A 461,274-nucleotide genomic window follows, 5' to 3' on the forward strand; every position below is an offset into this window, starting at 1 on the left:
TAGTTTCCTTTTTGTCCTGCAACTGCTCCTTCCACCTTCTTCTTAACTCGATTATATTTCTTGATCCCTCTCTTTCCTTCTTCCTTTTTCTCCATTCTATTCTTTTTGGATTTAATTCAAAGATTCTTCTTCTTGAAACAATGTGCTGTCCCTCTTTTTTCTTCCTTAAAATTCTGAGATCTAACAATAAATGCTGCTTTTTCTTTCTCATTACAAAAATCCCCAATTCTTTAGTTTCATCTGACATTTGATCCATTCTTTTTCCCATTCCCTCCATACTTTTGTTTGTTTGTCTGTCTGTCTGTTTGTCAGGGAGTTTATTTGCTTCATTTGTTCAGATAATTTTCCGACTTCTTCTTTCATTTCGTTTTTGAAATCCCTCAACATATCCATTAATGAGGTCTGGCTTTCGCTAACATCCTTTGAATTTTTTAATGTCATTCTTATCAATATCAAATCAATCCAATATACCTCTGGCTATAAAAAACAAAAATAAAATGGTCCAACAATTAAAGAATCAACCAAGTCTCATTATCTTGCTTCACCTTCTTGTAAGGCTAATTCCCAAATTTTATATCCAAAAGGAGTAAGTCAATAATCCACTTCAAGTCAATACCAATGTTAAATCATTCCAACAATTAAAGAGTCATCCAAGTCTTATTATCTTGCATCCCTTCTTGTCAAGGGTAATCCTTAAGTTTTAATATCCAAAAGGGTGGGTCAGTTATCCAATTCAAGACAATAACCACTGTCAAATTAAGTTAGTGTATCTTTAATTGCTCAGGCCTGAGTCAAGCCTTTTGCGGCAAAAATGAAAGCAAAAGTTATTCCAGCCTTTAAAGGTTAGTTGTTTATTTCTTTTCCATGCATATCATTACAGCAGGGTGATGCTTTATCTTCCCTTATTTATCTTGTCTTGTTTCTCACCTTGTCTTCCAGTCACCCTTATTTAAAAAAAACACAAAAAACTAGCCCAGTAGGGGCTTCTTTAAATCCAGGTTCGTTCTTTTCCCCTCTTGGTGGCTATGAGCCAACCTAAATAATCTTAAAGTTATCTTTCCAACCTCTTGATTGCAGTTCTTTTTATAGCCTTTTAATGAACTGATTATTCACAGTTAAAGGCTTTGTTCACTTTTGGCTAAGTCAGGGGTCTCTAAACTTTTAAGCCAGAGGGCCATATTAAATACCTGGCATTGTGTTGAGGGCTGGAAAAAATAAATTTTAAATTTAAATAAATACATTAGAAAGCCTCAGAAAGCCTAAGACCTTCAGATAGCCCAAAAACATCACTTTTGGTTTTTCAGGAAAACCAGGAAGTGAGGTTTTAAGGCCTTTAAAAGGCATTCTGAGGGGAGGCACATGACTTTCCTGGCCCTCAGAACACCCTCCAGACACAACTGGAGCACAGCTCTGGTCACGTTCGATTGAGTGGACCAGAGGCTTGCAGGGGACCAGAGGTTTGCCATGGGCCAGATAGAGGTTTTGGATGGAGAGCGACTTGTGGGCTGCATATGACCCCCAGGCTAGGGTTTGGAAACCCCTAGTCTAAGTTAAAAGTTAATTGGAATGAAGAGTGAATGTGTAGAGTAGTTGCATGCAGAAAATGAAGCCAATTGTGGCTCAAAATTGCAGGCGAGCTTATGATCAGACAAATAAACAGGCAGAAGAAATTTGATAACATATTTACCTTCTCAGCCTTGTCTTGTCCCAGCTGAACATGCCCAGTTCTCTCAACTTTTCCTTGTGGGGCTTGTCCTCCAGCCCCCTGATCATCCTTGTCGCTCTCCTCTGAACCTGTTCCAGTTTGGCTGCATCTTTCTTAAAGTGGGGTGCCCAGAATTGAACACAGTACTCCAGGTGAGGTCTGAGTAATGCAGAGTAAAGTGGAACCACAACTTCTTGTGACTTGGAAGCTGTGGTTCAGTTAATGCAGGCTAAAATTGAATTTACCTTCTTTGCAGCTGCATCACACTGTTGACTCATGTTCATCTTGTGATCCACCGCAACTCCAAGATCCCGCTCACATGCAGTACTGCCAAGTCATGTATCTTCCATTTTATATCTGCATCTTTGGTTGTTTTAGACTAAATGCAAATCTTTGCATTTATCCTTGTTGAACGTCATCTTATTCATTTCAGCCCATTTTTCCATTTTCTGGATCTTCCTGAGGGTTTCTACTGTCTTCTATTGTGTTTGCTTCTCCTCCCAGTTTGGAGTCATCCACAAATTTGATGAGGCTCCCTTGTATCCTCTCATTCAAGTCATTGATAAAGATATTAAAGGGAACCAAGACAGAGTCCTGGGGTACTCCACTTGAAACCACCCTCTAGGTTGATGTGGAGCCATTGATAAACACCCTCTGTGTGCGGCCATCCAACCAGTTATGAATCAGCAAGCAATGAACAATTGTATCATAGAACCCATATTTTACCAACTTGCTGATTAGGATGTCATGTGGGACCTTGTCAAATGCTTTACTGAAGTCAAGATATATTACATCTACTGCATTTCCACAGTCCAGTAAGCTAATAACACGATCATAAAAGGAGATGAGATTTGTCTGGCAAGATTTATATTTCACAAATCCATGTTGGGTTTTATTGATCACTGAGTTGGTATCTAGATGTGTGCAAACTGTGTGTTTTATGATTTGTTCTAATATTTTCCCTGGTATTGAAATCACTGACAGGTCTGTAATTTCCTGGGTCTTCTTTCTTCCCCTTTTTAAAGATTGGGACCACATTAGCCCACTACTGAATTAGTCTCCCAACATATGTCTGGATAATGATGTCCCCATTACAACTACCTCATGTTTCCTTGCAATGTCTGCCAGTTGTTTCAAGAAAATATTGTCCACTTCCTCCCTTTGGTCTGGTGGTCTATAATAGACACCCACCACAATGTTGTGCTTGCTGCTTTCCCCCCTAACATTTACCCAGATGCTCTCCACAGGGCTACCTGGACCATTTTGTTGGACTTCTGAGCAGGTGTATACATTTTTGACATACAATGTCACTCCACCTCCCCTTTTACCACATCAGTTCTTCTTGAACAACTGATAGCCTTCCATTTGTGCATTCCAGTCATGGGAATCATCTCACCAGGTTTCAGCTATTCCTATCAAGTCAAATTTCCCTTCACTTGCTAGAAGTTCAAGCTCATCTTGTTTATTTCCCTTACTCCAAGCAATTGTATATATGCAGTGTAAAGCTTGCAGGTTGAGACTCAATTTCCCTTCCTCTTCTTTAGTAAGGCTGGGCCTCTCCAAATATTCCCTAGTTACAGAGGTGTACTGAGGGTTCCGATCTGGAGCACTTAATTTTGTAGTAAGCTTCTGGTTGACGTCTTCAACCCCCTCTTCATTCAGTTTAAAGCTCTCCTGATCAGGTTCTCCATGCTTCCACTGAAAACATTCTTCCCCTTCTTCGTGAGATGCAGTCCGTCTCAAGCCAGTAGCCCCTCATCCAGGAAGCTCAGCCCATGGTCCCAGAAGCCAAATCCGTCCCGACAACACCATCGACGTAGCCAGTCGTTCACTTGAAGTATTCTTCTCTCCCTCTGAAGTCCTCAGCCTGTGACTGGGAGAACAGATGAGAATACCACTTGGACCCCCAGGTCTTCCTCCCTCCTGCCCAGAGCCTCGTAGTCTGAAATGGTCTGTTCATAGCTGTGCCAAGCAGTATCATTCGTACCTACCTGGATTAGCCAAAAGGGATAGTGATCTGTGGGTTTGATCAGACTTGGCAAATTCTCTGTCACATCCCAGATCCTGGCACCAGGGAGACAGCACACCTCACAAACTTATGGGTCAGGTCAGCACACAGCAGCTTCGACACCCCTTAGCAGGGAATCCCCAACAACAACCACCTTCCTTCTCCTCCTCTCAGGTCAAATTCCACCATCCTTTCTGGTTCTGCAAGCTGTTGGTGTATGCAGTGGGGGTCTTCCAAAGTGCAAGCATCTGAAAGACACTGGAATCTATTGTGGAGGTCCAGTGGTTCAGAATGCCTTCTGACTCTCCTTCTCCTGACAACCACTCATTTCCATGCAGAATCCTTCCCAGTGGAGGTCTCGTTATTCTCTACGTTACTCGTGGTATCTGCTGGTTCCTGCCTTTGGAATTGTTCTGTGGGGGTTGTGTCCAGGACCACCTCAGATGTCTGGATTTGGCAAAAGTAGATACTTCTTCCTCCAGCCCTCTCACCTTTTCTTCCAGCAGTGCAACAAGTTACTCCTCAGGGTCCTTAGGCAAGAAGACAAACATCGTACATGTGCTGCTGAAATCGCACCTTCCATTTTCTGAAGGGTTGTAGGATTGTTTTCTGCCAGGGTGAGTACCTGGTTGTGGTGAGTACCTCTCTCTGTCGTTTGCTTTTGCAAAGCTTGCTAGGAGAAATATACAGATGGTCTGCTCTGCCTCTAGCTGTTTGGCCATGGCATTCACAGGCTCTGATCCACAGGCGCCCTTGGTCTCTTGCCCTTCGGCATGTGCCTCTGTCAGCTCTCTGTAGGGATAATCCTCTGAGCAATCAGGTGGAGAAGGGAGAGAAATCTATCTCCCAGGCAACAGGCTCCTCCCTCAGCAGCTTGCTTGCTCTCCTGCATGTGGTCTGCTATGGAGTCTCTTCTTCCCTCTCGCTGCAGCTGGTCTGCAAATGAAGTCACTTCCTTCTTCTCCCAGCCTCTGTCAGCAATCTGTAGGGATAATCCCCTGAGCGATCAGGTGGAGAAGAGTAAATTCCATTGAGTTGAATGAGGCAATTTATCTCAAGTCAAGTGTATGGAGTTGCCACTTATCTGACTTTCATTTACAATTCTTATAGATAGGAGAGGGAAAATGTAAGCACAACTTTTAGAACTATCTTCCAAAGTACGTAACTTATCAATTACCATTGATGTCAATGAAACCTTGAAACAAAAGAGATCACACAATAACTGAAACAAAAATGTCAGAACAAAGGCTGATTGATTTCTCTCCAGTGATGGAGTCAATTTACAGAGCAGTGATTTTTTTCTGATATTTTCTATTCCAAGATGGGGAATTTCTATTCTATTTTCTTTTCTGTTTCTATTCTAAATGATGGGGATCTTTTGTTCTTGGGGGAAGAAGTGTGTGTATACCTCTAGCATAACGAATGGAACTCTAAGACTTTAGACCAGTGGTTCTCAAACTTTTAGCACCAGGATAATGAAAGATGGTAAGGCCAAACCTGGAGTATTGTATCCAGTTCTGGTCGCTGCATCTCAAAAAAGACATAGTGGAAATGGAAAAGGTGCAAAAGAGAGCGACTAAGATGATTACGGGGCTGGGGCACCTTCCTTATGAGGAAAGGCTACGGCGTTTGACCTCTTCAGCCTAGAAAAGAGACACCTGAGGGGGGACATGATTGAGACATACAAAATTATGCAGGGGATGGACAGAGTGGATAGGGAGATGCTCTTTACACTCTCAGAACCAGGGGACATCCACTAAAATTGAGTGTTGGGAGAATTAGAACAGACAAGAGAAAATATTTCTTTACTCAGCATGTGGTTGGTCTGTGGAACTCCTTGCCGCAGGATGTGGTGATGGCATCTGGCCTGGACGCCTTTAAAAGGGGATTGGACAAGTTTCTGGAGGAAAAAGCCATTACGGGGTACAAGCCATGATATGTATGTGCAACCTCCTGATTTTAGAAATGGGCTATGTCAGATGCAAGGAAGGGTACCAGGATGCAGGTCTCTTGCTGTCTTGTGTGCTCCCTGGGGCATTTGGTGGGCCGCTGTGAGATACAGGAAGCTGGACTAGATGGGCCTATGGCCTGATCCAGTGGGGCTGTTCTTATGTTCTTATGTTAAAGATGAAAGATGCCTTGTACTTTGTTTCTTTGTTGGAATACAAGAGATCCAAAAACTAAGGAAATTTAACAAGACTTAGGAAGCACAATCTTTCAGGGAAATTGCTAGCAACAGAAGGAAAAAAATTAATCCAAATAAACCCAAGAACTCTAAAAGTGACTTGGGGGTTTGATTCTTACTTAAAGCAATTGTTGTTTCTCAGTTATGTTTCTGGCCCTACAGAAAAATGCATAGATGGAAGGAGCCATTAGTGACTTTGTTCTATTCTATGTACTCTTGTACAATACTAGCCAGAAAGTTTCTTGCAGTGTAGTGCCACAAGGTATCAGTGTAGCATTACTGTATGTGAATAAAATTTTTTTAACAATCCTAGGCTGCAATCCTACCCACAAGTAAGTCCCATTTAATATCATTGTTAAAACAATGATACTAGTTTGTTAAAACTACAAGTGTATAATATTTTCCCAAATGCAGTCACATACCATGGTAGCATTAAATCTATTAAAAATAAAATATTGAAATGAATGGGTACCCACCTGAAATTGGCTCGCAACCCACCTAGTGGGTCCTGACCTGTAGTTTGAGAAACACTGGTTTAGAGGGTTATAGGAGAGACATAGAAGTTGGTAATGTAATGTTGACAATGTAATAGGGATAAGTACTGTAATATGGATAAGCAGGGTCAGGCCTGGGTAGTACTTGGATGGGAGACCGCCTGGGAATACTGGGTGCTGTAAGCTTATACCAGTCTTTCGAGACTGAAGGTTGCCAACCATGGATACTAATGTATAAGAAGCATGATGTAAAAGGATGTTGAATGCCTTTAATGTACATAGCTATGCTGAATGCTGGTTTGTTAGAAGTTTTCTTTCCTGGTTTGTTAGAAGTTTTCTTTCCTAACAGGAAAGAAAGTAGGAAGTTACCTCTGAAGTGGAGTTTGAGAAAAACTTGAGAAGAGCAAATGGCTTTGGGAACAAGGTAGATAGGAGAAGCACCAGGAGATAATACACAGGTGTGAAAAGATGGGATCATGCCAATATGAGGGGTACATGCAGGGTTTCTGCTTGGTCAAGAATATGAGCCAACCAGGCATGACTCAGCATAATTGAGGAAATAAGATTGGCATGAGATGGGGTAAGAGTGGAATTTTCAATAAAAACAAGCCTAGCCTTTGAGCAATGTCCTCTTGTGGGTTGGCATTGGCCATTGAACACTTTGTCACTCAGAACACTGAGATAGCACCATCTTAGAATGTAGGTATTCCTTATGTGTAGACTTAGCTAGTTTTCTTGTTTTCTGTATAGCTTGTTGTGTACAGGCTTTTCTTCAAGTTGCCCTTGAGAAGCCCACGATGTTGTGGGTGTCAGCTTCTTATGTAAACCTCAGTTTATTAATTAAGACTTTTTAGTATGATTTGGGAGTTGTTGTTTGTGCTCAGAGTGGGGTGGAAAGGCTCACTAGAACCTAATGCACTTGTGGCAGCAAGTGGGCATGGAAGGGAAAACAAGGTGATGGATCAAGAGTTGGTAAGTCAGCCTCATCTAGCACTCCAGGCAGGGGCAGATTCAAGGGAGGGGTCATGGGTGTGTAGCCCCCCCAAAGCTGTCATACCAATGGGGTAGGGCAGTGGTGGAAGCATTGGGTTGCCCTCCCACTGATCTCCTGCTCTGCTGCTCTGTCCTGGCTGATTGCTCCTCCTTTGCAAACCCATAGGTAATCAGGCAGCCTATTGAAGAGTGTGTGTGTGTGTGTGTGTGTGTGTGTGTGGTGCCAAAACAGGATCTCCTTTTGAGTGCTGTCGTCTGCTAGGTCTACTTCTTCAATGTAAGTAAGTTCCATTGTGTTCAATGGGCCTCACTCTGAGGTAAGTATGTACAGGAGTGCAGCCTAAAAGGCAACTCCCTCCACTACCTGGCACTGTCCTCCCTCACACAGACTGCAAACGAGTGGTGCATCCCTCATTTCTGTTCTGAGCAGCTCAGGAGCATAAGCTGGCTGCAAAAGATCCAGCCCTAGGCAAAGCCTAGGCAAGGAGGGAGGGTTGTCTGGGCAGCTTTGGGGAGAGAGAGAGAGAGAGAGAGAGAGAGAGAGAGAGAGGTCCCTGGCATAGTGGAAATGGACAGTCGTAAGCCCCATTGACTATAATGGGACTTACTTCTGAGTGGACATGCATTGGGTTGGGTTCTCAGGTTACAATCCTAACCACACTTTCCTGGGAGTAAGCCCCATTGACTGTAATGGGACTTTCTTTAGTAGACATGCATAAGATTGGACTCTCAGACAGCTGTCTGTTCCCCCTCCCCCCCCAATTAGCAAGAACTGCAATTAGTCAGCTGGAATTTTAGGGGACACACATGCACCCATTTAAACATATTAGAACCAACTAAAAACTCAAAGCATGAGCAAACATTCCTTTTCAGTTCACTGTCATGTTGTATGTTAAGCATCCCCAAATAAGGGGGGTAGTGGACAAAAAATATAAGTGGGGGGGGGGGAGAAAGAAGGGCAGCATTTGAAGTTCTCTGTTTCTTTTTATATGATGAGAGAATCCCAATTTTTCCTACCTTGAACTGAATCTTATCCAATTTTCCAGTGCTGATGCAGTTGTACCAATGGGGCGTGCGCTGCATCCTGCGGTGGAGGGGCAGTCATTGAGTGCATGTGGTCTTTTACCTTGGGGCTACATTGCGGCTGCACTGGTGCTGGAAAGTTGGATAGGATTGGGCCCTTTTGTTACCAAAAGGACTGTTTTGTTTAGGGGAATTATTACACTGCCCTTATTGGAACATTAGGATCGTAGGCTGGATAACAAGATGGTGTAATGCAGAGAAATTCCCTTTTGCTTAAAGAGGAGACTGAAAGATAACTTTCAATAAAATATTATGGTTTATTACAAAAGACAAAGGTAAATATAATGCACATGGAGAAATGATATTTTTTTAGTCCTAATGTTTGAATCCAGTGTACCTAGCTTTCATGGTGGTTGTGAGTGAAGAGTATTTGGTGCATGAGAGGAAAACAGAAAAAGGAAGGGGGTTGAAGGGAAGGCTTTAGGGGTCCCTGCTCTGCCAGTCCCAGCTGCTAACTAAAGATGGGGATAGAAGGGGAGGAAAGGGGGGGGAGAAGGGAAAGAGTTCCAGGTGCAAGATAGTTACTTGTCCTGTAGAGCAGTTGGAGGGGGGGAGAGTCCTGTGGAGAGGACCTTCTGACACAACACAATGTGTTGGGCCTTGGAGAGAGAGAGAGAGAGTGAGAGGAAGCCCTCTCTTATAAGGGGTTGGGAGACAGTGCCTACATGCTGAGCTTATCAGCAAAATTCAATCAGGGGGTCAATGGCTGGCTTAACAAAGACTGTATGGAAAAAAATACAGGATGTAGGTACAATGCAATGAATCAGAAATAGAATTTCAACACAAAATCCTTGAAGGCAGTTCAAGTTTGCATACAGTAATGTAGGAGATGCTTAAACAGTGATTGGATTAAAACACAAGATTTCCTCCCATAATGTGTGACTATGGGGTGGTGGTGGTGGTGTAACGATGAGCTTGTGGCTTGACCAAAGTCCTGGAAATGTGGCCTGTATGCTGGGAGAACAGTTTAGCTTGCATGATATTATAGTTCATAAAAGCATAACCAGATATATATAGAGAAAACACAATTAAAAGGCAATAGGGGATTTTCAAGTAATAATAATAAAATAATAATAATACAGGTATTTATATACCACCTTTCATGGTAGTCAGATTTCTCCTCAGACTTTATTTCAAGGCAGTTTACATAGGCAGGCTGTTCAAAATCCCCGTAGCGATTTTTACAATTGAAGAAAGGTTCTATCTTTCAAGAACTACAACATTTCAGATGGATCCTTTTATGATCTGGTATCACATTCTGGCCTCCAGTTTCCTCCCACGCAAGCTGACAATCCTTCATATCTCACTTGAAGGGCGGCCAAAGAGCAGATGGAAAAACTCAGCTTGGCTTGTCAGCTGCTTCAAGGTCTCACCGTTCACAGTGCCGGTGGCCTTGAACTGGTGACCTTCAGCTGTTATCTTCAGGCAAACGGAGGCTCTACCCTCTCGACCAGACCTCCTGCCCTAAAGGACATAACACTTTAGCTGGTCCTTGGTGCAAAAAGGACAACTGCTGAATTCTTGTCTGTCATAGAATGTCCCTGTAAAATGCATAGGAGACCTTTCCACATTAAGTGTAGTGCATGTTGAAGAAGTAGAAATCTGGCTAAATGATCCTGTTTGGAAGTGTTTGTAACTGATTAGCTGCACCTTTATTTTGAGTCTGATTTAAATATGATATGCAGGGTCATTTTCTGGGCATATTCACATAGGAGAGATCTGTGTTGACATCAAATGCAAAACTAGAATTATAGGGACCTGAACCCCAGAAAAGAAAGTGGTGTTTTTTGACTAGCTTGCAGGATTGGATACAGTGATTATAGTCCCTGGAAAAAATCCTATGCTAATATGCAATTCTTAGTATTACATATTTCGTATTGTAATGATGATACATGCATGTATGGACCCAAATATCTTTAACTTGTAAGTAATTTTAAGGGCACCCACTGGATTGGGGAGCAAAGTCAGGAGAAATGGGAGCACTGATGGAGCACAGACTGGGAGTCCAGGTCTACCCGCCCAGCAAATCTCGGCCATGGGGGCTACAAGTTCAGCTGGGAGCCCTGGTCTACGCAGCAGGTAGATAAGGGCTCCAAGTCCAGACAGGAACCCAAGTCTGGTTGACCTGGGCTCTGGAGTTAAGCTGGTGCTCATGGCTTCCCCAAACACAGACACTGGTTCTTCCCCTGACTCCAGACTTATAGAGGCAAAACACTGAGGCACCAAAGTGAAAACAAGAAGGATAAGTCAGTTAAAGACCTTGTATTAGATTTGGAGATTGAAGGTGATGAAACAGTGGAAGGGGCAATCTCTGCCTTTAAAGAGCTCTCCTGGGAAGAATGTATGAGGATTATCTCCAGTCTAGTCAAAGTCAGGACTGAATTGATAAGGTCTCGATGCCTCAAGAGTAAGAACTATTAATAGATTATCCCCGCCAACTTTTTATCAACAGCCCATCTGAGGTCAGTTCTTCCCTGACTTGCCTGCTTTCTCCTACAGCTAACCCTAAGCTGATTGCAACACAAGTAATCATACACCATCAGCCTGCTGATAACAGTGATATACAGACTCAGCCAGCAAGACTAATTTGAGGGTTTCAAACTCAAGTGTGACCCTATCTAGTCATCGAGATTGAGTCAACTCAGGCCAGTATTGCTTGTAACGTTCTACCTAGTGTGCATTATAAACAGCAAAGTGGTTTCCCCTTTTAACAGAAGCAACTGGCATAACAGAAGCAACTGGTGCCCAGAGATGAAATAGAACTGGGGCCATGATCGACCAATCAGGTCTTATCCCTAAAAGTTGAACCCAGGCGATTGTTGTGCCAATATACAAAAGGGGAGAACATAGGACTGGAAACTTACAGTCTATAAACCTTTTGTTTGTGATAGGGAAACTGTATGCAAAATATCTATTAACTAAATTTAACCAGTGTAAAGCATATACTAGGAGCAGAACAAATAAGTTTCTGAGCAGGTATAATAACTTTTGACCACTATCTGATTTTGTCTCATCTAATCCATGAGGCACAGAGGCGAAGTGGTTAAGGATGGTGGACTGTCAGCAGGAGTTTGAGACCCTGATGCTGCTGAACAGGATGAGCTCCTGTACCTGCCTCAGCTCCTGTCAACCTAGCAGTTTGAAAGCATGTAAATGCAATTAGATAAATAGGTACCTCTTCAGTGGGAAGGTAACAGTGTTTCATGCACATGCATTTAGTCATGCTGACCACATGATCACAGAAGATGTCTTTGGACAATGCTGCCTCCCTTGGCTTAGAAATGTAGATGAGCACCACCCCCTAGAGTCGTGCATGGCTGTGCAGAGGAAACCTATGCAGGGGAAACCTTTAACTTTTCTTTTAATCCATAAGTTTGTAGACGACACCAAACTTTTCTGAGTGGTGAAGACCAGAAGTGATTGTGAGGAGCTCCAGAAGGATCTCTCCAAACTGGCAGAATGGGCAGCAAAATGGAAGATGCATTTCAGTGTAAGTAAGTGTAAAGTCATGCACACTGGGGCAAAAAATCAAAACTTCACATATAGGCTGATGGATTCTGAGCTGTCTGTGACAGGAGAGGGATCTTACGGTGCTTGTGGACAGCTCGATGAAAGTTTTGACCAATGTGCAGTGGCAGTAAAGAAGGCCAATTCTATGCTTGGGATCATTAGAAATGGTATTCAGAATAAAACAGCTAATATAATGATGCTGTTGTGTGGGTTACTTAACAAGTAATAAACTTCATCTAAATTATGAAAAATCCAAAATTTTGATATTTGCAAATGCTTGGAATTTATTCATTTGGAAGTTCAATGGCCATACTATTGAATAAGTTAAACATTTAAATACCTGGGTATATATTTTTCATGCAATAACTCTTGGGACCCTCATTGAAACATGATTCTAAGTGCTGCAAAAATAACACTACAGGCCACTTACTGCTTTTTTATGGCAAAGGCAATGCTTACATAATTGCAGCACTCCAAGTGTTCAAGGCCAAAACTATCTCACAAATTTGATCTCATATGGATAAGTGCCTGGGATTACTATGTTGAACAGCTTCAAGTGATATTCCTGAGGAAAATTCTAGGCCTCCTGAGGTGTGTACCATATGCTGCCTCCTGTCCTGAGACAGGTCAGCTCCAGATTGAGACCTTGGCATGGCTGAGAACCTTTAAGTTCTGGTTTAGAGGCTACTGTAATGGGGACTAGAACAGTTTGCTTAACTGTTTCTTGGAAGACAGGCCTCCCCTAGTGGGCTTTTCTAATTTTGGAGAAAAAAAAATCAGAATGATGGGTATTGAAATTGATTCACTATTATTTGTATTTTTTTAAAATTATAGCTTTATTTTAAAAGATCAAAGATTGAAACATATAAACTCAATGTTAGAAATAAAAATTAGAAATAGATGAAAATAAAAATTAAAAAAGAGAAAACAGATATTAAAAGTTGTTTGGCAGGTGCAAAGTTCTCAATCTACATTTATATGCTCTTCTACAAAATCATACAACATATTGGCTATCACCTGCTATAAAACATTATGATAATTATTCTAAAGTGCATTTTATATAACAAAAAAAGGAGAAAAATGTAATGTATTCATGGACTACTCATTGAATTCATAGTTCATTTGACCCCTTTTCCCCTACATGTGCAGAAAGTCCATGAATGTATTATCTTGTCTCTAAGAAGTATTGTATTGAGGAAGAATTGTCTCTAAGAAGAATTGTCCACTTCTGCAAGGTCCAATATTTTTAACCACAAATCTTCCACTGAAAGTATCTCTTGAACGTTCCTGTGATGAGCATATAATATTATTGTGGTAGTTGTATATAAAAACATAGTTTCACAGTCTTTCTGAATCAAGTCATCAAATATTCCCAACAAAAAAGCTTCTGGTTTCATTTGTAAGTTTATCTTTAGTATCAATTGCATTTGCTGGTATATCAAAGCCCAATACTTTTTCACTTTGGTACAAGTCCACCATATATGACAAAATGTTCCTTCCTGTCTTTTACACTTCCAACATCTATTCCAGTGGTTCCCAACATTTAGGAACTCAGGGAACATGAAGGTAAAATTTGGAGACAGCGAGGACCACATGCAATCCCTCCACTCCTGTATATAAATAATACAACTAAATTCATAATACAAAACATAATAAAGAAGAGATGTGTGAAGGAAGCACCAACTCAGAGAGACATCTCAGAATGGCTGCAGCATGTAGTCCCTGGAAGAAAAGCCCTTTTGGTTTGCACTGTGAGGTCTTTAGAGGGGAAAAAACCTTGCTTCACTTCCTGTTCCAATTGCTGTCATGTTCTAGCTGCAAACTACTTTGGTTTGGACTAGGAGAGCTGCAGGCACAAAACAACTGTCCACTCTCCCATCTGCCATTAGTCTGTGGAACTCCTTGCCTCAGGATGTGGTGATGTTTTCTGAACTAGATGACTGTAAAAGGGAATTGAAAAATTTCTGGAGGAAAAGTCCATCACAGCCACAGTGTGATTCACAGCCCAGTCCTAGGCATGTCTACTCAGAAGTAAGGCCCATTATAGTCAATGGGGCTTACTCCAAGGTAAGAGTGCATAGGCTTGCAATCTGAGGAGATGGGGAACTGGGGTGAGGGAGAGCTCTCCTGTGGACATAGCTGCTGCTCTCGTGAGAAGGAAGAGACAGGAGTCTGGGATCGCTTCTCCCCAGGTGGGTAGCTTGCAGCAAGCCAGCAGAGGCATTGCCTGTTCCTCTCTCCATAAGAGGCACAAAAACTTGGTTCTCTTGATCCCTTGCTTTACTCCTGGGAGTTAGAAGAGCACATCCAGGAGGCCTAATCAGAGCATAGCATTTCTCCCCTCTCCTGCCTGCCTCCAACCCCTCCCTGTGTGTGAGTACCCAGACAAGCAAAAAAGTGAAGTGCAGGTGCCTTGTAAGGTGCGTGCGTTTGTGCCTCATGACTCAGGCACAAGTTTGTGCCTTTGAGTCTCATGACTCAGCTGCATCCAAAGGAGAGGTGTCCTGCTGCCCTTCGCCTCCACTCCTCCTGGAACCTGAGCCTTCAGGAGAGGGGAGAAATGCTATGCTCTGATTGGCTCTGATCTGCCCTGATTGGCTGCTGGCGCTGCAGAGGTTTTTGTTTTTTGTTTTCTCCTGGAAGGCATGAAGTGTGTTTTTTTTAATTATTTCTTTTCATCAGAGACCTTGGGGACCACCTGGAAGGCTCCTGTGGTCCATCTGTAGCCCGCGGACCATAGGTTGGGAAACCATGATCTATTTGGTAGGTGTATTTTTGTTAATTTAACTTGTGTCAAATACCATCTATACATCATTTTGTAAAAGTTCTCTTTAAGATTTACATTTAATGTAAATTTTAGTATTTTGGATCACAAGCTCTCCCATTGTTCCTTTGATATCTCATGGCCAACATTTCTCATCCATTGTATCATAAACTCCTTAACCTGTTCCTCTTCTGTTTCATTTTTTAACAATAACTTATACGTTTTGGTAATGGCTTGTTTTTCTTCTAGACATAATTGACTCTCCAATAGAGACATGCAAACTTCAAAACCATACATTTTCTTATTCATTTCGAATCTTTCCAAAAGTTGTATATATTGAAACCATTGTTAACTAAAACCTTCCTCTAAAAGTTCCTCTCTTAATTTCATCCCATATTCTGTTTGTGTAAAAATTATTAAATTTCTATATAATAACCGAGTTACTGTAGAACCTGTATAACGACCAAAAAAAGTTTCTTGTGGAGAGACTCATAATGGTATTTTTGTATAAAACCTATTTTTATATTGGCTCCATAGTCTCAACAAAGATGTTGAACATAATGATTTTTAAATTCTAAATTTGCTTTTAATTTATTATATCATAAAAATCCATGCCGTCCAAACCTTATATCTGAACCTTTTAGATCCAACAGTCTTCTTATTTCATAACAGCCATTCTTTTAACCAAATAAAGCCACCGCTGCATAGTATAACTTCAGATCTGGTACACTTAATCCTCCTCTCTCCTTCACATTCTGCAGAATCTTAAATTTAACTTTGGTTTTTTTTCCCTTGCCAAATAGATTTTGAAATATTTTTCTGCCATTACTTAAACAGAGCATCAGATAACATAACCTGTATTGTCTAAAATAAAATAAAATTTTTTTCAGGACATTCATCTTAATTACATAAATTCTTCTCCTCAAGGACAACTTCAATCTTTCCGATCTTATAAAATCCTTTTTGATTTCATGCCATATCTTAACATAACTATTTTGAAATAACATACAATGATTACTTGTCAAATTAATACCTTAGAACTTAATCTTGTTTTTGACCTTGAAGTCTGTTTTATTTATCAATTCTAGCTGATCTTGCATACTCGTATTTTTTACTAAAATTTTTGTTTTCAGTTTATTAATTTTAAAACCTGCTAAAGCTCCAAACTCTTTCAACTTAATCATCAATAGTTCAATATCTCTCAGGGGGTTTTCTAATGAAATTACCATATCATCCATGAAGGATCTCAATTTGAAGGCTTAATTTTTTAACTTCATCCCCTGTATCATCTTGTCTGATATCTCTGTTTAAGAGACTTCCAAAACCAATATAAATAAAAGAGTTGATAGTGGACATTTTTGTCTTGTTCCTTTCTGTATCCCAAAAGTCTTAGTTAACTCTCCATTTACCACCATATGCACCAATTGTAAAGTATAAGTTGATTTCAACCATTGCAGAAAGGTACCCTCAAAGTTTGTATTGCCAAAATTTCAAATAAAAAATTCCAGCTCAGATTATCAAAAGCCTTTTGTGCAGACAAAAAGATCAATGCCAATTGTCTATCTGTAAATTTATCAAAATGTTCTATCAGATCTATTACAAGTCTGACATTTTCTTTCATATATCTTTCAAGTAAAAAATCAGCTTGATCTTTTTGAATCAAGTTCTGTAAAATCATCTTCATTCTCTCTGCTAGAATTGTTGTAAAAGTCTTATAGTCATTTTTCAGAAACTAAATAGGTCTGTAATTTTTATGTCATCCTACTGTTGTCCTTTTTCAGTATCAACATAATGTTCACCTCTCTCCAAGAGTTTGGCATCTTTCCCTTTGTAAAATATCATTCATAGTAATGTAATGCTATGCTCAGTTCATGCATAAAACATTTGTATATAATTCCTGGTATGCCATCTGTCCATTATTTTTTTTTTTTATGGCATCAGACATTTCCTTCACTGTTTCACCAAGTGAATGTTCTTTGTAGCCTTCCTCCAATAACAACCCCGCCCCCCCCCCAAAAATATGAGTGAGTTTTCAGTGCTCCCCAGTGCCCAGTTCAGTGTAAATTCTAATATTTGAAGCATATCACTATCAGAATCCACCTGGCTTTGCAAGTCTAAAAACAAATAAAAATTGACCTTACCAGCTGAAGCTACCTCTGGGGCGGGGGGGGGGGTGCTGCCTTCTGGAGTATTTGTTGAGCTCCACTTTCATCAGATTGGGACCATGTGGCCAGCCTTGCATTCCACTTTGCCTGACTTGACCAGGAGCCAAGGCACGTTTACTTACTTGCGAATAAATGCAATCATGTGGCTTAGTTTTGCTTTCCATAGGGCTCAATACAGTCATTTGCTTTAAGGGAGGGACCTCCTCCTTGGGTGTGTTTTTTTGGGGCTGCTTTCATTGGATAGGAACCATTCTGGTGTCTGGATTCCTCTCAGCCTGCTCCTTCTGATGGACTAAGGCAAGTTCACCTACTCATGAGTAAATATGCGATATGGCTTGGTTTTACTTTCCACAGGACTTCATGCAGGACTTCCAGTTTTTTGGCTATACCTTTTGATGGAAAGGAGGTATTTTGCTCTGGTTTTTTTTATTGCATTCTTCTGGAAATTCTGCATCCAACTGTATATAGCATGATGGGGTTAACCTTAATCTCCATGATGTTAGCGATGTTGGGTCATTTGTGGTGTCACCATCCCACAAGGCTGGTACCTGGGGTGAACCATCCTCCCCCTGCTGCTTGTTAGCTATGCCACTGACTTGCACCACTATTCACCTACTTTTCTCATCTGTGAAAATTAATTCAGGTTTCAAATGGGCCTTAATTTACAGCCCTATACCATTTTTTCTTCCTCTCATTTGCTGAAAAAAATTCTTCTTCCAAAACTTTATGGATTAAATATCTTGTGTCCACTCTTCTGGTTTCTTGAAGACAGATATATCCTGTTTTAATTTTTTCAAATGTGAATTTTTTTTTTTTGAGCATTTGCTTCATTAACATTCCATGATAAAAATTTGTAATCCATCCTATTGATCATGGGATATAGCCACAATGTTTATCCAGATCTCTTCCTACTGAGAACATTGGGTCTGTTATTTTTCTTCTAGTTTTTCTTCTCGTTCTTCAGAATCTTCCCATTCTTCTTTAAATTTCTGCATAAAATCTATTGCCTTTTGAACTATATGCAGCCTCTAGGTTCTTTGTTGATATCTGAAAATAACACCCTCCAACTTTCCCATATGAACATAAGATTTCTCTCTTTCAACTCTTCTACCAGAAATGCATAATCCTTTCTTTCCTGTAAGATTCTGAGAGGAATCTCCTTTAAGATTATAATGCATGTTCCTTCCATCTGCAGACTTGTTTTTGCATTTTGCTGTAGCACCATATCTCTTAGTTTCTTCCTGGTAAAATGAATCAGAATATCTATAGAGACCTCATGTAGCATAGCAAATCATGTATTAACTCTATTATATTGGTCTACTTCCAAGGACAGTTTGTTCATCTATTCCAAGATAATGAGCTAGAGCCTGTACCATTCACTGTCTCAAATCTTCTCCATCTTCTCTGGAATTCTCTGGTACAGTTCTAAATCTTTTTTTATTTATTTGATTGTTTTATCAGAGACATCATATCCAATGTTTTCTCTTGCTCTGAACTCAGAACTTCATTCTGCATCTCATATGTCTATTATTTGATATAATTGACAGATTTTTCCACCTCAGCCAGTTCTTGTCTCAGTTTCAGCTTCAGGTTTTTAAGCTCTTGTTGAACAGGCTTGAATGGGTTATTAGCCATGATTTGCATGTGCCATCTCCTGATTTTAGAAGTGGGTTACCTCAGAATGCCAGATGCAAGGGAGGCACCAGGATGCAGGTCTGTTGTCTTGTGTGCTCCCTGAGGCATTTGGTGGGCCACTGTGAGATGCAGGAAGCTGGACTAGATGGGCCTGTGGCCTGATCCAGCGGGGCTCTTCTTCTTATGAGTCTATTTTTGATTCTATTTTATCCTAAAATTTCTGAAACAAGTCCAACATTAATTCCACACTAAGTTCTTTCGTTGGGGTCCATGTCGGTGATCTTGGTGGTTTCAGTTGTTTGTTTGCTTGCTTCATAGTATAGGCTCTTCTCCACATTGTCATATTGGTATTCTTCCAATGAGCTTAAAACATCAGTAACATTCTCTATAGAGAATGTTACTTAAGAACTATTCTCTTAAGAAGAGAAAAAAGAATTCAAATGTAGTTCCACTTTACACCTGCAGATGTCACTGTGTTTAGATTTACCGCAGACACTTGTCTATAAGTCGATCTCACAGATAAGACGAGGGCAGGTTTTGAGCCCAAAATCATGGAATTTGCTATGAGCCTCGGATAAGATGGGGGTTTAACTTAGGGAGGTGTCTGACTATAATTTTGTCTGATTTTACCAGAGGCCAGATCCTGAAAAATAACCTCCAAGTAATTGTTACCTAAGAACTGTACAGTCACTAATTTATTAAAAACACAGTGTATATACATAGTATGTATAGTATGTATGTATGTATACATACTATGTATACTATAGAAGAGCCTATACATACATACATACATACATAGTACACATAGTATATAGTACATAGTACATAGTATAGCACATAGTACATAGTACATAGTTTAGCACATAGTACATAGTACATAGTATAATACATAGTACATAGTATAGTACTATACACTTCCTCTTTGCTGACGATGCAGCTGTCACTACCCACTCTGCCAAAGATCTCCAGCAGCTCATGGATCGTTTTAGCAAGGCCTGCCAAGATTTTGGACTGACAATCAGCCTGAAGAAAACACAGGTCATGGTTCAGGATGTGGACTCACCTCCCTGCATTACAATCTCTGCGCATGAACTGGAGGTTGTCCATGACTTTGTGTACCTTGGCTGAATGATCTCCGACACTCTTTCTCTCGATTCCGAGCTAAACAAGCGCATCGGTAAAGCAGCTACCACGTTTTCCAGACTCACAAAGAGAGTCTGGTCCAACAAGAAGTTGACGGAACATTCCAAGATCCAGGTCTACAGAGTTTGCGTCCTGAGTACACTTCTGTACTGCAGCGAGTCATGGACTCTTCGCTCACAACAGGAGAGGAAACTGAGCGCTTTCCACATGCGCTGCCTCCGACGCATCCTCGGCATCACCTGGCAGGACAAAGTTCCAAACAACACAGTCCTGGAACGTGCTGGAATCCCTAGCATGTATTCACTGCTGAAACAGAGATGCCTGCGTTGGCTCGCTCATGTCGTGAGAATGGATGATGGCCGGATCCCAAAGGATCTCCTCTATGGAGAACTCGTCCAAGGAAAGCGCCCTACAGGTAGCCCACAGCTGCGATACGAGGACATCTGCAAGAGGGATCTGAAGGCCTTAGGGATGGACCTCAACAAGTGGGAAACCCTGGCCTCTGAGTGGCCCGCTTGGAGGCAGGCTGTGCAGCATGGTCTTTCCCAGTTTGAAGAGACACTTTGCCAACAGTCTGAGGCTAAGAGGCAAAGAAGCAAGGCCCATAGCCAGGGAGACAGACCAGGGACAGACTGCACTTGCTCCCGGTGTGGAAGGGATTGTCACTCCTGGATTGGCCTTTTCAGCCACACTAGACGCTGTGCCAGAACCACCTTTCAGAGCGTGATACCATAGTCTTTCGAGACTGAAGGTTGCCAATACAATACATAGTATAGTACATAGTACATAGTATAGCAAAAACGGTATTAAAATAGTCTATAATTTATTAAAAACTATGATCTATCTCATATCTATCTATGTATTCATAGTATAGCAAAAACGGTATTAAAATAGTCTCTAATTTATTAAAAACTATTATCTTTCTCATAGAACATAAGATACATTTTTATTCACTAATTTTTTTAATTGTTCTCTCAACAACCATTTGTAAACACTATCAGAGTAAGGCCATAATCCCATCCACACTTTCCTGGGAGTAAGCCTTATTGACTTTAATGGAATTTACTTCTGAGTAGACAAGCCTAGGATTGGGCTCTAAGTACACTTAGAGGATTGGGCTCTAAGTACACAGCATACCAGTAGAACCATTAATGAAATCCTCCTTTAAAGTGCCTGGTGCCTTAAGCCAAGGGCTCTACGTAGAACACACAACTGGGAGTGTGCAATTCAGTTCACAGTAGAGAGACAAGCAACAAGGAGTGACTGAGCAAGTGCAGCTGCACATAGTTGCACCTGATTTACTTGGAAGTAGACCCTCTGTGGAGAAAGGGCAGCAGCGCCTCTGGGCCTCCTGTGGAGGTCCTGGCAAGGGGATACTGCAGAAGCAAGCATGCTCTCCTACATAAGCAGCTGTTGCAAGTGCTTCCTAGCTCCTGCCAGCATGCAGCTAAGATCTCTGGCTAAAATACCTGTTGCTGCAGAATAATTCGACTTTAAATTCTACTCTCTGCTTTTCCTGTGTTTTGCATCTTTGCAAGGTCTCCAGGACTCTTCCAGTGAAAAGGACACACACACAGGGAGATTGCTTCTGTCTCTCTCACACAGATGCTCCCCCCCCCCCCACATACTCAAATGCAGGGACTTTTCCCCTCCAGTTCAACTTCATTGGTGAGGATAGGGGGAAATGCAAGGAGGTTTGCAAAAAGTTTTGCAAAGGAGAGACTTAAGTGTGACTGTATACAGTAAGGGGAGAGGTGGAGAGGAAACCAAGAGGAGAGAATAGACTGGGAGCCCAATCCTAGGCATGCCTACTCACAAGCAAGTCCCTTAATAGTCAGTGGGGCTTACTCCCATGAAAGTGAGGCTAGGATTGTAGCCTTAACTGTTTTAAGTGCTCTCTCTCACACACACACTCACACACACAAACTTTTCCTTTTATAAAAGTTAACTCTTCCTCTCCCCCCAGTACAACTTCATCAGTTGTGAATGATTATGGGGAGAGGGGCTAGCAAGCCTCAGCTTCGAAACAGAGTTTAAAGTTTGGATTCAATGAGGGGGAGGGGCAAAAACAAGAAGGAAAGAGGAGATGGACTTAACCCTTTCAATGGCTTGAGAAACAAAGGTACAGCCTTCTGCAGGCTGCCTCTCTCTCTCTCTCTCTCTCTCTCTCTCTCTCAAAAGATCACTCGCCCCCCTTCCCTACCCTGTCCATCTGTGGGGAGATGGGAAGAGGGTTAGCAAGTTGGACTTTCCAATGGAGTGCTTGAAGTTTAAATACAGTAGGAAGGGGGGAAGGGGGAACAAGAAGGAAAGAGGAGATGGACTCAGTTGTTTCAAATGACTGCTTCTCCCTCGCTCAGACGCCCCCTCCCACACACAGCTCATTGTCTCCTGCTCTGTCTTGGGTGCCGCTCCAGAGATGCCTCCGTGGGCGCTGGTGCTGAGCGAGGGGAGCTGCTGATGGCTGCGGTGGCAATTGCCCTGCCCTGCGCTTGAGCTTCTGCAGCTGGGCAACAGCCTGAAGGAGCATATGGAGCACACCCACACCACACCCCACCCCACCTGCAGGCAGCTGCGAATGCTCAGCAGCAACCCCAGCCTGCACAGCCTCCTCTCAGCAGAAGATCACTTGCTCCCTTGCTCCCTCCCTCCCAGTTCTGGTCCAGTTCTGGTCTAGTTCTGGTCACCGCATCTCAAAAAAGACATAGTGGAAATGGAAAAGGTACAAAAGAGAGCAACTAAGATGATTCCTGGGCTGGGGCACCTTCCTTATGAGGAAAAGCTACGGCATTTGGGCCTCTTCCACCTAGAAAAGAGATGCCTGTGGGGGGACATGATTGAGACATACAAAATTATGCAGGAACTCCTTGCCATAGGATGTGGTGATGGCGTCTGGCCTGGACGCCTTTAAAAGGGGGCTGGACAAGTTTCTGGAGGAAAAATCCATTATGGGGTACAAGCCATGATGTGTATGCGCAACCTCCTGATTTTAGGAATGGGTTATGTCAGAATGCCAGATGCAAGGGAGGGCACCAGGATGAGGTCTCTTGTTATCTGGTGTGCTCCCTGGGGCATTTGGTGGGCCGCTGTGAGATACAGGAAGCTGGACTAGATGGGCCTATGGCCTGATCCAGTGGGGCTGTTCTTATGTTCTTAACTACAATTCCCAGAATGCCTTGCAGGTCTCTTGTTATCTGGTGTGCTCCCTGGGGCATTTGGTGGGCCGCTGTGAGATACAGGAAGCTGGACTAGATGGGCCTATGGCCTGATCCAGTGGGGCTGTTCTTATGTTCTTAAACTACAATTCCCAGAATGCCTTGCAGGTCTCTTGTTATCTGGTGTGCTCCCTGGGGCATTTGGTGGGCCGCTGTGAGATACAGGAAGCTGGACTAGATGGGCCTATGGCCTGATCCAGTGGGGCTGTTCTTATGTTCTTAAACTACAATTCCCAGGAAGCCTTGCAGGTCTCTTGTTATCTGGTGTGCTCCCTGGGGCATTTGGTGGGGTGCTGTGAGATACAGGAAGCTGGACTAGATGGGCCTGTGGCCTGATCCAGTGGGGCTGTTCTTATGTTCCCACAATAGTGATTGGCTGGCTCATTCGCCTCCCCCCACCCACCCAATGGAAACCTACTCTTGGTCCTTTGGGGGGGGGAAGGCAATTTAACAGGTTAAAGAATTCAAGTATCTGGGAATTTTGTTCCATTATAGCAGGAATCCCTAAACTTTTTGGCCCAAGGTCTGCATCAAATATCCAGTATAGTGTCAAGGGCTGGGGAAAAAATTAAATAATAAAATTTAAATAAACAAGAGATGGAACTTAGATGAATGAATAAATGAATGGACTCAAATGCCCAGGATTTCTCCAAGAACGAACACAGCCCTAAAAATGGATAATAAGCACACACTGAAATGGACCCCCATTCCTCCACCCCACAAGCACAACTCCAGTTTTGTTTGGTGAACTGGGCCAGATGCTCTCAGGGGATCAGAGGCTGGCCGCAGGCCAGATAGAGGCTGGCTATGGGCTGCATCTGGCCCCCAGGCTGGGGTTTGGAGACCCATGCATTATAGGCATACTTGGTCATCTCACCATCAGATTGCTAATTATTCAAGCAATCTATTAGTTCAAGCTACCCTGCAGTTTTTTTTTTACACATGAGCAACTCTTATATTCCAGCAGTGGTGCAGATCTTTAAGTTCAAGATTCTGGCACGATTGCAGTTTGGTATCCCTAGCTGGATATCACCTGTTTCCATTTTAGTAAAATATGTTCAATCCAGATTTCTTTACAAGATCTTTGCAGTAGTTCACTGCATTCCTTATGCAGCATTGTGCCTTGAAGCTGGCCTGCATAAGATTGAAACCCTGGTCTGGCTAAGATTCCTGAGATTTTGGCAAAAGATTGACTTTGAGGCAAATCAGAACATCATGCTTAGTAATATCCTTGCTGATTTTACTCTTTCCCCAGGTCTAACTTTATTTTATAAAAGATTGTTCACCATATGTTTGCCTCAGATCCAGAGAGTCTTTACATTGGCCAGGTTTATTATCATGCCTACAAATGCCCTGAGAGCAAAATTTAATAGGTCGTTTGTAAGTTCCCAGTCATGTTCTTGTGATCTAACCTCAGTTGAGTCTTTGACCCATGTGCTATTTTATTGCCCCCATTATACTATGTCATCAATACATACTCCTTTTTCTAGAAAACTTAAAAGGCTTGGATAACGACACTGTTCAGTATCTGTTGAATGGAAGAAATGGTTATTGCTTGTTATATGTTGCAAGATATTTGTTGTCAGTGTTGTCAAGACATATATTTTTATGCATTTCTGCTGCCTTGCATAGTGGAGTGGTTTCTAGCTTGGCTGTTTTATTCCTCTGTTTATTATAAGCTTTTATGTTGATATTGCTGTCATTTATTGGAAATTGTTTATGCCAATAAAGGTTAAATGAAATGAAATGAGTGAAACTTTCATCTAATTCTCATTAAGATTCTTTCAAGCTCCTTTAATTATAACTCTTATCTTGAATGTCCAAACAACTTCTATAAAACTTACAGTGCTTCTCTGCAGTTTACTAAAAGAAAAAGTGATAAATATAAAGGGGAGGGTCAGGCTTTCTCTCACTACTGGAGATCTGAGCTGGATGTCACCTTCTGCTCTGACTAAGGTGAAATTTCCCAGCCTTCGCCAGAAATAATTCATGAAAGGAGCAAACATCTGAAGAGTTATAGGTAATCTCCTGTCTTCCATTTCATTCAGGGATGGTCCCTGGATGCAAAGCTGGCATCAGCAACCAGGTTAAGGTCCCAAACAGGGAAGTTCAGCCTGCCATGTTTACGCATTCACATGATCCCCTGTATTTGTATTTGAAGCTGCATTGTTGTTTTATATACGCCAATAAAGATTTTGACTATGAATTGGGACAGGAAGATTTATATGGAGAGCTCAATCCCAATCCTCTTCCCTCCACCCCTCTGCAGTCTTTTAGCAATCAAGACAGTCTAAGCCATTGTTGTCATCACTGTTGTCATCAGTGTCATCATTGTTGTCATCATCAGATTACTGGCGCATGGGGGCATATATACCCCCATGCGCCAGTAATCATTTGCATGTGAAGCCATGGAACAATTTTGCAGCCTTTACAACTGAGGCCAAGGGTTGAGTGCACTCTGCTGAATTGTTAATATCTGAGGATTTAAATTCCAGGGTTGGGTGTGATTAATGGGTATGCCATAGGCAATGTTCTCCAAATCCTGGCCCAGGAGCCAGATGCAGATGCAGGGAGCCTTTGTTCAGCCCACAGCCAGCCTTTGGTGCCTTGAGAGCATCTAGCCCACTTGCTGGAAAAACAACTGTCAATAAGTCACCGGGCCCTGATGGCATCCACCCAAGAGTTATTAAGGAATTGATGAATGAAGTTGCAGATCTCTTGACTAAGGTATGCAACTTGTCCCTCAAAACGGCCACGGTGCCAGAAGATTGGAGGATAGCAAATGTCACGCCTATCTTTAAAAAGGGAAAGAGGGGGGACCCGGGAAACTATAGGCCGGTCAGCCTAACATCCATACCGGGTAAGATGGTGGAATGCCTCATCAAAGATAGGATCTCAAAACACACAGATGAACAGGCCTTGCTGAGGGAGAGTCAGCATGGCTTCTGTAAGGGTCGGTCTTGCTTCACGAACCTTTTAGAATTCTTTGGAAAGGTCAACAGGCATGTGGATGGGGGAGAACCCGTGGACATTATATATCTGGACTTTGAGAAGGTGTTCGACATGGTCCCTCACCAAAGGCTACTGAAAAAACTCCACAGGGAATAAGATGGCAGGTCCTCTCCTGGATTAGGAAGTAGAGAGTGGGTGTCAATGGGCAATTTTCACAATGGAGAGAAGTGAAAAGCGGTGTGCCCCAAGGATCTGTCCTGGGACCGGTGCTCTTCAACCTCTTCATAAATGACCTGGAGACAGGGTTAAGCAGTGCAGTGGTTAAGTTTGCAGACGACACCAAACTTTTCCGAGTGGTGAAGACCAGAAGTGATTGTGAGGAGCTCCAGAAGGATCTCTCCAAACTGGCAGAATGGGCAGCAAAATGGCTGATGTGTTTCAAGGTAAGTAAGTGTAAAGTCATGCACATTGGGGCAAAAAATCAAAACTTCACATATAGTCTAATGGGTTCTGAGCTGTCTGTGACAGATCAGGGGAGAGATCTTGGGGTGGTGGTGGACAGGTCGATGAAAGTGTCGACCCAATGTGCGGCGGCAGTGAAGAAGGCCAATTCTATGCTTGGGATCATTAGGAAAGGTATTGAGAACAAAACGGCTAATATTATAATGCTGTTGTACAAATCTATGGTAAGGCCACACCTGAGTTTTGCATCCAGTTCTGGTCACCACATATCAAAAAGGACATAGTGGAAATGGAAAAGGTGCAAAAGAGAGCGACTAAGATGATTACGGGGCTGGGGCACCTTCCTTTTGAGGAAAGGCTACGGCGTTTGGGCCTCTTCAGCCTAGAAAAGAGATGCCTGAGGGGGGGACATGATTGAGACATACAAAATTATGCAGGGGATGGACAGAGTGGATAGGGAGATGCTCTTTACACTCTCACATAACACCAGAACCAGGGGACATCCACTAAAATTGAGTGTTGGGAGGGTTAGGACAGACAAAAGAAAATATTTCTTTAGTCAGTGTGTGGTCAGTCTGTGGAACTCCTTGCCGCAGGATGTGGTGATGGCATCTGGCCTGGATGTCTTTAAAAGAGGATTGGACAAGTTTCTGGAGGAAAAATCCATTATGGGTTACAAGCCATGATGCGTATGTGCAACTTGCTGTTTATAGAAATGGGCTTTGACATAATGCCAGTGCAAGGGAGGGCACCAGGATGCCAGTCTCTTGCTATCTGGTGTGCTCCTTTGGGCATTTGGTGGGCCACTGTGAGATACAGGAAGCTGGACTAGATGAGCCTATGGCCTGATCCAGTGGGGTTGTTCTTAAGTTCGTATGTTCATAATCTATTCAAGCAGTATAGGAAATTGCATGCTCCTGAAATCCTTGCCAGCTACTTTTGGATTAAGGATCAGTGCAGGACTTTAAGAACATTTTGCAGGACTGAGCATTTTGTTAAGGTGCAATTTCAACAATTAACACAACATATAGAACTATAGACCTATTTCACATGCTAGCAAGATTATGCTGAAAATCCTACAAGCCAGGCTTCAGCAGCATGTGAATCAATAATTACTAGAAATACAAACTGGTTTTCAAACAGGCAGAGGAACTAGAGAGCAAATTGCCAAGATTCCCTGATTATGGAGAAAGCAAGGGAGTTCCAGAAAACATCTACTTCTGCTTCATCGACTATGCTAAAGCCTTTGCCAGTGTGAATCACAACAAATTGTGGCAAGTTCTTAAAGAGATGGGAGTACCAAACCACCTTCTCTGTCTCTTGAGAAATCTGTATGCATGTCAAGACGCAACAGTTAGAACTGGATATGGAACAACTGGTTTAAATTGGTTTATATGCAGAGTACATCATGCGAAAGGCTGGGCTGGATGAATCACAAGCTGGAGTTAAGATCGACTGAACCAATATCAACTTCAGATACGCAGATGATACCACTCTAAGGCAGAAAATGAGGAGGATCTAGAGAATTTCTTGATGAGGGTGAAGGAGGAAAGTGCGAAATGTGGCTTGAAACTTAATATTAAAAAAAGTTTAAAAAATGACAGGTATCCCCAGACCTGTCACCTCATGGTAAATAGAAGAGGAAGAAATGGAAGCCATGAGAGAATTTATGTTTTTGGGTTTCAAAATCACTACAGATGGAGATTGTAACCATGGAATTAAAAGATCCCTCTTGGCAGGAAAGCTATGATAAGCCTAGACAACTTAATTAAAATATGAGCCATTACCTTGTCGACATAAGTTTGTATAGTCAAAGCTATGGTTTTCCCAGTAGTAATGTATGACTGTGAGAGCTGGACCATAAGGAGGGCTGAGTGCTGAAGAATAGATGCTTTCAAATTATGGTGTTGGAAAAGACTTTTGAAAGTTCCCTGGACTGCAAGGAGATCAAATCAGTCAAGAAATCAATCCTGACCGTTCATTGGAAGGACAGATACTGAAGCTGAAGCTTAAATACTTTGGACATCTCATGAGAAGGGAGGACTCCTTAGAAAAGACCTTATTGCTGGGAAAAACTGAAGGCAAAAGGGGAAGGAGAAGGCAGAGGATGAGATGGTTAGATAGTGTCATCGAAAATGAATTTGGACAAACTCTGGAAGTTAGTAGTAAATATGCTACACCCAGAGGACATGACTCATCAGCTGTCCCTTTACATCACTGAGAGTAATGCTACTTTGCCCCAGCACATCACCCCCCCATGCAGTGGGCGGGGCAACACTCCAGGTGGTGGGCATGGTGATATACCATCACTCCACCCCCACTGGTTTTTTGGCTGTACCTTTTGATAGAACAAAGATAGAACACATTCTGCATGAAATTACATATTGATTGATATATAACATGATGGTATTATTCTTCCAAACTGTGATTTTAGTGATTTTGGTCACTAGTGGTGTCATCCCCCCCCCCGGGTGTCAACTTACTAACACCTTATTGCAGCAGTTCTCAAACTTTTAGCACTGGGACCCACTTTTTAGAATGGCAATCTGTTCAAGACGCACCAGAAGTGATGTCTTGGTGGAAGTGACATCATCAGGCAAATTAAAATAAATAAGTATAAATAATTAAAGTTAAACAAATAATTAAATAAGCAGAAGCCAGCCCTGTTCCACCAAGTGCATTTCCTCTGTAGCCTTGCCTGCAATAACACGCCCCCTCCAAAATCAGTAAGGTTTTTAGCCCTACCCAGTGCCCAGTTCTTTTAAGAACTTCTGTTCAAACTAGATGACTGTCAGGATCCACCTGGCTTTGCAAGTCTTTAAAAAAAAATTGAACATTTTTGTTCACCTTATCAGCTGAAGCCTCCTTTTTAGGGGGGGGGGGTAGGCTGCCTTCTGGAGCATTTGTTGAGCTCCAGTTCCATCAGATCAGGATGATTGTGGTGGCTTCACACTCTGGCCTGACCACCAGCCAAGGCACGTTTGGTGACTCGCGAGTGAATGCGACAGTGAGGCTTGGTTTCATTTTCCATAGCACTCAATACATTTGTCTACTTGGAGGGACAAACAGGTCCTTCCTTCTGAGGTGTTTTCGGTGGCTGCATACATTGTACCAGGACCATTCTAGTGTCGTTGGATTCCTCTCATCCTGCCCTTTCTAATGGACTAAGGCAAGGCCACCTACTCATGAGTAAATGTGAAATACAGCTCAGTTTCACTTTCCATAGGGCTCCATGCATATTTTGTTCTCCAGTTTGTTGACTATAACTTTTGATAGAAAGGAAATATTTAACTCTGGCATTTTGCATTGCATTCAGCTGGAAATTGCACATCCAACAGTATATAACATGACAGTATTACTCGTAACCACCACGATTTTAGTGCATCACCCTCCCCAGTGCATGTCACCCCCCTGTGTGTGTCACCTGGTGTAGTACGCACCACCCACACACCCCTAGCAATGCCACTGCTCTGCAGGAGTCAGAAGCCTTAAAATCAATTAATGACTCTCCAGAGTGGCCTCAGAATTGAACCAAGGAAATAAGAGAATTAACTGCTGGCCTTAAGTCTAAGAAAGCTCCTCGCCCTTGTGCCATCCCTGCTAATCTAATTAAATCCAATCCTGACTGGTGGGCACCGGTTCTGGCATCTCTTTTTACTATGATTTTTCAATCCATAATTTTGCCAAATAGCTGGACCTAGGTAATCAGTTCCCATCTATAAGGAAGATATCCAGAGAGTTACAGGTTCATCAGTTTACTATCAGTCCCAGGTAAACTTTATGTGAAACTCAATAAACTTACCCATTGCAGTGGAAGTCAGATGATTCTTGAGACCAAACAAATTGGTTTTAGATCTGGTAATACAACTTTAGATCATTGCCTAGTACTCTATCATCTTGCTCATAAATACGTTAAGGTGGTGAAACCTAAATTATATTTAGCTTTCCTGGACCTTAAAGGTGCATTCGATTCAGTGGACAGACCAACACTTTGGGCTAAATTAGTTAACCTGGCCTTAAATAGACATCTTCTTGCCCTTATAATTAACCTCTATTTGAATACTACCTGTTGGATTAGGTTCTCTCCTAAAGGGGGTATCTCTTCAGAGATCCCAATCAACAGGGGGCTTAAACAAAGGTGTGTGTTGGAACCCACTCTTTTTACCTTTTCCTAAATGTCCTGAACTCTTGATTGGGTGAGGTTGAGGAACATCCACTGTAGTTGGGAGAGCACCAGGTCCCTTTATTATTATTTGCTGAAGGTGTGACATTGTCATCCCAATCACATTTAGGTTTGAAGTGTTTGATTGCCAAATGTGTAGAATATCTCTCTTCAACAAACTGTCATTCAATTTCAATAAATCCAGAATTATGATCTTCAGAAACCAAGGAGTTCTAAGTTAGAAACTAAGTTCTAAGTTAGAATCTAAGTTAGAACATAACCTAAACAGTTCAGTAAATTGGGACACAGGACACAGGATCTAGAGAGCAATAAATAATTAAACAAACCCAAATAAAAACTACCGTATTTTTCGCTCTATAAGACGCACTTTCCCCCCCCCCCAAAAAAAAAAGTGGGGGGAAAAGTGTGTGCGTCTTATGGAGCGAATACTGCAAAAAAAAAAAAAAACCCTCCGCCCCTGGCCCCGCCCCCTGCCCGCTCTGCTCCGCTTCCCAGGAAAGCGTGGGTGGGGTGGCAGTCTTGCTGAGCAAGCCTCAGAAGTAAGTCTCAGAGTCACTGGGGCTCACTCCCAGGAAAGCGGGAGTGGGTGGGTGGGATGACAGGCTCGCTGCAAAAGCCCATGTGTCTACTCAGAAGTAAGTCTCAGAGTCACTGGGGCTCACTCCCAGGAAAGCAGGGGTGGGGTGGCAGGCTCGCTTGGCAAGCCCAGGTGTCTACTCAGAAGTAAGTCTCAGAGTCACTGGGGTTCACTCCCAGGAAAGGGGGGGGATGGCAGGCTCACTGAGAAAGCCCCTAGAGCAGGGGTGCTCATTATGTCGATCCTCGAGCTACCAGTCCATCTCCAGGCGAAATGAGTCAATCGCGGGCTTCTCTCCTGTCCACGCATCCCTAGGAGTGAGCCCCTGGCAGGCTTGTGAGCCCAGGGAGCGAGCCTAGGGAGTGAGTCCAGGGAGCCCAGGGACTGAGACGGGCTCCTCCCTGGGAGAGGAGGTGCTGGCAGGCTTTTCTCCCGTCCACTCATCCCTGGGAGTGAGCCCCATTGGCTCTACTGGGGCTGACTTACCTTTCCCCTGCTTTTGCACTGCTATGTATGGAGATCTGCTGGCCCCCCTCCACTTCCATCTGTTGGTTCTGTGTGCAAGAGGTTTTGCAATGGTCTTGCTGTGATGCCTATACAGAGATCTTACCTGCCCCACACTTTTCCCCTGCTTTTGCACTGCTATGTATGGAGATCTGCACCCCCCCACTTCCATCTGTTGGTTCTGTGTGCAAGGGGTTTTGCAATGGTCTTGCTGTGATGCCTATACAGAGATCTTACCTGCCCCACACTTTTCCCCTGCTTTTGCACCGGTATGTATGGAGATCTGCGCCCCCCCCCCACTTCCATCTGTTGGTTCTGTGTGCAAGGGGTTTTGCAATGGTCTTGCTGTGATGCCTATACAGAGATCTTACCTGCCCCACACTTTTCCCCTGTTTTTGCACTGGTCTGTATAGAGATCTGCTCCCCCCCCCCCTTGTATTGGAATCCAGGAAGATCTGGTGAGGAGGTAGATGTGGTGTCAGCAGTGGCCCCTTTAAGGGTAAGGCCTGGGCATCCTGGGCACAGCTGCAGCCACTGGAAGGCAATAGGGCCCTCAGGGATATAATGAGTACCAGAGGCAGAAAGGGTTTGTGGGTTTTGAAGGAGTGCAGGTTGGAGGTAGGAGAGGAGACTGACTGGGTTTATTGAATTTGGAATCTGACTGTGGATTGTGACTGGACTTGGATACCCTGATGGATTTAACTGACCTACCTGGAACCTGACCTTGGACTGTAATTTGGCTTATTGGCTCTGGACTCTGATTTGGTAACTCTGAATGATGGGACTGATTTACTTGGCATCTGTGGACTGGAACTGGACTCATTTTTGCTTGCTGCACTGGTGAGTTGCACAAGGGGGACTGGTCAGCCTTAAGTGGGCATGAGGCCCAGTGGATTGGGATTTGGCAGAACATCATTGTAGCAGAAAGATAATGTGATCCCCTATTTGTGTGCACCTGCTTTTGTGAGCTTCATAAATTCTGACTCTAGCGATGATGAGTTCTTGTGGTTTCCAGAAAACTAGAGTACTCAAACCTTTAAGTCTCTCCATTTGTTAATGACAGTGATAATGGTTCTTAATGCCACTGTTGACTGCTGTTCACTTTACATGGTACAAATGTTATTCTGTTCATTAAATATTTTATTACACTATTTGGTTCAGAATATTTTTTTCCTTGTTTTTCTCCTTTAAAAACTAGGTGCGTCTTATGATCAGGTGCGTCTTATAGAGCAAAAAATACGGTAGCTTGAGGTTACAAAAACAGTCCAGCCTAAGAGAACAGAACTAGGAGGGAAAGAACCTAGGAAGGGCCAATTCCCAACCCATTAAGAGCCCCATTAGGCTAATCCAAGCAGTCCATTCAGGATCCTGCAGAGTAGGTCACGCCCATCAGCAGCCGTTTGCCTTCCTGAGCTTTTGTAAACTCACCTGGGAAGGCCAGCCCCCTTTCAATCAGGAAGGGAGGAGGAGCCAGCCAGGAGTATAAAGCTAGGCCGGCCATTGCGTGAGGCTCTCTGCAGACGCGTGTGGCCTCTGGGAACCAAGTGCCTCGGGAACTAAGTGCCAGGTAAGGCACAAGAGTTTAGCATCTGGGCGAGTTCAGCAGCAGGGCGAGGAGGCCAGGGCCCCATACACTGCCCTTCCTCTTCCCTTGAGAAGAGGGCTGCTAACCAGTGTAGGGTTTTTAAAAGTACCCCTAAATAAAACAACAACAAAAAAGCTATGCAGTCAGACAGCCAGCAGCAGGGTGGGGGCTATCCAGTGTTCTGCATTGAGTGCCACATGTATGATTATATGCCTCTGGGGCATAAGTCATGGGTGTGTTCTCGGTGCAAGGAGCTCCAGGGTCTCAGGGAACGCATCCGCTCCCTTGAAGCCTTGGTGGGCGACCTGGAGAAGCGCAGGCAGGCAGAGGAGGACCGTGGGGAGACTTCTGGGGATGATCAGGCTTCGTCCCAACCTCAGGCGTGCAGCTCCTCGGCTGCCCGGGTGGGAAGTCTCGGGACTGGAGGACGTCATCCTGGAGAGGAGGGAAACAATCCCCTAGGGGGGACCCCTTCTCCAGGGGATGGGCCCGTATCCGAACACACTCGGGATACTCCTCGGCGGGAGGGGGGTCGGGGGCTTCTTGTAGCGGGGGATTCAATTATTAGAAATATTGAGAGGGGGGTTTGCGATGGATGTGAGGACCGCATGGTGACTTGCCTGCCTGGTGCGAAGGTTGCGGACATCACTTCTTCTCTAGACAGGCTGGTAGACAGTGCTGGGGGAGAGGTAGCGGTTGTGGTGCATGTCAGCACCAAAGAAGTGGGCAAGTGTAGCTGGGAGGTCCTGGAGGACAAATTTAGGCTTTTAGGCAGGAAGCTGAAAGCCAGGACCTCAAAGGTAGCGTTCTCTGAAGTGCTACCTGTTCCACGCGCAGGGCCAGCTAGGCAGGCGGAGATCAGGGGTCTCAATGCGTGGATGAGAAGGTGGTGTAGGGAGTAGGGGTTTAGATTCGTTAGGCACTGGGGAACTTTTTGGAACAAGCAGGGCCTGTACAAGAGGGACGGGCTCCACTTGAACCGAAATGGAACCAGACTGCTGGCGCATAACATTAAAAAGGTGGCAGAGCAGCTTTTAAACTGATCCCTGGGGGAAGGCCGACAGGAGCCGAGGGGCATCCGGTTCGGGACTCCTCCAGAATTTGTGTTCTGGTCACGATAAGGAAAATGGATTTCTTGACGTGCTAAATGACTGTGGCTTAGATCAGCTAGTCACGGAGCCCACCAGAGGACAGGTGACTCTGGATTTAATATTGTGCAGTACGCAGGACCTGGTTAGAGATGTAAACATTACTGAGCCATTGGGGAACAGTGATCATGCTGCGATCTGTTTTGACGTGCACCTTGGGAGAAGAATACCAGGCAAATCTCTAACAAAAACCCTTGAATTCCGATGGGCGGACTTCCCTCAAATGAGGAGGGTGGTTAGAAGGAGGTTGAAAGGGAGGGTAAAAAGAGTCCAATCTCTCCAGAGTACATGAAGGCTGCTTAAAACAACAGTAATAGAGGCCCAGCAGAGGTGTATACCGCAAAGAAAGAAGGGTTCCACTAAATCCAGGAGGGTGCCTGCACGGCTAACCAGCCAAGTTAGAGAGGCTGTGAAGGGCAAGGAAGCTTCCTTCCGTAAATGGAAGTCTTGCCCTAATGAGGAGAATAAAAAGGAACATAAACTGTGGCAAAAGAAATGTAAGAAGGTGATACTGGATGCCAAGCGAGACTATGAGGAACGCATGGCCAGCAACATTAAGGGGAATAATAAAAGCTTCTTCAAATTTGTTAGAAGCAGGAAACCCGCCAGAGAAACGGTTGGCCCTCTGGATGGTGAGGGAGGGAAAGGGGAGATAAAAGGAGACATAGAGATGGCAGAGAAATTAAATTAGTTATTTGCATCTGTCTTCATAGCAGAAGACCTCAGGCAGATACTGCTGCCCGAACGGCCCCTCCTGACCGAGTCAGATAGAGGTTAAAAGAGAAGATGTTTCAAACCTCATTGATAAATTAAAGATCAATAAGTCACCGGGCCCTGATGGCATACACCCAAGAGTTATTAAGGAATTGAAGAATGAAGTTGCAGACCTCTTGACTAAGGTATGCAACTTGTCACTCAAAACGGCCATGGTGCCAGAAGATTGGAGGATAGCAAATGTCATGCCTATTTTTAAAAAGGGAAAGAGGGGGGACCTGGGAAACTATAGGCCGATCAGCCTAACATCCATACAGGGTAAGATGGTGGAATGCCTCATCAAAGATCTGGTGTGCTCCCTGGGGCATTTGGTGGGCCGCTGTGAGATACAGGAAGCTGGACTAGATGGGCCTATGGCCTGATCCAGTGGGGCTGTTCTTATGTTCTTATGTTCTTATGTTAAAGATAGGATCTCAAAACACACAGACGAACAGGCCTTGCTGAGGAAGCAGAGTGCTGAGTGCTGAGTGGGTGTCAATGGGCAATTTTCACAATGGAGAGAGGTGAAAAGCGGTGTGCCCCAAGGATCTGTCCTGGGACCGGTGCTTTTCAACCTCTTCATAAATGACCTGGAGACAGGGTTGAGCAGTGAAGTGGCTAAGTTTGCAGACGACACCAAACTTTTCCGAGTGGTAAAGACCAGAAGTGATTGTGAGGAGCTCCAGAAGGATCACTCCAGACTGGCAGAATGGGCAGCAAAATGGCAGATGCGCTTCAATGTCAGTAAGTGTAAAGTCATGCACATTGGGGCAAAAAATCAAAACTTTAGATATAGGCTGATGGGTTCTGAGCTGTCTGTGACAGATCAGGAGAGAGACCTTGGGGTGGTGGTGGACAGGTCGATGAAAGTGTCGACCCAATGTGCGGTGGCAGTGAAGAAGGCCAATTCTATGCTTGGGATCATTAGGAAGGGTATTGAGAACAAAACGGTTAGTAATATAATGCCGTTGTACAAATCGATGGTAAGGCCACACCTGGAGTATTGTGTCCAGTTCTGGTCGCCGCATCTCAAAAAAGACATAGTGGAAATGGAAAAGGTGCAAAAGAGAGCGACTAAGATGATTACTGGGCTGGGGTACCTTCCTTATGAGGAAAGGCTATGGCATTTGGGCCTCTTCAGCCTAGAAAAGAGACGCCAGAGGGGGGACATGATTGAGACTTACAAAATTATGCAGGGGATGGACAGAGTGGATAGGGAGATGCTCTTTACACTCTCACATAATACCAGAACCAGGGGACATCCACTAAAATTGAGTGTTGGGCAGGTTAGGACAGACAAAAGAAAATATTTCTTTACTCAGCGTGTGGTTGGTCTGTGGAACTCCTTGCCACAGGATGTGGTGATGGCGTCTAGCCTAGACGCCTTTAAAAGGGGATTGGACAGCTTTCTGGAGGAAAAATCCATTATGGGGTACAAGCCATGATGTGTATGCGCAACCTCCTGATTTTAGAAATGGGTTATGTCAGAATGCCAGATGCAAGGAAGGGCACCAGGATGAGGTCTCTTGTTATCTGGTGTGCTTCCTGGGGCATTTGGTGGGCTGCTGTGAGATACAGGAAGCTGGACTAGATGGGCCTATGGCCTGATCCAGTGGGGCTGTTCTTATGTTCTTATGTTATGTTCTTAAGGAGGCAATATTCTGGTATCTTGCATATTGAGCATATGGAACATTGTAAGTATTTAGCCTTTTTTTCTTATATAACATTGCATGGACTAGACATTGTAAAATGACTGTGAATGACAGGAGTGATGTCACAGAATATCATATGTTTCCCTTTTTAACAGACAGGGTTTCAGCATCTTTGAAAATATTTAACGCCAAAGTTGTTCCTCAGATTTTGTTTGGCATTCCAATTTGCATCAATACAATGAATTGTCCTTTAGAATAAACTCAAGCTGCTTTTTTAAGGGAAATTTTCGGGCAGCCAAGATGAGTTATATATGCTTCCCTATGTTTAGAATCAGAGTAGCTATTAATTGAGACAAGGGCCTAGTTAAGAGCCTTTAAACTTTGATTCAGAGTTTATTATAATTTAAACCAGAACAGCCTTATATTCAGTCTTTTAGAAAATTCACTAGCCCCTTTGGGCTCTGCAGTAGCCTTTAACAAAATCAAATAATTGGTATTAATACGGAAATGTTGAGTTCCTTGCCCATTATGACAGCTTGAAGAGGCCATCCCTGCTGACAAGGTTAAAGGCCTTCGTGAGATCTATGAAGGCTATAAAGAGTGGCTGTCGCTGTTCCCTGCATTTCTCCTGCAGTTGTCTAAGGGAGAATACCATATCAGTGGTGGACCTGTTGGCTCAGAATCCGCACTGCGATTCTGGATAGATGCTTTCTGCAAGTACCTGGAGCCTCTTTAGTGCAACTTGGGCAAACAGCTTCCCTACATTGCTAAGGAGAGAGATGCCATGATAATTATTGCAATCACCCCTGTCACCTTTGTTCTTGTACAGCGTGATGATGTTTGCATCCCTCATGTCTTGAGGTACTCCACCTTCTCTCCAGCAGAGACAGAGGATTTTATGCAGCTCAGTGACAATGATCTCTTTGCAGCACTTTAGGACTTCAGGAGGAATGCTGTCTTTTCCAGGTGCCTTGCCAAAGGCAAGGGAGTCCAGGGCCACATGAAGTTCTTCTAGGGTTGGTTCACTGTCAAGCTCCTCCAGCACAGGCAGGCACTCAATGTTGTTCAGCGCTTCTTCGGTGACTACATTTTCTCTGGAATATAGCTCAGAGTAGTGCTGCACCCAGCATTCCATCTGCTGCGTCCGATCCTGGATGACCTCGCCTGTGGCAGACTTCAGAGGGGCAATTTTCTTCTGTGTTGGACCTAGGGCCTGCTTGATACTATCATACATCCCCTTGATGTTGCCATGTCAGCTGCTATCTGTATCTCGGAACAGAGCTGGAGCCAGTAGTCGTTAGCACATCTCCTGGCAGTTTGCTGGACTTTGTTGCGAGCAGCTCGGAGGACCTGCAGGTTGCGCTTACTAGGACAGGCCTTGTATGCTGCTTGAGCTCTCCCCTTTTCCTCAATGACTGGTGTCAGCCCTCAGAGTGGGCTTCAAACCAGTCTGCCATCTTGTTGGTCTTCTTGCCAAATATGGACAAGGCGTTGTTGTAAACGGCATTCTTGAAATGTTCCCATTTGTTGGATGTGTTTGCGACGACCGGGCCTGGAAGAGATTCCTCAAGTGCTCAGGCAAATTCCTCCACTTATCTCTGATCCCAGGTCTTGCTGGTATCAATGAGAGGTCTTCCTTCCTTTTTCGTGTGGTACAGTCGCTTTGTTTGCAGTTTCACTCTGCTGCACACCAGGGAATGGTCGGTGTCGCAAGCAGCACTTTGATAGCTGCGCATGATCTTGATGCTGGGAAGGCTGGAGCGTCTGGTGAGAATCAGGTCGAGCTGGTGCCAGTGCTTTGATCTTGGGTGTCACCAAGAGACTCTATGTTGGGGCTTTGTGTTGAAGAACGTGTTGCTGACACAGAGACCGTGAAGACAGCAAAACTCTAGCAGGTGTTGGCCATTTTCGTTCATTTTCCCAGTGCCGAACTGACCTAAGCAAGTGGGCCACGAACTGTTATCAGCACCAACTCTAGCATTGAAATCGCCAAGGATGAACAATAGCTCTTTTACAGGGATCTTCTTGATAGTGGTGGCCAGGTCGTCATAGAATTTGTCTTTGGCTTCTGCTGGAGACGACAGAGTCGGTGCATAAGCACTGATGAGAGTGACAGGTCCTGCTGATGACTGGAGCTGCAGGGACAAAATTCTTTCACTTCCCACAGTAGGTGGAATGATGGATTCCAGCAGGGTATTTCTGACCGCAAAGCCAACACCATGTTCCCTGGTTTCGTTTGGTGGTTTTCCCTGCCAGAAAAATGAGAAATTTCTCTCCTTGACAGATCCGGAATCTGGCAGCCTAGACTCTTGAAGGGCGACGATGTCCATCTGCAGTCTGCTCAGCTGCATGTCGATGACAGCTGTTTTGCGTGCGTCGCAGGAGTTTTCTGTTTTCTGTTGCATGGTGCAGAGTTGTCGATCCGCTTGTCGGTTTTCACCCTAAACCCCACGCACCCCGTGAGGTTAACAGACTGTGGCGAGGCAACATCTTACTGGCTGGGGACTGCCCAGCTTAAGGCGGGTGGTAGCTGCCCAATGAGATGCAATGATCTCTCCCACCGTCAGAAGCAGCCCCTGGTGTTACGCTCTACGCCAATCGAGCAAAGACTTATAACCGGTAAGTGCTGCTTCCCGTGTTGTGCCGACGCCGTATGGCGAAGTTGGAGTGTCCTCTCCAGTGCGCGAAGCCTGGGTAAAGAAGGTATGGAGGATAGGCTGTTACCCATGCAGCAAATCCCCCCTCTCCACGTCGCTGGAATGATCCCATGGAAAGGCAGAAGCCAATATGGTTGGTTCCAGCGGCGTTGCAGGAGTTGCCAGAGCGTGACTGTATACAGCCACAAACTGCCTCAGCGACTCCGGCTCCTGATTTTGCCTCGAGGTTGACTCCTGAAGCCTTTTCTCCCCAAGATTGGATTCATCCAATTCTCCCCAAGATTGGATGTCCACCCAGGCTCCTCAGCATCATCAGATCCTTCCACAAGAACATGAAGGGCACTGTTGTCTTCGATGGCTCCACATCAGACCCCTTTGACATCCTAAGCGGAGTGAAGCAGGGCTGCGTTCTTGCACCAACCTTGTTTGGGATTTTCTTCGCTGTCCTGCTGAAGCATGCCTTTGGAACCGCAACAGAAGGCATCTATCTCCGGACCAGATCAGTCGGAAAGCTCTTCAAACTCTCCAGACTGAGAGCGAAGTCCAAAGTCCAGCTGAAATGTCTGAGTGACTTCCTCTTTGCCGATGATGCAGCTATCACTACCCACTCTGCCAAAGATCTCCAGCAGCTCATGGATCATTTTAGCAAGGACTGCCAAGATTTTGGACTGACAATCAGCCTGAAGAAAACACAGGTCATGGTTCAGGATGTGGACTCACCTCCCTGCATTACAATCTCTGCACATGAACTGGAGGTTGTCCATGACTTTGTGTACCTTGGCTCAACGATCTCTGACACTCTTTCTCTCGATACCGAACTAAACAAACGCATCGGTAAAGCAGCTACCACGTTTTCCAGACTCACAAAGAGAGTCTGGTCCAACAAGAAGCTGATGGAACATACCAAGACCCAGGTCTACAGAGCTTGTGTCTTGAGCACACTTCTGTACTGCAGCGAGTCATGGACTCTTCGCTCACAACAGGAGAGGAAACTGAACGCTTTCCACATGCGCTGCCTCCGGCGCATTCTCAGCATCACCTGGCATGACAAAGTTCCTAACAACACAGTCCTGGAACGTGCTGGAATCCCTAGCATGTATGTACTGCTGAAACAGAGACGCCTGCGTTGGCTCGCTCATGTTGTGAGAATGGATGATGGCCGGATCCCAAAGGATCTCCTCTATGGAGAACTCGTGTAAGGAAAGCGCCCTACAGGTAGACCACAGCTGCGATACAAGGACATCTGCAAGAGGGATCTGAAGGCCTTAGGAGTGGACCTCAACAGGTGGGAAACCCTGGCCTCTGAGCGGCCCGCGTGGAGGCAGGCTGTGCAGCATGGCCTTTTCCAGTTTGAAGAGACACTTGGCCAACAGTCTGAGACTAAGAGGCAAAGAAGGAAGGCCCATAGCCAGGGAGACAGACCAGGGACAGACTGCACTTGCTCCCATTGTGGAAGGGATTGTCACTCCCAAATTGGCCTTTTCAGCCACACTAGACGATGTTCCAGAACCACCTTTCAGAGCGTGATACCATAGTCTCTCGAGACTGAAGGTTGCCAACAACATGACAGCATACCAACTAATCCAAAAGAGATTCTTGGGCATTCAAACACAGAATTCACATAGTGCTGTGAATTTTGCTCCCTGTTGAGCCTTCAGATCCCTACTAGAGTTGTTTATTTGTCGTACCTCACTCTGTTAAAATGCCCTTATGAATGTAAAGCCTTCACTTTGGCCAAGTTTACTGTATTCCCCTGAGCCGTGTTGTATGGAAGATTCAGTAAGACTCCATACAGTGAAATATGTTGTGAGATATGTATGGTTGAATCTCTTTCATAGAAGATTTTGCATTGCACACTATCTAATTGCCCACTAGAAATACTTAGTCCTCTATTTGAGCAAGTTGGTAGATTGTTCAGATGACATCCAATTGAAGAATATGTTGTAATTGGAGGATCCACCTTTAATTGAGACTATGGGGGTTTTCTTAAAATATTTTGAAACCACAGCTATGCTAACAGAACTAGAGAAATGGGTTGTACTAATACTCTGGAAGTTCATTTATTTTACATAGATCTGTGATTTGTTTTTCAGTGTATGTGTGTTATATGCCAATAAAAGTTCTGACTATCTGACTTGCTTTTCTTCCAAGAAATTTAGAACTGTGAGTATGGGATTTTCCTCCATTCTGTGAAGAAGGTTAAAATGTCAGATGGAACAAAGGTCACACAGATCTTGAACAAAAAACCTGAGCTGCACTTGGAGTTTATGTTTGTTTCTTAAGAAGTCAATTGCATCCCTCTTAAGAGATTTGCAGAGATAGCATTTCGGTCAGCCCAAAAGGGGGCAAGCAGTGACAAGTTCTCAGTCACTTTTATCAGTGTGCAAGTTGTATATGTATATGTCCTCATACAATGAAATAATGTATTTGCACCTTATTTTTATTTTATAGGGATACCATCAGTAAATGGGTGACATTCATCATTCATGCAATTTTATGTATTTGTTTTTCAATTCAGTGCATATTTTTAAGTGTTTTACTATGGTGGAGAACAGGACAGGAGAAGCAGAGGTGTAGTTAGGTCATTTAACACCCAGGGCCCATACATTTTTGTCACCCCAAGCGACATAATTAATTAATTATTATTATTAATTATTAATTTATTAATTAACATTTTAATACCACACTTCCTCTAAACAGCTCAGGGTGATGTGCATATTTCCTCCCCTTATTTTGTCCTCACAAAAGCCCTGTGAGGTAGGTGAGACAGAGAAATAGTAATAGTTATGACATGGTATTGGCAACATTCAGTCTAGAGAGACTCTGGTATTGCGCTCTGAAAGGTGGTTCTGGCACAGCGTCTAGTGTGGCTGAAAAGGCCAATCCGGAGCCTCTTTAGTGCAACTCGGGCAAACAACTTTCCTACTACGCTATGGAGAGAGATGCCGCGGTAGTTGTTGCAGTCACCCCTGTCGCCTTTGTTCTTGTACAGCGTGATGATGTTTGCATCCCTCATATCTTGAGGTACTCCACCTTCTCTCCAGCAAAGACAGAGGATTTTATGCAGCTCAGTGACAATGATCTCTTTGCCGCACTTTAGGACTTCAGCAGGGATGCTGTCTTTTCCAGGTGCCTTGCCAAAGGCAAGGGAGTCCAGGGCCACGTGAAGTTCTTCTAGGGTTGGTTCACTGTCAAGCTCCTCCAACATAGGCAGGCACTCAATGTTGTTCAGTGCTTCTTCGGTGACTACATTTTCTCTGGAATATAGCTCAGAGTAGTGCTGCACCCAGCGTTCCATCGGCTGCGCCCGATCCTGGATGACCTAGCCTGTGGCACTAGTTATGACATGAAATGAATGATAATGGCCAGAAAATAAATGCAGTGAATATTTCCCCACAAGCAATGGATGAAATTCTGCGTCAAATGGTACATAACATGATAGTATTATTCCTAAAAGCTACGATTTCCAGAATTTTCATCACACACCCCCCCCCCCAGGATGTCTCATTGGCCTGTTTTGAGTTAAGGCAGTGGTTCTCAAACTTTTAATGCTAGGACCCACTTTTTAGGATGACGATCTGTCCAGAACCCACTGGAAGTGATGTCATAGCTGGAAGTGACATCATCAAGCAAAATAAAATAATTATAAATAAAGAAAAATAGATAATTAAAAAGGGGAAGCCAGCACTGTTTCACCAAGTGAATTTTCACTGTAGCCTGCCTGCAATAACACCCCACCCCACAAAAAATCAGTGAGATTTTCAACGCTCCCCAGTGCCCACCTTACCGGTTTTTATTCTTGGTGGGAGGCGGTGGGGGGTTGCTGCCTTCTGGAGCAGTTGTTGAGCTCCACTTTCATCAGATTGGGACCATGCAGCCAGCCTTGCATTCCGCTTTGCCTGACTTGACCAGGAGCCAATACACATTTGCTTACTCACAAGTAAACGCAACCATGTGGTTTACTTTCGCTTTCCATAGGGCTCAAAACATTCCTCTGCTTGGAGGGTGGGATTTCCTTCTTGGGTGTTTTTTGGGGGGCTGCTTTCATTGAATAGGAACTATTCTGATGTCATTGGATTTCTCTCAGTCTGTCCTTTCTGATGGACAGGCATGTTCACCTACTCACAAGTAAATGCGCTATATGGCTCGGTTTCACTTTCCATAGGGCTCCATGCATTTTTTTTGTTTCCGGTTTTAGGCCATAACTTTTGGTGGAAAGGAGATATTTTATTGTGGTTTTTTGCATTGCATTCTGCTGGAAATTCTGCATCCAGTGGTATATAGCATGATGGGGTCTGTAACCTATGACCCGTAACCTCCGTGATGTTAGCTATGTTGGATTTTTTCTGGTGTAACCGCCCCAAGGATGGTACCTGGGGCAGACTGCCCCCTGCCTCTTGCTAGCTATGACACCGAGGAGAAACATAGTGGTTAGAATCTTTAGATCTCAAACAGGTAGGCCTAGATTAAAATTCCCTCCCTCCAGCTACAAATTTACAAATACAGTAATCCGGGACCAGTCAATCCCAGTGAACCTACCTCCCAGGGCAGTTGTGTGAAGAGTAGGGAAAAAGGTATATGCTTTCCTAAACTCTTTGATGGAAGGGTGGAATAAAATAATGGCACATTGTATCACTGCAGTTATTTTGCATCATGGATGCAGTTTACAGCCCACTCCTAGCTGGACCTTGAGTTAACAGAACTCATATTCTGTCAGTGGAAGACCTGGACAGATTACATTTATTCTGAACACAGATCTTATGCTTCTGTGGCATCATATCTGACCCCCCATCTCCTTTTCCAGCCCAGAATATTTTTAGTGCTTCTAGGCAGTTAACAAAAGCATTTGTTAAAGTGGCACAACTTTAATAAACTTTGAAGAGGTTATCAATGCCATTAACAATCTGTTTTTAAAAAACTATTTTACCAAATATGTAGCACTATAGTAAGTTGTTTTGGCACACTCTACAATAAACCAGTTTGATTTCCTGCAATAGCTGTGAGTGGGTTCAAAGTGTTGGTACTTCATTTTGAAGCAGTTAGTGTTTGCTGTTGAAAGTATTTGTTGACAGAGCTGAAAGTTAACAAACGTGCTGCTTATACATTTCTCAAAGCTAACTTAATTCAGTATATAAATGCTGGCTTCAACTGGTTTACTTTACTGAGCTTAATAAAGGACAAAGTTGTTGTACACACACACACACACACACACACACACACACACACACACACAGAGGTTTCCAATGCCTTCTGTGTAAATCATACTACAAGCAACACTCAACATGATATGAAGGAACATTAAAGGATGTCACAAGGAAAGCCATAGAAATCAGAGTTGGGACTTTCAAGATCAATTCTCTGTGTCACTCTCTGCTAAAGCCTTGAAAATTAGAGTTCTCCATTCTAGCAGCTCTCAGTCCATTTCATTATTTTTCTACCAACAGTACAACCCTGAATACCTATCACCATTCCTATTTCTTCCCTATTTCCCTTCCCAATAAAACATAAATCAAAACATCACAAATAATCCCCAGTTTTGCTATTGGTGGATCCTGTGAAATATGTAATTGTGCAATTCTTTCAAATGATATACACCCCCTTTTTCCTGTAGAAGTAGAATAAACACACATTTCCATGACCTCTTCTCGGCCCCCCATAGAAGAAACATCATGCACAGTCATTTCCATATACATCCAACCCAAATAAGGAAACATTGCATGCAATCAATTATAACAGGCAGGCAGCAGCTACAGTAGCTCTCTGGCTTCCCATGCATGCACCAGGCTGACTCATGTGAGTCATGTCAGGTGGCCATAAAAAGAAAGACTAAAGGATGCTTTAATTGTGCAAGTGCACAACAGCTCTAGGAACCTCTAGCCCTTTGTTTGGAAGAGCAGGCTTCTCTGAACTTGGGCTGGAGGTTTGCATGCATAAAAACTTCCTCTCTTCATGCAAATGTATGGCACTTCTGGAAATCTCTGGCCCAAGTTTAGAGGAAATTGTAGTGGTGGTGGGTGGTGTGCTATCCCCTCCTGGTGTGCCATCTGGTGCAGGCCACATACACACACCCCACACCTCCCTAGCAATGTCACTGCTGCTGGGCAGGTTGATGATAATCTGTATGTGGAGATCAAGCCACCTTGGGTTGCTTTGGGGAGAAAGGTGGGCTAAAAATACTGTAAATAAATAATCAAGATCACCCTTTTGTCATGAACAATCACTTCCTGGTGGGATTTTGGTTTACCATGGCCCTTCACCTTGCAGCAGTGGGGGACAGCATTGTATGGTGGATGATAAATCCAGATGGAATTCCAGAAGGCTCTAGAAGACTATTCTGTGCCCGCGATTAGACAGATTGAGGATGGACAGATTTCTGGAGGAAAAGTCCATCACAGGTTATAAACCATGATAAGTACATGCAAGCTCCTGGTTTTAGAGGAAGGCTACTTCAGAAGACCAGATGGAAACAAATGGTAACAGTATGCAGGTCTCCTGTAGTTTTGTGTGCTCCCTGAGGTAAGTGCAGTGGTGTAGCTAATAATCGTGTAGCCCAGTGCCAAGTTCAAAATATTGCCCCAGAAGAGATGTCACAACTGGAAGTGACATCATGCTCAGGTTTTTTAAAAAGTGAAAATTGGGAGGAACCCACTTCCTCCCCCAGCAGCTCACTACCACTTGCTCTGCTGCCTCTCCCCAGTCAGTGGCATAGCTAAGGCATATATATGCTACCTGAGGTCAAAGAAGATTTTGTAGCCCCCCTGCATGATGAAACCAAATTTAATTAATTAAATAAAAAGTTATTGGTCAGCTTAGAGTTAAACAAATCCACTTTTTGTTCCACAAGGCAGTTGTGTTTTCATTTTCTTGTTAATTGGCCATACCTTTTGATAGAATACAAATATTCCAGTGCAGTTTACTGCACTGAATTCAGCATTAAATTACCTTTCCAATGATATATAACAAGATAGTATTATTCATACATACAAAAATTTTCACAATTTTGGTCACTAGTATCAAGCTCAGCTTGTTGCCCCCCTAAACCATGATGCCTGGTGCAACTGCTACCCCCTGCACCACCTAAGCTACGCCACTGGGTATCTGATGAACCACTGTGATACAGAAAGCTGAGCTAGGTGGGCCTTTGGCCTGATCCAGTGGGGCTCTTCTTAAGCTCTTATCCTTTTGTTTTGTTTTTATATTCAGAGTCATTAAGAGGGCTGCCAAAGTGATTACTGGGCTGGGGCACCTTCCTTATGAAGAAAGACCACAGTATTTGGGGTTCCTCAATCTAGGAAAAAGGTGGCTGAGGGGGGACATGATTTAGACATACAAAATTATGCATGGGGATGGAGAGAATGGTCAGAGGCCTTAGGGCCAATGGTCAGAATGCTCTATCCGGCCTTAGGGCAATTTGACCGATTTGGCTAAATTGGGCCCTGCACCCAGAGGGGCTCTTCATGGAGGCAATGAGTGGTGCTCCTGCATCTGTAGTTGGCACCTCACTCTCTAGCTGACATTCTGACATGGAACCTTCCATAGTGAAGCTTCACAAGGAAAGCTCAGCAAGTGGAGCATTACAGCTCTCCCCTCCACTCCTATATCCGATTGCCTTGAAATTGCCCCCCACCCAAAAGCAGTTGATACTGACACTGTGGTTGAGTATCTTGCCACTGCTACTTATCTTGGTGAGTAGGGAAGCCCTGTAAAAATGTTTTGCATTGGGTCCTGCAGCACCTAAGGTCAGTCCTAGACAAAGGGTTGTTCTTTTCCTTCAAACAATAACAGGTCAGCATCTACTAAAATTGAGTCGTGATAATTCAAACAGACAAAAGGAAATATTTCTTTACCCAATGTTTAAATAGTCTGCGGAACTCTTTGCCACAGGATGTGGTGATGGCATCTGGCGTAGGTGCCTTTCAAAGCAGATTGAACAGATTAATGGAGAAAAAGTCCATCACAGGATATGATGGGTATATGCGGTCTCCTCATTTCAGAAGTGGGTTACCCCAGAAAACCAGATGTAAGGGAGTGGCAACAGGATACAGGGATCTTGAGGCATCTGATGGGTCACTATGAGAAGCAGGAAGCTGTACAAAATGGTTCTTTGGCCTGATTCAATGGGGTACGTCTTACATTTTTCTTTTCATCTTATGTTCTTTGCTTCTTATGGTCTTATTGCAGTACTGTCCTGTTAATGTTGTTTCTGTGCTTCTCAGGTATTCAATTACCTCCTGCTGCTGCTTCTGTGAAAAGCATACCTGTTCCATCTACTACCCCAGTTTCACTCTTCTGGTCAGTACTCAGTATAGGTTGGCTAGACCATTTTCTTCTCTTTTCTGCCTTTTTCCTGTCTTTGTATCTTTTTGTATCTTTTTCTTTGTGCAGTTGTGCTAACTGCAAGTTTCAGGTCTAGTGTACACCTTGAAAACCAATCTCAGCTCCATAGCCTTGCTTCCCTTTCTGAAACTAGTTAAGATGTTACCTAGGCCTTCTAAGTTTGCCTGTCAAACTCATTTCTGCTGCTTTCTCTACCTTTGAACAGGAGATTGTTGTGCCTTTGCTAACCAACTGCACAATCCTCTCAGCAATGCAAAATTCTCCACAGTAAATATGATTAAATAACCTTGGCCTTTGGCACCTCTGATCACTAGCATCTCCACTATCTTCTGTATCCCATGTGCCATCAAACTGATAATACCACAGGAACTTTTATCTCTTCCTTCTTTATTCAGTGTGAGTGTTGTAAATATTTTGGAATCTAGTGCTCCTTCATCCATCTTTTACCATTTTAAGGAAGAGGCTTAGAAATTAGATCTAGGCTTACAATGGATGATTGTTCATAACTGGTACAGATTGTCTAGTTTTGTTCAGTACAAATAAAGATGTTCCCCATGTCTTGATACCAAAAGCTACTGAGGGCAAAGACCTAAGCTATGGTATTACAGGGATCTTTAAGGCTTACCTGCTTTCTCCTCCCTCTTTCCACCTTTCTCCCCTCTCCTGCACTACTGAAAAATAATTGGTTCTTCAGTCTCTGTTCCCTCAGGATAATCTAATTTTCCTAAGATGCTAATATCTTTCTTCCCCATCTCTCTTCCTCTCCATTTTATGTTAATATACTTTTTCTTGTACGGATTTCTTTATTCTTGTTTCATCTATCTAGAAATTGCTGATACATAGGACCCAGTTGTGTGAGTGTGTGTAATTACTGTATTACATAATCTTTTTTTGTATTGGTTATTGTATTTTTATTCCAAAAATACATATTATATATTGTTGTACCCACATCTTTGCCTTCCTCATAGTTTCATGCCATGAATTGGGCCAACTGAGTTGTGCCATGAACTACTACACATGTAAATAACTTTCACCATGTGCATACTATACATGTCTAAAAGCATTCCTACTAACAAACCAGTATCCAAAAACTTTATTCAAACACAGTAGGAACTTACACTTGCCCCCGTTATAAAGAGAATGCTAACACTCCCTTCAAAAGGGAGCTAGAGACCCAATTCCAGCAGAACTCTGATAGTCTCCAAGCTTTAGATAAAGATGTTACTAGGACATGTAATTAAATTTTTTTAAAATGTGTTTTATTTATTTGTCCTTTCTTTTGATGGCTACAATATCAGATGGAATAGCAAATCTCTCTTATTAATCTCCTCAGGTCCGTTGATGCTTCCTGCAGATAAATATATATAATATATACCCTCTGTCCTTGTTTGTGTGTGTGTGTATATATATATTGGACAAGGGCAGAGTTTCTATTTCTCTTACCCTCTCTGGGGGAAGAGAATATTGCTCCCCCTCTCCTAACCATTCAAAGTCCCTGCCCTCCATGTCAGATGCCAACTTTAAGCAAATCTTTCCTTTTGGACTCAGGGACATGAGACAGAGCTCTAGAAATCAGGAAGGTGGGTTTGAAAAAACTGGATGTGCTCCTGAACATTTCCTTCTTCCACCTAAGGACAGAATATTGTTTTTTAATCCCTGTGGATCCTTAAGTAATTATTTTATGCTCATTTCATAGAATGTATTTTTTAGTTTTATATTTCTTTTTCTTACGCTGCCATGTAAATCAGATTATTTTTTTCTTTTTGACAAACAAATTTGTTAACTAGTTGTCTTTTCTATGTGTGTGTGTGTATGTGTGTGTGTGTGTTTTAAAGGAAGTCCACCTGGAAGCAGCTTCCCCCAATACTACAATACTGCAGCATATTTGCAACCAGGGATAGTCATAGATAAGGTTTTCCCTTCACATTTTTTGCTTTATTTTTATGTCTGTCAGTATCTCTCTCTCTCTCACACAAGCAGGAATTTCAATGACTTGTTCTTATGGCAAAGAGACTCTTCTGGATTGGTGGGACACACCAGAGCAAGTCAGAGTTCAGAGATGCAATGAAGTTTGCTCTTGCAGGACATCATTTTCATTGTATTCTATTTCCTCTTCTGAACATAAGACATTCCTTAAATAAAAAATAACAAACAAATAAACAAATAAATGGATAATAAACATTTGTAATTTATTGCCATGGGATATACTCACAAACAATTACTTATTTCAGTGCTTCCCAAACTTTTGAGCAAGGGAACCCACTTTTAAAAATGACATACTCTAATGTGACCCGCCAAAAAAATAAAAATAAAAATGAGATCTAGAAATTATTTTGTGTATGTGTACGTATGTATTATTCTAGACTTGGCATTAATTACTTACTAGTCGGGCCCCACCCAGGGGTCTAGGATGTCATAATGTATTTATGAATAATGTGTGCAAGCAGGGTGGCTTTTTGCATTTGACTCATAGTAACTTTGTCAGAAGTTTTAAATGCAGTTCAAGCATTTTTGGAAATGCACTCAAATACAACGGGGATAATCACTGCTGGTTTGTGCCATTACCTTACGATTTCAATTTTTAAATCCCAAAATTTAAATTTTAAGCAATTAGTTATTTGATTTTTCTCTATAAATCACTTTATGAACTTTTGTTGAAAAGCAGTATATAAATATTGTTAATAATAATAATAATAATAAAATCTGATGTTTACTAATTTTTTATGCTCTTATTTATCAATTCTACTATCGCCAGGTATTGCTATGTTGAAAATGGCAGCTTAATTTTTTCTATTACTGTAATATATGGTGTTTTATGCACCAAAACTTTGTATTCTAAAATCCCACAATATAATTTTCATTTTTTGTCATTTGTCACTTTTTTGGTTTATGCTCCATCCAATTATTAACTTTTTCGTTGTAATTTCTACATAAATTCCACTTGATCAACTGAGCCATTGCATTATGTTTAGATTTATAATCGGTTTGTGTAGTCTTCTTGCAGGAACTAAGTATGTGATCAGTTGTTTCTTCAGCTTCTTTGCATAATCTGCATTTTGCATAGTTTGATGATTTCTCAATTCTGGCCTTTATTGCATTTGTTCAAATAGTCTGTTTCTGGGCTGCTAATATTAATGATTCTGTTTCTTTCTTTAAGGTTCTAGATGTTAACCATAGCCAGGTTTTCGCAATATCTGATCTTTTCCACATATTGTCCAGGCAGTGCTTTACTGTGCCAGTTTTCAGTTCTTATTTTCATAGCATTTTTCCTATGCTCCAGTTTGCTTAATTTTTAATAAATTCCTGATCAACCAGTGCTTGCTCCTGACTCTCTTTTTCATAATCAACCAATGCAGGTTTGTCTTCCCTCACTGTTTGTCTGTCTGTATCACTATATGAATGTAAAAGCATAGTGTATTGTCATAAATTTCTGGTTTTTCCAATTCAAAGTATCCAAATCAGCTTGAGTCCAATTAATTATTCAAGCAGTATATATTATGACTGGTATGGCCCAGCTGGTATGGCCCAGCTGTTGATGAACTGTGTTCCCACCATTTAGTTTGGATTTCAAAATTTTTATGACTTTCTGATATATTGCTTTCTGATAATGGTCTTCACTTCTTTAGGCTTCATGTTATCCAATTGTAAAATTCCAAGGTATTTATAGGCTTCTTTTTGGTTTGATTATATCATTTGGCTGTTTGGCAATTCAGTGCCATTACTTCTGTGTTTTTACCTTTCTTCATAGCTAGTGTAGCACATTTTTCCATTGAAATATCTGTGCTAAATATTCAAACAGTTGTTAATGACTGAATCTCTGTTTCTGACTTTCCAGAGAGATCTAAATTAGGGGTGTCAAACATAAGGCTTGGGGGCCTGATGCGGCCCACAGAAGTTTTTTATCCGGCCCTCATACTCTCAGCTGCTGAGCAAAGCTGAGGAGTTACTGCTGAAAGGACAGCCCTCTTGAAAATTGGGATCTCTTATATCTTGAAATATGATCAAGATTTGTGTATTTTCTCTTCTGTCATTTGCAGCTAATGAGTTCCTAAATGAGAAAAAAATGCTTATTTTTGGTTATGAACTGTTTAATATTTAATGACATCACTTCCCACCTAATGACATCACTTCTGACCCTCAGCAGGTATAATGAATGCTGTTCAGCCCTCAGTATGAAATGAGTTTGACACCCCTGATCTAAATCATCCATGTAGAGCAAGGTTAATTTTTTGTTAATTTTTGGCCATTTGTTATCCCAGCTTTGTTTTCTGTAATATAATGGAATCATGGCAATGACAATTAAAGTCATTGCCATGAAAAAAAATGACATTGATAAATTAAAGATCAATAAGTCACTGGGCCCTGTTGGCATCCACCCAAGAGTTATTAAGGAATTGAAGAATGAAGTTGCAGATCTCTTGACTAAGGTTTTGTCCCTCAAAACAGCCACGGTGCCAGAAGATTGGAGGATAGCAAATGTCACGCCTATCTTTAAAAAGGGAAAGAGGAGGGACCCGGGAAACTATAGGCCGGTCAGCCTAACATCTATACCTGGTAAGATGGGGGAATTCCTCATCAAAGATAGGATCTTAAAACACATAGACGAACAGGCCTTGCTGAGGGAGAGTCAGTATGGCTTCTGTAAGGGTAAGTCTTGCCTCACGAACCTTATAGAATTCTTTGAAAAGGTCAACGGGCATGTGGATGCGGGAGAACCCATGGACATTATATATCTGGACTTTCAGAAGGCGTTCGACACGGTCCCTCACCAAAGGCTACTGAAAAAACTCCACAGTCAGGGAATTAGAGGACAGGTCCTCTCATGGATTGAGAACTGGTTGAAGGCCAGGAAACAGAGTGGGTGTCAATGGGCAATTTTCACAATGGAGAGAGATGAAAAGCGGTGTACCCCAAGGATCTGTCCTGGGACCGGTGCTTTCCAACCTCTTCATAAATGACCTGGAGACAGGGTTGAGCAGTGAGGTTGCAAAGTTTGCGGACGACACAAAACTTTTCTGAGTGGTAAAGACCAGAAGTGATTGTGAGGAGCTCCAGAAGGATCTCTCCAGACTGGCAGAATGGGCAGCAAAATGGCAGATGCGCTTCAATGTGAGTAAGTGTAAAGTCATGCACACTGGGGCAAAAAATCAAAACTTTAGATATAGGCTGATGGGTTCTGAGCTGTCTGTGACAGATCAGGAGAGAGATCTTGTGGTGGTGGTGGACAGGTCGATGAAAGTGTCGACCCAATGTGCGGCGGCAGTGAAGAAGGCCAATTCTATGCTTGGGATCATTAGGAAGGGTGTTGAGAACAAAACAGCTAATATTATAATGCCGTTGTAGAAATCAATGGTAAGGCCACACCTGGAGTAATGTGTCCAGTTCTGGTCGCCGCATCTCAAAAAAGACATAGTGGAAATGGAAAAGGTGCAAAAGAGAGCGACTAAGATGATTACGGGGCTGGGGCACCTTCCTTATGAGGAAAGGCTATGGCGTTTGGGCCTCTTCAGTCTAGAAAAGAGACGCCTGAGGGGGGACATGATTGAGACATACAAAATTATGCAGGGGATGGACAGAGTGGATAGGGAGATGCTCTTTACACTCTCACATAACACCAGAACCAGGGGACATCCACTAAAATTGAGTGTTGGGAGAGTTAGAACAGACAAAAGAAAATATTTCTTTACTCAGCGTGTGGTTGATCTGTGGAACTCCTTGCCACAGGATGTGGTGATGGCATCTGGCCTGGACGCCTTTAAAAGGGGATTGGACCAGTTTCTGGAGGAAAAATCCATTACGGGGTACAAGCCATGATATGTATGCGCAACCTCCTGATTTTAGAAATGGGCTAAGTCAGAATGCCAGATATAGGGGAGGGCACCAGGATGCATGTCTCTTGTTATCTGGTGTGATCCTTGGGGCATTTAGTGGGCCGCTGTGAGATACAGGAGGCTGAACTAGATGGGCCTATGGCCTGATCCAGTGGGGCTGTTCTTATGTTCTAATAATGGTGACAGTGAATCATCCTGGAAAATACCTGTTCTTGTTCTTCTTCTTATTACAATAATAATAAATAACAATCAGAATCAGGTGCTCCTAGGGCTGCTAGATACTTACATATATAAATGCAAACATTTGCTCTTCCCTCTCTAGAAATAGAGTTCAATTTGTTCCCCAAACAATTCTAGAGTACCTAGAAAGCTGAACTGGATAGCATGATGTGCAGTTAGGGCCCTCCATACCAGAGATTTCTAAAAAGGTGAAACTGTTTTCACATGTGATCTGTGGTAAGTTGAAAAACTTGAGAAAATCTGAAAATGTGACATTTTAGTTAGGGTTAATAAAATTACCTCATAGCAGAGGTCAGCAGTTCAGGGAATGATTTTTGTCAGAAAACTGGGCAAAGTTAAAAAAAATTTCAAAAACCTTTCTTGGTTCACCAAAAATCGGCTCATGACTCACTGGTAGGTCCGACCCATAGTTTGGGAAACACTGCATTTAGACAACCTTAAAGTCATAAAAAACAAAATCCTAGCAGCAGTTAGAAAGGGCAAAATTTGTAAAATCTTAAAACAGCATGGGAATAAACACCCAGTAAAAACAATGAACTCAGAAGGATAATCTAAGGAGGAGTCTCTAAGGAGGAAGCAGTTTGTAGATCCAGAGGAAGGGAGTTCTATAAAGTAAGTGCTACTACTGAGAAAGCCATTTTTTGCTGCCACCCCTTCCACCTCCATAGGTGATGGTACCTATAAAAGGGCTTTACCTGATAATTGGTTTGTTCTGAAGTTGGCTGTTTCTCAGATACCATTGCCCCAAGCCTTATAGCATTTTAAAGGTTAAAACCAGCACCTTCAGTTGGGCCTGGAAATGAATTTGCGGCCAGTCAGTCACCAGAATAGTGGCTCAAAATAGTTGAACCGCCTACCTCCAGCAATCACACGAGCTGCAACATTCTGTCCCAATTGCAATTTCTGAAACATTCACAAGGGCAGCTCAACATAGAGTGTGGTTAAAACTGTGATTTTAAAGAGATACATTTTCCCCCTTCTCTAGGGATCAGAACATCCCTTCTCATTCGCAGTGGCTATTCGTGTTGTGTCAAATTTGTGTATAAAAAATCTGTATATAACAAGGTTGGGACTGTAGTGGCCCAATTACTGATGCATACGAGTACTTAAGAGAATGTGACCCCCTCAACTGAGTCATTTGCACGAGTTATTCAGCATGAATCTGAGTACGCATCAAGTGTTGTTTTGGACCTCTTATGAGCTTTGGCATAGGATATTTAAGATAAAAGTTTTTACTAAGTCCTAGAACTACATTTAGGGAATTGGGGGTGGAGCCTGTTGAAGGTCTTTAGTAATGAATTCTGTAGAAGCAAATTTCCAAGGCCAGGAAATCTGATAAAAAAGAGTTTCAACTCACCTGGGAGACAGGTAGAATGAAGGAGATGCAAGCTACCGGAACAACCTGGTGAAGTCCCTCAGAGCCCAGCAAACTTGTTTACACTCTTCAGCACTATAGTGCAGGGGGAGATGAAGAGATAACACAATTCTCAGTATTTTAAAAGACATATGGAACGGATGTTACATGCAGCCAGAAACTGTAGAGATAACAGAGCCAGACACATAAACCACTCAGTATATTCTGCTGTTCTTACCTATAGGAATTCTAGTTTAGGAGAATTCTCCCATGTGTTTTCAACTGAAAACTTGGACAGTTTTGGACAGTTATCAAAAGTAGATGAAAGGAATATTTCTTTCAGTGAATTGCTGTTTTCAGTGCCTTACAGAGAGCACTTGATAACCTTTGCATAGGACCTTCTTCCTGTGTCTATAGGCAAGGCTCTTTACTGACAAGTTTCAGGATGTGGGGCTATCCTCTCCTCCAGATGGTCCTGGAAGAGCAGCTATAGCCGACTACATCTTCTACTACTTTGTCACAGAGTCACGTTGATGGAGGCTCAGTGTTCATTCTGGATCTACCTAGGACAAAAATCCTAAAGGAGTCCCTACCTATCTACCACATGTGTAGCAAAGACAGAATCCTGTGGATTTTTGAACCACAGGAGGCAAAAGTGGTGAGCAGAGTGCTCTCAAGGAGATATAGATAATAGGAATTCATGGAAAGAAATTTTTCCTCTCTCCTTTGACTTCCAGAAGGCACTCCAGTACCATCAGGATGTTTCAGAACAATGCCTTTCTTGAGTGGGGTTTACAAGAGGCTAACAATCCGTTATGAAATTACCTTCTGTAGAACTCTATGGCCAAAAGCTGTATTGGCTGACGGAAACTTATCCACCTTGTAGTGACAAGTGAATGTGTGAAAGGATGTTCATATGGCTGCTAGAGAAATTTTCACAGAAGAACTCTGGGCCACAGCTTTGTACCCATCCCTTTGTAACTATCCCTTTACAACCATCCCAAAATAACCATTCATTGGGGAACAGTGACCATGCTGCAATTAGTTTCACCATGCATGTCGGGGGAAGAGTGTCAAACAAATCCAACACAAAACCCTTGACTTCTGAAGGGCGAACTTCCCTCAAATGAGGAGGCTAGTTAGGAAGAAGTTGAAAGGTAAGGTAAAGAGGATCCAATCTCTCAAGAGTGCATGGAAGATGTTTAAAACAACAGTTATAGAAACTCAGCAGAAGTGTATACCGCAAAGTATACTGCAAAGGACTACATCTAGGAGGGTGCCTGCATGGCTAAGAAGTCAAGTTAGAGAGGCCGTAAAGGGCAAGGAAGCTTCCTTCCATAAATGGAAGTCTTGCCCTAATGAGGAGAATGAAAAGGAACATAAACTGTGGTAAAAGAAATGTAAGAAGGTGATACGGGAGGCCAAGAGAGACTATGAGGAACACATGGCCAGCAACATTAAGGGGAATAATAAAAGCTTCTTCAAATATGTTAGAAGCAGGAAACCCGCCAGAGAAGCGGTTGGCCCCGTGGATGGTGAGGGAGGGAAAGGGGAGATAAAAGGAGACTTAGGGATGGTAGAGAAATTAAATGACTTCTTTGCATCTGCCTTCACAGCAGAAGACCTTGGGCAGATACCGCTGCCTGAACAACCCACCCCCCTGACCAAAGATAGAGGTTGAGAGAGAAGATGTTTCAGACCTAATTGACAAATTAAAGATAAATAAGTCACCAGGCCCTGATGGCATCCACCCAAGACAGCTAATATTATAATGCCATTGTACAAATCTATGGTAAGGCCACACCTGAAGTATTGTGTCTAGTTCTGGTCGCCACATCTCAAAAAGGACATAGTGGAAATGGAAAAGGTGCAAAAGAGAGCGACTAAGATGATTACTGGGCCGGGACACCTTCCTTATGAGGAAAGGCTACAGCGTTTGGGCCTCCTGAGTCTAGAAAAAAGACACCTGAGGGGGGACATGATTGAGACATACAAAATGCAGGGGATGGACAGAGTGAGTGGATAGAGAGAGGCTCTTTTCCCTCTCACATAACACCAGAACCAGGGGACATCCACTAAAATTGAGTGTTGGGAGAGTTAGGACAGACAGAAGAAAATATTTCTTTACCCAACGTGTAATTAGTTTGTGGAACTCATTGCCACAGGATGTAGAGATGGCATCTTGCCTGGATGCCTTTAAGAACAGATTGAACAAATTTCTGGAGGAAAAGTTCATTACGGGTTACAAGTCATAGTAGGTAAGTGCAAGCTCTTGGTTTTAGAGGCAGGTTGCCTCTAATTGCCGGATGCAGGGGAGGGCACCAGGATGCAGGTTGTGCCTGTTGTCTTGTGTGCTCCCTGGGACATTTGGTGGGCCTCTGTGAGATACAGGAAGCTGGACTAGATGGGCCTTTGGCCTGATCCAGTAGGGCTCTTCTTATGTTCTTATCCATTTGATGACTTGCACAGAAATGCTCTTGAGCAGGTATTTTCCTATACACTGTTACCCTTTTTCCTATTCCCATTAACCTACATTCCCATCTAACTAGGGTGGAAGGGCTCAATGCTCTGGTCTAAATCAATGTTTCTCAAGGTTTGTCCTCTGCTGTACCACTCAACTTGGTCCACTGTTTCAAAGTACCACTGAAAGTAACTGGTGATGATGCCATCACCAGTTATTTCTGGGCTGATCGGCCAGATAAAATACAAAAAAACCAGTAAGAGGCTCAGAGTGGACAGGAGGGTGTTTATGTGTGGAAAAGCATGCTTTGGAGCTCTGCCTCCTACTGCTGTTTGTTGTGTCACATTCTTGAACTTGCTGTTGAGTGGTAGATGTCCAGGAGTCCTCAAAGTACCACCAGACACCACCTAAAGTTCCACTGGTGGTGCCCATACCACTGGTTGAGAAACACTAGTATAAATAATAATATACCAGGAAACTAAATAAACCCTAAATATGAGCTTTCTCTACCTCATAGCTTAAGACTCAACAAACTGAACACTAGAAGAATTGAAAACTAAAATCATATTCAAAGCTAAAAACTAAGGATTAAAACTGTAAACTCAAGTAAAAATTAAAAACTTAAACTAAAAAACTAAAAGTAAAAACTAAGAAGTAAAACAAACACTGAAATGCTATGTTTCACCCATTAGTCATGCACTGCTTAAAGATAGGGATAGAGACCACGATCCCTGTTGTCAAGTAGTGCTTCCCGCAACGTGAACCCTCTGCAGGAAAGGGGATGCTCTGCTCCACTGCTCTGTAGGGTTGTCTGAGCCTCCCAGAGGCAGTGCATATCTGTGCGCTGCCTCCGCAAGGCTCAGACTGAGGGAAATTGCATCTCTCGCGTGATTTCCAATTTCACAGAGGAACTCAGAAATTACGATTTCCCTCAGTCTCAGCCTTGCAGGGGCAGCGCATGGATGTGTGCTGCCTCTAGGAGGCTCAGACAACCCTCCAGAGGTGAGGGAAGCAGAATTCTCCTTGCATTCGGAAGGTGGAAAGGGGTGTCCCTGATGATCACATGAATACACTGGTTGTTGGATATGCGATCCTGGCATTAGCCAGAACGTCGCTAACGGGTGCACATCTGTATTTTGGTGGGCTTCTTCAGAGGCTGCAATCCTTCTAGTGTTTTTCTCAGTACTCACCTGTTCTTATATGAGTTGCAAGCAATCATTCACAGTATTAAGAACACAGCTATCTGCTGTCAACTCTGATTCCTTACACTCTATGTAATAATATTCTTCAGGGCTCATAACCCTGAAGTTAATCTTACTCTCATGGTCTATTCTTTCTTATTACTCTCTTGTCTCTTCTTTCTTTTTTTGCTGTTTGTATATTTCTATTGTATCTCTATACACACATGCATGGTAATGAACCATATTAGACAACACTTCAGTTTGTTCAAAATCTACACTATGCTCTCTAATAACTGAGTGTTCTGCAACTGCTGATCTCTCAATCTGTTCCAGGAAACAATGTCTTTCATTTTCCTTCGTGTGAGTACGTACAGGGGGGCACCTGTGTCTGCAGATTCTGTTTCCGCGGATTCAATTATCTGTGGATTGGGTCCCCATAAGTGCCCCTCTGGAGTCAATCTCTTCTCTCCTTGTCTCCAGAAGGTCCTTAAGCCCAGCAGAGGCCATGCACAACCACACATGGCATCTGCTGAGCTCAGACTGAGCCTTAGAATGAAAAAAGTCACTTCCAGTTTGTTTGTTTTTTGTAAAACCAGAAGTGATGTTTTAATTCCTTAAGGTATTAGGAGGCCTGGAGAAAAATCTGTGGATAAAACAATGTTTTTCAAAGTTGACATTGATTTTTGAATGTTGACACAAGTGTTAGGCATCGCTTCTGGATTGTTTCAAGGTACTGTGGGAGACTGTACTTTAAGATTGCTCAGAAACATCAGTGGATTTAAAAAATGTAGAAAAATTGATTGTTTTGACTTTGACTTTTTTTTAATTCTAAGGCTTAGACTGAGCCTGGCAGAGGCTGCAGGCAGATGTGTGTGGCTCAGAGGACTCTGCAGAGGTGAGCGAGCTCTGCTCCCCTCACGTCCATTGGGTGGGGGGTATTCCCTGGTATCTGTGATTTCAGTTAACTGTGGAGGGTTCTGGAATAGAACCCCAAGAGATACCATTCCTTTTTTGCAGTACCAACATAAACCTTTCCCTCAGAAGCATGGAATCCAATATATCCCTACCTATAAACAGGGGTCTCTCTCATCCGTAAATGGAAGTCTTGCCCTAATGAAGAGAATAAAAAGGAACATAAACTGTGTCAAAAGAAATGTAAGAAGGTGATAGGGGAGGCCAAGCGAGACTATGAGGAACTCATGGCCAGCAACATTAAGGGGAATAATAAAAGCTTCTTCAAATATGTTAGAAGCAGGAAACCCGCCAGAGAAGCGGTTGGCCCTCTGGATGGTGAGGGAGGGAAAGGGGAGATAAAAGGAGACTTAGAGATGGCAGAGAAATTAAATGAGTTCTTTGCATCTGTCTTCACGGCAGAAGACCTCGGGCAGATACCGCTGCCCGAACGGCCCCTCCTAACCGAGGAGTTAAGTCAGATAGAGGTTAAAAGAGAAGATGTTTCAGACCTCATTGATAAATTAAAGATCAATAAGTCACCGGGCCCTGATAGCATACACCCAAGGGTTATTAAGGAATTGAAGAATGAAGTTGCAGATCTCTTGACTAAGGTATGCAACTTGTCCCTCAAAACGGCCACAGTGCCAGAAGATTGGAGGATAGCAAATGTCACACCTATTTTTAAAAAGGGAAAGAGGGGGGACCCGGGAAACTATAGGCCGGTCAGCCTAACATCCATACAGGGTCAGATGGTGGAATGCCTCATCAAAGATAGGATCTCAAAACACATAGACGAACAGGCCTTGCTGAGGGAGAGTCAGCATGGCTTCTGTAAGGGTAAGTCTTGCCTCACGAACCTTATAGAATTCTTTGAAAAGGTCAACAGGCATGTGGATGCGGGAGAACCCGTGGACATTATATATCTGGACTTTCAGAAGGCGTTTGACACGGTCCCTCACCAAAGGCTACTGAAAAAACTCCACAGTCAGGGAATTAGAGGACAGGTCCTCTCATGGATTGAGAACTGGTTGGAGGCCAGGAAGCAGAGAGTGGGTGTCAATGGGCAATTTTCACAATGGAGAGAGGTGAAAAGCGGTGTGCCCCAAGGATCTGTCCTGGGACCGGTGCTTTTCAACCTCTTCATAAATGACCTGGAGACAGGGTTGAGCAGTGAAGTGGCTAAGTTTGCAGACGACACCAAACTTTTCCGAGTGGTAAAGACCAGAAGTGATTGTGAGGAGCTCCAGAAGGATCACTCCAGACTGGCAGAATGGGCAGCAAAATGGCAGATGCGCTTCAATGTCAGTAAGTGTAAAGTCATGCACATTGGGGCAAAAAATCAAAACTTTAGATATAGGCTGATGGGTTCTGAGCTGTCTGTGACAGATCAGGAGAGAGACCTTGGGGTGGTGGTGGACAGGTCGATGAAAGTGTCGACCCAATGTGCGGTGGCAGTGAAGAAGGCCAATTCTATGCTTGGGATCATTAGGAAGGGTATTGAGAACAAAACGGTTAGTAATATAATGCCGTTGTACAAATCGATGGTAAGGCCACACCTGGAGTATTGTGTCCAGTTCTGGTCGCCGCATCTCAAAAAAGACATAGTGGAAATGGAAAAGGTGCAAAAGAGAGCGACTAAGATGATTACGGGGCTGGGGCACCTTCCTTATGAGGAAAGGCTACGGCGTTTGGGCCTCTTCAGCCTAGAAAAGAGACGCTTGAGGGGGGACATGATTGAGACATACAAAATTATGCAGGGGATGGACAGAGTGGATAGGGAGATGCTCTTTACACTCTCACATAATACCAGAACCAGGGGACATCCACTAAAATTGAGTGTTGGGCGGGTTAGGACAGACAAAAGAAAATATTTCTTTACTCAGCGCGTGGTCGGTCTGTGGAACTCCTTGCCACAGGATGTGGTGCTGGCATCTAGCCTAGACGCCTTTAAAAGGGGATTGGACGAGTTTCTGGAGGAAAAATCCATTATGGGGTACAAGCCATGATGTGTATGCGCAATCTCCTGATTTTAGGAATGGGTTAAGTCAGAATGCCAGATGTAGGGGAGAGCACCAGGATGAGGTCTCTTGTTATCTGGTGTGCTCCCTGGGGCATTTGGTGGGCCGCTGTGAGATACAGGAAACTGGACTAGATGGGCCTATGGCCTGATCCAGTGGGGCTGTTCTTATGTTCTTATGTTCATCTTTTGGTGGTCAAAGGATCTACTGCAGTTTTGTTGCTGGTCTGTAGAACTTCTTAATATTTACTTTCTGTTGTACTTTCCCAATGTGATCCTGTTACATGTTTCATATAGGGCAAGAGTTTCCAAACCCCGGCCCAGCAGCCAGATGCGGCCTGTGACCAGCCTCTATCTGACCTGTGGCCTGTCTCTGATCCTCTGAGAGACTCTGTCCCAGCTGACCATACACAATAGGAGTTGTGCTTGTGGGGTGGGGGAATTTAAGTGTGTGCTTTATTTCTTAGGCTGTGTTGGTGCTTGGAGAAATCCTGGGCATTTGAACCCATTCATTTAAGTTCCATCTCTAATGCATTTACTTGAATTTTATTATTTTTTTCTGGCCCTTGACACTGTACCACATATTTGATGCAGCCCTTTGACCGAAAAGTTTAGAGACCCCTGATATAGGGGATAAAAGTCCTAACTTTTGGTAATAATGGTTCCCATCTTTCTGAGGTTTATTTATTTGTCTCTATCAGGAGGTTCTTTTTATCTCTTGTTTTGAATAACCATTAGCTTGTAAAGTTCATTTCAAATGAAACATGTCATCTGCCAGATACCTGGGGTTTTCATTACACACTTCATCTGTCCTGGAAGGTGACTGGATACTTTATTTAAATATCTATTTGTATGTGTAGGTCTGCAATCCTCCATTAGCCTCATCCCTGCTCTGCCTCTGCAATCCCCCATTACCCACAACTCCCTTCTTCCTCCCTCCCCCTCTGCAATCCTCCATTACCCTCATCCTCTCTCTCCCTCTACAATCACCCATTACCCACAACTCCCCTCTCTGTCCTCCCCTCTGCAATCCTCCATTACCCACAACCCTCCTCTCTCGCCTTGCAATCCTCCATCCCCCACAATCTCTCTTTCTGCCCCTCCACTCCTGCATCATCCCCCAGGGGCTGGGGATAAGAACAGTTTGGCTATACTTGTTGTAAGAGGCGAACAAACAGCCACTGGGTAGATGGGACGTGTCAGCCTGGGAAGGCGCTTCATCTAAGAGAAGGAAACTCTGACCTCCACTGCGTTGTGGCTATATCCAGTTGTGGAAAAGGCTTCAGGAGTCAACCTTGGGGCAAAATCCGGAGCTGCAGTAACTGAGGCAGTTCATGGCTGAACAGTCACGCTCTGGCAACTTCTGTGATGCCACTGGAACGAACCGTATTGGCTTCTGCCTTTCCATTGGACCATTCCAGCAACTTGGAGAGGGGGAATTTGCTGCATGGGTAACAGCGTATCCTCCATACCTTCTTTACCCAGGCTTCGCGCACTGGAGAGGAAACTCCAACTTCGCTATACGGCGTTGGCACAACACGGGAAGCAGCAGTTTACCGCTTATAAGTCTTCGCTCAATTGGCGTAGAGCGTGACGCCAGGGGCTGCTTCCGACGGTGGGAGAGATCATTGCATCTCATTGGGCAGCTACCGCCCGCCTTAAGCTGGGCAGTCCCCAGGCAGTAAGGTGTTGCCTCACCATGGTCTGTTAACCTCACGGGGTGCGTGGGGTTTAGGGTGAAAACCGACAAGCGGATCGACAACTCTGCACCATGCAACAGAAAACGGAAAACTCCTGCCCTAAAGCTGGGCACCTGAAAGGACAATGACACCTGGCTTCTCTGATGACCTGCAAGAAATAGACGACGCACGCAAAACAGCTGTCATCGACATGGAGCTGAATAGACTGCAGATAGACATCGTCGCCATTCAAGAGACGAGGCTGCCAGATTCCGGGTCTGTCAAGGAGAGAAATTTCTCATTTTTCTGGCTGGGAAAACCACCAAATGAAACCAGGGAACATGGCGTTGGCTTTGCGGTCAGAAATACCCTGCTGGAATCCATCATTCCACCTACTGTGGGAAGTGAAAGAATTTTGTCCCGGCAGCTCCAGTCATCAGCAGGACCTGTCACTCTCATCAGTGCTTATGCACCGACTCTGTTGTCTCCAGCAGAAGCCAAAGACAAATTCTACAATGACCTGGCCACCACTATCAAGAAGATCCCCGTAAAAGAGCCATTGTTCATCCTCGGCAATTTCAATGCTAGAGTTGGTGCTGATAACAGTTCGTGGCCCACTTGCTTAGGTCAGTTCGGCACTGGGAAGATGAACGAAAATGGCCAACGCCTGTTAGAGTTTTACTGTAATCACGGTCTCTGTGTCAGCAACATGTTCTTCAACACGAAGCCCCAACATAGAGTCTCTTGGAGACACCCAAGATCAAAGCACTGGCACCAGCTCGACCTGATTCTCACCAGATGCTCCAGCCTTCCCAGCATCAAGATCACACGCAGCTATCAGGGTGCTGCCTGCAACACTGACCACTCCCTGGTGTGCAGCAGAGTGAAACTGCAAACAAAGCTACTGTATCACACGAAAAAGGAAGGAAGACCTCGCATTGATACCAGCAAGACCCGGGATCAGAGAAAAGTGGAGGAATTTGCATGAGCGCTTGAGGAATCTCTTCCAGGCCCGGTCGATGCAAACGCATCCAACAGATGGGAACATTTCAAGAATGCCGTTTACAACACCGCCTTGTCCATATTTGGCAAGAAGACCAACAAGACAGCAGACTGGTTTGAAGCCCACTCTGAGGAGTTGACACCAGTCATTGAGGAAAAGAGGAGAGCTCAAACAGCATACAAGGCCTCGCAGCAAAGTCCAGCAGACTGCCAGGAGATGTGCTAATGACTACTGGCTACAACTCTGTTCCCAGATACAGATAGCAGCTGACACGGGCAACATCAAGGGCATGTATGATGGCAACAAGCAGGCCCTAGGTCCAACACAGAAGAAAATTGTCTCTCTGAAGTCTGCCGCAGGCGAGGTTATCCAGGATCGGACGCAGCAGATGGAACGCTGGGTGCAGCACTACTCTGAGCTATATTCCAGAGAAAATGTAGCCACCAAAGAAGCGCTGAACAACATTGAGTGTCTGCCTGTATTGGAGGAGCTTGATAGTGAACCAACCCTAGAAAAACTTCAAATGGCCCTGGACTCCCTTGCCTTTGGCAAGGCACCAGGAAAAGACAGCATCCCTGCTGAAGTCCTAAAGTGCTGCAATTAGATCATCGTCACTGAGCTGCATGAAATCCTCTGTCTTTGCTGGAGAGAAGGTGGAGTACCTGAAGACATGAGGAATGCAAACATCATCACGCTGTACAAGAACAAAGGCGACAGGGGTGACTGCAACAACTACCGCGGCATCTCTCTCCTTAGCACTGTAGGAAAGCTGTCTGCCCGAGTTGCACAAAAGAGGCTCCAGGTACTTTCAGAGAGCATCTATCCAGAATTGCAGTGCGGATTCCGAGCCAACAGGTCCACCACTGATATGGTATTCTCCCTTAGACAGCTGCAGGAGAAATGCAGGGAACAACGACAGCCACTTTTTATAGCCTTCATAGATCTCATGAAGGCTTTTGACCAGGTGAACAGGGACGGCCTCTTCAAGATTCTCCCCAAGATCGGATGTCTACCCAGGCTCCTCAGCATCATCAGATCTTTCCACAAGAACATGAAGGGCACTGTTGTCTTTGATGGCTCCACATCAGACCCCTTTGACATCCGAAGCAGAGTGAAGCAGGGCTGTGTTATTGCGCTGACCTTGTTTGGGATTTTGTCCTGCTTGTCCTGCTGAAGCATGCCTTTGGAACAGCAACAGAAGGCATCTATGTCCGGACCAGATCAGACAGAAAGCTCTTCAACCTCTCCAGACTGAGAGCAGCTGTCACTACCCACTCTGCCACAGAACTCCAGCAGCTCACAGATCATTTTAGCAAGGTCTGCCAAGATTTTGGACTGACGATCAGCCTGAAGAAAACACAGGTCATGGTTCAGGATGTGGACTCACCTCCCTGCATTACAATCTCTGCACATGAACTGGAGGTTGTCCATGACTTTGTGTACCTTGGCTCAATGATCTCCGACACTCTTTCTCTCAATACCAAACTAAACAAACGCATCGGTAAAGCAGCTACCACGTTTTCCAGACTCACAAAGAGAGTCTGGTCCAACAAGAAGCTGACGGAACATACCAAGATCCAGGTCTACAGAGCTTGTGTCTTGAGCACACTTCTGTACTGCAGTGAGTCATGGACTCTTCGCTCACAACAGGAAAGGAAACTGAACGCTTTCCACATGCACTGCCTCCGATGCATCCTCGGCATCATCTGGCAGGACAAAGTTCCAAACAACACAGTCCTGGAATGTGCTGGAATTCCTAGCATGTATGTACTGCTGAAACAGAGACGCCTGCATTGGCTCGCTCATGTTGTGAGAATGGATGATGGCCGGATCCCAAAGGATCTCCTCTATGGAGAACTCGTGCAGGGAAAGCGCCCTACAGGTAGACCACAGCTGCAAGGTAGACAAGGACATCTGCAAGAAGGATCTGAAGGCCTTAGGAGTGGACCTCAACAGGTGGGAAACCCTGGCCTCTCAGCGGCTCGCTTGGAGGCAAGCTTTGCAGCATGGCCTTTCCCAGTTTGAAGAGACACTTGGCTAACAGACTGAGGCAAAGAGGCAAAGGCCCATAGACAGGGAGACAGACCAGGGACAGACTGCACTTGCTCCCGTTGTGGAAGGGATTGTCACTCCTGAATTGGCATTTTCAACCACACTAGACGCTGTTCCAGAACCACCACTCAGAGCGCGATACCATAGTCTTTCGAGACTGAAGGTTGCCAACATGTGTAGGTTTTCTATATAGAGGTTGAGTCTCATTATTTGTGAGGGTTCCATTCTCAGAACTCAAGTGGATAGCAAAAATTGCAGTATACAAATCTATTTAAAAATAATATCCCTTTGCGGGGCAATTAAAAACAGCCTTGGTGACCTCTGTGACATAAGACAGAGTCAATAGGCAGACAAACCATCAATCATACTCTCCAGGCACTTAGAAAATCTTCACTCTGAGCCAACGACCCTTCTCATCACCCAGAATGCAGCGCTGGGAAAGAATGCAAGGTGATTATTTTTCTTTCACTTGCACAGGGGGAATGCTTGCCTTGTAGTGAAGCTGTTCTAAGTGCCTGGAGAGAGAATGATTGATGGATTGTCAACTGGCTGCCCTCTCTCACATTAACAAGGCTATCATTAAATAACTTTTTCCTCTGATTTTATGGGCCCTTCTCATCATGTTGAGATAAAATCTCGGGTGAAAAAACCATAGATAATTAGATTGTACTTGATTGCCCAGTATTCCACCCTCCTTTCTTACGCTATTAAGAGAGTACCTTGTACTCTCAAGGTACTCACACCAAGGCTCTTATTCAGGCCATCTTGTAAAAATTCAAGGATATTGCTGAGCTTACTAACATTTACCAGATGTCAGATTGAGACCCCATACCATGAATGCTCTTCAAGAGATGCCATACCTCTTTGTAGTTTAGGCTTCCCTTGTAGGTAACAGCATATGCACAACTCTGTTTATGCCCATGTATCTTAGGCAGCCATGTTCAACTGCCACACTGACAAGTAATACATCTCTGGACACCAGTGATGAATCAGGTTTCATGATAATACACCCAGTGTCAGTGGAAGTCTCCATTTTTTCCTGCATCAACAGATTTATCTTGTTTAGAAACCAGTCTCCTTGGCCAATGGGGTGCACCAGGCAACTGTTCCCAGAAGTAGATTCTGCATTTCTGGATTCTGAGGATTAATTGACGTAGAAGAGGCAAAGATAGGAAAGCATATAACAAACTGGTTGGCTGGAGGGCTAGTAGGGAAACTCTGTGGCCAAAAGCTGCATTGGCTGATGATGCAGCCAATGACTGCAAGGGTACCTCGACATGAATACCACTATATTCCCACGGGAGGTGAGCAGAACTGTTACTAAAGCAGCAAACCAAAGTTAAAATCCCGTGGAACACCTCCAATGTCATCCTCCACTCAGATTCATCTAGTGAGCACCTGCTGAGACAATCAGCCACTAGTTTGGTTCTCTCAGACATGTGCTCAACCTAAATCAACAGAGGTGACTGCCCAGTGAAATGAAATGCTGATACAGCATTGCCCCATTTTGTACTGCCAGTACAATGGCTCCCAATGTTTCCCATCCTGATGCCATCCCTGCTGATTTAATTAAATCCAATTCTGACTGGTTGGCACCAATCTTGGCATCACTTTTCACTTTGATCGATAGACCTGGTATTCCAAACACCTGAACTAAGGCTTATAGTTCCAATCTATAAGAAAGAATTTCAGGTCCATCAGTTTACTTTCTGTCCCAGATAAACTTACGAAAAGCACCTGCTTGAGGAGGTCTTCCCACCCACCGACCCCCGAACATCTTCCAGGTGTTCCTCTGATGTGCTGGGGTGGGGGAATGGGTGTTCATTTGTGTATGTGCTTAATTTCTGTGGTATGTGTTGATGTTTGGAGAAAACCTGGAAATTCATTCACTCATTCATTTGTTTATTCTTTCATCTAAGTTTCATCTCTAATGTATTTATTTAAATTTTATATTTAAAATTTATTTATTTTTCCAGCCTTTGACACTGTGTCAGATATTTGATGTGGCCCTCTGGCCAAAAAGTCTGGAGACCCCTACCCTTGGAGACTCCTTGTGGGAATGAAAGGGCTGCTGACATTTAGCCTTTTCCATTTAAACTATTTATTTGAGAAATTTATATCCTGCCATTTCAATGCCAAAGCAAATGCCCAAGGCAGCTTACAATGGTCCATAATAAAAGTACAAAGTATCACAACTAATATTCAAACAAAACATTAAAAACATTAATTTTAAAATTAGAAGTGAAACATAAAACAAAACAAAGCAAAACATAACATAACACAAATCATTGATCCACTGGGGAACAAAATTAAACCAGGAAAGCAGTCAAGCCACAGCAATATTTCAGAGGGTAAGTATCCTTCTGGCAGCCAAATGCCAGATAGAACAGGTATGTTTTAAGCCCTCGCTGAAAAGCCATGAGTGAGGGAGTATTTCTCAGCTCCCTGGAAGGGAATTCCATAGTTGTGGCACCACTACAGAGGAGGCTTGTCTCCATGCTCCCACCCCTCTCATTTGGAACAGATGCAGCACTTGTAGGAGGGCCCATCAGATGACCTAAGAGAGTGGTCTGGAATGTATGGGAAGGAGGCAGTCTTTCAGATAGCCTGGACCCAGATCATGGAGGGCATTAAAGGTTAAAACTAGCACCTTGAATTGGAACTGGAAGAGGATGGGGAGCCAATGTAGCTGCTGAAGCAATGGTCCAGTCATATTGTCCAAATTGTCAATGGTCCAAATCATATTCTCTAGCCCCTGTAACCACTTGAGTAATCACATTCTGCACTAATTGCAGTTTCTGAACTGTCTTAGAGGGTAACCCCACATCGAGCATGTTATAGTAGTCCAGTTTTGGTTACTAAAGCATAGATTGCCATGTCTAAATGGCTCAAGTATGGTGTCAGTTGGTGCACCACCTCAGTTGGTGCTGGGTGAACGTACTTGTAGCTACTGTTGCTACTTGTTTTTTCCAGAGAGGTGAGAGTCCAGGAAAATTCCCAAGCACACGTTAGGGAAGCAGAACTCCATTCAAAGTAGGTAGATGATTTACTACCTGCATTGAGAATTTCCTGACCAGGAGGACCTCTGTCTTTTCAGGATTCAATTTCAACCTATTGGCTTTCATTAAGTCCCCAGCTGCATCCAGTCAATGCCCCAGGACTTCCACAGCTTCCTTAAAGTAGGATGGCAAGGAAAGATAGAAGTGGGTATCATTTGCATACGGTGACACCCCACTCTTAACCCCAGGATGATCTTCCAGTGGTTTCATGTAGATACCAAAAAGCATATCAGACAAGAAGAAGTGGAAGCATTGTAAGCAATGCACCTGAACCCCATTTTGGCCAGCCGATCCAGGAGAATACCGTAGTTGATGGTGTTAAAAGTTAATGAAAGATCCAGAAGCAGGGATGCACTTCCCCTTATCTACTCCTTGGCAAAGGTCATATATCAGAGCAACCTTGGCAGTCTGTCCCAAAATCTGTCCTGAAGCCAGACTGGAAGGGGTCCAGATAATCCTTTTCATCTAGGAACCAAAGGAGTTGAGACACCACCACTCTCTCAATCACCTTTCCCAAGAAAGGAAGATTGGAAACTGATCAATAATTGTTTAAATTGTGAATTCCAGAGATGGGTTTTTTAAGGTGAACGTGCACAATTGTTGGGTATCACTTCCTTCCACAGAGGTGAATTTACAATGGGTTCCATCAAATTGGCCAGCCCAGCCCGTGCATTTGTATTAGACAAGTTGGGTAAGGGTCAAGTCGGCATGAAAATGGGCTCAAGGCTCCTATTCACATCTTCAGACTGTATAAGTTGAAATAAGTCCCTGATGGTGGGGTTGGCATATGTTGTAGAGACAGCTACCAGAATAATTAAGTTGGAGTCCTATTCATGACAAATATGGTTTTCTCTGCAATGTCCCTTGCAAACTCATAAGAATATAAGAACAGCCCCACTGGATCAGGCCATAGGCCCAACTCATTGCAGTATTTGACTGGGCACCTCATTTGCTGGTGGAGCAGAGTGGAGCAGATAGTAACAACTCAAAAAGCTCCGCTGGGCAGCTTTTTGCAGACATAATGATGGTTGAGAATGTTGCCTTCTTTGCAACATTTACTACAAGTTGCATTTGCTGAAGTAGGCACTAGCTCGACTTTGGTCAGTCTTCTTGTGTTTTCTTCTATTGTTGCTCCAGGTGTTGGCCAAGTTTTCTTCTCTTTTTTTAATTTCCTGTAGCTCCTTGGTAAACGAAAGTAAACTAAGGAGCTGTCCTGGCTGAACAGCAATGCTGCATCCGTTCAGGATTAATCTGATCCAAGGCTCTAGCTATCTCTCCATATCAAAGGGTGGCTAGAGCATCAAATGAGTCAAGAGCATAAAATGAGTCAACAGCCTGGGAAACAGGAAAATTTCCCATAGGAAACCATTCAGATCCATGAGTCTTTGGTGGCAGATCATACTATTTGGGCCCCTGTTTTGTTGGAGCAAATAACAGTTACCAATCTAAAGATCACTAGATAGTGATCTGTCCATGTTAAAGGAAAGATCTTAATCTCCTCTACAATCAGATCACTATGTCCACCTGGGAACAGTTCTAGTGTGGGTCCTGCAATATGTGTAGGGTTCATGATTCACTGCAACAGGCCCATGATTGTCATGTTGGCCATCAAACCTTGAGCCACAGACGACTCAGGAGCCTCAGCATGAAAATTAAAGTCCCCCAGGACTAGCAAGCTTGGGGAATCAAATGCCACTTCAGAGATCACCTTGGTCCACTCAGTTAGGGAGAATGATGGGCCACCAGGTAAGCAGTATACCAGCAGGAACCCCAACCAGTTAATTCCTGTAGCATGAAGTATTGTATTGGCAACCTTCAGCCTCGAAAGACTATGGTATCGCGCTCTGAAAGGTGGTTCTGGAACAGTGTCTAGTGTGGCTGAAAAGGCCAATCCGGGAGTGACAATCCCTTCCACACCGGGAGCAAGTGCAGTCTGTCCCTGGTCTGTCTCCCTGGCTATGGGCCTTCCTTCTTTGCCTCTCTGCCTCAGACTGCTGGCAAAGTGTCTCTTCAAACTGGGAAAGGCCATGCCTGCAAAGCCTGCCTCCAAGCGGACCGCTCAGAGGCCAGGGTTTCCCACTTGTTGAGGTCCATCCCTAAGGCCTTCAGATCCCTCTTGCAGATGTCCTTGTATCGCAGCTGTGGTCTACCTGTAGGGCGCTTTCCTTGCACGAGTTCTCCATAGAGGAGATCCTTTGGGATCCGGCCATCATCCATTCTCACGACATGACCGAGCCAACGCAGGCGTCTCTGTTTCAGCAATGCATACATGCTAGGGATTCCAGCACGTTCCAGGACTGTGTTGTTAGGAACTTTGTCTTGCCAGGTGATGCTGAGAATGCGCCGGAGGCAGCGCATGTGGAAAGCGTTCAGTTTCCTCTCCTGTTGTGAGTGAAGAGTCCATGACCCGCTGCAGTACAGAAGTGTACTCAGGACGCAAGCTCTGTAGACCTGGATCTTGGTATGTTCTGTCAGCTTCTTGTTGGACCAGACTCTCTTTGTGAGTCTGGAAAACATGGTAGCTGCTTTACCGATGCGTTTGTTTAGTTTGGTATCGAGAGAAAGAGTGTCGGAGATTGTTGAGCCAAGGTACACAAAGTCATGGACAACCTCCAGTTCATGCACAAAGATTGTAATGCAGGGAGGTGAGTTCAAATCCTGAACCATGACCTGTGTTTTCTTCAGGCTGATCGTCAGTCCAAAATCTTGGCAGGCCTTGCTAAAACGACCCATGAGCTGCTGGAGATCTTTGGCAGAGTGGGTAGTGACAGCTGCATCGTCGGCAAAGAAGAAGTCACGAAGACATTTCAGCTGGACTTTGGACTTTGCTCTCAGTCTGGAGAGGTTGAAGAGCTTTCCATCTGATCTGGTCTGGAGATAGATGCCTTCTGTTGCAGTTCCAAAGGCCTGCTTCAGCAGGTCTTGTTGGCATCCTTCAGTCTCGGAAGACTATGGTATCGCACTCTGAATAGTGTTCTGGAACAGAATGTCCTCTCCAGTGCGCGAAGCCTAGGCAAAGTAGATATGGAGGATAGACTGTTACCCATGCAGCAAATCCCCCCTCTCCACGTCGCTGAAATGGTCCAATGGAAAGGCAAAAGCCAATACGTTTGGTTCCAGCAACGTCGCAGGAGTTGCCAGAACATGACTGTGTTCAGCCATGAACTGCCTCAGGGACTCCTGCTCCAGATTTTGCCTTGAGGTTGACTCCTGAAGCCTTTTCCATAACTGGATGTAGCCACAAGGCAGTGGAGGTTTGGGATCAGAGTTTTCCTTCTCTCAGATGAGCTGCCTTCCCAGGCTAAAGAGTCCCATCTACCCGGTGGCTGTTCAGTCGCCTCTTACAACAAGTACAGCCAAACTGAGGGCCTATTCTTATCCCCAGTGAAGAAAATCCCAAACAAGGTTGGTGCAAGAACACAGCCCTGCTTCACGCCGCTTCGGATGTCAAAGGGGTCTGATGTGGAGCCATCAAAGACAACAGTGCCCTTCATGTCCTTGTGGAAGGATCTGATGATGCTGAGGAGCCTGGGTGGACATCCGATCTTGGGGAGAATCTTGAAGAGGCCATCCCTGCTGACCAGGTCTAGAATGAAGTGCAGGCATTCAAACTCAGTACATTGTGGGATGATGTGTCCAAAGAGGGAGAAGTAGTCCCAAAATATCAAAGCAGCACCACTACCCTATTGTCAGCAGTTTTTCATATCCCTGGTCTTAATGAGGTTAGAATTCACTGACTCTGCAAACTACTGTGATCCAGAAAACTGTGAGTGTACTAGTCTAACCTGTGAGCCAGGATACATGGCCCTCATACTGACCCATAAATTCTTTCTGGCTAACGCATTTGATGCCACAGCTCTACATTATATGTGCACTGCACTGGAGGTTGCATCTGCCATAAATACTGTCGATAGGGCTATTTTCTTCAACCCAAACTTGACTGGCCTAGTGATCTCTCAACTCTTCTTCCCAAATATACGCAGCCCTGGCAAACAGTGAATTGGTAACTGAGGTGTGCGGGACAACTGCTTACAGGTAGAGCCTCCTTATTCATGAGGGTTCCTGGAACCCATGTGAATACCAAATTTTGCGTGGAACCAAGTCACATGAAATTTGGGTTCCACCAAGCTCCGAACACAACTGGGAGCCTTCCTTTGGTCATGTCCAGAGCTGTTCAGAGGCCTGTGGAGGCTGTGCCAGCCTCCAGGGGCCTCAGAAAGGCCTTGGAAAGACTCAGAGGGCAGTTTTCCGGAGTGTAGCACCTCTGGAGGCTCTTCTGAGACCCATGGAGCCCAAGCACAGGACCTCCGTAGGCCTTTCTGATGCCTGTGGAGGCCATGCACCGCCTGTGGAGGCCATGTGCCACTTCCACGGGCTACAGAACGGCCCCTGAAAGCCTTGGAGGCCACTTCTCCATAGGCAACAGGGCTCTGCTCCAGTCACCTCCAGAGGCTCTTCTGAGGCCTGTGGAGACGGCGTGCAGCCTCCGCAGGCATCAGTATGGCCTCTGGATGTCCTAGAGAGGCACTTCTGGTTTTTTGCCTGAAAACCAGAAGTGCATCTCTCGGACCTCCGGAGACCATTGTGAGGCTCGTGGAAGCTGCACACAGCTTCCATGGGTCTCAGAAGAGCCTCCGGAGGTGACTGGAGCATAGCTCTATTGGCCAAGTTTGACTCCATGCAGGTCCTGGGTACCCATGTTGAGTCAGATTCACGAATAAAAATTTTGCTAATAGAGGCTCCACCTGTACTCTGCAATCTTACTAATTTCCATTATGCAGCCTGAGATTTTGGGATGCAAGGACTGGAGCCCTGCCCTGTCCAGTGCCAAGCAAAACCTTTGAAAATATTTGCTTGAGAAATAGAGCAGGTAGTACAAGATGGGAGTGGCTGTTGCTGAAGCCACCAGCTGTGAGCAGGCAGGAAGGGGGGGTGAGAGAATTGAGAAGGTACTGAAGTTGCATGCAGGCTGTTTTTTTACCAAAGTATCCTTGTCTTGCTCGCACTGTGTGCACACATGTACAAACCTATCCTTTTTCCTGGTTGCTGCTGCAACTTCTCCTGGGGCGTGAGCCATTTTTCACTCTAGCAGTTTCAGCCTTGCTCCCCCATCTGTTTGTCTGTCTGTTTGCTCACACTAACATCAGCCCCTCCCTTCCTGCCCAGCAATGCCCATGAGAGGGGAATACAGGGGGTAAATTGTACCTGGGCCTGGAATCGAAAAAGGGGTATGGGAGCCAAAGAATGGCTGCGCACAGCCTCCATAGGCCTCAGAACAGTTCCAGACGCAATTTGAGCAGAGCTCCAGTGACGTCCAGAGGGCTAAAGTGGGGCCAATTCTGGCTCCACACAGGTCCTGGTGACCCATGTTAGTGAATAAAAGTTATGTGAATAAAGAGGCTCCACCTGCATATCGCAAACCATAAAAGGCTGCTTCAGCTCATTTATCACAGGGAAGCTCTCTTCATTAGGGATTACTGTAGTAGAGGACAATGCAGCTGCAGGTTCATCTACTGCTGGCATCTTAAGCAGTTGCAGGATGTTCTTGGGTACTAAAATAGAACTGATTAGCCTTGTGGGTAGCTGATTTCCCTTTGGCCAGTTTAGTCTACTTTTACTCCATACTGTGTCAAAAAACAAGAACAAAAACAACAACCCCCTTCAAGAAACAGAAGAAAACTGATTTTGGTGTTTTCAGGATTAAAGCGGCTGGGTCTGCTTTTACAGCTGTGAACCCATTAAGAGAATTTGCAACATTTCAGTTGAAAGAAGCAATTCATGGTCAGTGGACAGTACTTCCAAATCCTCCTCTGACAGCACTCCTTCTTCCCTATCCAATTTGGCCCCCACACTTGCTGCAACCCACCCCACCAAGGAAAAAGGCTTTCTTTAAAATTAAAATTATTTGGGTTTTGATACCATGGTCCGTTAAAATCTTGCCTATGTGACGTTTCACCCATACCTGTGGTGATGATGAGAGAACAAAGACTCTCCAACTGTCCTAAAGCTGTTCATAGAAAGCAGAACATTTACAGATTGAAACAAGCTTAAATTGCTCGCTTGTAATCTCCTAGTAAAACAGATTACTTTCTCATGACTTCAATTAGCCCTTTTCACATCATTCATCACGCACTTTTCACATCACATAAAATGGAATAAATGGAATTCCGTACCTGGAAATGTCGTGTTCTTGGAAGAGGAAAGGGAGACATTCTTAATAGAGTGGGTATGCCCCTCCCACTGCAAAAGGCAGGGCCTGGCTTGCTTGGTGTCTTCAACTCTGGTGTGGGGGCATCCCAGCTCAGGCCGGAACTGAAGAGATGGGGCTATTCATAACCTCCGCGATGTTAGCGATGTTGGATCATTTGTGGTGTCACCCCCCCCTCAAGGCTGGTACCTGGGGTGGACTGCCCCCTGCCCCTTGCTAGCTACACCACAGTGTTGTAGTGTCCTTGCTCTCAGCCTTGCCCATGGTAAGAGGTCCTGGCAGGTAAGAGGTCCTGGCAGGTAAGAGGTCCTGTGTAAGCATCCCAAGGAATTGGGTGAATGAATGCATCTCACTGAGAGGTAGCTAATCAGAGTCAGCAGTGCTTAGCAAATGCTTGTAACTAAGAAGCCTGTCTGCACAGCTCATTGCTCCTGATCATCAGGGTTGCTGTGGTGAGCTTCTTGTTCAAAGTGAGGAGCACATCAGTGAAGAGATGTGGCTTGGAAGGCGTGTGCAACAAGGCCACACCAAAACTAGTTTAAATTACAAGTTCTTAAAAAATTCCTCAGACTGTCTAAAGGACCCTGTTATGTGATGACAAGGCAAGGTCAATCTGGAGATCCTGGGAAGTCTCTTCCCTTAGGAAAACTCAAATAATCTGATCCTGTCTGCTCGGAGAGAGGAGTTTTCTAGATGCAAGGACTCAGGTACCCTAGAACCACTGAGAAGGTAGAATACATAAGAAGAGCCCTGCTGGATCAGACCAAAGGCCCATATAGTCCAACTTCCTTTATATCACACTGGTCCATTAGATGCCTCAGAGATCATACAAGACCACAAGAGACCCACATCCTGTTGCCATTCCCTTGCATCTGAATCTTGCATTTATATTAAGCAGAATATAAATGACTTAATGAAAAAAATAGAGAGGAAGAGTTCTGTTGAAGTAGGTCAAAGCTCCATCTAGTGCAGCATTCCAATTTCAGTGGTGGCCAGCTGTGCTTCTAAGAATCCCACAAACAGGGCATGAAGGCAAGACTCTCCCTAGCAAAAGCAGTATTCAAAAGCCACTAAGGGATTCTCAAGAATCTGCTTATTGTGACAGGTAGCCACTAGATATGCAATGGCCTTGCAAAATATAACACATGCAGTATATTCAAGTCAGTCCCATTTGGCAATAATCTTCCAGGCTTTTCCAAGGTCAGGATTCTCTAAGAGTAGCTTGACATGACATTGTATTTTCTTTTATATACAAACATGCTGCAGGGAGGCATAGTTTATTTAGAGTTCCCCTGTAGCAAGAGCCCCCATTTAAAACAAGGAATTATGTTATAAAATTTGTGAATCTCTTAGTGCGATAGCTAGAAGACTAAGTATTAGTATAGTAGCCAAGAGAATGAGTTGCAAATCAGAACTTCTCCAGTTCAGGTCTTGTCTCTGTCATGAAATCAATCAAAGACCAAAGTGTTCTTGGTCAGATGTCCTTGACTCCAGATGTCCTTGAATCCTCCATCCTTACTGGAGGCCCAAAAGTCACCATCTGAGGCAGCTATTTTCACTACATGAATAGGCAGTCTCCAGAAGACTAAATTACAACCTTTAAAGCAATCCAAAGCTTTTTGCTTTTTGTGCACCTGCTCTTCACCACTATGAGCAGGTGCACAATCTTGAAGAGCATATGTCCAGATTATACTTTGCTAAAGTGTCAGTTTGATTTTTTCAAAAACCACAACCTTGCTCACTCTTCAAGTTTGGTGCAATGGCCAGGTGAAGTGGCTGGGCAGATGATTGACTGGGGGAAGAGGCAGGTAGTGCAAGGTACCCTCTGACAGTTTGCTAACTCTACTATTCCACTGCTTGAAGCAGATGCCTCTTCCAAGCTCATGTATGGGCCACCCTTGGCTATCACATGCACCTCAACCCTCCTCCTGTGGGAGTCTGTATATAGTGCTGTAGACATTTTTTTCTGTGGTTTAGAAAATGTATGAGACTCCCCACTTTTCAGTTGGAGCCACACAGCCACATACAATGCTATAAGGTTGAATTATAACTTCTCTTTCTCTAAGTACATAGACAGAAAGGCTTAATGCTCAATAGGCAGGGATACAAGATACAAGAGTAGGATTAAGAGCACCTGCTTGAAGAGATTGTCACCAATTTCACATACAACATTAGAACTCATCCTACTGAAGCCTCCTCTTTCCTTCTCCCAAGTGCTGCCACGGGAGCCTCACTGACCTTGTGACCTGCTTGTGGAAATCAGTCAGCTGCTTGTGTGTCACCTGCATGGCTCCCCCTGTCGTTTCCTTTGGTAAGCCCTTCAAGGAATTCTCCAGCCAGCAGCAGAAGGTCTGAGGAGTGGGTTAGGAAGAAAAAAACCACAAAGCTTTTCAATAAGATAGCAGTGATTCTAAAGACAAGGACTTTCAAGTTACATGAGCTTCTCCAAATAAAAAAAAGCTACAGTTCTGAATTCTTTAATTGAATATGTATGCCTGATGCACTTACACTAGATGCATTAAAAATAAAGAAGGATACCACCTTCTAGGCTATTCCACCACTAGGCTATTCCACTATAACTCTGCAGATTCTGATACGTTAACACTTGGTCTCTCTCTGCAAGACCAACTCCCATAAAGTTAATCTAAGTGATAATCAGAGAGATGGGGACAATAGCTCAGTGGTAGAGCACATGCTTTGGATGCAGAAAATCTTGGGTCCAGTTCCCAGCATTCCAGTTTAAATGATGTGACACAGCAGGGCTTCTTAGCTAATTAAATTCTGCTCGGTAAAAGGACAGCTTAGATGAGTCAGAGCCTACTTCTAGAAGTGGGAAGACTGAATTGAAAACCAGTCCTAATAGGTGGAAACTACTTACCAATCCCTAGGATGGCTAAGCAATCACTAAAGAGAAACTGTAAAAAACCCAAGAACCATGATACCAAGGTGGTACAGACCACAACTTCTAAATGGGGAAAAAATTAAGAGTTCAATTAATAAGAGAGTACAAGGTGAATTGATCCTGTAGAAAGACAGAATAAAAACTAGAAGTGGAAAAATGTCCTCCTATCTATACCATGAAGAACCCCCGTTAAAAACCTGACCTTCTTCTCTAATAGATAAGAGAATATTCCTAGATGGAGGGTAAAAAATTATAGTGGTTTTCAAACTCAGGAAGTGCAGAATGTGTTTGGGGGTGCTTTCGCTCTGGTTTGCACTTTTTAAAAACTTTCCATCTCGTAATATTCTCTTACCAATCAAGTTCTTAAATGGGATTAACTTTCTTCCTCCTCCTCCTCCTTCAGCGTTTGTCTGGTGTGGTGGCAGGGTCCACTATTTTGGATCGGAATCGGAGAAATTAATTTTATACTATCTATTAAAGAAACAAATTGAGGCTCTGATGACAGCCTTATGAATTTTCTCATGGGAAGCTCTATGATACAAACTGAAAAAAGTGCCCTCCACATGAGTGGGACAAAATATCAATTGACACAGGTCCATAATGGCCAAGAATTCCTCAGCTGCTTCAAATGTGGGGGCTTCAGCATGAATGAAGAAATCTTCCCAGGCAGTAAGTCTGGATGAAGCCAACATCGCCTTTAATAACGCCTCCAACAGTTGGAGGGAATATTGGGCAGCAGTGTGGGAAATACACCAACAGAATTTTCATTGTATCTTGGTCATTCATCACCAGACATACAAATTCAAGATCTGAAGGCTGACAGACCAGGTATCTCAATAGGGGAATACATTAAATGTTGGCAGCTGTGATTAGGCACTTTGCTTATAGGTGGTAGATGTGAGAGTGAGAAATACTGCTGTGCTTCATTTGTTGGGGAGCTGATCTACAAAGTCAGTTATAAATCAGATTCACAACAAATGAAGTAGAGCAGTGGTTCTCACATTTTTACTACTAGGACCCACTTTTTAGAATCAGAATTTGTCAAAACCCACTGGAAATGATGTAATGACTGTAAGTGACATTATCAAGCAAGAAGAGTTTTAACAATCCTAGATTGCAATCCTACCCATTCATATCAGGAGTAAGTCCTATTTACTATCATTGTTAAAAGCATATACAGGTAGAGACTCATTATTCAGGAGGATTCTATTCCAAGAACTCACTGTGGATGGCAAAAAATGCACTATAGCAAATCAATTTAAAGAACAAAAATTTAAAAACCGCCTTGCTGACGTTTTGAAATGCACAAAGAGGCCATCTGTCTCTCTCCAGACACTTAGGCTTTACTAGGAGGCAGTAACCCCTCCCTTCACCAGGAGCCCCAGCAAGGGGGAAAGAATGCAGAAGGTGTTAATTACTGCATTCTATTACTGGATTCTTGCATTCTAGTCCCTGTTTGTGACTTCTGCAAAACACCACCATATTTGTGGGAGCTTTGGGGAACAACTGTTTTTGCTACATGACCAATTCTTATTATCCCTTGGAACAGCATTTTTCAAACTATGGGTCAGGACCCCACTATGTGAGTTACAAGCCAATTTTAGGTGGGTCATTGAAAATAAAGAGCTGAAAATACTGGGTACAGAGCTGCTGGGCAGGGCAGGCTGCTGGTGGGAGACAGCCATGGTGCTTTACCTTGAATAAGTGGAAAAGGGGCAGAGCTCTGTGATTGGAGAAGGATCCAAGTCTGCTTTGACTTCGAGATGACATGTTTGCATTCTGAGTTATGCAAAATAACAGTCTGAGCATGCTGTGTAATGGGACCTTTGTGTAATCGTGGCTTAGGTTTGAAACCTAAATTGATGATGCCACTATAATGACTGACAACCATTGCTTTAGGAGACAAATAGGGAAAATTGACTGAATAGGAGCATTCTGCAAGATCTACCTGAAAGTTATTGAAGCTGAAGGAAGGAAAAGTTAGATCCCATTTCCTATGAAATAACATAAGAACAGCCCCACTGGATCAGGCCATAGGCCCATCTAGTCCAGCTTCCTGTATCTCACAGCGGCCCACCAAATGCCCAGGAAGCACACAAGACAACAAGAGACCTGCAAGGCTTCCTGCGAATTGTAGTTAAGAACATAAGAACAGCCCCACTGGATCAGGCCACAGGCCCATCTAGTCCAGCTTCCTGGATCTCACAGTGGCCCACCAAATGCCCCAGGGAGCACACCAGATAACAAGAAGACCTGCAAGGCTTCCTGGGAATTGTAGTTAAGAAAATAAGAACAGCCCCACTGGATAAGGCCACAGGCCCATCTAGTCCAGCTTCCTGTATCTCACAGCGGCCCACCAAATGCCCCAGGGAGCACACCAGATAACAAGACCTGCAAGGCCTCCTGGGAATTGTAGTTTAAGAACATAAGAACAGCCCCACTGGATCAGGCCATAGGCCCATCTAGTCCAGCTTCCTGTATCTCACAGCGGCCCACCAAATGCCCCAGGGAGCACACCAGATAACAAGAAGACCTGCAAGGCTTCCTGGGAATTGTAGTTAAGAACATAGGAACAGCCCCACTGGATCAGGCCAGAGGCCCATCTAGTCCAGCTTCCTGTATCTCACAGCGGCCCACCAAATGCCCCAGGGAGCGCACTAGACAACAAGAGACCTGCAAGGCTTTCTGGGAATTGTAGTTAAGAACATAAGAACAGCCCCACTGGATAAGGCCACAGGCCCATCTAGTCCAGCTTCCTGTATCTCACAGCACCCCACCAAATGCCCCAGGGAGCACACCAGATAACAAGAGACCTGCAAGGCTTCCTGGGAATTGTAGTTTAAGAACATAAGAACAGCCCCACTGGATCAGGCCATAGGCCCATCTAGTCCAGCTTCCTGTATCTCACAGCACCCCACCAAATGCCCCAGGGAGCACACCAGATAACAAGAGACCTGCAAGGCTTCCTGGGAATTGTAGTTAAGAACATAAGAACAGCCCCACTGGATCAGGCCATAGGCCCATCTAGTCCAGCTTCCTGTATCTCACAGCAGCCCACCAAATGCCCCAAGGAGCACACCAGATAACAAGAGACCTGCAAGGCATCCTGGGAATTGTAGTTAATAACAGCCCCACAGGTCCAGGCCATAGGCCCATCTAGTCCAGCTTCCTGTATCTCACAGCGGCCCACCAAATGCCCCAGGGAGCGCACTAGACAACAAGAGACCTGCAAGGCTTTCTGGGAATTGTAGTTAAGAACATAAGAACAGCCCCACTGGATAAGGCCACAGGCCCATCTAGTCCAGCTTCCTGTATCTCACAGCGGCCCACCAAATGCCCCAGGGAGCACACCAGATAACGAGACCTCATCCTGGTGCCCTCCCTTGCATCTGGCATTCTGACATAGCCCATTTCTAAAATCAGGAGGTTGCACAAGTTGACCTTAGAGATATTTGAGGGCACTCCTTAGTTCAGTGTTATTCAAACTATGCGGTGCGGCTCTTTAGGGAGGCGCCAGGAACTCAAAGGGGAGGCATGGGATGTCTTCTTGCAGCAATACAGTCACACCCCTGGGCAGAATATGAGCCCATCTTCTGCCCGTAGTCTGCACTTTTTTTAAAAGCAGAAGAAATGGGAGTTGCGCAGCTCCGCCCTCTTCTCCCTCCACTCCGAGGCTGTTGCTTTCTGTGTTTGCTGCATGTTGTTTCCAAAGCTCTTCAACCCCCATCTGGAAAGTACCAAGCATGCTCAGCTTGCAGTCCTTAACCCTTGCTGATCCTTGTCTGGTTGGTTCCTAGTTCCCAGCCTGGGATCGCTTCTCAGCAAAGTGAAATCTCTCTTTTCAACCCCCTCCCTCTTCCACTCACCCCTTTCAATCTCCAAACCTTCCCGCTTTCCTCCCCCTCCCCAAATAAAACACTTCCTATTTTACCAGTCATCAGGACGCTTAAAGTTGCTTCCATGCAGTTGGCAAAGGGGGAGGGGAGGGACAAGCACACACTTTACTTGGCCAGGAGCAGAAAAAGGGGTGAAAACAGAAAAGCTGTTTTTAAAGTGATTTATTAATCTTGTTGTTTACTGAAGAGGAAAGTCTGTATTTTTAAAGTGATGAATCTTGCTATTTGAAGGGAATAGTTATCAGCCATTGATGAAGTGATTTACAGCCCAATCCTATCCACGCTTTCCTGGGAGTAAGCCCCATTGACTCTAATGGGACTTACTTCTGAGTAGACATGCATAAGCTTGAGCTGTGCATCTCCTAGTATAGGAGACAAATCAGCTTTCTAACCAAATTCTTATCAGCTCTGATATATTTTCATGGTCTATTTTTGTTTTCCCCACCAGCTGCTGGAAAAATTTAATTTCATTAAATTAATAAAGGGTTCAATCCTATCCAAGGAGAATAAGAGAAATGACTAGTTGGATTGAGGTCCACAGGGGTGTGTGTGTGTAATGCGGGTCAGACTGGTTGTTCACAAAGTTCATTTGATAAAACAATTCTATTGATATGCTTACAAAGTTAAAAAAATCGATGGTAAGGCCACACCTGGAGTATTGTGTCCAGTTCTGGTCGCCGCATCTCAAAAAAGACATAGTGGAAATGGAAAAGGTGCAAAAGAGAGCGACTAAGATGATTACGGGGCTGGGGCACCTTCCTTATGAGGAAAGGCTACGGCGTTTGGGCCTCTTCAGCCTAGAAAAGAGACGCTTGAGGGGGGACATGATTGAGACATACAAAATTATGCAGGGGATGGACAGAGTGGATAGGGAGATGCTCTTTACACTCTCACATAATACCAGAACCAGGGGACATCCACTAAAATTGAGTGTTGGGCGGGTTAGGACAGACAAAAGAAAATATTTCTTTACTCAGCGCGTGGTCAGTCTGTGGAACTCCTTGCCACAGGATGTGGTGCTGGCGTCTAGCCTAGACGCCTTTAAAAGGGGATTGGACGAGTTTCTGGAGGAAAAATCCATTATGGGGTACAAGCCATGATGTGTATGCGCAACCTCCTGATTTTAGGAATGGGTTAAGTCAGAATGCCAGATGTAGGGGAGAGCACCAGGACGAGGTCTCTTGTTATCTGGTGTGCTCCCTGGGGCATTTGGTGGGCCGCTGTGAGATACAGGAAGCTGGACTAGATGGGCCTATGGCCTGATCCAGTGGGGCTGTTCTTATGTTCTTATGTTCTTATGAGTCCTCCTGGACCAGACAAAATCTACCTACTCCAGCATCCTGTCTCCAACAGTGATCATTTATAAAGCATGTATATTGCTGTGTATTAATAATATATTTTTAAGATCTGCATTTAATTAATGATATGATTAATATAATTAATATTAATATAGTTAATATATATATTTAATATTTAATATTATATTATAATAAATATAATATTATATTTAATATAGTTAATATTTCTGGCCACTTCCAGTCTGGCTGGAGTGAGCATTTGCAGAATGGTGGAGAGGGAATGAAGGAAGGAAAAGAAAGATAAAGGGAGAACAGGATTGAGAGTATTTTCCACTTGGTGGCCCATTTTGCAAACAAACAATCTTCCCAGTGTGCATTTTGTTTTCCTTTCCAATGGAGCAAAGAAATACCAACTAAAAAGCTTGGAGGGCAAGCCAGACATGGAAACAGCGTAGTGGAGGTGGCCGATACTCTCCACAGTGGTGTTGGACAAGGAGGAGGATAGGTGGCTAGGGAGCTTCCAGGTTTGCCCAAGGGAAAAGTTTCCCCTTTCTCCTCCCTACCTCCTCGCACTCTCACAGGGTATGGGTATGAGATCATGGCTTCCCAGGTGCCCCCTCCACCTTCTTGTCATGAAAAATGATCTGCAAGACTAGGAAAGGGCCACACTATGGATGGGCCAAAATCCTGGCTCATGTCAGGCAACTCTCATCCAAGCCTAAAATCAAGAGGAGTATCTCTGGGTTTAACAGTGGAATCCTATGAATGCCTACTCATAAGTAAGCTCCATGGATTTCAGTGGCACTTACTCCCATGTAAATGCTTAGGGTTGCAGCCTCATCCTCTTGCTTGAAGTCCCTCCCCTTAGAGATGTTCATCACCTTTATTCCTTTTTGAGGGGAGGGGGCCTATGGGAATTCTCACCCCTAGCGCTGATGCAGGCACCAGGAGAGCCTGATTCACACACGGGCATTCATTCATCCATTTATTCGCTTGTTCATTCATTCATTCATTTATACCTCACCTTTCCACCCCACTTAAGGGCCCTCATAGTGGCTTAGCCATTTAGCAGTGTGTACATTGACATTCCACAAGCATCCTACTGCTGCAGGCACTAGGAGAGCATGATTCACACCCTCAGCATTTGAGTATTTCCTTCTCCATAATTTGCTGCTATTTAATTCCTAGTGAGAACTAAGTACATATTTCTCCAGGAGCTTCCCTGGGTCTTAGAATACCTAATAATGCCTCTCCTTGCCCACAAAAAAGTTACTTCCAGTTTCCTGAGGAAACCAGAAGTTGTGATTTTTCGGCCATTCTGAGCCTAACAGAAGCAGTGTGTGCGTCTGTGGGGCTCAGAAAAGCCTCCGGAGGCAAGGGGAGTACCGCTCCCCTTAGCTTCAGAGGTTTAGAACAGGCTTAGAACAGATCGATTAATGTTGGCAACAACGCATTAAATGCTGCACACCTAAATTCCTAAAAACCACGATTTCCACAATTTTGGTCACTAGTGGTATCACCCCCTCTCCCAAGAGTGTTACCTTACTAATACCTTATTGGTTCCATGCTGTGTCATAATAATATCTCACTGGCTCTTTGAACGATCAGCCTCATTGGTCCTTTTTGAATTAAGAAAATATACTTTTTATGATATACTTTTTATGATATAGACAGTTGCATTTTTGTTTTCTGGTTTTTGGCCATAACTTTTGAATGGAATTGAGATATTTCACTTCAGTTTGTTTCACTGCTTTATGCTGTAAATTACACATTGAATGGTATATCACATGATGGTATTATTCCTAACAACCATGATTTTAGCAATTTTGATCAGATCAGATCAGAAATCTTTATTGGCATCACAGACAACAAATAAAAGCAAGCAGAAGAGAAACAGCCAATAAAATAACCTAAAAAAATCACATATCTTCCAATAGATATGTGGAAAAAGAGCTGAACTATAGACACACACAGTTCCCCCTACACAGCTTCTCAATTATCATAGCTCATATATAGATCATGGAGATGTTTGCGCCTATTAAAAATCAGACAAAGACACGGCACTCATACAAATGGATTCTTGATCTCTTCCTGCTAACAAGAAACGCACCATGTCCTGCCCCTCCCCCCGGGGGGGTAACTATCTGATCTAAGTATTGTAGTCACAGATCATTATATAAGCAGCAAGTAAACATCATATGCGCTAGAGTCTCAACAGTACATTTATCACAAGGACATGATCTTCTGCTTATCTCCATCACCCAAAAATCTATCCCTTAGGAGATTAGATGGAAATATATTGAACCTAGCTATGGTGAAGGCTCGGCATTCCTGGGGATTGGTCAAACAGTATAAATAATTGCAGCTTGATTCTTGCACCCAGGAGAAATGAAAAAAGGGGTTAGCAAGTTTTTCTAGCTGCCGCTGTTAGTTCTTGTTTTTCTATATCTCACAATCTAATCCTTACCATATATGCTAGATACTGGAAAGATATTAAAATTCCAATGAAAAATGAATTAATAGAGAAAATAATGAATGTGGCGGAAATGGATAGGCTTACAGAGATTTTGGATCAACAGCGTAAACCGACACAGACAGAGCAATGGAGACCATTTTATGCTTGGTTGAAAATGAAGTTGTAGATGTATAAGATAGGACATTTAGATGAATATATTGTATACATGACATATTATACAGGATATGATATGATAGATAAATGATATTAAGAGGTTAAAGTAGAACAGGAACAAGATTAGAAGATATGTATTGTTTGTTCAGATATATTGATATATGATTGCCTGCACCCTCCAACAGTGTGTTTTTGTGTTTTTTTTTGTGTTGTGTATTGAGTTTGTGTTTGTTATGTGTTTGTTTATATTTGTTGTTTGTTTTTATTTTGGAAAATAATTTTTAAAAAATTAAATTATTATTAATTGAAAATTAATAAAAAAAATTAAAGGCTGCAACTGGTTCATCATGTTTGAGTACTTTTAGACATTTGCTGGCAGAAAATAACATTTTTGATCAAAAAAGATCAAGCAAAGATAATTTGCATGAGGACTTGACCTATCTCTTTTCAAAAGCAACTCAAAGTACATTGGAGACATCCCAAAGGCCCAGAGGAGGAAAGGGTAAAGTCTGCCAATATGCTCCATTAGCTTGTAGGGGTTCTGAAGCTACAAAAATTTCTTTCTTTCCTCAGGTCTACAATCTAACTATAAGCTATCTGGCGAGTATATGTTGCAGTGCTCAGAGATACACTTGACCAGTATTGTGGACAGGTGTCAGACAGTTGCTTGACAGCATTAGTGGCACTGCTGAGAGGCAGCCCTCAGGTCTTTCAGAAATGACAGGCTGACCTGTAGTATGGACTGGAGATGTCATAGGTTACCATTTGACAGCATCTTTTGTGGAGCTGCTGAGAGAAGCAACAGGCTGACCTGTAGTTAGGTGCAATGAATGTGGTGCCACACTGCACAGCATTTCATTGGGGTTGGCTGCCTCCCAGGGAAGTGTAGAGGAGGGTATGGGGACGAGGGGCCAGGGAGGTCACCCATTCTTCCACCAGAAGTGACCAGGGGAAGGGTGATGGCAGAGGCAGGAACAACAAAGTGCTCAGATGGCCTAGTGGTCTGAGGCACTGGCAGTGGTAGTAGGGTCCCATGTACAGGCAGCCTGTCTTTTGTTGAAGACAGGAGGGGTGTGCTCCGATATGATATAAAGGAGCATATGGGGAGATGATGAGGAGGACTCAAGTCAGTGGCCCTCTGACATCAGAGAGTAGTCAGAGGATGGCACAATATAGACCATAAGAGATTGCCAACTGCACATGCCCTAAAGTTGTGTGTGAGAGAGGCAGCTTGTTGTTTTCTGAAGACAAGAGGGGTGCTCTGATATGATGTTAAGGAGCATGTGGGGAGATGATGAGGAGGAGAACCCAAAGCCAGTGGCCCTGTGATACCACAGCCCAGAGCAGTCTGAGGGTAGCATGATGTGGAGCACTAGGGATTGTCAAGCGCACGTGCCTGAAACTGTACATGAAAGAGGTACTAGCAGTGGCAATTCCTCACACCACCAGCCTCTGCCACCAGCACAAGTGTCATGCTGTTTCCACTATGGCATGGCTGTGTGACACTTATGGTGAATAGGATGTTCCCTGGTTTCTGAGGCTCTGACAGCAGTGATTCCCAGCAGGGTCACAAATCCAGAAATGACAGGGGTGTGAAATGACAGTTTTGGAGGATGTTCTGTCATGTACTCTGTCCCTTTCCCAGAGGGCAGCAGTGCCCACAGGTAGGCGTCTTTGCTAGGGTTTGGCTAGGGCCCCAACTACAACTACACACTTGGATTATGCAGACCTGGGCAAGGTGAACCAGGCCCAAGAGGTGACAGCCAGGTTAAGTGTGCACCATGCAGGGCTGCCACCCTGGAAGAGACTTTTGAAAAAAACTTCAGTGACTGCAGCAGGCCAGTTAGGGAAGGAGGCAGGCAGACAGGGAATACACTGCAACCAGCATGGCCACCACAGAACAGCCCAATAGAGCAGTGGGACAGAGACTTGGGATGCTCTCCCTACCCACAAATCACCCACTACCACACTGCAAGGAAGCAGACATGGGTGAAACTACTGCAAGAACATTTATTGAAGAACACAACCATTGACTCGCTGTCTGGCAAACTTATCATCTGTGTTGCACTTAAGAAAAATAATCTTCTCTAGGAGACTGGACCCCAGTTTGCTGTGGTGAGGCCACATCACTAGGCCACCTTCGCTGAACACCCACTCAGCAGGAACCAGGAACAGGTTCAGAGCAGCAGTGTGAACAGGCAAGCTCCTTGCAATGACTTTTCCAGAACTCTTGGATGGGATGGTACTTGGCACTCTGCTTGGGCAAGACAATGTAGAGCTGTATCTTGCACTTCAAACTGATTGTGCACGAGGGGGTGGTGGCATTCTCAGCATTGTCAACCTCTGGGTAGTCACGTAGAGAGGAGGTACAAGTTCTCTTTCAAGGAGCTTGAACCTCAGTGGGGGTCATGAACTGCGGAGACCTCTTCAGAGTATTTGGAATAACAAGGTTTTAGAACTGCCAGAGTTCAGAAACCACCTTCTCCCTCACCAGGAGGGAGTCTTCCTCTCAGTCACTAATCTTGCACAGCCACCGAAAATGGAAGCTGGGGTCCAACACTACAGTCTGTACTCAATGAACTTGAGTGGTTTATTCTCTGGGCCCTATGGTATGGGCATCAAACTGGCAATCACCAGCATTCCTCAATTCACCAAAAAGGGTTGCAGAGCTATGCTCAGTTCTTTCAGCTGTGAGTACTGAGGAAAGATTTCAAATTCAACAAACTCGCTTCATCCAGCACTGTCCTCAGCCACTCTTCTTCCAGAGCCAGAAACCAATTGATTGGTACAGGGTGCTGTTCTGGACTTGAGGAATGTGCAAGTTGGCTCCAAAGCTCCTCTCAAACATGTTTTTGAAGACAGTGCTGGTGGGAAGCAGACCACACACCTTTGATACCTCGGCAAGGGTGGTTTGGATCTTGTCTCCTTTAATCCATCACTGACACAGAGCTGGAAGCTGTGCTCAAAGCACAAGAGCCTCTTCAAAGAATTGCTTGGGTCTGCTGATTCTACTGCACAAAGGAAGAAATCATGTCTTCCACATTGTGCCGGAGGTCCGTGTTCTCCAAGCTGGCGCTCTCAGGGAGGCAGGCCTCATCCTCTTCATCCTCAATGTTGTCCCAGTTCTCCTGGGAATGGAAGTCTGCTGTGAATGCATTCACCATGTTTCCCCTGTTGTCTGTCACCACATACTGCACCTTTCTTTGATTTGGAAAGAGGTGCACACCCCTTCAGAGACCTCTTAGATGTTCATGCCTGTATGCCTCATCAGAAATCATTGGCAAACAATTGGCAAACAATGGTCTGGTCTTCAACTGAAAGTCTACGATCACATGTGCCGTTACTTCAAGGAAGCCGTGCATTTTCCAGTCTGACCAGATGTCAAGGATCAGAGCCACATTACCTGCCTGGTAATGCCAGAAAACTGCAGACTTCACCTTTAGCCGTGGAGTACTATTTCAATTAAAATCAGCATTTAACTCTTAAAAATGATGGTTGAGCTCCTCACAGAAACATTGAAATTCCGACCTGTCCACCAACAACAAAGGGAGGGAACACCCAAAGATTAATTCACGGACAACAGGCCACAGAATTCTCTTCTGCCTTGAGTTGACAGCTGCGTAAGCATTGCAGCACTTCTGTACTGCAGCGAGTCATGGACTCTTCACTCACAACAGGAGAGGAAACTGAATGCTTTCCACATGCGCTGCCTCCGACGTATTCTCGGCATCACCTGGCAAGACAAAGTTCCAAACAACACAGTCCTGGAACGTGCTGGAGTCCCTAGCATGTATGCACTACTGAAACAGAGATGCCTGCGTTGGCTCGGTCATGTTGTGAGAATGGATGATGGCCGGATCCCAAAGGATCTCCTCTATGGAGAACTCGTGCAAGGAAAGCACCCTACAGGTAGACCACAGCTGTGATACAAGGACATCTGCAAGAGGGATCTGAAGGCCTTAGGAGTGGACCTCAACAAGTGGGAAACCCTGGCCTCTGAGCGGCCCGCTTGGAGGCAGGCTGTGCAACATGGCCTTTCCCAGTTTGAAGAGACACCTGGCCAACAGACTGAGGCAAAGAGGCAAAGAAGGAAGGCCCATAGCCAGGGAGACAGGCCAGGGACAGACTGCACTTGCTCCCAGTGTGGAAGGGATTGTCACTCCCGAATCGGCCTTTTCAGCCACATTAGATGCTGTTCCAGAACCACCTTTCAGAGCGCGATACCATAGTCTTTTGAGACTGAAGGTTGCCAACTACTAAGCATTGATTTGGCCCTGATCCGCACTCTTTCTAGGAGAGGATACGATATCAGACAGTGTGGTCTGGATGGAGGAGGGCATGGTGGTGGCAGCACGGCTAGAACACTCTGTGCGTACAGAACATTCAAACTCTTCCACCTTCATCGATGACAGCCTTGAGATGCCTGAGGGATTTGGAGGTGGTGGATAATTTGTTGCTGATAGTGGTCTGGCAGAAAACTCACTGAGCAGAGCTATGGTTGTTGGCCAGTTTCTGCAAGTTGGTGAACTCAAAAGATATTGGTTTCCTGCATCAGTTTGCAACAACTCATTGCAAACAAATAGTGGTAGTATGCAGCAGTCTAATCTGTCTGAGGGTTAAAAGCAGGGAATTTGTGAGTTGGGATGCAGCCAAAGATAGGCTCTGCTCACCCAGGTAGGACAGCAGGTGAGAAAAACAGGTCTGGAAAGGTGGTTGAATGGCTGGACTTAATTGGTAGCCTCCTGCTGCTCCTAGGAAAAGTCAGGCACCACTGCTCAGATGCAAACACTGACTACTATTATTATGTATCTCAACAAAGTTAGGCAGGAAAGGAAAAAATACACTGTTTCTCTGGAAGACTTTCTAATTTATTGCCAGAATAGCCTGCCTGAGGCCTACCTGTGTGTGTCGGGCAGAACAAGTGTAACAGACAGACCAAAATATATTAGATTCTTGGGAGGAAGGTCAGCTGAAGCTGTCTCCCAAACAGAAAAAGAACAGAAACACTGCCTTTCTGTGCTGGAGAAAAATCTTACTAGACAACTGCCTGCTGGAAATTAAACACTTCTCTTAATCTCTTGTGAGTATAATGCTTTCTTTTTCTTCTTCTGAACTTAAGCTGCCTCTGCAGACCCCAAACTGAATGCTGGCCTTAGCTAGCTGCTGGCTACTAGCTGAGCTCCCGTCCCAAATAGAAAAAGAAAGAACATAAACCCTGCCTTTCTTTGCTGGAGAAAAACACACTGCAATTGAAAATGCTGCCTTCTCCTAATGTCTTGTCTTCTTGTACCTGAACTTTGGCTGCCTATTGCAATCTCTAAAAGAAAAAACGGAGAAGAAAAGAACAGATGCAAGGAAACCATAAGCTGCAATGCTGGCTGGTTGTGGCTGCTAAGGAAAACATTTTTTGGAAACGCTGTGCAGTGTGCACAGTTATGCATCTGATTAAAGCAACCTGCTCCTGAGTAGAATAAAGACCCCCTAAAAAAAGAAAGTACCGCAGATTGGCTTCATTTTCTGCAGAAGTATCCCAAAGCTCCTGCCTGTCTAGCCAGAAAACTAAGGAACACTGCCTGGGTTTTGTGCTGGGAATGCATGAGAAAAAGCGCATGCACGTTGCTGCGGTGCTGTATGGCAGCAAGCAAGCGAGCAATCGATTGATGAATGAGCACATATGGCTTGGGTGCCTCCTTTTATTGCTCCAGGAATTAATTTCCTGCCTCCTCCTGCCCCTCCCCCACCTGCAAAACCCAAGCCAAATACCTATGGTCAAAAACAGTTCCTTGCTCCTTCTATCCTCCTCCCCCTGCCTCTGATGCAAAATCAGAAGAAGCACTTCCGGATGGGTGCATGAAATCTTTTGGGCAACACAGTGGTACAACAGCATCAGAGGTGCTGTGAGCACCTTAAGCTGTTTCTGGATGACTTGAATGACCCAGCAACTCCCAAAGCAACCCCAGACTCAAATACTTTCCCAAGTCATCCACGTGCATGACTTCGCACAAGTCAGCAAGAACTGCACATCTTTGTGATGAACTTGAGTCATCTGACTCGAATTCTCATCCCTGGTTTCTTCTAACAATAATTCTTTAAAGAATAATTACCCTTAGCCCCCAAATTCTAAAAAAATCACATCAGAATGTGAAGGGAAATGAGAATGTCTTACTATAAATTTACGCTCTGAGAAGAAAGAGAAGGGCATTCCTAATTTTTCAGAACTGTTTCTCCCATGACACTGGAGTCAGAGCCAGCAAGCTGAATTGCATTCTTCTCCTATGTGGAGGGGTTCCCACCTTTTCATATCCTTGACATAAGTGAAACTTTAGTGATTAGGACCTCTGCAATATTCAAAAGACTGTCTCAAATGAGAGAAACACATCAGTTTTGTAGTGCTTACTAATTGTATGTAGTGATTACCAAGTTGCTGCCTTAAAAAATTCTCCCAAGTATGCCCCAAAAGCTATGGAAACCACTGTCCCCCTGCACTGAGGTCCCTGCTAGTAGCCCTTGCCCTAACAACAGGTGTGCCAACTCAGTGCCAGTGGGTCAGAGTGGTGGTAGATACTGTTTGCCCCAGACTTGCATCTTGGAAGGAATTAAAAAGTCTTCTGACTCTTGGACCCAATCATTTTTCCCAAGAAAAAATGCAGAATCCATTTATATCAAATTTCCTTTCTGTGGATGCACTGAGTTGGGATAAAAGGATAGAAGAAAAAAAATTCCAAGACCTGGGGAACACTTTAGCAGGAACACCAAGTTTGATCAGATAACCACTTTATTATTATAGAAAATAACAGAACTTTGGCTGGAAAGAGATTTTTCAGGAAGAGAGTTTTCAGTATTAGTTTCTTAGGGGTGGGGAACACAGCCATTATCCATGACCAAAAAGAGCAGTCCCATTAATGCTCTGAGTACCCAATTCAGACTCCAGCAGGGACATTGGTGGGATGTATGAAGATTCAAGATCATCTCTTGGCTTGATGGTGGATGAACCAATAAAGACCTATCCTTTTTGCAACCAATTAATCTGTTAATGAATACCACTTCTCACTAGAGTGCTTATGTCCAGAACCATGGTCAGCTCATCTTGCAGGAATTGCAATATATGCTGAACATCTGGAAATTACTGGCACTTCCTTCTTATTGCATTGTTTCAGGAAAGCCATTCATGTGGAACCATAACCTTTTTAACAGAGGGACATCTAGCTGCTAGAACAGCAAACAGGACTTTGTCCAAGTACTCAAACTCCAACCAACTTCATTCAATCTTAATTTTGTTAGCTTAAAAAGATGAAGTTGATGATGAAAGACTGAATCCTAGAGTAGGAGATCCTCCTGAACCAGCAGGAAGGCTGCTTGCCCTTATTCAGTGCCCAAAAAGCTACCTCACTCGGTGCCATGAATCTGCTCACTACTCAATTCGGTGCTGTAGTAAAGTGGTCTATCCTTGGAAACTCTGATTCACCATCTGTAACAGTAGATGAAGCTTCCAGGACTCATATTCCATATTCAGGTCTGTTTTAGGAACTTTACGGTATTTTAAGGTTAAAAAAGTGACCAAAATCATAAAAACTATGGAATCAAGAAAAATGCCACTCAAAAGAATGCTGCTTTTTTTTTTAAATATAAAAAAAACATACCACTAAACCAGTTAAGGTCAAATTTAAAAAAAAACACCTTTAAAAACTCTTTTCAGTGCATATCAAATTTTCCAAGCACAAATTTTAGCTTGCCTTTTAACTCAAACTCAAGTCCATTAATTATTAAAGCCACATTTAAGGGAGAGAGTGATGCCAATGATATTATAGTGGGCAGTGATTCACTCCATCCAAAAAAAGCCCTTTCTGGATCCCACTGTATTAGACAATTATCAGCCAGTCTCGAACCCCGCATTTCTGGGCAAAGTTGTTGAGCGGATGGTGGTATCTCAGCTCTACAGAGTTCTGGAGGAGATTATCTGGATCCAGAATTATCTGAATTCAGAAGAGAGACAGTCTTGTTCATTTTGGTCCTTTTGGACCTTTTAGCTGCTTCAACACTATTGATTATAGTGTTCTTCTGGGAGAGTTGTATGAGTTGGGGATTGGAAGCACCATTTTATGGTCATTCCATCCTTCTTGGCTGACAGAGCCAGATGGAAGTACTGGGGAGACTCCTGTTTGCCTTGAGGGGCAGGTGCCACAGTGTTCTCTACTATTCCCCATGTTACTTCATATCTATATGAAACCACTGGGAGAGGTCATCTGGGGATTTGGCGTTGGGTGGCTGGTATGAAAAAAGTCAAAGAAGTAAAAAGTCAAAACCATTGTGTCTGGAAAATACCTCCAGGAGAAATGCAACATCAGGGCTGAATTGCTAAATTTATACTTAAAATCATAAAAATTTATATAAAATTATTCAGAAGAAATTTAATATATACAGTTTTAGGAACTTTAGGATTAAAAAATAATTTTAGGGACTTTATTTCAGTTTAGGAACTTTTAGGACCAAGTATGAACCATAGTCTGTCTTCTGCATTTTCCTTCAGCTCCACCAGTTACATACATGAGAGAGAGAGAGAGAGAGAGAGAGAGAGAGAGAGAGAGAGAGAGAGAGTCTTCCTGAGCTTTTGTAAACTCACCTGGGAAGACCAGCCCCCCTTTTCAATCAGGAAGGAAGGAGGGAGGAGGAGCCAGCCAGGAGGATAAAGCTAGGCCTGCCATTGTGTGAGGCTCTCTGCAGACGCGTGGGGCCTCTGGGAACCCTAAGTGCCAGGTAAACTGAGAGTTTAGCATCTGAGCGAGGAGAAGGCAAGTAGACCTCTGAGTTTTGCAGAAGGAGAGGAGGAAGATGACGAGAGGGTAAGTGTACTCCTTCTAACTCTTTGTCTTTCTAACTCCCTGTCTTCTAACCTTAACTTTAACTTTAAATCAACCTTAAATCAAAGTTGAAAGTTAGCACCTAAGGGAGGTAAATAGGTCTACTCTGAGCAGGAGCAGAGTCCTAATCGTGAGTAAGAGCCCAAGGGTCAGGCACTTAAATCAAAGTTGAAAGTTAGCTGCACCAAACTCACCTAAGTTAGCACCTAATCGAAGGAAGGGAGGAGGATAAAGTGGAAAGCAGGTTTTTCTACTTTGTTTTAAATTAAACCTATACGTAACCCAAGTTAAACTTAATCTAAGTTAGAACATAACCTAAACAGTTCAGTAAATTGGGACACAGGACACAGGATCTAGAGAGCAATAAATAATTAAACAAACTCAAAAAATAGCTTAACATAAGAACATAAGAACAGCCCCACTGGATCAGGCCATAGGCCCATCTAGTCCAGCTTCCTGTATCTCACAGCGGCCCACCAAATGCCCCAGGGAGCACACCAGATAACAAGAGACCTCATCCTGGTGCCCTCCCCTACATCTGGCATTCTGACTTAACTCATTTCTAAAATCAGGAGGTTGCGCATACACATCATGGCTTGTACCCCATAATGGATATTTCCTCCAGAAACTCGTCCAATCCTCTTTTAAAGGCGTCTAGGCTAGATGCCAGCACCACATCCTGTGGCAAGGAGTTCCACAGACCGACCACGCGCTGAGTAAAGAAATATTTTCTTTTGTCTGTCCTAACTCTCCCAACACTCAATTTTAGTGGATGTCCCCTGGTTCTGGTATTATGTGAGAGTGTAAAGAGCATCTCCCTATCCACTCTGTCCATCCCCTGCATAATTTTGTATGTCTCAATCATGTCCCCCCTCAAGCGTCTCTTTTCTAGGCTGAAGAGGCCCAAACGCCGTAGCCTTTCCTCATAAGGAAGGTGCCCCAGCCCCGTAATCATCTTAGTCGCTCTCTTTTGCACCTTTTCCATTTCCACTATGTCTTTTTTGAGATGCGGCGACCAGAACTGGACACAATACTCCAGGTGTGGCCTTACCATCGATTTGTACAACGGCATTATAATACTAGCCGTTTTGTTCTCAATACCCTTCCTAATTATCCCAAGCATAGAATTGGCCTTCTTCACTGCCGCCGCACATTGGGTCGACACTTTCATCGACCTGTCCACCACCACCCCAAGATCTCTCTCCTGATCTGTCACAGACAGCTCAGAACCCATCAGCCTATATCTAAAGTTTTGATTTTTTGCCCCAATGTGCATGACTTTACACTTACTGACATTGAAGCGCATCTGCCATTTTGCTGCCCATTCTGCCAGTCTGGAGAGATCCTTCTGGAGCTCCTCACAATCACTTCTGGTCTTTACCACTCGGAAAAGTTTGGTGTCGTCTGCAAACTTAGCCACTTCACTGCTCAACCCTGTCTCCAGGTCATTTATGAAGAGGTTGAAAAGCACCGGTCCCAGGACAGATCCTTGGGGCACACCGCTTTTCACCTCTCTCCATTGTGAAAATTGCCCATTGACACCCACTCTCTGCTTCCTGGCCTCCAACCAGTTCTCAATCCACGAGAGGACCTGTCCTCTAATTCCTTGACTGTGGAGTTTTTTCAGTAGCCTTTGGTGAGGTGTAACCAGTCCAGTCCAGTCTAAGAGAACAGAACTAGGAGGGAAAGAACCTAGTAAGGGCCAATTCCCAACCACCCAGGCAGAGTCCATTTTAGAATTTCAGCATCACCACCTTTAGTAGGTGATAAGAGCCCCATTAGGCTAATCCAAGCACTCTATTCAGGAGCCTGCAGAGTAGGTTACGCCCATCAGCAGCCTTTTGTCTTCCTGAGCTTCTGTAAACTCACCTGGGAAGACCAGCCCCCCTTTTCAATCAGGAAGGAAGGAGGGAGGAGGAGCCAGCCAGGAGTATAAAGCTAGGCCTGCCATTGTGTGAGGCTCTCTGCAGACGCGTGGGGCCTCTGGGAACCCTAAGTGCCTCTGGGAACTAAGTGCCAGGTAAACTGAGAGTTTAGCATCGGGGTGAGTTCAGCAGCAGGGCAAGGAGGCCAGGGCCCCATACACTGCCCTTCCTCTTCCCTTGAGAAGAGGGCTGCTAACCAGTGTAGGGTTTTTAAAAGTACCCCTAAATAAAACAACAACAACAACAACAAAAAAGCTATGCAGTCAGACAGCCAGGAGCAGGGTGGGGGCTATCCAGTGTTCTGCATCGAGTGCCACATGTATGATTATATGCCTCTGGGGCATAAGTCATGGGTGTGTCCTCGGTGCAAGGAGCTCCAGGGTCTCAGGGAACGCGTCCGCTCCCTTGAAGCCTTGGTGGGCGACCTGGAGAAGCGCAGGCAGGCAGAGGAGGACCGTGGGGAGACTTCTGGGGACGATCAGGCTTCGTCCCAACCTCAGGCGTGCAGCTCCTCGGCTGCCCGGGTGGGAAGTCTCGGGACTGGAGGACATCATCCTGGAGAGGAGGGAAACAATCCCCTAGGGGGGACCCCTTCTCCAGGGGATGGGCCCATATCCGAACGCACTCGGGATACTCCTCGGCGGGAGGGGGGTCGGGGGCTTCTTGTAGTGGGGGATTCGATTATTAGAAACATAGAGAGGGGGGTTTGCGACGGATGTGAGGACCGCATAGTGACTTGCCTGCTTGGTGCGAAGGTTGCGGACATCACTTCTCATCTAGACAGGCTAGTAGACAGTGCTGGGGGAGAGGTAGCGGCTGTGGTGCATGTCGGCACCAACGACGTGGGCAAGTGTAGCTGGGAGGTCCTGGAGGCCAAATTTAGGCTTTTAGGCAGGAAGCTGAAAGCCAGGACCTCAAAGGTAGCGTTCTCTGAAGTGCTACCTGTTCCACACGCAGGGCCAGCTAGGCAGGCGGAGATCAGGGGTCTCAATGCGTGGATGAGACGGTGGTGTAGGGAGGAGGGGTTTAGATTCGTTAGGCACTGGGGAACGTTTTGGGACAAGCGGGGCCTGTACAAGAGGGATGGGCTCTTGAACCAGAATGGAACCAGACTGCTGGCGTTTAACATTAAAAAGGTGGCAGAGCAGCTTTTAAACTGATCCCTGGGGGAAGGCCAACAGGAGCCGAGGGGCATCCGGTTTGGGACTCCTCATCCCTATGGGATGAGGATGGGGAGGTTAGAGAACAACAAGACAAAGGCAGAGTAGGAGAAGAAATTGGGAAAGGTAGCATGATGGGATGTGATAGACGGTTTGGCACAATGAGAGGATGCAGGGACAAAGGAGCGAATAAGCAGTGCATCCTGGGGCATTCCGTGTACAAATGCTTTTATGCGAATGCCCGAAGTCTACGAGCAAAGGTGGGAGAACTGGAATGTCTGGTGAATAGGGAAAACATTGACATAGTGGGCATAACGGAAACCTGGTGGAATGTGGAAAATCAGTGGGATACCGCAATCCCGGGCTATAAACTCTACAGGAGGGACAGGCAGGGGCGTGTTGGAGGTGGGGTGGCCCTTTATGTTAAGGAAGGGATAGAATCCAGCAAAGTAGAGATTGAAGGTGGGTCCGACTCCACCGTAGAATCTCTGTGGGTTAAATTACCAGGCTTGTGCAGCAATGTAATACTGGGGGCATGCTATCGTCCTCCAGACCAGAAATCGGATGGGGACCTTGAAATGAGGAAACAGATCAGGGAGGTGACAAGGAGGGACAGGGTTGTAATCATGGGGGACTTCAATTATCCTCATATTAACTGGGTCAATTTGTGTTCTGGTCACGATAAGGAGACCGGATTTCTTGACGTGCTAAATGACTGTGGCTTAGAGCAGCTAGTCACGGAGCCCACCAGAGGGCAGGTGACTCTGGATTTAATATTGTGCAGTACGCAGGACCGGGTTAGAGATGTAAATGTTACTGAGCCATTGGGGAACAGTGATCATGCTGCGATCCGTTTTGACATGCACGTTGGGGGAAGAATACCAGGCAAATCTCTAACAAAAACCCTTGACTTCCGACGGGCTGACTTCCCTCAAATGAGGAGGCTGGTTAGAAGGAGGTTGAAAGGGAGGGTAAAAAGAGTCCAATCTCTCCAGAGTGCATGGAGGCTGCTTAAAACAACAGTAATAGAGGCCCAGCAGAGGTGTATACCGCAAAGAAAGAAGGGTTCCACTAAATCCAGGAGGGTGCCCGCATGGCTAACCAGCCAAGTTAGAGAGGCTGTGAAGGGCAAGGAAGCTTCCTTCCATAAATGGAAGTCTTGCCCTAATGAGGAGAATAAAAAGGAACATAAACTTTGGCAAAAGAAATGTAAGAAGGTGATACGGGAGGCCAAGCGAGACTATGAGGAACGCATGGCCAGCAACATTAAGGGGAATAATAAAAGCTTCTTCAAATATGTTAGAAGCAGGAAACCCGCCAGAGAAGCGGTTGGCCCTCTGGATGGTGAGGGAAGGAAAGGGGAGATAAAAGGAGACTTAGAGATGGCAGAGAAATTAAATGAGTTCTTTGCATCTGTCTTCACGGCAGAAGACCTCAGGCAGATACCGCTGCCGGAACGGCCCCTCCTGACCGAGCAGTTAAGTCAGATAGAGGTTAAAAGAGAAGATGTTTCAGACCTCATTGATAAATTAAAGATCAATAAGTCACCGGGCCCTGATGACATCCACCCAAGATTTATTAAGGAATTGAAGAATGAAGTTGCAGATCTCTTGACTAAGGTATGCAACTTGTCCCCCAAAACGGCCACGGTGCCAGAAGATTGGAGGATAGCAAATGTCACGCCTATCTTTAAAAAGGGAAAGAGGGGGGACCCGGGAAATTATAGGCCGGTCAGCCTAAAATCCATACCGGGTAAGATGGTGGAATGCCTAATCAAAGATAGAATCTCAAAACACATAGACGAACAGGCCTTGTTGAGGGAGAGTCAGCATGGCTTCTGTAAGGGTAAGTCTTGCCTCACGAACCTTATAGAATTCTTTGAAAAGGTCAACAGGCATGTGGATGCGGGAGAACCCATAGACATTATCTATCTGGACTTTCAGAAGGCGTTCGACACGGTCCCTCACCAAAGGCTATTGAAAAAACTCCACAGTCAGGGAATTAGAGGACAGGTCCTCTCATGGATTGAGAACTGGTTGGAGGCCAGGAAGCAGAGAGTGGGTGTCAATGGGCAATTTTCACAATGGAGAGAGGTGAAAAGCAGTGTGCCCCAAGGATCTGTCCTGGGACCGGTGCTTTTCAACCTCTTCATAAATGACCTGGAGACAGGGTTGAGCAGTGAGGTGGCTAAGTTTGCAGATGACACCAAACTTTTCCGAGTGGTGAAGACTAGAAGTGATTGTTTGGAGCTCCAGAAAGATCACTCCAGACTGGCAGAATGGGCAGCAAAATGGCAGATGCGCTTCAATGTCAGTAAGTGTAAAGTCATGCACATTGGGGCAAAAAATCAAAACTTTAGATATAGGCTGATGGGTTCTGAGCTGACTGTGACAGATCAGGAGAGAGATCTTGGGGTGGTGGTGGGCAGGTCGATGAAAGTGTCGACCCAATGTGCGGCGGCAGTGAAGAAGGCCAATTCTATGCTTGGGATCATTAGGAAGGGTGTTGAGAACAAAACAGCTAATATTATAATGCCGTTGTACAAATCTATGGTAAGGCCACACCTGGAGTATTGTGTCCAGTTCTGGTCGCCACATCTCAAAAAAGACATAGTGGAAATGGAAAAGGTGCAAAAGAGAGCGACTAAGTTATTTTCCTATTTACTTTCACTTCTCATAGCTAGGGTCTGCCTCACTCACACTTTATGCTGTTGGAAATAGTTTCAAATACATTGCTCCAAATGAAAGTAAACGGAACTGAGCCAAGCTGAGCTCAGGGCACCATTACCCTTGAAGGAAGGTCTTGTGAAGGAAGCAGGGAATGACAGAGACTGAGGGGGGAGTTGAAAGGGGGGGGAAGAACTGGAGGGCATGTTGAAGGAACTCTTAAAGGAGGAAAAAGCAGGAGGTTCAGAGGGAAGAAGGAGTGTGGGGGAGGGAAGGGTCGGAAATGGGGGCAAGACAGCAGGGTTGTGGAAAAGCTAGAGAAAGGAGGAATACATAAGAAGTTGAAGAGGAAGGAAAGATGGAGAGTATGAAGTGTGAAAACGGAGAGCCAGAGCACTAGTGGCCTGGTCAGCTGCACGCTCTTTCCAGGGATGGCTGGAGGGGTAGTGGGGGGAAGGCAGTCATTTCAGCCACCAAATAGACTGGCTGGGGGAGGGGGTTCAAAAAGAAGAGGAGGTGCTGCAGGGGTTGAAAGAGGAGGGGTAGCGCTGGGATGGTGAGCATAACAGAGAGGGAATTGGGCACCAGAATAATTCCTTAGATGGTTAATGTGGTGGTGGTGGGGGGGTGGTGAGGCACAAAGGTGGGAGAATTAAGAGGGAACTTGATTGTGAGGTGCAAATACAGGGATGGGATATGGGGGGGGGGAAGAAGAGATGGAAATGCTGAGAGGAGGTGGATGGTATAAAAATCCCACTCAGCCCACCAAATCCACTCACCAGGCGCTGAACTACACAGATGGAAAGGGAGAAGCAAGTACACTTTCCTCCCAAGTACAGCCTGTCAATCCTTTTAGCCAAGTCAGCCAATCATCTACAGAGGAGGTGGAAGAAGGAACAAAGGGGATGCCATGAGAGGCTGGCTGCCAGAGGATAAGTTTCCCCCCCATAGGCTGATAGCTTCCCTTGTTACTGGTAGTTTCAGCCAGTGGTCAGGAAACAATGGGGGTAGGTAAACTGACAGGCCCTTAGACCCTGCAGGCCTGTATGCTTGTCTAGTCAGCCAAATTGATAATACAGTCCTGCTCGCAAGTAAGCAAACATGCCTTAGCGACTGTTGAAGGTCAGGCAAAGGGGAATGCATGGCTACCAGATTGCTTGATCTGATGAAAGTGGAGCTTAGCAAATGCTCCAGAAGGCAGACCCGCTCACTAAAAGAATAAAAACAGAGGATTCAGTAGGTAAGGTGATTTTTTTCTTTTTTTTAGACTTTTAAAGTCAGGTGATTCCTGATAGTCCTCTCCACCCTTTCCTACCCAGTGAAGCCTAATTTCATCTTCTCATCACTCTGTGGTTTAACGCTGTTTAGAGGGAAGTTTTGAATATCAATCCAGCCCAAACAAAAAATATGCTGGATTTATCCCAAATCACACTGAACTGAGTAGGATCAAAAATCTTACTGATTTTTTTTTTTAGGGGGAGGAGGGGATGTTTGAAGTTATTGCAGGCAGGCTAAGGAAATAATTCAGTTGGTGGAACAGGGTTGGCTATCCCCATCTCATCTTCCTTTATTTAATCTGTTTTACTTTAATTTACTTTTTTAATTTTAATTTGCTTGATGATGTCACTTCTGGCCATGACAACACTTCCGGTATGTCCCAAACAGACGGTCATTCTAAGAAATGGGTCCCTTGTTAAAAAGTTTGAGAACCACTGGTTCAGAAACATTTTCAGTCCAATGATTTCCATTACATTGTATGACTTCTGCTCTTTTATGATGGGAGCCTCCCTCTCAGAAGCATTTCTTCATGCAGAAACCACCCAGCTTTCATACCAGTGCATACCTGCACTAATGGGGGAAAAAACTCTCTACATCTCTTTCTGCCCTAAATGATATTTTATGCACACCTGACAATGAAGACACTGCATATGGACAAGAACATCTCCAATTCCTTCCCAGAGACAGCCATATTCTAGCACAGTCCAAAAGGATTTTCTCCTGAATGAAGGCCTGAAGACTAGTGGGACGGATTCTCTCAGTGCTGCTTAGCTTGCTCCCTCCCCACAAGGACCTTTTGCCTGACAGGACATTGTTGTGGGGAATGAGAAAGTAAATAAAATAGATCAGAGATACAATTTAAACAAAAAATTGAATAAGAAATACATTATCAAAAAAAGTTCAATTGGTGAACTCTCTACAGCTCACTCCAGCACATGCTTCCAGACTATGAGGTAAAAGCAATCTGGGAAAGTTGCAGCCTTTCTATAGAGGAAGACGCAATTCAGTTAGTTAACCTTGTTTTTCTAAAGCAGCAGGAGCAATCTGAAGTCTCAAGTATGTCCTCTGTCTCTAACAGGAAACCTGCTTGAAGCCTCACTGATTGTCTACTCACCAGTCCATCAACCTGCATGATCTCCCACAGCACCTCAGCCACATCTGGTAGGGTGTAAGGTGGCAGGCAGAAGCAGCTGCTGTGCAAAAGTTGGTTCACCAGCTGCTGGCCCAACTGCATCATCACTTGTCCTATGAGCTCTTTCCGTCCTTTGAAGTCCTCCTCGTGCTACAAGAAAAACAGTAATATGAAAGGATTGTGATATTGAAAGGAGCCATAGCAGAGATGAACTTTCTGACTTCTCCATCACAAATACACCCGGACAATATCTATGACTACTCTGTGTTTTCAGGAAGTTTTCACTGCAGTGTTTGCAGCACATTTAAATATCTACTGTAACTTTCTATTTAATTTTGTTTCAGCTCTGTTGTAGTCTTCATTTTCAAAGATCTCCTGGAACTCAGATTTCTTCCATCTAATATGGAAAATAAACTCATTGGGGAAGAACTCCAAAATTCCTGGGCTCAAAACTCCTTAACAATATGCACATTGCTAATATTATGTTGCTTTTCCTGAACCCAGATCTAGTATCTTAGTTCAAGGATGGGGGCCTTCTTGGATTACATTAATGCTTCTGAGCACAGGGAGGACATGCCTATGGGTAACATGGCGGATCACTAGGTTATTCTGAGAGCTCCTTGGAGCAGCCCACGCCGAAGAGAATTTATGCTCCTTGGAATTAAAAGGAAACACGGCAGCACTCTGGAACAGTTCTTAATAAAATCTGAGGAGAGATTTGATTTGAAAGACAGGTGGAAGCAAAAATTGAATGATTGCTCTAAAAGTTTTGAATTAACACTGTGAAGTTGGAAGAAGATCTGGAAGAGCAGGAGAAGGAAATCTATGAAACCGAGGAACTACATGGAATAGAAAATGGTGGCCAGCAGTGGGATGTTGTAAGAAAATTGAGAAGGAAAATCAAGTTGTACTTGGCCTGCAGGTAAAGGACAAGAAGAAAACATACAGAACTATAGCAATGAGGTAAAGCTTACTGGAAGGCAGAAGAATTCAAAGATCAGAGAGACTAATAGTGTATGTGCAGGTTGCTTAGGGAGAATGAGAAGTGGGTAAGAACAGGAGATACACAGATACAATAAAAAGGGGGGCAAGCTTGTAAGAGAGATACAGTTGGATTTTGGATGTAAAGGTGTTGGGTAAAGCAGGGGATAGATGAAATATTTGGAATGGGAAATAAACAAGGGAATATGAAGAAACTATTGGATAAAGGGTAGAATTAATAATCAAATGTATTTTTTAAAGACAAATGTTTTTCTTTAAGTGACTGGATTTTAAATAATTGTATTTTTAAATCATTAGAGAAATGTAAAGAAAAGAATGAGAAAAGGAAAATAATTTTTTCTTTTCTCTTTCCTTTTCTCTTTTCAAGGTAAATTTTGAAATATAAAAGTATATATTTTTACTTGAAGTTTGAGATGAAGAATAAGTGAAAGAATATTATGTATGCTAGATATATTTGGAATTATATAAAATGTAATTAGATATGAAGATAGATGTATTTGTTTAGTTTTAGAGAGTTTATGACTTTAAGAACTTTTTGTATATGCTATTTCAACTTTTTCAGACTTTTTTCATCTCACAACACACTGAGAAGAAGAGAGAAATTAGTAGAGCATCTACAGGGTAAATGGGAAGGGATTGGTTAAAATACATGATTTTAATTAATTAAAGGTTTAATTAGTACATGTATATTATGAATGTTGTTTTCTTTTATTTACTAAAAAAAGCTGTGGTAAGAGAATCCATATTAGAATAATTTTTTAAAGAATTTTTTCTTATATATTTTTATAAATGGGGGAATTATAGAAAATTAATTGAAAAGTGTTTGTTAACCTGTTGTTTGAGATGAGAAGGGGAAGTAATCAAAATAAGGTAAGGGATAGATATATTTTGTATAGATTGTAACACAGATGAGGAAGATAATGTTAATGGAATTGGCTATCAGAGAATTACTGGAAATATAATAAGAAATAAGTAATAGTAATTTGGGACTTCACTATTGCTGTTACTTAAGAAGATGTTTTTATATCTTTGTTTTTGTTTTGTTTTAAATAAATAAAAAATAATTATAAAAAAATGCTTCTGAGCACAGGCATAGGACACTTCCCTTAGTTTTAAGAAATCATAGTTGTGTATAGAAACCCTATGCAATGTGGGTTGACGAGTAAGATGTATCAGATGGGGTCTCTTCCCAAGCAGGCTCAAGGCACAGTAGCTAGATGGTGCTTCCTGGAAGCCAGTCTTGTGAAGATCTCTCTAAGATCTTGAACTAAAGAAGGAAGAAGTGCTTGCAACTTGGATATTTATTTGTACAGGTATTTATATACCGCCTTTCTTTGGTCGTCAGATTTCTCCTCAGACTTTAATCCAAGGCGGTTTACGTAGGCAGGCTGTTCTAAGGATCTTTACAATTGACTAGTTCTAGTCTTTGATAGAACTCCTCGTTCCAGCTGGATTCCTTCCTGGTCTGGCCTCTCTCTGGCCCTTCGCCTCCCACGCTCCACTTGACGGCAACTCCTCTCTGCCACCGAGGGTCAGCTCATCAGTATATCAGCATGTCTTCAGTTCTCGGGTACTTCCGGTTGTTTCGAACTGGCAGCCTCAGATCTTCAGGCATACAAGGTGGCAGCTCTACCAACTAAGCCAGACCTCCTGCCTCCAGGATATGGCCTGCGCAAACCTGAGAATTTGATAGGATCTACAAGACATATTTCATCCCTAAAACCATATAACGGCAGATGGGAAATTTATTCAAATCCTATATGCAATCCCTTCCAGTCACTTACATTGTTGGCAACACCTGTGTGGAGAAGGTCACGCAAGAACTTCATGACACTACAATTAGCATCACGGTGGTCCAGAGTGGTGGCAGCAATGGCCCACTGCAAGATGGGAAGAATCACCTGGCTCCGGAGCAATGTAATTGGGCTGCGCTGGATAAACCTGGGCAGAGAGGGCAACATTTTCCCATTAGACCATACTTTTCAGTCTGTCTCATTGCAAAGGGAGCAGGAATGCAAGATGGCAAACATAGTCAACTGTATTGGTTTCATGTTACTTTCTGAACTAACTTCAAATGGCAGTGTTGGTCTATATACCACTCCTCATGACCTAGGCCTTTTATATCTTAGAGAAGGACTTTCCCACAAAGGAATTTCCACCTGTTACCATCTTACTGATAAAACCCAGAAAGCACCCCACTAAAGGAAGTAAAGGCAGGACATCCCAAAAATGAAGGAGGGCCTTTGCAGAGCCATAACACTCTGGGATGTGCTTCATTTCTTCTTTTGACCGTCAGAACATTGTAAAACATTTGTGCTCCACTAGGCCTGAAGTTCTCTGTTAACAGTATTACTTTGGGGCATGCAGCAGTATAAGCTGTTGGATACAATTTGATTTTATTTGGATAGGATTGCCATGTCTTGATATAGATTCGTTGAAAGAGAGACAAAGGCTGGCACAGGACTCAAATACCTGGTTGCCAGTCTGAAGAGGTCATCCACAGTGTCTGGGTGGTTTCGGAGGCCGTTGGGTTGCTCAATGAGTCTGAAAGTGGGGAGGCACAGAGCCTAGGGCAAGGGTTACATGAAGTATTAGCAGGTTGGTAAAAAATTGAACACATACTTTGTTTGCTACACTTTCGTTCTCACACATCTTGTTACAATTTCCAAATCCAGTATAACATCTTCAAAAATACTTTCTTCAAAAACCAATCTTTTTCATGATGCTTATGGAGAAACATCCTAGAAGCATATCCTACTATACCTATAACAAAGTACATGTAATAGACATTAATGCATTATTTAATTAATGCACATTAATAGACATTATTTGTGTCTACTTTATTCTTCATTTCCCTCTCCTTCTTATGCTGTCTTTTTCAGGATTTAAATTATAGACTGACCCTCAGGGCAGGGACCTATCCCCACAATATTTAAACCATAAATAATAAACAATAAAAAATAGTAAGCAACACGATTGAATGCATCAAAGGAAAGGACAAATAACAAATGTTATTAAGGAACTGAAGAATGAAGTGACTCTTCATTCTGGACTAAAATATGCAACTCTTCCCTTAAAATGGTGACAGTGCCAGAGGATTGAATGATAGCAAATGTCACACCGATCTTTAAAAAGGGAAGGAGGGGGGACCCAGGAAACTATAGGCTGGTCAGCCTAACATCTATGCCAGGTAAGAGGGTGGAATGCCTCATCAAAGATAGAATCTCAAAACACACAGACGAACAGGCCTTGCTGAGGGAGAATCAGCATGGCTTCTGCCTCATGATCCTTATAGAATTTTTTGAAAATGTCAACAGGCATGTGGATGCGGGAGAACCCGTGGACATCATATATTTGGACTTTCAGAAGGCGTTCAACACGATCCCTCACCAAAGGCTACTGAAAAAACTCCACAGTCAGGGAATTAGAGGGCAGGTCCTCTCCTGGATTGAGACCTGGTTGAAGACCAGGAAGCAGAGAGTGGGTGTCAATGGGCAATTTTCACAATGGAGAGAGGTGAAAAGCAATGTGCCCCAAGGATCTGTCCTGGGACCGGTGCTTTTCAACCTCTTCATAAATGACCTGGAGACAGGCTTGAGCAGCGAGGTGGCTAAGTTTGCAAATGACACCAAATTTTTCCAGGTGGTGAAGACCAGAAGGGATTTCTGTGACAGATCAGGAGAGTGATCTGGGGGTGGTGGTGGACAGCTCAATGAAAATGTCGACCCAATGTGCAGCGGCAGTGAAGAAGGCCAATTCTATGCTTGGGATCATTAACAAAGGTATTGAGAACAAAACAGCTAATATTATAATGCTACTGTATAAATCAATGATAAGGCCACACATGGAGTATTGTGTCCAGTTCTGGTCACCACATCTCAAAAAGGACATAGTGGAAATGGAAAAGGTGATTACAGGGCTGGGGCACCTTCCTTATGAGGAAAGGTTATGGTGTTTGGGCCTCTTCAGCCTAGAAAAGAGGTGCCTGAGGGACATTATTGAGACATACAAAATCATGCAGGGGATGGACAGAGTGGATAGGGAGATGCTCTTTACACTCTCACATAACACCAGAACCAGGGGACATCCACTCAAATTGAGTGTTGGGAGAGTTAGAACAGACAAAATAAAATATTTCTTTACTCAGCATGTAGTTGGTCCGTGGAACTCCTTGCCTCAAGATGTGTTGATGGCATCTGGCCTAGATGCCTTTAAATGGAGTTTGGACCAATTTCTGGAGGAAAAATCCATTATGGGTTACAAGCCATGATGTGTATGTGCAACCACCTGATTTTAGAAATGGGCTATGTCAGATGCAAGGGAGGGCACCAGGATGCAGGTCTCTTGTTATCTCGTGTGCTCCCTGGGGCATTTGGTGGGCCGCTGTGAGATACAGGAAGCTGGACTAAATGGGCCTATGTCTGATCCAGCAGGGTTATTCCTATGTTCTTAAATCACAATGGAAAATAACTTCCTAAGTCATCCTAAGGAAAAACTTTTACAAACAATTCCAATTTGTTTTGTTTCTCAATTTCAATGGTCTTCACTAACCCATGATTGCACTCAAGCCACTAGACTTCCAAATCAATTGGGTGGAAAAAGCAGAACCTAGCAGGGTTCCTCAACTAGCAATGGTGGACCAAATTGCTCTATCCCACCAAGAATCCTATAGAATTCTATGGAAAATTTATAAAAACCATAGGGTTCAGAACCTTGTGTTTATTTTTCTGGGTTATTATTTCTCTTTGGTTGTTTTTCATTCTCCCTTCACTCCTTACAATTTGATTTGCATTTAGGCTGTGGAGCATTAACTACTAGTGATTGTCCTCCTGAAGGATTGACAATTTAACTTTCCAGCAAGTCAAATCCTTCAGATATTTGGGAATTATTTTTCATTATAGACATTCTTTGTTATACCACCGTAGATCCGCCATCTCCTCAGCCCTGTTATCTCAGAATGCGATTGCTCGGTTCCATTTTCATAAAGGTAATATTCCTGCTGCCATTCATGCTCTCCAAACACAAGTTTATCCTAAATTATTATATGGAGTAGCTGTCTGGATTGAAGCAGCTAATCAGGAGATAGATAAGGCAGCAGCTAAATTTCTGCGAAGAATTCTTGGAGTTCCAAACTTAATTAGGTTGTCCACTATGATTTTGGAACTGGGTATTCAACTCCCCACTACTGTAGCTTGGACCTCCACTTTTAAGTTTTGGCTCAGACTCCATCTTAATATTCACCCGAATTCTATTCTCTTAGATTTATTAAAAGACCCTTTTTCATCTAATTGGTCTAAACTTAACTATGCCAAATTATCTTCCTTAGATCTTTCTCCTGAACTTTTAGCTGATAAGGACCTTCAAAAAGTGCATCATCTCATTAAACTCAAACTCTGGGAGCAAGAATACGTAACATTATTGTCTAATTTAAATCCGACCTGTTCACCCCTTTTCTTCAGATTGTCCCCCTCCCTTGGCTGCCCTGTGAATTATTTTGTCCAATTTATTAATCCGACCAAAAGAAGGGCTTTAATGTTAGCAAGATTGAACATATTTCCATCTGCAATACACCAAGGGAGATTTTCTAAAATCCCTCGTTCAAATAGATCACGTCTGTTTTGTTCAGCTGAACCAGATAATTTGGATCATATCCTTCTTCAGTGTACTGCCCATCATAATCTCAGGTCCCACCTACTTGGCCCTTTTCTCTCTTCTCTTCCCGTTTCCCTTGTTGATCCTCTCCCAGTCCTTCTCAGTTATTCTCCTTTCATCACCGTTTTGGTGGCATAATTTTTGGCGGCAGTTTCTATGGCAAAGGCCAGAAGTTAATAACTGATATTTGTATCTCTTTGCCTTGTTATATTTATTGTTATCGATGGACTTTCTATATGCCAATAAAGGTTTACCAAAGTAAGTAAGTAACTACTAGTGCTATATTAATTCACCCTCACGCCAGCTGTCATTCAAGCATCACCTTGCCAGCCAGCAGCCAGGATTGATAACGTCTTACATATCCTTTCCCTTCTGGTTCTTCTCCTTCTCCTCCCTTAATGCAACTAAAGCTTTTGAGTCAGAGGTGTAAAAGTGCCCTCCCCTCTTTGAAAACGCTGCTTGGCTCTTCAAGGCAACTGCCTTCTTGCATCTTAGGGCTTGTTTCAAGAGCCAACCAATGAGGTCAACTAAAGCAGTTGCCTCAGGTAGCAGATTAGTGGAGGGCACTTATCTCTTTTCTCCTTCTTGCCTCCACTGCTCCTCCTTCTCCTCCCTTGCTAGGAAAAGAAAGTGGAGGACAGAGAGGAAGAAGATATGTGGAAGGAGAGTGCTGAGTTAGAACATGGGAGAGTGAGAGAAGCTGAGGATGGACATCATCAGGTAAGGGCAAGCTGCATTTGGCATGCAGCCTTAGGCATCAGGAGGTATTGGGCTTGTCCTAATTTCTACATAGACCTTTTTCTGTCTGAGATATCTCTTTCCCCAGTGATATTTCCTTAGTCAGCACCCTTGCTGTTGCAGCCCCTTTGGTTCAATCCTCTCCAGTCTCAAAAGACAGGTGAACTTGGTAATTAGTACAGCCTCACCAATGATCCACAAAATTTTACTGTCTTTCCCTGTTCTTGTCTCATGCACATTGATTATCACACGGTATTTGTTATTTTGTGGTGTGTAAGGAATGGTCTGTTTTTCACTATTTTTGTGGAAATCCGAAATCACCCTCAGATTTATGTGCCAAATGAGGCCTTTAACCAATCCACCAAGAGCTTCAAAGAATGAGAATTTCCCTTGCTCATTATCTCTGGGGAAGAAGTCTCTACCTTCAGAGACTTGGACTATTAGTTATCAATATCTGTTCAGTGGGAGGGGTGGTCCCTCAAGGCACATGAGTGAAATGCTTTCACACCTTACCGAGAGGCTCACCGCATGCCATTAGCCCTGGGTTCAGCATACAGAGAGCTGCTTTGCAGCTACAGTTGTTCATTGCTGAATGTTCACCTGAACATTAAGATCCTTTCTTCCTTCTCTTTCTCGAATGTCCTAATTAATGTCCTCATTATCTTCTTTTTTTCCTCCCTCCCTATATCCAAAACCACCACTTCTTCCTTCTGGGCTCCTCTAGGAAGCCTATCTAATTTCGTACATCCCTTCTTCACACATCTTCCTCTTTCTAGCTCTAACTTTTTCTTCTAAAGAGTTTTTCTCCCCTCTCCTCATGCTTCTTCCTTTTAACCACTTCCCCTAGCACTCCAATGTGAGAGCATGTTAGTCATAGAATTTGCCTATCTAGATCAAAATGTGAGTGCGCAAGTTCAGTTAAGCCCGAGGTTTGAACTTTTGGTTTGGAGCTAAAATGAATCCTTTTTTTTTTGCTTGCTTCTTTCATCTTCACATCCATTTGCTTCCCCCTCTTAATTATCTATACCGGGGAGCCCAAACCCCGGCCCTGGGGCCACTTGCGGCCCTCGAGGTCTCTCAATACGGCCCTCAGGGAGCTCCCAGTCTTCAATGAGCCTCTGGCCCTCCAGAGATTTGTTGGAGCCCACACTGGCCCGACGCAACTGCTCTCAGTGTGAGGGAGACTGTTTGACTTCTCGCATGAGCTGTGGGATAAGGGCTCCCTCCACTGCTTGTTGTTTCACATCTGTGATGCAGTAGCGGCAGCAAAGGAAAGGCCAGCCTTGCTTTGTGCAAGGCATTTTATAGGCCTTGAGCTATTGCAAGACCTTCATTCATTCATATAAGTTCATCTTTAATATATTCATTTATGTAAACTTATGTAAATTTATTCAAATTTTAAATGTAAATTAATTATTTTCTTCTCCGGCCCCCGACACAGTGTCAGAAAGACAATGTGGCCCTCCTGCCAAAAACTTTGGACACCCCTGATCTATACAATTGGCATTGACATGTAAGAGAGCAGCAATCTACTACAAGTGCTAAATAAATCAATCTTATGTCAGATGATAACACAAATGAGTCATGTAACATCTTACTTAAATTTAATTGCAAGATAGAACACAAAAAAGAAAAAAAGCAGATCTGCTTCTCTGTAGATTCAATGCATGACAATGCTAGACATGAGAGTAGTACAGGTGTCCCCACTTTTTCACAGTCCACTTGCTCTTTCAACTTCAATTATCACCAGAATCCATACATTGGACACATGATCCTCTCTTTCAACATATTTTGTCTTGTTTCCACAACCTTCCATACACTTCTGTGACCATGTGCTGCATTTTACTGTGTTTTTGCATGCATTCACAAATTATATATAGTGTGTTATTTATTTTTTGTGTGGCCAAAACGTACTTGCAAGCTAAAAAAGGCTGGGTTCTGCATTTTGATGATTTCCAGTTTTTTAGTTGAATACATGGAGGTGCCTATACAGTGATATGTCAGGATTCAGTCAATAATATGCACCAAAGTGAATAGTTTCAGTGCAAGAGTACACTGGTACAATTATTATTATTATTATTATTATTATTATTATTATTATTATTATTATTTATTTATTTATTTATTTATTTATTTATTTATTTAAAGAATTTCTATCCTACCTTTGCTATCCCTGAACAAATGCTCGAGGCAGCTTACAATTCAAGAACTAAAAAGCATACACTATATTAAACAAAAAATAAAATCATAAGGACAAGAAAAAATTGGAGGAGAGCAATTATTTTTACCAAAGTACTTAGATGCACAACAACAAATCAGCAGTAGGCAAGATGGAACAAAAACATTTTGAGACTGAAAGGCCATGAGGGAGGAGGAAGTTATCAGTTAACACAGTAGGGAATTTCATATTTGTTTTGCCACTATAGAGAAACCTCACCCCAATTTTGGCAGGAGGGCCACATCATCTCTCCGACACTGTATCGGGGGCCGGGGAAAAAATGTATTAATTTACATTTAAAATTTGAATAAATTTACATAGATGAATATATTAGAGATGGAACTTATATGAATGAATGAAGGTCTTGCAGTAGCTCAAGGCCTCTAAAAGGCCTTGCACAAAGCAAGGCTGGCCTTTCCTTCGCTGCCATAAGAACATAAGAACATAAGAACAGCCCCACTGGATCAGGCCATAGGCCCATCTAGTCCAGCTTCCTGTATCTCACAGCGGCCCACCAAATGCCCCAGGGAGCACACCAGGTAACAAGAGACCTCATCCTGGTGCTCTCCCCTACATCTGGCATTCTGACTTAACCCATTCCTAAAATCAGGAGGTTGCGCATACACATCATGGCTTGTACCCCATAATGGATTTTTCCTCCAGAAACTCGTCCAATCCCCTTTTAAAGGCGTCTAGGCTAGACGCCAGCACCACATCCTGTGGCAAGGAGTTCCACAGACCGACCACGCGCTGAGTAAAGAAATATTTTCTTTTGTCTGTCCTAACCCGCCCAACACTCAATTTTAGTGGATGTCCCCTGGTTCTGGTATTATGTGAGAGTGTAAAGAGCATCTCCCTATCCACTCTGTCCATCCCCTGCATAATTTTGTATGTCTCAATCATGTCCCCCCTCAAGCGTCGCTTTTCTAGGCTGAAGAGGCCCAAACGCCGTAGCCTTTCCTCATAAGGAAGGTGCCCCAGCCCCGTAATCATCTTAGTCGCTCTCTTTTGCACCTTTTCCATTTCCACTATGTCTTTTTTGAGATGCGGCGACCAGAACTGGACACAATACTCCAGGTGTGGCCTTACCATAGATTTGTACAACGGCATTATAATACTAACCGTTTTGTTCTCAATACCCTTCCTAATGATCCCAAGCATAGAATTGGCCTTCTTCACTGCCGCCGCACATTGGGTCGACACTTTCATCGACCTGTCCACCACCACCCCAAGATCTCTCTCCTGATCTGTCACAGACAGCTCAGAACCCATCAGCCTATATCTAAAGTTTTGATTTTTTGCCCCAATGTGCATGACTTTACACTTACTGACATTGAAGCGCATCTGCCATTTTGCTGCCCATTCTGCCAGTCTGGAGAGATCCTTCTGGAGCTCCTCACAATCACTTCTGGTCTTTACCACTCGGAAAAGTTTGGTGTCGTCTGCAAACTTTGCCACTTCACTGCTCAACCCTGTCTCCAGGTCATTTATGAAGAGGTTGAAAAGCACCGGTCCCAGGACAGATCCTTGGGGCACACCGCTTTTCACCTCTCTCCATTGTGAAAATTGCCCATTGACACCCACTCTCTGCTTCCTGGCCTCCAACCAGTTCTCAATCCACGAGAGGACCTGTCCTCTAATTCCCTGACTGTGGAGTTTTTTCAGTAGCCTTTGGTGAGGGACCGTGTCAAACGCCTTCTGAAAGTCCAGATATATAATGTCCACGGGTTCTCCCGCATCCACATGCCTGTTGACCTTTTCAAAGAATTCTATAAGGTTTGTGAGGCAAGACTTACCCTTACAGAAGCCATGCTGACTCTCCCTCAGCAAGGCCTGTTCGTCTATGTGTTTTGAGATCCTATCTTTGATGAGGCATTCCACCATCTTACCCGGTATAGATGTTAGGCTGACCGGCCTATAGTTTCCCGGGTCCCCCCTCTTTCCCTTTTTAAAAATAGGCATGACATTTGCTATCCTCCAATCTTCTGGCACCGTGGCCGTTTTGAGGGACAAGTTGCATACCTTAGTCAAGAGATCTGCAACTTCATTCTTCAATTCCTTAATAACCCTTGGGTGTATGCCATCAGGGCCCGGTGACTTATTGATCTTTAATTTATCAATGAGGTCTGAAACATCTTCTCTTTTAACCTCTATCTGACTTAACTCCTCGGTTAGGAGGGGCCGTTCGGGCAGCGGTATCTGCCCGAGGTCTTCTGCCGTGAAGACAGATGCAAAGAACTCATTTAATTTCTCTGCCATCTCTAAGTCTCCTTTTATCTCCCCTTTCCCTCCCTCACCATCCAGAGGGCCAACCGCTTCTCTGGCGGGTTTCCTGCTTCTAACATATTTGAAGAAGCTTTTATTATTACCCTTAATGTTGCTGGCCATGCGTTCCTCATAGTCTCGCTTGGCCTCCCCTATCACCTTCTTACATTTCTTTTGCCACAGTTTATGTTCCTTTTTATTCTCTTCATTAGGGCAAGACTTCCATTTACGGAAGGAAGCTTCCTTGCCCTTCACAGCCTCTCTAACTTGGCTGGTTAGCCATGCGGGCACCCTCCTGGATTTAGTGGAACCCTTCTTTCTTTGCGGTATACACCTCTGCTGGGCCTCTATTACTGTTGTTTTAAGCAGCCTCCATGCACTCTGGAGAGACTGGACTCTTTTTACCCTCCCTTTCAACCTCCTTCTAACCAGCCTCCTCATTTGAGGGAAGTCCGCCCGTCGGAAGTCAAGGGTTTTTGTGAGAGATTTGCCTGGTATTCTTCCCCCAACGTGCACGTCAAAACGGATCGCAGCATGATCACTGTTCCCCAATGGCTCAGTAACGTTTACATCTCTAACCAGGTCCTGCGTACCGCACAAAATTAAATCCAGAGTCACCTGTCCTCTGGTGGGCTCCGTGACTAGCTGATCTAAGCCACAGTCATTTAGCACGTCAAGAAATCCGGTTTCCTTATCGTGACCAGAACACAAATTGACCCAGTCAATATGAGGATAATTGAAGTCCCCCATGATTACAACCCTGTCCTTCCTTGTCACCTCCCTGATCTGTTTCCTCATTTCAAGGTCCCCATCCGATTTCTGGTCTGGAGGACGATAGCACACCCCCAGTATTACATCGCTGCTCAAGCCTGGTAATTTAACCCACAGAGATTCTACGGTGGAGTCGGACCCACCTTCAATCTCTACTTTGCTGGATTCTATCCCTTCCTTAACATAAAGGGCCACCCCACCTCCAACACGCCCCTGCCTGTCCCTCCTGTAGAGTTTATAGCCCGGGATTGCGGTATCCCACTGATTCTCCGCATTCCACCAGGTTTCCGTTATGCCCACTATGTCAATATTTTCCCTTGTCACCAGACATTCCAGTTCTCCCACCTTTGCTCGTAGACTTCGGGCATTCGCATAAAAGCATTTATACAAGGAATGCCCCAGGACGGGCTGCTTATTCGCTCCTTTGTCCCTGCATCCTCTCATTGTGCCAAACTGTCTATCACATCCCATCTCCCTACCTTTCCCAATTTCTTCTCCTACCCTGCCTTTGTCTTGTTGTTCTCTAACCTCCCCATCCTCATCCCATAGGATGTGATGCCGATGCTGCATCACAGAGGTGAAGCAGCAAGTAGTGGCGGGAGCTCTCATCCCACAGCTCACACAAGAGGTTGAACAGTTGCCCTCAAGCTGAGAGCCATTGCGTCAGGCCAGCACGGGCTCCAGCAAATCTCCGGAGGGCCAGATGCTCATTGGAGACTGGGGGCTCCCTGAGGGCCAGATTGGAAGTCCTTGAGGGCCTCAAGTGGCCCCCGGGTCGAGGTTTGGGCATCCCTGTCATAAATGAACAATACAAAGAAGTTATTTATAAGTCAAATAAGGAATTTGTTTGATACTAAAAAGCACTGATTCTTAGTGGACCTAAATCCATTGAAGTACTAAGTCTTGTAAACAGCTGACTTCTACTCAACTCAGGTGACCTACCTGGAGCATATCAAGCAGCCCTTGCTGACAACCCTCCTCCATGCCATACTCATCTACAAGAATGCTGCCCAAGTACAGGAAGCAGGAGTGCTGATGCTCCTGGTACACGCTCACCATCTGCCGACAGAACCAAACAAGGATCAGTTGAAAAATAACTATCAGCAGCATTTTACAATTCAGAATTTAACAACCAAAATTACCACTTATTTATATAAATACTAAGATTTTCATGGTCCATATTTGTGACATTGAAATGAAAAATGTTCAAGCTGATAGGCTGTGGTCACATAAAACTGTTCTCACCTAACATTTCACCTATTATGAAATTAAAAACATAAATAAAGGAAAACTACTCAAAAGTTATATACCATGTTAGCACTTCATTTCCACATACTCTCCACCTGAACTGAGACAATTAGTGTATCCTGGGGTAAGCTTTTGACTCCTCCCTTCAAGAAAGGGAGCTCAGCCCAGGGCCTCTGAGAGGACATTAATCAGGGGATGCAAAGTTTCTTTTGAGCCCCTTTGCAAAGGGAGAGGGGTGAAACAGAGTGGGGGAGGGTGGTGATGGGAGAGCAGAATGTGGGCAAGGAGGGGCAAAACAAGGTGGGGAAGGGTGGAGACAGCTGGAAAAGTCTTTGGAGCCCATGTGGCATGCGCTTTGTGCAGAGTGCTTGCTTTTGCCTTGTTGGCAACCTTCAGTCTCAGAAGACTGCTATCGCACTCTGAATGGTGGTTCTGGAACAGAGTGTCCTCTCCAGTGCGCGAAGCCTGGGTAAAGTAGATATGGAGGATAGGCTGTTACCCATGCAGCAAATCCCCCCTCTCCACGTCGCTGAAATGGTCCAATGGAAAGGCAGAGGCCAATATGGTTGGTTCCAGCGACGTTGCAGGAGTTGCCAGAACGTGACTGTGACTGTGTTCAGCCATGAACTGCCTCGGGGACTCCGGCTCCGGATTTTGCCTTGAGGTTGACTCCTGAAGCCTCTTCCATAACTGGATCTTGCCACAAGGCAGTGGAGGTTTGGGATCAGAGTTTTCCTTCTCTCAGATGAGCTGCCTTCTCAGGCTGACGAGTCTCATCTACCCGGTGGCTGTTTAGTCACCTCTTACGACAAGTACAGCCAAACTGAGTGCCTATTCTTATCCCCCATCTCCCAGGGGTTAGAGTGCTTTTGACACCTAGACAAAATTCCTAGTACACCAACTTCTAAATGAACTGTTAAAAGCCAAAACCTGAGCTCTGTTTCATGCTCCACTGGATCGGATTGAAAGCTTCCAGGGGTAGTACAAGATCAAAACAAAGTATGGTTCCACACACTTAGAATTTTAAAAATACTTATTATATGTCAGGACTTCCATAGCCACAGGATCGGGCTGGCCCTGCCACAAGACATAAGCGTCAGACTTCGCCATACCTCTTTCTGTTCCCCAGTTTCAAAGAGGAACAGTGCAATGGAACAGGAACAATGCAGGAGAGGCAGGTAAAGGGCTAGAGTATCAAAGATGTTTTTCTTCCTAGATTGGAAAATGAGTGGCACTGGAGGGGAGCATACTTCATTTAACATTTAATTTATGGAAACATAAGGATGAAGGAATCAAAAGTATATTCTCCCACAGCCTAAATGCAACCCACTTTTCATATGGTCTCTGGTGACAAGAAGTAAAAGGATAAGGTTACCCTGTGTATCCAGTTCCTTTACAAGAACACCAAATGGTATCCAATGACCTTTCCCAGAGTTGGCCAGGTTATAACCTTTGAGCCTCATGAAAGTATGACTCAGTTAAATACTATACAAAATGCCTTTAGCAGAGCATGTAGTCTGAGTCACCAGCTCTGACACTCCTACACATGTTAGGTTGGCAGTTCTGGCACCTTCTGAAAGAGTGATGTTCAGGTTTCACGTTGCCTTCTGTTCCACCTGAAGCAAGTGATTTACAGTGAGCAAGTTCCCAGGTGCACAGGCATGTGCCCATGTGGTATAGGCAGCTAGATACAATAATATGGAAAACCAAACACACTCCTATGTTTCTAAAATCTTTTAAATGTAGAAAATCATGCAGATAATTAGCATCATTGTAATTAGGCTCACACTAGAATGGAAAGTGTCCTGTGTACACCAAAACCGACTTCTGCAGCAGCTGTAGTTCTGCATGCACTCCTTCATGGTAAGCAGTTCTACAAGCCAAAGAGCTACTGTAGCAGACCAGTTTCCTCCCAAGTGAAACTGTATTGAGGAGTGTTGTCTATGCATTCCTTGGCCTGATACATATGGCTTGTCTGTGGCTGCAGCCACATGCTCATGGTAGTGTCCCCAGTATCCCATGTGGACAACATGTCTGAGGAGATAGGAAAATGTAAGATCCCAGGAAATTTCTGGGCCCCTTCCTTTGGCTCCTGGGCCCCCTTTTTGACCCTGTAGTAAGTACAAATCTCACTGTTCTCTAGTGGGATCTCCATGTCTGGAGATCCCATCTCCAGTGGGATCAACATGTCTCCATGTTGGGAATTGCCTAAGCCATGCTCCTCAAGGGTTTGAACTGCCGGAAGCATGTGTGACCATGCTCTGGGAGATGTGCATGGCAAAGGTTGCATCCCCTGAGGCGAAGGTATTGATCTTGTAATGCCTGATAAACATATTGGGAGTACACCAGGTGGCTGCCCAGCACACAGTTTCCAGGGATGGATGAGCCCTGAATGCTGCGGAGATGGCGGCTCCTCATAAGGAGTGAACCATAATGCCCTTGGGGGCTCCATGCCAGTGGCCTTGGAGGCCTCAGTTATGGCCTCCCTCACTCACCTGGATACGGTAGAAGGTGACAACTTCCTGCCCTGGTCACTGGGCCTGTATGCTATGAACAGAGCCTCAATCTGTTGGAAGCTCAAGATTCTGGATAGGTAGAAGCTCACCACCCAACGTATGTTGAGGGTGTGCTAGTCCCTTTCCTTGGGGTAGGAGGGTTGGGGCAGAAGGTCAGAAGGATGACCTCCTGGGATGGTGGTTCACCTTGGGAAGAAAAGGAGGGTCAGTGCAAACTACTATCCTGTCCTCCATTGACAGGATATCAGGCAGAATCAATCATAGGTCTCTGGCAATGGAGAGTGCTGCTAGCTCTGAGACCCTCCTGGCGAAGGTTACCCCCACCAGGAAGGCTGTCTTCTGAGACAAAAGCTTAAGAGAGCAGGTAGCCATGGGTTCGAAGGGGGGGGGTCTCATAAGAGCCTGGAGAACCAGGGTTAGATTCCAGGTGGGAGCTCTGGGCAGGGGATGCGGGTTGACTAGGCTCACCCCCTTCTGGAATTTGTGTACATGTGGGTGAGAAGCCAGCGCCCTGCCCTTGGGAAACCCCAGGGTTGAGAATATGGCGGATACCTAGCATTGAGGGTGGCCATGCTAAGGTCCTTGTTGAGGCCAGCCTGTAGGAAATTCAGGAGGTCCCGGATTCTAAACTTCTCCAGGTCGATGTGCTGGGGAAGGCACCATTCAACCAGCACCTTCCAGTCCCACTATGGACCCTGTTAGTGGACCCCCTCCTGTTGAACAGAAGGGTGGAGAGAACGGAGGGGGAGTAACCTAACTTTGTAAGCTGCTCAACCTCTAGGCAGCAAGGTAGAGTGTTGCTGTCTGGGTTTGCAGTATCAGATCCTGAGATAGGAGGTCCAGCCAAAGTGGGAGGTGTCTGGGGTGGCTATAGTCAACTCATTCAGTTCTGCGTATGCCCACTGCGGCCAATCTGGAACTATGAGAAGGACCTTGCCCTGCTCTAACCTTACCTTGGCTAGGACCCTCTGCTTCATGGGAGGGAATGTGTACAATACCTCCCTGGGCTGCTGGCAGTGTAGGGCATCAATCCCCTTTGTGCTCAGGCAATGCTTGTGGGAGAAGAACCTTGGGAGCTGACGGTTGAGGTTGCTAGTGAACAAGTCCATGGTCAGAGGGCTGAACTTGTGGTTGATCAACACAAAGACTTGCTGGCACAGGTGACACTCTTGACTGGTCAAGCTCCTGCCTGCTCAGCCAGTCTGCTGCTGTGTTGTATAGCTATGTGTTCCATCCTGATGGCGCTGAGGTTCTTCTATGTCCATAGAAGAAATTTGTGCACCTCCCTCTACAGGGAGGAGCGGGTGCCCCCCTGGCAGCTGATGTATGCCCTGGCTGCTACGTTGTCTGTGTAGATCAGGATGTCCCTGTGCTGGGAGAACATCTGTGAGGCCACATCCACCAACGCTGGTCTGTGATAGTGGTGGGGTTCAACCTGACACACTTGCTCCTTTGTCTGAAGATAAAGTCCTGGAATGGGAGCAGCAGGCATTGCAGGGCCAGGACCCTGGTCTTAGCCCAGCAATGATGTCATGGCATGAGGTCAGCATGCCCAGGAGGAGAATGAGGATCAGCATGTCCAGTCTGGGTGACTTGAGGACCATGGAGAGTAGGGTAGCCATCTTGTCCCAACGCTCCTGGGACAGAAACACCTTGAACTGGGTGGAGTCAATGACTGCTCCCAGGTGCTCTATTGTCTGTGAGGGTGTGAAGTGGCTCTTTTCCAAGTTCAGGATGAACCCCTGACATTGCAGGCACTGGATGGTCTGGGACAGATGCAGCACCTCGAATTCTGGAGATGGTAATCTCAGGAAAATGTTGTTCAAGGACGAGAAGGTGGTCATGCCTCTTGTGCAGAGATGAGCAATCAGAACCACGAAGATCCTGGTAAATACCCTTGATGCCGAAGAGAGCCCGACTGGAAGGGCACAGTATTGGTAATGCTGGTTCTGGTAGCAGAATCTGAGGAAGTGCTGGTGGGCGGGGCAAATGGGCGCATGAAGGTACGTCTCCTGGATGTTCAGCAAGGTCATATAGTTGCGCCTCCGTATTGACATGAGGATGGAATGGAGTGTCTCCATTTAGAACTTCTGGTGGTGCATCCACTGATTAAGCCACTTGAGGTCCAGTATAGCTCAGGTGTCTCCAGTTCTTTTGGGCACCGTGAAGAGGTGGCACATGTGAACACTCTGGAACCTCGTTTGTCTTCCAGCACCAGCTCTATGGACCGAGCTTGGATGAGGTGCTGAATGGTCTCAAGAGTGTTGGTGTGTCTCAGTGGACACTTGGGTCTGAGCATTTGGAGGAACCGGTCTCAGGAAATGGTATGAAGCTCCAGGGAGTACCCTTGGCGCACTGTGTTGGCAAAGGCCATTTTTCTGATGGCCTTGGAGGGCAACGGGTAGCTCTCAGTGAATTGCTGGAGCCAAAGGACAAAGGCTCTTGCAAAGAGGGACAAGGCCACAAAGGCACGGAGGTCGCTCATGGAAGCCTCAAAGCCCCTTCTGACTGCAAGCTCCTTGGGGAGGTCCTTGGGGAGGCCATCACTATCTGTGGGCAGGACAGATGGAGCGCCCAGGGCTGTGACCAGAGAGACAACCAAGTCTCAAGAGGAGACTTAAGGCAGGCCATAACCTCTGGGGGTAGGTTGTAGAACCTGGTGGATGCCTTGCTGGATTCCCGGCCCTTGGCAGCATTGGTCCACACTTTGTTAATCAGTTGTTGGAAGACGGGGCATTGGGAACCACTGGGGGTCTCCAGCTAGTTGGGAAGACTGCTGGGGACACCCACTTTAGCTTGGCTCCTAAAGCCTCTGCTGAGACCTGGTTGACTTGCAGGTCGAACATCTGAATCATCCTGGAGATGAGCCTCTGGAACTGCTCTGTGAAGAGCTGTGACCCCTGAGGTTTCTGTTCATCACCCAATATCTTCCTCTATTGGAGGCGGCATAGGATCCCACTTCATCTGCGTCCTGTGGGCTGGGGTTCGCTCCAAGTCAGAGTTGTGAGCGGTGTGTCCCCTCTGCCTCCTGGGGGGGCAGAACTGGAGTGTCAGTTGGGAGATCCACGTGGGGGCTGACTGGAGGCATGGAGCCCGCCCTCTGGTTCTATGATAAGATTCCATGGCAGTAGATATGCTGGCTTGGACCATCTCCCTGATGGCACTTGAGAGTTGCCCCCCAGTCCAGGGCACTGAGGCCTGCACAGGGGGGTGGGCATCTTGGAGGGCTTGCTGGGGTTTGCCATGGGGGTGTCCAGCAGGGCTGGGGGTGACGGGTGACTCATCAAGGCTCTGACGTTGGCTGGGCCCGGCAGAAAGGCTGTGTCTGCCTGCACGGCCACATGTGCCTCCAAGATGGTGCCAGCCGGAGTGAGGACAGGGCTGCCAAGCAAAGCCAAGTGTCTTGATGCTCCTCCTGCCTCTCTCTGTTGGTGTACTCTCTGTTGGTAGGAAGGCCTAGAGTACCTAGAGGTCCTTGAACTAGTGACCTTCTGATGTTATCTTCAGGCTAGGCTCTACCCTCTAGGCCAGACCTCCTGCCCATGTAGCTCTGGAGGCCTGAGGCATCTGGGGTGCTTGTGGGCCCACCTGCAGCACCCCAGCCACGTGGAGAGGGGCAAGAGGCTCAATTGCACAAGACACAAGAAATTCAAAAAAGAGAGGCTGCCCTGCCTGTGCAATGGAATCAGAAATATAAAGAGGATTGAGAAAAGCCTTATTGAAAAACAGGGAAATCTGATTTTTGCCCAAGTACTTCCTGATGAACACGTGAGACATCATTGTAAGGGAGAAAGGGCCAGCCTATCTGAATACCTGTTTAGTGGACTGCTTTCTGTCTGAGATTCATCAACTCTACGTCAGAACATCCTAGCCCTGATAGGCTCTGTTGCTCAGCCTCTGGGCAGTCAGGTGTAGCATGTCTGGCTGGGGTTGCAGAGCAAAACGCTAGATGAGAATGTCCTTCTGTATTAGGTAGTGCAGTAACTGGAGTGACATATCTAGGAAGTTGGAAACCGTAGGAGACACTAGGACAACTTCTGATTCTTCCTACCAGTTTTTCCAAATGCACTTTGAGAAGGGTAGGAAGGCCTAGAGTACCTTTCTGGGCAATGGGTGATTTAAGGCATCAATCCTGTGGTGGCTCCCTTGGAGAAGAAATTTCCTACTTGCTGGCTGTCTGGTGACACAATGAGGTCTATCTCCATTGGTCTGTACCTGTGGGACAACTCTATGAATATTCCAGGGTGCGATTGCTACTCCACCTTCTCAGCAGACTGGTAGCTGAGCCAATCAGCTGCTGTGTTGTGATGCCCTGGGATGTGCTGTGCCCTGAAAGAACAGAGGTTGTCTTAGAAGAATAGACAGCAAGACTCCCTGTTCAAGTTTCAGATAGAGTCCCCCTTACTGTTTATGGTAATCATGTTAATGGATGCTTTGACAAGATATTGCCTGTGTAGATCATGATGTTCTTTTGAGTTATTGCAGGCAGGGATGCCCAGAAGGCCAGGAAGATTGCTCTCAGTTCCAGCTGATGCTGTGGTTGCTTTCATGACTGTCCAACACGCTAGAGCTGTCACCCCTCCTTTTGTGCTTCTCAACTACAGACATGTGAAGATTGTGTCCTTGGTGGGTCTTGAATTGGGGTTCCTCATCTCAGTCTGTGTGGCTCTAGTCACCGTCTCATGTTGCTGTGTATCATCTGGTCCAGGGGCATTCCCCGCTAGTGGTACGTAATGATGTATGGCTGTAGGGACAACATGCAATGTTGCAACCCTTGCCCTAAACTGTACCCAGGGAATGACCCAGGGAACTGTACGCTGGCAAGAAATTAACATTCCATGAGCTGGGCCATGATGACAGGATGTGGGTCCTTAAGCTCTGACAGGGGAGCGCAGTTCCCTAGACAGGTAGATCTTGTATGCTAGTGACCAGGATCTGCGATGGCTGCAGGCTGCTCTTCTTCATGTTGATCACAAAGCTGTGTTCTTGCAGACAGAGTACAGTTGTTTGCAAGTCCTGCTTCCCCTGTTACTGACAGTTAGAGCGAGTCAGTATATCATTCAGATATGGGTAAATGGCCACCTTCTGAAGTTGCAGATGCCATTGCCATTAGACTTAAGAATGGCTCCCTCTCTTGCGACCTTTTGGCGAGGCCTGAAGACCCTTCTGTTTAAACAAGCCTTCTGAGTTCTTGGCCTTTTTAACATCTTTTAAACATCTTTTAATATTTTTTACAGGCCTGATTCTTTTATGATTGCTGCTGCTCTATGCTCTTTTTACCTATTTTTTTATCTGACTGCTGTTTTTATGATATGTGTTAATATGTTTTTATTTGTTTTAAATTATTATTTAATCTGTTGTAAGCCGCCTTGAGTCCCTTCAGGGAGAAAGGCGGGGTAAAAATAAAGTTATAATTATAATTATTATTATTATTAGAACCTTGGAGAATACCCTCAGAGCTGAAGCCAAACTGAATGGGATAGCCATGTCTTTTTGGAATGTGGAGTTATGCCTCCTGTAGTGCAATGGATAGGATAGATAGGAGAATCTCCTTCTTTGCTTTCTCATCCATGTGTTCAGACATTTGAGGTCTAGGTTAGCTCTGACATCTCCTGACTTCTTGGGAAAGGTGAAAAAAATGGGAGTAGACCTGGAACTACCCTGCATTAGAGGCACCATCTTGAGGAACTAGCAGTATGATGTGGATTCTGTCCACTGGCTGCTAAACTCCTGTAACCCACCTCCCCCAGCAGCGGATAGCTGCCCCAGGGACTCATGCCAACTGCTGCTTGGTTGACATGCTGATAGTGGGCTTTGTACCGTGCCAGTTGGTCTGGTGCCATGACCCTTGTGGAAAGTTGGGTAGCATCCAAGGAGAAGTGTGCAGAAAAGGTAGTAGCAAGGGTAGCAAGGTGACTTCTTCAGGTCATCTTGGAAGCCATTAGGGCAGTGTTTCTCAAACTGTGAATTGGTACCCACTAGGTGGGTCATGAACCCATTTTAGGTGGGTTCCTTATACTGTCTGATGATGTCACTTCTGGTAATGACATCACTCCCAGGTTAATGACCACTTCTGGTGAATCTTGACAGAGTGGCATTCTAAAAAGTGGGTCCTGGTACTAAAAGTTTTGAGGACAACTGCTAGAGAGTCGTCATTTAGCAGGTCCTGGATCCAAAGGTATGATGCCCACACAAAGAGTGAGCTCAAGACTGAAGCCTGCAGTGTGCCAGCTGATGCCTATTATACAATGCAGCCTCTATTTACCTGTCTGAAGCATCCCTAGAAATTCCCTTGCTGTCTGAGGAGAGGATGGAAGTGGATCACTAGATGGTGACTGGCACATCAACTAAGGGTGTTCTTCGCCAGTGGCATAGCTAAGAGGGTGCAGGGGGTAGCAGTGGCACCGGACATCAAGCTTTAGGGGGGCAACAAGCTGAGCTTAACACTAGTGACCGAAACTGTAAAAATCTTGGTATGTATGAATAATTAATACCATTGTGTTATATATCATTGGAAAGGTATAACTGTCCCTCCTCACCCCAGCACAGTGTCTTGAACCAAACAGGGGCACACTTTTTATTTACTTAATTAAATTTGATTTTGTCTGCTGGGGGGGGGGGGGCTACAAATCTTCTTTGAGCCCAGGTAGCAGATAGATGCCTTAGCTATGCCACTGACTGGGGGGAGGCAGCAGAACAAGTGGGTGATAAGCTGCTGGGGGGAGTAGATAGGTTCCTCCTCCCAATTTTCACTTTTTAAAAAGTCCAGGTGTGACATCACTTCCGTTGTCACATCATTTCTGGGGCAACATTTTGAGCTTGGTACCAGGCTATATAATCATTAGCTATGCCACTGTTCTTCTCAGTATCATTCTATGAGAGGGTGTAAAACTTGCTGGAGAGCCTATGTGACCTTCAACCTCTTAGTAGAGGTTGTCCACTCCTCCAGAAGCACCCTGAAGAACTCAGCAACTCTGGCTGAGGGCACAGGTGTGGTCACTGGCTGAGGATTTGTATTGGAGACCCAGCAGTCAGTATGTGTAGCTCCAGACCAGCCATTTTCAACCACTGTGCCACAGCACACTGGTGTGCTGTGAATGGTCCCCAGGTGTGCTGTGGGAATTTGGGAGAGGGTCATTTATTAGTAGGGCCACTGGGGATGTGAGCCTCCCATTGATAGCACAGTGTGCCTTATCAATTGTAAAAAAAACTGATGGTTTGTCTTGACTATTTTAATACCTTGCCAGTTTGCCCTGAGATGAAAAAGGTTGAAAATAACTGCTCTAGGCACTGAGGTTGTTGCAGGCATTCCAGCCCAGTATGACCCTCTTGCGTTTGTGCCTTCCAGTGTATTCTTGGTGTGGCAAGGGTGTACTCTAGAGCAGGGGTCTCCAAATGTTTTGGCCAGAGGGCCGCATCAATATTTGGCATGATGTTGAGGGGTGGAAAAAAATTTAAATATAAAATTTAAATAAATAAATTAAAGGTGGAACTTAGATGATTGAATCAATGAATGAATGGGCTCATTCATTCAACCTCTCTGGCCCTCAGAACACCCTCCAGACACAAGCAGAGCACAGTTCTGGTCATGTTCAGCTGAGTAGGCCAGAGGCTTTCAGGGGACAAGAGGTTGGCCGTGGGCCAGATAGAGGCTTGCTGTGGGCCACATCTGGCCCCCGGGCTGGGGTTTGGAGACCCCTGGTCTAGAGTCCTGGTTCTGAATCTTGCCCATGGGATCACATTCTGGTATGAGAAGGTGAGCAACCTGAAGAGTTGGGCTAAGGTCAGAACATATGAATGTTAGGGCTTCAGAACTGCTGACAGATAGAGATGATATCTTGGACTGTTTCTCTTCTGACAGCCTGACTCTAAATACCCAGGTGCTCAGGGTCACACCCAGGTGCTCTATTGCCTGAGGCAGGTGGAGTTTGCTGTTATTGAAGTTTATCACAAATTGCTGCTGTTGCTGGAGATGCTCAACAGTGAGCTGCATGTCTTTCTTGCTCTGAGTGAGTGAGGATGTTATCCAGGTAGACTTCCACTCTATTGGTGTACCTGTGCTATCAGTGCCACAAGTACTTTGAAGAACACCCTCAGGGTTGATGACAGGCTGAATGGCAATGCACAGTACTGGAAACACTGCCTGTGTATTGAAGTAGCCTCCTGTGTGCTGTGTGAAATGTGGAGGTAGGTCCCTTGGAGGCCAGGAAATTGCCCTGCCTTATTGCCATCATGATGGATCTGAGTGTCTCCATTCTGTTGCTTTCTCATCCCATGTTCAGCCACTTCTGGTAAAGTATCACTCGAACTTCCCCTGACTTCCTGGAGACTGTGAAGAATGATACTCGTCCAATGTGTCAGGCTCCATGGTCCTGATCTGCAGGAGGTGCTGGATTGCTTCTAGTGTCAGGCTGTGCTTTGTGTTGAGCCTGGGCCTAAGAAATTGAATGAACCTGTTCCTTGGGTAAGCACACACTTCCAGGGCATACTCTCTCTGGACCGTCTCAAGAACCCAGTGGTCTGACATGCTTCACCCACTGGTTTATGAATCTCCGGAGATTCCCCCTCCTCACGGCTGTGGGAGATTGGGCTGTGATGTCATGATTGCTGGTTCTTGGTTGAGGAGGCAAGATTGCTGGTAGTGGGACTTGTAGCTGAGTTTGCAAGGTTGCCAGGCTTAAGAGAAACCTCTGTTGCTGCCTCTGGGCATTGTATTGCTGTGTTGGTACACACAAAATGGCTGCCTTGGGTTCCACCATAGCTGCCTGTAGTGACAGCTTCCTCACTCTCTGGTAAAGTTTTTCTTTTTTCTTGACCAGTACTGTGGTGAAACCCAAGGTACCTACTGGTGCATCTACTAGGGAGTCTTTTGTTGATGTATGTCCCTCTGTGACTGCGCACAGAACCTGGTGGTGGGTCTCTGCTTCTGACTGGGCTGGCCACTCTCTAGCAGCATCAGAAAGGATTGAGGGAAGAGGGAATCTACAAGAGGTGTCCCATTGTGTTGGGAATGCTGCACTGCACCCCCACACATTTCAGGGCTTGCCCATCTCATCAGGCTGGTTGTCCTGTTGTAGTTGCCCAGATTCCTGTCCAAGACTCTTGTGACCTTCTGGAGCATTATCTGAAAAAAAATTCAGGTGAGAACAGGCGGGGCTCCTACCTGTCCTGCTTCTGATCAGATAGCTCCCCTTTCTCTAACAACAAACCAGATAGGTAGTCATCCTTAGAGGGGACCTCAGGGGTGTTCCCCTAGGTCAGTAGGGGTGAACCATGGCCTATGGACTGTCTGATGTCAGAAAAATACCTTCCCCATGCAAATTTTTGCATTACTGCCACTTCTCTTTCCAGCTGATCACTACAGAAACTCACACTGAGCAGCTGCTTCTGCCTGGAAATCTGGGTGCATAGCCTGCTGGAGTGACAGGCAGCAGAAGCAAGTTTCTGGAGTGATTGGTTGGAAAGATAAGTGGCTGCAGCACAGAACTCTAAGCACTGCATTGGGAAGGCATTTGCTAGAAGCAGCAATCCCTCAATTTGGAGATCACTACTCTAGGCCAGCAATTTTCAACCAGTGTGCTGTGACACACTGGTATGCTGTGAAAGGTCCACAGATGCAGATGCAGGAACTTGGAGCATAGTGGTTGAAAATGGTTGAAAAACTCTTCCAGATTCTTCAGTTTTGTTTCCAGGGCAATTGCCTGTACTAATGAATATAATTCTTTCACCACCTGTCCTCAGCTCCTGAGCACCTGTCCTCAGTGCTCCTGTCCTCAGCTATGAGTTTTAGGTGGTTCAATAGGGAGAATTAACCTGCTCTTTGCCACACCAGCAGTGTGTGTGCCACAGTCTCTGCTGCCAGAATGATGGGGGAGATGGGCACATTTCAGTGTCAATTGCGCAGCACAAAGCTGCCTAGCTTTCTCATCTCACCCTTAATGAAGGAGTGGGATCTCTCCTAAATGTGCTGCGGGTCACCTTCCTGTTGAGGATTCTTGAAATCATGAGTTAAAGAAGGGTTGAGTTTCTTCTTCTGCTGCTACTAGTGCCTGCTGACAATACCCACAGGTTGATCTCCTCTTCTTGTGCAGCTCGTTCCTTTCTGCCACCTGGCTCATTGTGTGGGATGTTCAAATAAAGATTGCATTTGCCCTTAATGTACAAGTGAAATGAACACATCACAACTTGGATGCCACAATGACAATGTCTAGTGATGTCCCTTTGGCAACTGCCTGTCCAGTTTTGTGGATTCTTTTCAGCTTGTACAGACTGAGGATGTAGACACTTTGGAGTGAGGCCATCTGCCTGCTTGACCCTTGCCCAGCTTGGCTAATAAGAGCTGCTGGGGGGGGGGCTGGCCAAGTGGACAGGGAGGGTACAGCCTGAAGATGTGGACAGACTCCTTTGGAGTGTGAGGCCATCTACCTGCCTGCTCAGTGGCTTTCAATACCATTGACCATGTAACCCTTCTGGGTCAATTGACACAGTTAGGAGTTGGAGGCACTGTTCTGCAGTGGATTGGTACTCCTACTTGGAAGATCAGTCCCAGATGGTGGTGCTGGGGAATGCCTGTTCGACACCCTCACCTTTGAGGTGCGGGGTACTACAGGGTTCAATTCTGTCCCCCGTGCTATTTAACATCTACATAAAACTGGGAGAGGTTTGGAGTGGGGTGCCATCAATATGTTGCTGACACCCAGCTCTATCTCCCCTTTCCCCCAGGGTAGTGGTTGGGGTCCTTGAGCGCTGTCTGGAGGCGGTGGGGATCTGGATGAGGGCTAACAAGCTGAAATTAAATCCGGAGAAGACAGAGGTTCTCCTGGTTCAGAAATCCTTGATGCAGGTGCTGGAGTATCGGCCTGCACTGAATGGGGTTGCACTCCCCCTGAAGGAGCAGGTTGGCAGCTTGGGGGTCTGCCTAGATTCACAGCTGCTCCTGGATTCTCAGGTGGTGGCTATGGCCAGGGGGGCCTTTGCTCACCTTTGGCCGGTATGCCAGCTGTGGCCGTACTAGGATTGTGCAGACCTGGTCATGGTGATCCATGCCACAGTGACATCGAGGTTAGATTATTGTAACACGCTCTCTGTGGGGCTGCCATTGAAGACAGTTCGGAAACTGCAATTAGTGCGCAATGTAGCGGCCCGTGTGGTTAGTGGAGGTAGGCAGTTTGACTCTGTTGGGTCACTTCTCCAGTGGCTGCATTGGCTGCCCATTCGTTTCTGGGTGCAATTCTAGGTGCTGGTTTTGACCTTAAAGCTCTATACTGCTCTGGGCCAGGGTATCTTAGAGATCACCTACTCCCATATAATCTGGCCCTTCCCCTTAGGTCAGTGGTTCTTGAACTTTTTTGGCCCACATCTCCCCTGATCCTTGTGATCATTGGCCACGGCTCCCCATTATATCACCTCACTTCAGTTACCCCCAAAATGGGGAAGAAGGTGTTATAATTATACACTAGAAACAAAAAAACAAGAGAAGTCAAATCTTCAGCAGAGCTGCCAGCACTCTACAGCTGCAATCCTAACCACACTTACCTGAGAGTAAGCTCCACTGAACAAAATATGACTTACTTCGGAGTAAACCTGTTAGGATTGTGCCCTGAGTTTGTAAGCAGCACCCCTGGAGGGTTTTGGAAATGGATGTTTTTTTCTTTCTTTTAAGGGGGGGGGGGAGTGATGAATTTGCTGGGGGAGAGGAAGACTTTATTTTATGTAATCTGCTAATTGCAAACTGATGTGAAACTGAGACCCAGAGACTGTTTGGCTGCAATTCTAACCTCACTTTCCAGGAGTAAGTCCCATTCAACACAATAGGACTTGCCTCAGAGTAGACCTAGCTAGGATTGTGCCTTTTGTCTTATAATAGCAGCCAACATGGGAAGTACCCTCCCCAAAAAAGGAGACAGGAGGAAGAAGGGGGATGACTGAAAAGGAATGGGTGTTTTTATTTTTTAATCAATTTTTGGAGACAAAGCCATCAAGAATGGCTTTTTTTTCTTTTCTGAAGGGGGAGGAAAAAGAGAAAGGTGAAGATCCTTGGTTAACCCGACACAGACCCCAAGCCTATGTAGGTCTACTCAGAAGTAAGTCCCATTTGAGTCAATGGGGCTTATGCTCAGGAAAGCGTGGATAGGATTGCAGCCACACAGAGCAAGATCACAACTCACCCCAAAGTAGATGGGGGCATGCTCACACACATACACCCCAACATGCAGATGCCGCCCCTATTCCCCCCAGGCAAGATGGAGGAATGCAGGCTGGGGCATTTGGACATCCCCCCCACTAAGAGCAGGCTGAACTCCCTCCTTCCCAAGCAGAGGAGAGAGCTTCATAGCTCTCTCTAGGTCAGGTTTCCATCCCAGTTTGAAGCCTGACAGGAGCATGCCCTGTGCTGATGAGATGCAGCACCTCTGCCACTGCCCAGCCAGCCTTCTCTCCCACCTCCCCCCATCATGTTTCACAGGCCCTCCCCACCTCACACTGCCCCACCCACCTCGTTCACAGCCACAGAAAAGCAGCAAGTCAGGAGGCAGCCTGTGCAGCTGAGCTGAGTTGGGCAGCTGTGGCCAACTCTCCACAAGCCCCTGGAGGCTAGCCATACCTCCCCACCGATTGAATACCTCAGATATAGGCTAATGGGTTCTGAGCTGTCTGAGACAGATGAGAGAGATCTTGGGGTCCTTTTGGACAACTCAATGAAAGTGTCGACCCAAAGCGTGGCGGCAGTAAAGAAGGCTAATTCCATGCTTTGGATCATTAGGATAGGCATTGAGAATGAGACAGCTAATATTATAATGCCCTTGTACAAATCAATGGTAAGGCCACACCTGGAGTATTGCATCCAGTTCTGGTCGCCACATCTCAAAAGGAATATAGTGGAGATGGAAAAGGTGCAAAAGAGAGCAACAAAAATGATTACTGGGCTGGGGCACCTTCCCTATGAGTAAAGGCTACAGCGTTTGGGCCTTGGGACTATTCCAGTGTTTTTCCAGGAAAAAGGGGGTGGCTGAAAAGGAATGGGTATTTTTATTTTTTAATCAATTTTTGGAGACAAAGCCATCAAGAGTGGCTTTTTTTTCTTTTCTGAAGGGGGAGGAAAAAGAGAAAGGTGAAGATCCTTGGTTAAGCTGACACAGACCCCAAGCCTATGTAGGTCTACTCAGAAGTAAGTCCCATTTGAGTCAATGGGGCTTACTCCCAGGAAAGCGTGCATAGGATTGCAGCCACACAGAGCAAGATCACAACTCACCCCAAAGTAGATGGGGGCATGCTCACACACATACACCCCAACATGCAGATGCCGCCCCTATTCCCCCCAGGCAAGATGGAGGAATGCAGGCTGGGGCATTTGGACATTCCCCCCACTAAGAGCAGGCTGGGCTCCCTCCTTTCCAAGTGGAGGAAAGTGCTGTGTCGCTCTCTCTAGGTCAAGCTACCCTCCCAGTTTGAAGCCTGACAGGAGCGTGCCCTGTGCTGATGAGAGGCAGCACCTCTGAAGCTGCCCAGCCAGCCTTCTCTTGATTTGGTGGGATGGCACCTCCCCCCAACATGTTTCACATACCCTTCCCACCTCACACTGCCCCACCCACCATAGCTGCAGAAAAGCAGCAAGTAGGGAGGCAGCATGTGCAGCTGAGCTGAGCAGCTATGTCCACCTCTCTCCCGAAGATGCCTCATGACACTCCTGGGGCTAGCCACACCTCCCTGGGGAACCCCTACACAGATTTAATACCTCAGCCTTAGGTCATTGGAGAAAGCCTTTTTACAAGTGCCACCGCCCAGGGAGGTATGTGGGGCAGCTGCAAGAAATAGTGCCTTCTCAGCAGTGGCACCAACACTCTGGAACTCCCTCCCCCTTGATTTATGAACTGTTCCCTCTCTTGAAACTTTCCAGTGAGGCCTGAAGACATTTCTTTTCAGACAAGCCTTCTGAGTTCCTGGCTTTTTTAACATCATTTAACTTTTAAAGGGTTGGGGTCTTTTAATAAACTGCTGATGTCTGCTACTTTTATATCTTTCTATCTGATTGCTGTTTTTAAGAATATTTTTTGTTATTAATGTTTTAATCTTGTTTTAATTCATGTTTTTGTGATTTTAATGATTGTTGTAAGCTGCCTTGGGTCCCTTCAGGGAGAAAGGCGGGGCACAAATGAAGTAAATAAATAAATAAAATGTGAAAAAGAGGTGAGCTGCTATTGTGCTGCATTGCTGGATCTTCATGTGTGCTGTAGCCAATAAAGCTTTCCCTTTGTACCTGAGAAACTGAGGGCTGCTGCTGCTGAAGTACAAGTGCTGAGAAAAAGGTCTCCACCCTTTTCTGAAGACTTGTTCTTTGCTGAATAAAGAGTAGACTCTGTTGCCTGGTTGCAGGACAAGATCAGTTTGGGGAACACTGAGAGCCCCCATCCCAGAAGACTCAGTTCATCTGACCCTGCTTGCCTCCCAGATGCCAAGACTGAGCCACCTACAGGACCATTGGAGAAGAGAGATGACTGAGACATGGATTCTCTAGGAGCAAGCCGAAGAACTTATTACCTGCATTTGAGGCAAGATCAGTCTGGGAATTCCAGGGAGCCCTTCCCTCCCGAACAACACCATGTGGACCTTACCTGCCCAAGATGGAGGAGCTTCCCAGAAACTGGAGACTAAGTCACCTTGGAACCACTAGAGAACATGTATATCCAATAAAAATAAACTTATATGTAAGTCATGCATGCATGTGTGTGAGTTTTCTCTGTTACCTGAGTGACCAGTGGCTGCAAGAGTGCTGCTGACCCTTTGCCTACACAACGGACAGCAAAGCGCAGGCATCGGCAGCAGCGTTCCACAATGCGGTTATCAGCACGGTATTTGTTCAGGGTCTCTGACAGAACTGGCCAGATCTGCACAAAAGGATTAAAGATGTGACAGAGAAAAAAATAGTTTTCAGTGAAAATTATCACAAGGAGCTTCAAAAGACACCCAAATCCAACTGTAACAAAATAGCTCACACACATTGCTTTGCAATGAACAAAACTCTTTTTCATTAGTTTGGAGTAGAGAATTAACTGATACCTAGCTTATAACGGAAGCTTATACTGCAAGCATGGTGACTATGAAACTAAACTGGGAACCAAGGAGTCCTCAGTTCACAGAAATACTCAATTCACATAACTGTAGGTGAAACTTTCAACCCCAAGGAGCTATATAATAGTGAGAGCATGTTATTGTCATCTGGATCAAAAACCTGAAGGACACCCTGAAACGAAAAAAAAAAAAAAATCAGGAAGGCATAAGTGAGGGATAAGGTTGCAATCATGGGGGACTTCAATTATTTTATTTATTTTATTTTTCAAATTTTTATACCGCCCTTCCTCCAAAGAGCTTAGGGTGGTGTACACAGCTGCTCCCCTCCTTCTGTCCTCCCAACAACCCTGTGAGGTAGGTAAGGCTGAGAGACTGGCCCAAGCTCACCCAGGAAGCTTCATGGTTGAGGGGGGATTCGAACCTATAATTTGATATAATTATCCTCATATCTAGGTCAGTTCATGCTCTGGTCATGAAAAAGAGTCTGGATTTCTTAATATGCTGTGCCTTGCCCAATTAGTCATGGGGCTCACCAAAGACAGGCGTCTCTGAACTTGCTAGTATGTGGTACTCAAGACCTGGCTAGGAATGTGAATGTTACTGAGCCATTGGGGGAACAGTGACCATGCTGTGATCTGTTTCACCATGCACATCAGGGGAAGAGTGCCAAGCAAATCAGACAGGAAAACCCTTCACTTCCAATGAGCAGACTTCCCTCAAAAGGAGAAGACTATTTAGAAAGAAGTTGTAAGGGAAGATAAAAGGAGTCCAATGTCCCTAGGGTGCATGGAGGCTGTTTAAATCAACAGTAGTACAGGCCCAGTGAAACTGCATTCTGTGAAGAGGGCTTGACTAAGTCCAGGAGGGTTAGCTGGAGGAGAGGTTAGAGAGGCTGTAAAGGTCAAGGAGGAGAATAAAAAGGAATAGACTGTGCCCCCCCCCCCTCCAAATTGTAAGATTATAATATGGGGACCAAGAAAGTATTTCAGGCGTGTATGGCCAGCAGTAATACTAAGGCGAATAATGAAAGCTTCTTCAAATATGTTAGGAAACCTGTCAGAGAAGCAGTTGGCCTGCTGTACGGTGAGAGAAGGAAAGGGAGATGGCAGAGAAATCAAATGAGTTTGTTACATCTGTCTTTGTGGCAGAATACCTCAAGCTGACCGAACAGCTCCTTGTGACTAAGAAAGGAATTAAGTCAAATCTAGACTAATAGAGAAGACATCTCAAACTTAACTGACAAATTAAAGATCAATAAGTCATCAAGCTCAGTGGTATCCACTTGAGTGGATCAAAAAACTGAAGACTGAAGTTGATGATCTTTTGACTAGAGTATGCAACTTGTTCCATGAAACTGCCACTGTGCCAAAGGATTGGAGAATAGCTAATGTCACACTAAATGACACTTAAAAAAGGAAGGAGAGGGAGCCCAGGAAATTGCAAACCAGTCAGCCTACCATCTGTTCCAAGTAAGACGGTCAAACATATAATTGTGAAACCCACAGAAGAACAAGCTATGCTGTGGAAGAATCAACATGTCTGCTGTAAGTGTCAGGCCTTTGGCATCCCAGGCCCTGAATTGTTATAAGCCAGGATGTGGCAGGAGGGGTCTTGATGTCCAGGCCTGGTATGCTGAGTAGCAATCAGCTGCACCTGTTACAGGTGGTAGTCATGTGACTTGGCGAAAGATGTGTGCAGAGTCACGTAGGCCATGGTGGAGTGGACAGCCAATCAGAGTGGGTCACAAGACTGTCTTGTGACTATGAGGTCACCCTACTCTGATTGGCTGACCCCGGTATATATGGGGCAAGCACAGACACCAAGGTGTGGGTTGTTGTGGTGGAGTTTCTGCATGCCGTGCTGCTGGTTTGTGTACTGATTTGGACCACCTTCTCGTGACTGTGACCTGCTGTATCCCTGACTTCTGGACCTTTTGACTGACTACTCTTCTGCCTGCTCTGTTTACCAATACTTGCTTCTGCAACAAACAAGCCTGTGTCTGCTTCTTTGGCTCTGTTTAGGATCGCCTGCTTCTTTTGCAATCTCCCTACGCTCCTGTACCATTCTGCTATCGGGAAAGCAAGGGCTATCCTCCTCTGCTGACCTGACAGTAAGGGTAAGTCTTATGAAATTCTTTGAAAAGGTCAAGAGCCTGTTAGTAATGTGTATGGGGATGCAAACGAATCAGTGGATATTATATAGCTGGTTTTTCAGAAGGCATTTGACATGGTCCCACACAAAAAGACTGCTGAGAACATTCCACAGTCAAGGAATCAGAGGGTAGGTTTTCTTGACCAGGAAACAGAGAGTGGGTCTCAGTGGGCAATTTTCACAATGGAGAGAGGTGAAAAGTAGTGTGCCTCAGGGATCTGTCCTGGGACCAGTGTTTTGCATAAATGATCTGGAGACAGGGATAAGCAGCAGGGTGACCAAGTTTGCAAATGACACTAAATTTTTCTGGATAATGAAGACCAGAAGGGATTTTGAAGAGCTCCAGAAGGATAAAACTGGGAGAATGGGCAGCAAAATAGCAGATGTGCTTCAGTGCAAATAAATGTAAAGTCATGCACACTGGGGCAAAAAATCAAAACTTCACATATAGGCTGATGGGTTCTGAGCTGTCTGTGACAGATCAACAGAGAGAGCTTTGGGCACTGGTTAATAGCTCAATAAAAGTGCTGATCCTGTGTTTGGCAGCTGTGAATAAGTCCAATTCCATGCTCAGAATAATTTAAAAAGGGACGGAGTATAAAATGCCCAATATTATAATTCCATTGTATAAATAAGTGGTAAGGCCACATCTGGAGTATTGTGTACAGTTCTGGTTACCACATTTCAAAAAGGGTATAGTAGAAGTAGTAAAGGTGCAGATGAGGGCACCAAAATGTGCTGGGCTAAGGCACCTCCCTTATGTGGAAAGGCTACAGCATTTGGGGCTCTTCTATCTAGAAAAAAGGTACTTGAGGGGGAACATAATTGAGACTTTTAAAACTTGTTCATGGGATAGAGTGTTGCCAGAACCTTAAGCCAAGCTCCAGTGGGCCTCTTTGCTAGTGCCTAGGTATACAATAAATCTGGTACTAGTTTGGCTGAGAAACAATCTGGTTAAGATCTTGTTCCAATTTCTTATATTACTATTAAAAGAACCATTAATAAATGGTTTAAACTTAATTTAGGTATTTGTGGTTCTTCCTCTAGATCCATGTCTACAAAGGGGATACAGATATGTTCGTTTCCCTCTCACATACCAGAACCAAGGGACATCTCACAATCCTCCTCACAATCTTTTCTGGTCTTCAACATTCAAAAGTGTTTGGTGTCATTTGCAAACTTGGCCACCTCGCTGCTTAGCCCTGTCTCCAGTCCTTTATGAACAGGTTGAAAAGCATTGGTCCCAGAACAAATCCTTGGGGCACACTGCTTTTCACCATTCTGAAAATTGTCCATTGAAACTCACTCTGTTTCCTGGTCTTCAACCAGTTTCCAGGTCGTGGCTGAGAGGACCTGCCCTCTCATTCCCTGACTGTGGAGTTTCCTCAGCAGCCTGGATGACAGAGCATGTTGAACGCCTTCTGAAAGTCCAGATATAGACACGAGTTCTTCCGCATCCACATGCCTGTTGACCTTTTCAAAGAATTCTAAAAGGTTCGTGAGGCAAGACTTACCCCTACAGAAGCCAGGCTGATTCTCCCTCAGCAAGGCTTGTTCGTCTGTGTTTTGAGACTCTATCTTTGATGAAGTATTCCACCATCTTACCCGGAATAGATGCTACGCTGACTGGCCTATAGTTTCCTGGGTCACCTCTCCTTTCTCTTTTAAAGATAGGCGTGACATTTGCTATCCTCTAATCCTCTGGTATCATGGCCAAGTTGCATATTTTAGCCATGAGATTAGATAATTCTTCACTTACTTAATAACTCTTGAGTGGATGCAATCTTGGCCTGGTGACTTATTATTTAATATGTCAATAAGGCCTGAAACATCTTTTTTAACATCTATCTGACAATTCCTTGTTCAGGAAGGGCTGTTCAGGCAACGATATCTGCCTGAGATCTTCTGCCATGAAGACAGATGTAAAGAACTCATTTCATTTCTTTGCCATCTTCAAAACTCCTTTTATCTCCCCTTTCCCTCCCTCACCATCCAGAGGGCCAACCGCTTCTCTGGTGGGTTGTTTTAAACAGTCTCTATGCGCTCTGGAGAGACTGAACTCCTTTCATCTTCCCATTCAACCTCCTTTTATAACCTGCTCATTTGAGGGAAGTCTGCCCTTCGGAAGTCAAGAGATTCTGTGTCAGATTTGCTTGGTGCTCCTCACTTGATGTGCATGCCAAAATGGATTGCAGCATGGTCACTGTTCCTCAATGGCTCAGTAACATTTACATCTCTACCAAAGTCCTGAGTACCACACAATATTAAATCCAGAATCACGTGTCCTCCGATGGGCCCCATGACTAACGGCTCTAAGGCACAGTCATTTAGCAAGTCAAGGAATTTGGTCTCTCTTTCGTAACCAGAGCAAGAATTGACTCAGTCAATATGAGCATAATTGAAGTCTCCCATAATTACAACCCTGTCTCTCCTCAAATTTCCCTGAACTACTTCCTCATTTTAAGGTCCCCTGCAGGTTTCTGGTCCAGCGATAGCATGTTCTAAGTATTACATTTCTCCTCAAACCAGGTAATTTAACCCACAGCAATTCTATGGTGGTGTCCAGCCTTCAACCTCTACTTTGCTGGATTCTACCCCTTCCTTAACATGTTCGTTAACAGAAAAGGTCACCCCACCTGCAACACAACCCTCTCTGTACCTCCTCTAGAGTTGATAGCCTGGGATTGCAGTATCCCACTGATTCGCCGCATTCCACCATGTTTCCATTATGCCCACTATATCAATGTTTTCCACAGCCACCAAACTCTCCAGTTCTTCCACCGTCAGCAGTAGACACCCCAGCTTCAGCTCAGAGACTTCAGGCATTTGCATAAAAACACTTGTACATGGAATCCATCAAGATGGGCTGTTTATTAGCTCCTTTATCCCTGCAAGCTCTCATTGTGCCAAACCATCTATTGCATCTCATCATGCTTCCATTCCCAATTCCTTCTCATAAGAACAGCCCCACTGGATCAGGCCATAGGCCCATCTAGTCCAGCTTCCTGTATCTCACAGCGGCCCACCAAATGCCCCAAGGAGCACACCAGATAACAAGAGACCTCATCCTGGTGCCCTCCCTTGCATCTGGCATTCTGACATAACCCATTTCTAAAATCGGGGTTGCACATACACATTATGGCTTGATACCCGTAATGGCTTTTTCCTCCAGAAACTTGCCCAATCCCTTTTAAAGGCGTCCAGGCTAGACGCCATCACCACATCCTGTGGCAAGGAGTTCCACAGACCAACCACACGCTGAGTAAAGAAATATTTTCTTTTGTCTGTTCTAACTCTCCCAACACTCAATTTGAGTGGATGTCCCCTGGTTCTGGTGTTATGTGAGAGTGTAAAGAGCATCTCCCTATCCACTCTGTCCATCCCCTGCATAATTTTGTATGTCTCAATCATGTCCCCCCTCAGGCGTCTCTTTTCTAGGCTGAAGAGGCCCAAACACCGTAGCCTTTCCTCATAAGGAAGGTGCCCCAGCCCCGTAATCATCTTAGTCGCTCTCTTTTGCACCTTTTCCATTTCCACTATGTCTTTTTTGAGATGCTGCGACCGGAACTGGACACAATACTCCAGGTGTGGCCTTACCATAGATCTGTACAACGGCATTATAATATTAGCCGTTTTGTTCTCAATACCCTTCCTAATGATCCCAAGCATAGAACTGGCCTTCTTCACTGCCGCCGCACATTGGGTCGACACTTTCATCGACCTGTCCACCACCATCCCAAGATCTCTCCCCTGATCTGTCACAGACAGCTCAGAACCCATCAGCCTATATCTAAAGTTTTGATTTTTTGCCCCAATGTGCATGACTTTACACTTACTGACATTGAAGCGCATCTGCCATTTTGCTGCCCATTCTGCCAGTCTGGAGAGATCCTTCTGGAGCTCCTCACAATCACTTCTGGTCTTTACCACTCGGAAAAGTTTGGTGTCGTCTGCAAACTTAGCCACTTCACTGCTCAACCCTGTCTCCAGGTCATTTATGAAGAGGTTGAAAAGCACCGGTCCCAGGAAGGATCCTTGGGGCACACCGCTTTTCACTTCTCTCCACTGTGAAGATTGCCCATTGACACCCACTCTCTGTTTCCTGGCCTTCAACCAGTTCTCAATCCATGAGAGGACCTGTCCTCTAATTCCCTGACTGTGGAGTTTTTTCAGTAGCCTTTGGTGAGGGACTGTGTTGAACACCTTCCGAAAGTCCAGATATATAATGTCCACGGGTTCTCCCACATCCACTTGCCTGTTGACCTTTTCAAAGAATTCTATAAGGTTCGTGAGGCAAGACTTACCCTTACAGAAGCCATGCTGTTTCTCCCTCAGCAAGGCCTGTTCATCTATGTGTTTTGAGATTCTATCTTTGATGAGGCATTCCACCTTCTTACCCGGTATAGATGTTAGGCTGACCGGCCTATAGTTTCCCGGGTCCCCCCTCTTTCCCTTTTTAAAGATAGGCATGACATTTGCTATCCTCCAATCTTCTGGCACCGTGGCCGTTTTGAGGGACAAGTTGCATATCTTAGTCAAGAGGTCAGCAACTTCATTCTTCAATTCCTTAATAACTCTAGGGTGGATGCCATCAGGGCCTGGTGACTTATTGATCTTTAATTTGTCAATGAGGTCTGAAACATCTTCCCTTTTAACCTCTACCTGACTTAACTCCTCAGTCAGGAGGGGCCGTTTGGGCAGCGGTATCTGTCCGAGGTCTTCTGTCGTGAAGACAGATGCAAAGAACTCATTTAATTTCTCTGCCATCTCTAAGTCTCCTTTTATCTCCCCTTTCCCTCCCTCACCATCCAGAGGGCCAACCGCTTCTCTGGCGGGCTTCCTGCTTCTAACATATTTGAAGAAGCTTTTATTATTTCCCTTAATGTTGCTGGCCATGCGTTCCTCATAGTCTCGCTTGGCCTCCCGTATCACCTTCTTACATTTTTTTTGCCACATTTATGTTCCTTTTTATTCTCCTCATTACTATGAGGAACACATGGCCAGCAACATTAAGGGGAATAATAAAAGCTTCTTCAGATATGTTAGAAGCAGGAAACCCACCAAGCGGTTGGCCCTCTAGATTAGATGGGCCCACTTGCTCCCAATCTGGCCCGCAGGGAGCCCCCAGTTTCCAATCAGCCTCTGGCCCTCCAGAGACTTGCTGGAGCCCGTGCTGGCCCAACACAACTGCTCTTAGCATGAGGGTGACCTTTGTACCTCTTGCATGAGCTGTGGGACGAGGGCTTTCTCCACTGCTTGCTGTTTCACATATGTGATACAGCAGCAGCACTGAAGGAAAGGCCAGCCTTGCTTTATACAAGGTCTTTTATAGGCCTTAAGCTATTGCAAGACCATCATGCATTCATATAAGTTCCATCTCTAATATATTCATTTATGTAAATTAATGTGAATATATTTAAATTTGAAATGTAAATGAATTCTTTTTTTTTCTGGCCCCTGCAGTGTCAGAGAGATGATGTGGCCCTCCTGCCAAAAAGTTTGGATACCCCTGCTCTAGATGATCAGGGAGGGAAAGGAGAGATAAAAGGAGACTTAGATATGGCAGAGAAATTAAATGAGTTCTTTGCATCTGTCTTCATGGCAGAAGACCTCAGGCAGATACTGCTGCCCGAATGGCCCCTCCTGACTGAGGAGTTAAGTCAGATAGAGGTTAAAAGAGAAGATGTTTCAGACCTAATTGAACAAGCCTTGCTGAGGGAGAATCAGCATGACTTCTGTAAGGGTTAGTCTTGCCTCATTAACATTTTAGAATTCTTTGAAAAGGACAACAGGCATGTGGATGTGGGAGAACCCGTGGACATTATATATCTGGAATTTCAGAAGGTGTTTGACACGGTCCCTCACCAAAGGCTACTAAAAAAAACTCCACATTCAGGGAATTAGAGGGCAGATCCTCTCCTGGATTGGGAACTGGTTGAAGACCAGGAAACAGAGAGTGGGTGTCAATGGGCAATTTTCACAATGGAGAGGGGAAAAGCTGTGTGCCCCAAGGATCTGTCCTGGGACCGATGCTTTTCATCCTCTTCATAAACAACCTGTAGACAGGGTTGAGAAGTGAGGTGGCAAAGTTTGCAGATGACACCAAACTTTTCTGAGTGGTGAGGACCAGAAGTGATTGTGAGGGGCTCCAGGGGGATCTCTCTAAACTGGCAGAATAGGCAGCAAAATGATGGATGCGTTTCAATGAAGAGTGTAAAGTCATGCACATTGGGGCAAAAAATCAAAACTTCACATATAGGCTAATGGGTTCTGAGGTGTCTGTGACAGATCAGGAGAGAGATCTTGGGGTGGTGGTGGACAGGTCGATGAAAGTGTCGACTCAATGTGCGGTGGCAGTAAAGAAGGCCAATTCTATGCTTGGGATCATTAGGAAAGGCATTGAGAATAAGACAGGTAATATTGTAATGCCATTGTGTAAATCAATGGTAAGGCCACACCTGGAGTACTGTGTCCATTTCTGGTCGCCACATCTCAAAAAGGACATAGTGGAAATGGAAAAGGTGCAAAAGAGAGCGACTAAGATGATTACTGGGCTGGGGCACCTTCCTTATGAGAAAGGCTATGGCCTTTGGGCCTCTCTAGGCTAGAAAAGAGGTGCCTGAGGGGGGACATGATTGAGACATACAAAATTATGCAGGGGATGGACAGAGTGGATAGGGAGATGCTCTTTACACTCTCACATAATATCAGAACCAGGGGACATCCACTAAAATTGAGTGTTGGGAGAGTTAGAACAGACAAAAGAAAATATTTCTTTACTCAGCATGTGGTTGGTCTGTGGAACTTATTGCCACAGGATGTGGTGACGGCATCTGGCCAGGATGCCTTTAAAAGGGGATTGGACAAATTTCTAGAGGAAAAATCCATTACGGGTTACAAACCATGATGTGTATGTGCAACCTCTTGATTTTAGAAATGGGCTATGTCAGATGCAAGGGAGGGCACCAGGATGCTCCTTGGGGCATTTTGTGGGCCACTGTGAGATACAGGAAGCTGGACTGGATGGGCCTATGGCCTGATCCAGCGGGGTTGTTCTTATGTTCTTATGGATTTATTCAGTTTGAATCAATTTTATTTCTTGTAAGCCACTTTGAATTTTATTATCAGGTTAGGAAAGATTGAATTTAAATACATAAATGAAATGTAAATAATTAAAACTTTGTACAAACTTGTATATTATGCTGGCTTTACCAATTAGAAACCATGCACTCTTATTTTGTGTTGTTATTTCAGTTTGATACTGAGGTGGAGAGGGCACATTCAAGCAGATGTTCAACAGTTGAAGTTTTCCCAATCACTTGCATACAACATATTACTCTTAGTGTTTTAAGAATTAACAACACAGGCAGAGTGTATCTGTTAAATAACCAATGTAAGCTGTAAAAGAGCAGGAATGAATGATATGGAAGAGGATATGTCTATAGTATTTTCTTGCCTCCAGTTTTTGATAATATTTTTGGAAACTTGAAAACAGAGTGAATCATGAAAACAAGATGCAAGTGGAAGTTTTGTTCTTTCTCCCAAACCAGAATTTCTAACATGAGAATTCCTGTTCTAGAAAGGGAGAATTCTTGATCTATGAGATGCCCCTTCTTTTCCAAGAGGTAGGGCCAGATGAAACTGGAAGTCTTGTAGGAAGATATCCTACCTCAAGCCAACAACTGAAGAACATGAACAAAAACAAAATCTCCCTCCCCATCATGGTCACAACCCGAAGTGGCTTGAAAGTGTTGTGCCATATTAGCCTCAAGTACAATGAAAAGAAACAAACCTAAAAAAGCAGCCATGAAGTTGCAGCCTATGTACAGAGGAACTGGATTGGTTAGATGAGAATACTGACCCTATCTGCAGAAGCAGGAAAAGCAGGTTTATCTATCTACCACCCTACATGTAGCCTATCACCAAGAAGAGTGAGGCTCCAAGTCTGGTGCGCTGAATACCCCCTTCCCAGAAGAGAATTTCTCAGATAAGAAATTCCATTTTTCTGTGAGAGAAGGAAGGGGGGCATTCTTAATTTGTGAGGTATAACAGAACAGCATATTTGGGTGGGCCAATCGAGGCGACTTACTCAAAGCCTGCCACCTTCTGAAGGACCTTCATGCTGAAAGAGGCCTTTGTGCCATGTCCAATTTGTAGTGTTTCAGAAAGGTGTGGACAGATTACCAGGTTACTGCTCTGCAGATCTCCACCAGCAAGTGGTAATCCTCAAAAGCAGCAGAAGTGGTGGTCCCCCTGAGGGAGTGGGCAATGATACCGTCTGGTGGCATTTTAGCCAATGACCAATAGTGACCCTCAGTCACAGAGACACAGAAGTGGCAAATTCTCTTCTCCCAGTAACGAAACCCCTGACCACCACAGGCATCTGACTTGCATACCTCCCTGGTTCTTTCAGTGTAGAACGTTTGCCAGGCCTTCTCCTTTGGGTGTACTGGGTTGGGGGAGAAGGATGCTTGGGTTAGGGCATAAGGACCTTGGGCATCTTGGACCTTGCGGGAAAGGATATTGACCGAGGGCCTGACCAAGTCAAAATACCAGAGTTATCTGGGCCATTTTGAAGTGATCAGAATGACCTCTGGTTGAAGCACCTTTATGAGAAAGGGTTTTTCCTCTGCAGAATCAATGGTAGATGAGATACTGGAAGAAATGCATATAGCAGACCTGTTGGCCATTGGCACAGGAGAGCATCTACACCTTCTGCTCCTTTTTCCTGTGACCTTGAAACGAATCTTTTGAGCGGCTTATTGTACATGAAAAGATCCACTAGTGGAAGCCTGAACCTCCTCGTTACCATGTGAAAACATTTGGGTGCTGCTGTCATTCTGACACAGGTGTGCCTGCTGAGCCAGTAGGCTGACATTTTGGAGGACCTGGTCAAATGCTCGGCCTTCAACAATGCCAAGTTCTGCCCACTCCATGAGCTTAATTGCCTTCTGGTGAAGACAGACAGGAAGTGTCCCCTCTGGCTGTTCACACAAGTCTTCACTGCCATGTTGTCCATGTTTACTGGGACATGCAGGTCCTGGAACTTGTGGTGAAATTGAAGTAAGAACAGTTTGATTGCCCTAAGTTTGCATTGATTGATGCTGTACTTGGACTCCTTGGGCGACCAAGTCCCCTGGAAGAAAGAGTCCACCATATGGTCCCCCACCCTAGCAGACTGGTGTCAGTGGTTAATGATGCATTCAAGTTGGCTAGGTTCACTCCTAGGGAGAGATCAGGTCCATTTGGTTCACTGCTTTTATGTGAAGGAGCATTTGTCTGAGAGCACTTTTCCTTTTCTCAGACAGATATATGTGGAAGATTTGTGTGTTTACTAACACACCCAACGTTCCAGCTCTAGTGACAGAGCTAGTTAGTGTAGTCTTGCTGACTACAAAGCCCAGGTTTGTAGACATAGTTTGCTGCAGGTCCTTGACCACCTAGGCCCTGGAGAGAGACTTTATCAATATGTTTTCCAAATGTGGGAACAGTGAGATGCCCTTCTAGCACAGGTGCGTCATCAGTGAGGACCTTGGGTGAATACATGTAGCACTGCTGTCAGCCCAAAGGGGAGTGACGGGAATTTGTAGAGTCTGGTCCTGAAGGTGAATTATAGGAATTAGCAATGTTGAGGGAGGATGGGAACATGGAGATAGGCTACCCTCTTCCATTGTTGCCATGATGGATCTATGTTTACCATGAGCTTGCATTTCTGAAGGAAACAGGTTGAGCCACCAAGCCAAGGATGGCCCTTGTGCCTCTTTCTTGGGGACCAAGACAGGACCAAATATACTCCCATTCTCCTCTGTCATGGGAAAACGTGCTTTATTGCCTAAATGTCTATCAGCTGTTGAATGACCTGGAGTGTCTGTTGGTGTTTGGTGGTATCACTAGACACAGACTACTTCTAGAACCTGCTCCTGAATGTAGAATTTGGTAAATTCCAGTGCATTGAAAACTGACTCAAGGATCCACATATCACTTGCCAGCAGTCTGTGAACCAACTCCAGTAGATAGTCTCCTATAGATTGAGAGGAATCTCTCGACCAGTGTAAAGTATGACTTTGGTCCTTGCTGGTTTTGGATGTGCTGAAAGATGTTTCATCCTGCCCTTTGTTTCTGGGAACACTAGCCTTGTTCCACTTGCTGTCATACGTGGTCTCCTTGACTCAGTGGTCAGTACGAAAGAAGCAAAAAGTGAAGGGATTGTTCTTGCTAGTCTTCTTCTGTCCAGACAGAAGTTATAGTTACTTCCTCTTAAACTTATTTTGAATCACAAGGGGCTCCATTGGTCAAACAGTTTAGTCTCCTGGAAGGGAACCCCTACTAGCTGTGACTAGGAGGTGGGGTCAATCTCTCACTGCGGCAACCATATATTGTGTCAAGCCATGATGTTGGCTCTTAGAGACCTGGCACAGAGATGAATGGAATCTAATGAGACTTCCTTGGAGAAGGTCGCTGCCAGTGCTACCTTCTTCAGGCAATATCATTCTTCAACAGCCTGGTTGTGAGACGGCCAGATCCTCAGGCCACACACAGCTTCGCAAGCAATAAGCAAATTGGTTGCTGAAGCATGTAGTGCATAAAAACTGGTAACACTGCTGAGGATAAAAAGCTGCTACTGGGGCACTGATTGCAGGAACTTTGAGAGATGTCAAGACTTGCTCTGGTACAGAATACAGTTTATTGAACAGACGAGTGTTTGGCTGTTACTGGAGCTCTCATTCTGTGTCTACCACATGATGGAACATCTCAGGGAAAGGCATAACCACTGGCTTGGCAGGACCTTGGGGGGAGATGGACTTGGCCAAGGATGCCCTGCTACGAATGGGCTCAAAAGATGGCTGGGGCAAAGAGGCCAGATTGAAAGCCTGGGATGCCTTGGCTAGCATTCTGGGGGTCAGATGGAAATAGTCTATACATCTTGTGTTCCTTCTCTTCTTCCTCCTCTTTACCTGAAAGACCACTCTCCTTGTCTGAGTCAGAGGATAAAGAGGTGGTAGAGCTCTAAAGTTCTGAGTTGTGCTAGAGCTTACTAACACTTTGTGCCTGCACTTGGAAGTGGGCTTCTTCCTGGGATGGACCTAAGGGGTTTGGTCCTAGCTTTTTCATGCTTCTTGTGTGTGAGGGCCATGAGGCATTCAGACAAGTTGTTGAACTGAATTGATGAGAGGAAAATGAGGCTGAGTGACTGGCGACATCTGCTGTTGCAGAAAAAGAACTTGTGTTTAGACCTGGGTGCTGGAGTGGGTTAACTTACTCCTCAACAGCAGCATTAACCCATTCTGAATTCTGCCAGGAGGGTGGAAAGGAGCTAATAATTTACATCTGTGTCTTGGACTTCTGAGGGTGATTGGCCCCCATTTAGCAGGTACACTACTAAAGCTTTATTTCCCTGGCTGGGGCTGAGTCAGCAAGGGGCCAGCCTGTCAGGAGGGTGGAGAGAAAGGATCTGATAATTAATACCTGTGTCTTGGATTTCTGAGGTTGACTGGCCCCCTTTTCTTGTAGGTACACTGCTAAAGCCTCTGGCTTGCTAGAGGCATGAACCTTTCGTGCAAGCCAAAGGGCAAGAGCCTAAAGGCTCTTTGCCCATGGCTCTTAGCCCAGGGATTGTGCCCAGGAGACTGAACATCCATTCCTACCCAGAATTGCTGATACAGCACTTGGATGATCCTTCCCTTCTGTTTCAGGGGAGAGAAGAGCAAACAAACACCTTACAGCAATACAGTTTGTTAACAGCTTTGATGGTTGGAGGGGTGGCAAGAGTGTTTCCATGCCTGAATCTACTATGCATTCAGCATAGAGTTAGCTTGTTTTTGTCTGCTTTATAAGCAGCCCAGCTGGATGATTTGACTGTGCAGGCTAGTTTCAGAGAGTGGGCCTTGCCATGAGAGTATGTGTTTTTACCAGGAGAGAACTCAGGGGAGGGATGGGGTAACATTATCAAGAGAGCGACTGGCCAGGGAAGATATGGTGGCAGAAAACTCATGCTAAGACTGATTGCATAAATAGATCTCACTATACAATCTATTCCATGGTGGTAGTAGCAGCAAGGAGATCTCTCTTCTCTGCTACCACTTCAATTGCACAAAGCCATCCAGTGGAATTGTTCCATGTTCTGTATGGCCTCCTCCATCAGCTTGCTCTGAAGGAAGAACACACAGTTGTGCACTGTGATATGTTTGCAAAGCACTTTGCAGATACAATCGTTTACATTCATCATCCAAGTCATACTGCTACTTGCTTTGAAGTGGGTGGTGGTTTGGGCCCTCCTGAAAAAGCCCTTCCTGAACTCCACTGCACCAGACAATTACCAGCCAGTCTCTAACCTTCTGTTTCTGGGCAAGTGGGAGGTGGCATCTCAACTCCAGAGGGTCTTGGATGAAGCAGATTATCTGGATTCTTTTCAATCTGGTTTCAGGCTGGGCTTTGGGAAGGAACTTGGTTGCCTTGGTGGATGACCTATACCAGAGACTGGAACAGTGGGAGTGTGTTCCTGTTAGTTCTACTGACCTTCTCAGCAGCTTTTGATAGTATCGACCATGGTGTCCTTCTGGGCCGATTGGCCAAGCTGGGAATTGGAAGTGCTGTTTTGCAATGGTTCTGCTCCTACTTGGAGGATTGGTCCCAGATGGTGGTGCTGGTGGATGCCTGTGATATCAAGCGGCCTGCTTGGAGGCAGGCTGTGCAGCATGGCCTTTCCCAGTTTGAAGAGACACTTGGCCAACAGTCTGAGGCATAGAGGCAAAGAAGGAAGGCCCATAGCCAGGGAGACAGACCAGGGACAGACTGCACTTGCTCCCAGTGTGGAAGGGATTGTCACTCCCGAATCAGCCTTTTCAGCCACACTGGACGCTGTTCTAGAACCACCATTCAGAGCGTGATACCAGAGTTTTCGAGACTGAAGGTTGCCAACAGACAGACAAGTTGAGGGGTACCACAGTTTTCAATTTTGACCCCCATGCTATTTAACATCTACATGAAACAACTGGGAGAGGTCATCCAGGGATTTGGAGGGGGACGCCATCAATATGCTGATAGCATCCAGATCTATCTTTCCTTTCCTCCAGATTCCAGGATGATGGTTGAGGTCCTGGAGCATTGTCTGGAGGTGGGGGTATGGATGAAGGTTAACAAGCTGAAATTAAATCCAAACAAGACCAAGGTTCTTCTTGTTTGGAAATCCTTGATGTAGGTAACTGGAGTATTGTCCTACACTGAATAGGGTTGCACTTCCATGGTGTAGGATGTTGTACCAGCTTAAAGGTACTTAATGGTGTACCAGCTGCAGCTGTATGTGGATTGTGTAGACCTGGCCATGGTGATCCATGCCACAATGATAGCAAGGTTAGATTATTGTAATTCACTCTATATGAGACTGCCCTTGAAGACAGTTTGGATGCTGCAATTAGTGCAAAATGAGGTGGCCTGTGTAGTCACTGGAGGTAGGTAGTTTGTCAGGCTGCTTCTCCAGTGGCTCACTGGCTGCCCATTCATTTCAGGGTCCAATTCAAGGTGCTGGTTTTGAACTTTAAAGCTCCATGCAGCTTGGGTCCAAGGTATCTGAGAAACTGTTTACTTCCATTTAATACGGTTTGTTCCTTTAGGTCAGTAGTTCTCAAACTTTTAGTATTGGGTCCACTTTTTATAATGAGAATCTGTCAGCACCCTCTGGAAGTGATGTCATGACTGGAAGTGACATCATCAAGCAGGAAAATTTTTTAACAATCCTAGGCTGCAATCCAACCCACACTTATCCAGGAGTAAGTCCCATTTACTATCATTGTTAAAAGCATATGCATAGTAGCCTGCTAAAAGTACAGATCTGTAACAGAAGGTCTGGCTCAGTTGGTAGAGCTGCCACCTTGTATGCTTGAAGATCTAAGGCTGCCAGTTCAAAACAACCGGAAGTACCCGAGAACTGAGGACATGCTGATATACTGATGAGCTGTCCCTCAGTGGCAGAGAGGAGTTGCTGTCAAATGGAGCATGGGAGGCGAAGGGCTAGAGAGAGGCCAGGCCGGGAAGGAATCTAGCTGGAAGGAGGAGTTCTATGAAAGACTAGAACTAGTCAACTGTAAAAATCCCTACAGGGGTTTAGAACAGCCTGCCTACGTAAACCGCCTTGGATTAAAGTCTGAGCAGAAATCCGACGACAAAAGAAAGGCAGTACATACATACATACATACATACATACATACATACATACATACATACATACATACATACATACATACATAAAATTTCCCCAAATGCAGTCACATAAAATGGTAGCATCTAATATATTAAATATAAAATATTGAAATGAATGGGGACCCACCTGAAATTGGCTCGTGATCCAACTAGTGGATCCCAACCCACTGTTTCGAGAAACACTGCCTTAGGTCATTGGAGAAGGCTCTCTTTTGAACTTTGTGCGGGAAATGCACCCGCACAAAGAGGTGCATGTGGAGATAGCAAGAAATAGGGTCTTCTCAGCATTATAGGATTCCCTCCCTCTTGATTTACGAACTGCTCCCTCCCTGGAAACTTTCTAGTGAGGCCTGAAGACATTTCTTTTTAGACAAGCCTTCTGAGTTCTCGGCCTTTTAAATATCTTTTTAAAAACATATTTTTAACATCTGGTTCTTACAGGCTTGGGGCTTTAACAAAATTACCACTGTTGCTTTTTTCTTATATTAACCTCTGATCACGTTTTTAAGGTTCTACTTATTGTGAAGGGCTTTAATGTTTTAATTTGTGCTTTTAATTGTGTTTTTATGTTTTTATTTTTACTTTATTTATACCCTGCCCTTCTCGTGAAGGGACCCAAGGTGGCTATATTTTTTATATTTTTATATTTTACTTTCTATATTTTTATATTTCCAGTTGTTGTACATCACCTTGGGTCCCTTTAGGGAGAAAGAATAGAAATACAGTAGGCAAGTAAATCAGTCAGTCAGTAAAATCATTCATTCATTCATTCATACTAGCATTCTAGCCTGTGTGTCTGGGTCTGGGTCTGGTGCCCTGCACAGCTGACCCCTCCCTAGGGAAATCCTTGGTAGCAGAATGTCTTCTTTTCCTTTTCCTATGCAATCTCCAGCCCTTCCTTTTATTGGCTTGAGGCCTCAGGCCTCTCCCACATTCTAGTGCAATAGGTCAGGCTTCCAGGTTGCAACTGCACTGCACTGATGAAGCAGCCAAGTGCTTCCTCCCTCTGACAAAGGCTCAGGCCCTAAGGAAAGAGGTGGGGAGGAAAATGAGGCAAGAAAGGGGGAAATGGGGAAAGAAGAAGAAAAACAAAGGAAGAACAGGTAGGACAAAAGCTGTTCTCAGACAGCTTCACAGACAAAAGAATACTGAGCGCTTTGGAGCTCATAAAACACCTGACATTTATCTGAAAGAGGCAGAGATGCCCCAAACAGGGGGGTAGAATGCCCTCCAATGAGGGATGAGGCTTCCAGCTTCAACCAATCGTGCTTCTTGATATAGGAAGTGCATCCCATAAGTCAAATGCCTCCCTTCCTCCTTCTGGAGAATATCTTTACACAGTTTACTACTGATTGGAAAGAGCAGTGTTAAATTCCATGTCAAAAGATGCTGTGACTGAATGCTTTGAAAAAATCATGAGAAGTGTTTAAGCATATGCCTGGAGGGAGCAACACACAATTCCTTGATGACAAGACTATGAAGCTGTAGTGCATGGTATCTGTTTGGTCTGAGTGGTTTTACACACACATATGTGCATACATATTCAACCATAATGGCAACAGTATCCAAGCTAAGATTAGTAGAAAATGCCAGGTTAACTATAGTAGGCTCCACTGCGTCTTGTGGGAATGCCCTGGCAGATAGTAATAATCAGGTTCCTACCTAGCAAGTGATTGTGGAAGCTTTGCCAACTAAATTTCTGCCTAGATGAATCCCTTCCCAGCCCAATATCAGGTTGAAAGATGAGGAAAAGTGTGAATGGAAGGGTCAATGGGTAAAGCTAGGATAATATATGAGATTGCACAAAGTGTTTACAGTTTACATAGTGTAAATATTGACATCATCTTGATTTCCAACTTTTATTTTCTCTGTAAAATGAGTGAAAACTGAAAACACCTTAAAGTTCATCTTATGCTAAACACTTTTTGATATTTCAATACTTTACAGACCCAATTAGAATAGCTAAGCAGTTTGTATAGCTTAGACAAGATCATAAGGTACAGAAATAGACAGAAATGTATAGTTTGATAATTTTTATAAACAATTGAAATTAACTGATTGAATTAAATTAATTATGATTTGCATTTTAGCCTGCTATCTGGCCTGGAATTCGCTTGAGGTTTTTGGGCCAGATTAGTAGAGAGGAACCTCAGCTTCACTCATTTTGATCAAAATTTGTATTTGCTATACACAAGCCCTAAGCTTCCCTGATGCAATCTGGGTCTCACTGTGCCATTGGCAGAAAAAAACAGACCTATAGAAAAAGAGCAAGAAATTCCAGGTGATCTGAGAATACCGAGGTATTTCACTGCTTCTCAGAAATTCAGATGTGAATATGGATAAGTTAGATTCTCACTTACCTCTTTAATAACTTTTTGACATGGATGGTTTTGTCCATTTTCTACAGTTGGATTTGTATGCCTATAGAAAGAAATAAGAAGGGTGAAGCTAGTTCATAACCAGGTTAACCTGGGGAATAGAAAGAACAGAGTTGTGGGCATCTTATTGAGATTGAAAAATTCACTTATTCACTAAGGATTTATAATATGTCACTAAGTGGATGAGTGGATTTTTGATTTAAATTGTATGTAGTTTTAAAGGGTTAGGTGTAGTTTTAAAGGGTTAGGTTGACAAGAGTTTGAGTTTTTTAAATAAATGAGTCAAGTGTGGCCTGCTGAACTGTTTTGAATGTGACTTCATGAAAGTCATTCTCCAAACCAGGGAATCAATTTCACTAGTAGGAGTAAATTACTGGCCAATTCACTGAGGGAAGAATTTGAACCTGGGAAGCTTCAACTTTAATCATTATTCAAGTACAACATTCTAACCACTACATCATGGTTGGCAACCTTCAGTCTCGAAGGACTATGGTATATGCCTACAGCACCCGGTATTCCCAGGCGGTCTCCCATCCAAGTACTAACCAGGCCTGACCCTGCTTAGCTTCCAAGATCAGACAAGATCACTGGCTTTCCAATTCCTGAGAAACGAATTCATAGAGCAGGAAATCAATTCAAAAGTAAGACGTTTGCTTTGCTAAATAGGAAAAACAATCCATTATGTGGTTACATAAAGTCTGTGTGTGTGTGTGTGTGTGTGTGTGTGTGTGTTTAACTGTAGCTGAACTTCCTGCCTCTCTATAAATAGCTTCTGTTGAAATACAAGTATAACCTAATTACCCATTGACTTTTCACCTGAGGTTTTATCTCAAGGCAATGAGAGGAGCCCTTTAAATTAAAGGAAAAAGTCTTTTAACAATAGTTTCATTTCGACAGAGGGCAGCAAACTAATAATCCATCAATCATTTTCTCTCCAGGCACTTAGAATGGCTTCACTCCAAGTAAGTGGCCCCTTCCTTCCCCTGAGCACATGAAAGAAAGATAATCACTTTGCATTGGTGAAGGGAGGGGTGGCTGGCTCAGAGTGGTCTTTCTAAGTGCATAGAGAGAGACTGATTGATGGATTGTCTGCCTAATGACTGTGTCTTACATCACAAAGGTTAGAAAGGATGTTTACAAAGTGCCTAGCAAAAGGACATTATTTTTTCAATGGATTTGCTTTAATGTGATTTATGCCATCCACAAGTTCTGGGAACAGAATCCTTGTGAGTAACAAGACTCAACCTGTACCTGCCTTTTGGTAGCTATATCCTCTCTCTGCTTAGACACTAGGGCCTTAAATAGCCCAGTGGTTTAAAGCAGTCAGTAACTCCTCTAGGTAAGTGATGGGGCCAAAGATTCTAATCTCCAGTGGTGTTAATAAATAAAATAAAATATCTAAATCAAAGAAGGGGAATTGCATCCCTTGGTAGGGATGGCAGGGAACATAACGAAATGCAAAGTAAACTTCGGCTGCTTAAATTGTCTTTTGTGTTGCCCACAAGGTCTTTTAGGGGCTGTGAAAGTGGGGGGAAAAAAGTAAGCAAGCGGACTGGTATCTCCACTTATTCCCAAGAAAAACTCCCAAGTCACTTCTGATTTCAAAACATATGTGACTCAAGTTCACAGGAGCCACCAAAAAAGTGTTTGGCTACTCAAGTCTTCCAAGTTGAGCTGCCCATTCCTGGTTAGCTTTCTGCAGTTCTATATCAAAAAACCTGTATCTTCTAGTAAGCATCCAATTGAGAATGCCTGCTTAAATAGTCCAAGGATAGACCAATAATATCTATTTCCTTCCTGATATAGGGTTTCCATGTTCTAGAGAATACAATAATTTTTGATTTTCAATAATTCAAGTCTATTATCTAGAAATTCAAAACATCTATTCCAAAGTTCCTCAACATTTGTCCTCTGCTATACCATTTTGCATGGTTCATCTATTTGAACTACCACCAGAAGTAACTGACGATGACATCATCACCAGTTACTTTAGTTGGGAGAACAGATATGACATGACAAACACTTACTATAGGCTCAGGGTGGATGGGAGAGCTTTTTCAAGCATGCGAAAAGCATGCTTTGGAGCTTTGTCCACCAAGCCAAGCCTCCTACTGCTGTTTGTTATGTTGCATCACTAGTCTTGCTGCTGGGTGTCTGAGACCCATGAGTACCAGACACCACCTCAAGATGCCACTAGTGGTACCAGTACCACTGATTGAGACAAGCTGATCTATTCCCTTTTTATAAAAAGGCACCACCACTGCATTTTTCAATGCCTCTAGTATCAGGCCAGTCTACCATCCAAAAGAGAGCACCAGTTGGGAGAGCACCATTCAATTTTTAGAACTTCAGATGGCATTACATCCTGTTGGAGAACAGCAACACTGAGTAGTGTCCATCAGTAGATGGAGCATCTAGTTCTTTTGAAGTAATATTGTATCTGGTCCCTTTAATGATCATTGTAAAGGGTATGTGCTTATTTCCTCTTTGTGTGTGTGTGTGTAGCTTCCTTCTTGCTGACCTTTGTTGTACTACAGTTGTGTGTTTCCTAGTCTGTTTTTAGTCACTGTTATATTATACCTGCATGCATCCAGGGGCAGCTACTTAGAGCTCCTGGTCTTTCAGAGTAGAGAACCTTGAAGTGACTAAGTGTCTGTTAGAGGTTACATCAGATTATAAGTAAATTTCCTTTCAACTTGAATCTTTGGCCTAAGTTTCTTTTGTGCCTTGGTTTGCAAGCAACCTGGGTAGAATTCAGTTTGTTGATAACCTTCTAACCTGTTCTAACAGTATTAGAGTATTAACTTCTTAACTTCTTTGGGCATTACTGGAGGCCAGGTTGGAAACAGCAAATAAGTTCTACATATGTGTTCTCAAGTTGGTTATGGAACATCTGAGTCATAACTAATGGGAATGACAGCCTCTGCTAGTAAGGCCACCAGATGCACATCTAAAGGGGGCACACTCAGATGTGAAATCTCTTTTCTCCTCTTTGTCAGAGGCTGCAAAAGTTTTCTGAAATGGAATGTGTTGCATGGAACCCATAAATAGCACAGTCTGTTGGACAAATAAAGTAATGAACACCTAGACAGAGCTATCTCACTTGCTGGGAGGCAAAATAGCCCATCATAGTGATATTTGATGGCAGCTTCTTAAAAAGGGAGTCACAGAAATGCAGGAAAGTCGGAACAGAATGTTGGTAAAGGAAAAGTAGTAGCTTATTCTTGGTTTTCTTCCTACTGCACAATCTAGACTGCAAAATTCTCCTTCTTGGGCCCAGAGATGGAGTTTCCAGATAATTTATTTATTTTGTTTGAAAAATTATATCCTCCCTTTCCCATGCAGAAACAAAAGCTTCATAATAAATGTACAATGTATCACAACAATAAGTAAAAAAAAATCAAAACAAAGCATTAAAACATTAATTTTAACATTAAACACTAAAACATAAATAAAAAAGAAAGCAAAACAAAGTAAAGTCCAACAAACATTGTCAAGTCATTGGGGTAAAATAAATTAATTCAGGGAAGCAGTCAAGTCACAGGACTATTGCGGAGGCACAAAGAGCAAACATCTATCCATCAACCAAATGCCAAAACAGTCATGTTTTGAGTCCTTGCCAAAAAGCCAGTTCCCTGGAAAGGATTCCCTGCCAAAACTTCCCTGGAAAGGAATTCCATAGTTGTGGTGCCTCCACAGAGGAAGCCTGTCTTCCTCTGGAAGTATCTGGACGGGATACTCCTCGGCGGGAGGGGGGTCGGGGGCTTCTTGTAGTGGGGGATTCGATTATTAGAAACATAGAGAGGGGGGTTTGCGACGGATGTGAGGACCGCATGGTGACTTGCCTGCCTGGTGCGAAGGTTGCGGACATCACTTCTCGTCTAGACAGGCTGGTAGACAGTGCTGGGGGAGAGGTAGCGGCTGTGGTGCATGTTGGCACCAACGATGTGGGCAAGTGTAGCTGGGAGGTCCTGGAGGCCAAATTTAGGCTTTTAGGCAGGAAGCTGAAAGCCAGGACCTCAAAGGTAGCGTTCTCTGAAGTGCTACCAGTTCCACGCGCAGGGCCAGCTAGGCAGGCGGAGATCAGGGGTCTCAATGCGTGGATGAGACGGTGGTGTAGGGAGGAGGGGTTTAGATTCGTTAGGCACTGGGGAACGTTTTGGGACAAGCGGGGCCTGTACAAGAGGGACGGGCTCCATTTGAACCAGAATGGAACCAGACTGCTGGCGCATAACATTAAAAAGGTGGCAGAGCAGCTTTTAAACTGATCCCTGGAGGAAGGCCGACAGGAGCCGAGGGGCATCCGGTTCGGGACTCCTCATCCCTATGGGATGAGGATGGGGAGGTTAGAGAACAACAAGACAAAGGCAGGGTAGGAGAAGAAATTGGGAAAGGTAGGGTGATGGGATGTGATAGACGGTTTGGCACAATGAGAGGATGCGGGGTCAAAGGAGCGAATAAGCAGCCCATCCTGGGGCATTCCGTGTATAAATGCTTTTATGCGAATGCCCGAAGTCTACGAGCAAAGGTGGGAGAACTGGAATGTCTGGTGACAAGGGAAAATATTGACATAGTGGGCATAACGGAAACCTGGTGGAATGCGGAGAATCAGTGGGATACCGCAATCCCGGGCTATAAACTCTACAGGAGGGACAGGCAGGGGCGTGTTGGAGGTGGGGTGGCCCTTTATGTTAAGGAAGGGATAGAATCCAGCAAAGTAGAGATTGAAGGTGGGTCCGACTCCACCGTAGAATCTCTGTGGGTTAAATTACCAGGCTTGTGCAGCGATGTAATACTGGGGGCGTGCTATCATCCTCCAGACCAGAAATCTGATGGGGACCTTGAAATGAGGAAACAGATCAGGGAGGTGACAAGGAGGGACAGGGTTGTAATCATGGGGGACTTCAATTATCCTCATATTGACTGGGTCAATTTGTGTTCTGGTCACGATAAGGAAACCGGATTTCTTGACGTGCTAAATGACTGTGGCTTAGATCAGCTAGTCACGGAGCCCACCAGAGGACAGGTGACTCTGGATTTAATTTTGTGCGGTACGCAGGACCTGGTTAGAGATGTAAACGTTACTGAGCCATTGGGGAACAGTGATCATGCTGCGATCCGTTTTGACGTGCATGTTGGGGGAAGAATACCAGGCAAATCTCTCACAAAAACCCTTGACTTCCGACGGGCGGACTTCCCTCAAATGAGGAGGCTGGTTAGAAGGAGGTTGAAAGGGAGGGTAAAAAGAGTCCAGTCTCTCCAGAGTGCATGGAGGCTGCTTAAAACAACAGTAATAGAGGCCCAGCGGAGGTGTATACCGCAAAGAAAGAAGGGTTCCACTAAATCCAGGAGAGTGCCCGCATGGCTAACCAGCCAAGTTAGAGAGGCTGTGAAGGGCAAGGAAGCTTCCTTCCGTAAATGGAAGTCTTGCCCTAATGAAGAGAATAAAAAGGAACATAAACTGTGGCAAAAGAAATGTAAGAAGGTGATAGGGGAGGCCAAGCGAGACTATGAGGAACGCATGGCCAGCAACATTAAGGGGAATAATAAAAGCTTCTTCAAATATGTTAGAAGCAGGAAACCCGCCAGAGAAGCGGTTGGCCCTCTGGATGGTGAGGGAGGGAAAGGGGAGATAAAAGGAGACTTAGAGATGGCAGAGAAATTAAATGAGTTCTTTGCATCTGTCTTCACGGCAGAAGACCTCGGGCAGATACCGCTACCCGAACGGCCCCTCCTAACCGAGGAGTTAAGTCAGATAGAGATTAAAAGAGAAGATGTTTCAGACCTCATTGATAAATTAAAGATCAATAAGTCACCGGGCCCTGATGGCATACACCCAAGGGTTATTAAGGAATTGAAGAATGAAGTTGCAGATCTCTTGACTAAGGTATGCAATTTGTCCCTCAAAACGGCCACAGTGCCAGAAGATTGGAGGATAGCAAATGTCACGCCTATTTTTAAAAAGGGAAAGAGGGGGGACCCGGGAAACTATAGGCCGGTCAGCCTAACATCCATACCGGGTAAGATGGTGGAATGCCTCATCAAAGATAGGATCTCAAAACACATAGACGAACAGGCCTTGCTGAGGGAGAGTCAGCATGGCTTCTGTAAGGGTAAGTCTTGCCTCACAAACCTTATAGAATTCTTTGAAAAGGTCAACAGGCATGTGGATGCGGGAGAACCCGTGGACATTATATATCTGGACTTTCAGAAGGCGTTTGACACGGTCCCTCACCAAAGGCTACTGAAAAAACTCCAGTCAGGGAATTAGAGGACAGGTCCTCTCGTGGATTGAGAACTGGTTGGAGGCCAGGAAGCAGAGAGTGGGTGTCAATGGGCAATTTTCACAATGGAGAGAGGTGAAAAGCGGTGTGCCCCAAGGATCTGTCCTGGGACCGGTGCTTTTCAACCTCTTCATAAATGACCTGGAGACAGGGTTGAGCAGTGAAGTGGCTAAGTTTGCAGACGACACCAAACTTTTCCGAGTGGTAAAGACCAGAAGTGATTGTGAGGAACTCCAGAAGGATCTCTCCAGACTGGCAGAATGGGCAGCAAAATGGCAGATGCGCTTCAATGTCAGTAAGTGTAAAGTCATGCACATTGGGGCAAAAAATCAAAACTTTAGATATAGGCTGATGGGTTCTGAGCTGTCTGTGACAGATCAGGAGAGAGATCTTGGGGTGGTGGTGGACAGGTCGATGAAAGTGTCGACCCAATGTGCGGCGGCAGTGAAGAAGGCCAATTCTATGCTTGGGATCATTAGGAAGGGTATTGAGAACAAAACGGTTAGTATTATAATGCCGTTGTACAAATCTATGGTAAGGCCACACCTGGAGTATTGTGTCCAGTTCTGGTCGCCGCATCTCAAAAAAGACATAGTGGAAATGGAAAAGGTGCAAAAGAGAGCAACTAAGATGATTACGGGGCTGGGGCACCTTCCTTATGAGGAAAGGCTACGGCGTTTGGGCCTCTTCAGCCTAGAAAAGAGACGCTTGAGGGGGGACATGATTGAGACATACAAAATTATGCAGGGGATGGACAGAGTGGATAGGGAGATGCTCTTTACACTCTCACATAATACCAGAACCAGGGGACATCCACTAAAATTGAGTGTTGGGCGGGTTAGGACAGACAAAAGAAAATATTTCTTTACTCAGCGCGTGGTCGGTCTGTGGAACTCCTTGCCACAGGATGTGGTGCTGGCGTCTAGCCTAGACGCCTTTAAAAGGGGATTGGACGAGTTTCTGGAGGAACAATCCATTATGGGGTACAAGCCATGATGTGTATGCGCAACCTCCTGATTTTAGGAATGGGTTAAGTCAGAATGCCAGATGTAGGGGAGAGCACCAGGATGAGGTCTCTTGTTATCTGGTGTGCTCCCTGGGGCATTTGGTGGGCCGCTGTGAGATACAGGAAGCTGGACTAGATGGGCCTATGGCCTGATCCAGTGGGGCTGTTCTTATGTTCTTATGACAGCCAGCCCTCTTACTTGGGATAGAGGTGGCACAATGGAAATCCCCTTCAAATGATCGAAGAGGGCAGGCTGGAATGTATGGGAGAAGATGGTTTCTCAGATAACCTGGACCAAAATTGTGAAGGGTCTTAAAGGTCAATATCAGCATCTTGATTTGGGACTGGAAATGAATGTAGTTGCTGAAATAATAGAGTCAGACCACCATCCCTTAGGTGCCTGGGTGACTGCATTCTGCACTAATTGCAACTTCTGTTGTCAAGGTTAGCACCATGTACAATGCATTACAGTAGTTCAGTCTTGGTCACTAAGGCATGGATCACCATGACCAGTTCTGATCATAACTGGCACACTAGCCAAAGCTGGGAAAACAGACTCCTAGTTACTGCTGCCATCTGGTTCTCCAAAGAGAGCTGTGAGTCCAGGAGCATTCCCAGACTGCACATCTGTTTTTGCAAGGGGAGTGCAGCACTATTCAGACTGGTAGAGAACTCAATACCTGTATCAAGGATTTCCTGACCAGGAGGCTTTCTAAGGGTGAGATGGCAAGGAGAGTAGGGTGTCATCAGTATATTGGTGACACCCTACTCCAACCCCCCATCTCCCCCAGTGATTTCATGTAAATATTAAAAACATGGGGGATACTACTTATAAGTTTTTTTTCCAGTTATTAGAGGCACAAAAGAAGAATCCTACAACTTTCTCCAGATGTTCCAATGTCAGCACTACATACCTAAATATAACAGCAAGGCGATCTAAGGGCAGAGTGGGGTCTGAGGAGAGGCCGTTGCTTGTCTCCTGAGACAGCAGCTGAAAGACAGAAACAACACACATAAATATCTGGAAGGGAAAATTCAATGAGAGTGTCTTTTCCTTATTGAAGCTGCTTAGTACAGCAGAGCAAAATGCTATCCATTATCTGAATTCTAGAATGGAAACTGGTCTTGTATGACTAAATATGTAGGCTTGGTTAAGACCTGCCAGATTTTGGATGGGCATCTTCTTTAGTGCAGAGAAGGATGGCCTTCTAATTCAATTTCTATCAGACGGGTTCTACCCTGTGAGGTTGTTGAATTCTATGCCAAGATAAAATAGTTAGGTTTAGACCAGGCTTTTTTTCTAATAGAACGCACCGGAACGGCGTTCTGGCACCTTTTAGATAGGACTACAATCTACTGCCTGCAGCAATCAAGACCAAGCAGGACTACAAGGAGAGAGAAGAAGCGCGTGATGAGAGCCCTGCAATGCTCTCCCCACATAATTGAGGTACTCACAATTCCATGGAGGGCAGTGCTTTTCATGGGCACACCCATTTCCTCTCTCAGCCAATCAGAGCCCTGGGGTTTTCGGGCAGCTGGGTGGTTGAGATTCGGCTCTGGGTTGAGGGAGGCAGGGCGGGGTGAGCCAATCACGGCGCTTTATGAGTCAGAAACGGTTGCGGAGCAACAGGACTACCCTCAACACAGCTGCTCCTGGGACAGTCCCGCAGTGGGCCAGTGGGACGTTGTAGATCTTGCTCACCCACCCCATGCCACTTTCACCCCCCTTTCCATTATACTCAGCGTAGGGACCAGCAGCCGCTGCGCAGCCATGAGCAGCGAGCAGGTGAGAGGAGGGTGGAGAGGGCAGGCTTCAGAGGGACTCATCCTGCCAGCTCAGTGTCTCTGCCTCCTGCATCAGTTGCCAGCCAAGTCCTAGGCATGTCTACTCAGAAGTAAGTCCCATTAGTCAATGGAGCTTACTCCCAGGAAAGTGTGGGTAGGATTACAGCCTCAGAGCCCAACTCTATGCATGTCTACTCAGAAGTAAGGCCCATTTTAGTCAATGGGGCTTTCTCCCAGGAAAGTGTGGGTAGGATTGCAGCCTCAGAGCCCAACCCTATGCATGTCTACTCAGAAGTAAGGCCTATTATAGTCAATGGGGCTTACTCCCAGGAAAGTGTGGCTAGGATCACAGCCTGAAGCCCCAGTGCCCCACACTTACTGGTCAACCAGCTACCACCGTGAACTAGCCAGCAAAACCAACCTGCTGCTAGTGTGCAAAGCTTTAGCAGCAGGTTGATATGCAGAAATCCAGCTACTGAAGCTTACCCTGCTGATAAACACCACTGGAGTAAGAGCTGGTGGAAAAAGTTGGCAGTCTAATCCCAAGGGAACTCAGGCTACAATCCTGTCCACACTTCCCTGAGAGTAAGCTCCATTTAATATAATGGGACTTCCTTCTGAGTAGGCATGCATAGGCTTGGGCTCTCAGGCTACAATCCTATCCACACTTTCCTGCGAGTAAGCCCCATTGGCTATAATGGGACTTACTTCTGAGTATACATGCATGGGATAAATAAATAAAAGATTAACAAGTTGTGAGTTCTTGCACCTTTTTTTTTTTTTAAAACAAAAAAGCACTGGGTTTAGATATTGTGGGGCTAGGCATGCTAGGGTATGCTGCGGCACTTAGTTATTAGAACATAAGAACAGCCCCACTGGATCAGGCCACAGGCCCATCTAGTCCAGCTTCCTGTATCTCACAGCGGCCCACCAAATGCCCCAGCGAGCACACCAGATAACAAGAGACCTCATTCTGGTGCCCTCCCTTGCATCTGGCCTTCTGACATAGCCCATTTCTAAAATCAGGAGGTTGAACATCATGGCTGTAACCCATGATGGATTTTTCCCCCAGAAACTTGTCCAATCCCCTTTTAAAGGCATCCAGGCCAGATATCATCACTACATTCTGTGGCAAGGAGTTCCACAGACCAACTACACACTGAGTAAAGAAATATTTTCTTTAGATATGGAGAAAAAGATCTTTAGATATCAAACACCAGGAATAGTTTAGCAGAGCAAATACCACATGCTCCCTACTGTTCTTTCATTTGTCTATCAGCTTTCCAGCAACAGCATCTATTTATACCACCTATATAAACTACAGGCAAGGAGGGCCTTTATGCTGGAAAGATGCAATTGCATCCTTTCAGCCCTGCTGACAGGTAGGTTTAATGTTATATCTAAACTTGAAGATTGTCCCTGTGAAATGAAGCATATGGAAACGCTCAAACACATGGTTCTTTCCTGCCCTTTACAAAGTCCCATGCTGGAAGTTTCTTGCTTCTACACTTGTTATGTTCAGCGGATGGGCTAACATGGGTGTTCTCCATGCCTTTTTATCACTAGAGGAGAGGGAGAAATTTGAAAATGTAGCCTCTTTTGTCCTCGCTGTTCTGAGCTCCAGAGGTTTCAAATATAACCATGTTGATTGCATTGTGGTTAAATAGTCTGGGATTGTTTATATGTATGATCTAATTACTTATTACTGGACAATTGCTAAAGCATGGATTTGTCTTAACCATGTATATATTTTTGCTTGGGATGCTGATGCTATTTTAAATGCCAATAAAGATTCCATACTTTACTGAAAACAAACAGCCCAGATTCAAATCTCCTTTGAGCTCACTAACTTCTTGCTCAACATGTTCAGATATCATTATGATACACATTTGTATGCTCCACTCTCACTAATGACAACCAGTGATGTAGGGAAGCAAGTAAAGAATGACAAGATATGGGGAGAGCTAGATGTTCTGCCAGAGGGGAAATCCCTCTGTGTGTGTGTGTGTGTGTGTGTGTGTGTGTGTGTGTGTGTGTGTGTGTGTGTGTGTGTGTGCGTGCGTGTGTGTGTGTGTGTGAGAGAGAGAGAGAGAGAGAGAGAGAGAACTCATTCCAGGTAAGAATGCCATTTAGGTAGCAGGTCACTTTTCTTCATAGCCTGTATTTTGAGCGAAATAAGCAAAGAGCATTTGGAAGTGCTGGTTTATCTTCTAAATACTGGGACTTGTCTTCTACCTTAGGTGGCAGTCACTATTCTAAACTTCATTTTCCCCAGTAAACTCTCTCACACCCCCAAGGTAACAACAAATCTACTTCCTTCACCCAAGTCAAGCACAGCACAGCAAAATAGCATGACTGCAAAGAGCATTACTGCAGACCATGTACCTTTTTTAGAGCCATCACCTGAACAGCACAGAGTTCACTGAGACATGTTGATATCTTCTCCAGAGGAAGCCTAGCCAGCACCAGTGCAGTCCCTGCAGAACAATTGGAAGGAGGATCTCAGTTGAATTAATAGTATTAATTATTATAGCAATAGTTTAATTGTTGGATTTAGGCTGGGAAGACCTGGGACTCTGTCACTCACTGTTTCTAACTACTTTATAGGATTGTTGCAGAACATAAAGCAGTGGCATTGCTAGGGGGCTGCAGGAGGTGCGGACCACACCAGGTGATGTGCAAGCAGGGGTAATGCGCACTGGGGGGGCGTGTCGCGCTAAAATCATGGTGGTTAACAATAACCCCATCGTGTAATATACACCATTGGATGTGGAATTTCCAGTAGAATGCAATGAAAAAACTGGAGTGAAATATCTCCTTTCTATCAAAAGTTATTGGCCAAAACCCAGAAAACAAAAAATGCATGGAGCCCAATGCAAAGTGAAACCGAGTTCAATTGTGTGTTTACTCGCAAGTAGGTGAACGTGCCTTAATCAGAAAGGGCAGGTTGAGAGAAATCCAACAACACCAGAATGGTCCTGATTCAATGAAGGTAGCCCCCAAAAACACCCAAGAAGGAGGTCCCTCCCTCCAAGCTTGCAAATGTATTGAACCCTATGGAAAGCAAAACTAAGTCACATGGTCACATTTACTCATGAGTAAGCAAACATGCCTTGGCTCCTGGGTAGGTCAGGCAAAGGGAAATGTGAGGCCACCAGAATGGTCCTGATTTGGTGTAACTGGAGCTCAGCAAATGCTCCAGAAGGCAGCATAAAAAGAATGAAGCAAAGGCTTGACAGGGTAAGGTGAATTTCTTTCTGATTTAAGCTGCAATCCTATCTACACTTTTCTGGGAGTAAGCCCCACTGATGATAACGGGACTTACTTCTGAGTAGATAGGCACAGGATTGGGCTCTCAGACTTGTAAAGACAGGTGAGTTCTGATAGTGATATGCTTGAAATATAAGAACTTAAATTGAACTGGCTACTGGGTAGGGGTGAAAATCTTACTGATTCTTTTTGGGGGAGGGGTGTTATTGCAGGCAGGCTACAGAGAAAATTCACTTGGTGGAACAGGGCTGGCTTCCCCTTATTTAATTATTTGTTTTACTTTAATTATTTATAATTTTTTATTTTAATTTGCTTTATGATGGGTCCTGAATAGATTGTCATTCTAAAAAGTGGGTCCCAGTGCTAAAAGTTTAAGAACTGCTCCAGTAAGTAAGCTGACACACTGGGGAGAGGTGACATCATTAGTGATTACAAAATCACAGTTTGTAAAAATAATACCATAATGTTATATATCAATCAATGTGTAATTTCATGCAGAATGCAATGAAAAAACTGCATTGAAATATCTGTATTCTATCAAAAGGTACAGCCAAAAAACCAGTGGGGACGGAGCAATGGTAGATCACAATGGCCACCACATGGAGTATTGCCCTGCCCACCGCAGGGGATGATACACTGGCCTTCTGCACCAGGTGACGTGAACCCTAGTGACGCCACTGCATAAAATGACAAGAACCATGAATCAAGCTCTTTGGAAGAAGGCAGGATAAAAATTAGACAGAGAAGCAGACCAATGGTCTACTTCCACCAGAGCCAGCTGCTCTATTGCAGTAGTCACTCTGTGATCTGGAAAATAGGTCTTTTTCAATCTAAATGTCCAAGATCTAAGGAATGAACTTAGTAACCTTAGACATGTCAGGTATGTGCTCTTTCACTGCCTTATATCATCAGGCTAATAGCTGTAGCTCTCTGAACCTGAAGGCAGATGCTTTCTGTAACTTTTCACCTGAAGAAGATAGGGCAGGGGTCGGCAACCTTAAACACTCAAAGAGCCATTTGAACCCATTTTCCAGAGGAAAAAACCTCAGGAGCCACAAAACCCTTTTGACATCTAAAATGAAGATAGTACTGCATATATAGTTTTTTTTTTACCTTTATGCTCTTATAGGTCCCATTTTTATAATGTAGCCCCCTCTTGTAACTTTTAGTTAGTTTTGTCATACATTCTTGTCCTGTGTTTTCAGACACCTGGTCCTCTATGGTGTTTTGCCTGATTCCAAGGCCATTCTCTGCCTGGAGAATTAGGCCCACTTTAAGCAAATTAGCTCCCCTTCTTTCCCCCAACAAATGACCCTGGTTCTGTCCTGCAGTCCTGCTGGACCCCACCTCCAGGGTAGCTCGCCTGTTCAACCTGCAGAGGTCCTCTCTCCTGCCAGCAGCCTCCCACCACTACAGCAGACCCTGGGTCCTCAGCAGATCTTGGGCACAGCAGCCACACACCAAACTCCAGTGTCTACAGCAGTCCATTAGTCACAAAGTCAGTCAGAGTATCCAGGGCAGAGTCCAAAGTCAACAAGCTAAGTCACAGTCCAAGATCAGATTCTAAAGTAAGTCAGTCAAATCAGTCAGAGTATCCAAGTCAAAGTCAATAAGCCAAGCCAGTCAGTCTCCTCTCCTACCTCCAACCTGCACTCCTTCTACAACCCACACCCCCTTCCTCAGGTGCTCCTTATATCCCTGAGGGCCCTATTGCCTTCAAAGTGGCTGCAGCTGTGCAGCACACTCTGCTGGATGCCCAGGCCTTACCCTTAAAGGGGCCACTGCTGACACCACATCTCCCTCCTCACCAAATCTTCGAGGATTCCAATACATATGGCGGTTATGACATCTGCTTATTTTACATGGATACTAAAGAACTCCCCCCACCTTCCAGAGGCACCCTGCTGGAAGGAAAAAAGGACACAGACTCCAGAGGTGGGGAAGAGAAGAAGCCAGAGCTGGGGGGGAACCACAGGCCAGCTTCTGCCCTGCCTGCCTGCCTGCCCGCCCGCCCGCCCTCACTCAGGCTGCAACCCTCTCCACACTATCCAGGGAGTATGCCCCATTGACTACAATGGGACTTCTGAGCAGACAAGTTGGTTGGAGCTCTCAGGCTGCAGTCCTCTCCACACTTTCCTGGAAGGAAGCCTCACTGACTACTTGTGAGTAGACCTGCATAGGAGGGGGCTGAGGTTGCAGCCCTCCACATCTTCCTGGGAGGAAGCCCCACTGACTACAGCAGGGCTTACTTGTGAGTAGACCTGCACAGGAGGGGGCTGAGACTACAGTCCTCCACACCTTCCTGGGAGTAGCCCAGGGACTACATCGGGGCTTACTCTGGAACAGACCTGCGCAGGCTCCCACTCACCCGTCCTTGAGTAGGCTTCAAGGCTGCCATCCCAGGCACCCTTTCCTGGGAGTAAGCTTCATCCACTGTAATGGGGCTTACAACTGAGTAGACACACAGGATGTCTCCTCTGCTGTGGAGGAAAAGCCTCTCCTTGCACTGAGTGGGGACCTGCTCAGGGAAAGGTGGGCTGCAAGGGCTGGCAATGGCTGAGGAGGAGGGAGGTTCAGGATTGGCTGGTGGTCAGCCAGTGAAGGGCCCTGAGCCATTCCAACAGAAAAAGCCAGGAGCCTGCTGGATGCTGATTGGCTGAGCCTGCTGGAGAGTTGGGGAAGGGAAAAACAGGGAGCTGAAGCCTGCAGAGCGGGCAAAATTGAGAAGGGAAACCAATGCGGGGCAGGTGGGGGTGAAGGGAGAGGAGGGCAGTGAGCTCAGGGGGCAGAGGGAAGCAGCCTGCCCTCCCAACACAGGTGCCTCCTGTTAACTCCTTTGCCACTCTCACCGGGAGGAGCCGCAGCAGACAGCTGAAAGAGCCACATGCGGCTCTAGAGCCACAGGTTGCCAACCCCTGAGATAGGGAGTCACCCTTGCCAAACATAGTACGGGTTCAGCTACTCTAAGGTCTTCAAATATGCACTATAAACTGTGAATGGGGTTGCATGCTTGAATGTTTCCACTAAAACAAAAAATACCATCACCTGATTAGAAATAAATACATTAAACACAAAGTTAGCCTGAATGAATAGTCTTGACATGCTAACTTTCTATAGATCCCCAGTAGGCTGTCTCTGAATGTCACATGCAAGAAAGTGACCACAGGATGCACAGTCTTGTGTACTCCCTGAGGCATTTGAGGCATCTCCCTGAGGCATTCCTGTGAGATACAGAAAGCTGGACTAGATGGGCCTGATCCAGTGGGGCTCTTATTTTCTTAAATGCAAAAACTTCCCTAAAAAAACAAGAGCCACACTGGATCAGGTTCATTCAATCCAGCTTCTTGTATCTCACAGGACTGCCTCAGGGAGATGGCTCAGGGAGTATAAAAGAATGTGCATCCTGTGGTCACTCTCTTGCATGTGGCATTCAGAGACAGCCTACTTTCAAAACCATTATGACCATTATGGCTTGCAACCTGTGATGGAATTTTCTGTGATCTAACTCTCTCTACATTCAATTTTAGTGGATGTCCCATGGTTCTAGTGTTGCGTAAGAAGGAAAGTCTTAAAAAAGAATTTGAGTAGCAAAAATTTCAGTAGCAATTTCAAGCTTTCAAAGTGTTTCACATGAATTATTCTTGATGTTGTCCTTGAAACCACTCTATAGGTAAATATAATTATCCCCATGTATTAGCTGGGAAACTGAAGCTGAGATGGAGGTGCTAACCTAAGGCCATCTTTTAAATTTGGGGTGGTGGTGGACAGGTCGATGAAAGTGTTGACTCAATGTGCGGCAGCAGTGAAGAAGGCCAATTCTATGCTTGGGATCATTAGAAAAGGTATTATGAACAAAACGGCTAATATTATAATGCCATTGTACAAATCAATGGTAAGGCCACACCTGGAGTATTGTGTCCAGTTCTGGTCTCCACATCTCAAAAAGGACATAGTGGAAATGGAAAAGGTGCAAAAGAGAGCAACTAAAATAATTACTGGACTGGTGCACCTTCCTTATGAGGAAAGGCTACAGCGTTTGGGCCTCTTCAGCCTAGAAAAGAGGCGCCTGAGGGGGGACATGATCGAAACATACAAAATTATGCAGGGGATGGACAGAGTGGACAGAGAGATGCTCTTTACACTCTCACATAACACCAGAATCAGGCGACATCCACTAAAATTGAGTGTTGGGAGAGTTAGAACAGACAAGAGAAAATATTTCTTTACTCAGCGTGTGGTCGGTCTGTGGAACTCCTTGCCGCAGGATGTGGTGATCGCATCTGGCCTGGGTGCCTTTAAAAGGGGATTGGACATGTTTCTGGAGGAAAAATCATTATGGGTTATAAGCCATGATGTGTATGTGCAACCTCCTGATTTTAGAAATGGGCTATGCCAGAATGCCAGATGCAAGGGAGGGCACCAGGATGAGGTCTCTTGTTATCTGGTGTGCTCCCTGCAGCATTTGGTGGGCCGCTGTGAGATACAGGAAGGTGGACTAGATGGGCCTATGGCCTGATCCAGTGGGGCTGTTCTTATGTTCTTATGTAAATTTATAGCAAGATTCATGCTAGGCAAGTCTTCAGTAGCTTGAACTAGGGGTGTCCAAACTTTTTGGCAGGAGGGCCACATCATCTCTCTGACACTGTGTCGGGTGCCGGGGGGGATTTACATTTCAAATTTGAATAAATTTTCAAAAATAAATATATTTGCGATGGAACTTATATGAGTAAACTAATTTTACTGAGCTTATTTATAATACACATGAGATCCAGAAAAGGGGGGTTGTTAAAATAATTCCTGACACATATAACACACCTCTTCTTAGGGAAAAGTAACAAACTTAAGAGGAGTCAGCATGGGCTCCTTCCGCTCCCATGCAGGAGCATGTTTTTACTCTCTCTCCTCCCCCCATCCTGGCAACAAGCAGCAGCAAAGGAACACAATAAGTCAGGAATCTGATGGGCACCTGCCCCCTCAGGACAGGAGTTTGTTTCTCCACGCTTTCCTGGGAGTAAACCCCACGGGAGTCTGATGGGATTTACTGCCGAGTAGACATGCTCTCCAGTGGCATTCAAACATCCCACAATTTCTCCCTTGTAGCACCCACCCCCCAGCACACGCAAGCAGCAAATAGACTCAGTTTCCCCTCCCTCCTCAGTGCCTGCACTCCCAAAGCCAAACTCAAGCAAGACAAACAGACCCAGGACTTCTCACCCCATCCGACGCCTGGACTCAGCTGTAGCCTCCCCATCCTAATGGGAGGGTTGCGGATGGGCAGGGTTCTTGCTCTCCTGTGAGTGCTTAGCCTTTTCCTTGCTGTCGCTGTGCCCAGTGAGGGCTCCAGCTGGTCTCCCAGCCCCTCCCATACTCACAGCCTAACTGGATCCACACTTTCCTGGGAATAAACCCCACTGAGTTTGATGGGATTTACTGCCGATTAGACATGCTCTCCAGCGGCATTCAAACATCCCACAATTTCTCCCTTGCAGCGCCCACCCCCAGCACATGCAAGCAGCACAAATAGACCCACAGTTTCCCATCCATTCTCAGTGTCTCCCCCTGCCTTCCCAACCCAAACAGCAGGGCAAACAGACCCAGGACTTCTAGGCAAACTTCAGGGCAAACAGGACTTCTCACCCCCATCCGACGCCTGGACTCAGCTATAGCATCCCCAACCTAATGGGAGGGTTGCAGATGGGCAGGGTTCTTGCTCTCCTATGAGTGCTTTGCCTTTTCCTTGCTGTCGCTGTGCCCAGTGAGGGCTCCAGCTGCGCCAAGCACCCATTGGAGATGGGGGGCTCCCTGGGGGGTCGGACTGGGGCCCCCTGTGGGCCACAAGTGGCCCAGGGGCCGGAGTTTGAGCAGCCCTGGCTTAAACCATAGTTTTATTACACACAGCCTAAAACAACATATTCCCAGGAGGAGGGAGAGAGAAACTGGTCATATAAACTGGTCATTGATCATCTAATTCTATCAACCTAAAGAACTCTGTAGGGTGTTTTTTGAAGGAGTAGAAGACTGCATTTAAAAACAACAATAGAAGTTTTTTTCCAAAATATTTTAAATCCCATCCTTCCTTCAAGGAGCTCAGGGTGGTGTACATAGTTCCTTCTTGCTTTTCGTCTTTACAACAACCCTGCAATTGTAAAATATATCTTCCTTTACAAATGTGTGATGCTCTAGCATCCCTACTTTGTTTTGAAGCAACCATTTCGAGCAAACAAGACTTTCATGTAAACAGGAGCTTTGGCCATCAAAGTTGGTAGTGTGAGAATGCAGAAGAACCACTCAAGTGTGTTGGCATTTTTGACTGGAGGAAAAAAAGGACATTTCATACCATGAATTCCTATTTTCCTAAACTCCCAAATGACATTCCAAAATAATCAATCTAGCATATTTCTCTGTGAGGACAAGGCTCAATCCAACATAAGATACTGGACTAGGAGAGCTAAAGTAACCCTGCACCTTACCTCAACTGTGATAGAAGATGCTGAAGATAATAACTGTTACCACACGACCAAGAAAACAGAGAGAGAGAGAGAAAAAAGAAGGAACTCACTCTGGAGGTCCTGCCCAGTCCATATTAACATAGAAGCATTGATAGCTGCCTGATTCCTGCTGGTTAACTGACAATGAGGCGAATGAAATACCCTCTAGGAGTCCCAGAGAACAAAAATGTACAGTAGGAAATTTCCATCCTCTCTAGACTCTCAAAGGATTCCAGAGCTATTAGAATATAGCAGCACTATCCAAGTGGGATAGCAGCAGTATCCAAGGTTGGATCCACAGCAACCAGTTTATTATTTGAAGACAACATTTTGTAAAATAGGAGGATTTGCAGAGGAAACCACATCAATCTTACAGTGCTTGGAAAAACTGTAAGCTAACACCTAGTGGTGTTAGTTCTATAAAAGCCCACAACACTCTAAAGGTTGCTGAGGTTGTCACTTGGATGTCAAGGAGTTAGATATGATTCTGGCCAGTGGATGCTTGCCCAGACATGCATATGCTGTGAAGTCCCCTCAAAAGGGGATGGCTATGGACACCTTCTTCCTTTAGCAGCTGAAAAAACACAAACACTTCACCTTTCTAAGCTCTATTATTCTATCTAAATAGAAATTAAATGCCCTTCTGATGTTCAGGGAATGCCACCATCTTTCCTGTCAATGAAATGGATAATGGCAAAGAAGCAGTAATAGCTCTTAGGAATGTAATGGGGCATTTCCTTTGTGAACCCTGTGAGGGGATCACAGCCCACTCCCTCAGGAGCACTGCCACTATGGCAGCGTTTGACGGGTATGCATCCTTTCTTGAAATCTGTAGGGCAGCGACGTGGTCTTTGGTTCACACCTTCGTCAAGCATTCCCGGATAACCGTAGTTGCTTCACTGGACATCGCTATGGGGCATAAGGTGTTGCAACAGGTGGTGAGGCCATGAGCAAAGCCCTCTCTGGTCCATCCTTTCTGGTTGGCTCGTATATCCCAGCAGTAGGAATGCCAGTCCTTCCTTCCCAGAGAAAGTAGGAATTTTTTACCACTCAGCGTGTGGTCGGTCTGTGGAACTCCTTGCCACAGGATGTGGTAATGGCGTCTAGCCTGGATGCCTTTAAAAGGGGATTGGACAAGTTTCTGGAGGGAAAATACATTACGGGGTACAAGCCATGATGTGTATGCGCAACCTCTTGATTTTAGAAATGGGCTATGTCAGAATGCCAATGCAAGGGAGGGCACCAGGATGAGGTCTCTTGTTATCTGGTGTGCTCCCTGGGGCATTTGGTGGGCCGCTATGAGATACAGGAAGCTGGACTAGATGGGCCTATGGCCTGATCCAGTGGGGCTGTTATGTTCTTAACTACAATTCCCAGGAGGCCTTGCAGGTCTCTTGTTATCTGGTGTGCTCCCTGGGGCATTTGGTGGGCCGCTGTGAGATACAGGAAGCTGGACTAGATGGGCCTGTGGCCTGATCCAGTGGGGCTGTTCTTATGTTCTTAACTACAATTCCCAGGAAGCCTTGCAGGTCTCTTGTTATCTGGTGTGCTCCCTGGGGCATTTGGTGGGCTGCTGTGAGATACAGGAAGCTGGACTAGATGGGCCTATGGCCTCATCCAGCAGGGCTGTTCTTATGTTCTTATTTCTTAACCATTCTGCCTCTTGGGTAGGGACCCAGGTCAGCCTCCTCCTCTTCCGGGGGGGGCAGCTGAGGGTCCCCCCAGGAAGTTCTGAACACTGGCCTCCCTATCTGTAAGGGAGAAGCCATCCAGGTGTGAAAACGGACCCGAACATGGAGATCCGACTAGAGAATTTTTAGATTTTAGAATAGACTCTGAATCAAGAAATGGAAATACTGACTCTAGCACTCTTTTGAATGAGAAGTACGAGATAACCTACAATAATTCTTAACCAATATCTGGAAAACATTGATTTTATGTTGTCAACGATGTCCCATATTTTTCCTGGAGCCTCATGGCAAACTCTAGGGCACAGTTCAGCAACCTTTAGTTAAAAGTTAACATAACCATGTCATAGTTGAATTTCCAGGATGCTGAACAGCTGAAGCTCAGCTTTGCAGGCAAAGCCTCCTATTTGTTTGCCGCACACCAGAGAAGGAATGGCAATGCCACCAGCCAAGGCCTGCAGAGTCCCTGTGCCAGCAGTACTGCCATTTCCCACCTGGCTCACAGCAAACTGAGCAGAAGGTTATACCTCTCAAGTCAAGCCCCACACAGGCCAGATAATTTTGCTCGCAGACTAGATCTGGCACATGGGACTGCTGCTGCTCTAGGGAGTGAATGATTATTTCCAGAATCCATTTGTCTGATACTGAGTTCAAGAGACTCTGAAAATCAAGAGGCATCTCTTGATTGTTAAGAACAGTGACCTCTCATTTGTAGTGGATTTCTTTGATCCCTTGGACAGGAAGGTGAATGCAAAAAATGATTCCTAAGAAGATCCTCTGTGGTAGGATCTGAGTTGTACCAACTGGATTTGTATCCTTAAAGGTGCAAGCTGGTAGCTGCTTGGAGAGATGAAACATTTGTTTTGTCCTAAGCTTGTGTTTCTAACAGAAAGAAGAACCTTCTTCTTGTTCATTATTTCATCATGAATATTTTCTAGAAGCAGGATTAGCCAAACCAAAGTTTACCTCCTGATTTTGCAGCCAAATATTCCTTTTTAACATATATTTTTTCAGGTAAGAAGACCATTATTGTGTCAAAGAATTAGAATCCATGTTGTTCAAAAAGTTCAACATTCTGTTTTTTCAGAACTTCATCCAGGAAAACACACCTAGAAAGGACATGTTTCTAGAGAGCAAGCCAGAAACAGCAGCCAAGAAACTAGGGGGCTTAGAGTTCCATTTTACTGCTGCATTCTTGAAGCAAACTCTGTCTATTCACAGTATCCCATCTCTGCTGGAAGCCTTTTCCTTATAAAGCTCCTTAATGTCTTAACCTTTTGGTAACCTTCGTTAACCTTTTGATAGTTACAGAAGTATTCATCTTCCATATTGGAGGGCATTTCTTTCCCAGATCTCTCATGGAGAGCTGAAAATTTTCCTCCATTAGTCTCTGTAGCACTGTGAACCCCAGAGCCTGAGATCAGAACAACAAGAAGGGTAGAAAAAAACACAGACTTCAAGGCATTACACAAATACAGTAGAAAAAAGGTGACCAGTGGATCCCCCAAGGGAACTCACCTGCCCTAGATGAACAAGCTGGCAGAGATATATCTATCATCACCCCCATGTAGCCTTTAATTCAGGAGAGTGAATTTCAGCCTGTGAACGAGGCAAGAATGCCTCCCTTCCTCTTCCAAAAACAAGAATTTTCAGGTAAGAATTATGTTTTTCTCTGGAAGAGGAAGGAGCATTCCTTACTCTTTGGGGATATAAAAGAGCCACACCATGTCCTTTCTATGAGAAAGAGGCACAGTAATAGGGCCCAATTACCCTTTGAAGGACTTGCTACATCCACCTTGTAATGATTAATGAAGGTGCGGACTGATGCCCAAGTGGCTGCTCTGTATATTTCAGCTAAGGAACGATGTCCATTGAAGGCACCAAGTGGCACACCTATGATGGAGGGCACCGTGATGCTTTCCAGTGAAATCGAACCAGAGGCCATGTAGGTCATCTCAATAGTGGGACTTAGCCAGCAGGACAATCCATTGGCTGACATCTTCTTCCCAGTAACAGTGCAGTGGAAGGAGATGAACATGGCCTCTATTTTTCTGATCCCATGTGTAATAGTGTAGAAACATAGGCTCTACACATATCTATGCTGTGCTAGGTCTTTTCCTTCCTGTGCACTTCCTGTGCATCCTTATATAGAAGGATGGAAACTCCAGCTTCTGGGTGTGGTGAAACATGTTTATCTTTGGATTAAAGATTGGATTCACCTTGTCACTGAGGAAAATGCAGAGATGTGGGATCTCCTACAGAAACTCCAATTCTGATGCTGGTGTAGTAATACATTGTGGGTCAATTCCCCAAGAGGAGCTGTGGCTAGGAACACCAGTTGGCACTTGGTAGAATGCTATTGCAAGGTTAATAAGGTGATGAGTACCCAAGAAGAGTATACAAAATGGGATGGAGTGTGCTTGCAAGCCTCCATGCAGTAAAAGAGCTATGGCTAAAGATGTAGCGATGGCCCCTGACAGAGTAGATCCCTCAGTAAGGAAAGGATCCAGTGCACCTGGACTGAACACATGATTAGTCCTGGAAATCAGGATTTCCTGGGCCATTTGAGAGCCACCCAGAATGACTTCTGCCTGAAGCTGTCATCTTGCGGTCAACCAACAGTATCAAAAACAGGCAGAAAGGTGTACAGAAGCTTGTCTAGCCCCTGCCCTAGACAGCATCCATACCTTCTGCTCCAGGGGTAGGTCCCCTCACAAGGAACTAGGGAAGCTGTGCGTTTTCTAGCAAACTGGTCCACTTGCAACTGACCAAAGCACCTGGCTATCTCCTGAAATACCTCTGGGTGTGACTTCCATGTATTCCTTCAGCTTGTAATGGCTGAGCAAATCTGTTAACATGGCTACTCCTGCAAAATATTCTGCCCTCAAGGGTGGGGGCAGGTTCACTTCTGCCCATGCCATCAACTTCCTTGCCCCTCTTTGAAGTGAATGGGATCAGGTTCTCCTTGTCTGTTCACATAAGACTGCTGTGATGTTATCCATTTGAATCAGTATGTACCTGCCTTGAACTCTCTTGGAAGTGAAGGAGTGATAGTCAGATGACCCTGAGCTCCAATCACTGTGGCTCAACTTGCTGCTGGACCATGTTCCCTGTGCCAGACAGTCCTGGGTTTGTCCACAAGGTGGGCATCCATTGTTAGAAGCATATGCTCTGGAGCTTGCAGCTTCACTTCTCAAGAGATGTGTCCATTAACCAACCAAGATGTGACAATTAACGGAGTTCTTCCTTTAGCTGCTCTGTTACTGGGAGTACTCAGTAAGTGCATGTCTCTGGCACTGAAAGGGGAGCAACAGGCAGTGCAGATAACACATGTGGAAGTGAATCCAATTCACTGCATTCTGGCAAGACACACCAATCCCAGAAGTCTAGCTATGGCCATAATGTCTATCTGACTGGTTTGTTGCAATTAATTTAGTATATCCAATAGGGTGCACTGCCTGTCTCTGCTAGAAATATTTTGAAGTGGCTGGACCTGGAGTCCTAAATTTTTCAGTTCCTGTGTTGGAACAAGGCAATTCTTCTACCACTTACTGTGAAGCCATGGTCCTCAAGACAGTGAAGTATGAGTTTTGCACTGCTTGTAACTTAGATGGAGGACCTGACTTAAGAAGTTGTCAAGAAACGCATAGAGGAAGATACCCTTTAGTGGTAGATGATATACCAGGGCCAGCCTGATCTTGCTAAAGACCGTGGGTACTGTGGTTAAGCAGAATTAGAGCTGCTGATAATAAAAGTGGTATGGGCCATAGTAAAACCTCAGGAACTTGCAATGGCATGATTATTTTGGAAAATGCAGATAGGCCTCAGAGAGGACTATGAATGCTAGAAATCCCCCCTTTTCCAGGGCACATATTATGGATTTCAAAGTCTCCATTTTGAATCTGTATATCCAAAGGAACTGTTGAACCTGTATAAACAATATTTCAGGTCCTGAATTGCCACTGGGATCCAAAAAGAAGACAGACACCAGACATCAAGGAGATGTTGGATGACCCCCATCATCCTGGAGTGTTCTAGTGTGTCCTTGGAGATTGGCACCGACCAAAATCTTTTCCTGGGTTTGCTGGTGAACTTGGGAGATATCTCCATTAGCTATGAATATGTGATGAATGTGAACCACCCACTTGCGAAGTTCTAAAGATGCTCTTGATGGTGGTGGGAGGCTGGGGACTCCTGGAGTGAGATGCTCCACAGCATTTACACAGCAAATCTGGGATTCCATGCTACATTTGGAAGTCTGGGAAGGGGTTCCCCTGAGGTTTGCTACTTGGGAAAGAATCTGTTTCTATTCCATTCGTATGTAGGCTTAGCCTGATCCTCTGGGTAGAGAATCTGAAGGACCAGATGAATGGAATGGGTAGGAATGGGTAGAGAATCTGAAGGACCAAAAGGATTGCTGGGCTTTGTTCTTGCTACCTTGTCTCATCCTTATAGGGAGGACCTTGAACTTAATCCTTATTCTCAATCAGTAAGGGTTCTGCTCCCTTGAACCCAAGAACAGGATATGAACTACTTCCCAGTTGGAATTGGGAACTGGGTCTACTTCCCAGTGGTGCACCCACATGTTGCACTGGGCAACCACATTTGAACTGATGGCTCTGACATTGAACCAGAGGGCATCCAAGGAGAAAATAGCTACAAACTCCACTGCAGACCAGTTGCAGGACAACAGAGTAAGCACCACTGCTGAATATGGAGCCTGTTGCCCAGGGGATTGATTGATCTCCATTCTCCTCCTGTTTACCAGGTGATAATATTCCTCACAAAGGTCTGTCAAAGGCACAAGTTTTAGGCACAAGCTGAAGGGTAAGAGCTAAATGGCTCTTTGCCTGTGGCTCTTTGCCTGTGGATCAGGGCGTGTGAACTCCAGGGCAGAGCATCTGGAGGCAGTAAGCATCTGGTAAGCTTTCTAAGGATCCCTAGACAAAGACAAAAAAGAACCAAAGAACCAGTAGCAGGGTGGGGACTATCCAGTGTGCTTTGCGCAGAGTATCACATGTATGACTATATGCCTCTGGGGCATGTCATGGGTGTGTCCTTGGTGCAAGGAGCTCCAGGGTCTCCGGGTCTAAGTGAGTTTGCTCCCTTGAAGCCTTGGATGTCAAGCTGGAGAAGCAGAGGCAGGCAGAAAGGGACCTTATTGAGACTTCTGGGGATGTGTAGTCTTTGTCCCACTCTCAGACAGGCAGCTCTCCAGCTGCCTGGTTAGGAAGTCTCAGGGTTGGAGAACATCATTCTGGAGAGGAGGGAAACAATCCCCTAGGGGGAACCCCTTCTTCAGGGGATGGGCCCATGTTCAGTCACACTAAGAATACTTCTCTGCGGGAGGGGGGTCAGGGGCTGCTTGTAGTGGGCAATTCGATTGTCAGGAAACATAGGGGGACATCTGTGATCAATGTGAAGACCACATGGTTACTTGCCTGCCTGGTGCGAAGGTTGCAGACTCATCTCATCTAGATAGGCTGGTAGAGAGTGCTGGGGAGGAAGTAGCAGTTGTGGTGCATGTTGGCACCAGTGATGTGGGGAAATGTAGCTGGGAGGTCCTGGAAGCCGAATTAGGCTGCTAGGTAGAAAGCTTAAAGCCAAGAGAGCAAAGGTAGTGTTCTGGGAAGTGCTTCCTGTTCCATGTAAAGGGCCAGCTAGGCAGACTGAGATCAGGGGTCTCAATGTATGGGTGAGACAGTGCAGTTGGGAGGAGGGGTTCAGATTTGTTAGGCACTGAGGAACGTTTTGGGGTAAGCAGGACCTGTCCAAGAGGGACGGGCTTGCCTTGAACCAAAATGGAATCAGACTGTTGGCAGATAATATTAATAAGGTGGCAAAACAGCTTTTAAACTGATCCCTGGGGAAAGCCAACAGAAGCCGAGGGGCATCTAGTTCGGGACCCACAGGGATGTGGACAGGGAAGTCAGAGAACAACAAGGAAGGGACAGAGTAGCAACATAAGAAGAGCCCCACTGGATCAGGCCAAAGGTCCATCTAGTCGAGCTTCTTGTATCTCACAGTGACCCACCAAATGCTTCAGGGAGCACACAAGACAACAGACACAACCTGTGCTCTGGTGCCCTTTCCTATATCTGGCAATCAGAGGTAACCTACCTCTAAAACCAGCAGCTTACCAATTCTCTTATCATTTGTTGAGGAATTGGGAGTGAAAGCATGATGGGATGTGATAGCCTGTCCAACAAATGAAAGACTGCAGGGATAAGGAGCAAATAAGCAGCCCATCCTGGGGTGACTTCATATACAAGTGCTTTTATGCTAATGCCTGAAGTCTCCGAGCAAAGATGGTAGAACAGGAATGTTTGGTGGCTAGGGGAAACATAGATGTAGTGGAGAAACCTGGAGGAATGTGGAGATCCAGTGGGATATTGCAATCCCAGGCTATAAATTCTAAAGGAGGAGTAGAAAAGGTTGTGTTGGTGGTGGGGCAGCCATCTATGTTAAAGGAAGGGTGGAATCCAGCAAAGTAGAGATTAAAGGTGGGTCCAACTCCTCCATTGTATTGCTGTGGGTTAAATTATTGGTTCAAGGAAAGATGTAATACTGGGGACATGCTATCATCCTCCAGACCAAAAACCTGAAGGGGACCTTGAAATGAAGAAACAGATCAGTGAGGTATCTAGGAGAGATAGGGATGTAATCATGGGGGACTTCATCGACTATAATGTTGATCAATTTGTAATGCCGGGTCAATTTGTACTCTGATCATGAAAGAGACCAGATTTCTTGACATGATAAATGTGTGTGCTTTAGAACAACTAGTCATGGAGCCCACCAGAAGATGGGTGAATCTGGATTTAATATTGTATGGTACTCAGCCCCTGGTTAGAGATGTCAGTGTTACGGAGCCATTGGGGAAAAGTGACCATACTGCAATTAGTTTTGCCATCCATGTTGGGAGAAGAGTACCAAGCAAATCTGACACAAAAACCCTTGAATTCCAAAGGGTGAACTTCCCTCAAATGAGACTAGTTAGAAATAAGCGGAAAGAGAAGGTACAGAGGTATAATGGTCCAATCTCTCCAGAGTGTGTGGAAGCTGTTTAAAACAATAGTCATAGAGGCCCAACGAAAGTGTGTACCACAAAGGAGGAAGGGAGAGAGTTGAAAAGTGGTGTGACCCAAAGTTCTGTCCTGGGACCAGTTCAATCTGTTTTAAAACAACCTGGAGTTAGGTTTGAGCAGCAAAGTGACCAAGTTTGTGGACAATATCAAATTTTTCCAAGTGGTGAAGACTAGAAGAGATTGTGAAGAGCTCCAGAAGAATCTCTCCAAACTGGGAGACTGGGCAGCAAAATGGCATGTGCAATTCAATGTAAGTAAGTGTAAAGTCATGCACATTGTGGCAAAGAAAACTTTAAATATAAACACATGGGTTCTGAGTTTTCTGTGACAGATAAGAAGAAAGACTTTGGGGAGCTGGTGGACAGCTCAATAAGAGTATCAATTCAATATGCGGCAGTGGAGAAGAAGGCTAATTCCATGCTTGGGATCATTAGAAAAGGTATTGAGAATAAAACAGCTAATATAATGCCATTGTACAAATCGATGGTAAGATCACACCAAAAGTATTACATCTAGTTCTGGTCGCCACATCTCAAAAAGGATATAGTGGAAATGGAAAAGGTGCAGAAGAGTGAAAAAAATGATTACTGGGTTGGGTCACTTCCCTTACAAGGAAAGGCTACAGCATTTGGGAGTCTTCAGTCTAGGAAAGAGGCACCTGAAAGGGACATAATTGAGATATACAAAATTATGCAGGGTGTTAGGAATGCAAGTTATGCAGTCTCGAAATCCTGCATTGGCCCAGTCTTATGGCTGGCCAATTGGGTGGTGGATCAAAATCCTACCGTCTGATCGGACTTCTAGTTAGTGTATCAACTGCACCAATCATGGGGAGTCTGGGCAGAGCTAAAGGGTATAAAAGCCAGGGGTGTTTGTCTTGTATTTTCATTGCCAGGTTCTGTTCTGAAGATGGAATAAACTTACTGAGCTGTTATCTCTATGCCTTCCTTTATTCGCATGGACCCACTATATAACAGGGAATGGATAAGAGTGGACAGAGAGAAGCTCTTTTCCCTCTCACATAACAGCAGAACCAGGGAACATTCACTAAAATTGAGTGTTGGGAGAGTTAGGAAAGACAAAAGAAAACATTTCTTTACTCAGCATGTGGTTGGTCTGTGGAACTTTTTGGTACAGGAAGTAGAGATGGCATTTTGCTTGAAGCCTTTAAGATTGGATTGGACAAATTTCTGGAGGAAAAGTCCATCATGGGTTACAAGTCATGATATGTATATGTAAGTTCCTGATTTTAGAAGTAGGCTACCTCAGAATGTCAGATGCAGGGAAGGGCACCAGGACAAAGGTTGTGTCTTGTTGTCTTGTGTGCTTGCTGAAGCATTTGGTGGGCCACTGTGTGATACAGAAAGCTGGACTAGATGGGCCTTTGGCGTTATCCAGCAGGGCTATTCTTATGTTTATATGCAGATGCCAGAGCAATTTTTTTGGGAATTCCTGGTCAACTTTGGTAAGCAAAGTTCAGATAGTGCATGTCCTCTGGACTGAGTGCATGTTCCTCAGTTCAAAGGAAGGCGCCCCTTACAAAGACAGAATTGGCAGCTGAGTCATGCCATACTTGTTAGGAAGCTTCAAATTCTTCTTGACTACTGCCTCTGTGTGCTTGCTGCAAGAATCCTGCTGGGCCTCTTCCCCATCTAATTGAAAAATGGTTGATGAAAAGAGTCACCACAGATGCATCCACGCCTAGTACTTTAAGAGAAGCCACAATCTGTTTTCGCCTAGTACTTTAAGAGAAGCCACAATCTGTTTTGGGAGGGAGTATAATTTGCTATTAGACTTGAGGTGTGCTTGAATTGGATTGACATAGATCATGCTGAATCAAATATTCGCTGGAAGGTTTCCAAAAAGGGTATGACTGTCAGCTGGGCTGGACCCTGTGGGAAAATAGCTTTGGGGATGGAAGCATGTTTAGTTACAGAGGAACTTCGGAAGTTGCTGCGGCAGCAAAACTGAGGCACTTCCTTACTTAGCATCTTGGGAAAGAGCTTTGCAGTGAAGTCTATCAACCTGAGCTGTCTGATTCTCCTCCAGCCCCCCCCTCCCCAGCTATTTCCATTCTTCCCTAGAAGATTCCAAGGAAGACATACAGTCAGAGCTCTGAACAGGGCTAAAACATTGGGGAAAACTATAATTTCTTTTGGCAGATGCCTTCCCTGTGAGAACATGCTCTTCTTGATCTTTGCTTGGCCTTGCAGGGCCAAGCAAGTTGCAGGGCAACTGATGGCCTGGGTGGTCTGAACTCTCACTTTTCCTGCTGGAGGAGGTAGAGCTTGGATATGTGCATGGGTTTAAAGTTCTTGAATCCCTTAGGTCCTCCTTAGACCTTTGGTTTCGGTGGCCCTGTGCTTGCCACATGTCTTTACCATCTACTTAATCCAGCCCATTTTTAGTGCCTTATTGCTGGGGTTGATGACTGAGCCCAACCCTTCTGGATGGCTTGAGCACTCTTCTGAGCTCCTTGACCCATCTGCTCATTTCCAGCAAGCTAACCTGGGGGTTGCTGCATCCTGAGCTCCTTTTCATCAAAGGTGGCAGAAGAGGAGGGAAATTCAAGCATGGAAAAAATGATACTTCAAGGTGTGAAAAATGACATCTAGCATTAGAATGGGGCCTTGGTCAGCATCGGTCAGTTGAAGCCTTATGACACTGCTGCTGCCCTCAGGGCTACTGCCACCTAAAAAGGCCATAAAGTACCTGGCTCCTTAAGCTGATTATGCAGAGATGATGGTGCTCATAGCAGAAGCCCACCCCACCACTGGAAGCTGCTACTGCTGCTACTGGAGGTGTCCATCTTTCTTCAAACTGCAGGACGTAAATAGTATCTAAGCAATGGTGCAGCTATGATCAGAGCCCTGCCAGTCCTTCTCCCTCCCACATAAGGCTCAAACCATAAGTAGGGATCAAGGGGGAGGAGAGAAGAAGAGCAAGAACAGAAGTGAAAGGAATGAAAGAGGAGGCAGAAAATAATGAAATTTAGAAGAAAAAGGATGCTGAACTGGAGCTCAGTACAACCAATAGCTTCCTGGGAAAGGTAGGCCTGGCATGGGGAAACTTTCCAATGTGAGAGGAGATCACCTCTGCAACTGGTGCTGCCTCCTGGTAGTAGGAAGGTCAGAGACCCCAAAGGGTCAAAGAATGGTTCCCTTCGGGTCAAAGAATGGTTCCCTTCTTCCAGAGAAGGAGATTTTATATTTATCTATTCTTGCTATATCCTTTTTTGACAGGGGGCCCCTGACACAACAACAAACTTTGTAATCCTTTTGGAAGAGCTGCCATGGGAGTACCTTCTGGTACTCGTAAGATAAAAGGTATCCTATGACTTGGGGAATAGATCTGTGGAGAAAACAGTACAGCTGCTAGGGGAGTGTGGATGGTGCGGGCCGCACCGGGTGAAGTGCAGGAGGGTGACGTGCACTAGGGGGGTGATGCACTAAAAGCATGGTGGTTAGGAGTAACCTCATCATGTTATATACTGTTGGATGTGGAATTTCCAACAGAATGCAATGAAAAAAATCACAGGGAAATACAGTGGTACCTCGCGTAACGAATGCCCCGCGCAGAGAAAAACCCGCAGAACGAAAGTGGTGTGCGAAGTTTGGTAACTCGCGTAACGAATTTTTTTTTTTAATTGTCCTGGTTTGTCTTAAGGGGGGAATCTTCATGTCCCTTTATGATCCCGTTCACCCTAGTAAGGGGAGGATCTTCATGTCACTTTATGATCCTGTCCACCCTAGTAAGGGGCGGATCTTCATGTCACTTTATGATCCCGTCCACCCTAGTAAGGGGTGGATCTTCATGTCACTTTATGATCCCGTTCACCCTAGTAAGGGGCGGATCTTCATGTCACTTTATGATCCCGTCCACCCTAGTAAGGGGAGGATCTTCATGTCACTTTATGATCCCGTCCACCCTAGTAAGGGGAGGATCTTCATGTCACTTTATGATCCTGTCCACCTTAGTAAGGGGCGGATCTTCATGTCCCTTTATGATCCCGTTCACCTTAGTAAGGGGCGGATCTTCATGTCACTTTATGATCCTGTCCACCCTAGTAAGGGGCGGATCTTCATGTCCCTTTATGATCCCATTCACCCTAGTAAGGGGCGGATCTTCATGTCACTTTATGATCCTGTCCACCTTAGTAAGGGGCGGATCTTCATGTCCCTTTATGATCCCGTCCACCTTAGTAAGGGGCGGATCTTCATGTCACTTTATGATCCCGTCCACCCTAGTAAGGGGCGGATCTTCATGTCCCTTTATGATCCCATTCACCCTAGTAAGGGGCGGATCTTCATGTCACTTTATGATCCCGTCCACCCTAGTAAGGGGAGGATCTTCATGTCCCTTTATGATCCCATTCACCCTAGTAAGGGGAGGATCTTCATGTCACTTTATGATCCCGTCCACCTTAGTAAGGGGCGGATCTTCATGTCCCTTTATGATCCCATCCACCCTAGTAAGGGGCGGATCTTCATGTCACTTTATGATCCCGTCCACCCTAGTAAGGGGCGGATCTTCATGTCACTTTATGATCCCGTCCACCCTAGTAAGGGGCGGATCTTCATGTCACTTTATGATCCTGTCCACCTTAGTAAGGGGCGGATCTTCATGTCCCTTTATGATCCCGTCCACCTTAGTAAGGGGCGGATCTTCATGTCACTTTATGATCCCGTCCACCCTAGTAAGGGGCGGATCTTCATGTCCCTTTATGATCCCGTCCACCCTAGTAAGGGGCGGATCTTCATGTCACTTTATGATCCCGTCCACCTTAGTAAGGGGCGGATCTTCATGTCTCTTTATGATCCCGTCCACCTTAGTAAGGGGCGGATCTTCATGTCCCTTTATGATCCTTTGAAAAGGTCAACAGGCATGTGGATGCGGGAGAACCCGTGGACATTATATATCTGGACTTTCAGAAGGCGTTTGACACGGTCCCTCACCAAAGGCTACTGAAAAAACTCCACAGTCAGGGAATTAGAGGACAGGTCCTCTCGTGGATTGAGAACTGGTTGGAGGCCAGGAAGCAGAGAGTGGGTGTCAATGGGCAATTTTCACAATGGAGAGAGGTGAAAAGCGGTGTGCCCCAAGGATCTGTCCTGGGACCGGTGCTTTTCAACCTCTTCATAAATGACCTGGAGACAGGGTTGAGCAGTGAAGTGGCTAAGTTTGCAGACGACACCAAACTTTTCCGAGTGGTAAAGACCAGAAGTGATTGTGAGGAGCTCCAGAAGGATCTCTCCAGACTGGCAGAATGGGCAGCAAAATGGCAGATGCGCTTCAATGTCAGTAAGTGTAAAGTCATGCACATTGGGGCAAAAAATCAAAACTTTAGATATAGGCTGATGGGTTCTGAGCTGTCTGTGACAGATCAGGAGAGAGATCTTGGGGTGGTGGTGGACAGGTCGATGAAAGTGTCGACCCAATGTGCAGCGGCAGTGAAGAAGGCCAATTCTATGCTTGGGATCATTAGGAAGGGTATTGAGAACAAAACGGTTAGTATTATAATGCCGTTGTACAAATCTATGGTAAGGCCACACCTGGAGTATTGTGTCCAGTTCTGGTCGCCGCATCTCAAGAAAGACATAGTGGAAATGGAAAAGGTGCAAAAGAGAGCGACTAAGATGATTACGGGGCTGGGGCACCTTCCTTATGAGGAAAGGCTACGGCGTTTGGGCCTCTTCAGCCTAGAAAAGAGACGCTTGAGGGGGGACATGATTGAGACATACAAAATTATGCAGGGGATGGACAGAGTGGATAGGGAGATGCTCTTTACACTCTCACATAATACCAGAACCAGGGGACATCCACTAAAATTGAGTGTTGGGCGGGTTAGGACAGACAAAAGAAAATATTTCTTTACTCAGCGCGTGGTCGGTCTGTGGAACTCCTTGCCACAGGATGTGGTGCTGGCGTCTAGCCTAGATGCCTTTAAAAGGGGATTGGACGAGTTTCTGGAGGAAAAATCCATTATGGGGTACAAGCCATGATGTGTATGCGCAACCTCCTGATTTTAGAAATGGGTTAAGTCAGAATGCCAGATGTAGGGGAGGGCACCAGGATGAGGTCTCTTGTTATCTGGTGTGCTCCCTGGGGCATTTGGTGGGCCGCTGTGAGATACAGGAAGCTGGACTAGATGGGCCTATGGCCTGATCCAGTGGGGCTGTTCTTATGTTCTTATGTTCTTATCCCGTCCACCTTAGTAAGGGATGGATCTTCATGTCCCTTTATGATCCCGTCCACCCTAGTAAGGGGCGGATCTTCATGTCACTTTATGATCCCGTCCACCCTAGTAAGGGGAGGATCTTCATGTCCCTTTATGATCCCGTTCAACCTAGTAAGGGGAGGATCTTCATGTCACTTTATGATCCCGTCCACCCTAGTAAGGGGCGGATCTTCATGTCACTTTATGATCCCGTTCACCCTAGTAAGGGGCGGATCTTCATGTCACTTTATGATCCCGTCCACCCTAGTAAGGGGAGGATCTTCATGTCAGCTTGCTCCCAGGAAAGTGTGCACAGGATTACAGCCTTCAAACTCACCACTCAGCATCCCCCCATCGCTCATTCACCCTCTCACTGCCCCATTTCCTTCACATTTCCCCCCATGATCACGGCAAAAGCAAGCAATTGAGTGCAGCTGCTGTGTCCTCCCCAGCTTAGAGCACAATCCTGTGCGTGTCTCCTCAGAAGTAAGTCCCATTGTGCTTACTCCCAGGAAAGTGTGCACAGGATTACAGCCTTCAAGCTCCCCACTCAGCATCCCCCCTGTTTTTGAAATCCTCTGTACAGTATGTATGCCTTTAAAGAGCACTTAATAAACACTTTGTAAACCAAATTTGACTTTGTTCTGACTTTTCTTGCCCATAGGAACGCATTGTGTCCAGTTCTGATCGCCGCATCTCAAAAAAGACATAGTGGAAATGGAAAAGGTGCAAAAGAGAGCGACTAAGATGATTACGGGGCTGGGGCACCTTCCTTATGAGGAAAGGCTGCGGCGTTTGGGCCTCTTCAGCCTAGAAAAGAGACGCTTGAGGGGGGACATGATTGAGACATACAAAATTATGCAGGGGATGGACAGAGTGGATAGGGAGATGCTCTTTACACTCTCACATAATACCAGAACCAGGGGACATCCACTAAAATTGAGTGTTGGGCGGGTTAGGACAGACAAAAGAAAATATTTCTTTACTCAGCGCGTGGTCGGTCTGTGGAACTCCTTGCCACAGGATGTGGTGCTGGCGTCTAGCCTAGATGCCTTTAAAAGGGGATTGGATGAGTTTCTGGAGGAAAAATCCATTATGAGGTACAAGCCATGATGTGTATGCGCAACCTCCTGATTTTAGGAATGGGTTAAGTCAGAATGCCAGATGTAGGGGAGGGCACCAGGATGAGGTCTCTTGTGATCTGGTGTGCTCCCTGGGGCATTTGGTGGGCCGCTGTGAGATACAGGAAGCTGGACTAGATGCGCCGATGGCCTGATCCAGTGGGGCTGTTCTTATGTTCTTATGTTCTTATTAATTAAATTTCAATGCATTCCTATAGGAAAACGCGCTTCGCAAAACGAAAAACTCGCATAACGAAAGGACTAGCGGAACGGATTAATTTCGTTATGTGACGCACCACTGTACCTCATTTCTATCAAAAGTTATTGGCAAAAAACCAGAAAACAAAAAATTCATGAAGCCCAATGGAAAGTGAAACCAAGTCATATCGTGTATTTACTCACAAGTAGGCAGACTTGCCTTAGTCCATCAGAAAGGGCAGGCTGAGAGGAATCCAACAACATCAGAATGGTCCTGATTCAATGAAGGTAGCCCCCCCAAAACGCCCGAGAAGTAGGTCCCTTCTTCCAAACTGTCAAATGTATTGAGACTTATGGAAAGCAAAACTAAGCCACATGGTCGCGTTTACTCATGAGTAAGCAAATGTGCCTTGGCTCCTGGGCAAGTCAGGCAAAGGGAAATGTGAGGCCACCAGAATGGTCTTGATTTGGTGCAACTGGAGCTCAACAAATGCTCCAGAAGGCACCATAAAAAGAATGAAACGGAGGCTTGACAGGGTAAGGTGAATTTTTTTCTGTTTTAGGCTACAATCCTATCTACACTTTCCTGGGAGTAAGCCCCACTGATGATAATGGGACTTACTTCTGAGTAGATAGGCACAGGATTGGGCTCTCAGTCTTGTAAAGCCAGGTGGGTCCTGATAGTGAGGTGAAAATCTTACTGATTCTTTTTTTGGGGGGGGGGGTGTTATTGCAGGCAGGCTACAGAGAAAATTCACTTGGTGGAACAGGGCTGGCTCCCCCTTATTTAATTATTTGTTTTACTTTAATTATTTTTAATTATTTATTTTAATATGCTTTATGATGGGTCCTGAATAGATTGTCATTCTAAAATGTGGGTCCCAGTGCTAAATGTTTGAGAACAGCTCCAATAACGTGTTAGTAAGTTGGCACCTGGGGGGAGGTGACACCACTAGTGACCAAAATCACGTCCTAAGTCCGTAAACCTTTATTGGCATTAAAAAAACAGTCAGTGACAGTAATAGCAATAATAACAGAGCCAACAAGGTGACTGTATACCAGCGAAACAATCACAACAGGGAGATAAAAGGGGAAAAACAAAAGAAGAGTAAAAGGAAAAAAGATGTAAAGTCAGGGAGGGAATTTTAACTTGGAAACAGCTGAAAGATAATCTGCTACAGCATTAGTGATAGCCGCAGAGCTATCACTTAATAGGAGAAATAAAGGATCAGTAGAATGACCAGAAAAGGAAGATAAGATGGGGATAAGGTGTATGTCTTGAAGGGAATGATGGGCTGGACAACAAAGCAGTATATGAGCCACTGTGTCTGGTTCTAGAGAGCAAAAAGGGCAAAGTCTGCAGTCATGTGGGATCTTGGAGAATCTGCCAGAATGAACAGCTGAAGGAAAGACGTTAAATCTCGCTAACATAAACGCTCTCCTCTTAATAGGCTCAATCAACTTACTAAAATAATTAAAAGAGCAACCACTTGAAGGGGGAAGGCCAAAAAACCGAGGAGAACAGGTAGGGTTAAGATTAGAAAAAGTTGAATGGATTCAAATTCCCAGAGTTTGGATTTGATAATTGCATGGGCCCTATGAAGACTGATATCAGCGAGATATTCAGGGGACAAACCCAGTGATGAGGGCTTGAGATCGATGAGATGGAACCACTTAGAAAAATATGAGTCCTTTAATAGGTCTTTCAAAAGGGACTCAGAGTGGGTATTTAAATGCAATCGGAGCCAAAATTTAAAAGTAAGGGACCACGCGATGGTGGAAGGGAGGTGGATCCCTAACTCAAACAGAAGAGTGGATAATCAAATTAAACTGGGGACTCCCAGAATTCGCCTAAGGAAAGAGGCAGCGACTTTGTCCAAATCATGGTTTGCAGGCCTCTTTCCAAATAGGGACACCATACAATAATTGGGAAAGAATTTTGGTTTTGTATATGTGGAGAGCAGCAGGGACATACTGGTTGCCGCTAGAATAATGAAAGCGGGCAATCACATTTAAATATAATGATGACAAAGAAATAGTAGATCTCCTGTGAGGAAGCCAGGTGCAATGAAAATGGAAAGTAATCCCTAGATATTTAAAGGTTTGAACTTGCTGAAAAGAAAGGGTACCTATCTTCCAAGGGGATGGGGCCCAGGATTTAGCGAAAACTAAAATTTTAGTTTTCTCTGAATTAATTGTCAAATCATTAGTTAAACAATAATTGTGAAAGGAAGACAGCAGGTGGCGAAGGCCTGATCTTGTAACAGATAATAGGACTGTGTCATCTGCATAACGGAGGATAGGGAGAGGGACACCATTGAGACAGGGAGCAGAGTTCTAACCACTGGAAAGGTGAGGGGGTAGGTCAGCCAAAAATAAATTAAAAAGGAGAGGGATGAGTATACAGCCTTGGCGTACTCCTTTGTCGATGGGAATTTTATCCAAAGTAGTACCCCGCCCATCCAGCCAAGCCCTACAAGAATTAAATGAGTGGAAACAGTGGATTAGAAAGAGTAGGCGGGGATCTATCCCAAAGCTGGCCAGTTTATTCCACAACATGGCCCTGCTGATGGAATCAAACGCTCCATGGAGATCTATAAAGGCCGCAAATAGTTTGGTGCCATGACGGACAGAATACTTCTCAGTCAGATAAGAGAGCAGAAAAGTGTGATCTACAGTAGAAGCACCAGAACGAAAACCAATTTGTTCTCTACCCGGGAGGCCTTTAGAGAGAGCCCAAGATGATAGCCTAGTAAGTAAATATTTGGCATAAAGCTTCCCAAAAAAGGAAAGGAGGCTAATTGGACGATAATTTCATGGGAGGGAAGGGTCACCCTCCTTAAAGATTGGGACTAGAATTGAAGAAAGTCAGGAAGCAGGAAAAAGACCAGAATGATTGATTAAAGTTAAAAAATTAGATAAGGGTTCCGACCACCAGAGAAGGTAACTAATTAGAATTTCACACGGAATGTTGTCGGGGCCGGGAGCTTTCCCGGGTTTCAGGGTATTAATCAACCCCACCACCTCATCAGGAGTAACGGGTGGCCATTCCGGAAATTTGAAGGGGTAAGAATAGAGGGTTCACATGAATCAGTAGCAGAGAAAATTTCCAAAAAATGGGCTACCCAAACCGCGGGGGAATAGGGGAGGGTACATTACTAAAAGAGGGTGAGTTAGAATAGGAGACCAGGGACCAAAAAGATTTATGGTCATTGGATAAGATTGCCTCATGAAGACGAAGCCATTTGTGCTGGGCAAAGACGTGTTTTTTTTTTCCTCCAAAAAAATCTGGCAACATTTCCTCAAATGAAAATAGGATCTTAAGGAATCAGGGGAAGGAGTATTGCGCACTAGAAGGAAAGACTGTCTGACACGAGCCTTAGCTAACCAACACTCCGAATCAAACCAGGTGGAAACATGATTATCAGAGTGAGGGGGGGAGAGAAGCTCTGAGAAATTGGGTTAATGATTCAGAGAGAGAGTCATAGGTTAGGATAGCAGTAGAAGGCGAGTCGGTCTCAGCCAGCAAGCAACTTAGATTAATAGACTCATCCAATCTAGTCCAATGATGATAGGCCTCCTCCGTCCTAAAAGACCATTTAATACGGGATGGAGGCTGCGATACAAATTCCTTAGGTAAAGACACAGAAAGGGAAGGGGCTAGGGATAATGGAATGGGCAAATGGTCACTATCTGAGCGGGGGCTAACAAAAAAATGAGGGAGAAGTGGGAGGAGAAGCGGGGAGGCAAGTGCATAGTCAATAACACTGGACCCCCTAGGAGCCAAGTGAGTGAGTTGGCCCAGAATGTCCCTTCCAATAGAGCCATTGAGGGTGACTAGGTTGAGCTCGGAGCACAAATCAACAAGGAAAGGGGCATAACCATTAATAACAGATCTTTAGAGGACCTAGAGCCCTGGAATGAGGAAGGGATTTGTTCATCCAGATCCCAGTTCATAGAACAGGCCAAGGCAAGATTGTTTGGTCCTAATCTGGTATTAAGGTCACCCATAATCAAGAGAAAGGCAGAGGGCATGGAGGTCAGACATTTCCCAACAAAGATCTTAACCTCACTCCAATAAACATGAGGGGAGGGGACAGAAGGCGGGATATACATATTGACCATTATAATCTTAAAATCCTTACATTGGAATAGAAAGGCTTGCAAGAGGCGGGATTGAGAGGGAAGGGGGGATAGGGAAAACCAGGAAGAGGGGCTAACCAGGCAACAAAGACCTACGTGAGGGCGACCCATTTGCCCTCGTGTAGCTGCGAGATGGTGGGAAATAGGCGAGGACAAAGACCAAGTCTCTTGCAAGAAAATAATGTCAAAACGAGCCAAGAAGTTGGTAAAATCATGGTCAGATTTCTTTTTCTCCCAGCCTGCAATGTTCCAGGACACCATCTTGAGGACAAAGGTCAAATCTGGAGCAATCTGGGGGGCATCCAATAGTCAGCAAGTGGAGTTGGCCGGAGTTGTACACTTAGTGGGGCCAAGTGAGATGCTTCCCATTGCAGAGGAGGGCACTCTTGTAAAGATTTCAGTTGACAATAAGGAAGGGACCAAAATCACTAAAATCACTGTTTGTAAAAATAATACCATCATGTTATATATCAATCAATGTGTAACTTCATGCAGAATGCAATGAAATAAACTGTGTTAAAATATCTTTATTCTATCAAAAGGTACAACCAAAAAACCAGTAGGAGCAGGGTGATGGTAGATCACAACGCCCACCACCTGCAGTATTGCCCCGGCCACTGCATGAGGTGACGTGCTGGCCTCCTGCACTGGGTGACACAAACCCTAGTGACTCCACTGGGAGAAAAGCCCATCCTTATTAACAGAAATTAACAGAAAAAGAAAGAGGAACAGAGAATTCCACTTTGTCCTTGGATGTTAAGGGGCAAAGATCAAACTGGGTAGTTCTCCATGCCATTCCAAGAGCCTATGTTGACTTTCCTATGTTGGTTTTCATTATAGAATTTTTCTTGATATAATTTTCTCCTCATCATTGTATGAGAGAGAATGAGAATTTGAGAGAAGGAGGAAGTATAGGAGGACAACCTTGAGGATTTTGAAAAGTAACTAGAGAACATGAAAAGATCCTGAAAAGAAACAGATGAAGATTTGACTGAAGCTCTCATCTGAATTTGTGTTTGAATTTGCCCCTGAAATATTTTCGGCCTTTCTTGCATGATTTTTTGGTTGGCCATCTATACATGGCTGTAATGTATGGTCATTGCCTCTCCACCATCTGAGGGTACCACTCCTAATTAACAATGACAACTGATTGCATAAAATGTGGATAAACCTCATCCCCAGTGAGATTTGGAAAAAGGCTTGTAAGGGTTGAATTGGATGCAATACTGATTCCTCAAGAACAGGGTGTCCAAATTTTGGCAGGAAGGCCACATCATCTCTCTGTCATTGTGTTGGGGACTGGGGAAAAAATTAATTCATATTTCAAATTTGAATAAATTTAAATAAATGAATATATTAATGATGGAACTTACATGAATGAATGAAGGTCTTGCAATAGCTCAAGGCCTATAAAAGGCCTTGCACAAAGCAAGGCCGGCCTTTCCTTTGCTGCTGCATCACACATGTGAAACAGCAAGTGGTGGAGGGAACCCTCAGCCCGCAGCTCACGCAAGAGGTCGAACAGTTACCCTCACGCTGAGAACAGTTGCGTTGGGCCAGCGTGGGCTCCAGCAAGTATCTTGAGGGCCAAAGGCTCAACAGTTTGCTTGATGATGTCACTTTCAGTCATGATATCACTATAAAAATTAATTATATCATATGGGGTCACAAAAATTTATGGGCCTTGGGTGTCAAATGACCTAGCTACGCCACTGCTATGCTGAATCAGGATTTGGTGCCCAAACTCCCTCTGTTAGGGTTAGCAATGCCGGGTGTTCCCCAGGTATAAGCAATTTTCTTCCTCCACCTCAGGGTTGTCAATCACCTACCTGGACATGATTTCTTGTTCATGCATAATTAAGTACAGACAGATGAGTTGGTTTCATCCCCTATCTGTCCTGTCAGTAGGGGAGGGAAGTTCAATGAGCATGCCATTAGTGGCACATATGGCACCTTGCCTAAATGGCTCTTTTCCTGCTGCACAAGGGTGGGGGAATCTCCTGAAGCTTTTCTGCTGAGTTGTTTTTTTTTTTTTGCATTCTTTGGAGTAGGTAGCTGCCCGTTACCTAGAACATGCAATCCTGTGACTCCTCTTCATCTGGGAAGGTCCTTCTTAGAACTTTCTATCTGCAGAAGTTCTGTCATGGCCTAACTCAGATACTCCGCTGCCTCAATCTGTTATGTCATCATTTTTCTACACCACCAGGTATGTCCTCTAGCCAAGGAGAAGTTTGCACAACCTGATGGCTCTGCATGGAAGTCTGGTTCATCCCCATGGCTTCTTCTGAACCTGCTTGTTCTCACAAGGAGATGCACCATCCCAACTGTTAACTTGGAAATAACTTTCCTGACCAGACAACAAAAGTGGAAAGGATGCCCAAAGAATGCTAAACAAGAGCAATTCTGATTACATTTTGGATGGAAGACTGAAAGCTGATAAAACTGTTGAGAGACAACAGAGTGAGGAAGACTTGTTGTTTACAACTTGGCCCACCTTAAACTGCTCCTCTCAGAAGGAATACCCTAATGCTGTGACAACCACTCCATGAAAGATTCCATCTGGGCTTCTATGAGCTGTCTGTAGAACAATCAATATAAAAACCCATTTATACTCTACTATGGAGCTTTGTAAGCCATATTGGGCACTTGCTTCAGCATGGGAAAGGTAGGATATATTTTATCAAAGAAAAATAAAATAACTGATGAATGGGCTTTCCTAACACTTTGCTATTTTGATAATACAGTCAGAGTAATTTCTAGCCCCTGGCTTAATTGGCTTATTAGATCCTCATTTTCTTTGGTTCTTTCTCTATAGTGTCACTCCACCTAGTAAAATGCTTTTGCTGGCCTTGACCAACACTGACATACATGCTCTTTCACTTTTGTTTTTCTGGGACCCCAGAATCACCTTAGAACTAAATCTCCCTTTGACACTTTAATTAATTTTCTCATCAAGCAAATCTCCAACCAAGCTTGTGCTTTTCATGGACTTTCAAGTCAAAAAGTCCCCAACAGTTGCTGTCTGGATTACATTCTTCCAATTCCTTAACACCTTTTGAATAACTCTTGAGACATACCAATTTATTTTTTTGTCCAATGGGAAAACTCCTATTCAAGAGCTTCTCCTGATTTTTTGTTTTGTTTTTGAACTTTTAAATGTCCTTGTAATCTGAGTTAGTTTGTACTTCTGCAGGTACATTTGCTGTCCTGTTTCTCAGAACAGCTAGATCAAGTGCCCTCACTCCTGAACACCGACTTCATGCAGTCCACCCTGGACACTAGCCTTGCTCCCTTGAAAACCCTGAAAACTGTGTTTGAAATTACCTGTGACAATGTCTTGCCAGAACACTCACTTGGAAGCCTGAATCAAATGTTCCTGGAACTCCTCAGAATACATTACTGCCCAGCAGTTTGTAATGCTGAATTTTGTCCACGGCTTTTCAATAGTGGTTTCTGGTGTATATAGTCACATACACCAGATGTGGTGTATGGGAATTAGAACATTCCTTCTCTGCCAACTTTTTGAATAGGTGATAAAATTTTTTGTTATGCCTAACTTCAGTTGATTCTGTTTTTCTTTAGCTGCATTCGTTTCCAGGAGTTTTGGATCTCTTGTGCTACAAATCTTATTATTGCTTTTGACTTCTTTTTGTTTGATATTGTTGATTGAAATTTTTGGTTGTTTTGTTCTTCTTTTCATAAACTCCCTTCAGTTCCCCATTAGCACTTGGAAAGGTGGGATATAAATATTTGTAAATTAAATAAATAAATAAAACATTGCTTAATTTTTTTTAAAAGTCATCATGTTTACTGGTCATTTCCCCTGTTCCCACCCCCTCAATGACACCCAGCTGGGAGAACACACACCTTTCAGGAGTCCCACAGCTGCTTCTGGTGAGAGCATGAAGGAGTCCAGGGAGCGAGCAATCTCCAGCAACCCGCTGAAGTGCTGGGCCATGTGGTCCCGACACACCGAGCAGATGTTGTGGATGGCTTTGGCAGCAACAGACGCCAGCAACTTCTCACAAAGGCCCTTCATCAAATAGCCAAGCACATGATCTGGGGGGGGGGAGAATATGCAAATGGTTAACATAGAAAGACACTCCTTTTCCACGCAACACAAAATGTAAAGAAAAAAAAAAACACATGATCAGGAGATCGGGGAGGCAGCCATCAAACTGGAACTACAAGGAACTACAGAACTACAAGGAAGCCTGAACTATTAAAGAATCTCTTTAAGCATGTTGTGATCCTAAACATGCTTAAAAGCAGTAGCGTTACATGTTTGAGTAGTATTACATGTCAGAGAAAAATGTGTGCAGTTTAAAATTGACTTCAGGTTTCAGTGGGAAGAGCCCCCCAGATCTGAGAAAAGAGATGAGACTTTGCTGATTCGTCTGATTTTGATTCAGTCTGGGTGCTTGAGATCTGACAAAAGAATAGCTAGCAAGAACAAGTCCTACCTGAATGCTACTGATTACTTACCAGCAGTATTTGTTTTAATATTTCTGGTAAGTAATCAGTAGTAGTAATCAGTGTAGAGGATTGGGCTAGCTAGATCTTCTATGTGTGTTGTACCAATTTTCCTCTTTTATCCACCATTCAAAATGCCCATTCTACTACTGTATCCTAGTATAGGTACAGACCAAGCCCATGTTACATGTAATGTACAGAATATTCCATGAGCTAGTGAAGTATGAAATATATGTCCATGAAAAACAGGGCAAGTTGAAGTTATTTCTATTATGGAAGAAGGTGCTGCAATTGTTGGCAATTCCCCACCCCAAGCATTAATGTAAACATTAAAAAGAAAACTCTTTAGAAATGCAAAATCCACATCAGTTTCAAAAGAGGTGATGCCAATAGTTCTCTGGTTATGCTCTTTCATTATGATAACACTCCCAAACTGAATATATCTGAATACATATTCTGAATGCATACACATATGTAGTCAGAATATATCTGAATATATTTGATATTCATGTATAACAGTAACTGGTCTGAATGCATTTTCCCAGAGTGTTCATGTAGCTAGGATGTCAGGGGCAATAATCTTTGTATTCCAACTTTTTTGCCACAAACAAATTCTTGGAAGTATCAGGTGAGTCTATCATGCAGGGCACTGGTGACTTCTCTGTGAGTTGGTAGAACAAGGCAATAGCCTGTTAAGAGCTGAAAGGCAACCATTGCTTGGTGCAGGCAAATGACAATTTGCATAGCTAAATTACATGGAAGGTTGGGAAATACATGTTAAGATCACTTTAAAACATGTGGTCATAAACAAAGGAAATACTTAATCTACAGGCAGTGGCGTAGCTAGTGAGGGGCGGGGGATGGTCCAACCCAGGTACTAGCCTTGGGGTGGGGGGTGACACCACAAATGACCCAACATTGCTAACGTTGTGGGTGTTATGACTAACCCAATCATGCTATATACCACTGGATGCTGAATTTCTAGCTGAATGCAGTGAAGAAAACAGCCCTGTTGGATCGGGCCAAAGGCCCATCTAGTCCAGCTTCCTGTATCTCAGAGTCGCCCACCAACGCCCCAGGGAGCACAAAAGACAACAGACACAATCTGAGGGAAGTTCCTCCCTCCAAGCAGACGAATGTAAAGCAAGCCTCTTTTGCAGTCGGAATATGAAGGTGTCATGGAATCTGTGCAAGGAAAAATTAATGAAGCACTGTGCCTTGCACTACTTAGAGATGGATGGACAAATGTGAGAGGAGAAGGAATTATAAATTTTGTTATAACAACACCTCAACCTGTTTTTTACAAAAGTATTGAAACAGGAGAGAACAGACATACTGCAGAGTATATCAGCTGTAAAATATGTGAAGTCGTACAGAAAATTGGAAGTGGTAAAGTATTTGCTTTGCTGACTGACAATGCCAGTGATATTAAAGCATTATGGGAGATCATAATGGAGAATATTACTGAAATAGGATGTGCATCTCATGAGCTCAACTTGCTTCTTAATGATATGAAACTGGAAACCCTTCAAATGATCTATAGATGAGCAAAAGAAGTTATACATATATTGATACATTGATGGTCCATTGTCACTTACAATCTTTCCAATGTGGCCCACACTCGCTCCATGTTTTTTGGTCTAGTGCGACTGTTGTCAAGTGCAGCAGTACCTGTTGTTTAAATGACCTGGATATCTAACCAGCGAGTAGTTGGTCGGCCGGGGGTTCTTTTGACGGGGTATGGGATCCAGTGCATGATTCTAGTGCTCCATCGGTCATCTGTTCGGCAGATGACATGTCCTGCCCATCTGTGCTTTGCAGAAGCCATGTATTTGAGCAGGTCACAGAGCTTGGAGTCTTGCCAGAGGTCTTGACTTGAGACCACATTGCCATTGCTTTCGGCGGTTCATCCTGAGGAGGCAACTTTCAAGTGCCCAGTGGGCAGTTCGCATGGCAGTAACTATGGTCTTGTTATTGGTCCATGTTTCTGTGGCATAGCAAAAAGCCAGAAGTACTATGGAGTCAAACAGGTGGGCTCTCAGCTGTGGATCCTGGATCTGACTGGTGACTTCTCAAATTGATCCCGTGGCAGCCCACGCAGATTTCCTTCGTCTCTCGATCTCAATCATTAGATCGTTGGCCATGTTCACTTCACGTCCCATGTCGATGTAGCTGTCAACTTTATCCAGGGTGGCACCGCAGAGTTGCCGTTGTCGCAGCATTGGTTGGTTTTCTTCATATTCATCTCCAAGCTGATAGCTTTGCCTACTTTATTCAGCATCTCGTTCATCTCCGTTGTATTGTTGCTGATAAGCACAATGTTGTCTGCAAGCCGCAGGTTTGAGAGCTTCTTTCCATTGATCAACAGACCCTTAAGGTCCCAATCAAGCTGGCTCATGGCATACTGAAGGGCTGAGGTGAAGAGCTTCAGGAAGATGGTGTCATCCTGTCGGACTCCTTTTTCAATGGAGATGCGCAGTTTGTGGTCGAACAATTGGATGGTTGTTGATGTCCTGGTGTTGCATTGTTCTAGGATGTTAATGTACGACGGGTCCACTCCGGCATACAGGAGAGAGTTGAGGACGGCGTTGACTTCTACTGAGTCGAAGGTTTTTTTGTAGTCCACAAACGTCAGTATAAGCAGCATCTTGTACTCTCATGATCATTTGATCAGCTGCGTAATGGTATGGATATGATCCATGCAGCAGAAGCCCTTTTGGAAGCTGGTTTGTTCCACTGGCTGGTATGTGTCCAGCGTTGACTCCAGTTGGTTCAGGATGATCTTGGTAAAGACTTGGTAGGGAATTGATAGCAAAGCGATTGGCCAGTAGTTGCCAATGTCTTCTTTGTTGCCCTTCTTGCGGATCAGGACCGTCTTTGAGTTTTTGCATTGGTCGGGGATATTCCCAATCTCAAGGTAGGAGTTAAAGTGAAAGGCCAGCAGTTTGTAGATGCTTTCGCCTCCTGCTCTGAGGAGGTCCACTCTGTCGGGTCTCGGCGGTGTTCCCTTCTTCAGCAACTGAATGGCTTTCTCCACAGGTGAGGATGGGCAGCAGCTTCTCTTCTGTTGGAGAGGGACACCTTGGGATAGGTGTAGCGGATCGGTATAGCTCTGTGTAGAAGTTTGCCGTGATGCGTTCTATGTCTGCTCTTGCGGTTATCGGCCTTGTTCGGTGCTATCCTTCAGGCAGGTGGTAATGAGTTGTTCGTCAGTAAGGTCTCTTTGACAGCATTTCAGACTACCTCATTGAGCAGCAGTTGAGAGGAGTTTCTTCTGCTGGTAGTCAGCAATGGATTCTTTAACGGCAATGCAGCAGGCCTTGTTGATGATGGTCTTCTGCAAGTGTGTGGCTGCTGGATCTCTTCTAGTTTCTCCTTGACGCTTCAGAAGTTCCTTGGCTTTCACATTCAGCTGTCCTTCTTCTAGTTCTAAGTTCTTCATGGCTCTCTCTGCACAGTGGGTGAGTCCCTTGACCAGCTCTTTGTAGTCTCTTGTGGGGTCCTTGATCATCTTCCATGGATAGTTGTTGATGGCCAGTTCCAAAACTGTCTTGTTGTATTGAAGGTCTTTATAAAATTTATAAATAAGTTATAAAACATGTAAAATGTACTCATATTGTAGCTGCAGTTTTCAAGAAGAAGCAAGTAGAAAAAAATGCGAAGAATAAAATAGTGACACTGAAGTTTTGTAGTAAAACTTGGTGAGCTGAAGTAGTGATCTCCTTTGAAAGTTTACTAAAAAACAAAGAAGCTCTTCAAGAAACAGTAATAGTGAAGCTCTTAAAGCACCCAGGAGTATAAGAAACGCTGTTCTTGATCAGGATGTCTTCTGGGTTCAGCTGCAAAATTCCCTGAAGATTCTAAAGCCAATTGCTGCAGCAATAACTGCATCTTAATCAGAGAGTGCACTTTGGCAGAAATTCCTTATCTAACGACCAAGATAAAAACAACTGTTTTTGAAAATCTCAATCTCCATTTACAACTATAGAAGAAAGTAAAGATTTTATTTAAAAAAGGGAAGAATTTTGTTGCCATCCAATTCATGCTGCTGCAGATCTGCCGGATCCAAGATTCAAAGGTGGAAATATAAGTGATGACAGCACTGTTACTGCATTTGACTGGATTACAAAACAAGCATCACATTTAGGACCTGATGTTGGGAAGGTACTCTCAAAAGTTGCAGAATATATAACAGGGATTTGGTCCAGGAATGCAATCTGGGATTCTGCCAAACATACTCCTCTTGCATCATGGTGGCAAGGTCTTTGCCCAACATAGCCTCTGACTCTTCTTGCTTCTCGCCTTCTTCAGATTCCTCCATCTTCTGCAGCATGTGAAAGAATCTGGTCTATGTTTGGAAACACTCACAATAAATCAAGAAATAAACTGACATGAGAAAGGATAGAGTAACTTGTTTCAATCTGGGTAAACCTTCAGTTTTTAGAAGTCCATTATAACTGTGATAATGACAGACATAACAGAGTAGCTGCAGAAGCAGAAACTGATTATTACAACTCAGAAAATGATTCTGATTAAATTTCACACCCATTCATAGAAACTTAGTCCCACTCCTTTCTATACACTTCCCCACATGTCAGTCAATTATTTTAACGAGAATGGGATTTTTTTATTTTTATTTAATAACTGTGGAGAAGAAATATGAATAATTGCTACTTCTGGATTTCTAAAGTTGTTTTGTGGAGGTTTTCTTGTCTGTTCCACATAAACTAGTAAACAGTTCAGGAGATTGTTGCTCCATTTGTTACAATTACAAATAAATATTATAAAAGAAGTAAATTCTGTTTGTAATAATTGCTTGGATACACTATATTTTTAAAATGCTAATTGTGATAATTTTATACTGACAAATTATCCATAGTCATATTTTATGTTCCTAAAGTAACAGAATGACTTTCAATCTGGAAAAAAAAGTACTAATTTTTTTTCAATTTTTCCAAAACTTTCCATTTTTTCCCCAAAGAAACTTGGAAAAAAATGGGTACTTTTCCGAGCTTCAAAATTTCTGGAAATTTTACATCTCTAGTTCCAGGGTGGCTCAATTTTGCATCTGAGATGTACCCAAGCAGTACTCCCACTAGAGGTGGGAATTACTGAGATCCCTGAGCATGCCACTTGTATGATCTGCCAACTGAAAGAAGTGTCAGTAGAAGTGAATGCACTCACTTTGTCTTGTGAATGTGTAAACAATGTGTAAAGGTTCTAGGCGGTTGCCTGACACAAAGATTCTAGAAAAGGTGAGGCCCAATATGAAGCAGGGATGGCAATGCCTTGCTGTAAGTGGCCTACTAGTCCTTTAGGACAGCTGTCCCTTTGGCTTGTAGACTGCTATGATGTCCTTCCTGATTCACCTCAAGATAGTGGAGGGGAACATTTTGGACACAGTCTGAACGGTTGGTATGCAGGGATGGGCAAGTTAGGTGCAGCTTGACTCAGAAAACGAAGCTGCTCCGGGCTGTGTGTATCACAGTTCACTTTAAGCACTCCCTTGCTGCTCCATCCTATCTGTAAACAGGGTAGGAGGGGGTGGGACAGACTACATGAGAGCGGGAACAGAAGTGGCAAGAGGGAAGAGGGTCATGCACAGCAGCTGCAATGCTTACTAGGATGACCTAATACTTTGCAGCTGTACTCAGAAGTAGTCCCACTTGTTCCAGTCATTCAATGAGGCTTCTTTCTCCCAAGTAACAATGGAGCTCAGAGAAGCCATGAGTTTGGAAAGTGTGATCACTACAAACCGCCTCCCCCCAGCTTCCCCACCTCCTTCTTCCCTGGCTTCTCCAGTCAATTATTATTATTAGAACAGTATTTATATACCGATTTTCAACAAAAAATTCACAAAGAGGTTTACAGAGAAAATCAAATAACTAATAGCTCTCTGTTCCAAAAGGACTCAGTTTAAAAAGATATAAAAGAACACAAGCAGACAGTCACTAGAAAAGACACTGCTGGGATGAAGAGGGCCAGTTACTCTTCCCCTGCTAAATAAAAAAGGAGCACCCACTTGAAAAAGTGCCTCTTACCCAGCTGGCAGGGATAGCAATTCTATGGCAAGAACCCCGTTGGGCTCCTCCTTCTGCACTCCCTCATCAAAAGAAACAAAACAGATTGCCCACCCTTCATCCAATAACCATCAGTTCCTTTAGCGGCAGAAAAGAGAACCCACTCCTGCCTTCCCTTTCCTACTCCGTACAAAAGCAAACATTAACCCCTGCCTGCTCGCTGGAACTTCCCTGCTGCTAGCCTAGTCTGAATGATGGCCTTATGAGGTTTTTCAAACCATGAAAAAGTAAGTAAGCACACCCAGACTTAGACTTGAGTCTGCATGTGTGGCGACCAAGTGCCGAGTCAGTGACTTCAGACTCAAGTCAATTCCCAAGTCATTGCCGCAGCTGACTCGAATCTCCACAAGTCAACAAAAAACACTGATTTTCATGACTCAGACTCAAGTCACCTGATTTGAGTTCCTATTGCCATTGGTATGCAACAAACATGGAATCCATCTTGTGGAATGTTTTGGTATGCGTCAGATAAAAGCTAAAGGACCAACAGATGACCAGGTTGTCCAGTTCCTGTTGGAACCAGATTGGGGCAGAAGACTAGTGGAACCATTTCCTCCATCCTCAATATGGATTTCCCCTTAAAGATGAAGGTGGGGTCCATTTATAGGACTACCTGACCTCCTGTCCTACATAGCTCCTTGCTGACAGAAAGGGAGATACCTCAGGTACCATCCTGGCTGAAGTGATACCTAACAAATGATACATAACAACTGTCTCCAGGATCAGTTTTCTCTCTCATGTGGGGAAGGGAGGACAGTTTCCTCCCCCCAAAGTGACCTATTACATGGCTAACTGGCATTTGAACATGGGTGTTCAAACCCTTTTGTACAGATCCTTCACATCAAACTCTTCTGTAGCCCATGAGGTAACCCACATCTGATGACTGTCTATCTCCCTAATGGTATACCATTCAGTATGGAACCCTTCGGTATGGTACCCTTCAGTATGGTACTGTAGATCACATTGATCAACTGCTATCTATCTGAAAGGAGAGTGGGCAGGACTGCCTCACAGTAGCATGGTGTCAGTGCCTAGGAGAGGGAGTAAAGAGGGCAATTTGTACCTGGACCCAGGGTCAAAAATGGGACCCAGAAGACAAAGCAGGTCTTGGGATATTACTTTTTACTATCCACAGAGTTAAGAAGAACATAAGAAGAACCCCGCTGGATCAGTCCAAAGGCCCATCTAGTCCAGTTTCCTATATCTCACAGTGGCCCACCAAATGCCCCAGGGAGTACACAAGACAAAAGGCACAATCTGGTCCTGGTGCCCTCCCCTGCATCTGGCAATCTGAGGCAGCCTGCCTCTAAAACCAAGAGCTTGCACATACCTGCTATGACTTGTAACCCATAATGAACCTCTCCAGAAATTTGTCCAATTCCTTCTTAAAGGCATCCAGGAAAGATGCCATAACTACTTCTTGTGGCACAGAGTTCCACAAACTATTTACACGCTGGGTAAAGAAATATTTTCTTTTGTCTGTCCTAACTCTCCCAACACACAGCTTTCATGGATGTCTCCTGGTTTAAGTGTTATGTGAGAGGGAAAAGAGCGTCTCTCTATCCACTCTGTCCACTCCCTGCATGATTTTGAATGTCTCAATCACGTCCCCCCTCACGCGCCTCATTTCTAGACTGAAGAGGCCCAAACGCTGTAGCTTTTCCTCATAGGGAAGGTGCCTCAACCCAGTAAACAATTTGGTTTCTCTCTTTTGCACCTTTTCCATCTCCACTATAACATTATTGAGATGTGGCAACCAGAACTGGATGCAATACTCCAGGTGTGGCCTTACCATAGATTTGTACAGCGGCATTACAATATTAGCTGTCTTATTCTCAATGCCCTTCCTATTGATCCCAAGCATGGAATTAGCCCTCTTCACTGCTGCCACAGATAGGGCCAACACTTTCATTGAGCTTGCCACAAGGACCCCACAATCTCTCTCCTGATCAGTCTCAGACAGCTCAGAACCCATTAACTTTTATGTAAAGTTCTGATTCTTTGCCCTAATGTGCATGACTTTACACTTACTTACATTGAAACACATCTGCCATTTTGCTGCCCAGTCTCCCAGTTTGGAGAGATCCTTCTGGAGCTCTACAAAATCTCATCTTTTCTTCACCACTCGGAACAGTTTGGTGTCATCTGCAAACTTGCCCACCTCACTGCTTAGCACTGCCTCTAGGTCATTTTTGTTGAAATGTACAGGTCCCAAGACAGATCCTTGGGGCACACCGCTTTTCACTTCTCTCCATTGTGAAAATTATCCATAGACACCCACTGTCTCCTTCCTGATCTTCAACCAGTTCCCAATCCAAGAGAGGACCTGCCCTCTAATTCCCTGACTGTGGAGTTTTCTCAGCAGCCCTTGGTGAGGGACTGTGTCAAACGCCTTCTAAAAGTCCAGATGTATAATATCCATGGATTCTCCCGCATTCACATGCCTGTTGACTTTTTCAAACAATCCTAAAAGGATAGTGAGGCAAGACTTCCCTTACAGAAGCCATGCTGATTCTCCCTCAGCAAGACTTGTTCATCTATGTGTTTGGAGATTCTATCTTTGATGAGGCATTCCACCATCATACCTGGAATAGATATTAGGCTGACAGGCCTTTAGTTTCCCTGGTCCCCGCTCTTTCCCTTTTTAAATATTGGCATGAAATTTGCTAACCTCCAATCCTCTAGCACCATAGCCATTTTGAGGGACAGGTCGCATATTTTAGTCAAGAGATCAGCAAATTCATTCTTCAATTCCTTAATAACTCTTGGGTGGAGGCCATCAGGGCCCAGTGACTTATTGATCTTTAATTTGTCAATTAGGTCTGAAACATCTTCTCTTTTAACCTTTGATTTAATTCCTTGGTCAGGAGGGGCCGTTTGGGCAGCGGTATCTGTCCGAGATCTTCTGCCGTGGAGACAGATGCAAAGAACTCATTTAAATTCACTGCCATCTCTAAGCCTCCTTTTATCTCCCCTTTCCCTCCCTCACCATCCAGAGGGACAACCGCTTCTCTAGCAAGTTTCCTGCTTCTAACGTATTTGAAGAAGCTTTATTATTCCCCTTAATGTTGCTGCCCATGCGTTCCTCATAGTCTCTCTTGGCCTCCCGTGTCATCTTCTTACATTTCTTTTGCCACAGTTTATGTTCCTTTCTATTCTCCGCATTAGGGCAAGACTTCCATTTACGGAAGGAAGCTTCCTTGCTCTTTACGGCCTCTCTAACTTGGCTCGTTAGCCAAGTCGGCGCACTCCTAGACTTAGTCGAGACCTTCTTCCTTTGCGATATACATTTCTGCTGGGCCTCTATTACTGTTGTTTTAAGCAACCTCTATGCACTCTGGAGAGATTGGACTCTTTTTACCTTCCCTTTCAACCTCCTTCTAACCAGCCTCCTCATTTGAGGGAAATCTTGTCTGAAAACAGGGGTTTTTGTGACAGATTTCCCTGGTATTCTACCCACAACGTGCATGTCAGAACAGATTGCACCATGATCACTGCTCCCTAATGGCTCAGTAACACTGACATCTCTAACCATGTCCTGAGTACCGCACAATATTATATCCAGAGTAACCTGTCCACTAGGGGGCTCCATGATCAGCTGCTCTAAGGCACAGTCATTTAACATGCCAAGAAATCTGGTCTATTTTTCGTGACTGAGCCAACACAAATTGGCCCATTCGATGTGAGGATAATTGAAGTCCCCCATGATTACAACTCTGTCCCTCCTCGACTCCTCCTGATCTGTTTCCTCATTTCAAGGTCCCCTTTAGGTTTCTGATCTGGAGGACAATAGTATGCCCCCAGAATTACATTGTTTCTCAGGCCTGGTAATTTAACCCACAAAGATTCTACGGTGGAGTCGGACCTGCCTTCAATCTCTACTTTGCTGGATTCTATCCCTTCCTTAACATAAATGGCCACCCCACCTTCAATACGGCCCTCCCTCCTGTAGAGTTTATAGCCCAGGATTGCGGTATCCCACTGGTTGTCCGCATTCCACCAGGTTTCCGTTATGCCCAGTATATCAAAGTTTTCTCTAGTCACCAAACTTTCCAGTTCACCCATCTTCGTACGGAGACCTTGGGTATTTACATAAAAGCATTTGAACATGGATTACCCAAGGATGGGCTGCTTATTAGCTCCTTTATTCCTGCATCCTCTCATTGTGCAAAGTAGTCTATCGCATCCCATCCTGCTACCATTCCCAATTTCTTCTCTTACTCTGCCTTTACCTTGTTGTTCTCTAAGCTCCCCATCCTCGTCCCATAGGGATGAGGAGTCCCGAAATGGATGCCCCTCAGCTCCTGGTGGTTTTCCGCCAGGGATCAGTTTAAAAGCTGCTCCGCCAACTTTTTAATATAAAAGAATCAGAACTTTACATAAAGTCTGGTTCCATTCTGGTTCAAGTGAAGCCCGTCCCTCTTGTACAGGCCCCGCTTGTCCCAAAACATTCCCCAGTGCCTAACGAATCTTAACCCCTCCTCCCTACACCACTGTCTCATCCATGCATTGAGACCCCTGATCTCCGCCTGCCTAGCTGGCCCTGCGCGTGGAACAGGCAGCACTTCTGAGAATGCTACCTGTTGGGTCCTGGCTTTCAGCTTCCTACCCAATAGCCTCCAGGATGCCCTGGCTACATTTCCCCATGTTGTTGGTGCCGACATGCACCACAACAACTACCTCCTCCCCAGCACTCTCTGTCAGCCTATCTAGATGAGAAGTGGTCCTCAACCTTTGCACCAGGCAGGCAAGTCGCCATGTGGTCCACACCTCCATCACAGACCCCCCTCTCTGTGTTCCTGATAATTGAATTGCCCACTACTAGAATTCCTCTCCTCCTCCTTTCGCTTGTTCCTCGACAACTCAGTTATTTGGTGAATAATAGTATAGAAAGAAACACACCAGGAACTCCCCTCCAACCGAGGAGAACCTGTCAATTGAATGTGTTTCTTTCTATACTATTATTCACAAAAAAAATAACTGAGTTGTCTTGAAACTCAAAGTACAGTTATTTCAAAACGTCAAGGGAAGCAAATAAGTTGTTTGTTTGATTGTTCATAGCTGTTGGTTGTTCATTGGTTGGTGGTTCATTGCTTTTCTAAGGTTTTAATTTTTCTCACAGAAAAATAGGATTCAGACAATTCAAATAAATAATGAAGCATTTACTAACTTCTTTAACTCACCAAGGAACTGGGGATTCCTGTCCACAACTTCACTCATTTCACCAACCAGCTCGATGCTTGTGTAGCGGACAGCAACATGCACTGTTTCAGGTAGGTGCACTACCCCATCCAGCACCTCCACCAAAGTTGGATTGTTCTCCCTAAGGGCAGAAAGCAGCAGTTAGCCTTCAAAGACGTTCAACACAGTCCCTCACCAAAGGCTACTGAAAAAACTCCACAGTCAGGGAATTAGAGGACAGGTCCTCTCATGGATTGAGAAGTGGTTGGAGGCCAGGAAGCAGAGAGTGGGTGTCAATGGGCAATTTTCACAATGGAGAGAGGAGCGTCTTGGCACTGTCTGGGCTGCCCCCCTCTTCCTTTATAGGAGGTGACAAGATGGGTGCCCTAGACCATCAGTGCCTCTCTAGGGCGCCTGTTTCCAATCCTCCTATAAAAGAGGAGGGAAAGGGAGGGGTGGCTCACTCAGCGCCCAGGTGCTGACAGAGAAGCAGCAAGTTGCCTATCCGCAGTGTTCCTGGGCGTTCCTTCTGGGGAGGGTGGAGGCAGGGTGAGGCTCCGAGGCGCCCCTCGAGGGTTGGCGCTTGAGGCATTTGCCCCATTTGCCCCCCCCCCAGGTACACAAGTGACTGGAAGTGACACCATCAAGCAAAATAAAATAATTATAATTAAATTAAAGAAAAACAGATAAATAAGGAGAAGCCAGCCCTGTTTCACCAAGTGAATTTTCTCTGTAGCCTGCCTGCAATAAACACCCCCCCCCCCCGCAAAGTATCAGTGAGATTTTCAACCCTTTGCAGTGTTCAGTTCAATGTAAATTCCAATATTTCATGCATATCACTGTCAGGACTCACCTGGCTTTGCAAGTCTAAAAATAAATAAAAATTAATCTTACCAACTCGTTTTATTATTTGGGAGGGGGGGTGCTACCTTCTGGAACAGTTGCTGAGCTTTACTTTCATCAGATTGGGACCATGCAGCCAGCTTTACATTCCCCTTTGCCTGATCTGACCAGCATTCAAGGCAGATTTCCTTACTTGCGAGTAAATTCGACTATGTGGCTTACTTTCAATTTCTTTCACTTTGCCTGGTAGGCAAAGTCTGGTAGGCAAAGTCTTAGGGCTAGAGGATGTTGCTCTGGGGATGAGGGAAACAATCCCCTAGGGGGAACCCCCTCTTCAAGGGATGGAATCCCTTTGCATGACGTATCCATTTGCATGACATATCCCTTTGCATGATGTATCCATTTGCATGACGGGTTCTCCTCGGTAGAAGGGGAATCGAAAAATTCTAGTAGTGGGCAATTCAATTATCAGGAACACAGAGAGGGGGGTCTGTGATGGAGGTGTGGACCACATGGCGACTTGCCTGCCTGGTGCAAAGGTTGAGGACCACTTCTCATCTAGATAGGCTGACAGAGAGTGCTGGGGAGGAGGTAGTTGTTGTGGTGCATGTCGGCACCAACAACATGGGGAAATGTAGCCAGGGCATCCTGGAGGCTATTGGGTAGGAAGCAGAAAGCCAGGACCCAACAGGTAGCATTCTCAGAAGTGCTGCCTGTTCCATGCGCAGGGCCAGCTAGGCAGGCGGAGATCAGGGGTCTCAATGCATGGATGAGACAGTGGTGAAGGAAGGAGGGGTTTAGATTCGTTAGGCACTGGAGAATGTTTTGGGACAAGCGGGGCCTGTACAAGAGGGACGGGCTTCACTTGAACCAGAATGGAACCAGACTTTATGTAAAGTTCTGATTCTTTTATATTAAAAAGTTGGCAGAGCAGCTTTTAAACTGATCCTTGGGGGAAAGCCAATAGGAGTCGAGGGGCATCTGGTTGAGAACTCCTCATCCCTATGGGACAAGGATGGGGAGCTTAGAGAACAACAAGGTAAAGGCAGAGTAAGAGAAGAAATTGGGAATGGTAGCGGGATGGGATGTGATAGACTACTTTGCACAATGAGAGCATGCAGAAGCAGCCCATCCTTGGGTAATCCATGTTGAAATGCTTTTATGTAAATGCCCAAAGTCATAAGAACATAAGAACAGCCCTACTGGATCAGGCCATAGGCCCATCTAGTCCAGCTTCCTGTATCTCACAGCGGCCCACCAAATGCCCCAGGGAGCACACCAGATAACAAGAGACCTCATTCCGGCGCCCTCCCTTGCATCTGGCATTCTGACATAACCCATTTCTAAAATCAGGAGGTTGAACGTACACATCATGGCTTGTACCCCGTAATGGATTTTTCCTCCAGAAACTTGTCCGATCGCCTTTTAAAGGCGTCCAAGCCAGATGGACCACATCCTGTGGCAAGGAGTTCCACAGACCAACCACACGCCGAGTAAAGAAATATTTTCTTCTGTCTGTTCTAACTCTCCCAACACTCAATTTTAGTGGATGTCCCCTGGTTCTGGTGTTATGTGAGACTGTAAAGAGCGAATATCAAGGGGCAACATCAAGGGGATGTATGATGGTATCAAGCAGGCCCTAGGTCCAACACAGAAGAAAATTGCCCTCTGAAGTTTGCCACAGGCGAGGTCATCCAGGATCGGACGCAGCAGATGGAACGCTGGGTGCAGCACTACTCTGAGCTATATTCCAGAGAAAATGTAGTCACCGAAGAAGCGCTGAACAACACTGAGTGCCTGCCTGTGCTGGAGGAGCTTGACAGTGAACAAACCCTAGAAGAACTTCACGTGGCCCTGGACTCCCTTGCCTTTGGCAAGGCACCTGGAAAAGACAGCATCCCTGCTGAAGTCCTAAAGTGCTGCAAAGAGATCATCGTCACTGAGCTGCATGAAATCCTCTGTCTCTGCTGGACAGAAGGTGAAGTACCTCAAGACATGAGGGATGCAAACATCATCACACTGTACAAGAACAAAGGCGACACGGGTGACTGCAATAAATACCGTGGCATCTCTCTCCTTAGCATTGTAGGAAAGTTGTTTGCACAAGTTGCACTAAAGAGGCTCCAGGTACTTGCAGAGAGCGTTTATCCAGAATCACAGTGCAGATTCTGAGCCAACAGGTCCACCACTGATATGGTATTCTCCCTTAGACAACTGCAGGAGAAATGCAGGGAACAGCGACAGCCACTCTTTATAGCCTTCATAGATCTCATGAAGGCCTTCGACCTGGTCAGCAGGGATGGCCTCTTCAAGATTCTCCCCAAGACTGGGTGTCCACCCAGGCTCCTCAGCATCATCAGATCTTTCCACAAGGACATGAAGGGCACTGTTGTCTTCGATGGCTCCACATCAGACCCCTTTGACATCCGAAGCGGCGTGAAGCAGGGCTGTGTTCTTGCACCAACCTTGTTTGGGATTTTCTTCACTGTCCTGCTGAAGCATGCCTTTGGAACCGCAACAGAAGGCATCTATCTCCGGACCAGATCAGTCGGAAAGCTCTTCAACCTCTCCAGACTGAGAGCAAAGTCCAAAGTCCAGCTGAAATGTCTGTGTGACTTCCACTTTGCCGACGATGCAGCTGTCACTACCCACTCTGCCAAAGATCTCCAGCAGCTGATGGATCGTTTTAGCAAGGCCTGCCAAGATTTTGGACTGACGATCAGCCTGAAGAAAACACAGGTCATGGTTCAGGATGTGGACTCACCTCCCAGCATTACAACCTCTGCGCGTGAACTGGAGGTTGTCCATGACTTTGTGTACCTTGGCTCAACGATCTCCGACACTCTTTCTCTCGATACTGAGCTAAACAAACGCATCGGTAAAGCAGCTGCCATGTTTTCCAGACTTACAAAGAGAGTCTGGTCCAACAAGAAGCTGACGGAACATACTAAGATCCAGGTCTACAGAGCTTGCGTCCTGAGTACACTTCATTCATTCATGCATTCATTCATCTAAGTTCCATCGCTAATGTATTTAGTTAAATTTTATATTGAATTTTTTTTCTGGCCCTCAACACCATGCCAGATATTTGATGTGGCCCTTTGGTCACAAGGTTTAGAGACCCCTGCCTTAGAAATGAGGCTGTCTTAGTAGCAGCAGAGGTCGGGCTTTTGATTCCCAACATTCAGTCAATCAGCTGGTCACGATTGGGTGCCTTTAAGCACCATGTCGTAGTCTGGCAGTTCTCAGTTTTAACCGTCCAGCTCGCTGGTCTTTGTTAGAACCCCCTCCACCCCTCTAGGGGGGATCTCTGTGGCACTTGGCTTCTGGGGGCCTGTTGGCTCTGTTCTATTGGGATTCCTTGTTAGTCTCCCACCCTCGCGTCTGTTGTAATCTAGGTCCAAGAATGGTTCTCAAATGAGGACCCCATTACCAATGACCACCTATCTCTTCACCAGCCCAGACCCTTCCTTACTAGTGGTAGAAGTTGTGACGTGGGTGCAGTTCTCAATCTCCTCCTAAAAGTTGAGGAGAAACCCCTGGAGGCTTCTGGAATGGAAGTAGGACTACGGAATCATGTCCTGGTAGTAGATCATCATCCCTAACAGCTTGGCAAGGGTCATCACAACCTGGGGTTGTTTGGTCAGCACCTAGTACAGAAATAACCACATTTTGTTATGTCTGCTCTGCAATAGGGAGATTGTGACCTTTTCTGTGGAGGCCCAGAAGGAGGCCCAGGTGTTCCAGTTGTTGGGCTGGGAGCAAGCAGCTCTTCTTCCTGTTGACCAAGAATCCAACTTCTTAGAGGCTCATTACTGTGGTCTGGATGCCCCTGACTGCTTGTTATCTAGATGGGGCGTGGATCAGCATGTCATCCAGATAGGGATGCAGGACAATCCCCCATAGCACAGATGTGCCACAAGTTCCATGAGGATCTTGCTGAAGACTCTGGGAGTTGCCATTAGGCCAAACAGCAAAGCCTGGAAGTGGTGCAAGCCATAATAGAAGTGTAGGAAGTACTTGCGCTTTGGCCAAATGGGAATGTGCAGGTAAGCTTCCAACAAATTTATCAATGCCAGGTAGTTGCCTGCCTCCAGGGCAACTGTTGACCACCAGGTCTCCATTTTGAATTGGTGTCTCAGTAGCAAAGTGCCCATCCTCTTGAGGTTAAGTATTTTCCTCACATCCACATTCTTCTTCAGAACAAGAACAATGCTCCCTTCTCCCTGCAGTGTTGGCACCTATTTGATGGCTCTGATGTCCACCAGGTGCTGAATGGCGACCTGCATGCACTGAAGCTTCTATTGGTCCCTGGATATTACTTTCCAGGACCACTTCATGGGTTTGGTCGTGAATTCCAGGGCATACCTCTTGGACACCGTCTCCAGGACCCAGGCATCTGAAGTGATCCTGTGTCACTGTGTGGTGAAAAACTGGAGACAGCCATATATCAGGATCCTTCCCCCACCATGTCCTGGCAACAGGATGGATAAGCAGATTTGTTGTATTTGCTAGAGAGAGTGGACTCACAACCTGCAGAGGAACTGCCCTTGGAAAAACATCTGGATTTATTCCACCTGTGCTCTTGGGTTGGGGCATCTCTGAGGTGAAAGGAGGGCTCCTGGCTATGAAAGGAACTGGAGGGCCTGCTGGTTTTGCTATTCTCCTTGTGAGAAAGGGGGAGAACTTTACATTTATCCTTGCTCTCCACCAGGAGAGTGTGGACGGCTTGCCCAAAAAGCTTGAAGCCAGTGAAGGGAACTGTGGATTGGGAGTCCTGACCTACAGCTCACCGTTGCAGCCAGATGTTTTTTCTAGCTACCACACTTAACTACATGGCAACCAGGGAGGAGTCTGCAGTGAACACCGTGGCTGGAGAAATCTTTTTGGGAGTGTTGCAAGTGGACACATATAGCTGGTGTCCAATGCTGCTCAATCCTCGGTCCATGCCATAAGGTCTTGAGCCATCAGGGATTGGCTGCTGAAGCCCAGAGTACGAAGGAAGAGGATTCAAATTTACTTTTGAGGGCACCCTCCAACCGTCTGTCACAGGGGTCTTTAGGGTTGTCCTTGCAGGGAAAAACTGTTGAGGAGGAGAGAACTGCTATGGATGAGTCCATGATCTCGGTGGTTTCCATGATCTTGGTGGGCATGGAGTGTCGGAGATCGTTGAGCCAAGGTACACAAAGTCATGGACAACCTCCAGTTCATGCGCAGAGATTGTCATGCAGGGAGGTGAGTTCACATCCTGAACCATGACCTGTGTTTTCTCCAGGCTGATCATCAGTCCAGAATCTTGGCAGGTCTTGCTAAAACGATCCATGAACTGCTGAAGATCTTTGGTAGAGTGGGTAGTGACAGCTGCATCATCGGCAAAGAGGAAGTCACGCAGACATTTCAGCTGGACTTTGGACTTTGCTCTCAGTCTGGAGAGGTTGAAGAGCTTTCCGTCTGATCTGGTCTGGAGATAGATGCCTTCTGTTGCAGTTCCAAAGGCATGCTTCAGCAGAACAGCGAAGAAAATCCCAAACAAGGTTGGTGCAAGAACACAACCCTGCTTCACGCCGCTTCAGATGTCACAAAAAGAGTCTGATCCAACAAGAAGCTGATGGAATATACCAAGATCCAGGTCTACAGAGCTTGCGTCCTGAATACACTTCTGTACTGCAGCAATTCATGGACTCTCCGCTCACAACAGGAGAGGAAACTGAACGCTTTCCACATGCGCTGCCTCCGACGCATCCTTGGCATCACCTGGCAGGACAAAGTTCCAAACAACACAGTCCTGGAACGTGCTGGAATCCCTAGCATGTATGCACTGCTGAAACAGAGACGCCTGCATTGGTTCGGTCATGTCGTGAGAATGGATGATGGCCGGATCCCAAAGGATCTCCTCTATGGAGAACTCGTGCAAGGAAAGTGCCCTACAGGTAGACCACAGCTGCGATACATCTGCAAGAGGGATCTGAAGGCCTTAGGAGTGGACCTCAACAAGTGGGAAACCCTGGCCTCTGAGCGGCCTGCTTGGAGGCAGGCTGTGCAGCATGGCCTTTCCCAGTTTGAAGAGACACTTTGCCAACAGTCTGAGGCTAAGAGGCAAAGAAGGAAGGCCCATAGCCAGGGAGACAGACCAGGGACAGATTGCACTTGCTCCCAGTGTGGAAGGGATTGTCACTCCCGAATCGGCCTTTACAGCCACACTAGACGCTGTTCCAGAACCACCATTCAGAGCACGATACAAGAGTCTTTCGAGACTGAAGGTTGCCAACTCAGGTGGGCATGGAGTATAGCTTGTTGGCTGTGCATGAAATGCAGTGGGACTGGGTGGGGGCCTTCCATTCAGCCTCTACAGCCTTCAAGAAGGGGTCTGGGAATGAAACTATGGTGAGGAAATAAGAACTTAGAGCCATGCCCACGTGGCCCTGGAAGAATAACCAGCTCAGTCTCACTCTCTGGTGCCAGGTCAAGGGTAGTCGCTGCCTTGGCTAATAGGTAAGGGAACAGATTGGCAGGGAAAAGTCAGTCTCCTCCTCCTTTTGCTTGTTCCTCCTCTTGCCACTTTGCATCCTCTTTCCTGGAGTCATCTAAAGGTTCAGAGGTGTTGGACTCCCAGGGATTGTTTGTGCTTGGCTGAAGGGGACTTATGGACCTTGGAGCTGTGGATCTGAGCTTGCTTGTGCTTGCCCTGCTTGGTCAGGAACAGTGATCTTTTGGGGCTGCTGAAGATCGAATGGGTTGAGTAGGGCGGTCTGCTTGCAGTCCCGTTTGCCCTCTGGTTTGGTCTTGTGGCCCTTAGACTCTGCCAAGACCCACCAAATTATCTCCTCTATCTGGGTCTGGGTCTGGGTCTGGGTAGAATGGGCAGTATGTGGTGAGGCTGCTTTCCTCTTCTCTGTGGCTCCTCTGTGCAGTGGGATGAAGTGGGGGGGGGCCTGTCGCTGCCACATGGTCTGCTGGCAACTGTGCTGATTGGTTGCTCATGCCAGAGGCATGAAGGAAAGTGGTGGGCACCTTGCTGTGGCCTATGCGGGACTGTAGGAGCTGGTGAGGCCATGTTCTGTGTTGGGCTCTGCACTGGTTCTTTGCCGCAATCACAGCCTGCTACAGTCCTGCGCAGTCGGTAGATTCATGCTTCCACGTGCCAGGGTAAGGATCTGCTCCCAGTCGCATGGAGATCCAGTGGAGCCTTGCTCTCTCACACAACTCAGGGTTTTCAAGTCAGCCTCTACTGCAGTCACGGCTGCAAGCAAGTCCTTGGGCCAACAGAACCCCTATGCACCAGGAATTCGATCCCTAGACTACTTGTCGAGCTATGGATGGATGGATCCTTCTTTTAATATGAAAATTATTAAAACATGTCTATTTATAAGGAAAAAAACCTCAACTCAAATCTTAGACAAAAAGATTTTTTTTGTTTTTTTTAAACAAATCCATATGTAAGAGGAAACAAAAGGAGAATAAAGGATACCCCATCTGCTCCCTGATAAGTTCATTCTCAAGTAAGAGGATGGATGACCTGGAAAGCGATGGGTGGAATGCTCCTGGCTCCACCAGGAACACCTACCTCCACCAGGAATTACTGAAGGTAAGTAAATTCCTGTTTTCCCTGGTGGAAGCAGGGAATTCCTCACCAGTGGGATATAACTGAGCAATATCCCTTGGGTGGGTAGGTTAATCACCCATGCCAATCTTTTGAAGGACCTTCCAACTCAAAGGAGCCTCTGCTAAGGCTACAGAATCAATTTTATAATGTTTAATAAAAGTGTGAGGTGATGACCACCTGGCGGCCAGATGTCACAGAGTGAGGACACACAATCAAAAATTGCAGAAGAAGCCAAACGTCTACTAGAATGAACTATAATGCCATCCAGAGGTCACTGACACACCACCTCGTATGCCAGTCGAATGCAGGCCCTGAGTATCATGAATATGTGCTGTTCAGGCCTAGTAGTATTGCAAAGCCTGAACCAAAGTAACCCAGTAACATAGAAGTGGCTTGCATCCTAGCTGCAAGGAATTTACAACTCAATGGAAGGTGATAATGTAGCACCTCAGCAGCCAGAGAGGCGCCCAGGAATCCCCAGTGGGGAGGGGGAGAACTAAGAGAACTAGCATCCAGCCCCACCTTGAGAAGATTCTGTCCCCAAGAGTTCTGATTGGTCAGTTCAAAAAAGTACAGAGTCACATCATCCTGTAGCACGAGAAGTATAAGAAAAGCCCAAAGGGGTGTCTTGTCTCTTTGTCTTGGGTCTTTGTCTCTTGGTGGTGGTGGGTGCACATCCTGCCCTGCCAGGACCATGTGGCCCCATAGGTAACTGGGGCTGAAGATCTACAAAAGAAGCTGACCCAGGTGAGAGTTAGGAAATAATAGAGATAGCCAGTTAGCTTTGTTATTTTATGCTGATATGTTTCCTAGAAGTTTTTATGCCTCTAGCACTTGCTGCCTTTTGTAACTTTTTGTAACCCTATGTACTTAAAAAAGTAAAAATCCTTTTACCCTGTTGGTTCATTGTCTGTTGGGGACAAAGGTTCAGAATCCTGCCTAGCCGTTCAGCAAGCTACCAAATCCTCATTGTGGACTAGTAACTTGAGGACTGAGACTTTAAGTAAAGAAAGTGCTCAGTGCCTACAAGTGATATAGTTAAGCCTAGAGGGTCTCAGTGTCCCTGGACTGAGACACTGGCACATACAGGGTGGTGGCAGTTCTACCGAACAGGGGTCCTTGAGGCACTAGGGTTCAAGAACCAAGAACTCTGAGCACCCAAAACCCTGGGAGTGTGTGACGAAGTGTACAACACTGAGCCATTTTGCTAAGGTGACTGGAGACAGCCTTCTGCCCACAGTTCTCCCCTGGAAAGCTATGAAGCGGGAATCTACCTTCCTGAACATTTGAGTAAACTCAGTATAAAACCTAAGTGCTCTCCTCATGTCCAGTGAGTGACATAATCTTTCAATTAGATGCTTGTGATCAGAGCAAAAGGATGAAATAATTATTTCCAATTGTTGATGAAAAATGGAGTTAACTTTGGTGAGAAGAGTCTGTTCTGAGAACTACTTTGTCCTTGTGACACACATAGAGATCTGGGTGTATCCAGAGAGCCCCTAACTCAGAAACCATTCTCACCGAGGTTATGGTGACTAAAAACACCATCTTGTACAACAAGATCTGAAGGGGGACTGTCATTAAGGGCTCAAAAGGAGCACTCATTAAAGATTGCAGAACCCTGTAGAGATCCTAGGTGGTGGATTTAAGAGGGAAACACGCAGAAATATAATTTAATATGGGGATCTGTGGAGATTAACACTGCTCCTACTGCCCCTAGGGTCCATGAGGGCTGCTACCTACCTACGCAGGGTACTAGTTTTTGAAACTATCCTGGAGGAATTCCAGAATGATGGGATTAGAGGGATTTGTGGGAGAATGTTCCCATTCTCTGCTCAGGAAGATTCTCCAGGTGGTGGAATATGCCAACAGTCTCACAGAAGAAAGCTAGGTCCCTATCACAGGAGTAGAGTATCCCTACCTCTGTAAACATAGCTTCCCAACTTCTAGACAGTCAGCAGGAACCTGTGAAGCTGAAGATGATGCAGGGTCCCTACCACAACAGGTTCAGCTTAGTCAGAATCTCCCAAGGATCCTGCATTGCTAATTGCAGGAGGTCTGGAAACCAAGGGCATCTTGGCCAATAGGGAACCATCAGAAGTACCTCTGCATCAAGTTGACAATGTGTTGGAGAACCCGCAACAGGACCAGAGGAAATGCACAAAAAAGTTCCAATGGCCAAGGTTATCAGAGCATCCACTGCTTCGACCACGAGTTCTTTTCCTCAGGAGAAAAGAACCTCAGGAGTTACGCATTCTGAGCTGATGCATCTGATCTATTTTTGGTCTTCCAAATCTTTTTTATTATTTTATGAAAGGCTTGGGGATACAGCCCCTCATTCAAGGTTTCAGAGGCTCCAGGTTTTATAGGTCTGGACTTGGAAGTTGTGTCTCACAGTGGTGTCTCACAGTGAGTTGTGTCTCACATGAAGACATGGCTCACAGTTACCTCTATGATGCAGCTGTGCTGAAGTGGCACAAGTTGGTTCCCAAGAGTTCTCTGCTCACAAACGGAGCAGGTGTACGGAGGCTCCACAAAACAGCAGGCACCTGTCACTATTCCTCCTATGACCCCCAAATCCTGGCTAGGATACCCGGGAGCGGGGGAGAGACACAAGGTTGGTGAAAAACAGGTAATTGTTAGAGGAGCTAGCCAGTCAAACACACTGGAGGAAAAGCCAGACAAACACACTGAGAGGCAGGAACGGTCTGGGGGCTGGATTCCTCTGTGCAGGAGTTCTGCCCACCTTTTTGGTTGGCTCTTCTTAATAGCCTATATAGAATGAATCAACTGATGAGGAATGCCCTGCCTTCACCAGGGAAAGAGGTTACAGTGTCTTCCAGAAAAGCCTACACACAGTATAGATTCCTTTCTTTGGAATGCTGCACACATAGAAAGGACTGATAAACAGAAACACATATAATGACTCCACACCAGGGGTGCCCAAACCCCAGCCCGGGGCCCACATGTGGCCCTCGGGGACTCCCAATCCCGCAGGGAGCCCCCAGTCTCCAATAAGTCTCTGGTCTTCCAGAGACTTGCTGGAGCCCGCATTGGCCCAACACAACTGCTCTCAGTGTGAGGGCAACTGTTTTACCTCTCACGTGAGCTGTGGGATGAGGGCTCCCTCCACTGCTTGCTGTTTCATGTCTGTGACGCAGCAGCAGCAAAGGAAAGGCCAGACTTACTTTGTGCAAGCTTTTATAGGCCTTGGGCTATTGCAAGACCTTCATTCATTCATATGTTCCATCTCAAAAATATTCGTTTATGTAAATTTATTCAAATCTGACATGTAAATTAATTATTTTTCCCCCTGGCCCCTGACACACTGTCAGAGAGATGATGTGGCTCTCCTGCCAAAATGTTTGGACACCCCTGCTCCATACCATACCACCAACACTCCATACACACACTTTTTATGCTACATCTATTACTAAGCAAAAAGACTGACCAAGAGGTCACCATTCTCACTCATTGACTTCAACCAGCATACTGAGACCTAAATGAGGGTAAATGTTCCACATTTAAAAAGAGATGTCAACATCTGATAGGAAAGTCAATAAGTTTTAAGTAGCTTTCTTTTATCACAAGAAAGCTGTGAATGCTATTTTTAACTCACCTGGAAAAGCAGAGGTAAGTAATGAGTCAACAAATAATCACTTGTGAATCATTGGCACAAAAACTATGTTGCTTATTATGACACATAGAGTGAATACCTATGTTCTGAGCACCATACTCTAACATGACTTTTCAGTACTCACTGGTCAACACTCTTGGCTATTGAGGCCATGATGAAGAGAACAGCTTCTGTCACTTCCCAGGAAGGATTGCCTTCTTTCAAGGTAGAATACAGCTGTGAAGAAGAGATGGGATCAGTAATACAGAATTGTGGATCAGGCAGTGATTTGAATAAGTATGGATGTTAAAGCCACCAAAGAAATAGTTTGGGGGAGAGGAGAAAGAATGCAGATTGTTCTTAATGCAGTGTACATGTAATCAGAAAGAAAGAAATGGCAAGGTATGCAGGGTACCACCATAAATACACAACACAAATTGTTGTAAGTCACATGCATTCCTCACCATATATCCTCATTTATACTGACTCCTCAAGTATAATGATACAGATCACATACTTCAGCTCTATGCAAAATGCCCTCTATCAAGAAGAAGTTAAAGATCATACAAACTGTGAACAATAATAATCTGTATTTCCTTTTTCATACACTCTCATACCTGGGCGAAACATTCCACAGAGCCAACAAGAAAGATCAAATCCTTTACAAGGTCTGACACCCTCACTCGGAACTCTCCAAAGTCATCAGTCTCTTCAGGGATCCCTTCCTAACAGGAGAAATACAGACGCATTAGTTGACATTAGTCAATATCCTGACATATTCAAAATGTGAGGTTATCAAAGACCAACAAATAATTTGGCCTTTTGAGTTTAGGTAGAGTTTGTATGCTGATACAATTTCATTTACTTGAAAACTTAAGAGCTTCTTTTTCAAATACAAAATGGTTTAAAAAAATCATTTTTTTTCTTCTCAAAGCACAGTGTTTATGCCAAACCAAATCCTTACTGTTTTGTCTTGATTCTGTAACAAAAAGAGACCAATGCGATAACGCATTCACATTACAAAGCTGCAGAGATGAAACTGTGACAACAGGATTTCTTCCTGTTACTGTTATTTCTATAGATTAATAATTATAGCAGCACATTTTAATCCAATGTTAATAAATAAATTTCTGTTTAAGGCTACTTATCTGCAGTTGGCCCTTATCATCCAAGGGATATCTGTTCCCCAACCTCCACACATACTGAAACCAGAGGATAATTGAATCTGCGGGTCCAGGTAACAGGGGATCTCTGGATGTGACTGGAAGTCACAAAGGTGTCAGAAAGTAGAAGTGCCTCCTGGAGGCCTCCTAGATGTGTTGGAAAGACACTTCTGGTTGTCCTCCCCTTGCAACTGGAAAGCAGTGTAGATAGAACTAGGGCACCTGGAGCCACCACCAGAAATGCAGTCCACTGGTATTTATTTGAAAAATTTATATCCCACTTTTCCCATGCCAAAGTAAATGCCCAAGACAGATTATAAAGTTTCAAAATAGCATGTACAATGCATCACAACAATAAGTAAATTTTTTAAAACAGATCAAAACAAAGAACCCCAAACACACACCCTAGGACAACAGTTCCCAATCTGTGCATCACGGCTCTGTAGGAAGATGCATAAATCTGTCAGGGGTGTCGCGCAGCAACCATTGTGCTGCACCCAGGCTATGAGGAAAAAGGCTACATAGGTTTCCAAGGTTACCTTGCTTTAGTTTAGGGCCCTTTGCAAGCTCATTAGCCAGGGACAGTATAGCCTGAGCACTCTTCAATCTCACATAACAACAGAACCAGGAGACATCCACTAAAATGTCAATGATGACACTAAAATGACAGAGTCAAAATGAGTGTTAGGAGAGTTAGGACAGACGAAAGAAAATATTTCTTTACTCAGTGTGTGGTTGGTCTGTGGAACTCCTTGCCACAGGATGTGGTGATGGCATAAATGCCTTTATAAAGGGATTGGACCAATTTCTGGAGGAATAATCCATTACAGGTTACAAGGCATGATGTGTATGTGCAACCTGCTGATTTTAGAAATGGACTATGTCAGATGCAAGAGAGGGCATCAGGATGCATGCAGTAAAAGACATATTATATAAAAACAGCCCTTATAAGGCCTTGAAGGTTTTCCTGCATAAAAAAGTCTTCAGGCCCCGCTGGAACGTTAATAACGAGGAAGCTGACCTCAATTCAAAGGGGAGGGAATTCCATAGTGCAGGTGCCACCACCGAAAAGGCCCTGTTCCTGGCCGCCATTACCTTCACCACTTTCAGTGATGGCACAACCAACGGGGCCCTTCTGATGACCTCAGAGAACTGACCGGATTATACGGAAGAAGGCAGTCTTTCAAATACGCTGGTCCCAAGCCATTTAGGGCTTTAAAGGTCATAGCCAGCACCTTGAATTCAGCCCGGAAATGAATGGGCAGCCAGTGTATTCGCCAGAGCAGCAGTGTGACAGAGTCAAATCACCGACCCCTAGCAACTACCTGAGCTGCCGCATTCTGCACTAGCTGTAGCTTCTGGACCGTCTTCAGGGGCGGTCCCATGTAGAGCATGTTACAATAATCTAATCTTGATGTCACCATGACATTGACCACTGTGGCTAGATCCGCCTGAGACAGGTACGGTTGCAGCTGGCACACCAGCCGAAGCTGGGCAAAGGCACTCCTGGCCACAGCCGACACCTGGACATCCAGGAGGAGCTGCGAGTCCAGGAAAACCCCCAAGCTGCAAATCTGCTCTTTCAGGGGGAGTGCAACCCCATTCAAAGCAGGGCGGTAGTCCAGCACCCGCATTGTGGATTTCTGCACCAGGAGGACCTCTGTCTTGTCCGGATTTAATTTCAGCTTGTTCACTCTCATCCAGATTCCAGCTGCTTCCAGAAAGTGTTCCAGGACAGAGACAGCCATCCTGGAATCTGGTGGAAAGGAGAGATAGAGCTGAGTGTCATCAGCATACTGATGGCACCCAACTCCAAATCCCCAGATGACCTCTCCCAGCGGCTTCATATAGATGTTAAATAATATGGAGGACAGAATAGAACCCTGTGGCACCCCACAATCTAAAGGCCAAGGTGCCGAACAGGAGTCCCCCAGTACTACCATTTGGGACCTGTCAGCCAAGAAGGAGCAGAACCACTCCAAACAGTGCCTCCAATCCCCAACTCAGCCAACTGTCCCAGAAGGACACCGTGGTTGATGGTGTCAAAAGTCGCTGAAAGGTCCAGAAGGATCAGCATGGATGCACTCCCACCATCCAGCCCTCAGCATAGGTCACCCACCAAGGGGACCAAGGCTGTCTTCGTCCCAAAGCCCGACCTGAAGCCAGACTAAAAGGGATCCAGATAATCCGCTTCATCCAAGGCCATCTGAAGCTGAGACACCACCACCCACTCAACTACTTTGCCCAGAAATGGAAGGTTTGATACTGGCCGAAAATTACCTATTATAGAAGGGTCCACAGAGGGCTTTTTCCGGAGGGGGCGAACCACAGCCTGCTTTAAAGCCAGTGGCAACACCCCCTCCCTCAAGGATGAATTCACTACCCTCCCTGTCCACTCGGCCAGTCCCTCCCAGGTACATCTAATCAGCCATGCTGGGCACGGGTCAAGCGGGTAAGCAGATGGCCTCACACTCCAAAGGATCCTGTCCACATCCTCAGATTCCACAAACTGAAAAGAATCCCACACATTCGGGACCGACAGATGCCATGGGCACATCACCAGACATTGCCAATCTCGAATCTGAGTGATTTTATCCACACAGCAAACTTTCATGATTTTATGTCACAGCGGACTTCCGTGTGTTCCTCCTGATTAGTTGGTGGGGTCTGATGGAGAAGACCCCGTACAACACGGAACAGTTCCGCTGGTCCGCTCTGTGCAGATGCAATGGTGGCAGAGAAGAAGGAACACTTCACTGCCACTATCGCCAGAGTAGGCCCTGTAATGGGCCCTAGCCTGTGCCCAGTCAGATCTATCACAGGTCTTCCTCCACTGTTGCTCAAGATGCCTACCCTGCCACTTCATCATTTGTAGCTCCTTGGTAAACCAAGGAGCCACTTTGACCCTGCTGGCTGGGAGGCACTGCTCAGGAGCAATCTCATCCACAGTCCTGGCCATCTCCGTGTTCCAGAGATCAACCAGTGCCTCAGATGAGACAGCAGCCTTAGCAGCAGGAAAATCCCCCAGAGCCCTCAGAAAACTATTCGGATCCATCAGTCTTCGGGGGCGGACCATACAATAAGGTCCTCTGCCTCTACAGAGATAGGAGGCCATAACAAGCCTATACCAGGAAGTGATCTGTCCATGACAATGGAGTGATGTTGATCTCCTCCACATCCAGAGCACCATCCCTTTGCCCAGACAAAAACACCAGGTCTAGCATGTGTCCAGCCTCATGGGTTGGGGTAGAGATCTTTTGTGACAGACCCATGGTTACCATGGAGGCCATGAAATCCTGAACTGCGCCTACCTCGGGGCCTCGGCGTGCACATTGAAGTCCCCCAACACCAATAGGCGGGGGGCCTCCAATGCAACGTCCGAGATCAACCCAGTCAGCTCAGGCAGGGAGACTGTTGGGCAGCAAGGCAGACGGCACACCAACAGAATCCCAATCCTGTCCCGCCCTTCCAGTGTGACAAATAGACACTCAAACCCAGTGAATTGCCGGACAGGGCTCCTGGCAAGGGAGATGGACTCCCGATAGACTATCACAACCCCCCTTCCCCGTCCCTGCAGTCGTGGCTGCTGCACTACCTGGAAACCCGGTGGACAGAGCTGGGAAAGAGTCACTCCTCCTGCTTCGTTCAACCAGGTCTCTGCAATACAAGCCAGATCAGCATCCTCACCCAGGATTAAATCCTGGATGAGACAGGTTTTATTGTTGACTGATCTGGCATTTAAGAGCAGCAGTTTCAGACCCAGGGTACTACTGCCAAGGCCCCCAGTCGTCAGAGAGCTGGAGGGAAGGCTGGAAAGAGGGACCATCTGTCTTCGATGGACCCTCCTTACCCTGGAACAGCCAGACCTCGCCCCACCACCATATCTTCCATGGCCCGTCACTCTGTTGATGGTGGCACCTTTCCCCTCTCCATAGCTCCCCTCAGAAGATAAACACATAACTTACCAATGTTATACAGGATTGACAGAGACCACTGAAACAAACATAAGTTTAAGGCTTGTATTGTGAGGAATGGAACCTGAACCAAATGACAACAACCTTGCTCCAAATTTCCCCAACTGAGGACCTGAGGCAGGCACTAGGCAGGCAGGAGGCAGAAGGACTTGAGGCAAAGGCTCGATGTTTTTTCCCTGGATCTTTGAGGCTCTCCCAGGGGCTCCTTGCTGCAACTCTCTCCTCAGCTCTCAGGTTTTAGTTCCGCTCTGCAGCTTGGTCTCTCCCAGCTTACTCCTTCCTGAAGCTCCTTCTCTGGTCAGCTTCCCTGGTGGTCCCCTTCCTCTGTAGAGTTCATTCTCCAAGGCTCCTCACAGCAGCTCTTCCCTGGTGGTCTCCGTGCTCCTTGCTTGTGCAGCCCCTTTTATTATTATTATTATTATTATTTTACAATACTTTAATTATTTATTACAGATACAGGCAAGGAACATTGGATAGACTTAGGGCTGGAACTACACAGGTTACACATGAGGGTATTGGCCATCGATTACAACATACATTGGTCCAAACTAAATTATTCATCAATACAATAACTGTCATATTTATTAATCTACTAATTAATAGTTTAACTAAACAATATTTTTTCTCTAAAACTATCTATCCAATCATAAAAAGGCTTCAAATTTTTATTTATACAGTCTTCTTGCCACTAAACTAATATTTAAAATAAAGTTTTTCTTATCTGATTCTTAGTTTCTAATATCGCCTTTAAGAGGAATGTCTCCAACTGAAATGGTAATACAAACTTCAATATCTCTTATAACATGTTATATATCATTTTCCAAAATTTCTTTATTTTTTCGCCAATTCACCACAAATAATAATAAAAATTCCCTCAATTCTTACTCATCCAACATTTGTTTGATGATCCAGGATACACTTTTACTATTTTCTCTAAAATAAAATACCATCTGTAGATTATTTTATATAACTTCTCTTTTAAAAAATAACCATTTTATTTATCTTAAAACCACTTTAATTTTCACAATATTTGTATTTCAAGTTTTCTTTACATCTGCTTTGATTTAATATGATTAATAAAATACTCTTCATTTCTTAAAAAAAAAAAAAGTTCTATTTGTTGTTCAGCCATTTTAAGTATCTTTCTTAGTGCTTACTTTGTTCTCTGTCTTATCGGTGTTTTCCTTCTTACTCCTCCCACTGCTCCTTCCATTTCTTCTTTTTCTTCTTAAATCTCTTAAATTTCTTGGCCCCTCTCTCTTTTTCTTCATTCTGTTATATTTGGGTTTAATCCATAAATTCTTCCTCTTCTTGAGACAGCTTGCTCTCTGAATGTTTCCTCTTCTTTCTTCCTTAACATTCTTAATTCCTATAGTGACGGTTGCTTCTTCCGTCTCCTGTCTCATTTCAAAATACTCCACTTGTTTAGTTTCACCCGACATTTGGTCCATTCTTTTTTCTTATCTGTTATTTGTGATCTGTTCCTGCATGTTTATCAGGGAGCAGTTTGTTTGCTTCATTTGTTCAGATAATTTTCTGACCTGTTGTTCCATTTCACTTCTAAAGTCCATCAAGAAATCCATTAATAAGGACTGGCTTTTACTAACATCTTTTAAATTTTTAAGTGCCATTTTTGTCAATATCAAATCCAGCCACTTCTTATAGGGCTACTTTCCAATTTTGTATCTAAAAAGTATAAATCAATATTCCACGTCCAGTCAATATCAATGTCAAATCAGTCAAACAATTAAAGAGTCATCCATATCTTTATCTTGCATCCCTTCTTCCAAAAAGGATAAATCAGTAATCCAGATCAATAACACAGTCAAATTAGGTTAGTATGCCTTTAAATGACCAGGCCGGATTCAAGGCTTCTTGCTAGGAAAACAAAAGTAGTTTTTTCAGCCATTGAATGTTAATTATTCATTTCTTTTCCATGCTTACCATTAAGCAAAATAATCTTGTATTTACTCCAGCAGGGATTTCTTTAAATCCTGATTCGCTCACTTCCCCTCTGGGTGGCTACCAGCCAACGTAAATAATCTTAAAGTTATCTTTTCCTCCTTCCAACCTCTTGATTGCAGTTCTTGTTATAGCCTTTTAATAAAACAAGATTACTCACAGTTTTAAGGCTTTTTTCGCTGTTATGCTGTTGTATCTAGGCCGTGGGAGGGGGAGTTTCCCAGCTTTCCAAATCGTCTCCAAGATGGCGACCGGGATACGATGTGATTCAGCACAGAGCAAACGGGGAGAAATCGTTGAAATTGCCTGTTTCAAAAGACTCCCCCGTTCAAGCTCTCAGCTCTTCATACCATCTTCTTGGCAACGAAGCCAAGTTGCCAAGCTTAGTTGTTGAGGCACATGAAAAACACATCTATTTAGCAATCCCCCCCCCCCCGGAAGCCCTCCAAGGTTCACTGCTACTTCACTGAGTGTTGCTTGTGCAGCCCCTCTTATAGGCCTCTGCACACAGCAGCCTCTACCTTCCCTCCACTGGTACTGCAGCCTCCTCTCCTGCAGCAGTTTTCCCTCTGGTCCTCCTCAGACTGAGCCCAGGTTTTACACATATCATCAACAAGGCCTGCCCTATTAGCCACTATAACAATGCACCTGCTCAGATTAAAATTTGACATTAAAAAAAGTTCACACCCACAGTTAAAAAGCTAGATATGGGGGGGGAGTGAGGAAATATCCACTTCCAAACCACCTCCCCTGTCCAATCCAATCCTGATAGCAGTACACAGAATCGTTCTCCACCCCTCTCTCACAGAGGCGCAACATCACCCTCCTTCCAGCTCTCGTCTCTCACAGGGGCAGCCCTACACTTCTCTTGCTCCTGCATCAGGACTTGAGTAGAAGACAAAGGGGGAGGGGCCACCAACCCATAACATTGCAGAATCTCTGCAATGGCAGATCTTTGCAATATGACTTGAGGTACAGTGTGTGTGTGTGTGTGTGTGTGTGTGTGTGTGAGAGAGAGAGAGAGAGAGAGAGAGAGAGAGAGAGAGAGAGAGAGAGAGAGAGAGAGATGCAAAGATAATTTGTGCCTCCTTCAAGCTCCACAATGCAAACATTCTAGGAAGAATGAGCAAGGGAACGGGGGAAGATAAAGACGTTAAGGGAGCATTGCATGCATTTTATCTTTTGAGCTGTGATTGGAGGGCAGGCTAAGATTGGACCAAGATGTAGAAAGAATGTCAGCAAACATTCATTACACTCAGCAACAACTCTCACTACTGAAAAGAAGCACTGAGAGACAGCCTAATTCATACACAGGCACTTGCTTTGCAGCTCTTCCATACACACTGACTCTTAGCAAGCTCTCCAGCTGATGCAGGCACTGGGAGAGCATGATTCACATATTCAACATTTGCATATTTGAATTCACATTCAATTTTTGCTTATTTTCTTCCCTATCATTTGAAGCTAATGAATTTTGAAATGAGAAGTATATATTTCAGGTAACTTTCTGCTTAATGACATCACTTCCTGCCCTCAGTGACATAATGGGAAGCCGCAGCCAATAGCCAGTAGGTCAAGGGAACCACAGATCAAAAAGTCATGCCACAGTACTATTGTGTTGCAAGGTACCCAAGATGTTGCAGGGTAATCCCAGATGTTGCAAGAGATCCCAAGATTCCAAAGCAAACTCAGAAAGCAGTGGTGATCAAATCCAAGTGTTTATTGTAAATCCAAAGGTTCCAAAAGTTGAGATGTGAGAGTGAAGTCACAGAAGCCTGTGTGTGAGAGGTGGGAAGAAGAAAAAAACTATGTCCCATCACACAGTGTGTGTGAGTGTGAGAAGTGGGAGTGGAGAAATCACCCAAAGCGCCCTCCTGGACTTGCTTTTATTACAGTCTGGGGTTCCCTCTTTGAAACACATACATTGGAGACATTGCATTGGGCAGTTCCAAATCACCCATTCTTCAGATTAGGTGGTTTCATACATACATCATACAGTCAGTAAATGGTACTGCGCTTCAATTTTGGTCGAAAGTGACCTCACCTCATAACCATCTCATGACTTACTTCTGGCCTTCGAAATGCAACAAAATTGTCTTTGGAAAAACGTTTTGTGGCTCAGCTAAAAAAAATCGCTATCTTCTGCATTTTTTCTGAGAACCTGACCTTTGCAATGTTAACCGGAATGACTTTGATATGAACCGGAAAATAGCTTTGATATGTTGTCTTAAACCCTTTAATGCTGTTAGACCACTTAAACTAACTTAAAATAATGTGTTATATTGTTAGTTACACTTGTGTATGCACCAAACTGGTTTTAAAATGAAGAATAAGCAAAATAAAAGAAAACTAAGCTGACCACTATTTTCTATGAAATCTGGTGTATCCCACCATGTGTGTTCAGCCTGTTGCTCTCAAAATATTGTGTGGCTATCTACCTATATATGAAGTCTCGGAACTTAAAACCATGATAATGAGCCTGTGTGTTAAAAGGCTTCAAACCGAAAGTTTCAAATTGCAAAAATATTTTTTTCTCTGTGGTTTGAAAACAAAGACTTATTCATTGTGCCTGCATAGTCTTATCAAAATGTCCTGTGTGCTAAGAACATTTGACAAGCCGCCAAGTCCCAGCCAACCGTTTGGCTTTGAAAACGAAACCAGACACCATGTTTTTTACTCTAGCTGAACATTCAGAGATGGACCATGCTGTTTACATGTCAGGTAAGCATACTATAACATATCTACCAGGCTTACCTCGCATCAATTGCAGAGATGCAAAGAGCAAACACCCACCCACCAATCAAAGGCCAAATGAAATAGGCCAAAAAGTTGTGACGGAGAAAAGCTGTTACGGAGGAATTCCCAGGAAAGGAGTTCCATAATTGTGGTGCCTCTACAGAGAAGGCTCACTCCCAAGCTGCCACCCCCTCACTTGGAACAGAGGGGATACTTGTAGAAGAGCCCCTTCAGATGATCTGAGAGAGTAGGCCAAATATATAGGAGAAAGCGATCCCTCAGAGAACCTGGACCCAAACCATGAAGGACCTTAAAGGTCAATACCAGCACCTTGAATTGGAACCAGAAACAAATGGGCAGTCAGTGTTGTTGCTAAAATAGCAGTCCAACAGAATCAGACTGCCTAGCTTATGTAATCTTCCAGACTGCTGTAGTCTACACTAATTGCAGGCTCTGAACCATCTTCATGGGAAAGTTCCACATACAGTGTGTTACAACAATCCTATCCTGAAGTCACTAAGGCATAGACTACTGTGGACAGATTTGATAGACTCAGGTATGGCCACAGTTGGCACACCAGCTGAAGAAGGGCAAATGCACTCCCAGCTACCTTTGCTACCTGGTTTTCCAGAAGGATCTGTTGACCCAGGAGCACTGCCAAACTGCACACCCATTCCTGAAGTGGAACCCATTCATAGTGGGCAGATAGTACCTGCTATGAGCATTTCCTTGCTTGGAGGACCTCAATCTTTTCTGGATTCAGTCTCAAGCTATTGGCTTTCATCCAGACCCCAGCTGCATCCAGGCAGCATCCTGGGACTTCTACCACCTTATCAGAATGAGATGGCAACAGAGTGATATAGATAGAGCTGCTACCAAAGGAAGGGCACCCATCAAGCCAGAGGGATGATGCTGCTCCTTGAAAACAAGCCCCATCAAAAGGGGGGGCATTGCCATTGGGGGAAATGTCCCTGTCAGCACCTTGTACCATTCCCATCAAACCTGGTCTGGATCAAGAGTGGCTGTCTTGAGGGAGGTCATTCTCTTGCAGAGAGCTGGGACACATTAAGACTATGGACTACAGAAGACTGGAACTATGTCCGTGAAGCAACCAGTAGAGTGACTTTTCAGCTACTGCCCCTGCGTACATTCCACATTACCTTGAATCTTTTGCAGGGTCTCTGATAACAGCAATAGAAGACAAAGCTACACAGAATGATAAATTTTGGAATAGCCTTCTCCTCTGATCATAGCAGCCTGGGGAGATGTTTATGGTGATACCTTATGACAGCAAGTCCATCTCCGTCCCAAAGGCAGGGGTGAGGTTAAAAGCAATCCTATTCCTGTCACTGTGGAGAGTGAGGTCTGCAATGTTGTAGATAATCAGAAGGCAACAGCCATTCAGAAGCCTAATGCTGAGGTTTGAGTGATCAGGAACTAGTCTGGGCAAGACAGCACCAGAGCAGTACCACTCCCAAGTGAAAAGAGAGTGTCAAAGTCAGGTAAAAACTTAGGCTCTCTGACTTATCTGTCCATCCTGGCTCAATGTCCCATCACTCACAGAGGCTCAGGAATGCACATTCCAAATTTATTATTAGCTAACTCATCCCTCAAAGAGCCTTAGCTCTCAGCTTGAGTGTCTGGGCTACTGTTCCAGGCTATATCAGCAGTAAAAGATGCCAAGAGATTTAAGGTATAGTTCTTAGATGAATTAAACCAAAATGCCGAGTACATGATTTTTAGATATATCTACTGGCTTATTCCAAACACAGGCAAGCCAAGTAGGTATTATTATTATTATTAAACTTTATTTATATGCCGCCCTTCTCCCCAAAGGGACCCAGGGCGGCTCACAACATATTAAAAACAGATTAAAAACATAATTTACCACAAATAAAAACATATTAAAAACACATTAACATATACCCATAAAAATCATAGTCAGATAAAAAGTCAGATAAAAAGAGCAAAACGTAGCAAATCAGAGGAATCAGGCCTGTAAAAATACTAAAAAGATACAGAAAAGATGTTTAAAAAGGCCATGCACTTAGAAGGCTTCTTTAAACAAAAATGTCTTCAGGATCATTTCTTCAAGGCAAATGTCTTCAGGTATCATTTCTTCAAGGCAATTTGGTTTCCTAGCCCAGCATTACTGCCACCCATATATTTAACTGCCAATTCTTCAGCTTCAGCTTTGCATTTCAAATTTGAATAAATTCACATAAATTTATATAAATGAATATATTAAATATGAACTTATATGAATGAATGAAGGTGTTGCAATAGCTCAAGGCAGTGGTACTCAAACCTTTCCAGCCAGTGGCTCCCTTGACCCCCGTGGCTGTTGGCCTTGACTCCCCATCATGTTCCTGAGGGCTGGAAGTGACATCATTAAACAGGAAGTGGCCAGAAATATTAACTATATCAATATTAATTACTGTAGACACTCGCCTATAAGTCGATCTCACAGATAAGACGAGGGCAGGTTTTGAGCCCAAAATCATGGAATTTGCTATGACCCTCGGATAAGTCAAGGGTTTAACTTAGGGAGGTGTCTGACTATAATTTTGTCTGATTTTACCAGAGGCCAGATCCTGAAAAATAACCTCCCAGTAATTGTTACCTAAGAACTGTACAGTCTAATTTATTAAAAACAGTATATATACATAGTATGTATACATCTATACATACATGTATACATACCTAGTATGGATACATACACATTCTTCAACACAAAGCCCCAACATAGAGTCTCTTGGAGACATCCAAGATCAAAGCACTGGCACCAGCTCGACCTGATCCTCACCAGACGCTCCAGCCTTCCCAGCATTAAGATCACACGCAGTTATCATGGTGCTGCCTGCGACACTGACCACTCGCTGGTGTGCAGCAGAGTGAAACTGCAAACAAAGCGACTGTATCACACGAAAAAGGAAGGAAGACCTCGCATTGATACCAGCAAGACCCGGGATCAGAGAAAAGTGGAGGAATTTGCACAAGCGCTTGAGGAATCTCTTCCAGGCCCGGCCGACGCAAACGCATCCAACAGATGGGAACATTTCAAGAATACCGTTTACAACACCGCCTTGTCCATATTCGGCAAGAAGACCAACAAGGCAGCAGACTGGTTTGAAGCCCACTCTGAGGAGTTGACACCAGTCATTGAGGAAAAGAGGAGAGCTCAAGCAGCATACTAGGCCTGTCCCAGTGGGCGCAACCTGCAGGTCCTCCGAACTGCTCGTAGCAAAGTCCAACAGACTGCCAGGAGATGTGCTAACGACTACTGGCTCCAGCTCTGTTCCGAGATACAGATAGCAGCTGACACGGGCAACATCAAGGGGATGTATGATGGTATCAAGCAGGCCCTAGGTCCAACACAGAAGAAAATTGCCCCTCTGAAGTCTGCCACAGACGAGGTCATCCAGGATCGGGCGCAGCAGATGGAACGCTGGGTGCAGCACTACTCTGAGCTATATTCCAGAGAAAATGTAGTCACCGAAGAAGCACTGAACAACATTGAGTGCCTGCCTGTGCTGGAAGAGCTTGACAGTGAACCAACCCTAGAAGAACTTCACGTGGCCCTGGACTCCCTTGCCTTTGGCAAGGCACCTGGAAAAGACAGCATCCCTGCTGAAGTCCTAAAATGCTGCAAAGAGATCATCGTCACTGAGCTGCATGAAATCCATTGTCTCTGCTGGAGAGAAGGTGGAGTACCTCAAGACATGAGGGATGCAAACATCATCACGCTGTACAAGAACAAAGGTGACAGGGGTGACTGCAACAACTACCGCGGCATCTCTCTCCTTAGCGTTGTAGGAAAGCTGTTTGCCCGAGTTGTACTAAAGAGGCTCCAGGTACTTGCAGAGAGCGTCTATCCAGAATCGCAGTGTGGATTCCGAGCCAACAGGTCCACCACTGATATGGTATTCTCCCTTAGACAACTGCAGGAGAAATGCAGGGAACAACGACAGCCACTTTTTATAGCCTTCATAGATCTCACAAAGGCTTTCGACCTGGTCAGCAGAGACGGCCTCTTCAAGATTCTCCCCAAGATTGGATGTCCACCCAGGCTCCTCAGCATCATCAGATCTTTCCACAAGGACATGAAGGGCACTGTTGTCTTCGATGGCTCCACATCAGACCCTTTTGACATCCGAAGCGGAGTGAAGCAGGGCTGTGTTCTTGCACCAACCTTGTTTGGGATTTTCTTCGCTGTCCTGCTGAACCAGGCCTTTGGAACTGCAACAGAAGGCATCTATCTCCGGACCAGATCAGACGGAAAGCTCTTCAACCTCTCCAGACTGAGAGCAAAATCCAAAGTCCAGCTGAAATGTCTGCGTGACTTCCTCTTTGCCGACGATGCAGCTGTCACTACCCACTCTGCCAAAGATCTCCAGCAGCTCATGGATCGTTTTAGCAAGGCCTGCCAAGATTTTGGACTGACAATCAGCCTGAAGAAAACACAGGTCATGGTTCAGGATGTGGACTCACCTCCCTGCATTACAATCTCTGAGCATGAACTGGAGGTTGTCCATGACTTTGTGTACCTTGGCTCAACGATCTCCGACACTCATTCTCTCGATATCGAGCTAAACAAGCGCATCGGTAAAGCAGCTACCACGTTTTCCAGACTCACAAAGAGAGTCTGGTCCAACAAGAAGCTGACGGAACATACCAAGATCCAGGTCTACAGAGCTTGCGTCCTGAGTACACTTCTGTACTGCAGCAAGTCATGGACTCTTCGCTCACAACAGGAGAGGAAACTGAGCGCTTTCCACATGCGCTGCCTCCGATGCATCCTCGGCATCACCTGGCAGGACAAAGTTCCAAACAACACAGTCCTGGAACGTGCGGGAATCCCTAGCATGTATTCACTGCTGAAACAGAGACGCCTGTGTTGGCTTGGTCATGTCGTGAGAATGGATGATGGCCGGATCCCAAAGGATCTCCTCTATGGAGAACTCGTGCAAGGAAAGCGCCCTACAGGTAGACCACAGCTGCGATCTGAAGGCCTTAGGGATGGACCTCAACAAGTGGGAAACCCTGGTCTCTGAGCGGCCCGCTTGGAGGCAGGCTGTGCAGCATGGCCTTTCCCAGTTTGAAGAGACACTTTGCCAACAGTCTGAGGCTAAGAGGCAAAGAAGGAAGGCCCATAGCCAGGGAGACAGACCAGGGACAGACTGCACTTGCTCCCGTTGTGGAAGGGATTGTCACTCCCAGATTGGCCTTTTCAGCCACACTAGACGCTGTGCCAGAACCACCTTTCAGAGCACGATACCATAGTCTTTTGAGACTGAAGGTTGCCAATACCTATACATACATACATACACTATTTTTAATACTGATTTTGCTATACTATGAATACATAATGTGTATACATAGTATAGCAAAAACAGTATTAAAAATAGTCTCTAATTTATTAAAAACTATGATCTATCTCATAGATCATAAGATACATTTTTATTCACTAATTTTTTTAATTGTTCTGTCAACAACCATTTGTAAACACTATCAGAGTAAGGCCACAATCCCATCTATACTTTCCTGGGAGTAAGCCTCATTGACTTTAATGGGACTTACTTCTGAGTAGACAAGCCTAGGATTGGGCTCCAAGTACACTGGAAACAGTATACCAGTAGAACCATGAAATCCTCCCTTAAAGTGCCTGGTGCCTTAAGCCAAAGGCTCTCTGTAGAATACCCAACACACAACTGGGAGTGTGCAATTCAGTTCACAGTAGAGAGACAAGCAACAAGGAGTGACTGAGCAAGTGCAGCTACACATAGTTGCACCTGATTTACTTGGAAGTAGACCCTCTGTGGAGAAAGGGCAGAAAAACCTGGAAGAGATGTTTTAGGAGTTCTGAGAACACCCCCAGTTGTATTCAGTTGAGTGGGACAGAGGCTCACAGGGGTCAGGAGGCTTACTGTAGGCCAGATGGAGGCTCACCACGGACCATTTGGCCCCTGGGCCAAGGTTTGGATACCCCTGGACTAAAGAATAAAGCTAGCTTCCTAACTTACTTATTCCTTTCACCTGAATTCTCCAAATCTTTAAGAATAGGTAAGGTGGACTCTCCAGGCTACCTAACATATCATTATGATATCATTATATGAGAAGTTCTTGATACCAAATAAGCTGTTGCCACCAGAGGGCTGGATCCACTGATCCTTCTAAAAGGCTGAAGTATTCTCTAGGCTCCTCACGATCACTTACTCAGACTCTTCCCAAGTGGATAAACTCTGCTGCTTCCCATTTTTAATTAGCCATCAACTAACTGATGAGAAGCAAGATAGTGAAGACACTTTCCCGTCTTCCAATTAACCCCTATTCTACTGAAGATGTGTTTTACAATAGTTCTTAATACAGGAATTAAAAAAAAATCTGGCTCCTCCAAGAGACCTTAAATTTGCACTATGAATAGTGTAAAGATAGGCCTTTGCAGAGTTAGTTGTTTTGATTGTCCACCCATATCATCATGTAAAAAAGGGGGCAAAAGTTTGCCTTTTGTGGGGTTTCTTCCACTATAGTTTTGTTCATTCATAACTCCCTCCAAACGGAAATGAAAGTTGCCATTTTGGCATTAGGTCAGAGGCCAGGGATTTCTCATGACACTGAGGAACTGCTTCCCCCCGTGATTCGACTCAAAAATGAGTCATAATGATGGAAAGATCTTAAAAAGAGATCCTAAATGGTGAATGGTTCATTCTCTTCTCTTATTTGACGAAAATAACTGGAACTGGAGCCAAGAAAATGACTGTTGTTCCTCTCAAAGGCAGGATGGGAGGGGCGCTATATCATAGTGACCCTAAGAGATACTGCTTAGCAAAACATGTAGAACATAATTTTCCCAAAGGGAGCTACCCAAAATCATACACTACCAAGGTAAAATTAGGTCTAAATAATGTGACAGTTTCCTGAACTTGTTATGCCATTTGTTGTAGAGCATAAATTGATTTGCTAGCGAGTGTGGCTAGTGGGCCAAGAGACAACACTGGACTGCAGACAGTGGACATTAGTATCCAAACCAAGATCTATGCAACTGGCTTGTAAATCATCTACCAAAGTAAAATAAATCCTCCAAAGCTTCCTAAAGACCTTTGACTATTCTAGCAGTGTCAGTAAAAACAATCCCAAAATCTTTCTGTCAATAACGTGGGAACTTTCCTAGTCTCTGAGTCACCCTTTAGTGACTCTAAAGCAGTGTTGCTCAAACTGTGGGTTGCATGGGTCACGAGCCAATTTCCGGTGGGTACCCATTCATTTTATTATTTTATTTTTAATATATTAGACTTGATGCTGCTGTTGTACGTGACTGCATTTGAGGAAATGTTACAGATCTGTACCTTGAACAGTCTACTATGAATATACTTTTAACAATAATGGTCAATGGGTCCTACCTCTTAAGTGTGGGTAGGATTACAGCCTAGGACTGCTAGCAATTTTCCTGCTTGATGATGATACGTACTTCCAGCCATGACATCACTTCTGATGGGTTCTAACAGATTCTCATTCTAAAAAGTGGGTCCCGGTGCTAAAAGTGTGAGAACTACTGCTCTAAAAGATTCATTGAGTCACCACCATTTTTAAAAAGTTCACTGTGGGGAAAAACGAGGCTGCTGCTGCTAGGAAGTGTGTGTGTGTCAGAGCTCTCTTTGAACACTCCCCTGATGTCCCTGCCCATTTGTAAACAGGGCTGGAGGGGGTGGGTGTTAGAGAGCAGGGACAGAAGTGGCATCAGGGAGGAAGGTCAAGCGCAGCAGCTGGGAGGCTTACCAGGTTGACCCAATCCTTGGCAGCCCTACTTAAAAGTAGTCCCACTGAGGCCAATCATTCAATGAGAATTCCTCCCTTTCAATGTGGTGCAAAGTGTGTTTGCTATGAACTCCCTCCCCCATCCCTGCCTCCTCCCCCTCCCCGGGCTTCTACAGCAAATCATAAGAACCCCCTTGTACTCCTCCTCATCCTACCCTATCTTAGCCAAAGAAAATATCAAACCTCCCATTCTGTGTCCAATGATCATCCATTCCTTCCTTACTATCACAGATGGGAAAAAGAGCTTTCTTCTGCCTCCCCCTCCTGCTTGGATGCATTAACCCTTTCCTGCTTCCCAACTCGTGCAAGTGACAGGTCAGGGGGGCCCTGACTTGAGTCTTTTTCAGAGTCATTAATGCGTGGGACTCATTAGTCGCCAAGTCACCCAAAATCAGGCATTTTCGTGACTGGCTCAAGTTCCCAACCCTGCCAGAGACTAACCTTTGTCAGTAAGTAACATGTAAGGTTTCAGGTACAATAAGCACCTGTAAATTGCATGAAGAAATACAAAGAGACTGTTGCACTAATGCATCTAATTCTGTTCCCATATCCATTTTCTACCGAAGATGCATTTGCGCAACACTTTCAATGGTGTGTTTTTGCAGCATGTTTCAGACTTCAGAAAAGGGAAACATTTTTCCAAACATGTCTTTAGAATGATTACAAGGTGTTCCCACATACCTGAAACAAAATTGATTCATTTGGTAACCAACAGTAGGAAATATAGTGTTTTGGGGGTCCTTGGCACTGTAGTTTCATCGTGCCTTTTCTTTTGCAGGTTGGATTTGTTCTGAGGGAGCAAAACAGAGGACCTAGTTTTTGCAGAAGACAGGAAATTAGATTCTTAGCTGACTCTTCTCTCAGGGTGATGTAACATTGAGCTGCCTGAGCTGCTGAAGAACTAGCTCAATGTAAAAAAAATAGGATTTCTTCAAGTTATTCACAGAGGATCCAAAGATCAAGGACAGTAATGAAGAATTCTGTCTCCAGCTCATTACAGGGTATAAAAGATAAGTAGTACAATCAGAAAAACATGTAATCTTGCTGCAGCCAAAGCTATGTAAGAAAACTGAGTTTTTCAAGAAAGCACTTTTTATTCCAGGAAGCTCATCCTGGAACCTTCCACTGCAAAATCCTGGAACAACTAAGCAACGTTCTCAGTAAAACCATGTTTTTGTTTTAAAGATTTTCTGGGGTAAGTTCAGCTTTTCTGCATCATTTCCATACAAATTAGTAGTAAGCACCCAGGACGGAAAAAAACATATATTTTTTTACCAACACAAAAATGTTTTCATGTATGTGGAAACACTTTAGACTTTTTTGAAAAATATATTTGTCTGTTTGGAGGTCCCCTGAACATATTGCAAAAACTTACCATTGGAAGTGATACATAAATGCATTACTGTAGAAAATAATTAGGCCAGATTCTAATCAGCTGTGAAAAGATGGCTGCAAGTTTGAAGATGGAAGCAAACAGGCCTAGTTTTTTACCTTAACCATAGATAAGGCCATTTGCCCTTCTATCTAGGCCATCTAGTAGGCAGTGAGGTGCAAACTAGGGGGAATGTGAACATCCATCCTAGCATTAGAAGGAAAAGAAGTGGGTATATTCCATTAGCAATATCCCAGAAGGAGCAACACTCTGACCAAGCAATGTTTGAAGGTTTATGACAAAGACAAGGATTGATTTCAAGAATGGTCAGTGAAAGAAGACATTGTTTGGTGAACTAGGAGAAGAGTGAAGTTATCCAATAAGGAAGCAAGAATTATTCACAGGTATGTCCTGTGCACCTCCTTCTTTATCTGTGGTGGAGGTAAAAGCAGAAGAGAACTTGGCAAGATGAAAAAACAGGAATGACCAGAATCATCGGTTCTCATGGAGAATGAGAAGGATGAGAGATTGAAGGTGGCTGGTTATCAAACATTGTTTCCCGAATATATTCACAGTTGGTTGAATCCATGGGTATTGGACCAGCTGATATAGAGGACCCACTGTATTTTTTTTTAACTGTACATTATCAGTATTACCGATGAACTTTGAAGTATTACCTATGAACAAAGTCACTTTGGCTTTTTATTTTCCAGATACCTTAATGTTGTCTTCACTAGGAACCACCTGATAATTTGTCTCCTAAAGTTGTATTCTTATTTTGAAAACTTCTAGCTTGCCAGAAACTCCCATGGATGTTCTACAGTCCTAGAGCTGCTGGAGAATCTTCCTACAGAATTTTTCTTTCTTTGAAAGTCCTCTAGATTAGCCTGCTGTCTTTGAGAGCCTTATCCTGACAATGCAATCCTCCAACCAAACTGCGTTTATTTATAGCTTTGATAACAATATTCCTCTAAATTAGTTCAACAATACAATCTAGCAGTAATATGGTTCAGAGATTTTGCTCTTCTGAATCCAACCAGCCAAAGAGAATAACTTGGAGTTGGTTATTACCGTATTTATCGGCGTATAACACGCACTTTTTCCCCCTGAAAATAGGGGGCAAATGATGTATGTGTGTTATACGGCGATGTCTCTTTAAGGGATCCCGTTCCCAATAGTGCCTAGCGGCGGCACAGCATCGTGACGTGATGTCAGCGCTGCGCCCGCCGCATATTATCACAGCCGCTGGCAGCTGATTAATATGGTAAGTGGAGACCCTTTCTTTGGGGAGGGGAGGGGGAGGGATTGAGGTGAGGTGGCATAAGTAATGCTTTGGATGGTGAAGAAGATGAGCTGATTTATGAAGATAGTAGCAGTGAAAGCAGCAGTGTTCATTGCGATTTTGAAGATAGCAGTGAAGATGAAGAGTTTCTTGGTTTCCCAGATAGTGATTTCTGAGTAAACTTTTGTAAAAACAAAATATCCAAGTTTCTTTTGTTAAAACAGTTGCTTTTACTGTCCTTTTACATTATTTACCTTATATGTGGTAATAATATTAATAAAAAAAAGTTCTGAGCTACCCTTATTTTTTTCCTGAAATTTTCCTCTTAAAATGAAGATGCGTGTTATACGCCTGTGCGTGTTATACGCCGATAAATACGGTATATACAGGTCATGTCTTATTATCCACTGGGGTTCTGTTCCAGAACTGTAGTAAATATTTTTTTAAAAAATCAGTAGATACCAAATCAGTGAAAAAATAGCTTTTAAGACCTTCTATTATAGCCCCAGAATGTATTGGTATAGATGCTATACACTACATTCAGGCACAGGATGGGGTGAATAATGGAATCTAATGGAAAGAAATTATAATTATTTAACAGCATAATGGTAGGAAATTGGATTTTGATGTCCTTTTCCCCCTTGATACAAGGCATTTAAAGGTGGACCCCATTACCAATGGTGAGACAAATCAGTGGATGCCAAATCAATGGATACTGAGGTCCTATCTGTATAGTGCTACATAACTCATTCCCCTCTTAGTCACTTTTTTGGAAGAAATTTTAAGCAAAATAGTTCTTCCTGCTCTTCCTAAATTTAGGGCAATTACTTGAACTCAATCAAAAGAGATAGTCAAGAGCTCATTGCAAGAACCTCAAAATGATATTTTCAACCCCACCGTTTGTCACTGTGATACATTTTCAAATACTTTTGCAAATATAATCACTAACATGTGCCCCAACTCCACTGTAATTGCAAAATTAGAGATTAATGTGATCTACCATATGCTCATGTCGATATAGATTCATTTTACTGCCTGAGAATGTGAACAGATTGCTTGGAACTTTGAGACCTAGGATCTTTATTTCAATGGGGAGGGAAGCCTTGCCCTTCCCAACTAGCTGAGCAGAAAACATAGCTGTTCCAGGATCTAGCAGAAGAATGAGCCAGGGTGACCCTCCTGGGGAAAGGAGTGCTTTCTTAAAAAAACAATGGCTGCAGCAACAGGAAGATTAGGTGTTTTTCAGACTTGTAATACAGTCTGATACTTATCTTTTCAAGCTGGGAACACAAAGAGTATAGCTCCTACCTAGTTGAAAGATGCCACTGTTCATATGAAAGGTGTTCATACTTAATATAATACTAATACTAATAATAATCCCCCATGGGACACTGCTTTGTAGTAGTGGTGGGTCTTGCGTGCTTCAGTGAGGCAGGGGGCTAAGCTGGACAGGGCCACCCATACCACAAAGGCCTCTGTTGAAAAGTCAGACTAAATGTGTCCAAAACCCATTCTTAGTACAGGTCCAACCTTGTTATACACTGATTTTTTATACACAGATTTGACTCAACATGAATGGCCACTGCAAATGAGAAGGAATGTGCTGATCCCTGGAGAAGGGGAAAAATGCATTCCTTTAAAATCACAGTTTAAAAAACTGCTTTTTACTGTTGTAGAGACAGTCATGCAAGTGATTACAAGTATAACCTAATTATCCACAGTTTTTTCTATTTTAACATGTTGAGAAGTACCCTATAAATTAAAGGAAAACAGTTCTTTTAATTCTTTTAAAGAAAGCAGTTCTTTTAACAATAGCCTCACTAATTCAAGATAGGGCAGCTGGCTGACAAACCATCAATCATTCTCTCTCCAGGCACAAGGCAAACATCTCCCTTCCCCCTGAAGGAAGGCTAAATGGCAGTGATTATCACCTCCATTCTTTCTACTGTGGTTCATGGTGAAGGGAGGGATTGCTGCTTCCTAGTGAAGACTAAGATCCTGGAGAGAGACTGATTGCCTCTGTATGCATTTGAAAAGGTCAGCAAAGCTGTTTTTAAATCACTGGAGCAAAACGACTTTGTTTTTTTAATTGATTTGCTTTACTGCTTTTTTTGCCATCCACATGAGTTCTGGGAATGGAACCCTAGTGAATAATGAGACCTGTATGGAGAGAAAATTGAATAGAAAGTCTATACCTGCAAGGTTGTCTACTGGGTCAACAAGGACCATGCCAGGCGCTGAAGTTCCTGGTGCATCTGGTGATAAGTGGGCTATGGGTCTCAGGAGCTACAGCTGGGCAACCTGGGCTATGCCTTGCGAGGTTAGTGGAATGAAAACAACTAAAGCAACGAAAGTATAGTGTTGCTGAAAATCGTACCATAATGGCTTGCTATTACAACTCTGAGCAAGAAAAAAGAGGTCATGTTGGTGGTGAAAGGTATTGGATTTGGCAGAAATGGACAAACTTACAATTCTTCTTAAAGACAAGTCAGTAAAAACTTTTATGGACAACTGGAAACCATTTACGGACTTCCTGCACATTGAGGGGAAAATGGGCAAAGTAATCTATAGATTTGATGAGTAGATAGGGGAGATAAATTTTATGTTTTTCTCTTTTTTCTTTTTGTTTGGAAAATGTATTCTTTAATAAGGGTAGATTATTTTGATAATTAATTTTTGTATGATTTTGTAGTAGAATAAAGAAATATAGTTTGAGATTTCTGCACTTGCAACATAATTTGCAATGTCTTTACATTTTAAGTTTTTTTCTTGTGTTTGCTTTTAATAAAACTAAAAAGTATTTTTTCAAAAAGGCGCACACGTTGAATGCTATGGCGGGGCTATGCCACTGGGGGAGGCGACAATACATCCAGTGAGAGAAAAGTTAAAAAGTTTTCACTTGCACTCAGTAGATCTTCTGTTTGCCTGTTGGTTTCCTTGGACACACCAGCTCTTTTGCAGGTGTAAGTCCAAAGAGAGACAAGTGGTGGGTATGGGTTGGGAAAGGGGGATAGAATCCAGAGTGCATGACTGCTGCTGAGATCTTTCCCCTCTTGCCCTCAAACAGTCCCCCCTGATTTGGCCCACCCCCCAACCCAAACTGCTCATGAAATGCCTATGGTCTGCCTTGCTGCCACATTACTTGCTCCAGTGTGTCCTGAGTGAGCCATTGATCCATGCAGCAACTTGCCATTTCATCCATTAGCTATTTCTGCTGGCAACTCCTTCATGCTTGGCAACAGCATGTTATTTCTGGTGGCACTGCCACCACTTATGATGGTGGAATGTGAGTGGAATCCACTGCCTGATTCATCTGTCATGTCTCTGCTATTTCCTGGGTGCCAGGATAAAGTAGTTTATTCCTTTTGGTTCTCTGTTGTAATCGCTGCTTCTACCACTGTTCTTATGGTTGTTTTTGTACTTTTGGTTTCATTGATTTCAACTGGATTTTTTTTTTAATTGGGAAGTTTTTGCTGAAAGGCAGGATGGAAGTCTTTCAAATAAATATTAATGCTACAGTGATTTAAAGTCAAAAAGAGAAAAAAAAGAAAAAAGATGACAAGTGAAACGGACGTACCAACTATGAAAATCTTAATATCCTGATATAAACATTAAGCAACAAAGAATGGCAGATCAAAAATAATTTATTACGCGAAATACAGTATTCAGTGAGACTGAATTAAAAGAAATCGAAAATATTTGCAAAGAGAAACAAATAGCAACACCAGTAGAAATATTAATGCAAACTGAAGAAACATCAGGAAACATTCAAGAAGACCTTCAACAAGATACTACACTTGATCTTAGCCAAAAGGCTGAGAAAACGGTAAATGATACAATTGAAAGGGTTAAGTTCAAATTTCTTTACAAAATTCTTGGCTTACCACACTGTGTCCAATATGCTGCACTCTGCCTGGAGTCAGGTCAACATAGATTGCAGCTATATACATGGTCCAGTACTTTAAAATACTGGGCCAAAGTCTTTTTCAGGGATGATCATAATTTGCTGCTAAAGGGGCTGTTGGCTGACCCAATGCTAACTCATTGCCTAGCCCTATTCTATTAAAAAAATCCAACAGATGGGACTTGAGGTCTACCTACAAGGGATTCCCTCTCCTGAGGTTATTGTCAGGCTTTTGACAGCCAGGCTACATGACAGAGAGACAAGACATATTACGTGCAGTACAAAAAAAATGTTCCCCTTTGAATTTCCAACTCAAAATTACAACTGCTCAACAACCAAAATATCTGTCATAAGAACATAAGAACAGCCCGACTGGAACAGGCGATAGGCCCATCTAGTCCAGCTTCCTGTATCTCACAGCGGCCCACCAAATGCCCCAGGGAGCACACCAGATAGTAAGAGACATCATCCTGGTGCCCTCCCTTTCATCTGGCCTTCTCACATAGCCCATTTCTAAAATCAGGAGGTTGCACATACACATCATGGCTTGTACCACGTAATGGATTTTTCCTCCAGAAACTTGTCCAATTCCCTTTTAAAGGCGTCCAGGCCAGATGCCGTCACCACATCCTGTGGCAAGGAGTTCCACAGACCGACCACACACTGAGTAAAGAAATATTTCTCTTGTCTGTTCTAACTCTCCCAACACTCAATTTTAGTGGATGTCCCCTGGTTCTGGTGTTATGTGAGCGTGTAAAGAGCATCTCCCTATCCACTCTGTCCATCCCCTGCATAATTTTCTATGTCTCAATCATGTCCCCCCTCAGGCGTCTCTTTTCTAGGCTGAAGAGGCCCAAACGCCGTAGCCTTTCCTCATAAGGAAGGTGCCCCAGCCCCGTAATCATCTTAGTCGCTCTCTTTTGCACCTTTTCCATTTCCACTATGTCTTTTTTGAGATGCGGTGACCAGAACTGGATACAATACTCCAGGTGTGGCCTTACCATCGATTTGTACAACAGCATTATAATATTAGCCGTTTCGTTCTCAATACCTTTCCTAATGATCCCAAGCATAGAATTGGCCTTCTTCACTGCTGCCGCACATTGGGTCGACACTTTCATCGACCTGTCCACCACCATCCCAAGATCTCTCTCCTGATCTGTCACAGACAGCTCAGAACCCATCAGCCTATATCTAAAGTTTTGATTTTTTGCCCCAATTTGCATGACCTTACACTTACGGACATTGAAGTGCATCTGCCATTTTGTTGCCCATTCTGCCAGTCTGGAGAGATCCTTCTGGAGCTCCTCACAATCATTTCTGGTCTTCACCACTTGGAAAACATTGGTGTCATCTGCAAACTTTGCAACCTCACTGCTCAACCCTGTCTCCAGGTCATTTATGAAGAGGTTGAAAAGCACTGGTCCCAGGATATATCCTTGGGGCACACCACTTTTCACTTCTCTTCATTGTGAAAATTGCCCGTTGACACCCACTCTCTGCTTCCTGGTCTTCAACCAGTTCTCAATCCATGAGGGGACCTGTCCTCTAATTCCCCGACTGTGGAGTTTTTTCAGTAGCCTTTGGTGAGGGACCGTGTCAAATGCCTTCTGAAAGTTCAGATATATAATGTCCACGGGTTCTCCCGCATCCACATGCCTGTTGACCTTTTCAAAGAATTCTATAAGGTTCCTGAGAAAAGACTTACCCTTACAGAAGCCATGCTGATTCTCCCTCAGCAAGGCTTGTTCATCTATGTGTTTTGAGATCCTAACTTTGATGAGGCATTCCACTATCTTACCCAGTATAGATGTTAGGCTATAGTTTCCCAGATCCCCACTCTTTCCCTTTTTAAAGATAGGCGTGAAATTTGCTATCCTCCAATCTTCTGGCACCGTGGCCATTTTGAGGGACAAGTTGCATATCTTAGTCAAGAGATCTGTATTCTTCAATTCCTTAATAACTCTTGGGTGGAGGCCATCAGGGCTCGGTGACTTATTGATCTTTAATTTATCAATGAGATCTGAAACATCTTCTCTTTTAACCTCTATCTGACTTAACTCCTTGGTCAGGAGGGGCCGTTCGGGCAGCAGTATCTGCCCAAGGTCTTCTGCCGTGAAGACAGATGCAAATAACTCATTTAATTTATCTGCCATCTCTAAGTCTCCTTTTATCTCCCCTTTCCCTCCCTCACCATCCAGAGGGCCAACTGCTTCTCTGGCAGGTTTCCTGCTTCTAACATATTTGAAGCTTTTATTATTCCCCTTAATGTTGCTGACCATGCGTTTCTCATAGTCTCTCTTAGCCTCCCATATCACCTTTACATTTCTTTTGCCACAGTTTATGTTCCTTTTTATTCTCCTCATTAGGGCAAGACTTCCATTTATGGAAGGAAGCTTCCTTGCACTTCACAGCCTCTCTAACTTGGCTCGTTAGCCATGTGGGCACCCTCCTGGATTTCGTGGAACCCTTCTTTCTTTGTGGAATACACATCTGCTGGGCCTCTATTACTATTGTTTTAAGCAATAATATGTCCCTCCTAATATACACCCAGAGAAGAGGGCTTTCACCCTGACACATTGCAATGTGTCCCCTTCTAATGACCTCCTAGGCAGATTCAGAAATGTATCCAGGAGAGAATGTTTGTGTAACTGCAACTTAAGCAAAGTAGAATCTATACAAGCTGTGCTGCTGTCCCAGATATCAAGCGCTAAGACATCATTTTTTCTCTCTCTTGCTCAGTGCTAAACAGGGCATTCTGAGAATGTTATAATTCAATTCCTTCTGGGTGGTGATGACAAGCACACAACCCTTTTAGTAGCACAGTTTTTAAACCTGAGTAACCTGAATTGAGCCAAGCTATTGGTCCCCAAGTAATCATTGAGTAGATCACATCCTGGCAAAGTCTGTAAAGTAATTGGTTGTATTCTGTTTTTTAAATAATATATGCATGCATGTATAATATGTTTGTATGTATTCGTGTGTACATGTATGTGCACACACACATATATATCCGTGTGTATGTGTGTATGTGTGTATAAGGCCTCTATTCTTGGTATGGTATCTGTTCAAAGACTTTATTTATCAAACACGTATGCCTAATAAAAGTATGTATGTATGTATGTATGTATGTATGTATGTATGCATGTATGTATAAATAAAAAAATAAATTAAAACTGCAACAAGAAAATACCCACAGTGAAGAAGACAAAAATGTGCTACCATCGCAGTAAGATCTTTTGATAATAAGTGATCAACTGACTGAAAAGCAAAAGCAACTGAATGAAAAGATTATGGAACATGCGCTGTTAACTGAAGAAAGGTGAACTTGTCAGCACTGAAAATTGTGCCAGAAAGAGATTTGGAAACTATAATAAGGGATATCAACAAAGCACTTGCAATGATTCAAACAGCTTCGATCCAAGTGACCTATCAGCTCATGTATCAGCAGTAGCTGTCACTAGAGAACAGGGTATTAAAATGTCTACATCTAAAAGACAAGAAGCATCAAAGCCAAATGGAAAATCCGATTAGAACAAAAATTAAAAAGTTAAGGTAGATGCCAGCAATTTAAAAAACATGAAAGAACAAAAATTGAAGACTGATAAAATTATAAATAAATTAATCAGAAGATACCGGTTAGGGACAAGAAATATCTAAGAAACATTAGAGATTCTAAAGCAGTGATTTTCAACCTTTTTTATCTGATGGCACACTGACAAGGCACTAAAATGGTCAAGGCACACCACCAGGTTTTTCACAATTGACAAGGCACACCATGGTGTCAGTTGGGATTCACATCTCGAACTGGCCCTATTAATAAATTACCTTCCCCCAAATTCCTGTGGCACACCTGTGGACCACTCAAGACACACCAGTGTGCCACAGCACAGTGGTTGAAAATGGCTGTTCTAAAGCAACAGATCACAGCAATAGCAAGAAATATCAAATGATATGAAGGAAGAGTCATTCCATTCAAGCAAAACCTGCAGTTTCAATCAGATCAAAGGCGTTTCTATCAAAGCCTTACTGCAAATAAGGAGAAAAATGAAAAACCAGAAAAAACTCACACGTTACAGTTCTGTAAAAACTTATAGGAATATCAGGCAGATTATAATATGAAGCAGAAAGGATAAAAGATGTTGACCAAAGTTTTACTAAACAAAGATGCAAGAACTAGAAAGAACAATTAAAATGGTAACAGAACATGTAAAGAAAATTCGGAATTGGACATCACCTGGAAAGGATCAATTACATGACTTCTGACTTAAACATCTGACCACTTTGCACTCAACCTTAGCTTAATAACTTAATGAAACGTGGCAAAAAAATCAAATTGAATGGCTAGCAACTGGGATGACGAATTCAAAAAGATCAGACCAAAGGAACAAAACCAGGACCAATAGCATGCTTGCCAATGTTTAAACTGCTTACTGGCATAAATGCAGATAACTTCATGGACCATTTAGAAAAAAATAATATCCTGCCAACAGAACAGAAAGGAAATAAAAGGAAAAGCAGGGGTACAAAAGATCAACCCTTAATTGATAAAATGATACTAGAAAACTGTAAAAGTTGAAAAACTAATTTGCATATGGTCTGGATTGATTATAAAGAAGTCTTTGATTCACTTCCTCTATGGATTGGATTACAGAATGCTTGAAAAGAATAAGAGTTAGCAAAACTATAAGTGCATTTATACAGAAGGCCATGAAACAGTGGGGAACAAAACTGATAATCGGAAATGAAAACTATGGTACAGTCAGTATCAAGCAAGGTATTTTTAGGGTGATTTACTTTCAGCATTATTGTTCATCATTACCATGATTCCACTATCAGTCATATTAAACAGAACAAAGCTGGGTTATCAAATGGTCAAAAACTAACCAAAAATTAACCATTTGCTTTTTGACTTAAAGCTCTATGAAAAGTCAGAAACTGAAATTCAGTCATTGACAAATACTGTTTGAATATTGTACAGATATAATACCGATAATGTACAGACAACAGTGCCCTTCATGTCCTTGTGGAAAGATGTGATGATGCTGAGGAGCCTGGGTGGACATCCAATCTTGGGGAGAATCTTGAAGAGGCCATCCCTGCTGACCAGGTCGAAAGCCTTCATGAGATCTATGAAGGCTATAAAGATTGGCCATCGTTCCCTGCATTTCTCCTGCAGTTGTCTAAGGGAGAATACCATATCAGTGGTGGACCTGTTGGCTCAGAATCCGCACTGTGATTCTGGATAGACGTTCTCTGAAAGTACCTGGAGCCTCTTCAGTGCAACTTGGGCAAACAGCTTTCCTACAACGCTAAGGAGAGAGATGCCACGGTAGTTGTTGCAGTCACCCCTGTCGCCTTTGTTCTTGTACAGCGTGATGATGTTTGGATCCCTCATGTCCTGAGGTACTCCACCTTCTCTCCAGCAAAGACAGAGGATTTCATGCAGCTCAGTGATGGTGATCTCTTTGCAGCACTTTAGGACTTCAGCAGGGATGCTGTCTTTACCAGGTGCCTTGCCAAAGGCAAGGGAGTCCAGGGCCACATGAAGTTCTTCTAGGGTTGGTTCACTGTCAAGCTCCTCCAGCACAGAAAGGCACTCAATGTTGTTCAGCGCTTCTTCGGTGACTACATTTTCTCTGGAATATAGCTCAGAGTAGTGCTGCACCCAGCGTTCCATCTGCTGTGCCCGATCCTGGATGACCTCGCCTGCAGCAGACTTTAAAGAGACAATTTTCTTCTGTGTTGGACCTAGGGCCTGCTTGATACCATCATACATGCCCTTGATGTTGCCCATGTCAGCTGCTATCTGTATCTGGGAACAAAACTGGAGCCAGTAGTCTTTAGCACATCTCCTGGCAGTCTGCTGGACTTTGCTGCAAGCAGCTCGGAGGACCTGCAGGTTGCGCTCACTGGGACAGGCCTTGTATGCTGCTTTCCTTTTTTCCTCAATGACTGGTGTCAACTCCTCAGAGTGGGCTTCAAACCAGTCTGCTGCCTTGTTGGTCTTCTTGCCGAATATGGACAAGGCGGTGTTGTAAACAGCATTCTTGAAATGTTCTCATCTTTTGGATGTGTTTGCATTGGCCAGGCCTGGAAGAGATTCCTCAAGCGCTCGTGCAAATTCCTCCACTTTTCTCTGATCCCGGGTCTTGCTGGTATCAATGCGAGGTCTTCCTTCCTTTTTCGTGTGATACAGTTTCACTCTGCTGCACACCAGAGAGTGGTCGATGTTGCAGGCAGCACCCTGATAACTGCGTATGATCTTGATGCTGGGAAGGCTGGAGTGTCTGGTGAGAATCAGGTCAAGCTGCTGCCAGTGCTTTGATCTTCGTTGTCTTGTAACAAACAAGATCTTGGGTGATCTTGTAACTGTGGTACACAATCATTTGATCCTATATTCTCTATACTCAACTGAAAAAAGGCAACATTAAGAAATCTAGAGGCACAAAAGACCAAGTGTTGACAGTTAAAATTATCTTGAAAACTGTAAACAACAACAAATGAACCTCAATACAGCCTGAATTGATTACAAGAAGGCCTTTGACTCCTGGTTGAATATGGTGCAAATCTTCAGTATGGACATACAGATGAATTTTGGACTTGATAAATGTGCAATATTGTCACTGCAGCATGGGAATGTACAACAGCTGAAAGGTATCGAACTCACCAATGATGACATAATAAAAGTGTGATGGTCAGTACAAATATCTTGGCATACTTGAATGTGACAATATGCTAGATTCAAGTGTAAAAAATGTGACCCAGACAGATTACTCACGAAGAGTACGAAAAGTGCTTAAATCTAAGTTGAACACTGGAACATCATAAAGGCAATAAATGTGGGCCATTCCAGTGATTAGGTATCCAGCTGGCATTGTAGAATGATCCCAAAATGAACCTGAGACTCTTGACCAAAAACCCGTAAACTGATGAATGTTCACCACTTGCTGCATCCTAGAAGTGACGTTGACTCACTGTACCTACTGAGGAAGATTGGAGGCTGGGGGCTTTTGCAAGTACAACAGGTAGAAGAGGAAAAGTGAGTGCTGAATGACTATATCACAAGAAGCTTGGAAAAGTTGATAAAAGTAGATAAGTCAGAATAACCTGATGAACGTTATAGAAAGCAAAGAGGAGTACAGCAAAGAGCTGTATAAAAGACAGGTCAATAGCTGGAGAGAAGAGCCTACATGGACAATTAATGTTATACAATGCACGAACAATAAATCAGGAGTTGAGCTTATCTCACTAAGTCCTATTGTTCCTGGTGTTGACAGGGGGCATTCCTGACTGATGGGAATGTTACGTGTCGCTCAACCTAGGCAGGCAAGCCCAGAAAGGAGGGTGGAGCGCCCTTATGTGGAGCTCCCTGTGCGTGGGAACAGGACCCATACTAATAGCCGAGCCATGGTCCTTAAAAATATCTTAATAACTGTGAAAGACAAACACTGAGAAAACCAAATACCCAGAAAGAACAGGATAGTGAGGCAAAAAGACCCCAATTATTGGTATCAACCCAATTCTGACCAGATGGGTGCAGAGTGAGAACATAGTAAGGGAGGGCAGAATGCCCAGTCTCCACCAGGAACAGAACTTACCAAGGTAAGCCAAACTCCTAATTTCCTTGGTGGAGACAGGCATTCCTGACTGATGGGGTCTCCCTGAGCAGTACTTCCCAAGATAGGTGGGATCAATTACCAGAAAGTCACACATTAAGCACCTTCTGGAGGACTTTCTGTCCAAAGGCAGCAACTGCAGAGGCTTGAGAACTAACTTTGTAGTGTTTCAAGAAAGCGTGTGGGGATGACCATGTGGTAGCTCTACAAACCTCCGACAAAGAGGCAATGCCATCAAAGATGGCCGAGGTGGCTGCACCCTGTACTGAGTGAACAAGGATCCCCTCTGGGGCTTATATCCCTAAGGTAGTGGTATTCAAACTAGGAATTGCGATGCCCCAGCCTGTGGGACCTGGCCTCTGCCCCCTTAAGGGGTGGGGGCAGCCAGGAGACAGGGGGAAGGCAGCAGTGCACTCCGCAGGATCGTGCCACTCAGGGGGGCTGCAGGGGCTTGGGTGCACTTGCCCAAGCCTCCTGCAGGCTCCCAGGGGTGCGAGGAGCCCTGCGCAACTTTGGCAAGGCTCCCCAGGTCAGGAAAAGCGAAAGCGTCAAGGAAAGGGAGAGTGGAGCGATCTGCTCTGCCTCTGCGAAAGCGGAAGCGGAGCGCGATCGCCCCACTCTCCCTTTCCCTGACCTGTGGAGCCCTGCAGGCACTTGCTCAGGGCTCCCCGCAGACAAGGATGGCTGCTGCAGGGACTGGAAAGTGCACCCCAGTCCCTGCAGCCCCGTCAGAAGGGAAAGCTGAGGCTTTCGCGGAGGCAGAGCAGATCGCTCCACTCTCCCTTTCCCTGACGTGGGGCGCCCTGCAGGTGCTCACACAGGGCTCCCCGCACACAGGGAGAGCTGCTGCAGGGACTGGAGGGTGCGTCCCAGTCCCTGCAGCCCCCTTGGGGATCGCGTCGCTGCCTTCCCCCTGCCCCTGCTGCCTTCCCCCCACCCCCGCAAAGACTTACTGTGGGTTTCAAATTCCCGGAGAGTTTGAAAACTGCCTAAAGCTCTGCAGGCCATGAAAATACAGGTTTTCAACCATCTAGCCAGGGTAACACACAAGACTTTCCTTCCTAGCGTCCTCCCCTGACAGGCTACAAATATAGCATCAGCCTTTCTAAAAGATTTTGTACGCTATGTGTAAAATGTGATAGCCCACCTTACATCTAACATATGCCAAGATCTCGCTTTGGGATGCTTAGGGTTAGGGTAAAAGGATGGCAAAACCAGCTCTTATTGAGCATAAAAAGTAAATTAACTTCAGGTAGAAAAGATGGATCAGTCAGAATGACCATACTATCGTTGTGGAAAACACAAAGTTTGGGGCAGATGGATAATGCCTCCAGCTCTGAAACACCACGAGCAGAAGTGATAGCTAGGAGGAAAGCAATCTTCATCGACAGAAGTTTTTAAGGGATTGTGGCAAGAGGCTCAAAGGGAGCACTAGATAAAGCTATAAAAACCTTGTATAAGTACCAGGTGGGGACTCTATGAATAGGGGGAGGGTTTAGAAGAGTCACCCCTTTCAGGAACCTTTTGACATGTGGGTTCATCAGCAGGGACAGATGACCTCCCACTCCTAGACTGCCTTGAATTGCAACCACCTGGGGTCACAGGGTGGAAGTCTTGAGACCCTTTTCTAATTCATCCTGCAGAAAATCGAGAATAACAGATCCAGACGGAGATGAGACATCAAGGCCCTTTTTACTACACCATCAACAGAACCTCTTCCATGTGGTTCTGTAAACTCTTCTAGTAGAAGGTCTAGACAACAACATGGTAGAAATTACTTGCTCAGAGAAACCTAAATATTGAAGTTCTAACCTTTCAATTTCCACGCAGTCAGATGGAATTTGCGCGTCTGCGGGTGAGTTAGTGGGCAAGTATGCCCAATGAGGAATTTCCCATGGTGGAAGAACTGATAACTGGAGCAGATCTAGATACTAAGGACTTCTTGACCCTAATTACCCTAGTTTGGGGTAATTAGGATTACTGACGCTTTGTACAACTTTATCAGTCTGAGCACTTGTGAGAGAAGCGGAACTGGAGGGAAGGCATAAAGGAGACCCTCTGGCCAGGGGCTCGATAAGGCATTGATTGCCTCAGCCTTCAGGTCCTCCAAACTGGAAAAGAATCTTGCCACTTGAGTGTTTTCACATGTGAGCAACAGATCTACTACTGGAGACCCAAAGTGGGCTGTGACTTCTGAGAAGGCTTGAGGATGCAGGCAGCATTCTGCTTCTGCAAGCTGTTTCCAACTCAGTCAGTCTGCTTCTATGTTTGCTTTCCCCACCAGATGTTGGGTGAAAAGAGACGGACTATTTCTTTCTGCCCAACGAAGAATCAGGTCCTTCTTCAATGCCTGAGGGACCTTGAACCTTCAGTGGAGCCCTCCTCCTTCAGCTGAGCCCTCCTCTCTATCAGGTTTGTGTAGGGGAACAGAAACTGCTGGAACAATGCTGGAACATTGAATGCCATGGCCCTGGATGAGAACTGGAGGACATCCAGGGAGGAGTCTGCTGTGAAAGCTGCTACCAGGGAGATCTTTTTCAGGGAATCCTTGACAGCCTTAGTGAAAGATGGGTTGGAGTTAGACAGTTTTTCAATCCAAAGGAAGGCAGCTGTAGCGAAGATGGAATTAGCTACTGAGGCTCAAAGAGCAAAGAAGGAAGCCTCAAAGTCCCTCTAAAGAGCAGCCTCGCTTCTCTTATTGGAGGGATCTTGAGGACAGTCCTCCCCCTCAGAAGAAATGATGGCATTGGTGGCCAAGACTGCCACTGAGGCACCAATAGAAAGTGTTTTGATCTTCTTCTTAGGGAGGTAGTAGAATTTATTGACCAATCTGGTATCCTTCCTGCCATGCAAGGGTGTTGCCCATTCAGGTTCCATCACTTTAAGAAACAACAACAACAACAACAGTATTTATATACCGCTTTTCAACAAAAAGTTCACAAAGCGGTTTTACAGAGAAAATCAAATATCAAATATCTAATGGCTCCCTGTCCCAAAAGGGCTCACAATCTAAAAAGATGCAACACCAGCAGACAGCCACTAGAACAGACAGTGCTGGGGTGAGGTGGGCCAGTAACTCTCCCCCTGCTAAATAAAAGAGGAGCACCCACTTGAAAAGGTGCCTCTTAACCAGTTAGCAGGGGTCAACGCAACAGGGAAGGAGATTTCCACTTGGCGAAGAGGTCCTTCTGGAAAAAGAGACCTACCAGAGGTAGAAGATAGTACAGTGGAGCTAGCCTCACCCACTGCAGCTGCTTTAAAATTTAATACTTTAATTACCTTTTCCAACATCCTAGAGAAGAACTCTGCTGGAAAAAGATAATTCACACTGGAGTTAGCATCCTACTGATCTTCCCCTGACAGTTCCTCTTCCTCTTTTGAGGAATGTTCTTCAGAGGAACTGAGCTAAGAGCCCCTGTACCCCACAGCTGCTGAAGCTGATTACTTGGGGGCTCTGCCCTTGATCAGGGCTCCCTGAGCTTTGATGGTTTTGAGGTTCTTGCGTCTGTGGGCATCAGTCTGAGGAAGCAGAAAGGTTAGAACCCTCTAGGCCAGGGGTGCCCAATATGTCAATCTTGAGCTACCAGTCGATCTCGAGGCAAAATGAGTAGATAGCAGGCTTCTCTCCCATCCACGCATCCCTAGGAGTGAGCCCCTGGCAGGCTTGTGAGCCCAGGGAGTGAGCCCAGGGAGCGAGACCAGGGAGCCTAGGGAGTGAGCCCAGGGAGTGTGCACCTGGCAGGCTCCTCCCTGGGAGAGGAGCCACTGGCAGGCTTCTCTCCCGTCCACGCATCCCTGGGAGTGAGCCCCATTGACTCTACTGGGGCTGACTTACCTTTCCCCAGTTTTTGCACTGGTATGTATGGAGATCTGCCCCCCCAACTTCCATCTGTTGGTTCTGTGTGCAAGGGGTTTTGCACTGGTCTTGCTGTGATGTCTATTCAGAGATCTTCCCTCCCCCACACCTTTCCCCTGCTTTTGCACTGGTATGTATGGAGATCTGCCCCCCCAACTTCCATCTGTTGGTTCTGTGTGCAAGGGGTTTTGCACTGGTCTTGCTGTGATGTCTATATAGAGATCTTCCCTTCCCCACACCTTTCCCCTGTTTCTGCACTGGTATGTATAGAGATTTGCTCCCCCCCCCCACTTGTATAGGAAGATCTGGTGAGGAGGTAGATGTGGTGTCAGCAGTGGCCCCTTTAAGGGTAAGCTGTGCAGATTGTGCTGCACAGCTGCAGCCACTTGAAGGCAATAGGGCCCTCAGGGATATAAGAGCACCTGAGGCAGGAAGGGCTCCACTTATTTATGTGAGTCAGCCTTTTCCTACATGAAGATCATTAAGTCCAAGTACTGTTCCACCATGACTGATGAACATTTGGAAGTGTGCTTGAGGCTGGCTGTCAGCAGCTACTGTCCAACTATGCATCCTTGGCTGATTCACTTCAGTGCAAGTCATCAAAGTAAACTCAAGTAATTACAAAAAATGTTTATAGTTAATTATGTTGTGTTGTGCAATATTGGCTCATGCGGTTATGCAAGGTACACCAACATACATTGTACACATAAATGTTATATGTTATGATGGCGCAAACATTGTAAAAAAACTGGTAGATCTCCGGGCCTTGCTGGGTTTCAAAGTAGCTCTCGAGCCAAAAAAGTGTGAGCACCCCTGCTCTAGGCCATGGTGGGGAAAGTAGGAGGTCTAGGGCGCTAAGCCTTGCCCTTACCCTTGGTGCTAGAGGATGGCTGTGGCTTTGGAGCAGAGTCATGCACAGCCAGCCTGGAATCTATAAGTTCCACCAGCCATTGCATAATACCGTATTTTTCGCTCCATAAGACGCACCTGACCATAAGACGCACCTAGTTTTTAGAGGAGGAAAACAAGGAAAAAAATATTCTGAACCAAATAGAGAAATCATTCTTCTCTGCTACCATTGCTTCTGCTGATAGCCGTCCGGCAGAGCTGTTCCGTGTGGTGCGGGGCCTCCTCCATCAGGCCCCGCCAGTGGACCAGGAGGAATACACGGTCAGCCGCTGTGACGTGTTTGCGCAACATTTTGCAGATAAAATCGATCGCATTCGTTACGACTTGGATGCCACATTGACAATGTCTGATGATGTCCCCCTGGCAACTGCTTGTCCAGTGTTGTGGGATTCTTTTCAGCTTGTGCAGCCTGAGGATGTGGACAGACTCCTTTGGAGTGTGAGGCCGTCTGCCTGCCTGTTTGACCCTTGCCCAGCTTGGCTGATAAGAGCTGCCCGGGGGGGACTGGCTGAGTGGACGGGGAGGGTGGTCAACTCTTCTTTGGGGGAGGGGACACTGCCGCTTGCTTTGAAGCGGGCGGTGGTTCGCCCCCTCCTGAAGAAGCCCTCCCTGGATTCCAATGTGTTGAACAACTATCGGCCAGTCTCCAACATCCCGTTTCTGGGCAAGGTAATTGAGCGGGTGGTGGCGGCCCAACTCCAGAGGGTCTTGGATGAAGCGGATTATCTGGATCCTTTTCAATCTGGTTTCAGGCCGGGCTTTGGGACGGAAACTGCCTTGGTCGCCTTGGTGGATGACCTACGCCAGGGACTGGACAGGGGGAGTGCGTCCCTGTTGGTCCTGCTGGACCTCTCGGCGGCTTTCGATACCATCGACCATGGTATCCTTCTGGGCCGATTGGCCGAGTTGGGAGTTGGAGGCACTGTTTTGCGGTGGTTCCGCTCCTACTTGGAAGGTCGGTCCCAGATGGTGGTGCTGGGGGATGCCTGTTCGACACCCTGGCCATTGAGGTGCGGGGTGCCGCAGGGCTCAATTCTGTCCCCCATGCTATTTAATATCTACATGAAACCGCTGGGAGAGGTCATCCGGGGGTTTGGAGTGGGGTGTCATCAATTAAGCTTTATCCAGCTTTATCTCTCCTTTCCTCCAGACTCCAGGGTGGCGGTTGAGGGCCTGGAGCGCTGTCTGGAAGCAGTGAGGATCTGGATGGGGGCTAAAAAGCTGAAATTAAATCCAGATAAGACAGAGGCTCTCCTGGTTCGGAAATCCTCGATGCAGGTGCTGGATTATCAGCTTGCTCTGAATGGGGTTGCACTCCCTCTGAAGGAGCAGGTCAGCAGCTTGGAGGTCCACCTGGACTCGCAGCTGCTCCTGGATTCCCAGGTGGCGGCTGTGGCTAGGGGGGCCTTTGCTCAGCTTCGGCTGGTGCGCCAGCTGCGTCCGTACTTGGATCGTGCAGACCTGGCCACGGTGATCCATGCTACGGTGACATCGAGGTTAGATTATTGTAACGCGCTTTATGTGGGGCTGCCCCTGAAGACGGTTCGGAAACTGCAATTAGTGCAGAATGCGGCGGCCCGTGTGGTCACTGGAGCTAGGCGGTTTGACTCTGTCAGCCCGCTTCTCCGGGGGCTACATTGGCTGCCCATTCGTTTCCGGGCCCAATTCAAGGTGCTGGTTTTGACCTTTAAAGCCCTATACTGCTCTGGGCCAGGTTATCTTAGAGATCGCCTACTCCCATACAATCCGGCTTGTCCTCTCAGGTCATCAGAGAAGGCCTTTTTACAAGTGCCGCCGCCTAAGGAGGTACGTGGGGCGGCGGCAAGAAATAGGGCCTTCTCAGTAGTGGCACCAACGTTGTGGAACTCCCTTCCCCTTGACTTGAGAATGGCTCCCTCTCTTGAGTCCTTTCGGCGAGGCCTGAAGACCTTGTTGTTTAACCAAGCCTTCTGATGTTCTGGCCTTTTTAACATCTTTTATATATCTTTTAGTTGCTTTTTTACAGGCCCGATTCCTCTAAGAACTGCTGTTTTATGCTCTTTTATTCTGACTCTTCTGACTACTGTTTTTATGGGTTCTGCTAATGTGTTTTTTAATATGTTTTTATCTGTGAAATTATGTTTTAATTTGTTTTATATGTTGTTAGCCGCCCTGGGTCCCTTTTTGGGAGAAGGGCGGGATAAAAATAAAGTTTTATTATTATTATTATTATTATTATTATTATTATTATTATTATTATTATTATTATTATTATTATTAATAATAATGTAATAAAATATTTAATAAACTATAACAGAACAACATTTGAACCATGTAAAGTGAACAGCAGTCAACAGTGGCATTAAGAACCATTATCACTGTCATTAACAAATGGAGAGACTTAAAGGTTTGAGCACTCTAGTTTTCTGGAAACCCCAAGAACTTATCGCTATAGTCAGAATTTATGAAGCTCACAAAAGCAGGTGCACACAAACAGGGGATCACATTATCTTTCTGCTACAATGATGTTCTGCCAAATTCCAAACCACTGGACCTCGTGCCCGCTTAAGGCTGATCAGTCCCCCTTGTGCAACTCACCAGTACAGCAAGCAAAAATGAGTCCAGTTCCAGTCCACAGATGCCAAGTAAATCAGTCCCATCAATCAGAGTTACCAAATCAGAGTCCAGAGCCAATAAGCCAAATTACAGTCCAAGGTCAGGTTCCAGGTAGGTCAGTCAAATCCATCAGGGTATCCAAGTCCAGTCACAATCCACAGTCAGATTCCAAATTCAATAAACCCAGTCAGTCTCCTCTCCTACCTCCAACCTGCACTCCTTCAAAACCCACAAACCCTTTCTGCCTCTGGTACTCCTTATACCCCTGAGGGCCCTATTGCCTTCCAGTGGCTGCAGCTGTGCAGCACACTCTGCTGGATGCCCAGGCCTTACCCTTAAAGGGGCCACTGCTGACACCACATCTACCTCCTCATCAGATCTTCCTGGATTCCAATGGGGGGGGCGCAGATCTCCATACATACCAGTGCAAAAGCAGGGGAAAGGTGTGGGGGAGGGAAGATCTCTGTATAGACATCACAGCAAGACCAGTGCAAAACCCCTTGCACACAGAACCACACAGAACCGTCAGGTGCTCACTCCCTGGGCTCCCTGGACTCACTCCCTAGGCTCCCTCCCTGGGCTCACAAGCCTGCCAGGGGCTCACTCCTAGGGATGCTTGGACGGGAGAGAAGCCTGCGATTGACTCATTTCGCCTGGAGATCGACTGGTAGCTCTCAATCCACATAATGAGCACCCCTGCTCTAGGGGCTTGCTCAGCAAGACTGCCACCTCACCCACGCTTTCCTGGGAGTGAGCCCCAGTGACGCTGAGACTTACTTCTGAGTAGACACGCGGGCTTGCTCAGCAAGACTGCCATCCCACCCACGATTTCCTGGGAGTGAGCCCCAGTGACTCTGAGACTTACTTCTGAGCAGACAGGAGGGCTTGCTCAGCAAGACTGCCATCCCACCCACACTTTCCTGGGAAGGCGAGCAGAGCAGAGCAGAGCGGGCAGGGGGCGGGGCCGGGGGCGGAGTTTTTTTTTTTTAGTATTCGCTCCATAAGACGCACACACTTTCCCCCCCACTTTTTTGGGGGGAAAAAGTGCGTCTTATGGAGCAAAAAATACAGTATGTCCTCCATCTTTGCTCCCTCTTTGCTCAAGGAGTCTTGAGTGCCTAATGAGAGGGTCCGGATTTCCCCAGTGATTTGGCTAACCTGGGTATGCGTGAAGCACCCAAGTCAGTTAGGTTAGTTTCAGAACTTGCATCAGAGGACATGTTTTAGTCCAGAAAATTAATTGCTGATCAAACTTAATTGATTGATTGATTTTTTTAATATTAATTTTTAATTTTAAATAAATTTTTTTATCTTAATTTTAAAATTAAGGTCAGCAAGGTCAGCATGACCAGGACGTGGGCCAGGACAATATAGCTGGCCTGGGGTCTGGAGAACTGTGGTGATTAGAGCAGCCGACTTGGTTCTGCGTTCAAGGGACAGGAATACCTTGAATTGTGTGGTATCAATGATTGCTCACAAGTACTGTATTCTCTGTTAGGGCCGCAGATGGCTCTTCTCCAGGTTCACGATGAATCAGTGATGGTGGAGGCACTGGATGGTCTGGCACAGGTGCAGCACCCTGAGCTCTGAAGATGTTGATCTCAGGAGGATGTCATCCAGGTAGAGAAAAGCAGCTCCACATCTTGTGCGGAGATGCGCAATCAGAATGATGAGGATCTTCATGAACACCCTTGGAGCTGACAAAAGTCCAAAAGGAAGGGCATGGTAATGCTGGTTCTGATAGCAGGATCTGAGGAAGCGACATTGAGCAGGGAGGATGGGCACATGAAGGTACGTCTTCTGGAGATCCAGTGAGGTCATGTAGTCATGTCTCCTGAACAACCTGAGGATGGAACAGACGGCCTCCATCTTATTCTGGTGGCGCATCCACTGACTGAGCCACCTGAGGTCCAGTATGGCTCGGGGGCTGACAGATCTCTTGGGCACTGTGAAGAGGTGTGAGTATACTCCAGAACCCTGTTGGTCTCCTGGAACTGGTTCTATGGTCTCAACCTAGATGAGGTGTGGGATGGCCTCAAGGGTCTTGGCATGCTTCAGGGGGCGGTTGGGTCTAAGAACCTGAAGAAACTGGTCTCGGGAAATAGTACTCTAAGTTCCGGGGAGTATCCCAGATGTACTATGTCCTGGACCCATCTGTCGGTGATCACGTCATCCCATCTGTTGGCGAAAACCTGCAGCCTTCCTCCTATGGATGGAGTTGAGGATGGCTGGGCATTATTGTGTTTTGTGCCCCTTGGAGTTGCTGGGGCTGCTGGCTGCATGGCTTGAATTATGGCTTTCATAGATGCCAGTCAGGTCTTTGTCCTCTATAGGCGCCTGCAGAGGAGGAGGGGGCAAAGAAGGGCTGGCTTGGTGGACAAAAGGGCCAGTGTTGGGGTCTCTAGGAGGATCAGAAGGCCCTGTCCCTGGTGGGGAGTACCTTCTTCTTGCCCAGCAGGGATGGATTGAGGGCGTCCCCAAAAAGCTTCCCTACTTGGAAGATAAGGCTGACAACGGGAGTGTGAGGATGCGTCCATGTCCCAGTTGTGTTGCCAAGTACTGCGTTGTATGGCAACCCTGCCCACCATGGATCTGGCAGAAAACTAAAGAGTCCACCGTGGCATCAGCTATGAAGGCAGCGGCAGCTGATGCCATCCTCCTAATACTGGAGCAGTCCTTGGAGGGAAGCAGGTAGCTTTTGCTGGACTGCTGTAACCATAGGGATCTGGAACAAAGGGACGAGGCCACTGACACTCCCAGGGCATTAGGGGAGGCCTTGAAACTCCTCCTGTCTGCTATTATTATTATTATTATTATTATTATTATTATTATTATTATTATTATTATTATTATTATTATTATTAACAGTATTTATATACCGCTTTTCAACTAAAAGTTCACAAAGCGGTTTACAGAAAAAAATCAAATAACTAAATGGCTCCCTGTCCCAAAAGGGCTCACAATCTAAAAAGATGCAAGAGAACACCAGCAGACAGCCACTAGAACAGACAGTGCTGGGGTGAGGTGGGCCAGTTACTCTCCCCCTGCTAAAAAAAGGAGCACCCACTTGAAAAAGTGCCTCTTACTCAGTTAGCAGAGGTTGACCCTCTTTACCATGGGGTCCTTGGGGTGGCCATCCCTAACTGCAGGTAGGATGGAAGGGGAGTCCATGGTTGCTACTGGGGCATCCACTGGGAGGGATGTGAGGAGAGCCATAACTTCAGGGGGCAGGTTGTAGAAACTGGTGGATGGTCTGCTGGAGTCCCGACCCCTGGCAGGGTTTGCCCATTCCATGTTGATCAGCTGCTAGAAGGAGGGGACATTGAGAACAACTGGGATGTCTCCTGCTGGTTTGGGAAGACTGCCAGGGCCCCCCACTTAGGTTGGAATCCCATAGCCTTGACAGAGGCCTGGTCAAACTGCAGGTCTAATACCTGTATCACCCTGGAGATCAGTCTATAAAACTGCTCTGAGAAGAAGAGCTGTGACCCCTGGGGTTCCTCCCCTGAGATCTTGCTCTCCTGGATGGAAGAGGGGTGGGAGTCCACCTCCTCTGGGTCCTGGTCCTGGGGGCTCAGGGTATGCTTTGATTTGGCACTGTGGGCTGTAGGTCCCCTCTGCCTATTGGGGGAAGAGACCAGGTCTGCCTTGTCCTCCTTTTGGGGAATGGCTGGGAGCTCAGCGGGGGAGGGGGATAGCTGGAGGGATGGAGTCCCACCCAGGCCTCTGGAAAGATTCCATGGTGGCGGAGACGCTGGCCTGTACCATATCCCTAATTGTGCTGATGAGTTATCCCCAGTCTAGGGCTCTAAGGCCTGCGTGGGGCTGGACATCTCTGGGCCTCTCTGGGGTTCACCATGGGGGAGGAAGGGACATTTGCCAGGGCTAGGGGGATGGGGGGAATGCACTGAGACTCCGCAGCGAAAGAGGCCTGGAAGAGGACCAGGCATGTGCTCTCCCACAATGGCACTGGCTGTGGTGAGGATGGGGCTGCTGAACGTGGCAGTTCCATCCTGGTTCTCCTACTCTCTCTCTCTCCTCTCTCCACGGAGAGGTGGCTCCAGCGACTCTGCAGCCTCCACTGCAGTCGCAAGCCTGCCTCCAAGATCCCTGCCTGGGTGGAGGCGGCTGGGGCTCATTGCACGTCCTGCACACTAATCCAAAATGGTGGCCGCCAGCTGTGGAGATGAGAGGTCTAGGCCGGACAAGAGGCCTCAGCTCTGCACCCCCTGTGTGGTTGGGGGAAGGCAGCTCCAGGGTGCTGTCCAGAGCACTCACAGATTGATCTGCTGTGCCCCAGCTGAGCGGGGTGGGGGGAGAGGCTCCTGGTGTGTGAGGCACAAAGTTCAAAATTGTGGCTATCCTGCCTGAGGTCAGAGGCGGATCCAGTTTGTGCTTGGGGGGCCCATGAGCACTAGCTTAACTCCAGATCCCAGGTCAACCAAGCAGATAGTCCTGGGTTCCTGCCAGAGCATAAGATCTCTATCTTGAACTTTTGGTGGCACATCCATTGGTTGAGCCGCTTGAGATCCAGTATAGGTTGGGTGCCACCAGACCTCTTGGGCACCATGAAGAAGTGTGAGTATACTCCAGAGCCCCGCTAATCCTCTGGCATCGGCTCAATGACCCCGATCCGAGTGCGGTGCTGAATGGCCTCAAAGATGTCGGCGTGCTTCAGAGGACACTTGGGTCTGGGCAACTGCAGGAACCTATCTCGATGGTGTGAAGCTTCAGGGAGTATCCCTGACGGATTATGTCTTGAACCCATCAGTCGGTGGTTATCTCGTCCCATCTGTCGGTGAAGAGTTGTAATCTGTCTCCTGTGAGCAGGGATGAGGATGGTTAGGCATGACTGAGACTTGTCAGCTTGTCGTTGAACTGCTGGGGCTGTTGACTGCGGGCTTGAAGGCTGGCTTATGTGACTGACGGACAGGCCTTTGTCCTCACAAGGTGCTTGCAGGAGCCGGGGTGGTGTGGGCAAGCTGTCTCAACGTTCAAAAGGGCTGAGGCAGAGGCCTATGTGTGAGTCTGGAGGCCCTATCCCTGGTGCGGAGGACCTTCTTCTTACCTCTGGACTCGACCAGGAGCAGGTCCACAGCGTCCCTGAAGATTTCCCTCCCTAGAAGGGGAGGCTAGTGACTCAGGTTTGTGATGAAGCATTCACGTCCCTGTTGTGCACCCAGGTGCTGTGTCTCGTGGCAACCCTAGTTGCCATGGATCTGGCAGAGAACTGGATGGCATCCGCCATGGCGCCAGCCAAAGGCAGCGGCTGAGGCCATCTTCCTGATGTCGGAGCAGGCCTTAGAGGGGAGCGGGTAGCTCTCAGAAAACTGCTGTAACCACAGGACCACAGGCCTTGCACAGAGGGATGAGGCCACTGAGGCACTTAGGGCACTAGCCAAAGCTTTAAAGCCCTTCCTGGTCGGCAGCTCAACCTTCTTGTCTGTGGGGTCCTTGGGGAGATCATCACTGTCTGCAGGCAAGACAGAGGGGGCCCCCAGGGCTGCCAATGGTGCACTGACCAGCGGGGACTTGAGGTGGCTCATGTCCTCCAGGGGCAGGTTATAGAATCTGGTAGAAGGTCTGTTGGAATCCCGGCCCTTGACAGGGTTAACCGACTCTTTGTCAATCAGCTGCTGGAAGGCTGGGGGCATAGGGAACCACTGGAGGTCACCTGCTGGTTGGGGAAGGCTGCCAGGGATCCCCACTTTGTCTTGGAGCCTGAGGCCTCAGGTTGCGCCTGTTCAGCCTGAAGATCCAGCACCTGGGTCAACCCAATGATGAGCCTCTGGAACTCCTCTGCATTAAAGAGGTGCAGCCCTTGGGGCTCATGCTCCTCTCCTGATATCTCTCCCTCCTCTACCAATGAAGCGTGGAACCCTACTTCATCACGGTTGTGATCCTGTGGGCTAGAGGTCTGCTCTGAGTGGTAGCTATGAGTGGAAAGTCCTCTTTATCTCTTGGGGGGGCTGGTTTTGCCTCATCTCCTCTGGGAGATCGGCTGGGAGCTCAACGCAGGGGCTAGGTGGAGGCATGGAGCCCCCCCCAGCCTCTGATAGGATTCTATGGCAGCAGATGCACTAGCCTGGACCATCTCCTGGATGGCTCTTGAAAGCTCCCCCCAATCCAGGGCAGGGGCAGATCCAGAGTTTGCATTGGGGGGAGGGCCATGAGCAGTAGCTTAACCCCAGAGCCCAGGTCAACCAAGCAAATAGACCTGGGTTCCTGTCTGGATTTGGAACCCTGATCTACCTGCTAGGTAGACCAGGGCTCCCAGTTGAACCTGTGGCCTCCATGACCAAGATTTGCTGGGAGGGTAGACCTGGGCTCCCAGTCTGACTGCTACATTAGATGCCCCACCCAGTGGGTTCTCCCTTTTCTTCCGACAGGTGCCCTTAAATTTGCTCCCCATTCCAGCAGGTGCCCTTAAATTTACATACAAGTTAAAGGTGTTTGGGTCCGTAGAGTTGGACATACCATTTATCATCATTCTAATATGAAATTCGTAATGCTCAGTATGGCACATTTGCATAGGATATTCTTCAGGGACTATAATCAGTGCAACCAATTCTGTAAGCCAGTCAAAAAACACCACCTTTTTTCTGGGATTCAGTTCCCTATATTTCTAGTTTTGCATTTGACACAACACAGATCTCTCCTCTGTGAATATGCCCAGAAAATGACCCTGCCCTCCTATCATATTTAAATCAGACTCAAAACAAAGGTGCGGCTAATCAGTTACAAACATTTCCAAACAGGATTTAGCCAGATTTCTACTTCTGCTTCTTCAACAAGCCCATAACACACTTAATGTGGAAAGCCTGCTTTGGAAACTTAATGTGGAAAGCCACAGGTCTCCTATGCCTTTAACAGGACATTCTACAACAGCAGCTGTTCTTTTTGCACCAAGGACCAGTTGATCTAATTAAGGGCCCAATCCTATCCGACTTTACAGCACCAGTGATGCTGTAATGCAGCCCCAAGGTAAAGGAACAAATGTTCCCATACCTTGAGGAGGCCTCAGTAACTGTCCCTCCACTGCAGGATGCAGTGCATGTCCCATTGGTACAATTGCACCAGTGCTGGAAAATTGGATAGGACTGGGCCCCCAGTTCAGGGTAGGCAAGGCTGGGGTTCTCACATTATATAAACGGAACAGAGGAGTGCTTCAAGAGCTGCCCCCCTTTCTCCTCCCCCCTTGCAGGTAAATGTGAATAGCATTGCAATCTAAGAGAACCTAATCCTTGGCATGTCTACCCCATCCTGCAGTTTCACCATGAAACATCCTTTATTTTCCCCCCCATCAACCCCCCCCCTTTTTTAATGTCACATTAACATCCAATCTGAGGGTGAACTGAAAAGGAATGTTTGCTTATGCTTTGACTTTTTAGTTGGTTCTACTCTGTGTGTGTGTGTGTGTGTGTGTGTGTGTGTGTGTGTGTGTCCCCTAACATCTCCAGCTGGCTAACTGCAATCCTTGGCAATGTGTGTGTGTGTGGGGGGGGGGGGGGAATAGACTGCTGTCTTGAGAGACACCCAACATGTCTACTCAGAAAAAGTCCCATTATAGTCAATGGGGCTTGTTCCCTGGTAAATGTTGATAGCTTTGTAGCCTAAGAGAACCCAATACTTCGCAGGTCTACTCAGATGCAAGTCCCATTATAGTCTATGGGGCTTGCTCCAGGAAAGTGGGCACAAGATTGAAGCCTCAGTGCCTGATCCAAGGCATGCATACTCAGATACAAGCCCCATTATAGTCTTTAGTCCCAGCGAAGTGCGCGCAGAACTGCAGTCTGAGACAGCACGAGAAGAGGAGGAGCCTTTTCTCATGCAGGAGTGGGCACAACAGGCGAGTGCAGAGAGGCTCTGGAGAGGCGCTGCCTGCCCGGAACAGTGAGGTACCCTGCAGGTCTGCCAAGGTGCAGTTGGCAGTCTGCCCTGCCCTGCCAGGGCCAGAGCAGGAGCAGCAGCAAGAGGGGGCCCAGGCAGCGGGCACCCCACAGATAGATCATGCTAGAGGGCAGGGGAACGCAGGAGACTCGCAGAAAAAGCTGGTCAGAAGTCCTGGGAAACTCGGATTCCTGTTTGGTCTCTGCCACTGCCCTTCTCCACTAGTGCGACAGCTTTGGGGGGGGGCCAAGCATTCATGGCCCATTCCCTGGATCCGCACCTGATTTAGGGTGCTGAGGCACGCACAGTGGGGGAATCCCTGGGCCTTCATTGGGGTTCACCATGGGGAAGGGGTCTGGCAGGGATGCAGTGTCTGCCTAGCCATGAGCGCTCATGTGCACCCTGAAGATGGCGCTGGTCATGTGAAGGATGGGGCAGCCAAAGTGGGGCCGAGCATCCTCCTCCTCCTCCTCCTGCCCCCTCCAATGCTCTGGCAGGTGGCTCCAGTGGCCCTGCAGCCTCAACCGCGGCCGCGAGCCTGCCTTTGGGTAGCCTCTGGTCGCTGCAGGGAGGCTTGTTCTTTATGCGCCCTCAGCAAGGCAGCCATGGCCGCAGGGAGAGGCTGGAGGGTCCAGGTCGGACAGGGAGGATGTCTCCGTGCCCCTGCCTGGATGGGAAAGACAGCTCTGGAGGCCTGCAGTGTCTGGAGTGCTCGCGGGCCCACTTGCAATGCCCCAGCCATGGTGGGGAGCGAGTGGCTGTGACTGTACCTGGCGCGATATTCAAAAGGTGCCCTCCCAGCTGCAAAGGCAGATAGCTCTGAAGACACCTGCAGGCATAAGGCACTGCAACCCCTATAGAGCGCAGGGAAGGGGGAATGTGTCTTCCTTGCCTACAGGAGCAGGTAGCTCCAAATTGCAGGGATGTAGGTATCCCTCAGAGTCTAGGTTTCTCCAGTGGGGGGGAGGGGCCAGCGGGAGCTAACCCACTCTGGTTCTGCTATGCCAAAAGTGTATGCCAGACTGGAAGTCCAGGCAGCCCCTCTCCCTCAGGAACTCTGTCTCTACTGGCGTGCCTATCCTGAGAGGGAGGAGCTACCCAAAGGAGGACTAACGCAAACTTGGAGATCCCACTGGAGAGTCTACACTTACCATCTTGTTTCTGAGTATTATTACAGTCTAATCTTTTATCCAACACCATGTTAAAATCGCCCGCCATTATTACATTTCTTTTTCTCATATTTTCTAACTCCTCTAAGATTTATAAAATCTTCCTTGCTTCTCGTTTGGTGCATATACATTAATTAATATACATTCTTCCTCTCTTCCAATGCTATTTCCCTTTGATTGGCATTCAGAGATATTTTTCATCATATCCTGTCAGTTGCATTCAGCCATTGTGCCTAGTAGCCACTTACAGATCTTTACAGACTCTTTTTCTGCTCCCTTTTAAAGTTAGCTAAGACAGCAGCCATAGCCACATCTTGTGGCAGTAAATTCCAGAGAATGATTATGCACTCTGTGAAACACTTGTTTTTGACTGTCTTGAATTTCCTGGCTGTCTGTTGCACTAGATGACCGATAGTTCTTGTTATGAGAGGAGAAAAATTTATGTCAACTTCTTTGAACTCTACTCTTTGAAAAGATGATGACACACTTTGATTGGGAAGAGAAACATAAAAAGAGTAATGAGAACCACAGGCTTACATGGTCTGGATCCAACTGACAGTGCCGAGCCAGTGCATAGAGCAGCCTCTGAATGTAGGCCTTGAAGATACTGTGGATGATGGCATCATCTGTCTTGTAAAGATGCTCTCCCAGCCGGTACCAGAAGTTGAAGGAAATTTCTATCACCTGTTGCAGGTAAAAGAACTGTCACAGTTAGCAGGAGCTCTCTCAGGTCCTACAACATTCCCAGGCTCCCTCCATCTCTCCATCACCAGTGCAACATCAAACTGCAGCAAGGAATCAAGCCAGGGGCTTCCTACCTCATACTGTGGGTGGCCTGCACAGATCAAGAGTAGCTCTATCGTCCGCAGATCCCCTAGTCCCTGACCTGGAGTACAGACAATTTTATCCAGAAACGTCTCACAGAGTTCAGTAAAGATTCGGCAGTAATTCAGAACCCTGGAGAGAGGAGAAGAAAAAGAAAGCAAATGATTCAGCAGGCTGCAGCCTTTGCCATGGAAGTGCTCTTTTCAAGCAGGCATGTAAGTTTATCAAACTCCTTTCAGACCATTTTCCATCTTTTCTGCAAGAGTACTCAATACAGACAAGGGCTACAGCATAGTGGGAGAGCAGCTGCTTTGCATGCACAAAAAGATTAAAACGCTCTCAGGTACAGGACTGGGAAAAATCTGTACACATTTTGTAGAACTATTACTATTAAACAACACAATAGCAGAAGTAGCAATAATAAAATAGTGCCATCAATGTACAAGTTCATAGCACTTGACATAAAATGAAATGATTCCCCATCCTGAAAGCTTATAATCTACATACTGGAAAAGGGGGGGGGGTAGTGTTAAAGTGGGAAACAACTGAGCCAATGAAAGACCAATGAGAAGGAGGTTGCAATTGTAAGGAAAGAGACAACTGCAGAATGAACTAGCACAAAGCCTGTTATATCTGGCCTCACAGTGGCACAGAGGATTGTTCTGTGATTTGCTGTGACAGATTTGATAAACATTTTGCAGATAAAATCGTTCACGTCTGCCTCAGCTTTTATTCCACATTGACAGCGTCTGTGTAAGTACCCTGCTCAACTACTTATCCAAGAATTTGGGATTCTATTCCATTTATATAGCCTGAGGATGTTGAACATGATTCTTTCTAATGTGACACTTAAAAAATAATTTTAGCACATATGATTCATGTGGTTTCCAGCATCTCTGGAGGTTGCAGGAATTGAATTATGTGGATGCCATAGACTGAGCTCTATTTCCATTTCCTCTAATATATTAAATAAGAAATTGGTCTAATTTTAATAAACTTGGGAACAAGTCTAACAAGGACCATCAGTTATTTAACTGCTTCAAGTTACTGGGAACTAAACTGGCAGTAAAAGACAATCAATTAAAATTGTTACTTTTATTTTTTTTAAAAATGGCTTCTGCAACGTCAGTGAGGGTAATAAGTGTCAGGAAGTAACAGAAATAATGCAATAAAACTATCATTATTTTATTTGAAGTGTCATGAGAAATGTTTACCATAAAATATAAAGTTAATGAGCAAAGGTCAGAGCTTGTTTCAGCTTTAATGGGTGGGTGGAGGATTAGAATCTTTATTAAAAGAATAAACAAAGCTAAAATGGCTAAAATGGACAATTAGCCTGAAGTAACATGTAAGTGGAATAAGAACATAAATGAAAAAATATAGGTAAAATTGGATTAAATGTGGGAAAAAGAGATACTGAATTAAGGAGATAAATTTAGAAAAAGAACAAGTAAAAAATGTGAAAGAGAGAACATAAATGAAGAGGAATTACAATTGCAAAGTTGAAAGTAAATGAAAGCCACTACAAAGAAGATGAAATATCATTTAAAAATTAGAAAGAAACATAGGAAAATATTAAACAAATTAAAATATTAGATATTTAATAAAATATAAAATATTAAAGATTGAGAAGAATCTCAGAAGTGATGAAGTATAATTTTGGTAGTACATAGATTATTTTGTTACCTACTACTTTTGAAATATATGTAGTTAGGAAAAAAATATACTATACAGCATACATTATTAACTGACAATTAATAATGAATGGAATAACCTGTAGATATTTTGGTTAAATTTATTGGTGAAGGTTTAAAAAGGGCTATATCACTTAAGTATTGAACATGACACATTTATAGAAAGAAATCAAGTGGCAATATCAGCTGTTCAGGACAACTGTTTATAAGTTTCATAAACACTATGATTACGAAATTGTGATTATGATGTTCAAATTCTAGGTCACCCATGAAGCTCCCTTGGTGACTTGGGTTATCTCTCAGTCTGATTCACAGGAAGGAAGGAAGGAAGGAAGAAAGGAAGGAAGGAAGGAAGGAAGGAAGGCAAACAATAACAACTACCTCCTAACTCTAACTATCACTCACCAAAGTCTTAGCATTCCAAAATCCGATCTAGCCCATCTTGCTGCAGTCAAGTTGGGGTCACTCCTGCCAAGGTGGTCAAGGATCTCAGGCCCCCTCAGCCAGAGACAAAGTCGGCCCGAGCATAAATTACCTCCCTCATCTTTATAGGTCTCCTGACCCATCCATCAATCAGAACTCGGTGCCAGCCGAACATTCTAGGGGTGAACGTGCCACAAGCCTCCTTACCCATGGTGGAATCCCCCCTCCCATCCCGAGACACTCACAGCTGAACCCTGTTGTAAATCAAGCTGGCCTTGGAGCCCACTTGGTAGCTTGGTACGATATCAGAGGGCCCTGTGAAGCGACCTCCTCCACAGTTCTCCCAGGCTTGGTATGCACTAATTAAGGTTGGATACAGCTGGGGTCTGACACTGGGGCCTACCAGCATGGCTACAAGCAGATCTTTCTTTATTCAGATGTTACCTGGTCCTTGATTTCCCTTTTTTGTCACAGGCATCATTCCAGCCACTCACAATTTCTCTCCCTCAGCGCCCGCCTGTCCCTCCCCACACAGAGCACACCCAAGCAGCACAAGGAACTCGTGATTTCTCAACTCCATCAAACATGCCTCCTCCTCTGTAGCCTGCCCAAACTGGTGTGTTTGCCAGATGGGCGGGGCTTCTGCAGAACTCTCATGCAAGAGTATGAGAACTCTGCAGGGCCAGCCATCCCCTCACTGCTGCTGCTGCTGCAAGGAACAGTTGCATCCAACCTGTGAGGGCTCTGGCACATTTCTAGCAGGCCAAGTGTCCGTTGGAAATGGGGGCTTCCTGGGGCCAGATTGGGGGTCCCCAAGGGCTGCAAATGGCCCGCAGGCTGGGGCTTAGGCAGCCCTGCTTTACAGGATTCCTCCCTATCCTATTCCTTCTATTGTAAATATTTAACCCTGTAAACCATACACTAATTTCAGCTACATTTATATGTAATTTCATTTCAGTTATGTCTCTAGGCCCTTTTATCTCTGATACCATGGTATCAAATTGGGATATGGGTACACCACTGCATCTATCCCTTAACACATGTGCTAAGATGAATGTGCATTGTTAGTACAGTACACATATCTCTGAGGACCTGTACTAACATGGTACTTCCCTGCATTTTCTCTTTTTGGGAAAAGATCTTCTTTGAGTTGTGGTTTCCTTATGTTTAGCAAGGTCATAGCAAATGTCTCCATTTGTAATTAACTGCATAATTAATCTTTGGGGTCTCCTTGTCACAGGATGAGATGATGGCTCCTGGTTTAGATGTCTTTAAAAGGGGATTGGACAGTAATGAAGGAAAAGTTCATCATAGTTTACAAGCCAGAATGACTATATACAGTCTCTGTAGGAGGTCTGGGTGGGAGGTCTGGTCTAGAGGGTTGAGCCTCCATTTGCGTGAAGATAACATCCACAGGTCGCCAGTTCGAGGCAACGGCACCGTGCGACCTTGAAGCAGCTGACAAGCTGAGCCGAGTTATTCCATCTGCTCTTGAGTGTGGGAGGATGGAGGCCAGAATGTGAAACCAGATCAGAAAGAAATATCTGAATGTTGTGGTTCTTGAAAGAAAGAACCTTCCTTCAATTGTAAAAATCCTACGGGGATTTAAATAGCCTGCCTATGTAAACCGCCTTGAATAAAGTCTTGAATAAAGACCAAGAAAGGCGGTATATAAATACCTGTACTACTACTACTGGATCCTCCTTACACTTACTGACATTGAAGTGCATCTGCCATTTTGCTGCCCATTCTGCCAGTCTGGAGAGATCCTTCTGGAGCTCCTCACAATCACTTCTGGTCTTCACCACTCGGAAAAGTTTGGTGTCATCTGCAAACTACTACTAACCCTAACCCTAACTAATAACTTATTATTATTATTATTATTATTATTATTATTATTATTATTATTGTTGTTGTTGTTGTTGTTGTTGTTGTTGTTGTTGTTGTTGTTGTTGTTGTTCTCTGAGTTTTAGAGATAGTCTACCTCTATATACAAATGGGAAATGGTAATATGTATTGAGTACTCCTGGGGCATCTGGTGGACCACTGTGAGATACAGGAAGCAGGACTAGATGGGCCTTTGGCCTAATACAGCATTACTCTTATATTTTTATGTTCTATTCATTATTACACTATGGTGATGTGTTTTCCAGTGGTTCTTTGTTGGTGTACTTTATTTCTTCTTGTCTTTATGGGAAGGAAACATCTTTTTCATTTAGTTTTCTATGTGAACTACTTGGTGAATATTGTTTTGCTGAAACATAACATTAATAAAATAATAGAGTTCAAGATTACATAGTTCCCGGGTAGTCTCCTATTGAGGCACTGGGCAAATCCAGCCTTGTTCAGCTTTAAAGAACAGCTGCATTATATATCTTTAAAGTTAAACCATGGCAAGGCAACTTCGTATCGTCATACACCCATGACTATCAGACTTCCTTGCATCTAACTGCTTCAGAGTGTATCCCCTACACACTCTTAGTTCACACACACTATTCCTATAAAAAGTTATGTTTTACATTACTTGATAGTCACTGTACCATTTCCAACTACAGAGCTGGATTAGAGATTAAGAAAATTGCTAGTTTTGACTCCCATAATACTAAATCAAATTTAGAAATTATAAATGAAGATATTTAATCCAAAGAAATGACCACACATGCTCTAGACGTGATACCCTCTAGACTGGTTATACTCTACAATCTAAATTAATAACAATTGTTAATGACATTAACAAATGAACTTGCATTAGATGATTTCTTATGAAAAAAGATAGAAAGGATGCCATTAAATTGTGATGTGTCGTTTGGTGATGATGGCAGATCCTGATGTGGTGGGTCAAAGGCCCCTCTTCCTCTTCCAAGAACAAGAGATTCACAGGTAAGAATTCCTTTTTCTCTGTAAGAGGGAAGGGGGCATTCCTTACAACATGGAATGTGACTGAACAATACAGAAAGGGGAGGGCCCAGATCTGGCATCCTTAGGATGCAGGACTTTTCTACTGAATGATGCCTCCACTGAGGCTGCCACATCAATACAGTAGTGTTTGGTGAATGTATTGGGGGATAACCAGGTGGCTGCCTTGCAAATGTCATTGAGGGGGCAGATCCCCTTGAAAGCAGCCAGTGTGGCAGCCCCCCTAATTAAGTGGGCAGTAATCCCCACTTGCAGTTCCTTTCTTGCTATCAATATGGCTGATTTATACTTTGGAAAGCAATATTGGGGTGAGAAGCCAAGCTGCAACTTGCCCGTGCACCAAGGACACTCTCAACTGCGGCCACCAGCCTTCTCAGCATGTTAGTACTCAGGCTCCTATCTAGTCCTACCCAAAGGAACTCCAGAATGTGTCTAGGCTTGGCTTTAGCAGCAGAGATCCCTTTCTCCAGACACCACCCTCAGAATGTCTTTCATGTAGACTCATAGACCTTTCTTGTAGATGCCTTCCTGGAGGCCACGAATGTCACCAGCAATTTTTCAAAATGCACTCAGCTAGTTAGGACCTTCCAGTTAGCTTCCAGGCCATCAATTGGAACAGTTGTGGCTGTGAATGTCTTAGGGGCTGACACAGAAGGTCTGGTCTTACTGATAGTCTCCACTTCCTCCCTCAACCTAGCTTTAGGATCTCTGGGAACCAGGGGTGTCTAGGCCACTGGGGTGCTATCAGGATTATCTGTCAGCTTGGCTGGCTTTGATTTTCTTGAGGACCTACAAAATTAGCGGAATTGGGGGGGAAATGTAAAGCAGTTCATCTGGCCACTGACTCTGAATGGCGTTCACACCTTCGGCTCCCTTTCTCTTTGCTCTCGCAAAGAACCTTGGGAGGTGCATGTTGGCCTCTGACACAAAGTGGTCTAAAAGCAGGACTCCCTGATGCCTGGTGATCTCTCGGAACACATCTGGGTGTAGCTGCCATTCCATCTCTCTCAACTGCTGCCTGCTCAGCCATTTGGCTGCTATGTTTGAGGTGCTTGCCAGGTGTTCTGCCTTCAGAGATGCCAGATGTTCCTCCACCCAGAGGAACAGCAAGGTTCCTTTCTTCATGAGGCTAGTGGAGCATGTGTCCCCTGGGTGGTTTATGTATGCCCTGTCTGTCATATTGTCTGTTCTGACTAATATGTGTTTGTCCTTGACCTCCTTCTGAAAATGTAGCAGCATGAGGCAAAATGCCCTCAATTCCAGCCAATTTATGCTGCTTTTTGCCTCCTCCCTTGACCAGGTCCCTTGGGCTAAGGCACCCTCAGGATGGCCTCCCACCTGTCAGGCTTGCATCTATGGTAATGATCCTCCTTAGAGACATCTCCGTACTGACTCCTTGGGTGATCAACCACCAGACCAGATTTTGATGTAGGTACTGGGGAAAGGGGATCAGTCTGTGTACTGCTCTATCCTACGTAAGTAGGGTTGAAACAGTTTTTGAAGTAGGCGAAGCCTGAAGCATGACTAGGGAAGGCTGTCCTGGCAAAAGACCATCAGGCCTTGTAATCTGGCCATCAAGTCCACATGTGTGTTCTTCCTGGTCTGCAAGAGTGCCTGAAGCAGAGAAGCTTGTCTGTCTGGTGAAAGGAAGACCCTAAACGTCTCCCAATGCTGTTATTCAACCCCAGGTGTTCCAGATCCTGTCCTGGGATCATGGAGCTCTTCCATTGTTGACCCCTTGCCCGAAGGGTCCTGACAAACCCCACAGCATAGCCATTTATCACAGTCTGTAGAACCCAGGAGTCTGTGATGATGAACTGCCTCTGGTCTGCAAAGGCCAGGATGAGCTCTGATGGGTAAGGAGTCATCTCTGCATCTGCCGTCATGTGGGGTGCTATCTTTTCCTGCTCTGGGACTACTTGAGTGGGCTACGCTGGAGCCTTTGCCCCTGGGCAGTACGTGTTCTAGCTATACTGTCTACTTCATGTTGTATTGTCCTTGCTACGCGATCCTGAGGGACAAAAGGATTTTCTTCTTTTTGCCAGATGCAAGTACCTTTTGTTTATATTTTCTATGACAAGCTGTTCCAGTGCTTCCCCAAAAAGCTTTTCCTCTTTAAAAGACACCTTCCACAAATCTGGGCAAGAAGACCGCATCCCCATCCCATTGGGACAGCCAGATATTGTGTCTGGCCATGATGTTGGATGTCATGGCTCTGACGTTGAGCTGTGTAGCATCGAAGGAGGAGTCAGAGGCAAAGGCCGCTGTCAGGGAAATTTTCTTTAAGCAGTTCTTTGTCTTCTTGGACAACTTAGGCTCAGAAATGGCCACCTTTTCCACCCATAAAAGGCAGCCCTAGACATGATTGAATTGGAAGCTGCAGTCTGAGTACCTGAGAGGAGACTTCAATGTTTCGCTTCAGTGAGTTGTCTACCCGTCTCTCATAGCTGTCCTTGGACCCATCCTCAACCTCAGAGGGCAGAATAGCCAAGGATGAAATGGCTGCTACTGGTGCATCTACTGTAGGGACCTTCAAGCATTTCATAGCCTTGTTTAGCAGGGTATAAAATTAATTATCAACCTGAAGCTGTGCTTGGGGTGCACTGATTGTTCCCACTCACTGACTAGGACCCTCTGAAATGCTTCAGGGAAAGGCACTGTCTCTGGCTTGGCTGGTCCCTGAAGGAACAGAAGTTTTGCCTTAGGCCATGCCCCTATAGTGGGTGCTTATGCAGTTTCCAAGGTTATGCTAAGCTCCAAAGCCTTAGTCAGCATGCTGAGGAAGAGATCCACCTTTTGGGCTCCTCTTCCTCCCCATCCCCGGATAATCTCCTCTCTATCAGATGATGTAGGGATAGAGCTGAGATAATAGGACATAGGGTGGGGGTTGTTCCTTGCCCTTTGCCTTAATGGATGCCTTAGAAGCCTGTCTCTTTGAGAGGGGTAAGACTGGAGCCTCTGATTCAGAGCTGATAGAGGAAAGAATGGGTTGGCTTGCAGGGCTTAGAGATTGCTTGCAATTTGCCTTGCTGGGGGGGGGGGGGGTGTTGGTCTGCATGCCTTAACAAAGAACTCTAAGTGGCTCTGAAATGCCCATTGCCTTTTTAATCATTTCACTGAGCTTTGACTTGGATATGGTAACACTGTGCTTACTTGCCTTTGAGTCAGTCAACTACTAGGGGGAATGTTCCTTCATCTACTCACTTGAAGAGCCCCCAGCCCTCAGCATCTTCCTTTTGCTCTACAGTCAGGGGAAAAATGGTGCACATGGAGGAAAGCCTCCTGACTGATGGGCTGTGGTTCCTTGTCACACCACTGCCTAGCACGGCATGGTCACAGCTGTGGTCCAGGGCTGAACCACTACTCTGGACCCAACAAGGCTCGTATTGCAAAGGTGGCCTGCCCTGAGTGGGAAATGCGTATCCGTGCTTCCCTCTGCCTTGTGGCTCTGCTGCTCAGCCTTCTCTCTTGCTGAGGCTTCCTGGGTGTTCGCAGGATCCTAAAAGGCCTCCCGCTCTTGCCTTGCTAGCTGGTGAGGCCTGAGAAAACAACGTCCTCCCCCATTTGGGGCCCCCTGGCTTACTGGGATGGGGACATGTAAACAGGGACTGGGTAGGAAAGAAGAAGAGGAGACACGAAAGTGTTAGGAAAAAGGAGGATCAAAACGTAAGTCCTGAAGAATGTTGAGCTTGGAGAACTTAGCCAAATCTCGACCTACCTCTATGCAAGAGGAAGCTAGATTGGGGCTGTGATGCCCTCCCCTGAAAGAGGAGACCTGAACAAGTGTAACCTTGCCTTGTGTCAGGGGAGGGGCAATCCATGTTGTGATGAATGCCCCCCCTTCTTACAGACAACTGAGGGTACTTTACTTTCTCAAATTGACAGTAATGAATCTTGATTGGTAGATAATCTAGGTTCTCATATAATATAAAAAACAGGATTCAAGACTGATTTTTTTCACTTGCATATAACCATATTAGATTATACTGACTGAAGATAATGTATACGCAAAATTGAATTTACAAATGAACAAAATGTACAAAGGAGAAAACTGAGCTTCATCTAACTACAGACCTATAAACTTCCTTTATAGTGCCTCTAAATAAAATTTCTAGACTCTTTGAGAAATAAGAAGTGGGCAAAAATACAAAGTACAAGTTAGGTACAAGTTAGTTTTTAAAAAGGGAAGTCTATAAGTTATATTAGTTTTTGTATTTAAATACTTTATATGAAGTAAAAGCTGTTTATTGTATATATTGATTTGAAGACAACATTTGATAAAATCCCTAGACCTTTACTGTGGAACAAACTGGAAAAAGAAATACAGGTAGATTGTTACAGTTCCTTGTAAAAACTATCTGCTGATATACCTACCCCTCCGCAGATACTTGAAACCATGGATACTGTGTGTCCCCTGCACCCTCACAATTCTAAATTACCAGGGGAAGGGGCAAAATTCTTGCTTACATTAGGTCTCTACAAACTTAACAGCTCACAGCGACCTTCAGGTTGCCACCCAGCAGCCTCATGTCTTCTAAATAACTAGCCGGAGGTTAACAGGAAATGGACCTTAGCAGCTTCCTCTTAACCTCCAGCTAGCTTTTGTTTTTCCTTAAAGGTTAGGCTGCTGGAAGGCAGCCTTCTCCTTCAAAGAAGTTTTAGGCTGAGTTAAGTTCTTAAAGGACATAATGGACTCGCAAGGGGGGGAGCGGAGGCTTCACACCCTTCCCCCTACCACTGCAAGTCGTTTAGATCCTTTAATCTAATCTAGGATTACATCATGAGATCTTCTGCTTTAAAGAAAGCACAACCCTATGCTTGTTTACTCAAAAGTAAGGTCTGATCCTCATGTGTAACCTATGTAGTCCCAGCCCTAAGTTTATCCAATGTTCCTTACCTGTATCTGTAATAAACAAATAAAGTATTGCCAAAAAAAGAAAGAAAAAAAAAGTAAGGTCTGTTATCTTCAATGGGGTTTACTCTCAGGGAAGCATGCACAGGATTACAGCCTAAGTCTAACAGAAAGATTCCTTTAAAGGAGAAGATTCTAGTGATCCAATGCTCCCCATCCAATGCTCCCCTTAGTTCTTCTCTAAGAACTTTCCCCAGTAAAAAGGTTTTTTTTACAGCAGAGGATCTCTAGGATCTTCTGTTTTAAAGTAACCTTTCAGCAAGGAGAGGAGCTGTGTGGGTGCAGATCCCCCGCTCCCTCCTCACTCTTTAGCTTCTCTAAGAATGTTCCCTAGCAAAAAGGTCCCTTTAAAACAGAAGATCATTAGGAAGGGGGAGAGCTCAGCCAAGTCACGACCGGAAATACCATGTCCAATTCTGGAACCTACAATTTAAGAGGCATAATGAAAAACTGGAGTGGGTCTAGAAGAGAGCAACTAGGATGATGAGGGGTCTGCAAACCATGTCCTATGAAGAGAAATAGAAAGAACTGGGCCTGTACATTTTGTTGAAGACAGTTAAGATGGGACATGATAACTAACTCTAAGGTACCTGTCTGTGGGGCTGTCATGTGAAAGGTTTGTTTTTGGTTGCTTCAGGGGTAGGATAGGACAAATGGGTTTAAATTTATATAAAACAAAAGATCTTGATTATGCATTAAAATTCCCTGTAGATCTGAACTGTTTTGCAGTGACAAGATGGAAGACTCTCCATTTTGGTATTTAAGGTGTTTAAGCAGAGGCTGGATAGCTACCTATATTGTGTCTCTGGATAGCCTGCACTGGCAGGAGGTTGGACTTTACAATGTTGCAGGTCATTTTTAACTATTATGATTCTATGTACTCAACTTCGCTCAACTCAGAATTGTTGTTCCTGTGCTTCCTAGATTCTATGGTAAAACTGGAGAATTTCTTTCTTAGGTCTTTATTAAACCCTACCTATTTTTAATTCAGTAGTCACAGATATATTTGTGACTTAGTTCTCTTTGCTACTGCAGCTAAGAAGATTGGAAAAAAAGGATCTAGCAGAGATAGGGTTAGTAAATGCCTTTATAAGATCTGTTTTGTAATATCTGTTCAGTTTTATGTGTTTAGATAAGAATATAAGAAGAACCCGCCAAATTAGGCCAAAAACCTAGTCCAGCTTCTTGCATCTCACAGTGGTCCACCAAATGCTTCAGGGAGCACAAAGGACAGCAAGATATAACCTGAGTCTTGGTGCCATCCCCTGCATCTATCATGCTGAGGTAGTCTACTAAAATCAGGAGCTTGCACATACCTATCATGTAACCATAGTGACATGAAGACTTTTCTTCCAGAAGTTTGTCGAATCCCCTCTTAAAGGCATCTAGGCAAGATGCCATCATCTTGAGGCTTTTAAGAGGGGATTGCATCTCTTTATCGTAAGATGGGATTGCATATTTTTTTGCAAAAACTTTTAGTTAAGAGCAGAAGTCTCCAAACTGGAAACTGCTGTATCCAGAAAAAGCCCACCCTGTCCCAGTGGTGCTTATCATTCTACCATTTCACTCATGGGGAGAAAGCTTTTTCAAAACCCTGTATCCTGCCCCCAGGCCAGGGTTTGGTTAGCCTTGGTTTAGAGCAGGGGTCACTAAACTTTTCAGTTGAATGGCCACATCAAGTATCTGGCACAGTGTTGAGGGCAGGAAAAAAAATATATAATTTAAATAAATATATTAGAGATGGAACTTAGATGAATGAATGGGCTCAAATGTCCAGGAATTCTCCAAGCACAATCATAGCCTGAGAAATAAAGCACACACTTAAATGGACTTCCATTCTCCCACCCCACAAGCACAACTCTAGTTGTGTTTGGTCAACTAGGCCAAAGGTTCTCAGGGGATCAGAGGCTGGCTGTGAGTCAGACAGAAGCTCATCGTGGGCCGCATCTGGCCCCCAGGCCAGGGTTTGGAGACCCCTGCTTTAGAGCAATAAGAAGAATTATTGATAAATACTTACTTATCTAAGTCTTCCCGGGCTACAGCCATATGGTAGGGTGTCTCAAGTGTCAGAGCTCCCTGAAAGAGTTGTAGTGCGAGAGGAAGGCTAGTTTCCACATTCTCGATGGCATAAAGTGCGGAACAGACACAATCTGAAGCAGCTTCATGCAGATTTGATGATGTCTTTTCCTGTTGCTGTAAGGTATAAGAGTGGGGAAATTTGATTTGAATGTGGGAATCCTATCCAACTCCAGCATTTTGAACTACTGGGTAGTTACAGCAGTAACAAGCAGGCAGCAAGACAATGAGCAGTCTCATTAAACATCTAAACTGTAGCACCTGGTGTGAACCGCCATCCCTTTAGATTGACTCTGGTATGGAAGGCATTTTTCCCAAGGTAAGCCTGTAGTGAGGGTCACCACCAAAGTAGCCCCCTCTATTTGCCCCTTTGATGAGTGCCTTGCTTTGTATTTGCTTTACCTGGTGACAGCAGCACTCTGATGATACTTTATCATCTTTATGTATTTTGATGTCATTGTGAGCTGCCTTGGGGGCCCTTTGGGCAGAAAGGTGGGATATATATTGATAAACCGTGCCTTGATTTTCTACACCTACATCTTATATCTGATTTTTCATCTTTTCCTTGGATTGCTATGTAACATCTTTTTAATATAACAACCAATAGGCAGAACAGACCCAAGCAACACTCACTGCACTAGGTGAACAAAACTGAGAAGTGAAGGATGGGGGAGAGAAGTAAGGAAGAAAGGCTAACATTAGGCAATCAGGCATCATCCGCAGGACACTTAAAAAGCTAGTCCAGGAAAGCTGTTGCAGAAGATCACAATCTTCGAAAAGAGTATTTTAAAAAAATTACTGACAAATAGGAGAAAGGAAGCAACAACAGTTTTAAAATGTACCCAAGATCATATAGAAAAGGGAGTAAAGCAACTTATATGAAAGAACTAATTAGTATAGATTTAGTGAAAACAAAACAGCTTTCACGCAACTGATAAGAAGACTTGTGGTGGCAGACATTTTCATGAGCTATAACTCACTCAGGTATTGTGAAACAGTCAGTAGTAGATGTACTCACAAAGCATAGAAGGAAAGAAGTTTTTCACAACAAAGAAACTCATCCCCTAAGCTTAGACAAAAACACACACATATCAAAGCACTTCTGGATATATATCAAGCAACATAGCAGATCACTTCATCCATCTTAGACATTAATGCTTTCAAAATAGGCTTTTCTGCTTCTATAAATTTCTTAAAAATTGGATGATGTAATTAGGAGGTCTGGTCTAGAGCCTCCATTTGCCTGAAGATCCGCAGGTTGGCAGTTCGAGGCCACCGGCACCGTGCGACCTTGAAGCAGCTGACAAGCTGAGCTGAGTTATTCCATCTGCTCTGAGCGTGGGAGGATGGAGGCCAGAATGTTGTGACCAGATCAGAAAGAAACATCTGAATGTTGTGGTTTCTTGAAAGACAGAACCTTCTTTCAATACCTACGGGGATTTAATTAGCCTGCCTATGTAAACTGCCTTGAATAAAGTCTGAGGAGAAATCTGAGGACCAAGAAAGGTGGTACAGAAATACCTGTATTATTATTATTATTATTATTATTATTATTATTATTATTATTATTAAGTGTTATGATCCCAGAGGGATTACCCTACAACAATTATATACTCTCAAAACTTCAAGGTAGATTTAGAACACCATATGATTTAGTTAACATTAACTTAACATCACTTAACATTTAAAAAAAACTAAGATTATGGCATCCGGTCACATCACTTCATGGCAAATAAAAGGGGAAGAAATGGAACCCATGACAGATTTATTTAGATCTTGGGCTCCAAGTTCACTGCAAATGGCAGCTGCAACCATGAAATTAAAAGATGTCGGCTTCTTGGGAGGAAGACTATGGAAAGCCTAGACAACTTAATTAAAAGTCGAGACATCATCTTGCCGACAAAAGTCTGTATAGTCAAAGCTATCAATGTATGGCTGTGGGAACTGGAGAATAAGGAAAGTTGAGCGCTGAAGAATAGATGCTTTCAAATAAAGGTGTTGGAGAAAACTTCTGAGAGTCCCTGGACTGCAAGAAGATCAAATCATTCAATCCTACAGGAAATCAATTCTGACTATTCATTGGAAGGACAGATATTGAAACTGAAGCTCAAATGCTTTGGCCATTTCAAGAGAAGAGAACTCTCATGAGTCCTGGCGCTGGGAAAAATTTATGGCAAAAGGAGAAGGGGACAGACAGGAGAGGATGTGATGGTTAGACAGAGTCACCAAAGCAATGAACATGAATTTGGTCAAACTCTGGAAGTTACTGGAAATCAGGAAGGCCTGGCATGCAGTAGTCCATGGGGTCACAAAGAGTTGGACACGACTTAATAACCGAACACACAGACATGATTTATTTTGACTCCCTCGGTTTGTGGTCTAAAGATGAAAGATTTATTAGAAGGAAAGGTTTCCCTCTACAAAATATGTTGAACTTTTCCTCTCCATATCTCATACAACACTTGCACCTTCTGACACCAAAAAAACCAAGAACAGAATATAATTGATATGGAAACATGTCTAAGAAATGAGATAAGGGATAGCTCAGTTAGCGATTTTGCTTATGCTCCAAATCTGTGGTGGCCAGTGATGAGAAGAATTCAATTTTCCAGATCAGATTGGCAGAGAGTAAACTGCAGTGGATGATCTGATTTTGAAGCTGCTTCTCCTACTTTCTATTTCAATAAGAAGTCAGAAAAGCAAAAATACAAACCAAACCATATGCTTGTTTCCACATTTTCATTCACTGACTCAACATATCATACAGCATTTAGTCCTACTTGGCTCAAACCTGCTGAAAGCAGGTCTGTGCAGCAACAGATGGTGCTATTTTCTCCCCACTATCATGACTTCCTAGCACAGTGCCACTATCTTGCTTAATGAAATGTAGAGATCTGAAATCCCAGAAAACGCACCAGAACCTCAAACAGCAGCGACAATAACTTGCTGTTGGCCATGAAGGTGCTGTCCAGGACCCCCAGGTTGAACCAGCTGCCCAAGCAGCTAAAAATTTTAATGATCATCTTCTCATCTCCAGTCTTCTCCACGCAAGTCACCTGCAAAGAAGAAACGAGGTATAAAGTTTAAAAGAAAGTAGAGAGTACAGAGTTTGGTTTCTTAAGCAATGTGATCTGTAAGTAAAAGGAAATGCTTCTGCAACATTTTTATAGATCAGTGGTTCTCACACATCTAGCATTGGAACCCACTTCTTTAGAATGTGAATCTGTCAAAAAGTGATGTCATGTCCAGAAGTGACATCATCAAGCAGGAAATTTTTAACAATCTGAGGCTGCAATCCTACCCAGGCGTTAAGTCCCATTTACTGTCATTGTTCAAAGAATATACATAGTACTTTGTTAAAAGTACAGGTCTGAAATATTTCCCCAAATGTAGTCACATACCATGGTAGCATCAAGTCTAATATATTAAAAATTAAATATTGAAATGAATGGGCACCCACCTGAAATAGGCTCGCGACCCACTTAGTGGGTCGACCCACAGTTTGAGAAACACTGTTATAGATAATACATAATCAACAGGGCAAAACATAAAGCTAGATGAGAGTAATCCACCCTTTTCTTTTTAAAAAATAGCTTTCAGATCCAAATTTTAGTACAATTCATATTCGCAGAAGACATATCTATTGAACATGTGTATATTTTCCTCTCAGAACTTAGCAATTGTAATTGCAGTCTGAACCCAAGCACTTGAAGCTGAACTTCCTTGCAGAAAGCAAGATATATAAGTAGGGCCGATACTTCTCCAGAAAATATCTTGCGCATAGGGGTTTTATTTTGTACCTGCCTGTCCAATTACAAGGTGAAGTTAACCTTTTGCTGACAGGGCATGACTCTGATTTTGAATCAGTGAAAACCAGATGCTTGAACATGAATCCAGAATTTACTACAGCAGGCTTCTGTATCCATGGATCCGGTATCTACCATTTCTTTTATCCGTAGGTCTACAGAGGCATCCAATACGCCTCCCCCATGCCCATTAAGACTGTTTAGATCAGGAGTGTCAAACTTGATTCATACCAAGGGTCGACCAGCAATCATGATGTCTACCGAGGGCCAGAAGTGATGTCAATAAGCAGGAAGTGATGTCATTAAACAAGAAAAAGTGCTTATGAACAAAAAATAAGCACTTTTTCTCAATTAGGAATTGAATGTGCACTCTCATCAAAGTGCTGCATCATTGCCACTGAGCTGCATGAAATCCTCTGTCTCTGCTGGAGAGAAGGTGGAGTACCTCAGGACATGAGGGATCCAAATACTGTCACACTGTACAAGACCAAAGGCAACAGGGGTGACTGTAACAACTACCGTGGCATCTCTCTACTTAGCGTTGTAGGAAAGTTGTTTGCCTGAGTTGCACTAAAGAGGCTCCAGGTACTTGCAGAGAGCGTTTATCCAGAATCACAGTGCGAATTCCAAGCCAACAGGTCCACCACTGATATGGTATTCTCCCTTAGACAGCTGCAGGAGAAATGCAGGGAAAAATGACAGCCACTCTTTATAGCCTTCATAGATCTCACGAAGGCTTTCGACCTGGTCAGCAGGGATGGCCTCTTCAAGATTCTCCCCAAGATTGGATGTCCACCCAGGCTCCTCAGCATCATCAGATCTTTCCACGAGGACATGAAGGGCACGTCTTTCATGGCTCCACATCAGACCCCTTTGACATCCGAAGCGGAGTGAAGCAGGGCTGTGTTCTTGCACCAACCTTATTTGGGATTTTCTTCGCTGTTCTGCTGAAGCATGCCTTCGGAACTGCAACAGAAGGCATCTATCTCCAGACCAGGTCAGACGGAAAGCTCTTCAACCTCTCCAGACTGAGAGCAAAATCCAAAGTCCAGCTGAAATGTCTGCGTGACATTCTCTTTGCCAACAATGCAGCTTTGCCAAAGATCTTCCACAGCTCATGAATTGTTTTAGCAGGGCCTGAAGAAAACACAGATCATGGTTCAGGATGTGGACTCACCTCCCTGCATTGTTTCCTGAGTACACTTCTATACTGCAGTGAGTCATGGACTCTTTTGCACACGACAGGAGAGGAAACTGAACGCTTTCCACATGCGCTGCCTCTGACGCATTCTTGGTATCACCTGACAGGAGAAAGTTGCAAAGAACACGGTTCTGGAACGGGCTGGAATCCCTAGCATGTATGCACTGCTGAAACAGGGAAACCTGCATTGGCTTGGTCATGTCATGAGAATGGGCCCTCCCAAAGGCCCTCCTCTATGGAGAACTTGTGCTGGGAAACCGCCCTACAGGTAGACCACAGCTGTGATACAAGGATATCTGCAAGAGGGATCTGAAGGCCTTAGGATTCAACCTCAACAGATGGGAAACTTTGGCTTCTGAGCGTCCCGCTTGGAGGCAGGCTGTGCAGCATGGCCTCTCCCAGATTGAAGAGACACTTGCCCAACAGTCTGAGGCAAAGAAGGAAGGCCCACAGCCAGGGAGACAGACCAGGGACAGACTGCACTTGCTCCCAGTGTGGAAGGGATTGTCACTCCCGAATTGGCCTTTACAGCCACACTAGACGCTGTTCCAGAACCACCATTCAGAGTGCAATACCAGAGTCTTCCAAGACTGAAGGTTGCCAACATGGGTTACAAATAAAACGAGTGAGGAACTTTGTGATACAATTATATAAAAAATGTGGCTCTATGAGACCATTAACAGAATTTGAACAATATTGTATGGAAGAAAATAAGAATAATAGAAAAGGATTAACTTCAGTTAATATATAAATGTATTATTGAGAGCAAATATAGAAAAGGTAAGGGAGTTAAAATAATTTGGGGGGGAAATTGAATATTGATATACTAGAGGAAGTATGGATGAGAAAATGGATCAAATACTCCTATAAATCAATATCTGCTAGAATGAAAGAAGTGATTTTAAAGGTAGTTCACAGATGGCATTTGTACCCCACAAAATTACATAAAGTTAATAGAGTTATCTCAGATATATATTGGAGAAACTGCAAAGGGAAGGGGACATTGGAATGTATGTGGATTTTTTGCCCTAAAATAGAAAAAATATTGGGCATGATATAATTGAATGGATTGGAACTTTGATTAATCAAAAAGTAATTGGAAATGAAACATTATTTTCATTATTCACAAGGGGAAATGGGAAATTAAATAAAGAGTTAATTGCAAATCTCATTGTGAGGAGTGAAATTGTAAAAAGCTGGAGATGTGCTGAAGATCTTTCATTGCAGAGATTTTTGAACAGGACCTAGCAGTTACTATTGATGGAGAAACTGATTAATAAGGCCAAAATGTATAGGGGGGGAAATGGGACATGATCCATTTGTGAAAATTTGGCAGCCTTTGCAGTACTGAGTTGAATGAGAAGGAAAATGATATAGGAGGGAATCTGGATTGTTGGATTTTTTAAGATGGAAATTGGTAAGAGAATAATGCAAAAGAAAAGGGGGGAGAGCTATGTATATGTGAGGTGATCTCTTTGTGTTCAATAGTTTTTTTCTTTCTTTGAGTTCTTTTGGTTGTGCTTATTTGGATAGAAAGCAATTGTCTGCAGTTATTGGCGATTCTGTAATTTTTTATGCTGTTCCTTTTGTTTATCACATTATTCTATGTCAAATAGAAAAATTAAATTATAAAGTTCTCTGTGTTAATTGATACAGGACAGGAATCTTTCTGTTTACAGGACAGGACCTTTCTCTGAGTTATAAAGAATTATCTGTATAATTAAACTTTTATAATAAGACATTATAATAATGTACATGAATGCCTCCAGTTCATGCTCAGAGATTGTAATGCAGGGAGGTGAGTCCACATCCTGAACCATGACCTGTGTTTTCTTCAGGCTGATTGTCAGTCCAAAATCTTGGCAGGCCTTGCTAAAACGATCCATGAGCTGCTGGAGATCTTTGGCAGAGTGGGTAGTGACAGCTGCATCGTCGGCAAAGAGGAAGTCACGCAGACATTTCAGCTGGACTTTGGATTTTGCTCTCAGTCTGGAGAGGTTGAAGAGCTTTCCGTCTGATCTGGTCCGGAGATAGATGCCTTCTGTTGCAGTTCCAAAGGCCTGGTTCAGCAGGACAGCGAAGAAAATCCCAAACAAGGTTGGTGCAAGAACACAGCCCTGCTTCACTCCGCTTCGGATGTCAAAAGGGTCTGATGTGGAGCCATCGAAGACAACAGTGCCCTTCATGTCCTTGTGGAAAGTTCTGATGATGCTGAGGAGCCTGGGTCCATGACTTTGTGTACCTTGGCTCCACGATCTCCGACACTCATTCTCTCGATACCGAGCTAAACAAGCGCATCGGTAAAGCAGCTACCACGTTTTCCAGACTCACAATGAGAGTCTGGTCCAACAAGAAGCTGATGGAACATACCAAGATCCAGGTCTACAGAGCTTGCGTCCTGAGTACACTTCTGTACTGCAGCGAGTCATGGACTCTTCGCTCACAACAGGAGAGGAAACTGAGCGCTTTCCACATGCGCTGCCTCCGACGCATCCTCGGCATCACCTGGCAGGACAAAGTTCCAAACAACACAGTCCTGGAACGTGCTGGAATCCCTAGCATGTATTCACTGCTGAAACAGAGACGCCTGCGTTGGCTTGGTCATGTCGTGAGAATGGATGATGGCCGGATCCCAAAGGATCTCCTCTATGGAGAACTCGTGCAAGGAAAGCGCCCTACAGGTAGACCACAGCTGCGATACAAGGACATCTGCAAGAGGGATCTGAAGGCCTTAGGGATGGACCTCAACAAGTGGGAAACCCTGGCCTCTGAGCGGCCCGCTTGGAGGCAGGCTGTGCAGCATGGCCTTTCCCAGTTTGAAGAGACACTTTGCCAACAGTCTGAGGCTAAGAGGCAAAGAAGGAAGGCCCATAGCCAGGGAGACAGACCAGGGACAGACTGCACTTGCTCCCGGTGTGGAAGGGATTGTCACTCCCGGATTGGCCTTTTCAGCCACACTAGACGCTGTGCCAGAACCACCTTTCAGAGCGCGATACCATAGTCTTTCGAGACTGAAGGTTGCCAATACAATATACAATACATGAATGCCTTATTATAAAAGTTGAGTTATACAGAGATAATGGAGTACATGTCTATAAAACCATACTGCAGCATCCTTCTCATTCTTTAAGTGAATCTTGTTGAAAAAACAGATGAGCTTTCTTTGAAGCACCTAAGCTGGTCTTTATACCTATATGTGCATTGGATTCTCAGAATCCCATGGCTTAACAGTAAAAAAAACATTTAAAAAAAATTGATCTTTTCTCAGAACGATGACATTCTGAGACAATGGAAAATACAAACATTCCCCAGTATTCATGCATCCTGTTAGCCACAGTTCCCCACACTCCTTTGTATTCATCTTTGTTTCTTTTCTTTACACTTGCATGAAGCAGTCATCTCTCTTGTTTCAGATGCTAAAAATAGGCAAGCTTTTGGAAAGACAAACAGGCAGCCTGAAATTTAGGAAGACATAGGAAGAACAGGATCAGGAAGCTTCCTTTTTCTGTTAACATTTGCTAAGTCTCCCCTCTATCATGAAGGCTTCTTGGTTGTTTCTCTGTCTTACCTGTTTTAAAAGCAAGAGACATGGTTGCTTTGTGTGAGTGTAAAGAAGATAAATGAAGGAAATGGGTGTGGAGGCAGCACAGGGATAGGATTACCCTTTATCCATGGTTTCTGATATCCATGGGGGGAGGAGTAAAAATGTATCACCCATGAATATCAGAGGATGCCTGTATGTACACAACCTCATTACAATAACATTACAGTTAGCTAACCAAAAATAGCCATTGAGACCGCAATATCTTGGATCCACTACCTTCTTAACAGCAGACAAGTATGCTGGTCAAGATTTGAACTTGCCAAAGTGCACAGTAGAATTCATTAACAAAATCAAACAGATAGTATACTGTGTCAGGACTGAGAAATTCAGTCAGGGACCAGTTATTTTAGAAAGTCAAAACTGAACAGTCCTAAATTTCTGGAGAGGTTCGTATGTTTGTCTTTTGAAGCAAAAACTCCTGCAGCAAATTAAAGATTTATTTCACTGTAAGTTCTTGTGAAGAACAGTTCACCCTATCAGATACATGAAGTGAAATCTTCAGTAGGTGTGAGTAGAGACATATGTATAGAGATATAAGAAAAAAAATCAAAAATTGTTAAAGGTGGTTAAATGACTATGGGACAGAAGTGAAAACACTATGTGACCACTATTACACAAAGCATATTGATAATTCTCAGCAGTAATACCAGGTCTCACTCCCAAATTGGCCTTTTCAGCCACACTAGACGCTGTTCCATAACCACCATTCAGAGTGTGATACCATAGTCTTTCGAGACTGAAGGTTGCCAACAATACCAGGTTAAAGAGTGAACTATGTTTAACTATTTCAGCAGAAAAAAATTGTCAAAAATCTAGTAGTGTCCTGCTAGAGCACACAAAATTGAGTTCAGACTTATGAACAAAAAGACCAAATTGTCATAAAAGTTAGGCAATTCAGAAAATGACTGTTCCTATATAGAGGTAAAAATATGACGATTACTCAGATTTTCCCACTTTCTGGTCTTGTCCAATGGTCTCTTTTTCCAACCATTCTTGTTTTACTATTTTTGCTTTTTACTATTTATTTATTGTATACTGCATATGGTATTTACCATACTTTTAAAAATTGAAATTGTAGTATTTTGTTGGTTATGAGCTGCCGTGGGCTTCTTAGTTTTAAAGAACAGACAGCAAATAAATAAATAAATAACATTACATCAGCAGTAAGTAGAGATGGGTAAAAATGTTTCTTTGTTTTTAGTTTAGATTTCAGTGTTCTCCAAAGTTAGAAGAACAAAAAGTGATGTTATATGTTTTTATGAAAAATTTACATTATAAGTTGTTTTAAAAGTGCACTAGGTAGGTAATATTGGTGGTATAGTCAGCAGATGCAGTCAGACACATTACCTATGCACCTCCGCCCCGTTATGAAAGAATGAGTTGTGCTTTACTGTTAGGATTTTCCCTCCAATTTCCCCCCATGGCTGAGGTCCCTCAAATTCAAAAAGGGGCCAGCCAATTGGAGAACTAGAGAGGTGGGGCCAGAGGGAAGTCTCTGGGCCAGAGGGAGGCTCTCTCTCTCAGTGTTCTTCTGCTGCAGGCTGGAGACTGGACAGGAGCCTCTGGGAAGCAGAAGGAAAGTAGCTGGGCAGAGCCCAAGCAGGGTTGCCACTTTCTGGAAAGACAGGGAAATAGAAATTGGTCAGGGAACATCAGGGAAATTGGTCTGAAGTCACGGAAAGTCAGGGAAATTGTGATTAAGCAGTGGATTTTTGACCTGCTGCTGCAAGATCATGATCTTCTGGCAACCAGAATAGAGAAGTAGCAGAATACAAGTAAAACAATTATGACCTTTCCCAGCTCCACCTTTTTCTCAGCTCCACCCACAGCAACCAGCCTTGTTTGTTGAGCACTGTCCCTGCATGATTTCCAAGGTCTGCCTGTAACATTTGCAAAGCAAGACTAATTTAAATGTTTAGCAATATACAAACTTTAAACATCTGTTTTCATCCCTACCTGTTAGTATTGCATATACATATAAAGATAAGCATGTTTTGGGGTCATGCTTGTGTATGGAATGGACATTTTGTCTTGCTAAACCCAGCACAGAATTGCAAATGAGTTCTGCTGCTGTTGGTTTTCACAGACAACTAGCACTTTCTACTTGCACCATGCAAAGTAAATTTTGCAAATGTGATTACTTGTTCCTGCTGGAGTTTACAGAATACCAGCTCTCTCACCCACTTTCCTGACTTCTTCCATGTATTAAGGTTGTAAATGAGGGTTGTCTGCTTTTAAAGAAACTCCACTTCCTTTCTTGCTGGTACTCTGTTCATTACACTTTGCAGAATCAGAAAGTAAAAGAGAAGCTTTGGAAAGTTCCTAATTGTCAGAGAACAAATCTGCTAACATCTTGGTGTCAGGCAGGTGATTCTGTGTACGGCTGTATCTGAAACCACAGATGGCTTCCAAAAGGTCAGTGTTTAATATGCAGTGGCTGGATTTCAAACTTCATTCTGACTTCGTTCCATCACTATCACCAGTTACTGGAGACAAATGCAAAGCTTATTGTAAAGTGTGCTACAAAGCCTTTGAACTAGTAATATGGGAATTAGAGCTGTGCAGTCTCATACACAAGGACCATTGTGTCAGAAGAACCTGAAAATTAAATCAAGTCAACAGCCCACCACAATATGTTTAGGTTCAAAGCCAAGTACAAGTTCAGATAGTAAAACCAGAGAGGGTGAAGAGACAGCTCTGCAAAAACTGGAAAACATGATCAGAGTGATGAAAATGACAAAGAATTACCCACCACACAAACTAATATGACTGCCTATGTAATCAAGGGCTGTGTTAGGACAGCAGAGTGCCTGTGGGCTTTGCAACTGGTGATGCAGAAGATGTCATTTAACTCTTGTAACAACATCAAGAGTTGTTACAGTGAGTTATTAAGTGAATGTTCTCAGATAGCCAGATGGTTCAACAATTACATCTTGGAAAAACAAAAGCAATGTATGTTGTTGCTTTTGGCTTGGCACCATATTAATGAAACAGCTGAAACAATGCCAAACATTTGTTATCTGTTTTGATGAAGCTTTGAATAATGTCATTCAAAAAAGGACAGATAGATTTAGTGGTTTGTTTTTGGGATGGTTACTGTCATAAAGTTTCCACATGATATCTAACCAGCGATTTCTTCAAACCACTTCTGCTGAAGACCTTCTTCAGAAGTTTCAAGAAAGCATGTCTTCTTTATCGGTTGTGAAATTATTACAAGTATATATGAATGGGCCAAATGTAAAACACCTTTTTCTGAGAAAACTAAAAGAAGAAATAAAAACCAACCTTCACTATAAAGGAAAAGAACTGATTGACTTTGGAACTTGTAGCCTTCGTGTTGTAAATGTGTCTTTTAAAATAGGATTGCAAGCAGTGAAATGGGACCTGAATTCAGTCTTGTGCAACATGTATGATGTGTTCAAAGATTCCCCAGCTAGGAGGGCATCATACACTGCTATGATTGGAAGCACACTATTTCCCCTGAAGCTTTACTCCACTAGGTGGTAGGAGAATATTGCCTTGATAGAGCTGTGACTGTTTTTGTCAACATCAAGAAGTATGTGGAAGAAGCAAAATTCCCCCACAGTAAACCTGCAATTTGTATAAAAGCTGCATTGCAAGATCCACTCAGGAAGTGCAAAATAGCTTTCATGAAAATGACTGTGGAGATTGTGAGCCATTTCTACAAAGGTTTCAAAACCAAAAACCATTGGCAACTTTTTCGTATGAACAACTTTGTAAGCTAATCAAGAAGCTAATGAGTCAATTGCCTAAAATTGGAAATGCTGCAAAACATGTCTTCCGGTTTCCAGTTGTTAACAGTTGACATGAAATTGTCTGAAAACTTGCTTGACAGACGCAAGCTTGGCTTTGCAGCTAAGAAGCTGCTGAAAGAAACTAAACGGAATGAACGTCAAGTGGCTGAGTTTTGCATAGGGCAGGGGTGCCCAATATGTCGATCGCGAGCTACCAGTCGATCTCGAAGTGAAATGAGTCAATTGCAGACTTCTCTCCTGTCCACGCATCCCTAGGAGTGAGCCCCTGGCAGGCTTGTGAGCCCAGGGAGCGAGCCCAGGGAGCCCAGGGAGTGGGCACCTGGCAGGCTTCTCGCTGGGAGAGGAGCCGCTGGCAGGCTTCTCTCCCGTCCACGCATCCCTGGGAGTGAGCCCCATTGACTCTACTGGGGCTGACGTACCTTTCCCCTGTTTTTGCACTGGTATGTATGGAGATCTGCCCCCCCAACTTCCATCTGTTGGTTCTGTGTGCAAGGGGTTTTGCACTGGTCTTGCTGTGATGTCTATACAGAGATCTTCCCTCCCCCACACCTTTCCCCTGCTTTTGCACTGGTATGTATGGAGATCTGCCCCCCCCCCAACTTCCATCTGTTGGTTCTGTGTGCAAGGGGTTTTGCACTGGTCTTGCTGTGATGTCTATACAGAGATCTTCCCTCCCCCACACCTTTCCCCTGCTTTTGCACTGGTATGTATGGAGATCTGCCCCCCCCCCCAACTTCCATCTGTTGGTTCTGTGTGCAAGGGGTTTTGTACTGGTCTTGCTGTGATGTCTATACAGAGATCTTCCCTCCCCCACACCTTTCCCCTGCATTTGCACTGGTATGTATGGAGATCTGCCCCCCCCCCCAACTTCCATCTGTTGGTTCTGTGTGCAAGGGGTTTTGCACTGGTCTTGCTGTGATGTCTATATAGAGATCTTCCCTTCCCCACACCTTTCCCCTGTTTTTGCACTGGTATGTATAGAGATCTGCTCCCCCCCCCCCACACACTTGTATTGGAATTGAGGAAGATCTGGTGAGGAGGTAGATGTGGTGTCAGCAGTGGCCCCTTTAAGGGTAAGGCCTGGGCATCCAGCAGAGTGTGCTGCACAGCTGCAGCCACTTGAAGGCAATAGGGCCCTCAGGGACATAAGAGCACCTGAGGCAGGAAGGGCTCCACTTATTTATGTGAGTCAGCCTTTTCCTACATGAAGATCATTAAGTCCAAGTACTGTTCCACCATGACTGATGAACATTTGGAAGTGTGCTTGAGGCTGGCTGTCAGCAGCTACTGTCCAACTATGCATCCTTGGCTGATTCACTTCAGTGCAAGTCATCAAAGTAAACTCAAGTAATTACAAAAAATGTTTATAGTTAATTTTGTTGTTTTGTGCAATATTGGCTCATGCGGTTATGCAAGGTACACCAACATACATTGTACACATAAATGTTATATGTTATGATGGCGCGAACATTGTAAAAAAACTCTGGTAGATCTCCGGGCCTTGCTGGGTTTCAAAGTAGCTCTCGAGTCAAAAAAAGTGTGAGCACCGCTGGCCTAGGGTATCGAAACATGGCAGTAGCTGCTACTGAAAAGTTGATTGAGAGAAGTCCTTTGAAGTTCAATATGGTGCGTGTCCTATCAATATTAGATCCTACTATCATTTTATTCAGGCCAATTCTTGGAATAGGGGAGTTGTTCTTGAAGCTCGACATGCAGCAAATCAGATCAATGACACAGTAGTTGAAAAATCAAAGCAAAAATACACTACTTTAACCACAGCTGCCCACAATGAGTTCAAGGCTCAGTTTCAAGCATATGTTTCAAAACAAAATGATGAAATTGGACTGGATAGGTTTTACAGTGGTATTTTGATGTCCAACAAAAGTTTTTCAGACCTGTGGACTATCGTCAAAATGTGTCTTATCCTGTCTCATGGTAATGCTTCTGTTGAAAGTGGATTTTCAGTTAATCAGTCATTGTTAATTGAGAACTTACATGAAGAAACTGTTGTCTGTCAATGTCAGGCTCATGATGCTGCCTTGAACTGTGGAGGACATGAATCTGTTGTAATTGATCGGAATCAGTTGCTCTCAGTCAGGCAAGCTCATGCATGCCACACAGAGCACTTGGAGGCTAAACAGCATAATCAACAAGAAGAAATTGAAAAGAAAGAAGAAAAGAAGAAACTCGAGGGACAAATTAAACATCCTGAAATGAAATGAAAAATAAAATTTTAATGGCAACCCTGCCAGGGAAAAGTTAGAAGGGACCCAACTAAAATTTGTTGTGTCCGGCTTTGTTTGCTTTGAGTTTGTTCTTCCCTGTTCAGAGCAAGGTCCAGGTTCGGTCTAGTTTGGCCTGTGAAGTTCATTTGTTGTATCCCAGGCCTGTTAAAATGGTTTTCCTCACTTGTAAATAAAACCATTTTGTCAAAACCTCTGCCTGACCTGGATCAGTGGATTGTCAACCTCTCCACTCTGCAGGGATTCCTGAAAGAGTGAGACCAACTAACAACTTTGCTGAGCCTTCTTAGGAGTTTTGCCCAAGGAGCCCCTCTGGGAACCAGATTCATGGGCATCAGGCAGATCTACCAGGTATTGTCTCACCAAGCTGCAAGGTACACTGATTGGTGAAGATGAGTGCTGGGCACTAGGCATCACTGCCCTGAACTGGCAGCTGGATGCTGAGAAATCCCTTCCCCCCTTCCATGACATCCCCATTTAATGCACCCAGATCAATCAGCAATACACAATAGGCAATAGAAATGGATGATCAAATAAATGTCAAAGCAACACAGGTTCTTTCTAATTGATTCTATTTCCCAAGACTTTACAGAGAAGCAATAGAAAATGTAAATATCAACAGAAAAGCTCTACAAATTAGCAATACCTGGCTTTCAGTTCTAAAAAGAACAGATATAAAAGAGCTTTACAAGGAAGAGGTATCCAGCAGAAATGGATACTGTGATTAGGCCAAGTTTGCTTTAAGAAGGCAGTCAGTAAAATGGAACTATACAGTTAAACACCTGGAGGGTGTTTTTAACTGCCATTTCTGGCTTCCTCACCAGTAACATGCCCTGTCTAGGCTCATTTCCCTGACGAAATTCTGAAAAAGTTACAGAACTAAATGTTGGACTTTTTGACAATATGGATTTTGCACAATGTTCTTTTCACCTGGCTATGCTGAATTGTTGGATTACTGCTGGCCATGAAAACATAAAGAAAGTTTTTTTTCCATAGATTTCATTTTTCTTCTTCCCCAAAATGAAAAGTTCAGAAAGTGTTTCTAGATCATCTTTCTAGATCAGAGGTGTCTAAACTTTTTGGCAGGAGGGCCACATCATCTCTGACACTGTGTCAGGGGCCAGGGGAAAAAAAGAATTTACATTTAAAATTTGAATAAATTTACATAAATAAATATATTGGAACTTATATGAATGAATGAAAGTCTTGAAATGAATGAAAGCAAAATCAGCCTTTCCACATCACAGATGCGATACAGTAAGTAGTGGAGGGAGCCCTTGTCCCATAGATTAAGTGAGAGGTCGAACAGTTGGCTGACATGCTGAGTGCAGTTGCATCAGCACAGCACAGGCTCCAACAAGTCTCCAGAGGGCCAGGTACTGGGGGCTCCCTGAGGGCTGGATTGGGAGTCCTTGAGAGCAGCAAGTGGCCCCAGGACAGGGGTCTGTGCACCCTTGTTCTAGATTAATTAAATAATACTATAATGAAACAAGAAGCATCTTTAGCTGCGCCAAAATAAAGATACTTTATTTACTGATAAATTCAAATTCAGCAGTTTCTTGATGGAGTACGCCTTTGTAATTCTTTTGTTATAAAATGGTAACTTTTATGATGCCAATAATATATTCTAGGAGACTGAAATTTTTCCCATTGGTTTCTGAATGTTGCCATAAGTATTTATTTTTTCATACATTAATTCATTTCTTCGTCCTGCAAGAACTGCATTATTGGTAGGTGGATACGATATCCCTGGGCCTGATCCAGCATCATTCTTTAGGATGGATTGTAGATCAATGATACCTTATAATGGTTTTACTGTGGAGCTGTAGTTGAAAATAAGATTGTGAGAAAAGCCCTGCTGGATCAGGCCCAGGGCCTAGCTAGTCCAGCTTCCTGTCTCTCACAGCAGTTTGTCCTACATCTGGCATTCTATTTACCTTTTCACCCCCAATAGAAACACTAGAATGTCCTGGGTTTAACTCACCCCACTTTATTAAACACAAATAACTATTTTTGAACTTATGAAACCTACTAAACACACCTTCCCTCCCTTGCCAGCCTGGGGTAGGCAAAAAAAAACTGCCATTCACAGCTAATTCAAATTCCTACCTGGAATTTGAAAAAAATTCCTATCTAGCCGTCATGAGCGACCAGCTAATCTCAGACTGTACATACCCATCATGGCTTGTAACCTGTGATGGAGGTTACCTCAGAAATCTGTCCAATCCCTTTTAAAGGCGTCTAAGCCAGACACCATCATCATGACCTGTGGCAAGGAGTTCCACAGACTAGTTACACACTGGGTAAAGAAATATTTTCTTTTGTCTGTTCTAACCCTCCTGAAACTCAATTTTAGTGGATGCTGCCTACTACTGGTGTTCCAGAACTTCACGAAGTCACTGCTCTGTAGAGTCTTAGGAATGCACCACTTGTCAGACTTGTGGCAGAAGATACAACTGCACTGGTGAAGTGTGCTTTCAAGGATGCTGGCTGCTAGCCAACAGTTTAGCCAGGGAAATTGTCTTAAGCCACCAGAAGATGTGCAGTTGTTCTGGTACAAAGTGCATCCCTGAGTTAAATCCATGAGTCATCCCATTCTGGATTTGTGACCACTGCAATTCAGGAACTTCCTCATAGCAAAAACCATATTAATTTTTGTTCCCACACTGCAAATCATTCTTCTGCAGTCTTCCTGTATTTTCAGATATCCCAGCAATGCTCGCCCACTGAAAGCCATGTGAGTTTCACCCCAAGGGCTTGCTCTTCTGAGGGGAGAAAGCTTCCTGATTAAGGTATACTATGCAATTAGCCACTATACATTTTAGAGAGTATTTTCCTTTCATTTCCGTTCTTCAACCAAGAAAGTGGGATTCTCTCAAGAGGAAGCCCATTTTGAAATACTCTTCCTGATCCCAGAAGGAACTTTCCCCTAGAATTACTTAAGATGACTGCATGAAGATGGCGGGCTCAGATTCTACTTAGGCGAGACCAGGTAACTGTTGATGGGAAGGTTACTATTAGGGGGTTACCACCAATTTAAATATAAGTCTCGAGGTTGGAAAGACCAGTGGTCATGTTCAGCACAACGCAGCTTCATATATTTGTCAGAAGCAACCACAGCTCTGCCCATACAAGACCCCAGGTTCAGTCCCAACACCTTGGAGAGTTGGCAACCTTCAGTCTCGAAAGACTATGGTATTGTGCTCTGAATGGTGGTTCTGGAACAGCGTCTAGTGTGGCTGAAAAGGCCGATTCGGGAGTGACAATCCCTTCCACACTGGGAGCAAGTGCAGTCTGTCCCTGGTCCGTCTCCCTTGCTATGGACCTTCTTTCTTTGCCTCTTTGCCTCAGACTATTGGCCAAGTGTCTCTTCAAACTGGGAAAGGCCATGCTGCACAGCCTGCCTCCAAGCGGGCCGCTCAGAGGCCAGGGTTTCCCACCTGTTGAGGTCCACTCCTAAGGCCTTCAGATCCCTCTTGCAGATGTCCTTGTATCGCAGCTGTGGTCTACCTGTAGGGCGCTTTCCTTGCACGAGTTCTCCATAGAGGAGATCCTTTGGGATCCGGCCATCATCCATTCTCACGACATGACCGAGCCAACGCAGGCGTCTCTGTTTCCATACTTTGGAGAACAGAGCTAGGAATAGCCTCTCTCTGCCTGGAACATAGAGAGCTATTGCCATTCAAGAGTGGAAGACAGCTGCTTTCTCAGCTCTTCTCCCTTCGCTCGCAAAAAGATACCCTCTGGCTTCTTGCAGGGAGGAATTAGATACAAGGAGGGAACAGGCACCATTAAGTAGAAAATTGAAGAGTCTGTGATGGTTCTGCCAGGTTCAGAGAATGACTATGAAGCTTGCTGCACCTTGGTGGCCTGTGGATGACAAGTGACTGATTTCCCAGGGCCACCATCTCATCTAAACACAAAGAAGGGAGTTAGGTATCTGTTGGGTATCTGTGCAATTAAGTAATTAAATCAATAATGCTGCCACGGCACTATTTATTCATACCCAATGGACACTGGCCAACCAAGCGACTGCTTTCCTGCTCACATTTCACATTTTGGAGACCACAATGAGAGCGAGAATGGGGCAGTTTTCAACAAGAAACATGACAAATTGTGGAGCAGGAACCATGGTTTGATTTTCCATGAATGTATGTTTTGGGGGAAAACAAATCCCAGGAGCCCAAGGCATGTTTAATCTGCATACTAGGGATACATGGGAAGGCATGCAAGGCAGGCTGCTGTTTTGAGGATAATATATCTCCTGCTTGGATGACTGCCAACACAATTTCATTAGAAGTAAATGATGCTTGTGAGAAATTCCTGCATATCTTCCATATCCCAGTTTTGGGTCAGAGAAGGGATATTTTCAGTTCTAATTTTTGGCTCCTGTTTCTCTCTTCACCATCTAAGTTCTGGAAACCAGAACAAATACAAGGATAAGTAGGTCAGAGAAGACAGTTAAAGCCAGATATAAGGCATGTTTTGGTTTTCTATAGATTATTTATGTTTCTAAAAAATATATCCCAGGAATATTCACAGTATGTTCAATCTGCATATTGTGGGTCCATATGTCAGTGTGCATTATAGGTTGCCCTTCTGAGGGTGGTACAATTCTAGATCCAACTAGTGTCCTGCCAAAAGTGGGTGAGCCATTTTTGTGATAAGTTCTAAGGTATATTGCAGATGCTTTTCATGTGGGGATCACTGTTCTGTTTTTTTGTTGTTTTTTTAAAAAACAACTTCATAGAGTTTCGTTGTTTGCAAGCAGAGTATTTAACTGTGTTCTTCTGCAGCCTTTCCATAATGTCCATAGCACTGGCATGGATATTCCATAACCCGTTTTCAATGTCTACAATCCCAACATTATTATTTCAGCAATTACCCTGCTTCCCCGTCGTTGTCCCCAAAAGAGCTGCCCAGTGTGGTTTAATTTCGCCATACTATCTCTAGTTTTTGATGCCCATATCAGTGGCATGCAATATCTCTAAGTGCTACCTACAACAGTATACAGTTCTCAATTTGAAGAGAGTTTTGTATATGCTTGGGTTTCCATTACATTATATTAGTAGCTGTTCACCATAGTCAGAACTGGCTATACCACTGAATTTATAGATTTTCCTCCATTGGACTTCTTCCATGTCACCCTGCCATCCCACCTGGTACTAGATGAAACAAACGTTCTTCCTTAGAAAGATGCCACTGAGCCAGAGTCTTTCTGCCAAAAAGCATCAGTTAAGTAAACAGAAGCTTTGGTATCTCCATTGCACTGAAGAGAGACAGTAATCTTCATCTTATTGTAAATATCAACTTCCAAAACCAGAGTCTTTCTTAGTGTCAATGCATATGTCACTAAGGTGAAAGATGTAGATGTCTGGAATCTGGAAGGCTATATATTTGGCTTTGGTGTGGTTTCATCTTCATTTTAGAGGGATCCCTGCCATCCTTAGAGAATGGAATGTAGTGTGTTAGTTGTGGCCTTTGTAGGCATTGTCTCAGTTCTAAAAAGCTTGCATAGAGAATTAGTGGGCCATCTGAACCACCTGTTTCAAGAAGCCGATGCCAGTGTTGAAAAAGGAAACATTACTGCAGCAGACTCTTAAGTGTTGAATTTAGGTGAAATTCCCTGTTTGTTCTTGAACGTCTGGAAAAATTTTGACATAAGTGTCCATAATGTCTTCCAACGATAGGAAACAGGTTTTATACCTGGAGACAGAGAGGAGTTTTTCTCCACAGTGGTAACACCTTGTAAAAGTGACCTTGTCCATCATTCAAAAACAAATATTCATCCACTGGCAAGGCTGCCCCAACACAAGAGAAGGAACAGAATTCTCAGCAATGCTCTGAAAGTCTCTGAGGTTGACTCTACACACATACAGAATTCTACTCCATGTGACTGCACAGAAACAAACAAACAAATTTTTTTTAATACTATCATTTTCTAGTCTGGATTTGCCTTATAGTAGGTAATTTTTGGGTTCCAGTCTGCTCTTGTCAACCTAACTTCATTGGGTGTGTGTGCATAGCGAAAAGTCTGCAGGTTGGAACCCCAATCTGACAAGCTGGGACAAATATAGCTATATCATACAACTTGATCATAAATCATGGATCACATGGTTCTGGATGAAAGCTGAAAGCATGTATAGTAGTCAGCTTGTTTCCATCATGCTGTTCCACAATCCTATTCAGAGAGTGAATCTGTTGCATGAACTGACTGGTTTGTGATCAGAGTAATGCTGGGGAAAGTTGCTCAAGTCCTGGTGGAATTTCTCAAGGATTTCTTCCCTATACATTGAGAGAATAAAGATGTCATCAGTATATCTGAGGTAAAACCTTTGGAGGTTTTCTTGCATAGTTGCAAGGATGGTGTTCCCCTAGAAAAGCCAATTGATTGCAATTTCCCTACGAAAGAGTGTTTAGGATTGCTCAGTTTGTGTTTGGATTAAATATACAGGTACAACCTTGTTATACATGGATTGTCTATATATGGATTTAACTCAGCAAGAATGGCCACTGCAAATGAAAAGGAATATGCTGAACCCTAGGAAAGAGGAAAATGCATCTCTTTAAAATCACAGTTTAAAAAACTGCTTTTCTTACTGTTGTAGAGAGACAGTCATACAAGCAATCATTCCATTCTTTAGCTGAGCCAGGAAAAGGGTCCTTTGCATTTCTAATTGCTGAATGTCACTCTACAACAGTAAGGAAAGCTTTTTAAACCACAATTGTAAAGGGACTCACATTTTAATTTTTTAAAAATTGCTTTTATTTAACACATTTTATGGTGTCAGCAGGGAGTTCCAGAATCAAACCCCTGTGAATATTAAGACACAACCTTATTAGGAGCAATGGAAGGGCGAGAAACCTGGAAGTGGGTCTTTAAATTCATTTTTCCACTATTTTTTTAATCCACTAGAGCAGGGGTCTCCAAACATTTTGACCAGAGGGCCACATCAAATATCTCGCATGGTGTAGAGGGCCAGAAAAATTATTTACAGAGAAAAATCAAATAACTAATGGCTCCCTGTCCCAAAAGGGCTCACAATCTAAAAAGATGCAAAAAGAACACCAGCAGACAGCCACTAGAAAAGACAGTGCTGGGGTGAGGTGGGCCAGTTACTCTCCCCCTGCTAAAAAGAGGAGCACCCACTTGAAAAAAGCGCCTCTTACCCAATTAGCAGGGGTAATATTTATATAAATATATAAATTTATATAATTTATATAAATTTATATTTATATAAATAAATTAGAGATGGAACTTAGATGAGTGAATGAATGGGCTCATTCATTCAACCTGAACACCCTCCAGATGCAACCAGAGCACAGCTCCAATCATGTTCAGCCAAGTGGGCCAGAGGCTTTCAGGGGACAAGAGGCTGGCCACAGGCCGGATAGAGGATCGCCATAGGCCACATCTGGCCCCCGGGCTGGGGTTTGGAGACCCCTACAGTAGAGGAATGGTACCCCAGCAGATAACAAGACACAACCTATAGTTACAATACTGTTGGTTGAAGCTCCTGAGGTGCATTAGGGCAGATGTTATGGTTGTTTTCTTGGTTTATTCAAATTTATAGTGAATCTGAAACTGAGATGTCATCGAAAGATACTTCTATATTTGGCACCCAAAGTTTTTATATTTTGTACGTGAAGGATCTGCGATCTCCTGAAAGGATCCAGGTAATAAGGGAAATCCTAACCTCAAATCTTGTGCCTCTTCAAATTAAACCCTCCTTGGAAACTATCATCATTTCTTTTAGAGCTAGAAGCTTAACTGAGAAGAATCACCCAAAGGTTCAACAGAAGATCAAAATCCACAAAACATCCAACTTTTTTTATTTGCTTAACAAGGAGAAGCCATAGCTGAAGAACCATTATTTTGATTTCCACGATTTCCAGACTAGAGATGTCTACATCAGTGTTTCTCAAACTGTGGGTTGGGACCAACTAGGAGGGTCGCGAGCCCATTTCAGGTGGATCCCCATTCATTTCAATATTTTATTTTTAATATTAATTAACTTATTATTTTATTAACAGTATTTATATACCACTTTTCAACTAAAAGTTCACAAAGCGGTTTACAGAGAAAAATCAAATAACTAATGGCTCCCTGTCCCAAAAGGGCTCACAATCTAAAAAGATGCAAAAAAGAACACCAGCAGACAGCCACTAGAAAAGACACTGCTGGGGTGAGGTGGGCCAGTTACTCTCCCCCTGCTAAAAAGAGGAGCAACCACTTGAAAAAGTGCCTCTTACCCAATTAGCAGGGGTTAATATGTTAGACTTGAAGCTACCATGGTATGTGACTGCATTTGGGGAAATGTTACAGACCTGTACTTTTAACATACTACTTGGTATATTCTTTTAACAATGACAGTAAATGGGATTTACTCCTGGTAAGTGTGGGTAGGATTGCAGTCTAGGATTGTTAAAAATGGTCCTGCTTGATTATGTCACTTCCCGGTAATGACATCACTTCTGGTGGGGCCTGAAAAAGTGGGTCCCAGTGCTAAATGTGTGAGAACCACTGGTCTAGGTTATTTTATTTATTTTGTTATTTAAAATTTTTTGCATCATATCAGCCCAGCTCTCAGAGTGATTAATACTCAATAAAAACCATAAAAGAATTAACGGAACAAAATTGACAAAAAAGAAAAGTTAAAACAGCAGGAAAAAAACACAGCATAATAGAATGCCTAGTACTATTTTATTAATAAATTCAACAGATGAGCCTTGAGGCCGAACTACAAGGGGCCCCCTCTCCTTAGGTTACCACCAGGCTTTAGACAACCAGACTATATGATATAGAAAGGCAAGAGATTCTAGGCGCAGCACACAAAAAATATTTCCCTTTGAATTTTCAACTCAAAATTATGAGTGGTCAACAACCAAAATACCTGTCCCTCCTAATACACACCTTGGAGAGAAAAACCTTTACCTTAGCATGTTGTAATGTGACCCCCTCTAATGACTTACTTGGCAGATTCAGAAATGCCTCCTGGAAAAAATGTTTATGAAGCTTCAATTTCGGCGAAGTAGAATCATACATACAGATTATGCTGCACTGTCCCAGATACCAAGCGCTAAGACAGCAATTTCTCTCTCCCTTGCTCAACGCTAAAACAGGGCATTCTGAGAAAGCTATAATTCAGTTCCTTCTGGCAGGTGACTTCAAGCATAAAACTCTCTCAGTCACACAGTTCTTAAAGTTGAGTAATTTGAATCGAGCCAAGCTTTCTGTATCAAGCAGCCAATGAGTGGATTACATCTTGGCAACGTCTGTAGAAAAACTGACTGTTTTCTGTCCTTTAAGTAATTCATGTGTGTATGTATAATGTAATGTATGTTTGTATCTGTGTGTACACGTAGGTGTGCACATATACATATATTTGTGTACTTCTTAGGTTTCTCTCTATGGTTTCTGTACAGAGTCTTCACCCATCAAATACTTATGCCTAATAAAGGTTTTGTTGACTGTTTAAAACAATAAAATGAAAACAGTTCAGTTAACACTTGGCTGTCACAACAAGTTGCCCCAGATGCCACCCAACCCACTTCACATTTTAGGGTCACTTGGAGAAGAGCCTCTTTGTGTATAAGTAAGAATATATGAAAGAAAGCAGTCCTTCAGGTATCCATCAGCATTAATACAGCACTCTGTCACTGGTTAGCAATGGTTAGTAGCTTAAAGGGTCCTTCAGCAGACAACATAAGGGCAGTATCAGCACCCTTCTCTACCATGTATAGGTATGTATACCAGCATTTTTTCTTTGTGCTTCCATCTTTATGCTCATAATGACTCTCTAAGAAGATTCGCCCATGATCACTCAGGGAATTTTATGTTTGTGGATATAAAACCAAGATTCCCAGTCCAGCACCAAATAGGTCCTCATGCCAAATATGTAAGCCTGTTTGGATTCTGCCTTGATTTTCACTTTTAAAAAAGTTTTAAAATGTAGTAAGTTGCCACTCACCAGCAAAGAGACCACTGTGCTAGAATAGAACGCTAAGTCCTCAATTATCTCAGTGCGGCGGTTGGCTCCAATGCGCAAGGAACGACTGTGGACTTCCTCTGGCAGAACTGTCAGGATCTCCAATAAGAAGGGTAGTGATGTCACATCATTATTGTACCTGAAATGCCAAGGGATGGAAAGAACAGAAGCAAAAATGTTGGGAAGGGAAATACTTGAGCACACCAAATAATAGGAAGACAAACAGCAAACACCCAAACACCACTACCAGTATATTTCACCTCCAAGAGAGAAACAAATGGAGTAAGATAAATATGTAGAATATCTTCCAAAAGGTACACTCATTAGGGATATTCAGGTTTCTTGTTCAAAATGTTGTATGTTGTTTCCCTTGCCTTTACAAGCCTGAACAGTGCAGAGAACAGTCTGGAAACACCTAGTGAACAAAACAACTTAAGCTTTATTAAATGACAACACAGCTGATAATGAATGTATACACACAAAAAACACAACATTTATACCTGGTAAATCCTCATCCACATGAACATCTGCCTGACATCTAGGTGTAGATGAGGTACCGACAAAGGATGGATGCTGTGCCAATTACGGCAGTCTTCTGAAATTCGACTGGTTATTGCTGGAGTATCAAGTTTTAATTGTTAAATTGCGTTGATGTTGTCCCTAGTGCACCAATTACTATTGGCAGCACTTTTACAGCCTTCATACAGGTACATGTCAATTCTATGCACAAGTCACAGTATCTGGATACTTTCTCCTGTTCTTTCTCCAAAATTTGCAAATCGCCAGGAATGGAGACATCGATGATTAACACGCACCTGGCTTCTATGATGGTAATATCTGGATTATTGGCCTCCATGCGTCTGTCAGTCTGTATCCAAAAGTCCCTCAGGATTTTGGCCTCTTCTTTTTCTACTACCCTTCCTACCTGGTGTTGCCACAGTTCTTCTGATTTGGGTATGTTGTACCTTTTACATAAGGCCCAGTGAACTAATTTGGCCACATTATTGTGCAGTTCTTTGTGATTGGTGTTGGCTATTTTGGGACATTTGCAAATGAGATAACTGATTGTTTCGTCCCATTTTTTGCATAAATGACATTTACTGTAAACACTGGTGCATTGTATTTTTGTCTTCATTACATTCATTTGCTGAGCCTGATCTTGTGTGGCTAGAATCAGTCCTTCAGTCTCCTTCTTGATGGTACCTGTTCTTAACCATGCAAACTCAAGCTGTTATTGCTCTTGCCTTCTATACCTTTAACGAATTGTCAGTGTAATGGCATTTCTCTCCAACTGTTGACCCGTTTTACATATTCTTGCTTTCTCTACTTCTCTTTGCTTTCTGTAACTTGCATCAAATTTTTCAACTGAACAGCTTTTATCAACTTTTCCAAGCTTCTTGTGATATAGTCATTCAGTACTCACTTTTCCTCTTCTGCTATTTGTTGTACTTGCAAAAGCCCCCAGCCTCCGATCTTCCTCGGAGTCAACGTCCTAGGATGCAGCAAGTGGTGAACATTCATCAGTTTACAGGTCTTTCGGTCAAGAGTCTCAACTTCATTTTGGGTCCATTCAACAATGCCAGCTAGATACCTAATCACGGGAATGGCCCACGTGTTTATTGCCTTTATGATGATCCCAGCGTTCAGTTTTGATTTAAGCACTTTTCATACTCTCCTTTAGTATTCTCACTGGATCACATTTTTTTACTCTTGAGTGGAGTATACTGTCACATTCAAGCATGCCAAGATATTTGTACTGGCCATCATGTGCAAGCACTTTTAATATGTCACCATTGGCTAGTTCGATACCTTCCAGCTATTGTACTTTCCCATGCTGCAAAGACAATATTGCACATTCATTGTCTAATATTCATCTGTGTCCATACTGAAGATCCGCACCATATTCAACAAGGACTCGAGTTCAACATTGCTTCTGGCGTATAATTTCAAGTCATTCATGTACAGAAGATTACCTCCCTTATTTTGCCTGCTTGCATGATATGTTATAGCCCATTTGTTTTGTTCAAAACAAAAGGGGTGACAATGGATCGCACTGAAAAATTTGTCTCTTGATCCTGACTTGGCCTATTTCTTCTGCATTAACCAAAAACAGCAGTCCACTTTTTCATACTGTTTTATGAACTTTTGGTTGTGCCAGAACCACAGTTCAGAGCGCGATACCAAAGTCTTTCGAGACTGAATGTTGCCAACAACGTGAACTTTTGGGTGCTTTCACTGATTCCATATCTTTCCAGGCAGGTGACGCTACATCTCAAAAAGGACACAGTGGAAATGGAAAAGGTTCAAAAGAGAGCGACTAAGATGATTACAGGGCTGGGGCACCTTCCTTATGAGGAAAGGCTATGGCATTTGGGCCTCTTCAGCCTAAAAAAGAAATACCTGAGAGGGGACATGATTGAGACATACAAAATTATGCATGGGAAGGATACAGTGGATAGAGAGATGCTCTTTACACTCTCACATAACACCAAAACCAGGGGACATCCACTAAAATTGAGTGATGGGCGGGTTAGGACAGACAAAAGAAAATATTTGATTACTCAGTATGTGGTTGGTCTGTGGAACTCCTTGCCGCAGGATGTGGTGATGGCATCTGGCCTGGGGTTGGACAAGTTTCAGGAGGAAAAATCCATTATGGGTTACAAGCCATTGATGTGTATGTGCAACCTCCTGATTTTAGAAATGGGCTATATCAGAATGCCAATGCAAGGGAGGGCACCGCAATGCAGGTCTCTTGTTATCTAGTGTGCTCCCTGAGGCATTTGGTGGGCCGCTGTGAGATACAGGAAGCTGGACTAGATGGGCCTATGGCCTGATCCAGTGGAGCTGTTCTTATGATCTTATTATGTAATAGATTATCAGATACAAAGCCAGAACTGCATAATATAGGCAGCATCTCCACTTCCAGTCAATCATAAACATTTATATCAATGCATAAATGAAGAAACTGCAAGGAGCACAGAAACACCAAACAAAACACTGCAATTCTGGGCAAAATTATGGGATATGTCAACAGGTTACAACAAAAAACAAGCTGGATAAACAAGGTTGAAAACTGTAGTCATCAAATGCAAGATTTAAAAATAACACCAAAATTAATAAGTAAAAGAGTAAAGAAAATTAAAAATTGGACTGTGCCAGGGGATGATGAAGTGCATGGCTTTTGGCTTAAACATCTAACAAATCTCCATCAGCACAGAACAAAACAAAAATGCAAAAGCAAGTGAGAGCACCATAATGCAGTTCTCTTCTTATCTGGTGTGCTCCCTGGGGCATTTGGTGGGACACTGTGATATACAGGAAGCTGAACTATTTGGGCCTATGGCCTGATCCAGTGGGGCTGTTCTTATGTTCTTATCCAACTGTGAGGCAAGGAGTCAAAGGCCAGGTTTGTTTATTATTATTATTATTATTATTATTATTATTATTATTATTATTATTATTATTAACCTCTCTCACTCTGCAATCCTCCATTACCCACAACCCCCCTCTATCCCCCTACAGTCCTCCATTCCCCACAACCCTCCTCTCTCGCCCTGCAGTCCTCCATGCCCCACAATTTCCCTTTCTGCCCCTCCACTCCCGCATCATCCCCCAGGGGCTGGGGATAAGAACAGGCCCTCAGTTTGGCTGTACTTTGTCGGGAAGGAGCAACGTCTTATCTATTTGCAGCCTCAGACTCTCAGCCCACACAAAGAGTACTCCGGACACAAATTCTTCATTAGTTCAGTCTATATTTACAATGTAGATAACAGCAGCATAATAACGAAACATAAAGACACCACAATGTGCTACATACAAAGTAACAGCTTCCCGGCCTTCCCAGCCCTTCCTGCCTTCCCAGGCTTCCCAGGGACATGATGGTTCTTGCAGACCTTTTTAAAGTACTGTGCGGGAATTAGGAGGGTGGTGTCTCCTCCTCCTGATGCAAGCTCGACACCTGTTACAATTAGTGAGTTCACCTGATTCATGGTGATTCAGCATTTCACGTAGCTTAGGCTTTACCTTATCCAGGCCAAATTTTCCTGGGTTGTTTTCTAACCCTGACATACTTGTCCTAAGAGGCGAACAAACAGCCACCGGCTAGATGGGACTCATCAGCCTGGGAAGGCAGTTCATCTAAGAGAAGGAAACTCTGACCTCAAACCTGCACTGCCTTGTGGCTACATCCAGTTATGGAAAAGGCTTCAAGAGTCATCCTCGAGGCAAAATCCGGAGCCGGAGCCCCTGAGGCAGTTCGCGGCTGTACACAGTCATGATCTGGCAACTCCTGCGACGCCGCTGGAACCAACTGTATTGGCTTCTGCCTTTCCATTGGACCATTCCAGCAATGTTGGGAGGGGGGATTTGCTGCATGGGTAACAGCCTATCCTCCATACCTTCTTTACCTCCATACCCAGGCTTCGCGCACTGGAGAGGACACTCCAACTTCGCCATATGGCGTCGGCACAACACGGGAAGCAGCAGTTTACCGGTTATAAGTCTTCGTTCGATTGGCGTAGAGCGTGATGCCAGGGGCTGCTTCCGACAGTGGGAGAGATCATTGCATCTCATTGGGCAGCTACCGCCCACCTTAAGCTGGGCAGTCCCCAGCCAGTAAGGTGTTGCCTCACCACGGTCCGTTAACCTCATGGTGTGTTTGGGGTTTAGGGTGAAAACCAATAAGCAGATTGCCAACTCTGCACAATGCAACAGAAAACAGAAAACTCCTGCCCTAAAGCTGGGCACCAGAAAGGACAATGACACCTGGCTTCTCTGATGACCTGCAAGAAATAGACGATGTCCGCAAAACAGCTATCATTGACATGGAGCTGAGCAGACTGCAGATGGACATCATCGCCCTCCAAGAGATGAGGCTGCCAGATTCCGGATCTGTCAAGGAGAAAAATTTCTCATTTTTCTGGCAGGGAAAACCACCAAATGAAACCAGGGAACAGTTCGTGGTCCACTTGCTTAGCTCGGTTCGGCACTGGGAAGATGAACGAAAATGGCCAACGCCTGCTAGAGTTTTGCTGTCATTATGGTCTCTGTGTCAGCAACACGTTCTTCAACACAAAGCCCCAACATAGAGTCTCTTGGAGACACCCAAGCACTGGCACCAGCTCAACCTGATTCTCACCAGACGCTCCAGCCTTCCCAGTATCAAAATCACACGCAGCTATCAGGGTGCTGCCTGCGACACTGACCACTCCCTGATGTGCAGCAGAGTGAAACTGCAAACAAAGTGACTGTATCACAAAAGGAAGGAAGACCTCACACTGATACCAGCAAGACCCGGGATCAGAGAAAAGTGGAGGAATTTGCACGAGCGCTTGAGGAATCTCTTCCAGGCCCGGCCAATGCAAACGCATCCAACAGATGGGAACATTTCAAGAACGCTGTTTACAACACCGCCTTGTCCATATTCGGCAAGAAGATCAACAAGGCGGCAGATTGGTTTGAAGCCCACTCTGAGGAGTTGACACCAGTCATTGAGGAAAAGAGGAGAGCTCAAGCAGCATACAAGGCCTGTCCCAATGAGCGCAACCCACAGGTCCTCCAAGCTGCTCGCAGCAAAGTCCAGCAGACTGCCAGGAGATGTGCTAATGGCTACTGGCTCCAGCTCTCTTCCCAGATATAGATAGCAGCTGACACGGTGAAAGAGACTTTAAAGGGTTAACCTATTTTCTCTTCTTGAGAAAATAACTGAAATAGGAGCCAAGACAAAGACTGGTGTTTCCCATAAAAAGATAAGAGATCATGTTATATCAAAGTGACCTAAAGAGATCATTATTGACAGAACATGTGGAATTCCAAGAGCTTGTGTAACCAGAGTTGTGGGCCAAGAACATTTGATCTCAGAGCAAAATGACCTCCTATTTAAAGCTAGAACTATGCAGTGTCAATATATGCCTAATAAGGAGATGGAAGTGACATACAGTGTCACGTGGTTGTCTTGTTTGTCTTAGGTTATTTAATAAGAAGTTCTAAGTGTAGTTCTCGGAGAAGCAAGATGAGAAAGGAGTGCACATCTGTATCCAAACTTCTGATTTGGCTTGTAACTATGTAAATAAAACCTCCAAAATGATTTTAAAGGGTCTGTGACTGTTTAGCATTGTGCCAGTGCCAAGAATCCCAGAATCTTTCTATCAACGGGCAACATCAAGGGGATGTATGATGGTATCAAGCAGGCCCTGGATCCAACACAGAAGAAAATTGAAGACTGCCGCAGGCGAGGTCATCCGGGATCGGGCGCAGCCGATGGAACGCTGGATGCAGCACTACTCTGAGCTATATTCCAGAGAAAATGTAGTCACCGAAGAAGCGCTGAACAACATTGAGTGCCTGCCTGTGCTGGAGGAGCTTGACAGTGAACCAACCCTAGAAGAACTTCACGTGGCCCTGGACTCCCTTGCCTTTGGCAAGGCACCTGGAAAAGACAGCGTCCCTGCTGAAGTCCTAAAGTGCTGCAAAGAGATCATCGTCACTGAGCTGCATGAAATCCTCTGCCTCTACTGGAGAGAAGGTGGAGTACCTCAAGATATGAGGGATGCAAACAACATCACGCTGTACAAGAACAAAGGCGACAGGGGTGACTGTAACAACTACCGCAGCATCTCTCTCCTTAGCATTGTAGGAAAGCTGTTTGCCCGAGTTGCACTAAGGAGGCTACAGGTACTTGCAGAGAGCGTCTATCCAGAATCACAGTGCGGGTTCCAAGCCAACAGGTCCACCACTGATATGGTATTCTCCCTTAGACAACTGTAGGACAAATGCAGGGAACAACGACAGCCACTCTTGACAGCTTTCATAGATCTCAGGAAGGCTTTCGACCTGGTCAGCAGGGATGGCCTCTTCAAGATTCTCCACAAGATTAGATGTCCACCCAGGCTCCTCAGCATCATCAGATCTTTCCACAAGGACATGAAGGGCACTGTTGTCTTTCATGGCTCCACATCAGACCCCTTTGAATCCAAAGCGGAGTGAAGCAGGGCTGTGTTTTGCGCCAATCTTGTTTAGGATTTTCTTCGCTGTCCTGATAAAGCATGCCTTTGGAACTGCAACAGAAGGCATCTATCTCCGGACCAGATCAGACGGAAAGCTCTTCAACCTCTCCAGACTGAGAGCAAAAGTCCAAAGTCCAGCTGAAATGCCTGCGTGACTTCTTCTTTGCGGACGATGCAGCTGTCAATAACCACTCTGCGAAAGATCTCCAGTAGCTCATGGATCGTTTTAGCAAGGACTGCCAAGATTTTGGACTGACAATCAGCCTGAAGAAAACACAGGTCATGGTTCAGGATGTGGACTCACCCCCCTGCATTACAATCTCTGCGCATGGAGGTTGTCCATGACTTTGTGTAACTTGCCTCAATGATCTCCGACGCTCTTTCTCTTGATAGCGAGCTAAACAAATGCATTGGTAAAGCAGCTACCACGTTTTCCAGACTCACAAAGAGAGTCTGGTCCAACAAGAGGCTGACGGAACATACCAAGATCCAGGTCTACAGAGCTTACAGTACACTTCTGTACTGCAGCGAGTCATGGACACTCACAACAGGAGAGAAAACTGAACGCTTTCTACATGCGCTGCCTCTGACGCATCCTTGGCATCACCTGGCAAGACAATGTTCCAAACAGCACAGTCCTGGAATGAGCTGGAATCCCTAGCATGTATGCACTGCTGAAACAGAGACGCCTGCGTTGGCTCGCTCATGACATGAGAATGGATGATGGCCGGATCCCAAAGGATCTCCTCTATGGAGAACTCGTGCAAGGAAAGCGCCCTACAGGTAGACCACAGCTGCGATACAAGGACATCTGCAAGAGGGATCTGAAGGCCTTAGGAGTGGACCTCAACAAGTGGGAAACCCTGGCCTCTGAGTGGCCCGCTTAGAGGCAGGCTGTGCAGCATGGCCTTTCCCAGTTTGAAGAGACACTTTGCCAACAGTCTGAGGCAAAGAGGCAAAGAAGGAAGGCCCACAGCCAGGGAGACAGACCAGCGACAGACTGCACTTGCTCCTGGTGTGGAAGGGATTGTCACTCCCGGATTGGCCTTTTCAGCCACACTAGATGCTGTTCCAGAACCACCATTCAGAGCGCGATACCAGTCTTTCGAGACTGAAGGTTGCCAACTGTACTACTACTACTACTACTACTACTACTACTACTACTATTTCTTCTGATGACAGCTGCCAGTTCTTTAGCTGGACTTCATGTTGATTACTAGTCGGGCCACACCCAGTGGTGTAGGACATCATAATATATTTGCAAATAATGTGTGCTAAACCAAGCAGGGTGGCTTTTTGAATTTGACTGATAGTAATTTTACCAATGTTCAAGAGCTTTAAATGTGATTAAAGCATTTTTGAGATTGCACTTAATGTTCCAATCACAACTGGGAGGACCACTGATGGTTTGCACCATAATCTTTCAATTTCAGTGTTTAGATTCTGATATTTACTGATTTTTCATATTCTTTTTAATCAATCCTACCAGTAAGCCCAGTATTCTTAGGTCAATGATGCATGCTTTATTTTTTTCTATTACTGTGATGTCTGGTGTATTATGTGCCAAAACTCTAACCGTTTGTATTCAAAAATCCCACAAGGTCTTTACTTTCTCATTTTCTATCACTCTTTCTGGCCTATGCTCCCACCAATTATTAGCTGTTTATAGTTGTAGCTTGTACATAGATTCCAATGGATCATTTGAGCCACTGTATTATGTCTGGATTTGTAAACATTCTGTGTGATCTTCTTGCAGGAACTAAGTATATGGTCAATTCTTTCTTCAGATGCATTGCATAATCGATATTTTGCATCATTTGATGATTTCTCAATTCTGGCCTTTACTGCATTTGTTCAAATAGCCTGCTCTTAGGCTGCTATATTAATAATTACGTTTCATTAAGGTTCCAGATGTTAACAATAGCCAGATTTTACGCTATCTATTTTGACTTTGATCTTTTCCAAATATTGACCATGCAGTGCTTTATTATGCCAGCTTTCAGTTCTCATTTTTATAGCATGTTTCTTATACTCCTGCTTAGTTTGCTTAGCTTTTAGTAAGTTCCTATTCTTTAATTCAAGCAGTGCTTGTTCCTGACTCTCTTTTACATAATCAGCCAATGCATGTTTCTCTTCCTAGTTTGTTTTTCCAGCATAAAAGCCTGAGAGCCCAATCCTAGATACGTCTCCTCATAAGTAAGCTCCATAAGAGTCAATGGGGCTTATTCCCAGGAAAGCGTGGAGAAGACTGGAGCCTGAGAGCACAATCATACACACGTCAAGTATACGTGTAGGATTAGGCTCCAATCTTCCATGGGGCTTCATCCCATGGAATCCCACTCCATGGGGCTTAATCCCAGAAAAGTGTGGAGAGGACTGGAGCCTGAAAGCCCAATACTAAGCATGTCTACTCAGAAGTAAGCATGGAGCCCTCTGCAGTCAGATTTTCACGGCAAATACAATGTGTCTATCTTGCTATGTGGAGGTAGAGCATAGTGTATTGTCATAAATTTCTTAATTTTCCAGTCCAAAGTATCCAAATCCGCTTGAGTCCAATTAATTATTCCAGTAGTATATCTTATAACTGGTAGGCCCCAGTTGTTAATAGGCTTAACTATGTTTTCATCATTTAACTTGGATTTCAAAATTTTCCTAACATTCTGGGTATATTCCTATTCTGACAATGGTTTTCACTTCTTCATGCTTGATGTCATCTAATTGTAGAATGCCAAGATATTTATAGGCCTCTTTCTAGTTAGACTTTATCATTTGGCCACTTGACATTTCAATGCCATCTCTTTCTGTAATTTGACTTCTCTTCACAGCTAGTGTGGCACATTTTTCTAGGTCAAATTCTGTTAAAATCTGTGCTAAATATTTGAACAATATTTGTCAATGATTGAATTTCTGTTTCTGACTTTCCATAGAATTTTAAGTCATCCAGATAAAGCAAATGGTTAATTTTAGGTGAATTTTTGACCATTTGATAACCCAGCTTTTTATTTAGTATGACGGAGAATGGAAACATGGCAATGACAAACAATAATGCGGAAATTATCATTCTTCTTCTTCTTCTTCTTCTTCTTCTTCTTCTTCTTATTATTATTATTATTATTATTATTATTATTATTATTATTATTATATTTTTGCACAGCCAGGGAGATGTTATTGACTGGTTTGTTTTACCCAGACATCAAGTCCTTCCCAAGGACCTGAGATGCCTGCTTTTTGTCCCTTTGCTGTTATAAATATCTTCACAAGATGAAAGCTGTTCCCAGTAAAGCTGTTTTTTGTAGTTGGTGGATGGAAATTTCTGTGGTCCCAATGCTGTTCTGGTGCTCTTCCAGGTGTTTTGGAATAACAAAGAGGGCGCCAATCACCACTAGGATCACTTTGATCTTCTGCCACAGTCTCTCAATTTCTACTTGTAAATCTTTGTATTTTAATTATTTTTTCCAGTTCTTTTTCTTTCAATTTGCTATCCCCTGGTATTACTGTATCGATTTTAACTTCTTTTTCTTTCTTCTCAACTAGAGTTATGTCTGGTGGATTGTGTGATAGTTGTTTGTCTGTAGTTGTAAATCCCATAATATTTTGGAATAATCAATTTCAGTGCCTTCTGCAATTTTGTGGTCCCACCAGTTGCTACCTGCAGGTAGCTTGCATTTTTTACAGATGTTTCAGTGTATCATTGTTGCTACCTTGTCATGCCTTTGCTTGTAGTCTGCTTGTGCAGTCTTTCTACAGCAAGTAATTAGGCGGTCCATGGTTTCATTGGCTTCTTTGCAGAGATGGCACTTGCTGTTTGTTGTGATTTTTCTACTTTTGCTTTTAATGTATTTATTCTTAATGCCTGTTCTTGCGCAGCCATTATTAGACCCTCTGTTTCTTTCTTCAAGTTGCCTTTTTTGAGCCACTGCAAGTTCTTGGTGATATTTATTTTTCCAGTAATGTCTTACAAATATTGTCCATGCAGTGGCTTATTTTCCCACCTTTCTGCTCAGTTCTTTCTCCTTTTTTATCAGCCTGCTTTGTTTTGTTGGTATTTAATAATTTTTCGTTTTTAACCATTTTAAGTGTATCCTCCTGGCTATACTTTACATATTCTTCAACATCTCTTTTTTCTCCCTCTACTGTTTGATGGACTTGCAGCATTCCTCTTACATCTCAGCTGTGAAGGAGATATGGTCTGTCCACATCACGAGGGTGCAGAGTAAAGTTGATTATCATTTTCTTCCTGGTGTTACGATCTAATGGAGCCATTTTCAACCACTGTGCTTTGGCACACTAGTGTGCCGCGAGTGGTCCACAGGTGCGCCACAGGAATTTAGGGGAAGATCATTTATTACTTGGGCCAATGGGGATGTGAGCCCCCGACAGGCAGCATGGTGTGCCTTGTCAATTGTCAAAAGCCTGATGGTGTGCCTTGACAATTTTAGTACCTTGTCACTGTGCCACAAGATGAAAAAGATTGAAAATTGCTAATCTCTAATGTCTAAGATCTAATGTCTCTAGTTTTGCCTGTGTCCAGTCTACCATTCCTGCAGTGTATCTAATGATGGGTATAGCCAAGAAGTTTGTGTTTTGTATAATGTTCCCACAATAAAGTTTGAACTTTAGGATTTTTCTGACTCTGCTAATTGACTAACAAGAGTTGCATTATTTCATCTGATATTATATCAGTTAATAATTTAAACATGATTGGCAGGCAGGTTATTGGTCTATAATTATTGAGAACTGCACCTTTTGCTGGATGAGGCGAGTTTTGCCAGTTGTTAACCACAGCCTAAAATTACCTCCTTCCAAAATATGATTAAACTGTTTTGCTCAGTGCTGATGGAGATTTGTTAGATGCTTAAGCCAAAAGCCATGCACTTCATCATCCCTTGGCACAGACCAATTTTTAATTTTCTTTACTCTTTTACTTATTAATTTTGGTGTTATTTTTAAATCTTGCATTTGATGACTACAGTTTTCAACCTTGTTTATCCAGCCTGTTTTTTGTTGTAACCTGTTGACGTATTCCATAAACTTGCCCAGAATTGCAGTGTTTTGTTTGGTGTTTCTGTGCTTCTTGCAGTTTCTCCATCTATGCATTAATGTTTATGATTGACTGGAACTGGAGATGCTGCCTATATTGTGCAGTTCCGGCTTGGTATCTGATAATCTTTTACATAATAAGAACATAAGAACAGCCCCACTGGATCAGGCCATAGGCCCATCTAGTCCAGCTTCCTGTATCCCACAGCGGCCCACCAAATGCCCCAGGGAGCACACCTGATAACAAGAGACCTGCATGGCGGTGCCCTCCCTTGCATTGGCATTCTGATATAGCCCATTTCTAAAATCAGGAGGTTGTACATGCACATCATGGCTTGTAACCTGTAATGGATTTTTCCTCCAGAAACATGTCCAATCCCCTTTTAAAGGCATCCAGGTCAGATGCCATCACCACATCCTGCGACAAGGAGTTCCACAGACTGATCACACGCTGAGTAAATAAATATTTTCTTTTGTCTGTTCTAACTCTCCCAACACACAATTTTGGGTGGATGTCCCCTGGTTCTAGTGTTATTTGAGATTGTAAAGAACATCTCTCTATCCACTCTGTCCATACCCTGCATAATTTTGTATGTCTCAATCATGTCCCCCCTCAGGCGCCTCTGTTCTAGGCTGAAGAGGCCCAAACGCCATAGCCTTTCCTCATAAGGAAGGTGCCCCAGCCCAGCAATCATCTTAGTCGCTCTCTTTTGCACCTTTTATTATTATTATTATTATTAACAGTATTTATATACCGCTTTTCAACTAAAGTTCACAAAGCAGTTTACAGAGAAAAATCAAATAACTAAATGGCTCCCTGTCCCAAAAGGGCTCACAATCTAAAAAGATGCAAAAGAACACCAGCAAACAGCCACTAGAACAGAAACTGCTGGGGTGAGGTGGGCCAGTTACTCTCCCCCTGCTAAAAAGAGGAGCACCCACTTGAAAAAGTGCCTCTTCCCAATTAGGAGGGGTTTTCCATTTCCTTTTCCATTTTTCCACCTTTTCCATTTCCACTATGTCCTTTTTGAGATGTGGCGACCAGAACTGGACACAATACTCCAGGTGTGGCCTTACCATAGATCTGTACAACGGCATTATAATATTAGCCGTTTTGTTCTCAATCCCTTTTCTAATGATCCCCAGCATAGAATTGGCCTTCTTCACTGCCGCCGCACATTGGGTCAACACTTTCCTCGACCTGTCCACCACCACCCCAAGATCTCTCTCCTGATCTGTCACAGACAGCTCAGAACCCATTAGCCTATATGTGAAGTTTTGATTTTTTTTCCCAATGTGCATGACATTGCACTGCTGTTATTTGCTGTTTCACAGTTTCCAGGACTTCTGCAATTCTCCTTGAATCTAGATGGCATTTCTGGATCAGATACTGTCTGATATTTTTTTCCCCAACTTCTTCTCTTTCCATTTGTTAACATCTGATCGTAGCCTGGCAGTCTGGTTTTGTAGTCTTGTCTTCCATTTAAGTGATGCACTATTTCTTTTTTTGCAGGTCTTTTTATCTTACATCTTAGCTCTTGTGTTGTTACTGTTGCTGCACTGTACATAAGTTGATTTCTTTCAAATTATTAGTTATTATTTCTGCAAGTGCAGCGTTTACATCTTTTAATATTTGAGCAAGATGCTTTTTAGCAACTATTTTTAGAGCTGGAATTCATAACCTGGTGTTTGGTTGGTGTTTAGTTATTCTTTGTTTTACTTCTTTCTGCTTTTCTGTTAAATGACATTCAATTTTTTGAGAAGAAGGCAAAGGAGAGGCTGCTTGATTGTGACTTTGACATGGTTGAACACCAATAGCATCCTGTGTCACCAGCATCTCCTCCACTTGTGCCTGGGCATCTTCTGCCCTTAGTGGTAATTCCTCTTGCATTTTTTGAGTCTGTTTTAATTCTTGCAGTTCTTCCAGCTGAACTTCTGTGAATAATTTATTCCTTTCTATAAATCTTAACTGACATGCTAAACTTTGTTTTGATATTTCTGTATCTCGATGTTTTTGTTTCCAAATTCAGTACATTCTTTTCTCATAACCTCTTCTGGCTGGCCTAGACTTCTAATAGCATATCATTACTTCTTTGTCAGCATGTCTTGTGAATTTTTTCCATTTAAGAGATGGAAAAGTCTCCAGTCCTGGTTGCTCAACTGGAGACTAAGTCTCATAGCCCACTTATCACCAGGTGTCCAAGAAGTCCAGCACCTGGTGCAGTCCTTGTTGACGCAGGTGACAACTGAGCTTGTATAGACTTTCTATTCATTGTTCTCACCATATTAAGAATGGGTTTGGAACACATTCATTCTGACTTCTCAGCAAAAGCCTGTCTGGTTTGGGTAGCCCTGTCCAGCTTAGCCCCCTGCCTCACTGAAGCACGCAAGCCCCACCACCACTAAAAGGTAGTGTCTCATTGAGGGGGGGGTTGCTTCTTCTTCTTCTTCTTCTTCTTCTTCTTCTTATTGTTATTATTTATTATTAACAGTACTTATATTCCACTTTTCAACAAAGAGTTCAAAAGCAGTTTTCAAAGAAAATCAATAACTATCGGCTTCCTGCACTGAAAAGGCTCGCAATCTAAAAAGATGCAAGAGACAGGAGACAGCCACTAGAAAAAGACACTGTAGGGATTAGAAAGATCAGTTTACTCTCCCCATGCTATATAAAAGAGGAGCTCAAAAAAGTGCCTCTTCACCAGTTGATGAGAATGTGACACTCATTTGAACGGGAGAGCACTGTGACTCCTATTTAAGAACAAGATAAAGCGTATGACAGAGAATGTACCAGTTCAGCAGATTTATCTTTAAAGATATGAAACAAAAGACACTGACAATGTCTATTGTCCTCCTTAACTTTATTGGAGTTCCCTAATGTTTCTTGCGTTTGCTACTGCATTCAATAGCAGTTGCATGAGCTAAGATAGCCCATGTTCATGAGCTACTCTGAAATACAGTGCATCTCAGGAAAATGTATACATACTTCATAATGTCAAATGTATTATTCTATAATTCTCAGATATACTGTAATATTGTAATTCACTTCTATTCTGCATATGGTATACACAGAATCAATTTCTTTACCTACTAAATTAATTAGACCAGGGGTCTCCAAAGTTTTTGGCCAGAGGGCTGCATCAAATATCTGGTGTGGTGTGGAGGGTCAGAAGAAAAATTCAAATATAAAATTTAAATAAATAAATAACTTAGAGATGGAACTTAGATGAGTGAATAAATGAATGAATGGGCTCATTCATTCAACCTTTCTGGCCCTCAGAACACCCTCCAGACACAAATCAGTTCTAGTCATGTTCAGTAGAGGGGGCCAGAGGCTTTCAGGGGGCAAGAGGCTGGCCGCGTGCCAGAAAGAGGCTTGCTATGGGCCGCATCTGGCCCCTGGGCCGGGGTTTGGAGACCCCTGAATTAGACCATGTACTCAAAATGTATCTTATATGCTGCTGAAAATGTTGACTAAAGATAGGGGTCTCCAAACGTTTTGGGCAGAGGGCCGCGTCAAATATCTGGCATGGTGTCAAGGGACAGAAAAAAAATAAATTTTACATACAAAATTTAAATAAATGCATTAGAGACAAAACTCAGATGAATGAATAAGTGAATGAAAGGGTTCAAAATTCAAGATTTCTCCAAGCACCATGACATAAATAAAGCACACACGCAAATGGAATCCCACCCCACAAGCAACTTATATGTACAGAAGAACATGCAGAACCAGCACATCACAGGAAATACCCAGAGCATGTTCTGAGGGCTGGGGAGGCTGAGGTTGGGGAGGCCTCAAAACGCCTTCTAAGGCTTTCAGAAGATCAAAAAATGTCACTTTCAGATTTTCAGAAAAACCAGGAAGAGATGTTTTTTGGCATTCTGAATGCCAGGGAGGTTACACACTGCCTCCCCAGCCATCAGAACACCCCAGCTGCACTCAGTCGAGTGGGCCAGAGGCCCACACAGGTCCAGAGCCTGGCCGCAAGTCGGATAGAGGCTCACCCCGGGCTGCATCTGGCCAACTGGCCAAGCTTTGGAGGCCCCCTGGACCAAGGGATCTGCAAGGATCCACCAACATGTGTGAGTGCTGGGATGCTTCCACACATCTCTTCAACTGCCTAAATTAAAGCTGGGGCCAATAAGCTATAGCCCATGGGCCAGATTCATCACACCACTCAATGTTTTCTGGCTCACAATCTCCAATTCATTGCCAACCAATGGACACTTTTCCTTAGGAAGTGGTGGCAGAGTCAAAGGGATTCTGTGAGACCGGGCAGGCAGCACTGCCATTCCCTGTCCCGGGCACCTCCCAAACTAAGCTTCACACATTTGGTCCACAATAGTGTAACTGCTCCACATTTTGGTAACTTTTGGCAAGGGAAAAAAAAAATCTTTTGGCTATTTTGCTCCGAGGAATGATTCAGAGCACTTAGTGCAGTGGTTCTCAAACTTTTTAGTATTGTGATCCACCTAAAAAAAAATTTCATTTTACCAACCACTCAAGTCCTTGTGGCTATAATGGAGATTGGCCAGCAGTCCCCGTCCCCCCACAAACAGCAGATTATTTAACCTTTGATACACAGAACCTAATATACCTGTTTTGTAAGGTTTTTCAACCTTACAAAAATTGGATGCGGTGATGGCATCCAACCGTTATGCCTTTGAAAAGAGATTGGACAAATTTCTGGAGAAAAAGTCCATCGCAGGTTATAAGCCATGATGTGTATGAGCAACCTCCTGATTATAGAAATGGGCTATGTCAGAATGCCAGATGCAGCGGAAGGTATCAGGATACAGGTCTCTTGTCTTGTGTGCTCCCTGGGACATTCAGTGGACCACTTTGAGATGCAGGATGCTGGACTAGACAGACCTATGGCTTTATCCAGCAGAGCTATTCTTATGTTTTTATGTTCTTAACATTTTAAATTATGTTTTAAACTTATTCAGCTACAAAGTATGATTGTAAAAAAAAAAATACGTGAAAAGAAAATAATACTAAACCATATCTTGAACCCATTCCAGATGTTCTGCTCCATAAACAGAAAAAGAATCACAAAACAAAAGCAATAGATATTGACAGAAAAAGGAAAATTAAAAAATATAATTTACGTATTTGCAAACATTAACAACATAATTAAAATTTATGGGTTTGCTGCTACATTATGGTGAATGGGGAGGAGGTAATGGATTATTATGATTGTTTTATTTTATTGTTTTCTGTTTGTTTGTTCTGTTTGTTGTTGTGTATCTCCTCTATCTATGCCAAAAAAGGTCTTATGTATGTAATTGAAATTAAATATTGAAATGACAAATGTTAATTATCTTTCTAAAAAATATGAATCCAAAACAAATATCTCTCACATTAGACAATGAAGAGAGAAATAAATAATTCTAAAATATCTAGTCACTTAAAGAAGATAATTGCTGATCATGTTTATTCACATTTTCTTAAAATATTGTATGACCTGTAAATTATAAACAACTACCAGTATTTCCAACACCAATGTGTACCTCATAATTTGCAGAATAATAACGTATCTTACAGAAAATAGTGACTTACTTTTCAACCAGTGTGTGCACGCAGCCCTTCCAAGAGGCCATCTGCAGGGCAAGGTCTGCTATTGCTAATGCAAGCTGTAGTGTGGGGAGAATGGAAAATACAAAGTTAAAACGAATGCTTACTTTAAAAAATAAAAGTTAATTTGCCCCGCCCCCACTCAAAAAAACAGTCCCTCACCATCAAGGTTCAAACAAAAAAGAATCCTAAAATTCAGAAAAGCCTTGCTAGATCAGGCCAAAGGGGGCCCAACTAGTCCAGCTTCCTGCATCTCATAGTGGCCCACAAAATATCTCAGGGAGCACACAAGGCCACAAGAGACCTGAATCCTGGTGCCCTCCCTTGCACCTGACATTCTGAGGTAGCCTACTTCTAAAATAAGGAGGCTGCACATAGCCATCATGGCTTGTAACCTGTAATGGACTTTTATTCCAGAAATTAGTCCAATCCCTTTTTTAAAGGCATCCAGGCCAGATGCCATCACCACATACTGTGGCAAGGAGTTCCACAGACTACACATATAAGAAAATAAGACTAAGAGATAGTGCCAAAATGCTTAGCAGGAATACCTAAGAAGGTAAGAAAAGCCCTGCTAGATCAGGCCAAAAGCCCATCTAGTCCAGCTTCCTGTATCTCACAGTGGCCCACAAGTTATGTCAGGGAGCACACAGGACAACAAGAGACCTGCATCCTGTTGTCACTCCCTTGCATCTCATATTCTGGGGTATCCCTACTTTTAAAATGGAGGTTTTACATACCTATCATGGTTTGTAACCTGTGATGGACTTTTTCTCCAGAAATTTATTCAATTCTCTTTTGAAGGCATCCAGGCCATATGCCACCACCATACGCTGCTGTGGGTAATTACTAATTCCTCACTTGATAAAGAAATATTTTCTATTGTCTGTTCTAACTCTCGTAACACTTAATTTTAGTGGATAGCCCCTGGTTCTGGTGTTGAGTGAGAGGGAAAAGAACATCCCTCTATCCACTCTATCCAACCCCCCCCCCGCAAAGTTTTGTACATCATGGCCCCTCTCAGTCAACTTTTTTCTAGACTAAAGAGCCACAAATACTGTAGCATTTCCTCCTAAGGAAGGTTCTCCAGCCTAAAATCATTTTGACTCTTCTCTTCTTCACCTTTTCGATTTCTACTATCTTTTTTAAGGTGTGGTGACCAGAAGGTGTAATACTTCAGGTGTGGCCTTACCATCGATTTGTACAATGGCATTATAATGTTAGCTGCTTTATTCTCAGTATCTTTTCTAATGATCCCAATTAGCCTTCTTCACCACTGCTGTACCAAGTTCAAGGACAAATCCTTAGGGCACAGCGCTTTTCACCTCCCTTCATTGTGATCTTCACCAAGATCTCACTCCTAGTCTGTCACAGAGCTCAGAACCCATTAGCCTATAGTTTTGATTTTTTTGCCCCAATTTGCATTACTTTTCACTTGCTTACAGTGAAATGTATCTGCCATTTTGCTACCCATATTCCCAGTTTGGAAAGATCCTTCTCTTCACAATGTCTTCTGCTTTTCAACAGAAAAGTTTAGTGTTATCTATAGACTTGGCTACCTAGCTGCTTTGTGTCCTATCTCCAGGTTATTTTTGAACAAGTTGAAAAGCACTGGTTCAAGGACAAATCCTTGGGGCACAGCACTTTTCACCTCCCTTCAAATTGCCCATTGACACCCACTCTCTATTTTCTGATCCTCAACTAGTTCCTAATCAATGAGAGGACCTACCCTATAATTCCCTGACTGTGGAGTTTTTTAGGAGCCTTAGTTGAGGGACTGTGTTCAAAGCCTTCTGAATATTCAGGTATCGAATATCCATGGGTTTACCAGAATCCACATGCCTGCTGACCTTTTCATATAATCCTAAAAGGTTCATCACAAGACTTACTGTAGTAGAAACCATGTTGATTCTCCTATAGCAATGCTTGCTCACCTATGTGCTTTAAGGTTTTATTTTTGATGAGGCATTTCACCATCTTAACTGGAAAAGACGTTACACTGACATGCCTATAATAATCCAAGTCCCATCTCTTTCCTTTTTCAAAGACCAGTGTGACATTTCTTATTCTCTAATGCTCTAGCACAGTGGCCATTTTAAGGGACAAATAACATATTTTAGTCAAGAGATCAACAACTTCATTCTTTAATACCTTAATAACTCTTGGGTGGATATCACCTAGGCTCAGTGACTTATTGAATTTCTAAATTAGGTCTGAAACATTTTCTCTTTCAACCTCTCTGATTTAACTCATTAATCAGGAGAGGCTGTTCAGGCAGCAGTATCTGCCCAAGGTCTTCTTCTGTGAAGACAGATGCAAATATCTCATTTAATTTCTCTGCCATCTCCTCCTTTTATTTCTCCTTTCACTCCCTCACGGTCCAGTAGGCCAACCACTACTCTGGTTGGTTCCCTGAAGAAGTTTTTATTATTCCCCTTGATGTTGCTAGCCATGCGTTCCTCATAGTCTCTCTTGGTCTACTGTATCACCTTCTTACATTTCTTTTGCCACAATTCACATTCCTTTCTATTCTCCTCATTAGAGCAAGACTTCCATTTACAGAAGGAAGCTTCCTTGCCCTTTACGGCCTCTCTAACTTGGCTCGTTAGGTATGCGGGCACCTCCTGGACTTAGTCAAGCCCTTCTTCCTCTGCGGTATACACTTCTGCTGGGCCTCTATTACTGTTGTTTTAAGCAGCCTCCATGCACTCTGGAGAGATTGGACTCTTTTTACCTTCTCTTTCAACTCCTTTCTAACTAGTCACCTCAACTGATGAAAGTCTGCCCTTCCAAAGTAAAGGGTTTTTGTGTTAGATTTGTTTGGCACTCTCCCCCCCAACATAAATGGCAAAACAGATTGCAGCATGGTTACTGTTGCCTGATGGCCCAGTAACATTCACCATATATATTCGCCTATAGGTCAAAAAATTTATGCCTCAAAATAGAACCTGAGATTCTGAGTCGACTTGTACCCGGGTCAATGCAGTGGGTGAGGCAGGGTCCTCTGGGAGCTTCTGGGAAGCTTATGGACAGCTCAGCAGCTGTCTAGTGAAGGGAGGGGCGTGGAAATTAACTGAGAAGCAGGAAGCAGGTGGAGAAAAAGTTGAATTTTTACTAGTAATTACGGTATTCAGAGGTAACAATTTTGGCCTCTTCTCCAGACAGGAAGAGAAGTGAAGGTGCTTCTGGGAATTGTAGTCTGTATGAGCTGCTGCTACGGAATGCAGCACATACTCCCACAAAGTGTCCCCACAATTCCCAGAAGCCCCTTTATCTCCCTTCCAGTTTGAAGAAGGGAAATGCCTCCTTCTTTTGCTGCAGCCTCTGAACATTCCTGGCAAGTCATTTGCAAAGAATTTCACCCCCCCCTCCAAGTTTAGGGGTCTGGTTTTTAAAACCCCAGGATGGGATCCTCATTTCCCTCTGAAACAAGGTCCCAGGCTGCAATGCACCATTACTTAAGAATAACACCCATGGAAAGCAGTGGGTCTGCTTCTGAGTAAAGAGGGCTGCAATTTTGTGCGTTTGCTCATGCTCAGTTCTTGCTGCTTGTCTCCCTGCCGTGAACTGAACTGCACACTCCCAATTACATGCTTTATGTTGCATGTTATATGTAGCGCCTGTGGCTTATATGTCACGCAGACACCTTAAAGAAGGATTTGATTAATGGTTCTACTGGTATGCTGTTTACAGGCACTTACTCTGACAGTGTTTTCACAAATGTTGGGAAGATCAGAATTTTAAAAATGTCAAAAATGCATTTTATGATCTTTTATTGTATTTTTAATAAATTAGAAACTGTACAGTCGTTAGGTAACAATTACTGGAAGGTTATTTTTCAGGCTCTGGCTTCAGGTAAAATCAGACAAAATTATAGTCAGACCCCGCTAAGTTTAACCCGACTTATCAGAGGGTCATAGAAAATTCCGGGTTCAAAACCTGCCCTCAGCTTATCTGTGAAATCGACATATAGGAGGGTGTCTGCAGTGTATCTCTAGCTGGGTCCTGAGCACCACATAATATTAAATCCAGGGTCACCTGTCCTCTGGTGGGCTCCATGACTAGCTGTTCTAAGGCACAGTAATTCAGCATATTAAGAAATCTGGTCTTTCATGATCAGAACACAAACTGACCTCTCTCTCATGAATAGACCTCTCTTACTATGGCAAGTATTCTGTTGCTCTCCAGCAAGGGTGATGAGACCCTCTCCACAGTTCTCTTGCCTCCAGATTCTAGTTCTTTGAGGTAGATACCCTTTGACATTAGGAGCACCATTGAGGTACCAAGAATACCTTTTTCAGAAAAGCAGAGAAGGTTTTTTGCATACCTGGGTGACGATGACAGGGGACATGTCTTTCAATTTCTGAATGTGGGAAAGCAAAGAGTCCCGCAGTGAAGTATGAGAGTCTATAGGGAGCTCATAGAATGCAGTCTGGATCTTCATTTTCATGGTTTGGGCAGCAAAGTAGCATGACTCCACATCCTGTTGGATTTGCAGCAACTGATCTGAGATTTCCCAGGCATGAACCTTCAGAGGATAAAGTGGAAGAATGCCAACAGGACAAGGCAGGAAGGAGAGAGCATTTAATCAATGGCTTCAAATTGCTAAACATGAGTTATACAAACCTACCTCACAAGAAAGACCCAGAAAGACTGTTCCCAGATAATATGAAAAAAAAATCAGCTTTGAACAGTTGCTTGTGGTTCTTTTAAAACTATTTCTAATTTTCTTTTTACTGTGAAGTTTTTTTTTCATTCTGATTTTCTTTTAACTTTTTTCTGAAGTGCTGGCTAGCTCTGCTCACTGAGGTACAGTTGTAACTGTCTCTATAAGACACCTCCCCTCCCCAACCTTCTATTTATCATTCTAATGTAGAGCTCTAGAAGGGAAATTCAGGGCTCAGCTGTACACAGCAGAGTTGTTAGACACATCTGCTAGATGTATGACCAAAGTGAATTCACACAAGATGACACCAGTACTCTCACCGTGAAATAGAGGGCAAAATTGTGGAGGTTTCTCTATAAAACAAATAAATTGAGATGACATAATTTTGTGGGTGTATAAAACTTCTTCTCCCAGAATGTATTTGTTAGTTTGCTTGCTAATCTATATTCCACTTTATCTTCCAAATAGGCAAGCCATTTTCAACCTTTTTCAGCTCACGACACACTTACAAGGCACTAAAATTGTCAAGACACACTACCAGTTTTTTACTTACACTACAATACAATAAATCTTGAATTAATACAATTAAATCATCACACAACAAAAAAATTGACAAGGAGCATGCAGAGGGAAGTATATGTAGTTTCTGAAAAGGAGAAAAAATCCTGTTTTCAAATTCTTATCAAATGTGCCAGAAAGTGTTGGCAAAGACAGGGCAGGTTGATCACATACTGGAGAAAAGTGGGTGAGGGGAAGTGAGGAGACATGATTGAAACAAATGCAAGATTAAACTGGGGGAGGGGGAGAGAGGGAGAGAGAGAATGTGAGGCACTGATTCTGTATCTTTGGAAAGTGCGGACAAGTGAGGGGAGGGACAGTAAGAGAGTTGCTAACTATGATTGTGAGATTAAAGTCAATGGGGCTTACTCCCAGAAAAGTGTGGATGGGAAAAGTGCACTCTGCAGGAGCCTGTGGCCTCTGGGACCCCAAGTATCTCTGGGAGCTAAGTGCCAGGTAAGGTACTGTGAGTTACATAAGAACGTAAGAACAGCCCCACTGGATCAGGCCATAGGCCCATCTAGTCCAGCTTTCTGTATCTCACAGCGGCCCACCAAATGCCCCAGGGAGCACACCAGATAACAAGAGACCTCATCCTGGTGCCCTCCCCTACATCTGGCATTCTGACTTAACCCATTCCTAAAATCAGGAGGTTGCGCATACACATCATGGCTTGTACCCCATAATGGATTTTTCCTCCAGAAACTTGTCCAATCCCCTTTTAAAGGCGTCTAGGCTAGACGCCAGCACCACATCCTGTGGCAAGGAGTTCCACAGACCGACCACACGCTGAGTAAAGAAGTGTTTTCTTTTGTCTGTCCTAACCCGCCCAACACTCAATTTCAGTGGATGTCCCCTGGTTCTGGTATTATGTGAGAGTGTAAAGAGCATCTCCCTATCCACTCTGTCCATTCCCTGCATAATTTTGTATGTCTCAATCATGTCCCCCCTCAAGCGTCTCTTTTCTAGCCTGAAGAGGCCCAAACGCCGTAGCCTTTCCTCATAAGGAAGGTGCCCCAGCCCCGTAATCATCTTAGTCGCTCTCTTTTGCACCTTTTCCATTTCCACTATGTCTTTTTTGAGATGTGGCGACCAGAACTGGACACAATACTCCAAGTGTGGCCTTACCATAGATTTGTACAACGGCATCTGGGTGAGGAGAAGGCAAGTGGACCTTGGAGTTTTGGAGAAGAAGAAGAGGAGGACAAGAAAGAGAAGGTAAGTGTACTCTTTCTAAATCTTTGTCATTCTAACTCCTTGTCTTCTAGCTTTAACTTTAAATCAACCCTAAATCAACACTGAAATTTAGCTGCACCTAAGGTAGCACCTAATCTAACCTAAGGAAGGGAATCTAAGGTCCAAGGAGGTAAGGGCAATAAAAATAAATACGTAGGTGTGTACATAGGTCTACTCTGAGCAGGAACAGAGTCCTATTCGTGAGTAAGAGCCCAAGGAACAGGCACTTGGGAAAATAAATAAAACTGAGGAGAATAAAGTGGAAAGCAAGTTTTTCTACTTTGTTTTAAATTAACCCTATACTTAACCCAAGTTAAACTTAATCTAAGTTAAAACATAAACTAAACAGTTCAGTATATTGGGACAGGATCTAGGTGAGAACAATAAATAATTAAACACACAAACTCAAATAAAAACTAGCTTGAGGTTGAAAAACAGCCCAGCCTAAGAGAACAGACCTACATAAGAACATAAGAACAGCCCCACTGGATCAGCTTCCTGTATCTCACAGCGGCACACCAAATGCCCCAAGGAGCACACCAGATAACCAGAGACCCGCATCCTGGTGCTCTCCCTTGCATCTGCCATTCTGACATAACCCATTTCTAAAATCAGGAGGTTGTACATGCACATCATGGCTTGCAACCCGTAATGGATTTTTCCTCCAGAAACTTGTCCAATCCCCTTTTAAAGGCGTCCAGGCCAGACGCCATCACCACATCCTGTGGCACGGAGTTCCACAGACCACCCACACGCTGAGTAAAGAAATATTTTATTTTGTCTGTTCTAACTTTCCCAACACTCAATTTGAGTGGATGTCCCCTGGTTCTGGTGTTGTGTGAGAGTGTAAAGAGCATCTCTCTATCCACTCTGTCCATCCCCTGCATAATTTTGTATGTCTCAATCATGTCCCCCCCTCAGGCGCCTCTTTTCTAGGCTGAAGAGGCCCAAACGCCGTAGCCTTTCCTCATAAGGAAGGTGCCCCAGGCCAGTAATCATCTTAGTCGCTCTCTTTTGCACCTTTTCCATTTCCACTATGTCTTTTTTGAGATGTGGCGACCAGAACTGGACACAATACTCCAGGTGTGGCCTTACCATCAATTTCTCCAAAGGCATTATAATATTAGCCGTTTTGTTTTCAATACCTTTTCTAATGATCCCAAGCATAGAATTGGCCTTCTTCACTGCCGCCGCACATTGAGTCAACACTTTCATTGACCTGTCTACCACCACTCCAAGATCTCTCTCCTGATCTGTCACAGACAGCTCAGAACCCATCAGCCTATATGTGAAGTTTTAATTTTTTGCTCCAGTGTGCATGACCTTACACTTACTGACATTGAAACGCCATTCTGCCATTTTGCTGCCCATTCTGCCAGTCTGGAGAGATCCTTCTGGAGCTCCTCACAATCATTTCTGGTCTTCACCACTCGGAAAAGTTTGGTGTCATCTGCAAACTTTGCAACCTCACTGCTCAACCCTGTCTCCAGGTCATTTATGAAGAGGTTGAAGTGCACCGATCCCAGGACAGATCCTTGGGGCACACCGCTTTTCCTTCTCTCCATTGTGAAAATTGCCCATTGACACCCACTCTCTGCTTCCTGGTCTTCAACCAGTTCTCAATCCATGAGAGGACCTGTCCTCTAATTCCCTGACTGTGGAGTTTTTTTAGTAGCCTTTGGTGAGGGACCGTGTCGAACGCCTTCTGAAAGTCCAGATATATAATGTCTAGGGGTTCTCCCGCATCCACGTGCCTGTTGACCTTTTCAAAGAATTCTATAAGGTTCGTGAGGCAAGACTTACCCTTACAGAAGCCATGCTGATTCTCCCTCCTCAAGGCCTGTTCGTCTATGTGTTTTGAGATCCTATCTTTGATGAGGCATTCCACCATCTTACCCGGTATAGATGTTAGGCTGTCTGGCCTATAGTTTCCCGGGTCCCCCCTCTTTCCCTTTTTAAAGATAGGCGTGACATTTGCTATCCTCCAATCTTCTGGCACCATGGCCGTTTTGAGGAACAAGTTGCATATCTTAGTCAAGAGATCTGCAACTTCATTCTTCAATTCCTTAATAACTCTTGGGTGGATGCCATCAGGGCCTGGAGACTTATTGATTTTTAATTTATCAATGAGGTCTAAAACATCTTCTCTTTTAACCTCTATCTGACTTAATTCCTTGGTCAGGAGGGGCTGTTTGGGCAGCGGTATCTGCCCAAGGTCCTCTGCCGTGAAGACAGATGCAAAGAACTGATTTAATTTCTCTGCCAACTCTAAATCTCCTTTTATCTCCCCTTCCCCTCCCTCACCATCCAGAGGGCCAACCTCTTCTCTGGTGGGTTTCCTGCTTCTAACATATTTGAAGAAGCTTTTATTATTCCTCCTAATGTTGCTGGTCATGCGTGCCTCCAGGCAGCACTCCAGGGCCTCCACCACTATATCAGAATATGGTGAGAGTTAAGTGTCATCAGCATACTGGTGGCATCTCACTTCAAATTCCCAGATTACCTCTCCCAAGGGTTTCATGTAGATGTTAAATAGCATGGGGGACAAAATAGAACCCTGTGCCACTCCACAACTCAAAGGCCAGGGTGCCTAAGTACAGGTATCCCTAAGTACCACCACCTGAACCTATCCACCAAGTAGAAGTGGAGCCACCGCCGAACATTGCCTTCAATCTCAACTTGGCCAATTGGGCCAGAAGGATACCATGGTCGATGGCGCTGAAAGCCAGTGAGAGGTCCAGTAAAAAGGAATGCACTCCCCCTACCCAGTTCCTGATGTAGGTCATCCACCAAGGCGACATGGTTATGTCTGTCCCAAAACCTAGTCTGAAACCAGATTGAAATTGATCAAGATAATCCACTTTATTCAAGACCCTCTGGAGTTGAGTTGCCACCACCAACCAGCCCAGAAATGGGAGGTTAGACACTGGTTGATAATTATCCAGCACAGTGGAGATCAGGGAGGTCTTTTTCAGAAGAGGTTGAACCACCACCTGCTTCAGGGCTGGTAGCAGGACCCCCTCCATCTAGGAGAATTAACCATCCTCCCTGTCTGCTCAGCCAACCCCACGTGGGCAGATCTAATAATCCAAGGATCAAGCAGGCAGGCAGATGGCCTCCCACTCCAAAGGAGGCCGTCCACATCCTCAGACTATTCAAGCTGAAAATAGTCCCACGAAACTGAGCAAGTAGACACCAAGAGGATATTACCAGACATTGTCACTGTGGTTGTGATGAACTTTATCTGCAAAGTGCTTTGCAAACATGTCACAGAGGATGACTGTCTGTTCCTCCGGGTCAGTGGGAGGAGCCTGATGGAGTAGTACAACTCTGTTGGATGGCTCTCTGCGGTAGTCAAGAAAAAAGATTTTCTTGCTGCTATCACTGCCATGGAATAGGCTGTATAACAAGCTCAATTTGTGTGTCTAGTTGGATTCAGCATGAGTTTTTGCCCAATGTCTACCCTGCTGCTTCATCATGAAACCAAGGAGCCACTCTGAGTCTCTTAGAAAGCATTAAAAATTTAACTTCTGGTTTCTCCATGAAACTAGGAGTCATGTGTTTTGAGATGCAATGCTCAGTCTGAGCCTATCAAGAGGCCGTGGATAGATATCTGCAGCCTCTTCTAAGCTGACCCTCTGGAGGAATTCCAGAGGGAGCGCATATAGGAGGCCTTGTGGACGTGATCCACAGATAACTCAATCCATGGTTACGGGATCCACAGTTATGAGGGCCCTCTGTCCTTATTTTAAACCTTTAATTTACTTACTTAATTGATTTGATTTTGTTGTATGGGGAGATGATAAAAATTTTCCTGCTTGATGTTGCTGCTTCCAGGCATGACATTGCTTCCAGCTTAATGACATCACTTTCAGTGGGTTCCTACAGCCTGTCATTCTAAAAAGTTTGAGAACCACTGACCTAGAGCACCCATGCACTAACTATAAAGGTATGTTTTATCCATAATATCTTTCCGCAGACATCAGTATGCCATTTTCACCTGCACGACTCCTTCCAATTCTCACTTCTACTACAACATTTTTAAACCTTTCCCCTGTGTTTACCTTTCCTTCTCCATTAACTGAATAATTTAAACTGCTTCTCAAACAAAACAGTGCAATTCACTTTAAAAATTTGTACATACACTTCTTAGTTCACAGATGTATTTCAACTGGTAAGAATTCTTTCAGGCTGGTAATAAATGATTTTCATTTATCCATGGAAACACTTAGGGAAGTATTTCCCAAACTGGGATTGCAGCTCTATTTTTGGTGGGTCATGTAGTGCCTAGCAGTGCCATCACATAGATGATGGAAAGATTACATAACTAATTCCCTCAAGCCATGATGCTATTCAAAAATCAGATAGCTGCTATCTGCTCTGCAATGAGATGAGGTCCTGCAATTTCAAGACAGCTGCTAATTGCAAACAGCTGAGCTCCTGTAGTTTGCAAAGACTGAGCTACTGCAGTTTGCAAGCTTGTGTAAAAATAGGGAGATAAATATTTGAGCATTTTTTTCTGATTTTTTCCCCCAAGTCTGTCAACATCAGGTAGTGGGGGCAGGTGAAAGCTGGGGCACAACATTAAGCCCCTCAAGCCATGAGGCTATTCCTTAGTTATGCCTCATCATGAGAAATGGATTGAATATTTTGCAAACAAAAACATAAAATATTACTTGTAAATACCTGAATATTATTTCTTTCTAGACCACCTTTTTCATAAAGTTTAATAAAGTGAAGTGAGTCCTGACAGTGTCTTTTTAAAAAGTAGATCTGGTGCTTAAAGTCGGAGAACCACTGGTATAAATGCTTTTGTTTTATTCAAGCAATAATTACAAATAATTACAAATAATTATAAATAATAATTTATCTGGTGTGCTCCCTGGGGCATTTGGTGGGCCGCTGTGAGATACAGGAAGCTGGACTAGATGGGCCTATGGCCTGATCCAGTGGGGCTGTTCTTATGTTCTTATGTTCTTACAAATACAGTCAGAATTAGAAATTAACCAGCAAGCTACTGCAGCCAAATGGAGATGGTTCTGGGTTTTTGCCAGTTGCAGAAAAGGTGAAAAAATATAAACAGTAAATGTAAACCATCAACATTATCTAAGCAAAATAGTTTTTGGTTCATTATTATTATTTGAACATAAAAACAATTTTCTCTTTGTATTGAATAAAGTTCCATGCAAAATCCTACAATATCTACTAGAGGCACAATGCAATAACTGTATACCAGTGTTTCTCAAACTGTGGGTTGGGACCCACTAGGTGGGTTGCGAGCCAATTTCAGGTGGGTCCCCATTAATTTTGGTATTTTATATTTAATATTTTAGACTTGATGCTGCCATGGTGTGTGACTGCATTTGGGGAAATCTTACAGATCTGAACAGGTTACTATGTATATGGTTTTAACAACGACAGTCAATGGAACTTACTCCTGGTTAAATGTGGCTAGGATTACAGACTGGGACAGTTAAAAATTTTCCTGCTTGATGATGTCACTTCCGGTTATAACATCACTTCCGGTGAGTCCTCACAGATTCTCATTCTAAAAAGTGGTCCCAGTGCTAAAAGCGTGAGAATCACTGTTAAACACAAACAACAATCTTTCCTACAAAGTTCTAGTTTTCTGGAAAAAAAATTTACAATCTGACTCCAACTTAAAAGGCAATAAGAACTATCAGTAAATCTTAATATTAAGGATAAAGCATATATTTCTAAACATAGGCCTTTTGTTCTACATGCCTCAGAAGATGCAGAAATTTGAAGATTACTGAAATTTATTTTCCTGAAGCACAGAAGAATTGCATTTGCCTAAAACTGCACACAAGCATGTTTCAACATTTGTTCCCCACTGTACTACTTTGCATAGTCCATCTAATGGCCTACTATGATGTTCAAGCATCTTTAATTTATAAGAGCTTTCTATTACCACATTGTGTGCCTTACGCAGCATTACGTTTAGAGGCTAGTCAACTACATTTGGAACTGTTACCATGGGTTACGTCAGTGGCGTCACTAAGACTCACGTCACCTGATGTGGGAGGCTTGCATGTCACCCCATGCAGTGGGCGGGGCAGCACCCCAGGTGATGGGCATGGTGATGTACCATCGCCCCGCCTCCACTGGTTTTTTGGCTGTACCTTTTGTTAGAACACCGATATTTCAATGTGGTTTATTTCATTGCATTCTGCATGAAATTACACATTGATTGATATATAACGTGATGGTATAATTTCTCCAAACTCTGATTTTAGTGATTTTGAAAACTTGTAGAGTCTCTCTCTCTCTCTCTCTCTCTCTCACACACACACACACACACACACACACACACACACGCATACACCCCTGTCAACTTACTAACACCTTATTGCAGCAGTTCTCAAACTTTTAGCACTGGCACCCACTTTTTAGAATGACAATCTGCCCAGGACCCTTTGGAAGTGATGTCATGGCCAGAAATGACATCATCAAGCAAATTAAAATAAATTATAAATAATTAAATTTAAATGAAATAAATAATTAAATAAGGGGGAGCCAGTTCTGTTCCACCAAGTGAATGTTCTTTGTAGTCTGCCTGCAATAACCCCCCCCCCAAAAAAAAAGAATCAGTGAGATTTCCAGCCCTCCCCAGTGCCCAGTTTAAAGTTCCTCTATTTCAAACATATCAATACAAAGCCCCACCTGGCTTTGCAAGTGTAAAATAGAAAACATTCCCCATACCAGTTCAAGCCTCTTTTTTGTCCTTTTCAGTGAGGGGAGGGAGGCTGCCTTCTGTAGCATTTGTTGCACTCCAGTTCTATCGGATCGGGACCATTCTGGTGTCCTCACATTCCCCTTTGTCTGGCCTAATCACAAGCCAAGGGACGTCTGCCTACTCACAAGTAAATGCAACCATACGGCTTAGTTTCATTCTCCATAGGGCTCAATACATTCCTCAGCTGGAAGGAAGGGATCTCGTTCTTGGTGCTTTTGGGGGGCTGCATTCATTGGACAGGGACCATTTCGGTCTCATTGGATTCCTCTCAGCCTGCCCTCTCCGAAGGACTATGGTATGTTCACCTACTCACGAGTAAACGCGCGATACGGCTCAATTTCACTTTCCATAGGGTTTCATGCATTTTTTTGTTCTCTGGTTTTTTGGCCATAACTTTTGACAGAAAGGAGCTATTTCACTCTTGTTTTTTGCATTGCGTTCTGCTGGAGATTCCGCATCCAATGGTATATGGCATGATGGGGTTGTTCCTAAAACCACGATTTAAGCGTGTCATTGCCCCATGCGTGTCACGCCCCCTTGTGTCACCTGGTGTAGCCTGCACACACACCCCGCAATGCCACTGGGTTAGGTTCTTTAAATATTGGCTACATGTCTGCATTACAACTGACCAGAACTATTTCTTTTTTAAGAACGATCCGATCCCTGGGTCTTATTTTATTCATTAAGGAAATACACTCTAGAGCATCCAATCCCTGGGTCTTATTTTATTCATTAAGGAAATACACTCTAGGGCAGTGTTTCTCAAACTGTGATACTCACTAGATAGGTTGTGAATCAATTTCAGGTGGGTCCTCATTCATTTCAATATTTTATTTTAAATACATTAGGCCTGATGCTACCTTGGTATGTGACTACATTTGGGGAAATGTTACAGATCTGTATTTTTAACAGGTTACTATGTATATGCTTTTAACAACAGCAGTAAATGGGATTTACTTGTAGGTAAGTGTGGGTAGGATTGCAGCCTAAGATTGTTAAAAATTTCCCTTCTTGATGATGTCACTTCCAGTTATGACATCACTTCCGGTGGGTCCTGACAGATTCTCCATCTAAAAAGTGGGTTCTGGTGCTAAACGGTTGATAACCACTGCTAACCACTGATTATCTGTGGAAATCTTCGGCACTTGATCTGAAGTTAGGGTGCAAAAGATTCTTTTGGCTAGACTGATAGACATTGATAGCAAGAGCTTTATGCAAAACCTGTTCACCATTTCAATTGCACTTACCTTTAACATATTGGGTTAGGTCAAGATACCTGTTTTAGATTGATAACTCCCAGGTGCAACAGGCTTATGTGATGGTTAGATGTAATGTATTCCCATCAAACATCCTCAAAACTAGATTTGAAGGTGTGGGGAAATTAGGCTAAATGTTGTTCCTGTAATGTGAAGAACCTTGAAACTGTGCCCCATATATTTTTGCATTGTCCTTGGTGCTTTCCACTAATTTGGATACGGATATTATTCATGCCTTGTTAAGCAGCCGATGGTGAGGCATTCATGCATTCAATAACAAATTATTTACAATTAGTTATCCAAAAGTAGACAGTAATTATTAGATCCCAGAAGGCTGTTTTACAATGTGAGGTCTAGCCTATTATGCAATATATTAATTGTAAAAGATAGAATGTGCAACTTGCTTGAGCTTCCCATACAATGATGATTCTCACATGTGTCATGATTATATATGTATTTGCATAATTGCCAATAAAGGTTTAGTAAGTAAGTACAACTAAGATGTCATCACCAGTTACTTCTGGTGGCCAGACACAATGCATAAAACGCTGATAAGAGGTTCTGATCAGACAGGAAAGCTTTTCAGAGTATGTGAAAAGCACGGCCTGATCAGACTAGCCTTCTTTTGCTGCTTTTCCTGTTTTATTGCTGGTCTTGCTGCCAGATGATATGGGTCTGGGGGTACCACCAGATACCACCTCAAGTACCACCGGTTGTACAAGTACCATGGGTTGAGAAACAATGCTGACGACCAGGGGTTGGGAACCAACTTCCAAAAAGTGGCCAAATCCTGGGATCTGTCAGTAATAAAAATGCATGCATTTTCAGTAGATATGCACATGCTTCCCAGAGAGCTAAGGTAAAAGAAACATAGAGAAGCACATGACCAGGCAGAGAAGGACTGAAACGAAGTGCCCTTGATCTGCATACACTCTAAACCTCTAAGCCTGCTGAAGAGAAAAGTTGCTGCAACTGATCATTTTACAAACAAGAAGCGAGTAAACTGTTCAAAAGTTCTCTAACTTCCATTACTACACAAAAAGACCAGAAATTCTCTCCATAAAAAGACGCCCGCCACGCTCACCGATCGCTGGAGCTCCCCGAGCCAGAGGCTGGCGCGCTCCTTGCCGCTGGGGTCCGGGTCGTGGTAGAGCGCCTGCACCGCCTGGTACACCACCTGCAGGCTCGGCTTCCCGCCGCCGCCCCCGTCGCCGCCCGCGGCGTCCATCGCGCCCGCCGCGCCGAGCCGCCTCAGGCCTCCCGGGCCATCCGCGCCGCCGCGAGGCTTCGAAGGCAGGCAGGGGGACCGACGGGCGGGCAGGCGCCGGCGTCTCCCCGCGGCACTCGCCGCTCCCCGCGCCCCCTGGCCGCGCCCGCTCCGCTCCGCCCGCCCGGGCCTCCTCCGCTCGCAGTGCTCCCGCCCGGAACACACCACCGCCAGCCGCCCAGACGCACTTCCGGCCGGAGCGCCGGCAAAAGTGTCCGGGCGGCGCGCGCCAACCAGGAAGCGGCCGCTCCGCGGAAGCGCCTCGCGCCCGCCGACCCGTCCTCCTCGAGGGCGAAGCCGGAACTTCCAGAAGTTGCCGCGGAAACACCGCCGCAGCGTCGCAAAGTAGCCTCTCCTGGGAGCGGCTTCCGAGTAGGCGCGCGCAGGGCCGGCTGAGGGTCGCGGAAGAAGCAGGGACCCCGGGCGGCTGCTGAGCCGAGCAGGAGGAGCGGATCTCAGCCTCTTCCCTGCTGTGCGCAAAGCGCAGTTGAGCCCACCCAGTGCAGCTGCCAGCGGCCCCAGGCAAGGGAACAACTACCCTCCCGCCGCAGGATGGAGCCCACAGATGGCCCCATGTGACCCTGCCTGAAGGACGGACCTGCCCACCTCCCGCACAGATAGCAGAGTCCCGAATCTTGTTGGACATGATGGCTGCTCAGGGCCCAGTCCTCACCATACTTTCCTGGGAGTAAGCCCACTGAATCTGATGCGGCTTACTTCTGAGGAGACAGGCCTAGAAATGGGCTCAGGCTCCAATCCTCACCTTTTTTCAAAAATCACCAGCATAAATTAAGCTTCAAATATTAATTTGCAAATTGCTTTGTTTCAAAAATGGGCAAATTTTGCATTAATCCAGAGCTGCCTATATCATGATAGGAAAAAAATCTCTCTTTTTCCACATGATGAATGCTGTTATTGTTTTATCACCATATCCTATACTATCAATGCTTTCTACAGTTACTTTTGTGCCTGCTATAGACTCAGTTCTCATTACTTTGAGAACCAACCCTGGAATGAATGGATTTTCCCTTCAGCAGGCTCATATGTATGTACATGTATATGCCTTTTATGATTAGGGACCAGGCAGAAAGGGGAAAAATCCTTACTCTTTATTTGCTGCATATTCCCCTGCCTTGGAACATAACAGCAGGGCCCACACCTAAGCAGGGCCAACACCTAAGTTTCATTAAATCATACATTCTGTCTCCAACACTTGCTATCTAGATCAGCATAAGAACATAAGAACAGCCCCACTGGATCAGGCCATAGGCCCATCTAGTCCAGCTTCCTGTATCTCACAGCGGCCCACCAAATGCCCCAGGGAGCACACCAGATAACAAGAGACCTGCATCCTGGTGCCCTCCCTTGCATCTGGCCTTCTGACATAGCCCATTTCTAAAATCAGGAGGTTGTGCATATACATCATGGCTTGTAACCCAAAATGGAAGTGACATCATCAAGCAGGAAAATTTTTAGCTGTCCCAGCCTGTAATCCTAGCCACATTTAACCAGGAGTAAGTTCCATTGACTGTCGTTGTTAAAACCATATACATAGTAACCTGTTCAGATCTGTAAGATTTCCCCAAATGCAGTCACACACCATGGCAGCATCAAGTCTAAAATATTAAATATAAAATACCAAAATTAATGGGGACCCACCTGAAATTGGCTCGCAACCCACCTAGTGGGTCCCAACCCACAGTTTGAGAAACACTGGTATACAGTTATTGCATTGTGCCTCTAGTAGATATTGTAGGATTTTGCATGGAACTTTATTCAATACAAAGAGAAAATTGTTTTTATGTTCAAATAATAATAATGAACCAAAAACTATTTTGCTTAGATAATGTTGATGGTTTACATTTACTGTTTATATTTTTTCACCTTTTCTGCAACTGGCAAAAACCCAGAACCATCTCCATTTGGCTGCAGTAGCTTGCTGGTTAATTTCTAATTCTGACTGTATTTGTAAGAACATAAGAACATAAGAACAGCCCCACTGGATCAGGCCATAGGCCCATCTAGTCCAGCTTCCTGTATCTCACAGCGGCCCACCAAATGCCCCAGGGAGCACACCAGATAAATTATTATTTATAATTATTTGTAATTATTTGTAATTATTGCTTGAATAAAACAAAAGCATTTATACCAGTGGTTCTCCGACTTTAAGCACCAGATCTACTTTTTAAAAAGACACTGTCAGGACTCACTTCACTTTATTAAACTTTATGAAAAAGGTGGTCTAGAAAGAAATAATATTCAGGTATTTACAAGTAATATTTTATGTTTTTGTTTGCAAAATATTCAATCCATTTCTCATGATGAGGCATAACTAAGGAATAGCCTCATGGCTTGAGGGGCTTAATGTTGTGCCCCAGCTTTCACCTGCCCCCACTACCTGATGTTGACAGACTTGGGGGAAAAAATCAGAAAAAAATGCTCAAATATTTATCTCCCTATTTTTACACAAGCTTGCAAACTGCAGTAGCTCAGTCTTTGCAAACTACAGGAGCTCAGCTGTTTGCAATTAGCAGCTGTCTTGAAATTGCAGGACCTCATCTCATTGCAGAGCAGATAGCAGCTATCTGATTTTTGAATAGCATCATGGCTTGAGGGAATTAGTTATGTAATCTTTCCATCATCTATGTGATGGCACTGCTAGGCACTACATGACCCACCAAAAATAGAGCTGCAATCCCAGTTTGGGAAATACTTCCCTAAGTGTTTCCATGGATAAATGAAAATCATTTATTACCAGCCTGAAAGAATTCTTACCAGTTGAAATACATCTGTGAACTAAGAAGTGTATGTACAAATTTTTAAAGTGAATTGCACTGTTTTGTTTGAGAAGCAGTTTAAATTATTCAGTTAATGGAGAAGGAAAGGTAAACACAGGGGAAAGGTTTAAAAATGTTGTAGTAGAAGTGAGAATTGGAAGGAGTCGTGCAGGTGAAAATGGCATACTGATGTCTGCGGAAAGATATTATGGATAAAACATACCTTTATAGTTAGTGCATGGGTGCTCTAGGTCAGTGGTTCTCAAACTTTTTAGAATGACAGGCTGTAGGAACCCACTGAAAGTGATGTCATTAAGCTGGAAGCAATGTCATGCCTGGAAGCAGCAACATCAAGCAGGAAAATTTTTATCATCTCCCCATACAACAAAATCAAATCAATTAAGTAAGTAAATTAAAGGTTTAAAATAAGGACAGAGGGCCCTCATAACTGTGGATCCCGTAACCATGGATTGAGTTATCTGTGGATCACGTCCACAAGGCCTCCTATATGCGCTCCCTCTGGAATTCCTCCAGAGGGTCAGCTTAGAAGAGGCTGCAGATATCTATCCACGGCCTCTTGATAGGCTCAGACTGAGCATTGCATCTCAAAACACATGACTCCTAGTTTCATGGAGAAACCAGAAGTTAAATTTTTAATGCTTTCTAAGAGACTCAGAGTGGCTCCTTGGTTTCATGATGAAGCAGCAGGGTAGACATTGGGCAAAAACTCATGCTGAATCCAACTAGACACACAAATTGAGCTTGTTATACAGCCTATTCCATGGCAGTGATAGCAGCAAGAAAATCTTTTTTCTTGACTACCGCAGAGAGCCATCCAACAGAGTTGTACTACTCCATCAGGCTCCTCCCACTGACCCGGAGGAACAGACAGTCATCCTCTGTGACATGTTTGCAAAGCACTTTGCAGATAAAGTTCATCACAACCACAGTGACAATGTCTGGTAATATCCTCTTGGTGTCTACTTGCTCAGTTTCGTGGGACTATTTTCAGCTTGAATAGTCTGAGGATGTGGACGGCCTCCTTTGGAGTGGGAGGCCATCTGCCTGCCTGCTTGATCCTTGGATTATTAGATCTGCCCACGTGGGGTTGGCTGAGCAGACAGGGAGGATGGTTAATTCTCCTAGATGGAGGGGGTCCTGCTACCAGCCCTGAAGCAGGTGGTGGTTCAACCTCTTCTGAAAAAGACCTCCCTGATCTCCACTGTGCTGGATAATTATCAACCAGTGTCTAACCTCCCATTTCTGGGCTGGTTGGTGGTGGCAACTCAACTCCAGAGGGTCTTGAATAAAGTGGATTATCTTGATCAATTTCAATCTGGTTTCAGACTAGGTTTTGGGACAGACATAACCATGTCGCCTTGGTGGATGACCTACATCAGGAACTGGGTAGGGGGAGTGCATTCCTTTTTACTGGACCTCTCACTGGCTTTCAGCGCCATCGACCATGGTATCCTTCTGGCCCAATTGGCCAAGTTGAGATTGAAGGCAATGTTCGGCGGTGGCTCCACTTCTACTTGGTGGATAGGTTCAGGTGGTGGTACTTAGGGATACCTGTACTTAGGCACCCTGGCCTTTGAGTTGTGGAGTGGCACAGGGTTCTATTTTGTCCCCCATGCTATTTAATTTGGAGTGAGATGCCACCAGTATGCTGATGAAACTTAACTCTCACCATATTCTGATATAGTGGTGGAGGCCCTGGAGTGCTGCCTGGAGGTGTTTGAGAACTGGATGATGGTTAACAAGCTGAGCTTAAATCCAGACAAGAGAGAGAGAGAGAGAGATTTTCCTGGTTTGGAAATCCATCATGCAGATGCCAATTTTAGAAATGGGCTATGTCAGAATGCCAGATGCAAGGGAGGGCACCAGGATGCAGGTCTCTTGTGATCTGGTGTGCTCCCTGGGGCATTTGGTGGGCCACTGTGAGATACAGGAAGCTGGACTAGATGGGCCTATGGCCTGATCCAGTGGGGCTGTTCTTATGCTAAGAGTATTGCCCTGCACTGAACAGGGTTGCACTCCAGCTGAAGGAGCAGGTCTGTACCTGGATTCGCTGTTGCTCATGGATTCCCAGATGGTGGCTGTGGCCAGTGGAGCCTTTGCCCAGCTTGGCTGGTGCACGCACCAGCTGCGGCCGTACTTGCATCTTACAGACTTGGTGACATCAAGACTAGGCTATTGTAACACTTTCTGTGTGGGGCTGTTCTTGAAGATGGTTTGGAAACTGCAACTAGTGCAGAAAGTGGCAGCCTGTGTGCTCCTGGCGGGCGGCAATTTGATTCTGTCTGACTGTTACTCTGGTGGCTGCACTGGGTGCGCATTCATTTCTAGGCTTAATTCAAGGTGTTGGTTTTGACCTTTAAGCCCTGTATTGCTTGGGGCCAGGATATTTAAGAGACCGCCTTCTTCAGTATAATCTCACTTGTCCTCTCCAGTCATCAGAGAGGGCCCTTTTACAGGTGTTGCCACCTATGGAGGTGGATTGGTGGAGGCAAGGAATAGGACTCCATAGTGGCACACATTCTATGGAATTCCCTCACTCTTGGTCTACAAGGCTTTCTTGCAGGGCTTTCCTGTTTTATTTTACTCTCGTCTTCTGAGGTTTTGACTTTTTAATATGGATATTTAAGATTTTTAAGCATTAGTTTTATGGGCTGAAGTTCTTTTTAGCGTTTGCTGGTTCTTTTGCTCTTGGTTTTAATTAGATTTTTAGATTATATACTGTATAAGGAATTATTAATATTTATATTTTTTATATTGTATTTTATGTATGTTAACGTTGAAAACTGTTTTGAATGCTTATCTCTGGTTCTCAACCGCTGTGCTGCGGCACACTGGTGTGCTGTGAGGCTGCCTCAAGTGTGCCACGGGATCAGAGGAGGCAAGCAGCAGCCACGTGCCGGTGTGCAGGAGAAGCGGCTGCTTTGAGCCTCAAGCAGCAGGCAGCACAAGCAACAGAGCAGCCAGCGAAGGGACTGTTCGTGGCTGCTTTGCATCCCATGCACTGCTAAAGAGTCTGCTTGGAGCTTGCTCTTGCTATTGAGCACGACTCAGGCTGCAACCTTACCCTCACTTTCCTGTGAGTAAGCCCCTTTGGCTATTATGGGGCTTACTTCTGAGTAGACATGCATAGGGTTGGGCACGAAGGCAGTTGTTGCCTGCGTGCTGATTGGCCAACCAGAGAAGCCTGGAGGAGCCAGGAGATGGGAGCTGCTGAGTGAGTGAGAAGAGGGAGCCAGAAGCAGGCAAGCAAGTACATAGCTAACAAGTCTACTGAGGCACCCAATGTAAGGACTGCCTAACTGATAAGGTTCCTTGAAAGTTCCTTTTCCTTGCCGAGTTGCCTGCAACTCCCCAAAGCAACACTCCCTGCACTTTGGGGCTTTTAGCGGAAGGGCTCTGGGCCACAATCCTAGCCACACTTACCTGGGAACAAGCCCATTGACACTAATGAGGCTTACTTCTGAGCAGGCATGCATAGGATTGAGCTCTGGGGCTGCAATCCCATTCACACTTTCCTGGGAGTAAGCCCCATTAACTATAATTAACTATAATGGGGCTTACTTTGAAGGAGGCATGCATAGGATTGTGCTCTGGGGCTGCAATCATAAGAACATAAGAACAGCCCCACTGGATCAGGCCACAGGCCCATCTAGCCCAGCTTCCTGTATCTCACAGCGGCCCACCAAATGCCCCAGGAAGCACACCAGATAACCTCATTCCGGCGCCCTCCCTTGCATCTGCCATTCTGATGTAGCCCATTTCTAAAATCTAAATCTAAAATTTCTAAACTGGGGGAGGGGGAGAGAGGGAGAGAGAGAATGTGAGGCACTGATTCTGTATCTTTGGAAAGTGCGGACAAGGGAGGAACAGTAAGAGAGTTGCTAACTATGATTGTGAGATTAAAGTCAATGGGGCTTACTCCCAGAAAAGTGTGGATGGGAAAAGTGCACTCTGCAGGAGCCTGTGGCCTCTGGGACCCCAAGTATCTCTGGGAGCTAAGTGCCAGGTAAGGTACTGTGAGTTTAGCATCTGGGTGAGGAGAAGGCAAGTGGACCTCAGAGTTTTGGAGAAGGAGAAGAGGAGGACAAGAAAGAGAAGGTAAGTGTACTCTTTCTAACTCTTTGTAATTCTAACTCCTTGTTTTCTAGCTTTAACTTTAAATCAACCCTAAATCAACACTGAAATTTAGCTGCACCTAAGGTAGCACCTAATCTAACCTAAGGAAGGGAATCTAAGGTCCAAGGAGGTAAGGGCGATAAAAATAAATACGTAGGTGTGTACATAGGTCTACTCTGAGCAGGAACAGAGTCCTATTCGTGAGTAAGAGCCCAAGGATCAGGCACTTGGGAAAATAAATAAAACTGAGGAGGATAAAGTGGAAAGCAAGTTTTTCTACTTTGTTTTAAATTAACCCTATACTTAACCCAAGTTAAACTTAATCTAAGTTAGAACATAAACTAAACAGTTCAGTAAATTGGGACAGGATCTAGGTGAGAACAATAAATAATTAAACACACAAACTCAAATAAAAACTAGCTTGAGGTTGAAAAACAGCCCAGCCTAAGAGAACAGACCTACATAAGAACATAAGAACAGCCCCACTGGATCAGCTTCCTGTATCTCACAGCGGCACACCAAATGCCCCAAGGAGCACACCAGATAACCAGAGACCTGCATCCTGGTGCTCTCCCTTGCATCTGCCATTCCAACATAACCCATTTCTAAAATCAGGAGGTTGTACATGCACATCATGGCTTGTAACCCGTAATGGCTTTTTCCTCCAGAAACTTGTCCAATCCCCTTTTAAAGGCGTCCAGGCCAGACGCCATCACCACATCCTGTGGCACGGAGTTCCACAGACCACCCATACGCTGAGTAAAGAAATATTTTCTTTTGTCTGTTCTAACTTTCCCAACACTCAATTTGAGTGGATGTCCCCTGGTTCTGGTGTTGTGTGAGAGTGTAAAGAGCATCTCTCTATCCACTCTGTCCATCCCCTGCATAATTTTGTATGTCTCAATCATGTCCCCCCCTCAGGCGCCTCTTTTCTAGGCTGAAGAGGCCCAAACGCCGTAGCCTTTCCTCATAAGGAAGGTGCCCCAGGCCAGTAATCATCTTAGTCGCTCTCTTTTGCACCTTTTCCATTTCCACTATGTCTTTTTTGAGATGCGGCGACCAGAACTGGACACAATACTCCAGGTGTGGCCTTACCATCGATTTCTCCAAAGGCATTATAATATTAGCCATTTTGTTTTCAATACCTTTTCTAATGATCCCAAGCATAGAATTGGCCTTCTTTACTGCCGCCGCACATTGAGTCGACACTTTCATTGACCTGACCACCACCACTCCAAGATCTCTCTCCTGATCTGTCACAGACAGCTCAGAACCCATCAGCCTATATGTGAAGTTTTAATTTTTTGCTCCAGTGTGCATGACCTTACACTTACTGACATTGAAACGCCATTCTGCCATTTTGCTGCCCATTCTGCCAGTCTGGAGAGATCCTTCTGGAGCTCTTCACAATCATTTCCGGTCTTCACCACTCAGAAAAGTTTGGTGTCATCTGCAAACTTTGCCACCTCACTGCTCAACCCTGTCTCCAGGTCTTTATGAAGAGGTTGAAGTGCACTGATCCCAGGACAGATCCTTGGGGCACACCGCTTTTCCTTCTCTCCATTGTGAAAATTGCCCATTGACACCCACTCTCTGCTTCCTGGTCTTCAACCAGTTCTCAATCCATGAGAGGACCTGTCCTCTAATTCCCTGACTGTGGAGTTTTTTTAGTAGCCTTTGGTGAGGGACTGTGTCGAACGCCTTCTGAAAGTCCAGATATATAATGTCTAGGGGTTCTCCCACATCCACGTGCCTGTTGACCTTTTCAAAGAATTCTATAAGGTTCGTGAGGCAAGACTTACCCTTACAGAAGCCATGCTGATTCTCCCTCCTCAAGGCCTGTTGGTCTATGTGTTTTGAGATCCTATCTTTGATGAGGCATTCCACCATCTTACCCGGTATGATTTCAACCGGGGGGTGGATTCAAGATGGCCACCTGGTAGGATCCCTGCTACTGTGCTCCTGCTTTATGCCCTGATATTTCTCTTTAGTTGGATCCTTTGATTCTTTTTCCTCCTCTGGATGCTTCCTGAGTCCTGGTAGAGCAAAACAACACTACCAGTTGTTTCCAGTCTGCACCCTTGTCTTTGGATTACAGTGGATTTTAAAAAGCTGCTTCGATGGGGAAGAGGAGAAGGCATAAACACTCCCCTGGACAGGGCAACTCTCCTATCAAGTCAGCCAAGCAGCTACGTCTGGAGGATCTCCCAGCATGGTCAGACACAGTAGGTGAGCTCATGAATCTCGCTTCTCCCAACAGATATGAAGCTCTTCATGTTTCCAAATCAGAGGCAGAGAGGAATTATCAGTCTCCCCTCAGTCATACTGGCACAGCGTCAGCCTGCCCTCCCTCACCCACCCTTTCAGCTCCCTCTCCACAGGATAAGCAGTCATTATCTCAGCAGAACGATCCCAGTAACTGCTTCTTGACCTTGTTGGGCGATTACAATATTATCATTGGAAACACGCTCCTTTTTGTATGTAAACAGCTTAATACTATTCTTGCGCAGCTGGACTCACTTCACAAGGCCATTCAACCGCCTTTACCTTCCCTCTCTGCTCAAGCTTTGGGTCTGAACTTTAACAAGCCAGGGGAAGCTGAACTGCTGGGGCTGCGTGAGAATCTGGATTGTGGAGAAGCTGCCTATTGTTTGTTGAAAAATCAGATACTGCTGGAATTCCAGGATTCTCCCATTCATAAGGGGCGCTGGGCCAATAAACTGAGGGCAAAAGACTCTCTATGCAGATTATTATACCTTGATCCATCTCAGGCTGACTGTGTTGATCTGCAGGAAATCATAAAACTCCCTTGGATTCCCCAGTCTCCAAATTGGACCCGGCTTCTTTTGAAGTTTGGCACCTCTCAGATCCCAGGCCAGCTGCATGGGAAGAGTTTGTTTCTTCGGTCCTTTGGCATTTTCTTGCGGAGGGTGTTTACCGACTTGATTATTAAACCTCTGCTCCCAAGGTACAAAATGCAGCCTCCCCCTCCTCTCCTTCCATCCAGCCTTGCGCAGGCTGGCTCTGTGCCCAGTCACTGGAGGAGAGATCATCGTACCCAGAGCGTGGGAGTTGCCAATTGCTTTTCTCCTGATTCAAGCCCCTTGGTGCTGCCTTGTGCTAATGAGTTAAGGTCTGCAGCTGACTCTCTTGGAAATGCTTTGCTTCACCTGAAGTCTTCACTGCACAAGCCACAGGCTTTTGCTTTCTCCCAGCCAGTTAATTCAACAATTGGCTGTTCAACTGGTGCAGCTTCTAATAGCAAATGGCAGGTCCAGCCTTCTGGCACTGGCACCGAACCTCAAGCACCAGACCAGGCACATTCTTCGTTGATTTCTGAGATGATGGGAGCTCCGTCACCCTCTGTCTGCATACCCCCCCTAACTGGAGCAGATGAGTCTATGGATAGCTCTCCTTCTGAAGCCTTTAAGCCTGTGCTGATGAATGAATCAGCCAGTGAGGTGGACTATCTCAATGGAGTGGGTTTGCAGTGCCATTCAACTAACACGGAGGAGGTCCTGCATCATGTTGTGGCTATCCAACAATTGCCTAGAGACTCAGCCCAGGTCTTGTCATCTTCCCCAAGCTCATCACAGCCTAATATGAACTCCTTATCTAAAGCCCTGGATGGGGTACCATCAGGGGCAACATCTGCTGCTCCCTGCGATGAGGAATTGGAATCAGCTCTTGTGTCCTGTAAAGCTTTGCCAAAGATTCCTGGCTCCCACCTACCCTCCAGGTTCCTTGGGGACATAGAAGTGAATGACCAAAATTCAGGTTCAGCTAACCCAATTACTACTGCCCTCCCAATGCATTTACCTACTGACGACCATTCACTCATTGCAAGGGCGCTCCCAGCCCCCAAAGGCCCCTTGTCAACGGAACAAGGCCCTAGGGCAGATCCTCCTGCATTGTTGGCTAAAGATCTGATAATGGAATTACAGCTGGAGGGGGATGACATTGTGGAGGGTGCCATCAGCGCCTTTAAGGAACTCACAAGACCAGAACAAATAAATATTATCAGATCCCTGGACAGGGTTAAAGCAGAACTTCTCAATTATAATACGGAAACTTCGACCTATGAAATCCATTCTCTGACCCTTCCAGTGCCAGCATCTGCTCATCAATCTGCTTTAGAAGTAGCCACTGAGGCAATTCCCGTCCCTTATTCCAGGGATTTTACACCTTCTCCGGTGACCAACTTAGCCCTGAGTAGCTGCATGTCTCATCATCCTTCTGGTGCTGAGTGTCCATCAGGAAGCAAAGATTGACTAATTAATGCTTCTCCAGCCCCTGCTACTTCTTCCCAACTAAAAATTCTTTCCTGGAACATTGCAGGGTGGAAGAATAAGAAAAATGACAGTGGTTTCTTAAGCTATCTTAGAACCTTTGACATTATTCTGTTGCAGGAGACATGGGCTTTGGACCATCTGTATATCCCTGGCTACAAGGCTTTTGTAGTACCTGCAACTAAATCCACCTCTAATGGTCGTCCTTTGGTGGGCTTAGCCAGCTTTGTACTGAAGCAGTTTAAGTCATGCCCTCTAGACATCATTCCAGGCTGTTGCAAGATACAAGCACTGAGGGTGTCTTTTGCAGACATTGACTTAATTTGCGTCAACACTTATATCCCTCCTTTGCTTAATAGTTTACAAAGGACCCAGCTCTGGAATGATCTATCATCATGTATGAATGACCTCAAGAGGGCCCACCCCCATGCTGAAATTCTTTTGCAGGGCGATTTAAATGCCAGGGTGGGAAATTCAGCAGATATCTTTCGCAGAGCCTGGGATGTGGTTGATGACAGCTCCCTCCCCCCCATTTGCGCATTAAGCAGGCGGTCCAAAGATGCATACTATAATGCTAATGGTATGGCCCTTGCTAAGTTTTCCATCAGCTCTAACATGATCTGGCTCAATGGTCTAAGAGAGTTCCCCAACGCTGATGAATTTACTTTTGTATCCTCTCGTGGTGCCAGCGTTGTGGATTACATTTTAGTTTCCACTAAAATGAAACATCATGTGAAAGATTTTGCCATTGGGGACCTAACCCTTAGTGACCATCTACCTTTAATCTTGGTCCTTGACCTCCATTCTGGGAGTGTTCCATCACAAGCTGAGATGGATACAAATCCAGAGGGTAGGTATAAAATTGTGGCTAATAGCGCCCTTTCCCCTAATTTCCATCGTCTAAGTACGGAACCAGCAAGCAGAGATTTTTTATCAGCCATTCTACAGGATCCGGATCCTCTTGTTCAAATCAAATCCTTTGAAGGTTTTATTGGTCACGTTTTTAAGGTTTTGAGTACGAAGCCTAAGTTGGTTGAATCCTGTGGTGCATTTGACAAAAAGGATTGGTTTGACAGTGAATGTAGGAATCTTAAGGTGTGTATTAGGGCTTCTTATTTAGATTTTAGAAAATACAATGACTCCAAGTGTTTGGTTAAATACTCTATCCTTAAAAAACAACTAAGTGTTTTATTGACAGAGAAAAAGAAAAGGTTTGTTTTAACTCAGTGGAACAAGCTGCATCAAGCAATTCAACAAAAAAATAATAAACAATTTTGGGCAGTTGTAGCAGGTTCGTGTAGATCAGAAACATACGACCCTGCTATTATTCCATCATCTACATGGGTTCAACACTTCACAGACATTTTTTACGATAAGAGCAAATCCCCAGACGCCTACCCTGACTTTACCTCTGTGGATCTGCCTATCTGGCCTCCTGTGACCCCTGAGGAAATTAAAGAACTAATTATGCAATTGAAGCCAGGGAAGGCTGCAGGTCCAGATGAAATACCACCTGAGCTTTTAAAAGGCGATCCGGAATGGTGGGCCCAGTTACTTGCCCACGTCTTTACAGTGATTGACAGTTCTGGCCTATTGCCCAATGTCTGGCTTACAGCGACAGTTATTCCTATCCATAAAAAGGGTGACCCTACCACACCAGGAAATTTTCGGCCCGTTAGTTTGCTTTCTGTAATAGGTAAGATTTATGCTAAATATCTATGCAATAAACTTACTCTCTGGGTTACTTCGCAAGGCATCTTAGGCCCCGAGCAATCTGGCTTCTGTCGGGGCAAATCAACTTTGGACAATTGTTTGATCCTATCTCATTTGGCCCATAAGCAGGTTAGGATATGCAAGGCTCGCCTTTATGTAGCCTTCCTTGATCTGAAAGGTGCCTTCGATTCTGTGGATAGGGAGCTTCTTTGGTCCAAGTTGGAAAACATGGGGATTGATAAAAGATTGTTGCTACTGATTAGGTCCCTCCATCTAAATACTTCATGCAGGGTTAGACGCTCCTGGAGTGGGAATCTAACTCATTCCATCGCTACCAACAAAGGGGTCAAACAGGGCTGTGTCTTGGCCCCCATGCTTTTCAATCTGTTTCTAAACGACCTTGCCCCATCCCTGAAGGAAATAGATAGCCATTGCCCGAAGCTTGGCGCAAGCCAAGTGCCGCTACTTCTGTATGCGGATGATGCAGTACTGATATCCCGTACTAGGATTGGCCTAAAACGTCTGCTGAATCGCACTGAAGAGTATCTTCTGTCCAACAAATTGCAAATCAACTATGCTAAATCTAAGATAATGATATTTGCCAATAGATGGAAGGCTTTTAAGTGGTCTTGTAATGGCAATAAAATGGAGCAGGTTAAGCATTTCAAGTACCTGGGAATCAACTTCCATTACAGGCTCACTTGGGCTTTTCATCGTAAGGCAGTGCAGAACGCATCCAAACTGGCGTCCTCAGCTATTTCCCGTTTCTTTTTTACCTGCGGCAATGGTTATGTTCCAGCTGCTCTGGAGGCATTTAAGGGAAAGATTCTTTCCCTGGTCCTTTATGGCTCTCCCATCTGGTATAAGGCTATTACCCAACCATTAGAACGCATTCAAGCCTCCTTTCTGCGGAAGATTTTGGGTTTACCCAGGTGCGTTCCCTACTCGGTTCTGTGTCTTGAGGTGGGGTTAATTCGGCTAAAGACGACTGCTTGGCTTAGATTATTGAAATTTTGGTTTAGGACTTTATTTAACCCTACCCCCTCTGGTCTAATGCTCCAATTATTGTCGGATTCAGTCCTGCCATTAGAGATCACTGATCTTCTAACCAAGCTCAAGTCAATAGGGCTGGACACTGCAGAGCTAGGCATGATTGGGTGTGATGCTGCTTACAGAATCGTCAAAGAAAGAATTCTTGACATCGAACAACAAGAGCTGTTTAGTGCCGCCAGAACCACATGCTCTCCACTCTATCTCCATGTTCCAATCAGTTTTGGGAAACTGGCCTCCTTCTTTTATCACTTGGAGTGCCCACAGGCTCGGAGAGCATTCACACTTGCAAGATGTAATGCTCTTCCATCAGCCGTGTTATCGGGCAGGTTCAGTGGTATTCCCTACTCGGAGAGGAAATGCAAGTGTGGTAGGGATTGTATTGAGACCATAACACATACCCTTTTCTACTGCCCACTTCATGATGTCTCACGCAAGAAATATCTAGGCCCTTTGCTAACTAGGATGCAGGGCTGGGAGGACTCAATCATGCTTCAGTCTCTCCTTTCCACATCTGACTCTGAGACCCTTGATAGGGTCGCTGCCTTTTTATCTGGGGTAATTGCCAGGCAGAGCTCTGGAACTCTGGGCAGTATGTGAGGAAAAGACTGATGTCTATGTTGTGGTGTCTTTGTATATTTTTGTTTTGTTTTGTTCTTTCTCTGTATTTTATGCCAATAAAGGTCTACTGAACTGAACTGAACTGAACTGAACCCGGTATAGATGAGGCTGACCGGCCTATAGTTTCCCGGGTCCCCCCTGTTTCCCTTTTTAAAGATAGGCGTGACATTTGCTATCCTCCAATCTTCTGGCACCATGGCCGTTTTGAGGAACAAGTTGCATATCTTAGTCAAGAGATCTGCAACTTCATTCTTCAATTCCTTAATAACTCTTGGGTGGATGCCATCAGGGCCTGGAGACTTATTGATCTTTAATTTATCAATGAGGTCTGAAACATCTTCTCTTTTAACCTCTATCTGACTTAATTCCTTGGTCAGGAGGGGCTGTTCAGGCAGCGGTATCTGCCCAAGGTCCTCTGCCGTGAAGACAGATGCAAAGAACTGATTTAATTTCTCTGCCAACTCTAAATCTCCTTTTATCTCCCCTTCCCCTCCCTCACCATCCAGAGGGCCAACCTCTTCTTTGGTGGGTTTCCTGCTTCTAACGTATTTGAAGAAGCTTTTATTATTCCTCTTAGTGTTGCTGGTCATGCGTTCTTCATAGTCTCGCTTGGCCTCCCATATCACCTTCTTACATTTCTTTTGCCACAGTTTATGTTCCTTTTTATTCCTCCTCATTAGGGAAGACTTCCATTTACGTAAGGAAGCTTCCTTGCCCTTTACAGCCTCTCTAACTTGGCTTGTTAGCCATGCGGGCACCCTCCTGGATTTAGTGGAACCCTTCTTTCTTTGCTGTATACACCTCTGCTGGGCCTCCATTATTGTTGTTTTAAGCAGCCTCCATGCACTCTGGAGAAATTGGACTCTTTTTACCTTCCCTTTCAACCTCCTTCTAACCAGCCTCCTCATTTGAGGGAAGTCCGCCCGTCAGACGGATCGAAACAGATCGCAGCAGCATCACTGTTCCCCAACGGCTCCGTAACAATGACATCTCTAATCAAGTCCTGTGTACTGCACAATATTAAATTCAGAGTCACCTGTCCTCTGGTGGCTCCATGACTAGCTGCTCTAAGGCACAGTCATTTAGCATGTCAAGGAATCTGGTCTCCTTTTCGTGACTGGAACACAAATTGACCCAGTCTATATGAGGATAATTGAAGTCCCCCATGATTACAACCCTGTCCCTCCTTGTCACCTCCCTGATCTGTTTCCTCATTTCAAGGTCATATTTGAAGAAGTTTTTATATATTTCTTCAAATATATTTCTTCATATTTGAAGAAGCTTTTATTATTCCTCTTCAAGCTTTTATATATTTCTTCAAATATATTCATATTTGAAGAAGCTTTTATTATTTCTCTTAATGTTGCTGGCCATGCTGTTACGTGAAAATCCCCTTTTTCTTTTAGTTGTGATTTTCTCTCTATATCTGGTTGTGTTACTATGGACTAAAATATCATGCTGGCCAAACTTCTCACACAGGCCACATTTCCAAAACTCTGGTCAAGTCGAAGGCTCATGGTTACACAACCACCACCTCCTCATGGTCACACATTATGGGAGGAAGTCTGGCATCTTAAATCATTGTTTAAGTGTCTCCTACATTACTGTATTCATTGTATTGTTTCAACCCAATCACTGTTTAACTGCCTTCTTGGGTTGCTGATTCATTGTATTGTGTAAGTAAGCCAGCCATTGACCCCATTGAATTTTGCTGATAACTGATCCTTTCAATGTTTTACACACTCCAAGCACCCTGCTGGGTGGTAGTAAGCAAGCTACAATCTGGCTCAGCTCTGTCTGAATACCCTTTTTAAGAGAGGGCTTCCTCCCACATGCTCTCTCTGGCTCTCTTTCCAAGGACCAGCACATCTGTGTTGTGTCAGAGGGTCCTATTCGCAGGACTCTCCCCCCCATCCAAATGCTCTACAGGATAGGTAACTATCTTGCGCCTGGAATTCTTTCCCTTCTTCCCCCCCTTTTTTCTCCCCTTCTCTCCCCATCTTTAGTTAGTTGCTGGGGGGTCTTCCGGTCAGGGCTGGGAAGGGGAGAGGAGTCAGTATCTCTTGCTCAAGGCTGGGATTAATTGAATAGCAAACATGACTAACAAGATCCGAATGCCTGCCAAAGGGAGGAAATGACAGAGCAAAAGCCCGTGCACAGATTGCCCAGATCGCCTAGAAAGGGGAAACCTGAAGAAGAGAAAAAAGAAACAACTGAGAATGGAGAGCTTCTTCCCCTCCTCGACCCCCACTGGATCTGAGTGTGCTGTAAGTACAAGTATTAGTCTTACTGCAATGGCAACTGAACCTGTGGAATCTTCAGATGACTCAGCAATAGGGGTGCCTATTAGCAGATTGTGTCCAGCTGAAATGAGGGGAAAAGCTAGAAAAGTTGGAAAACAAACCTCTCCCAGACAGAATCATAAGACTAATGGTGCCCAGATAAGGCAGTCTGCCTCAGATTGCACTTTCCAACAATTAGGAGAAATCTGTTTTATATCTGCAGAGTCACTGCTAGTGATACTAGGTCGCCTAAACAAAATAGAAGGGCAACTAGAAGCCATAATTCAGAATCCATCTCAGCTAACTCTGAATGCTGCCAGGTTCCAACCTCCGGTAATTAACGCCGAGGACGCCATTAAATCATCCTCCTCCATACCAGAGACAACAGACTATAGCAGCGCACAACACGGAAAACAAAGGAAAGTGCAGCAATTATTCCAAAACAATCAGATACTAATTCACTTCCCCAGAAGAGATGCCCACCTTTGGAAATCTAAAGAAACAATACTCCAGTCTCTTTCCCAACTTTTGAACTTTCAGGTTGTTCATTCAGATATAAACTATTTTTATTTCTTACCCGCCCAGTCAACGTATAAAAGACTTTTTCTTGACTTCTGCTCAGCAAGTGTGCCTCAGCAGATATTTCACATAGCACAAAGGCTCAGAAGATTTGATATCTTCCCTCAGTGCGTTTTTAAAGAGCTAGGCATCAGATCATTAATCAGGAAAAAAGCTAACATCTAAAAGATGTAGAAGTCAACATCACTGGGAAGACAGATATGCCAACATCATGCAATTAAGATCTTCATGGTACAGTATCTGCAAGACAAGCTACTGTGAAGGATAGACATCAAGTACATGGGCGTGATGAACTGGAGGATCTGCAGATAAGATTGGACAGTCTCTTAGAACAAAGTAGACAACCCAACCATGGACATGAAGGAAAAGATCTGGTATCTGAGATGACAAGTGAGGCGAGTGAGCCGATGGAGTCTGATATCTCCATAGGACTGAGTACACCATCAAAAAAGCTGTCAAATCCTATTACAGAAGCTGCTAATATGGTCCGAGTCTCTATGGCAAAGGAATTGTGCTTTGGAAAACAACAAGGGAGCTTTAGTCTCCCTCTAACAACCAAAGTGGGAGAAATGACTAATCGTCCGGGACTGCTGCTGGCTCCAGACCCTCACTTCAACAACATAACAGCTCTTCTTGCCCCAGATTTGCTTCATTCACCATGCAACTCACAGCCTCTAACTGAGGGGGTAGATAAAGAACATGCCAAAGAACACTCTTTAAGGACTCTTCTGCCCAGCTCTGAAGAGCTTCCAATTTCTGATAATGCCCCCCAAGGTTTGTCCTTTGACCCCTTATAAACAATGAAGCCATCTGCAAAATCTGATTCTTTCAACTGTAATATAAGCTACCAGTTTATGGACCAGTTGCCTCAACTAGATGTGGATGAGGTCAAGCTGACTAGGGAGGCCCTGGAGGCATTCAGAATCTTACCTCATCAGGAACAACGACAGACTGTGCAGAAAGTGGAAATGCTCTGGAAGGAGCTGTCGGATATGATGCAGACCACACATCGCCTTACTTCATGTGAGAGCACATCTTCTCCACCGGACTCTCCAATGGTTTCCTCAGACAAAGACCCTTTCATAAGGGTGACCTATCAGACTGAGATGCATCAGGAGTCCCCAGTCAGGGGAAGCATGCCTTACTCCCTCTCTCTTGGGGGCTCTCCCTCTACAGTGCCTCCTCCAGTTGGCTCAGCCTGGCTTCTGAGTGTGAGAAACAGCCCCTTAACCATCTGCTCCCTCCTCCAAAAGAGGCCATTGATAGCGAACACTGCTGTCTAGATGATAAAATGGAGGGTGTGGTGATGGAGATGCCCAATACATCTATTCAAATTAAACAGCAACCTGCCTCTACTGTTTTAGAGGAACCCATGGCACAACTCTCCCAGCTTTCAGCAGTGGATATCCAACCAAGTCAACAACCATTCCATCTTGTTCCTGATGGAACCCCAGCCGTAGCAGCAACAGGCAATGCTCTAGAAGAGACAAATCTGTCGGATGGATTGGAAACCAAGCTAAGATTGCCGGAGTCCATTATGCTTGAGCCAGAGCTACAACCACCTGTCTCAAGCACGCAGAGGGGCTCAGAAATTCAAATTCCCTTAATTCCATCAGACTGACTGCTTCCACATCGACTCCCTGAAGCCCTCCAAGGTCAACTGAAAATCCTGTCTTGGAATATTGCTGGCTGGTCAGCAAAGTCACGGGAGAAAGTGCTAGATGAAATCCTAAGGGATAGAGATGTCATATTGCTACAGGAAACATGGGCTACCTTACCCATTGAGTTTGAAGGGTTCTCTGTAACATCACTACCAGCGCGGAAGAGCGCAGCAAAAGGTCGTCCTGCTGGCGGTCTCGCCATATTAGTGAAACCAGTTTTTAAGCATGAGTTGCTGTTTATGGCCGATAGCTATTGTAAAATCCAGGCAATTAAGCTGAGGTTACCACATCAAAGTCTTATGGTTATAAATGTGAACATGCCACCTGTCAATGACAAAGCGGCAACCGAAAAGCAGTGGGTATATTTTAGTGGCATGTTTAATGAACTAACTGGCAAATTTCCTTCTCTCCTACCAATAATTTCTGCGGATTTTAACGCCAGGGTGGGACAAAATAATGACATCTTCCATCAAATCTTAGATCTGCCTACTGATATGACCTTATCAGAGATTTGTTTCTCTGAAAGGCCATCAAAAGACAGAACAATTAATGTGGCTGGGCTTCTTTTGGCTAAATTCTGTATTACCAATGGCCTCACTTGGTTAAACGGCCTAGATTATCTGGGGGATAAAGGAGAGTATACCCATATTTCAACTAGAGGTATGAGTGTTATTGATTACATTCTGGTTCCCTTTTATTTTCTCCCATAGATAGTGAATTTTAGAGTTGGATACCCATAGTCTAGTGACCATTTACCCTTAATATGTGATTTGGCCTACTTCTCAGATTGCCACCACAATTCCCACTCAGGTGGAGGACGGTCACCCTGACACAATTAAAAGAATTAAATGGGATGCAGCCACTAAAGAGTCCTTTTGCGCACTACTACAAACTGAGGACATGTTCCAGTTGTCTACTCTAGATCCAGATAACCAACTAGGGATTGTGACCTTATTCAAGGTTTTAATATCAACTCTCCAGAACAAACTGGGCTGGATAACTCCACCTCAAAGAACAGAAGGTGGGAGAAAGAACTCTGCCAAGCTTGAGCAGACTTGCTTGACACTGAAGTTCGCTGTACGCAGTGCTTACAATAAATTTCGAGTAACTAATAGTAGATTAAATTTACTACAATATTTTAAGCTGTCTGCCCAACTCAAGGAAGCTATTAAAACTTTGTTACACCACAATGCAACAGCAAGATGGTCACGTTTAATTAAATCTGTGAGATCTAAAAATGCCAAGATTTTTTGGCAAATTATATCAGGCTGTTTCTATAAAAACTCATTTGGTTTCACAGCAATTCCAGCTAAAATGTGGGAAGCACATTTTAAATCAATCTGATGAATCTAAACCCGTCTCCATTGTTAATATGCCACTCCTGTTAGATCTCCCTGATTGGCCTGCAGTCTCAGTGGATGAAGTTCTTTCACTCATTAAGCAGTTAAAACTGGGTAAAGCAGCGGGACCAGACTCAATTCCTCCTGATATTTATAAAGAAGCACCAGAGTGGTGGGCCCCAATAATTGCAGAACTTTTCACTAGAATTGATAAATTTGGGGTACTTCAGGACACTTGGACTAGATCTATCTTGGTTCCCATCTTTAAAAAAGGGGATAAAAAACTTCTCCCCAGCTACAGGCCAATCAGCCTTTTAGACCTGGCAGGGAAAATGTATGCTTCCCATCTACTTAAGAAACTTTCTGCCTGGATCTCGGACCATAACATCATAGGCCCAGAGCAAGCGGGTTTTAGGCCAAATAAGTCTGCAATTGATCAGTGTGTGGTATTATCACACCTAATCTTCAAACAAAGGACTCAAAATAAAGCCCGACTATATGTGGCCTTTTTAGATTTAAAGTCGGCCTTTGATTCCATAGATAGAGATAGACTCTGGGATAAACTTGAGAAGATGGGAGTGGACAAAAGGCTATTAATATTAATTTGTGCGCTTCATTTAAATACCTCATGCCAAGTGAAATTATCTCCGAGGGGTGGCCTCTCGGCCCCAATTCCAATCAACAAGGGGGTCAAGCAGGGGTGTGTTCTTGCTCCCACCCTGTTCAATCTCTTCATTAATGATCTGGCTCCCTATCTAGCAAACTTTGATACGCATTGCCCCAAATTAGGTTCAGTGGATATCCCTCTCCTTTTGTATGCTGATGACATGGCCCTGATATCTCGAACTAAAATAGGATTAAGGAAACTGGTTAATGCCTGCATAGAATATTTTACCAACAATGCCCTTCAGCTAAACTTTGAAAAGTCCAAGATTGTGGTGTTTGGGCACTCTTGGAAATCACAGTCTTGGCTTTCAATGGTAAAACAATACAACAAGTAAAAGAATTTCAGTATCTTGGTCTCCGGTTTCACTACCGGCATTTCTGGTCTTCCCATCGTCTTACAATAATTAATTCATCCAAACTAGCTGTTCAGGCTATTACTCGCTTTTTCTTCTCTTGGGGTAATTCATTCATTCCAGCTGCTCTCCAGGCTTTTAATGCCAAAGTTACACCTCAAATTTTGTATGGCATTCCTGTTTGGATGCCAGCATTAAATGATTCAATTGAAAAGATACATTCTAATTTTCTATACAAGATCTTAGGTGTACCGCATTGCGTTCCCTTTGCGGCACTTTGCTTGGAGACAGGCCAATATAGGCTGGAGTTTCTAGCTTGGTCCAGTTTCTTAAAATACTGGGCCAAAGTGTGCTTCAGGGCTGACCAAAACCCATTGTTAAAGGGGTTATTGACTGACTCGCTGTTGTCTCCTTGCTTAGCTCTATTTAATAAGAAAATTAGACAAATGGGCCTCAAGGAAGATCTACAAGGAGCTGCTACACTTGAGACTTCTATCAGGCTCTTGATAACAAGACTAATAGACATAGAAAGGCAAGAGATTTTGGCTGCAGCACAAAAAAAATGTTCACCCCTAAATTTCCATCTTAACAATACCTTTGGTCTACAACCAAAATACCTGTCCTTCTTAGAGTGCCCCTTTGAAAGGAGGGCTTTTACATTAGCCTGATGCAACGGTGTTACCTTCTAATGACCTACTTGGTAGGTTTAGAAATGCCCAGAAGGAAGAACGATTTTGCAATTGTGGCCTCAGAGAGGTAGACTCTCTTCCACACATTGTTCTGCATTGTGCTTTTAATCAGGTGCTCAGAGACCAGTATCTCCCCTCATTATCTGGAAACAAAAAAGCTCTCTCTGAGATCACCTCTTTACAACTTTTGCTGGCAGGTGAATTTGAATCTGTGACCCTTCCAGTTGCTAAATTTCTACATGTGAGCAACTTGAAGCGGGCTAAGTTGCTGGTTCTAAGCAACTTGGAGTAACTGTATAAGCAAACTGGTGTGTTTTAACTCTTATTTCCTATCTCTCTTTTAATATATACTTTCATACATGACTGTTTGGAGATATTAGTTGTAAAACTATATGCCTAATAAAGGTTTGTTGTATGTTGTATGTATGTAGTTGCTGGGGTTGGCAGATCAGGGACCCCTAAAATTGTTCCCTACAACCTTTCCCTTTTCTAATTTCCTCAGATGCACCAAATACTCTTTACACGCAACCACCATGAAAGCTAGGTACACTGGATTCTAGTATTAGGACCAAGAAAAATACACTTATCATTTCTCCGTGTGCATTATGTTTACTTTTGTGCTTTTGTAATAAAACTATAATCTTTTATTGAAAGTTGTCTTTCTCTCAGTCTCCTCTTTAAGCAAAAGTGAATTTCTCTGCATTACGCTGTCTTATTATCCAGTCTGCAATCCTAAGGTTCCAATAAGGGCAGTGTAATAATTCCCCAAACAAAACAGCTCTTTTGGTAACAATGCGTTCCTCATAGTCTCGCTTGGCCTCCTGTATCACCTTCTTACATTTCTTTTTCCACAGTTTATGTTCATTTTTATTCTCCTCATTAGGGCAACACTTCCATTTATGGAAGGAAGTTTCCTTGCCCTTTATGGCCTCTCTAACTTGGCTCATTAGCCATGTGGGCACCCTCTTGGATTTAGTGGAGCCCTTCTTTCTTTATAGTATATACCTCTGCTGGGCCTCTATTACTGTTGTTTTAAGCAGCCTCCATGCACTCTGGGGAGATTGGACTCTTTTTACCTTCCCTTCAACCTCCTTCTAACCAGTCTCCTCATTGAGGGAATTGAGCAGTTTTCAACCACTTTGCTGCAGCACACTAGTGTGCCACAAATCAGCCTCACATGTGCTATTGGGACAGAGGAGATGGGCAGCAGCTATGGGGGAGAGCGACTGCTTTAAGTTTCGCATGGCAGTGTGCTTGGAAGAAGTGACAGGGAACTGCTGCTTTGAAGATCCTGTGCCGGGCAGAAGGCTAACCCCCTCCAAATGGGCTTCAGAACGGGAAGGCATCGTGTTTACAACACCCTAGTTCCTCTTCCCTTCCTCTGCTCTCCAACCTGGATCTCTGACTGGCCACAAGAGCAACATCCCCAGGCTTATTAGGGAGCCCTTTTGATCATCTAGCTGCTGAAAGAGAGCTGTCCCTAACCCATGTCCCCAGTCCCACCTTCCCAGTCCGTTGTCATCCCTCAGCTGTCTGCAGACTGCCCTGCATTGCCCAGCTTTGGCAGCTGCTGACAATGGAAGCCTGCCAGTCCTGTGGCATCCTCTCCCAAGCCCTTGCAGGTTCAACAGGGTAGGGACTGGGATGGCTATGGGTGGGGCCAGCAGCTCTGGCTGCTAGTGAGGGACAACTGCAGCTGCTACAACAGAAAGGCCAGGTCTCAACTCCCAGCTGGTGCCCATATCCAGCCTGTGGGGGAGGGGCACCACACATCTGCAGCACACTAACTGGGAAGTTGGAGAAGCTCAGAGGAGCTCTGTGTGGGAGCTGCTCTGTGGATGACTGAGAGAGTGAGCATTCCAGCCACGTAAGAAGCAAACAAGCAGCAGGAGTCCTCCAGGGGCCACCTACTGAAGGATTATCTGGTTGGAAAAGGGTCCTTGAGAGTCCCATTTCCTTGCCACCTTTTGTCTACTAGCAATGCCCTAAAAGTGACCCTCCCTGCATTGCCTCTACTGACGGGGCACTTTCTGTCTTGCATACACAAGCAAGCAATTGACATATCTTTCTCCTCCTCCCCTTCACCCTCTTCCCCACCTCACTCCCTCTTGCACACACATTCCTTCCCCCCATGCTAAAAGATGTGCAGTTAACACCTCCATTCCTAGCTTGTCTCCTCTTTCCAAAGGCCTTGGAATTTTTGCCTTGCATTTTCTGTCTCTCAGATGGATCCTAAACCTGTTTTGATTATGCCACCATTGTCTCTCACTCCACATTTCTCTAGTGCTTCATGTGCTCTGACCTCTTTGCCAGCATGTTCTGACACTTCTGATAAAAATTTGACCACCTTACTTCCGAACATGTTTTCTTCCTTTTCAGAAACCACATACAATTCCCTCTTCTCTTTCCAAAGGATGTTCCAAGATAATTTTATGAAAAAGATCCATTAAAGTTTGGAGAAGTTTGATTTCAGTATGTCGTGAATTTCTTTAATTGTCATGTAATGATTTAATTAATTAATTGTACATATTAATTGTAATGTAATAATAAAATGTAATTGAAAACTGGTGGCATACCTTGACAATTTTAGCATCTTGTCAGTGTACCATGCGCTGGAAAAGGTTGAAAATCTCTGATTATCTGATTCATGGAAGTGCATATGCAAATTGTAACAGTCATTCCCTGTTGTTTGCTGTACCATCTAGTATTCAAAGGTAATCTATCTCTGAATGTGGAAGTTTAGGAAAGCCAGGTGAGAACTAGGACTTTAGAAGCAGCGCTGTTCCAATTTTATTGCTAATTTTCAAGGGTCATTTCTGATTAGGGAATATTTTGTTGAATACTTTCCAGGCAGAAAAAGCCCCAGAAAAAAAAAGGGGCTGGAACACTTTCCTTATAAGTAAAGGTTTCATGCATGTTTGAGCTTTTTCTTATGTAGCAAAACATAATTTTTTGCTTATGTCACCCAACTTAAATGTAGCAACAGCAGGGTCAGAACAACTTAAAAGAAGTACTGTTTCATACACATTTAGTAAACCTATAAAACTCACTGACATCGAATGTGATGATGACCAGTAACCTAGATGATTTTTTTAAAGAGTTGGAGGGATTTATGGGGCAGCTGATATCTACCATTAGCTAATAGGCACATGACATTTGTATCCAAGGTGTTCAGGGTGATAGTGGATTAGACAGACCGTCAGTATCAGGCAGCTTCTTGTGTTCCTGTGTCCACTTGTTTGCACACTGGCTTGGAAGATGATTATGTAATCTAGAGAACTAGCATTCTCAGTGGCGTACAAAGGTCAGCTGGGACCCATAAATTTTTGACACCTCCCCATATGACAAAATTAATCTGGGCTGCAAGTCCCGCTGGGAGCCCAGGTCTACCTGCCCAACAAATCTTGACCCGAGAGGCCAAAGTTCAACCTGGAGCCCAGCTCTACCAACCTGGAAAAGGCAGTTCCAGAGACAGTCAGAATGGGAACCCAGGTCTATCCAGCAGGTAGATATGGGCTCCAAGTTTAGGTGGGAGCCCAGGTCTACCCACCCAGTAAACCTGAGCCATGGAAGCACAAGTTCAACCAGGAGCCCAGTTCTACCTGCCAAGTTGACCTGGGCTCTGAAGTTAAGATAGTGCTCATGCTCCCCCCAACACAAACTCTGGATCCATCCCTGACTTGGTGACATACCGCCCCTACATATGGAGGTTCAATGTAGCTATCATGGTTAATAACCACTGATACAAGGTTCAGCCTTGTTATACACTGACTTTTTACACATGGATTTGACTCAACATGAATGGCCCCTGCAAATGAGAAGGAATGTGCTGATCCCTGGAGAAGGGGAAAAATGCATCCCTTTAAAATCAGTTTAAAAAACTGAACAGTCCCTTAACAATAGCCTCTTTAATGAAAGAGAGGTTAGCTGGCTGACAATCCATCAGTCCTTCTCTGTCCAGGCAACCTCTCCCTTCCCCCTGAGCACCTAAAAGAAAGGTGATCACTTTGCATTGGTGAAGGGAGGGGCTGAATGAAGTGCCTTTCTAAGCTCTTGGAGGATGACTGATTGATGGATTGTCTTCTTAATGACTCTTATCTTACATCACAAAGGTCAGCAAGGCTGTTTTTAAATCACTGGAGCAAAGAAACTTTGTTTTTTAAATTGATTTGCTATAGTGCATTTTTTGCCATCCAAGTGAGTGCTTGGAATGGAAACCACGCAAATAATGAGGCTCAACCTATAGACCACCATTGTTTAGAATTCGCTTTAAAAATTATCTAGGCCATTTAGGTCAAAGAAATAACTTTATTTATTTTACTAGAGAGCAGAACAGGTTATCCAACCAATCAGTAACAAACAAACAAAAAATTGTGAGCAACTTGATGACACTCACACAACTAAATAGGAATTATAGTATTAGCTCTGATTCATGGAAAGGATAGCTGACTTATAATAATATCTTATTGATTCCATGCTGTGTCATAATAACACCTTGTTAGCTCACAGAACACTCAGACTTACTGGTCACTTTGAATTAAAGAAATCCACATTTTGTGACATAAGGCAGTTGTGTTTTTCTTTTCTGGTTATTTGGCTATAGCATTGTTGGATCACAGATATTTCTTTCACAGATGGATCACAGAGGTTTCTTTCATTTCATTCTGCTGTAAATTATACATCAAATAGTATATAACATGATGGTATTATTGCTAAATACCACAATTTCCACAATTTTGATCATTACTGGTGTCCGTCCTCCTCCAAGGGTGTCACCTTACTAACACCTTAGTGGTTCCATGCTGTGTCATAATAGCATCTCTTTAGCTCTTCGAACACTCAATCTCATTGATCCATTTGAGTTAAGGAAATGTATTTTGCGTCACATAATTTAGTTGCATTATGTTTTCTGTGTTTTTGGCCATAACGTTTGAAGAATGGGGATATTTCACTCCAGTTTCTTCATTGCATTTTGCTGTACATTACACATTGAATGATATATAACATGATGGTATTATTCCTACAAATAGTGATTTTAGTGATTTTGGTCACTAGTGGTGTCACCACCCACCACCCACCACCCACAGTGACACCATAGTCTTCCGAGACTGAAGGATGCCAACATTCAACAATAGAATATAATCATATTAAAGAAGTAAGTTTCCTGATGTTGATTGATAGAGATAAAATTTGGGTTCGGTTCGTTTTAGCTAGGCAGCCAAAATAAAAGTCTGAAAACTGTTCTCCCTTCAAGCAGTTTATTGCTCAACAATTGCAGGACAGAACAGACTGTCAGAGGACAAGACCAACCCCCCTTGTACCTCCCCCCTTTGCAATCATTTTATAACAATGCATAAACAACCCATGATGCACTTTGGCTTATGTGGACTTTCCAACTTTCCAAACTTCATAACCATGGGTCATTGTGCCCCAGAACATTTTGACATGTTTTGTTCTACATTTTGAGATATCTGTTTTCAAGCAAAAGTCCCTGGACTTCAGCCACAGCCGAAAGCTGGTAAACACATTCTTTCTTATCTGCATAAGTGGAGAACTGCAGAAAACTACAGTCTGCAACCATATTGGTAGGCCCGAAAGCCCAAAAGTCAATTTTAGAGAGCAGTGTGCATTTCTTAGGTTCCATGATTACATATAAGATTACATAGGAAGATTATAAACCAGGTAAACTCCTAAAATCTCCCTCAGTGTCCCCTCTTGGCACAGATGAAATAGTGAATCTGAGCCACCAATACAACTTTATATTCTGTACATATTGATACATGATAATATGAGTTGATATATGCAAAATATGAATATACATTCCATTAACTGTCATTTCTTTTGATTACATTTGCTAGCATTAATATACTCTCCTGGGTTTAGGTGCCGTGCATGCTTTGGATATGATTATCTTGCCTAAGCAACAAGTACATCTGTAACATATATCACCAGCAGGGTACAAATAAAGACAACCAGTCCTTATTAGGTTATGCAACCAACCGCCATCAGGGATCCAGCTAAACAAATTAGCCCAGAATCCCACCACCAGCTTCCCTGCCATATCTTTAGCCACTGTACGAATGTGATGCACACGATCCTAGGTAGCATTATACATATCTGGAATGTACACGCAACACTCCTGGCCAATCAGAGCACAGACCCCTCCCTGTGCAGCCATAGGAGATCCAGAACAATGCAATGTTGAATCACAGTTTGCCTCAATTGCTTCTGCTCAGAAGCTAAGTCAAGCAAGGCTTCTGCTGTGTGGTTCGCCATTTGTTCAAGTACCCCTTGGACATGAATCAGACCTTTGCCTACTCTCCAGAAGGCTCCACTACAAGCCCATGGAAAAGCTGCACAGGTACCTGTCCAATCATTCAGTGCTCTCCATGTCAGAGGTTGTGTTTTGTCAACATCTTCCTTGGCACTTTGTACATTTCGGACTCTATCTAGTGGCAGCTGTTCTCTGAACAGAACTGAAGGATTTAGCCATGCTAAGTAACATGAGCCATCCCATGAAGAATGACATAGGCTTTGTTCCCACATACCCAATAGACACAATAGAGGAGACCGATTTTATGAAGAGCTGATATGGCATAAACTCGTAGGGCCCACCCTGACCACACAACAGTCCTTCAAAGTGTGGTTCTACAGCCCTATCCTCTCAGTAGCAGAGGTAACCTCTACTGTCCTCCTTAGGTGTATCTGGATATGCTGGGATGCAATCCAACAGAATTCATTCACGTAGTAACATGAGGGTTTTGAACACCAGAGCAAAATTTAAAGGCTTTGCATATGCCCAATAGGCTCTGTTCTGGCAATATCCATCTTCCAAACTTATTCCCTGCCCCCTCTTTGTTCCAAAATGTGTACCATTAAAATATCCTTTACAGACACTAGTGCCCACAGAGTGTTCCCCTTGACTTATGAAACACCACTCTCCAATCCTTGGCACTACTATCATATACTTATCAGTAACGATACCCACATCATTCCAAGTCACGAAGGTGCCCATGTCATGTTTTGTGCAGTTAAAGGAGTTGGTATCATTGGGAAACCATTTTCACTGGACATTGGTAGAAGAGAACAAACCCAACATGATCTATTCTGCAGAGCTGGCATACGCGTCTTCATCTGGTGAGCAAAACGAATAAAAGCATTATTTTCATCATTTTGTCCTGACCCAGAAGCCATAAGCAAAGCCAAACCCACAAGACACAAAAACTATTGCCAAGCCACGGCTTGTGGCCATCCTTCTGGGAAAGGACACCAGAAAGGTCTCTCTGTTGAAGGTGCCTCAGGCTTCCCAAAGGGGTAGCAAGTCATTTAAAGTTCAGTACTTCTGGCCTGCCTTGCTGGTCGGTCAGGCGGCGCTGCTCCCACGCTGTCAGCTACTTCTGGCCCACCTTGCCGGTCGGTGAGCTGTGTTGCTCCCTTGTTGTTTTGTCGGTGCAGGCTCCCTCTGCGGTGCTCGTCTTGACTCTGGTGTGATGAATCCACATAGGAAGTTCCTTCACTCGAACTGCAGTGGGACTCACTAACAGGGCCTCAAAAGGACCTTGCCACTTGGGACACAACAATGCCTTCTTATAGGTCTTCACCCAAACGAAATCACCTGGGGAGATAGAATGAACAGCTTCCCACAAAGGTAGCGACTGAGATTGAGCGGCATATCTGCAAAGTCACTAGATGTCATTGCAAAACTTTCAAATACTTATAAGTCTCCTCAGTTAACCCACTAGCCCCATAGTCTTTTGGAATAGAGGTTAGTGAAACTAAGGTAGGAGGAACATGTCCAAATAAAAGTTAATAAGGCGATAACTTTGTCCGCTTTCCAGGCAAGGTTCGAACAATGTACAAAGCTAGTGGCAAAACTTTAGTCCATTTCATTTTAAGCTCCATACATAGCTTTGTTAGAACATTTTTCAAAGTGCAGTTCATCTTCTCTACCTGATCCAACAATTCCGCGTGCTGAGGGGTGTGGTAAGCCCACGTGGTACCTATAGCTTCTGTCAGTAATTTGCATATTTTAGCCATAAAATGCGAACCTTGATCAGAGTCTGAAATATTAGGTGGGCCAAATTTAGGACAAATTTCATTTAAAATCAGTTTACACACAGTTACTGCATCAGCTCATTTCACAGGAAAAGCTTCTACCCATCCTGTAAGCTGCTCTACCATTATAAGCAAATACTTCTTCCCTTCTGAAGGTACCAATTCAGTAAAGTCAATCTGAATATGCTGCATAAGTCTATGAGCCCGTGGTCACCCCCCTGGGGTTTTCACTTGAGATTTCCCTTTTGGATTACATTGTTGACAATAATAACAACTTTCCACTATTCTCCTAGCAGTTTCATGAATTCCTGGATATATGAATTGTCTAAGCACAAGTTCAGCCATTTCTTCAGCTCCCCCATGAGTATTCTCATGAATCCTTTTCAACTAACCTTTTCTGATTAGTTCTGTTGGCAACCTTCAGCCTCGAAAGACTATGGTATCGCGCTCTGAAAGGTGGTTCTGGAACAGTGTCTAGTGTGGCTGAAAAGGCCAATTCAGGAGTGACAATCCCTTCCACACCGGGAGCAAGTGCAGTCTGTCCCTGGTCTGTCTATCTGGCTATGGGCCTTCCTTCTTTGCCTCTTTGCCTCAGACTGTTGGCAAAGTGTCTCTTCAAACTGGGAAAGGCCATGCTGCACAGCCTGCCTCCAAGTGGGCCGCTCAGAGGCCAGGGTTTCCCACTTGTTGAGGACCACTCCTAAGGCCTTCAGATCCCTCTTGCAGATGTCCTTGTATCGCAGCTGTGGTCTACCTGTAGGGCGCTTTCCTTGCACGAGTTCTCCATAGAGGAGATCCTTTGGGATCCGGCCATCATTCATTCTCACAACATGACCGAGCCAACGCAGGTGTCTCTGTTTCAGCAGTGAATACATGCTAGGGATTCCAGCACGTTCCAGGACTGTGTTGTTTGGAACTTTGTCCTGCCAGGTGATGCCGAGAATGCGTCAGAGGCAGCGCATGTGGAAAGCGTTCAGTTTCCTCTCCTGTTGTGAGCGGAGAGTCCATGACTCGCTGCAGTACAGAAGCGTACTCAGGACAAAAGCTCTGTAGACCTGGATCTTGGTATGTTCCATCAGCTTCTTGTTGGACCAGACTCTCTTTGTGAGTCTGGAAAACGTGGTAGCTGCTTTACCGATGCGTTTGTTTAGCTTGGTATCGAGAAAAAGAGTGTTGGAGATCGTTGAGCCAAGGTACACAAAGTCATGGACAACCTCCAGTTCATGTGCAGAGATTGTAATGCAGGGAGGTGAGTCCACATCCTGAACCATAACCTGTGTTTTCTTCAGGCTGGTCGTCAGTCCAAAATCTTAGCAGGCCTTGCTAAAACGATCCATGAGCTGCTGGAGATCTTTGGCAGAGTGGGTAGTGACAGCTGCATCGTCGGCAAAGAGGAATTCACGCAGACATTTCAGCTGGACTTCAGACTTTGCTCTCAGTCTGGAGAGGTTGAAGAGCTTTCCGTCTGACCTGGTCTGGAGATAGATGCCTTCTGATGCAGTTCCAAAGGTATGCTTCAGCAGAACAGCAAAGAAAATCCCAAACAAGGTTGGTGCAAGAACACAGCCCTGCTTAATGCCGCTTCGGATGTCAAAGGGGTCTGATGTGGAGCCATCGAAGACAACAGTGCCCTTCATGTCCTTGTGGAAGGATCTGATGATGCTGAGGAGCCTGGGTGGACATCCAATCTTGGGGAGAATCTTGAAGAGGCCATCCCTGCTGACCAGGTTGAAGGCCTTTGTGAGATCTATGAAGGCTATAAAGAGTGGCTGTCGTTGTTCCCTGCATTTCTCCTGCAGTTGTCTAAGGGAGAATACCATATCAGTGGTGGACCTGTTGGCTCGGAATTCGCACTGTGATTCTGGATAGACGCTCTCTGCAAGTACCTGGAGCCTCTTCAGAGCAACTCAGGCAAACAACTTTCCTACAACGCTAAGTAGAGAGATGCCGCGGTAGTTGTTGCAGTCACCCCTGTCACCTTTGTTCTTGTATGGTGTGATGATGTTTGCATCCCTCATGTCTTGAGGTACTCCACCTTCTCTCCAGCAGAGACAGAGGATTTCATGCAGCACAGTGACGATGATCTCTTTGCAGCACTTTACGACTTCAGCAGGGATGCTGTCTTTTCCAGGTGCCTTGCCAAAGGCAAGGGAGTCCAGGGCCACATGAAGTTCTTCTAGGGTTGGTTCACTGTCAAGCTCCTCCAGCACAGGCAGGCACTCAATGTTGTTCAGCGCTTCTTCGGTGACTACATTTTCTATGGAATATAGCTCAGAGTAGTGTTGCACCCAGCGTTCCATCTGCTGCGTCCGATCCTGGATGACCTCGTCTGTGGCAGACTTCAGAGGGGCAATTTTCTTCAGCATTGGACCTAGGGTCTGCTTGATACCATCATACATTCCCTTGATGTTGCCCGTGTCAGCTGCTATCTGTATCTGGGAGCAGAGCTGGAGCCAGTAGTCATTAGCACATCTCCTGGCAATCTGCTGGACTGTGCTGCAAGCAGCTCGGAGGACCTGCAGGTTGCGCTCACTGGGACAGGACTTGTATGCTGCTTGAGCTCTCCACTTTTCCTCAATGACTGGTGTCAACTCCTCAGAGTGGGCTTCATACCAGTCTGCCGCCTTGTTGGTCTTCTTGCCAAATATGGACAAGGTGTTGTTGTAAACGGCATTCTTGAAATGTTCTCATCTGTTGGATGCGTTTGCATCGACAGGGCCTGGAAGAGATTCCTCAAGCGCTCGTGCAAATTCCTCCACTTTTCTCTGATCCCGGGTCTTACTGGTATCAATGCGAGGTCTTCCTTCCTTTTTCGTGTAGTACAATTGCTTTGTTTGCAGTTTCACTCTGCTGCACACCAGGGAGTGGTCGGTGTCGCAGGCAGCACCCTGATAGCTGCGTGTGATCTTGATGCTGGGAAGGCTGTAGCTTCTGGTGAGAATCAGGTCGAGCTGGTGCCAGTGCTTTGATCTTGGGTGTCTCCAAGAGACTCTATGTTGGGGCTTTGTGTTGAAGAACGTGCTGCTGACACAGAGACCGTGATGACAGCTAAACTCTAGCAGGCGTTGGTCTTTTTCGTTCATCTTCCCAGTGCTGAACTGACCTAAGCAAGTGGGCCACGAATTGTTATCAGCACCAACACTAGCATTGAGATAGCGGAGGATGAACAATGGCTCTTTTACAGGGATCTTCTTGATAGTGGTGGCCAGGTCATCATAGAATTTGTCTTTGGCTTCTGCTGGAGATGACAGAGTCGGTACATAAGCACTGATGAGAGTGACATGTCCTGCTGATGACTGAAGCTGCAGGGACAAAATTCTTTCACTTCCCACAGTAGGTGGGATGATGGATTTCAGCAAGGTATTTCTGACCGCAAAGCCAACACCATGTTCCCTGGTTTCGTTTGGTGGTTTTCCCTGCCAGAAAAATGAGAAATTTCTCTCCTTGACAGATCCAGAATCTGGCAGCCTCATCTCTTGAAGGGCAATGATGTCCATCTGCAGTCTGCTCAGCTCCATGTCGATGACAGCTGTTTTTCGTGTGTCGTCTATTTCTTGCAGGTCATCAGAGAAGCCTGGTGTCATTGTCCTTACGTTCCAGGTGTCTAGCTTTAGGGCAGGAGTTTTCTGTTTTCTGTTGCATGGTGCAGAGTTGTCGATCTGCTTGTCGGTTTTCACCCTAAACCCCACGCACCCTGTGAGGTTAACGGACCGTGGCGAGGCAACACCTTACTGGCTGGGGACTCCCCAGCTTAAGGCGGGTGGTAACTGCCCAATGAGATGCAATGATCTCTCCCACCATCGGTAGCAGCCCCTGGCGTCACGCTCTACGCCAATCGAGCGAAGACTTATAACCGGTAACTGCTGCTTCCCGTGTTGTGCCAACGCTGTATGGCGAAGTTGGAGTGTCCTCTCCAGTGCGCAAAGCCTGGGTAAAGAAGGTATGGAGGATAGGCTGTTACCCATGCAGCAAATCCCCCCTCTCCACATCGCTGGAATGGTCCAACAGAAAGACAGAAGCCAATATGGTTGGTTCCAGTGGCGTTGCAGGAGTTGCCAGAGCATGACTGTGTACAGCCATGAACTGCCTCAGGGACTCTTGCTCCTGATTTTGCCTCGAGGTTGACTCCTGAAGCCTTTTCCACAACTGGATGTAGCCACAAGGCAGGGGAGGTTTGGGATCAGAGTTTTCCTTCTCTTAGATGAGCTGCCTTCCCAGGCTGACAAGGCTCATCTACCCGTTGGAGAGAGAGAGCAGTGTACAGACACTGCTGAGACACTTCCTGAGTATCAGGAAACTGAAGAGGGAGCATTGGTGAGACAAACGGGATGCAGGGGGAGGGGCAAGAGAGGGGTTTGTGGGTATCAGGAAACTGAAGAGGGAGCAGTGGTGAGAGAAATGGGATGCAGGGGGAGGGGCAAGAGAGGGGTTTGTGGGTATCAGGAAACTGAAGAGGGAGCAGTGGTGAGAGAAACGGGATGCAGGGGGAGGGGCAAGAGAGGGAGTTTGTGGGTATCAGGAAACTGAAGTCTGGTTAGTATGAGCCTTGCAATGCATAATAGCTATCTCTTTAGGCAATTGGATTCCCTCAAGTAGCTCAGCAATCTCTTTCCCATGGGCAACTTGACTACCGGAGGATGTAATAAATCCTTGTTGTTGCCAAATAGAACCAGCTATATGACATAAACTGTAACAACATTTTGAGTGTGTCCAAAGATTAAATCATTTACCTTTGGCATATTTACAAGCTGCTATTAAAGCTAGTAATTCTGCACGTTGTGCACTTATTCCAGGTGAAAGACATTTTGCAATTACAGCTGTATCCTGAGTGGTAACTGGATATCTTGCATATCTTTTCCCTTCTCTATAGAATGCAGACCCATCCACAAACAACTGAAGGTCTGGTGATTTTAAAGGAACATCTTTCAAATCAGTTCATGGGGTAGACAACAAATCAATTGCTTGCAAGCAATCATGCATATGCTGCTGTTTACTTCCCTCCTCTTTCGGCAATAAAGAGGCTGGATTGAGAGTAGAACACCTCTTCAAGGTGACTCCATGTGCCATCAACAAGGTTATTTCGTATTTAGTCAACCTTTGATTTGTCAGGTGCTTATGATGCTTAGAATTCAATAAACTTGCAACTGCATGAGGAGTATGTACCACTAGGGGGTGTCCTAGGACAATGTCTTGAGCCTTTTCTACAATCACAGCAGCCACTGCTACATTTCTAAGGCAACCAGGTAATCCCCTTGCAACTGGATCCAATTGTACAGACAGGTAGGCCACAGGCCTAGGAGATCCTCCAAAGTCTTGTGTTAAGACCCCTGAGGCCACTCCCCTATGTTCATGGACAAAGAGATCAAAGTCCTTTTCATAGGAAGGAATGCCCAATGCAGGAGCACAAATAAGTGCTGACTTTAACCCTTTAAATGCTCTGAATTGCTCTGCATTAGGTCTCAGAGGCTCCTCAGCCTCTTCACATGTCACTTCAATTAGAGGCTTCAATAATTCCCCTACTGATATTATCCATTGGCGGCAGAATCCAATTACTCCCAGAAAACCATGCATTTCTCTTTTAGTCTTAGGAAAAGGAATGTTTTAGATTACTTTGATATGATCAGGATCTAACCGGCGTACTCCTGGTCCCAAAGTATATCCCAAAAACCTTACTTCTTGCTTTGCCCATTGCAGTTTTGAAGGATTTACCTTATGCCCCTTCATAGCTAGTTGATTCAACAGGTATATAGAGTCTTCCTCATTGTCCTCACGTGTTTTTGAGGCAAGTAAAATATCATCAACAAAATGAAGAAGAGTAGAACCTCTAGGTAATTGCACATCACTTAAATCAATAGCCAACACCTTTGAAAAGATGGATAGAGCCTCCACGAATCCCTGAGGCATTCTTGCCCACGTTATCTGTCCAGGTGTGCTCACTTGTGCATGCCCAGGTAGGTTAGGTACACACCTGTGCACACCTGGTTGACCCCAAGTAAAAGCAAACAAATATTGCTTATCTTCAGCAATTCGGACTCTGAAATAAGCATGGCATAAATCAATAACTGAATAATATTGGGCGTCAGAGGGTATCTGAACCAATATCGTATTTGGATTAGGTACTACTGGGAAAGATGGTATTATATAATCGTTGATCAACCTTAGATCTTGCACCATCCGATAGAGAGGTTTTCCATCTGCTCCCACCTGTTTTTTCTTCACTGCCAGCACAGGTGTATTACAAGGAGATTCACAAGGAACCAAAATCCCTTGCTTTAGAAATGTATTTATGAGAGGTGCAAGACCCTGAATTGCTTCAGGTTTCAATGGATATCGCCTCTGCCTTGGCGGAGGCCTTCCCTCTTTCACAACAGGAGAAATAGGAGCTGCTGATTTCACTAACCCCACCGTATGTTTGTCTCCCCACACTATAGGGTTCACTTCATTTTGTACTCTTTCTGGAAGTTCTGACATCTCTTTAGCCTCTAACCCTGCTAAAAGATGGATTTGATGTAAAGGAAATCTCACAGTTATACCAGCAGGTTCACAAAATATTTGGGCCTGCATCTTACAAAGCAGGTCACATCCCAGAAGGGCAGAGAGATCCTGTCCTCCCCTCTGGGTCATCAACAGAAATGAATGCTCAAAGTTCAGGGGACCCAGAGAGGCTGAGCACTCAGTGCTCATGAAATGTCTCTCTGGACTCCCTCTAACTCCAAGAACTTCCTTCTCCACTTGCCCTCTTGGAGCCCCCCCCCCCCCGGTAAAGATGTATGAGAAGCCCCTGTATCAAGCAATAAATTAAAAACTTGTTTTCCCACTTTTAATGGAATAGTGGGGAATCTTGGATCACATTTAAATTGTAAAAATCCAGCCTCATACACTTCTGGACTCCAGGGGGCCAACGCACAACTTCAGTCAGTAATTTCCATGAATTGCCCAGCAACAGCCCCTTGGCTGAGCTGCCTGGACCCCTCCTGAAACTTCAAAGGACAATTTTTTCGCATATGACCGAATAAACCACATCTATAACAGATAATTCTTCTATGGCCTCTCCCGTCCACATTCTGTTCTGGAATGGACTGTCTTGGAACCCCCTCTTCTGGAAACCCCTCCCCTCTTTTCTGCCAGCCGCAACCATAGCGGCAAGAAGAGAAACCTGCTCTTTCATTTCAGCCTACTTTTCCTTCTTTCTTTGCTTTGCTTCTTTGCTTATCTCCCCTGGCATTGAACACCCTAGTGGCAATGCTTACAATCTCAGCCAAATTTTTTCCCTGCATACATGATATTTCCACCTTCCCAGCATTATCTTTAATTTATCGATTCTTCTTCATTCTTATGTAAAATAATATTTAATACCAAAATTAGATGGTGAGGGAGGAAAAGAAGAGATAAAAGGAGATAGCAGAGAGAATGAGTTCGTTGCATCTGCCTTCATTACAGAAGACTACAGGCAGATACCCCTGCCTGAACAGCCCTTCCTAAGGAATTAAATCACATAGAGGTTAAAAGAGAAGATGATTCAGACCTAATTGACAAATTAAAGATCAATAAGTCACCAGGCCCAGATACCACCCAACCAAGAATTATTAAGGAACTGAAAAATGAAGTTAAATTGTTGATCTTTTAACTATAATATGCAACTTTTCCCTTAAAATGGCCATGGTGCCAGAGGTTTCGAGGATAGTAAATGTCATGCCAATCTTTTAAAAAGGAAGGAAAGGGAATCCAGGAAACTACAGACTGCTCAGCCTAATGTCTGTTTCAGGTAAAATGGTAGAAAGCCTCATTAAATATAAAATCCAAAAACACAGATGAACAAGCCTTGCTGAGGGAGAATCAGCCTGGCTTCTCTAAGGGTAAGTCTTGCCTCACAAACCTTTTAGAATTCTTTGAAAAGGTCAACAGGCATGTGGATGTGGGAGAACATGTGGATACTGTATATCTGGATATTATATATCTGTATATCTGGTTTTTCAGAAGGCATTTGACATGGTCCCTTACCAAAAGCTACTGATAGACCTCAACAGTTAGGGAATAAGAGGACAGGTTCTCTTATAGATTAAGAATTGGTTGAGGACCAGGAAACAGAGAGTGGGTGCCAATGCACTGTTTTCACAATGGAGAGGGGTAAACAGTGGTGTGCCCCAAGGATCTAACCTGGGACCAGTGCTTTTTAACTGGAGACAAGTCATATTAACTTGTTTATAAATGACCAGCAATAATCAGAGGGGTGGCCAAATTTGTGATGATAAAAATCTCAAAAAGGATATAGAGGAAATGGAAAAGGCAGTGGCATAGCTAATGATTGTCTAGCCCAGTGCTAAGCTCAAAATGTTGCCCTGGAAGTGATGTCACAATCGGAAGTGATGTCACACCCGGGTTTTTTCAAAAGTGAAAAGGCATCTGTTTGCTTCCTGGGGTCAAAAAAGATTTATAGCCCCCCAAGACAAAATCAAATTAATTAAGCAAATAAATAAAAAGTGTGCCCCTGGTAGGTTCTAGTCACTGTGTTGGGGTAAAGAGGGATGGTTATTCTTCTCTTGCTAAATATAAGAGGAGCACCTCTTGAACAAAAATCAGTCTTATAGGTCAGTTCTGGGTTAAGAAAATCCACTTTTTGTTCTATACAGCAATTATGTATTCACTTTTTGGTTAATTGGTCATAACTTTTGATAGAATACCGATATTCCAATGGGGTTTATTTCATTGCATTCTACATTAAATTACTTTTCCCATGATATGTAATGTGATGGTATTAATAATATATATCAAGATTTTCACAATTTTGGTCACTAACTGAGCTTGTTGCCCCCCTAAAGCTTGATGCCCGGTGCAACTGCTACCCTCTGCACCCCCTTAACTATGCTTCTTGGAAAAGGTGACCAAAATTATTAATGAACTGGGGCATACCCTTATATGGAAAGGCTACAGTGTTTGACGTTCTTCAATCTAGAAAAGGGATGCCTGAGGGGATATATGATTGAGATATACAAAATTATGCAGGGGATTGATAGAGTAGATACTCTAGGGTGCATTCACTAAAATTGAGTGTCAGGGGAGTTAGAAGTGAAGACAAAATATTTCTTTACCTAGCAAGTAATTAGTCTGTGGAACTCCTTGCTACAGGACATGGTGATAGCATCCAGACACATTTAAAAGAGGATTAAACAGATTTCTGGAGGAAAACTATCACAGGTTACAAGCCATGATGGGTATGTACAGTTTAAGATTAGCTGGTCACTCATCCTGAGGGCCAGTAGGAATTTTTCTATCATCCCAATTGGCCATGGGTGGCAGTTTTTTCACTTACTCAAGACTGGTGAGGAAGGGGAGGTGCATTCAGTAGGTTTCGTGCATTAAAAATCAGATGCTCGTGTTTAATAAAGTAGCCTAAGTTAAAAGCAAGTGCATTCTGGTGTCTGATGTCTGGGGTGAAAGGATAAATAGAATGCCAGGTGCAGGGGAATGCAGTGAGATGCAAGTATCTTGTGATCTGTATGCTCCCTGAGGCATCTGGTGGGCAGCAGTGAGATACAGGAAGAAGAGCCCTGCTGGATCAGGCCTGATCCAGCAGAGCTCCTCTTATATTCTTATGTTTTTAATATACCTCAGCATTTCAACACTAAATGTATTTGATTAGCCAGATTTGATTTTTAGTTCATTTTATTGCAGAATTCAAACTTCATTCATTAGAAAATTCTTTTTCCTTCCCCCTTTTCTTTTTATAACAAAAAAAGTCTGTGCAAGAATTGCATATTTCTCCACTGATTGAATCCAGCAGCAACTAGCAAATATCTCCCTCCCCCCCACTTCTTTTCCCAATGACATAGGCGTGAAACATCCTACTATTAAATCAGTGACAGTTAATGATTTCCTTCTAATTTGCATGGCTCACTGTGTAAGTATTGCTTTTGGCAAGATCCACAGTGTTCGCAGGCAAGTATACAGAACTGGAAAGTGTTGTTTTGTTGAAAGACTAGGCCAGATTCTGATAGGCATCTCTGTCCACTCTGTCCATACCCTGCATAATTCTGTATGTCTCAATCATGTCCCCCCTCAGGCGCCTCTTTTCTAGGCTGAAGAGACCCAAACGCTGTAGCCTTTCTCATAAGGAAGTTGCCCCTGCCCCATAATCATCTTAGTTGCTCTCTTTTGCACCTTTTCCATTTCCACTATGTCTTTTTTGAGATGCGGCGACTAGAACTGGACACAATACTCCAGGTGTGGCCTTACCATCGATTTCTACAAAGGCATTATAATATTAGCCGTTTTGTTCTCAATACCTTTTCTAATGATCCCAAGCATAGAATTGGCTTTCTTCACTGCCACCGCACATTGGGTCAACACTTTCATCGACCTGTCCACCACCACCCCAAGATCTCTCTCCTGATCTGTCAGATAGCTCAAAACCCATCAGCCTATATCTAAAGTTTTGATTTTTTGCCCCAATGTGCATGACCTTACACTTACTGACATTGAAGCACATCTGCCATTTTGCTGCCCATTCTGCCAGTCTGGAGAGATCCTTCTGGAGCTCCTCACAATCACTTCTGGTCTTCACCACTCGGAAAAGTTTGGTGTCGTCTGCAAACTTAGCCACCTCACTGCTCAACCCTGTCTCCAGGTCATTTATGAAGAGGTTGAAAAGCACCAGTCCCAGGACAGATCCTTGGGGCACACCGCTTTTCATTTCTCTCCATTGTGAAAATTGCCCATTGACACCCACTCTCTGTTTCCTGGTCTTCAACCAGTTCTCAATCCATGAGAGGACCTGTCCTCTAATTCCCTAACTGGAGTTTTTTTAGTAGCCTTTGGTGAGGGACCGTGTTGAACACCTTCTGAAAGTCCAGATATATAATGTATATGGGTTCTCCTGCATCCACATGCCTGTTGACCTTTTCAAATTCTAAAAGTTTCGTGAGGCAAGACTTACCCTTACAGAAGCCATGCTGATTCTCCCTCAGCAAGGCCTGTTCACCTATGTGTTTTGAGATCCTATCTTTGATGAGGCATTCCACCATCTTACCCGGTATAGATGTTAGGCTGTCTGGCCTATAGTTTCCCGGGTCCCCCCTCTTTCCCTTTTTAAAGATAGGCATGACATTTGCTATCCTCCAATCTTCTGGCAAGGTGGCCGTTTTGAGTGACAAGTTGCATATTTTAGTCAAGAGATCAGCAACCATTCTTCAATTCCTTAATAACTCTTGGGTGGGTACCATCAGGGCCTGGTGTCTTATTTATCTTTAATTTATCAATGATAATATTATAATGCATTATAATGCCATTATAATACCATTGTACAAATAGCATTATAATGCCATTGTACAAAATAGACAAAAAGGCTGCATTTGGATTTTTGTGTCCAGTTTTGGTCACCACATCTCAAAAAAGTTATGGAGAAACTGGAAAAGGTACAAAAGAGAGTGACCAAAATGATAAGTGGCCTAGGGCACCTCTCATACTAGGAAAGGCTACAGCATACCAAGGCTTTAATGGCTGGATGAGTTTAAAACATAATTTGAAGTATTTCTCAAGTCTATAAGCCTTGGATAAAGGTAGTTAGAGTTAGAGTTAGAGTTAGAGAGACCTTTATTGGCATGAACCCATGTTCCAAAAAATAAGTCATTAAAATAAAATAAAGTGTAAAATAAAAAGAAACAATACATTTTTTTTAAAAAGTCACAAAGAAATTTTAAGGTTAAAATACAACTATACAAATAAACCATATTTCACCAGTCTATTTTCATACTTTTCTACAACTAAAAAAAGGAAATTAGCAGTGCCCTGCAACGCATCTACTGGGCCATCAGAGCAAATTTCAGCTGCTCTGAGAGCCCATTCTTATTTGCTAGGTTAGATTCTAGATAAACAGAGCACATATCAGAATGAACTGGGCAGAAGAAAAATATGTGAGAGAGGATCTCGACCTGCAGCAAAGAACAAGGGTCAAGAAAAGGCTGGTACTTAATGATACCTTCCTAAGGTTACTGCTGAAGGAACAACATTAAATCTAGCTTGTGTAATTATATGACGTTCCTTAGGATTAATCAAAAGAATCAGACAAGGAGCCATCTGATTGTGGGCTAACGGAATGTGGAAGTTTAAGGGAGAACAAGCCCATGTGATGTGGCTAAGAAGGATTTGAAATTCAATGTCCGCAAGCCTCTGTTTAACTTTTGAAAGGAGTTCTGTTTCCAAAGACAGGACCAGATGGTCAAAAAGAAGACCCATAGATTCTATTTTGTTTTAACTCAATGGAATAAGCTGTATCAAGCGATTCAACAAAAAAATAACAATTTTGGGCAGTTGTAGTGGGTTCATGTAGATCAGAAACATATGACCCTGTTGTTATTCCATCATCTACATGGGTTGAACACTTCACAGACCTTTTTTATGATAAGAGCAAATTCCTGGACACCTACCCTGACTTCATCTCCATGAATCTGCCTATCTGGCCTCCTGTGACCCCTGGGGAAATTAAAGAGCTAATTATGCTACTGAAGCCAAGGAAGGCTGCAAGTCCAGATGAAATACCACCCGAGCTTCTAAAAGGTGATCCGGATTGATGGGCCAGTTACTTGCCCACGTCTTTACAATGATCGACAAATCTGGTCTATTGCCCAATGCCTGGTTTACAGCAACAGTTATTCCTATCCATAAAAAGGATGACCCTAACATACCAGGAAATTTTCGGCCCATTAGTTTGCTTTCTGTAATAGGTAAGATCTATGCTAAATATCTATGTAATAAACTTATTCTTTGGGTTAATTCGCAAGGCATATTAGGCCCCGAGCAATCTGGCTTCTGTCAGGGCAAATCAACTTTGGACAACTGCCTGATCCTGTCTCACTTGGCACATAAGCAGGTTAGGATATGTAAGGCTCGCCTTTATGTAGCCTTCCTTGACTTGAAAGGTGCCTTTGATTCTGCGGATAGGGAGCTTCTTTGGTTCATGTTGGTAAATATGGGGATTGATAAAAGATTACTGCTGCTGATTAGGTCCCTCCATCTAAATACTTCATGCAGGGTTAGATGCTCCTGGATTGGGAATCTAACTCATTCCATTGCCACTAACAAAGGGGTCAAACAAAGCTGCTTAGAGCATGGCCCCCATGCTTTTCAATCTGTTTTTAAAAGATCTTGCCCCATCCCTGAAGGAAGTAGATAGGTATTGTCTGAAACTTGGCGCAAGCCACTAGTTCTGTACATGGATGATGCAGTACTGATATCTTGCAGTTTGAAGAGACACTTTGCCAACAGTCTGAGGCTAAGAGGCAAAGAAGGAAGGCCCACAGCCAGGGAGACAGACCAGGGACAGACTGCACTTGCTCCCAGTGTGGAAGGGATTGTCACTCCTGGATTGGCCTTTTCAGCCACACTAGATGCTGTGCCAGAACCACCTTTCAGAGCGCGATACCATAGTCTTTTGAGACTGAAGGTTGCCAATATAATATAATATATAAATCATGAAAATGATTTCCACAAATTTGAGAATACCAAGATTTTAGTCTTCCCATAATTAAGTTCTAATTTATTAGCAATTAGGTAATCATCACATTTATTTAAAAAAAGCAGTAAACCTACACATGAGCAGAACATCAAAGCTGCATCATCAGCATAAAGTGGCAGAGGTATGTGCTTTGAGCCCAGCTTAGGGCCATGCACAACGTGCACAATGTGAACATAGCCTCTGGGAACCCAGTGCCTCTGGAACAAAGTGCCAGGTAAGGCACAGCAAGTTTAGCATCTATGCAAGTTTGGCAGCAGGGTGAGGAAGCCAGGGCCCCAGATATTGCCCTTCTCACCCCTTGAGAAGAGGGCAGCAAACCAGTGTAGGGTTTTTAAGTACCCCTAAGCAAAAACAAAACAATCAAAAATATATGCAGTCAGATAGTCAGCAGCAGGGCGGGGGCTATCCAGTGTTTTGCATCAAGTGCAACATGTATGCCTATATGCCTCTGGCACATGACATGGGTGTGTCCTTGGTGCAAGGGACTCAAGGGAACGCATCTGCATCCTTGAAGCCTTGGTGGCTGACCTGGAGAAGCAGAGGCAGGCAGAGAAGGACCAAGGGGAGACTTCCGGGGACGATCTGGCTTTGTCCCACCCTCAGGTGTGCAGCTCCTCAGCTGCCCGGGTGGAAAGTCTTGGGGCTGGAGGACTCATCCTAGAGAGGAGGAAAACAATCCCCTAGGCGGGACCCCTTCTTCAGGGGATGGGCCCATTTCCAAATGCATTCAGCATACATCTCAGTGGGAGGGGGGTGGGGGGCTTCTTGTAGTGGGAGATTCGATTATCAGAAACATAGAGAGGGGCATTTGCAATGGATGTGATGACCGCATGGCGACTTGCCTGCCTGGTGTGAAGGTTGCGGACATCACTTCTCGTCTAGACAGGCTGGTAGATAGTATTGGGAAGGAGGTAGCGGTTGTGGCGTATGTTGGCACCAACGACGTGGGCAACTGTAGCCGGGAGGTCCTGGAGGCCAAATTTAGGCTATTAGGTAGGAAACTGAAAACCAGGACCTCAAAGGTAGCATTCTCTGAAGTGCTACCTATTCCACGCACAGGGCCAGCTAGGCAGGCGGAGATTAGGAGTCTCAATGTGTGGATGAGAAAGTGGTGTAGGGAGGAGGGGTTTAGATTCATTAGGCACTGGGGAACGTTTTGGGATACATGGGGTCTGTACAAGAGGGAGGGGCTTCACTTGAACCAGAATGGAACCAGACTGCTGGCACATAATATTAAAAAGGTGGCAGAGCAGCTTTTAAACTGATCCCTGGGGGAAAGCCAACAGGAGCCAAGGGGCCTCTGGTTCGGGACTCCTCATCCCTATAGGATGAGGATGGGGAGGTTAGAGAACAACAAGGCAGAGACAGAATAGGAGAAGAAATTGGGAATGAAGGCATGATGGGATGCAATGGACTGTTTGGTACAATGAGAGGATGCAGGGATAAAGGAGCTAATAAGCAGCCCATCTTGGGGGATTCCATGTACAAATGCTTTTATGCAAATGCGTGATGTCTCCATGCAAAGATGGGAGAACCAGAATGTTTGGTGACTAGAGATAACTTTGATATAGTGGACATAATGGACACCTGGTAGAATGCAGAGACTCAGAGGGACAGAGAGGGGTGTGTTTGAGGTGGGGTGGTCATTTATGTTAAGAAAGGGATAGAATCCAGCAAAGTAGAGATTGAAGGCGGGTCCGACTCCACCGTAGAATCTCTGGGGGTTAAATTACCAGGCCTGTGGGGCGATGTAATACTGGGGGTGTGCTATCATCCTGCAGACCAGAAATCGGAAGGGGACCTTGAAATGAGGAAACAGATCAGGGAGGTGACAAGGAGGGACAGGGTTGTAATCATGGGGGACTTCAATTATCCTCATATTGACTGGGTCAATTTGTGTTCCAGTTACAAAAAGGACCTTATTCATGCCTTGTTAAGCAGCCAGTGGTGAGGCATTCATGCATTCAATAGCAAATTATTTACAGTTAGTTATCCAAAAGCAGATCGTAATTATTAGATCCCAGAAGGCTGTTTTACAATCTGAGTTCTAGCCTATTATGCAATATATTAATTGTAAAAGATAGAATGTGCAATTTGCTTGAGCTTCCCATATGATGATGACTCTCGTATGTGTCATGACTATGTATGTAAGTGTTTATTCTATGCCAATAAACATCTAGTACAGGGGTATCAAACATAAGGCCTTGGGGCCAGATACAGCCCCCGAAAGTTTCTTATCGGGCCCTCAGGCTCTCAACTGCTGAGGTGTTACAGCTGAAATGGCAGCCCACATGAAAATTAGGCTTTCCCAAATATTGAAATATGATCAAGATTTGCATACTTTCTCTTCTGTCATTTGCAGTTAATGAATTTCTATATGGGGTCTGATTTTTGGCCATTAGCTGCTTAATGATGTCACTTTCTGCTTAATGACATTGCTTCCAGCCCTCAGCTGGAACGCTGAATACTAACTTCAGCCCTCTGTATGAAATGAGTTTGACAACCCTGGTCTAGTAAGTAAGTATAATAATAAATTTTATATCTTTTAAGATCTACAGACTTTGGCTGTGAACCTGGGGATCCTCAAAAATGCTTCCAATTTGACCCCACAGCTCCTAAGGTCGGCTCTACTTTTCAATGTCTTCTGAAAACATAGTACCCTAAACACAGTATTTCAAGTGATGTTTGACCAGTGCAGCATTGAGTGGAATTATTATTTCTCATGATCTGGATTTCATGCATCTGCTAATGCAGCCCATTTGATACTTTTATAGTTTCATCACACTACTAGTTTCAGTACTTATTATATAGAACTGTTGAAAGATGTATAAGGAGGCAAATGCTCAAGTCTTTTTCAGCAGCGGTTTCCAACTTCATATACTCAGATCAAGAAGTTCAGGCCTAAGCCAGTGAGTCACAATATATACAATTGCACAAGGTAAGGTAAGGCTAACACTGTTGCAGGCTCCATCTTTTCCCATATTGGCACTACACATAATTGCTTAACATACATACACAACAGCAAAAATGTGCTAGTGCCAAAAAGGGCCAAGCAGAGGATTTTCGGTCGACTGTGGGACTCCTCCCTGGATGGGAAGAATTCATTCATGCTCTCCCTTAATCTCTCACTCACAGGGTGACCAGATATCATAATGGCAAAAGAAAACAAGGCACCCCAAAATGTAGGACATCCAAGAAAAATGTAGGACATGGCAAAATAAAAACATTTGTATATTGGCTTCATGTGGTTGATTTTAAAATTATATTCCTTATTATCAAATTTAAAACTATGCTACATATATTTTATTACATATAACTTATTAATTACAAGAAGGTTATGTGCTTCCTGCAGGGGCTCACTCACAGGAAAAAGGAGATTTAAGTTTTTCTAGGACATGAGGCTGAAAAAGAGGACGTTCTGGAAAAAGAGGACAGCTGGTCACACTACACACACATACAGTCCTTGTGAGCAAATACATCACCAATGGAATGCCCCCTTATAAGGTATTCTAACTCTCTGCAGTTACTATATCAACCTGAGGATACTGCTGTCCAGTGGTTGAATGATTTAGATATTTGTCTATAGGTCTAGTCACTTACTAACTGCTCATTTATTACATATAATGTAATTTTGTTCATGACTGTAGATCATTCTTGACACTGTTTATGGCCCTATAATAATTCACTGATAGAATACTTTTACAGTGAATTCTACCAGTGCCATACACAGAAGAAAAGTGAACTTCATCTCAGCTAAATCTGCTGTTAGGGGGGGAAAAAAAAAGGAAGGAGAGAATAATGGAGATTCCATACTATCACCAACCCTGACAACTTCTGGGAAAAGAGATTCAAATTTTTTTCCACATTTTTAGAAGTTATAATAACAACCTTCCAGCTCTAGAATTAAATGGAATAAATGAGCATCATAGATGTATCTATACAATCTATAGGCAAGTGGCTCTTTCCTTAGGTTTATATATCACATTCATATCATAAGAGACAAAGTGCTGGGTACCTACACATATGTTTATTGCTTAACATCAAATTATACCTTGCATATTCATTTTTAGAAAATAGTGCCATCTTTTATCAGGAGAGTTTCTTATTCTTCCTTTTTTAGCTTTCATTTTTTTGGAAGTACAGACAATAGCATTTTACTTTACAACAGTATTGTATGCTTCTAAAAACAGTTAAAACTTTCTTCCATTTCACAGTTGGGCTGGAGTAGCAAAGTTGGAGGGGCAGTGAACTGATGAGCCTCCAACCTATCTCTCTAGTTTTCAGCCTTTGTCCAGTGCTGCTGGAGGGAGAAAGGAAAAGATACTTAGGCCCCAGATCACATCTCCCTGCCCTCCCAGCACTTAGAAATCACCAAGTGGGCAGGAAAATAGGAATTTGCCTTACCTCAGGTAAGTCTTGTTCCTGGTGGATGCAGAAGGCATTCCTCACCAATGGGACTGTCCCTTGCTGCTGCTGGAGGCAGGGCCAACGAAAAGGCAGGCAGAGCTCCACAAACACTGGGATCCAGTCCCCACTACTTGCTGAGATGTGACAGGAACTTCATACACGATGACTGGTTGCAAACTTGCATCACAATTTTAAACTGTTTGGAAAACTGCTTTGCACAGAAACAGGTATATTGCCCCATAAACAGAAGGGTTTGAATTTGGGAAAGAGGTCGTAGGAAACCCTACTGCCTTGCATCTATGTTTTTTCCCATAGAAGGAGTGATACCCTGAAATATGGGGGCTGAATCCCCCAGCCTCAATCAGGCTTACTATAGGTAAGGTAGATTCCTATTTTTTCTGGTGGAAGAGGTGGCATTCCTCAACAATGGGATCTACCAGAGCAGTAGCCTCAGGGTGGGCAGTTAGATCACTAGCTCTCACATCTTCACTTGATAACAATGTGCCCAGCTCACAATATGGAAATATCCCAAGATGCCCAGTTCACCCATAAGGCTCTTCCCTGACCAAAAAGCTATCCCTCTCAGAGAACCAGTTACGCCTCCAAGGGTGAACAGAAAGGTCCTAGACAAGGGCAATCAACAAACGAGGATAAAAAGGTTAGGGTAAAAGGGATGAGTCAGAGTGCCAGACCCCCTCTAACGGATATCTCTGTAAACAAACTGCCGATGTGTATTGAATTGCCATCCTCAGATCAACATCCTGTACTGATAACATGCCAAATGTTGTTTTAGGTGTCTGCCTGTATGTTATTTTTCCCTATAAAACCTGCATGATTGTAATCCTTCGGGGTCCTCCAAGTGTGTGGAGGTCCCGTTTGCAAACAGTAAACGTTAAGAAGTTCTTTGAATTCTCCTGTCACCTGTTTGATTGCCTCTCCAAAATCCAAAGAACCGCGTGTGTGTGTTCATTCGGGGTCAGTTTATGGTGCCGTGACTGGGATTGGAAGGCAAGGCTCTGCAAGGATCGAGACGAAGTCACTGTAGGGGACAGCGCACCGCCAGAAGATAAAATGAGTCGGCTCCCGCACCCCTTGTGTGTGTCCTGGCGCTGGGTTGTCTCTGAATCTGACTGTCTCCTTCTGCGCAAGAAAGAGCCCAGGAGAACGGAACTTCACCCGCGGGAAGGTACAGCGCGCTTATGTGAGAATTCTCTGTGGGTTCCCAGGGTGGGGATCCTGAAGTTTGAAGGGAGGTTTTAGTGGGAAACCTCAGTGGGGAGGGTGATTGTGTTTGTATTACTGTACATTTTGCTGTGTTGTGTGTGTTTGCCCATCTCCGTGGCTTCAGAGCAAGGCCACGTGGTTCTCTGCCTGACTGAGTGTTGTGTGACTGAGATACGAATGAGAATATGAGTGTGTGTGTGTGTGTGTCAAGGCAGCAAACCCCAAGGTTTTGAAGGATTGGCCATGAGTGAGTCACTGTTTTGGGCAGTCGGTCCAGTTGAGACCCCAGGCAGGAGGCTCCCAGGCAGGAGGCCAGCCCCTGTGACAATTAAGATGAGGCACTCAGAACCTGGGCCTGAAGGAAGAAACCCTTTGAAATGCATATTGGATAACTTTGAGTCTCTGGGAAGGGGAAACCCCACCCTTCTGAATGGGCACATTACTGACCAGCTCAGTACCTTTCAGCAAAAGGTAATTTCCATATGTTGTTAACCAGGTCTCTTTAGTTTCAGGAAGGCATTAGACACTGAATCTTTCCTGAGTTTCAACAAGGCCCCCTCCCTTCTCTCCTCCAAAGTACTCAGTGTTCTGCTTGCCTGCCCCTTCCCCTCAGTGTTCCTGACATCCCTCCCTTTTATCTGCTTGGCAATTTCATATGATGTGTTATGTCTTCCCTTGTCTGAGAGACAAGATACAATTCGCTGTTTTGTTCATGGGTGCTCAGGATCAGGCTCATTTGAACTTAGTGTTTTTTAATGCACTTACGTAAGAACAAACTGCACTGCATGTTTGCTTAAGAAACACAGCCTGCAAGACAATATAGGTGCCCATTATATAGATCAGCAAAACTGAGTCAGTGAGACCCTAGGGGTCAGAATACAAGCTAAAAATGCTCAGAATGATTTAGAGAGACCCTAAAGTATAGTTTCCAGCTACAATAATAACCATGATTTGCTTCCTACCTATTTAGGTAACTAAAAAAGACTAATTGCAGCTGCAACCAACCTAGACAGTTGTCAAAAGTGTGTTTCTCTTTAAATACAACCTTTAATCATTCTTAATAACTTTTGGATTTCACAGGTATGAAATGCAGGAAGTCTGTGCTTTCTGTTTCCCCCCCTCCAAGAGAAAGGAAAGCTGGAGAAACCCTCCTAGCCTTTGTGCCTCAAGGCATGCACAGAGTGCAAACTAGTAGCAATCTTTTGTTTTAACCCTTTTTTTTGTGTGTGTGTGTGTGTTCCAGCAACTAAGAAGCATTGTTCCTAGGGAACAAGGAAAAAGCCTCTAAATGCCTAACTTTGCAATGGCTATCTTTTGTTTTAACCCTTTTTTGTTTCAGCAACAAGTAAAGACAAAGGAAACAGCATTTGCCCTCCAGAGGACAAATTTACATTTAATCTCATTTCCTTTACAGAAACTAAGCCCTGATGCCTATATCTGTATATAGTTCAGTTTGGTTTAATACTAATGAAGTATTTCTTTTTCTAATGGAAAGATTGTCATGACAAATTCTTTTAATTCTACTTATGTTCTCCGCTTATAGACATATAAATACTAAAATGTTCTATATGTTTGTTGGATGTGTGTGTGTGGTATGAAAGAAGTGCTTTGTCTGTCTTTGTTCTTGTTTTTTTCTACTTATAGTGAAGTCTATCTTAAGTCCACATGACTTCCTTTCTGTAATAGGCCTGATATTCGTTGCAACAATTTTTTATTATTTTTGTATATTGAGCTCATTACCATTTTTGGTACCATGGTTCCTTTTTTTTCTGTTTTTAAACATGTAAGAGTACTCTTATCAAATGTGCTTTATTTTCACACAAACCCCCCCCCCATCCAAGAGGGAGGAAACATGAAGAATAACCCTAAGATAATTGGACAAAATGTTTTGTTCCATCGATGATGGATATTTTCAAGGGTTACAGTCCCTCAGCAAATAATGTCTTAATGTTAAGCTTTCACCCCATTGTAAAAAGTATTGTGGTGAAATTAAAATTTTGCATTCTCTTAATTCTACTTATATGTTAAGAAAAAAAAAAGGGGGGGAAGAGAGAAAAAATAGAAGAGGAATGAACTGTGCAAGTATTTGCAGGACCAACTTGTGTCCTCCTTGAAGGAAAAACCCAAGTTCTCTCCAGCCCCCAGGGAATCAAAAGAGTTCTGAATAAGAAAAGAATAAGAAAAGAAAAAAAAAAAAAGGTCAGATTTGGCTGACTGTAGTATGTAAAGTTCATGATGTGTTCCAGTTTTCCTCTGTCTTAATGATAAGAAATTGCACTCAATCAGAGGTAGCCCTGGACAACCTTCTCTGTGTTTACTTTCTCTGTGGAGAATGTGTTAAAACACCTAACTTTCTGTGCTCAACAAGAATGTAAGCAAAGTCAGCACAGTGTCTTTCTGCTACTGTATTTGTATTTCTGTACTGTTATTACCTCTTCTCTAGTTCCTACAGCAAACCAACCAACAAGCAGGCCACGTACAGAGTTCTGTAACAACACCAGCCCTTTAAGGTTGAACAGTCCAAGAAAAAGAGAGAGAGGGAAAATAGAATTAAGGGCCATGTGGTCTGATCAAAGGAACTTTGAGCTAAGAGAAACTGACTCGGAGTACCAGACATAGCCAAGCAACTGACATATCTCTCTCAAAACAATTGATTGTATTTTCTCAAATCTAAAGAGGACTCCTACAGTAATAGGCTATGAGACAAAGCTTGGCCTGTCACCTTCTCCAGAAGAACCATACATGTACAGAGTGCCTTCATGGTGTTTTGGCAGAAGTCACAATATGTATTATTGTTGTTTATTGTCGTAAATCAATGTCTGTGTGCAGGTTTAAAGCTAGCAAATTGCTGCTATTCCAATATTGCACTCCCTGAACTGCTATTCTCACAATGTTTTAAGTTTCCTATGTTTAGTAAATTGTTGCATCTTATCTTTGTTTGAGACCAAAGCAGCTAAAAGAGTCTGAAGTATGTGCAGTATCTGAACGTTTGATATCAACAAGAGTGTCTAGGCAAAGGAGGGTGAGAAAACAAAGAAAGGACCTGAACATCTAAGATCAAGTTCACTAAAAAGTTTTGGTAACAAGGGTCAAAAATAACTTTAACCTTTAATTTATTCCAAGTGCTAATAGTTATGCTAGTTGTGTTTAACTGTTTGAATGTAGGGGCACAAGAGACCTGCACCCTGGTGCCCTCCCTTGCATCTGACATAGCCCATTTCTAGAATCAGGGGGGTGCACATACACATGATCACTTGTGGCCAGTGGTGGATTTTTCCTCCAGAGACTTGTCCAATCCCCTTTTGAAGGCATCCAGGCCAGATGCCGCCATCACATCCTGTGGCAAGGAGTTCCACAGACCTATCACACACGGAGTGAACAAATATTTTCTTTTGTCTGTCCTAACTCATCTCTCCCCACACTCAATTTTGAGTGAATGTCCCCTGGTTTTGGTGTTATGTGAGAGTGCACGGAGAGCATCTCTCTGTCCACTGTGTTCTCCCCATGCATGATTTTCTATGTCTCAATCATGTTCCCCCTCAGGTGTCTCTTTTCTGGGCTAAGGGAGCTCAGGCGCTGTGGCCTTTCCTCATAGGGGAGGTGCCCCAGCCCAGCAATCACCTTAGTTGCTCTCTTTTGTACTTTTTCTATTTCCAATATCTCCTTTTGAGATGTCTCGAATGTGTTCCAACGCAGAGAAAGTGTACCCTGAAATACACTGCTTAAGAAACCACATTGACCCCTTGAGTATGTGTTTTGCTTTGCTAACTTTTCTTTTCTGCTTTATACTCAGAAATCATGAGGGCTTTACCATTATCATCTGCAGTGAGCTCCCAAAGCAGGGTCAGTGCAGCTAACTCCAACCAACACATCCACTGGACAAGCTCAAGCAAGTCCAGAGCTACATGGACCTAACTTCCAACCAATGCTGGTTCAGACCTAAATACGGCTCCTGCCTGTGCTCCTCTGAACTGAGACAAATGGTGGAGGCAACTTGGCTGCGAAGGCTACCAGACCTCTTTTCCTCAACCTGTGTGCACTCACCGAAGAAAGAGATGGCAAGATAGAGGTTACACCGGTCCCTCGCCACATGCCCCCAGATAAACAGATGGAGATTCAACATGGGAGGTACAAGCTTGTCAGGTCACTGGCTATACACTACGTCACCTAGAAGACAGCTGCTGGAAGATGAAGAACACCTTGCTCACCTGATGCTGAAGAATATGTTGGAGTTGGACCTGCTGAGGGGACTCACGGCCGATGAATAATGAGCTGTTATGAGCATGCATGATTTCTTTGGATGAAGTTGTTTTAGTGTAGCATTTTTATTTCCTATTCATTCTATTATTTTCCATTTTATCTTCAGTTTGTGTTTGTTTTCCTGAATGTAATTCCAGTAACTTCTGTATTTTGTACCAAAACTCTGGATTATACCTGTATTTAGCATTAACTTAGGTAAACTTCACTTGAAAGTTGCTAGACAGGCTCTGGCACCAAGGAGCTAATATGCATTTTAGCTGACACTGCTGGCCCAGTTTACCTGCATCCTGGGTAATTAAGGAAATTCCCTCCATTCATACCTTAACTTTCACTAATTTGCTAAAATTCCACCTCTTTTCTGTCCCCCTTTCTCCTTTCTGTTTTCAGGGGGGAAAACTGATAACAATGTGCCCAGCTCACAATATGGAAATATCCCAAGATGCCCAGTTCACCCATAAGGCTCTTCCCTGACCAAAAAGCTATCCCTCTCAGAGAACCAGTTACGCCTCCAAGGGTGAACAGAAAGGTCCTAGACAAGGGCAATCAACAAACGAGGATAAAAAGGTTAGGGTAAAAGGGATGAGTCAGAGTGCCAGACCCCCTCTAACGGATATCTCTGTAAACAAACTGCCGATGTGTATTGAATTGCCATCCTCAGATCAACATCCTGTACTGATAACATGCCAAATGTTGTTTTAGGTGTCTGCCTGTATGTTATTTTTCCCTATAAAACCTGCATGATTGTAATCCTTCGGGGTCCTCCAAGTGTGTGGAGGTCCCGTTTGCAAACAGTAAACGTTAAGAAGTTCTTTGAATTCTCCTGTCACCTGTTTGATTGCCTCTCCAAAATCCAAAGAACCGCGTGTGTGTGTTCATTCGGGGTCAACTAACTTCTAGAGAATTTTTGTCCTGAAGGAAGCCTCTGCCAAGGCTGATAGATCTAGTAGTGTTTAAAGAAAGTATGAGGTGATATCTGAGAGCGATGCCTCACCATTGAATACCGCTGTGGTATTCAAGGTGGATGCCTTCTAACAGGAATGAACCTTTCAAACCCTCTGGAGTTGTAAGCCATATGCCACTGGGATGCAAGCTCTAAGCCCTTTAGCTAGTGTTACTGGGTACACCTTCACACCCATGGTTCTACATGGTAAGCTACAAATAGAGCATCTTTTCTGAGTGGTGAAGACCAGAAGTGATTGTGAGGAGCTCCAGAAGGATCTCTCCAGACTGGCAGAATGGGCAGCAAAATGGCAGATGCGCTTCAATGTCAGTAAGTGTAAAGTCATGCACATTGGGGCAAAAAATCAAAACTTCACATACAGGCTGATGGGTTCTGAGCTGTCTGTGACAGATCAGGAGAGAGATCTTGGTGTGGTGGTGGACAGGTCGATGAAAGTGTCGACTCAATGTGCGGCGGCAGTGAAGAAGGCCAATTCTATGCTTGGGATCATTAGGAAGGGTATTGAGAACAAAATGGCTAATATTATAATGCTGTTGTACAAATCTACAGTAAGGCCACACAGTTCTGGTCGCCACATCTCAAAAAAGACATAGTGGAAATGGAAAAGGTGCAAAAGAAAGCGACTAAGATGATTATGGGGCTGGGGCACCTTCCTTATGAGGAAAGGCTACGGTGTTTGGGCCTCTTCAGCCTAGAAAAGAGGCGCCTGAGGGGGGACATGATTGAGACATACAAAATTATGCAGGGGATGGACAGAATGGATAGGGAGACGCTCTTTACACTCTCACATAACACCAGAACCAGGGGACATCCACTAAAATTGAGTGTTGGGAGAGTTAGAACAGACAAAAGAAAATATTTCTTTACTCAGTGTGTGGGTGGTCTGTGGAACTCCTTGCCACAGGATGTGGTGATGGCGTCTAGCCTGGATGCCTTTAAAAGGGGATTGGACAAGTTTCTGGAGGAAAAATCCATTACGGGGTACAAGCTGTGATGTGTACGCGCAACCTCCTGATTTTAGAAATGGGTTATGTCAGAATGCCAGATGCAAGGGGGGGCACCAGGATGAGGTCTCTTGTTATCTGGTGTGCTCCCTGAGGCATTTGGTGGGCCGCTGTGAGATACAGGAAGCTGGACTAGATGAGCCTATGGCCTGATCCAGTGGGGCTGTTCTTATGTTCTTAGAAATAATGACATTTTGCTATTTCAAGTCTCGCCCAACCAGAAGAGGTTACTGGAAAAGAATGCAACAAATTTGGATGGAAAAACACCCAGGTACAGAAATAACAGAAGAAAGACTAGTAGATTAGCAAATATTTATAACACAGAATAGAATTTCATAGGTATTGAGTTGGAAGAACTGCAAAGAAAAATGCAGAAGAAATGGAAGAGAAAAGACAAATTACCACCAACTAAAGAATGTGATTAGGTGCAGGTAGAGGAAGTATTGGCAATATAGAGGATGCTATCAGTGTTGAATTATCTCAAATTCAAAATCAGGCAAAATCTCCTTTGCCTTCACCTCAAAAATGTGAACACCATGTATCATAAGAACATAAGAACACTGATTCTCTGCATTCCACCAGGTTTCCGTTATGTCCACTATTTCAGAAAAGCAACAAGAATTGCAAGCAACTGAGCATATGAACCAAGCAAATGTCAGGGTTTGACATCCAGCTCTGAAGGTAATTTCAAAAATGCATCTTGCTCAGGTATCAGGCAGGAGATATGGTCTGATGGTTGAGCTGCCAGTACCGCCTAAAGAATTAAGTTGGAACAACTGTGAACTCACTCCGGATGGGAAACAGAATGCCAGGCTGACAAGCTTCTGCTTTCCATTTTGGCAGAACAGAATTGCTACTGTTGATGAGCCACCACAGTGAGAGACTAGGGTAGTGTGTGAGAAAGTCAACTGGCACAAAATGAAGAACAGCCTTGAGGACTGTTTAGGCTAGATATACGTAAGTTTGCCTGTGGAAGCCTGATGGCCCAGAGCCAGAAGAGATAACCACATTGTGAAGGAAACATCTGGGGAACCGAGGGTTCTGTGAGTTTTCCACATAACTTTTGTAAAAACCCCATTGAAAAATGGTGGTTTAGATTAGCCTGCCTATGTAAACCATGCTGTGTAAAAACAGAGAAAGATGGTACAGGAATGCCCAGGTACAGTGACGTCACTAGTGTTCACGTTTGGATGCCAGTGCGTCACTCCCCCCATGCAGTCGTCAGGGCAACACCCAGGTGGTGGGTGTGGTGATGTAACATCACTCTGCCCCCACTGGTTTTTTGGCTATACCTTTAGATAGAACAAAGATAGAACACATTCTGCATGAAATTATGCACTGATTGATATATAACATGCTGATATTGTTCTTCCAAACTGTGATTTAGTGATTTTGGTCATTACCCCCCAGGGTGTCAACTTACTAACACATTATTGCAGCAGTTCTCAAACTTTTAGATTTTAGCATGTCACCTCCCCCCCAGTGTGCGTCACCCACCCAGTGTGCATCACCTGCTGTGGCCCACACCACCAGCACCCTCCTAGCAACACCACTGCCCAGATATCCACAGTTCTGCAACCCCCTGCGGTTAACTGAAACAGTGGATACCTGCAAACACCATCACCCCCACTTTGGAGGGTCCCTCACCTCTGGAGGGTCCTCTGTGCCTAGCAGTTAAAAAAAACAAAAAAACAAAACACTATTTCTATGAAACATGAAGTGATGTTTTTAAAGTAACATGGATTTTTTTTTAACTTCTGGGCTCAGAGGACCCTCTGGAGCTCTGCTCACCTCTCCTCCAGAGGGGGCACTGGTGGGGGGCCCCACTGACCCAATCTATGGATGAGTGAATCTGTAGATACAGAATCTGCAGATATAGGGTGCCCCCTGTATATAAATACCTATGTATGTATGCATGCATGTATGTCTGTATGTGATTGGGAACACCATACAAGCCATTAATACCTGGGCTATACCCATCATTTCCTACATTGCAGGAATAATAGATTGGACCCAGGCAGACCTAGAAACATTCAATTATAAGACAAGGAAAATGTGAGACCAGCAAGATAATGACCATCAATCATACTCTGCACTCCTACAGTGATGTGAACAGACTATCTCCCTCACAGCTCAGGTGGAAGAGTCCATCATACAGTAGAGGAACAAAAAAGAGACCTTGAAGAATATGTAAAGTATAGCCAGGAGGATACACTTAAAATGGTTAAAAACGAGAAATTAGTAGGCTTATAAAAAAGAACAAAGAACTGAGCAGAAAGGTGGGAAAATAAGCCACTGCATGGACAATATTTGTAAGACAGTACTGGAAAAATAAACATCACCAAGAACTTGCAGTGGCTCAAAAAAGGCAACTTGAAGAAAGAAAGAGGGTCTAATAATGGCTGCACAAGAACAGGCATTAAGAACAAATACAATAAAAGCAAAAGTAGAAAAATCACAACAAACAGCAAGTGCCATCTCTGCAAAGAAGCAAATGAAACAGTGGACCGCCTAATTACTTGCTGTAGAAAGACTGCACAAGCAGACTACAAGCAAAGGCATGACAAGGTAGCAACAAAGATACACTGAAACATCTGTAAAAAATGCAAGCTACCTGCAGGCAAAAAATTGGTGGTGGGACCACAAAATTTAAAAAGTCATTGAAAATGAAGATGCCAAAATATTATGGAATTTCTGACTACAGGCAAACATCTATCGCATAATAACCCAGACATAATAGAGAAGAAAGGAAAATCAAGTCAAAATCATCAATATAGCAATACCAGGTGATAGCAGAGTAGAAAAAAAAGAAATAGAAAAATTAACAAAATATAAAGATTTACAAATAGAAATTGAAAGGTTGTGGCAGAAGTCCAGAGAAACCCCAGTGGTGATTGGCACCGTCAGTGCAATTCCATATACCTTGAAGAACACCTTAACTTTTAAGGATACAGGGTGCACCAAAATTTCAACTGATCAACAACAGAAAAGTGGCCTCACTGCGAATGATTTATATTTTGTTTATATTATAGCAGGGGTGTCCAAAGTTTTTGGCTGGAGGGCCACATCATCTCTCTGACACTGTGTCAGGGGCCGGAGAAAAAAAAGAATTAATTTACTTTTAAAATTTGAATAAATTTGCATAAGTTTACATAAATGAATATATTAAAGATGAACTTGTATGAATGATTGATGGTCTTGCAATAGCTCAAGGCCTATAAAAGGCCTTGCACAAAGCAAGGCTGGCCATTCCTTTGTTGCCTCTGCTGCATCATAGACATGAAACAGTAAGCAGTGGAGGGAGCCCTCATCCCACAGCTCACACAAGAGGTCAAACAGTTGCCCCCACGCTGAGAGCAGTTGCGTTGGGCCAGTGCAGGCTCCAACAAATCTCCAGAGGGCCAGAGGCTCATTGGAGACTGCGGGCTCCCTGAGGGCTGCATAGAGAAGCCTTGAGGGCCGCATGTGGCCCCAGGGCCGGGATTTGGGCACCCTTGTATTATAGCATCAAAAATATGACTAAAGTCAGGCATCCAAGGTCTTTGGGAATGATTGTCTGGATAAAACCAGTTAACACTTACCTGACAGTGTGAACAATATACATAATAATCATATTTGTAGTAAGCAATCTGTGTAATCCATGGACCCTATAAATGTGTGGAATAATGGTTAGGTAAAATAAGATGTGGAGATTAATCTGACAAAATATAAAAGCATTGATTTTCTTGCTGTTGTGTTCTTTTTCCAAAACTTGTTAAAAAAAAGAAAAGAAAGAAAGATGGGAAATAAACAGCAGGTTCAGCAACAGTGAGATAGTAGCATTCACTTTTCTATTTAAATTCTGAATTTCAGGAGAGTCTTACTTATTGTCATTTGTCTCTCAAAGCCTCAGCTGACACTACATTTGTTGAAATATGAGCCAAACCCCATGAGGAAGACCCTCAGTGAATATTTTATAGTTACATCATCCTCTAACAAATATACTGCATAGACTTGAACTCAAAAACCACGGTGTGTCAACCTGGAGTTTGACAGCAGGAGTAAAATTGTATTCAAAAGACCGAAAAGTTGCACTAGGAGTACAATAAAGCAAAATGCTTTAGTCTCATTGATCTTAATGCAAGAGAATCAAATAGCTGTTTTGCTCTCTCCCAAAGAAATCAATGGGGATTTCACTGTGTCTTTCTTTGCCTGGATAATAACCAGGGAAATAAAGGGAAACTCTATTTTCTTTTATTTCCCTTTGCCTGTCAGCTCCTGGAGAAGAAGGGAGAGTTTTCTCCTAGATTGTGCCTTATAACATTACTTTTTCAAAACCAAGAGTACAATTCCTATATATCAGAATGGAACAATTTCTTATCTTGGTCTGACTTGGTCTAATTGCTTAAATTATCTCTTAGCACAGTCCTATGTATATTTATTCTGGAATAAGTTCTTTGCTCAGTGGGGCTTAATGCTAGAACAGGGATCTTGCAACTACAACCTGGGGGTCACTTCTGGCCCTCCACACATCTGGCCCTTGTTTTTTTGTCCAAGTATTTGCCAAAATTTGACATTTTCATTCATTTTATATTTCTCAGTTTAAGCACGGCCCTTGTTTCTTCAATAATTTGTCACATTTCTCTTTTGTTCTAAATTGTATCATGCTGATTCAAAAAAGATCCAAGTACAACTTATTCACTCACTTAAATATTTTATAAAACTGATTTTTTTTGGCCTGCAAAAATGTGTAAAATATACAATGTGGCCCTTGTACTGAAAAGCCTCCTTGTACTGGAGACCCCTGCCCTAGAACATATTAGTCAGATGACAATTTTCAAAGTCTTCAAAGCCAACCAGAGTCTTCATGAAACAGGAGTGCCTGGAGCAAACCATTTCATTCCAGCTTTGTACAAAATAGATTAACTTATTCAAGAATCTATAGGATTTCTTTAAATTAATTACAAATGGCTTGCAGAAAATATATAGTTCTCTTTTATTTCTCTCAGTGACTCAAGTCACAGTCCACTGGGGGTGGGAGAGATCACATTTCTCTACTGTATTTATCACAAAGGATCAGGTTATATTTATTATAAGTGTGGATTTTACAGGTTGTGGTGAATGCCATTCATTCAAATCAGTTTTATATAAACTGGGGCACCTCAGAAATAACTGGAAGGTATTTGTGTGTCTCAAGACATAATTTCATTCAAAGCATTTAAAAATACTGCAAAAGTGATGCATGATTCAGACACAAAGTAGAATTTGATGGCAGATGAGATATTGTTCACTTTGCAGATTGGTTTTGGCAGCTACTGAACTAATGCTTGCCTAGGAATTCCCCTAACATAGATTCATCTTCTATGTATTTCTAAGTAGATCTGATTTCTATACACATAGATTAAAATGAGGGACACACACATAACCATTTTCTTTGTAGGGGATCCTATTTTGTCTATAATTCCATCAATTGAAGAATAAGGAGTTCAAAAAGTGATATTCTGATATATTTAAAATGAATATAAATCATAATAGCTTTCTTTAAAATAGAATATAAATATATATAGCTTTCTTCTTTTTTCTCTTTTTTCCTTAAAAAAAACCCCTTTAAGAAAATGCTGTAGTTTTCATTTCAGAATATATTTATATTTTTCTTTCTTTAAATACTAAAATTCCAAATAAATTTGTCTTTCCTAAGTATATTGATTATATGAATACACAACTTATGGATCTTTCAATGCTTCATTAACTACTACAGAATAAAATAAATTTAAATAAACAGTTGCAGCAAACAAATAAAAAGAGAGAAAAACATGCATTCATATTTTGGTTGGGTTTTGAAATGCTGTATTTTACAGGCATTACTCTCATCTAAAAATGCTTTTTTTTTCTTTTAACCAAAGTATAATGGACTCTGCAATCCTATCCATCACCAATCAAAATAGGTGGATATTATTTTCAGAGATAGTGATTTGTAGGGGTGAGGCCGTAGAGGGGTGAAGGAATGTGAGAGAAAAAAGATTGGAAATGATCATCGAAAGTCCAACTCATGTAACCACTAACCTTCCAGAACCAGGAAAGGAGAGGCCGTCCAGAAGGCATGACCTGCTTGCACTGCTAGCCCCTGGACTGCTCCTCCAAGAAGCAGCCTTTTCTCTTCTCCTGCCCTCACCCACACCCAGTCCAACTCCACCCTCTCAATCAATCATACAACAAAAAGACTCCATTGCGGTATATCTCCTGCAGCATCTTTGGGGAGGCATCTTGGGATGCCAGGAAGGCTCCTCCTTTTCCCCATGCCAATCGCAGGGGGTGGCCTGATCTTAATGAAGCATTCATTTTTTTAAAAGGCCCAAGTAAACATCATCAATACTTTGATTTCTAGTCTTCTTTCTGCTCTGGTTCACAGATTTTAACTCTGTGGTCAATTTCTTCTCTGTTTCCAGTGTGTCCCTGTCAAAATCTGGTAGAACTACAGATACACACCATTTCTTGTGCTTCACCTCTAACACCTTCTAGATTTGTTCCAAGAAAGGGACCTCTCTGTTGTATATCAGATTGCATCCGATATTAATTTACAAACTGACAGATGCAAGAGATCATCCTTACTTCAAAGATACACATAGCACAGACATCCCACCTTCCTTAATTGTAATCCCTAATATGACATCCCTAATATGTAGTAGAAGATGGTAAATAAATTCTGCATATGAACAGAGACATTTATTTAATTTATTAATCAACGTAATCTTCTTTTAGGGCTGTGCATCATAAGTCAATATGAATTTCAGAACTAAATTGTCAGCAAGTTAAAATTTATTGTGGTTTGAACATGTGATGAGGCCCCCAAACCAATTATTAGAGGTGGGTGAAAACAGTGATGACAAAATGAAAACACATAACAATGCTTTCTACTCTTCTCATTAAAAAAATAAATAAATAAAACATCCCAAATTGCAAAAAACAAACAAAACACACACACACACACACACACACACACACACACACACACACACACACACACACACACAACAAAAACACTATTTTATTTGGTTTCTATTATTTAATGAAAGAGGGGTGCACGGGTAATAACCGTGGTTTCATCTGCTGCCACTAAGTGACCTATATCACCTACATAATATAGTTTTAAAGTGATCATATTTTATAATTATAATGTAAATTTTGAATAAAAACACATGACACTGCTTCTAGTGTACTTCTAACTTTGGAAAACACTGCAATCTTTTTTTTTAAACTGTTTTCTCCAACCTCTGCCAATAAGTATTATAGGGAAACTATAAAATGGGATGGAGAGAACTGGGAAAGGTTTAAGAAGCAGCTTTAGAGGAATCTTAGTAAGATGAAAGTATTTTTCCTTATTGCTTAGAGAAATTAGGTTGAAAAAATATTTAGTTTTCTTTTTAATGATGGGTTGGGTTAAACCTTAATTAAATACAGGGGAGCTCTGTATTTCACTTATCTATGGATTGGGTTAGCTGGGGGCCCCCACATGTGCCTCCTCCAGAGGTGAGGGAGCTTCCCTGGCCCTCCTAATGACTTTTAAAGGCATAAAAGCACTTCCCGTTTCCAGACAAAAGCAGGGTTTTTTTAACCTCTTATCGTCATTCTGAGCATGGCCGAGGCTACAGGCAGATGTGCTCAGCTTCTGCTGGGATCAGAAGACCCTCTGGAGGCAAGGGGAGCTCAGATGAGGGGACATTCCTCTGTATCTGCAATTTTTCTTACGGGGGTTCTGGAATGGAACTCCCATGGATACAGGGCATGTCTGTAGAACAATAGTAAATTTAGTGAATTCAGTTCTGTATCACTTTTTGAGCAAAAATAGATGTCAACAGATTTGGAGTTCTCCAAGCAAGATTAACCAAGCATTTTAAAATAAAAGCAGTAAAAAAAATAAAGAGAAAATATTAGGAAGCAAAAAATTATTGAAGGAAATCATTCTATTCTATCATCAAAAAAAAAAAAAAAAGTCAACCATAGCAAATATTGGGAAACACTTGCAAATTGTAGCTGCATTCTTAGGCATATTTCTCAGTTTCCACTTCAGTGTGTTTAGTATCGAAGGCAAATCAGGCACAATTCAAGCCCTGTTATGATTACAAAGTAAGACTCACTAAATTTAATGGGCCATACTCCCAAGTAAGATTTTCTGCATTCTGGCCCAAGTTTTGTGAAGGCAGCACATACCCGATAGTATTTAAATATCAGATGAGATTACTGTACGCTGTGTTTAGCCCAGTGTGAGTGCCTGCCTGCCGACAGACAGACAGATTGATTGATTAAAAACTCTTCCTAGGTTTAAGGTTAAACCAATAACAGAAAGAGGATCTTTAAAAATCCTAATCTGCGATAGACCTCTAATGTCAATCAACAAAGCACTTTATTAATTTACTCAAGCATTCTTTTTTCTAAAATTCTAATCTAGCTCCTTGAAAATCAATGACAGTTTTATTCTTGATTCCCATGTAGAGCAGCATCACACCCATCGTATTTTTCCTTCAAAATATATTTCCAAAAACTGCAATTCCTAAATCTTGCTTAATCTAATTCCAAGGTTATCTGATTTAAAAGATTCTTCCTACATGCTTACCTCCCAATCATCACATCACTGATATCCATGGGATGTAGTCAACTGAATTCCAGAAGCTTTATATAAGCATATAGCAACAGATTTAATGTCTATGATTTAAATTGCTCAGCAAATCTACATCCTAAAGTTGTTGCCAGATGCTTTGTTAGTTATTTACACTTTGCCTTTTTCCAGTCACCCACTACACAAAAATGTTCCAACAATTAACACTAGAGAGAGAGAGAGAGAAATATACAGTAAAAATATATTCAAATCTTGGTGCTATCCCTAAAGTTCCATAGACCTGCATAAAGTGAGCTATGAAAGAAAATTTAAAATAATCGCTTTCTCATATATTCACATCATCACATGCTCTCCCCCTTCTCGCCCTTTCCCTGTCTTCTATATAGAATCAAATTTAAATTTGAAATTTGAAATGAATCAAATTATATTTAAAAATAAAACAATATTAAACTTACCAGATTCACCAGGTGGTATGAGCTGCCATCAGGTTCCTATATCTGTATATATCTATGAGTTTAAGAGTTAAATCTATGAATTTAAGAGTGTTGAATTTAATAGTTTCTTTTAAGGACAATATAAAAAAACTGAACTCGATCTAAAAAAGGGGGGAAGTAAAAGCGAAGCAAGAAGGGATCAGTCAAGGAGATGCATGATCTTTCCCAGTATAATTGTAAAGGGAGAGCTGGGAAAGTGTGTGTCTGTGTGTGAGGGGTGGAAGGATTTATTTGTTCCTCAGGTAAGACAGTGAAGGGGAATTCAGAGAGGCAGAATAAAGGACTAAGCAATCTTTTGCAAAACTTTCATTGTGTCCTTTCATGTAGGAAACTCTAATTTCAGACTAACACAAACACCCAGCTGAACCCATCACTAAAGAAGAAACTGTGATGCGAGAGTAAGAGAAGAAGACAATACATGAAGAAAGACAGAGAAAGAAAAGAAGTTCTCTTGCTTTGATGGGTATTAGGTGTCAAGTGGAGAGCCTGGAGCTGACAAATGCCAGGGAAGAGCTAAAAGTGAAAGGGAGATGGTTTACAATTTGCATCCTTCTAAGTAAATCTTCTTTATATTCACAAAATTGTGAGTTCACTAGAAAAACAAAATCCATAATCCAAATAGGTAATGTCTTTATTTGGAACAACCAAAAAGTAACAAAATATCCAACATGAGCTTCCAGGTTCTATAGAGCTCTTTATCAGGCTGATGGTGAAGAAGAAGAAGAAGAAGAAGAGGAGGAGGAGGAGGAGGAGGAGGAGGAGGAGGAATCATGTTGTAGAAACCCCAACAACCCCAACAACTGTTGTTATCTGATGTTAAATGAAGATAATGTTTGGAAGAAACTTGGAATTTTCACATAAACACTGAAATGTCCAGACTTTATATTTCTAAAATATGGCGATTAGAGCCTTTTTGTTAGTTTGGTTTCTCGGGTGAAACAGTTCTGTGTGTGTGTGCATGTGCACATGTATATATGTATGTATTAGTGAATGCATGAGTGTGTGTGTGTGTGTGTGTGTGTGTGTGTGTGTGTGTGTGTGTGTGTGTGAGAGAGAGAGAGAGAGAGAGAGAGAGAGAGGCTGTTAGAGATATTACAACTTACCCCCTTTCCCTGTTTTGCTTACCATCAGATTTATGAAGAGTTTTATAGGACTTGAAATCTGATATTTTGTTATCTGAGACTGGATCTAAATAAAGCATTATCCTACTTTGGATATTGATGTTTTTCCTTCAAGTTATCTTCAAAACTGGGTACCACTGAGCCCCCTCTACACACAGAAAAGTTGCCTTCCTCCTTAAGAAAAGCTGCTTGCAAAGATTTGGATTTACGAAATGGAAAAAAAAAAAGAGAAGGAAGATAATTGATAATCATCTTACCTAGGAGGAGACCTCAGTAATCCAATTCAGGGATTCTTATGTGGCTTGCAGTTGCTCTTGCAACTGGTTCAGGAGCTTCAGAAGAAGGAGAGGAAAAAGCCAGGCAAGAAAAGTTTGCACCAGGACCAAGAACTCTGAGAGGTTTACTCAAAAATAATTTAAAATACCTCCCACCGCGGTTAAGGCCGCGCCTGGGGAGTCTTGAAGCTTTCCTTTCGCACACCAGCGAGCCCCCCCCCCCCCGCCCCGCTCTAATAAACAATTCTTCTTGCTGCTGTACCTGGACTGACTCATTACAATCGGCTTATCTAAATCTTAATGCTGCACCTTGGTAAATAGGTCTTAAGAGTAAATATGCCTTTTAAAATTGCAATTTTATGTCTCTTTTCCTTTTTCCTTTCTTGACATTTTTTAAACGAAATAATAAAGTAATATAATAATAATTATTAGACTGGGGGCTCGCTGGTGTGCGGCAGGAAAGCGACAGCAGGGGCCCTGGGGCTTTAAGGCTCCCCAGGCGCGGCCTTAATGGCTCTCTGGAAAAGGTGAGACGCTGGCCAGATGGTGGCTGGCCTGAGCCGCCCGGTCGAATGAGCGCTGCTGGGCTGCGGGCGGAGGAGGGCGGCATCATCGGGCGCGTATCGGGGTATAGGCGTATAGGGAGCGCGATCCAGCCGCGGCTCGGAGCATCTTCCATCCCCCCCCAGCATCCCCAAGGAGCGCGGCAGCTTTGGGGATCCATCGATCTCACGACTGGATAATTGACAGGTGTCCCTCGCCCTGAAGCCCCGTCCTCAGTCACAGCCCAATCCTGGGCACGTCTACTCAGAAGTAAACCTCACTGTGTTCAGTGGGGCTTCCTCCCAGGAAAGCGAGTATAGGATTGCCACCTACAACGTAGTCGTGAGTCATAGGAACCCTGCTAATTGGGTAAGAGGCCCTTTTTCAAGTAGGTGCTCCTCTTTTTAGCAGGGGGAGAGTAACTGGCCCTCCTCACCCCAGCGGTGTCTTTTCTAGTGGCTGTCTGCTGGTATTCTTTTGCATCTTTTTAGATTGTGAGCCCTTTTGGGACAGGGAGCCATTTAGTTGTTTGATTTTTCTCTGTAAACCGCTTTGTGAACGTTCACTTGAAAAGCGGTATATAAATACTGTTAATTAAATTAAATTAAATAGGAAGGCAGGTCAGCCCTGGTCCCACGAGGGCGAGGAGCTACGATCGCCGCGCGGAGCCTCCATGCTCAGAAGTAGTCTACCTGCCAACGCTCGTTGCTGGAGGGAGGGCAAGGAGGGCCTATTCCCTTCCCTTCCAGCCCGCCTCCCAGCCCCAGCGGGGTTCTCCTGACGCTCTTGTGGATCGGTTCAGTAGCGCAGCTAAAGGGGGGCAGCGCTCTAAGTGTGGCAAGGGCCCCGCTCCCCTTCGGAGCCTTTCCCGGCGGCGAGAACAAAGAGGAGGCGAGCGCCTGGCACGTTCAGGAGCCTGCCAGACTTAGAGCGTCGCCCCGCTTTAGCTGCGCCAATTTTGTGTTTTAAATTGCTGCTGCTGCTGCTGCTGCCTCTCGCACTGCCTCTCGCTGAGCTGTCTCTGAGCGACCCTCAGCTGCACCCCCAGCACCTCCTCCCCGCCAGCCCTTCTTGGTCCCACAAATGCCCGTGGTGACGTGACGCTGTTGCAAGCCGCTTCAGAGGAGCCTCCTCCCTCGGAGCAGAGCCTAGGCATGCCTACTCAGAAGCAAGTCCCATTGTGTTCATGGGGGCTTACTCCCGGGAAGCGTGCATGGCATGCAGCCTTAGCGTGGTGCGCTGGGACTCGGTACCAGGGCCTAGGAGAGGGGAGTAAGGGGGGCAATTAAGTAAGTAAGTAAGTAGTAGTAGTTGGCAACCTTCAGTCTCGAGAGACTATGGTATCGCACTCTGAAAGGTGGTTCTGGCACAGCGTCTAGTGTGGCTGAAAAGGCCAATCCGGGAGTGACAATCCCTTCCACACTGGGAGCAAGTGCAGTCTGTCCCTGGTCTGTCTCCCTGTCTATGGGCCTTCCTTCTTTGTCTCTTAGCCTCAGACTGTTGGCCAAGTGTCTCTTCAAACTGGGAAAGGCCATGTTGCACAGCCTGCCTCCAAGCGGGCCGCTCAGAGGCCAGGGTTTCCCACTTGTTGAGGTCCATCCCTACGGCCTTCAGATCCCTCTTGCAGATGTCCTTGTATCGCAGCTGTGGTCTACCTGTAGGGCGCTTTCCTTGCACGAGTTCTCCATAGAGGAGATCCTTTGGGATCCGGCCATCATCCATTCTCACGACATGACCGAGCCAACGCAGGCGACTCTGTTTCAGCAGTGAATACATGCTAGGGATTCCAGCACGTTCCAGGACTGTGTTGTTTGGAACTTTGTCCTGCCAGGTGATGCCGAGGATGTGTCGGAGGCAGCGCATGTGGAAAGCGCTCAGTTTCCTCTCCTGTTGTGAGCGAAGAACATAAGAACAGCCCCACTGGATCAGGCCATAGGCCCATCTAGTCCAGCTTCCTGTATCTCACAGCGGCCCACCAAATGCCCCAGGGAGCACACCAGATAACAAGAGACCTCATCCTGGTGCTCTCCCCTACATCTGGCATTCTGACTTAACCCATTCCTAAAATCAGGAGGTTGCGCATACACATCATGGCTTGTACCCCATAATGGATTTTTCCTCCAGAAACTCATCCAATCCCCTTTTAAAGGCGTCTAGGCTAGACGCCAGCACCACATCCTGTGGCAAGGAGTTCCACAGACCGACCACGCGCTGAGTAAAGAAATATTTTCTTTTGTCTGTCCTAACCCGCCCAACACTCAATTTGAGTGGATGTCCCCTGGTTCTGGTATTATGTGAGAGTGTAAAGAGCATCTCCCTATCCACTCTGTCCATCCCCTGCATAATTTTCTATGTCTCAATCATGTCCCCCCTCAAGCGTCTCTTTTCTAGGCTGAAGAGGCCCAAACGCCGTAGCCTTTCCTCATAAGGAAGGTGCCCCAGCCCCGTAATCATCTTAGTCGCTCTCTTTTGCACCTTTTCCATTTCCACTATGTCTTTTTTGAGATGCGGCGACCAGAACTGGACACAATACTCCAGGTGTGGCCTTACCATCAATTTCTCCAAAGGCATTATAATACTAGCCGTTTTGTTCTCAATACCCTTCCTAATGATCCCAAGCATAGAATTGGCCTTCTTCACTGCCACCGCACATTGGGTCAACACTTTCATCGACCTGTCCACCACCACCCCAAGATCTCTCTCCTGATCTGTCACAGACAGCTCAGAACCCATCAGCCTGTATGTGAAGTTTTGATTTTTTGCCCCAATGTGCATGACTTTACACTTACTGACATTGAAGCGCATCTGCCATTTTGCTGCCCATTCTGCCAGTCTGGAGAGATCCTTCTGGAGCTCCTCACAATCACTTCTGGTCTTTACCACTCGGAAAAGTTTGGTGTCGTCTGCAAACTTAGCCACTTCACTGCTCAACCCTGTCTCCAGGTCATTTATGAAGAGGTTGAAAAGCACCGGTCCCAGGACAGATCCTTGGGGCACACCGCTTTTCACCTCTCTCCATTGTGAAAATTGCCCATTGACACCCACTCTCTGCTTCCTGGCCTCCAACCAGTTCTCAATCCACGAGAGGACCTGTCCTCTAATTCCCTGACTGTGTCCATGACTAGCTGCAGTACAGAAGTGTACTCAGGACGCAAGCTCTGTAGACCTGGATCTTGGTATGTTCCGTCAGCTTCTTGTTGGACCAGACTCTCTCAGACTTTTCCGAGTGGTAAAGACCAGAAGTGATTGTGAGGAGCTCCAGAAGGATCTCTCCAGACTGGCAGAATGGGCAGCAAAATGGCAGATGCGCTTCAATGTCAGTAAGTGTAAAGTCATGCACATTGGGGCAAAAAATCAAAACTTCACATACAGGCTGATGGGTTCTGAGCTGTCTGTGACAGATCAGGAGAGAGATCTTGGGGTGGTGGTGGACAGGTCGATGAAAGTGTTGACCCAATGTGCGGTGGCAGTGAAGAAGGCCAATTCTATGCTTGGGATCATTAGGAAGGGTATTGAGAACAAAACGGCTAGTATTATAATGCCTTTGGAGAAATTGATGGTAAGGCCACACCTGGAGTATTGTGTCCAGTTCTGGTCGCCGCATCTCAAAAAAGACATAGTGGAAATGGAAAAGGTGCAAAAGAGAGCGACTAAGATGATTACGGGGCTGGGGCACCTTCCTTATGAGGAAAGGCTACGGCGTTTGGGCCTCTTCAGCCTAGAAAAGAGACGCTTGAGGGGGGACATGATTGAGACATAGAAAATTATGCAGGGGATGGACAGAGTGGATAGGGAGATGCTCTTTACACTCTCACATAATACCAGAACCAGGGGACATCCACTCAAATTGAGTGTTGGGCGGGTTAGGACAGACAAAAGAAAATATTTCTTTACTCAGCGCGTGGTCGGTCTGTGGAACTCCTTGCCACAGGATGTGGTGCTGGCGTCTAGCCTAGACGCCTTTAAAAGGGGATTGGATGAGTTTCTGGAGGAAAAATCCATTATGGGGTACAAGCCATGATGTGTATGCGCAACCTCCTGATTTTAGGAATGGGTTAAGTCAGAATGCCAGATGTAGGGGAGAGCACCAGGATGAGGTCTCTTGTTATCTGGTGTGCTCCCTGGGGCATTTGGTGGGCCGCTGTGAGATACAGGAAGCTGGACTAGATGGGCCTATGGCCTGATCCAGTGGGGCTGTTCTTATGTTCTTATGAGCTGCTGGAGATCTTTGGCAGAGTGGGTAGTGACAGCTGCATCATTGGCAAAGAGGAAGTCACGCAGACATTTCAGCTGGACTTTGGACTTTGCTCTCAGTCTGGAGAGGTTGAAGAGCTTTCCATCTGATCTGGTCCGGAGATAGATGCCTTCTGTTGTAGTTCCAAAGACCTGCTTCAGCAGGACAGCGAAGAAGATCCCAAACAAGGTTCGTGCAAGAACACAGTCCTGCTTCACACCGCTTCGGATGTCAAAGGGGTCTGATGTGGAGCCATCAAAGACAACAGTGCCCTTCATGTCCTTGTGGAAGGATCTGATGATGCTGAGGAGCCTGGGTGGACATCCAATCTTGGGGAGAATCTTGAAGAGGCCATCCCTGCTGACCAGGTCGAAGGCCTTCGTGAGATCTATGAAGGCTATAAAGAGTGGCTGTCATTGTTCCCTGCATTTCTCCTGCAGTTGTCTAAGGGAGAATACCATATCAGTGGTGGACCTGTTGGCTCGGAATCCGCACTGTGATTCTGGATAAACGCTCTCTGCAAGTAAAGTAAGTAAGTAAGTAAGTTCCATTGTGTTCATAGCTCCTGTTCAGTAGCGTAGCTAAAGAGGGGCAACGCTCTAAGTTTGGCAAGGCCCCCCTCCCCTCCCAGAGGCTTCGAGGGGCTTTGCTCTATCCCAGCAGCGTTGTAATAATAATAACAATTGTAATAATGCAATAAAGACCAGAACTGAGAAATCATCAAATGATGCAAAATGCAGGTTATGCAATGAAGCTGAAGAAACTATTGACCACATACTTAGTTTCTGCAAGAAGATAACACAGTTTATAAATATAGTCATGACACAGTGGCTCAAATTGATCCAGTGGAATTTGTGAGCAAACTACAACATTAAAACAGTTAATAGATGGGAGCATAGATCAGAAAAGTGAAAGAAAATGAGAAAGTGAAGATCTTGTGGGATTTTTGAATACAGAATGATAAAGTTTGTATTCGCAAACCTGGGCGCAAACCAGCAATGGTTATCCCACTGGTTATTGCAGTGGTGATTGGTACACTGGGTGCAGTTCAAAAAACACTTGAACTACATTTACATTTGAACATTGACAAAATTACTATCAGTCAAATTCAAAAACCTATCCTGCTTGGTTCATCACACATCATTCACAAATATATTGTGATGTCCTAGACCCCCTGGTGGGCCCTGACTAGTAATTAACACCAAGTCCAGCAGCGGTGTCTTCAGAAATAATAATACTAATTTTAATATTGTATATCATTATTTGTCTCTAACCTGTCCTCATTTTGATTTGCATACACTTCCTACCTGACCCTTCTTGGTACCTTAAATGTCAGTCATAACACTTTTGCAAACACTTTCAGATAAGCCACCTCCTTTAGAGAAATCCTAAGCATCTTTTCTCAGAAATAAGGCCCACTTGCGCTTACTTCCAGGAAAGTGTCTATCACATTTCAGCCTTCAAATCATGAACTGTAAATCAGGACCCAGTTTGAATCTCACCTGTGCCTGTCTGCATAGTGTTGCTGCCCAAGTCACAGAAAAGAAAGCTGGCAAACTTTCTTACAGAACAGTCTCCTTGCATGTGTGTGTATGCATTGCTACTACTCACACCTGGCACTTTCCATTTAGTTTTTCCTTCCAAAATATCTAGAGCTCTTTGCTTGCTTGCCATGAACTGGGGACTTAAATTGGAGCAGCAGTTTATCATTGGTGTGGGGACTTGTTCAAAAGCTATGAAACAGTAGAGATTATCAAAGGTGCACTGGGCTTGGTGACTTGCACACAAAGCATTAAAACTTCATGCTTCAGAGAATGGCTTTCTCTGAGTCCTGGCCAGGCCAAAGGCATAAAACGTAGCAGGCATAAAAAGAGAGGGACAGAGACAGGGAAATCCATGAACAGGCTGCCCCATTTTATCTTGCTTCAAGGATGGACAGGAGGGGGGAAGTGGATCTGTGAACAAGGGCAGCCCTGGGTGCATCAGTCATTGAATTAAAATGGGGATTATCCCCATGAAAACAAAATGGGCATAAAGTGCATAAACAGTCCAAACAGAAGGACATAGCAAACACATTTTTTCCCCAGGCAGGTAGATACACCTTTCCATACAAAGCATATAATAATATAATCTTGTGCGTGCCATCTATGAAGTATGTTCCATTGTGTTCAATGGGCATACTCTGAGAACAGTATGAATAAGTGCAGTACAGCGCTTTGAGGTTGCCACTGTCCTGATCCATTCTTCTTCTCCCTTGTCTCTTAGCTCATTATACAGAAGTTGGTTCATGCATCTGTATAATTCATGGGTTTACAACCCATGGTTCACAGACCACAGATGGTCCGTGAAACCCTGCTAGGTGGTCCACGAGATCTCCAGAGCAAAAATATCAAAGAGCCTCTAAAAAAAAAAAAAAATCAGACTGCTTTGCCACAGAGCAGAGCAGCAGAGGCAGAGTCAAGTCTCTGTGTGCTTCCTTCCTTTTTTTACTTTTTTCCTTCTTCCTTTTTTTCTGGGCAGCCAATCAAACCAGAAGCTGAGCGTCTCCTAGCCCAGTCTTATGCATGTCTACTCAGAAGTAAGACCCATTATAGTCGATGGGGCTTACTCCCAGGTAAATGTGAGAAGGATTGCAACCTTACAGCCCCATCCTTGGCATGTCTACTCAGATGTAAGTTCCATTATAGGCAATGGGGCTTACTCCCAGAACAGTGTGGCTAGGTTTGCAGCCTTAGAACCCTGTCCTTGGCGTATCTACACAGAAATAAACCCCATTATAACCCATGCTAACTGGGTAAGAGGCACTTTTTCAAGCAGGTGCTCCTCTTTTATTTAGCAGGGGGAGAGTAACTGGCCCTCCTCACCCCAGCAGTGTGTTTTCTAGTGGCTGTCTTCTGGTGTTTTGTATCTTTTAGATTGTGAGCCCTTTTAGAACAAGGAGCCATTAGTTATTTGATTTTTCTCTGTAAACCGCTTTGTGAACTTTTTGTTGAAAAGTGGTATATTAATTATTATTATTATTATTATTATTATTATTATTATTATTATTATTATTATTATTATTATTATTATAAAGTGGTTGGCAACCTTCAGTCTCGAAAGACTATGGTATCGTGCTCTGAATGGTGGTTTTGGAATGGGGTCTAGTGTGGCTGAAAAGGCCAATTCGGGAATGACAATCCCTTCCACACTGGGAGCAAGTGCAGTCTGTCCCTGGTCTGTCTCCCTGGCTATGGGCCTTCCTTCTTTGCCTCTTTGCCTCCGACTGTTGGCCAAGTGTCTCTTCAAACTGGGAAAGACCATGCTGCACTGCCTGCCTGCCTCCTGCACAGCCTGTTGGACCAGACTCTCTTTGTGAGTCTGGAAAATGTGGTAGCTGCTTTACCGATGCGTTTGTTTAGTTTGGTATCGAGAGAAAGAGTGTCGGAGATCATTGAGCCAAGGTACACAAAGTCATGGACAACCTCCAGTTCATGTGCAGAGATTGTAATGCAGGGAGGTGAGTCCACATCCTGAAACATGACCTGTGTTTTCTTCAGGCTGATCGTCAGTCTAAAATCTTGGCAGTCCTTGCTAAAACGATCCATGAGCTGCTGGAGATCTTTGGCAGAGTGGGTAGTGACAGCTGCATCGTCGGCAAAGAGGAAGTCACTCAGACATTTCAGCTGGACTATGGACTTTGCTCTCAGTCTGGAGAGCAGTGTTGAGACAAATGGAGGATGCAGGGGGGAGGGGGAAGAGAGGGGATTGTGGGTACCTGGAAATTGGAGGTAGAGAGAGCAATGTGACCAAACAGCCACCGGGTAGATGAGACTCATCAGCCTGGGAAGGCAGCTCATCTAAGAGAAGGAAAACACTGATTCCAAACCTCCACTGCCTTGTGGCTACATCCAGTTGTGGAAAAGGCTTCAGGAGTCAACCTCGAGACAAAATTAGGAGCCGGAGTCCCTGAGGCAGTTCGTGGCTGTACACAGTCATGCTCTGGCAACTCCTGCGACGCCGGTGGAACCAACCATATTGGCTTCTGCCTTTCCATTGGACCATTCCAGCATTGTGGAGAGGGGGGATTTGCTGCATGGGTAACAGCCTATCCTCCATACCTTCTTTACCCAGGCTTCGCACACTGGAGAGGACACTCCAACTTCGCCATACGGCATCGGTACAACACGGGAAGCAGCAGATTAGCAGTTTAGCAGTTTAGCAGTTTAGCAGTTTAGCAGTCTTCGCTCGATTGATGTAGAACATAATGCCAGGGGCTGCTTCTGATGGTGGGAGAGATCATTGCATCTCATTGGGTAGCTACCGCCTGCCTTAAGCTGGGCAGTCCCCAGCCAGTAAGGTGTTGCCTCGCCACGGTCCGTTAACCTCATGGGGTGCATGACAAGCGGATCGACAACTCTGCACCATGCAACAGAAAACATAAAACTCCTGCCCTAAAGCTGGGCACCTGGAACGTAAGGACAATGACACCTGGCTTCTCTGATGACCTGCAAGAAATAGATGACGCACGAAAAACAGCTGTCATTGACATGGAGCTGAGCAGACTGCAGATGGACATCGTCGCCCTTCAAGAGATGAGGCTGCCAGATTCCAGATCTGTCAAGGAGAGAAATTTATCATTTTTCTGGTAGGGAAAACCACCAAATGAAACCAGGGAACATGGTGTTGGCTTTACGGTCAGAAATACACTGCTGGAATCCATCATCCCACCTACTGTGGGAAGTGAAAGAATTTTGTCCCTGCAGCTCCAGTCATCAGCAGGACCTGTCACTCTCATCAGTGCTTATGCACCGACTTTGTTGTCTCCAGCAGAAGCCAAAGACAAATTCTATGATAACCTGGCCACCACTACCAAGAAGATCCCCGTAATAATAATAATAATAATAATAATAATAATAATAATAATAATATATTAATTATTATTATAATATATTATTATATATTATATATTATTATTAATATGCATAATAATATATACACATAATATATACACATAATACACATAATTTATTATTATTATTATTATTATTATTATTATTATTATTATTATTATTATTATTATTATTATTAGCAGCAATGGCACTTACTCCCAGGAAAGTGCCCTCCCCAGTCCATTAGGGACTTCAACTGTGAAAAGTCCCAGCACTGCCTCCTTTGCAATCACACTCAGCTTTGCTTAGAGGTGTTTCTCAGGAAGTGGGGAATCGGATGTTACAGACACCTTGCACTGATCTGGTCTCCCTCCTGCTCCTTTCCCCACTGCAAGTTTGGCAAATACTGGCACCAATCTGGGTTTTTTCCTTCTCTATCCTGCTCCTCCCCCCTTTAATTGCTTCTTTCTCTTCCCCCACTCCAAGTTTGGCAAATTTTGCCCTGGCTGTTTCAGTGGAAGTGTAACAGCTATGCCCACTTACCTATGAGTAAGCCCAATTGAACACACTGGGATATGCTTCTGAGTAAACATGCATAGGATTGCACTGCATGTGTATGTAAATACCTGCTGTACATTTGTTCATATTTGTGAACAAATATTTGTGAACTGTGTTTCTGTTTTCCTCCTTATGTCTCATTAACTGTCCAAGCTTAGATTGGAAGATAGCAAGATGCTTATCACAGGGACCTGCTTTTTGGGCTTCTGTTGTTCTGAAAAGTGCCCTTTACACTGGCGTCACGTAATAACAGCAGCAGCTGTTCTTCTTGTGATCTTGGAAAGTGATGCTGCAAGGATCTGGATCCAGAGAAAGGAGGACTGCCTGGTCTCTATGTCAAAGATAGAGCCCTCACTTATTAACATTCTCCTTCCCTGCATGCTAGTTGCATTGTAGCATGCTTCTCAGCACTTGGGAAGCGGAACAATCACATTGATTATTAATTAATCTTCTCTTATCATTACATATTGTGTGCAGGGGTGGGGTTAATTAATTGATTAATCTTATTACAAACTTAATTGTATTTTTGGGGGTGGAGGGCTGCATGTGGTCCCCGATTATTCCATTTTTGCTTCGATGGTCTCTGGGCTCCTTAAGATTGGGAACCACTGGTATAATGCAAGCAGTCATTCATGGCTTGTAACCTGTGATGAACTTTTCCTCCAGAGATCTGTCTAGTCCCCTTAAAAGGCATCTAGGCCAGATGCCATCACCACATCCTGTAGCAAGGAGTTCCACAGACTAATTACATGCATACTAATTATGCTAAATACACAAAGAAATATTTTCTTTTGTCTGTCCTAACTCTCCCAACACTCAATTTTAGTGGATATCCCCTGGTTCTGGTGATCTGCAAGAAGGAAAAGAACTTTATCCATCTTGTGCATAATTTTGTACATCTCAGTCATGTCTCCCTTGGGTGCTGTTATGTGAAAATCCCCTTTTTCCTTTTGTGATTTTTATATCTGGTTATGTTATTATGGACTAAAATATCATACAGGCCAAGTAAACAGGCCCAATTTCCAAAACTTTCACAAGTTTACACAACCTCTACCTCTCCATGCACACAGCAACAAAGACTTTAGCAACAAAGACTCTAGCAACAAAGTCTAAAGCATTGTATTGTTTTAAGAAAGGGTCTCCTGATCCAATCACTGTTATGCAAACCCATTAAACCTCAACACACAGGACAATCAAGTCAAGTCAAGTTCATGGTGACCACATCCCCATCCCCCTGTCAAGGAGTCTGGAAAAGTTAATAGTTGACTCAATCACTGTGAATCCTTGCCTATGTCTCATTGTTTTAACTCAATCACCGTATGCAGATTTGAACAGCCAGCTACCCCTCCCAGGAGGCCAGCCTTTGCTGATAGCTGACTCCTTGATCATCCTGCTTTTCTTGCATGCTCCACTGTGTGTAGTGAGCATGCACATCCAGGACAGCTCTAGGCCACATCTGGGTCATTCAGGTCAGCATCCAGGTCAGCAAAAACCCTTTTAAGAGAAGGCTAGCACATGCTAGCTCTCTCTCTGGCGGCCCTTCCAAGGCAGAGGTCCTCCACAGGACTCTTCCCCCCTCCCATCGAACTGCTCCACAAGACAGGTAACTATATCTGTGTCTGGAACCTTCTCCCCCCCTTTTCTCCCCTTCTTTCCCTATCTTTAGTTAGCAACTGGGTTATGCAGACCAGGGACCCCTAAAATCCTCCTCTACAAATTTCCCTTTTCCTGATCTCCTCAGATGCACCAAATACTGCTCACATGCAACCACCAGAAGCTAGGTACACTAGACACAAGTACTAGAAACATATACTTATCAATTTTCCATGTGCATTATGTATACCTGTGTGTTTTTGCAATAAAAATATAATCCTATTGAAAGTTATCTTTCTCCCAGTCTCTTTTCAAGCTAAAAAGGAATTTCTTTGCATTACGCTGTCTTGTTATCTAGCCTGCGATCCTGAAGTTTCCAAAAGGGTAATATAATAATTCCCCTTAAAACATTAAAGCCCTTTTTGGTAACAGTGCCTTGTTTCTACATTAGCGCTTTAAAACGTTTGTCCCGGATGTACTACTGTTAGCACTGTACAGTTTTCAGTGCTCCAACCCTCTTCCTATTACTGCTTCCTACTTCCTGTTAGCATTTGCAGACAGCAAAGGACACAGCAAGATACTGAAGAAGGCTGCAATCTGAGACAAATAAGTCATTTGCAGGTTGGGATGAGAATTTGTGAACCACTTTTTGTAGGGCTGCAGTTCTTTCATTGCCACAGTACGCTCTTAACAAAAGTCAATTTGCAATATTTGGGACTGACTGAATCCCCCAGCTTTGTGACAAGTTTTTGGTTCCAAGCCCAGATAGAGCACAGACTGCAAAACAAAAAACTGAAGACAGAATAGGACAGTGATTTCAACCTTTTTCATTCCATGGCACACTGACAAGATACTAAAATTGTCAAGGCACACCACCAGTGTGTCAGGGCACACCACCAATTTTTGATAATTGACAAGGCACACATACTGTGTGCAGACGTCTCTCTGCAGAAGCGCACATGGCCTCTGGGACACCAAGTGCCTCGGGAACAAAGTGCCAGGTAAGGCACCACAAGTTTAGCCTCAGTGCGAAGAGAGGGAGAAGGCAAGTGGACCTCTGATTTTTTGGAAAAGGAGAGGGAGGACTCTGAGTTGCGAAGAGGAGAGGAGGACGACGATGAGAAGGAGAAGGTAAGTGTACTCTTTCTAACTCTTTGTCTTTCTAACTTTTGTCTTCTAACCTTAAATCAACATTGAAATTTAGCTTACCTTTTACTTAGCTTTACCTAAACTTTACCTAAGTTAGCACCTAATCTAACCAGAGGGAGGGAGTTTAAGGTCCAGCAAGTTGGGGCACAGGAGCTAGGTGAGGGCAATAGAAATATATACGTGAGTGAGTACATAGGTCTACTCTGAGCAGGAGCCAAGTCCTACTCGTGAGTAAGGGCCCAAGGTACAGTTACTTGGAATGGAGCAGACCCATTCCCTGATACCCTGGAGCTCCTTGCACCAAGGACACACCCATGACATGCCCCAGAGGCATATAGTCATACTTGTTGCACTCGATGCAAAACACTGGATAGCCCCACCCTGCTACCGGCTGTCTGACTGCATAGCTTTTTTTGTTGCTGTTTAGGGGTACTTAACAACCATACACTGGTTTGCTACCCTCTTCTCAAGGGAAGAGAACGGGCAGTGTCTGGGGCCCTAGCTTCCTTGCCCTGCTGCTGAACTCACATGGAGGCTAAACTCACAGTGTCTTACCTGGCACTTTGTTCCTGAGGCACTTGGTGTCCCAGAGGCCACGCATGATTCTGCAGAAAAGATATTGAGAACAAAACGCCTAATATTATAATGCTGTTGTACAAATTGATGGTAAGGCCACACCTGGAGTATTGTGTCCAGTTCTGGTCACCACTTCTCAAAAAGGACATAGTTGAAATGGAAAAGGTGCAAAGGAGAGTGACTAAGATGATTACTGGGCTGGGGCACCTTCCTTATGAGGAAAGGCTACAGCGTTTGGGCCTCTTCAGCCTAGAAAAGAGGCGCCTGAGGGGGGACATGATTGAGACATACAAAATTATGCAGGGGGTGGACAAAGTGGATAGGGAGATGCTCTTTAAACTCTCACATAACACCAGAACCAGGGGACATTCACTATAATTGACTGTTGGGAGGGTTAGGACAGACAAAAGAAAATATTTCTTTACTCAGCGTGTGGGTGGTCTGTGGAACACCTTGCCGCAGGATGTGGTGATGGCGTCTGGCCTGGACGCCTTTAAAAGGGGATTGGACAAGTTTCTGGAGGAAAAATTCATTACGGGTTATGAGCCATGATGTGTATGTGCAACCTCCTGATTTTGGAAATGGGTTAAGTCAGAATGCCAGATGCAAGGGAGGGCACCAGGATGAGGTCTCTTGTTATCAGGTGTGCTCCCTGGGGCATTTGGTGGGCCGCTGTGAGATACAGGAAGCTGGACTAGATGGGCCTATGGCCTGTTCCGGTGGGGCTGTTCTTATGTTCTTATGTTCTTACTGTTGGTGGGAGGGCTCACATCACCCAATGGCCCTACTGATAAATGACCTTCCCCCAAACTCCCGCAGTGCACCTGCAGACCATTCGCAGCACACTAGTATGCCATGGCACAGTGGATGAAAATGGCTGGACTAGGAAATGCTGTAAGTAAACCAAATGGACAGCACATGGCCATAAGTCCGCAGAAGAAAATCGGCTGCCAGCAGTCCAGAGGCTAGGTTTGCAATAGTAAAGCTCTGGAAAGTTAAAGTGGAAATGTTCCTTTCCATAGACGATGTCTGGGAGTGTTGGACAGACCAGCTGACAACCCTGCAAAATAGGACATAAAGAATAGGCAGTCTGTATCATATAGCTCTTGGCACTGGAACTGGAACTTTACTATTGAAAGATTAGCAGCTTGCTCACATGAGAAAGGGAGAAACTGCAAAAGGGATGAGGAACACTCTCCAGGAAGTGCAGGAAGGCTCAGGTCTTCAGCAAATAATTCTTGCAACAAAGTTGTATAAGAGAAGACTTGACAAAGGGAAGGAGATGCACTTACATATGAATGCTATGTTTGAAATTGTGGAATGGCTGCAAGGGCTTGGAGAAGATGTGACAGACAGCCAAGAGAGGACACTGTCCTGTCTACAGAAGTTTTATGGTGCTTTCAGAATCAGAGGCAGCCACAAAACAGATGGGATCACAAGGCAGAAAAGAAACTAGAACATGTTTTAGGAGCAAGCAGTCATGTAACTAGGTCCCTTGATACCTGGGGCACATAAATTTTTGACACCATATGACTTAATTAATTATTAATTATAATATGTAATTATTAATTAATTATAATTATATATTAATTAATTATAACCATTTTTATACCATCTTCCCTCTAAAGAGCTCAAGATAGTGTGCATGGTTCCTCCCCTTATTTTGTCCTCACAACAGCCCTGTGAGGTAGGTGAGGCAGAGAGATAGTGTCATGACACAAAATGAATAATAATAATGGCCAGAAAATAAATGCAGTGAATATTTCCCCACAAGCGATGGATGAAATTCTGCATCAAATGGCATATAACATGATGGTATAATTCCTAAAAGTCACAATTTCCACAATTTTTGTCATTAGGGTGTCACCCCCCAGGATGTCTCATTGGTTCATTTTGAGTTAAGGCAGAGGTTCTCAAACTTTTAGCACTAGGACCCACTTTTTACAATGACAATCTGTCCAAGACCCACCAGAAGTGATGTCATGGATGGCAGTGACATCATCAAGCAAATTAAAATCAATAATTAAATTAAATTAAAGCAAATAATTAAATAATGGGAAACCAGCGCTGCTCCACTAAGTGAACTGTCTCTGTAGCCTGCCTGCAATAACACCCCCCCACAAATAAATCAGAGAGATTTTCAGCCCTTCCCAGTGCCTACCTTATCAGTTTAAGCCTCTGTTTTTTACGGGGGTGGGGGGTACTGCATTCTGGAGCATTTGTTAAGCTCCACTTTCATCAGATTGGGACCATGCTGCTAGCCTTGCATTTCCCTGTGCCCAACTTACCAGGAGCCAATGCATGCTTACTTACTCACCACTAAATAAGACCATGTGGCTTAATTTCACTTTCCATAGGGCTCAGTACCTTGCCAGCTTGGTGTTTTGCGGGGGCTGCGTTCATCTAAACTGGACCATTCTGGTGTCATTGGATTCCTTTCGGCCTACCCTTTCCAAGGCAAGTTCACCTATTCATGAATAAATGCACGATATGGCTTAGTTTCACTTTCCATAGGGCTCCATGCATTTTTTTGTTTTCTGGTTTTTCGGCATTAACCTTTAATAAAAAGGACATATGTCACTCCGGTTTTTTAAATTTCATTCTTCTGGAAATTCTGCATCCAACGGAAGATAGCATGATGGTGTTATTCTTAACCACCATGATAGCGATTTTGGTCTCTTGTGGTGTTCCCCTCCCCAAGGCTGGTACCTGGGGCGAACCACCCCCACCCCTCACTAGCTATGCCACTGGGTGCAAGAAAGCCTTTGCCAGTGAGCTACAGTTTCTCTTCTGATACTTTTTATTTTCAGTGCTTGACCATTTGCATCTGTGAAAACTTTTAGCTATATTTAAGATTATAAGAACTGCTTTGCCAGATTAGCTAAATCAAGGTCCATCTGTTGCAGCATTTTGTTTCAGTAAAGATCAGTCACATGCCCCTTATTCTGACAAATAAGGTATGAAAGGAATGATGTTGTTCGCTCATTTGTTCCAAGCAAGTTTTCCATTTCTGTACATGAAGTTTATATTAAGCTGACAAGATTAATAGTTGCTGATTTTCAACCCTTTTCTGATATTTCCAAAATGATAGACAGATGCAGAGAAATATAGACAGATTTTAATTGTAGCAATGTTAATGTTGCTATTTTTAATTTTACACTGATCTAAATCACAGTCTTCTGCCCTGAAGGGGAAGGCTCAAGTTAATTAATTAACTTGGCTGTAGATTGAGTTGCCTGATACATTGTCACATTGCTACTTTTTCCTAGTTTGAATGATAATATCATGTTTCTGCAATGCCCTGGAGGGTGCTTTTCTTTTTTCTTCTTTTCTTGCTCATCTTGCAGTGCTAACAGATGTCACAGGATAGTGTTACTGCTTTAGATGTTAGGGTGTTGGGTTTTATTTTTTAAAAAATTAAGTATTGTTTTCAGAAGGAGAAGATTAAGTCCACTATTGAGTCCACTAGCTGAGCTTAGATGGGTAAGATTATCTCCCTCCCCCTCTACATTCATTGTAATATGGGGGGGGGGGAAATAATAACAATACAGGCAAGTTTTAAAAAATTCATAATCTTTCAAGTGCACAAGTGGTTGTCGTTCTCTTATAGAGTATTTCAATTGATTTTGTTCTGGAGGGCTGGTGATAAGAATAGGCCCTCCGTTTGGTTGTACTTGTCATAAGAGGCGACTAAACAGCCACTGGGTAGATGGGACTCCTTAGCCTGGGAAGGCAGCTCATCTGAGAGAAGGAAAACTCTGATTCCAAACCTCCACTGCCTTGTGGCTACATCCAGTTATGGAAAAGGCTTCAGGAGTCAACCTCGAGGCAAAATCCGGAGCCGGAGTCCCTGAGGCAGTTCATGGCTGAACACAGTCACGTTCTGGCAACTCCTGCGATGCTGCTGGAACCAACCGTATTGGCTTCTGCCTTTCCATTGGACCATTTCAGCGACGTGGAGAGGGGGGATTTGCTGCATGGGAAACAGCCTATCCTCCATACCTACTTTACCCAGGCTTCGCGCACTGGAGAGGACACTGTTCCAGAACCACCATTCAGAGCGCAATACCAGAGTCTTCTGAGACTGAAGGATGCCAACAAGATGGAGGGGTTGGTGCAGGGATGTCATACTTGTTTCATACAGAGGGCCGAAGTTAGCATTAATGGTACCTATTCAGGGCCAGAAGTGACATCAGTAAGCAGATGATGGCCAGAAATAATCACATAGTTCTCACATAGAAACTCATCAGCTGCAAATGACAGAAGAGAAAATGTGCAAATCTTTTTCATGTTTTCAGGATGTGAGAGAGCCAAATTAGCAAGCTGGGAGAGCTCAAATATAATGCAGACCAGATAAAACTGCTTTAGAGGGCTAAATTGGGCCCATGGACCTTATGTTTGACAACACTGTGCTAGAAGTTCTTGGAGATCAGGGTTCACAGACCAGTCTGCATCCTGGTTGGCTGTTGCAGGTGTAATTACCATAAGGGTATAAAAAGAAATCCTCAGAGGGTGGGGTGCCCTTCTCTTGGGCAGAGGTTCCTGGGTATCACCCTGCCTGCTACTCATCAGTTTGGATTTTCATCATGGGTTCCTGGCTGGACAGGTAGTCTTGGAGCCATTTGTTCTCTAGTGGTCAAAGGACTCAGGTGAGAGATGTAGTTCAGAAAACTAGCTTTGTTTAGTTTAGAAACTGATGTATTTCTGGAAGTCTCTTGCATTTGTTGCCTTGATATGTATGTGTAACCTTAACTTGCTTTAATGAACCAAAATATATTTTACAGACCTGAGTTTGATCTTGAGTACTGGCAACAGGAGTCAGCTGTCCAGCCTAGCTGCTTGGTTGAGCTACCAAAATCTATAGTCCAGAACAGTGATTCTCAAACTGTGAGTTGGGACCCACTAGGTGCGTCGTAAGTCAATTTCAGGTGGGTCCCCATTCCTTTCAGTATTTTATTTTTAATATATTACACTTGATGATACCATGGTTTGTGGCTGCATTTGGGAAAATGTTACAGACCTATACTTTTGACAGGCTACTATGTATATAATATATTAAAAATATTATAAATTTTTAAAAATAAATATAAAATATTAACAATGATAGTAAATGGAACTTACTTCTGGGTAAGTGTGGGTAGGCTTGCAGCCTAGGATTGTTAAAAAATTTCCTACTTGATGATGTCACTTCTGGTCATGACATCACTTCTGGTGGGTCCTGACAGATTCTCATTCCAAAAAGTAGGTCCTTGTGAAGTGAGAGTATATTATAAAACAAACTGAATGAAATAAGAACATAACATAAGAACATAAGAACAGCCCCACTGGATCAGGCCATAGGCCCATCTAGTCCAGCTTCCTGTATCTCACAGCAGCCCACCAAATGCCCCAGGGAGCACACCAGATAACAAGAGACCTCATTCTGGTGCTCTCCCCTACATCTGGCATTCTGACTTAACCCATTCCTAAAATCAGGAGGTTGCGCATACACATCATGGCTTGTACCCCATAATGGATTTTTCCTCCAGAAACACGTCCAATCCCCTTTTAAAGGCGTCTAGGCTAGACGCCAGCACCACATCCTGTGGCAAGGAGTTCCACAGACCGACCACGCGCTGAGTAAAGAAATATTTTCTTTTGTCTGTCCTAACCCGCCCAACACTCAATTTTAGTGGATGTCCCCTGGTTCTGGTATTATGTGAGAGTGTAAAGAGCATCTCCCTATCCACTCTGTCCATCCCCTGCATAATTTTGTATGTCTCAATCATGTCCCCCCTCAGGCATCTCTTTTCTAGGCTGAAGAGGCCCAAACGCCGTAGCCTTTCCTCATAAGGAAGGTGCCCCAGCCCCGTAATCATCTTAGTCGCTCTCTTTTGCACCTTTTCCATTTCCACTATGTCTTTTTTGAGATGCGGCGACCAGAACTGGACACAATACTCCAGGTGTGGCCTTACCATCGATTTGTACAACGGCATTATAATACTAACCGTTTTGTTCTCAATACCCTTCCTAATGATCCCAAGCATAGAATTGGCCTTCTTCACTGCCACCGCACATTGGGTCGACACTTTCATCGACCTGTCCACCACCACCCCAAGATCTCTCTCCTGATCTGTCACAGACAGCTCAGAACCCATCAGCCTATATCTAAAGTTTTGATTTTTTGCCCAATGTGCATGACTTTACACTTACTGACATTGAAGCGCATCTGCCATTTTGCTGCCCATTCTGCCAGTCTGGAGAGATCCTTCTGGAGCTCCTCACAATCACTTCTGGTCTTTACCACTCGGAAAAGTTTGGTGTCGTCTGCAAACTTAGCCACTTCACTGCTCAACCCTGTCTCCAGGTCATTTATGAAGAGGTTGAAAAGCACCGGTCCCAGGACAGATCCTTGGGGCACACCGCTTTTCACCTCTCTCCATTGTGAAAATTGCCCATTGACACCCACTCTCTGCTTCCTGGCCTCCAACCAGTTCTCAATCCACGAGAGGACCTGTCCTCTAATTCCCTGACTGTGGAGTTTTTTCAGTAGCCTTTGGTGAGGGACCGTGTCAAACGCCTTCTGAAAGTCCAGATATATAATGTCCACGGGTTCTCCCGCATCCACATGCCTGTTGACCTTTTCAAAGAATTCTATAAGGTTCGTGAGGCAAGACTTACCCTTACAGAAGCCATGCTGACTCTCCCTCAGCAAGGCCTGTTCGTCTATGTGTTTTGAGATCCTATCTTTGATGAGGCATTCCACCATCTTACCCGGTATGGATGTTAGGCTGACCGGCCTATAGTTTCCCGGGTCCCCCCTCTTTCCCTTTTTAAAAATAGGCGTGACATTTGCTATCCTCCAATCTTCTGGCACTGTGGCCGTTTTGAGGGACAAGTTGCATACCTTAGTCAAGAGATCTGCAACTTCATTCTTCAATTCCTTAATAACCAATGGGTGGATGCCATCAGGGCCCGGTGACTTATTGATCTTTAATTTATCAATGAGGTCTGAAACATCTTCTCTTTTAACCTCTATCTGACTTAACTCCTCGGTTAGGAGGGGCCGTTCGAGCAGCGGTAAAATGATTTCTGTCTTTAGACATTTTAGAGACGCCATCATGAACTTTACCAAAAAGTCTTACAGAGAAGAGTAAATAAGGAATTATTAAGGAATGACTCCCGCTGCCTCAGGAGCAAACACATACAGTGAATGGACAATGGAAAATTTAGGGAAGAGCTTTGTGTGCAAGAATATAAGGGGCTGCAAGAAGGAATGTGCTAAGTCCATCAGACAGTTAAGTGGGGACATTGCCTGATTTTAGATACCATTCCTGGTAGACCTCAGAAAGACCCCAGGTAGGTAAGATATGGATATAATATTAACCTACCAAGGAAAAAAACAAGGGATAACCTATAATCCCCTTTTCTGGAAGGAATTAAAATAGTTAATGATATATTTACTAGTAATTAGCAAATTATGTACAAACAACATGCTAAGAACATGCTGCAAGGACCTTTTGAATGTCTAAAAAACTAGTGAAAGAGATGGGTGGCATGCAAGCTTTTTAAGCACCCAATGACTTGCGTCCTTGTATTGCAATATAAGATTTTAAAAACCTAGCACTGGTAGTTTTGTTTATTTCTTTCCACACACCGGGCAGAATTCTCAACCTTCTAGGTCTCTGCTTTCTCTCACAACACTGGTGTTAAATGTGTGAGATCTGATAGAGGGTAATACAGAATGAAGGGTAATATGCCATTAGGGCAAATGCTTAATAGGGCAAATGCTTAAAAGCTTAATAGGTTAAAAGCCACCCCATCTTCTTTTAGGGAAAAGGCTTGGAAATTGAAAACTGACTGTTTTGCTGAATTGGCAAGCTCTGCTAGAATTGGCAGCTCTTCTAAATGTCAAGGTTGCTCCTGGCAAGAGAACATTCTTCTGCTCATTGTTATCTATAGATAAGAGGAAGAAATAGAATACTAGGGAGGCGTCTGCCTTTTCGGCTCCCTGTTTGAATGGCAAAACAGATAACAATGAGCAGAAGAATGCCCATCTTAGAAAAACAGTTTGCAGTTTTAAAATTATTATTCTTTCATGTTTTTTAGAGCAAAGGACAATGTTATTGTCTTAGCCAGAAGCCTTACATTGAAACATTGAAAGAATTGTTTGCTATTTACACAAAAGTCTCATAGAAGTGCCAAGAATATCATCATGTTTGCCTGTTAGTTATCCTTCCAAGCCTTTAAATTAGTCTCTGCCCTTAAAGTGTAACCAACATATATATAGAAATATGGTAGCTATTAGAGTAAATTTTAATTGCCTGATTTCATTAAAGGTTTGATTAAAGCATAGAAACACACAGAATAGTAAAGAGTGATTAGATTTTATTATTAAAGATGTTTGAGCCTCAGTCTGAAATGTAACTCAGATAAGCACAGTTTCGGGCAAACAACCTTGGCAGAGGCAGAAGCTTGCATCTCAAAGATAGATAAGGCTCCTTCCTGGCACAAATATATAGCCAGCCAACTTGTCACAATGCTGGGAAAACACACATATTTGCAACATTGTAGTAATGGAAAGTTTTAGTTGGCAAGCTGAAATAGGGTTTTAGCTAGTGAGATACAGACACCTGCAAATATAAGTTCAAAAAAGAATACAATTATACTAGATAAGCAAAACATTCATAAGAAAGCCTCTGTTTGAGTTATAACTGACATAGAGAACATGTAATTTGTTTAAAGGTAAATGAGAAATGGATTTCTCATTTAAAGGAAATCCTTTATACAATGAGAGTTTGTTTTGTTTTGTTTTGTGTGAAAGGTATATCACTATAGATCCCTTAAATGTACTCAAAGTAACAGGTCACAAATAGAATTAAGGCATAGAGTAAAAGCAAGTTCAAAGGACCTTGCTTAACAAAGGTTGGCAGAAAGCCCCACAGTGTTTTGCTGAGAACAGGAGAAGAGATAAGACCGGTGGCTCAAAACAAGGCCAAGGAAAGAAGATGTATGCCAAGAAATAGGTCTAAAGACTTGCCAAAAAGGCCAGTTCTGAATAAAATAAGGATACAGTGCACTCTACTGGTTCTTGAAAACTCTATATTCCATATGTTTAAATGTATAATTTTACCTTATTTGGAACCTGTAACTTGAAGCTCACCAATCAAATGTCTCTAAGGCAATCTACAGCCTATGAAGAGTTAGCCCCATCTATGATGTCAAACTTCAGCCAATGGGAAGTTCAAAATCTTCAAACAAAGGACCCAAAATGTTATAAAGGGTCTGGTTAAGATTGACAGATGCTCTCAATGCTTTGGACAGGAGTCCCTTGAGATGCCTGTTGCTAGCAACATAATAAAAGCTTGCAGACGATAACCCTTGACTACTGAGTCTTACTTTGAACCTTATAACACCTTGCAACAAGAACCACTGGTTCAGAGCCTTGAGGCCAGGGCCCCTGAGGGAGAGCGAGCCCAGGGCCTGCAAGGGCTGGTGTAAGCCTGTAGGCCTCAGAGTCCTTGAACTAAGGTAGGGGTGTCCAAACTTTTTGGCAGGAGGGCCACATCATCTCTCTGACACTGTGTTGGGGGCCAGAACAAAAAGAATTGATTTACATTTAAAATTTGAATAAATGTACATAAATTTACATAAATGAATTAGAGATGGATCATAAGAATGCATGAACGTCTTGCAATACCTTAAGGCCTCTAGAAGGCCTTGCACAAAGCAAGGCTGACCTTTCCTTTGCTGCCACTGCTGCATCACAGACATGAAACAGCAAACAGTGGAGGGAGCCCTAGTCCTACAGCTCATGCAAGAGGTTGATCAGTCACCCTCTCGCTGAGAGCAGTTGCTTTAGGCCAGCACAGGCTCCAGCAAGTCTCCGGAGGGCCAGAAGCTCATTAGAGACTAGGGGCTCCCCACGGGCAGGATTGGGAGTCCCCAAGGGCCTTGAGTAGCCCCTGGGCCAGGGTTTGGAAACCCTTAGTTACTAAGGCATTGGCATATTCAGAGTTGTGGCAGTCCTATCAAGATTTGGTACTCAGTGATTTGGTTTGATTGGCTAAGAACTCTGGCTTTCTGTCTTGAGGTATGTCGTGTCCCTTAAGATTGCATGGAATGGAAAAACCACAACTAAGAACTGTAGGCCTGACACTTAAACTGAGATTTGGACCCCTAATCTACCTAAGAACCTAACTGCCTAATCTACTTAAGAACCTACATTGGGCACAGTAACCCTCTGGACCAGCCATTTTCAATCACTGTGCATGGCACATTGGTGTGCCACAATGGTCCACAGGTGTGCCATAGGGATTTGGGGGAAGGTCATTTATTAGTAGGGCCAATGGGGCATGTGAGCCCCCCACTGGCAGCATGGTGTACCTTGTCAAACACCTGATGGTGTACCTTAACAATTTTAGTGCCTTGTCAGTGTGTTGTGAGATGAGAAAGAGTGAAAATTACTGTTCTGGACTTCTGGAAGTTGGAACGGTAGGGCCAGGGGCAGAATAATAAGGGCTCGGAACTTGAGTTGAGAGCCCAATCCTTATTGACACATCCATTGCTTCAATTGGGCTTTTAATTTGCTCCTCAAACCATGTTTGTGGAGGAAAAGACATTTCCTGGGAAATCTGAGAATTTACCATAAGCAATTGTGTTTTTTTTAACTTACAGGTGTTGAACAAAGATGACAGTTACCAGCTGTATGTTAAACCAATGTTCCACAGCAGAGATGACTGCTATTGCCAATATTCCAAGCATAGCTAAAGCAAAAAAGTGTGCTTTTTAGGAACCAATAAGGCAACCATTTTCCTCAGGATTGTATCAGTGGTGGTCTGTGTTGTTGGGCAGGTTCGAGTCTCATCAGTCTCCTACTAAGCACTGCCTAATGTCCTGCTCACACCAAACTGTGCGCTGGCTAGGTCAGGGCCCTGCTAACCGCCCTAACCCTTACCACCACTACTAAGTGGCAGGGACCAAGCTTAAACCCTTTTGGGTCTCAGCATGCCTTCAACTCAATTAAGATGGCAGTTGTGTCAGATTTAACATGCTGCCCTCCTCCACTGGAGAAAAACAAGCTGCATTAAAAAACAAAGTAACTGCCAGAGACTTCCGTCTCTGCCATGCAAGAGTTTTAATTAATGAATTGCATCCAGCAACAACTGGATGTTTGCTGCCACACAAACAAACAAACAAACAAACAAACAAACAAACCATCCCTATCTGTGGAAGTTTAGGAAGGAAGAAGGCAGCAAAATTCATTTTCTGCAAATTTGCAACCAGAGCAACTCTAATTGGCTGGTCCCCATAATTGGGAGGGGTGGTCCTTCTGGGCTCATTGCTGAGGCCCCAACAGGATCAAAGTCTAGTCCACTCTGATTAGCAATGACAGGAAGCGGTAGGCCACCAGCAGCATCCCCTAGTCAACAAGACTTGGAGGGTGTGGCATGAGCACTCAGATGGTGCTTGTCTGAAACACTGAGGCTAGCTAGTGTTGGGTGAAGCAGGGCTTACAGAATGTTTAAAGAGCGCCTCTGAAAGGGGAAGCCTGGAAGCCAGACTAATAAAGAACGTAAGTAGAGACTGTCGAGGAAGGAGCAGCTTCTTATCTGTTGCTGCCTGCGGAATGCAGCCTCAAAGAGCCCACACAAAGAGCACTTCAGACATAAATCTTTCATTATTTCAGTCTGTATTTACAAGGTAACAGAAATATCAGCAGCATAGCAAAGAAACATAAAGATGGCACAACGTGCAAGATACATGACCACCAGCCTCCCCTGCCTTCCCACACATGAGGGCTCTTGCAGTCCTTTTAAAGCACTGTGCATGAATTAGGAAGGGTGGTGTCTCCTCCTCCTGCTGCTAGCTGTTACAATTAGTGAGCTCTTTTTTCACCTGATTCTTGGTGACTCAGCATTTTACACAGCTTGGGTCCTACCTTATCCAGGCCAGACCTTATCCCGGGTTGTTTTCTAACCCTGACACCCCTCCAATTTGCACTTGGATAAGGTTTACAGTCTGGTGTCATACATATATACATTCATGCCAAGGTTTTGTACACATACCTCATGATTCTGAGCAGTGAGGGGTTTGGTCATTATATCTGCAAGATTTTGTTCTGATGGACAATAAATTAAATCTATCAACTTGTCTTTGATAGCTTCTCTAACATTACAGTAACGTATGTCTACATGTTTACTGCGACTTTTTACTCTGTCTGATAGTGCCATTTGAATACAGGTTTTGCTATCTTCATAGACTGGTGTAGGCAATTGCACTTGTATTCCTAGGTCACTCAGTAGTTGCTTGTACCATGTTAACTCTAAACACAGTTCAGACAGTGCATCAAATTCAGCTTCTGCTGTAGACATAGCTATACAAGATTGTCTTTTTGACTTCCAGCCTATTAGTGTATTGGCTACTTTTATAATGATTCCAGATGTGGATTTTCTGTTTTCGTTGTCATTTGCCCAGTCACTGTCTGCATAGGCTTCTAGTTGTAAAGGACCTGTAGGTCTTATCTCAAGATACTGATTTACGGTTCCTTTTAGGTATTTGAGTACTCGCTTTACAGCTAGCCAATGCCTTTGTGTTGGTTTCGCGGCATGTCTGCTTAAAATATTAACAGAATTACAAATATCTGGTCTGGACAATTGGGATAAGTAAACTCCCCACAGCTGATTGATACATATCTATATCACACATTTCATCTCCTTTATCATCTGCACTTTGGAAGTCAACAGTCATTTGAGTTCTCACACTTTTACAGTTATCCATACCATATTTTTCCAGTAGTTGAATTATTTTGCTACTTTGATCGAGAGCATACGCATTATCTGGCAGCTTTTGTATTTTTACTCCTAGGTAATTTTGAATCTCCCCTAGGTCTTTTAATTTGAATTCTTTTGCTAGCACCTGGGCAACTTGCTTAACCTGTTGGATTTCTTTTGCCATTAGACAGATATCATCAAGAAATGCCAATAGTATCATCTTTTCATTTCCAGAGCCTTTCACATATACACATGGATCAGCTCTTGTTGATACAAAACCTATGTCTTTAAGAGTTTTGTCTAAACAGTTATTCCAATTTCTGGCACTTTGTTTCAGTCCATATAGTGCTTTCTTTAGCCTGTATACTGTGCCTGGTTCTTTACTTCATAACCTGGGGCTTGGGTCATGTAGACAGTTTCTTTTAATTTGGCATTCAGATACACAGTGTTAAAATCATAATGATGTATATGCCAACCTTTTGTGGCTGCAATGGCTAAAGCAAGTCTAACAGCTTCACCCTTTACTGTAGGTGCAAAAGTTTCATCATATTGAGAAAACTTAAGCTGAGCAAATCCTTGGGCAACCAATCTAGCCTTATATTGGGTATGCTCATCTGCTGATACTTTTTTCTTAAATACCCATTTGCTCCCCAGGGCTTTGTTACCATCAGGCAATTTACGTTCAGTAAATACTTGGAGTTCCCGCATAGCAGCCATTTCATTTTGCATGACTTTTAACCAGCTTTCTTTTTCTGATTTGGGTAGTCTTAGGACTTCTTGGTATGTTTGAGGCTCATAGGTCATCTGATAAACATTTATGCTTTCATTACAGTTTGTTACCTCTCCAACAGCAAAACGTTGCCGTGGTACCCCCTTGGTGGCTCTCTGAGATCTTCTCAGAGCTGGCTCCTCAATTTCTTGTGTTTCCACTTCTAATTTTGGTGACTGAGGGGTTATCCTCCTCATCACCCTGCAGTTGGCTAGTGCTGCCTGTTCTATCTGTTTGTCTAGGCAACTGCTCTTGACCATCCAGTGAAGGTTCTTCACTGACTGGGAGAAACACTTGGGAGTCTTCTGTTCTTTTCCAGCCTGTTTATTAAAGTTGGCTGACCTGGAGATGATTATCTTTTTACTCCCATCAGTAAATCTGAATGCTTTTGAACCTGGCTCATAGCCCAAAAAGGTCAACTTGCATGCCTTGGGCTGGCCTTTGTGTCTTTTGTGGATATGCACCCACGCATTTGATCCAAACACTCTCAAGTGGGATAAAGAGGGTGGTCTATCATACAGTAGCTGGTATGGGATTTGATTAATGGCTGATGTCCACATGCGATTGACCAGGTAATTAGCTGTTAATATAGCCTCTTCCCAGAACATTTGGCTAAGCCCTGAATCTGCTAGGAGGGTATCTTTTATGATTTGTAACCTCCCGTTTCTCCGTTCTGCTACCCTGTTCTCAGCAGGTGTATACGGGTTTTGTTCGTCTATGTCTGATCCCAGTTTTCTTGAGCCAAGCCTGAAATTTGGGATTCATAAATTCTGATCCATGATCAGTCTGGAGCTGGGCTACCTTATGCCCATACCTACGCTCCACAAATTTTACCCATTGGCAGAATTGCTCAAAGGTTTCATCTTTCCCTCTCAAAAGATAACAGAATCCATATCTAGTAAAGTAATCTACAATCACCATAATAAATCTTGCCCCTCCATAAGTTGCACACATGGGGCCAATTAAATCAACACGAACCAGTTCAAAAGGACGGTTTGTCTGTCTAGTACTCTTTTTGCTCACTGGGTACACTTTTGATTTCGTCAGCTTACAGGTTGCACAATCCAAAAAGGTTTTGCACTCATTTAGGTTAAGGCCTTTTGCACACTCTAATGTTTTCTGTAGCAGTTTAAAACTGATATGTCCAAACCTCCTGTGCATTAAATGAACACAATTATGATGTGGTGGCTGATTTTTGAAAGTAGCCTGGGCGAAATTATTACTTGCTACAGCCTTTAGCACATATAGATTATTCAGCATGGTGCCCTGTGCACATATTTCCCCATTTTTCTTTATAGTACACACAGCCCTGTGAAACTCACTTCATAGCCCTGCTGGTCAAGGCAAGAGATGCTAAGCAAGTTATGCTGAAGGGCAGGAACACAAAGCACCCCAGTTAGAGGCTTACCCAAACAGGGTACAAACACTGTTCCCTCACCCTGCACAGGGGAGCAAACTCCGTTTTCCAAGTTCACATGTTCTTTGGCAGTGGGTTCCAGTGAAGCAAACAAGGCTGGATCATTTACAGTGTGTTGACTGGCACCACTATCAACAAGCCTCATGTCTTGGGCATTGTCAGCTGTTTTCACTACAGCAACTTGGGTCCTTCCAGGCTTTTTCTGTGAAGTAAGGCTCTTTTTCTCTGGGGCCTTGGCTTTCCTTGCCTTGCAGAACTTTATCAGGTGGTTACTGGAGCCACACCTGTAGCACCTTTTGGCAACATGCACTCTGGATGTCTCCTCATCTGCAGCTTGAGCTGTGGTTTCGCGTGGCCTTGGCATGTCGCTGGCATCTTTACTCTGGACAAGCAGATTTTCTGCCCTTTTTTGCTCTTCTTCAAGGAGCCGACCAGTAAGATAAGCCAGAGTCAAATCATGTTGTGGCAAGGATTCCAACATGGTAACAAGCACATCCCACGACTCATCAAGTGAGCTCAGGATGATAAAAATTTTATGTAGCTCAGGGAAGTAAACATCTTTCAACTCTTGGAAAATCTGCTTTATCAGTTGCAGGTGGTCTGCTACATGGCCTCCCGGTTGAAGGTGAAGCCGATATAATTTTCGGGTCAGGCTTATTTTAGAAACGATAGAGTCTCTGACATAAATATGTTGCAGAGTCTCCCAGCAAACACTTGCAGAGGTGATTCCTTTCACATGAATTAACTGGCTGTCCTTTAGGCACAATACAATTGCAGCCAGTGCCTTATCATTTTGCCTTAAGTCCTCCTCCCCCGGCTGTGCAGGGGCATTAGTCACAATCTCCCAAAACAATTCCTTCTGGAGGTATAGCTCCATCCGATAACTCCATGCCGAGTAGTTAGAGCCATTCAAACGGCACATGGGAAATCCTGTTGCTGCCATAACAGACTGCATTTTAGCTGCTGATATAAAGTCCTTGCCCCTCCTGGGCTTGCAAAGTAAATTAACTCACCAGGCGAAAAGTCTTGAAGCTGCTGGCTCTGGGCACATGAACTGTCGAGGAAGGAGCAGCCTCTTATCTGTTGCTGCCTGCGGAATGCAGCCTCACGCAATAGAGAGCACTTCAGACACAAATCCTTCATTATTTCAGTCTGTATTTACAAGGTAACGGAAATATAACAGCAGCATAGCAAAGAAACATAAAGACAGCACAACGTGCAATATACATGACCACCTGCCTTCCCTCACATGAGGGCTCTTGCAGTCCTTTTAAAGCACTGTGCGTGAATTAGGAAGGGTGGTGTCTCCTCCTCCTGGTGCTATCTCAACACCTGTTACAATTAGTGAGCTCTTTTTTCACCTGATTCTTGGTGACTCAGCATTTTACACAGCTTGGGCCATACCTTATCCAGACCAAATTTTCCCGGGTTGTTTTCTAACCCTGACACAGGGCCTATCTAGTTCAGTTTCCTGTCTCTTACAAAGGCCTACTAGATGCCTGAGTGAGCACTCAGGAGCCTTGAGGCCACAAGATAAATGCACCATAAGTATTACTACAAGAAACCACAACATACTTGCATCTCGTTGCCACTCCCCTGCATCTGGCATTCTATTTACTCTTGCACCCCCCAATGAAGACACCAGACTCACTGGGTTTAACTTGGTCCACCATATTAAACACGTGACCAATTTTTAATGCATGGAACCAACTGAATATCCCTCCCTGACCACTCTGGGCATCTGCCATCCATAGCTAGAAAAATTCCTACCTGGCCCTCATGATGAGCTATCAGCTGATTTCAGACTGTACAGACCCATCATGGCTTTTAACCTGCAACTGTTTTCCTTCAGAAATCTGTCCAATTCCCTTTTAAAAGCTTCTTGTTCAGAGGCCATCACCATGTCTTGTGGTAGTGGCATAGCTAATAATTGTGTACCCAGTGCCAAGTTCAAAATGTTGTCCTGGAAGTGATGTCACAACCAGAAGTGACATCATGCCCGGGCTTTTTAAAATGTGAAAATTGGGAGGAATCCACTTCCTCCCCCCAGCAGCTTATCACCCACTTGTTTTGCTGCCTCCACCCAGTCAGTGGCATAGCTAAGGCATCTATCTGCTACCTGGGCTCAAAGAAGATTTGTAGCCCCCCGCCCCCCCCCCGTATGACAAAATCAAATTTAATTAAGTAATAAATAAAAAGTTATTGGTTCCATGCCATATCATAATAACATCTCACTGGCACTCAGAACAATCAGTCTCATAGGTCAGTTTGGAGTTAAGTAAATCACTTTCTGTTCCACAAGGCAGTTGGGTTTTCATTTTCTGGTTAATTGGACATAACATTTGATAGAATACAGATATTCCAGTGCTGTCTGTTGCATTGCATTATGCATTAAATACCTTTCCAATGATATGTAACACAACAGTATTATTCATACATACCAAGATTTTCATAATTTTGGTCACTAGTGTCAAGTTCAGCTTGTTGCCCCCCCAAAGCTTGATGCCTGATGCAACTGCTACCCCCTGCATCCCCTTAGCTATTCCACTGTCCTGCAGCAAGGAGTTCCACCGACTAATTACATGCTAGGTAAAGAAATATTTTCTTTTGTCTGTCCTAACTCTCATGATACACAATTTTAGTTAATGTCTCCTGGTTCTGGTGTTGTGAGAGGGAAAAGAACACCCCCCTATTCACTTTATCCACCCCCTGCAAAATTTTATATCCCCCCTCAGGTGCCTTTTTTTCTAAACTTTAGAGCCCTGAACACTGTAGCCTTTAATTGTAAGGGAGGTGCTCCAGTTCAGTAATCATTTTGACCACTTTCTTCTGCACCTTTTTCCATTTCCACAGTATCACTTTTGCGATGTGGCAACCAGAACTGGATGCAAAACTCCAGGTCTGGCCTTACCATTGATTTGTACAATGGCATTTTAATATTAGCCATTTTATTCTCAATACTTTTTCTAATGATCCCAAGCATGGAATTAACATTCTTCAATGCTGCCACACTTTCATTGAGCTGTCCACCACCACTTCAAGATCTCTCTCCTGAGCTGTTGTACATAGCTCAGACCCCATTAGCCTATATGTGAAGTTTTGGATTTTTGGCCCAGTGTGTGTTACTTTACACTTGATGCCATGAGCCCTCACTAAACTCTAGCTAAAGGAACACCTTTTTAACATCATCTCTGACTTTGTTTCTGGTCTTAAAGATGCTTGTTAGCAAGAAGCTGCAAGCCACCCCTCACCCAGTGTTTTGTCCTAGATATAGTGAACCTTAGAGTCCGTCTGCAACTATACCTCAGAGCAAGGGCAACCCTTATCAAAGTGTCTGTGGTCTCCTTTATCTCTCTAGTACCATCCAGCTCACTATGGCAAAGGGTGGAGGGGAAGGCCAGTGGGTGGGAGAGTGGGTAGTGAAAGTGGAAAGTTGCTGGACCCTTGTCCTTTTAACTTTGCTAGCCAAGCCTTTGAGTTGAAATGAGTATAAAAAGCTAGCTGCGTCTAGCTACACTTGCGCATGATCTGAGGCAACTGGCCTCCTTGCTGCCTTGCTTTGGTACCAGCAATAAACAAACTGATTTTGCTATACCTTCCAGATCATTGCTAGTTACTTCCAGTGATACTTTGAATAGGTAAGCAATGCGTAGTGGCACAGCAGAGGAAGGACAAATGTTGAGAAACACTGTCCTATATAGATCAGAAACATGGACGCTGCTCAAATCAGACATGAACAAGCTTGGGGTCTTCCAAATACAATATTTGAGACAGATCCTGGGTGTCTCTCTTCGTGATCATCATCATAACAAGACAATTCATATACAGTGTGATCATCAAGCATCAGTTGAAGAACAAATCCAAAAGAGTAGACTACAATGATTTGGCCACATCTGCTGAATGAACATCAGTTGGCTACCACACAAGCTCCTCTGGCAAGACTGACCTCTCTACTGGAGAGTTCAGTAGGCAGCACTGTCACAGAAGTGGTTACTTATTTGCATTTTAATTAATTTATGACTATGGAAGTGTTGATAAATGAATGCTGTTATCTGCTGAAAATAATAATAGAACACCACTTGTGACTAAGGGGTTAACATGTCTTTAAATGCTAAGTAAAAGACCAGTGAAGCTCTGGAGAGACCTTGAGAGTGAGTAAGAACAACATAGGTTTGATGATGTAAAACTAACAGACGTGGCTTTGTATGTGACATGAAATTGGATAGGTTAACATTAAAGGGTATAACTGACCTAGCAAAATTAGTTTTAACTAGTTAATTCTGATCATTTATGCGTCAAGAAGGTTTTTGCTATTAAAAGAGGTCAGTTTGGACATTGAAGAGAGAGACCTAGGTCTTCCGACCTTCACCCTATGTGGTTCTTCAATCAACTTGACAACTACTACAGTTTGTATGGACAGCTGCCAGCACTGTTAATTGCATGAGTAATTAGTTTTAAAGTGGAATAGATAGAGCTAGGTTATTATTTTCTTTGTGCTATCTTGTATGCTGACACCTTGGAAACATCCTAGAAGAGCTCTCTTGAGTCTTGGCAATGAGAGTGGTGTTTCCATGTTGGAGATTTTTGTCTGGTCTTTATGAATAAACTTTTCTACTTTGAACTTAAGAACATAAGAACAGCCCCACTGGATCAGGCCATAGGCCCATCTAGTCCAACTTCCTGTATCTCACAGCGGCCCACCAAATGCTCCAGGGAGCACACCAGATAACAAGAGAGCTCATCCTGGTGCCCTCCCTTGCATCTGGCATTCTGACATACCCCATTTCTAAAGTCAGGAGGTTGCACATACACAGTGCTTTTTTTGTAAAAAAAAAAGAAAAAAAGAAAAAAAAGGTGCAGGAACTCATGACTTGTTAATCTTTTATTTATTTATTTATTTTTAAACCATTTTTTATTGGAGAATTAGGTAATAAGATACAACTAGTCAACACGTGATTAACACATACAAAGAGGATAACAAAAAGGCATTCAACACTATTGAATACAGATATATTAAAAATAAAATATTGAAATGAATGGGGACCTACCTGAAATTGGCTCATGACCCACCTAGTGGGTCCTGACCCTTAGTTGGCAACCTTCAGTCTCGAAAGACTATGGTATCACGCTCTGAATGGTGGTTCTGGCACAGCATCTAGTGGGTCCCGACCCACAGTTTGAGAAACACTGTTCTAATGTAAAATGCACTAAAATACACTGTGCCTACAGTTATCAACCACTCTTTGCCATTGGCAAAAAATAGTTCAGGACGATCTTTAATCTATATCAAAGACTTGCAAAACTGAGGGTCAGAAAAACATCAAAATTTATGGTGGTTTTTTTATGAATTTGGGTTGCTGATTCCAAAAAATGGCCATAGCATAGGCTTCCTCATGAGGAAGCTCCTTGAACCATTCACTAACGAGACTATGCCATATTTCCAAAACTAGAAATGATAGGGAAAAACTGATGCCATTTTTGGAATCAGCACCCCAGTGGAATCACTAGAATTTGCGTCACCCAGTGCGGGAGGGCTGCGCGTCATCCCAGGCAGTGGGCAGAGCATCACCCTATCCCCACTGGCTTATTGGCTGTACCTTTTGTTAGAACACAGATATTTCAATGTGGTTTGTTTCATTGCATTCTGCATGAAATTACGCATAGATTGACACATAGATTACGCATAGATTGACATAAAACATAATAGTATTGTCCCTCCAAATTATGATTTTAGTGATTTTGAAAACTTGTAGAGTCACACACACCCCTGTGTTACTAACAACTTATGGCAGCAGTTCTCAAACTTTTAGCACCTTGTTTTGCCAGATTCCAAGCTCTGCCTGGAGAATTATGCCCACTTTAAGCAAATTAGCTCCCCTTCCTTCCCCCAACAAATGACCCTGGTTCTGCCCTGCAGTCCTGCTGGACCCCACCTCCAGGGTAGCTCGCCTGTTCAACTGCAGAGGTCCTCTCTCCTGCCAGCAGCCTCCCACCACTACAGCAGACCCTGGGTCCTCAGCAGGTCTTGGGCACAGCAGCCACACACCAAACTCCAGTGTCTCCAGAATCTGTTCCAGCACTCTCCAAAGTCCATTCACCAATCAGTCTACCAGCAATCCATTAGCCATCAATTCCTTAGTCCATTAATCCAATTCCCCTGCCTCAAGCTTTCCTCCTTCTGCTGCCCACAAACCCTTCCTGCCTCAGGTGCTCCTTATGTCCCTGAGGGCCCTATTGCCTTCAAGTGGCTGCAGCTGTGCAGCACACTCTCCTGGATGCCCAGGCCTTACCCTTAAAGGGGCCACTGCTGACGCCACAGCCTACCTCCTTTCCAGATCTACCAAGATTCCAATACACTCCAGGACCCACTTTTTAGAATGACAATCTATCCAGGACCCACTGGAAGTGATGTCATGGCCAGAAGTGACATCATCAAGCAAATTAAAATAAATAATTATAAATAATTAAATTAAAAGAAATAATTAAATAAGGGGGAGCCAGTCCTGTTCCACCAAGTGAATCTACTCTGAAGTAAGTCCTATTGTGGTCAATGGGGCTTACTCTCAGGAAAGTGTGGGTAGGATTACAGCCTGTGAGCCCAATCCTATGTATGTCTACTCTGAAGTAAGTCCCATAGTGGTCAATGGAGCTTACTGTGTAGCCTGCCTGCAATAACCCACCCCCCCAAAAAAAAAGAATCAGTAAGATTTCCAGTCCTCCCAGTGCCCAGTTTAAAGTTCTTCTATTTCAGGCATATCAAGAAAAAGACCCTCCCGGCTTTGTAAGTGCAAAATAGAAAACTTTCCCCTTACCACCTGAAGCCTCTTTTTTGTCTTTTTTAGTGCGGGGGGGGGGGGAGAGGCTGCCTTCTGGAGTATCTCCAGCTCCATGGGATCGGGACCATTCTGGTGTACTCACATTCCCCTTTGCCTGGCCTGACCAACAGCCAAGGCACGTCTACCTACTCATGAGTAAACGTGACTTGAGGCTGCTTGCTTTCCATAGGGCTCAATAGACTGCAGTTGGGAGGGAGGCAGGGACCTCCTTCTCCCTTTTGTGTTTTTGGGGGCTGCATTCATTGGATCAGGACCATTCTGACATCCTTGGAGTCCTCTCAGCTGCCCTTTCTGATGGCTACTAGCGAGTAAACGCGGCCGCGTGGCTTCCTTTCTGGCTCAGGCTCAGGCTCACAGCTGGGAGGGATGGGATCTTCTCGGGTGTTTTTGGGAGGCTGCATTCATTGGATTGGGGCCATTCTGGTGTCGTTGGATTCCTCTCAGCCTGCCCTTTCCGAAGGACTATGGCAAGTATGCCTACTTGCGAGTAAATGCACGCTACGGCTCACTTTCACTTTCCATAGGGCTCCATTCATTTTTTCCTGCAGGGGACTGCTTAAAAAAAGGTCCAGGAATGCCGTTCCGGTGCGTTCGATTACAAAAAAAGCCCTGCACATACACATCATGGCTTGTAAACCATAATGGATTTTTCCTCCAGAAACTTGTCCAATCCCCTTTTAAAGGCGTCCAGGCCAGATGCCATCACCACATCCTGCAGCAAGGAGTTCCACAGACCAACCACACGCTGAGTAAAGAAATATTTTCTTTTGTCTGTCCTAACTCTCCCAACACTCAATTTTATTGGATTTCCCCTGGTTCTGGCGTTATGTGAGCATGTAAAGAGCATCCTCTATCCACTCTGTCCATCCCCTGCATAATTTTGTATGTCTCAATCACGACCCCCCTCAAGCATCCTTTCTAGGCTGAAGAGGCCCAAATGCTGTGGCCTTTCCTCACAAGGAAGATGCCCCAGCCCAGAAATCATCTTAGTTGCTCTCTTTTGCACCTTTTCCATTTCCACTATGTCCTTTTTGATATGTGGTGACCAGAACTGGACACAATACTCCAGTTGTGGCCTTACCATCGATTTCTACAACAGCATTATAATATTAGCCGTTTTGTTCTCAATACTTTTTCTAATGATCCCAAGCATAGAATTGGCCTTCTTCACTGCCGCCACACATTGGTCGACACTTTCATCTAGTTGTCCACCACCACTCCAAGATCTCTCTCCTGATCTGTCACAGACAGCTCAGAACCCATGAGCTTATGTGTGAAGTTTTGATTTTTTGCCCCAATGTGCATGACTTTACACTTACTTACATTGAAATGCATCTACCATTTTGCTGCCCATTCTGCCAGTTTGGAGAGGTCCTTCTGGAGCTCCTCACAATCATAACTGGTCTTCACCACTTGGAAAAGTTTGGTGTCTTCTGCAAACTTTGCCACCTCACTGCTCACCCCTGTCTCCAGGTCATTTATGAAGAGGTTGAAAAGCACGGGTCCCAGGACAGATCCTTGGGGCACACCACTTTTCACCTCTCTCCATTGTGAAAATTGCCCATTGACACCCACTCTCTGTTTCCTGGTCTTCAATCAGTTCTCAATCCATGAGAGGACCTGCCCTCTGACTATGGAGTTGTTTCAGTTGCCTTTGGTGAGGGACTGTGTCAAATGTCTTCTGAAAGTCCAGATATATAATATCCATGGGTTCTTCCGCATCCACATGCCTGTTGACCTTTTCAAAGAATTCTATAAGGTTCATGAGGCAAGAGTTACCCTTACAGAAGCCATGCTGATTCTCCCTCAGCAAGGCTTGTTCATCTATGTGGTTGAACTAACCTTCATGTATATTTAATGGTGACATTTGCTCAAATAAGTTAAATAAGCACAACAGATACTCACTTACAAGTCAATCTTGCAGATGAGTCAAGGGCAGGTCTTGAGCAAAAAATCATGAAATGTTCTATGACCCTCGGATAAGTTGGGGTGGTGGTGGTTTAAACTTGGGGGGGGGGTGTCTGACTACAGTTTTGTCTGATTTTAGCCAGATCCTGAATAATAACCTATCAGCAATTGTTACCTAAGAACTGTACAGCCTCTAATTTATTTAAAATATAGTAAAAGATCATAAGATACATTTCTATTCATTAACTTTTGAAATTCTGATCTTCACAAACTTTTAGTAAACACTATCAGCGTAAATGCAATGTAAACAACATACCAGTAGAACAGTGGTTCCCAGCCTGGGGTACATGTACCCTTAGGGGCACTTGACAGGATCTTTATGGAGAAAAAGAATTGAATTATGGCCGAAAAAGGCAGATAGTACTCCAGAATGCCTTGCAGGGCTACCAAAGCAGGAAGAGAGGTATTTAGTTGGCTATGAAAGCCCCACCAAAAACTAGTTTTTAATCATCAATTCATGTATGAATCAGTGATTGAAAACTAGCACAGTAAAAAAACTGAAATATAATATGGAAAGTGATCAACCACTTAGACTTTCTCAGGATATGTCTGGTGCAAAACAGCACAAAGGCATAGTCGTCAGTTCTTCAAACTGAAAAAAAGAGAAAATACTGTGATGAATACATGAAGTATGAGTTTTCATAGAGAGATTAGGTTTTATATTATTCATATTAATTACAAATATTAGGCTAATATGAGGGATACAATTTATAGAAATGGATTGCCAAGGGTTATGCAAGTGAAAGAAGTTTGGGGACCAATGCAGGAAAACCATTTATCAAATCCTTCTTTAAGGTGCCTGGTGTGTTAAGCCAGAGGCTCTATATATAGTATACAACTTATAACACATAACTGGGAGTGTGCAATTCAATTCACAACAGAGAGACAAGCAATAAGGAATGACTGTGAGCAAGTGCAGCTGCACACAGTTGCAACCCTATTTACTCAGAAGTGGACCGATTGCTTTCCATGGATGTTATTCTTAATTAAAGGTGCACTGAATTTTAGCAAGGATTATATCCTGGTGTAGACCTCTGCCAAGCATTTGCAAAATGGAATGAGTCTGAAGCAGAATCTGCAAAAGAGAATGAGTCTTGCTTGATTTCAATGGAAGCTTTGAGCCCTTTCCTCAGGAGAATAGAAGGTTAACTTTGGCTGCTGCTTGCCAGAGAGGTTACCATGGATATTAACAGCCCTCTAATTTTTAAATATCTAGGTGTGGTCTTTTACTAGAGCAGCTGGAGAAAAGCCCATGGTGAATACATGACGCTAAACTTCCAGAGAAGTTCTTCTGCAATTAAGAACAAAAGAAGGCCACTATTTCCCTGCAGCACTCAAATTATTCCAAGCAAAGGCAATAGCCCAAAAGGGGCCTCTCCCAAACATTAAGACATACATACAATCAAAATTTCTGAGGGCAGCAATGGGAGTCCCTAGATTTGTCTCTAATGCAAAGTTATGACCAGAGACCAGTTAAATCAAAATTCAGGCCAGGGTATGGATTGCCATTCTTATGTACTGGCTTAGGGTGTTGTACTTGCCAGCAGGTCTTGTCCCTCTAACTTTGTAAGACAATTACAAATCCAGTGGGACTCAGATAATTAAGCCAAAAATAGTCTCACTGGCTTTCACCTTCTTGACTTTATGGGGAATAGGTAAGGGCTACCATTAAGCAGCGTATCACAGATATTGAAAGACAGAATACTCTCAACAGTATCTCAGAACTTTACATCAGGGAAGACCTCAGATATATTGTAGCCACTGCACCCTATCTTACCCAGCTGGAGATTTGTAAGTACAGAAGGGCATTTACTTTAGTGCACTTCCCTCAGCAGTGTCTGAGGGGTGTTATAGATAGATATTTATTATTACGGTCAAAGACCAGCAAAAATAAGCATGCAATACCGCCCTGCATCAGGTGGAATTTAAAATTTCAACATTAAAATACATTCAACATTAAAATGCAACATTAAAATCCAATAAAATAGCCATCATAGTATTACAAACAAATAAGCAGGAGTATCAATTAAAATTTCCTCTCAATATTAATAATGCCCATCCGGGTTTTGTAAGCAGCAGCCAAAAAACTTGCAGTTGGTCTTAAAAGCCGAGAATTAACACCTGAAAGAAGTTGCTTGGCCATTTCTGTTTGTGACAAGCCCAAGAATTTTCTGCTCAGGGGAATAATAAACTTATCTTGGATCCCCTGATAAAATGGGCAACAGAACATGACATGTTCAAGTGTCTCAACCTCCCCTGAACCACAGGGACACAGTCTTTCGGAGATGGGGATCTTTCTGAAACAGCCCTCGACAAATGCCGAAGGAAGAGCTCTCCACCTAGCTAGGAAGAAAGCTCTCCTCTGCCCAGGAAGCTCTAATAATGAAAGATAAGTGGCCAGGGCAGCTACATACCTTGTGTCATCAGAGGCAAGAAAATCTGGAGATCTGCTGACATCTTCTTGTCGTTCGATGTCCCTCAGTCTCTGTTTTATACTCTTCCCTGAATTAAATCCCATTGCCAGAACAATCTCTGGTGAAAACCCCAAGTGTCTCAGCTTTGTGTGTACTGCCTTGAGCCGGGTAGATTGAAAATTATCAATTAAAACCAAAGATGTTAGGCCTTGGGTGTTAAAACGTAGATTGAGCTACAAATAAATGGGTGCTAAGGCAATCCTGGCCTCGACCTTTAACAGGCCGGAATCAAGACATAAGCTTGCATTAGACACATAGCTGGACACTTGAAATATAGATCTTAAAAATTTGGATTGGACACGTTCAAGTGAGACAAAGGAAGAAGAGGAGGGACCAAGAATTATTCCATACAAAAGTTGGGGCAAGACCTGGGCAAGATATAATCTAATTGCTGCTGGAATATAATGGCCACCTTTAACATGAAAGAACTTAGTTATTGCACTTGCAGACTTCTGGCCAGCCACAGCCACAGATTTGTGATGAGCGGTTCTAGTTCCAGTGGAGTGCAGCGTTACACCCAGATATTTATAGGAACTCACCTCTCTATCTTATGGCCATTAATACTCCAGAGTCTGCACTTAGGTCTCTTGCCAAAGGATATAATTTTGGTTTTCTGATAATTAATGACCATCTGGTTTTCTTCACAGAAAAGACTAAAACTATTAAGGGCCCTTCTAAGTCCCACTGGGGTCCTTGAAAGGATAACTGTATCGTCCACGTACAGTAAGACAGATATCTTACGGTTAGCTAAAGCTGGAGGGTGGAAATCAGCTCAGGTGGTCTACCAAGCTATTTACATAGATGTTAAATAAAAGGGGGCAAGAACACAACCCTGCTTTATACCCTTATAAGTTGGAATGGCATTTGAAAGATGTCCATACCTGGAGCATCTCATCTTAAGTGATGTGTTGGAATATAAAGCACGGATTAGAAATAATAATCAGTGATCAATGGACAAACCCTCTAGCTTCTCCCACAGTTTGACTCTAGAAATAGAGTCAAAAGCAGATTTTAAATCAATAAATGCTGCATAGAGGGAACCAGAGTATTTCTCCATCAGATGCTGCACTATTGTGTGTCCATTTGTGGCCCTGCCCTCCCTGAAATCAGCCTGTTCCTCTGCAATTAAGTTTTCTTGATCAGCCCAACATTTAAGCTTCTCTAGAAGATGGCCAGCGTAAAGGTTGCTGATAATACTCACCTAATAATAGGTGGTAGTTGGCAGGGTCCTCCCTCTTACCCTTCTTGAAGATTGGGACTATGACAGCCTGCCTCCAGCCATCAGGAATGCATCCTGTGGAGTCAATTATGGTAAATAAAGAGGCTAAACATAGAGCCCACCAATCCACACAGTTTTTAATCAATTCAGAAGGGATGTTATCAATGCCAGAGGCTTTGCCTCTTTTGAGTTGATTGATTAATGAAATAACTTCATCTTTGGGAACTGGAGGCCATTGGGGCATATCATTAAACTCATACAAATCGGCTTTACAATAAGAATCAGCATACGGCTCATAAAAATAATGCTCCCAAGTACTAGCTGGAATAAGGGAATCTAGAGGAGAGAATTCTTTGAAGGAAAAATCGGAAATCAATTTCCAGAAATGGGCTTGATTTTTCTCCTTAGCTGCATGAATGAGCTGCGCCCCTGATGCCTGAACATCTGCTTTCCTCTTCTTGGTCACTATATTCTTATAGGATTTCTTAAGGGCCAAAATATGTTGGCAAAAAGAAGGAGTATCAAAACCAGGGACAGTGTGATAAGTCTGGTAGGCAGAAGTAAATGCCTGCTCAGCTTGAATACATTCTTCATCAAACCACCTTTTAGACCAGCAGTTTTCAACCGCTGTGAAGTGGCACACTGGTGTGCCACGAGGCTGCCTCAGGTGTGCCGCGGGATGAGACGAGGCAGGCAGCAGCTGCGTGCCCGCGTGCAGGAGAAGCGGCTGCTTTGAGCCTCCCGTGGCAGGCAGCACATAAGAACAGCCCCACTGGATCAGGCCATAGGCCCATCTAGTCCAGCTTCCTGTATCTCACAGCGGCCCACCAAATGCCCCAGGGAGCACACCAGATAACAAGAGACCTGCAAGGCTTCCTGGGAATTGTAGTTAAGAACATAAGAACAGCCCCACTGGATCAGGCCATAGGCCCATCTAGTCCAGCTTCCTGTATCTCACAGCGGCCCACCAAATGCCCCAGGGAGCACACCAGATAACAAGAGACCTGCATCCTGGTGCTCTCCCTTGCATCTGGCATTTTGACATAGCCCATTTCTAAAATCAGGAGGTTGCGCATACACATCATGGCTTGTACCCCATAATGGATTTTTCCTCCAGAAACTTGTCCAGTTCCCTTTTAAAGGCGTCCAGGCCAGATGCCGTCACCACATCCTGTGGCAAGGAGTTACACAGAAATATCAGACCACACGCTGAGTAAAGAAATATTTTCTCTTGTCTGTTCTAACTCTCCCAACACTCAATTTTAGTGGATGTCCCCTGGTTCTGGAGTTATGTGAGAGTGTAAAGAGCATCTCTCTATCCACTCTGTCCTTCCCGTGCATAATTTTGTATGTCTCAATCATGTCCCCCCTCAGGCGCCTCTTTTCTGGGCTGAAGAGGCCCAAACGCCATAGCCTTTCCTCATAAGGAAGGTGCCCCAGCACAAGCAAGGAAGCAGCCAGGGAAGGGGCTGGTCACATGCAGCAGCTGAAGAGTCTGCTTGGAGCTTGCTCCTGCTACTGAGCAAGACTTAGGCTGCAACCTGATCCTCACTTTCCAGGGAGTAAGCCCCTTTGGCGACTATGGGGCTTACTTCTGAGTAGACATGCATAGGGTTGGGCACGAAGGAGGTTGTTGCCTGCCTTCATGCTGATTGGCAAACAAGAGAAGTCTAGAGGAGCCAGGAGGTGGGAGCTTCGGAGTGAGTGAGAAAAGGGAGCCAGAAGCAGGTACATAGCGAGCGAGTCTGCTGAGGCCCCCAACCTCAGGTTTCAGGGTCCCTGAAAGTCCCTTTTCCTTGCCAGTTTTCCTGCAACTCCCCAAAGCGACCCTCCCTGCACTTTGGGGCTTTTAGAGGAAGGGTGCTGGGCCACAATCCTATCTACACTTTCTTGGGAGTAATTGACTATAATGGGACTTACTTCTGAGCAGGCATACATAGGATTGGGCTCTTGGGATGCTATCCCAGCCACACTTTCCTGGAAGTAAGCCCCATTGACTATAATGGGGCTTACTTCTGAGCAGGCATGAATAGGATTGGGCTCCGGGGATGCTATCCCATTCACACTTTCCTGGAAACCCCATTGACGTTAATGGGGCTTTTTTCTGAGCAGGCATGCTTAGAATTGGGCTCTGGGGGGTGCTATCCCATCCACACTTACCTGGGAGTAAGCCCCATTGACTGTAATGGGGCTTACTTCTGAGCAGGCATGCATAGAATTGGGCTCTGGGGTTGCTATCCCATCCACACTTTCCCGGGAGTAAGCTCCATTGACTTTAATGGGGCTTACTTCTGAGCAGGCATGCAGAGGCTTCAGCTCTGGGGGTGCTACCCATTCAGACTTACCTGGGAGTAAGCCCCATTGAGCAGGCATGCCTAGGATTGGGCTTTTGGTTGCACTCTTTTTTCTCAAATACAGGAGCAGACAATTGGCATTTCTCCTCTTCTCCCCCACCTCACCCCCTTGCCCAGGAATATTTCCCCCTCCCCCAAATCTTGCAATCATAGTTAGCAACTCTCTTACTGTCCCTCCCCTCACTTGTCAGCCCCTTCCAAAGATACAGAATCACTGCCTCACATTCTCTCTCTCTCCCCCACCCCGTTTAATCCTGCACTTGTTTCAATCATGTCTCCTCAGTGCCCCCACCCACATTCTCCACTATGTGATCAACCTGCCCTGTCTTTGCCAACAATTTCTGCCACTTTTGATAAGAATTTGAACATAGAATTTTTCCTCCTTTTCAGAAACCGCATACACTTCCCTATCTATGCTTTGTGTCATTTTTTTTGTCATGTAATTGTATTAATTTTATTAATTCAAGATTAACTGTAATGTAGTAGTTTAATGTAAGTAAAAAACTGGTAGTGTGCCTTGACAATTTTAGTGCCTTGTCAGTGTGCCGTGAGCTGAAAAAGGTTGAAAATGACTGATCTACTGTACTTATCTCATGCATTGTAATATGTGATCACTGCAGATGTAATTTCTAACTGAAATTTTAAAAAAACTTAGCTGATTCAAACGGTTATTCTTACTGGGTTTATTTGTATATTTAAATGCTGTTTCTTGCACAAAATGATACCTAAAGGAGCTTACAATATCAGTTAATAACAATTTATGAGTCTCTTAATCTTTTGTGGAATATGATTGGGGTTTATAAAACATAGGTAAGTAGCTAGGTATTGTTCATCTTTTAATAATAATGGAACTAAATGTGATTGTTAGGTGATAGATGAAAGTACTCTTCCAAATACTCCTTCTTAATGTGAAGGCATCCATTTTTAAGCAAACAGTGTGTGAAATTTCCTACCATAAGGTGTGGTGATGAGCACTAGCTTAAAGGCTTTCAAAGAAAATTCGACAAATTAATGGAAAAAAGAATTATCAATGGCTATGAGTCATGATGGTGGTATGCTGTCATAAGAACATAAGAACATAAGAACAGCCCCACTGGATCAGGCCATAGGCCCATCTAGTCTAGCTTCCTGTATCTCACAGCGGCCCACCAAATGCCCCAGGGAGCACACCAGATAACAAGAGACCTCATCCTGGTGCTCTCCCCTACATCTGGCATTCTGACTTAACCCATTCCTAAAATCAGGAGGTTGTGCATACACATCATGGCTTGTACCCCATAATGGATTTTTCCTCCAGAAACTTGTCCAATCCCCTTTTAAAGGCGTCTAGGCTAGACACCAGCACCACATCCTGTGGCAAGGAGTTCCACAGACCGACCACGCGCTGAGTAAAGAAATATTTTCTTTTGTCTGTCCTAACCCGCCCAACACTCAATTTTAGTGGATGTCCCCTGGTTCTGGTATTATGTGAGAGTGTAAAGAGCATCTCCCTATCCACTCTGTCCATCCCCTGCATAATTTTGTATGTCTCAATCATGTCCCCCCTCAAGCGTCTCTTTTCTAGGCTGAAGAGGCCCAAACGCCGTAGCCTTTCCTCATAAGGAAGGTGCCCCAGCCCCGTAATCATCTTAGTCGCTCTCTTTTGCACCTTTTCCATTTCCACTATGTCTTTTTTGAGATGCGGCGACCAGAACTCGACACAATACTCCAGGTGTGGCCTTACCATAGATTTGTACAACGGCATTATAATACTAACCGTTTTGTTCTCAATACCCTTCCTAATTATCCCAAGCATAGAATTGGCCTTCTTCACTGCCGCCGCACATTGGGTCGACACTTTCATCGACCTGTCCACCACCACCCCAAGATCTCTCTCCTGATCTGTCACAGACAGCTCAGAACCCATCAGCCTATATCTAAAGTTTTGATTTTTTGCCCCAATGTGCATGACTTTACACTTACCGACATTGAAGCGCATCTGCCATTTTGCTGCCCATTCTGCCAGTCTGGAGAGATCCTTCTGGAGCTCCTCACAATCACTTCTGGTCTTTACCACTCGGAAAAGTTTGGTGTCATCTGCAAACTTAGCCACTTCACTGCTCAACCCTGTCTCCAGGTCATTTATGAAGAGGTTGAAAAGCACCGGTCCCAGGACAGATCCTTGGGGCACACCGCTTTTCACCTCTCTCCATTGTGAAAATTGCCCATTGACACCCACTCTCTGCTTCCTGGCCTCCAACCAGTTCTCAATCCACGAGAGGACCTGTCCTCTAATTCCCTGACTGTGGAGTTTTTTCAGTAGCCTTTGGTGAGGGACCGTGTCAAACGCCTTCTGAAAGTCCAGATATATAATGTCCATGGGTTCTCCCGCATCCACATGCCTGTTGACCTTTTCAAAGAATTCTATAAGGTTTGTGAGGCAAGACTTACCCTTACAGAAGCCATGCTGACTTTCCCTCAGCAAGGCCTGTTCGTCTATGTGTTTTGAGATCCTATCTTTGATGAGGCATTCCACCATCTTACCCGGTATAGATGTTAGGCTGACCGGCCTATAGTTTCCCGGGTCCCCCCTCTTTCCCTTTTTAAAAATAGGCGTGACATTTGCTATCCTCCAATCTTCTGGCACTGTGGCCGTTTTGAGGGACAAGTTGCATACCTTAGTCAAGAGATCTGCAACTTCATTCTTCAATTCCTTAATAACCCTTGGGTGTATGCCATCAGGGCCCGGTGACTTATTGATCTTTAATTTATCAATGAGGTCTGAAACATCTTCTCTTTTAACCTCTATCTGACTTAACTCCTCGGTTAGGAGGGGCCGTTCGGGCAGCGGTATCTGCCCAAGGTCTTCTGCCGTGAAGACAGATGCAAAGAACTCATTTAATTTCTCTGCCATCTCTAAGTCTCCTTTTATCTCCCCTTTCCCTCCCTCACCATCCAGAGGGCCAACCGCTTCTCAGAGGGCCAACCGCTTCAGGTTCAGAGGCAGTATACCACTGAATTCTAGTTGGAGGGAAGCAGTAGCAGGAGAGGTGAGTGCCTTTATTCCTGTTTTTGAACTTCCCAAAGGCATCTTGTTGTTACTTTTTGTTGACAACCTTCAGTCTCGAAAGACTCTGGTATCGCGCTCTGGAAGGTGGTTCTGGAACAGCGTCTAGTGTGGCTGAAAAGGCCAATTCGGGAGTGACAATCCCTTCCACACCGGGAGCAAGTGCAGTCTGTCCCTGCTCTGTCTCCCTGGCTATGGGCCTTCCTTCTTTGCCTCTTTGCCTCAGTCTGTTGGCCAAGTGTCTCTTCAAACTGGAAGTGGCCATGCTGCACAGCCTGCCTCCAAGCATCTTGTTGACTACTGTGGTAAGTAGGATGTTGGATGGATAAACCTTGTGCCTTATTCAGTAGGGGTGTTTTTTATATACCTAATAATGACAAAATTTACAATCAAAATGCACATAAACAATTTAAGATACAATCTATGAACCATGTTGCATCCGTTTCAGTTGGCCAATACTTTATTTTTAGACAATGGGTATTAATTTAACACATACTTTGAATGCTTATTGATGGAAGGAATATTTGAAACACAGCTGTCAAATAGTCTCAATTTCTAGACATTGCCAGGATGTCAGATTCTAGACAAATGGGTTCAATAACTATTCCATATCTGAAAATATTTCCTTCACTTTGATGCCTCAGTATCGAGAGTAAACATGAAGCCACAATTCTTGGAGGACTCAATGAATTTGTAGTCAAGTTCTATGGACCACAAGGAAGTAAGTATGCATACCTTGCTTCTACCTCTTGCAATGCTATGGGTAAAAATAATTTATTAATTTGATAGAAAAGAGAAACTTGAAGGAAAGTATACGAGTTGTATTTTGACACCTTCCCAAATCATCCTGTTTGTTTAGTTAACAGACTTTTATTACTTATTTCTTGAAGTGATTTATATCCCTCCTTTCCCTCTAAGTCAGAGGTGTCCAAACGTCCTGGCAGGAAGGCCACATCATCCCTCTGACACTGTGTCAGCGGCCGGGAATTAATTTACATTTCAAATTTGTATAAATTTACATACATGAATATATTAGAGATGAATCATAAGAATGAATGAAGATCTTGCAATAGCTCCAGGCCTATAAAAGGCCTTGTGCAAAGCAAGGTCACCTTTTCCTTCACTACCACTGCTGCATCAGATGTGAAACAGCAAGCAGTGGACGGAGCCCTCGTCCCCCAGGTCACGTGAGAAGTCAAACAGTCATCCTCGTGTTGAGAGCAGTTGCGTCGGACCAGCACGGGCTCCAGCAAGTCTCCCAAGGGCCAGAGGCTCATCGGAGACTGGGGACTCCTTGCAGGTTGGATTGGGGTCCCCGAGGGTTGCAAGTGGCCCACGGACTGGGGTTTGGGCATCCCTGCTCTAAGTAAATGAAGGGCTCAGAATACTACCTCTCCTTCCTAACTACCCTTCCCTTCATATAGCATAATAACATAAGAAGAGCCCTGCTGCATCAGGCCAAAGACCCATGTAGTACAGCTTTCTGTATCTCACAGTGGCCCACCAAATGCTTCAGGGAGCACACAAGACAACAAACACAAACTGCGTCCTGGTGCCCTCCCCTGCATGAGTCCACGGAGCCTACCTCTAAAACCAAGAGCTTGGTCATACTTACCATGATTTGCAACCCGTGATGAATTTTTCCTTCAGAAATTTGTCCAATCTCTTAAAGATGCCATCACTTCTTCCTGTGGCAAGGAGTTCCACATACTAATTACATGCTGGGTAAAGAAATATTTTCTTTTGTGTGTCCTAACTCTTCCAACACTCAACTTTAGTGGATGTTCCCTGGTTGTAGTGTTCTGTGAGAGGGAAAAGAGTATCTCTCTATCCACTATATTCATCCCCTATACAATTTGTTTGTTTCAATCATGTACCCCCTCAGGCGCCTCTTTTCTTGACTGAAAAGCCCCAAACGCTATAGCCTTTTCTTATAAAGGAGGTGCCCCAGTCCAGCAATCATTTTGGTTGCTCTCTTCTGCACCTTTTCCATTTCCAAAAAGACTAATTAACCAAAGACTAATTAAAATTTTAAGAAGTCTCCACCCCTTTCCAAACTGTTAGCAAACTAGGAACTGTGCTTATTTCCACCAGAAAGGCATTCCAGACCCTCACCACAACAAAAAAAGATTCCATTGTGATTAGTTACTAACTGTTTCTCATTGGAAGACTGAACCAACAATAGAACCTCCCCAGATGTCCTCACAGGATGGACAAGTTCAAGCAGCAGGATTATTATCAAGATCCTAAATCATTACTGCTAGCACTTTGATTTGTGCTGAAAAATGTACAGGTAACCAGTGCACACGATATAACAGTTGTGTGACAGTCTTCATTCTTGACTTCCTTCAGAAACCTAACACCTGCATTCTGTATCAGTTGCATTTTCCAATTAGTTTTCATAAGCCAGCCTTATGTAATAGAGTGTGTTGTAGTAATCCATTTTTGATGTCACCAAAGTTTGCATAGCCATACCCTATACTGATTGTTACAAGAAAAGACACAATTGGTACACCAGCTAACGGCAGTCCAGGCATGGCCAACTGCTGGGCATCCAGATGTAAGTTCAGACCATGAGCTCCCCACACTGCGGACTTGGTCTTTTAGAGCAGTAGTTCCTGAACTTTTTCAGGCCATTGCTTCCACAGTTCCATAAAATCATTCCCAGTTTTCCCGACCCTATCCTATGAAAAGCATCATTCAGAATAAGAATTTGTATGACCCACTAAGTAAATAATAACAAAAAATTCAAAACATTAACAGTTAATTGCTCATTTATGCAAAATCCAGTTAAAACTTTTAAATTTATTCAACAAAATTAATGGACTTGATTCAACACCAACTTTTCAGTCTGATAGTAATTTAGCAAGAATCACATTTAGTAAATTACATTTAGTAATGGCTTCACTGTTCAGTAAATTCTTAATGCATTGGATGGGCCTGATGAAGTGATACCAACATGCAATTGTCTGGTTTAAAGTCACTTAGCAGGACTCTTAAATAATCACTTTTAGTAATCTAAAAGTCAATTTTAGTCAATTTCTTTGCTCCAAGACATTTAATGACCTCTCTTGAACCACATTCCATCAAATATAATACTCCAGTTGCAAAACTGAGCTTCTTAATCAATATCCATAGTGCAAGCTAGTGAGAGGAAATTTATTTTTGTAGTCAAAATTTTTGGTGCAATTACTTAAGTTTTGGCTTCTGTTCAGTGTCATTTTGTAGCTCAATTAGTTCTTCCTTCACTATCGCAGCTTCCTTAGTATCTGAACATTGATTTATCATCCCATCTCTTGAAAGGACCCTCAAATCACTCAGCATATCTTCATGCAGCATATCCAAATGGTCACAGAAAACTTGCAGACTATTGTCTTGTATCCCATCTTTCTCTTCTACCTCAAACAGCCTTGGAAATTGGCATAGCTTGAAAAGGCCTATATTGCATGTGAATAGAAGTAACTTTGAAATGAATGCAGGGACTACAGATTTGGCCTTACTAAGATTGAGCACATTTCCTTCAAGTGCAAATTGATTTCCTTCAACTTCATAAATAGTTCTGATAAATAAGCAACCTCATATCACAGTAGAGTACAGTATTTGTGTCTTCAAAATACTTTATAACAGTGTGATAAAGAACATACTCGTAAAAGCATATAATACAGTTACCTTTTGATAGTCAGTGAACTTCAGCAAGAAGAAAACATTCAAAATTGTCATCAATCTCAGCACAGTGATCAAAGAATAGTTAATCACTGAAAATGTAGGTTTCAATTTTAATCACTTCAATAATGACATAAGAACATAAGAAGAGTCCTGCTGGATCAGGCCAGAGGCCCATCTAGACCAGCTTCCTGTATCTCACAGTGGCCCACCAAATGTTTCAGGGAGCACACAAGACGACAAGACACAATCTGCGCCCTGGCGCCCTCCCCCATCTGGTACTCTAAGGTAGACTCCCTCTAAAACCAGGAGCTTGCACTGTGTATTATAACTTGTGCCGGTGATCATGGAATTTTTTTGCAACCAGATATTGGTGATGAATGACACAGTGAATAGAAAAAGGCATTTGATACTGCTTTTTTAAGTAAGCAGCACACCCCCAGTAGCAACCAGTCATTGATGGTGCACCATTGGTTTTGCAAGCATGTTTGTAGGCAGAATTTCCTTGTCTCTGAAGAACTGCTCAAAAACATGAAATATTGACTTAGCTTTTGTATTTGTTCTTAGTAACCTTACAAATAATTCTTGAGCCAAAATTTCATCTTTTATAAAGCATGCATAAGCGAGAAGCAAAGATGCATTGCATGAGAAAGTATATTCATCTGGCTATATTGCAAATTTTGTTAGTATGCTGCTCAGTGTATCTTCCACATTTTTGGCCATTTCATGTATGCGTCTTTGTGCTGAATTGTTGCTAAGAGAAATCATCTTAATTTTCTTGTGTGGTGACTTGTACAAAACAGTGCTTAGAACCTCATTAACTGCTGTTAGGATGAGTTCTTCACCGGTGACTCTACATTTAGCAGTGAACCATGGAAAGTTATATAATGCATGCAAACAATCAGTGTTTTGTCATGAAGCATTGTAAAATATGCTTGACAGTGTTGGCCACTACTGAAATAAGTCATGAAGTGATGGAAAAAAAGTTAGATTCTTGTCTTGTTGGGATGTGCCTTCTTCATTGCCTCATTAGAAAAGACAATTTCACACGTTAGGTGAATTGGCAGTTGCTAGTTTGTTGGTGCTGATATAAATCCATACGTCAGGTATTCCAGACTATATTGCCTACATTTCTTCTTTGATTTCTTTGCTTATGATATTTCTCTTCCATAACAAAAAGACAGACATATGACAGTTTCTCACATGACTGTGACAACAGTCCCTCAAAGTGTGGTGTGCTGATTTGACTAGAACCCAAGTGGTGTATTTACCAAGGTTGGGGGTGGAGTTGTGGAGTTGGAAGCAATTTGGGGTGGATTTAATAAAAATATATCAACTTCAATTACAACCTCAATATCTTAAGAAAATTGTATTTTAACATTTTCACTAGTGAATTCTATTTTAACACTTTGGTCTGATATGGTAGGATATGGTATCATATAGTATTGGAGTGATGTTTTGTAACTTTGGGTCTTGTACCTTAAAAATATAAAGCAAATGAATATCAAATCAAATAAACCTTTATTGGCATAGTAACAAAGTACTCCCTCCAGGATGGTGTTAGTCATAGAAACAGACAGTTTGCTGAGGCCTGATCCAGAACTTCTGGTCCACTAACAAAAGTAATTTTGCAACTGGCTCAGTGACTTCTGGGGCACCATCTCTAAGGAGAAAAAGCAGAAATGGAAAAGGTGCAAAAGAGAGCGACTAAGATGATTACTCTGCTGGGGCACCTTCCTTATGAGGAAAGGCTATGGTGTTTGGGCCTCTTCGGCCTAGAAATGAGGAGCCTGAGGAGGGACATGATTGAGACATACAAAATTATGCACGGGAAGGACAGAGTGGATAGGGAGATGCTCTTTACACTCTCACATAACACCAGAACCAGGGGACATCCACTAAAATTGAGTGTTGGGAGAGTTAGAACAGAGAAGAGAAAATATTTCTTTACTCAGCGTGTGGTCGGTCTGTGGAACTCCTTGCCACAGGATGTGGTGATGGCGTCTGGCCTGGACGCCTTTAAAAGGGGATTGGACACGTTTCTGGAGGAAAAATCCATTATGGGTTACAAGCCATGATGTGTATGTGCAGCCTCCTGATTTTAGAAATGGGCTATGTCAAAATGCCAGATGCAAGGGAGGGCACCAGGATGCAGGTCTCTTGTTATCTCGTGTGCTCCCTGGGGCATTTGGTGGGCTGCTGTGAGATACAGGAAGCTGGACTAGATGGGCCTATGGCCTGATCCAGTGGGGCTTTTATGTTCTTAAGGAGAAAAAGCAGTTTCTCTGTGTCCGAGAGCCTTAGTTGCTCTCTAGAGCTGAATTCAATTATCCAGTGGCCTGAGAATCTGCATGGATTACACAAAAAAGCAGATATGGGCGACAGTCTCTGCAGTGCCCAAGTTGCAAGTGCACCCCCAGTCAGAGAATGGAATCTTGCAATATCTTCCCAAAGAGATTTTGGAAGGGAGTGACATTAAATCTGGAGCACGTAACCGCTCGGTACTCCTTTGGATCTGTTAAGAAGGATAGGTAGGGAGATAGCTGACCAAAGAACAATGGGATATGGAAATACAGAGGGGCACATATCTTGGAAGCAGTAGAGTGAAGGGTTTGAAACTCAATATCAGAGAGGCTTTGGTTCAGCAATTTGAATGTTTCTGGCTCCAGGAGCATAATTAGACTCAATAGTCTTACCTTCTCTCACTTTAAATTTAACCACTTACAGTCATAATATCTGATAACACTTGAAAAAATAAAACTGTCAGGGGAAGCATGGAAGCAAACATGCAACCAGTATTTGAATCTTGTGTCACATGTTCAGGTCACCACCAGTGACCGGTCTAATTCCAGTTGGATTGCAGCATTAGAGGCGCATCTAGGAAGACTCATCAGCTTTCTAAAGAATCCAACTTGTAGCTTTTCAAAGGCATGATCAACTGGATCCATCCAAACTGGGAGGAGTTGCAGGAGCACCTTTACCCTAAAACCATTAATACAGATGGGATAAAGCTGTGGCCCTGCTTGAAAAAGAAATAAAGGGTGGCTTAAGCATTGTACGTGGAAAGATTGGGTGTTGTCCTCTGATGGGGAGGTTGTAATGGAGGTTGACCCTGACATACTAAAACTACAAACAGTTTACATATCAACCTATAACTAGATCCACAGATATTGGGAGACACCTGCATAAGAAGTACTTATTAAAGAATATGACAAGGAAATTATAGATTTGAAGAAAGCAGCATCTTGAAAGTTAGAAAATAATGCTAATAAAACATTGATGTGATTTTCAGAATTAGACAATAATCTCATGAAAGCAAATGTCATTTTGAAGGATACCAGAGTATGTTCCAAATAACATTCAGACACTTGTGGAAGAGCTGTTTTAAGTATAGTAGGCACTAATATAGATGAACCAATGCTTTTAAATTCAGATTAAAAAAATCAGCAAGAGCCAAGCCTTCTAAGGACACTAGACAGCACAAACTGAAAACAAAGTGAAAAGTGGTGTGCCCCAAGGATCTGTCCTGGGACCGGTGCTCTTCATCCTCTTCATAAATGACCTGGAGACAGGGTTGAGCAGTGGCAAAGTTTGCAGATGATACCAAACTTTTCCAAGTGGTGAAGACCAGAAGTGATTGTGAAGAGCTCCAGAAGGATCTCTCCAGACTGGCAGAATGGGCAGCAAAATGGCAGAATGGCGTTTCAATGTCAGTAAGTGTAAAGTCATGCACATTGGAGCAAAAAATTAAAACTTCACTTATAGGCTGATGGATTCTGAACTGTCTGTGACGGATCAGGAAAGAGATCGTGAGGTGGTGGACAGGTCAATGAAAGTGTCGACCAAACGTGAAGCGGAGGTGAAGAAGGCCAATTCTATGCTTGGGATCATTAGGAAGGGTATTGAGAACAAAACAGCTAATATAATGCCGTTGTACAAATCTATGATAAGGCCACACCTGGAGTAATGTGTCCAGTTCTGGTCACCACATCTCAAAAAGGATGTAGTGGAAGTGGAAAAGGTGCAAAAGAGAGCGACTAAGATGATCACGGGGCTGGGGCACCTTCCTTATGAGGAAAGGCTACGGCATTTGGGCCTCTTCAGCCTAGAAAAGAGGTGCGTAAGGGGGACATGATTGAGATATACAAAATTATGCATGGGAAGAATAGAGAGATGCTCTTTACCCTCTCACACAACACCAGAACCAGGGGACCTCCACTAAAATTGAGTGTTGGAAGAGTTAGGACAGACAAAATATTTCTTTACTCAGCGTGTAGTTGGTCTGTGGAACTCCTTGCTACAGGATGTGGTGATGGCGTCTGGCCTGGACGCCTTTAAAAGGGGATTGGACACGTTTCTGGAGGAAAAATTCATTACGGGTTATGAGCCATGATGTGTATGTGCAACCTCCTGATTTTAGAAACAGGCTCTGTCAGAATGCCAGATGCAAGGGAGGGCACCAGGATGAGGTCTCTTGTTATCAGGTGTGCTCCCTGGGGCATTTGGTGGGCCGCTGTGAGTTACAGGAAGCTGGACTAGATGGGCCTATGGCCTGATCCAGCAGGGCTCTTCTTACATTATGTAAAGGAGGCTGAAATATATACCTTTTCTTATTTAAACCCTCTTATTTAAACATAACAGAGGCTGGAGAGGTTTGGAGTTGATGGGGTCACTGTCTTTTTCTCATGCTGCTCTAGCAAATTACATCTTACAGTCACATCTTGCATTATCACTATCTCACTAGATCTGATAACTATCCTTTGTCTATTTACATTTTTGTAAGTTGTTAGGTAATGAGGTTAATAAATTACACCAAAATTAATAAAATTATACAAAGTACATATAGTACACAGAAATATCACATAAAACTATTATTATTCTCTATATGGAATATCTACTTCCATAGTTTTCATGGGTGATGTTTCCCAAAAAATAAATATAAAAACATGCAGACTCATAGAATAATCTCCTTGAGATTAATGTCCATTCCTGGAGAAACTCAGGCAATTCCTGGAGGGTGGCAACTGTAAGGTCACACCTGCAACAGTTCATACTTTGAGAACATTCATGTGCTTCTGCCTTTTCAGAAAGAATTAATATTGAACATTTCTGATGTAACTTGATCATGTAGACCAGTCACTTCTCACAGCTTAACCCAAGGAACATCATGCCGTTTTTGTGAGAATATAGGGGGGTTGCAGGGACAACATGTCTGGCTGCTTGGAGGGAAGGGACTCAGATTTGGACATAATTCCTTGCTGGGATGGAGGGGGCACTTAGGGGAAATTTGAACATAAAAGCCTACTAAGCCAGGCCACCCTTTCTACACCAACT

General features: G+C 44.2%; 1 protein-coding gene across 2 annotated transcripts; it reads right to left on the reverse strand.

The window, feature by feature from the left end:
- Positions 1-48,947: 48,947 nt before the first annotated feature.
- TNPO3 (transportin 3) lies at positions 48,948-340,024 on the reverse strand. Of its 2 annotated transcripts, XM_066634006.1 has the most exons (24): positions 339,675-339,751; positions 330,470-330,515; positions 328,445-328,645; positions 324,103-324,176; positions 306,472-306,628; positions 284,786-284,926; positions 281,812-281,987; positions 269,843-269,981; positions 269,562-269,708; positions 221,396-221,503; positions 220,924-221,015; positions 208,719-208,858; positions 196,850-197,041; positions 165,155-165,246; positions 161,899-161,975; positions 153,677-153,737; positions 134,645-134,785; positions 117,082-117,198; positions 106,968-107,062; positions 106,280-106,436; positions 103,476-103,643; positions 77,988-78,100; positions 55,139-55,231; positions 48,948-49,842 (listed from the first exon to the last, which is right to left on the reverse strand). In XM_066634006.1, exons 2-23 carry the CDS (start codon positions 330,488-330,490, stop codon positions 55,171-55,173), a joined length of 2,670 nt encoding a protein of 889 aa, XP_066490103.1. In that variant the 5' UTR covers positions 330,491-330,515; positions 339,675-339,751; the 3' UTR covers positions 48,948-49,842; positions 55,139-55,170. The 2 variants fall into 2 exon arrangements, with proteins under 2 accessions (XP_066490103.1, XP_066490102.1); XM_066634005.1 differs by lacking the exon at positions 330,470-330,515 and having other exon boundaries at positions 339,675-340,024.
- Between the last annotated feature and the right edge of the window lie 121,250 nt (positions 340,025-461,274).

Source organism: Tiliqua scincoides, chromosome 7 (genome assembly GCF_035046505.1).
Source record: "Tiliqua scincoides isolate rTilSci1 chromosome 7, rTilSci1.hap2, whole genome shotgun sequence".
In the NCBI taxonomy this organism is placed as follows: Eukaryota; Metazoa; Chordata; class Lepidosauria; order Squamata; family Scincidae; genus Tiliqua; species Tiliqua scincoides.

Excerpts from the sequence above, each read along its gene's own strand:
- TNPO3 (XM_066634005.1), bottom strand. The coding sequence starts at position 339,818 with ATGGACGCCGCGGGCGGCGACGGGGGCGGCGGCGGGAAGCCGAGCCTG. Across the intron at positions 324,177-328,444 it reads CCCCTGTCATCGTCACCCAG|CTTGCATTAGCAATAGCAGA; the intron begins GTATGCAAAAAA and ends CCCACACTACAG. Across the intron at positions 221,016-221,395 it reads CTGTGGAATGTTTCGCCCAG|CTGTATTCTACCTTGAAAGA; the intron begins GTATGAGAGTGT and ends TCTTCTTCACAG.